The sequence below is a fragment of the Bos taurus genome, chromosome 27 (assembly GCF_002263795.3).
Source record: "Bos taurus isolate L1 Dominette 01449 registration number 42190680 breed Hereford chromosome 27, ARS-UCD2.0, whole genome shotgun sequence".
Lineage (NCBI taxonomy): Eukaryota > Metazoa > Chordata > Mammalia > Artiodactyla > Bovidae > Bos > Bos taurus.
Genome location: NC_037354.1, coordinates 37,872,814 through 38,449,529, shown reverse-complemented (window position 1 = coordinate 38,449,529; position 576,716 = coordinate 37,872,814). Strand labels below are relative to the sequence as shown.

At 47.3% G+C, this 576,716-nt stretch overlaps 3 protein-coding genes, 2 long non-coding RNA genes, 1 other non-coding gene and 1 pseudogene across 11 annotated transcripts in view; 4 read left to right on the top strand and 3 right to left on the bottom strand.

The window, feature by feature from the left end:
• Window positions 1–87,386, bottom strand: part of PSD3 (pleckstrin and Sec7 domain containing 3) — a 596,024-nt gene extending 508,638 nt beyond the window's left edge. For all 3 annotated transcript variants that reach the window (XM_024986357.2, XM_024986358.2, XM_059882381.1), the window contains exons 1-2: window positions 87,152–87,386; window positions 40,816–40,861 (exon numbers count right to left, since the gene is read on the bottom strand). The gene's annotated coding sequence lies outside the window, so the exon portion shown is untranslated. The remainder of the gene's footprint in view (window positions 1–40,815; window positions 40,862–87,151) is intronic.
• A 43,803-nt stretch (window positions 87,387–131,189) lies between these two features.
• Window positions 131,190–131,306, top strand: LOC112444682 (uncharacterized; annotated as a pseudogene).
• A 10,308-nt stretch (window positions 131,307–141,614) lies between these two features.
• SH2D4A (SH2 domain containing 4A) lies at window positions 141,615–216,236 on the top strand. 3 transcript variants are annotated; one of them, XM_005226159.5, is made up of 11 exons: window positions 141,615–142,140; window positions 147,651–147,746; window positions 147,830–148,036; window positions 157,959–158,118; window positions 159,377–159,548; window positions 177,521–177,601; window positions 183,022–183,133; window positions 184,599–184,800; window positions 187,834–187,964; window positions 202,045–202,265; window positions 203,139–204,417. In XM_005226159.5, exons 3-11 carry the CDS (start codon window positions 147,856–147,858, stop codon window positions 203,229–203,231), a joined length of 1,353 nt encoding a protein of 450 aa, XP_005226216.1. In that variant the 5' UTR covers window positions 141,615–142,140; window positions 147,651–147,746; window positions 147,830–147,855; the 3' UTR covers window positions 203,232–204,417. The 3 variants fall into 3 exon arrangements, 2 of the variants coding, with proteins under 2 accessions (XP_005226216.1, XP_059738362.1); XR_009493177.1 differs by adding an exon at window positions 205,370–216,236 and having other exon boundaries at window positions 141,616–142,140; window positions 147,651–148,036; window positions 203,139–203,790; XM_059882379.1 differs by having other exon boundaries at window positions 141,616–142,140; window positions 147,651–148,036.
• On the bottom strand, window positions 215,643–390,764 carry CSGALNACT1 (chondroitin sulfate N-acetylgalactosaminyltransferase 1). Of its 2 annotated transcripts, NM_001102116.2 has the most exon segments (9): window positions 215,654–217,295; window positions 219,371–219,452; window positions 226,535–226,629; window positions 227,468–227,646; window positions 242,138–242,239; window positions 253,755–253,971; window positions 297,634–298,500; window positions 390,219–390,312; window positions 390,610–390,764. In NM_001102116.2, coding segments are annotated over 7 exon segments (1,575 nt in total). In that variant the 5' UTR covers window positions 298,244–298,500; window positions 390,219–390,312; window positions 390,610–390,764; the 3' UTR covers window positions 215,654–217,005.
• Window positions 280,075–280,239, bottom strand: LOC112444654 (U1 spliceosomal RNA). The gene has a single exon (XR_003033025.1). It is a non-coding gene; the product is annotated as a U1 spliceosomal RNA (small nuclear RNA).
• A 125-nt stretch (window positions 390,765–390,889) lies between the features above and the next one.
• On the top strand, window positions 390,890–393,679 carry LOC112444635 (uncharacterized). Its single transcript, XR_003032998.2, has 2 exons — window positions 390,890–390,974; window positions 391,976–393,679. It is a non-coding gene; the product is annotated as an uncharacterized lncRNA (long non-coding RNA).
• Window positions 393,680–474,813: 81,134 nt separating this feature from the next.
• LOC132344072 (uncharacterized) lies at window positions 474,814–487,480 on the top strand. The gene is made up of 2 exons (XR_009493178.1): window positions 474,814–475,281; window positions 487,171–487,480. It is a non-coding gene; the product is annotated as an uncharacterized lncRNA (long non-coding RNA).
• Window positions 487,481–576,716: the final 89,236 nt, after the last annotated feature.

The following is a 576,716-nucleotide window of genomic DNA, read 5'->3' as shown; positions in this document are numbered from 1 at the left end:
CGTGAATATCTGTTGGAAGAGATGGGCCATGTTTCTTTTACTAGAACTCCTCTGTTCCCTTTCTCTTCACTACAGTTCCTTCACAGAAGCCACTCCGGTCCTAGAACTATCAGGGATTCATATAAGGCTTTCTGTCCTAATTTATTCAGCTGCCTTTCTCAAGAGCCCCATCACTTTTGCTCTTTCTCCAGCACTTTCTCTGCTTTGCACCGTGCTGGGAATGCCGGGGAGGTGAAAAGAGAGAGGAGCGGCCCTTCTCACCCTCGAGGTGGGCTCCTGACGCCCCCCTTGGGCAGGCCACAAGCTCTGCTCTTGGCACCTCGTCCAACGGCACCTTGTTCTACGTGGCACCTCAGCCACGTAGAACCGCACCCTCCTGCTGCATTGGCTTCACTGAACATTTTTGGATTTAGAGACAACTCAGGAATAAAATAGCCATCAAAAGCCCTTGGCCAGAGGCGGCCTCTTGGCTTTGATTCAGCTCAGCGATACTTTTCCTCTCCACTGCTCATTTCTCTAATATTTAGAGTAATGCTGTTCCTGGCTCCTTTCTTTTTCCAGGTACTTTGGGTAGAATTAGTTTCTGTTCATTTGTTTTTAAATACATCTGTAAAATCTGTATGGCTGTTTTTGACGTTTTTAAAACTCATAGCTGCTTTAATCACTTTTTCCGGGCACTATTTCGATCCAGATACTTTGAAGGAACTGGGCTGTAGAGCTGGTACACACATGTCCTGAATAAGAGCCCTTTTTTTCCAAGTTTAAAGCGATCTGATTTGGAAGGAGTGAGAGGTTGTCTGTGTTTAAAAATAGCCAGCCAAATATGGGAGGCTTTTTCCAATTACTGTGGAAAGATACTTTCAGGCACCATTAGCCCCCAGACCACAAACTACATATGTTTTACAGCTTGTGGGCATAAATATATTCTGAGATAATTTGGGACAGTTGTTCAAAGACTAATCATTTGAACATGACAAATCCATGGCTGAACTATTTGATCAAGCCAAATATTGTTAATTATTAATGATGAATATAGTTTATTACTATATATGTTAGTTCAACCATATATTTGCATAGTCCATTTACATTTTAAAAGAATATGTGTGTAAATATGATTGTTCAGTCTCTAAGTCATGTCCGACTCTTTGCAACCCCACAGACTGCAGCACACTAGGCTTCCCTGTCCTTCCTTATCTCCCAGAGCTTGCTCAAACTCAAGTCCATTGAGTCAGTGATGCCATCCAACCATCTCATCCTCTGTCACCCTCTTCTCCTTCTGTCCTCAGTCTTTCCCAGCATCAGGGTCTTTTCCAATGAGTTGGCTGTTCACATCAGATGGCCAAAGTATTGGAGCTTTAACACCAGTCCTTCCAATGAATACTCGGGATTGATTTCCTTTAGGGTTGACTGGTTTGAGCTCCTTGCAGTTCAAGGGACTCTCAAGAGTCTTCTCCAGCACCAGAAAATTCTTCAGCACTCTCCTTCCTTGGGCTTCCCAGGTGATGCTAGTGGTAAAGAACCCACCTGCCAATGCAGGAGACACAAGAGACATAGGTTCTATCCCTGGGTCGGGAAGATACCTTGGAGGAGGAAATGGCAACCCACTCCAGTATTCTTCCCTGGGGAATTCCATGGACAGAGAAGCCTGGTGGTCACAAAGAGTCGGACACGACTAAAGCAACTTAGCACATACACACAGCCCTTTTTATGGTCCAGCTCTCACATCTGTACATGACTACTGGAAAACCACAGCTTTGACTATATGGATCTTTGTCGGCAAAGTGATGTCTCTGCTTTTTAATATACTGTCTAGGTTTGTTATAGCTTTTCTTCCAAGGAGCAAGTGTCTTTTAATTTCGTGGCTGCTGTCACCATCTGCAAAGATTTTGGAGCCCAAGAAAATAAAATCTGTCACTGTTACTTACCACTTTGTCCCCATCTGTTTGTCATGAAGTGATATGTGTGTGTGTATACATATATGTATACTTATGTATATATATATAAAGAATAAGCTTCCCAATGGCTTAGATGGGAAAGAATCTACCTGCAATCCAGGAGCCCCAGGTTAGATCCCTGGGTTAGGAAGATCCCCTGGAGAAGGGAATGGCTACCTACTCCAGTATTCTTACCTAGGAAATCCCACCGATAGAGGAGCTTGGCAGGCTACAACTCACAGGGTTGCAAAGAGTTGGACACAACTGAGCAGCTAACAGTTTCAGTCTCATTCAAATAGTATCAGTTCAGTTCAGTCGCTCAGTCGTGTCCGACTCTTTGCGACCCCATGAATCGCAGCACGCCAGGCCTCCCTGTCCATCACCAACTCCCAGAGTTCACTCAGACTCACGCCCATCGAGTCAGTGATGCCATCCAGCCATCTCATCCTCTGTCGTCCCCTTCTCCTCCTGCCCCCAATCCCTCCCAGCATCAGAGTCTTTTCCAATGAGTCAACTCTTCCCATGAGGTGGCCAAAGTACTAGAGTTTCAGCTTTAGCATCATTCCTTCCAAAGAAACCCCAGGGCTGATCTCCTTTAGAATGGACTGGTTGGATCTCCTTGCAGTCCAAAGGGACTTTCAAGAGTCCTCTCCAACACCACAGTTCAAAAGCATCAATTCTTCAGCGCTCAGCCTTCTTCACAGTCCAACTCTCACATCCATACATGACCACAGGAAAAACCATAGCCTTGACTAGATGGACCTTTGTTGGCAAAGTAATGTCCCTGCTTTTCAATATGCTATCTGGGTTGGTCATAACTTTTCTTCCAAGGAGTAAGCGTCTTTTAATAAATAGACAACATATAACATATGCATATGTATTTACATCTTTATCTGCTGGATTACTTGTCCTCCCAGCAGGTCCCCTGCAGCCCCTCTCTAATTTAACCCACCCCTTCTACTGCTGCTAGGGATCCTTGCCCATGGCCCAGGCATGAAGCTGTGACAGAGAGGGACTCATGGCATCTGTAAACGGTGATTAGAATGGTGGAGTATGAGGTGACTCTAAGCAGGAAGGGAGAGATTTATGAGGCTATTCATGGACAGGGAGGAAGTGGGGGTCAGTGACGTGTGAGACCTGAGGAGACGGGAAGCCCTCTGGGAGGGACACTTGAACAGCACAACTTTAAGGACGTGGATGGCCTGGGGGCTGAAGGCCAGCCCCTGGGCTTTCGAGGGGGTGCAGCGTCTGGGGTGCAGCTGTCAGAGGGTGGGGCAGCTGCAGGAGAAAAAAGAAAAGATCATTTGAGACATGACCGTGAAGACAATGAGGTGCGGGGAACCTCGACAGCCTCCCAGAAGTTATCAAAGCCATAGCGAGGATGGAGTTTGGAGAGGAAGGAAGCCCGAGAACCAGTGAAAGCAAGCCCAGGACTGAGAGATGATGAGAATGGGGGAGAGGCTGGGGACAGTGGGGAAGCGTGTCCACGTCACATGAATGGCGGGGGCAAAGGTCAGGCTGGAAAATGGGCACAGCTGTGCAGAGGTGGCAGACCTGGGCAAGGCTCACCCCTGCCCCTCAGCAGCCCTGATTAGGAGGGATTCGGAGGAAAAGGAGACTTTGGGTGCTGGGGCCGGGGTGTCTCAAAGAACCTCCCCATCTCAGGGGAGAGGGCGTGAGCAGACGGCAGACTCAGTCTTGCAGGGCCTCTCGAGACAGCTGTGGGTGACGCTTACGGGATGGGGGACGGGACACGGGCCCACACACACGGGCCCGCACACACAGGTACAGCCATAAGCTGCTGGCCGCTGCGAGGATGGGCTTCAGACCCGACAGCCCAAGGCCCCGGGGGCTCCAGCGCATGCTGGCTGCCCGGGGTCCTCCACCTCCGCCAGCCGCCCCCAGCGCCCCCACAAGAGAGGCCCTTCTTCAGTCCCATCTGTCTTCAACGCTTGACGCAAAAGCCGCCGTTTCTGCAGAATCCCGCAAGACGCTTTGGATCAGAAACAGCCGCTCCGGCTTCTGGATTTATGTCCGGGGAACAAGATGCAGAATTCGAAATGGAGTGTTTCAAAACAATTTCCCCTGCTCAGCAGAAAAGCATTTTTTTTCCTGTGCATTTCTGAGTAGACATCTTCAAGGGGACCCTGCGTTTCTAAGGGCCACCACACTTCCCTTCCAGGGAAGGAAATGTGTTTTGTGTTGCCCAGGATGGAGGTTCCAGGCTGTGGGAGCACTAGACCCCCTTGAGGCTTTGGTGAAGGAGAGCTGAGGATTTGTGAGGGGAACAGTGGGAGTGGGCCGTAGGGGGAACCTGGGGAAAGGATGGGGGTCCACTCAGAGAGCTCAGACCCCTGCGCCCACCCTGCGGCCTGGAGCTGCTGTCAGAGAACACAGGGATTAGGGCGGGCAGGGGCTGACTATGGCCCTCCTGAGGGGCATCGCCCGTCTGGACCGGAGCTGGTACCTGTCCAACAGGAATGCAGGCGTCCGAGGTCCCCAGGAGGGGCCTGGCACGTGTGTGGCAGGGGCTCCGTGTAGGTTTCCCGAGTGAGGGAAACATCCGGTGAGGCGTGGGGGGCGGGGGGTAGGTCTTATCCTTGGCCCTTTACTCCTGGAGATTCTGAGGCATAACAAGGTTAGGCTGATATCCACGTTTACTTAAACAGTAACTGACAAGGGACAGACTCCAGGCTCTGCCTCTGCAGGGACCAGCGTCACTGCATCTGTTTTCGCTCAGCTCCGCGGGCTTCCCTGAACAAAGAGGCTGAGGTTAGGTCAGAAAAGAAAGGCAGAATTTTATGATTAAAGGAAAATGATCTGTATTAAAATGATCCTTTCTGTAAAAAGACCATTTTCTGTTAAGCATCCGTTTTGTTTGCATAAACAAAAGGCCTCTTTAAAGACCTTCTCCGCGTGTGAACCCTACAGGAACCACAGGTAAGACGTGGTGGGTGTGAGTGTGGGCAGGGCCTGGAGGTAGTCTGCAGATGAAAGTGTTTGTAGAGGTAGGTTGGGATTATGAGTAACCAACCCTACCCCCACCCCTGACTTTTTTTCAGTCTTTATTATTTTTATGTTGCATTTTCAATAGATGCCTAAAAAAAAATCTCAACCGTACAGTGAGGCGACAACTAATAGCGTTTGTTGAGTTGCTGTTAAAAAGAGCCGCAGGTATCCAGTCCCCTGTCAATGGACGTCTAGGTTGCTGCTGTGTCCTGGCTATGTGAACAGTGGTGGAACGGCGTTCGGGGGCTCAAGAGGGAGAGGATATAAATTATGACTGAATTGTCCTGATGGGCGGCAGAGACCATTACAACATTGTAAAGCAACTATGCATGCGTGCGTGCTAAGTCGCTCAGTCGTGTCCAACTCTTTGCAACTCTGTGGACTGTAGCCCACCAGGCTCCTCTGTCCATGGGATTCTCCAGGCAAGAACACTGCAGTGGGTTGCCATGCCCTCCTCAAAGCAATTATCCTCCAATTTATAAAAAAAGAAAAAAAAAAAAAAAAAAAGAATCACAGGTAAACAGTCTTTTCTTGTCTCTATTCCCAGAAGACAGGGAGATAGTTCTTGAGGTAGGAGCAGCATCGGAGACCCCCTCCCCCCAACGCTGGAGGCATTCCCCTGGGCATGCAAAAACTCTGGGTGTCAGTTGGGGACTCTAGGGGTTCAATGGCACTGTGGCAGGTGCCTTTTGTGACTTCGCTCGTGGGTGTGCAATGGTGTGGGAGGCCGAGAGATGACTGAAGGGCAGGGCTGGAGGCGGGAGGCGACTGCGTTGCACACAACATTAGCTCTACATCCTCCTCATCAAACTAGAGCCATCACCAGCCCCTCCCTGCCCAGCTCTCATCAGCTGTCACCCCGAAACCTCCAGCTGGCAGTCCCGGAGAGACTCCTGATGAAGGCAGGTGACAGGACATCCACATCCATCAGAGCAGGGACTCAATTAGACTCGCTGCCACAGGCGGCAAGGCCTGGCGGGCCCCAAGTCAGAATGTGCCCCGAGTCCTCGAATGTGGGAAGGTGAGTGAAGGGAAGCCTGAACGAATTCACAGCGGCTCTTGGGAGGTGGGACAGTGGTTCCCTTTGGGCTGCCTCGGGGGCACCTGGGTGGGGGGGCAGAAGGACTTCTGGGGGCCACAGGCAGGCTCTCCTGCCTGGCCTGGGTGTTACCTGGGCATGTCCAGTTTGCGGGAATACCCTGAGCTGTAAAACCCTTCTGATGCATCCACTCTTGGGTGTAGATCGTCAGTCAATAAAGCAGAAGGAAAGAAGAGAGGAAGGGAGGAAAGAAGCGAGGGAGAAGGGAGAGCAGTTTAAGTCAAGCAGGCGCTTTGATCTGAGTCAGCAGGCAGTCACATGGACGCCAGCAGTTCTGCTGGGACAGGACAGTAGCATTTCGGTAGGAAGACTGATGGCGGAGGGCAGGTAAGCTGGGATGAGGCTGAAGCCAGAAATCGGGGGAAGGGTTGCAGGCTGGGGCTGTGGCTTAGGTTAGATGGGTGGGCACGGGAAGAGGGTGGGGGGCTCGTTTCAAGGTAAGCGTTACATTCGTGAGCCCGCATGCAGCACACTCTGTTGGCTGCTTTCCTAAGCCAGCATTGCATATCGCGTTGCACAACACTGAAACGCGCTTGCTTTAAATAGTCCTCAGGATGCTTGCCGTTATCAGCTGGGCAGGGCCCAGGACAGCCCACTCAGACGAGCCCGTTCATGGCTGAGCTCCAGAGCTCTGGCCTGGCCAGCTCTGTTCTCAGATGTATTCCTTTATCAGGAGGCCCCGAGGGACTCTAGCTGAGCCCAGCAATATGGTTGGCAGCCTGAACCTAGTTTTTTCTTGTTGTTGTTCTGCTTTGATCCGGTTTGGTTTTTATTATATCATGATAATGTTGTCAAATGATTACCCTGCCAGACAAAACTATCAAGACCATTCACAAGATTGATTTAATGGCGGCGTACTTGAGGTTGAAGAGAATATTGCTTTCCAGAGTATATAATGAAGGTTTTAAAGACTGAACAGATCAAGCTTGTTCTATGGAAAAATAATATGAAGGAAGTATTAGCCAGGGTCCCTAGTAGAATTTAGATTTATGCAAATCTTCAGTGTCCCATAATCCAAAATTAACAAACTCAGAATGACACAAATTTGTTAAAATGTAATGCAAACTAAACATCTTAATGCATCTTTCTAGAATTCAACAGAATGTTGACATCTAAATTCACATTATGCACCACATTTAATTTCCGCATGATGAACCAACGGGCAGAAATAGATGAGTTGCTGACACATTGACTTTTTTCCAACTCCCAAGAAGAAAACAAAGGTTTTCAGTCAGAGATAAGGGAGGAGTTCAGCTGGTCCATTAGTCTTTGTAAATCCATAATTACACACACAAGTAATTTGTATGTGTTGCACTAACTGTATTATCATTATTTAGCTTTGCTGCAATGCCAGTCATTGAAACATAACCTAATTTTATTAAGTTTCTCAAAGCCTGGGAGGATCTTAGTTACAAGCCAGTCCTCTGCTCATTAGCGTTGACCTCTATGTTTATTTATTTGGATATTTTTTGGCCTCCTGCCCCCAAGTTAACACCCCTTTGTTTCATAATCCATACTGTCATCCTGCCCTCTTGACCCAGAAGAGAGGCAGATGAATGGAAGCATTGATGCCAACTTGATAGCGTCTGCAAACAGGGAAGAGGCCAGAGTCAGTTCGCTCTGATTTCTTGGGACACAAAGAAGAGAGGAGGAGAAAGGATTCACACAAGTATTTAAGGCGCTTGTGGACTCACACCGAGCAAAGCTCACTAAAGTGACTAAACAGTGCTTGGCCACGAGAAGCCCGGCACAGATAACACTCGTTGTCTCTCGTGTTGGTGTTTTGACTGCCTCTGCTTCAGCCTCTACTCCGTCTTCAGACTTTGTCCAAAGGCCTGGTGCTGTTCAGTCGCTCAGTTGTGTCCAACTCTTTGTGACCCCACGGACTGCAGCACACCAGGCTTCCCTGTCTCACCATCACCCGGAGTTTGCTCAAACTCATGTCCATTGAGTCGGTGATGCCATCCAACCATCTCGTCCTCTGTCTCCCCTTTCTCCTCCTGCCCTCAATCTTTCCCAGCATCAGAGTCTTTTCCAGTGAGTCCAAAAGGCCTGGTATCCCCACTCTGACTTCCAACCAGCTGAGCAGCCCTTTCCCGCTTCAAAGAGAACAGGAAGAGTCAGATGGGATGATCAGCAGGACAGGTGGTGCTAACCGAGGACGTGAAAAAGAAGGCAAGGCTTCAGCCTGCGTGAGGGACCACAGGATCTGAGCGGCCTGGGTAAGAGGAACATGGGTTCCCCAGATCTAGACATGCTCACGAGACACGTGGATTCTGAAGTTGTTTTTTAAAATATTTATTTATTTGGCTACCTCGTGTCTTAGTTGTATCATGTAAAATCTTTCACTGTGACTCGTGGGCCCCCGAGCACACAGGCTTAGTTGCTTTGGGGTGTGTGAGAGCTTAGCCCCCCGACCAGGGATCGAACCCCCATCCACTGCATCAGAAGACGGATTCTTAACCTCTGTTCCACCAGGGGGTCTCAGTTCTGAAGTTCAACAATTAAGCAATAAATAAAACGAATTTTTACTTCACTGAGTTAGTTTATTACTTATAAAGTTAACTACTAGAAAGGCTGTGCAGGAAATGTAATTGAATTATAAAAAGGTCAAAATAGTTATGAAATTATATTATGCAAACTACACAAAACCTTGGGAAATTATGGTGTTGTAATTTTAGAAAGAAAAAAACAGAATTAAAATTAAATGCATATCACAAATACAGTAATATAAAAATATGGAGCTTTGGATGAAAGATAGAATCATAAAACTGGAAATAATTGTTAAGATTTTGGGTAGTGTTTTGTTTTCTTTACTCAAAAAGTTATTGAATATTGTATTGCTTTAAATTAATCCACTCCAGTGTTCTTGCCTGGAGAATCCCAGGGACGGGGGAGCCTGGTGGGCTGCCATATCTGGGGTCGCACAGAGTTGGACACAACTGAAGTGACTTAGCAGCAGCAGCAACAGAGTTTATCTGTTATATCCTTGTCTATTCTTATACTTCAATTTTTCAGTGTTCTTGTGTTGTAGGCATGTCTCATACATAACATGTACTTGGAATTTTTCCCCTTCCCCTGTCTTTGCTTTACTTTGGTTTTAACTTGTAGCATGATAGCATTTATATTCATTACGATTATTGATATATTTCAGTTCAGTTCAGTTCAATCTCTCAGTCATGTCCAACTCTTTGCGACCCCATGAACCGCAGCACGCCAGGCCTCCCTGTCCGTCACCAGCTCCCAGAGTTCACTCAAACTCATGTCCATGGAGTCGGTGATGCCACCCAGCCATCTCATCCTCTGTCATCCCTTTCTCCTCCTGCTCCCAATCCCTGCCAGCATCAGGGTCTTTTCCAATGAGTCACCTCTCCACATCAGGTGACGAAAGTATTGCAGTTTCAGCTGCAACATCAGTCCCTCCAGTGAACACCCAGGACTGATCTCCTTTAGGATGGACTGGTTGGATCTCCTTGCAGTCCAAGGGCCTCTCAAGAGTCTTCTCCAACACCACAGTTCAAAAGCAATTCAGACTTGTTAATACCATCTTGTGTTGTTATTTTCGTCTTACTTTTTCCATGCCTCTTTCCCCCATTCCTTGCCTTTTAAAAAAGACTAACAAGACTTTTATTTATTTGTCTTTGTTATCCTCTTTTTTCTTCTTCTGGTTTGGAAGCTAAATGTTCTATTACTATTTTTGTCAGTGATCTTTCTTGAGTAAACAAAACCTAACTGTTATCAATATCTTACAATAACTATCAATATCTTACTCTTACTCCACAAATATAAGAATTTTGGAATGCTTTATTCCATAATTAGGCATCATTTTTATTAAAAATTGCATGTTTTCTCATTTATTCTCCTGCCATTCTTTCTTGTGTCTCCGATTTTCCCTCTGGGATCACTTTCCTTGATCTTGGAGTAGATGCTTTGAAAGTTTCTTTTGTAAAGATCTGCTCCTGGGAACACTGGGCCTTTATTTCAAGGGTTGCTATTTCACTCTTAGTCTTAAAACAGTTCTTCTGTGTTTTTTTTCCAGCGATTGATGACATCGCTCCAAGTTCCGGCTTCCTTTTCGTGTGTTGAAGCTTCTGCTCTGGGTTTACTTGTCATTCCTCTCTGAGAGCCCGCCTTTCTCTTTAGCTGCTTATCGGGTCTCCTCTTTGTTTAGATACTTTATAGTTCACTCTGGCATGCCCAGATGATTTTGTTTTTATTTGTTCTGTTCGGTAAGTTTTCTTCACCTCCTTCTGTTTTCTCCCCCTGGGACTCCGCTTGTACTCTTTCTATCCTCCACAACCTCTGTCTCTTTCCCACGGTTTTCTTGTTTTCAATCATATATGCTCTTTCCAACTACTATTAACAAACTGTGTAATCTATCTATTGAGTTTTCAATTTCAACAATTATAGTTTTCACTTTTAAAAAGTTCTATTACAAACCAAAACTACATTGAGAACCACCTCACACTGGTCAGAATGGCCATCATCCAAAAAGCTCCAAACAATAAACGTTAGAGAGGATGTGGTGGAAAGGGAACCCTCCTACACTGTTGGTGGGAATGTAAACTGGGGCAGCCACAATGGAGAATATCCAGAAAAACATCTACTTCTGCTTCATTGACTATGCTAAGCCTTTGACTGTGTGGATCACAACAAACTGTGGAAAATTCTTAAAGAGATAGGATTACCAGACCACCTTTCCTGTCTTCTGAGAAAACTGTATGCAGGTCAGGAAGCAACAGTTAGAACTGGACATGAAACAACAGACTGGTTCCAAATCAGAAAAGGAGTAAGTCAAGGCTGTATATTGTCACCCTGCTTATTTAACTTATACGCAGAGTACATACATCATGCGAAATGCTGGGCTGGATGAATCACAAGCTGGAATCAAGACTGCCAGGAGAAATATCAATAACTTCAGATATGCAGATGATACCACCCTTATGGCAGAAAGTGAAGAGGAACTAAAGAGTTTTCTGATGATGAAAGAGAAGAATGAAAAAGCTGGCGTAAAACTCAACATTCAAAAAACTAAGATCATGGCACCTGGTCCCATCACTTCATGGCAAATAGATGGGGAAACAATTGAAACAGTGACAGACTTTATTTTCTTGGGCTCCAAAATCACTGCAGATGGTGACTGCAGCCATGAAATTAAAGGAACTTGCTCCTTGAAAGAAAAGCAATGACAAACCTAGACAGCATATTAAAAAGCAGAGACATTACTTTGCAGACAAAAGTCCATGCAGTCAAAGCTATGGTTTTGCCAGTAGTCTTGCATGAATGTGAAGGTTGGACCATAAAGAAGGCTGAGCACCAAGGAACTGATGCTTTCAAACTGTGGTGTTGAAGAAGACTCTTGAGATTCCCTTGGACTGCAAGGAGATCAAACCAGTCAATCCTAAAAGAAATCAGTCCTGAATATCCAATGGCAGGAATGATGCTGAAGCTTCAATACTTTGGCCACCTGATGTGAAGAGCCAACTCATTAGAAAAGACCCTGATGCTGGGAAAGATTAAGGGCAGGGGGAGAAGGGATGACAGAGGATGACATGGTTGGATGGCATCACAGACTCAGTGGACATGAGTTTGAGTAAACTCTGGGAGTAGGTGATGGACAAGGAAGCCTGGTGTGCTGTAGTCCATGGGGTCGCAAAGAGCTGGACACGACTAGCGACTGAACAACAACTATGGAGAACAGTATGGAGGCTTAAACTGATAAAAGAGCTACCATATGATCCAGCAATCCCACTCCTGAGCATATTACTTGGAAAAGACAAACAGTCTCATTCAGAAAGATACATGCACCCCAGTGTTCATAGCAGCACTATTAACAATAGCCAAGACATGGAAGCAACCTAAGTGTCCATCAATAGATGAATGGATAAAAAGAGGACATATATATGTGTGTGTGTGTGTGTGTGTGTGTGTGTGTGTATGTATATCATATTATCATCCATAAAAAGAATAAAATAAAGCCATCTGCAGCAACATGAATGGACCTAGAGATTATCATAGTAAGTGAAGTCAGATAAAGACAAATATCACACAATATCACTTGTATGTGGAATCTAAAAAAATGTTGATACAAATGAACTCATTTACAAAACAGAACCAGACTCAGAGACATAGAAAATTTATGGTTACCAAAGGGAAAAGGCAGAAGGAGGGATAAATTAGGAGCTTGTGAGTAGCAGATACATATTACTATATGTAAAACCGATAAACAAGGACCTATTGTATAGCACAGGAAATGGTATTTAATACCTTGTAATAACTTATAATGAAAAAGAATCTGAAAAGTATATATTTATATATAGGCGTGCATGCATGCTAAGTACCTTCAGTTGTTTCTGCCTCTTTACAAGCCTATGGACTGTAACCTGCCAAGCTCCTCTGTCGGTGGGATTTCCCAGGCAAGAATACTGGGACGGGTTGCCAAGCCCTCCTCCAGGGGATCTTCCAGACCCAGGGATTTAACCCACGTCTCTTACGTCTCTGGAACTGGCAGGCGGGTTCTTTACCACTAGCAACACCTGAGAAGCCCATATATAGATCTGAATCTCTTTGCTGTACACCTAAAGTTAACACAACATTGTAAATAACTAAAAAAAAAAAAAAAAAAGTTCCACTAGATGGTTTTGTAAATTTATCCATCATTTTGCTTCTTGGTCAAATTTATGATCCTGTCCTTTATTTCCATAAATATGTCATAGTTAAGAATTACGTATTCTTTATCTGATAATTTAAAAATATGAACTCCTTTGGGGTCTAAATCTGTTTGTCTCCTTCTATGTTGTTTGTTTATGTTTTTGGTGAGCTTTTTGAACTCGTATTTGCTTGAGAGGACATTTCTTCCGAGAGAACTCTCGCCTGCCTTTGCCACCACTGAAACTGGCCCCGTCTCTGTGAGTGTCCTCCGAAGACCCCAGCTGATGTCAGTCACCCCTGGAGCTCCCGACGGCAGGACAGCTCTTGGCCTTCGTTCCCGGGGGAACCCCGCACTTCTCATTCACTTACTGCTCCCAGCTTCTGACTGCTTTCAGCTTACTTTGTGTGTAGCAGCTGCAGTGCGGGCTCTAGCCCGTGGGCTGTGGAGTCCTGAAGAGTTCCTTTACTTCTTATAAGTCCAGCAATGAAGTCACAGCTACGCTCTGTCTCAAAAGAGATGTCTCCTTTAACTCAGACTTCCTCGGCATCCAGCATAGAGCTTGGCCCTGCATTTAAGGAGTGGATAGGACTTCCCTGGTGGTCCAGTGGCAAAGAGTCTGCCTGCTGAACGCAGGGGGCACGGGCTGATGCCAGGGTGGGGAGACCCCCATCCCACAGAGCAGCTAAGCCCTGCACCGCAACTTCTGAGCCTGTGCTCTGGAGCCCGGGAGCTGTAACTACTGAAGAGAAGACCCTGCAGTGAGAAACCCATGCAACAGAGAGTAACCAAAAAGACCTTTTAAATAAAATAAAAGGCATAGATAAGTAATACAAATGTTACAAATCAACAGCACAGCCACATTTACTGTGTCAGCCTCTATGTCACTTTTAGAAAATGGTAACCTATGTATCACTGACCTAGAGCCAGACATCCTGGAATGTGAAGTCAAGTGGGCCTTGGAAAGCATCACTACGAACAAAGCTAGTGGAGGTGATGGAATTCCAGTTGAGCTATTTCAAATCCTGAAAGATGATGTTGTGAAAGTGCTGCACTCAATATGCCAGCAAATTTGGAAAACTCAGCAGTGGCCACAGGACTGGAAAAGGTCAGTTTTCATTCCAATCCCAAAGAAAGGCAATGCCAAAGAATGCTCAAACTACCACACAATTGCACTCATCTCACACGCTAGTAAAGTAATGCTCAAAATTCTCCAAGCCAGGCTTCAGCAATATGTGAACCGTGAACTTCCTGATGTTCAAGCTGGTTTTAGAAAAGGCAGAGGAACCAGAGATTAAATTTCCAACATCCGCTGGATCATGGAAAAAGCAAGAGAGTTCCAGAAAGGCATCTATTTCTGCTTTATTGACTATGCCAAAGCCTTTGACTGTGTGCATCACAATAAACTGTGGAAAAGTCTGAAAGAGATGGGAATACCAGACCACCTGATCTGCCTCTTGAGAAATTTGTATGCAGGTCAGGAAGCAACAGTTAGAACTGGACATGGAACAACAGACTGGTTCCAAATAGGAAAAGGAGTTCGTCAAGGCTGTATATTGTCACCCTGTTTATTTAACTTATATGCAGAGTACATCATGAGAAACGCTGGACTGGAAGAAACACAAGGTGGAATCAAGATTGCTGGGAGAAATCTCAATAACCTCAGATACGCAGATGACACCACCCTTAGGGCAGAAAGTGAAGAGGAACTAAAAAGCCTCTTGATGAAAGTGAAAGTGGAGAGTGAAAAAGTTAGCTTAAAGCTCAACATTCAGAAAATAAAGATCATGGCATCCGGTCCCATCACTTCATGGGAAATAGATGGGGAAACAGTGGAAACAGTGTCAGACTTTTTATTTCTGGGCTCCAAAATCACTACAGATGGTGACTGCAGCCATGAAATTAAAAGACGCTTACTCCTTGGAAGGAAAGCTATGACCAACCTAGATAGCATATTCAAAAGCAGAGACATTACTTTGCCAACAAAGGTTCATCTAGTCAAGGCTATGGCTTTTCCTGTGGTCATGTATGGATGTGAGAGTTGGACTATAAAGAAAGTTGAGCGCTGAAGAATTGGTGCTGTTGAACTGTGGTGTTGGAGAAGACTCTTGAGAGTCGCTTGGACTGCAAGGAGATCCAACCAGTTCATCCTAAAGGATCAGTCCTGAGTGTTCATTGGAAGGACTGATGCTGAAGCTGAAACTCCAATTCTTTGGCCACCTGATGTGAGGAACTGACTCATTGGAAAAGACCCTGATGCTGGGAAAAATTTAAGGTCGGCAGAGAAGGAGATGACAGAGGATGAGATGGTTGGATGGCATCACCGACTCAATGGACATGAATAAGTTTGAGCAAGCTTGGGGAGTTGGTGATGGACAGGGAGGCCTGGTTGCTGCAGTCCATGGGGTTGCAAAGTCAGACATGACTGAGTGGCGGAACTGAACTGAACTGAACTGCACAGTAGGAGACAGTCATATGCCACTGCTGAACACTTGAAATGCAGCTGGGACAATTGAGGTGGTCATCAAGTAAAAAATACAAGACTTTGAAGATTTGGTGTGAAAAAAGAGTGTAAAAAGTTTCATTGTTAATTTTTATATTGATTACACCCCAGACAGTTACTGTCCTGGACTCTTTACTTGCTAAGCCGTGTCCGACTCTTTTGTGACCCCATGGGTATAGCCTGCCAGGCTCTTCTGTCCGTGGGGGATTCTCCAGGCAAGAATACTGGAGTGGGTTGCCATGCCCTCCTCCAAGGGATCTTCGTGACCCAGGGATCAACCTGTGTCTCCTGCCTTGCAGGTGGAATCTTTACCACCAGGGATTAGCTTAAATAAAATATATTATTAAAGCTCATTTCACTTTCTTCTTTTTTTTTTTTACATTTTTAATGCAGTTTCTAGAACCTTTTAAGTGGCAAGTGTAGCTCACATTATGTTTCCTTTATTGATTCCCTTCACTGAGTAGATCTGAAGACCAAGAAAATGGCATTTTCCCTTCCTAAACTGGTTCATGACAAAAAGATGACCTTAATTCATACTGACTACATCTGTTAAGCTTGAAAACAAACTGCTAGTTATCTCAATACCCCAAATAAGGTATTTCAGAATCTGCTCTACTTTTAATCTCATTTAACTCGGGTTGGGAGCAGAGGGCTCAGAGGGGAGACAAAGGCAGCAAACAGAAGAAGGACCGACAGGATCCTTAGCAAGCTAAGTTCACTAGGAAATTAAGATTTTTTTTTTTCCAGTTGCACCACATGGCCTGCAGGAAAGGCAAGATTCCTAACCACTGGAACACTGGGGAATTCCTGAAACTAAGATATTTTTTAATCATCAGACTATCTTGCATTGTATAGACAAATGATACACTTAATTTAGGTAAAGGTGAGCGATAAAGTGAAAGATTCCCCAAGATTATTTATAAACAGTATATTTATAAACAAATTATAAATAATATATACTCACATGCACCAGATCCAGCAAATACAACATCCTCCTCTTGGGGGGTAACTAACATGGATCTGTGCATTGACTAAAGGTAAAGTGCGAGTCTTACAAGACCCATGACAGTCCGCCCCGGGTCACAGAGGGGGCTCTGTGTCTCTTGCTAAAGCTCTACTGTGAAGCTCAAGAGGGACAGAACGCAGGAGCCACTGGAGAGGCCTTTCCACTAGAGCTCAGAGAGGATTTCCCTCTGTGCAGAGGAAGAGGACACAGGCTCCTACTTGAATTATAGGTTCACCATCTTTTGGGCTTCCCAGTCGGCACTAGCAGTAAACAACCTGCCTGCCAGGCAGGAGACGCAGGTTCAATCTCTGGGTCTGGAAGACCCCCTGGGGAAGGAAATGGCAACCCACTCCAGTATTTTTGCCTGGAGAATCCCATGGACAGAGGAGCCTGGTGGGCTTCAGTCCATGGGGTCACAAAGAGTCAAACACGACCGAAACGACTTAGCATGCACGCACGCACAGTACTTTACCCACAATCTCAAGTAAATTCCAGAAAACCAAAAGATTTTCAGAATTCATTTGAAGGTGAAAGCCGATATGAACTGACATGAGGCCATTCTCTGTCCTTTTTATCTCAGTTACTGTGATGAACATACAGAAATGACGCGTGTGCTGGTGTGTTGGGCTGTGAGCCGCTGCCCCAGCCTCCTCGGGATGTTACCCTGCAGCACATCTGAAATAGATTACCTTCATGAAGCCCCACATGTCTGGAATTTGGAAACACATCTGACCCCATGAATTTTAAAGAAGGGACTGTGAGCCTATCTGTGGGCACCACAGCCCAGAAGGAAGACAGCCCAGAGCGTTGCGTACCTGGGTGTTCTCCGGACCTGGGCACTTACCCCAGGGTTACTTTTCCTGTCTGTGCTTTAGTTAATCCTGCCAATGGAAAGGACACTTGGTGGATAACCACGATGGCCAGATATGCTTTGGACACCCCGGGGTAATGTGCGTGTTCTGTTTCTGATGGGAGCCAGTCTTTGCAAGTCTATATGAAATGACAGTAAATGAAATTTACCTTCTCTAAACTTACTAAAACAGAGAAAGGATTTGAAGGATCTTTTTTTAGTATAACTGCAAAGAGAAAAAGCATCCTGTGAGTTAGGAGAAGAGACTGGTGTGTGACATGTTGTGTTCTTGTTAAGATTATACATTCCTCTCAGAAACCATGCAGCATTCTAATCTACTGAGAGAGCTTGATTGTTCTCAAATTTCCTATGAAGAATTATGATTTTAATTCATTTTCATGAAAGATTTTAAGGATTGGAATGAACATTGGCAACAAAAATATAATCAAATCTGCTTTACCTTAACCAGGGATTCCCCCCGCCCCCCTTAATCCTACCCTGTTTCTTTAACAACACTTCTAATTATCTGGCTTTGGTGAAAGCATTTATGGTTTCTTTCTTGGAAACATTTCCTCAGGGACTATTCATATCCCACTGCAGATGGAAGTCACATATTTGTTAATGTTTACTGCCTTTGGACCTAAATTTCATTTTGCATGAAGTCAGAACATGAGAAAACTAATCAAAAAATTATACTTTTTTTTTTTTAAAGAAATCTTTCCGTTTCTTTCTCCCTGGAAGTGTAAATATGTAAATCTATATATAGCTTGCACTATGCAATGATTGCAGTCATATATCTGTCAAATTACTATTTGTTTGCTCTTGAGTATCACTGCTTTAGTATAAACTCAGAAGTCTGGGATCGTCAGCCTAGGTAACACACGAGACACGACGTGCCGTTCAAACCCTGTGTCCCTCGAGGAAGTCCTACACACCAGCCCACTGCGTTTCCTCCACCTTCCCACCTGCATGGATCATCTTAGTTGTGCCGTGAAAATCCAGACAAGGGTACCTACTGACAAGGCCACTCTGCAACCCCAGGAAGGCAACACCTGAGTGCAGCCCTACTGACAGCAGGCCTGTAGGGATGCTGAGACCCCCACTCACGCTCCTTTCCTGGAAGCCCCTTTGTCTTTGGACAGGTTGGTCTCTGTTGCCCCGTGGAGCTACCATGGGAGCAGGAGTCTTGCTCTGCTTCTCCCATCTCCCAGTTTTTATGCCAGCCGCAAATTTGAGCACAGCTTCAGGAAAAAGTTCACCTGCCCATGGCCTAGAGGTATAGTATCTCACACCAGCCCGCGTGTGCCTTTTCTGGCTCAGCACCGCACCCTTGATGTCTTGGAGTTGCTCAATAAATATTTGTTACATTGATCACTGAAGGAAAGTACTTTAAGCCACAAGCCTGAGTATTTAATCCTTCCTCTTTTTCCTTTGTGTTTATATCCAATCACCAAATTACAGCCCCCAAACCCACTGAACGTATCTCAAAACCATCCTGCCTCCTAAGGACTGCAGTGTCAGTCTCCTGGCTTAGTCCTCAGCTGGGGAGGAAACTCTCAGCGCCTCTAGCATCCTAGACTGAATGAAGCCATGCATCTCAGGCACACTTTTAGCAAGTGTCTTCTCTTAGACTGCGCTCCGCAGAGCAGGAGCGAACTCTGTCCGGGGGCTGCCGCGTGCTCTGTACCCGGCATCAAGATCAGCACGTGCTAAATACTCAGATGTGTTACCAGCTATTATCTTAGAGCAGCGACAGTGATCCTTGTCATTCCAGTGGAAGATGCCTGCTAATTAGAATTTGAATGAAATGCAATCTTACCAGTGACACTCATGTCATTACTCATGTAACAGTTGTAACTCTGGTTTGACAACGGATTTGGAATTTGGTAAAAACCAACAAGAAGTTTTCCGTATCATTTAGCTATATGGATTTGATAATAAAGAGCATTCTATATTTTATTATATTCAAATTGTGTGTTATTCTTTTTTATCTGTTGTAAACATATATTTACATTCACATACCTATAAACACCTAGACAGCATATTAAAAAGCAGAGACATTACTTTGCCAACAAAGGTCCATCTAGTCAAGGCTATGGTTTTTCCAGTAGTCATGTATGGTTGTGAGATTTGGACTATAAAGAAAGCTGAGTGCCGAAGAATTGATGCTTTTAAACTGTGGTGCTGGAGAAGACTCTTGAGAGTCCCTTGGACTGCAAGGAGATCCAACCAGTCCATCCTAAGGAGATCAGTCGTGGGTGTTCCTTGGAAGGACTGATATTAAAGTTGAAACTCCAATATTTTGGCCACCTGATGCGAAGAACTGACTCTTTTGAAAAAACCCTGATATTGGGAAAGATTTAAGGCAGGAGGAGAAGGGGATGACAGAGGATGAGATGGTTGGATGGCATCACCAACTCAATGGACATGAGTCTGGGTGGACTCCGGGAGTTGGTGATGGACAGAGAGGACTCGCATGCTGTGGTTCATGAGGTCGCAGAGTCGGACGTGACTGAGCGACTGAAATGAACTGATACTGACCTATAAACACATTTTTATTTTCAGGGTTGGTTGTTAAATATTTACCGATATACTACTGTTTGTGGTGGTTTTATCAGAAATGAATTTTGCCAATTAAAAAGCTTGCTGGACATGACCTTGATGGATAGAAAATGCTACATCCTTGTCCTTTTTAATCTGCACTTACATGATTCCTGTAAATGTAGTCATGTCATGATTACATGATTCCTGCACCTGTTGTAACAAAGGACCACAGAATGTGTGTCTGAAGACAACAGGCCTTCATCTCCCACAATTCTGGAGGCTAGAAGTCTGGGACCAAGGTGTCAGCAGGGCCCCGCTCCCTCTGAGGCTCAGGGACGAGTCCTTCCTTTGCTCTTTCCGGCTCCTGGGGGCACCTGTTGGTCCCCGGGGCCCCGAGGCTTGGAGACGCATCTCTGCCTCTGTCGTCACATGTGTGTCCCCTCCCCCCGAGTGCCCCACATCCTCTTCTTTTGAGGACACCATCCGTGCTGGACTAAGGACCCCTTCACCTCAGTGTGACCTCACCCTGACTATTTGTGTCTGCAATGACCCTATCTCCAGTAGGTCACACACTGGGGGTTAGAACGTCCACATCTTTTGAGGGGACACGACTCAACTCATGACAATTACTAACAAAGAAAAGAGTTAGGTAAGGTTCCTTATGAGATCTTACTTAGTCAACTCTGTTTGTTGTTGTTCAGTCGCTAAGTTGTGTCCGACTCTTGGCACTGCAGCACGCCAGTCTTCCCTGTCCTTCACTATCTCCTAGAGCTTGCTCAAACTCATGTCCGTTTAGTCAATGATGCCATCCAACCATCTCATCCTCTGTCGTCCCCTTGTCTTGCCTTCAGTCTTTCCCAGCATCAGGGTTTCTTCCAATGAGCTGACTCTGCATCAGGTGGCCACAGTATCGGAGCTTCAGCTTTAGCATCAGTCCTTCCGATGAATATTCAAGGTTGATTTCCTCTAGGACTGACGGATCTCTTTGCTGCTCACCTTTGATTTCAATTACAACGAGGCCCAGGAAACTCTGCCTACCCTCCCTTCCCCTCCTGCCCTTCCTGCTTTCCCAGGGAATGTGATTCTGAGTACTGAGGTGATCTCCGCATGATAACGGTTTGGAGTCACGGTTCTACCTGTTGGCGGAAGTGCTTCCAGGGTGGACACTCAAATCAAGCTCCTGTGCAGGCTTTCTGACCAGCAGACCTGAGCTCAAATTCTAGGTCTTATGAATTCTGTGACCTTGGGAATGTTACTTCAACCTCTTTGGACATCAGTTTCTCATCTGTAAATGGGAATACTACTTTCTATTTAATAGCACTGTTATGAGGATTTTATGGGATAAAAGACTATGCCTGACATGTAGTAAGGGCTCAATTAAAGCACCTTCCCAACCCAGGGATCGAACCCAGGTTGGCTGGGTTGGGAAGATCCCCTGGAGAAGGGAAAGCCTACCCACTCCAGGATTCTGGCCTGGAGAATTCCATGGACTGTACAGTCCATGGGGTTGCAAAGAGTTGGACACGACTGAGTGACTTTCACTTTCACTTATTATTACTATTGTTTGTTGCTGTTGCATTACTGGATAAATTCCAGACCAAGAGTCAACGTTGTTTTAAATAATTGTTTTTCACATGCTGAAGCGTCTGCTACAGGTCGGTTACCCCGGAAGCCAGCACTGAGGTGGAGATTCACATGCTGGACTTACTGGATTCGTGTACTGGAATTACTCTCAGAATCGCATGGGAAAATCAATGCGGCAGAGCCAGAGTGGGAACGTGAGGGCCCTGCGGCCTCAGCCAGTCCTCCAGACCGGGCAGGAGCAGTGTGGACTCTGAGGCTACAGCAGCCCCAGCTGGAGCGAGGGGACTGGACCCTTACACTCCCACAGCATCCGGTCACTAGATACGGGCTGCCCCGCGCAGGTAGCGGGACCTGGGCTAAGGCTGCCCCCGCAGAGGCTGGTGGTCCGGGGAGGGAGCACCTGGAACTGCCCGATGGTGCTCTCAGCTTGGGGCTGAGCTCGTCTGTCCCAGACGGGAGGGGCCGACGGACGGGGCTGGGGACCTGGGTCGGGCACCACACGCCCCTAGTGTCCAGTGGATGTGAGATATTTCTCCCTGGCCCCCACAAAGAAGCAGACTTCATAAATAGTAATTGCACGACCACTTCTGTGAATCTTCCTTCATAAACCCAAGGTGCTGAATTCTCAGGTCCTTTCTCCACACTTGCTTACCTTAGGTGAAACAGGCTCTAACGGAAGGAAGACTGTCCTTGTCACAGAGGCAGGTCACCCAAGTGCTAAACCCTCAGCAAGCTCTGCTCAGCTCAGAGTGCAAGCAAGCCCCCCACCCCACCCCCCGTACCCCCACCACGTAAAGGCTGTAACAGCCTGTGGGCTGGGGTGCCTGGGGGTGGGAAGCAAGAAGAACCCTATCACCTTAGCAATCCCGGTCCTCTCCCCACCTTAAGTCCACTGTTCCTTTATCCAGAAAGTCTGGGCTCCCAAGGTCGCCATGATGACTTTAGTTTATACCCTGCACTCTAAAAAATCAAAAGTAATATGAAGGACCAGAGACGAGACCACTCTTGTCCTGATTTGGCATCTGACTCAGCCTGGCTGCATCTAACTGTTGGCACCATGGGTCAGCTCCCCACCTGGCGTCCATCTGGCCTTTCTCTGTCTTGACTTGGGACACACGGCTCCTTCTTTGCATGACCCTCTTCTTTCTTGACCCCTGTCCAGCTCCTGGCTGGCAGCTCCACAGGACCGTCGGCCTTAGCTGAAGATCTTTGGTGTTCAGTGTTTGTCTTGTTTTGATTGCTGCTAACCCAGTGTTTTGGGGCTTCCCTGGTGGCTCAGTGGTAAAGAATCCACCTGCCAATGTAAGAAACGCAGGTTAAATCCCTGGATGGGGAAGATCCCCTGCAAAAAGGGAAGGGCAACCCAGTCCAGTGTCCTTGCTCAGGAAATCCCATGGACAGAGGAGCCTGGTGGCCTACAGTCCATGGGGTCACAAGAGTTGGGCATGACTTAGTGAATACATGACAACAACAACCCAGTGTTCTTAGCTGCTCCCTTATTCTTCTGGATCTTACTTACATCTCTTCTGAGATGCAGAGACCAGTGGAGAAGCCTTCTCCTATGGACCCGACCTCCCTGCTCCTCAGGTGTGAGGACAGTGCCCTGGGTCCAGGTTTGGTGGGAGACACAGCAGCTCTCCTAGCTAAGTAAGAGCCTGTTAGTTTTGAGCGAGGATGGCAGGATGGGGTGGTGGAGAGAGGGCTGGACCGGGAGCCAGTCCTGGTGGTAGGAACCTGCACTGCCAGTGCTCCAAGAAGCTTACTGATTGTATCATCATAAAGGGGATGAAAGCCCAGAGGAAAGCAGCTTACCTCAGTCACAGAGCTACCTAGTGGCAGAACTTGTATGGAACTCTGAGCCTGGAGGCTGGTCTCCTGGTCTCTGCTCATAAGCAGCGTAAACTCAGCAAACACGTGTATCCGAGCCTCACCTTCCTTATCTTCCAACAGAAGACACGGCTTCCCTAGTGGCTCAATGGTAAAGAATCTGACTGCAATGCAGGAGTCTTGGGTTTGATCCCTGGGTCGGGAAGATCCCCTGGAGGAGGGCATGGCAACTCACTCCAGTATTCTTGCCTGGACAATCCCCATGGACAGAGGAGTCTGTTGGGCTACAGTCCATGGGGTCACAGGGAGTCAGACACGACTGAGCAGCTAACACTAGTGGCTAGCAGTCACCTCAGATAGGATCAGTGAGACCAAACACGACCATGTAAGTAGAAAGGGTTTATAGAGTCTAAGTGCAATGTAATGTGAAGTCTCTCATTTGCCTTTTTGACAGGCTATGCTGCTGCTGCTGGTGCTAAGTCGCTTCAGTCGTGTCTGACTCTGTGCAACCCCATAGACGGAAGCCCACCAGATTCCCCCTTCCCTGGGATTCTTCAGGCAAGAACACTGGAGTGGGTTGCCATTTCCTTCTCCAATGTGTGAAAGTGAAAAGTGAAAGTGAAGTCACTCAGTCATGTCCAACTCTTTAAGACCCCAGGGACTGCAGCCTACCAGGCTGCTCCATCCATGGAATTTTCCAGGCAAGAGTACTGGAGTGGGGTGCCATTGCCTTCTCTGTTTGACAGGCTATAGATAGCTCTATACCTTAACTTTCTGGTGCTTATTTTTTGAGGCAGAAGTTTACATGTATAAGTTACAGGAAGAGACTAACACACATATCTCTCACCTAAGATTAGACTTAACTTACCTACTTGGGGCAAGCACTTAACCAATCAAGTTATCTAAGATTTTGAAGAATAGTAAACTTTGCTGCATTTTTCATGATTAATCTAATTTTTTTCTCACAATCTATAAAGTGAATTCAATGAAATTATACATACACAACTGATTTTTTTAAAGGCTATATTCCATTTATAGTTTTGCAATGTTGGCTCTACTCCCTGTGCTGTACAAGGCATCCTTGTAGCTTATTTATTTCACACGGAGCAGTTTGAACCTCTTAATGCTCCACCCCTGTGCCGCCCTCCTCCCCCCACCCCCACTATAACCGCTACTTTGTTCTCGATCTCTGTGAGTTTATTTCTATTTTATTGTATTCACTAGTTGGTTGTATTGTTTAGATTCTGCACATAAGTGATATCATACGGTATTTGTCTTTCTCAGTCCAACTTATTTCACTTAGGAAAATGCCCTCCACGTTCATTCATGCTGTTGCAAATGGCAAAATTCCATTGTTCTTTTTATGGCTGAGTAGCATTCCATTGTGTATATGTGCCACATCTTCTTTATTTGTTCACCTGTTGACGGATATAGAGGCTGCTTCCGTACCTTGACGGTGCTGTGCTTAGTCGCTCAGTCGTGTCCAACTCTTCGTGACCCAATGGACTGTGGCCCGGCAGCTCTGCTGTCCATGGGGATTCTCCAGGCAAGAACGCTGGAGTGGATTGCCATTTCCTCCTCCAGGGGACCTTCCCGACCCAGGGGTCGAACCCAGGTCTTCCATACCTTGGTTATTGTAAATAATGCTACTGTGAACACTGGCGTGCATGCACCTTTTCAAATGAATGCTGCTGCTTTTCTGAGACACACCCAGGAGTGGGTCTGCTGGATCGCTCTATCCTCAGCTTTTCTGAGAAACCTCCATATTGTTCCCCACAGTGTCTGTGTGCACATTCCCAACATACAGCTTATTTTGGGCTCCAATAATTTGTAGAACTAGGGAAGGAAAAGGAAGTAGCTAGAATGAAAAGCGTGTCTCACACTTCTTCAACATTTGAAACAGCAAAGTGGAGCAGAGGAAAGAGTGCTCGGTTTGGACAGGGGGCGTGGACGTGAGCAGGGTGGGTTTACGTAATGGGGGTCACTGCTCACCGATAGGCCACAGCTGCATCAGCAAAGTAAAATGATACCATTCCAGCCTCACCAGGTGGCTGTGAAGTCAAGCAAGAGAATGAAGGAGCTTTGTAAACTCTAAAGCAGACCCAAGCTTGTGCTCAAGCCAGTTCAGGTTCCGAGGACACCACTGGCCCATACGCGCTTTCCCATTGTTTACCTGCCTGCTAACCTTCCCCTGGACTGCAAGGAGATCCAACCAGTCCAGCCTAAAGGAGATCTATCCTGGGTGTTCATTGGAAGGACTGATGTTGAAGCCGAAACTCCGATACATTGGCCACCTGATACGAAAAGCTGACTCATTGGAAAAGACCCTGATGCTGGGAGGGATTGAGGGAAGGAGGAGAAGGGGATGACAGAAGATGAGATGGCTGGATGGCATTGTCGACTCAATGGACATGAATTTGGGTAAACCCCGGGAGTTGTTGATGGACAGGGAGGCCTGGCGCACTGCAGTTCATGGGGTCTCAAAGAGTCGGACATGACTGAGCGACTGAAATGACTGACTGAACCTTTTTAGAAAGGCGGTTTTGTATGGAACCTGCATTTCTGTCTCTTCTAGGCAGCCCTGGACTGACATTCCTGGGAGCAGGAGCATCAGGGCAGCCCACCTGCAATGGAGACTGGCTGATGGCTGCCGCTCCCCACCAGGCCGCCTCTTGCCTTTTATCCCATTGGAATGTTTCTTGTAATAGAGTGAAGAGATAGTGAAGCATTTCTTAGATTCAAGTCTTCATCAAAAGCTAGAAAAAGACAGACAGAGGGTTGCAAGGCTCGGAAAAATGAGAAGAAGCACCTTTCTTTGCTGAAGCTTATGTTTACATGTTTTCTATGAAACAAGTCTATCTGTATTCAAAGCACGTCCTAAGATGCCTTTATGAAACAAGCCCAGCCTGAATATCGTGACCTGACTCCACATGTCAGACAATGGTAGCGATACTATGTCAGCATCTCCTCATCTATTATTTCTCCTGCCCTTTCTACTTAGCAGGATAGGAACTGCTTTTACAATCATTGCATCCTTTTGTAACCCTGAAGCCCTTTATCACAACATTTTGCAGTGTTACATAATCAGTTTCAAGGTAGTTGCTCAGTCATGTCCGACTCTTTGTGACCCCATGATTGTAGCCCACCAGGTTCCTCTGTCCATGGGATTCTCCAGGCAAGAATACTGGAGTGGGTTGTCATTCCCATCTCCAGGGGATCTTCCCAACCCAGGGATAGAACCGGAGTCTTCCGCATTGGCAGACAGATTCTTTACTGTCTGAGCCACTTAGCATAGTGGTATATAATAAGTTCCAAGTTTCTCCAATTTAAGTATGACTGCCTTACTTTTTTTTTTCTTTTACCTTTTTTTTTTTTTTTTTTAAATTATTTTGGCCTCACCACACGGCATGTGGCATCTTAGCTCTCTAACCAGTGCCCCCTGAAGTAGAAGCTTGGAGTCCTAACCATGGCCCACCAGGGAAATCCCTGAATTGCTTATTTTTAATCTCCCACATTTCCAGCCTTAGGTTCCAGTTCATGTTAGGAAATATGAATTTAACGACCTGAAGGACAGACAGATGTCCGCCATCTGCTGTAGGAAGTCACTCGTGCAAGACGTAAAAACTGATCCAGAGTCTGAGATCAATTATAAAGTCCAGAGGCCAGTCTGCCCGCACTTCCTCCTGATTAGCCTTGAGTACTTTCCTTGCAGGTCATGTGTTCCACCTTTACTTAATGACATTTAAACACATTCCCAAACACCCAGGCTAGAAACATGGTTATCTAGGGTCCTCTTTCTGCTGTACCTTCCACATTAATTTAGCTGCTACCTGCCATGAGTTCTATTCTGAAATGTCTCTGGAGTCTGTCACATTTTCCATCCTCACTGTCAAATATCATTGCAATAATTTTTAAACTTTTCTTTTTCTTGTCTTTTCCCTGGTTCCAGGCATTTTTGTGGTAAGACTCCTCGCTATAAGCAGTTTTGCTGTACAACTAATTGGCCATAAGACAAATATGACGCAAAAGAGAAGGCCATAATAAAAAAGATTAAAAGGACATAGTGAAACATGAAAAATTAATAACAAAAATTTTAAAGACTTTATTATGAAAATATAAAATTATGAAAAGTATTTGAATACATTTAAAATATATAGATTTAAGGTTATAGCTGAATTGGGGGTATATCTTAGAGAAAGCAATGACTCTTTCTCAAATTTGATCATTAAGGATTCAGGATCTAGTGTTAGACATAATTTCTTTACCAAATAAAAAAATCTGCTGCAAGTCTCTCCAGATTTATTTTTCTGGGCTCCAAAATCCCTGTGGATGGTGATTGCAGCCATGAAATTAAAAGATGCTTGTTCCTTGGAAGGAAAGTTATTACCAGCCTAGGCAACATATTAAAAAGCAGAGACATTACTTTGCCAACAAAGGTCCGTCTAGTCAAGGCTATGGTTTTTCCAGTAGTCGTATATGGATGTGAGAGTTGGACTATAAAGAAAGCTGAGCGCCAAAGAACTGATGCTTTTCAACTGTGGTGTTGGAGAAGACTCTTGAGAGTCCCTTGGACTGCAAGGAGATCCAACCAGTCCATCCTAAAGGAAATCAGTCCTGGGTGTTCACTGGAGGGACTGATGTTGAAGCTGAAACTCCAGTACTTTGGCCACCTGATGCAGAGAGCTGACTCATTTGAAAAGACCCTGATGCTGGGGAAGATTGAGAGCAGGAGAAGGGGACGACAGAGGATGAGATGGTTGGATGGCATCACCGACACAATGGACATGGGTTTGAGTGAACTCTGGGAGATGGTGATGGACAGGGAGGCCTGGTGTGCTGCGGTTCATGGGGTCACAAAGAGTCAGACATGACTGAGCGACTGAACTGAACTGAACTGAAAACAAACGGGGACACTGCTGTTTCTCATCAGCACATGGAGCATATATAACTGCTGGAACATATCCGATCTACACTGGAATGCTGAGTCACCTACCCAGTCTATGTCATGGTTGTTTAGTCGCTGAGTCATGTCTGACTCTTTTGTGACCCCGTGGGATGGAGGCCCCTCCATCCATGGGATTCTCCAGGCAAGAATACTTGAGTGGGTTGCCATGCCCTCCTCCAGGGGAATCTTCCTGACCCAGGGTTTGAACCCACATCTCCTGCATTGGCACTTAGATTCTTTATCACTGAGCCACCTGGGAAGCCCCGTTTCCCTAAATCATGTAAGTCATATTCTGTGCCAAATACCAAAATTCCATCTACATCACATTCTACATTATCAAATAGCAAAAAAGTTCATATTTTCCAGAAATTTACACTCATCGGGAATCACATAACCCCCTTTCTTCTGAGTGAGGAGGAGGACCTTGGTTTTTCTTTTGCCTCCAACTTCTAATATTGTTACTGTTGATAAATTTTGTAAAAAGCAGAGGAGAGAACAGGCAGGTCTATCTAAATCGGCCACAGAATCAGTCAGTCTTGAAGACCGTTGTGAATTACCAGTCGAATCCTTTATATCATCTTTCATGGCACTGCAATCAAACTGTGAACCAGTTGCTTTATTTTTTAGAGCAAAATTGTCCTACAGCCAGTTCGCGCAACACTGCCTGCAGCAGAGATGCTTATGGTGAAAATATCAGATGTGCTTTCCCCCACCCCACTGCATTCTCTATGTCGAATACATATTTACATACAAACAAACGGTATAAACACCTCTCTAGTTCCTGTGATCTTCTATCATCTGATCAAGTTCAAAGTTCTTACCACAGCACCTTCAAGAGCTGGGCCCTTGTTTATTCCTTCAACCTCAATTTTTATATTGCCTGTGCCCGTGCTCTGTCATGTCCAACTCTTTGCAACACCGTGGACTGTAGACCGCCAGGCTCCTCTGTCCTTGGGATTCCCCAGCAAGAATAACTGGAGTGGGTTGCCATTTCCTTCTCCAGGGGATCTTCCCAGCTCAGGGACAGAACCCACGTCTCCTGCATTGGCAGGCGAATTTTGATACTATCATACTGTATTCAGACCCCACTCAATTCATTCATGATTTTCTCAAATTTTTATTGAACATCTATGATATGCTGAGTGTTCTCGTAGGTTCTGAAGACACAGCAGTGAACACAACAAACAAAAACACCCAGTCTTCTGGAGTGTCTATTCTGGGGATGGGTCGGAGCTGGCAGACAATAAACTAAACAAGTAGAATATAGAGTGTTTGAAAGTTATATGTGATATGAGAAAATAAAAAATAGGAGGATGGGGTGTAAGAGGAGAGATGGCAATTTCGTGTAAGAGGATTAGGGTCATTGACTACAAACTGGAGGGAGAGAAGGGTGCCTGGGGGGAAGCTGGAGGGGAGTGGACAGGGGGGAAGTCAAGGTGGGGAGGAGAGATGGGGGAGAGCGTCAGAGCACTCAGGGTCTTGGGCAGCCACACGAGGACTTCATCGTTTACCCAGTGAAATGAGAGTCACTGGGGTGGTCTGAGCTGTCTCAACATGACCTGTCTTAGCATATACACAGATCGATCATCCACTTCACTCGGCTGAGAACAGACTGAAGGCTCTGCCGCAGTCCATGTGTCACAAAGAGTCAGACACAACTTAACGACCAAACAACAACAAAACCTGCGGTAGATGATGGTGACTTGGATGAGTCTGGAAGCAACACAGCTGGTAAGATGTGATAGGGTTCTATCCCTGATCCTTTCAGTGGAGCCAAAAGGATTTGCTGAGAATCTGGAGATGGGGTACGGAGAGGATTCAGTAGAGACACCGAGATATGTCCACGGGGTCCCAAAGAGTCAGACACGACTGAGTGATGAACACAACAGGTGTGAGACGCTCCCTAGGGGCCTTGTTGCAGGGCCCCCCTCACAGGAGTAGGGCCGTTCTCACCTTCCGAAGCTGACCTCATTCTCCGTGTTCACATGGATTCTGCACTTGTTTAAACGCACTTCCTTTCTGGCCTCTACTGTACCTCTTATTGCGTTGCATTATAATTATCGTTATCTTTTCTCTTCCTTTCATCTCGCTATCCTGCTACTCATCCTCAGCATAATTCCTGATACAAAATAAACAATCAGAAAAAGTCCATCGGATAATTCAAGTCTCTCGGGGCCACAGTCTCCTATGTTCAGTTGTTAGATTTCTTGATACACACTGCTATTTTTTCTCTCCCACAAAAAGAGCTGTTTGGCACACATCGTTTTAATCGATGTGAATTAAATTCTACATTTCTTGGCATGCTTTTTTTCATATTCCCTTGGGCATGTGATGTATCAAGCATGAGTAATATCTGGCACACAGAATCTCTAATAGCTTCCTTGCAATGATCGAGTTCTTGAGAAAGGGACTATTTGGACAGGGAATGCCCCAGTTCCTTGAAAATGGTGCTGACGAGGAGACATGGCAGTATAAACAATGAGCAGTGGATTTGGTTTGGGGGCCCTCAAAGCCTTATGCATGGAAAATTGGAACCATTGCGTAGTATCTTTTTAGCAGCCAGTGAGTCAGTAATGATAGCTTGGCCTCTGAATATTGGATGCATTTATTATGTCTTCCTTTAGTGTTTGGCATATTTTGAAAGGAACATAAAGTAAAAAACTCATTTTAACAAATTCCACCCCACACCTCAAAGACTCAAGTTTTGGGAAAAGCAGTTGCTTATGGAGATAAATTTGGAGACGGAAATGGCAACCCACTCCAGTGTTCTTGCCTGGAAGATGCCCTGGAGAAGGGAAAAGGCTACCCATTCCAGTATTCTCGCCTGGTGGGCTGCCGTCTATGGGGTCGCACAGAGTCGGGCACGACTGACGTGACTTAGCAGCACCCCATACCTCTCCACCTTTACCAGCCCACCAGTCCTTCTCTGCATTTCCTGTTTTGTCAGAACTTAGCCTTAACATATGTTTATGTCTATTCTTCTTCTTTATTTATTTATTTTTTTACATGAATGGGCCCCTGCTGCATTATTTTTTCTATCACATGGGTCAGGAAGATCTGCTGGGAAAGGATAGGCTGCCCACTTCAGTATTCCTGGGCTTCCCTGGTGGCTCAGTTGGTAAAGAATCCGCCTGCAATGCGGGAGACCTGGGTTCGGTCCCTGGGTTGGGAAGATCCCCTGGAGAAGGGGAAAGGCTACCCATTCCAGTATTCTCACCTGGAGAATTCCATGGACTATACAGTCCATGGGGTCTCAAAGAGTCAGACACAACTGAGTGACTTCCACTTCACTGCATTATTTTTTCTGTCACATAGTTTTATTTAAGAAGCACAAGCTGGAATCAGGATTGCCGGGAGAAATATCTATAACCTCAGATATGCAGATGACACCACCCTTATGGCAGAAAGTGAAGAAGAACTAAAAAGTCTCTTGATGAAAGTTAAAGAGGAGAGTGAAAAAGTCAGCTTAAAACTCAACAGTCAGAAAACGAAGATCATGGTATCTGGTCCCATCACTTCATGGGAAATAGATGGGGAAACAGTGAAAACAGTGTCAGACTTTATTTTTGGGGGCTCCAAAATCACTGCAGATGGTGACTGCAGCCATGAAATTAAAAGACGCTTACTCCTTGGAAGGAAAGTTATGACCAACCTAGATAGCATATTCAAAAGCAAAGACATTATTTTGCCAACAAAGGGCCATCTAGTCAAGGCTATGGTTTTTCCTGTGGTCATGTATGGATGTGAGAGTTGGACTGTGAAGAAGCCTGAGCGCCGAAGAATTGATGCTTTTTTTTTTTTTTTCCCAATTTTATTTTATTTTTAAACTTTACAATATTGTATTGGTTTTGCCAAATATCGAAATGAATCCGCCACAGGTATACATGTGTTCCCCATCCTGAACCCTCCTTCTTCCTCCCTCCCCATACCATCCTTCAGAGGCTCGAGACTGAGCTAAATGCCTCACCGGCTCCCAGCACCATCCCATGCTTTTGAACTGTGGTGTTGGAGAAGACTCTTGAGAGTCCCTTGGACTGCAAGGAGACCCAACCAGTCCATTCTGAAGGAGATCAGCCCTGGGATTTCTTTGGAAGGAATGATGCTAAAGCTGAAACTCCAGTACTTTGGCCACCTCATGCGAAGAGTTGACTCATTGGAAAAGACTCTGATGCTGGGAGGGATTGGGGGCAGGAGGAGAAGGGGACGACAGAGGATGAGATGGCTGGATGGCATCACTGACTCGATGGACGTGAGTCTGGGTGAACTCCAGGAGTTGGTGATGGACAGGGAGGCCTGGCATGCTGAGATTCATGGGGTTGCAAAGAGTCGGACACGACTGAGCGACTGAACTGAACTGATATACATATACATCATTATTGTTAAGTACAGTATGTATTTGTATACATATATATTACTCTATGTATTTTTATGCATATGTATATATAGGTATATATGTGTATATATACACAAAGCTGTTCATATATAGGCTCCATGCTAATTATCTGTAGGATACTTTTTAAAGGGCATTTGCTGTTATGATTTTTGATGTATAATTGACAAGTCTGAGAAACCCAGCAGGATACACTGGTGTCCACAAACACAGGCTGTGCAAAATTTAATCAAGTCCCAGTTTCCATTATCAAAGCCTCATTAACCAAGCCATCCACGCTCATTTTGCAATTGTTGGCTGGCCAAAAAGCAAGTAGCAGATGTCGACCTTGCAGAGGTTCACTTAATAGAGCTGAGCTTGATTCAGACTCAATCGCTGCTCCCCGGTCGTCAGAGGGGCCAGCAGGACCGCAGAGGTGACATCACGTGTACACTGCCAACTCCACGCTCAGGCCTGACTCACACCTTTGCCCTGAAAGGCTCTGCTGTGGGTTTGCTCCAGGGTGGAGCGGGGATGTGACTCACCCGATGACTCAGCCCCCACTGCGCCCCCAGACCTGCTGATGGAACTTCCATGCGAGGAGTTAATTCTGTCCCACCCTGCTCACCAGCAAATTGGTAAAGAGCCACAGCCTAGGATGGCCTTTCACCGGGCAGAATGCAGCTCATCCCTGCGAGTCTCCATCCCCACCACCCACTAACCCCACTACCCAGCTCCCTAATGGCACTTTAAACGCAGAGGGGTCATTTAAGTATAATCCATCAAGCCTGGATGTGTAATATTGTGACTACAGATTTCAGCTTAGTCTGTGTGCTTAATTGTGTGTGCTGTGTGTGCTAAGTTGCTTCACTCGTGTCCAACTCTGAAACTCCATGGACTGTAGCCCGCCTGGCTCCTCCGTCCATGGGATTCTCCAGGCAAGAATACTGGTGAGGGTTGCCATGCCCTTCTCCAGGGGATCTTCCTGACCCAGGGATCAAACCTGAGTCTCTTACATCTCCTGCATTGGCAGGCGGGTTCTTTACCACTAGCACCACCTGGAAGCCCCATGTGCTTAATTAGAGGGATATGATTTATCTGTAGATAAATCCACCAGCGTGAGTGCAGTTTGAGCCTCTTTGCTTCTTAGCAGGAAGACAATAGCTTCGCACAGTCTGGCGTAGAGCAGACTTCAGGTTTGGGGTGGGTTCTTTGTCCTCTGCTAAAGCCCCACACTGCTCCCTGCCCCTCCAGAGTCACTTCGTGCGCTCTGGTTGACAGGGTTATGAACGGTACGAGATAAATTCTGTGCTGCCAATTGCTGGTCCTTGGGATTCTTTTGCTTTCTCCCTTCTTTCAGGAGATGCTGCTGTTTCTCCCCAAATTGTCCTTTTCTCCTCAAGTTCCTTGTGGAGTCGGCATCTGCATTAAATCAGTGTCTGGTCTGTGTTTGTTCAGACCTTTCTGTCTCGCCAGAGACTTTTCTGGGACTGGCTCTTTTTGTGGTGGGAGAGGCTACTTCTCTGACATTCAGGAAACTTCATTAGTAGGCTAGGAAAGACCAGCTTTTAGGTGCAATCATCAGAGAGCGTTTTCCCTACACGCCCACACCCACATTGAAATGGGCCCTCTCTATGTCAAATACCATTTCTGCAATTTAAAAGTCATGTGAGACTGGCAGGAGGGTCCTCTCAGCACCTTCCCTCCTGAATCTGGCGCTGCATCCTGGCCTGTGGTTTGGGGTATTAGCAGATGGGAGCTGACATGCTTGAGGAGAAGTGAAACAGGAGGAAGCATGCTTCTTTCCCCATCTGGGTAGCATGTTGTTGCAGGTGGGGCTGGAAGAATACGGCTCTGATCCTCTCCCTCGGGTGATGCTCATTCTGAGCCATGGCTTTAATTTTCCTTTCCTAAATTCTTCCCAGTTGGCCAGTGAAAAGCACAATACCATTTGCAGGAATCATTTTTTAAAATTTCATCCCCACTTCTTCAATCCACCCTTTGAAAGTGCAGCTTGTCAAAGAGAAGCAAGGGCACAGCCGTGCTGTATCCCAGCACACAGTAACACTTGCCGCCGCATGGAAGCTCAGTTTAGGGGAAGAAGGTCCGAGTAGGAGCCTGGATCGCAGGAGGAGACCCCACTGCGGCCTGGAGGAGGTGAGCTAGCCTCTCCTGCCCACCCCCCCGCCCCCAAGGCACATCTTGAAACGGAGCAGTACTCTGCAGTTCTTGCCCCCCATGTTTTCCACCTGCCTTTTGTCTGTGGAAACATGTTAGCCAAAGAATACGTTTAATCAGAGAAGTGAGAACAGGCAAAAACAAAGGAAAACAGTCAAAGGAGACCAAATAATAACTGTACTCATTAAGCAAAGTCAAGGACATTTAGTTCCTTCTCAAGGACCACAGATAACATTCTGAGCTGTATCCTGTGAGCTGTCATAGATGCTGAACACATGGAAGAAGCTAACTACATGATGACTGCACTGTAGCCGTGACATCAGCGGCCACAATTCCAAGAACTGGCCTCAAGGAAATGGGAACAAACTGGCCCTGGAACTGAAGATTAACTGTACGTAAGACCATTAAGATGACGCTGATCAAACCATTGGGGACCAATTTTAAGATGACTGGCAGAGCTCACCATGCTGTTTCGGCATGTAGCCCCCTCCCTCCGTCTATAAAAACCTCTTGTCCACCGATCGTCAGCGGGAGGAGTCGGCCTTTGAACAGGCATCCGTCCTACCCCCCTCCACACCGGTTGCTAGCATCCAAAATAAAACAAAAGTTCCTTCTCACCAGTCTGGCCTCTTTAATGGCTTTTGAGTGGCGAGCAGCTGGACCGCCCTTTCAGTTACTATCTGAAGGCAGAAAGCCAGCTCGGACCTCCCAGCCCCTTCTAGCCTACAATCCAAGCACTTAGTTAATTTGTGATTACACTCATCCTCCCAAGAAAAAGAAAGAAGCACACATAAGTGATTATCCAAGTCCCAAGAGGTGCAGAAGATTACACTAGTGGAAAATCTGCTCTAAGTCAATGATGTAACCAGACCAGATGACCGTCCAAGCCCAAGGATTCCTGGAGTACACGGCTCTCACTCAGAAACGACGGCTGGAGAGAGGGAGTGTGAGCTCGTGTCCAGCGTGCTCAGCACAGCGCAGGAAACAGAGGCACCGAGAGGTGAGAGCTGCTGACAGAAGTGACACTTGTGTTGTTCACTGTCTGTAGAAACTCCTGGTGATGTCATAGTCACGTATGTCGTCTGTCTGTGTGGTTTCCACGGAGCAAACAGGAGCATGCTGCTGCTGCTGCTAAGTTGCTTCAGTCGTGTCCGACTCTTCGTGACCCCATGGACTGCAGCCCACCAGGCTCCTCCATCCATGGGATTTTCCAGGCAAGAGTACTGGAGTGGGGTGCCATTGCCTTCTCTGAGACAGGAGCATACTTTGAATTTAATGTTATATTGTATCTTTCCATGAAAGATGCCTCATTTGAGCTCCTGGACCATGGTCTATCAGATCAGATCAGATCAGTCACTCAGTCGTGTCCGACTCTTTGCAACCCCATGAATCACAGCACACCAGGCCTCCCTGTCCATCACTGTCCATCGAGTCAGTGATGCCATCCAGCCATCTCATCCTCTGTCGTCCCCTTCTCCTCCTGCCCCCAATCCCTCCCAGCATCAGAGTCTTTTCCAGTGAGTTCAACTCTTCGCATGAGGTGGCCAAAGTACTGGAGTTTCAGCTTTAGCATCATTCCTTCCAAAGAAATCCCACGGCTGATCTCCTTCAGAATGGACTGGTTGGATCTCCTTGCAGTCCAAGGGGCTCTCAAGAGTCTTCTCCAACACCACCCACAGTTCAAAAGCATCAATTCTTCGGCGCTCAGCCTTCTTCACAGTCCAACTCTCACATCCATACATGACCACAGGAAAAACCATAGCCTTGACTAGATGAACCTTTGTTGGCAAAGTAATGCCTCTGCTTTTGAATATGCTATCTAGGTTGGTCATAACTTTCCTTCCAAGGAGTAAGCGTCTCCATCTGCAGTGATTTTGGAGCCCCCCAAAATAAAGTCTGACACTGTTTCCACTGTTTCCCCATCTATTTCCCATGAAGTGATGGGACTGGATGCCATGATCTTTGTTTTCTGAATGTTGAGCTTTAAGCCAACTTTTTCACTCTCCACTTTCACTTTCATCAAGAGGCTTTTTAGTTCCTAATTTTACTACAAATAAAAAGTTTAGCATCATGCTTACTCGGGAGAACTGAACAGTCTAGTAAGAAGAGTATGGACTTCATTCAGGTCTTTCTGGAGTTCTTCCTGGCTACAGGAAGTCAGGACCTCGTAATTAGACGGTGCCACCTTGGAAGCAGAGTTCCGGAATCCTGGGATGTTACCTGGCATGGAAAGCTCTGTTTGTGCTTCTGCCTGAGATGCCTGACCAAATCCACTGGTGACTCTTGACCAGGTAGCTGCTCTGCAACCTCAAAGGATATGAAAGGCTTGTCTTGGGTGGTGCCTCAGCCCAAAGGTGTAGAGCCCTGAATCTGATGCTAACTCTTCCGAAGCACAGTTCTTTCCATCTTGTTTGTGACTCCCCATCTGCCCAGCACTGCCTTGCTGCCGCCTCCCTGCCAAGGTGACCTGCCAACTTCAGGCTCAGCCCTGCGAGGATGCAAGCCCACCAGCATCACAGCTGGTGGTCTACTCAGAGCTCCACACTCAAGCGAGTGGGCTCTGGAGCTGGTGTGCTGCCCCGGGTCCACAGCGTGGGCTGCAAGGGGCAGAGCTGATGCTTCTAGAATGCTCGGGGAGTGAGGGTCCCCCACTTCAGTCCTCATCCAGGGTGAGCCCGTCTGTCCTGCTTTGTCCTGGGGGGTCCCTTCAGTCAGCTGAGCCCATCACCTCTCACCCAATACCTGCTCGTCTCTTCTCCCAGGTGGGACCCATCCCTGTGAGAGCTCTTACCTCCCAGGTGTCTGCCCTTTACCCCCAAGGCTGGTCCTTGAACCGACCTGGATAAACTCCCTGATTCTGAAAACCCTGGCTTCCTCGTGGCCCCAGGAGCTCCCCAAGGCAGACCCCATTCTGGGTTAAACTGCTGAACTTGTGAGTCAGGCCTGCCCAGCAGCTCTGCGTGGTCTGACCCCAGCATCTCCCAGCCCTCTGCCCTCACTCCAGGCCCCTCGGCCTTCCTCCTCATCCCACAGGGACCTGTTAACCTCAACCCCAACTCTGGTCCTTTGTAGGAGCTGAGCCTCTGCGCTTGTGCTCTCCCCTCTAATTTCACCTGAGTTGCTCCTTCTTAGGAGAAGGCGATGGCACCCACTCCAGCACTCTTGCCTGGAAAATCCCATGGGCAGAGGAGCCTGGTAGGCTGCAGTCCATGGGGTCGTTAAGAGTTGGACACGACTGAGCGACTTCACTTTCACTTTTCACTTTCACGCATTGGAGAAGGAAATGGCATCCCACTCCAGTGTTCTTGCCTGGAGAATCCCAGGGACAGGGGAGCCTGGTGGGCTGCCGTCTATGGGGTTGCACAGAGTCGGACACGACTGAAGCTACTTAGCAGCAGCAGCAGCTCCTTCTTATCAAGCACATCTCAGCTCACATGTCGCTTTTTCATAAAGACTTTCCCTGATGACCCGTCTCTGTCTCATCCTTCTTTTCAAGATCTCTCCAGAGTCTTTATCACTCACTGACGTGCTCATATTTATCTTCATTATCCTGTGTGTCTTTGTCTGTCTCTGGTCCTACAATTTAAGCTCCGTGAGAGCAGGACCTCACTTGCTCAGCCTCTGCTGCGTCTCAGCACCTGGGACATCTCTCGGTCTGTGGAGCCGCTCAGCTAATGCTTAGACAATGCATGAGTAATAACTTCTTCCACACATGGTTAAAATTCTCCCTTCTCACTTTTAAAACTTGATTTATTTTAAATTTGATTTTATAAAATACATTTATTTTATAAAATAAAATAAGTTTTATTTTAAAACTTTATTGTGAATAAAGCAAAATCACTTTCCAAGGCATTCTCCATTATCTCTCTGCCCTCTCCCCCATCTTTCCCTTGGCTGGGCCCGAGGCCCCGTGCACAGGCAGAGCTGGCACAGAGACCTGGGTGGGGGAGCTGGGCAGTCAGGCGGAGGCACTGCTGGACCAGTGGGTGGAGCGCCAGGCTGGGTGCCAGGCTGGGTGCAAAAGGCTGGGAGACTGAGTCCTACCCCCTGTGAGGGCAGTAATGGGTGACAAACTGGATTGGCTTGAACCGTGAGAGAAAGAAACTCCACGGCCCCCCTGGAATGAGAGGATTAGTTGAAAACTGTTTGCAAGAGGGCTAGAAAGCCAGGCTGCCCTTAGGAAGTAGTGGCTCTGAGAAGAGCCCCTCTCAGATCTCACGTGGATGCTCCAAACACACAGCCCACACACCCAGGACCATGGTGACCACCAGCCCACACACCCAGGACCATAGTGACCATCAGTTCACACGCCCAGGACCATAGTGACCATCAGCTGACACACCCAGGACCGTAGTGACCATCAGTTCACACACCCAGGACCATGGTGACCATCAGTTCACACACCCAGGACCATAGTGACCATCAGTTCACACAACCAGGACCATAGTGACCATCAGCTGACACGCCCAGGACCATAGTGACCATCAGCTGACACGCCCAGGACCATAGTGACCATCAGTTCACACGCCCAGGACCATAGTGACCATCAGTCCACACACCCAGGACCATGGTGACCATCAGTCCACACGCCCAGGACCAAACTGACCGTCAGCCCACATGCCCAGGACCGTAGTGACCATCAGCCCACATGCCCAGGACAGTAGTGACCCTGATCTGCAGTAGAGAGTAAAGTGTAGACAGTGCACAGAGTGTCAAGGAAACTAGATTCAGGAGCCTTCAGATGAAATCTAATGCATCTACTATTCAATATAATTCTGACTCCTAACAATGATATAAACTTTGCATCCTCTGGGACATTTTCTTTACGTTATCTTGCTTAATCCTATAGCAACCTCACATAGGAAGCAGAGCAAATAATACCATCCTCACTGTTGAGTAAATGGAAACTCTGAGTGGTTACGAAATTGACCAGTGTCATACATGTCATCAGGCTCTTACAGGCTCAGTAGGCTCAACTGAATCCGAGAAACTGCTCTCTCTAAGTGTTCACTTTGAGTAACTTATATTAACCCCAAGTCCTTTCCATAAAGTTGTAATTATTTATTTTATAAAAAAAATCTTAATTTATCAAAAGAATATGATACGACTTATTTAAACAGCAAAGTCCTCTCGAGGTACACTAAAATAGTTTAAAACATCTTTCCTGATGTATGAAACTGGTGCATTTAAATGATCAGATTTATTGTGTGAATTAAATAAGCAAACTGGACGATGTAAGGAATTCCCAGAAATCAACAAGAAAAGGCAAACAAAATAAAAACGGACCAAACATTTTACTAGCTGAGTCATGGAGAAGGAAGCCCGGAAGCCAAGCAAACATCTGCTTGAGAAGCAAAGCTAGCCCCCCTCTCCACATCCTCCTGGACTCGCGGCTGCCCACAGGGACCATGGTTCCCTGGCCATGCCGTCTAAGGATGCGGTGAGATTTTGCCAGTGGAAGGTTCGCAGAAGGAATCTGTGCAGTTTCTGCCTTGTTTGCCAATAAGAAAATTGCTTTCCCAGAAATTCTCTAATTTTTTCCCCAAAGTTAGTATGTGGCAACTGCCCAACTTCAGCCACTGGGACGAAGAGGATGACCTAAGCGATGGCAATGTGACAACAGGGAGGACCCCTGACTAAGCATGGGGCAGGGCCCCCAACACACCAGCCTGACCGCCCATGCAAGGTGGCGACGCAAGAGAGAAGAACTGGAGCAGCTCAACTTCACCCTGAATAACACAAAGTTCCACCCAACGAGTGGTCTGGGAAATTCAGATTGAAAGCAGATGCCATCTCATACCCTAAAGTTACCAACATTTTAAAAGTTCAATGATACTAAATATTGGCAAGACTCTGGGAAATAGGAAACCCACGTATAGTTCTGCCAGGAGCATAAATTGGTACAACCATTCAGAACACCATTTGTCAATATTACTGATGTGGAAAATGACCACCTCTACAGCCTTCACTTCCCTTCTAGGGACAGTAAACTTACATATGGAGACCATCGCTGCGGCAGTTCCAGCCTCACTTTCATTAGCAAAATTGAGAACAGTCTGAAAGTCTAGGGATAAGGGATGGATAAGTTGTGATACTTTCACACAGTTGAGCACAATCGACTTTAAACTTGATACACTGCATCCACGCGCACCAGCATGAATAAATTTCAAAACCATGGAACACCGAAGAGAAAAACAGTTGAAGAATATGTACAGTGTGATAGCACTTGGTGAAACAGAGTATGCAAAGCATAACAGAGTATTGCTTTGACTACATGTTTGTGGTAAGAATATAAAAGTGTGATGGAAGAATACTTACCAGATTCTTGATGTGGTTGTCTCTGGAGAAGGAAGGTAAGATGGATCTGTGGAGAGAAACAAGGAGGTTTCAACATTGTTCACAGTGTTTTATTTCTTGTGTGAAAAGATGTCATGCAAAAATAAATTTTGAACTTTTAAATAACATAAAAATTAAAATTCTACATCTAATTTTCAGGATTATGCTTTTTGCACAAAGCATCCTGCACGTGTGTCTTCCTGGTGATGAAAAAATAGAGTGTCTCTCAGGAACAGCCACCCAGAGGTCAGGTTTTATCTGGCTTTTGAGAACACCTGGTTCATTTGGGCTGGGAGAAAACTCTGGGCCTTCTGCTTAGTGCATCACTCAGCAGCTAGTGTCCTCAAATCATACATGACATTCCCTATGCAATAGGAGGGCTTCCCGGGTCGCTCAGCTGGTAGAGAATTTGCCTACAATGCAGAAGACCCTGGTTTGATTCCTGGGTCGGGAAGATCCCCTGGAGAAGGGATAGGCTACCCACTCCTGTATTCTTGGGCTTCCCTGGTGGTTATGCATGGATGTGAAACTTGGACCATAAAGAAAGCTGAGCACCAAAGAATTGATGCTTTTGAACTGTGGTGTTGGAGAAGACTCTTGAGAGTCCCTTGGACTGTAAGAAGATCAAACAGTCAATCCTAAAGGCAATCAACCCTGAATATTCATTGGAAGGACTGATGCTGAAGTTGAAACTCCAATACTTTGGCCACCTGATTCAAAGAGCTGACTCATTAGAAATGACCCTAATGCTGGGAAAGATTGAAGAGGGGAGGAGAAGGGGAAGACAGAGGATGAGATGGTTGGATGGTATCACTGACTTGATGGACATGAGTTTGAGCAAGCTCTGGGAGTTGGTGATGGACAGGGAAGCCTGGTGTGCTGCAGTCCATAGGGTCACAAAGAGTCAGACAGGACTGAGCAACTGAACTGAATTGATGCAATAAGAAGCTTTCGGCCTCTTTTCCAAAAAGATAACATCTTTCACAGCTGTCAGAACACCTACATTTACCTCCAGACTCTTGTGGTCAGCACAAGTTTGATTCCCACTTGTGTAATAATAAACCTGGTTAAAGGGTTTATAGTGCAGCCTTGAGGCTCCATGTGGTTTGAGCGCCCATAACCCCCAGGAACTGGAGATCACATCCTCTGGCCTACAATGGGACATGAGATGGGTGGTGGGGAGGGCGTTTGCCTTCCATTCTGCCATGAATATTCTGGGCTTTTGCTCTTCTAACTGTAGTACCAGGTGATAAAGGTGACTTAATTCTTGTTAGTCACACACAAATCAATCCTTGGAATGATTATTGTCAAACAATTTTCCTTTTTTGTTATAAAAGGTTAAACATTACTGCCAAAGATAAAATCAGCCATCATAATTTCATGACCATTAATAGTTCAGTGAATAACTTTTCAGATTATTTTATTTTGTCTAAAATAATATTAAGCTATATATACACCAGTTTAGCCCTTTTCACTTAAGATTCTATCATTAACTTATTTCCATGTCATTACATTTTCTTCACAGGTGCATTTTTATAGTCACATAGCATTATATAGGGAGAAGGCAATGGCCCCACTCCAGAACTCTTGCCTGGAAAATCCCATGGACGGAGGAGCACGGTGGGCTGCAGTCCATGGGATCGCACAGAGTTGGACACGACTGAAGTGACTTAGCAGCAGCAGCAGCATTACATAGGGCTTCCCAGTGGCCTGCAGTGCAGGAGACGTGGGTTTGATCCCTGGGTCTGTAAGATCCCCTGGAGGAGGGCATGGCAACCCTCTCCAGTATTCTTGCCTGGAGAATCCCACAGACAGAGGAGCCTGGCAGGCTACAGTCCATAGGGTTGCAAAGAGTCGAACATGACTGAAGCAACTTGGTATACACCCATGCACAGCATTATAACTTGTCCTGAATATCAGTTTATTTCAGGAATAAACAACTTCAGGCTGAACTCTGCCCAGGGTCTGTTTCCTGGGGAACCCATGAAGGTGGTATCAGCAGTGGGCTGACAGAGAGCGTGGACTTTTGGAACTGGTTCGCGTGCTATCTGGCTGGCAAAGACCACCCCTTGTTGGTGGTAAATTAAGCACCAACAGCCCTTGCCACAAAGTGGCTCTCGATAGTGGACTGACTAGTGTCTCCAAAGATTCTCGTGCACCTAGAACTTCAGAACAGGACCTTGTTTAAACATAGTGTCTTTGCAGATGGAATTAGCTAAGGACCTCAAAATAAGATTTAGGATTGGCCTTAAATCCGGTGATTGGAATCCTTGCCAAAGGGCAGAGGGGAGACACAACATCAGGGAGACGTAAGGAAGAAGGCATGAGAGACGGAGGCAGAGGCTGCAGTCGTGCAGCCAGAGGCCGGGATGCCAGGAGCCATGAGAAGCAGGGAGAGGCGAGGAAGGGTCTTCCCCGAGCCCTAGGCGGAAGCACGGTCTGCTGACACCTTGATTTCAGCCTTCTGGCCTCCAGCACCGTGAGATAATGCACATTTGTTGTGTAAGCCTCCCAGTTTGTCATCACTGCCCAGGGAAACTAATCTGGTTGTGGAAATTTTGCCAGCGACCATGGAGACGGTGGAAGGTGCCCGATGTGTGACAAGTTTGGGGGCAACAGCAACTCCAATAGTGGAATTCAATAGCTGAGCTCAGCTGACTCTCTAGAAAAGGTCAGGAAAATCTTTACATGCAATTTACAGTGACTGAGAGTCAGAGAAGCCAGAGGACATCTTTACAGCAACAATGAGGGCCCCACCTCCCAGGGGGAGAAGGCAGAGGAAGACGATCCCCAGGCTCAGGACCTAACCGCCAGGACAGCAGAGTCCAAGAAGGGGAAACATCCTGCCAAGGACAGCTGGGCTGATTTCAGCTCCCCCTTCAGCCTTGAAACTCCTAGAGCCCCTAACCCTCTGGGCCCACAGAAGCGAGACACCTCCCCACACGAAGGGCAGCATCCCACCTCACCCTGCTTGCAGGGAGTGCAGAGACCTCCACCCACAGGACACGAGCGCCGTCAGACCTGACTGCCACCTCCTGACCCCTCATCCTATAACTGTGACTAAGTTTCAGCATAGCTCAGCCCTGAGGATACAGCGTGAACCTGCATCGCTCATCATCCTGTGGTTTCATGGGACCACGGCTCCCGGGAGCTGCCCCTAAGGGCCTCCCTACAAACCTCCCTCCAGGGGCACAGTCTCCATCTGGGAAACCCTACCTGAGACAGTGCATACTGGTCCATGAAGTCTGGGTACTCACATACCTCTTCACGCTTTTAAGCAAGTTTCCATGTGTTAAAAAGGGAGACAGGGAGGCGAGCGTAGTGAAACTGACACCTGTGAATCCATCTGGCAGATGGACAGTTTTAAGGGCCCCATAGCCAACACCTGCACCCTCTGTGCTACAGGTCAGTTTATCAGTGACCTGAAGAACAGCTGACCGGTAAGAGCTCTGTGCGCGCTTACAATTTGCTGATTGAAAGCCTGCTCGCGTGCCTGCTAAGTCGTTCGGTCAGGTCTGACTCTTTGCAACCCTATGGACTGTAGCCCGCCAGGCTCCTCTGTCCTTGGGATTCTCCAGGCAAGAACACTGGAGTGGGTTGCCATGCCCTCCTCCAGGAGATCTTCCCAACTCAGGGACCGAACCTGCATCTCCTTCAGCTCCTGCATTGAAGGCAGATTCTTTACCACTGAGCCACAGGGGAAATCTGTTTGAAAGCCTGCTTGACACTAAAAGCAGGCTCTGCACACCAGGGCCCTCTTGCATGTCAGAAACAAAGGGCTCTCGGGAGAGTTCAGGTCTACAGAGGCACATTCATGCTTGTAGATTTGTGGGTTTAGCTTTTTCAATTAGGTCATCTCTCATCTCTAGGTTGTAGAGCACTGAGAACATGCAGGTGAGGTCATGGAACATTTATCAGGATTGATGACAATTTCTGGGGTCCCTGGGAACCACTCCAAGGGAGGCCGTGGATTTAAAGTCCATTCGATGTGCGTCTTCCCTGTGAGATGATCTGGGGCTGGAGGGAGAGTTAAATCATTCCTTAACACAACAGAAAACTAATTCTCACGGTGCTGTGACCCCGGGGAGAACTAGCAGTGAGACTTCTATTTCAAGCTGAAAGGCTCTGGCAACACTGAAGTCCAGTTAAGAAAGTTCAGCGGTGTTGGCATGAAAGAAGCTTAAGACCTAAGGCAAACTGATTTTGTTCTGTAAAACCACCAAGAAGGTGAAAAAACAACCCAGAGAATGGGAGAAAATAATTCCAAATCCCTTATCTGATGAGGGACTGGTGTTCAGAATACACAAAGAACTCTTGGAACTCAATAATAAAGAAATAAATAACCTAATTAAAATGAGTTTTTGAATAGACAGTTCTCCAAAGGAGATGTACAAACAGCCAATAAACTCATGGAAAGATGTGCAACATCCTTTGCCTCTAAGAAAATGCAGATCAAAACCATTAGGAGGCCAAATTCAGGAAAGATAATTATAAGTGTCCATGAGGATGGGAGGAATTAGGAACCCTGTACACCACCACCAAAAACGTAAGTTAGTGCAGTTGTTCAGGGAAACAGTTTGCAGTTCTTCAAAAGTTTAAACGTAGAGCTACCATACAACCCAGCAACCCCGCCTTGGTATGTAATCAAGAGAAATGACAGCATCTGTCCACACAAAAGCCTACACACAGTGTTCATAGTAGCCCCCAAGGTGAAACCAGCTTAAGCATCTATCAACCAGTGAATGGATAAACAGCATGTGGTCCATCCATACAGTGGAATATTATTCAGCCACAAAAAGTGTGAAGTACTGATATACGCTACAACATGCATGAGCCTTGATGAAAAAAGGCAGAAGCCAAACACAACATATCATAGGATTCCATTTCTAGGAAACATCCGGAATCTAACGAGACCGAAAGCAGATTTGTGGTTGCCGTGAGTTGAGAGATGATTGATGTGAGAGACGGCTAATGAGTAGGGGGTTCTTTCCGAAGTGACGAAACGGTCTGAATTTATATTGTGATGATGGTTGCACAATTCTTACAATATATTAAAGCCACTGAATTGAATTCTACACTTTAAGTGGGTGAATTTCATGGTATATGAATTATATCTCAATAAAAATGCTTAAAAACTTTAATGGGCTTCATTTCATCTATTTCTTCTCTTGGGTGGGAAGAGCTGCATGTGGATGGGAAGTTAATGGGAAAGGCCTTGTCAGGGCTGTCTGGGTGGTAGCTTTGCTACAGCAGGAACTTCTCCTGTGGATCTGCTTCTTTCCCGTTCCATGCTCCTGGTGTCTTTGTGGTAGGTTACATTATTTTTCAGCAGATATCCCCTCTCGCCTCCAAGTCTGACCTACCTCCCTCCTTCTCCACACCAGGAGAAATGCATTTCCTGGGGAACTGGGTTTGGCTGGCTGGTTCGCTTCAGCTAATGGAGTGGGGAAAGCAGTGGCTTCTGCTCATTCCAAGTGGATGTTTGAAGAATCATGGGGATTTCCCGCCGGCCCTGTCTCCCTCAGCCCAAGTCCATCAGATGGAGTTTGTGGGGCAGAACGGAAGCCAACAGCAGCGTGAGCAGAGCTACCTGACTGTCCGTGACTCCAAGGGAGAAATAAGTGCTGTAAGTTGCCGATGTTTTCCTTACACAGCGTTATCACAGTGAAACCTGACTGATACAATCATTACTTTATCCACTCAGAAAACGTATTTAGAGTGCTGCCATACATTGGATTTTGTGGTTTTTTTTTTTAATGAACAAGACCATCTTTTCTCTTTGCATCTAAAAGGTAAAACGGAAAAAGACCAGCAAAATACAAAATATGTGGTCAGCGAGACAAGAAACACAAAACACAAGGGCTGTGGTGCAGAAAGAGATCACTTCTGACTCAGGAATCACAGAACATCTAGAAGGAACGAACATTTCCATGATCAGTTATTTCAGGAGACGAAAGCCCAGTCGTACACAAATTGTGCTCCTCCCTGGATGCTACTGCAGACAAAGAGCAGCTGGAACTCTCAAGACTTCCCCAGATGTGCCCTTTGCCCCAGCTGTGAAGTGGACAAGCCTCTGGCGCTGACATCATTCTCGGAGCAGAAGGAAGTGGGCAGGGAGATCATGAACTGACTGGAGCAACCCTGCGGTGATAGCTTTAGTTGAAACTGACTCAATTTTCTAGATTTGGGAAGAATGGGGGGCCCAGATAGACTTGACTTTCAATTATAGGAAAATATAGGCAGTTAGGTTTCTGGGCCCTGCGTGTCACACTGCACAACGAAAGGGAACAGCTCCACCGAACGAGCGTAATCTTAGAGAGCCAGGGGCTTAGGTTCCCGACCAGATGGCTTGCCCCCTTAGATAACTATTCCATTTGCTTAAAAAAGGCCAGCAAGTTTTCCATATGCAGTGTGATGACCAAGTGCCAAGGAAAAACACCAAACCCCAGAGAAAAATCAACACCCCTGCTTTTTTCTATATTTAAGCCTTGCTTTGGAAATGAGGAATTTCCTCCCAAACATCTCTATGAAAACATCTCTACCCACACACTCCGCTTTTTGAAAGAATGTGCATTTGAAAAAGAAAACCTGAATGTACCTTTACCACAATATGCTGAGACAGACCACACACACCTGGTGAAATTACACAGACGCTTTTGACAGTCTGAATTTTAATTTTGACTTTAGAACATTTTCATGAAATCAAAATAATAAGAAAGCGTGCTCTCCAATTTCTTTCAGTCGATTTTAGGATAATCTCTAGGTCTCCAGGAGGTTTCAGTACAATCCTGCATTAATGGGTTTAGGAGATTGATTTTGGCGTCTGCAGCAGCTCCTGTGGGAGCCCCTGGTGACCCTGGGTCTGCTCTGGGCTGCCCCAGGAGTTCCCTGGGGCTCCGGGCCAGTCCCCTCCTGCCTCTCGAGCTCATTCCTCATCTTTAAAATGTGTGGGCTCTGGGTGACCTCTGAGCCCTTTCCAGCTGCCACATCCTTTGAGTCCACTTTTTTTTTCCATAAAATTTTTAGATTCATAGCTGGACAATTGAATTCTGAAGACTGAAAACTACTTTTCTCCCAATAATGTATGTTTTGATCAAAGTCCAGTGGAGCTAATTTTATTCATCTTCCCACAGGTTGATTCAGAACTTATCTTTATAGTTAAGCACATACAAATGGGGTGTTAACGCTGGAGGAACCATGCCATCCTCTGCAAACTTGCCTCTTGGATCAGTTAACTCCACCTCGTAGGTTACAGGTGACTGACTGTTGGTCAGTCAGTCAGTCCCTAGGTCAGTCCTTATCTCACAGGATAAGGAAAAGTCTTATCCTGTGAGAAGAGAGAATTAGCAGAATTTTCCATCAGGAAGAAAAAGTGAAAGTGAACGTTGCTCACTGGTGTCTGACTCTTTGTGACCCCATGGCCTATACAGTCCGTGGAATTCTCCAGGCCAGAATCCTGGAGTGGGTAGCCTTTCCCTTCTCCAGAGGATCTTCCTAATCCAGGGATCGAACCCAGGCCTCCCGCATTGCAGGCGGATTCTTTACCAGCTGAGCCACAAGGAAGTCCATGGGGTCAGCAAGAGAAGCAGTAACATTTCGGAAGAGACTGCCAAGTACAGACTACTGCCTAATCCTTTTATTCCCACGGAGCTTTACCGGCAGATTCAAAGGTAGGGTTGAGTTTGGGGCAGCTAACAGTATTGGTGGCTTTCCCTGGTGGCCCAGTGGTAAAGAACTCACTTGCCAATGCAGGAGACGCTGGTCCCGGAAGATCCCCTGGAGAAGGAAATGGCAACCCACTCTGGTATTCTTGCCTGGGAAATCCCATGGATAGAGGATCCTGGTGGGCTGCAGTCAATGGGGTTGCAAAGACTAGGATGTGACCTAGTGACTAAAAAACAACAGTATTGGTAGTCTACATGCGGGTACAGTTCTCTTGAACACTTACTTTGTGCCAGACGCTGTCCTGAAAACGTCCCGTGAATCAATTAATCCTCAAAATAACCTCACAAAGTAATATTCTTACAGATGAAAACACAGGATAGGTAAGTTGTCTCAGATTGCAGGGTAAATGGCAGGGCTGGGATTCGAATCTCCACAGAGCCCAGCCCAAAGAACAGGAAAGTCTGTCCCTGGAGCTCAAGGGTGAATTTGGAGACAAACTCAAACCACCAAACCACGGGGTGGGGCTGATGTTTGGAATTGTAGGGGGCAGGGTGGGGTGACTGTATTTAACCTTCTTCCTTCATCTGCCTCGAGGGAATTTAAATTGCTGCAACACAAATGTCAAAGGGAAAAGAAAAGACTAACATTTAGATGCTGACTTTCCAAGTAGGATATTTCAATTACAAGACAGGCTGATACGATATGAGGGGAAGGAAACTGGACTCATGCCTGGCTGGCGTCCAGCCCAGAGTCCACCTGGGGGCGGGGACCATCAGGAAGAAACAAGAACAGCCCCCGGACTTCTCCCGAGTGAGGTGGGGATGACACGGCCAACAGTGTTTTATATTAAAAAGTTTTAAAAATTCATGTGGTTAAATCTGTACATTTTCTGTTATGATTTCTGCATCTGTCTACATGTCTAAAAAAGTTCTTTCTGGATGTCTGCTTCCTGGCTCCCTTACAGCTTAAACGTGAAGAGCCAGGTTCTGAGTCCGGGGAAGGTATGATAGAATCCTGGTTCTGCCCATCACTGACTGTGAGGAGTTCCCTTGCTCTGCTTCCTCAAGTATAAGCCAGGCACTGCAATGAGAGGAGTATGCTCCCATTATGCAGATGGGAAAACTGATATTCAGAGGGGAAACTGCTTGTGCAGAGGTGCCCAGTAAATGGAGCTGGGATTGGACACCAGTTCTCCTGTGGTCTTACCAATTACACTTATGCTGATTTATAATACATGGAACACCATGGTTTTATTTTTGTTATATTTTTGAAGACGTTTTGCCAGCCTTCTATCTGAGACGCTGCAGCTATCCTCAAAAGTGACGCTCCGGCACAGTTTTCCTTGCGGACATATCTCCTAACCCTGGTGTTTGAACCACATCTAGGTTCTGGCAGCGTCTCCCGAGGCCTTAGTTATCCTGTTTGATCAGCCAGCTTCAAACAGTCTGGGTACACAGACCGTCTTGGGAGACCTACAAAGGACGGGGGGGCAGACAGAGATTAGAGCAGATCTTCCGTTTAGTTAAGGGCTCTAAGTATGTTCTTCTCTGTGTCAGGAATGAAATAAATGCATGTAAACAGGTGATAAGAAGATTCCACCCCGCCAGGGTTGCTTGAAGCAAGACCTGTTTGGAGACGATATGGGTTCATTCAGAGCCTGTTTCCAAGTTTTCATTTAATTTGATTAGAAACAGCTGGAAGATCAGAACAGCTGCGTAGTCTCTCCAGTGATGCAGAGGGAAAGAATATTCAAGTGACAGAACCGCAAGTCACCAGCCTGGCTTGACTCACACAGGAAAAAATTGAATTAACAGATTACGAACCCCAACTTTCTCATCCACTCTCAGCTTTCATGCTCAGTCGTGTTCGACTCTTTGCAACCCCGTGGACTGTAGCCCGCTGGGCTCCTCTGTCCATGAGATTCTCCAGGCAAGAATACTGGAGTGGGTTGTCATTTCCTCCTCCAGGGGGATCTTCCTGACCCAGGGATTGAACCCACATTTCCTGGGTCTCCTGCATTGGCAGGCGGATTCTTTACCACTGTCCCACCTGGGAAGCACTTCTCAGCTTCATGTCTGTTCAAATTAACATTGCTCCACGTGGCCACCTCCTGCAACGATGCTAATTATTACATGACTAATATCCTTTTTGTTTTTACATAGGGGTTTTAAAAGTATTCATTTCAATGTAAAGTTTCTAACAGTCAAAAACAAGGACTTCCATTATTCAGTCATGAGCAGAGGGGAGGGGCTTTTCTCCACATAATAGAGGGCTTGGTGTGGACCCAGTTCTGAGAAACCAGCTCGTGGTGACGGGGAGGGAGAGGCTAGTTCCGTCACCGGAGGTTCAGCCACATTGTCAGTGCAATCAGTGACCTGCAGATTCCATGCTGAAGCCGGGCTCCAGCCCCACCCTGGAGGCCCTCCTCCCAGGCAGTGGTGCAAACTGTCCTCAGATCCTTGCTCAGATCTACTACTTGACTCACAGAGAAGCTGAGAGAATTCTTTGCTAATCTTTTCTAATCTTCACTTGCATAGTGTAAACGATTAAATCAAAATGCTGAAAGTGTCAACCTCACAAGCCGCTGTCAGAATAAACAGGAAAACTTGCATATAGTGTTTTAAGACTGACATCCCCTGGACTGCAGCACGCCAGGTCCCGCTGTTCATGGGATTCTCCAGGCCAGAATACTGGAGTGGGTTGCCATTCCCTTCGCCAGGGGATCTTCCCAACCCAGGGATCGAACCCAGGTCTCCTGCATTTCAGGCAGACTCGTTACCATCTGAGCCACTAGGGAAGCTGTTGAAATAAATCAAGTTACCTTTAAATGATGAAAACACTTAAAACTGCCTAATATGTAAAAATATAGAAAAGGAAGGCAGTTACAGAGATATAAAAAGTGGCCCATAATCTCAGCACCTCCAGACAACCACTATCAACATGCTGTTTTCCCCCAATATAATTATTTCATTCTTTCTCCCGCTCTCTCCTCTCTGTCCTCTTCTTTCCCTCTCTCATCCAGAGGTCGTCCCGTTCACCTTCCCTCACGATGAGACGGGGGGTGAAAAGGGAGACAAGGATCCACACGCCTGGCCTTGGAGCTCCACACACCACGTGCTCCTGGCCCCAGGGACCTAGAATCTCCATCAGCTTCCTTGTTAATTTCCCACAACTATCTCAGTAGAAGTTAGAGGACATCCATCTGTGAGCAGGGATGGAAAAGACCCTGAGGCTAGGAAAGATTGAAGGTAGGAGGGGAAGGGGACGACAGAGGATGAGATGGTTGGCTGGCATCACGGACTCAATGGACATGAGTTTGAGCAAGCTCCGGGAGTTGGTGATGGACACGAAGGCCTGGCATGCTGCAGTCCATGGGATCACAAAGAGATGGACACGACTGAGTGACTGAACTGCACTGAACACGTAGATGCGAAGGGCTGACTTTTCCATGTCTGCCTGGCCCCAGCTGAGCTCTCCAAGTCCTCAGTGGTACCCCCAGCCCCCCGGCCACCGCTCCAGGGGCTCTTACGCTGCCCTATCCAGGCAGGTTTAAGTTTCCCTTTAAACTGTCTCCTGTGGGGCAGAGACAGGCAGGGTCACCAAGGATTATGTTTGCTCATCAGTAATCCCAGCTCTCCTGCAGTTAAGCAAGGCTGTGCGACTAGTTCCCTCTTTGCTTGCGGACAAGAAGGCCTTGTGTTCCACCCAGACGGTGCAGCTACAAGACAGAATCTGAGGGATTACGTGTCGCAGAACTTCTGCTGACTCATGTGAGGCATGTCACGTGACAGAGAGGACTGAACGTTTGTTTAAGCCTTTAAAATTTGGGGCTTATTGCTGCAGCACAATCTAGCATATTCTGACTAATACAGTTGGAGGGATTCTCTCAGCTGGCACTATACTTTGATCTTTTTTTATCTTTAAAAATAAAGACTTGATCATAGTTATTTCCTTGCTTAAAATGATCAGGAGCTAGCCTCACCTAAATGGTGAGGTCCAAATGCTTTCAGCCTAACTGGTTCAGTTTATCCTCATGGGCTCATCTCCTGGTGTTCTGACCCCCAACCTAGAGCCTAAATTGCAGGCACACTGACTCCTAAGTCTTTCCCGAGTTTCCATTTCCTGAAGGGGCTTCAGTCACTGAGTGTGTCTGACTCTTGCAACCCCATGGACTGTAGTCCGCCAGGCCCTGCTGTCCATGGGATTCTCCAGGCAGGAATACTGGAGTGGGTTGCCATTCCCTTCTCCAGGGGATCTTCCCAACCCAGGGATAGAACCAGCATCTCTCACATCTCCTGCACTGGCAGGGCTCTTAATCACCTGAGCTACCAGGGAAGCCATACCTTTCCAGCACATCTCGCCCTTTAAATGCTACCAGGCCTTTGCTCGTGCTTGGTTTTCCTTTGCTTGGTTGACACTGCGTTTCTCACTTAGCGTACTGTTAGGTATCCTGTAAGACTCAATTCAAATATGACATCTGCGATGTTGGAGCCAGCTCTAAAACGTTGTCAGCTCCCTTGCCAAGTTGCCACAGTGCTGGCTAAGTTCTTTTCTTTGGAAATCTCCTACTGCTTGATTTATTTGTCGGTCCATTTTGGGTTCTTAAAGGTGGTGTTATCCCTTATTCTTTCCTAGCACAAGGGTAGTTCATAGGTGTGCATATACATTCCCTATGGAACCTGGTGTTGTGGCCACAGCAGCGGTTCAGGAGCAGAATTTATGGTTTCTGTCAGTCTACACTGCCTAGTTTTTGGTGTGTAAAGCTGATGTTTCTCAAGCAGAATGTTACGTAAAGCAGCTTAAGGGAAGTCCTCTGGGAGGGGCCTGAGACAGTGCCATAGGGAGACTCCGAGTTCACCTCCTCCCTTGGACACGTGGAATCCACACTACAACAACACACAGACCTCAGGTCTAAAGACACACACACAGACGGAAAGTGAAGGGATGGAAGGGAAAAGATATTTCATGCAGAGAGGAAAGCAAAGAAAGCAATACTCCTATAAGACAAAATACACTTTCAAAAGTCGGTCCAGGGTGACGGCGCCTCACCGCGGGCTTTCCTAAGGCTTGGGAGCTGTCACACCCACGCTGGACGCAGGACCGGGGCCCCATCACTGGTCACCAGGAAGGTTAAGTCAGCTGGTCCCTGGAAGCCCAGCATCTCCTCCCAGCCTGGCCACTTGTCAGTGCCCTGGGCGCCCTCTGAGAGCCTGCAGCTCAGACTGCTGGGGTTGCCAGCTCTCCCTAGGCCCCCCATGGCTGCCCTTGCCCCTGACCGCTCCTCCGAGGACCCCACTGAGCTGCGCTTTTCCATTGGCTTCACTGGGGGTGGGGGCCGTCCAGACCCGAGAGTCAGTTGCCGGCTCTGTCTGCAGGGGATGCAGCTTGCTGCTACCTTGCACCCTTGTTGCAAGTGTATGTTGAGAAAACAATTTCATTGCATTTAAACCCTTTAAAGAAAAATCCAAGATGTCATTTGTGCTTGAAACACAACACCCCTTACACGGGTGTTATCCCCTGGGCAGCCGCTAACCTTACAGGCTGTAAACACTTGAAATGGGGCTGGTCAGAACTGAGAGTGCTGTGAAGTAAAATACATCTCAGATTTCAAAGACTTGGTATACACACACACACACACACACACACACACAAATTAGAATTTAAAACATTCGTGGGCTTCCCTGGTGGTCTAGCGGGGTTAAGAATTTGCCTTGCAATACAGAGGACATGGGTTCAATCCCCCATCCAGGAAGAACCCACAGGACTGGAGCAACTAAGCTCCAGCACCACAACTACTGAAGCCCAAGCACCTAGAGCCCCTTCAAGAGAAGCCTCTGCAGTGAGAAGCTTGCACAGAGCGACTAGAGAGTAACCTCTGCTCGCTGCAGCTAGAGAAAGCCTGCTTGCTGCAATGAAGGCCCAGCACAGCCAAAAATAGCTAAATAAAAGTATTTTTAAAAATTAGAAAAACAAAATGTTCAAATATATTTTTATTGGTTACATGTTAAGGTTCATAGGTTAAACAAAATGTATTATTGAAAAATTTGAACTGTTTTTTTTTCTTTTTTTCACTTGTTTTCATGGAAACGTTTTACTGTAGCTCATGTGACATTTTCAGTGGCTCACATCGCTCCGGACAGACCTGCGGAGCACATAGATTTACTATGATAAGAACACCGCCGTCATTAGGAATGCCTACTGTTGGAGCAGCCTTCTCTCTGAAGAGATTGGGGAGCCAGCTGCGTGTGTCACGGGCACTGAGTGTGCGTGCTCAGTCGCTTCAGTTGTGTCTGACTCATTACAATCCTGTAGAGTGGAGCCCGAGAGGCTCCTCTGTCCATGGGATTCTCCAGGCAAGAATACTGGAGGGGGTTGCCCTGCCCTCCTCCAGGGGATCTTTCCAACCCAGGGCCAAAAACCACGTCTCCTGCATCACAGCCAGATTCGTTACCGCTGAGCCGCTGGGGAAGCCTCACTATTTTGAAGTAGTACTTGAGGTCGTTGCATTCTCCTTCTACATGTTGTCTGACCATTTTTTTTTGTACTTTATTGAATAAAGTCACAGATAAGTGATTTTCAATTGGTAAAAAAAAAAGCTAAAACTCATGCATTGGGTTTTCTATTACAGGAGTAACACACCGGCTGATAAAGCTTCTGTCAACTCCTATGGAGAATTTACAGTAACAGAGTCCATTTGTTTTCTGGTTTATTTATTTGATTGTCTTAACTTTTTGTTTTAAATACATTTCAAGTTATTTTTGTTCATATTATATAAGCTATTTTGGATAAGCAAGTCACTTTTTAAAATTTTTGCTGTGAATTGCTCCTACAAAAGTCAATTAAATTCAGTAATTAGCTCAACAATTTCCCTGAAAGTTCCATTATTTGAGGAAAGCCACTTTTCATTGCAACATCAGAAAAAAAAACTTTTCATGAAAAAATAATAAACATAACTCTTTCAAGCAGCCAAAGTAATACTGTATTTCTTTGTTCTTTGAGACATAGAACATTTTTATTTGATTAATGTGTAATTCAAGTAAACACAGCCTTCTAGTGCTTTATAGAATCTTTATGACTTTTGAAGGTTCTTAACATAAAATCCCATGGGCGGAGGAGCCTGGTAGGCTGCAGTCCATGGGGTCACTAAGAGTCGGGCACGACTGAGCAACTTCACTTTCACTTTTCACTTTCATGCATTGGAGAAGGAAATGGCAACCCACTCCAGTGTTCTTGCCTGGAGAATCCCAGGGACGGCGGAGCCTGCTGGGCTGCCGTCTATGGGGTCGCACAGAGCCGGACACAACTGAAGTGACTTAGCAGCAACATAACCATCTAGTCTAAAACCTGATCTTACATAAGGAATATCTGCCTCTCTGAAAGGAACTTACAAATAAAATGACACAGGCAGTCTTGGAATAGCCAACCAGAATCTCATGCCAGTTTGGATTATTTAAAATTTTTTCCCAGGGACTTCCCTGGCAGTGCAGTAATTAAGAATCTGCCTTGCAAATGCAGGAGTCTCGGTTCAACCCCTGGTCGGATTTCTAAGATTCCACATGCTTCAGAGAAACTAAGACCTCGCACCACAGCTACGGTCTGCACGCAATGAAAACCCCGCATGCCGCAAAGACCAGAGGCAGCCAAATAAATAAATAAACAAATCAATAATAAATGAAGAAAATAATTGAAAAATATCCTCTAAAGTATAAAACCTTAAAAACATTCTTTCCCCAGAATATCTGTTTTCAAAACATCTTTGTGTGTGTGCTGTTTGGTTTTCTGTAAATATTATTGGGATAATAATTTGGGTTTTGGGGGAAACAACAGTGCTTTCATTAAATGGCATCCAAAATTATTGCTCGATGTAACAAGCTGAGATCATAGAATTTAGCACAGTCAAGGATTCATCGAAATGAAGCAGCTGTTGGCCTTGATGTGCTGTTTGTACAAATTGTTTCACTTTGTTCTTATTTTCATCTTCCTTCTGCTTTTTTTCTTTCCCACTTAAGTGTCCTGGCCTTTTTTATCTTTAAACATTCTTCTGTGTCATTTTCATTATCTTTATTTTCTTGTCTTTATTAATATATCCTTATCTTCAGAAGTTTTAACTATTAAAGTTTGGGGAGTTTTTTAGTTTCCAAAGACCTGTATTGGAGAGTTGTTGTTGTTTTTTTCTTCACAATGATCATCATTTATCCAAAAGGTGTGTCAGAAAACAATTTCACACAAGCCAAGAAAAATCACAGGTTTTGTAAATCCATAGGTCACCAATATTGTAATGATTAGAATGAACTTTAAAATCTGATTAATAGGCTTGAGAAAATCTATGGGAAAAAAATGGAGAATTTCATCAGAGAATCGAAATCTAAAGTAAAAAAATAATTTGGAAATTCCGGAACTGAAATATAAAATAGCTGAAATGAATGAGTGACATTTTAAACTCCATCCATCTGTCTTTCTTTCTTACAACGTGGGCTTCCACTGGCGTACTTCTTTCTTATTGTATTTGAATTTCAGTGTGAACAATAAATCTGAGGAAATACGCCTGATTTATCTGAAATCAAGGCATACACTAGAGCAATTCAAAGGCAGTTTTAAATGGTTATGATGCTGCTGTGTTATATTGAACTGTTAACTGTTTAATCAAATCACTCTTCTGCCAAAGACGTCGACTGACTGATGGTTGAGCTCAGGAGTTCTGTCCCTTGACCACTTGTGTCCTTGACTCCTTGGTACATGGTCTCCTCTGTCATCACCAGACTCTGCTAGGCCAGGACCTAAGAAGATGCTGCACACGGGCCGAGGTTTGTTGCGATGCATGAGCACTCCACACACAGACATTTCCCCGAGGGTGGGTTGTGTCCTCACACTCAGGAAGTCTGATCAGTGCATCCCACTGGTTTCTACCAGCAGAGAAAAATACCACCCAGGGATTTTCTCATTTTATACACCGAATTATTGTGTCTGTTCCTGAGAGAACATTCTCTTCAGACCAGGTGCGACTGCAAGTGGAACCCTCTACAATCCTACATATCTGATAATTGGGAGATTTTCCAAGGACCAGTTTCTGTCTCCACATGTTTAAATCCTAGTTTCTGCTCCACTACCTGGCTGTACCAGTGTGGGCCCAGCAGGACACGCCCTTGTCACAGCCTGACCCTAGCCCCGCACCCTCACATTGCAGCAGGCAAGTCAGGGTAGAAGCAGGGGGCCCTACATGAGACGGCTCCTGGTCACTTCAGTTCAGTTCAGTTCAGTCACTCAGTGTGTCTGACTCTTTGTGACCCCATGAATCGCAGCACGCCAGGCTTCCCTGTCCATCACCAACTCCCAGAGTTCACTCAAACTCACGTCCACCGAGTCGGTGATGCCATCCACCCATCTCATCCTCTGTCGTCCCCTTTTCCTCCTGCCCCCAATCCCTCCCAGCATCAGAGTCTTTTCCAATGAGTCAACTCTTCACATGAGGTGGCCAAAGTACTGGAGTTTCAGCTTTGGCATCAGTCCTTCCAAAGAAATTCCAGGACTGATCTTCTTTAGGATGGATTGGTTGGATCTCCTTGCAGTCCAAGGGACTCTCAAGAGTCTTCTCCAACACCACAGTTCAAAAGCATCAATTCTTCGATGCTCAGCTTTCTTCACAGTCCAACTCTCACATCCACACATGACCACTGGAAAAACCATAGCCTTGATTAGATGGACCTTTATTGGCAAGGTAATAGCTCTTCTTTTCAATATACTGTCTAGGTTGGTCATAACTTTCCTTCCAAGGAGTAAGCGTCTTTTAATTTCATGGCTGCAATCACCATCTGCAGTGATTTTGGAGCCCCAAAAAATAAAGTCTGACACTGTTTCCCCTGTTTCCCCATCTATTTCCCATGAAGTGATGGGACCGGATGCCATGATCTTCGTTTTCTGAATGTTGAGCTTTAAGCCAACTTTTTCACTCTCCTCTTTCACTTTCATCAAGAGGCTTTTTAGTTCCTCTTCACTTTCTGCCCTAAGGGTGGTGTCATCTGCATATCTGAGGTTATTGATATTTCTCCCGGCAATCTTGATTCCAGCTTGTGCTTCTTCCAGCCCAGCGTTTCTCATGATGTACTTTGCATATAAGTTAAATAAGCAGGGTGACAATATACAGCCTTGACATACTCCTTTTCCTATTTGGAACCAGTCTGTTGTTCCATGTCCAGTTCTAACTGTTGCTTCCTGACCTGTATATAGGTTTCTCAACAGTGACCCTGTACAAATGTGATCATGAGCCTCATAAACATATTCCATGACCCTCGCTGCACGCCTCCCCAGTTCAACTTCCCCTGTCATGGAGCCTCCAGACTCCACGCGTGCTCGTCACACCCTGGACACAAGAGAAAGCACAGAGGCACGCCCAGAGGGGGCTGAGACAGAGGGCTGGACCAACAGTGCTTAAGACAGCTGATTTCCCTTTTGGAGGCATACTTTACAGGAACATGTGACCATAAGCACGTTGCTGGGGCCCCTCCCAGGGTCTTGGAAGAGCCCCACACGGTGAGGGTCCCTGACACATAAGATTTACTAGCTTTGCAGGAAGTCAGCCCCCCACTCTGAGGGCAGCCCCAGCCAGTTTCAAGACAGGCCCAGACACCTCAATGTTCCCCTGACTCAAGGCGTCGCAGGCCAGTCACTGAGCTCTTTACCCAGACGTGGGCAACTTTCGTCTTCCTCACGTGCGGGAGCATTAACCAGAGAGGAGAAGACTATCACCAAGCCCCGGATGTTCTCAGCGCCGCCCTGGGTCTGCTGCATCTTCACGCAAGCGCGCCTCCTCCTGGCCTGTTCTCAAAACCTGCGCTCCCTTGGTCCTTGCTCTGAGTTATGGAAGAAACTATCATGAAGAGAAGAATATGAAAAGTTAAACAAGGTTTTCCAGGCAAAGTTCAAAGGACCTATGCAAACTTTTTATGTTGACGAAGAGACAAGAATATACCCAACTTTCTTTACATAACGTGAGGCATCCTAGTGTAGATACATTGCAAGCAATTCTGGCAAGAGCAGCAAACATCAGCGTAGGTGATGTAATGCAAACCTCGAAGAATCTGTCACCCAGCTGTGACATTTGAGATGGATATCATAGCTGCCTTCCAATAACTGCTGTCTACTCACAGGAAAGGGAGGGATAACTTAGCTTTGTGCCAAGCAATCTAAATTAAATCAAATGAATTAAACTAAATGAAGGATAATTATGGCCAAATGTTGTGAAGCTCCATTAGGTTATGGAAATCTCCCAAAGGAGATGCAAATAACACCATTACTCAGAACTGAAAAAACAATATTGCCACTGCGTGTGTTATGAGTAACTGCACCACGCTTCTGCCAGGGGACTAAAGGGACATCCGAACACATATGCACTCCTTCTTTCTCCACAATTCATGACGATTCCATGGGAACTGCATCTTTGTTTACCCAGTGCTAAATTATGAGAACAAATTTCTTCACTGATATAATACTTACATGCAAAGCCTGTTGCCTAAGGAGTTTAATTACTTAAAGCCCTAATTAAAGTGTGGTCGTCTCATACAAGAGCTGAATTTTCCTCAAGCCGGTTCATTTGATGCCATCCAATGAAAATGTTAGGCTGGGAAGAAAAAGATAATAGCAGGGACGGCAAGTCGGTTTCATCAAGCAAGCCTACGCCAATTTAGTAGTCAAGTCTGCTTGGAGCTCTAGGTTGCGAAGAGTTAGAGGAAGATAACACCACAGTCCATCAAGGACATCTACCAAGATTTAGAACAAGTCAGGGACAGTCTGTCTGCCATTTGCAAAGTTCCTGACCACAGCTGCTGGTCAGAATCCAACACTCCCCAAGCAGTGCAGATATCCCATTTCAGGGTTCTGGGCTGAGACTCTCAGCTCAGGTCCCCTGGAGGAGGGCATAGCAACCCACTCCACTATTCTTGCTGGAGAATCCCATGAACAGAGCCGCCTGGCGGGCTACCTTCCACAGGGTTGCAAAAACATTGGACAATTTTTCCATGGAACAGGAAAGGGGTGGTTTGGGATTTTTCATATAAGAAGCATGCAGCCTAGATCCCTCACTAGCACAGTTCCCAGAAGGGGTCATGCTCCTACGGGAATCTAATGTCACTGCTGATCTGACCGGAGGCGGAGCTCAGGCGCTGATGTGAGCTGTGGGGAGCCTCTGTAAACGAAGATGAAGCTTCAGTCACTTGCCCACCACTCACCTCCTGCTGCGTGACCCGATTCCTAACAGACCACTGACCAATACTGTCCATAGCTCAGGGCCTGGGGACCCCTGATCTATAGGATATTAACTGACAGAGTCCTGGTTCCAGCAACGTGGGCATTTGAACTAAAATAGGCCCATCCTACCTACAAATGGGCTTCCCTGGCGGCTCAGCTGGTAAAGAATCTGCCTGCAATGTGGGAGACCTGGGTTTGATCCTTGTGTTGGGAAGATCCTCTGGAGAAGGGAATGGCAACCCGCTCCAGTATTCTGGCCTGGAGAATTCCATGGACTGTATAGTGCATGGGGTCGCAAAGAGTCGGACATGACTGAGCAACTTTCACTTCACTTCACTTCGCCATCTACAAATACATAAAATATAACTAAGAATGTAAACACATAGCCAATACTGGGCGGGGGAAGGATTTTCGTGAGTTATCAACAAAAGCAGAAAAGTCTTGGCAAGGTGAGAGGATTACAAGGTGCCTCTAGTGGCCCCTGAGACACAGACCTGAATAATGGTCCAAAAGAGATTTTAATGCTCCAGGAAGGACATTGTGATGTGGTCTTAAGCTCTGCCAAGGAGGGAGCTGAAACTGGGAAATACCTTATACAGCTAAGTCCTTGGAAAGAAGTTCCAGAAAAACTCTATTAGTGGCTTGTTTCTTGAAAGGGATCTGATTTTCAAATAAAAATCTAATAAATGAACCCAAAAAAATTATGTGATAATGCAAACCCAATCCTGAAGCCCTTAATAAGTGTAGACTCCTCACTTATGGGCTCATAAACTGTATAATTAACACAAAAATGGTTCCCAGATCAGTGAAACCCACGGAGCACTTGGCAAAAGAAAATGCAAAAATGTAGGGACGTTTGCCTACAGGGTTCATGGGACACCCACAGAGAAAAACAACCTCAGTTGAAGATGAGCTCACAGTGAAAAGCTACAAACCACAGAAGAAAATGAATTGCCATAAGGAAACTATGTGTGTTCCCCACCAAACTGAAATATTAGACGGAGACTAATAATAACTGTGTTTAAATCATTAAAAAGTTAAAAAGAGGGAATATAAACCATATGAAAGATTGGGCACTAAACACAGGAGAATCTCAACTGACCTAAAAATGAAGTATGTAGTTAACGAAAATTAAAAACTCAAAATATCGGTTAAATAACAAATCAGATACAATCAAAGAGAAAAAAGACCTGAGGAAATATCCCAGAATTGAGAGGGACAAAGACGCTAAGAGGTAAATGAAATGATGCATGTGCCCCATTGGTCGAGGGGTTTGGTACCAACACACCTACAAACACTCTTGCATCTAGAAGCGCACAGCAACGCTCCCGGGGAAGGGCAGGTCTTCCGCGGTAAGCAGATGGAGCAGTGGAGACAGAGAGGTCAGGGAAATCCCCTCCATCCACGCAGTCACATTCCCTAGTGGCTCAGCTGGTAAAGAATCCGCCCGCAATGGGGGAGACCTGGGTTCAATCCCTGGGTTGGGAAGATCCCCTGGAGAACAGAAAGGCTGCCCACTCCAGTATTCTGGCCTGGAGAATTCCAAGGACTTGTATAGTCCATGGGGTCTCAGACTTGGACACCACTGGGCGACTTTCACTTCACTTCACACAGTCATTTAGCGACAAATTCAGGACTCACATGGCTTTTTGACTTGGCTCGTGACTCATGTAACTGTTAACATTATTCTAAAGCGGGGACTCTGTAAATCCCACAGTGACGCGTCTCCAGGAGTTCCCTCTTTCTTTCCTGCCTGTGCCGCCATCTTACCCGAACAGGCCAAGATCTCGGAGGTCTTGAGGTCAATCAAGAGGCAAGGAGGCCTTCCCTGGTGGCTCAGGGGTAGAGAATCCGCCTGCCGACACAGGAGAGATGGGTTCGATGCCTAATCCGGGAGGATCCCACACGCCACGGAGCAACTAAGCTTGTGCGCCGCAACTCCTGAGCCTCTGCTCCAAAGCCCGGGAATCACAACAGCTGAGATCATGCACCCTAGAACCTGAGCTCTGTACCAAGAGAAGGCACCGCAGGGAGAAGCCTGAGCACCCCAACTAGAGAGGAGCCCCAACTCCGCGGAACTAGAATAAGAGCTGGAGCAGCAACGAAGACCCAGCCCAGGTAAATGAATAAATAAAAAAAGATGCGAGGAAATACCACCCCCTTTGGATCCCCAGCAGCCCAAATGCCACCTTTTGGGTGAAGACCACCCACCCATCCCCACCCCGCATCCCTCCCTTTCCAGGGAAGACCCATCATCCCCCGCTCCAGGCCCTGACATCTTTCCCACAGGAATTTACTGGAAGTTTCCACTTCATGTAGAGTTAGCTGTTACAGGTCTGTCTCTTTGGCTAGAATGAGTTCCTTGATGGTGAATCTGTATGTTCTGTTAGGGCCCTGGCCCCTCAAAGTAATACTTTGGAGCAAGTTTAACAAAGGGACTATTTACAAAGACTGGAGCAGAATCTAAGAAAAGGAAAGAAATCGCATAGTACCCGCCCTCCAGCCCCACCCCCTGCATCCATGCCCCGAAGACCTGACCCCTTACTGGGGCCCTTCTGGAACAGAGGAAGCCGTATGGGCGCAGCTGCCCAGGGGAGCCGACCCTACCGGAAGCCAGGAGGCCAGGGTCGGTCTCCCAGGGAAGAGCGGGGCAGGCAGACGGAGCACGTGCCCACATCTGTGCATCCCCGGCGCGTGACCGGTGGACAGAAATACTTTTGATGGAATCGCTGTGTCTTAGATATTCCTCACTGATACCCCTTAGAACCCTGTAGAGAACATTTTTAGCATTGCTACAGCATATGATCACAGTTTAAACCAGAGAAATACCAGACATACTATCGAAGTTTAAAGTATCGTGTTAAAAAAATAAAAACTCAAGTATTATGTTGTCATAATAAACTTAGATTTCTAAATCAAAATCTAAAACTCATTGTCCTATTTAAGAATATTCTAGCCAACGTACACGGTGCTATATGAGCATGAAGTTTCAATCCTTCCCTACTGTGTGGATTCCAATAAGGACTCTGCATACTCCTTAATACTAGAAAAACACATTTTTTGTTCTACTTTTCTCGCCCAAATGCTAGCTCCTCAGGCTGTTGGATAATTAAAACACTGCGAGACTTAGACAGAATGGAAGATGCCGCCACGAATGACAAACACCCATAAGTGCCTCAGCTTCACCACGTCTGTGGACAGCAGAGAACTTCCAGAAGCAGTCCAGAACTTTCCAACCTGGCACTGTGGGTCCTCTGGTTTCCAAAGTTCTTTCCCCAGCAGTCAGAAGCTCTGCTTTTGTAACCCTATCCACGTGATTTTTGCAACAAGAAACCCTTATTTTAAAGGTCACTCAGTATGTATTTCTCTAATAGACTGCTTAACAAAAATGCCCTGAAGGGTTTATATCACACACTCAAACTCCTTGAACATCTGTAATTAATAAACCAAGTTGTGGGTCCGGCTGCAAACTTTCCAGTGGCTACTAATTGGCTGAAAATGAATATCTTAAGTCATTAATCATGCAGGGCAGTTGGTCCAGGACTTGTTGTCCAGTGAGGTCACTGGTCGTGGCCCCTCCTTTCCCAGAAGTGTTCTGACTGGTCCATAAGTTATATGGTGGCCCTATTTAAGACCATAAAGAAGGCTGCATGGCAAAGAATTGATGCTTTGAATTGTGGTGCTGGAGAAGACAGAGTCTACATCTTCTTTGCTTTTTAAGAGCCAGCATGGCTCTTGTGTGTGCCGCGTTCTCTGATAATGAGTGCACAGAATCTGCTCCTTCCACCCTCATTTCCCAGCATCACCGTCTCCATCTCCCTGAAATAAACACCGAATGTGAATGTTTTGGAGGGTTAGGCCCTCGGTACCTTCCCAGTCCTCACTGTCACCAGCCTGCCTCACGCTCTCGCCCTACCCTGGAGCCGAGAATAAAACAAAACTTTCTACCTTTCCCTTTTCGGCCATCAAACCAATGGACCTCAGATTTTTTAACTTGATTGACAAGGTACCTTTAAATCAATGGATGAGTCGTGTTGGTTGCTTGGCAACTCGGATTCGAATCCCCAACAGCACAGGTCTAATCCCCAACAACTCGGGACCTCACGCTCATCTCATGAGATGTTTCTTCCTATTGGAAACACGTACTGATACGTCACACCAAGGTATCTCATTCTGACAAGTCACACTCAGACTTATAAAGGTCACAAGCCACCACCCCGACAGGCTGGCAGGACCAGCAGTATCTTCCAAGTACAGCTGCCAGGATCTGAGCTAGCTTGGCCCCGAAGACCTCAGCCCCTAGTCCTTACCTGGAGCCCTTCTCCAAAACATCTCTTCTGGAAAAATCCCCGGCTGTCTGACACTGCCCTCCTTCACCTCGGGGAGTTCTTAAGGCTTAGGGATCTTTCCCCAGAGAGTCTTGGTCTGCATCTCTGAGCCTAACTCAGATCCCCTCTTCCATGAGAGTGCAAGGGTGGTCTTTCTCAAGCGGGGGTGGGGTGGGGGTACCACGCACAGCTAAGCAGCCCAGGGAGGCCCGCTGGCACCCAGGGAGCCTCAGGAGCAACCTTTCGCTGCTCAGGGTTTTCTCAGCTTCATTGTCAGGACAGACTAGAGCCTCATGCTGGGTCTCCTTCCTGAGCAATCACTCCTTCAGGGGTCACTGTTTGGGTGTGAAGTCAAGTCAGAACAAGGTTGTAAACTGTGTGGAGGTAAATGGAATTTGTTATGGGATATTTATGTGGTCACAAATATGAATGCTTAAGAAAGAAAGAGAACTTCCTGACTTGACTTTTTTTAACCTCAAGCTCAAGTACATGAGTCCAGTCATATTAGTTATTCATTAACAGAGTGTTAATAGATTGAATTCATGTTATTTCTGTTTTAATCTTGATTCACTTACTGGTCTTTAGTCTTAGCACTCTCAAATGACATGGCATTTAAATACCTAAAAACTATAGCTTCTGAAGCTTGTAAATAAAATATTTTATCCTTTTGTCGTGCTCAAGAAATTTTGTTATATATTTAAAGTGTTCATACAACTCAACATCAAACAAAAACAAAGAACCCAATTAAAATATGGGCAAAGGACCTGAAGAGACATTTCTCCAAAGAGGATATGCAGATGGCCAACGGGCATGTGAGAAGATGCTCAACATTGTTCATCATTAGAGAAAGGCAAATTAAAACCACGATGAGACATCACCTCACACCTGTCAGAATGGCCATGATCTAAAAGATGACTAATAGAGACTTCCCTGGTGGTCCAGTGTTAAAGAACCCACCTGCCAATGCAGGAGACATAAGAGACGCAGGTTCGATCCCTGGGTTGGGAAGATCCCCAGAGGAAGGTGTGGCAACCCACTCCAGTATTCTTGCCTGGAGAATCCCATGGACAGAGGAGCCATGCAGAAATCCATTGGGTCACAAAGAGTCAGACATGACTGAGCGACTTAGCACAGCGCCCCACAACTATTGAGTCCTTGCTCCTAGAGTCCTTTGTCCACAACAAGAGAAGTCACCGAAATGAGAAGCCCGAGAGCCGCAACTAGAGGAGCCCCCAGTCGCCCCACCTAGAGAAAGCCCGCACACAGCAGCAAAGGCCCAGAACAGCCATAAATAAACACATACAACATATTTATGTGTTTAAAAGAGCGCAATAAACATTGCTGAGGATGTGAGGATAGGAAACCCTCATACACTATAAGTGGGAATGTAAATTGGTGCAAAAACAGTATTTTTCAAAAAATTAAAAATATTAATAGAACTATGATCTGACCCAGCAATTCCACCACTGGGTATATATCTGAAAAAAATGAAAATACTAATTCAAAAAGATAAATGCAACCCAATGTTCATAGCAGTGTTATTTATGATAGCCAAGATATGAAAGCCACCTAAGTACTCAACAGATGAATGGATAAAGAAGATGTGAGATAGAGATAAATATATACACACACTCACAATGGAATAATATTCAGCTAGCCATAAAAAACAATAAAATTTTGCCATTTGCAACAACTTGGATAGACTTGGAAGGCTTTATGCTAAGTGAGATGAGTCAGACAGAGGAAGAAAAATACTGTATGGTATCACTTATATATGGAATCAAAAAAATAAAACTAGTAAATGTCATAAAAAAGAAACCAGCTCACAGATAGAGAACAGGCTAGTGATTACCAGTGGGGAGAGGGAAGGGGGGTAATAGAGGCAGAGGTGGAGGATTAAGAAGCATAAACTATTATATATAAAATAAATAAGTTACAAGGATACAGTACCCAACACAGGAAATATTTTATAATAGCTATAAATTGAGTGGGTTTACCTTATGGCTTAGACAGTCAAAGAATCCACCTTCAATGCAGGAGACCCAGGTTCAGTTCCTTGGTTGGGAAGATCCTACTGAGAAGGGAATGGCAACCCACTCCAGTATTCTTGCCTGGAGAATCCCATGGGCAGAGGAGCCTGACGGACCACTGTCCATGGTCACAGAGAGTCGAACATGACTGACTAACAATCTCTTAAAATTGTGAATCACTATGCTGTACCCTTGCAACTTATTTAAATTGTACATCAACTATACTTCAACTTTTAAAATCTGTTTTTAACTATTTAAAAAATAGTAAAAAAGATAAATGAGTCACCAATTAGCTGTTCTCAAATGTTAATTGCAGTACCAGCACTTGTTTACTGGAATCTTCATGTAATAATCCTAGGCTTTGGTGTAGACTACAGTATTAATGTGCTGTAATGTAAATATAAATTTCATTTGTATCAGAGAATTCCCTGCCCAGCTACTCTGAAATTAATGAATCTTTGCAATACATTTAAAATTTTTAAAAAAGAAATTTTGTTACCATAAAGTGAAAGTGTTAGTCACTCAGTCATGTCCAACTCTTTGTGACCCCGTGGACTGTAGCCCACCAGGCTCCTCTGTCCACTGAATTCTCCAGGCAAGAATATTGGAGTGAGTAGCCATTCCCTTCTCTAGGGGACCTTCCTGAACCAGGAATTCAACCTGGGTCTCCCGAATTGCAGGTGGATTCTTTATTGTCTGAGACATCAGGGAACGGCTTACTAAATAAAACTCTGGGTTGAGGACAACTATAAAAATACACTCATAATCTTCCAGTTTCTGTATCATTAAACTAGTAAGACAGAGAGACAATCAATAATTTAGTGCCTACTAAAAATGAGGCAATATCTACTATTATTGTAGAGATCAGTCAGTCATAAGCTGAAATCACAGATAATATTAAAAGTCATATATATACATATTGGCTTTTACATAAAATGCTTACTGGTCGTTTATTTATAAGTTATATTTTGGAGAGGCTAGTATTGAGTTACATTATTTGAGCAATAAAGTTGGGCAATAAAGAAAGTGACCTGAGAGTCTGCTGGGAACCAGAGGAGACTTTGTTTTGAGACTGAGAAAACATAGTAAAGAAAAAAAAAATGAAGACAAATAACCTATGAGAATGAATAACATGGACAACATAATTGAGAATAGGTCTATTCTAGTCGGAATCCCCAGGGGGCACTAGGGATAAAGAACCTGCCAATGCAGGAGACGTAAGAGACGTGGGTTCGATCCCTGGGTTGGGAAGATCCCCTGGAGGAGGGCAAGGCTACCCACTCCAGTATTCTTGCCTGAAGAATCCCATGGACATAGGAGCCTGGTGGGCTACAGTCCATGGGGTCACAGAGAGCGGACATAACTGAAGCGACTTAGCACGCACGCACACGATTCTAGTCACACGCAGCTGGGATAATCAGTGTAAAATCGGGGGCCATTTCATCTGTTGGAAGAGGAAGAATTAGGGGGAGAACAAGAAACCAAAGTGAAGAGCCTCCAGCCGGGCGACGTCCCTGCCCTCTCTGCTCTTTCTGGCGGCAGTCGCTGCCTGTCCACTCAGCTCCCCCGGGAGGGGAAGGGACTAGGTAGAGAAAGAACACATCTGAATATCAGAACCGAATGTAATGTTGCTGATTCGTTTCCCAGAGACGACTCTGCTAACACAGACCCAGGCCCACCAGGAGGGCAGCAGCCCCTCTTAGACTCAGGACACAGGACACCGCGCATTCAGAAAGGAAACGGCTCGGGCGCATCCGCGGCTGTTTATGCTGCGTGCGTAAACGCTCAGCCCCTCTCCATGCTCCTCCCAGCCCCTGCGGAGTCAGGGTCCCCTGGGAGCACGGTTCCCACACCCTGGCCCTCGTCCTCCCGCTCCGGGAGGGCGCCCACAGCCCCAGCGCTCAGCTGTGGGGTCTTGGTTCACTTCCTTTACAGTGTCTGAGCTGGGCTTGAACAGCTCTGCCATCTCATACCGCTTTTGACACTCGGCTTTAAAAAGTTAAACCACGTGGAGGTTATTAAAAGAGAAAACTGGTGCTGTGAGGAGTCTACAAAAGCCACATGTAACTAAAACTAAAAACAAATAAAATAAAATAAGCCCAAACCAAGAAAAGCCCATCCTGGGTTCTCTGGTACCATTTCCTTGAATGGTGATGCCTTGAATCTGAATTGGGTTTGAATTCCCAAGTGGAATTTCCAGAAAACGATGCATAGCACCCTCTCCTCTGGCTGCAAGAGGAGCAGTGATTTAATCTTGTGAGGAGGCGGAGGACAGTTAACTAAACACCCTCATGTCAGATAGGTCTACAGCGCTGCTGATTGGACAGATTTTCTATGTAAAGGGATCCAGCCTTAATGGGAACTATCTGACACCAAACCTTTCCATCTGTTTGCAAAGGCAAAACCATTGAGAGCTGACAAAGAAGCTAAATCACCTTTTTCTCAGTGGTCCATGGCAGCAAACCACTGAGAAAAAGGTGATTTGGCTTCTTTGCCCCAGGCATTCTGTATGTGCTGTGTTATACTTCTGAGATCACAGGAGATAGTGGGCTTTTAAAAATACAACTTTTCAAACTTCCTGGTGGTCCAGTGGTTAGGAATCCACCTGCCAGAGCAGGGGACACGGGTTTGATCCCTGGTCGGGGACAACCTCACGTGCCTTGCGACAACTGAACTCCGGATACAGCTACTGAGCCCACGCCTCAGAGCCTGTGCTCCCCAGGAAGAGAAGCCACCACAGTGAGAACCTCAAGCCCTAGAGGGTAGCCGCCATTCGCCACAACTAGAGAAAGCCCACGTGAAGCAAAGAAGGCCCAGCAGAGCCAAAAATAAGTAAATACATTACTTTAAAAAATAAAATGTAAAACTTTTCTTAATCGGTGTTCCTCCTCAAAAATTTAAGTCCACAGTAATGTTTCCGTTTTTCTTTCATGTGTGTGTTTGTGTGTGCGTGCGCTCAGTCGTGTCTCACTCTTTGTGACCCTGTGGACTGTAGCCTACCAGGCTCCTCTGTCCATGGTATTATTCTCCAGGCAAGAATATTGGAGTGGGTTGCCATTTCCTCCTCCAGGGGATCTTCCCGACCCCAGGATTGAACCCCCGTCTCCTGTGTCTCCCGATACTTTATCACCAGAGGGAAGCCCTTTTTCCTGCATATGCAGAATGAGATAAAGCAGATTTCAATGCCCCTGTGTAATTATCACGCTGCTGCTACTGCTGCTACTGCTAAGTCATTTCAGTCGTGTCCGACTCTGTGTGACCCCATAGACGGCAGCCCGCCAGGCTCCCCCGTCCCTGGGATTCTCCAGTCAAGAACACTGGGGTGGGTTGCCATTTCCTTCTCCAATGCATGAAAGTGAAGTCGCTCAGTCGTGTCCAGCTCTTAGCGACCCCATGGACGACAGCCTATCAGGCTCCTCCATCCATGGGATTTTCCAGGCAAGAGTATTGGAGTGGGGAATTATCACGCTGTAACACGGTAATTCAAGCAGTGGTTCTCAAAGCACAGTCTCCCTACAAGCAGCATCAGTACCACCCCAGGAACTGGAACAAGTGAGGAACACAGATTCTTGGGAGTCCCCAGAACCCCTGACTCAGAAGCCCTAGAGGTGCAGCCCACCATCTGCATGCAAGCCCTCCAGCGGATCCTGACAGGAGGCAGAGTTTAAGGCAAACCTTGTGATTGTTACAGACTACCATGACACCATTATAAACCAAGCAAAGGGAAACCACGGAATTGCACACTTTGGGGTGTGTTCTCATACCAGCTATTCAGCAAGAGAGATAATTTTGGGATTATCTGTGTCCACTTGTGTCTAAAACATAAATCCTGGACTCACTCCCCTGAACATGGAATGCTGAACCCATGCATTTCCTGCAGTTTGCCCTTCAGCTTCTGCAGAGACGTTAGATCCCCCCAAAACTTTTGCAGCCGAGTTGCTGATGTTGTGGATTATCCTAAAGGATGGGTGTCCTGAGGTTTTAGACGCTGGAAGGCACTTTGTTGTCCTGAGCGGTGACTAGTGAGGGCTCTGACTCCAAAAAGAAATGTGAAGCAAAACTCAACACAGGAACAAGCCCAGGGTTTTTGTTTTTGTTTTGGCGGGCTTCATGGCTGGTGGAATCTTAGTTCCCTGACCACGGATCAAACAGGCCCTTTACAGTGAAAGCTCCAAATTCTAACCACGGTGGTGGTGGTGGTGGTGGTGGTGGTTTAATCGCTCAGTTGCATCCGATTCTTTGCAATCCCACGGACTATAGCACGTGGATATAGGCTTCTCTGTCCTTCACTGTCTCCCAGAGCTTGCTCAAACTCATGTTCATTGAGTCAGTGATGCCATCCAACCATCTCACCCTCTAATGCCCCCTTCTCCTCTTGTCTTCAATCTTTCCCAACATCAGGGTCTTTTCTAATGTGTTGGCTCTTCACATCAGGTGGCCAAAGTACTGGAGCTTCAGCAGTAGTCCTTCCAATGAGTATTCAGGGTTGATTTCCTTTAGGATCGACTGGTTTGATCTCCTTGCTGTCCAAGGGACTCTCAAGAGTCTTTAATAGCACCACAATTTGAAACCGTCAATTCTTCAGTCCTAACCAGTGGACTGCTAGGGAATTCTGCAGTTTTTTGTTTGGATAAAAATGGCCGGGATATTCAGGAGACTGATGTAATATATCATCAGCCTCTTCCCCTCCAGGTCACCTCCATTTTTAAAGAAAGCCACTTTTTATTCCAGAGTAAACCTTTGAGATTGTCTAGAATATGCAAAAGTGGAAAATAATGTAAAGAAAAGGATGAGTCTTCTGATAAACACTTTCAGCCTCACAGCGTGACTGTGGACAAGTGCTCCTTGGAAAATTATCAGGTGTTCATATTCTTCTAAAAATTAATCAAAAAAAAAAAAAAAAGAAAGAAAGAAAACCAAAGGACTGTTTGAAAGTGAGAGTGTCAGTCACTCAGTCGTGTCCAACTCTTGGCAACCCCATGGACTGTAGCCCACTAGGCTCCTCTGTCCATGGGATTCTCCAGGCAAGAATACTGGAGTGGGTTGCCATTTCCTTCTCCAGGGGATCTTCCCAACTCAGGGATTGAAAGCAGGTCTGTTGCATTGCAGGCAGATTCTTTAGCATCTGCCATCACGGAAGGTAGTAGGAACATAAAGGACTGTTTGGAGATGGATAAAATCAGTATTTTTACTTCCTTCAAAAACCGGTACATCGGGGTTTTAATAAGTGCTGGAAATAAGCTTTACGGAGACGGGGGCCAGCGCCACCTGAGTGAGTTCTGAGGCTCTGAAGCTCTCGGCCACCTCCCTGGGGGCCCAGGTTGCTGTCTCCGGTTACCTGGAAACGTCAAGGGCAGGAAGGGCCTTGGGATCCCAGCGCCTCCCTCGTAGCTTCTCTGCTTCCTTCTGCCTCGGGGGAAGCACAAAGATCACATCTCACTTCAGGCTTCTTTGCTACTTTTATTTCAGCATTTGCACAACTGTGTCCTCTGCTCTTCAGAAGAGAGATGAAAAATGCAATTTTTGGGGGGGTTATTTGCATTTTACAATAAAATAGCCCATGAACAAGAAGGGAGTAAGGGCAGAAAGGGGGGAAAAATGTAGAAGAGGAAGGAAGGTTTTCCTGAAATGAGAAATGAGCAAGTAACGACAGCCCCCACCCAGGACCCGCAGCATGAGCGGCCCGACTCTGCAGCCCTGGCCTTTCGGAGACCATCCCCAGGCCCACGGAAGGGCTGGAGCAGAAGACCCTCTGGACGGTTCTCAAGGCCGTGCATGTGAAGGGGTGTCCTGTGCCTCGTAGTAAGGACCACTGTTCCCAGATAAAAATATGCACTCATGCCTCAAAACTGTTTTATGCAGAAAGGAGTGTGGATCTCAGCCCCACGGGAGCTGGGATGTACCCATGCAGATGGGCATGGCAGTACAGTGTGTTCATTTCCAGAAACCTAAGGGCCAGAAGCAAGAGCCGACCTGATTTTTAACATATCTCATAAAACAGCCTTTTGTTCTGACTCTCGTCAATAGCCAGTGCGGGCAGAGAACGACTCAGGCCGTTCTCACCAACAGCGACTTCCTTCCTTCATGAGGCACACGAAAGTGGCAGCTTCTGAATGTGAGTGTCAGATATTCAGAAGGCTTCTCGGGTCTACCATCCCCTAGGGAAGAAGAGAATAGAACCAAGGGGTGACGATGCCCGGGCTTGTCACTGCAGGGGACACAGCAGGAGCCTGTGACCAGCCCATCGCCCCAGCCCTGATGAGAACGGACCCCGCAAAGAACAATGATGATGCCTGGTTGGGAGCAGAGAGGTCAGGGAAGGGCAGCTCCACGAACCCCGAGATGGGGGGTGTGGGGGAGGTTTGAGAAAGAAGGGCTGTCAAGGGACATAGGAAGGTGACCGCTTAGGAGGACATTGGATTTGAGGTCACAGATGATCTCTGCTGTGACAGTTCAATTATGTGGTGAGGACAGAAACCAGGATTCCAGTGGTCAGGAAGCACAGCTGAGGAGAGGGGGCAGCGATGGGAGAGACCCCCTCAGTGAAACAAGGGGGGCATGCAGGAAGGAAGCAAGCAAAAGGCCTATGTGAGGAGGGCATGTGTACACGTTTTTAGGCGTGGGGGGTGGAGAGGAGTAAATGGAAGAGGCAAATAGAGCAGGGAGTGAATGTGACACGACCCCAGGGAAGGTGGGAGACGACAGACCATTAGCAAGAACAAGAACAGACGGCTTTGGAGGGACAGGAAGAATTCCTTCTCCTCTAAAGTAGGAGGGAGTGTGAGACCGACATGGGGTGTGGACAAGAGGAAACTGGAGGCACACAGAGGCCCCCCGGCTTCTGCAAAAAGAAATGTCCACGAGCTGAGAGATGGGGAATCACTCTGGCTTGTCCATGAGTTACCGCGACTGTGATGCTAAGATGGGCTGTGTGCAGCCTATCAGACATACACTGAACACCTGTTTTAATTATTAGAGAAAAGGGCACATGAGCAGAAGCGAAGAATGCCCTCGTTAAAAACGAAAATTAAATGTGGCTCTTTCCGGACACCAGTGCTGCTCCTCCTTCGGTAACAAGGCTCCCTTCCCAGGTGCCAAGGCCACGCTGACTCCCTGTGATGCACCGGTCTGTGTGGGGTTTGGGGTGTTTTTTTGCTTGTTTTTGTCTTGTTTTTACCTTGAAGGACTGTGTCCCTGGCTTGTTTAATGTTCTTTGTTCTGACAAGACATAAAACAGCAACTGCGGGAAGTGGGCTTCTGGGCTAGTCCTCAGTTTGGCGCAAGTAAAACTCTTTTCTGGTCCTATTCTTGGTTGTTTATCTATTATTTTCATTGATAACTTCTGAGTGGCCCAGGGAGCAGGTTTCTCCTGCTCATGGGGGAAGGAACAGGAGGAAACAGAGTTTACCCAACAAGCCCCAGAGACGCTATGGAGACTGCTTCTTATCTAATGCTTCTTCCTTCAGTCACTGCATTTCCTGGTAAAATGGGGCTTAACACGAGGAGAAGGGTGCTGCTCAGGCAGCGGCAGAGTGATATGCACAAGCTCCACTCTTTCTAGAAGAGAAACTGTGGCTGACTGTGGCCTTCGGCCTAAACACAGGACGTGTTTGTCTCAGCTGCTCTCACAGGGACACAAAGCCATCCCCCAGGCGAGGTGGTGATTGTCTTCATTCCTGGACTTTTTCAGCAAGAACTGCCGAGGAGGAGCCTCGTCACAGCCTCACCACGGGTGTCCTTGGTCTCCAGGCTTGGCTCGGAAGGTGCGGGGCCACAGTTCAGCCGTCAAGGAACTAATTCCTGGCTTCTGCCCAGGCAAGAGGAAAACACTGCCAATCTCAATCTGTGAGTCCGTGGAAATAGTGTCAGCAGAGCCCCAGGTAACAGGTAACAGCTTTCTGGTACTTTCCACCCCATGCAGAAAACAGCAAGCTCCCAGAAGCTAGGGCTTTATTAGAAATAGGAAATATTGAGGGACCTCCTGGGTGGTCCAGTGATTAAGAATCCACCTTCCAATGCAGGGGATGTGGGTTCGACCCCTGGTCCGGGAACTAAGATCCCACACGCCACAGGGCAACTAAGCCTCACAACTAGAGGGAAGCCGGGAAGCTGCAAGGAAAAAGCCGACGTGCTGCAACTGAGACCTACAGCCAAACAAGTCTTTTTTAAAAAAAGAAAGGAAATATTCAGTTGACCATACGGACACTGACACAACACATGTGACTATCCTTTATAAAATGTGAAGCCTAAAATGTACATTATCCCAGAAGAGTTGAGTACTTCAATACTAGCCTAGAACACTGATTATGTTTCCATCCGACAAAGAGCGGTGTTTAAGTTTGGGTCCACAAGTGAGCTGGCTTTACTTCTTAGCTAAGAAGTAATACACTGAGTTACAAGTCAGCCAATTCTTCTTTACCAAAAATATACTGAGAGAGGAAAAACTGTTTACTAACTCAGGCATAACCAACTTAAGCTGATATCTATATCAAGATTTAAAGAAACTTGAATATCTCGAATATTCAGGTATATTTTTGTAGTAAGTGAACTAGAATTCAAGTTCAGCACTTCTGATGTTAGGATAAGACTCAGCCTTTTCTTAAAGTCAGAAATTACCTAAGACACATTATACACACAGAACCTCACTTGACAAGAAAGCTCATTGTTTTAGTCATCATGCTTTTGATTACTTCCTTATTCTAATTGTGAGGACGGTATCTGTTTCCTAACTATCCCAGGAATCTAAATTCTAGGAGACAGTTATTCTTCTTCCTGAATGTTCTCTTCCTTACGGCTAGCCATGATTTTTTCTTTCTTTTTTTTTCCCTCTTCTGCTAGCCATAAGGAGGAGAGCACTTTCCTGTCTTTCTTTTGTTCTCTCATAAAAGAGTTGCCCTGGCAATTAAGTTACTAACTTCTTTTGAATGTCTTGCTTTCTTATTTCCAAATTGTATGTTGCATTGAATAATTCCCTATTCCCTTCCTTAACCTTCTGACTTTCAGTCCAAAGACCCTAAGAGACTTTTTAACTTCTGCAGTTTCATTGAGATGTAATTGACATACCATATACATTTAATAGGACTGCCCACGTGGCGCTACTGATAAAGAATCCGCCTGCCAATGCAGGAGACAGAGGAGACCTGAGTTTGCTCCCTGGGTCAGGAAGATCCCCTGGAGGAGGGCACGGCAATCCACTCCAGGATTTCCTGGAGCTTTAGAGGGCCTTCATGTTTGCCATCATCTCCTACACAGATCTCTCAGCATCTGTATTGCCAGCTTTGGCGGCTGTTTCAGGCCAAAGAACCAGGTGAGTTCACGTCACTCATGAGCGCACTCGGAGTACACGTGGCGCCAGCAAAACTGTGTGAGTCACAGTCTGTTCTTTTGTAACTGCTACAAAATATGAAGTTTGTAAAACAAACAAACAAACAAAATATATATATATATATATGAAACACTGCAGCATCTTCCCTTGCTGAACTAGATCACAGAATTCAGGGAGCAGGCAGGGAAGCCTGTCTTGAGTGGGCCTTTCGGAGTTTAGTGCAAAAGTCTATGTTCCAGTCAGACGATAGGCTTCCCAGGAGCATATGTAGGAAGAAACCAAACCACTTACAGAGGCCAGAAGGTATGGTCGGTCACCACACAGTGTGTGTTTGTTCCTATCGGAGAAGGCAATGGCAACCTACTCCAGTACTCCTGCCTGGAAAATCCCATGGACGGAGAAGCCTGGTAGGCTGCAGTCCATGGGGTCGCTAAGAGTCAGACACGACTGAGTGACTTCACTTTCACTTTTCACTTTCATGCATTGGAGAAGGAAATGGCAACCCACTCCAGTGTTCTTGCCTGGAGAATCCCAGGGACGGGGGAGCCTGGTGGGCCACCGTCTATAGGGTCGCACAGAGTCGGACACGACTGAAGCGACTTAGCAGCAGCATGAAGATCTACTGCCTATACTCAGGTGTTTTAAAAGAAGCCAACTAAAGACCTCACGTAACCAGCAAGGACCTTCTGTATCGCACAGGGAACTCTGCTCAGTGTCATGGGGCAGCCAGGGTGGGAGGGGAGTCTGGGAAAGAACAGATACAGGTGTGTGTGTGGCTGAGTCCTTTTGCGGTCCACCTGAAACTATCACAACACTGTGAATCAGCTATACTCCAATACAAAATAAAAAGGTTTCTTTTTTACCAAGACTGCATATGAATCTCAAAGCAATTCCGTTTTTAAGGGAAAAATACAAAATAACCTAATCACTTTGCAAATGATACAGGACCTTACCTAAAGCCAAAAAATATCTAAAATGCCTTTAGAAAGGCAGAAAGGATGAAGGAAAAGACAAAGGAGACAGAAAAGGGTGAACAAAAAAGAGAAAAGAAGAGGTACAGTGTCAGAAAAGGAAGCAAAAACTTGAGGAAAAGTTGTGACAGAGACAAAGTAATACAGGAGAATGATTAGAAGAGCTCCTTCTGCATTAAAGAAAAATAAGACAATGATTTTCTCTATCTATTTTCAAATTCACTGCCTGATCAAATTCTGTATTTTTTTTAATCTCACTGAGTCACAATTGTATGTAAAATCATAAAATGTGGGTCACAGATGATAGCATTTAGAGTGAATTTTTCAAATGCGTTTCATTTTTATTGGACTTTGCTTTGGCGAAAGTATAAATATGATTCTTATAATAATAATGAAAATCAGTGTGATCTGATTAAGGGAATCAAAGTAACATAAGAGGTTTCCTTTGAGTTGGACATAGATCTCCTGAATTGAAAAACATACATAAATGTATGTTAAGGAAATTCTCAAACATACCCAAAGGTGGAGAGAACAGTAAAATAACTTCACGGGACTCGTGGCCTGACTTCAACAGTGATCTCACTGCAGCCCTCCCCACTAACACACACACACTCATACTCACTCTCACACACTCATACACACACACACACACACACACACACACCTCCTCTCACAGGGACAGCCAGGATGAGCAGCTGATGTATTTGTGTGTGTAGATACAGAGTTCCTAGTGGGGAGACCTACACTCTAGCTGAACTGAAATGTTTTAGTGTTGCTACAAGAAAAATGAGCCTAAAGCCCAACAATACCAGCTCATTCAGCACTCTGGTGGAAATGCAATTTTCCATTCCAGACCCACTGGATCAGTCTTTGTGGTGAGGGTCAGTATTCCATTTTTTCCCACATTCTCCAGGTGACTCTGATGCACTCACACTCTGAGAAGCAACTGTGCTCAACGCTCAGGCATGTCTGACTCTGTGTGACCCCATGGACTGTAGCCCCCTAGGCTGCTCTGTCCATGGGATTCTCCAGGCAAGAATATTGGAGTGGGTTGCCATTTCCTTCTCCAGGGGATTTTCTGGACCCAGAGACTGAACCCGAATATTCTTCATTAGCAGGCGAATCTTTTACCACTGAGCCACCTGAGAAGCCCTTGAGAAGCTATGTTTGCAAGCAAATCCCACACATTATACCGTGACACCTGTAAACACTTTGATATGCATTTCTAAGTGATATCACTGCACCTAACACAAATAAGAATAATTCCCGAGAGCGTCCAACCATGACTAGGGTAGTCATGGGTCCTGATGGGCCCAGGTCAGTCCAGTTTACACCTGTTGTCTGGGAATAATTATTAAAATCACCCCTTTTCACCCTCAAAGTGCCCCATTTAGGATGACCCACGTAATACTCACTGTGCTCACCCTCAGTCTAAACTCCACAAACTTGCTATACGATTCTTGGGTTCATTTCCTTCCTTTTGTGTTGTTTGAAAGGTGCTTTTTAAATTTTAAAATTATGTAAAACATTGCATGTTTCCAAAGTGAAGATTAATTTTGGTTCCCTCCACCCTAACCCCTCCTCCCCAAAGGTAAGCATTTTTTATTAGTTTTGTTTATTCTTCACTTGTTTCTTTTTGAAACTCTAGGTGAATCCATACGCTGTTTTACTGGGTCTCTCTCTTCAACACTGTGCCATAGCTCAGGGTTCTGGGCACCGTTCCTCCAGGGGGATGTGTACAGACCATTCCCATCCCTTTTGCAGCTACAGGGCGACCCTTTGTGTGGAAGGAACAGCAACCAACTCCTCCTGACCAACATCTGGATTTTTTTTTACCATCTCTTGCTATTTCAAATAAGGCAGCAATAAGCAGCCATTTGCATGCTGTCATTTTGTAATGCTGCCAGCGTATCTTTGACATCCATTCCTAGAGATGGGGCTGCCAGATCAAAGGAAGAAGGCATACCTAATTTTTCCAGACATTGTGAAACACCCCGGGATATTGGCAGTTGGCAGCTCCACCAGCACCGGATAAGCAGGCCTGTTTCCCCGCTCCCTTCTCTATGGGACATGTTGTCTGTCTTCCGGATGTTTGCTTATCTGTAAGTGAGATGTGGTATTTCCATGCAGTTTGCTTGTTATCTTATTTACGTATAATGTATATACAGAAGGTGTACCTATCAGAAACGTGGAGATGGTGAATTTTCACGAAATGAGCACACCCTTGTGATTAGCACACTGATGAAGAAATAGAAAACGTGACCAATACCGTGGAAACCCCCTCCTGCTGACTTATTGAATCACAAACTGCATCTCTCTTACTTTGAGCAAGGGTAAGCTTTCCTTCATGTATTTGAAGGCCATCTGTAATTTTTTCTGTGAAATTTTCTGTTTATATATGTTACTATTTTCCTACCAAACAAACCTCTGTATGATTCATAGGAAACCCACAAACCTTTCAAGAAAAGTGTGGCAGCAGAAGATAACATCAACGGGGACAGAAAAGGGTAGAAATATTATAAAATAAAAATACCTTTCTTTGGACCTACAAGCAAGAAGCAGTATGGGAAAACCACTCAGCTGTAAACACGGAGTACACTTTAATCCCAGGGAGGAATTATGGGCTCAGAGGGCAGAATAAAGAGCTGTCAGGAATTGTTTGTGGAGACATGGGCCTGAGACCTAATCAAGGACCCAGCGGCACGTGCAGGGCTGGGCTTTGGAATGGCTGTGCATCTCCTGCGACCCCCTTTCGAGTGGGAGCATCTACAGAGGTCATCCCGTGCCGTCGCACGACTGCGAGCTGCACAGGCAGAGGGCAGGTAAGTCCTGTGTGGTTTGCAAGATTGAGAGGAACTGTGTGTGAAGAAATGCACTTGAGAAGTCTCAGCTGCGCCTCAGCTTGATGTATTTATTTTTAAGTAGTTATTTATTTGGCTCTGCTGGGTCCTAGTGGCAGCGTGCAGGGCCTTTGATCTTTGCTGCACCAAGCAGGATCTTTAGTTGCGGCATGCAACCGTTGAGTTTCAGCACGTGGGATCTAGTTCTCCGACTACAGTTCCCCTGTCTCGGGAGCTCAGAGTCTTAGCCACTGGACCTCCGGGGAAGTCCTAGGCTTGATTTGAATAACTTGATCCTGAACCTCAGGCCTGAGCCTGATATCTTACTGCACAAGATGTGGGGGTCTTCTGAGGGGCAGGGGCTGAATGCATTTTGCATACAGAGGGGATGTGGATGACAGCAACCAGAGGACAAATTGTGGCATATTGTATTTTCCAAAAGTGGCCACGACGACACTCCTGACCCTCACATGCCCTTGCAGAACTTTTCAGCTCTCAAGAGATGGAGTCTAGGCCTCCTTCCCTTGAACCAGAGTGGGACTTGATGACTGTCTTAATGAATGGCAGACGTGACACAGGATGACTTCCAAGGCAAGGTCATTTTAGGCAACACAATTTCCTCCTGTCTCTCCCTCTCAGGTCACTAGCTTTTGGAGCCCTGTGCCACCTGGTAGAAGTCTAAGACAGCCATGCTATGAGGAACTGCAAGCTTCCTTAGTCAAAAGCAGAGATGGCATGACAGGAGAAATGCCTGGCCAGCCCCCATTCCACACACCGCTAATCCCACCAGACACTGTCGCCAGAGCTACTCAGCTGAGCCACTCCAAGTTCCTGATTCACAAAACCCATGAGAAATGCTACTCAAGAGCTTTTGTTTTGAGATGCTAAGTTTCAGAGTTAATTATTACATAGCACTAGAAAGCTGGAGAAGAACTGACTCATTGGAAAAGACCCTGATGCTGGGAAAGATTGAAGGCGGGAGGAGAAGGGGACAACAGAGGTTGAGATGGTTGAATGGCATCACAAACTCGATGGACATGAGTTTGAGTAAACTCCGGGAGTTGGTGATGGACAGGGAAGCCTGGCGTGCTGCAGTCCATGGGGTCGCAAAGAGTCAGACACGACTGAGCGACTGAACTGACTGGCTGAGGGAGCTGGAAGAGATTTTGATCCCTGTTCAAAAAGTAAGAAAAAATCGAATCCTCTACTACATTTAAACTAAACTAAATCAAAATAAAACAGCCTCAGGAATGGTGGCTGAAAAACACTTCAAGTTTTAGAAATGTATTCTGGAACACAAGAGATTTTGGTTGACTTAATACACATCATCTGTAATTTAAAGTTACCTGACTGCCTCACACTCCAATTTACAACTATGAGACATAATACCTGAATTTTCTAGTCAGCATTTATTTAATGATATGAGATTTTAATCGTTCCCATAAAATTAAGCTACGCTTAAAAAAAAAAATCAAATGAGGATGACTAATAATGAGAACAACCTCTAACAACAAGGAGCCCTTGGAGAGTTTGGGTGGCGGAGCGCTGGGGCCTGCCTTGAGTTTCACAGCGGCCCCTCAGGCTGCCGTGTGGAAAATCTGTGGGGAGGGCGCTTGTGAGGGGGCAGAGAGCAACCCCCCGCCTGCAGAGGTCCGGGTGGGAAGCCCCTGCACTTGGACCAAGGGCTCAGATTCTGGCAGAGCTGACTAGCTGCTGCTGCTGCTGCTAAGTCGCTTCAGTCATGTCCGACTCTGTGTGACCCCACAGACGGCAGCCCACCAGACTCCCCCATCCCTGGGATTCTCCAGGCAAGAACACAGGAGTAGGGTGCCATTGCCTTCTCCGAGAGCTGACCAGACTTCCTGGAAAATGGTATGCGGGGTGGAAAAAGAAGAGTCAAAAAGACGCTGAGGCTTTTGGAAGCATGGAGGACTGTAGGTGGAGAAGATTCAAGGGGAGAGTCTGGAGCGTGTCATGTGAGAGTTGTTAGAGGTGACGAGGGCGCTGAGCTGCATCTCCCGAGCTATTAATGAGATGGAGCCCATTTCCCAGGATCCCTTCCCAGGCTCCCCGGTGGGTCACCGCGGTCTGTGCTGAGTCTGGCAGGTGCAGATGAGGCAGCACCTGGGGTCTGGACGGGCCCTGCCGCGCCGTGGCCGCCAGCCAGGCAGGAGGCAGCCCCTCCCCACCCCACCGCCCTCCCCTCCCCGCTCTGCCGACTAGGCTCAGGTGCCTGCAGCTCTTCAGCAGGCCCTCCCGAGGTCCAGGTCGGAGGCCCTGAGAGGCAGACGTGGCCGCAGTTTGTCCAGCTCCCTCCCACTCTGGGTTCTGCTCTTCTTCCCAAGTGCAGGTACAGCCAACCTACAGCATCCACGGGCTCCCCCGCCACCACCCCGGGGGCAAAGCCAGCAGCTCTTCACAGATGCTTCAACAGCTCCCTCGGCTGCAGAAATTCTAATCGCTGCATCACTCATAGTGGTTCTGCCCTTCTGATGAGACTCTCATACAGCATCCAAGTGAGATACCGAGTAGGTGCTGGCTGTGAGTCTCAAGTTCAAGGGAAATGGTCCCAGATGGGTGTTAAATTGGGGAATTGTTGCCACGTGACTGGTATTTAAAGCCATAAGCCTGGGTTAGGTCACCCAAAGAGAGCTTTCAAGCAGGAGAGGAGGTCCACCGCCCTGGGAGCTCCATGGTACAGAGATGGGGGCAGGAGGGAACAGCCAAGGAGACCGAGAGCCACCAGTGAGACAGAAGGAAACCCTGAGCACTCGTGGCTCAAGGCGAAGGAGGAACGTCAGGAGGAGCCTGAGCTTGACCATGTCTGCTGAGATGAGTTTGGAGAGCGGACTGCCGTGCCTGAAGGTATTATTATTGACATTGTCCAGAGGGGTTTGTGGAAGTGGTTGAGTGAAGTCTGATCACAGCAGGTTCAAGAGGAAATGGGGTGAGAGAAAGTGGAGAAAACTCTTGAGAAATTTCTTCGTGAAAGAGGGCAGAAAAATCATGAGGGAAAAAATTACATTGATAAGAAGTTTTTTTTTTTTAAGATGGGAGAAACAAAGCCTGCTTGCTTTCCGGTGGGAATGACCCAGTAGAGAAGGGGCTTGACAGCTGGAGGCAGGTCTTGAGAAGTGATGGTGATACTGACGGGGATCAGTTCCCGGGGAGGCCACTGGCCCAAGAAGCCTGGACACCTGGACACCTGGAGAAGGGGCAGGAACGCAGGGTCAGGGGCTTCCTGACCGGACGTGTGCGCGGGGTCTGGATGGTCCCTTCTGATGACCTGCTCAGTGAGCAGACCCAAAGCCATCAGCTGAGAGTGAACACGGGGGAAAGATGCCGGGGGTTTCCAGAGAGGAAAGGGCACGGCAGGTCTCTGTAGGCAGCAGGAGAGCACACGGACCCCAGCGACATACAGGAGGTTCTCGAGGCAGCCTCGAGGCCCACCCGGGGATGCTGGTCATGAACTCGGAGTGAGAGGGTGTGATGAGAGTGTGCAGGAGCCACGCTTAGCTGTGTAGTCGCGGAGCAGAGAAAACGAGGGCAGGGAGGGCAGGAGGGGGTGGACCTGTGGCTTTGCTGACTGAGAAGGATGAAGAAGAGATGCCCGGGTGAGGACCACGGTGTCCCCAAGACAGTGACTATACCAACTGGCAGCAGAAGTTTAACTGGGCAAAGAGGGAAGACAGGGCGTGCGGGTGGAGAACAGGTGACCAAGTCCATGGAGTGCAGGTCCCACTGGGATCAGAGGATTGTTGGGCTCAGGGTGCTGGGCGGGTCGATGGGGATGGAGGTGGGAAGTGGGAGGCAGGAGATGAAGGCCAGGGGACGCGGAGGTGAGCGGCTGGCCAAGTGTGGAAGACAGGATTAGCGGGAACAGGAATGAGAGAACCCAAGGGCCAGGGCACAGCAAGGATCACGGACGGGGGCCCTGACATCAACATCAGGTAACGTGCAAAAAGTGCTCAAGGGAGCGATAGTGATTGGGAGCGCAAAGGATCCAGAAAGGAAGGGTTGTGAGTGTCGTGAGCCCCTCCCCGCCCCGTGGAAGTTTCCAGGAGCTGGGGAGGACTGAGCGGCTGCAGAACTTCATGGTAAACAGAGTGCAGGGGAGGGCTGGGGTCCTCGGGGCTGGGGCTCCCGGGGGTGACAGATACAAACGAGGGGAAAGGAACACTGAGATGAGTCTCGACAGCCTCGAGGTACAGGCTGACCGTCTGTGGGCGGGAGGAAGAGGCAGGTTTTGGTGGGGCTCTGCCATGACTGCTTGTGGAATCTGGATTCATCTCTGGGCACCACTCATGTGAGTGAAAAGAGGGAGACGGGATAGATTATTTCCTAGGGTGAGCTTTAGTCCATAATATGAGGTTCTATGGGCCTCCAAGGTGGCGCTGGTGGTAAAGAACCCAGCTGCCAATGCACTAGATATGAGACACAGGTTTGACTCTTGGGCTGGGAAGATCCCCTGGAGGAGGGCATGGCAACCCACTCCAGTACTCTCGCCTGGAAAATCCCCATGGAAAGAGGAGTGTGGCGGGCTGCAGTCCATGGTGTTGCAAAGAGTCCGACACGACGGAAGCGATTTAGCACACAGGCAGGCATGAGGTTCTATCCTGTTTGCCCGAGTGCCACAGCACCTTCAGGTCACCATAGCGGTGCCCAGCTCACCCAGGCCCCAGACACACAATATGAGCAGACACCAGCGCGGAGTCATTCCTTATGACTCCTTCCTTCCCACCAGCCCCTTCTGTCAGAACTTCACTTCACCAGCTTTACTTCTCTGCTCACCTTGATCCTCAGAGCCACGCACCTCTCTTCTTTACCAGGGTCTTAACGCTCTAGAAGGGCTTCCCTGGTGACTCAGCTGGCAAAGAATCTGCCTGCAATGTGGGAGACCTGGGTTCAATCCCTGGGTGGGGAAGATCCCCTGGAGAAGGGCACGGCAACCCACTCCAGTATTCTTGCCTAGAGAATCCCCATGGACAGAGGTGCTTGGCGGGCTATAGTCCACGGGGTTGCAAAGAGTCAGACACGACTGAGCAACTAAGCACAGCCCAGTAACGCTCTAGATTCTGGTTCCCCGCGTGCGTCCCTGTCTCCATCTCCATCTCAGCCCTCCAGGATCAAGGTCAGGGCTACCTCCAAAAGCCTCGCATCTCCCATGGTCCGGACCCTCTCTACCACCACTTGGGCAAGACTGACTTAGTCACAGGCGTCTCACACGTCTCTGCTTGCACAGGGCAAGAAGCATTTAATGCCCTCTCTCTACACAGACACCACCCCGCCCCATCCCTCCCCACACACACAAAGTGCAAGGGTCTTGGACGGGGCTGGCTCTTCTAAGTATCCTGAGATACTGAGTGTGGTGCTGCGGCAGCACGAGCCCAGCTCTCAAGGCGGCGTCTCTCCTCCACCACGCGTGTCCTTTCCCTCAAACCTGCTCCTCGCGCCAAGCAGTGCTTCTTCAGCCAGCAATTCTACACCAAGTTGCAAGAGGGTCATGGGCCTCCTCAGGTCCAGCGAGGACGGACCTCTTAAGGGATTCCATGGGCCCTGTTAGGGTTTCCTAACTTGTCTAGGATCCTTTCCATGGGAATTTTATTTCTTCCTTTCCAAAGACAGAGAGCTTCCAGAAAACAGACGCAACATACCATCTGCCTTCATTTCAGGGAAGAGAAATCCCCAGGACAGAGAAGGGGAAAGTCTCATCTCATGAAAAGACCTCTTCCTGGGACGCTTGTCTTTTCAGTTCATATCCACATATCCCACAGCCTCCCCTCCTCCAAGATGTGTCCTCAGAATTCCACTGCTATGCTCCGCTCGTGTCCTGCCTGTGTATCTACCTGAGACTGTGGAATTAGGCCGCAAGTTGATGGGCTCAGTTTCTAACTCAACCACATGTAATCAGTGTTACTAACGGCACATTCTAATACTTATTCTTCTCAGGAACATATAGGTTAAGACAAGTGGCATGCTTTCTAATCTTTTTTTTTTTTTTTTCCTAATTATTTACAGGCTATGCATTTTGTGTAGTCATCGGCTGTCTTTAAAGGCAGCGCTGACATTTCCCGTGGCTGGTGACTGCTCTGCACAGCAGCTGGTTATCTGATCTGTCTGGTTAACAAGTTCCTCTTTGACATTTAATAAACTGCAGTGATTTCACATTTAGTTATTTCCCCCACACGCTTAATGAGGGCAAAGAACCATATAAAGGCCATCTTAGCTGACAATTACAGAGGCAATTTTTTATGGATAAGCAGAAAGTAAAAAGTTATCTTTTTTACTAGGCTTTTTTTTTTTTTTTTTTGAAATTTACATCTTCAACTTTTTTTTGGAAATACATGATCTTATTCTTACATTTTTGCTGTTTACAGTATGTGTCATCAACTGCTTTGGTTATGGTTTTATCTCTTTAATGATAAAGATGTTGTTAAACAAAGGGCAAAAAGCAAAGTTTTCTTGCTTTCTTTTTTATGGAACTAGAGCTCCTTAAATCAGAATAGACTTGAGTTTTCCAATAAACCCTTCCCTCAGTGAATGTTCATGGGAGCTCTACACATTCAATTGGTTGACATTTCAGAACATACTGAAAGAAAAGCATAATTCAAGGTCATCAGTTTGCCTAGACCCTCAAACACCAAGTCTCTGGCAATTTGATTTTATGCTAGAAGAGATTTAGATGGTAAAGCCAAGCATATCTTTCTGACTCCTCTTCCTCCAAAGGAAAACATATCCCAAAGCAGCCCAGCGAAACACCCCAAATAACAGGCCCCATCTCGTGAGGATTCTTATTTTTCCACAGTCACAGTTATGGAAAGGATAAAACTTTTCAAAGGCTCAAACGCGCCTTCCTGAAAGCATATTCTTACTGGTGTTTTGCTTCACAGGAAAGTTTCAATCCTAAGCACTGACTTACCAGGCTTGCATCTGGCCAGCGCCTTGGAGAGGCTCCACTTTGCTTCTGACGCTTAATGCATAAAATTCAGCCAGTTCCACTTCCTGGTATTATGACTTGGTTTACCCCTGTGACTCCACAACAGGCCAGAACCCCAATCCCTTCTTTCTGCAAAGTCTTCAAATGACCTTCTCCCTCATTCTCCTCTGCTTCACTGCAGGCCACGATGAAAACCACACAATTCCGGTTTACTTGTGCAGGAAAAGGTGTCAAACGTACACGTATCAAGCAAAGTAGGCGTCATGGATCGCAAAAGGAAGTAGAAGCTTCCTCGAGTAGTGTGGTAACCCCGCAGCGCTTTGCCTGTGGGTATTTGTCAAAGGAGTACGCTTTTTCAGAACGAGAATGACAGGCGAGTGTGGGCAGGAGCCCTCCTGCCAGCCGAGAGAAAACAGCCGGAGGTCACCAGACCCGGTGGCTCTGACAGTTAATCCAGTGACAGGAAGCGCGCTGGTTTGGCTAACGCTGGAGAAACAGTGGCCTCTGATGGAGCCCAGATGTCATACTGATTACACACGATGTGGAAACTGGTGGCTTATTCTGACAGTCACTCAAGGGAACATACGGAATCAGAGGGCCCCAACTGAAAAGCCGTCTCAGGCCTAATCATTTCACTTTTGTAAAGTCCAAAAGCTGCATTCTGTTCTTACCTCTTCTTATTCCCCACAGAGTTACCTTCGTCCTCACAGACACTTTAACATTGTAACCGTACTCTAATGAGGTTTAGTGTTTAAACAATCAGTATTGACACGTGAATTTTTGTTTTCCTAATGTTCTGGCACTCTCGACAGTGATATCTTAAGCAAAAGATATGACAGGGTTTATTCCGACAACCTCTATTTGAAAAATATCTTACAACTGGGGGAAAAAAAACCTTCCATCTCTCCCCAGAGCAGATTTGCCCACATAAAATACAGGCAGATGGTGAGTGGTAGTGAGAAGTTCAGGTTCTTCCAATCCTTACTATGTTCGTTTATTTTCCTTTATGCCATTTTTACAAATGTGAGCACAGCCAGGAAATCAGTAACAAGCTGATCCAAAAGGAAACCAGAGAGGCTCCTCCGACCCTTTCAGACCTGGCATTTCCTGGGCCTTGGGGAGCTCTGTGTTTAGAGAACTCTGACCCTCCACCAGGCAGACCCCAGCGTGTCACCTGTGATAAGGTCGAGAGAAATCCACAACAGACGCTGAGGGGACAAAGCCAGAGGAATAGTAGGCAGGAGAAGAAATATTTGAGGAGCGTTCTCTGAACTTTGCGTAGCATGCCTTTGGTGGAAAACAACACACAGGTAAATGTAAAATAAATTCAAAGATAAGAACAAACAAAGGCTCCGCTTGTCGGAAACTTACCTGTTAAAGATGATCCCTGCGGTTTTCTATTTAAGTGCTAGTACAAGGTCATGTGAGGTGGCACATTTAGCAGAAGACTTGGCATCAATGACCCTTTTACCCCTCACGTTGCCTCCAGTCAGTAGCCCTGCCGTGTTACATTATCTGTGTGTGTGTGTGTCTGTGTGTGTGCGTGTGTGTCTGTGTGTGTGTGTCTCTGTGTGTGTGTGTGTGTCTGTGTGTGTGCGTGCACGTGCTCAGTCGCTTCAGTCGTGTCTTACTCTTTGTTACCTGGTGGACTGTAACCTACCAGGCTCCTCTGTCCTTGGGATTCTCCAGGCAAGAATACTGGAGTGGGTTGCCGTGTCCTCCTCCAGGGAATCTTCCCAACCCACGGATCAAACCTGATTCTTGTCTCCTGCGTTGGCAGGCAGGTTCTTTACCACAAATGGCAAAGCCTCATTATCCGTTTACTAAGCACAAAGCCAGGAATCTTCATGGATCGATATCAAGATTCTAAGATAATTAGCCTATTGGTTTTCAATTATTATTTTCCTCAGGGCATGTTTATGGTCTAATTTCCTATAAGTATTTTAGTTACATGAAAATTCATAAAACATTCTCAACACATAAATGTTTCATGATGTCACTGGATGGTCAGTTCTTATTTATGCCTGAATGCAGGTTGTTCATTGAAACCATTTTGCAGGCCTGGTGGAAAACCAAGAGGAATTTTGGCAAATGTCTCCTGGAGGTTTGAAACCTAATGAAATACTGTACAATGAAGCATTGTTTGCAATTGTGACTTAACTACATTCTTATCTGCTTTTGTATTTATCTGAGCTGTAAACAGCTTCCAAAGTTCAGACTACCTCACAGAAAGGAACTCTGATTTCCTCTCTGTGAAGGCATGATTTCCCTGCTCTGTTTCTGCACTATTTTCTCTTCTTCAGCCTTCTATTCCCTTTCTCTTATGAAGGTCACCTCTCCCTCTCTGCCATGTCCCAGGATTTATTCCACTCACTGATATTTTCTAAGTCAGATAGAGAAGGTTGCCACTTCTTGCCCCTTCTTTACTTATTCTATGCTATTTTCTTTTGAAGCAGTTATAAAGGAGACAGCACCCCTAAAGATTTTAAACAGTAGTGAAGCAGGAGGGAAGGGGCAGGGCGCAACCTTTAAGAGAATGACATAGCCATAAGACATGGCCCAACGGGCTAGAACCATTGAGGTCCAAGATGGCGGAAGAGTTGCCTTTCCCTGGGCCTTGAGCCTCACACATTAGCATCATCGCAATACGTTAGCATAAGCTAAGTGACACCCAACGGTGCCATCAAAGTCCCGAAGCCATCAAAGATCAAAAGGTGGGCAGTGGCCCAATTCCTAGAAATCTGTCCCTTCCCCCAAATCGTTGGAATACTCCTTTGCTCATTAGCCTATGAAATTACTCTGTGCAGAAAAAATACTCACCCCATATTTCAGACCTCTCCCCTTTTGAGATGGTCCACACTCTGTCTATGGAGTGTGTTCCTCTCTAAACAAATCCACTTCTTATCTGTCACTTTGTGTCTCACTGAGGTCTTTCTGTGATGAGACATCAAAGACCTGAGCCTCATTAAGTCCTGAGACCAGTTGTGTGAGATCTCACTTAAAAGACCGTGGGTTCAAGTCCCAGTCTGAGTTTCATGGTTTCAGTAGTAGTTGAACTCATTTATTGTTCTTCTTTCCTAAATATTTTTTCTCTTTGTAAAAGTAATAAGGCTCACTGAGGACTTCCCTGGTAGTCCAGTGGCTAAGACTCTGCACTCCCAGTGCAGGGAGCCCAGGTTTGATCCCTGGTTGGGGAACTGGATCCCACATGCTACAATGAAGACCTGGTGCAGCCTAATCAATAAATTAATTAAAAGACTACCTTCTAAAGAAAAAAAAAAGTAATAAGGCTCATTGTACAAAACTTGGATATTGCAGAAAGTCCAAAGTACAAAACTTGATAATGCAAATCAACCACATGCCCATCAACCAGAGATGCTCACTCTCAGTGTTTTCTCCCAGTCCTTTTTCTCTACATGTATTTACTCTTCATAAGATTCGGAGAGTGCTGTGTCCTCCTTTCTCCACCTACCTTTATATTTTTAAGTATTTACATCCCCACATTCTTCAAATGTGGTTTTAATTTCAACACAGTTCTATAGTGTATTTACTTCTGCCCCATGGGAATCACTTACAAAATTCCCAGTTTTTCATTATTTTAAATGATCTTATTGAGAATGTCTTTCTAGACGTTTCAAAATTGTTCCCTCTTCATCTTCGTCAAAACAACCAATTGGGACTTCCCTGGGGGTCTAATGGCTAAGACGCTGCACACCCAAAGCAGGGGGCCCAGGTTCCATCCCTGGTCAGGGAACTAGATCCCAGGTGCTGCATCTAAAGATACCACGGGCCCCAACTTGCAAAATAAATAAACTGGCCAAATAAATAAATATTAAAAACAAGAGCAACAACAAAAAGCCATCAAGCCAGTCCTTCCCTGTTCATACATGCCTCAGTCTCCTGTGAGGTAAGAGCTGCCTTCACACTTCCGTCAGTTGAGGGGTCCAGACAGATTCTGTCACTTGCCTGAGGCCACATAACTAGTTGTCTGAAATGCAGAATCTGATTTTCTTCCGCTTTTTCCATATCTCAGGCTCTAACAGTAAATCTGTCCTTTTGAACTGTCTTTTTTTAAACCCATTTGTTTTCATTCTATACCAGCACTTTCCACCCGGTTCCAACCCCTTCCTTGTAGCCACACCCCAAAGTCCCTTAGATGGGCTTCCTGCCGCTGAACCCCATTGTTCTAACCCCCCCACACACACACCACTGCCAGATGGGTCTTGCTTTAAGCCGCTCACCCTCATGGACTCACAAGCCTCATGGACTCCTTAGTAAAGCCCTACGTGAAACAGCAACACTGCCCGGCTCTCAAAGCCCACTTGCCCGTCCAGTCTTCCTTATCTGCTCCCCACCCCACTCCTGGCTTCCTGCCACCTCCTTGTACTCTGTACCCCAAGCAGGATATTCTTGTTTCCCCTCTTCTCTTCAAACTCTACTCAGTCTTCTAAGGCCCAGCCCAGGTCTCATTTACTCCATGAAATAGAGTGAGCATCCCATTGGATTTGAAGTTGGCCAACCTGAGTTCAAAGCTTTGCTCTGCTAATTTTGCTGGGAGATTTGGGACAGGGGGAGTTAACTTTTCTGAGTCATTTCTGCATATGTAAAGTTAAATTGTTATACTAATACCTGCCTTTTGTCAACCTCCCAGAGTCCTAAGAAGGACAGAATGTGTGTCATAAAGGTTTAGTGAGCAGCTATGTGCTATGCAAATGGGAGATGGAAGCTTCAGTACTTTGGCCACCTGATACAAACAGATGACTCATTGGAAAATACCTGGATGCTGGGAAAGATTGAAGGCAGAAGAAGAGGGTGACAGAGGATGAGATGGTTAGATGGCATCACCGATGCAATGGACATGAACTTGGGCAAAGTCCAGGAGATGATGAAGGACAGGGAAGGAAGCCTGGCATGCTGCAGCCTGTGGGGTCACAAGAGTTGGACATAACTTAGCATCTGAACAACCACCACCATCCATACTCTGAACCAGTTCGGTATCCAGGTCTGCACCACGCAGAGTAGCACTGATTACATCCTGTCCCGTCAGACTCTCTCGCTGTTTCATGCATGGTGATCACTTTCCCTCAGCTTCACTGTAAAGTGTCTGAATTCCATGCAGTCTATTGCTTCACCTCCATAACCCCCAGAGTCCAACACAGCATATCCTTGTCAGACTGCTGGCCTAATCCTGGAGTTCCAGTTGGATTCGAGTCACATGGGACTTGGAGTCCCAGCCTTCTGTCAGTCTTTTGGAGTAGGAAAGCCTTACACTTTGGGGAGTCCTAGAAGACGTGGGTCAAGGGTGGTATCCACCTTTGTGAGTCTGTGGAAATGTACTCTCATTTTGGATCTTGCCTCTCAGAGACTTTCACTGCATTTTCACAGTAACCCTTATTTAGTAAAGTACTTAGTGAAATCAGAGAACAGAAGCAAGGAAGTCCTGTAGACATCCAAGAACCAAACCCAGACCGTAGATATGATTATCAGAAAGGTCAGGGAACCTAATCTCGAAAGATGGTTCACTGATGATCTGCTTGTAAATCTCATTTAGTCTGAGATTTATTCCTCAGCTTTGATTATCTAGAGACCTAAGCACAGTTTCCCCTAATAGGTCCACCCCTGAAAAGGCCAGGTCTAGCCTAAAGGTTATGGTTAATCACAAGAAATGGGGTTTAGGTTAGAGTTAAGGGTTAGCACTGCATTTGGGTTTAGGGTTCAGGTTACAACTGGGGTGTGGTTAGTGTCAGAGTAAAAGTTCTGCTTTGGGTAAGGACTCAGTTTAAATGCACAGATGCAGAATCATGGCAGAGTTAGCGTTAGTGTGACACGCAGGTTGGGGGTTGGAACTATGCTTTGGGTTAAGGCGACAGGTTAGGGTTGGAGTTAAGGTTAGGGTTAAGCTATATTCCTGGATATAAAGGACGATTTTAGTGAGAGTTGTGCTTTAAAATTCTACTTTGTATGGTTAAGGACACATTTTTACCAACTTCCCAGGAACTAGTACAGCACCTTTAGAAAAACCTTCACGCTACAGCATTCCAAGATCAAGTGCAATATACAGTTTCCCACAGTTCATCAGAGTGTTTTTTAAATCTCTAATCCTGAAAAAAAAAAAAAAAAAAACTCTGGTGAACTATGGAAAACTGTATATTGCACTTGATCTTGGAATGCTGTAGCGTGAAGATTAACTCTCTAATCCTAAAAGGGCTTCCCTGGTGGCTCAGATGGTAAAGAATCTGACTACAATGTGGGAGACCTGGGTTCGATCCCTGGGTGGGGAAGATCCCCTGGAGGAGGGAATGACAACCCGCTCCAGTCTTCTTGCCTGGAGAATTCATGAACAGAAAAGCCTGGCAGACTGCAGCCCATGGGGTTGCACAACTAGCAATCCTGAAAAGGCAAGTACCACTTTTAATGTCATTGTTAACACCCTGAAGTTCATTTTGTAGACTGTGTCCAGTTTGTACTGCCCTCTTCTCCTCCTGATATGCTGAATCCCTACCAGAAAAGCTGACACTATTAAAGAAAAAAAGCTGTGATCTGGAATCCACTTACATTTTACCCCAAAACTATATTTTAAAATAAACACCATATACTTTTGAAGTGCTGGTCATTTGTCAAGCACCATAAACAGAAAATACAAGCTGTTCTCACTAGAATCACACTCCAAATTGTTCAATGTGGCTCACATCTGCATTTTCAGCCCAAACTTCTTTCTCAAACTATAAAGTTGGATTTCTAGTCAAATCGCAACTGGTTGGAGAGTGAGCCCGTCTCTGCTGCCTTCACTCAGCACACCGGCTTCTCGTTCTCTTCCATTCTTCTCAATGGCAACACCATTGACTGAGGATCCAAAACAAAATTCTCCTCAAACTCTTCCTCACCTCCCACCATCCCTTCCTGCTGTAGAAATTCTCAGATCTCCACGGCATCTTCAATTAGGCCCTTATCATCTCTTGCTTAAATCATTGCAACAGCCTCTCAAATAGCTATTAACATTCCTACGTTCAAGCTCTTCCCCTCACATTGTCAGCAAACGTGACATCTTTGTCATGTGACCACCAGGCTTCCCTGCTGGCTCAGCGGTAAAGAATCGGCCTGCCATGCAGGAGACCCAGGGTTCAGTCCTTGTGTCGGGAAGGTCCCCTGGAGAAGGAAATGGCAACCCATGGCAGTATTCTTGCCTCGGAAATCCCATGGACAGAGGAGCCTGGTGGGCTACAGTCCATGGGGTCACGAGAGTTGGAAATGACTAAGCGACTACACAAACCACTATCACCCACAGCTGAAATGTTGCTAAATTCCCTCCCAGAGCCTCTGCCACGGGGACTCCCTCAGTTTGCTTCCTGGGAGTTTCCAGCCCTGCTCTGCACCCCGCACCCCTTGCACGTGTACCACACTTCACTGCACTCACGCTTGTGCTCGTCTTGCAGGAGTGGACGGCAAGCTTCTGAGGCTGAGACAGTCTCATTCACTGCTGCACCACGGTGTCCTGAAGCATGCCTGGCACCCAGGGAGTGTCCACAAAATTTTGCTCAGAGAAAATAGCTCATGGGGCTAAATAACTCCCGGAGATCCTCTTTATATATTAGCACATCCAGTCCCAAAATAAAACTTATGCTGTGCAAGGCTTCTTTAAAAAGCACACCCTGCATCTTAACAGGAAGTTACAGATGAATAAACAGCTGACAGAACAAACTAAACAGCATCCAGTGAATCAGCAGCTGACCATTCAGTTGCCGTTAACTAGACGCAGGGAGCGAGCTGCTGCTGCTGCTGCTAAGTCGCTTCAGTCGTGTTCGACTCTGGAGCAAGCAGATGGGGACAAACGCTCACTCTCACTGCCAGCGGGCGTTGCAAGATGCTCCAAAGCTCCATGCAGAGGGACATCCACACATCTCACCCCGGGGGAGAACTCGGGCACAGAAGCAGACCACAGCAAACATGACACGGGCAGGCTTGCTGAATGCAGAATCTGACTCATACCAAGCTGGTGGCCACAGAACGTCCACCACACCCTGTCCTGTCCGCTCGTGTAGCAGGGAGCCTGGGGTGTGGTTTTTAGTTGACGTTTGTGAGATGATGACGACTCTAGGGACAGGACACATTTCTGTAACCTCCGGGTGTCTGCACTGCAACAGAACTAAAGAGGCCGTGGGGTGCTGTGTTCACAACTTTAAAATCAGAGAGTTCAGCTGCCATGTGCACTACAGAGCTGAAGGCCCAGGAGACATAGCCCTGGGCATAAGCCTACAGCCTGAAGCTTTCTCTCATAGAAAAATGCTGACCTTTATTTAGTATGCATAAGTCACTTCAGTGTGTCCAACTCTTTGTGACCCTATGGATCACAGTCCTCCAGGCTCCTCTGCTCCTGAAATTCTCCAGGCAAGAACACTGGGTGGGTTGCCATGCCTTCCTCCAGGGGATCTTCTCAATCCATGAATGGAACCCCAGTCTCTGGTATCTCCTGTACTGGCCGGCGGGTTCTTTACCACCAGCGCCACCTGGGAAGTCCCTTATTTAGAACAGGGGGGCGTACTGAGAACTTCCACTGACAGCTTCCACTTGGGAAGCTGTGTGTGTCTGTCTGTGGTCAGAGGAAGCAGAAGCGGATGAGAGGGGGAGCCAGTACACAAAGGGATCCTGGCCAGACTATGTGAATATAGAACTCTGACCACAAAGGTCCATCTAGTCAAAGCTATGGTTTTTTCTGCGGTCATGTATGCATGTGAGAATTGGGCCATAAGGAAAGCTGAGTGCAGAATTGATGCTTTTGAACTGTAGTGTTGGAGAAGACTCTTGAGAGTCCCTTGGACTCCAAGGAGATCCAACCAGTCCATCCTAAAGGAAATCAGTCCTGAATATTCGTTGGAACCTGAAGCTGAAGCTGAAACGCCAATACTTTGGCCACCTGATGAGAAGAACTGACTCATTTGAAAAGACCCTGATGCTGGGAAAGATTGAAGGCGGGAGAAGAATGGGACGACAGAGGATGAGATGGTTGGATGGCATCACTGACTCAATGGACACGAGTTTCAGTAAACTCCGGGAGTTGCTGATGGACAGGGAGGCCTGGCGTGCTGCAGTCCATGGGGTCACAAAGAGTCAGACAGGACTGAGCGACTGAATTGAACTGAACTGACCCACAATCCCTCCAGCAACCAGGCCCGATCGATGGGGAGGATGTGGATCCGTGTATGCAAGCTTCCTTAAGGTCAGGGTGGGCGCCCCTCCCGCGCCGCCGCCAGCTCTGCGTGTTCTCACGTGGTGGTGGCGGTGGGGGGATCTCCGTGGATTTCACGCCGGGGTGACTCTGGAGCGTCCCCGTGCTTACTGCGATGGAAGCAGGACGCGGCGGGGCGGGGCGGGGCGGGGGCGGACCTAGAACTGGAAGGGGGCACTTCCATTTGGGTAGGAGTCATTGGGGTGCAGGTAAAAGCCTGGGGGGCGCGGGAGAAAAGGGGAAAGAGGTTAGGAACGCGCCCCGCGGGCAGTGGTGCGGCGCCGGGCGAAGGAGACGGCGGTGACGGTGACGGTGACGGCCGCGGCCGCAGCGCGGGGGGCGGTGGCCGGCGGAAGCTAACCCGCCGCAGGGGCGCCTCGCCGGGAGTCGTGCCCGGAGCCCCGCCCCAGCGCGCGCCGCCGGACCCGCCGCTCGTCCTCTCGGAGGTGGCCGCGTCCGGAGGGCAGGAGCGCGGAGAAGGACACCGGAGCTGACGGGAGAGGCGCGGGGGAGGGGAGGGGAGGGGAGGGGAAGGGAGGGAATGGGGTAGGAGCGGGGGAGGGGCGGAGGATGGGGGCGGGGGAGGGGGGGAGGCGAGTGGGGAGGGGATGGAGGGTGATGAGGGGGGAGGAGAAGGGAGGGATGGGATGGGGTGGAGTGGGGGTGGGGTGGGGGAAGGGGTGGGGAAGGGTGGGGGAGGGGATGGGGACAGGGGAGGAGAGGAGAGGGGATGGGGGCGGGGAGGGGAGGAGACGAGGTGCCTCCTGACCACCTGAGAACCACCGGGTGGGGAGGAGGCGCTGACCCCCACCTTCTCATTCTGCCTCGGGTTTTCCCTTCTTCCCCCAAGCCGCCGGGGCGCTCCATCACCAGCCCTCCAGAGTCGGACGTTAGCCGGTTAGTCACCCTTCGGCACGTCTCCGCACACCCCGTCCGTGTCCCCCCACCCCATCAACCCCCGACCCCACCACCTCGCCCACAGGAATCAGATCTCAGAGGCCTGGCAGTAACTCCAAGGAACCAGTTCCAAAGCAGAAGCATCTCAGATGAAGAGAAGGCCTCCCCGACTCCCGGCCCTACGGCCCTCGCCGTGGCTGAGTGACTTGACTTTAGCCTTCCTCCCCGAGCGGCCTTTCCTCTCCCTCGGCATTGCCCCAGGAGATGATTTAAGTCTGATTTCATCAGCTTGCAGTCCATTTGAGGGAGCACTCGTTCACAAGCCTGTCCACTGCCCTGGCCCCTGACTGACGCCTTCCAGTCTCCAGAGGCAGCTCTGTGATGTCACTGGGAAAAGAATTAGCATCACTTTAGTTCAGTAGAGCCAAGGCCTTCCGGATAAGTTCAGCGCAACACCAAAGTGAATCCCGGAAACACTACGGGGAACTCGTGGACAAGAAGGACTGTAGCTCTTTTTCCTGGGGATCAGTCCCACCCCGTGAGTAAGCAGATATGCACACCCGTTGTTAGATTAGTCTTCATTAGCAAACTGCGTTTTCCTACCAGGGTTTCAAAGACCGTCAGTGGATCTTGCTTCCTGAAACGTTAAATAGAAATGTTGATAGGGATAGAATAGAACAGTTATACAGGCATCTGGGCTTCCGTGGTGGCTCAGAGGTAAAGAATCTGCCTGCAATGCAGGAGACCTGGGTTCTATCCCTGGGTGGGAAAGATCCCCTGGAGAAGGGAAAGGCAACCCACTCCAGTACTCTTGCCTGGAGAAGTCCACAGACAGAGCAGCCTGGTGGGCTACAGTCCAGGGGGTTGCAAAGAGTCAGACACGACTGAACAACCAGCACATATACAGGCACCTGTAGAAGTCCCTGTAGGGGACTGTAGATAGAGAGGGAAACCCAAGAAACTTTGGGAGACCACTGCGAGTTAGTGATCGTTCAAGAAAGCTATCAGAATATCATGGAAGGAAACAGGCTTGCATAGCTATAAAACCATAAATAAAAGCATGAGATATGCCCCAGATCATTAGGTGGAAGAAAAATATTACCACCCTTCCACTGATCTGAGTAAGTGCTATCATAATCCTAGTTTAACTTCAGAGGGTCAGACACTCTCCTGCAAGGTATGAAGGAGGAACTAGGGATATAAGCCTTGTGTGTGTCTCCTCAAAGAAGGTGGTCTTTTCTTCTCCCCACTTTCCTTTGATTATAAAATTGTAGCCCACTTTAATCTCAGGGCTGAGCCTCCCACCTGCCCGCTTGCTTATCTCACAAGTATCCTATATTAATAAATCTATTTCTTATCTATTTCTGTGCCTTTCGCTGAATTCTTTCTGTGCTGAGGTACAAAGATCCTGAGCCTCAATAAGTCCAGACACAAAGTAAGTGAATCTAATTAAAAGATTAGGGGTTCGAGTCCCAATCTGAGGTTTGACCTGGAGAAGGGCAGGTTTGAGTCCTGGCCATATGGGTTCAAGTCCCATTCTGTGTTGCATGATTTCAATGTGACTTGGTTTTAAAGCCTTCCAAAATCTATTCCCATAGTGGCTCTGTAAATTCACCTCCTAATCCTCTACAATCCTGAATCAGAGTCTGATTTCAGTCTGATCATTTCTACAAATATTTATTGAATGCCCCAGGCACTACAGTATGTATTACAAATAAATAAGACAAAGCCCCTACCCTAAAGGAGTTTAGGACACATCAGGAGAGTCAAACACAGAAGTAACCATAACATAATCGAAGTAAAAATAATCAGTAACTTTACTGAGTGCTTCATATAGTCCAGACACCATTCTAAGCCTTTCATATCCATTCCTTTAATTCCTACAGTACACCTACCAGGTAGGTATCATCAGTGAAACAGGAGGGAAGGGAGCAGGGAGAAATCCTTTAAAAGAAAAATATAGTGCAAGGACATTACATAAATTGATAAGAACCGAATAATTCCAAGACAGTGGACACATGGAACGAGTTGGCTTCCACTAGACCTCGAGTCTCAACATACACTCATACATGCAGTGTGTTTGTGCTCGGTCGTGTTTGACTCTTTGTGACCCCATGGACTGTAGCGTGCCAGGCTCCTCTCTCCATGGAATTTTCCAGGCAAGAATACTGGAGTGGGATGTCATTTCCTCCTCCAGGAGATCTTCCTGACCCAGGGATCGAACCCAAGTCTCCTGGATCTCCTGCATTGGCCGGCAGATTATTTACCACTGTGCCCCCTGGGAAGCCTCATTATAGCACTTCAGCACACTAAATAACACACCCAGAGGTGCCATGACAGTTCCAAGGCCAACCATAAAGGTAAAAAAGCAGGCAGTGGCCCAATTCTTGGAAATTCCCACCCCTTCCCCAAAATTGTGAAATATTCCTCCCACTTATTAGCTTGTGAAATTACCCACTCCTATAAAAACTGACTACCCCATACCCTGGAGCCATTCTTACCTTCTCCAACAGCCCACACTCTGAGGAGTGTGTTTCTCTCTAAAGAAATCCACTTCTCACCTATCCCTTTGTCTCTCACTGAACTCTTTCTGACTCGATGAACGTGAGTCTGAGTGAACTCCAGGAGTTGGTGATGGACAGGGAGGCCTGGTGTGCTGTGATTCATGGGGTCGCAAAGAGCCGGACACGACTGAGTGACTGAACTGAACTGAACTGAACTGAGCTCTTTCTGAAATGAGACGTCAAGAACCTGAGCTTCACTAAGTCCTGAGACCAGGTGTGATCTCAGTTACAACACTGTCAGTTCAAGTCCCAGTCTGGGTTTTGGCCGGACTTGAGACCAGTCCACCTGGGTTCAAGACCCAATCTGAGTTGCACGGTGTCAACAATATCCTCATTCCACAGCTAAACCACAGAGGTGGTTTCCCAAGATCACATAGTTTGGTGGACCCAGTAATTGAAGCCTCACCACATCCTTAACTACAGTATTTGATAATGTGAAGAAAGCTGTGCTTGATGAGAACGAAGTCTTCTGGAAGCATAAAGGACACAGTCAATCAGCTTGGAGCCAGGGGACACGACCTCACTGAGACAGTGCCACTCTATTCTTCCTGTCTGTCCCACCCACTTCCAGAAAGAGGTTGGGCCAGCTGACACCAACAATGAATACGTTAATGCAGTGATAAAACAGAAATGGTAGATCAGGACCAAGGAAACTGTAAATATCATACAGAAATCAAAACCAGAGGAAAAATAAATTTAGTCCCCAAGGAACAGTTTAATCCCACCATACTTTGCAGACTTTGATATCTGACTGTGCTCTGAGCTCTTTGGTAGTCAAAGAGAAGACAGAGTCATGGGCAATTGCGTAATGTTTGTTATCCTAAAGGGAAAAGCAAACCAGTTCATGGAGGGGAAAATCAGCATTTCTTCAAGCTATGTTCTAAAATAAAGCTTTCAAGTAAGAATTTTATGAATGCCACTGAGAGCCATAATAGAAAAAATGGCCCCTGTAATGCTGGCATATGAAATGTAATAGGAGATTTTATATGGAAATTTCTCCTTCAGTTCATTGATAAAAGCCAAGAACATGGCATAAATACGCTTCAGCAAAGATGACTCCATTAATGCTACTGTTGTCTGAACTCAGAACCTTCTGGTGTCTAGATTTCTACCTGAGTCCAGAAAAACAGGGATTTTTCTAGGCTGAGAAGCAGGATAAAGGCATGGAGAGAGGAGAAACGACATGGTCTACCCTGTGCCATGATTTCTCATGTCTGTTTGAGGAGGCAGAGATGCAGGAAAGCCAGCAGTGAACACACCTTTGTCACCTGCTGGGAGTCTGCCCTGTCCAGGCTCCGGGTCACAGCAGCGGGCAGGACAAAATTCCTGTTCCCCAGGAGCATCTGCACCAGACGGTGGGTGTGGGGAGGAGCAGGGAAATAGATCAGAGAACTGGCCACGGGCTTTGGAGTGGTGGAGGTCCTTGGTGGTCCTCACTGCAGTGTTAGAGGTGACGTGGGAATGGAGACCCAGGTGGTGTGCATGGAGGTGGGAGCAGGAGTCGAAGAGTGGAAAGTGAGGGTCACAACTCTTTTAGGAGGTTTCTTGTGGAGGGGGTGCGGGGATATGGTGCTGGAGGGGGACAGGGATAGAGGAAAGCATCTTCAAAAATAGTGGTTGATATTAAGACGTATGTGTGTGCGTGTGTGTGTGTGTGTGTGTGTGAGAATAACACAGTAAATAGAAACTGTTGATGTAAGAAGGAAACAATCCATGTAGAAGCACAGTCCTGGGAAAGGGAGAGAGGAGGGAACACAGGATCCCTGAGGAGAGGCTGGCCTTGGAGAGGAGAAAGGGCATTCCTTGTAACAGAGGAGAAAGCAGAGTGAGCAGGCTAAGTCATAAGTTAGGTTATGGGTTTGATGATAGCAAAATGGGTGTTTCCTCCTCATCTTTCTTTGACATGTGAGGCAAGGTCGCTCCCTAAGAATGATGAGGAGGTGAGTGACTGGAGCCTGGCATTGTGGATTTCCATCAGAAGCCCCTGAGGTGTTGAGCAGGGCGCTCCGAGCCTCCCTCCTCACCGCAGTAACTAGCTTCCTGAACTAGGGTGCTACATCCTCCACAACGACCCCATCCATAAACTTTAAACTCCAGCATTAGGCTTTCTGACCTGGTAGCCAGCTTTCCGTTTTCCACCAACTTGTCCTTACAGAAGCACACCCCTACTGAGGACCCAGGGACTTCAACTATTTCTCTGGTCTACTGGGTCCCAATCAGGTTTCTTTTCCCAGCATCAGGGTCTTTTCCAATGAGTTGGCTGTTTGCATCAGGTGGCCAAAGTACTGGAGCTTCAGCTTCAGCATCAGTCCTTCCAATGAATATTCAGGACTGATTTCCCTTAGGATGGACTGGTTGGATCTCCTTACTGTCCAAGGGACTCGCAATAGTCTTCTCCAGCACCACAGTTCAAAAGCATCAGTTCTTCGGTGCTCAGCCTTGTGTTTTGTCCAGCTCTCACATCTGTACACGACTACTGGAAAAGCTATAGCTTTGATTATACGGACTTTTGTCGGCAAAGTAGTGACTCTGCTTTTTAATGTTCTGTCTAGGCTTTTCATAGCTTTTATTCCAAGGAGCAATCATTTTTGATTTCATGGCTGCAGTGATTTTGGAGCCCAAGAAAATAAAGTCTGTCACTGTTTCCATTTTTTCCCCATCTATTTGCCATGAAGTGATGGGACCACGCCATGATCTTAGTTTTTTTAAATGTTGGGTTTTAAGCCAGGTTTTTCACTCTCCTCTTTGACCTTCATTAAGAGGCTTTTTAGTTCCTCTTTGCTTTCTGCCAATAGGGTGATGTCATCTGCATATCTGAGGTTACTGATATCTTGGTTCCGGCAATCTTGACTCCAGCTTGTGAATCATCCAGCCTGGCATTTCACATGATGTACTCTGCATATAAGTTAAATAAGCAGGGTGCCAATGGACGCCTTTCCCGATTCTGAACCCGTCTGTTGTTCCATTCTGAAGGAACTCTTTTATGAGGTTCTGATTCTAGACTGTTGCTTGTCCTGCATACAGGTTTCTCAGGAGACAGGTAAGGTGCTCTGGTATTCCTATTTCTTCAAGAATTTTTCACAGTTTGTTGTGATCCATACAGTCAAAGACTTTGGTGCAGTCAATGGAGCAGATGTTTTTCAGGAATTCTCTTCTTTTTCTATGATCCAATAGTGGAAAGTGAAAGTCACTCGGTCGTGTCTGACCCTCTGTGACCCCATGGACTAAACAGTCCATGGAACTCTCCAGGTCAGAATACTGGACTGGGTAGCCTTTCTCTTTTCCAGAGGATCTTCCCAACCCAGGGGTCAAACCCAGGCGTCCCACATTGAAAGTGGATTCTTTACCAGCTGAGCCACAAGGGAAGCCCATGGATGTTGGCAATTTGATCTCTGGTTCTTCTGCCCTTTCTAAATCTGGCTTGTACAACTGGAAGTTCTCAATTCGTGTAATGTTGAAGCCTAGCTTGAAGAATTTTGAGCATTACCTTGGTACCATGTGAGATGAGTGTGACTGTTCGGTAGTTTGAGCATTCTTTGGCATTGCCTTTCTTTGGGATTGGTGACCTTTTCCAGTCTGGTGACCAATGCTGAGTTTTCCAAATTTGTTGGCATATTGAGTGCAGCACTTCAATAGCATCATCTTTCAGGATTTTAAATAGCTTAGCTGACATTGCATCAACTCCACTAGCTTTGTTGGTAGTAATGCTTCCTAAGGCCAGCTTGACTTCACACTCCAGGGTGTCTGGCTCTAGGTGAGTGATCACACCATCGTGGTTATCCAGATCATTAAGATCTTTTTTTGTATAGTTCTTCTGTGTATTCTTGCCACCTCATCTTAATATCTTCTGCTTCTGTTAGTTCCTTGCCATTTCTGTCCTTTACTGTGCTCAGCTTTGCATGAAATGTTCCCTTGGTATTTCCAATTTTCTTCGAGAGATCTCAGGTCTTTCCCATTCTATTCTTTTCCTCTCTCTGCATTGTTCACTTAAGAAGGCTTTCTTATCTCTCCTTGCTATTCTCTGGAACTCTGCATTCAGAAAGAACTGCATTCAGTTCTTTCTCGTTTGCCTTTTGCTTCTCTTCTTTTCTCAGCTATTTGCAAAGCCTCCTCAGACAACCTCTTTGCTTTCTCGAATTTCTTTTTCTTGGGGATGGTTTTGGTCACCTTCTGTACAATGTTATGAACCTACATCCATAGTCCTTCAGGCTTTCTGTCTACCAGATCTAATCCCTTGAATAATTTCATCATCTCTACTGTATAATTATAAGGGACTTGATTTAGGTCATACCTGGTCTTCCCTGCTTTGTTCAATTTAAGCCTGAGTTTTGCAATAAGGAGCTCAGGATGTGAGCCACAGTCATATCCAGGTCTTATTTTTTTGCTGACTGTATAGAGCTTCTCCATCTTTGGCTGCAAAGAATATAATCAATCTGATTTCGGTTTTGACCATCTGGTGATGTCGATGTGTAGAGTCATCTCTGTGTTATTGGAGGAGGGTGGGAGGGTGTTTGCTATGACCAGGGTGTTCTCTTGGCAAAACTCTGTTAGCCTTTGTCCTGCTTCATTTTGTACTCCAAGGCCAAACTTGCCTGTTACTCCAAGTATCTCTTGACTTCCTACTTTTGCATTCCAATCCCCTATGATGAAAAGGACATCTTTTTTTTTTTTTGATGTTAGTTCTAGAAGGTCTTGTAGGTCTTCATAGAGCCATTCAACTTCAGCTTCTCCAGCATTAGCGGTTGGAGCATAGACTTGGATTGCTGTGATGTTGAATGGTTTGCCTTGGAAATGAACCGAGATCACTCTGTCGTTTTTGAGACTGTTCTATGTTTCATGCACATACATCAATGTTTGTTTTCTTGATGCGTTGCTCCCTTTATCATCATACACTGTCTGTCACTTGTTGACTCTTTTTGGCTGAAGTCTATTTTGTCTGCTGTGACTGTAGGTGCTGCTGCAGCGCCTATGTTTTGGCTGCCCTGTGCTCGGCGTCATCTTCCATCCGTCCACTGTGAGCCTGTGTTTGTCCTGAGAGCTGAGATCAGTCTCCTGGAGGCAGTATATATCTAGCCAGCCACTGTGTGTCTTTTGATTGGTAAATTAAATCCAGCCTTCCCTTATGGCTCAGATGGTAAAGAATCTGCCTGCAATGCAGGAGACCCAGGTTCAGTCCCTGGGGGGGGAATCCCCTGGAGAAGGGAGTGGCACCCCACTCCAGTATTCTTGCCTGGAGAATCCCGTGGGCAGAGGAGCCTGGCAGGATACAGTCCATAGGGTCGCAAAGAGTCAGACGTGACTGAGCAACTAACTACATTTAGGGTGACTACTCATAAATGAGGATTTAGTACTCCCGTTTAATCTTTTGTTTTCCAGTTGGTTTGGTGGCTTTCTATATTATTTTTCTTGGTTTCCTCTTTTGTATAGTTTTTGTCTCTGCTCTAGTCTTATGTGGTTTTGTTTGGTTAACACGCGGTTTGTATAAAATATACCATGGATAAAATAGTCCTTTTTAAAGAAATATCCATTTATTTATTTTGCTGAATCAGGTCCTAGCTGCAGGCTCAGTAGCTGTGGTGCACGGGCTTAGTTGTCCCACTGCATGTAGGACCTTAGTTCCCCAGCCAGGAATTGAACCCACGCCCCCTGCATTGGAAGGCAGAGTCTTCAACATTGGCCCACCAAGGACGTCCCAAAATAGTCCTTTCTATGGCTAATGGTATCTTATCTTCATTTGCCTATACAGGTTCATCCTTTTTCTCTTCCCATTTTACACTTTTGTTTTCTCCTATTATTCCTTTTTATGTTGTGTTTGTTACCAAATTGAAATAACTATATTTTTTCTACTTTTTTGCCTTTAATTTTTATGCTATAAAAATTAGGTGTTTAAAAACCTATTCTAATGTAGAGTTGCAGTTTTCTGATTCTGTTTATCATCTTTTTCAAAGGTTTATGTGTTTTGATTGTTTTGCTTCTGATAGTAGAGCTTTCAACGTATCTTATAAGGAAGGTGAATGTTGATGAACTCCTTCAGCTTTTGTTTTTCTGGGAAAGTCTTTATGTCTGAATGACAGCTTCACTGGACATAGTGTTCGCGGGTGATAATTTTTATCTTTCAGTATTTTGAGAACGTCCTTCCACTCGCTTCTGGCCTGCAGGGTTTCTGCTGAGAAATCTGCTGATGACCTAATGGGCGTTCCTTTGTAAGTTACCATCCTTTTCCTCCTGTTGCCTTTAAATTTCTTTTTTTTTTTGTCCTTGACTTTTGACAATATTAATATAATGTGTCTTGGAACAGATTTTTTTGCATTGAGATAATTAAGTTATTCTCTTAAATTTATGGACCTATATATCAGTTCCTTCCCCTGGTTTGGGAAGTTCTCAGCTACAATTTCTTTATATAAATTATTTGTCCTCTTCTCTCTTCTCATTTGGGATACCCATTATTGTAATGTTGCACTTCCTGAAAGCTGTCATAGAATTTCCTAATTTTTTTTTTAGATCTTAATTCTCTTTCCTCTTCTGTCTGTATCACTTGTAATTTTCTGTTTTCAAACTCAGTAATTCTGTCTTCCATATGAGCTGCTCTATTTCTAAAGCTTTCTAATGCAATCTTCATCTTGCTTACTGAGTTCTTTTGGTCCAGTATTTCTGTTTGCTTCTTTTTTAGATTTCCATTCTCTTAGGTAAAGTTTTTCTTCTATTAATAAGTTTTATTCCTGAGCTTGTTGAACTGCCTTTCTGAGTTTCTTTATAGCTCACTGAGTTTCTTCATAACAGCTATTCTGAATTCCCTATCCATTACATTGCAATATCCCATGACTTTAAATTTAGTTTCTGGAAAACTGTCATTTTCTTTTTGTTACACAGTATTACTGCGATTTTTCATGGTGCTTGATGCATTGTTCCTCTGCTGCCGCATTTGACGTTGCAAATACCTTTTCTTCTTTAGGTAAAGCTTTTGTTTTTCCTTGCTTCTCAGATACAACAGGTTAGAAGCCAGAGGCCTCTCGTTTGTTTCCAGAAGGTGGCACTCTAGCACACCAGGGCTGATCTAGCTCCTGCTGCTGTGCATGCAAGTCTGGTGTACCTCTCTCATCTTCAGGCCCCACAGTACAGCTCCATCTCTCAAGGTGACCAATCAGCCATTTGATGGCAAATAGTTACACTGGGTGATTTTCCCTCTTTAATTTACTCAGTGTCAGCGATGTGTTTTTCATTTATAAGTTCTGTTTCCCGGAGTAAGGCGTACTCTCTAAGAAAAGAAGTTAAGCCTTAGAAGTAAGAGCAAAACTGGAACAGATCAGTGTCTTGGCCAGGCCACTGAGGTCTCAGAGAGTATCTGATTTAATATAATTTAGTGTAATAGGTTCCACTTGGCATTGCCTCAGACCAAGGGGCCTACTTTATGGCAAATGAGTTGTTGCAATGTATATGTGACTGTGGAATCCACTGGACTTCTCATTCATCACTGTACGCAGAAGATGCTGCCTTGAAAGAACGTGAGGATGTCTCTTAAACATGCAGCTAAGGCATCAGGCTGGGAGTGGGGAGCTGCTCTCCTAGATGAGACATGTGTTTTGAGCTGAAGGCCGTTGTAAGGTGCTGTTCCTTAGCAGTGAGCTAGAACGCGTAGGTCTGAGAGCCAAGAGGAGGAAGTGGGCACACCCGCTCCCACCATGCCTCCTGGTTTCCAGTTCGGGAAAACGAGGCATCCTGTCCGTAAAACTTTCCCCTGTGTTGGGCCAGAGATTCTTGTTGCCTGAAAGAAGAAAGGAAACTGGTTGCCAGACTGAGGCCAGGTCGGAGTACCAGGATCAGATCGTTGAAGGAGTTCAGGAGGATGGGAAGGAGCAGGAGTCGGGAAAGGGCGGCCAGGAAGAGAAGGCCGCGCATGCGCCTGGTCAACTAGGAGCCGGGAGGCTGATCTCTGCAGAGGGAGGCATCAGATCAGAAAGGCAAGTCAGGGCACCTTCACCGCAGAGGGCCACACCCCCAGGCGGTAAACTGGAAAACGCAATACTCAGTACTGGCCACAACTACAGCAAGGCTAGGAGTATTTGTCTGGGCTCTGAGGGGAAGGAGAAAACGAAGAGAAAACGTTCCTGCTCTCAGAATTCCAAACCACAGCAGCTCACGGTGGGTCTGGGGCCAGAAGCCGCTGTGCTCAGGGAGGAGAAAAGTCAAAATTTAGTCGAAAGACATCTCAGTGTGACAGGTGCCCATCAGAAACGAGCTCTGAAGGACAAAGCCTGGCCTTTTACAAGTTTCACAAATAAATTTCTAAGGCACTTGAGCTTAAAATCAAAAACCACAAAACGCACAAGGGGATAAACCATGTTGAACCGTGTCAGCAACAAAAAGCAAAATTAGAGCTTCAAAAACAATAGGCATAGGAGTAACATGCCTGCTGATATGACACGCTCCAAAATGTTTCACCAAGCCTTGGCATTTCCCTACACCTACTGCAACCTCGATAAACCATCATTTCGTCAATTTGTTCTCTGTGAGAGTTGGACTGTGAAGAAGGCTGAGCGCCAAAGAATTGATGCTTTTGAACTGTGGTGTTGGAGAAGACGCTTAAGAGTCCCTTGGACTGCAAGGAGATCCAACCAGTCCATTCTGAAGGAGATCAGCCCTGGGATTTCTTTGGAAGGAATGATGCTAAAGCTGAAACTCCAGTACTTTGGCCACCTCATGCGAAGAGTTGACTCATGGGAAAAGACTCTGATGCTGGGAGGGATTGGGGGCAGGAGGAGAAGGGGACGACAGAGGATGAGATGGCTGGATGGCATCACTGACTCGATGGACGTGAGTCTGAGTGAACCCCGGGAGTTGGTGATGGACAGGGAGGCCTGGCGTGCTGCGATTCATGGGGTCGAAAAGAGTCAGACACGACTGAGCGACTAATCTCATCTGACCAAACTTGACGGCATCATCTGTTTTCTGCTGGGACCCTGTTTGAATAAATTGATTAGTTCCTGGACCCTTTACCCATCTTTGTTAATATGTGGATGACACTTCATTTTTATCATATCTTTCCAGTTCTGTATCAGTGGTGTAAAGAATCTAGTTCTTATTGCTGGTGTCTACTGGTGTTTGCTTTTGCTGAACTCTCTTATCAGTTCTATTAATTCGTATGTTGATTCTGTGGGTTTTCACTGGGTAAATTGATGATCATACAATCTTTGAATAGTAAAAATTTATCTCTTTTTTCCTTTCATGTTTATACTTCCTCTTTTCTCCTTTCAGTATTGGCCAGAACTATACTGGGGATTGTGGACTTTATCTTGAATGGATTTTTTTTTCCCCCCAAAGTTTTTCCACTAAGTGTAATTATTGCTGTATGTTTTGGGTTCAACCTTGACTAAGGTAAAGAAATTCTATTTTATTCAAAACTTACTGTAAAAAAAAAACAACTAATAAATAGATACTGACCTTTATGAAATAATTTGAACTTACAAACATTTTTAAATTTAGCTCTCCATTAAGAAAATGAAAAAGGAAATCACAGACTGAAGGAGCATATATGTATACAAGGGCCTGAATACTCAAAAGTGAAGAATATAAAGAAAACAAGTCAAATTTAAAACATGGGAAAAGGACTTGACGTAACTTTACACAGAAGGGTCTATGGATGGCAAATACATACGTGAAAAGATGCTAAACATCATTATCACCAGGGAAGGCAGAGTATAACCACAAGCATGTGCCACTTCATACCCACGGTAGTGGGTAGAATTTAAAAACCTAACACCACCAAATGTTTTTTGAAGTTAAAGAACCACAAATCTCTGCTACTTTACTGGCTGAAGGAAAATGGTTTCCCGCCTTTAGAAAACTGATAGCTTTGGCAATTTCTTATGAAGTTAAATAGACACCTACCACATCCATCAGGTATTCAAGTCCTAGGAATTTATCCAGGAGGAATGAAAACACACATCTGCACACAGACTTGCACAAGAATGGTTATTGCAGCGAGGTACATCAGGATCAAAATATGGAAACAACGCCGATGTGTGTGAGAGGCAGTTGGATAAACACATTGTTTTGGAATGTAGTAATAAAAAGCAGTGAACTACTTATACATGGAACAGCATGGTATCTTTTCTTTTTTGGAGGCTTATTATTATTTCCTTCTCTATTTTTTGAAACAACTTTTACAAGACAGGAAACTAGTGCTTACTGAACGTTACTGGAATTTACCTGTAAAACCAGTCAGGTGTGTTTGCTGTGTGTGTGTATGTTATGTCTCCCCATGTGACAGACTGCCCCAGGACCTAGTGACTTCAGACCACGTGCACGCGTTACCTCACAGCTTTGCGGCTCAGTTGCCTCTCACCCAGGTCGTCCAGGTACTGCCGGACTGCCTCGGGGCTCCGGGCTCTGCCGGGGGAGGACCTGCTTTGCATCTCGCCCACGTGGGTCTTGGCAGGCCTGGGAAATCCACGTCCCAGCCCAGCCGCACGCTGTTTACGAGCCGCCGGTTCACACGGCCTGTTGGCAGGAGACTCAGTCCCCAGCTCCAGGCGTCTCCTTCAGGGAACCCCTGACAAGGCCCCTGGCTTCCCCAGAGCAGGACTGGGAAGGAAAGGAGGAGAGGGCAGGGTGGGGGTCGCCGTCTCCATGTGGGCAGTCGCCTAGCGACACCCAACTGCTCTGCCATATCTAATTCCTTAAAGAGAGCCGCCGGGTCTCGTCTACGCTCAAGGGCCCCAATCCCAGGAGACAGGCCACTGGGAACCGCTTCAGAGGCTGCCCTCCAGTGTGTGTGTGTGTGTGTGTGCGCACGCATGTGAACATGCGCTTTGAAAGGGACAGTTGGCTAATTCTGTTTGAAAACCTTGGGTACATAATGGTCTATTTAATTTTTAAATTTCTTGTGCCAATTTTTACATGTTTTACATTTCTAGGAATTTATCTGACTCAGGTGGTTTTTCAAATTCATTTGTATGTGTTCTTTCGTAATCACCTTTAAAAATTTTCAAGTGTCTGTGGTTTATCTCCCCTTTCGTTACATGTTTTACATACTTGTGTCTTCTCCCTTGTCCCCTTCAGACACCGTTCTTATTAATCTTTTTCACAAACCAGATACTGTTTCTGCTGGTATTTTTCCAAAGCGCATTAATTTCTGTCCTTATTTTTATTTTTTTTCATGATGTTTCTTTGTACTTATTCCATTGCTCCTTTTCCAAACTCTTAAGTCAGATAATTAGCTTGTAATTTTTAACCTTTTGAAATTTTCTACTAAACATATTGAAGGTTATAATTTCACCTAAAAGCACTTCTTTAGCTCGTCCACACATTTTAACATGTGTTTTCGCTATCCTTTGGTTATGAGCATCTATTCATTTTCTTTATTTTCTCTTAACCAAGATTTACTTAGTAATGGATTACTAGCTTTCCATACATAGAGGATTTTTTTAAAACATAACTTTGCTATTAATTTCTAATTTTACTGAATAAATTATAATTTCTACTTGAATAAATCATGGGCGGCAAGTTCTCAGGGAGATGTTCGTCTTTCTGAGTGGGTTCAGTCCTGCCAGGCTGGCCTGTGTTGGGGGCTCGCCCAGATCTCTGCTCACCGTGGGGCCAGAAGCATCACCCCCCCACCCACTCAGGCCAACGCCCCCAGGGCAGTGAGGCACAGGCAAAGCCGTTTGGTTTTCAGCACCCAAGCCTCCCCTTTCTTCTCTGCACATTCAGCTCTGTTGAAAGGACCATTTGCAACAGGCAGTACCGTCCAGTGAAGTATTTGAAGCGGAGGATTTTGGGTAACCTAACTTCTGCGATGCTTATAACTGGAACAGATTCAAACAAGACAGAAGGAAAGGGTGTATCGGAGATCTCGGCCTCCACAGCTGACTGCTGAGGGCCCTGGGGGTCTCCTTCCCTCGGGCCTCTGCTCTGAGCTCATACAGCCCTGCAGGGTTGGGGGCGTGGAGTCCCAGCGCCCGGTTCCCAGGCCCCTCTCTGTCACAAGTTACCTGTTCAACCTTGAGAACAATCATTCACTTCTGTCAACCTGGTTTTCTCCTTTGGGAGATGAAAGTGCCAAAGAGACACCAAGATACAGCATTAATAAGCTTTATTTTTTTTCTCTAACTTCTTATTTAAGCTATCCTTTTTTTGGTCTCTCGTTTTTTTAATTTTTTTTAAATTAGAAAAGTATGATAACACATTTATAGGAGTGTTAGAAAATACAAAACAAGGCTACATATAGTTCCACTATATATTACAATTATTTTTTAAGTAGATAAGTTAAAATTTTTTAGTTGGAGTTTCAATATCAAAATCTCAAAAATTAATAGAATGCATATACAGAGAAGAAGAAGAATATAGTAGACCAGAAAAGCACTATGAACCAATCCAACGTAATTAAAATGTATACAATTTTCATACAACAGTAGGGTACAGATTCTATTCACATTCCCGTAGACTGTAAACTAGGAGACACTGGAACATATCCAGGGACATGAAACAAGGTGCAAAAACTTCACAGTCTAGAGGTATTGAAATCAGAGAGAGTGCTCTCTTATCACTGTGGGATTATGCTGAAAATCAATGTCAAAAGATAGTTGAAACTAACCCATATATTTTCATACACCATGTGACATTTACCAAGAGAGATCTTCAGTGTAGCCATCAAAGCCTCAATAAAGTTAGGCTGAAAAAAAAATAGAGGGTGATCGCAGAGAAGAAAGCATTTAAATGAGAAATCAGTATCAGTGAGAAATTAATTAAAGTACTTTAAACAAAATCCTATGTATTTTGAAATTAAATGTCTAGTTTTAAAATGGAAGAGGCTCCCTTTCCTAATACTTTCCAGCCTGGAAGAAAGGCCCAAGCTCATCCTGCTGACATCGTTATATTACGATTGTTACTGGCGAAGGCATGGCTCTCAACAGCAATGACATGCCTCTCCACTAGGTCCCCGAACTTCTTTGGGGGAACGGAGGTAGGGGTTAGGGGAAGCAACACCAAGAGCTCTGGGCCCTCCTTGTAGCTCAAGTCTGGGCTCTGGGTTTGAGCAACTAGCCCTTTTCTGCCACTTGGTCCGTTTTACGGATGAGGAAACTGACTCGGAAGAGTGGAAGCTCCCTAGCTGTGATCTGTATTCCGCACTAACTGAGGGCCAGGGATGACACCATGGAGGGTACCTTTGCAGAGCTGCCAGGAGCCCTCATGGGATCGCCCTGGAAGCTGAGGACACAGACTCCGCAGCTCACCCCGCCGCCCCCCAGCGCGCAGGGGCGCGGTCCAGGGATGCTAATTGTGCTCCCAGGGTGACACAGAAGCGAACCTCTGATCAAGAACCACTGCATCTCCAGGGGCTCTGCTCGCACTGAAGCTGTTTGGATTACTCGGCTTCTCTATCATTTCCCTGATAGCGCAGTTTCTGCCCACGCAGCATCTCTGGCATCCCAGCGATTATTCTCAGGGCACCAGAGGAGGAAAGGGTTCACCTGCCCTTCCCGCCCCAGGACGGCAGCCCCAGGAGGGCTGCGGGCACCCGTCCCCGCGGGGCCCTTACTGAGTGCCTTGTCTGCAGAAGGATGACACGTCTGCGCTGCTGGGTCCCAGAATAAACCCCCTGGCAGCGACCCCGTCCTTAAACAAACCCGGAGATTGCTTCCACGATTGCAGGACGCACACCTGGTCCCAGAGTCCAACAGCGCGGCCTGCTGGAACAGCCGGTTACTCCCTGCTGCCGCTGGGTCCCCGCGCAGGGGCTGAAGGCTAATGCTGACCTCCGCATCCACATCGGTACTGCTCCAGTTAGCCTTTCAGTAGCATGGATTTCCTAAGGACAGCAACAATAACAAAATCTCCACGAAACGCAAGGCTGAGAACGCCGCTGAGAATAGTGGTTTGGGGAGGGAAAGTGTTAGAGTTCTTCCAAACAAAGGATCTTTGGCTCTCAAATGCACATTTGGGAAATCTAAGGTCCTTTCATTGTTACTCGAAGTTTCCACAGAGACTGAGATTCCTGTGAAATCCATGTGTTCCTGATACCTTCCCCTGCCTCCCAGACCACCACACCACTTCATTTCTTTAGAAGAATCAGGAGCCTCCCTCAGGTTCTATGTTACTACTTAATGAAATGTGTCCGAGATGAATGGATAAAAATGTAGTGTGTGTGTGTGTGTGTGTGTGTGTGTGTGTATATAGTGGCTTTCCTGGTGGCTCAGTGGTAAAGAATCCTACTAATGCAGGAGACACAGGTTCAATCTCTGGTCCAGGAAGATCCCCTGGAGAATAAAATAGCAACCCACTCCAGTATTCTTGCCTGGGAAATTCCATGGACAGAGGAGCCTGGCAGGCTCCTCCATGGGGTCATCAAAGAGTCAGACATGACTTAATGATTAAACAACTATATATAGATAATTAAATATATTAATATAATTTATTAATATATAAATATGAAATATAATTTAAATTATATTTTATATAAATAAAATAAATTATAATATATAAAATCTAACAATATATATTAAATATATAGGATACATACTATATATATAGTATGTGTATATACATATAGTATGTGTATATATATATATAGTATGTGTGTATATATATATAGAGACACTTAGTGGCTAAATAACAATAACTACACATATGCACAATGGAATAATACTCAACCGTAAAAAAAGAATGAAATCCTGCCATTTGTGGCAACATGGATGGACATAGATGGTCAAACTCAGTAAGTCAGACAAACACAAATATTACAGAAAACAAATCTATGGTTACCAAAGGAGAAGGAGGGGTGGATAAATTATAAGTTTGAGATTAACAGATAGACACTACTATATATAAAATCAACGACAAGGACCTACTGTATAGCACAGGGAACGATATATCTTGTGATACCCTATAATGGAAAAGAATCTGAAAAATAATAGATATATACGTAAACATATAACCGAGTCACTTTGCTGTATACCTGAAACCAACAGAACACTGTAAATTAACTATAATTCAATTTTTTTTTAATGGTAAAGAAAAAAACAGGACAAGTCCTATTTCTGGTGGCTGGGTAATTTCAGCCTTGACTGAAAAGGCAAGGGCAGATGACTGAAAATAACCTTAAAGGTTGGATTCGTGCATAACTGTACTCTTTTTCTTCCTCTGTCCCTCTCAGCCTGAATGGGTCTAAATGTCGGCCTGGGGTAATGTAAAGGACATGAGCTTTGAAGTCAGGGAGTTGTTGTTGTTCAGTCGCTCAGTCGTGTCTGACTCTTTGTGACCCCATGGACTGCAGCATGCCAGACTTCTCTGTCCTTTACCATCTCCTGGAGCTTGCTCAAACTCATGTCCATTGAGTCGGTGATGCCATCCAACCATCCTCTGTCATCCCCTTCTTCTCCAGCCTTCAATCTTTCCCAGCATCTGGGCCTTTTCTAATGAGTCAGCTCTTCGCATCAGGTGGCCAAAGAACTGGAGCTTCAGCTTCAGCATCAGTCCTTTCAATAAATATTCAAGATTGATTTCCTTTAGGATTGACTGCTTTGATCTCCTTGCTGTCCAAGGGACTCTCAAGAGTCTTCTCCAACACCACAGTTCAAAAGCTTCAATTCTTCGGCACTCAGCTTTCTTTATGGTCCAATTCTCACATCCATACATGACTACTGGAAAAACCATAGCTTTGACTAGACAACCTTTGTCAGCAAAGTAATGTCTGTTCTTTTTAATATGCTGTCTAGGTTGGTCATAACTTTTCTTCCAAGTAAAGTCAGGGAGATTTGGGTTCAAATCCCAGTTCTGACATTTAACAGCTAGATAACTCAGGCAAAACTAGTTAATCTTTCTGAACATGATCTTTCCTCACATGTAAAATGGGAAAAATATGATGCCTGCCTCAGGAGGTCTCCAAGCGGGGGGCATCAGTGAGAAAGCAAGTGACATGCAGAGCTTGGTACCAGGCTCATAGAAGTGGGGTGGGATCTGTCCTGAGGATACAGGGTTAGCCAAGGACAGCGGGTGGAAACTGGTAATACCCTTCTCCTGATTTTCTGCACAAATAGCCAAGGAAACAGGAGAGGTCAAGAGACACGCTGGGGCCCGAGGACCTACCCAGCCAGAGCGCCACCGGCCCTGGAAGGTACCCAGGCCCACACCGCCCCCTCCATTCAGCCCTGAGTCGCCTCCGGGTGCCTCCCTGGAGGCAGCAGCTTTCACCTTGCCCCGAAGTCTGGCCTCTACCCCCATGGGCTTACTGGGCCAGCAGCTGAAGAGGTGGAGGGAAAGACAGGTTCAGAAAGTGAAAGGTCCGAAGGGTCCCACATGAGGATAAAGGATGGGGTCTCGGCGGCCAGCACTGGACCCCCGGCTCCCTCTCGTCTTTTCAGGCACCTTACATGCCGCACGGGACGTGATAAATAGAATCTCTTGTCCAGGGCACAGGGCTGAGCAGTGGGAGCCAGACCCAGGGCAGCTGCCTCTGGCCGCTCAGGATGGGACCCAGAGGGACCCAGCCGCTGACCCCGGGCAGATCACTTACCCGTCTGAGGCCGGGGTGCTCGTCTGTAAAGTGAGAGTAATGATTTCACAGAGTGGTTGGCAGGATGAAGTTAGGTGATATATTTTCAACACAGCACATTATATGGTAAAAACTAAATGAGCACCAGCATTTTGGCTGTTATCTTCATCATCGTAAGATGATTTCTCTTATTTTTCTGGCTTCATGTTGCTTGTGTTGTTCTCCCAGTGGCTCCTCCAATCTCAGGGTGCCCCCAAGCTTAATAACCAGCGCTCTTGGGGGCAGAAACATTTTGCATCACTCCCTGCCCAAAGCTTCCGGGCGGGGCGGGGGGCCCTGCAGGAAGCGAGGGAAGAAGCCTGTGGTCGGAGAGCGCCCCCTTCAGGTCTAGGTAACGACTTCCTCTCCCCAACGCAGTGTTTGGTCCAGAGCAGCCAACAGAGCACAGTTTAGCGCATGGCTCGAGGAAGCACGTTCACCTTAATCCGTCCACAAGCACCCGTAGGCCATGTACACACGTCAGGGAGACCCAGATCCTCGTCAGGCGTCCTCTATGGGACGCCTCCCTGAGGACACGCCATAAGCTTGCAACAGCCAGCCGATGCTGCGAAACTGACACCCCCCTCCCATCTGATTCCAGGCGGGTGTGACCTAAAGGAGACGCGTGTGCGCCAGTCAATCATCCCCTAGCAATCTCACCTCTGCCGCTGGGTTTCGGTGTTTTATTTGTTGCCGGGGAGGGCGTACTTGGCGGAGACAGCAGGAGGAGAGTCAGGGAACACATAGAAGGCAAGGAGATTGGAGGGTCACGTGGTCCCAGGGACTCACTGATGCGAGCATCTGGTTATAGGTAAGCTGGGAAAGGAGACCCTGGCCCTGGGGCAGGGGTTCCCAGGGATGAACAAGAGCGCACTGTCCCCCTGGGAACTGCCCGAGTCTGGGCCAGGCCGGGAGAGGCCAGCTGGCAGGCAGGGGCTCCTGGACACTGCACTGCCAGGGTCCAGCCTGCTCCAAACAAAGATGCCCATTTGCCCAAAGGTATATCTCATAATATCGGGGAACCTGCAATGCCCGCAGGACTATGGATGGCATGGGAGTTCCTAGGGAGGCCAGAGCCCAGAATGGCCACTGGCAGGGCCAGCAGAGGTCACTGGGAGGACCTCTCCAGGCTGTGTATCAGAAGCCCAGTGCAGGGTTGCTGGCCCTGGAAGACACCCGCTGGGCAGGGCTGAGCCTGTCCACACAGGCCTGTGGTGCACAGTGCCCAGGGGCATGCTGTGACTCAGCACCCGAGCCTCCTGGAGTCGGTCTCCGCAGCTCGGACTTACGAGGACGGCCCAGGCCAGAGGTGGGGACCTCTGGGGTCTCTCGGCAATGCCACCATGCTCCAGGGTCCTCCACGCTCCAAAACAGGGGTACCGGAGCCACCAATGCCAGATCTCGGGGGACCTCTGGGGAGTGATTCGGGGAAGCTCTTCAGTGAGAGTTACCTGGGAGACCTGCCAGGTAACTGGGCTCCGGCCCGATCTACCTCCCCACTCCGCACTGAGTTCCAGGGTGTTGCCTGCTGTGCTGGCTTGGTTGCTGTGCGCACAGCCAAGAGGTACAGGATTCCCAAGGTGGGAGGCGCAGGGGACAGACCTGTACCTGCACCCCCCCATCCAGGATGGGCAGCCAGGCTCCTGGGGGGACACTCTGGACGCTCGTGCTCCAAATCAGAGTCTCGTTTACTACATCCAGTTGTACGTAGATAGACATATACCACTTATGCATATATATATATACACGCAAAGAAACAAAAACTGCACAGCAGCCAATATAGCAATACACAGACTACTTCATCACCAGTCTGAATTTAGTAATATTTTCCCCCATTGTTAATTTACAGATTTAATGCAATTCCAGAGTTGGCAGGTAGCTATGTGGTTGACTACCTCCTGTATTAATGGTGGCTTTGAAAAGCTGTCCAATCCTGTGGAAAGTTACTTGGCACTATCTATAAGGAATCATAAAAATATTAAAGCCCTTTGGCCCGTACTCTTATCTCTGGGAATCTATCTTAAGGAAATAATCCGAACTATAAGAAAAACCGGATGCTCACAGTTGCTGACTGCAGTATCTATAATGATGAAAAATTGGAAGCAACTTGAGTGCTAACTAATAAAGTGATCATAGTACATTATGGAAAGAATATCATGCAGATATTAGAATTACTGCATAATAACTTCAATGAACAAAGCACAATTCAAGTCTCTATTGTTACAACTGGCAAAAATCTCAGAAGCTAAAAGTTCAAAAAATTATACTTTACAAGTTGGGGTAGTAGGTGGCTATCTCCTTTCTGAATGTGCTCCACTTTTCCTGCTATAATAAGAGAAATTAAAACCAGGGCAAAGTTGAATTAGAAAAGTGTACTTTGATCTTTGTGACTGAAGTAACTACATCAAAAGGAAAGGCAAGAAGATTTGGCCTGCCAGCTATCACTGTTCACTTGTTAGATTTTTTTTTTTCCCCTTAATTGCAGACACAGTACTGAAGAAGAAAAAAAATTCTTGAACATTTTTGGAACATCTTGGAAACCGAACCGATTAAATGATAGTGAACATTCTATCTCAAAGCAGCCACTGCAGAGAGCGGCCGGGGCTGCATGTCCACAGGGCTTTGGCCAAGCATTAGGGGGCGTGGGGTGAGCTGCCTTCCCACCAAGGGTGGATTCAGGGAGGGCAGTGCTCAGGTGGACACTGGCCTCAGGGGATCGGAAGCTTTGCTGGATCGTGAGAGGACGCTCGTGGAAGAGTCCTACTTGGGATAAAGACCCGTGTTTCCAATCTGCCTCCACAATGTCCCCACCAAAAGCATCCTGCTGAACTCTGTGCGTTTCTATGTTGCTGCTTAGTTACTGAGTTGTGTCTGACTCTCTGCGACCCCAGGGACTGTAGCCCACCAGTCTCCTCTGTCCGTGGAATTTCCCAGGCAAGAAAACTGGAGTGGGTTGCTATTTCCTTCTCCAGGGGATCTTCCTAATCCAGAGATCGAGCCTGCATCTCCTGCATTGGCAGGCAGATTCTATAACCACTGAGCAACCGGGGAACCCTTTATATATTTCTATAAGTCATCTCAAATTCCCACTGAACAAGATGATTACCTATATAAGTAAGACATCTAGATTTAAACAACAACAAGAATTTACTGTATGTCCAGCCCTATCAAAGGTGTATGTAGACTCTTCAACAAGGTGCTGCCCTCACGTCAGTCTGGGAGACTGCAGATGAGGGGATAAATGTAAGCCAAGAAATGAATGAACGGAGACCAGAGTTCTACTAGACAAAGGAGGAGCAGAAGCTGAGAAGAGAGGGCACAGGGAGAGTCATCCACAGAAAAAAAGACATCCTGGGAAGACAGGGAGTCCATGGACCATAGAACCCCCAGAGACATAAGAGCATCACTGGAAACCAGATTGAGCTTTGGTTTGGCTTCGTGGTCCTGCTTTCTGTTTGGGCAAAGTAGGAAGCCCCGTTTTGATCCAAGGGCAAACACTTCTTGTTTCTTTTGGTTTATGGGAGAAATTTCAATCACGTTCTTAGGACAGCGCAACACTCAGGTTGTCATTTCTTTGAAAGATACAGGAGACAGGTGAGCAGCGGAGTCAGGGCCTTCTGCCCACCGCCCTGCCGGCTCCGAGCCCAGCAATCTCTAGCGGCTGGCATGCTCAGCTTCTACTGTCAGGCTGCTGAATATGGCTTCGGCCCCAGGTCAAAGATTACATGAAAGCTTAAACGGACGCTAAAATTATTCTGGTCTTCTTTTATTGCTTGGTTGATGAACTAAGATATCATTTCTGAAGGATATGGCCTGGATTTTTATTACTGTGCAGATAAGTGGCTCAAGCTGTCAAATTAAAAAGCTGTGCTATCTTTTCCAAGAGTTCATATGACACTGGGACAGGGACATCATTGAGTTTTCTTTAAAAAAAAAAAAAAAAGAATTGAAGACCACATGGAAATTTCTGTGTCCATCAGTCAGCATCCATAGGGTATCAACTTGATGTGATGCATTATGCTGACAAAGCAGGTTAATACACACATGTGCGCACACCTACAGATATTACACACACACACACACACACACACACACACGACAGGAGCCCAGCTCCCAGAGTGCTCTGAGCAAGTCTCTTAGATCAGAGGGAATACAAAGTAAAGACAGGGAGTCCAGTCCTGTGTGTGCAGGTGGGTGAATCAGAGCTGACACATGGCAAAGCCAGGAGCGTCAATCCACAGCAAGGCCAGGCGATCTTCCACCCACCTCCTCCCACGGTCTGACCTCGTCCGCCCAGCCCCTCACCTGCCCCCATCATTCTGACACCTTCCCCCACTCCCCAGCATGTCAGGAACCCCCTGCCAGGGCCCCGTACAAGCTCCCTCACTGTCGTAGATGTCTCTGTGACTGTTCCTTCACGTTCCTTTGGCTTTCCCCTGATGCCACAGTCCGAGGAAGGCCTTCGCTGGCCACGCCATCTCTCTATAAAAGCGCCCCCCCACCCGCCTCGGATCTCTGTTCCTTGCATTATTTTTGCCCTCAGGACCTGCTGCTGTCTATCAGAGCATATGGTGTATTTATCTACATTGCTACCATCCTTCTCCCTTGCGAAAGCCCCATGAGGAGGGCAAGACATGTTGTCTGTTTAGCTCCTGCCCCATCCCTGGAGCCTCGAACAAGCCCAGAACGTGGCAGGCGTCATAGAGGTCACCGGGTGTCATCAGGTGAACGTGCGCAAGGGCCTTTCTGTGTTCCTTGGGCTGCCAGGTGCTTCGCGTTCACGTGTTGGAACCCTCGTAGCAAGCAGTTCCGCGGGGAAGATGCTATTTTAGGAATTTAAATGTTTGTCCTTAAGCCCACGGGATGTTTTGGAGTCCTTCTCAGGGGAGTTTCCCAAAGCTTTCACAGGGCAGTGCCCGTCACTAGGTAAATTTTCCCTGGCCTGAGGACTGGGGCCCCGCTATTGCGTAGACACTCAGCCAGGTGTTTCAAATTGCAGACACATTCATTCACTGCGAGAGAAAGTTGCCCCACGGTGGGAGGGGATGTGGGCAAACCTACGGCTGATTCACGTTGATATCTGGTAGAAACTAGCACAACACTGTCAAGCAAGTATCCTTCAGTTAAAAATAAATGAATTTTTAAAAAGATTCAAGAAAAAAAGCTGCCCCATGAACAGGCATGAGAACCACAGGCCGTGGATGGTCTTTCCTCCGTAGCCAGACCCACAGGAAACCACACCATTGGTGGCATGGTACAGCCCTCCGGCATCCTTCTCGGGGTTAGGACCCCACCTGAAGCCTGGAACATGCGGGGCCAGGTCCGATCCCCTCAGCCCCAGGCAGCACTGGAGGGAGGGCTGACCCCGCTCCTGGCCCCCCGTTTCCCTGCTCTTGCTTCTCTGCCCCTCTCTGCCCCCGAGCCTGCTTGGACCCCCCAGGCTCTCATGCCTTCAGGCTTCCAGTCGGATGCCAGCCGGAGGCACTGGCAAGACAGATAAAGGGCAGAAAGAGCCCGGTGTTTCCCCAAACTGCCCACAGCAAGGCCATCATCAATCTGGCAGTGGCTATGGGGCCCAATGACGTCCTCTCCTCTCAGGCCTCCCCCTAGAAGCTCCCTGCTGTATGAAAGCTCTGTTGGTTCACTCTTAGGTCAGCGTAGCCCTATCTTTGTCAATAATCTGTTTACTGAAGTCTCTTCCATTAACCCCTCAAGGGCCATCTGACTTCTCCCAGGACCCAGAGAAACGCAACCTCGTGGCCAGCATTTAACTTGAGACTCCACTGCCTGCAGGTCCGCCAGCCGACCAGCTCTGGGACCGGTTCACGGAGGCCTTTCCAGATCAGCGCTGAACGTCAGAGCCTTCTCTGCTGATGGAACCGCCCTTGATCTGCCCTGTCTAAACTAATGGCCACAGGCCACGTGGTCTCTCAAGCACTTGAAACGGGACAAGTGAAAGGAAACTGATTTTTAAATTTTATTTTGTCTTTTAATTAATGTTGACTTAAACCGCCACATGTGGCCACCGTACTGGACAGCCCAGGGCTAACCATTTACTCAGTGAACTTACTGCCAGCCTGGTGGTTCCTTGTCTTTCAAATGACGTATCTGTGTCTCATCTCTCCCATCCTTGGAGATGGGAGGCCCGACCCTGCTTCGCTTCCGAGATCGGATGAGATCGGGCGGTTGCTATGGCCGTAGACTGTGTCTCATCTCTTAGAGTAGCAGTTTCCTAATTTCCAAGTTTTTGGTGGAAACTCGCCATCGCGCCCAGGACCTACAACAACATCATCCAGAAGGTTAGACAGCATGGTGAAGGGGGCTGTGCCAAGGCAGTTATGAGAGCACAGGACCCAGAGGACCACTGGCCCTCCTGCAGGCGCGACACATGGAGCCACGGGACACAGGGCCTGCTTCCCGGGTCCCCATCTCTGCCCTGCTTCTGTTGGGCAAGTGCCACAAAAAACTCCCCTTTTATCCAAATAGGAAGGAATTCAGTAAATAAATAATAATGTAGCAGTAGGGAGCAAGTTCGGGCTTCCCTGGTGGCTCAGACGGTAAAGAATCTGCGTGCAGCGTGGGAGAAGACCTGGGGTCAATCCCTGGGTCAGGAAGATGCCCACAGGAGGGCATGGCAACCCACTCTAGTACTCTTTCCTGGAGAATCCCCATGGACAGAGGAGCCTGGCGGGCTACAGGCCATGAGGTCAAAAAGAGTCGGAAACGACTGAACGACCAAGCACAGCACAGGGAGTGAGTTCAGAGGGGAGGAGTGATTGCTGACCAGGGAAGTGGGGGCATGGCGGGGGGGAGGCGCAGGGCACCCCTGGGCCTGGCTCTGCCCCCTGTCCGGAGCCCGCTGCCCACAGGAAGCACTTGCTCTGCCCTCTCCTCCGCCAGGGGACCTCACAGGACAGGCCGGCAGGTGTCATGCTTTTGAAAGGGAAACCAGTCTCTGAAAACCTGGAGCCCAGGGGCCACAACTGCTGACACCCGCGTGCCCTGGAGCCAGTGCTGCACAACGAGAGGCCGCTGCAATGGGAGGCTGCACACGGCAGCCAGAGCGGCCCCTGTGCCACGGCTGGAGAGAAGCCCACGCGGCGATGAAGACCCTTGTCACGACTAGAGAAAAGGCCACGCGGCGATGAAGACCCTTGTCACGACTAGAGAAAAGCCCACGCGACGATGAAGACCCTTGTCACGACTAGAGAAAAGCCCACATGACGATGAAGACCCTTGTCACGACTAGAGAAAAGCCCACGCGACGATGAAGACCCTTGTCACGACTAGAGAGAAGCCCACGCGGCGATAGGACCCTTGTCACGACTAGAGAAAAGCCCACGCGACGATGAAGACCCTTGTCACGACTAGAGACAAGGCCACGCGGCGATGAAGACCCTTGTCACGACTAGAGAGAAGCCCACGCGGCGATAGGACCCTTGTCACGACTAGAGAAAAGCCCACGCGACGATGAAGACCCTTGTCACGACTAGAGACAAGGCCACGCGACGATGAAGACCCTTGTCACGACTAGAGAGAAGCCCACGCGGCGATAGGACCCTTGTCACGACTAGAGAAAAGCCCACGCGACGATGAAGACCCTTGTCACGACTAGAGACAAGGCCACGCGACGATGAAGACCCTTGTCACGACTAGAGAGAAGCCCACGCGGCGATAGGACCCTTGTCACGACTAGAGAAAAGCCCACGCGACGATGAAGACCCTTGTCACGACTAGAGAGAAGCCCACGCGACGATGAAGACCCTTGTCACGACTAGAGAGAAGCCCACGCGGCGATAGGGCCCTTGTCACGACTGGAGAGAAGCCCACGCGGCGATGAAGACCCTTGTCACGACTAGAGAGAAGCCCACGCGGCGATAGGACCCTTGTCACGACTAGAGAGAAGCCCACGCGGCGATAGGACCCTTGTCACGACTAGAGAGAAGCCCACGCGGCGATAGGGCCCTTGTCACGACTAGAGAAAAGCCCACGCGGCGATGAAGACCCTTGTCACGACTAGAGAAAAGCCCACGCGACGATGAAGACCCTTGTCACGACTAGAGAAAAGCCCACGCGGCGATGAAGACCCGGCACAACTGAAAATAAATACAATTGTAAAAGAAAAAAGACCTCTTTTTACAATAGCTGCTCCTTATATTCACAATCTAGGTCATCTAGATGGGTCATCTAGAATTAGATGGGTCATCTAATTCTAACTGTAAAACAGAAAGAAAGAAGGAGATTTGTGGTCCCTCGAGCAGTGAAAGAGAATATTTGTTTTCGAAATTAATTCTGCAATTTTTATCATGGAAGCCTTGATTTTTAGTACTTAATGATTAGTTAGTGCCTATATGTTTTCTGTTCAGTTTTGCAATGATATTTGTTAGGCATTACACATACTATATCCCCAGCTGTCTTGATGTATCCTTAAAGAGTTTAAAATCTAGATGTAGCAACAAGATGGATGCACCTAAAATGATCAAATAAGAACCCAAGACGGATAGATTTGCATCCCAAGGAGGTCAAGAAGCAGGAGATTTTTATGTAAATCTGCTTATGACTTTCAGAGACTGGCTTCCCTTTAAAAAGCATGATGTTGTTGTTTAATCGCTAAGTCACATCCTACTCTTGGAAACCCCATGGATTTGTAGCCCTCCAGGCTCCTCTGTCCATGGGATTTCCCAGGCAAGAATATTGGAGTGGGGTGCCATTTCTTTCTCCATTAAAAGCATGATACTGAGGGACGATCCCACAATCCAAATCATGAAGTGCACTCTATGAAGGCAACACATCGTGCAATGATTCTAAAACTGACCTTTTTAGGTCAGTTTTTAGGCTTCATTCATGACGTCTTAAGGAACTTAAATCAAAGAATAATTTTCAAAACATGTTTCATAACCACTGAAATAACACTGTTATTCAAGGAAGCTAAAAAAAGTACAGACACCTTAAAAATCACTTGCTGGTGTGATGTCAGTGGATAAGCCGGTTGGACAACCTTGCTTTCAGACTCACCGGCCTGGAAGGCGCGTGCTACATCAGACGCTCACACCGTGACTGGCTCACGGTCACGCTTGTTGACTCGTGGCTGGGAGGCCACTGCTGCAGCTCGATTGGTTCCTGTGGACGCCAAGCATACTTCAGTTGCCCGGGTGGTTGACACAGATTCAAGAGGAATGTGACAGAGAGGACGCCCAATCCTTTTTCATCCCAGGATGGCAGAACCTGGAATGGTTAAGGACACAGCCTTAGGAGTCCATGGTGAATCAGTTTCCTGGCTCTTCCACTGTTTAGCCATGTGATCCTGGGTAAGCAACTGACTCAGCTTCGTCATCTGGAACATGGAGACCGCGGAGAGTTTAGCTATGAGACGTGTGGGGCCTGGCACGTGGTACACACGCCATCTGAAGGCTACCTGAATTGTTTCTTAAAGAACACACCAGTCAGGGACTTCCCTGGTGGTCCATTTAAGACTTCACCTTCCAATGCGGGGTGGGGGTGAGAGTCCGATCCCTGGTTGGAGAGCTAAGATCCCACATGTGCCTCGAAGCCAAAAAACCGAAACATAAAACAGAAGCTGTGTAGTAACAAATTCAATAAAGGCTTTAAAAAAGATCTGCATCAAAAAAAAAAAAATCTTTAAAAAAAAACACCCACAAAAGAATACACCAGTCCACACGGGGCAGTGGTCTCTGGACCCTCTTCCACAAGACACAGCCAGTTGAATGAATCAGCTGGAGAAAAGAAAAGGTGAGGGGTGACAGTCTGGTGAGCATCTCTTACATCCCCGGACACGCTACTTCCGTCCACACGCGTTTATGATCTGTTCTCTCCCTGCCCTGCGTGACCCAGAGCCACAGCACCCTCAAGGCAGACAGCCTCCAGGATGGAGGCAACAGACCACAGTCACTGGGTCGGGGTTCTCCATCTCTGAGTCTCCGTGCAACGAGGACAACGGCAGAGCCCGGGGGAGGGAGGAGGGGGCCGGGGGCCTGAGCGAGATGGAGAGAAACACAGCCTCCCCCAGGCGTTGCATTCCTGAATCAACCCTGGGACGTTTCTGTGGCCACTGGGCCTTTTAGGAGAGCAGCTGCTGAGCGGGACACTTCAAATCTGAGCAATGGGCTCCCCTGGTCGCTCAGCAGTCAAGAATCCGCCTGCCAGTGCAGGAGACACGGGTTCAATCCCTGGTCCGGGAAGATTCCGTGTGCTGCGGGAAAACTGAGCCCGTGAGCCACAACTACCGAGCCTGGGCTCTGGAGCCCAAGAGTCACAACTGTGGCCGCTGCTGAAGCCCACACAGCCTACAGCCTATGTTCCGCAGCAAGAGAACCCACCGCAATGAGAAGCCCCCACCCTGCAATAGAGAGCAGCCCCCACTCTCTACACCCAGAGAAAGCCTGCTCAACAGGGAAGACCCAGCCCAGCCATAAATCTATCAAATCAATAAATTAAAAAAAAAAACCTGTGTGATGAATGAACAAGTCTTCCTGTAGAGCACAGGGAACTCTGCTTAATGGTATGTGGCAGCCTGGATGGGAGGGGAGTCGGGGAGAATGGATCCATGCATATGTATGGCTGAGTTCCTCTGCTGTCCACCTAAAACTATCACAACATCGTTAATCAGCTATACTCTGATATAAAATTTTAAAAAAATTAAAAAACCCGAGTGATGTTTTTACCACAATAATCCTGGTTGTCTGCTACAGGAGCCTCGTGGAAATCTACTTGCAATCTTTGTGGTGTTCAGCTGGGGAACAATATCCTCCCCACTGCTCTGAAAACCTGAGGGCAGAAGCCTTGTCTTCTGGCTTTTATACCGATTCCCCATCTGGCACTGTGCTTAGGACAGGCTGGCACTTGGCACATAGGTTTTGACTGCTGGATCAGATCCTGGAAACCCATAACAGAACCATTCAAATAGTTCAGCGGCACACCGGTGCGGCGCATTTGCACCTCTCTCCTGGGAAGGGCTAGGGGATGTGCTGGGGACAGGTAGTGGCTGTGAGAAGGCTCTTCAAGTGTCAAAAACCCATCAGGTCAAAAACCCATGAAGCCTCACCATCACCAGCCTCTTGCTCATCACTGCTGTGCCATGGGGCCTGGATCCGGCATCACTGACTTTGGCAGACAACAGAGGAGCTCTGAAATTCATCCAGGTGCCTCCTCACAAGAAACTGCAGAAAGACCTTCGATCCGCCCAGACCCTTGTTCGTGTGTGCATGCCAAGTTGCTTCAGTAGTATCCAACTCTTTGTGACTCCATGGACTATAGCCCACCAGGCTCCTTTGTCCGTGGGATTCTCCAGGCAAGAATACTGGAGTGGGTTGCCATGCCCTCCTCCAGGGGATCTTCCAGACCCAGGAACTGAACCCATGTCTTCTGTGGCTCCTGCACTGCAGGCAGATTCTTTACTGCTGAGCCACTGGGAAAGTCCCACCCTTGTTCGTAGGTTCCAACAAACTGCCGTTACTGATAAGCGACTATTTGAAACATCACTGCTCAGTACAACTGGCCTGACTTTGGATTTCAGACTGATGTTTAAGAAGGAAAAAAATGTTAAGTGATTATAGGAACACAGCACTGGTCCGACTGACACAACCGGTATTTCCAGTCTTGAATCATTCCACACTTGAACCTCAAACCATTAGGTGTCTGATTTATGAAAAGAAAAAGAACTAGATTGACAACTGGATAAACCCTGTCATGGGCTGGAAAAACCAGGTAATCAGTATCTTCAGATTCTTCCCCATCTATTCTTTGTATATAAATCTTATAACTCTTTCTTGTATATCTGTAGAGATGTTTGTTGGAACTTGCAAATTCATTGCATATGCCCTTAACCACATTTAACTCAGATTTTCAGGCTAGTCAGTTGTCTGCTTCTCAAGTTGCATGGCTCTGTACAATCATGGACTCTTGGGCTCCTTCCCTGATAAGCCTTTCATTCCATAAGTAAGGGCGGGCTGGAGAGAGGAACACCGGGCCCTCGGGCCCGTTTGCTCTGTTACAGCCAAGATGAGCCTTCGTGGGGTCCCACCCTTCCCTCCATCTGTCAGTCTTTATTCCGCTCCCAACCGTCGCCCCTCTTTCAATTATGGGCCACTTCTCAAGAGAAGAGCGTTCAGCCTGCCAGGAGTCATTCTCAGAAACATAGGTATTTTAGTTAATGACTAGCTCATTACTTCCAGAAAGGGGGGACAGCGCCTTGCGTCCTCTGATGAAGTCAGTTCCCTGCCCAAGACACAGGCACACAAGATGCCAGCCGCAGGGGTGCCTCTGTCACCTAGGACCAACCTCGGGAGACGGGGACTCCGAGCCACGGGGAATACAGCTGCCATCACACCAGGCAGAGGGCAGTTCATGGTGGCGGTGCTGGAAGGTGGGAATGGTGGCACGGGGAATACAGCTGCCATCACACCAGGCAGAGGGCAGTTCACCGTGGCGGTGCTGGAAGGTGGGAATGGTGGCCTCCAGGAGCTGGTATGTCCCCAGGGAGGGGAAGGAAGTGGCTCCACTGGGGGTTCCAGTGAGTTTAACAAAACAGTAAGAGCCTGTGTCATTCCACAGGCTGAGATCAAAAGATCCTGATGGTCACAGCTCTTCTCAAGAGCAGCCAGTTAATCTCGTAAGCTCTCACCTGCTCTCATTTCAGCCCAACGTTGCAACACATCAGATACTTGCCTCTCACGTGGCGAGTCTTCTTTCTTACTTTGCCTTACAACCTCAGACATCCTCTGAACACCCGCTGTGCCCGAAGGTCAGCGTCAGGTCTGCTTTGTGATTTTAGACAAAGGGTGGGGTTCATTCTGCCGTGCTATGATGCTGACCCTGTACTCGTGCGGACTTAGCTTTCCAAAGTGCCTTCAGAGGTGTGTTTAGGTAGCACAGTAAATCTCAGCCGGAGATTGTCAAATGTACGGCCATTCTTCATATGCTATCAGGGTAGTGATGGGGACAATGACAATGTTAGCAACCTGGCACCAGAACTCGAGGGTGTGTAAAGGTGATCCATTAGATCACTGATTTCCCAGACGTTAATGAAGTTCCTACTAGCTGTCAAGTACTTTAACCGGGTTCTGCGGTTACAACAAAGAGTGAGACCAACATTTCCCTTAAGAAAGTTACAGTCTTATTCTAGCTTGAAGGTACAGAACATTAAGTGAGTGCTTTGAGAAGCATACATGGGCATTATGCGAGCAGGCAAAGAGGACCTAACTCTGCAGTGGAGGAGGAAAGAGGCCTGAAAGTCTTTGTGGAGGCGCAGATGCTGAGCTGAGCGTGAAAGGATGAGGAAGACTTCAGCGACGGTCTTTTCGGGGAGGGGTGAAGTGGCAGAGTGGAGAGGACAAAGGAAAGAACATTCCAGGCAGAAGAGATGGTATATACAAAGACGGAAAAGCCAAAATTGGGGTGAAAATGCAAAAGCTAAAAGTGTTATTCTCTCAGTCGTGTCCAACTCTTTGCGGACGACTGTAGCCCGCCAGGCTCCTCTGTCCATGGGATTTCCCAGGCAAGAATGCTGGAGGGGGTTGCCATGCCCTCCTCCAGGGGATCTTCCTGACTCGGGACGGAACCTGGGTCTCCTGCATTGCAGGTAGATTCTTTACCATTTGAGCCACCAGGGAGGCAAGAAACACAAGGTAAATCATCAGTGCTGTTGAGGCCAAAATGATGGGACACAGCTGGAGAGGTGGGAAGTGCCCGGGTCAGCGATGGGTTTGAGCTGTAACAGCACTATTCTGTGGCTACATAGAGGGTGGATTTAGAGATGAGATGGGAAGAAAGGAGACCAGTTAGAAGTTCAGAAAGAGATGATGAGACCCTTGACCAATGACAGCACAGCTGGACAGGCTGTGATGAACTTGAGAGCTACTTAGGCTTTAGAACTGGCATGCCCCAATTAGGATTAAAAGAGGGATCGGGGTGGGGGGCAGTAAAGGAGAAGGAAACGGCAAGAATAACTCAGGGGACTGGCTGGAATCACCAACTAAAAGAGGTTAGCATAAAAGAGAAATGTTAACCTCGTGTGTATGCTGAGAGCTCACATCGGGTGTATGTTCAAGTGACAGGCATCGGGCGTTTCACTGCCAGAGTCTAAATTTCAGGGAACGGGTATGGACTAGCGGTACAGACCAGGGGACATCCACACACACGTGGGCGCAAAACATGCACATGGTTGAGATTACCCAAGCAGAATCCATGAGAGCTGTTAGAATCAGGGGACTCAGGGACTTAGGAACCCCAACATTTAAATAGAAGGTGGAAGAAGAACAGCCCATGAAGAAGCAGAGAAGGACGGGTTAAAAAGGTAAGGAAGAACAGGAAGCAGGTCATTCAGAGGCGCTAACGGAGTAGGAGGTCTCAAGAAGGAGGAGGCGTCTCTGGGGTCAAAAGCAGCAGCTTGGCACAATGAATCAGGGATTAATCTGTGTTCATTTGGGCTTAAACTGGTGGACATTTGTTTACCATAATAAGCACAGTTTCAGTGAAGGCAGGGTTGGAGGCATCCAGGAGTGGATCAGAGCCTGATAGCAATAGGGTGAGGGGAATAGTTGATGGAAATGATTGATTCATTATCTCAAGAACTTAGCTTGATGAGTAGGGGAGAGCAAATTGAGAGAGTCTAGGGTGGGATGTGGGGACGGAAGAAGCTTGAATATATTCATTGATTTTGGGTGATTGTCATTGCGACAGATTCAGAACATAGAATGGAGAGGGTATGATAGATAGGGGACATGGAAAAAGGAGAAAGGGGTGCAGTTAGGTGTAGAAATAAAGAAGGTGACCTTCAAAACCAGAAGCACTGCCAGGGCTATACCACCCTGAAAGCACTTGATCACATCTGATCTTGGAAGCTAAGCAGGGTTGGGCCTGTTAGTACTTGGATGGGGGACCACCTGGGAATACTGGGCATTATAGGCTTAGTGATTGGAAGAAGGAAGATGTGAATGGATCTAGAGGTAGATAAATTTTCAGGTAGGTGGATAAGAAGGTGAAAGAGATCACAGGGGCCGTTTATCATATTCGAGGCTGCCAACTGTCTTTTCTGATCATTCCTCCTGTGTTTGGGGAACTCCCCACATGATGAACCTTGCCTCCACAAGGTAGAAACCAAAACTCATTCTCCTGAGACCCCTTGCTGCTAAGATACAGGCTTGTGAATCTGGCTCCCATCAGTCAGATGCTTCTGCACCAGATGTTGGCTTGGAAGGAAGCAGCATAAGGAGGTGGGTACATACGGATTCCACGTTCTGACACATGAAAGAGAGGAGTGTTTATCTCTTCAAACACAACAGGAACAGGACTTCTGACTCCGGGTTGTGAGCATCATTAGTACATGGGGTACGCTAAGGTTCGGATCCCAACATTGGTGTTTACTATCACAGCCCTCATAACCTGGTTGGAACCGAGATTCCAAGGGCCCTCAGGTCCTTCCAGAGATTCTCTGAATTGCAAAATAACTTCTAACAAACATGGCATTCAAACAGGAGATTGGATTCCGTTGTTTGTAACAAAGACTTCTGACTGATGCAGACATCAGGTCTAAAAGCATCAATTTTCTCAAGAGAGGAGACAGGTCATCTGCTGAGACTGAGAAGTGGGGGCTTGAGGAGTATGATAATGGTTTGGAGCAGCTGATGGGAACAACAGGAGAAGAAGCTGCCCCAAGACCAGCAGAAGAACTGATGGGAAGTGCGAGGGCCCAGCTGAGTTGCAGCCGTGCCTCTGGGTAGCCCTCATCTCTGTCACGTGTGATTTCTTTTCTCCAGCACAACATGGTAGGGAGCAAGGGAATGGAAGGGGTGATGAACAATCGGCAAAGGAGGATGGCTGGGGAGAAAAGGAAGGGGCAGACGGCGGCTGATAGCAAATAAAATGAAAGGAACCAGGGAATAAAAGTTTATTTGAGCTAAAAGAGCAAGATAACTTGAGCTCATGAGAATGTTGGGAGAACAGCAAGCAAGCTGGGCCAGAAGTTGCAATGTTCACATATTAGACCTAAGAGGTAGAGAAAATTTAGGCCATGGACAGAGTCAGAGGAGTGGAGGCTGAGCTACGCCGTGGGCTGGATCCTCCATCAAGGTGGACGGTGAGATGTTCCAGGTCGCTGGCAGGAATGGGAGTGGAGGGGAAGACCCTGGTATCAGGGCTCAAGGTCTGCAAGTAGGGGCAGTGTCTGGGAGCTGTGCAGGTGAAGGTGGTGAGAAGGACGCAATGGGACAGCTTCACGTGGTGATCTGACACCGTGGACTGAGCTTTAACACTGGCAACATAACAGACCAAGAACAGCAGTGGTGGGTGGACGTGTTTAGAAAGGATCCACAGCCAGAATGGACCTTTAGGAAAGCCTGTGTAGCAGCCACAAATAAGAAAATGGACCAGGACAGGATGAAGGTGGCCATCAGTTTCCACTGTCCTTCAACTGGTGACGATTACCAGCAGAGATGAGATGTCCTAAGCGGTATCTGACCTCAAATTTCAAATGCCCTAATCTGTCCAAGGACCTCCAGGATGTGAGGTTCCTTCAGACATTTGAGGATGTTCCCACATAACCCCAAGCTTTCCCTGGTTCAGGCTAATCACTCCCAGTTCCTTTAACTATACTTCACTCAACGTAGCCATTCTTCCCTGGAAAAACTTGATTGTGATTGACGTCACCTTAAACCGTGGGACTCAGATTCAAGTGGAATTTCCCAAAGGCAATCTGACTAAAGGAGGCTGCCGGTGAAACTGTCCACTTGCTGTTCCACCAGCCTGAAGCTGAGCCAAGAGAACGACCCTGACCTCACTTCCCGTGACTCCCCGTCTTCTCTCCACACCCTTCACTCGCCCTTGTGCCCCAACAGAAATATGCTGCCGATGACAAGCGAGGAGAACGACGTGAATAACAACTAGGGGGTGATGCCGAAGCTCACAGCGACCCAGCAGCAGCAGCACTCCCAGAAGCACGACGGGTTTGGTTTTGTCTGTTTGTTTAACCTGCACCCGTTACACGCAGAACACAGGACGTGTGACTCGCTCAGGGACCTGCTACCCTAATCCCAGTTTCTTGCCGCTTGGAGTCGGGAGCACAGGAAGCTGGGAGCATCACTATGCCTCCCGGTGATGCCCACCATCCCTGCACAGTGGCTGGCAGACTGGGCACTGTGACTCAGAGAAAAGGCATATGCCAGGAAGCACCCAGCATCCCATTCGGCACTCTGCCGTTTGTTACATTAAACCCTCTGGCTTCACAAGAAAGAAAACCCGTTTAAGAAATGTGCTCTGAATTCACTTACAAGTTACAAGCTGAGGTTTGTTTGATGTGGAATATCACCTCTTTTCTGAAAAACAAGCCAAGTTATCAAATATCAGACCATAATCTCATGGTCAGACTACCAGCTAAAGCAAAGTAAATTAAAGTTAATAATAAACAGGAGGAAACATAGTTTGGGGAATGTAAGGTTCAGGACTGCAGGATCTGGTTTGGGGTCATTCCTCTGCAGTGCCTCTACTAGTTAATGTTAAACATGGTAAAAATGAAATTAACGTGAGATTGTGAGATGATGTGGAGGACTGACAGCATGGAAAAGCAGACAAACTAGCAAATAAATTAACCCTAGGCAGTGAAAAGCACGTGAAATATTAGGCAAGACGTCTTCAAATGTTACAAAGCGAATAAAACTAGAGACAACATATCCCACAGGAGCTGGAGAGGGAGGGAGGTGGTTTATGCAAAGATCATTAAACTGGGACCTGAGTTCTAGTCTTTAACACTCCCTAAGTTAGTGTGGGCAAGGAAGGAAGAGAGAGACAGAGAGGGAGGGGAGGGGGAAGAGAGGAAGGAAGGAAGGAAAGAATGGAGGGACAGAGGGAAGGACAAGGAAAAGGTCCTTGGAGGAAGAGTCACCAGTGGTTTATGCCCGTCTAGGGCTTGTCCAGACACTCCACAGGCGACGTCGGCAGAAACGAGCCACCGCAGGACACGGGAACAAATTGCTGTGCAATGCTGTGCTTCCCTGGGCAAGCTGTCCATGTTCTGGAGAGTTCTGTGCCAGACTGTGAGACGCACTGTGACAGCAAAGGTCCTGGTGAGTCACCCTTCCCACCATCTGCGCAGGGCAGCCCCTCCTATATTGACTCTGGACGTGCCCCTGGGTTTGCCCCAGCCAGCACGACACCAGCACATGGGCTGTGACACATTGGAATGTGTCCTCCTGAAACACTGCTGCTGCTGGGGGAGCAGGTCACTGGACCCCATGAGACTCAGAGGCCACACGCCTGCCCCAGGGTCCAGCTGCCCCAATGTGCAAGCAAGCCCATGCCAGACCAGCAAGGGAACCCTCTGACCCACAGACCTGTGAGGAATGTCAAAGGTTATTGTCTGAAGTCACTACGTGCTTGGTGTTTGTTACGCAGCAAGAGACATCTGATACAATCTGGAAAGATCAGACCAGAGGACTAAAACGTTCTCATTAAGAAAACGTTCCTAAAATCCTAGAGCTGTGAAATCCTAGTATGTGCTCAGCCTCCCTGACAACCGGACTGCCACTGTGACCGCCCCACGAATTTCCCCCTCAACCGCCAATAAGTTATAGGCAGCAGGAGAGTTGGAAGATGAGTTCTCTGATAACCATCGGAGTCGACATTCCCGGGGTTGTAATCTATCTTCCCCTGAGTGCTCACAACTTTGTCCCTGTGACCTCTGTAGTATGTATACATTCAACCCCTTTCTTAAAACGATTTTAACTCCTTTTATTCGTGACAGCTCCCCCTCTTAGGTATCTGCTGATTGTCATCACGGACTGTTTCATTACCCCCCACCTCCAGTGACACAGTTTTACCAAATGTTTGACAAGCCAGCAGAGGCAACCATTTACTTCCCCTTCACTTTGGCAATGGAAACTCACACCTGTAGCTTCTAACATGTTATCTGAAAAGGAAGAGAGGAAGAAGCAGGAAGATTTTCTTCTTAATGCAAATATCCTAGAAGCTGTTCCCTCCGCTTTGCCTACATTTTTTGCCCTACCAACAGAAAGTTTCATTATAAAAATATGTAACTCTTAGGAAACACTATGAGTTTAATAAAACAGAATTCCATTCCAACTACAGTACTAAGTTGGATCAAGATGAAAACTAAAAAAAAAAAAAAAAAAATTCTCTCTAGAGAGCTGTCAGACTACAATAAGAGCTCCATCAAGGGAATCTACATTGTTTGCCTTGATTTGTGTACCCAGAAATCTGTCTTTGTGAGTCAATTCTTCATTGGGCGTGAGGGAAATAAAATACATAAAATGCACAAGTCTGTCTGAAGGAATTTATAATCTAGTTGGAGAACCAACATCAATGAAACAGTTGAATAATAATTCAAGATGGTGCATTCCTAAAATTGCAAGACTGATTATGTAAATAATAATCCTTCTGGGTCAGGAAATGCTATATATTTCAAAACAATAGTTACTCACATATGTGTCATTCACATTGCAGGGATAAAAGATTTACATCATTCATTGCATGTAATGAATAATAATTTGAAAAATAATACAATGTTAAGGGAAAATAAAATCAAGGCAAATGACTCTGTGGCAGGATAATAATATAATCACCCTGACCTTATCCCTTCCTTTTCATACGAATAGCATCTCAAGTCAGAACATTCAAACTACTGAGTCATTCCTGGGGTTAAGATAATCCCTCAAAACATACTGATAAGTTCTTAGGCTGCAAAGCTACTTAACCTTAATTTCCAAAAATAAGCTTACCAGACTGTTCAGGGAGGTACTGATTCTCTGTGGGCAAGCCTACAGATTCATTCAGCTCTTAAACAAACATGGATTAAATATCTATTCTACCTCACAGCCTGGGCTAGGCTCTAGGAATGCAAAAATAATGAGACAAAATGCCAGCCATGCCATGCACACAGGTGGAAGGACAGGCAAAGGCAGCAGGTGTGGGGAAGGGGACCTTGGTCAGGGGGTGGGAAGACCCGGGTCCCAGGCCTGGTCCACGACCACTCACTCTACTGCGTAAACCAGGCAGACCCTTTGCTGCTGCTCAGTCATGTCTGACTCTTTGCAACCCCGTGGGCTGTTAGCACCCAGGCTTCCCTGTCCTTCACTAACTCCCGGAAAAGAAAGTGAAAGTGAGGTTGCTCAGTTGTGTCTGACTCTTTGCGACCCTGTAGTCCACCAGGCTCCTCTGTCCATGGGATTTTTTCCAGGCAAGAGTACTGGAGTGGGTTGCCATTTCCTTCTCCAGGGGATCTTCCCGACCCAGGAATCGAACCCGGGTCTCCCGCATTGTAAGCAGACACTTTACCGTCTGAGCCAGCAGGGAAGCCACTAACTCCTGGAGTTTGTTCAAATTCATTTCCATTGAGTCTCTTATGTTATCTAACCATCTCATTTCTGCCACCCCCTTCTCCTCCTGCCCTCAATCTTTCCCTTCATCAGGGGCTTTTCCAATGAGTCGGCTCTTTGCATCAGGTGGCCAAAGTATTGGAGCTTCAGTTTCAGCATCAGTCCTTCCAATGAATATTCAGAGTTGATTTCCTTTAGGATTGACTGGTTTGATCTTCTTGCAGTCCAAGGGACTCTCAAGAGTCTTCTCCAGCACCATAATTTGAAAGCATCAATTCTTCAGCACTCAGCCTACTTTATGGTCCAACTCTCACATTCATACATGACTTTTGGAAAAACCATAGGACTTCTGTTGGCAAAGTGACATCTTTGCTTTGTAATACACTGTCTAGGTCTGTCATTGGAGAAGCCGATGGCACCCCACTCCAGTACTCTTGCCTGGAAAATCCCATGGACGGAGGAGCCTGGTAGGCTGCAGTCCATGGGGTTGCAAAGAGTCGGACACGACTGAGCGAATTCACTTTCCTTTTCACTTTCGTGCATTGGAGAAGGAAATGGCAACCCACTCCAGTGTTCTTGCCTGGAGAACCCCCTGGATGGAGGAGCCTGGTAGGCTGCCGTCTATGGAATCCCACAGAGTCGGACAGGACTGAAGCGACTTAGCAGCAGCAGCTAGGTCTGTCATAGCTTTCCATCTAAAGAGCAAGTGTCTTTGAGTTTCACGGCTGCAGTCATTGTGCGCAGTGATTTTGGAGCCAAAGAAAATAAAATCTGTCACTACTTCCACTTTTTCTCCTTCATGGATCACAGCCTTGTCATGGCGAAGGGGCTGGCATGGCTCCATGAAGCTGTGAACCACACTGTTCAGGACCACCCAAGACAGACAGGTTACAGTGAAGAGCGCTGATAAACGTGGTCTACTGGAGGAGGAAATGGCAAACCACCACAGTGTTCTTGCCTAGAGAATCCCATCAACAGCGTGAAAAGGCAAGCCATGGAATTGCCCTGAACCCAAGCGTCCCCATTTGTGAGTTAAGATACAAAGGCCTAGCTCACAAAACACGTTAGGAGGACTGAACAAAATAATAGCTTGAAAATGCTTTGAAATGTTGATCTGTACGGATATATGGGGTCACAATGACTTAGAGTACATTCAGTTCAGTTCAGTTCAATCACTCAGTCGTGTCTGACTCTTTTCAACCCCGTGAACTGCAGCACACCAGGCCTCCCTGTCCATCACCAACTCCCGGAGTACACCCAAACTCATGTCCATTGAGTCAGTGATGCCATCCAATCATCTCATCCTCACTCCTCCTGCCTTCAATCTTTCCCAACATCAGGGTCTTTGCAAATGAGTCAGCTCTTCGCATCAGGTGGCCAAAATATTGGAATTTCAGCTTCAACATCAGTCCTTCCAATGAACACCCAGCACTGGTTTCCTTTAGGATGGACTGGTTGGATCTGTTTGCAGTCCAAAGGACTCTCAAGAGTCTTTTCCAACACCACAGTTCAAAAGCATCAATTCTTCTGTGCTCAGGTTTCTTTATAGAGTGCATTCAGAGGGTTAGAAACCATTTCTATCTGACCAGTAAGTGTCATCTTTTTAGTGAATATATTATTTCCTTGGAGTCTCTCTAGGAAATAGTATTTAAAGAATAAAACAATAGGATTTGAGTCTTTTGTTCTGGGCATTTGATTAGACTTTTTTTTGGTTCTGCTGGGTCTCAGTTGCAGCATCTGGGATCTTTCATGGTGGTGCAGTGTTCGGGCTTCTCGGACTTAGTTGATCCACAGCATGCAAGATCTTAGTTCCCTGATAGTGATCCAACCTGTGTCCCTTGCGTTGCAAAGCACATTCTAAACCACTGGACCACCAGGGAAGTTCCTAATTAGACTTCTTATTTAGCTGGTTTGGGAGGGCTGCTTACCACGCAGCAAAACTAGCAAATCAAACTCATGCTTGCAAGCCCAGTATTGACCAGAAACCCCTCCTTTTCTATTAAAAATTCAAACTAGTTTCTGGTTGTCAGGTCCTTTCTTCCCCCTCTTGTCTGTGAACCCCTCCCCTACTTGGAAGGAGTGCAGACTTGAGGCTCCGCAGGCTCTTCCAAAAGGAAGAGAGCTCACGTAAGAACTCATAAACAATCACCTCTGTTCTCTTTATTCTTCTGATTTGACTCCTTTGCTCCATGTCCTTCTGCCTCCTCCCCTGTGCAGAATTTGACCCAAGGAAGAGCTGAGAGTTGACTGGCAGCTCCATCAGTACCTGCTTATTGCAGTGAAGAAGGTCATGGCCCAGGTTTGCTTTCTCCAGAGGGGCTGGGAAGCTTGTGGAACCTGCTGGGAGCACTGGGAGCGGCCAGCAGAGCCTGGATGGGGGCCTATGCCCACCACTGGCCGCAAGGCATGCAGTCCTGAGGGCGGCTTCTGTCTGCTCTTCATCAACAGACAGAGGTGCTTATGTTGGAAGAGAAATACACGTGACGGTTCCCTTCATTCTCACCCCTGAACTCAGTAAGGTAAACGATCTGGTTAACACAGTATAACAACTCTGTAAAGACCATAAGTCAGAAACTGCTTTAATTCTGTTTTCACCACTGAGGCCCTGTGGTGTGGAACCTCACTTTTCCCCCACTTTTTTCAGCTGCAAAATGATGTCCAGATAACATCCAAATTCTTTCCAGCCCTAAAATCTGTGATGCGCTGTGTTTTAATGAGGACAGAGGTGTAGCATTTACTCCCAGTGCGGGTTCCCAGGGTGGCTATATAAACTCTATGCATACAGAGTCCTTTCTCCAAAGGGAGCCTGTCCGTGTTCATATTTCCCTATTTATAAGGCATGATCTGTCATTTATTGGCCATGACCTTCCATTATACTGGATGCTGTACAAGTGTCCTTGTTAAAATACTGACATGCCAATAAAACTCTCTGTCTCAAACTTAAACAACAGCACTCATGCTGAGGCCATAAGCTGGCTCTTATTTAAATACACGTAGGTGAAGAGATGAAGTATCTTACTTCACCCCAGGGTAGAGTCAAGACTGTTTCCAGTTAAAGAAGAGTCTTCAGGCAAACAGTGTAATGAGGGAGATGGCTCTAGAGGGCAGAACTGAAGGGCTGCCTCCAGGAGAGGCAAGGAAGTGACGGGGAATGCCTGGAGCTTGGGTGTGTTTTGGGGGTGGAGGGGGCGGTGATTTCAAAGAGCAAAGCTCTGACTTCAACTAAAAGGCCAGAGGGGACATCTGGGTTTCACAAACAGGAGCAGTGAATGGAAGGAAAGGTGTTGATAAGCCAGAGCTCTGGTCTCATACCCTGCATCTATGACATGAGGGGCTGTCCATCCCCACACACGACTTTGGGATCAGAACCAAGAAGGTGAACATTGGCTTCATGTTCATTTCGGTCAAGTCGAGGGGCTATGCTTGGCTTCCCAGTAGCTCAGTGGTAAAGAATTTGCCTGCCGGTTCAGGAGACACAAGAGATGAGCGTTGGATCCCTGGGTGGGGAAGATCCCTGGAGGAGGAAACGGCAACCCACTCCAGTGTTCTTGCCTGGAGAATTCCATGGACAGAGGAACCTGGCGGGCTGCAGTCCTTGGGGTCACAGAGTCAGACGTGACTTAGCAACTGAGCTCGCACACCACACAGGGTCTGTAGAATAACTCTTCAAAATCTCCCCGGTCAACTTCCCACACATTTTAGTGGTTCCATCTTTGGCCACATTAGGACCTCCTAGCATGCTTTGGGGAAATGTGGTCTGTGCTCCATTTCAATCTCAACAAAATAACTCCTGGTGGGCGCGGGGAACAAAGGGGCAAATTTTAAACCTCCCTCAGGTTATTGTAAGCTGTGCTTAAGAACGACTTCTGGGATCACCAGCAGTAACCCTTTGTAAAACTAAAATGAAATTGTGTACTTTTTGAAAAGATGGCATGAAAGACAGAAGTTAGGAAATACTTGATTTTGAATCTAGTCCAAGCAAGAGATGAGACTTTGGTTTCCTTTGTCCTAGGAGACCTAGTCCAAGCTCCCTGGGAAGATCTGAGGATATCGGGATGCTCGTAAGGGCTTTTAACAGAACTTCAAGAGCAAGACAGCTGGTGATACAGCTCATAGGTGTCCCTGACTTGCCAGTGGCCAGCAGGGTGAGGCTCAGCACCCTGGCAAGGCGTGGTGGCCCAGACCTCACTCGACAGGCACGTGAAGGCGGGCAACCCTCCCACAACACATCCTGGATCACTGGGTGGGGAGATGTTTCCCACCCGGAGCGTGGCCCGAAGGCAGACAGAAGTGATGAGAGCCTCATAGTTAAGTCACAGAGTCACTGATGTGGGATCAGTCCTGGCAACAAGTTCATGATTTCAAAGAGGCAGAAACATACATGTGGCTACTGTACAAGGCAGTGCTGCCTCCAATGGGGCCAGCTGTCTGCTCCCTGCGTCTGGCTTCACCATGACCATCATGGTACCCAGCAAGTGCTCATTAAATGCCTCTGGGGACTGTGTTAAACTGACTTTGTAGTTCTTCAACTGCTTCACCACGGAGTGTTAGGGTTCCCTCTGAGCAGGCCCCAGCAGCCAGCCAGGTTAAATGACACTCCAGCCAGAAACACCCGACAGGCCATTCAGTTAATAAGCAGTGGGAACCAAACCCAACCAGAAATTCTGCCCTGATAGGATCCTTAGAATAGCTCTCAAATAGCTACTCAGGAGGCTTGACTTCCGCCCCCAGGTTCTACCTCTCCAGTATCTTCCGAGGTCCAGAGAGGCTAGAAATGGGAAAGTTTCATTTTTGAAAGGAGCAAGTCAGGTAGGCTGTGTAGACAGGTCTACACTCGCTGTTTACCCCATCTCTCCCTGACTCCTGTGACCAGGTTGGGGTAGGGTGTGGTCACGACAGCAGGCTCCTTGCTCCACACATTCTGAACGGTCCTCTGAATGCAAAATGTCATCGGACGAGTCCACTCTGCCTCCAATGAGCTGTCCTCCCAGATTTCCTTCTCTGGCCGCGGCTCCTCCCCTCGCGGGCGCCACCCTGACCTGTGCTGTCCCCGCGCGCAGTTCAGCGCCGCCTTCTCCCTCTTAACTCTCTTGCCTTCTCCCCTTCTCCGCACTTCTTTCATTTTCTCTCCCCCCAAACCCCCGGACTGACCGTCTCCAGTCTCCATCTTTCCAGCCTTTCTCCTCCGGGTCCTGGCCTCCTACAAAGCCGTACCCTTGCGGACCAGCGCCCGGGAGGAGTTTGATAATTGACTTAAGGTCAACAAAAGAAAAAAAGTGAGCTCGGAGACGCTGGAGCACAGGCTCCTCCGGCGGAGCTGAGAAGGGCTCCCGGCCTCGGGCCCCAACCTGCTGGGACGCCCGGCCGGACCCCGCCCGGCCCGCGGGGAGCACGGAGGGACGCGCCGGCGGCCGCAGGTGCGGGCGGGCTGGGGGGCTGGCAGCCGGCCGTGGGGAAGGCCCTCGGCCTGCGTCTCGGCCGCGCGTCTGTGCAGCCGGCCGCGCTCTCGGCGCCCGAAGCCAGGGCGGCCCGGCCCCGCGCGGGCGGGAGGCTGGAGGGGCGGCCAGCGCGGGGGTCTCCGCCAGGCGGGCTCAGCTGCGAGCGGCCGGGTGTCCGGTGTCGGGTGTCCGGTGTCGCCGCGCCGGCAGGAGAGCGGCGGCGCAGAGAGCGGGCCGGTGGGCGCGGTGAGGGGCGCGCGGGGCCGCGGGGCGCGCGGGCAGCTCCGGGACGCGTCCCTCGGGGGAGCGCCCCGGGCTGCCGGGGAGGGAGCGCCTGGGGGTCGCGGGCGAGGAAGGCGGCGCGCCAGGCGCGGTCCCCGATCCCGTGGGCGCGGGGTGCACTGGGGGGCCGCGCGGGGCCGCGGTGGGCGCGTCACCCCTCGGAAGGCGGGCGCAGACGGTGGCTGCAGGCGGCCGCGCGGTGACCTTCCCCTGCCCTAGGGTTCGCGAGGGCGCCCTTGGGGTGGCGCCCGGGGCACCGGGGAGTCACTGCGGGTTCGCTCAGAGTGTCTTTCTCTCCCCAAGAGTTATAGGAAAGAGGCGACAGAGCGTCCCTTTCTTTCTAAATAAACTTAAAGAGTCAGCTCAACCCTAAAACTTTGTTGGATGCCTGCTTAAGAGAAACAACGACTTGGATACAAGTTTTTTATTTAGTTTTTTTCAATGAAGAAGTAAGTGGAATCAATGCGGGCGTAGATCTGGCATGAGTGAAATTTCTAGATAAACCTCTGTGCAGTGATTTCAAATTTCTGAAGAGTGGTACATCATCTTTACAGAATTTACCAAATTGATGTTGCCCGCCCAATTCATTTTATCCTCAAAGAGAAACTTTGTGTAGGTAGATTAATAACGCAAAGTTGAATGAGATAACTGAAAGTCTGAAAACAGCTAGCTGTTTGAAAAGAATTATAATTCAAATGATATTCTTACCATTAAAGTTATAATGTCCATATCACAATATTTTTATGATTAATTAAGCTGGTTTTTTTTTTTTTTTTTGGTGCTCAGTCGTGTCAGACTCTTCGTGACCCCATGGAATGTAGCCCCTAGGCTCTATCCAGGGACTTTTCTGGACGAGGATATTGGAGTGCCTTGCCATTTCCTTCTCTAGGGGATCTTCCAGACCCAGGGATCGTACCTGGTTCTCTTGCATTTCCTGCATTGGTAGGCAGATTCTTTACCACTGCACCACCCTTTCGGGTGAGGTCTCAGGGTCATGAAAAATACAAAAAGTCCTCTAAAAAAAACCAATATCATTGTTTAGAGGACAGTGGCTCTAAACCCCAGTAAAGTACGATCAAGTATGAGAGCCAGGCCACCCCTATGGGAGTCCTGGAGACAACTGTGACCCAGTAGAAATTTGTTTTTGCAAAAAGTAGCAGATGCGGACGTGTTGCTTGTCATTTTTGTCTTTTAAGAAAAGTATTGCACAGGAAGAAACTGAGTTAGCCCAGCTTTCCTTTTTACTGGATCTTGAATGGGGGGAGCCCACTGCACTCGGTGTGCCAAACTCGGTTGCAGCACTGATTGTCAGGGGGTGAAATAGGGGAAATCCTGACCAGTTCATTTCCTCCTTTCTGCTTCCTCCACCCTGGCTCCACTTGCCTCTGTAAGTCCCCGCTGGATGGTGTGGCACAGACCTCAGGTTACAGAGTCACAGTTCAGGCTCCTTTCACGGTGAGGAAAGCCAATGCGGGTAGTGAAGTGACACCCAGCCCGGCAGAGGTAGGGCTGGCCTCCCGGGCCCGCCGGCGCTGTGTTTGAGGTTCCTTCTGGAGGGCCGCAGCCTCAGCCTGGCATGCAGTGTTTGTATTTCAGCAGCCTCGCCCCGCAAGATTCTTGTCAGCTGGATCCCCAAGTTTTCTTTGAGGGTAAGGGGAAGCCAGAGTCTTTCCCTGAAGGTCCACTAATTACCTTTAATGCAAAAAAAAAAAAAAATCATGTTTGGGGGAAACCGTACAAGATCGAAGCTGTGAGAGCTTGGACCTGTCTTCCCCGAGGCACAGAGCCACCCTTTCCCCTGGTCTGTCTCCGCTGCTGGTCTGTTCCCCAGGGGCTGTGGATGGAGCTGCGGGTGGATGCTGTGTAGACTGAGTGCTCTGTGTGAACGCCCTGAGCCCCACGTGTCGGTCATTTCCCACTGTCCTTCCTGGGGTGGGGGCTTTTCCGTACCTGCCCTCCCCTAAGGCCACCTGCACTTGCAGAGATGAGGCTTCTGCCCCCCGCGAGGGTCAGCCCTGCCTCATGCACTTTGGGTTCAGCATTTCTGCTGCTGCCAGAACTTGCTTCTGAAACATCACCTGTGGTTCCCCATCCCGGTGATGCTCTGACTCTGAAAGGTGAAAGTTGAAGTCGCTCAGTCGTGTCTGACTCTTTGCGACCCCACGGATTATACAGTCCATGAAATTCTCCAGACCAGAATACTGGAGTGGGTAGCCTTTCCGTTCTCCAGGGGATCTTCCCAATTCAGGGATCAAATCCAGGTCTCCTGCATTGCAGGTGGAGTCTTTACCAGCTGAGCCAAAAAAGAAGCCCAAGAATACTGGAGTGGGTAGCCTATCCCTTCTTCAGGGGATCTTCTGGACCCAGGAATCGAACCGGGGTCTAGTGCATTGCAGGAGGAGTCTTTACCAATTGAGCTACCAGGGAAGCCTGATTCTGGGCTCCCAGCAGACTCCGTGCCCCTGACTTGGAGCCAGATGGCCGGGCATACCCCCTCCATCGTCTTGTAGGAAATGGGGATGATGAGGGGCTGAACTCCAAGGTTGGGATGAAGATTCGTTAGTTACTGCCTTCACCACTCATGGTCGTGGCTGCGGCTGGGGTCAGCGTCCGAGACCAGGAGCGCGCCGGGTGGGGAGGGGAGAGGGGATTCAGCCCTTTCTGGGTTTAGGCGTTGCCTGGCCTGTCCCCATTGCTGGGAGTCGCCCAATTCCAGACTGGGGAATAGAGTGGAAGCCTTCAGCTTCCCTGGGCAGTTCCTCTCCCCTGTGTTTTATTTCTGCAAAAGTCAACCCCTGGTCAAGAAATGTCCCGGCGTAAGGACCTTTACCGGAATGTCATATATAGCTTTATTATGCTGAGGCACGTTCCTTCGGAATGTCAAGGACTCACTCACTGTGGCTTCTTAGCACTTGGTCTCCAGCACTCGAGTGCAGCAAGCTGAGGACTTACCTTCTTCCTGCCGTTCTGACACCTACAGACAAGAGCTCATCCTCTGGAAACCCCCCTCGAGTGTAGATTTAGTTGAGCCCCTCTCCTGGAGACTCCAGAGTCAGGAAAGCATCACAGGACATCAGTGGTGTGGCCGTTAGAGCCTTTGAGGGTCGCCTCAAAGCAAAATACAAAGCTAGCCAGGCAGCCTGGGGCGGGCGTGGCTGACTGAGTTAGAGTCGGACGGTGCCTTTAATTCTTTTAAAAATTTCTCTTAACACTGTGTTCCGTTTGAGCCCCGGGTAGTTGGATGCTACAGATGGCAGGATGCAGATGGCGGGGGTCGTGGTAGCCTCAGTAAAGGTCCCTGCTACATCAGGGCACGTTAGTGAATGGAACTACATGTTGTTGGTACTCAGAGCCCCCTGGGTACCCTGGCTGTTGGGCTGTTGCTCATGCTTCTCTGAAAAAGCTGGTGTAAATGGAGAAACAGCTGTGCAAGGAGGCAGAGCGGGAGTGAGGCTGCAGGAGCCTCCCGGACGTGAAAGGAGTGTGGCAGCCTGCCTGGGGGTGACCGGGAGGCGGGCCGGGGCTGACCGGCCATGGGCCTGGGAGGGCCGCCGTGTGGCTGAGTGACTGGTCTGAAGCTTAAGAGCCTTTGAACTTAGTTTGGAGAAAGAAGATATTTGAGAGGGCGTGGCCAGATGGTGGAATTGTTAGTCCGTTTCTTAGAACACAGGTGATCCTGAAGAGTTGAAAGAAATAAGCTTTTTGTGCATATCTTGTTATATTGGAACAAAAGAAGCATCCTTTTGTCCCCCCAGAATGAAAATGTGTACGTCATTTTCTTCTAATGACAAAAATATGAAGGTTTGCTATATTTTTTGAAAATAGACCAAATGGAAATGTGTGAAGTAGAACACATCTGCTGAGGAGTAGGTACCCCCGTGAAGTCACCTGTGTGCTCAGGCCCAAGGCTCCTCCGTCTGAGAAACTGTCTTCCAGAGCAAGGACCCTTTGTCACGCGCCTGGTCACCTCTTCAGTTCAGTTCAGTTGCTCAGTTGTGTTTGACTCTTTGCGACCCCATGGACTGCAGCACGCCAGGCCTCCCTGTCCATCACCAACTCCTGGAGCTTGCTCAAACTCAATTCCATTGTGTCGGCGATGCCATCCAACCATCTCATCCTCTGTCGGCCCCTTCTCCTCCTGCCTTCAATCTTTCCCAGCATCAGGGTCTTTTCCAAGGAGTCAGTTTGTCGCATCAGGTGGCCAAAGTATTGGAGTTTCAGCTTCAGCATCAGTCCTTCCAATGAATATTCAGGACTGATCTCCTTCAGAATGGATTGGTTGGATCTCCTTGCAGTCCAAGGGACTCTCAAGAGTCTTCTCCAACACCACAGTTCAAAAGCATCAATTCTTCTGCGCTCATCTTTCTTTAGAGTGCAACTCTCAGATCCTTACATGACCATTGGAAAAACCGTAGCCTTGACCAGATAGACCTTTGTTGGCAAAGTAATGTCTCTGCTCTTTAATATGCTGTCTAGCTTGGTCATAGCGTTTCTTCCAAGGAGAAAATGTCTTTTAATTTCACAGCTCCCCCAGTTTATCTGGTCTGTAAATTTAGACCCTGTGAAATTAGGGTATCTGGAAGAGGCACTAAACCCTGGTGCCCTTCCAAAATGCACGTGAGTGCCCTCTCCTGCTCTGCACGGCTTCCATGGTTCTAGTGAGTTGTCTGAACACTGAACTGTCCTTCTGTGAGGATGACAGCACATAATTGTGTGTATTAACTGCCACTTGTAAGGGAAAATTGCATTATGGTCTAATTTTTATTTCTTCTTTATTTCTTCCTTAAGCCCGGCTTGGGTTTGGGTGGGTAATTCTCTGAAATCTCAAAAACGGTGTTTTCTTTTGAAGTACGTTGTTTGGAGAGAGGCTTTTAATTTCATCCCTGCCTTTGTCTCTTTAACTGTTTTTAGCTGTGGACGTGGTCGTTTGTTGAGCTCGGAGGTAATCACATGTTTGCTTAGTTGGGAGAAGGCCAAGCCTCTGTTAATTTTTTGTTTCCCTGAGAGTGACCGGTGAAAAGTTAGGGTTTATTTTTTATTTTTTGTTAAAGTATCTTTGGAAATTACAGGATACAGGTTACACAAAGCTCTTAACAAAGCTTGCCTGAAATAAAAGCGGATCTGTGTTTCCGCCAAGCTTACTCCTAAGCCTGTCCTGGCCTTTGTACCTTTTAACATGGTTGCATCTTGGCTGTTTCTCTTTGCAGGTTCATGAGTGGCATTTTGGACAGGGGGCCTGGTGTGGGAACCCAGAGCCAGTTTGCTGAACTGCCGTCGTCCCAGGCCCACTAGCATCTGGGAAGGTCTGTGGGTGCCCCCCTCCCCCGCCCCGTGCCAGCCCAGGGGAGGCAGCCCTGGAAGCCGTTCTCAAGAACTTTTGCCCCAGGTGTAAAAGACTCCAGCCCTGCAAAGATGCTGAAACAGATCCTGTCGGAGATGTACATAGATCCTGATCTGCTGGCAGAGCTGAACGAGGAACAGAAACAGATCCTGTTCTTCAAGATGAGGGAGGAGCAGGTCCGCCGCTGGAAAGAAAGAGAAGCATCGATGGAAAAACAGGAGTCCTTGCCAGTGAAACCCAGACCAAAGAAAGGTAAGCGGAGCTCGCTTCTCCCGGGAGCCCACGCGGCGGGCTGCCTCCCTGCTCATTTTCATGTTTCATGCTGGTCAGCAGCTAGCTGCGTTTGAAGTCCGGTTTGGCAGGCGGACCCTGAGTGTTACCAAGCTTTTCATGGTGCAGTTGATCAGCCTGAAGCGCACACACGCACACACACGAGCGGCAATACTCTGGAGTGGTGAGGCTGAGAGCAGATATCTTTCTTGAAACCGGACTGACCTTAAGCTGCAGTAAAAAGTCACGTGGAGATGAACTCGAGGGACATGCAGGAAGGGTCCACCTCGTCTTATCCCAGATGCCTGGTATTCTGCTGTGCTGGGCTTAGTCGCTCAGTCGTATACAATTTGTGACCCCATGGACTGTAGCCCTCCAGGTTCCCCTGTCCATGGAATTCTCCAGGCAAGAATACTGGAGTGAGTAGCCTATCCCTTCTCTAGGGGATCTTCCTGACCCAGGAATCCAACCAGGGTCTCCTGCATTGCAGGCAGATTGTTTACCAACTGAGCCACCAGGGAAGCCCCTGGTACTCTGCTGCTGCTGCTGCTGCTGAGTCGATACAGTCCTGTCCGACTCTGTGCCACCCCTTAGACGGCAGCCCACCAGGCTCCGCTGCCCCTAGGATTCTCCAGGCAAGAACACTGGAGTGGGTTGCCATTTCCTTTTCCAGTGCATACCCAGCATACAAAGTCTTTATGGCTGCATCTCTCTAGAATGCAGTTTCCATTCTGTAGACTCTGAGAGATGTTTCTTTGAGTCTTCTGTTTTTAGGGACATTCACTTTCAAGATGCAACTACTACTAAAAGGAAAAAAGTCATAATGCTAATTTTTTTAGTGTGAGTTCACCTTTCAAATGTACTACCTCCTCCTGACCCAAGGAATCCCTGGTAGCTTGGCCACATCTTTGGGGCCATGAATGAGGAGGAATTCTTTGTATATCAGGGTTAAAGCATATACACACAGAGACATGGGAAAGCACGCATTAGCGCACACACACCCGTCCACACACTTTTTGTTATGGACAAATACCTATGTTGTTGGGAAAAAACAGTTTTCAAAGTCACTTACAGAGAGGCATTCAAAGATCAATTTCTCTTCATTTTCCATTAAGCCAGGAAAAATAAATTTGATAAAACCGTTCAGGGTTTCAAAGATTGAGAAAATTAATCTCCCTTGTTTGCACAGACTCAAAAGGGAAGTCAGTCTAGTGACCTTTTTCTTGCACTGTCTTTTATTAAAACCTTTTTCCAATTAAGGTTTTATAGTGATATGGAAGTAAATATGAGTAGTTCATTTATTATTATTATTATCACCAATAGCAGCTATTTATTAAACCCCTGTTTTGTCAGACACCATGCAAAGCACTTTTACATAGATTTCATGTCATCTTCACGATATTTCTCCAAAACAGGTATCAGTGGTCCCGTTTTACACATGGAGAAGTGCAGTAATACATGCAAGGTCACACCCCAGTTGGTACCTAGGTCCACTGGACTTCACAGGACTCTGCACTCTCCAAAGACATCCTTGGTTTTCCTTCTAGCGGTAACATGTCCAAACTGAAGCATGAGCCTGTATCTTTCCGATCTGGCTTCTCCATTTCCTTGCATCCTTTGGTCTGAGTTAACCAAGTATAACGGGGCCTCCTGGCACTGTATTAGTTGTGAACGTGACACGCAGACGTGGTGGGTGACTGTGTAGACTGGGGCCGCAGAAAGGCTCTGTTCCCTGGAATCAGTGGCCTGGAGCTCTTTGAGAGACTTCGGGTTTCTCACTTTTGCTGAGTTAGTCTCCTCCTGGTGATGTAAGGTGTTCTTTGCTCAAATTCTTCCTCTGCAGGTTGTAGATTTTTCCCTTTCGTCTCTTTAAATCTATCATGCTACTCCCTCCTGTCCTTCAGAAAAACCAGCTGCTAGCCTTATAGGACTTCCCTTGTATGTTATCTGTTGCTTCTCCTGTGCTGCATGCTCAGTCGCTTCGGTTGTGTCTGACTCTTTGTGACCCCGTGGACTGTAGCTCACCAGGCTCCTCTGTCCTTGGGATTCTCCAGGGAAGACTACTGGAGTGGGTTGCCATTTCCTTCTCCAGGGGACCTACCCAACCCAGGGATGAAACTCACATCTCTCTTGCATCTCCTGCATTGGCAAGTGGATTCTTTAACACTGTCACCCCCTGGGAAGCTTTCCCTTTGCTGCTTTTAATATTCTCTAATTTTTGTGATTTTAATTACAGTGAGTCTTGGTATGTTTCTCTTTGGGTTCATCCTATATGGCAGTGGTCCCCGACCTTTTTGGAAGCAGGGACTGGTTGTAGGGAAGACAGTTTTTCCGAGGATGGGGATGGTGGGGGGTGCTAATGTGAGTGATGGGGAGTCATTGCAGCTTGGAGGTTGGCGACTCCTGCTGTCTGGAAGTATGTGCATTTCCTGGGCTGGAGTGACTGCTTCCTTTCCCAGCCTAGGGGAGTTTTCAGTTATTATTCTTCACATATTTTCTCAGGCTCATTTTCTGTCTCTTTTCCTTCTGGGCCCCTGTAATGCTAATATTAGTGCCTTGATGTTGTCCCCAAGGTCTCTTGACCTGTCCTCATTTCTTTCCATCCTTTTTTCTGCTCAGCAGCAGTGATTTCCACTCCTCCATCTTCCAGCTCACTGATCCACTCTTCTGTATTGTTTAGTCTACTGTTGATTCCTTCTGGTGTATTTTTCATTTTAGTTACTGTATTCTCCTTCTCTGTGTGTTCTTTATATTTTCTAACTCTTTGTTTAAAAATTCCAAGTTCTTGCTCTGTGCATACCTCCTGTCCTCCCGAGTTCTTTCATCATCTTTACAAGCACTGCCCTGAGCTCCTTCTTGGGTAGAAAGCTTATCTCCACTTCTTTTAGTTCTTCTGGGGTTTTATCGTCTTTCTTCATCTGGAACATGTTCCTCTGCTACCTCGTTTGTCTTTTTTTTTTTTTTCTACATAGTTATTTGTATTTTTACAAATAGCTGGTCTGGAGACCCGTGCTGGCTTCCTGGAGGGAAGGGCCAATGTCTGCCCGCTGGTGTGTGGAGTTGGGTCTTGGCCCTCTGGTGGGCAAGGCGAAGTCCAGAGGCGTGTCTAGAGTCAGCTGTGGGCTCAGGAAGTCCTCAGGGCCTGCTCATGGCTGGGGCTTCGTTCCTACCCAGTTAGTTGTTTGGCCTGAGGCCTCTCAGCACGGGTTGCCTGCAAGCTGTTGGGTAGCCCAGGTCTTGGCACTAATGAGCTAAGATGGAAGCTGCCAGCAGCTGTGTCCTCATGACAGAAGGTCCCCAAATATGTGTGCCTCCAGGATTCATGGCCCCAGGGTGACACGTAGCCATCCCCGCCTCCCTGGGAGACCCTCCAAAACCGACAGATAGGTCTTGCCCAGACTCCTATCAAATGACTGCTTTTCACCCTGGGTCCTGGTGTGTGTGAGATTTTGTGTGCGCCCTTTAAGAGTGAAGTCTCTATTCCCCCCACTCCTGTGGGATTCCCAAAATTAAGCCCCGCTGGCTTTCAAAAGCCAATGTTCTGGGGGTTCATCTTCCCAGATAAGTAGGACCCCTGGGCTGGGGAGCCTGGCCTGGGGCTCAGAACTCTCACTCTGGTGAGAGAAGTGCCAGTCTGTGGGTCGTCCACCTTGGGGTGTCTGTCTCACTGTGGTGTCTGTCTCATCGTGGTTCCTTTTCTATGTTTTTGTTTGGAGGAGATCTTTTCTTGTAGGTTCTGGTCTTTTTCATGGATGGTTTTTCTGTAGATAGTTGCGATTTTGGTGTTCTCATGAGAGGAGGTGAGCTCAGAGCCTTTCTGCTCCATCATCTTGCCCAGGCTCCTGTTGATTTTTTAATAGGATGGCTAGAAAATGTATAATTACAGGTAGCGCTCCCATTGGACAGCACTGCTCTAGACTGTAAACGTGGCCCCAACCGATTGAGCTGCTGGAGTGTCAGACCCTGAACTCTGTGCTTAAGTCTATTATCTCATGAAATCATCACAGCCAGGCCTGGAGCTGAGTTACTTTCACATTTCACAGGTGAGGAAAGGGAGACGGAGGGACCTTAACTGACTTGCCCAGGGCAGCAGCTGGTCAGTGACCCTGAGTCTGACTCTCCCGTAGCTGGCACTGTTAACAAACGTTGCCCCTTGTTCAGCCAACCTGACGCATGGAGCTTACCTGGAGCTTGGCAACAGGTGCCGTCGTCTGCGGGTGCCCTGCACACATCTGAACGTGTGCTTGTGTGGGTGTCCTGTGGAGCCTTTAACCCGTGAGTTTTTTTTTTTTTTTTCTGGTCATGCACACAGAGGAGGCCTTTTCTTGGTAGAGGCTGCCCAGCAATAGACACCTCTCCAGCTGGTGGGAACTTCTCGCAAGAAGCCAGGCTCTGGTCACTATGAGCGGTGACTGAGATACTCCGTGTGCACCCTTGGAACAGGCTTGGGCTTGTGAGATTTCACTTGTGGAGTCTCAGACGAGCTCCTTTATGCAGAGCCTTCCCTTTTCAGTGAAATGATGGCAGAGCCCTGGTGTGAGCCATCTGCCGTGTCTGCTTCCCTCCCTTCCCTCCTGACCCAGCACAGTGACCTCCGTTGCTGGGTTCAGTTCTCAGCTCAGTTGATTTCTCAGCCGGGTCTCACCCTGTGAGTTGCCTCTTGGAGTCTTTTCGCGTCGTGGTCCCTTGCTGTCTCCACGACTGTTGTCTTTTACATCTCTGCCTGACCCTGAATACCTGTGTTCCCCAGGGGAGCCTCATTCTGCCCTGGTGGTTGGTAAGCTTCAGGTGGGATTGAGGGTCCCTTAGACTCCATGGAAAACTTACTGAAAGCTTGGACCAGGAAAATCCGTACAGACGACATTTGCTGCAGAGTTGCCCAATGCTGACAGATTCCCTGAGCCTCATTCACAGACTCCCCGACTAGATTAAGGTCAGGATCTCCATACTCCCTCCCTGGGGCATCTTTTCTTCTCTTTATGGAATCTCACACCTGTATTTCGAAACCAGACCTCTTATCTGAGCATTGGTCTCGTACCAGTTACCCAACAAGCATCTCTGCTCAGAAGACCCTTGGGCCCTTGATGCAAAACCATGTTCTTCAGCATCATCCCAGCTGTCTCCCCTCCACCCCCCAGGCCTGTTCCTGCCTCTCAGTCTCCACCATGATCTGCAGCCCGCTTTCCTTTGAGTCACCAAAGCCAGAAGCCTGGGAGTCCGCTGGTTACTCCCTGTCTCAGCACACTCCATTGCTCCCTCCCACGGAGGTTCTCCCTACCACCCTGTGGGTCTGTTAGCAAGGGCCAGGCCCTTGTGTTGATGTCACTTCATTTAATCTTTGTAAGAATCCAGGGAGGTGAACATCGCCCGCCGCCTGATTCTTACACATAAGGAAACAGACTTGGAGAAAGTGACGTGGGCGGGTCACCGTTGGAGTCCAAGTTGGAACGTCAGATCTGAGTCTGCTCTGAGCCGCTGGTCCCAGCCCGCTCCGGGCTCACTCTGGGCTGGATAGTGTGACGGCCTTGGGTCTCACGTGTGGAGCGCTGGACTCAGATGGCCACTAGGATGTTCCCTCTCACCCCTTGGAGCCGTGGACCAGCCCGCCTCCCCCCCGAGTGACCTACTCGCTTGTCTGTGCCACCACCTGCTGCCCGGGACAGTGGTGCCCTGGGGTTCTCCAGCTCCCTTTCTGTCCCTTTTGTCTCTAGAATAAATATTTTCAAAGGTTTAAAACACAGACTCGCAGAATTATTACCTGCACTACCTTCAGGGAAGTCCCCATAGGACTGGGCCTTATTGTGCTAAATTGCTTCAGTCGTGTCCAATTCTTTTGTGACGCTATGGACTGTAGCCCTCAGGCTCCTCTGTCCCTGGGGATTCTCCAGGCACAAATACTGGAGTTCGTTGCCATGCCCTCCTCCAGGGGATCTTCCCGACCAAGGGATCGAACGCGCATGTCCTCTGGCTCCTATATTGCAGGCAGATTCTTTACTGCTGAGCCACCAGGGAAGCCCAGGACTGGGCCTTGGTCTTCACTGAAACGTGGGGCTGGCGCTCTCCTGCTCTGCAGGGCCAAGACAGTGACCCCGTACCCCGCTCGCTCAGCAGAGCCCTGCAAACATTCATTTCCTGCCTTTCCTGTTGGTGGGTTTCCTTTTTTTTCTCTCAAAGGTATTTCAGTTTGGACAGTGCATCAGAGGTGACTCTAAACACAGGTTTTACTGCCTCACAGTCAGGTAAGGCATTCTGGTTGCATTGCACCAGCTCTACAATCCCAGACAAGGAACTTACCCTCCCTGACCCTCAAATTTCCTTGTGGCTGAGTAGGGTTACTAACAGCCTCGGTGATGCTCTACATATTTCACGGCAGACCTGGCGTGGCCACCCATCAGAAGGAACGTGGCCGTAGCACCCAAATCCCTGAGGCCCTGCCGGCCAGGCATTTGTCCTCTGGTTTCTGGGTCAGAGGTGAGTGACCACGAGGAGCGGCCAGAGTGGTGGACAGTTCCTTGGGCATTGCGAGTTCAGGCAGCACGTGGACACTGCAGCCCAGGGTCGGTGGAAGTCACCTATATGCACAGGAGTGGGGTTTCTGGGTCATATGGTAGCTTTAGTTTTTTAAGGAACCTCCATACTGTTTTCCAAAGTGGTTGTACCAACTTTGGTTCCCACCAGCAGTGTCGGTGGGTTTGCCTTCCTCCACACCCTCTCACCATTTATTATTTGTAGTCTTTTTGATGATGGCTGTCCTGACCAGTGTGAGCTGATACCTTATTGTAGTTTTGATTTGCATTTCTGTAATAACTGGTGATGTTGAGCATCTCTTCATGTGCCTGTTGGCCACATGTATGTTTTCTTCAGAAAAACATCTGTTTAGGTTCTCTGCTCACATTTTGATTGGGTGTTTTTTGTTTTGTGTAGTTTTTGGTATTGAGCTGTATGAGCTGTTTAATTTGGAAATTAAACCTCGTTGGTCACATTGTTTGCAAATATTTTCTCCCGATCCATAGGTTGTCTTTTCATTTTGTTGATGGTTTTCCTTTGCTGTGCAAAAGCTTCTAAGTTTGATTAGGTCCCATTTGTTTATTTTTGCTTTTCTTTCTTTTGCCTTGGGAGACCAAGCTAGGAAAATAGTTAGGATTTATGTCAGAGGGTGTTTTGCCTGTGCTCTCTGCTGGGAGTTTTGTGGTTTGTGTCTGACAGTTGTGGGCTCTTGGTTGGTCCCTCAGACCAAAAACATGGAATTAATCCTTTTGAGCACTTGTCTGTGAGTTCAGACTCATCGCCTCTGTTTTATCAAAGAGGAAACTCTGACTGGAGAAATAAAGTGCCGTGAACACTGGGATGTTCATACAGCTTTCTGGAGTTATGCCACACAGGCCCTCCACGTAAACCTCTTCACCAGGCATCTGGGGCCTGTGCCAGGCGGGCACCCGCTCCCCTTGTGACCTCAGCCCACGACCAGTTGGCTTCTCAAGCCTCGTCAGCTCTGGCAGAGACCCCGGTTCCGCGTGGCCCCTCACCAGTTCCCATCCCTGGGCTTCGGTCACGGTGTTCCTCCTGTCCAGCACCAAACCCACTCTGTTCTCTGTCTAAATTCCATACCCAGCCTCCCCAGCTGAACGCCAGGAACGTCTTATTTCTTCTCTGTCCTTTCGAAGCTCCCTGCCTTCTCTGAGTCCTCGTTGGACGTAATCTCGCCTGGTCACAGAGTATGTCCCCTGCCCACCCGACCCCATCGCCCTCGTTGGACGCAATCTCGCCTGGTCACAGAGTATGTGCCCTGCCCACCCGACCCCATCGTTAGCACTTTAACACCCCTCCCTCAGCCAGGTGGCTCAGACGGTAAAGCATCTGCCTGCAATGCAGGAGACCCAGATTTGATCCCTGGCTTGGGAAGATCCCCTGGAGAAGGCCATAGCAACCCACTCCAGTATTCTTGCCTGGAGAATCCCATGGACAGAGGAGCCTGGCAGGTCCAAGGGGTCCCAAGAGTCGGACACAGCTGAGTGACTAACATCGTCATTGTCTCAGTCGTGCTATTTTCGTAATTAACTAGTGGTCCAGCGCCTGCCTCCTTTAGCTGAAACCTGAGTCCCTGAGAGCTGGGACTGTCTGTCTTGTTTGCAAGTGTCTGCAGCACGTCCACCTCAGGGCCTGGCATGAAGTAGACAGGTGGTGAAGTTCATCAAGTCGGTGACCAGCTGCCCTGTCCTCCTCTCCCAGGCCCTGGTGACCTGCAGGAGAGTGTCTCACCCCATGCACCCCGCAGCACCCAGCTCTGCACCCCGCAGCCTTAGGGACACCATGGGAACGTCGTGGGAGACAGCCCTCCCTGTCTTGGCATGAAGCCAGGGGCGCCAGGCCGACACTCCCTTTACTAGAATGACCCCCTCGCTGGGTTCGGGGAACTCTATGGACCCCCGAGGACCCCAGTGTCTTTGCCCCGAAGGAGAGGGGCCGTCAGAGCAGAGACTCCTGTCAGGGCTGCTATCTGACACGTCCAATAACCCCCTTCCTTCTTGCCCCAGAGCCGCCGTCTCTTTACGCCTCCCCCACCATCTTAGAGATACGGGGGCACTGTCCCTCCCCTTTGTTCTCAGCCCCTCCTGTGTTCGTAGGGTTTCTGGATTCTTCTCCCCTGGAGCATGTCCTCCCCCAACAGGAGTTATGGCCCCCGCGTGCCCTGCGTTATGCTCTCAGACATGGTTTGGGGGCAGTGTGTGTTGCTGTCCCAAGAGGGGCTGCGGGGACCCCTGGGCCCCTCCTACCTCCCCTGGTTCTCGGCTGCACCATCTCCAGCCACCTTCCTCCTGCTGCCAGAACTGTTGACAGAGGGTTGTTAGGTGAAGACGGAGAGGTGGACACAGTGGGAACATTCTTAGCTGCTCCAGAGCAGGCAGTATGGGGACTTTGTGAGGGATGCCAGCGTCCCATGGTGAAGGAACCTGTGTGCATCTCCTCAATGAGCCACAGCTGACCTGGCCTCCCCAGCCAGGGCCCACCCAGGACTGACCTTCCCTCATACCTGCATCCACCTGTGAGCACAGACTGACTCCTCCTCCCTGCCCCCTCAATATCCTTCAGACTTAGGACTGCCCGCCCCCCAACTTCTCCAGGGGATGACCACCGTCCCGGGTGTCAGGAAGCCTGATGTGCCCGTTTGAGGAACAGGAATTAGAAGGTAAACACAGCCCCTGCGATCAGCAGGGAACAGCGTTATTCTAGGAGCTTCCCCATGTCTCACTCCGGGCGTGTCGTCTCTCACAGCTGGTGTGAGTCTCTCAGCTGCCACGGCCGTCAACAACACAGAGGAGTGGTTGTACCCGCCTCTGCTGAGCACGTCGTGTGTCAGACACCCCGGGGACCTGCCCCGCGGCTGCCTCCCACCACGGCTGTCCTCTGGAGCAGACGTTAGGGTTCCCATTGTGTGGACAAGAAACTGAGGCTTAGGGAGATTAAATGATTTGTCCAAGTCATACAGCTAAATAACAGGGCTAGGGTTTAAAGCAAAGCTGGTCTGACTCTAAAACACATGCCTTGGACCCAGCAGTGAGTCCTAGGAATATGGTGGACGTGCCATGCCCTAGAACAGCTGGGTTGCAGGGAGATTCTTAGGCTTCAGAGGTTCAGGGGTCTGATGTTGGCTCTGTTACCCTAGAGATAACGCAGACAGTGGTCTTCCCATCTCGGGTCTTGACTTATAAAAAAGGCACGTGCAGAACCCACACTCATCATGCTTTAAAACGACATTCCAGCCACCGCCCTGGAAGGGGCTGCTTGCTCAGAGCATGTTGGACGTGCTTCGCTTCATCTGATCTTTAAATACTTGAACGGTGGAAAACCTCCTAACCCACGGCTGAAGATACTTGTTCAAACCAGATCCTTGTTTTGCTTGCAGACAACGGCAGATCCGTTCACTGGAAGCTGGGAGCCGACAATGAGGTCTGGGTCTGGGTGATGGGTGAACATCACCTGGACAAACCCTACGACGTGATCTGTGATGAGATCCTCGCGGAGAGGGCGAGGCTGAAGGCTGAGCAGGAGACGCCGGAGCTCAGGTGTGGACCCGCGGGGCCGGGGGGTCCCAGCCAGGCCGAGGGGCCGCCGTGCTTCTTGGCTGATAGAGCCTGCGGGAGGGCCAGGTGGGCCTCGAGGGCATGCGGTGGCATCCAATTTCTGGAAAGTTCTCCCTTCCAATTCCGGGGAACCCCCTTCACTCACGAGGCCACCACATCGGCTGTTCTGCATCCCCCCGGAACGCCGTGGATGTGGTTCCCCAGTGACCCTGGGCTTCCCTAACGTTGAGCAAGAGCAGCACAGTCGTGGGAGTGAGTGCGGCTCCGTGACCCCCTCGGGCTGCAGGCTCCCGGGCGGCCGCTGAGGAGAGCAGTCCCCAGGGGGTCTGTCCATGTTGGGTGCTCAGGGACGGTCCGGGAGCCTGCAGTCCAGGAGGAGATACAGGCGGCCACTCGGGCTGTGTGTGCTGTGACTCAGGCCAGCCTGGGGGCTCCCATCCTGATCCCAGGGGGAGAACCTGGAAAGGTAAGTGGTTTTCCAGCTGCAGGAGGTCAGGTGGGAGAAGGCAGGCAGGAGGTCATCAGGACCCCTTGATAGAGTGTATGGTGAATCCGTCTGCGTGTTTGGGGTGCATGTGGCTGATGGGGGTGGTGCTCTCTCATGCCTTGAAGGCCAGATTTAGGACTCTGGATCTCATTCTGTGGACAGTGAGGAGGTGCTGAGTGAGGAAGTCACATAATCACTGCAGACACAGGGAGGTCACGGGTGGCAGACACGGGGCAGGGCATGGGTCGCCTCTGCCGGGTGCTAGGGTGGCTTCTGGGCCCCCCGCCCCCGAGTGTGGGCAGCCCTGCATGAGAGGAGAAACGGGAGCAGACAGGGGGCCTCTGTCCCATGCCTCAGGGCTGTGACTTCACAGCCGTAGGTGGGCACACAGGGAAAAAAAAAAGGGACTCTGTGCTGCTGAGGACGCGAAGGCTGTCTGCTCTATTCCCGAACAGAAGGAAGGCTGTTCAGCTTCTCATGCGGGAGCCGGGCAGGCCTGGATTCCAGTCCTGGCCACTGCCAGGCCTTGGATGCGGGATAACGGTTATCCTGAGCCTCTTACAGCAAAGCCAGGGTAACCGCACCCTGCCCCCAGGGCTGCTGTGAGGACTTGGTTAATGTCTTTAAATACTTCGCAAGGGCTCAGCCTGGCATCAACACCGTTCACGTCGTTTGAACGTAGACATCCACTTGGGGGAAAGCTGTCTTTACTGCAGGATGTGTTTTGATAATTCCACGTTTGTTTCTCCTCAGAAAAGCTCAGCCTGGAGAGCTCAGCAGCAGCTCGAAATCAAAGCTGCCATCCTCTGAGGGGCGGGCACCTGGTGCCGGGGAGACCGGGAATGTGGGCGACAAGGTGGCAGAGGCGGGGACGCCGGGCCGAGGCTGTGGGCCGGCTGCACCCCTCGCAGAGCAGAAAGCGCCCGTGAGTCATGTCTCTAAACCATGCGGAACTTCACGACAGGGAGACAGAGGTGTCGGGGCCCTGGGGCATCGGGATCCTAAAGGGGCTTTTCTGGAAAAGGTTCCTCCTGCCTTGAAGGCCCTGCGGTTATTCCTTAGGGGGATGGACTCACCTGCTTCCTCACAAACAACATAGAGCCCCCTTTTTCATGGGAGAAGTTGTGAGGAGAGAACTCTAAATAGAAAACTGTGCATTGTTAAGACATCCCCAGGGTTATTATTTTCCTGTTACATTTTTCTGTAATGGGTCGGCAGGGTCTTTCTCGAAGGGCTGGCTGGTGGACGGCAGAGCTCCTAGTCCCGTGGTCTCCGGGACTGGCGTGCGCACAACGCAGCCAGCTCCCCTCACCAGGGCGGGCAGGGCCAGGTCTGGCAGTTAAAGCTGCGGTTTGCTGGGCCTGGAACACCCGCTTCACCGGGATCTAGACTGTGTCCTCATGAGTCCCCCCCGCTTCACCCCAATGATGGAGTGAAGGGTGGATGGGGCCAGACAGGGAGGGTCTTGTGGGTGACCTGTTGTGCAAGAATGGTTGGCAGTTGTCAATGATTTTTGAGCAAGGGGCTGACCTGACCCCTTTTGAGGACGAAGCGTCAGGGCCCGTTGGTTTCATAGGGTCTGCCTGGTTTGTGGAACAGCCGTTGGCCTCCACACAACAAGAGCTCTGTCCTCGGAGCTAGAATGAATTCTCTGAGGTGTCAGGTCATTTACAAGAGCTCAAACGCAATTTGCTTCTGGGATTGTGGTTTGGAAGAATAATAAAACTAGATGATGAAGTTATTTCTTCTGCCAAGAACTTAATTACCCGGAGAGCTAGCAGGGGATTTGCAGCGGCCTGGCTTCTGTGAGGGCTCCGGCCCTCTGATTCTGGGTGTGCTCTTTACTTCTTGGAGGATGTTGAGCGGGGCTGGGGGGTACATGGAGGAGAAGACCCCAAGATGGATTGATTTACTCGTTCAATGAACAAGTACCGTTATGTACCAGGACTGAGATTACACCATAGGAGTAAAAATGGGATCATTGCCATTGTGGACTTCATAACTGAGGAAGCAAGAGAGACTTCACATAAAGTGTCATTTCAAGCGGAAGCAGTGGTCCAGGGACCGGGGTGTGTTTCTGTGCTCTTAGCCTGGGGACGTGAGCATCACCAGGGGTGGGGGTGGGGTGGGGAGGGCAGAATGGCTCTACAGGGGACTCGGAGCTGGAGGTGACCGCACAGGGTGCCTGGGGCTGGAGGTTCCAGCAGAGAGACCGCTGGGCAGGGCTGTGTGGCTGGGGTGGCTGGCGTGCAGAGGCAGGGATGGAGTGAAGGGCGGGTGGGGCCAGATGGGGAGGGTCTTGGGGGTGACCTGTTGTGCAAGAACAGTTGCCAGTTGTCAGTGATTTCTGAGCAAGGGGCTGACCTGAGCAGATTTGTTTTCAGAGGAACTGACCATTCTTGCATCAGAGTAGGTCTTGCATTCTTGCATCAGATAGAGGTCTCTAGCACAGGTTTCCAAGCTTGGACGCCTAGGGGCATGAGGGTGTCATAAGCATAAACAGGAACCAAATGCTGGAGGAGTTGCTGGTTTGTTTGTTTTTTTTTTTAATGAAGGATAATTGCTTTACCATCTTGTGCTGGTTTCTGCCATACTCAGAATGCATTAGCCGTAAAGACTAGTCTGAGTCTGGTTTAGAAACATCAAGGATTTCTCATGCTCCTTGAGATGGAGATATAAGTTGATTTTATATGTGTGCTTAGTTGCTAAGTCGTGTCTGACTCTTTGCAACCCGTGGACTGTAAGCCCATCAGGCTCCTCTGTCCATGGGATTCTCCAAGCAGGAATACTGGAGTGGGTTGCCATTTCTTTCTCCAGCATATCTTCCCCACCCAGGGATTGAACCCCGATCTCCTGCATTGCAGGCGGATTCCTTACCGTCTGAGCCGCCAGGATTTTTTATATAAAACTTTTTATATAAAAAGCCGTCTGATTTTTTATATAAAATCAGGAAGCTGATTTTATATAAAAGAATAAAATACACACATTTTGATTTAAAGTTTGCAAAGCTTTTTCTTGTGGAATTATTTCATTTTATGACATGAGTATGATTTCTGTGTGCACATCCACAGACTAATCTGTGAGACTAATCTGCCCCCGAATCTCTGAAAGTCCTCGTTTTCCTATATCTGACTTAACTCCCACTCCCATCATAATTCCAATGTACAGATTCGTTGTCTTCTCCAGATTTGCTCCTTGGGAAAGAACTCTGGTGAGAAGCTGAGACAATGCATGTTTCCAAAATGCAGTCCAGACTTTCGCTGTAAAGATTTCTGTGTTGCAGCCATAATTAACCATTGTTGTTCAGTCACTAAGTCATGTCCAACTCTTTGTGATCCCATGAACTGCATCACACCAGGCTTCCCTGTCCTTCACTGTCTCCCAGAGTTCTCTCAGATTCATGTCCATTGAGTGAGTGTTGCTATTTAACCATCTCATCCTCTGCCACCCTCTTCTCCTTTTGCCTTCAATCTTTCCCAGAATCAGGGTCTTTTCCAATGAGTTGGCTCTTTGCAGTGGCCAAATTACTGAAGCTTCAGCATCAGTCCTTCCAGTGAATATTCAGGGTTGATTTCCTTTAGGACTGACTTATTTAATCTTGCAATCTGAGGGCCTCTGAAGAGTCTTCTCCAGCACCACAATTTGAAAGCATCAGTTCTTTGGTGCTCAGCCTTTTTTGTGGTTCAGCTTTCACATCTGTACATGACTTCTGGAAAAATCATAGCTCTGACTATAGGAACCTTTGTTGACAAAGTGATGTCTCTGCTTTTTAATATACCATCTAGGTTTCTCATAGCTTTTCTTCTAAGGAGCAATCGTCTTTTAATTTCATGGCTGCAGTCTCTGTCTGCAGTGACTTTGGAGCCCAAGAAAATATATAAATTTAACCATAGTGTCTATCAATAAAAGGATATTGTCATGTCTTTAAAATTTCATTGTCTACACAAGGCCTAAAATTTATTATGAAAAGAAAAACTATCAAGCATTTTTATTGAAGTTTGTGATCATAATGCTTATCTGAATAACCATGGGAGGCTTTAAAGAACAGTCGATTTTCCAGAATCATAAAAAGCTCCAATCTTTGGCCACCTGGGTGAGAAGAGCTGACTCATTGGAAAAGACCTGATGCTGGGAAAGACTGAAGACAGCAGGAGAAGGGGATGACAGAGGATGAGATGGTTGGATGGCATCACCGACTCAATGGACAAGAATCTGAGCAAACTCCGGGAGACAGTGGAGGACAGGGAAGCCTGGTGTGCTGCAGTCCATGAAGTCACAAAGAGTCGGACACAACTTAGCGACTGAACAACAGGAGTGGACTGGGTCTCTGCATTTGTACCAGCTGGTGCCTTTTCAGCTCTGCTCTGATTGTCTTATGAAAGTATGGAGGTGGGAGACATTGTGGTAGACATATAGTCTGGGGCCCCTTTGGGCCCCTGTAGGACTCAGGGCAAATCCCACTGTTAATCCACTCTCTTTGAAAATGAAAGCGTTAGTTGCTCAGTTGTGTCCAGCTCTTTGAGACCCCATGGACTGTAGCCCGCCAAGCTCCTCTATCCATGGGATTCTTGTGGCAAGAATACTGGAGTGGATTGCTATTTCCTCCTCCAGAGGAATCTTCGAAATCCAGGGATCGAACCTGAGTCTCCTGCATTGCAGGTGGGTTCTTTACCTTCTAAGCCACCAGAGAAACCCCATCTGCTCTCTTTACCCACTAATATTTTGAATAAGATGAAATCACCTTAAGAGGATGCCAAGAGGCGAAAGCAGAACATCCTAAGGGTGTAGCCAGGAGCCCGGGATATTCTTCGGTGAAAAGACAGGTTTGCTTTTGTGCTGGTAGCTGGGGCAGTCGTGGCTGGGGCCAGGAATTTGACCCTTTACGTACAGGTGTCCCTGGACAGCTGCCGGAGGACTTGGTTTCAGGATCCCACTCCATCCTCAGAGCCGCCGTCTGGGATGTAAAACCAGGTGCGTTCTTGGAGTGGAGGGGGCTGGCCCGTGGCTGGGTGGGGCCTGTGTTAGAGGCGGGGCCTGGCCCTCTCTTCTGCTGGGGAGGAACCGGCTGCACCCTCACCATCACACCCTGGGGATTCAAGGTTTTGCTTTTTTCCCTCCTAAAGCAGGAATGCTTTAGATCCAGATGTTGCTGGCTTTCGAATTAAACAGTAGACTTTCTTCTGTAAGAAAACAGGGAGAAAGAGAGAGGGGAGGGAGTGAGCAGGGAGTGGAGAGGGGATCGAGGCAGCATCCCCACAGCTTACATCCCAGCCCTGCTGCTGCCTCAGCCAGACTGCTTGGTGTCTGCCCTGCGCCTGGCAGCGCTGAGTCTGTGTGACCCAGCTTCTCCCGAGGGCCGGCAGACAAATCTCAGAACCTCTTGGAGCCTCCATTTTCTCCTCTGTAAAAACTGGAGATTAAAAATTGTTGTTGTTCCGTCGCTAAGTTGTGACCAACTCTTTGGCGACTCCATGGACTGTAGCCCGCCGGGCTCCTCCATCCATGGGATTCTCCAGGCAAGAATACTGGGCTGGGTTGCCATTTCTTCCTCCAGGGGATCTTCCCAACCCAGGGATCGAACTCACGCCTCCTGCATTGGCAGGCAGATTCTTTACCACTGAGCCACCAGGGAAGCCCCAGGAATTAAAAACACCTGCCTTTTTTTGAGCCCCAGAAATTAAAAGCATACCTTTCCTTCCCTGGTGGCTCAGCTGGTAAAGAATCCACCTTCAGTGTGGGAGACCTGGGTTCGATCCCTGAATTGGAAAGATCCCCTGGAGGAGGGAAAGGCTACCCACTCCAGTATTCTGGCCTGGAGAATTCCATGGGCTGTATAGTCCGTGGGGTCGCAAAGAGGCGGACACAACTGAGCGTCTTTGACTTTCACTGCCCACCATACCCTGAAGGTGGAGGGCTCAGCAGTACTGGCCTGCCCTCCGTTATCCAAACCCCTGGGCCAGATGTGTTTTAGATTTCAGATTTTTTCAGACTTTATAAAAGAAATGCTGTGTCTATACAGTGTAATGTGTAGTATCCCCAGTAGGGCTTGCTGCTGCTGCTGCTAAGTCGCTTCAGTCGTGTCCGACTCTGTGCGACCCCAGAGATGGCAGCCCACCAGGCTCCCCCGTCCCTGGGATTCTCCAGGCAAGAACACTGGAGTGGGTTGCCATTTCCTTCTCCAATGCATGAAAGTGAAAAGTGAAAGTGAAGTCACTCAGTCATGTCCGACTCTTAGCGACCCCATGGACTGCAGCCCACCAGGCTCCTCCGTCAAGAGTACTGGAGTGGGGTGCCATCGCCTTCTCCGCCAGCAGGGCTTAGTTACACTCTGATCAGTGATGGTAAATACTGTAAACGGCCTCATGGTAGTCCAAGTCACGTTTTCTCCTGAGGATAAGTTGCATACATTCAGAACAATCCAAAGGGGTTGTGGACTTGGAGGAGACTTTTGTGCTGTGGAAGCATAATGAGATCAAACACGGTAAATGACCCAGAAGACCGGCGCTTTCATCCTCACTCTGTGTCTGCAGGATTCTGTTTTTCCTTATCTGTGAAGTGAGAGGCTTCTTCCCCCCAGTATTTGAAAAATATAACTTTTTAATGAAAACGTATCCAAATCACTGGTGGCTCAGATGGTAAAGTGTCTGCTTGCAATGCGGGAGATCCGGGTTCGATCCCTGGGTTGGGAGGATCCCCTGGAGAAGGAAATGGCAACCCAGTCCTGTGTTCTTGCCTGGTAAATTCCATGGACAGAGGAGCCTGGTAGGCTACAGTCCACGGGGTCACAAAGAGTCAGACATATAGTATTTATCTTTGTTAGCAATGATTTTGTTTTTAACTATAGGAGCATGTGTTAATCATCCAAAAGCTATCTATCCATTTATCCATCCATCTGACCTGCCTCCCTACCTATTCACCCATTTATAAATCTATATAAACTAATATACATTTGTATTGACCAGTTATTTAATAGCATCACATAGTACATTTTATAATGACTGACTAGTCTACTTCGGATATTTTGGGTGTAAATACAGATGTTTACGTTTGATTTTTATGAAATCAAGTTCACCCATAACAAATTTCCTTTTAGAAAATTACCTCATTGCTACAAATTTACAAATTTAAAGATTACAAGTAAATTTAAAAATTAAGACCCTGAAAATTTTTTTTAAATGCACAAGAATGGATTAGAACATGAGATGTTTTTGAAATGCTTACCCTCTGAGGGATCCTCTGGAGGAGGAGCTGGCACCCGACTCCAGTATTCTTGCCCAGAGAATCCTATGGACAGAGGAGCCTGGCGGGCTACAGTCCATGGGGTGGCAAAGAGTTGGACACAAGTGACTGTCTGGGCACACTCTGAGGGAAAAATATGCAGATCCAATTGAGAGGCGTTTAAATGGTCTGTCGCCACGGAACACAAGACTGCTCCTACGCCTGCACCTGCACAGACATCACTAATGGATCACAGCTCTCCTCCCCAGAGCCAGGGCCCCTTCCTCTTTTGTGCCCTGTCCACACAGACATCACTAATGGATCACAGCTCTCCTCCCCGCAGCCGGGGCCCCTTCATCCTTGTGCCCTGTCCGCAGATGCTCTGTTTGCAAAAAGGAATCCACAGAGTTTCCTTCTAGCTCTAAATACTCATGATCCTAAACAATTCTCGTGCCTCTGTGGCCTGAATGTGAATATCTTCTCAGGTCTCTGCAGCTGTTACAGAGGGTTTCTATGCAGTTTCACTGGGTAAGTCATGTCACCGGGACTGGATGTTCACATCTGAGTGGGAATTGGGCAGGGATGTGAGGTCCAGACCCAGCAGTAGAGGGTGAGGTTAACCCGGCCTCCTGTCTGGAAATAAAGTACAAATTACGTGCTCCCTAGTCAACTGGCTGTCGTATTCTGAGCTTTTCCCCACAGCCCTCCACCCCCAGACTCAAACCCGTATCTCTTGGCCTACCTGGGCCTAGTTAATCTCCTTACATATAAAAAATGTAGAGACCTGTACCCTTCCTTTCATGGAACCAGAGCAGTGAACAGCCCAATCTTTAGGTCTACAACTGGACTGTTCTGTACCAATGAAACAGTGCTTTATTTTATATCTTCATCCGCAAACGGCTTTATCCAAGGAGGTGTCTTCTAGAACAATGAAAGGTTTGCCTCAGTTCTGAGGGTGGAGACTGTCTGCTTCACCCTTATATTTGGTGGTGGTGGTTTAGTCGCTGAGTCGTGTCCGACTCTTGGGATCCCATGGACAGAGGAGCCTGGCAGGCTACAGTCCATGGGATTCTCCCGGCAAGAGTACTGGAGTGGGTTGCCATTTCCTTCTCCAGGGGATCTTCCCGACCCAGGAATCGAACCTGGGTCTCCTACATTGCAAGCAGATCCTTTACCAACTGAGCCACCAGGGAAGCAAGAAGCATATGTGGGGGATTTGAGAAGAGTTGTTTAATCTCTGCTTCAGGATTTAGAAAACTTGGAGTCCAGTATCTCTATCACTCAAGATAATCTTTTTAAAAACATTTTTTAAGAATATATTTATGTAAACTTAAATTTTTCATTTTAATAAATGGATGGCCAAAAGTAAGACTGGCTGATTAAGTACCAGATTTCTTGAAACTGTAGAGCTGACACAGTAGAAGATTGCTGGTCTGGGAATGGGCCCCCTTTGAAGCAGCTCTGTCCCTCTAGCGGAATCAGTTCCCGCCATAAAATAGGGATTAAATTAGCAATATTGTTTCTTTACAAAAGAAGCTGAAAAAAATGTATGCAGATGCTTTCCTAGTCTTATCTCATGGAAGCAGCAAGAATTGTCCCCTGAAGTCCTTCAGTTATAAGATGCTGCTCTCACCACGAGCACAGCTGTGGTCCTTGTCATTTTTCAGAGGAGAGGGTGGAGGCAGGCAGAGGCTGTGTGGCTTGCGCAGTTGAGGAGGAGGCAGAAAAGATGCCTAGATCAGGGCTGACTGCCTGGCATGTATTCGAAAGCTGTTGCCTTCGGCAGAATACCTGCCCTCCCCTTGTTCTTGGCAGTGGTGACAGCACTTGGGAGACGCAGACTGATGGTCTGCTTAACATTTAGTGAGAGTGTTGTGGTTCTTGGTGGAGGACAGCAAACGCTCCAGCATTGCTCAGAGTCTGTCGCTGAGCGGGAGGTGATGATAAATATCAGAACTTAGCTGTCACCCAGCCAGGTTCTGAGACAGGCAGGTTGGGAAGCGGAGGCCGTTCTCAGGCAGAGACAAGTCTGATGGGGACTTAATTGGAGCCCGAGAAAATGGCAGGAGAAGTACTGTGTGAACAGGTACCCTCCCCGGGGGAGTTTAGGTAGAACCAGGAGCACCCCTCTGCTGAGCAGAGAGACCCTTAGGGACCCCCTGTGTTGACAGCCTCCCATCCCCCCGAAGCAGTCAATGTGTAACCCCTTCCTGCGGGAGAATATGGGAGGGAGCAGGACAGGTCTGAATGTGGTCGGGAGAGGGGTGGCTGGGGCGCTAATTCAAAGATAAGCCCTTGTGTGTGTCTGCGTCGGGTGATTTGTAGGCTGGGGACTGACTCTCCATCAGTAGACTGACTGTCCTTGCCCCAGAGAGGACCTCGAATAAAGCTATCTGCTCACTTATAGATTTTATTTCCAGAGAATTACTTGTTTTTACAGAAATGGCCTTCAAAGTGGACTATATTGCAAAACAGGAGATTGTAAAAAAATTAAAACAAACATCTGGAATTCAAAGCATTCCAAAAAAACAGAAAAAGATCTTGAAGCTAGCATATTATAAAAATCCTTGAGCAGGACTCTTCCCTGTCATATGTTGTATCTTCTTTAACCACATGGAGCTGGAGATGAGACTGCTTGCCTTTCCACTCCTAGTATGCGCACGCACGCATGCACACGCACACACACACACACACACACACACCCCTCCCACACTGCCCAAGGTTCTGGTACCTGCTTTTGCACCTGTCATTTCAGTAAAGCAACCGATGAAAAAAACATGCCTCTAAAATGTGTGCTTTGATTGTAAAGTTGGCCTTGAAAGGTGTGGCATCCAGTTGTGTTTTGAGGTGTTTCTCTGGCTCGTAGGTGATGTTCCCTTCAGTAGGGCGCAGTGAAGCAGTACCTGTAAGATGATGTTCAGACGCGATGAAAGGCTTCCTCTCAGGTTTCCCTTCTTCCTTACCTCCCTCGTCCCTCCCAGAGCAAAGTTGTTAAGCTTGCTGTCTGCTCGGTCACCAGTAATTCTCTGAAGCTGGATTTCAGTTGCTTGTCTTCATAAAGGAGAGACTCAGAAACAAGGTGTTGCAATCATACCACTTGGACAGGATGGAAAAGAAAATGCTTGGTTTTCACTTTTGGACTCTCATCCATCTTGAGGCGCTGTTGTCTGGCACCCAAAGTTTGGGGTTCTCTGTGGCACAGGCTTTCTGTTGAGAGTGAAAAGTAGGACTTCCCTGGCCCAGTGGGAAAGAGTGCCCCTGCCAAGCAGGAGACATGGGTTCAATCCCTGACCTGGGAAGATACCACATATGGAGGAGCAACTAAGCCCACGCACCACACCTACTGAGCCGGTGCCCTAGTGCCCGGGGGCCACAGCTGCTGATTCCTGCATGCCCTAGAGCCTGGACTCTGAAATGAGAAGCCTCCATGGTGAGAAGCCCACATACTGCACCTGGAGAGTAGCCCCCACTCGCCGCAACTAGAGAAAAGCTTGTGCGGCCACGAAGACCCAGCACAGCCAGAAATAAATAAAATTATAAAAGAAGAATGAAAAGTAGTATTAGCGTAGGTCCCTTGGTGGCTTAACCTTGGCAGGTAGTATGCAGGTGGAGAGCCCGCCTCCACCGAGGGGTAGGTGCCCTGTGCCAGGGCTTGGTGGAGCCCTTGCGGGACAGCTGGCTCTTGTCTGCAGACAGATGTGTTCCCAGTCCCCCAGAGGGACTAGTAGTGAGGAAACCACTGCAAACAGGAGGGGACATGTATTCCTGAAGTGCACATGGAATTTTGAGGGTTGAGTTGGATGTGAACAAAACAGATAAAATTCCAAACCACTAACTATGTCCCTGATGTCTGTTCCCTCCTAGTCTACACGAAGGAAGCATTTCAGTATTATTTTTTTGTGAGAAAGTATTGAGTATTCCAAGTAAAAACAGTTGAGGAATTAACTGGGACCATTTTATTAACTCAAGAGTGGAGCCATAATCAGTTACACAGTTTCCCAAGCTGATTTCGTGTAAGTGTAATAGAATTTCGTGGTAGTTTGTAGAATAAAATTTTGTATAAGCTATACTCACAGAATCCTAAGCCCTTCAAAGTAGAAAGTGAAAATGTTAGTTGCCAAGTCATGTCCAACTCTTTGCAACCCCTGGACTGTAGCCAGCCAAGCTCTTTATCCTTGGGATTTTCCAGGCAAGAATACTGGAGTGGGTGGGGAATGGCAATTCCCTTCTCCAGGGGATCTTCCTGACCCAGGGATCAAACCCAGATCTCTTGCTTTGCAGGCAAATTTTTTACCATCTGAGCCATCAGAGAAGCCCCAAAAGCTCATTTAAGCTGTTGGAGTTTTAGAAGAAGTATGTTACATAAAGAACTTAATATAAAGTGAATTACAAACGAGAACAGTTCTGGTGTTGAGAGTTGTACATTATGAAACTGGTGACACAGCTTCACGCTGGGCTGTGCCGGTGATGCCGGCATCAATTCGTTTATCTGCCTCGGTGGGAGAGCGTGTGTTGGGGAGAAAGATGCAGACCCCAAGTCAGAGGACCTTTCTGGGGCTCAGTGTCCTGTTCTGAAAAGTGGAGGTGAAGTAGCTACAAATCACTGGGTTGGATGTGAGAATCAGATGAAATAACATAGAGAGGTGATTCGTAAAGTATGATATATGACAGAACTGCTACTGTCTATTATTATTATTTTTAAAAAATCATTTTACTTGTTTATTTTTGGCTGTGCTGAGTCCTGATCGCTGCTCGAGCTTTTCTCTGCTTGCTGTGCTCGGGCTCAGGAGTTGTGGCTCCCAGGCTCTAAGCACAAGCTCAATAATTATGGCTCATGGACTTAGTTGCTCCGGGGCACATGGGATCTTCCTGGATCAGGGATCAAACCCGTGTCTCCTGCGTTGGCAGGCAGATTCTTTACCACTAGCCACCAGGAAAGCCCCAAGTTTCTATTATTGTTTATTGGTGCGTTCCTATTTTATTTTATGTCAAGACTTCCCAAATGAACCATGTTTTGAAGGCTCTGACTACTTTCTTAACAATTCTTTGTTACTATCCTTATGTATGTTATGTTTATATTATATATACTAAATATATAAATATTCATGGTAATATATTTAAATGTAAACGGGGCCTCTGAGACGCTTTCATAGCTGAAGCTCGTTGCCCTACAACCCTGACTATCTCTGACAATTATGTTTCCAAGGATATTACTTTCCAGTCCTGCTGTCTGCACGTTGCTTGGAGGAGTTGTGGGTGAGATGTGATGCTGGTGGGCAGCCCTTCATGCGGCATGACTGTACCATGCTTAGCTCTGCTCAAAATAAACTCAGACACTAAAGACGGTGGGCTTCCCAAGTGGCGCTCGTGGTAGAGAATCCGCCTGTCAATGCAGGAGACACAAGAGACTCGGGTTCAGTCCCTGGGTCGGGAAGATCCTCTGGAGGAAGGCATGACAACCCACTCCAGTATTCTTGCCTGGAGAATCCCCACGGACCGAGGAGCCTGGCCAGCCACAGTCCGTAGGGTTACACAGAGTCGGACATGAGTGAAGCGACTTGGCCAGAAAAGACAATGCATTATTTAAAGAGGTGCCATAAAATTACACATCAAAACCACTGTATTTTCAAATCAGGCTCTCCAGGAGTCTCCATGTATAGATTTTGCTAGAAACAATGTTGGAGGAATGGGGAAAAGATTCTCTAGGGTCTCCGTTGTCCTAATTCATGTCTCAGTGAAATCTCTCCACTGGGACTACACTGTATTTTCAGCAGTAAAATTGACTGTCCCTTTTTCCTCTTCTTAGTCTAGTTGGCGTTATGAATGTACCTCCACTTTCTCTGTATTATTATCCTTTGTCAAAGCGCAGTTTTATTATTCTGCCTCTCTCACTGTTTTAGAAAGAAAAAAAAAAGTTAAACCCGCAGTACGCTCAAAAGCTTCCTGTTAGAGTCATCACTGGGAAATTCTCTTTTTACTTAAAATGGCTGGGCATAGAAATAGGAATCTGATTATTCCAGTGACCTGGTTAGCAAAGTGGGGAGACAAGCCATCGATTTTTTTTGGAGGATTTGAATTCAGTCTTTCTTATTAGTATTAAAACTAGACTGGGACTTCCCTGGTGGTCCAGTGGTTAAGAATCTGCCTGCCAATGCAGAGGACCAGGGGTTCGATCCCAGGTCTGGGAAGATTCCACGTGCCGTCTGTCCATGGGATTCTCCAGGCAAGAAAACTGGAGTGGGTTGCCATGTCCTTCTCCAGGGGATCTTCCTGACCCAGGGATTGAAGCCAGGTCTCCTGCACTGCAGGTAGATTCTTTACCAACTGAGCTATGAGGGAAGCCCAAGAGAAATCTCTGCAATGAGAAGCCTACACACCGAAACTCGAGAGGGGCCCCTGCTCACTGCAACTAGGAAAGCTGGACTTGGCAAGAGAGACCCAGCACAGCCTCAGCAAGTAAGACTAAGAAGAAACTACACAGAGTATCTCCTCATGATTTAGAAAGTGCTGGTGAGTTTATAGTGTGTCCACTCATTCACCAGGTATTTATTGAGGCCCTACTATGTGCCCAGTCACTGTTCCCTTTGCTGAGGCTCCAGACATCAGTGAGTTAATTAAGCCGACGTGGTCTTTGCCCTCACAGAGGTTATTATGCTAACCATCAGTCTATGAAGGAACACCGTGGATTTAAGAGGTGTACGGACAGGAGGAGCGAATACTTAACCCAGCGGTTTGTTTTCAAACGTAAACTCTTGATTTTAACTCCTGGATTCATCATTTCCTTCTTCACCATAAAAAAGCCAGTGCTGAAAATGTTCTGTCTTTTAGAGCTTTTTGGTTTATTGGGAATGAAAGTCTCTTGACATTTGTTTGATTGCATAATCCTACTTTCAAACAGAGTAAATATTTGGTTAGAAGCCGGAAGGAACCACTTTTCAAACCAGTTTAAAAAGGGAATATAATTAGAATAATCTTCGTGTGACATACAGTCTCTGGAGGAGATACAGTTTGTAACCATGTAATAGTGATGTTGCTGGCAGAGTCTTTTGTTACCACATTGCTTATGTAGATTTGAGTGGCCATACTTCCGATTTTAATGAATTTATATGTATTTATAAAGCCCGTTGGTCAGTGTGGAGGGGCTCTACTCCCAGGCCTTGGTCCGCACTGATTGGAGTGGACCATTCTGACTTGGTGTCTGCAGAAAGTCAGCTGTCTCCTGAGGTCATTGGCTCCCAAGCTTTCTCCTTATTTTCTGGAACTTTTGCATAAATATTGCGTGACAGTTTTTGGTTTTAAATAAAGCAAATAAGAAGCCGACACAATTGCTTTCATTCTGCTGGTAGAGTTTCAGCAGCTGCGGAAGTCTCTGCGATGCCGAGGATGGGAGGGGACAGTCCAGGCTTCTGTGTGTGAGAGCAGACGGGTGTTCTCTGGGATGCCCCATGGAAGAAGCAGGCTGAGAGGATGTGGGTGTCAGTCCCTGCTTTCCTATCTGTGATCAGGTGGCCTTACCTTTGTGGTAAAGGGATGACACTTGCTTTGACAGCCTTATGGTGTTAAGAAGGTCAAAGGATGTATTGATTTGAAAGTTCTTTGTAAGCAAAATCTATGTTGGGAGGTAGCTGGTTTCCCAGCCTTTCTTGTGTTACAAATTGGAATGTGTGTGTGCGTGCGTGTTAAGTCGCTTCAGTCGTGTCTGACTGTCTGTGAACCCAGGGACTGCAGCCTGCCAGGCTCCGCTGTCCATGGGATTCTTGGGGCCAGAACACTGGAGTGGGTTGCCATGTCCTCCAGCAGGGGATCTTCCCGACCCAGGGATCGAACCCGGGTCTCTTACATCTCCCCCATTGGTAGGCAGGTTCTTTATCACTAGCACCACCTGGGAAGCCCCACAAACTGGACTGACAACAGTCTGCTCCCTGGAACACAGCATCACGTGGAACCTTCGGAGAGGCTTCGTTCCTCTCCAGGACGCCGCTTCACCCTCAGGTTGGGGGTGCTCAGAGCGCCGTCCTTAGCTCGCCTCCCTCTGCTACCAGCGCCGTGAATCGTTGCTTTTGAGCTCTGAATCTGGCTGTTTTTCAGTAAAGGAGATCTCCTGCCTCACACTCCCTCCAGTCTATTCCATTCTACATGATGTGTTTTGTGAATCTGGAAGCACGGACGTGTATCTGAATGAACGTGCTCTACGCAAGACTGGAGTAACTTCTTTACATTATTTTAACACTTTGGAATAAGAGCAAATCTTGGCTCACCTTTACAATGAGGATTTTTATAAACGTGGTTCTTAGCATGTGTGAACAGTTTGAGTTGACAGTATGTTCTAGACACGTGGAAGGATTTAAACAGAAGTGCCGAAGGCGATGGCACCCCACTCCAGTACTCTTGCCTGGAAAATCCCGTGGATAGAGGAGCCTGGTAGGCTGCAGTCCATGGGGTCGCTAGGAGTCGGACACGACTGAGCGACTTCACTTTCACTTTTCACTTTCATGCACTGGAGAAGGAAATGGCAACCCACTCCAGTGCTCTTGCCTGGAGAATCCCAGGGACGGGGAGCCTGGTGGGCTGCCGTCTCTGGGGTTGCAGAGAGTCAGACACGACTGAAGCGACTTAGCAGCAGCAGCCGATCGCTGGAGTGGTTGCTAAATTCATCAATTATTTATGCTAAATCCTGTCTACTCAAGATCCAACTTGTGAGCTCTGAGGTACTAAAAAGAAAACCTAACCCTTCAGACTCTTGAGAGTCCCTTGGACAGCAAGGAGATCCAACCAGTCCATTCTGAAGGAGATCAGCCCTGGGATTTCTTTGGAAGGAATGATGCTAAAGCTGAAACTCCAATACTTTGGCCACCTCATGAGACGAGTTGACTCATTGGAAAAGACCCTGATGCTGGGAGGGATTGAGGGCAGGAGGAGAAGGGGACGACAGAGGATGAGATGGCTGGATGGCATCACTGACTCGATGGACGTGAGTCTCAGTGAACTCCGGGAGTTGGTGATGGACAGGGAGGCCGGGCGTGCTGCAATTCATGGGGTCACAAAGAGTCGGACACAACTGAGCGACTGAACTGAACTGAACTGAACTGAACCCTTCGGACAAGGAAAGAACTGTCAGTTGTGAGCGGCACCAGTAGGTGGCACTGACGGTCACCAGAGGTCCAGCACAGAGTCCTGGAAACTGGTTCCTGCCTCTATGCTTAGATTTGAGTTATTTTAAGAATCCTGATAACGCTGTAATATCTGACAAGTGCAGAAGCCATGAGCATGTTGCTAGTGATAAGGGGAACATGATGATGACAGACGAAATTCAGATGGTGGTTTTTTAAAAAGCAAGTGGTGAGAACACAGAGTTGTGTGTGTATGCGAGGCAGTTAGCGCCGTTGAAGGAGCACTTCTAAGGGACAAAGAATAACGCCTGCCGCGTGTTGAAGGTGCTGTGTCCAAGCAGACGACAGTCATTGGCAGGTGCTGGGGGGAAATCCTTGACAAGGTAGAGCACACCCTGTAACGCATGACTTGGAAGAGCAGCGTCAGACATGTGGAGTGAAGCGAAGTGAAAGTCGCTCAGTCGTGTCCGACTCTTTGTGACCCCTTGGACTGTAGCCCACCAGGCTCCTCTGTCCATGGGATTCTCCAGGCAAGAATACTGGAGTGGGTAGCCATGCCCTCCTCCAGGGGATCTTCCTGACCCAGGAATCGAACTGGGGTCTCCTGCACTGCAGGCAGATTCTTTACCAGCTCAGCCACCTGGGAATTAGCCTGATGCTTATTCAGGAAACAACTGCAGGCTTGTTGAGGAGCTGATCATGGTGGAGGTGCTGCCGATGAAACCCTGGTCCAAAGCTCTGTGTGTGACAAAGGCCCGAGTCTCTCCGAAAGCCACGAGTGGAGGGTCGGGGCTGCGGGACTGCCCACAGCAGCTGTGAAGGTATCAAGGGAGCGCGATTAGCTGCCGCCTCTTTTTCAGCGTAGAAGAAACTGATCCTTTTTTGCAAAATGATGCCCCACAGATCTCATATCACTGAGGGAAGGGAGAATGAACCTGTTTTTAAGGTTCACACTCCCTTTAGTGGAAATGCATTCAAAGACCGCAAGCCTGAGCCCTTCAAAGCCATCTCAGGCTTCTGAACAGACCAACTTCCCCAAAGCCTGCTGGGCACCTTCTCATCTGCTCATCAGGAGGGGGACTGGTTATTGTCCTGTTGTGCTCTAGGTGCAGGGAGCTGCATCCTTTTGTTAACATAATATCAAAATAAGAGGAAAAAAGAATGTGGCAGGTAGCGACTGTGAAACCTATAGGATTCATCCATTTGCCAAGTAATAGACATAAGGGGCTTCCCAGGTGGTAAAGAACCCACTGCCAATGCAGCAAATGTAAGAGACGCGGGTTTGATCCCTGGGTTGGGAAGATCCCCGGAGTAGGAAATGGCAACCACTCCACTATTGTTGCCTGGAAAATCCCATGGACAGAGGAGCCTGGCAGGCTACAGTCCATGGGGTCGCAAAGAGTTGCACACGACTGAAATAACTTAGCACACACACACACACATAGAGGTGGCCGATGCCAGTTATCACCTGCGTTATTTTGGGGATAATTATTCACATGGGTACCGAACGGGTCGGCCAGCTGGGAAGTACAGTGTCGCAGGTAGCCACGTGCCAGCTGTGGTGGGGAAGGGGCGGGGTTGAGATGGCCCTGCAGGTTTGTTTTATGACATAGAAGTGACCCCAAGTTCTCCCGTGCTCTGCGCTGAGTCTTAGCACCAATGCTGACCTCCGGCTGAAATGTTTGCAGGCAATTTCTGACTTATGCCAGGACCCAGGAAGGAGTCCTCAGGTATAAGGCTCAGAAGTGGCAGTCCCGTGGGTTGAGGGTGACTGTCTCAGCCACACAGGTTACGTGGCTGCAGGCTGGCCACTGCCCAGACTCTGTGCTTGGGCCAGGGAGTAGTCGACGTGGCCAGTGTGACTGACCTGGTCTTAGGAGGCGCCCGGGGTACTATGCCAACTCAGTCACAGAGCCTGGGGGGGTGGCATGGGACCCACAGGGGTGGCCCCGGGGATCCCCACAGTGGAACTGGGAACCTCATGGGCAGGAGCCAGCTCCTGGGAAAACTGCGTAGAGTGGCAGTAGCCCAGATTCTGAGCTGGGACGTGGTGGCATTGGGGAGCCTGGGCGGCGGTGGGCGCCGGGGAGAGGGGGAAGGGCTCCAGGCACCAAGTGCTCCAGGCGTGTCCCCAGCCCTAGATGGGGAGAGAGGCGAGCGCAGTGTGGTGGTCACGACTAAGGTGTTTCTCTGGTCTGACCTAAAACACACGGGGAGGCTGATCAGGGACTGAGAGAGAAAGAATTGAGATTAAGGAGTAGTGTTGATGTCTTATTACAGTAATCCCAGGGGTCCTGGGGCCAGCCGGGAGCAAGACACGAGCAAACCACCAGCCCTCAGCTTCTGAGCAGTAACTCACCGCTAACCCTACTGAGTGCAGACGCCGGGGTTTCCTATGGAGTTTCATGGAGTCAGGAGCTCACCTGTTGCTGGGAAATGCGTGGGTCCAGCGGTGGGGCGGGGGCACAGTGTTTGGGAACATTGACACAAGGGAAGCATTAGCAGATGATCTTCTGAAATTGCATTGCAGCTCTAAATGGCATAAAAATGTGTTTCGTTTGATTTTTAGCTGTCCTCCAGCTCCTCAAGAAATATTCACCAAATGTTGGCAGATTCTGTCAGTCGAATAAAGGAATTCGGATTTCACCAGGTAACAGACTCCCCTTCCATCTCAGGGGCGAAGGGCAGAGCCAGTTCTGCTGACGTTTCACAAATTGGTTTATTAGCCTCATGCAGAAGTGAAATTAAGTCTTGAGAAGCTCGTGAACACAGCTGTTCATCTTTGCCTGCTGATCCGGAGTGGGAGAGTCTTGAGTATCACGGAAAGAGCAGGTGCCAGGGCGTATCAGCTGGACCCCTCCCTGAAGACCTGACGCAGTGGGAGTGGGTGGTGGCCAGTGCTGGGGAGGCTGATTTCAGAGATAAAGGAAGCATGAAACTTGGCCGAATGGTGGATTCAGATCAGGTTCCCCAGCGTCCACCCCCTCTCAAGCCAGTCCGTTTGCGCCGAGTGACCTCTTGTGTCACTGTGTCCACAGTGCTCACGGGACCTCCAGGTGCTCCGCTGTCTGGGTCTGTGTGGACGGGGGTCTCCTGGCCCCCTTGTTCTGCTGTCTTGGTCCCAGAGATGCTCTCAGGATAACTGAGGCAGAGACTGGGAACCCACAGAAGATTGGAAAAAGTGGAGTAAGAGATGAGGCTGTGAAAAGAAGGATCTGGCCATGGTGGGGTGGCGGGAATGGAGGCTGTGGTGAGGGTGGCCCGGCCCGGTTCCCATGGACAGTGTGACCCAGGCCCGTTCTCCTCTGCGGGGCCGAGCGTGACCCACGAGCACGCACGTCGCAGACTGGAGTCACGGGCACCCTTGGAGCTGTGGGCCTGCTGTGCAGCTGCTGCTTAATAGATGCCTCTTTCCAAAAACAGCAGCCACAGTCGCTAAAGGAACTTTCCAGGGACGCTGCCCTGAGTATGATGTCATTTTACACGTGGGCAGGCGGGAAAGAAAGGTCAGAAGGTCTGCCCTGTTCATTCAGACCCCTGTGTTGAGGTCCTCCTGAGTGCTGGCCTCTGCTGAACAAAACAGCTCATGTCCTGCCCTCGGAAAGCAGCTGTTTCTGACAAGGAGACAGATGATAAAGCTGACATGTGAAGTCAGGTCCTAGGAGCTCTGGAGGAAAATAATGCAGGATAAGGGACCTGAGGACAGGCCAGAGAAGGCTGCTCTGCGAAGTGGGTATTGGAGCAGAGGCCTGGAGACCGAGGCTGGGGCCATGGGGCTGGCTGGGGAAGCCCCTTCCAGGCAGAGGGAACCGCACATAGGCAAGCACAGAGGCGAGAACTGTCGGACGACGCGGTGGAGGAAAGACAGAGAAATGGGTGGATGAGCTGGAGCGAGGTGCCGGGGAGGGAGCTTCTGGGGCTGTCTGCGTCAGCCTGCAATGAGCAGCTTTGTGTTGGGGACCTTTGACAGCCCCCCTGCCCGTCTCCAGCTCTGCGCCGTGGCCCCTGGACGTCTGGACCAGTGTCCAGCCTCAGCCCCGCTGCCCCTCCACTTCCCGGCCTTCATCCTGGACCTGTGGGCTTCGGCAGATAGAAGGTTCCTTGTCTTCAGTGGACAGACAGACGTTTCTGCTTCTAAAGAGGAAATGAGGGTTTTCTAAATAGAGAAAGTAAAGATCAACTTGTAAAGCCTTTTCTAAAAGTACATTTTTCTGGAGGAATCCTTAGGGAAACTCAGGACAAGCTCTTGAGTGTTGTAGCTGGGTTGAATGAACACAGTGGCCAAGGTCTCACCTGCTGTCGCTCTGTGAAACTCACTGATTCTGTCTCCTTCCTCCCTGTGCCCATACGCATTGATGCTGCGGATAAAAAAGGAATGCGATTTACTAAACACAGCGCTCTCAGACACTGGGGTAGCCCCCAGCAACTGAGCACTGCCCAAGTTACTATTTACTTAATATATTTCCTTAAGGAGACCCACTTTGCAAACTTCTTGCTTTTCCTAAGCAACAATATGCATCATACCGTAGTTTAGTATTGTAGTTATATTTTTTTCTAGTTATTTAAAATCAGTTTTTAAAAGGCAGGTGTCAGACAAACAAAGCTCGACTTGGAAGTTTTTCCTGTTTGAGCTGAGAAACTGGGACCTGCACTTGGGACTGATTTCAGGCTTGCCAACAGCTTCATTAAGGCGATGGCAAATTTTAATAGTCATTCCAAACACCAAAAGCTCTTCTTTGGTTTTTGTAATATTGACTAAAGAAAGGGGCTTAGCTCTAGGCAGGAAAAGAGTATAAGAAGAAAAAAGCGAAAACAAGCAAACCACAAAAGTTTCGCTACATCTGAGGTGAAGTGCAATTTCTGAATTATCACCATCTTCTGTGTTAACCGAGATTTAATGGTGATTGAAACCAATTTCATAGCGTGTATTTTACTTGTGGTGAAATCATTTAACCACAAGAGAGTCTATTTTTCTATAGGAAAACACAAAAGAGAAAAGCCATCATTTTTGTGGTGCAGAGCAGAGCACGGCCAGTCCTCTCTGATGCTCAGTTTCTCTCATGACTCAGCTGACAGGCTGTGTCTTGCTGTGTGCACCGAGTTGTAAGTTCAGTTTTCTCATGAGCACTCAGAAGGCTGTCCTCAAATAAACAAAGGGATTTTTAAGTGATTTGGTGTGTTAGATTTCTCTCTGGTTAAAAACAAATTCCCTTGAATGCACTTAATGCTTCAGAATGGTAAACATTAAAATGGTGATGGTAAACTTAATATTATGTACATTTTACCACAATTTTTAAAATGTCATGGTGGTCAGTCAGTCAGTTCAGTCGCTCAGTTGTGTCTGACTCTTTGCGACCCCATGAATCGCAGCACACCAGGCCTCCTTGTCCATCACCAACTCCCGGAGTTCACCCAAACTCATGTCCATCGAGTCGGTGATGCCATCCAGCCATCTCATCCTCTGTCGTCCCCTTCTTCTCCTGCCCTCAATCCCTCCCAGCATCAGAGTCTTTTCCAATGAGTCAACTCGTCTCATGAGGTGGCCAAGGTATTGGAGTTTCAGCTTTAGCATCATTCCTTCCAAAGAAATCCCAGGGCTGATCTCCTTCAGGATGGACTGGTTGGATCTCCTTGCAGTCCAAGGGACTCTCAAGAGTCTTCTCCAACACCACAGTTCAAAAGCATCAATTCTTCAGCACTCAGCTTTCTTCACAGTCCAACTCTCACATCCATACATGACCACTGGAAAAACCATAGCCTTGACTAGATGGACCTTTGTTGGCAAAGTAATGTCTCTGCTTTTCAATATGCTGTCCAGGTTGGTCATAACTTTCCTTCCAAGGAGTAAGCGTCTTTTAATTCCATGGCTGCAGTCACCATCTGCAGTGATTTTGGAGCCCCCCAAAAATAAAGTCTGACACTGTTTCCACTGTTTCCCCATCTATTTCCCATGAAGTGATGGGACCAGATGCCATGATCTTCGTTTTCTGAATGTTGAGCTTTAAGCCAACTTTTTCACTCTCCTCTTTCACTTTCCTCAAGAGGCTTTTTAGTTCCTCTTCACTTTCTGCCCTAAGGGTGGTGTCATCTGCATATCTGAGGTTATTGATATTTCTCCCTGCAGTCTTGATTCCAGCTTGTGCTTCTTCCAGCCCAGCGTTTCTCATGATGTACTCTGCATAGAAGTTAAATAAGCAGGGTGACAATATACAACCTTGACGCACTCCTTTTCCTATTTGGAACCAGTCTGTTGTTCCATGTCCAGTTCTAACTGTTGCTTCCTGACCTGCATACAGATTTCTCAAGAGGCAGGTCAGGTGGTCTGGTATTCCCATCTCTTTCAGAATTTTCCACAGTTTATTGTGATGCACACAGTCAAAGGCTTTGGCATAGTCAATAAAGCAGAAATAGATGTTTTTCTGGAACTCTCTTTTTTTTCGATGATCCAGTGGATGTTGTCAATTTGATCTCTGGTTCCTCTGCCTTTTATAAAACAAGCTTGAACATCTGGACATCATGGTTCACGTATTGCTAAAGCCTGGCTTGAAGAATTTGGAGCATTACTTTACTAGCGTGAGATGAGTGCAGTTGTGAGGTAGTTTGAGCATTCTTTGGCATTGCCTTTCTTTGGGATTGGAATGAAAACTGACCTTTTCCAGTCCTGTGGCCACTGCTGGGGACTTTAGGGTTCTCTGTATAGAGTTTCCTGTCATCTGCAAGTAGTGGCAGTTTCACCTCTTCCCTTCCAATTTTTTCTTTGTCTTTTACTTCTTTTTCTTGTCTGATTGTTATAGTTATGAATTCCAATACTATGTTGAATAGAAGTGGCAAGAGTGGGCATCTTTGCCTTGTTCCTGTGGGAAGTTTTCAGCTTTGCACCATTGACGATGATGTTTGGCTGCAGGTTTGTTGTAAATGGCCTTCATTATGTTGAGATATGTTCCCTCTAAATACATACTGATGAGAGTCTGTCTGTTTCACATTCTTTCTCTGCATCTATGGAGATAACCTTGTGGTTTTTGTCTTGTCTTTTGCTGATGTCGTGCACCTCATTGACTGATTTGGGCATGTAGAGTCATTCTTGTGACCGTGGAATGAATCCAACTTGATCACGGTATAGGATCCTTTTTATGTGTTTTTGGATTCAGTTTATAAATATTTTGTTGAGGAGTTTCGCATCTGTATTATTCAGAGATATTGGCCTGTAAATTTCTTTTTTTTTTTGTAGTGTCTTTGCCTGGTTTGGTGTCAGGGTGACGTTGGCTTCATAGAATGACTTTGGGAGTGTCTCCTTCTCTTCAGTCTTTCGGAAGAGTTTGAGAAGGATTGGTATGAATTCTTCTCTGTGTTTGTGGTAGGGTTCCCCAGTGAAGCCATTTGGTCCTGGACTTTTGTTTGCAAGCAGTTTCTTTTTTTTTTTATTAGAAATTCTATTTCACTAATAGTAACTGGTCTATTCAAATCCACTATTTCTTCCTGACTCAGCTTTAGTGGACTGTATTCTTCCAGAAATGTGTCCATTTGCTCTGGTTGTCCACCTGGTTGGCATGGAATTGTTCATAGTGTTGTCTTTTGATTCTTTATATTTCTGCAGTATCAGTTGTTATCTTCTCATTTTGTTTACTTGAGTTCTGTCTCTCTGTCTTCTTTTGAGCCTGGCTAGAGGTTCGTTAAATTTGTGTATCTTTAAAAAAAAAGTTGTTAGTTTTATTGATCTGTTCTATTGTTTTTGAACTCTATTTATCTTCTCTCTGATCTTTATTATTTCCTTCTTTTTGTTGACTTTGGATTTTGTTTGTCCTTTTTCTAATTCTTTAGGTGGTAAGTTGGGCTGTTTGAGATTTTTTTCTTGTTTCTTGAGGAAGGCCTGTATTTCTATGAACCTCCCTCTTAGAACTGCTTTTCCTGCATTCCATCGATCATGTAAGCGTGTGCCTTCATTTTGGGGCTTTCCATTCTCTTCCGTTCGTCCAGATGCTCGTTTTTGTGCCCACTCCGTACGTAGCACCTGCCTCATTGCCGGAAACTGCCGGAGTTCCTCACTAGTGTTTGGTTTTGTTTTTTAAACAGAAGAAAGTGTCAGTGAAGAAAACACAAGATGAAGAAATAAAACAAATAGATGAAGAGAGAACCAAGGAGATTTATAAAAACTGGAAAGAAGATTCGGAGTGGCAGGCTTCTTGTAAGTACCCAGAGGCCTCTGTAACAGTGACACGAAAGCAGCTTGTTCACTTAATAATATGACGACCTGGGAAACACTTAGAATGGTTGTCCAGAGATATTTTTAACACTAAATTATTACTCAAAGGCTACGGGCCACCTTTTGAATTGCAGCAAGGTTCTCAGCTCATCTTTGCACCAGCAACATTACGATGTATCTAAATGATGGAATGGTATTTAGCTATGAAAAATGTTTTGGAAGAGCGTTTAATGTCCTTGGAATATATTTATATCTGTTTAACTTGAAGAAGAAAAATGATTATAAAAATAGTATGAAAAGCACCCCTGTTTTGAAATGTCTAAGTGTATGAGGGAAAAGGCGTGGAAGGTTAACATATTAACATTAGTTTTCTTGGAGAGGCAGGATTCAAAGTTACTTGTTGGACTTCTTGTTTTTGTGTATTTTTCTCAGCTTTCAACAGTAAGCACATCTAAACTTTGTAATCAGAAGACACAGGGATGACAGGCAGGCTTGTCACATCCTTGCCACACCTGTGGCTGAACCCTGCTTCATTCTGAGTTAGCATTGCCCAGAGAGGGTCCTCCTAGGGAGAGGCCAGTGCCGATGAAGCAGAGCAGAGGGTGAGCAAGGCTGATGCTGGGAGGATTCGGGTGTGAAGCAGGGTTAGGGCTTCCATCTGACCTGGACTAGGAAGCCCTAACTGCCCGGTCATCCCTTGAGGCAGTGGGAGGAGCCAGGGACGGGCATGTCCGAAGAATGTTGGGAATTCCTTTACAACGAACACCATTAAAATGACAGTTTTTGTGAAATGAAAATGTTCACCAGATCCCATCACTTCTATGCAGTGAAATCTTAGTGTAATGGAAGATTTTGAGTTCATTTCTTTGAAGTCAGACATAACAGATTCTGACCAATAATGCCTGAAATGCAGATAAATACCCATAAGGCTTATTCTTACATCCTGCGTCAAGTCCATGATGCTCAGTTGCTGAAATAAAAACTGCCAAAGCCCTTCTGTGTTACAATGCAATCGTAAAAGGCTGTTTGGGGTCACTTTCATGCACCCACCGAGGCTGTGACTGGCCGTGTAAGAATCATTTCCTTCTTCGGTCTGGGAGGCCGAATCACTCGTGGTTCAGCCACGCAGACTCTGAGCGTGGCCTCTCTGCCCACCCAGCCCGTCCTCGGCCACAAGCCACTGAAGAGCCCCTGATGGTCTGGGGAAGGGCGGTCTCTGGGTTCAAGGATGAGACTGCGGCTTCACCTCGTATTATCCTGAGACCCTGCTGACGGGACCCTCGCTCGGGCTGAGATTCCTCTCCGCCTTGGCTGCTGTAGGAAGTTTTCAGGCACGGGGCTCCCCTTCCCTCCCCTGTCCCTGCCCCCCCCACTCTGCTCCCCGTCTGCCGCGCTGACTCTGCTCACCGTCTCCGTGGGCTGACTCGAACCCCGCTGTCTCTCCTAGTGCGAAAATCCAAAGCCGCTGATGAGAAGCGGCGCTCCCTGGCCAAGCAGGCCCGGGAGGACTACAAGCGGCTGTCGCAGCGGGGGAGGAGCGGCAAGGGGCAGCAGGGCCCCCCCGGCGGCCCCCAGAAACCCAAGAGGCCCCCGCTCCCCCCCAAGCCTCATTTCCTGAGCCCAGCAGGACAGCCACACACACCTCTCAGGTGAGAAGCCGGGCGGGCGGCTCTAAGTGTAAGTAATTGAGGGTAAGTTGCGTGGCCGCTTCGGGGACAGAGGCTGCCCGTGCCATTCAGTCCAGCCCCACCTCCCAGCCTACGATGCTAAGACACCTGGGCAGGCCTTCATCCCTCCTCACCTGTAAAATCCCCACTGTGGGTACCACTAACATGCCCAGTAACTTCGTGAAGATACCTAGACAGGTTAGTGACTTCGCATGCCCCCAGCCCAGCCCCTCTCTGGTGACAGCCAGTAAGGGGAGGGGGACGGTTGAGGAGTCGTCCCAGTGGGAACCCCGGGCTTGCTGGCCTTCACGTCACCAGCAGAACTCCATTTTCCACAGATCAGGATGAAAGATTTGATGACGGTTCTCATTCTGGGGCAGCCTTTCCTGGTGGCTCTGTGGGTAAAGAACCTACCTGCCAGTGCAGGAGATGCAAGAGACGCAGGTTCAATCCCTGGGTCAGGAAGATCCCCTGGAGTAGGAAATGGCAACCCACTCCAGTGTTCTTGTCTGGAACATTCCATGGACAGAGGAGCCTGGAGGGCTACAGTCCATTGGGTCCCAAAGAGTCGGACACGACTGAACACACACACTCATTCTGGGATATACAGCTAAGCTCATAGGTTGAGAATTTGGAAATGTTTCTTTTTTTAAATGCAGACTTTATTTGATGATGACGATTACCTTAGCTTTGGGGGTATTAGGCAGAACAATTTGTTTTGGAAGCTCCTTAACGAAAAGTTAAGAAAGTGAAGAGGAACTAAAAAGCCTCTTGATGAAGGTGAAAGTGGAGAGTGAAAAAGTTGGCTTAAAGCTCAACATTCAGAAAATGAAGATCATGGCATCGGTTCCATCTCTTCATGGGAAATAGATGGGGAAACAGTGGAAACAGTGTCAGAGTTTATTTTTCTGGGTTCCAAAATCACTGCAGATGGTGACTGCAGCCATGGAATTAAAAGACGCTTACTCCTTGGAAGGAAAGCTATGACCAACCTAGATAGCATATTCAAAAGCAGAGACATCAGTTTGCCAGCAAATGTCTGTCTAGTCAAGGCTAGAACAGTGGTACCACAGCAGAAACTCCCATACCTTATATTGTTTTGTTTTGTTTTAATTTATTTATTTTAACAGAGGCTAATTACTTTACAGTATTGTGGTGGTTTTTGCCATACATTCACATGACCTTATGTTAACTGATTATAAAATTATTTTCTCCCGGTTATTGCTATTATATGATTTGGTATGTAGACAGATGATATTTAAAATAACTGAGAGAAATCACATATCGATTTAATGAAATACAACTGTCTAAAGCCTTGTCCTCTCTGACATAAACACTAAAAACCCTTCTCTGTTAGGAGTATGGAAAAATAAAGAACAAAGCTCTCCCTTTGTATGAGGTCAGTGGTTATCTTCAGGGTTTTTTCCTAACAGGAATTATGACCTCAGAGGAAGCAGGGGTGGGCGTTTCCTCTTCTGTGATTATTTCTTTACTCAGAAGAAAGGTTCCATCTGGGGACTTGCGAGCCAGCACGAAATGACCACTCTACAGAGTGGCTGTTTGGGGAGCGAGTTTTTCCTTATGGATAACAAAACAAGGAAGACCCCACAGTGCTGTGACCAGGCGCAGAGCGTGAACTCCTGCCCAGCCCCTCCCGCGCCCGAGCCTGTCTCTGTGTTGGGCCGGGTCCCCGTGGGCTGGGTGCTCCTCCAGGCTCCCCCGAGGGTGGGAACGTGCCGCCATATGTCTGCACCCAGGGCGTTTTTAGAGCTCAGCCCGTGCGACTGACGGCAACAAAGGTGCCCTTTCACGAGGGTTTTAAGATGATGTTTTAAGCTCGGTTAGCTCATTTTTTCCAACTTAAGCCACTTGCATGAAGTGCTTTTTGTGAGGTGGCCAGACTGGATGGTGTCAGGGCTGAGATTTCAAACAGTGATGACCGAGGTCAGCTAGGAGCCGGCCCGGAGAAGGGCAGACACGGACTGTCCGTGGAGTTTCCGCTTGATCACCGAAGATTTCCTGAAGAAAAGGGCCTAATCTGAAGGCTGGGAGGAGAAATCAGCATGTAATCTCGTGTGTGCAGTGTCCGCTCCCCCAGAAGGTCAAGTATTACAGGCTGTTTTCTCCAAACTGCTATCTTCCTATGTACTTGCATGTACATCACGTGTGTATATGTACACGCTGACATGTATGTCACATGTAACTCCTTGTAGCATGTGTTACCATTAAGACATATAAAGAACATAAATTAATTTACATGATATCCAGTAGCTCATTTAGACTCATTGTTTTTACACTGAATTCTGCTCAGAATTAGTGGGCCTGGGACTTGGAAATACATTTATTATTAAAACACTGCAGTGTTGCTTTTTACAATGGAAATTGACTTAGGCCCCAGAACTTAAGTTCTGCTACTGATTTTTATTTCAAAACCATGCTGCTGCCTGTATCTTTCTCTTAACCAACCTTCAAACACTCTTCTTTCTTTTACCTTCCATTTCTGAGACTGCCTTTTAGCAGAACTTTTGAAAGTGTGTCAGAGAAGGAAGCAAGTCAGGGAGGTTAGTGGAAACAGGAAGAAGAGGAAATTGAATGATGAAAGTGTTGGGGAAGTTTATTCTATGGCCTTTGGGTTCTTCTGCTTGCAAGCACTTGCTCTCCAGGAAAATATGGGGTGGGGGGCAGAATATTTCACTTTTTAGTGCTGTTTTCTCAATTTTTAATTGGGAGTTAATGGAGCTTCTCACTCATATCAAAAATGAGTTAAACACTGTAGTGTTAACTCAAACCCATGAGTAGTCTACAGGACCGGCAGGGCAGATCCATTCCCCACCCTGTTCCCTGCCTTGGAGGAGCCCTGTGACAGCTGTGTGCAGGGCCCCACCTCAGAAGCTCAGCTGTGTGATCTTCAGATGTGTGTTGTATTTGTGTGTGTGTGTGCGTGCGCACATGAGTTTTGAAAGCATTATTTTCAAATCCAGTGACTCTAACTTGCAAACCTTTTATGAATGTCAGGAATCAGAGAGTGAGGAGGCCGGCGTCCAGCCCAGCCCAGGAGGACATCAGGCGCTGGTTCCAGGAGGAGCAGCTTCCTCTGCGGGCGGGCTACCTGGCGGACTCAGACAGCATCGCCCCCTGGTTCCACGGTGAGTGTGCGGCGCTGACCCTGGCGGCGGGTGAGCCAGCAGGAGGGCAGGACAAAGGCTCCCTTCCGCTTGAGCCACCCCAGAGAGGCTCTGATACTGTTCTCAGAAGGTGGATTTTCCCAGCTTTCTCAGGGAGCGGCTGGCACCTGCCAAGTGGGCCGCAGCCTTGGTGGCTGCCAGCAGAGGTTGGTTGATCACTCCAGATGGACACCGTGGGGCGACTGGCAAGGCATTGCCCCCTGGGCCCCTGCACAGGGCACTCGGTTGTGCCCCCCACGGATGGCAGCACCGTCAGTCCGCCCCCCACCCCCAAGCAGGGAGGGGCCACCAGATGTGGTCGGAAGGGCACAGGCCACGTGACCTTGAGCAGATCACGTTCTCTCTTGTTCTTGTTGTTTAGTTGCTAAGTTGTGTCCCACTCTTTGTGACCCCACGGACTGCAGCATGCCAGGCCTCCCTGTCCACGATCTCGCAGAGTTTGCTCGAACCCATGTCCGTCGAGTCGGTGATGCCATCCAACCATCTCATTCTCTGTTGTCCCCTTCCCCTCCTGCCTTCAATCTTTCCCAGCATCAGGGTCTTTTCCAATGAGTCAGTTCTCATCAGGTGGCCAAAGTACTGGAGCTTCAGCTTCAGCCTCAGTGCTTCCAATGAATATTTAGGGTTGATTTCCTTTAGGATTTGGTTCTCTGTAGTGAATCCGTTTATCCGAGCCTCATTTTCCTCATGCATTAAATGAAGGGGTTGAGCACTGTGACCTTCAATTAAAAGTTCTGTGGTTTTGATCCCTGCAGTTAAGGCTGCGAGATGGGCTTGTTGGAGGCTAAGCAGAGGTCAGCTCATAAAGCATGTCTTCATTTGATGCTTGAAACTGGACTCATTCAAACCGTCTATTTACCCTGCACCCACCTCACTGACCTCTCAGCTTCTTGGATTTCAAAAACAGGCAGTGACGTTCTGTCTGCTGCTTCTGCGAGTTCTGTGGTTGGGTTGGATTATCACTGGCTCTGTGGACAACAAAAGCTTTAAGACAGAAATCACGTCCTCTCACAGAGAACGCTTGTCCTAACGGGTGTCTTGGTTTGAGTTGTGTTTAAGACTACTCTCTTTTCAGTAGGATCATCTCACGTAGAAATAGAGCAACAAAAATCAGCTACCAAACCCATAGGATGGCAAACTCCTCTGAGAAAGAACCAAGTCGTCTGTGGCAGGCTCTCTGCGAAGGGACTGCTTTTACAGGTGCAGCAGAACCATCTCGTTTTCCCTGAAAATGCAGGTTCTCTGGGGACTGAGGTTTTGTAACTGTCCATGCCCAGAGGAGCCCCCTCTGTCTCCCAGGAGGAGGTCTTAAGCCTCCTTCCCCCTTCTGCTCTCCTCTGAAGATACTGGGGGAGGGACTGACAACGGTGAGCAGAAAGAACATGTCAGCACCTCCACCATCTCGCGTTGCCTGTCTTTCTCCACCATCTCGCCTTGCCTGTCTTCTTTTTTTAAGATTAGCAGTGAGGAAACCGGCCTCTCTGTAGTCTCTGTGTTGCTGGGCAGAAGATGCTGCTCTTCCTGGTCCCAAGGGTGCTAGCTTTTTAACTGCAGGGAGTGAGACATTCAAAGTGCTGATGTTGTTAAAAATCCTGATACTTTAATAGGCAGTTCTACTTGAAAGAGTTGCTATGAGCTAGGAAGACACAGTTGGACTAAAAATTTAGTTGAAGCTTTGGTTGAAATATAAGACTCTTGGATTTTACCTGTCATTTATTAATTGCTATTGTTGATGATTTATTTACATTTATACAAATATTTATCATAGCTGTATCAGTCGTGTCTGACTCTTTGTGATCCTGTGGACTGTAGCCCACCAGGCTCCTCTGTCCATGGGATTCTCCAGGCAAGAATACTGGAGTGGGTGGCCATGCCCTCCTCCAGGGGATCTTCTCGACCCAGGGATTGAACTGCGTCTCTTACATTTCCTTCATTGGCAGGTGGATTCTTCACCACTAGCTCTGCCTAGGAAGCCCGTTGTAAGCAAAGTAAATAATATGATATGATATAGTGATGTAATTGGAGAAGGAAATGGCAACCCACTCCAGTGTTCTTGCCTGGAGAATCCCAGGGACGGGGAGCCTGGTGGGCTGCCGTCTATGGGGTCACACAATGTCGGACACAACTGAAGTGACTTAGCAGTAGCAGTGATGTAATAGTAAATACACAGCCATGTAATGAGTGTAAATTATTATCTTTACTTTTAAGAAGAAAAAATTTTGCATTTCTATGATAAAGAGAAGAGGGACCACAGCTCATCTTTTTGAAACATAACTGTTTACTAGGAAACGTGTTTTGAAATAACAGGATGGCAGTTTGCTGTTGGTTTGCCGTCTTCCTTTCATTGACTCACACCCCTAAATCACCCTTCGTAAGTTACTGTTTTGGCCACCTAATTTTCCCCTGATGGAGTCTGTATTTCACCCCTTTTTCTAAATTAGCTTTGAGTAAGAATGGGGGTGAGAAAGCAGGGACCAGGGAAGTGAGGGCAGCTGGGCCTCTGGCTTGTGGGGAGGGCAGGGGCTGCACACCATTGGTGAGGCAGGACCCCAGAGGATGCGGCAGGACCCCAAAGGATGAGGCTGGACCCCAGAGGATGTGGCAGGACCCCAGAGGATGTTGGTGAGGCAGGACCCCAGAGGATGCGGCAGGACCCCAGAGGATGTGGCAGGACCCCAGAGGATGTTGGTGAGGCAGGACCCCAGAGGATGCGTCAGGACCCCAGAGGATGTTGATGAGGCATGACCCCAGAGGATGCGGCAGGACCCCAGAGGATGAGGCTGGACCCCAGAGGATGTTGGTGAAGCAGGACCCCAGAGGATGCGGCAGGACCCCGGAGCACCCCAGAGGATGCGAGAACTTAGGGGAGGGGGCAGGGCACTCGTTTGGGGTGTGATGACTTTGAAGGTTCTTTGGGGCCGTTGTGTGAAACGGTCCCTGGGGCAGCGAGACTAATGGGTCAGAGCTGGAGATAATAGATCATCAGCACATAATTGGAAGCATGGAGGGCGTGGGGTTTTCCAGGGGTGAGCTGGGAAGGTGTGAGAGAGGAGCTGAGGGAGCGCCAGGCAGCACCCAGCACGGTGGCAGGGAGGAGCAGGTGGACAGCAGGTCCAGCTTCCTTCTTGCTCAGGGAAGATCAGGCTCTGAAGGCCTTCGACTGTTGAGACGGGGCTGCCCATACCAGGGAGGGTTTTTCTCTCCTCCTTTGAACATGGTTTTTCTAATTATGAAACATTTTACACAAAAACAGTACAGGGGAAAATAAATCCAGTGCCAGTGATGTAACAAGTATTTTAGCTGCTCTCCAGATAGGGGGAGTGTTAAAAGCCATATTTACTTTATATCTATTTTTACTAGGAAATAAACCCTGAAAGACAGAATTAAGGCTCCTTTTTCACTCTGTTTTGATGCTGTTTCCTCTTCCCAAGGGATGAACCACTCTTCTGAAGCTGACTTTCCCATCCATATTTGCATTTTATTACATGTATACATGTGTGGGTACTTCAGTAAAATATATTTTAAAAATATAAAACACAGGTATGCATATGTTTCTACAAAACAGAACAATGTGTTTAACATTTAACATATAACATGGTATCATGTGTAGACATTCTTCTGAAACATACATTTTCTGTCAATATTATGTTAAGTGGGTTTTCCCTTGTTTATAAAGGTGGACTAATCATTAGTGGTATTTGTAGTGCAGTATTTTATGATATATGTTATTTATATATTTATAATACACATTCTATAAAACACATAATCTTTTGTGTTTGATGATATATATTTTATCACACACACATACACACGTGTGTCATTACTCATTCATCTCTTCTATATTTGGTACAATTTTTTTGCTGTTATGGAAAATGATGTGGTATTCACCCTGAACTTGCCTCCTTGAACACATTTGTGATCATTTCTTCAGGGTGTGTATTTAGAAGTGAAATTGCTGGGAGGTAGGATACGAACCTCTTTAAGTGTTGCCGGATGTCTTCCAAAGTCATTAAACAAAGTTAAACTCCCACCAGCTTAATCTTACCAGTGGAACCACCTTGTTTTAATTTGCATTGATTTGTCCTCAGTTTAGCTTTTCAGGGTTCCTAGATAGGTGGGTGTCTTCTTCTGTTATTCCTTGTAATCATTTGACCATTCTTTCTGGTCAATTCAATGCCCCAAGGCAGCACAGAGTTTTCTTAGCTCCTAGCTTGGAAAGGTGGCTTCCCTGGTGGCTCAGACGGTAAAGAATCTGCCTGCAATGCAGGAGACCAGGGTTTGATCCCTGAGTCAGGAAGATCCCCGGGAGAAGGGAATGGCAACCCACTCCAGTATTCTCGCCTGGAGAATCCCATGGACAGAGGAGCTTGGCGGGCTACCGTCTTTGGGGTCACAAAGAGTTGGACGTGACTGGAGAAGGCAATGGCACCCCACTCCAGTACTCTTGCCTGGAAAATCCCATGGACAGAGGAGCCTGGTGGGCTGCGGTCCATGGGGTTGCTAAGAGTTGGACACGACTGAGCGACTTCACTTTCATTTTTTACTTTCATGCATTGGAGAAGGAAATGGCAACCCACTCCAATGTTCTTGCCTGGAGAATCCCAGGGACGGGGGAGCCTGGTGGGCTGCCGTCTATGGGGTCTCACAGAGTCGGACACGACTGAAGCGACTTAGCAGCAGCAGAGCAACTAATACACACAGCTTGGAAATGTAGTGTGATGCAGGCTTAGTACCAGACTCCCGAGATGGATCACTGGGTTTGAGTTGTGTTTTCTCCTCTGTGAATGGAGGTAATAATAGAATCTACACCACAGCATTGTTTCTAAGTCAGCTGACATCTGAGAAGGCTTAGGCCCTGGTGCAGCGTCTCTGTTGTAACTGATCAGCCTAAGAGAAAGTTTACCCCTCTGGTTCCCTCTGCCCTTCTCCTCCTCATCAGCCTCACCCCGCCAAAAAGTGTTGTCTTCAGTAACAGCATCACGTACAAGGATGAGGCAGCACTTCAATAACATAGATCTTAATTATTTTCCTCAATTATTTACTTAGGGCCTGTCCTTGACAATAGCTTCCCTGGTGGCTCAGACGGTAAAGCATCTGCCTGCAATGTGGGAGACTCGGGTTCGATCCCTGGGTCAGGAAGATCCTCTGGAGAAGGAAATGGCAGCCCACTCCAGTACCCTTGCCTGGAAAATCCCATGGACGGAGGAGCCTGGTAAGCTACTGTCCATGGGGTCGCAAAGAGTTGGACACGACTGAGCGACTTCACTTGTCCTTGCTAAGTCTAGAGCCCAGGAGGTCACCCCAGAAGGCAGCAATAATCTGGAAGGACCAAAGGAGAGCCACCCTGCAAACAGGGAATGAAGTTGCTTGCAATCATCCCAGGCAGTTACGGTTGCGTGTGGGGTCAGCAGGGAGGGTGTGGAGAGACGGCAGTGTGTGCTGCGGTTGCTGAACAGTGCTGTCGCTTTCTTAGGTTTATAATCTGAGTATTGTAGTCCGTTTGGTTTTGTTTCCTCAAGAAGGATTGTCTTCTTCTCTCTCTGTCCTCACCACTTACCTCCTCTCACGCATGAGTGTTCAGGACTGTCTTGATCATCAAGTACGATCCGTGTTTTTATCCATCTCATTCTCCCGAGTAGCCACCCTGTTACAGCACCTTCTGGTCTGGGCTGTTGGTGCAGTTGGCGATAAGTGTTGAGAAGCCCTCTTGGCTAACTTGACACCCCGCTGAACATGGCCATTTCACTCATCCTGTCTCTTGCTATGGGTCCCCAAAGTAGGTAGGTATATAATTAACTGTACTCACTTTTTGAAGAAAAGGGCTGGGGAACAAGTAAAACTGAAGTTGGAAGGTCCATCCATCACCCCACAGACCCATTTCTTCACTCTGTCCATCAGCATTTTCCTACTTCTGTGAAACATTCAGCAGTGTCAGGAGCTTAGGAGCCAGCAGAGGCTGTGAGTGGGAAGACGGGAAAAAGATGGAAGGAAATGCACAAACAGATTTCTGATTTGGGAGATCTCTAATTGCTTCTGTTGTTGTTAGAGAATTCACATGCTTGCTTCATGCATCAATAGTTGATCATTATTCCTCTGAAAGGTAATTCACACTTCCTTATCCAAATATGGAAGTGATTAGACGGTTGATTAAATATTTCCACCTGATTTATTTCTTTTAAACGTCTTTGCTTTTGTGGCATATGATCAAACCTGCTCTCCAAATGCTTTACATTTTTAAAAACCTTTGTATTTTAAGCTACTTAAAAAGTAAATCCCTTTAACATCTACAGGATACCAACACAGTTCATACCACAGCTATTTTGATTGCTTCCATTTTTCCTGCATAGCTCAGTCATGTCCGACTCTTTGTGATCCTGTGGACTGTAGTCCGCCAGGCTCCTCTGTCCATGGGGATTCTCCAGGCAAGAATACTGGAGCAGATAGCCATGCCCTCCTCCAGGGGATCTTCCTCACCCAGAGATCGAACCCAGGTCTCCCACATTGCAGGCAGATTCTTTACCATCTGAGCCACCAAGGAAAGCCCAAGAATACTAGAGTGGGTAGCCTATCCCTTCTCCAGGGGAACCTCCTGACCGAGGAATTGAACCAAGGTCTCCTGCCTTGAAGGTGGATTCTTTACCAGCTGAGTTACCCGGGAAGCCCCTCCATTTTTGATACACCCTTCAAATCTTCATTCTCCAAGGGGGTTAAATCGTATCCATTTCTCTGGAGGCAGTTACTCTCTCAAACCTAGGTTCCCTGGAGAGAAGTGTCCAGGAAGAGTCCTGTGTCTTTGTCCTCCCAGTGTTACTGAGTCCAAGCTGGCTGCTCGCCACGTGATAGGCCGGCACATTATTAGATAAAGTGTTGGGACATGGAATAGTAACTTTATTTGGAAAGCCAGAAGATCAAGAAGATGGTGGACAAATGTTCCATAGAAGCATCTTCCCCAAGTAAAAATTCAGGCTTCTTTTATACTAAAAGGGGAGGGAGGTATGGTTGGCTGATGCAAACTTCTTGGTATTGGAATCCTTTGTTCTTGCAGCTGTCTCCGTAGGTCAGGTCATAATGTTCCTGTAAACCTCCAAAGAGACAAATGTTATTCTCTGTTTTGCAACTTTTTATCTCTGTGTGAATGTAAAAGAGTTATACCCTTAAAAGGTCAGAGGCTTGAGAATGGGCTTCCTGTATATTTCAGGCTATGGGTAACATTCTTTCTAGAAAAGGTGCAGAACCCAGCATGACTCAGCACAGGCCACAGGGCACAAAAGTTAGATAGAAAAAAGAAATGGATGCAACATGGAGTCAGTCTTGCTCTTCCCAGTTACTCTTCACTGCGCCACCCAGGCTCCGTCAGCACAGTCCTCCAGGGCAGACTGTGTATACCTGGAGGGGTTGCATTGAGAAAGTCTCACAGAAGCCTCCCAAGATTTCTTTCAGGCTAAAACCTTAATGAACCTGGACCCTGGCACCCTTAAGTGATGATCTGTCTTCCAGCCATTTTCCTGAGGCTTGGAGATTTCTTACTTGTGGGGCCATCAAAATTCTGCCCATCTCTCACAAAGGGATTTTCAAGCTTTGTCTTGACTTACACACAAAGACTGATGGGTGTGACTTTCCAAAATCACCCTAATGTATCCACCCTGCCTCACCTACACCTGTGATTCATCTCTCTCATGGAGTGGGAGAGGCTGTGGCTGGCAGCAGGAGGATCTGGGTGCCTGTGTGTGATAGGGAAGGGCACTGGAGGCCTTGACCTTGGGAGGCCCCAGCAGAGCCTGAGCCGCGAGCCCGAGGACTCCCCTCCGCTCAGCACTGAAGCTTCATCTGCACTGCGGCCTCAGAGCACTTTGTCCACGTTACTCTCCGCAGCGCTCCGCTGTGCCTGCCTAGCCTTAGCTAGTTCTGAACTAACCAAAGATGAAGATAAAGGCGTGAAAGCCAGAGTACTCCTACAGATTTGAGAAGCGCTGGCTTCTCTGCAGCGAATACTACACAATTGCCTGGGAGACCCTGACTTTTTTCAGACATTACCCCGTGCAGCAAACTTGCTGCAAAACTCTTAGCATCTTTTTCCACTATGTTGAGAGGAGTTCATGAACCTCAAAGCCCTCCCTTGGGTTTTTCAGATGCTGCTGTGGGGTCCTTGCCCTGATGCTGCCGGCCATCACTGCCTGCCTGTGCCGGGAGCCCTGCACTTCTCATTACTGATGCCCGGGGGCTCCAGGCTTGTGGTTCCCGCTGTGTTCTTGGAGGGGCCTGAGAGGCGAGACAGAGGGGAGCGGGTGGGTCCTGCTAAGGAGAGCGGCTCTGCTGGAGGGTTTTACTTGGGATATTTTACATGGATATTAAATCCACGCTTTTGCTGTCACACTTTCTTCGTTGTCACATGCCCGTGTCCTGGATTTCTGCTGTCACCGTCAGAGCAGGCTGGACACTGCTCCTTGACGCTGGTGGCGGGGAGAGTGGGGAGAGGCGCCAGCTTGCTGGTGACAAGTGCGTCCCCGGGGCCATGCTGCCTGCACCCAGCTCCCCGTCCCCCACCAGCCGGCTGCGTGGCCTCAGCAAGTCGCACGACTCCTGCACTTGCCTGTCATCTGTCCGGATAATCCATTACCTGCCTCCCAGGGCTGGTCGGAAAACTCGGTGAGGTGTAACGCAACGTACTCAGAACCGTGTGTGATGCACGCTCAGGCACCTTCAGTAAGTGTTGGCCATTAAGGTGATGAAGTGAGAACACATGATGTCATTTTAATCTTTGAATTCCTAGGGAAACATTATGAATAATATTTTAAGAGCTCTGACCACTTTTCCTCATCCCTAAGGTACCTGAGCCCTGGCAGCTCAGCTGGTATAAAGAATCTGCCTGAGTGCAGGAGATCCCAGTTCGATTCCTGGGCCAGGAATCCCCTGCAGGAGGGCACGGCAACCCACTCCAGTCTTCTTGCCTGGAGAATCCCACGGACAGAGGAGCCTGGCGGGCTACAGTCCATGGGGTCTCAGAGAGTCGGACACGACTAAGAGACTAACACTTGAACTTCCAAGGTGCCTGAGTGCTCAAGGGTACATGTCAGCATCGTGTGGGTCTCCTTCTAGGCAGAGGACCAGGGCAGGACCCAGAGCCTCTCTGAACCTGTGTCCCGTACGTGCTGAAGGATCAGAGGGTGAGGTAGGGAGAGCTCTCTCCCGACTGTGACTCGCCAGGGTTGACGTGTACGCTCTCAGTCTGCAGGGTTCTGCTTGGAAACACCTCCGGCTTTTCTCTCGTCCACCCGGCCCTGGGCAGGTGGCAGTGCGGGGCTCTGAGGTCACCCTGAAGCAGAGCTGTGTTCCATCCAGAACGTCGACCTGGTGCCATGCCCTCTGCACCACCATCTGGGGCAGAGAACATGGGAAAGATGACAAGAGGAGAGGTTGAGACAGCACCGGGATCTCCACCACCCCAGCAGACCCCATGAGATCAGGGAGCCCCGAAGGCGCCGGCTGGGGCTTCTTTATCCACGACCGCCGAACTCTGAGCTGAGGGGGTCATAGGGGTCACGGTGCATCGTCTCCACACATAGGGACTGCAGCCGGTAATCACTGAGAAACACATCTTCTTTAGGCTGCCCAAGTAGGAAACGACACCTCTTTGTGAAATCAATCTCATTTTAAATTCTCAGCCAACTCCAGGAAAGTTTCATGAGCCCGGTGGGTTGGGCTCAGCCAAGCCCTGAGCAGGAGCCTGAAACCACCACTAACTTGTCCTGTAGCTTCGGGTGCCTACCCTTCTTTCTCAGCTTTCCCATGTGTAAAACGGCCATCGCTTGCTCGCTCGCTTAGTCGCTCAGTCATGTCTGACTCTTTGCGACCCTATGCACTGTAGCCCGCCAGGCTCCTCTGTCCGTGGGATTCTCCAGGCAAGAATACTGCAGGGGGCAGCCATCTCCTTCTCCAGGGGATCTTCCCAACTCAGGGATCGAACCCAGGTCTCCTGTGTTGCAGGCAGATTCTTTACCATCTGAGCCACCAGGGAAGACCCCCAAATGGCCATGCTGCTGCTTATTCTAAACCTGTTTGGGGAAGAAACACAATGAGTAGGAGTCTCTGGAGCCCGACACGCCTGCCAGGGGCAGGTGTTCTGGAGGGTGGGTGCGAGCTTGGCTTCTCTGGTCTGGCATTTGGTTCCGGCCTGCGCTCCAGACCCACCTTGGGACCTCTGAGATGCGGGCCTTCCCCTCTGTGCTTGGTGGACCGTGACAGCACCTCTTCTCCAGGCCTCAGTGAGGATCAGATAAGGGAATGCCCATCTGGGGGAGGGCCAGGCAGACGTGAAGAGCTCTCAGTGCTGTTGTTACTGAGTTCTCATTCGTTTGGTTATTAAACACGGCTTGGCCAGGTGCTGGAAGCAGGGCACACAGGTGTGCGTGTGACTCAGGCCTGGGGGTACCTCGGAGAAACACGAGGGCACCCCTGGTCCCTGTTATCAGCTCTCAGCCTAGTGGCAGTGGGTGCTAGGGTTGTCCTGGAGAGGGACGTTTCTCACTTGACTGTGAGCGAGGTATGTGCTAGACCTTTCCCGGGCGTCTTCCGGGTAGCAGTTCCCGAGGGTGTGAAGATAAACTAGGAGCAGTTGTTGCTCACGAGGAGGCGGGGCGGGGAGAGACTGCAGGGCATGCCAGGGTCCTTTCCAGAGCTGTGGACCGTGCTGGCTGGGTGGAGGTGGGGCTGAGTGAGCCATTGGAGAGGCCGGAGGGAGGCAGCCTGGGGGGTCACGGCCTCAGCGGGGACTGGAGGAAGACCACTGTCTGTACTAGAACCAATTTCTTAGCGTCACGCCCTGGGCAGGGGTCCCCCGGTGATTAGCGTCTGATGCTGGACTTCAGTTTTGCGTGCAACAGCCCCCTTTGCAGGCAGACCAAGCTCGCTGCTTGGCCGTGACCTCAGCCAGACCTCCCTGGAGGCCCCCGCTGCCCTCGATGACATCGGAAGAAACTGCATGTCGACCTGTGTCATCAGATGCCCCGAGAGCTCGTGACCTTCAGGAACGCCAACCCTGCGGTGAAGCGAATGAGCAAAGCCTGGTCCCCGCGGCGCTCACCTTCTGCACCTGCCGTGGGCGCCACCGAGGGGAGAGGGGCCCCGCGCTGCTGGAGCCGAGGCCGAGCCGGAGTTTGTGCACACTGAGAACAGCTACAGGGGCTCGCGGACGGTCTGATTTGCAGCTACTCTATGACCTGACTTGAGGAGGAATTTGTCTCATTCTGGTTATAATAATCTTCCAGAATGGCTTTTGTTCTAGGAATCGGACTCCATCATGCTGAAATCCAGATATTATAAATGATGACATCTGTACCGTCTGTTGAAGTCACTTGGAATTTCAGAGTCAGCCTGTCAGGGAGGGGAGAGAAATCTTTCCAGGATGAAGTCACTGAGCAATCCCCCTGGTTTTAGACAGCGTAAGACCCAGAGTCTTCACACTGCAGCCCCTGCAGGCCCTGGGCAGGCTGGTCACCAGTGGCCTGGGTTCAGCCTCCAATGCCCACAGTGGGACTGGGTGTGTAGAAGGTGAAACAGGCAGGAAGGAGCAGTCGCCGTGGGGATGCTCACCTGGGCATTAGTTGGGCGCCTGACGCAGACACCCGGCAGCAACCCCAGGGGCTCCTCAGAGTCGCAATGCCTGCTGTGTCCAGCACCTTAGTCTCATCGGGAAAGGGCAGGAAGGCGACTGGACTGGACTCAGCGGCCTGCGGGGCAGGGTCCTGGCAGAGCCGGGACCCCAGAGGAGAGGCCGCCTGCTTCTTCCCTCATAGACGCGTTTCCTGTCCATGAGGGGATGGCTGCAGGCCCTGCCATCACCCCGCGTCACCCTAGCGCTGAGCCCCCACACCCAGACGTGCGGGTTTGGGCCCTGCAGGGTAGACGGGGCTGGACGGGGCCTGGGGACTGTGTGATCTCTAATTCTCCCTTCTCAAAGGTTTACTTACAGAAAAGAACAGAAGTGGTTTCATTTGACGTTTTACTTTGGATCCTTAGGTTTAATTCTCTATTAACTTTACTAACTTTAGTCTTATCGAACTAAGGAGCTGTGATAATCCATTGCCTTTTCACCAGGAGGCCTTTTGGATTTCTCCCTAATCGTAATACTGAGTGTCAGCATGGAAGAGGAGGGAGGTTCCATCTGCTGACGCGGGAAATGCTGCTCTCTGCCCAGAGCTCAGAGCAGCTCACCATCCTGCCAGCACGTGTCTGCACACTTCCTCTCTGTCTTATCATGTCGTGGGCTCACCTGAAGAATTACAGATGAGGAGGAGCAAGAAGGGAAACCGGGAGCACGGGTCAGACCTCAGGAGTGTGGACTAATTGGGGGGAAAGGCTGGTCTTGAATTACTGTGAATTCATGAGGCATCCTGGAGAAGACAATGGCACCCCACTCCAGTACTCTTGTCTGGAAAATCCCATGGACGTAGGAGCCTGGTGGGCTGCAGTCCATGGGGTTGCAAAGAGTCGGACACGACTGAGCGACTTCACTTTCACTTTTCACTTTCATGCTTTGGAGAATGAAATGGCAACCCACTCCAGTGTTCTTGCCTGGAGAATCCCATGGATGGGGGAACCTGGTGGGCTGCCATCTATGGGGTCGCACAGAGTCGGACATGACTGAAGCGACTTAGCAGCAGCAGCAGCAGCAGCATGAGACATCCAAACTATGCATATGGAGCATAACACGTGTGTGTGTGTGTGTGTGTGTGTGTGTATGAAGAGTGGCGTCCTTTTGAATATCCATGAAGACACAAATAGATAGTATGCATATATACACGTGGGGCTTCCCTGGTAGTTCAGCTGGTAAAGAATCCGCCTGCAATGCAGGAGGCCTCGGTTCAACTTCTGGGTTGGGAAGATCCGCTGGAGAAGGGACAGGCTACCCACTCCAGTATTCTTGGGCTTCCCTGGTGGCACAGACAGTAAAGAATCCACCCGCAATGCAGGAGATCTGGGTTCGATCGCTGGGTTGGGAAGATCCCCTGGAGGAGGGCGTGGCAACCCACTCCAGTATTCTTGCCTGGAGAATCCCATGGACAGAGGAGCCTGTGGGCTACAGTCCACAGGGTCACAAAGAGTCGGACACAACTGAGCAACTAAGCACAGCACAAAAACACACATACGTGTGTATGCCTGCCATCTCTTGCTTCATTCCTTTAAATGAAGCCTCATTTAGGAGTAGTCGCAGCAGAGGACACTGTCACTAACTCGCTGACACCTGGTCAGGGTGCCCGCCTTTGGCACTGCCAGCCTTTGGCACTGGATCACTGTCTGTAGTGAGGCTGTTCTGTGCGTGGGGGGAGGTTTGGCAGCATCCCCGCCTCCATGCACTGGAGGAGACTGGAGCCACCTCACCCCCCAGCCCCAGTGTCTGAGACGTTTCCAGACATTTCTCCGGCGAGAACTCCTGCTCCAGATCTCGTAGGATCATTCCCAGGCCCCAGGGTCCCCATCAGTCAACTTGGGAGATCTGACCCTCCCAGGATGACCATCTAGGAGGTCATACCACTCAGAAGCCACATGACGACCATGCTTGTCACTGGGTGTGCACGTGGAAACGTGTTCTGAGGAGCGAGCGCTCCATTCGTACTGCATACGTGCCAAGTCGCTTCAGCAGGGCCCAACTCTTTGCGACCCTATAGACTGTAGCCCACCAGGCTCCTCTGTCCATGGGGATTCTCCAGGCAAGAATACTGGAGTGGGTTGCCATGCCCTCCTCCAGGGAATCTTCCCCACCCAGGGATCAAACCCAGGTCTCTTATGCCTCCTGCATTGGCAGGCGGGTTCTTTACCTCCGCACTGCCCTGGGAAGCCCAAATTTGTACCACACATTTGCTTATGGAACCTACCCCATCCCAGGTACCAAATACCAGAAGACAAACCACACTACTGCTCCAAGAAAACCCAATGTGGATTTAGGGCAGCTCAGGTCGTTACTGGCTTTATCCACACGGCTGTGTTTAGCAGGGGGAAGCTTTGGAAATGATGTGGCTGAAACCCCTGCCCTTCTTTCCTGCAGGAATCCTCACCGTAAATAGAGCGAATGAGCTTCTGAGCACCTGCGTGCCGGGCAGCTTTCTGATCCGGGTCAACGAGAAGGTCAAGGGCTACACCTTGTCCTACCAGTCCGAGGACGGCTGCAAACACTTCCTCATAGATGCCTCCTCAGACTCATACAGCTTCCTGGGCGTGGACCAGCTGCAGCACGCCAGCCTGGCCGAGCTGGTGGAGTACCACAAGGTGAGGGCCTGCGCACGCTTCATTCGCTTGGCGACGGGTGTCCTGCAGCTGCCCTGACGGTGAAAGGCAGCTGCTCGGAAAAGAACGGAGACGAGCAGTGGGAGATCAGCCCCCCGCTTCGATAATTCCTCCCGATAATGGTGCTCATGCTCAATCGTGTCCTACTCTCTGTGACACTATGGACTGTAGCCCGCCAGGCTCCTCTGTCCGTGGGATTCTCCGGGCAAGAATACTGGAGTGGGTTGACATTTCTTCTTCCAGGGGATCTTCCCGACCCAGGGAATGAACCCACATCTCCTCCACCTCCTGCATTAGCAGGCGCATTCTTTTAACCGCTGAGCCATGTGGGTAACCTTCCCAATAACAAGGATTGTTAATTGCATTTCCTTTATCACTGAACCTGGTCCCTCCTCATATACTCAGGGAGAACCCAGTGGGGCAGAGAATGCACGAGATGATGCAAAATCTGTGCAGTCCGATTACATCTGAGAACACTTTTTCTTAAGTATAGCTGATTTACAGTGTTGTGCTAATTACTGCTGTACAGCAGAGTAATCCCATTATATATGTACACACAGACACATTCTTTTTTAAAAATACATTCTTTTCCATATGAGAACACCCTTAAGTGAGAGCACAAGCCTGGGAAGGAGGGAGACCACGGGGCAGCTTGTGGACAAAAAATCTCTCTTTCGGGGTTGCCTAAGCCAAGAAAGCTTAGTGTAAAGCGAGGGGAGACCAGAAGCTGTGTGCTCCGGCAAGGCATGAAGGGCTTCTTATGAAAGTGTCCTGTAAATAAGACGTGGGAGCCTGGGCTGATGCCCCTGCTGCTCTCGGGGGGCTGCAGCCTGACCTGTACTGTCTCCCTCACAGGAGGAGCCCATCACCTCCCTGGGGAAGGAGCTCCTTCTGTACCCCTGCGGTCAGCAGCGAGAGCCACCTGACTACCTGGAGCTGTTTGAGTGACAGCCCTGCAGCCAGCAGACCCCGCGGCACACACATGAGAAGCCTCGGCGAGCAGACCCCGACCAAGTGAAAGGACCCTTGAGGTCCCATGAAGATCTCTGCACGTGTGCTGGAGTTTCACGCCAAGAGGGAATCACCTCCTCCATGCCATACATGCTCCAGCAGTAAAGGGAGACGAACCCGCAATTCCACAGCTCCTAACACGAAGGCCACGACACTGACGACATGTAAAACAGACCAAGAAACCGGTACCTCGTAGGACTTAAGCGCGAGTGAAATCGCTTTGGTTGTGTCCGACTCTGTGCGACCCCATGGACTGTAGCCCATCAGGCTCCTCTGTCCATGGGGTTCTCCAGGTGAGGATACTGGAGTGGGTTGCCATGCTCTCCTCCAGGGGATCTTCCCGATCCGGGGATCAAACCCGCATCTCTTACATCTTCGGCATCAGCAAGTGTGTTCTTTACCACTAGCGCCACCTGGGAAGCTGGTCGGAATAAAGGGACACCTCAAAACCAGACTCTCCCACGGCCTCACGGGAAGGTCTCAGGCTCCTGTTCAGGTGAGGTTCAGGTGGCATTGGGGGCTGAGCCGACCACTCCCACCCACCTCACTGGGCGTGTGGCAGCCAGGGTGAGGGACACACAGGGAGCACGAGCTGGAGATGGGGTGAACTGAATGCAGCATTTGAAGGTGTCAGAAGAGGGGCTTCACGTGGACAGAAATACTCTGGGCGAGGGCAGGAGGCAACGGACCGTGTGTGAGGTTGTTTCCCAGCTCTTGGGGAGCAGGCAGGGCTCCACCCAGGACAGAGAAGGGGGAAGCCCCACGCGTGACTGGTGTTGGCAGACGGAGCAGGGCATTTGAGGAAGCGCCATGGCACCGCGTGTCCTGAGATGAGACCCCCCGCACCCTGCACCTGAACCTGACCTTATTTGAAAACAGGGTCTCTGGGGCTGAGGTCAGACCAGATGAGGGTGGGCCCAGGGCCGACGGCTGGTGTTCTGACAAGGAGGGGGGCTCTGGAAGCGGAGGCACACGAGGCGGAGTCGTGAGTGAGGAGCTGCAAACCCGGGGACACGGGGGCCTGCAGGGCGGCTGGAGCCCCCCTCCCCAGGGCCTGGGGAGCACCTCAGCTTCAGACTCCTAGCCTCCAGAACTATGATGCAATAAATGTCCCTTTTCATAAGCCACTGAGTTTATGGTAATTTATTACGGGAGAGCCCCAGGAAACGAATACAGACGTTTACGTCGTCACAGACGCTGACACGCACTGTGTACCCGTGGTCACTATTCAGCATGCCCGCCTCCTAACAAAGGGAGAGCGGGATAACCCAGGGGATAACCTCCCCTGGCAATTATGGCAGATGTACTGGGTCAGGCGCCTCCTGCCCCACTGAGCCCATCCCAGCCTCCAGCAGCTCCTGGATGAGCCCCAGAGAGATCGTCCCGGGAGAGGGGGCCCTGACTGATAACTCCGGGCCTGACTCTTGGGGCAGCTGTTCTCACTGTTCAGCCTGCCCATCTCCTAACGAAGGGAAAGCAGGAGATAACCTCCCCTGGCAATTCTGGCAGATGTACTGGGTCAGGCGTCTCCTGCCCCACTGAGCCTACCCGAGCCTCCAGCGGCTTCTGGATGAGCCCTAGCAAGATCGTCCTGGGAGAGGGGGCCCTGACTTGTACTCTGGGCCTGACTCCTGGGGCAGCTGTTCTAAAGGAAGCGTAGGGCTGCAGTAGTCTGTCTGTGAGGGTGTTGGTCATGCAAAACACACCTTGACTGTGTATAGTCAGAGAAGGGGGTGGGGTACATGTGTGTGTGTGAGTATGCACGGGTGTATGTGTGCTGTAATGAGACAGTTTTTAAACAGATTATTGTTAAGTGTTGCTTAAAATGTCCCATGTGGATTCTGTTGTCTGAGAGGTCGTGTCTCTCAGCTTTCATGTCTAATGGTAGTTTTGCAGTCATGACATCACAGAACTGCAGAGACACACAAAGGCCAGGGGTCAGAAACTCCCGTTCCCATCTCTTTCCACCATTAGCTATGTGACCTCAGACAGGTCCCTCTATCTATCTGAACCTCAGTTTTTCACTTCTAATAAAACAAGGTAGGATAACCAGGTCATTATTTATTTTTACCCAGCTCTGAAATCTCGGAGTTCTGAAATGAAGAGAAAAATATCCTATATTCTAATTATGAAGACAGATAAGATGTTGGCATCACCCTCTGCTGACAGTTATTTTGGAGGAAGGAAGTCGTATCCAGAAGCTACCACACTGAGTGGCATCCCACTACACACACATACATGTACCCCACCCTCTTCTCACCCCACATCCCGCTGGAGGAAGACTTGGAAAATAGAGGATGACTGACTGAGCGAACCTGCTATCAGCAGGGGGGCGGATTTGAGTTCATAATCTTACCCTGTTGGCTACTGATACTCAGAACAAGAAACTGTCCAGTGTTTGAGGATAATACGGTCAAGAGTAACGCTTGTTATTCTAAGGGGGAATGTTTTACATAATTCGGCCACTGTTTACAACTCGGTGGGGTTGGAGAAGCCTGAATTCTCATCTCAGCTCTGCAGTTAGACTCCGTCTCCCAGTGTCTGAGCCTGGTTGTGGCTGAAGGCCAGGATGTCCACGCCGGCCTCGTCTCGCCCTCCCGCGGCCTCGGTCCAGCCAGTGCCCACACCTGCCTGCCAAGGCTTCCTGGTCTGGGAGCCTCCCCAGGCCCTGCAACCACCCACCTCGGAGGGACCGTGCCAAATACCGCTCGCTGACGCGTCACTCAGCCCTCCCCCTGGGAGATCCTGGGTCTCCTGCCACCCCAGACCCTCCTCTGCCGCTCCCCCTGCCCCTCCCCCTGCCAGCCCCGGCACCCTCAGCGAACTTCCAGCAAGCCGAGGAGGCTGCACCAGAGTCTGTCTGCCCATCAGCATTGCCAGGAGGCCAAGCGACATGAAGAAGTAAGTTCAGTAGGCTCAAACCTCACATCAAGAAGAGGAAAACACAGGGACACAGAAGAATCCAGAGAAACCAGGGCCCGGCCTGGTCACTCAGGAGCATTTGTACCCCAAACTGCCCTTCTGAGCTAACGCTTTGGAATTGACCATCCTGTTAGTAGAGGGTCATGGCTGCTGTGGCACCAGGGCTGTTTTTAGATTGAAAACAATTTTTGTCTATTTTTTTGCAATTGCGGCCTCTGCAGAGGCAGCTTCCTTCACGCACACGCATCCTAACACAGCTTACAGCCTCACACACGCACCCAGGACTCCTGCCCCTGGCGCACAGGGAGGACAAGCAGTGACGTGCAGGGCGTGCTCAGAGGCGTCTTCAAGGGGCCTCTCGCTTTCATTCTGTCAAGAACTTGGTAAAGGTTTTCCTTCCAGACTGCACTGCACAAGGATTTTGTTTCAGAACCTAATTCAGTCCAGTTCAGTCACTCAGTCGTGTCGGACTCTTTGTGACCCCGTGGACCACAGCATGCCAGGAACCTAAGTTTTCTACAATTGTATCTTTAAACCCTTCTGTTTGAATTGCGTGTCCCCACCCTGAGGAGGAGCTGTGCATCTCGCTTTTGATGTCCATCCCTTGCTTCTACGGTTATAATCTCCTCCTCACTGTTCGCCCATCTCTAACCCCTTCCTTGTATTTCAGGAGAACTGCCCACTCTTTCCCTCTCACTCACAGACTACATGCTCTGCAGTGTGAATTCTGCTCGTGGGCAGCCTTTAGCATGGATGTTAGTACTTCCGTTCCCACTCCACTGGCTCTGCCTTTTCATCCCCCTGTTCAGGGAGCTTTAGACGCCCTGCTGCTGCCCCAGACTGAAAGCCACCAGAAGGCCTCAATGGTAAAGCTGCCCTCTTGTTTGTGGGTGGTGAAAACACATTATTTGGTAAGGAGGCAGCCTGATACAGCAGAAAGCCCAGCAGGTCTGGGTTTGGATCCTGGCTACTTCTTTAACCAACAGTGTGGAATCTTCAGCTTCGTGTCTGAAACAGGAGTTTCTAAAGTCACACTGCAGGGTTCTGAGGCTTAGAAAAGAAATGTGTAAAGTGCATGGACCACGTATAATGTGTGAAGCCCTCCACAATGGCAGTCATCCGGTGGGTCCTGCATCCAGAATCCACCTCCCCCTTTATCAGCTCAGCTCAGACAACCAGCAGGCTGTGTACCCTAATGGCCCATCCAATTTCTGGGATGAATTGAGGGGGAAAGGGGATCTTAAGGAGAGGGATCTGATGAGGAATCACAGAATGTACCAGCCAGTTGACTTGCAGAGAAATGGCTTGGTTAGTTTGGGTTTGAAAGGGAATTCTCTGCTGCCTCATTTTTTACATCCCCCAAGTGAGCAATCACCTAGCTTTTACCCCAAAGCTGGCCCTTGACAAGCGGATTCAGCTGTAATATAGTTTGATATCAGGGAGTGTATGCCTCTAGCTTTGTTCCTCGGTTTCAAGATTGCTTTGGTTATTTGGTGTTTTTTTGTTTGTTTGTTTGCCTTTTGAAAAATACCATTGGGATTTTGATAGGGATTACACTGACTCTGTAGATTGCCTTGGGTAATAGGGACATTTTAGCAACATTAATTCTTCAGTCCATGGACACAGACTGTATTTACATTTATTTATGTCCTCTTCAATGTCTTTCATTAATGTCTTATAGTTTCCAATATACAGGTGTTTCACGTCCTTGGTTAAATTTATTCCTAGGTGTTTTACTCTTTTTGATACAATTGTAAATAGGATTGTTTTCTTAATTTCTCTGATAGTTTTCTGGTAGTTTCTTAATCTCTCTTAAGATAGTTATTAGCGTATAAAACACAACTGACTTCTGCATGCTAACTTTGCACCCTGCAACTTTACTAAATCCGTTTATGAGTTCTAACAGTTATTTTGGTGGAATATCTAGGGTTTATATATAGTACTATGTCATCCGAAAATGGCAGTTTTGCTTTTTCCTTTCACATTTGGGTTCCTTTCCTTATTGTTTTAAGACTTCCAATACTATGCTGTGTAAAAGTGGCAAAAGTGGGCATCATTGTCTTTTTCCTGATCTCAGAGGAAATGCTTTCAGCTTTTCATCACTGAGTATGATATTAGCTATGGGCTTATCATATATGGCCTTTATTATATTGAGGTATAGTCCCTCTATATCCACTTTGCCAATAGTTTTTATCATAAATGGGAGGTTGAATTTTGTCAGATGCTTTTTTTATAGCTATTGAGTTGACTATATGATTTTTATCCTCCTTTTTGTTAATATGGTGTATCACTTTGAATGATTTGCAGATATTGAAGCATCTTTGCATCCCTGGAATAAGTTCCATTCGGTCACAGTGTATGATCTTTTTAATGTACTGTTGAATTTGATTTACTAATATTTTGTTGAGGATTTTTGCATCTAATGTTCATCGGACATATTGGCCTGTGTGTGTGTGTGTGTGTGTGTGTGTGTGTTCAGTTGCTTCAGTCGTGAACACCTCTTTGTGACCCTATGGACTGTAGCCCACCAGACTCCTCTGTCCATGAGATTCTCCAGGCAAGAATGCTGGAGTGGGTTGCCGTGCCCTCCTTCAGGGGGTCTTCCCGACCCAGGGGTTGAACACCTCTCCTGCTGTGCAGGTGGACTCTCTATCACTGGGGAAACCATACTGACCTGTAACTTTTTTTTGTGGCATTCTTGTCTCATGTTGGTATCAGGTAATGCTGACCTTGTAAAATGTGTTCGGAAGAGCTCCCCTTTCTTCTGTTTTTTCAAAGTTCAAAAAGGATTGGTATTAATTCTTCTTTGGATATTTGGTAGAATTCACTGGTGAATCCGTTTGGTCCTGGATTTTTGTTTGTTGGGAGGTTTTGATTACTGACTCAATCTCTGTTAATCACCCTGTTCAAATGTTCTGTTTCATCATGAATCCGTTTTGGTAGGTTATATGTTTCTAGGAATCTATTTATTTCTTCTATATTGCCCAGTTTGTTGGCACATAATTATTCACAGTAGTCTCTTGTGATCCTCTGTATTTTAACCTATCAGTTGTAATTTCTCCTCTTTCATTTCTGATTTTATCTGAGTCCTCTCTCTTCCTGGAGAGGCTAGCTATGGTTGGTCTATTTTGTTGATTTTTCCATAAGCCAGCTCTTAATGTGACTGACCTTTTCTATTGTCTTTTTTTTCTTTTGGTCTCTTTCATTTATTTCCATTCTGATCTTTGTTATTTCCTTCTTTTTACTAACCTTAAACTTCATCCTTCTTTTTCTAGTTCCTTGAGGTGTAAAGTGTGGCTGCTATTTTGAAGCTTTTCTTGTTTCTTGAGGTGAGCATTTATTGCTATGAACTTCTTTCTTTGAACCGCCTTTACCACACCCCATAAATTTTAGTATCTTACACCTCTGCTTTTGTCTCAAAATATTTTTTAAATCTCTCTTTCGATTTCTTCTTTGGCCCAGCAGTTACTCAGTAGTATGCTGCTTAATTGCCACATATTTGTGATTTTCCAGTTCTCTTCATTTAATTGATTTCTAGTTTCATACTTTTGTCATCAGAAAAGATCCTTTATATGATTTCAACCCTCATAAATGTATCAAGAAACAGGTTTAGTGGGGTTTGTCTTTAATTTCCATTCATTTTTCTCATTCTTTTCAAATGAGGTTAGCCATCCCAGCCGGAGAGGTGAGGTCAGCTGTCGTAGATCCGTAAACCCTGGAGCTGGAGGTGGTTTAGGCAGGGGGTCAGTCGTGAGGTTAGAGGCTGTGGGATTCACGACGGAGGCAGGGAGGTGCTGGCAGCGCTGTACTCCGCTGGTTTCAGGCCAATGTGTCTGACCCTCAGGTAGGTGCAGAGTAAGCCCAGTTCATCCAGCGTCCCTGCCCCCACTCAGGTTCTGTCTGCGTGCAGCACCTGCAGGACATCCGCACAGACAACCACCAGCTAAAAAGGCACCCGCTGCGTCTTAGGCAGAGGTCATGAAGGTGGCCCGGCCCTCTCTGAACGTCTGGGTGACGACAGAGGCTGAGACAGCCCGAGGCATCACAGCATCAAGTCATCCCCCCAGCCCCTCCCCTCGGAAGAGCAGCGAGGCAGACACAGCTGGGCACACGGCTGGCTACTTCAGAGGGCATGTGCAGAGGATCAGTAATGCCGAGATGTTCGAAGGCACCTCAGCTGACTGAGAGAAAATTTTCTGTGTTGAAAAAACCACTGTCCAAACCCCCCAACCAACTGGCACAGGCCTGAGCTTTTGGCAGCAACAGCAAAGCACCAAGTCCTGGCAGGAGAAACAGCTTTGAATTCAAGTATAAAGCTAATCAAAATAAGGACCACACATATGACGCATCCTGCCAGCTATTTGATGATGTTAGGAGTAAAACACACCCACTCTTTTAGGAACCGCCCAGGGGCTTCCCAGGTGGCACTAGTGGTAAAGAATCCGCCTGCCAATGCCGGAGACAGACCTGGGCTCGATCCCTGCATCAGGAAGATCCCCTGGCGGAGGAGATGGCCACCCACCCTGGTATTCTTGCCTGGAGAATGCCAGGGACACAGGAGCCTGGCGGGCCACAGTCCATGGGGTCACAAAGAGTCAGACACGACTGAAGCAACTTAGCACACAAGGGCACTCTCTCTGATCAGCCATCCTCAGAAACAATGTCAAATCTTTTCCAAAAAGCAAGAATTCCCACCCCGCCTCCCCTCCAACTCAAGGCCAGCTTTAACACCTTGCGGGCCTACTGGACGACCAGTTTCCGAGGCCTCCAACCCATCCAGTGATGGCCCAGAGCTGGAGGGGGCAGTGGCTGCCTGCTCAGTGTCCCTGGGCCACCAGTGACCAGTCTCCATCCACTTCCAGGGGAATCCTCAGGTGGGGCTGGAGGCCAGGAGCTGGTCCTGGGAGGAAACACGGGGCCACTCTCTGGTAGGGCCTCCGGGTCAGCTCCCAGCCAATTCTGGGCCTCGGTTTTCTGTACCTGGAAAACGGAAGTAATGAAACGAGCTGCTTTAGACAGTTGTCCTTTAGACAGGTGCCCAGCTATGCTTCAAAAACCTCTATGCCTCTGCCGAGCGGGTCACCAACTCCAAATTCCTGAGCACAGAATTTTAGGAAGAAACTATTCATTGTATTTTACACTCCTAGTAACCCATCTTCAGATGGACCGAAATGGTTTTCAGAACGACAAAAATAAAAGGCAACACTGCATGCATGATGGTCTCATGACGTCTCCTGTGAGACCCACTGTCTGCTTACACCCAAGAGGGCGGGGTGTGCTGGGAAGAACAGCAGACACAGTTGTGAATGTGGAACTGGTATAGGACACGAAAGCCTGCTACGTGTGTGACTGTGAAAGTTGCTCAGTCGTGTCCCACACTTTTCAACCTCAAGGACTGTAGCCTGTCCAGCTCCTCCGTCCATGGGATTCTCCAGGCAAGAATACTGGAGTGGAGTGCCATTTCATGACGTGTCCTAATTCCCCAGGCAGTCCTATGATACAAATGTGATTTCATCCATGACCCTGAACGAGGAAACTGGGGTGGAGAGTGTCAGCTTTAAGATCATACGGGCTGGAAGTGAAAGGCCTGAATTTGAATCCAGGTGCGTGGCTGGGAAAGCCTGGATACTGATCGCCATGCTGAACTGAAACAGCAAGTATGGCGCATCCTACCTAAGCAGCTTGCACAAAAGCAGCTCCCGTGGAGACCAGCAGAGGACCGTCCCTGGCTGCTGTGTCTTTCGCTTACGAGAAGAGGGAGGGGCTGTGTTGGTGATGGTTCTCACGAGGATGGTCCACACGTGGCTGATGCACGGGACCTCAGGTTCTACCAGGGACCCTGCTCCAGCAAGGGGACCAAGGCCTGTTCCTGAGAAATTTACATAGAGTCAGGACAGGGGGAGGGGGCAAGGAGGCAGCGTTGGAAGGGACTCCAGACGAGCCCAAGCCTCAGTGCTTCCCTGGCAGCCTTCTTCCTCCTTAGAAGACACTGGTCATCACTGCCAGCCTCTGCTGTCTGAGGCTGAGTGCTGAGTCCCTGAGCATCGTGCTCCAGTGGGGGCATCAACAACCCTGCTTTTATAAATAAGTGTCTTGGGCAGGGAGCTGGGGAGGGTCCTGCTACAGACTGAACGTGCCCACGAGATTCCCAGGTTGAAGCCCTGATGAGATGGTGTTTGGAGGTGGAGCCTTTGGGAGGTGCTAGGTCATAAGGGTGGAGCCCCCCAACGGGATTAGTGTCCTTTTAAGAACAGGAAGGGAAGCCAGCCCTCTGTCTGCCCTCGAACACATGAAGACACATGAAAAGTCCTCATTGGTCACGTGGTCTGCCGGTGCTTTGACCGTGGACTTTTCAGCCTCCAGAACCTTGGGACATCAACGTTGGGTGACGAAGCCACCCTGCCTGTGGTGTGTGTTACAGCCCCAGCTAAGACAGACCCGTTCTGCATGTGCTTAACGAGGCTTCTTGCCTCTTGATAACACCCTTTACCTAACTAAGCTTTAAAAAGAAAATGAGAGCCACTCAGTCGTGTCCGACTCTTTACGACCCCATGAACTACAGAGTCCATGGAATTTTCCAGGCCAGAATACTGGAGTGGGTAGCCTTTCCCTTCTCCAGGGGATCTGCCCAACCCAGGCATCGAACCCAGGTCTCCTGCATTGCAGGCGGATTCTTTACCAGCTGAGCCACAAGAGAAGCTTTAAAAAGAGGGATATATATATATATATATATATTTGACTTTGCTGTCTCTTCTCTTAGGGCTTGCCTGGTGGCTCAGATGGTAATGACTCTGCCAGCAATGTGAGAGACCCATGGAGAATCCTATGGACAGAGGAGCCTGGCAGGCTACAGTCCATGGGGTTGCAAAGAGTTCTACACAACTGAGCAACTAACACACTTCATCCACCCTCAGCATCTTTCAAAATCCAATTCTCAACATCTGCCTCAGGCACCTGTGCTGTGCCATTCAAATCTGCACAAATGGCTGGTCACCCATGGACTCTGGCCTGGAGGCCCCGCTGGGGGATACTCAGGTCACAGGCAGACACACACGCTCCCGCTGCCAGCCTGAAGAGCAGCCTCTGGACCTGGAGGAAGACAGGCTGGAAGGGGCAGGGTCGGCCCCACCAAGCCCGAGACCCACTGGGGAGACAGACCTGGGCCTGAGTCTCCTCCAGGAGCACTGTGTGTGTGGAAATAAGAGGGCCCTCAGAAACCACTCCTCAACTTCTAATCAAAAATGACGAGCAGGGCTTCCTGGTGGCTCAGCGGTAAAGAATCTGCCTGCCAATGCAAGAGACACGTCTCCTGATCTGGGCAGATCCCACGTGCCACAGGGCAGTTAAGCCCAAGCACCACAACAACTGAGCCTATGCTCCAGAGCCCGGGAGCTGCAACTACTGGAGCCCAAGCACCCGAGAGCCCGTGCTCTGCAACGAGACGCCAGCACAAGGAGAAACCATGCACCTAGAGAGGAGACCCCGCAGACCACAACTAGAGAAGCCCGAGCAGCAACCAAGACCCAGCATAGCCAAAACTAAACAGAGAAAAAAAATGTTTTAAAAGAACACGCAGATTGTATTAACTTCCAGGTTTTCCACCAAGGTTCTCCCCTCCTGCTAGATCAGTGCCCCCAAGGGGTCACCTGGAGGTGACATGAGAATGTTAAGGGGTCCCTGGAGTGAGAGGTGCTCCTGTGATGGTGGGAGGAGGGGTCAGGGATGCTGAGTACACAGGACATCCCCGGTCAGGGAATGACCTCCCCCGAAACGCCGCAGAGCCAAGGGGAGTTGGTCGACACTCAGGAAACCCATCTCCAGAAACTAGAGACCTGGTGTTCTGACTTCAAGAAGAAATTGTACCCACAAATCACATTTTATTAGCTGTCCAATGCTGCCTTCCATTCACGTCCTGGGTTTTAATTGGATTTTATGAACTACCAGTACAAATCAGTACAATGCATTTTGTTTTTTTTTACCCACCTGTTGGGGGCCAGAGTGAGGTACTCCGCCCGTGGCAAAGGTCATGAGGAAGGAGGCTCGACATACGCAAAGGCGGGATCGGGCCTCAGGAGTCCCCCTGGAAATCCTTGAGCATCTACCCCCATAACCAGAGCCTGCCTACTTTACTACTTTGTGCTCTCACCTACACCTCTGACTTTACGGGGGGCTGTCCCCCACCACCTCTTTTGGAAAAGGAGTTAACTTAGAGCTCCAGTTAATAATAATTCCTGGGCGTGATAAGAGTGTTTTAACCTACAAACTCCTCTGAAGGTTCTCTGGCCTGCCTGACAGGCTTTTCCGGCCACATGTGATTGCTCACAGCCTCCCAACCGTGAGAGGCACGAGATGCTTTAAACCTTCTAAACACAGGTTCCTTAGAAAAGTTAGAAAACTATTAGTATAAGTATAGTGGGCTGATTAGAAATGTATTGGTGAAGGGTTTTTCATTTGTTGAGCCAATGTTTGTTGCTAAGTCTCCATATCCCCTGCCCTTACACACATTAATGAATATATAGAAGAAATAAGTATTAACCTTTGATATTAATCACGTTAGACCTTAGACTAAGTAAATTCTTTCCTTAACTAAAACCCACTACACCCTCACCCTATAGGAATGTAACTTTATTTGGGTGGTGTCTGTTTTAAGAATAATCACCCCTGGAGAAATAAGTGTTCTGGTTGACTGACTGTTGTCACAAGGAGAGGGTCGTAAATTGTCAGCAGGCCCCCCCTGGCCAGAAGATGATGTAACACCCCTAAGACCTCTGTACACATTTGTATGAAGCACCTGACTTTAATAAAAGTCAGGACTGCTGTCCCCACGTGACTTTTGTATAACATCTCAGTGTATAAAAACAGACTCTGGAAAATAAAGAATGGGGATCAGTTTCTCGAAATACTGGTCTCCCCATGTCTCTCTCTCTCTCACTCTGGCTGAGTCTCCATCTGGAGCGCGGAACCCACCAAGCTTACTAATTTTGCCTGGGCTTCTAAGATCCAACCGGGGAGGCCTCAGTGTCTCCTCTCCTTCGGGAGAACGGAAGGACGCCTGCGGCCTACGTAAGTGGTGCAAGCTTCTTGTCTTGAAGTTTTATTGGTCTCCCGCGTAAACCAAGCTACTCAGCCTCTTTTCTCCACTGAATTTTCCTACTGAGCTATCCTTATTCTATTACTCTTTATATCTTTAATTAATATCTAATTGAAGCTATTGTATCCTGACCCTCGCCGACGCCATCCCCGCTTCGAATACCCTGGATCAGCCGGGGCTGGACCCCAGCACACCAACAGCTTGACTGTTCTTGGAGCTTTTAAACAATGAGTTGATTGTGGGCAAACAGAAGGCAAGGCACATGAGAGATAATTAGCTTCTGTATCTGGTGCTGGCTAATAAGTAAATAATTTTCACATAAACATAGAAACCACTAAATGTTAACTGCGTTTATTTTTTTTAATAGTTGTAAAATGTAATAAAATGAGATTTTCAGAAGCATCTTGGTGACTGAGTAGAACAGCGTAATTTAAAAAACAATTAAGTCACTGCCGCTCGGCTGTGTTGGAAGATCCCACCTCAAAATCGTCTGTCCCACCGGCTGCTGGCGGGTGGAGTGACCTTTCATTAAAGACATTTCCTTGTGTTTCTTCTCGTGGAAGCCAGAAGCCAGGAAGAGCACCCTGCTTAGAAAAGAGAGCGTTTGGTTCATACAGTCTGCTTTGGTTTATTTCAACAGGTAAGAAAGTGGTCCCCAGTTCCCCTGAGGAGAAAACGTGTTTTCTGACTTTTATCACCAGTCTGAATGAGTTTGTTTCCTTCTCTGTTAAGGTAAAAAGTACATTTTCTATTCCCACCAGTGTTCAGTTGCTCCACTTTGGAAATACTCTTCAGATAAAGTATCCGTGTGCCCATGTGGTCAGCAGCCCCAAGCCACGCCATCCCCTTGATGACCGTCTGCTGGCCACTCCCCACAGGATCAGCGTCTGCCATATCCCCGGCTGTGGGTCACAATCTGATGCTCTGAACTGAACCAAGGCAGCAAAAAGTATCTTCTTAGAAAATACCAAAATGTAGCTAACTTGTGCTCTCTTCATAAGGCTTGCAAATGGGTAATTAAATAAGCAGAATATAACTCATAAGCCAAAAAAAGTGCATTTTTAAATAAAATTAACAGAGATGGTTAAAACTACAACCAAAAAGATGAGTAGATTACTTCTGGTTAATATTGGGGGAGATGATACAATAGCTACGAGTTTCTTTGTTTTCTCATTTTTAGTCCATTTGGTTTTGTTTACTATATTCACAAAGATCACCATGAGTGTATCTTTGAATTTCACACGGTCTCCTTGCCGGCATCCTGATCTCTCAGCTCCCAGACCCCAGAGAAGGGCTGATCACCCCTCAGACCGGGAGGCATGTGCTGGCCTTCCATCCTAATGAACTTTTTACAAAGCTTCCCTTCCTTCATGAATATTTCAATAAGCGCAGAACAACAGCACTCACTTTGCTGTAAACACAATCACAACCTCCACGCCTTCAAGCTCACAATGAGACCGTCTCTGTTGGTCGCCATGGTTTGGTGTGTTTGGGCTGCTTCTGCAGCCAAGTAGGGGGGCATTTGATGCTTGTTGCATAAGCTATACAGGCAGAAAGAAACCCCCCTCGTCCGTTTTACTAACCAGTCGAATGCTTTCCTTGCCCTTTTGGGGCAATATTTTTCCTTGTTGCAACGGCAAAAAGGAAAGAAAAAAAAAATAAAGAGTCTCCGCACCCCTGCTTCCCTGCAGGGGCCGTTCATGACTTCTTGCTGCCCGTCTTGTGTCTCTGTCTGCGGAGGTGGGCCTCGATCTCGTGCCGGAACACCAGCATCCCCAGCTGCCCGTGGGACGCCTCGTTCATGGCCTTGGACTGCATGCACATCCGGTACTGCTCGGGCGCCAGCTCATCCTCGCAGCGTTTCTCGTGCCACAGGTGGAAGAGGCCCCGCGCCGGTGCGCGCACCACCACCAGATTGCTGTGCAGGTACTTGCGGTAGAGGTGCACGTCCTCGCCGCCCCAGCCTCTGATGTCCAGGTCGAAGCCGCCTGCGGGGCAGAAGACACGGCTGAACGCGCGCCGGAGGGCCCTGGCTGGGCCCCGGCCCCACCCAGCACCAGCGCGCTCAGTAGAAGCAGCTTGGGGAGGTCTCCCCGCCCTGACCCCCCGAGCCCAGGTGGTGCGTGTCTGCCGGGGTCAGAGAACTCAGGAACCCCCGTGGCGAGACCGCACCCCAGGCCTCGCCGAATCCCGGAAGCCTGGGCAGCCGCAGCTGGGCTGTCGTCATAGCAACGTGGGGGTCAGCTATGCCCGCAGCGCCCCCGACGTCCCAACCCAAACCTCTGAACGGAAATTCGTGGGGCTCTGTCGAACGTGGCCCCCTCCTGCCCCTGCAGAGAAAAGACCAGGGAGGGCCCGGAGGTGTGAAAAATTCATGTCCTACAAAATTGCCCTCGCTCCTGCGGACTGGAGTCCCCAAAGCTGTGAGGGGCCCCCGCAAGCCGGTGAGAGGAGTCACTTTAAGAGGACTGGCCTCACAGTTCTGAAGTTTTACTTCAGACATCTTACTTCACATCACAGTGGCTCCTTCACACCTTTGTGAATGGTGACATCCCCCTGTCTATTAACTTAAAGCCACCACGTCCCAGACAGAACCGGGAAGCAGTGGCCACTTGCTTGTCACTGTTCATTGCTTCCAGAGAGTTCCTGGCCTCGCATAAGAAACAGTGACTCAACACTCAGTGGCTGTGTCATTTAGCCGGATTCCCTGCAGCCCCCAGGCCACGCTGCTCTGATGGAGCCAGAGGTTGGGGGCGGGGCTCGACACACCCCTGCCTGTGAGCAGGGCCGCTGGGCAGTTGAGGAAACACGCAGGATTCTGGGTCGGGGCCCAAAGTCAAGCCTTGGTTGTCACACCAGCGGCCGCCGTGCCTCTCTTAAGTCCAAATTCGATAAACGTACATCATCGCAGAGTCACTTTTCCTTGCACACAGAACAAGGAAACAAGAGTTTCTCAAAATGGAAATTTCCTTCAGAAAAGTTTTAAAATAGGTCATTTTTGAAAATTAGATTTACACATAATAATTTAGGCCATTTAGAGAGAAATCGAAGCACACCCGTGGTGACCTGCTGGGAATCTGAGCACACTCGCCAGAGACCCTTGACTTGTGTGTTCTATTCTTTCTTACAGGGCTTAACTTCAAGACATTAGGTGGTTTTTTTTTTCTCTTTCTGTTTTCTGGCTGTGCCACACGGCATGCAGGATCTTAGTTCCCTGACCAGGGACAGAACCTGTGCCCCCTGCAGTGGAAGCTCAGCATCTTAAACACTAGACCTCCAGGAAGTCCTTTGGGCTTTTATTTAGTTAGGTGATTTCTTTGAGGGTCCTATAGTCCCTGCTGTCTACCAAACTTCCTGGAACTCCTCAGATCAACTCACTGACCTTACAAGGAGAAGCCCAAGGCCTTGGGCGAGAGGGGAGGCAGTGAAGAGAGAACAAGACTGGGGACCCCCAGGAGACGCAAAGGTGGGTGTCTCCACGTGAGGACAGGCCTCCAGGGGACCACCCAAGGTCCTGGGCCCAAGATCACGGCTCTGGCCTGTTCACTCATCCCCTGGTCGTGTACAATCCACGCCATTCCCTCTAGAGGCTGGAGAGTGGGTGCTGCCCTGGGGAGTGATGTGCTGTCTCCCAGGGGACAGGAGACCCTCAGGGCTCTCTAGCTGTGAGGTCCCTCTGCCTCTCTGAGACTTGGCCTCCAATCTACAACCTTTCCCCTCTGGGTTCTAGATGTGTGTGTGTGCGTGCATGCACATGCGTGTAGGCATCGGTGTATTGGTGTACATATGTGTGCCCGTGTGCCCGTGTGCATGTTGACAGTGCCTGCACACTGGGGACCTGAAGTGATGTCTAGGATTTTCACAGGTTCAGCACAGAGAAACTGGGACCCTCCCAGCCCTTCCGTCCAGGGGATCCCCTCCCTGTGGAGGATGCTCTGTGCAGAGGTGCAGGGCCAAGCCCTGAGTGACTTGGTCTGGAGCCACGTTTATGCAGCGACCTCCCAGGGAGTGGCCTTCTTAGGGACCCGCACAGTCTCCATCAGGGAATGGGCTCTGGGCTCACCTATGTTGATGAAGTCGGACTGGTACTGGCACGTCATCCCGAACCCGAAATCTCTCCAGAATCCAGTCTCCTTCTTTATGACCTGCAGGGAGAGTGCCATCACTGGACGGAGGGAGATGGAGTGGACATGGGGGCAGGGGGAGCCGCTGACACAGTCACCCCCTGGTTGGGGCGTGGACGATCAGGCACAGCAACATCCCCCTCTGTCCTCAACAGGCCCGGTGACTTATGGCACCTCTCGCTGGGGTGTTTCTAGATGTAGGCTTCCACACACACACACACATACACACAGAGACCAGTGGGGAAGGCCGGTTTGGGGCAGCACCATGGAAAAGCCATTTGTGTGTCCAGCCCAACACCGGGCTGGGGACGTTTGAAAGAAGGAGAGAGAAGGACCTGGAACTCAGCCATCCTGGCCCAGGGCGCGAACAGGACCCCTCAGGGGATGAAAAGAAAGCCCGAGTCAGCAGTGCTGGCCCAGGATGAGGACGTGGTGAGGCCAGGTCCTGGGGACACGCTCTGTCCACTCATCCATGGACTGCTTTAGTACCATCTGCTCTCCCAGTCTGAATAGTTGGGGGTGGTCCCCTCTGGGTGAGGATGCAGCTGTAAAAAGCCGGGCCAGGACCTGTGCATGTCTCACTTCAAAAGTCCATTTCCAACATACTTGTTGGAGCAGCAAGACTTCAAAGGTGTTTTTTGTTATTTATATATGTGCGGCTGCAGTAAACCTGCAAACAGATTTGTGACAGTATTGGTTATTTTCCCAGATTCATTCTGGAAACTCACGTAGGTGCTGGGAGGAAAGGAGGCCCCCCAGCAGGGTCCCCTCCTGTCTGCAGTCTCCACCTGGGACGCCAGGCCTGGGTCCCCGCTAACTGGAAACAACACGTCCTGACCCACAAGCCCGCCGGCCAGCACGTCTACCTCAGGCAGGTCCCCCGTCCCTCTGTTTCCTCTTCTTTAATCAGGAGGTTGAGCCAAGTCGCCCCGAGGGCTCGTCCAGCCCAGCACCTAAACACTCACTCCCTACTGCGCCCACATTCCTGAGGGCTCACTCTATTCGTGGGTGAGCATCCTTGCTTCAGTCGTGTGCCACTCTTTGTGACCCCATGGACTGTAGCCCACCAGGCTCCTCTGTCCATGGGATTCTCCAGAAGAATACTGGAGTGGGTTGTGATGCCCCTCCAGGGGACCTTCCAAACCCAGGATCAAACACACTTGTCCTGGGACTCCTGCATTGCAGACGGATTCCGTACTGTTGAGCCACCAGGGGAGCTTCACTCTATCCACTGCACAGGCTAGACTACACTCAACAAATGGCCTGCAGAAGCTGTGATGGACCTAACATTCCCTTTACTCTGTAACCAACGAGACCACCTTATTCCACTGCAACCTAAACACACAGAGGTCATCGGCACTCCACCTGGCATGAACCAGACCAAGGAGAAGGAGGGCCAGGAGGGGGCCTGTGTCCTCCCAGCTCGACTCCAGAACAAAGGCCCGCTGCAGAATAAGCCCCCAGCAACAATAATAATTTATTAGTATCAGCTGGAGAGAGTTCACAGGGCAGGAAAGCCTAGGAAAATCTCCACCGCGTCCCTTTTTAGAAATGGCTTCTGCTCCCCCCCGGCGGTGGCAGGGACACTGTTTCTCCCGAAGCTGATGGCTCCTGTCCTTTCTGGCGGTGGGGACAAGACCTGGGTAAAAACGCAGTGAGAGAGTCGCCCCAGCACCCCAACTTCAAACGTGTGGCGGAGGCCTCCCTGGAATTTGAGAGAAAGCCCCAAGTGGGGAAAACAAGGGCCAGTGCTGGGGAAGAAAGCGGGATTACGGAGGTGGCCAGCCAGGACCCACTGAGTGGATGCAGAGCCCGGCAAGGTGTGACCCTCACCTGGGGACAGTGGGACAGAGGAAGGTGACCTGTGGGCGGGGAATGAGGACACACACACTTCTCAACACGGGCTCTGAAGCCCACAGGCCACGGAAAGCTGGTATCGGAAGCGCATGTGGACATTCAGCCCTTCGTGGGGATGGACCTGGTGGTGCCCTCAGCAGGTACCGTCGGGGTACGCTGAGGGCGTACAGATGGGCCCGTACAGACGGGCACGCTGAGGGTGTACAGACATGCCCGTACAGACGGGCACGCTGGCCGAGTCCACACCCTTCAACTGGAGCCTGAGGGGCCTCGAGTGTGCGTCAGACCACAGCCCGGCCCCATCCAAGCCCTGTAGTGGGTTAGCTCCCGCCGCCCCGAGGCCATCAGAATAAAACCTGTGGGGAACTCCAGGGCCCACAGAGGCCCCGGGTGATCTGCTCCTGCCTGCCCTGCCCGTCTTGGGTCCCCGTGAATGTGCCAGGTTCACAGGCCTCCAAAGGCTGGACACCCGCTGGACACCATCCAGCCAGGGTCGCCCACCACGGGGACTCTGCTGAGAGCGGTCACGCTGACCCCCCGCCAGCGTCAGCTCCCACCTGGAGTCCCATGGGCCAGTTTACATTTTCCCTGAAACACCATGGCTCCCGGAAGCGCTCCTGCTGATGGGCTGTTTCGGTCTGCCGTCCACACCCACCCACCACCACTGGCAAACACAGGCTCCGGGTCTCCTTCACGGCTAGACCTGCAGCCCCCCGAACACAGTGCACAGGCGCCGGCCCTCAGTCACTCCTCCGCCAGAGAAGGAGAGCGCCCGGCCGCCGGAGACAGGCACAGCTCCGGTAGGGAATGCTTAGCCGCGAGGAGCTCAGCCCAAGGCCTAGGCATCCACCGAGGAGATCCCCAGAACTGTGAGATCTGGACCCACAGATAGAAAGGCTTCCGCCTTCCTAGGCTCAGAACAGATGGCTCGACTTCTTAGAACCTCTGCCCCCGGCTCCCGGATGGGGCAGAGCGCCACACACGGGCGATGTCCACCACGTCAGAGGAGGAGGAGACTGCAGACGACGGTGATGCCGTAAGGGGAGCATCGCCCGGCCGGGATGGCACCCGTTTCCGGTGCCCTGCTTGTCACAAGGCCGCCTGCCCCTCCGCCAGCCCCGTCTCCACGCCCCGAGCCCAGCAGGCACTGCCCGTGCCAGCCACACCCCGCAGGATGGTGGTCATGCGACGGGAGTGATGACTTCCGATCAGGACCGAATGCCAAGCACAAATCAGCCTCTCCCCACAGATGCAGGAAGGCGGCTCCCCACAGTCACGCAGGAAGCATGCTCGGTCAGAAGGTAAACAACTACAAATACTCAGGCAGAATATTTCCTCTACGTCAGAGACAGGCTTCCCAGACCCAAGGCTGCTGCATCTGGCCGGCCTCACGTCACCGGAAACCCCACAGGCCCGGGGTCTGCAGGCCTGCCTCTCTCCTGGCCAGTGCTCCGCTGACGTCCTGGGATGCTCCATAAACACCTTCCGGGAAGGGCCTGCCCCGGGCCAGGCATCACGCAGTGAGCAGCAGACACCCTGGTCTGCGGGTCCCGGGGCCAGGCTGCCCCTCATCCTGCAGTAGGAGGGAGTCCCCAACCTGTGCCCCAGCATGGAGACTTCTGAACAAGTGGCACCCAGCCCTGAGCTGCAAGGTTCTCCCTGTGATGTGAGCGGGACAGTCCTTTTCACAGGACCACGCAGGCAGAGAATGCCAGCTGCCCCAAGGCCACGGACACAGCATGCGTTAGTGGGACTCTCGGTTCTCAGGGAGAGTCTGCTAGTGGAACAAAGAAAAACAGACCAAAGGATGACCCGGGCCCAGTTATCAGTTCTTAGAAGTTTAAACTGAAAGTTGGGCCAGTGACAACGTCCTCTTTGGACGAAAGGAGAGAGAAGGGTCTAAGCAGAGACAGCTGAGGCCGGGCCTGCACACCAGGCATCGTGGCCTCAGTGCTGGAGAGATGGCCCTGGGGGGCGGGGGCAGGCAGCTCGGGAGACCCCGGACAGGGCTGCCCGCCTGGCAGAGCAGTGGGCCAGTGGCAAACTCCTCTTTGGACAAAAGGAGAGAGAAGGGTCTAAGCAGAGAGAGCTGAGGCCGGGCCTGCACACTAGGTGCATGCTGACCACTCGTCAGACAGTGGGGGGCAGGGCCACGTGGCAGAGGGAGCAGCCAGGCATCGTGGCCTCAGTGCTGGAGAGGAGATGGCCCTGGGCGGGGGGGCGGGGCGGGCAGCTTGGGAGACCCCGGGCAGGGCTGCCCGCCTGGCAGAGCAGCGGGTCACACCCGGGTGCCAGGGTCTGCAGACAACTCCTCTGTGATCAGTCTGAGGGTCAGACTGTGGAGGGCAGTTCACCCCCAAAGGAATCAGGGGTCAGGGCTGTGCTGGTGTGGCCAGGACCAGCAAGGAACTCTCTCCTCAGCTCTGTTTCGAGACGTCAGAGGGCGCCCAAACCAGGCCCCGTGGGAGGACTGACGTCTGGAAGACAGGCAGCTCCTTCTCCCTTCACAGATGGGGCTCTGAACACTTCATTTGGAGCATACCACATGGGCTGTGGGATTTTAGTTCCCTGACCAGGGATCGAACCCGTGTCCCCTGCATTGGAAGCGCAGAACCTTAACCACCGGACCATCAGCAAAGTCCTCAAAGATTTCTTTTTTTTAATAGAATTAATCTGTGTTTTGGAATCGCATCTCTGGCCTAAGGTGACAGAGAGACTGGAGTGTAAGGAGAGAGGATTTCTGACAGCTTCTTGCCTGGGGCCTCAGCAGGAACTGACAAGGCTCAAACCAGGAAAGGGGATGTCTGAAATTAGCAATTATTTAAATTAGAGTTATTCCTTTCTTGGAAGGCTGTTTCTACACTAGAGCATCAGCAAGGCTCATCTCTGGTTTAAAATTCAATAGGTCAAACAATAGTATGAAATCCCGTGATTTCACTTAATACTGATTACTAACTGTACTCAAACGTACAGAAAGAAGTAACCTGGACACAAAAGAAGTCCCCTTAAATTTGGTTTCTCGCCTTTGTCTGCAGGCAAATGTTATCAAATGTCATCCAATGTCAGAGGCAACAGCCAGAAGTGATAAGTGGTACCCAAGTCACATCAGCAGGGCTGCCGGCAAAGCCTGCCTCTTGTCTGGACGTGGCCGTCACCTGTCACAGCCGAGTTCTGCATCTGAGCTTTGCCTTCCCCTTGATACTGACGTGTTCCAGTGAAGGCTCTCGAGGATTTATTAATAAGTATGTGTCGGATGTTTCAAGACTGAGCCAAAATGAACCCCTGGCAGGAAGTCTTTCCTAATTCGCCCACCTCCAATCACCACCTTTTATTTTACCCGCTCTCTGCACCCACACGTCCTCTCTCCACCATATTAACTTCTGGGGTTGGATGTTCTCCTCTGACATTTCCCTTCTATTTCGGTTCTCACCTAGATCTCAAGCAAAACTGTTTCCATCACACTAGGTAAGTGAATCCCGGTATTGACCTGAGCTCTAGCTGGCTGTGTGACCCAGGCTGAGTCTAGGAGAAAGAGTGAAGGTCTCAGGTGGACTTGGATGTGAGTGGTCAAGGTTGCAGGAGAGCTCAGAGGCCTCGGAGCTGTGGACACAGCAATCTGAGTTCTGCTTCTGACCTGACCACTTATCCTGAGGATCCGAGAAACTGGTTTGACCAGATTCTCCGGCTTCCCTACAGGAACAGCAACAAAAGGATGAAACTTTTAAACTGTTCAATGAAATGAATTCCCTTCAAGCGAGTAAGGCCTTGATTTGAAGCTGAACCATGAAGCCCATTCAACATCAAATGCAAAGCAGTACTTTGTTTAAAATCAGAGGAACTAATACTGAACGGTTGAAAGAAAATAAACCTGGAATTCGATTCCCACTGGAGCCCTATGAGAAGCTAAGAACTCTATGGAAAGGAAGTGTGAAATTTCTCTGTCTCAACAGGGGCGGTTATCACCCCTAAGTAGGTAAACTTGGTTCTTGGGGAGTGAAGAGCTCTCACAGTGTTGATGTGCAAAGCACCTGCATATATACACAGCACGCAGAGTCGGACAAAGAAGCTGCGATATTCAAACTTCCCTGGGGGAAGAGAGGATGATGGTCAGGCTCCAACTGGGGCAGGGTGCAGAATCACCCTTGTCCAGCCTGCAGCAGCCCAAGCTGGAACTTTCTGGAAAAGGTCATTATATATCAGCTGCCAGAGAAGAACAGGAAGGGGACCCAGGATGCGGGGTTGGGGGGGTGGCAGGGATGGGAGAGAACAGGTTTTCCTACATCTGGAAGCTTCAACACAGAATTGGCCCTCCTAAAGAATTTCTTAGAACACGTGTTCAATGAAATCAGCTTCCATTCCCGCTGCAGGAAAGCACTGGGGAGTCCAGCACTTCTCAGGGTCACAGGGAAGCTTCTGTTCTCCAGCGTTGAGAGGCGACAGGACGCGGCTTTACCTCCACAAGAGACAGGGCTCTCAAGGCAGTGGCCCCCGCCCGCAGCCTGAGCCGGCATCGGCTTTAGACAAGCCCCCTGGTCTCTGCAGACGATGGCAGCCGGGTGACAACAACCCTGGGAGGCGTGCCTTCCAGCGACACGGGGACCCTCTGCTGCCTTCACCCATCTTTCTGAAACCTACACTGTTTCTCTGCTTAAAGGACCAACGAAGACATCTCAGCTTAAGGAGTGCCTGGGTGCTGTGTCTACCATCACCTGTGCACCAGGATCTCAGCACAGAGTCCCTCCCACACTCCTGTGAAAGCCACCTGGCTGGTGACACTTCCGATGCCAATGGAACGGTAAGTGGAAGCAGTGATCTGGCCCCGCGTCCCTAACTCACTGTGTGCCCGGGGGGTCAGCCACCTCTTTCTAACTTTCATCTTCTGCCTGTCCAATCGGAGCCTGAATCTCAGCTTTCTTACCTCGCAGCGCTTTGCAATAATAAAGGAAAATGTGCTTCATCCATAATACAATGATACTGGTTTCCAAAATGCCAGAAGAAAGCTATAAAGGTGTGAAACTACCTTTCTGTAAGGTATTGCTCCTGTTTACTTCCCACTTTTAAATACTGCAAGTACTTTTTAATGGATGAGGTGCTGGAGGAAAGGCCAGAAAATCTGCCAAACTTACAAATTACTTAAGGAAGCAACCCTCAGCTTTCCACTCACCTCCACTCGTGGCCAGGTGCCCCTGGGAACGACAGCCATGAAACAGAGCACCCCCCACCCAGGCCCCAAGGGGAGCACTCACCAGCTGCCGCTCCAAAGCAGGGATTGCATCGTGATGGCCGTATATTATGCCTGGATTGTACTGACTGAAAAGGACGGGATAAAACACCTTCTTCCCTGCACATCAGAAAACAAACATTCGCTTAAAGGGACAGATAGAGCTATTAGGCTTATTCACTTATATTCAACCCTCGGACACACCCCTGGCGTCTGCATGCACGTCCCTGTTTCTCTTCACTAGACCCTGACAGATCTTAGAACTGCAGCAGGTAGACCAGACGGACAGACTTGGATTCCTGACTTCCCAGAATGGGGGTGATGCTCCAAGGGCTGATGGCCAGTGGCTCTAGCATTGGACACCACCAGTGGGAATGGGTGTGAACAAGGGTCTCAATGCCCCCTGCCCAGCCAGATCTTAACCCTTTAACTACTGGCTCTCGGGGCAGTTGGCCAGGGTGACCTCAGGCAGCAGGAACAGACTCAGGGAGCCCAGGGTGGCTGCTCTTTATCCACTGACACAGAAGCATTTCAGGTTTTTTAACAACCAACACAGCCATTCCAGTGGCTAGCAGTTGAGTGTCAGCCTTGCCACTGACTCCCAGGCTTTGAGAACAGTTTTTGGGTCGTGGGTTCTTTCTGCTCGGGGCCCCTCCTGCCCTGGGGGCTGCGCACAGACACGCCCTCCCTGTGGTTTCAGCCCATGTCCTCCCCACCACACTTGCTCCTGGTTATCCCCTGAAGCTGACCTCCCAGGAGAGAACAGAAAAGGGGTTATGGACACGCCTTTGGGACTGAGAGCCTGGAGCTACGGTAGCCAACAGGCCCCCAGCGCGACACCAAAGGAGGAATCAATGAGACAGCTCCCCTGCCTCCGTCACTGGGAGGCTGAAGGCTGATGTGGAGCTGGTGATCAGAGCGAGCTGTGCCGAGAAGGGTGCCCGGGAGGGGAGCCCACCTGGCTGCGCGTTCAGCCTGCAGGTGTTGAGGAACTCGGAGGTGAAGTAGATGTCCACGTCGCAGAAGAAGAGCAGCACGTTGCTGCCCTTCCAGGAGCGGGCGCCCACGTCCAGCCCCTTCCCCCGAGAGAACTCTCCGCTCAGCTGGATGAAGGTGAAGTTCCTGAAGTTGGCGGCTCTGAAAGGGAGACCAGACACGGTCACTCAGGGGCCCAGGCTCTCAGGACAGAACTCCCTGGAAAATGCACAGCCAAGGCCCACGGCATCCTGCCACGTGTCCTCTGCGACCTGAGGGCGCTGGGATTAAGGACATGAAAATATCTAGTGAAGTCTGGACGTGTTTTGACGCTCAGTCATGTTCAACTCCTTGCGACCCCCTGGACTGTAGCCTGCCAGGCTCCTCTGTCCATGGAATTCTCCAGGCAAGAATACTGGAGTGGGTAGCTTGTCCCTTTTCCAGGGGATGTTTGCAACCCAGGGATGAAACGTAGGTCTCCTGAGTTGCAGGCAGATTCTTTACTGTCTGAGCCAGTATAAGTACCAATTTATTTCTTGTTTCTTCCCATATTGAAAACAACTGTCAAGGCTAATGTGAGGGAGAGAACACGAGCCAGAGAAGACCAGGCAACAGAACCTGGGACAACCCCATGGCCCTGGAGCCAATGAAACTGAAACCGCTGGCCAAAGAAACATAGCCACGCTGCCACGGCCCCACCAAGCAGCTCCTCGTCAGCGCTGAAGTCCAGGCGGCCAGCAGGACGGTCTGGGTCTATCCCCAGACACTTACACCTGGACCCCCTTTCCCACCCATAGGTGAAGCGGCCAAACATGCCAAGGACACACCACTGGGATTCAGAAGGTTGGGGCATCTGGGGCCTGGCTCTCCTGTGCATTAAGGCTGTGATCTAAGTAAGCCCATAAATCTCCTGGAGCCTCGGTTGCCTCACCTGCAAAACGGAAATAACGACACCTTCCTTAACTGCTCAGAGTTACCAGTGAGGCAAGCATTGCCAAGAGCATAAAGCACTGGGTAAGCATCAGCCAGTCTGTTACCAGCACAGGGCTGGGTAAGGGAGTCCAGGTGTTTCTTCACTTGGCTGTTCCTGCCCAGAACCTTCTGAAATGGGGCATGGCTTGAACAAAATTCCAGGAATTCATCCAGTACCGAGTGGGATGGGGCTGCTTCTCCCAGAGAGAACCAGACACCCACTCTGGTCCTACTGGAGCGCCCAAGTCCACCTGTACAGGCCTTGCATCCAGCCAGCACCCCCTCCTGCTGGCTGCATGTACCTCTCCTGCCTGATGGCTTCCTTGCTCCTGGCTCTGAACCCTCCCCCAACCCAGCCTATCCCACCCCCCAAGTTCTCTCTAATCTCGTTGCCTCAAAAGAGGTTCAAAAACCCATGTGGTGATGGTTGAGTCACTAAATCATGTCCAACTCTTGCGACCCCGTGGACTGTAGCCTGCCAGGCTCCTCTGTCCGTGGGATTCTCCAGGCAAGAATACTGGAGTGGGTTGCCATTCCCTTCTCCAGGGGGTCTTCCCGACCCAGGGATCGAACCTGCATCTCCTGCATTGCAGGTGGATTCTTTACCATCTGAGCCACCAGGGAAGGCTCCTCAATAACCCATACCCACTGTCTGAAGTCTGAAACTGTCTTGGGTGAAGGTCAACACAAATGCAGAGCCATGAGCTTCACACATGCAGCTTAATCAGCGGAGCTAGCTCTGCTACCTTTTCCTGATCTGTCACCTCCCTTTAGACCTGGGCATGAGCTTGCTCATTTTTTATCCTGGAAACCTGGGCCCAACCTTGTCCGAGTCTGAGGCCAGACATGGCAGGAGGTCCAGTGGCTGGTGGAGCACCGCAGGGCGAGTCTGGAGCCTTGGGCCAGGCTCTGGAGCCGCCCAGCCCCACTGGGTGCTCAGCAGGTGCTGGCGACTAAACGTGTCCACAGACGAACCACTCCAGTCCAGCCCCGCCCCGCGTTACCCGGGCAGTCATTTCACTTCTGGCTGCTAAGCCTCATGGATGCGTTCAGGCCCTTCACAAGCTAAGATTCCACTGCTGGCTGATTCGCTCTACGTGAGGGGGAATCTCCTCTTTCTGAACTCCATCTCGACTCTTCTCCCCGGGCAGGTGGCCCCGGATCCTATTTCCTGAGGCGCGCCTTGAGGTTGCGTCCCAAAGCTTCCCCCAAAAGGCATGGTTCGGCCTCCTTGTCCCCAGAGAAGACATCCAGCTGACATGCAGCCCTTCACCATCCTCCCACCCCACCGGAGGTTTCTGCAGCCCACCTCCCCCTGCCCTACCTGGTCACTTTCCAGGGCGGTTCTACCCTTGAGAGATGCGTGACTCTCCACCTGTTCATCTGAGCCAGCCTCTCAGGACGCATCCCCCGCCGGGGGGCCCGGCTTCCTCTCAGAGCTGCAGCAGATCTGTGCTCTCGACAGTCTCACAGTCCACACTCTGTGGGACCCGCCCAGCCCACGGGGACATCCATCAGCTGATTTCCAGGGCAGGCAGGGCTGCCCTGCTGAAGCATCAAATCCCGGTTCAGATGTATCTGACCCAGGACTCAGGTGCCTCCTCCCAGAGGCTTCCCAAGGTCTGTCATTAGAGCTTTCAAATAGAAAAAAGGCTTCCTATTTGAACAACAGCAAGTAACTTCTGCCAAGAGTGGAGGAGGGCAGGTCCCTGAATTGTGGTGTTAAAAGACACTCAGGATTTTCGTCCCAAATAGCCTACGGTTTATCGGTGCTGACATACCAAATATTTACACAAATAGCGTATTTGCTACTTACTGTGTAGAATGTCACACATTTACACAGTCGAGTCACGGTGAATAGTTAAAATAATACAGGCAGCGTTAGAAACTGAACTACCAGGGCTTCCCTGGTGGCGCAGGGGTAAAGAATCTGCCTGCCAACGCAGGAGACTCGAGTCAATCCCTCATCCAGGAGGGTCCCACATGCCACAGAGAAGCTAAGCCCGTGTGCCACAACTACCGAGCCTGTGCTCTGCAACGAGAGAAGGCATCGCAATGAGACAAGCCACCGCAATGAGACAAGCCAACACGAGAAGCCCGAGCAACGCAGCAAAGAGTAGCCCCACTCGCCACAGCGAGAGACAAGGCCTCACAGCACGAAGACCCAGCACAGCCAACAATAGATAAATTATATATGTATGGACTTCCCTGGTGACTCAGATGGTAAAGCGTCTGCCTACAATGAGGGAGACCCAGGTTCAATCCCTGGGTCGGGAAGATCTCCTGGAGAAGGCAATGGCAACCCACTGCTGTACTCTTGCCTGGAAAATCCCATGGACGAAGGAGCATGGTAGGTTACAGTCTGTGGGGTCACAAAGAGTTGGACACGGCTGAGCGACTAACACTTTCACTTTCTTACTGAAGTAACATCCGGGAAGACGAGCAGCCTGGGGGCTGAGCGAGTGGCAGGGAGATGACTGAGCAAGAGCTACAGGTCTGGGGGGATGGTGGCTGGGGGGGACACACGTGCCCCACACAGAGGTCAGTCTCATCTGTTCCACCCCCTGGTTCCCCAAACCCTGGTCTGAAGTGAAAGTGAAAGTCGCTCAGTCATTTCTGACTCTTGGCAACCCCATGGACTCTACAGTCCATGGAATTCTCCAGGCCAGAATACTGGAGTGGGTAGCCGTTCCCTTCTCCAGGGGATCTTCCCAACCCAGGGATCAAACCCAAGTCTCCCGCATTGCAGGCGGATTCTTTACTGCTGAGCCACCAGGGAAGCTCAAGAACACTGGAGTGGGCCCCAGCACCTGCCGGCGGCGCGGGGACCGTGTACTAAGAGGATGTGCAAAAGCAAGGTCACGTTTCAACACAGAACACTGACTTGCTGCAGTGGGTCATTGGTGTGGGGATGTGCACAGCACGACCACAGGCCCAGCCCGGATGCAGAGGCACACAGGCTGGGGGCCATGCTGAGCTCTGTCCATCTCCACCCCCTCTGCCAAAAGACGGGCACGGATGGTGTGGACACGCAGGGACCTCCTGCATCAGCTCTGCGGTCTCCTCCCCGGGGGATCCACTTCCTCCACAGATTCCAGGGAAGATCCCCCCCGATCCTCATGGTCCCTGTCGAGTGGCATCCCCTCCCGCCCTCCCGTGGGACGAGGTGTCCTCTCTGGGCCCCCAGGCGTCGGGGCCAGTCCCTCCTCCATCCTCCAGGACCCAGTGCCCTCTCTCACGCCCTGTGCACTTGACCCCCCTGGCCTGCAGGACAGGGGCTGCCCTTACCTCTATCGTCAGGGGCTATCAGCGCTTGCAGTAAACGGCGCCCATGGGACGCAGAGCTGCTCCGTAAACACCAGATGAGTCAGGAGATGAGTCCATGGACTCAGACCCGGGACCTGTGGGAGGCGCTGGCCCAGGACACCACCTCGTCCTCTGGGGTGGGCCTCCCTCCCCAATCCGGAAGACGCCCCAATCAACTCTTTCTCAGGCACAAACCCAAGCTTTACAGAAGATTACAAATACGTCAGTAAAAGGAAAAAAAGAGTGCTGAGGAAAATACGATGTAATTTGGCTTGAAATATTTCATTTACCCATACAAAGAAATGTAATATCTAGCGGCATGTCCAGAGTAACACGGGCTTCTCAGGTGAAGCTAGTGGGAAAGAATCTGCCTGCCAGTGCAGGAGACGCAAGAGATGCAAGTTTGATCCCTGGGTTGGGAAGATCCCCTGGAGGAGAGCATGGCAACCCACTCCAGTATTTTTGCCTGAAAAATTATATGGGCAAGAGGACGCCTGGTAGGCTACAGTCCTTGGGGTTGCGAAGAGTCGGTCACTACTAAGCAACGGAACACACAAACAAGAGAAGTGCCTTGTAAGAAACGGGGTTTTTCACAGCATCACATTTTTTCCTGTGTAATTTCTTGTTATGAATCAGAGTCTGCAGCTCCAAATGGCCCCAGAATTACTTAGAATTATTTCTTCTCTTTTCTTCTTGAACTGTAATTATCGACTGACAAAATTCTTGAGCTTCTCCTTCAATTCTTTTCTCTTAATATAAGTCCGATGCATGGGGTCTCCTCCAGGTTAGGTGTAGTCATGCTGACAGAGGTTAAAATGACCTGAGGAAGCTACTGTTTCAACGGAGACTTAATTTCTTTAATTGACTTGCATTTCCCAGAACTGCTGGCTTAAAAATGATAAAAGATCTTGCTGTCTAATGTGATCTACTCTAATATCAATATCTTCTGACTGCTACAAGGAAATTATCTTAATGTGACACTTCCCACAAAAGCCCTTCATTAAAAAAAAAAGCACATTTAAAAATTTACATAGAAATACATATTTAATGTATAACTTAAAAATTTAAATCTAACATCCCTGAACACTGACATTGCTTATGACTTCTACTTACTAAAGGGATATGAATACAGTAAATAATTTAAAGCTAAACATATTCCCAGCTAGTTTTTCATAGCAGGCATTTTAAACAATTTAGAGTTCTCTAGTTTCTGAGCTTATATACAAGCCTGCTTATACAGTTGTTTCAGCAAGTTTCTTTTGAAAAGATAAACAAAATTGACTAACCTTCAGCTTATTATCTTGAAAAATAACAGATGACTCAAATCAGCAAAATTATAAACAAAAAAGGAGACATTACAGCTGATACCACAGAAATACTAAATATCATGAGACAACTGTGAACAATTACATACCAACAAATTAGATAACAGAAATTGATTAGTTCCTAGAAACATACATCTTATCAAGACTGAATCATGAAGTAATAGAAAATCTGAACAGACAAATAATGAACAAGGAGATTGAATCAGTAGTCAAAAATCTCCCCAAATAAAAACCCAGGGCTGGCTGACTTTACAGATGAATTCTACCAAACATTTAAAGAATTAATGCCAATCCTTCTCAAACGCTTCCAAAATATTGAAGGGAGAAGAGCATTTCCAAAGTCATTTTATGAGGCCAACATTACCCTGGTACCAAAGTCAAACAAAAACACAAAAGGAAAGCTACAAGCCAACATCCCTGAACATAATGCAAAATTTTCAACAGAATACTAGCAAATTGAATTCATGAGTTCATTAAAAGGATCACACACCATGATCAAGAGAGATCCATCCCTAAGATGCAAGGATGGTTCAACATCTGCAAATTAATAAAATGTGATACACCACATTAACAGAATGAAAAATAAAAATTTTATTATCATTTCAATAGATGCAGAAAAAATTCAAACATCCTTTTATGATAGAAATGCTCAACAAATTAGGAATAGAAGGAATGTACCTAAACATAGCAAAGGCCATATTCTAGAATCCGCAGCTAACACCATCGTTCTCTCTCAAAGTCACTCAGCTGCATCCGACTCTTTGGACCCCACGGACTGTAGCTCCTCTGTCCACAGAGTTCTCCTGCCAAGAATACTGGAATGGGTAGCCATTCCTTTCTCCAGGGGATCTTCCCAAACCAGAGATAGAACTCAGGTCTCCCACATTGCAAGCAGATTCTTTACCGTCTGAGCCACCAGGACAGCCCACTAACATCATAATCAACAGTAAAAATGTAAAAGCCTTTCCTCAAAGGTCAGGAACAAGACAAGTGTCCATTCTTGCCACTTTTAAACAGCACAGTATTGGAAGTCCATGCACTGGAGAAGGAAATGGCAACCCACTCCAGTGTTCTTGCCTGGAGAAGTCCAGGGATGGGGGAGCCTGGTGGGCTGCCGTCTATGGGGTCGCACAGAGTCAGACACGACTGAAGCGACTTAGCAGCAGCAGCGGCACCAAAGTAATTAAGCAAGAAAATGAAATAAAACGCATCCATCTTGGAAAGAAAGAAATGAAACTGTCACTATTTGCAGATGACATGATACTATATATGGAAGACCCTAATGACTTCACCAAAAACCCATTAAGAACTAACAAATGAATTTAGTAATGTTTCAGGAAACAAATTAACATAAAAATCAGTTGTGCCTTTATCAGTACAGATGTATAATTACTGCTTTATGCAGTTATCTATTAAATGAGATAGGAAAAAAGCTATACACAAAAAAATATGTTTTTACTGTGTCTTCTGTTAATGTAGTTACTTTTCTGGCGCTCTGTGTTTCTTTGTGTGGATTTGAGTTTAGTATCCTCTCCCATCAGCCACAAATACTCCTTTCCTTATTTCTTATTTACCAGTGACAAACTCTCTCAGTTCCTGTTCAACTGAGGATGTCTTAATTTCTCCTTTATTTTTGATGGATGGTTTTGCTGAATATAGAATTCTTGGTTGACAGAACTTCACTTTCAGCACTTTGAATATGCCATCCCACTTTCTATCTTATAAAGGATTCCTTGGACCTGTTGAGTTGCTTCACTCCTGCTGCTTATGTAGAGAAGAACAAATCTGACTCCATACTGGATCTGCTTCTTTTACTTTAAACTTGGTATTCTACTGCTTTTGCTACAAGTTAAAAATGTTGCCTATAGCCTGAAATATACAAGAAGACTGTTCTCAAGGTCTTGACCTTTACAGGTATAACATTTTCCCATTCATATAGCGACAAAAAGTTGCAGGACAGGGAATAAGATTTGTCTTGTTGGACGTTAATGGAACATTGTGACCTGTGAACAGCTGCAAGACCAAAGGATTCCAACACCAAGAGGTTTTGCAACAACCAACCACATTCCCTCCCCTTTCAGTAAAAGAGGAACTTGAATTCTAACTGGAGGAAGACGGTTCTTTGGGACATTAGTCCCACTTTGAAAATAAAGCCACTACTCCTTGCCCCAACACTGCATCTCTCAGTTTATTGGCCTACAACGTGGTGGGCTATAAAAGTTTGGACACAGTAACACAGATTCTTTTACTCTTTGTCTTTCAACTATTTGTTGCATGTCTTTGAGTTTTCCTGTTTGGAGTTTTTGAGCCTCTTGGGTGTGTAGTTTAATGTTTTCATCAAATACAGGGAGTCTGGGACCATTATTTCTTCAGGTATCTCTTCCTGCCTCTATGTCTCTCCTATCTTTCTGGATAGGATATCTCCCAGTATGTCTACGTTGGCATCCTTGATGGTATCCTACAGGCCTCTGAGGTTTACTCAGTTACTTTATTCTTTTGCATTTTTGTTTCTCAAACTGTATCATATCAACTGACCTAAAGTTCACTGATTCTTTCTTCTGCCCGATCAAACCAGATCTTGAGGCCCCACAGTGAAATTTTTATTTTAAATATTGTACTTTTCAACTCCAGACTTTCTATTTGGTTCTTGTTTTAACTGATCTCTCTTTATTTGGTGAGACAAGGCTCTCATATTTTTCTTTACTTCTTTAAACACCGTTTCTTTTAATTCCTTGAACTTATTTAATACAGTTGACTTCGTGTCTTTGGCTATTAAGGATTACACCTGGGCCTCCTCAGGAACAATTTCTAACAACAGATTTCGTTCCCTGCACATGAGCCAGAGCTCCAGCCATATACTGGCGCCCAGTGGCTGCCAAGTTGTGACTCCTATGGGCTGCTGGCCTTCAAGGTTATTGACGAGATGAAGGCAGGGAGAGGCATGGAAAAGAGGCAAGTTAAAGTTCACAAAGCTCCCTGTTCACACTGAGATTCGGTTATTTAGAGCACTTTCTAGTCTATTGCAAGCTTTAATTTCCATAGTCTTATAAAAGTTGATTCTGACGATTTTTACTAATTTTCCCATTGCTTTTATGGAGAATTTTTGCAAGGTCTTTATTCCACCATTTCACTGATATAGCCTTTAAAAAAAACTGCTGCATTATATTACATTGTATGAACTAAATTTCACTTAATTTTTTTCATAGCATATCTTCTCTAAATTTTTACTTGGAAAAATTTAAACCATTAGAAACGTTGTAAGCATACTAAAGTACCTATATACCATTCACCCAGGTTCATCAAGTGTTAAAATTTGGCTGTATTTCCTTCCTTCCTCTGAACCATTTGAGGTTACAGGCATCAGGGCAACTTCACTTTCAAAAATAAGGACCAAGATACGTTCCTTTATAAATAACAGTGATGTACTTACACTCAAGAAAGTTAACACTATCACGATACTACAATCTATATGCCATGCTCAAATCCCCCAAAGAACCATCTGGAACACCTAAAAATACAGGCACATCTGCGCAAAGAAGTGGTCACCAAGCTGAGTGGCGCTTGGTCCCTTCTCTGGCAGATGCTGGGCGAGATGGCCACAGCCCTGAGAAGCTGCCTTCATTTGTGAGGCACTTCCCAGTGTCCAGGACTCTTTATCTTCTAGAAAGGAATTCACTTTGTAGCGTTTTTCATTTTAGCAGATGAGACTCTTATCTAAAAAAGTCCTTGTTGGGACTTCCCTGGTGGTCCAGTGATCAAGAATCTGCCTTCCAACACAGGGGACACGGGACTTGATCCCTGGCCAGAGAACTAAGACCCCACATGCCGTGGGGCAGCGAAGCCCCCACCTCAAAACTAGACAGAAGCCTGCACACCGCCATGAAGAGCCTATGTGCGGCAAGATCTGACGCAGCCGAATAAATACTAAAAAGTAAATAGATAAAATGAAGCCTCCTTGTTTATGAAGAATATTAAAGTAACAATTACGCTCAAATTTCAGACAACTTTCTCTCCAGGTTTCTTTATGGATATTCTAATAAATTGCTCCCGAAGATACACATCAAACAAGTCCCTTCAAAGAGGCATGAAATGCAGACAACACCATGGCAACAAAGCCTGGTTCCTGACAGCACACACGAAACCCTCGGGCACACGGCTGCAGGACAGGTCAGGGTCTCGGTTCCAGTGCTTCCATCTTGGAGACTATCCTTCTGAAAGATGCCTTCTTGTCCTCACGACTGGACAAAGATGCCACACGGTAAATTAAAACTCATGCAAATCCATCTACCAGTACGTTTTTTTTTTTTTTTTTTTAATTTTCTAACACAGCTCCAAGCAAATGTCCCCAGGCTGTGTGTGTGTTAGTTAGTCGCTCAGTCATGTCCAACTCTTTGCGACCGCACGGAATGTAGCCCTCCAGGCTCCTCCGTCCATGGGATTCTCCAGGCAAGAACAGTGGAGTGGGAGTGGGTTCCCTAGGCTCGAACTCCCCATACAGGCCATGGACCACTCACATCAGCACCGCAGGCTGAACTCAGTCTTGATTCGGAGGCTTCATCTCAGACCTAACAACTCAATTTCTGGGGCTGGAGCTCAGGAATCTGCATTTTTAAAAGCACGCCAGGTTATTCAAAGTACATTTATATTTGAGAACCACTAAGCTAGGCTGTAAAATTTAAGACTAGATGAAGCGTAGTGCTAAAAAGCAAAGACATCACTTTGCCAACAAAGGTCCGTATAGTCAAGGCTATGGTCTTTCCAGTAGTTACGTACAGATGTGAGAGCAGGAGAGTAAAGAGAGCAGAGCACCAAAGAATTGATGCTTTTGAACTGTCGTGTTGGAGAAGACTCTTAAGAGTCCCCTGGCTTCAAGGAGATCCAACCAGTCAATGTTAAAGGAAATCAACCCTGGATACTCTTTGGAAGAACTGAAGCTGAAGCTGTAGCTCCAATACTTTGGCCACCTGATATGAACGGCTGACTCATTTGAAAAGACCCTGATGCTAGGAAAGACAGAAGGCAGGAGAAGAGGGCAACAGAGGATGAGATGGTTGGATGGCATCACCAATTCAATGGACATGAACCTGAGAAAACTCTGGGAGATACTGAAGGACAGGAAAGCCTGGGATGCTGCAGTCCATGGGGTCACAAAGAGTCAGACACGACGTGGCAATGGAACAACAAGAAGTACGAAAATCTCTGTGGAATAAAAATCATCTACTGAGAACTAATTTGTTGTTGTTTTATTGTTGTCTTTTAGCCACTAAGTTGTGCCCGACTCTTTTGTGACCCCATAGACTGTAGCCCGCAGGCTCCTCTGTCCATGGAATTTCCCAGGCAAGAATACTGGAGTGGATTGAAATTTCCTTCTCCAGAGGATTTTCTCAACCCAGGAATTGAACCTACATCTCCTGTATTGGCAGGTGGATTTTTTACCACTGAGCCACCAGGGAAGCCCAAGGGCAGACTAGAAAATGTTATTGAGATCTTATGCCTGGATCCCCTCTCAAACTAATGGGATCTCTATCTATGTCAGTAGCTTCTAAATATTTTGACCACCACGCTTATCCTTACAAAAGGATATATTATACATCGTGACAAGCAACCCCTCTACACACACACTCTCTGAAATTAAAGTTTCATGAAACAATATTTCATCTTTACTACTCGTGATACATTTTGATAATCTTCTGTCCTGTTCTACCTTGGTTTTTTGAAAACACTGCACACAATCCACTCAAATCAAATCGATTTCACAGCACTAATGAATCACAAACTGTAGTTTGGGAAACACTGCTAGGTAGCTGTCCGCGGAAACAGAAAGCTCGACGGAGTAAGCATAAGCCAACAGATGACAAACAGTTCACGCTGGTCACTAAGCTAGACTTTTCCAAAACATTCTTAAAATATGTGTATATTAGCTAGGTTTAGAATAGTTTTATCACAATGCTGATAGCCAAGTGAAACACTGAAATTGGTTTCAAATCTTACTATTATCAACGAACAGCTATGGTTTTTTAGGGTGAGAATCTGCTGGGATGTTAAGACTGGGAATCTGGAAGTTACACATGAGGTTCAGGTCTGCCCGGACCCCGGATCAGGAGCGGCAGGCTGAGTACCAACCTCTCTGAACCTCCACCTCTTCATCTAAGAAATGGGGTCAGGGAGTTCCAGTGATTGAGTCCACGCTTCCACTGCAGCAGGCACGGGTTTGATCCCTGGTAGGGGAACTAAGATCCCACATGCCGTGCAGAAAAATAAAAAGAAAAAATGGGGTTATTAACAGCTTCTATCTTATAAGGTTGGTGCAAACATTAAGTGGTATCATTCATGTTAATAACAATGGTTTAATAATTATTAATAATAATGATCTAACATTATTTACTAATTTAATAATATTTTAGTATTATTCAAAAATGAGATGCATTTTAATTAAAGTTTTAGCATCTTAAGAGAAGGATAAAAATGGTAGTTAATAAAGCTTCTTCTGTGTGTTTTACATAGATTACTACGTACAAATTTACTACACACTGGGCATTGTCCTTCTCCTAAAGGACACTGAACATTTTAAAACTGGGTAAGGCCCTATGCTGAGGGCTGGCATCACAGAAGCACGAGACTCTAGCAGCAGATAGCCTAGTCAGGACAATAGAAATGCGCCAGGAAGCGTGTATGAGAGATGCTGAGGGAGAGGGTGGTCAGAGCCAAGAGGGCAGGACAGGGCAGGGGGAGCTCCAGAGTGGGGATCTGGGTGTGGACAGACAGAGCATCAGAGGAAGCAGGAAGGAGGGTGGAGGGAACCCAGATCCAAGGGAACACAGCGAGTGAGGATGAAGGGTGAGCTGCGCCCCCGTGCGGCTGCGGGGCACTGAGCCATCAAAACGATGGGAGAGGTAAGAGCCTGGGGACTGCCGAGTGGGTACAGCGGGTGATGAGGAACTCCATCTGCTCCACAGGGTTGCAGGCAGCAGCCGTGGGGAACCAGCTCAGGCTGGCGGCAGAGGGCAGGGCATTCCTAAAGCAACACCCAGGAGGGGGCAGAACACGCCCCACGGCCTCCGCGACATCAACACCATGGTGTCACCAGTGATCAGAGCGGGGAAGCAGCAAGTTTCTGCAGCGCTGCTTCAAAGACTGGCTCAGGCTCTAGCACGAAGTCCCCTTCAGGGCTAGCTTCGTCTCTGGGAGTTTTCCAAACCATCCCTACCCTGGGAATGATTGTACTGTCCTTGTTCAGATTCTATTCATTCTTGGCTGACCACACAACCCTCTGAGTGTGAATTCAGCCCGCCAGGTAATGTGATATGGAAGAAACTGCCTTGATAGAGTCCCGGGCACTCCAGCCACTGGACAGAGCATTTCCTGTAACACAGCCTCAGTGGCCTCCCATTTGTCCATCAGACTCGTCTAAAGTCGGCCTGATGTATCTATCAGCAAATGTCTAACCGCCTTCTGATGTCCTTGGAAGATGCCAGACCCAGCCTGACTGTGCTTTAGAGTCCCCTGGACCTCTACTTAAAATATTCTTAAAGGAGGTAGCTCAGGCAGCCCCCTGGAGGGACCTCCACTTTCCTAGACAATCATTCTCAATCTGGGCTGCCTGTCAGAATCATCTGGAAGGCGTGAGAAAGATCCACACCTCCCGTGGCTACCTGCAGAGATGTTAAAACCTATCCACCGGCAGAGGACATCAATTCTAATAACTCCCGCTCCTCACTCCCAAGTAGAGATGAAAAGGATACTGCAACGCGTTGGAGTCAAGAGATTTCTATTTCATTTACATTTAGGATATTCAATTATTTTATTCTCTTTGATCTCCCTTCGGCAGGCGCCACAGCTTTAAACTGGTACTAGTTTTAAACTCTTTTAACTCCTTATTGCTTTAGAACAGAGGTTGGCAAACTTTTTCTATAAAGGACCAGATAGTAAAAAGTTTAGCTCTGTGAGTTACGCTGTCTCTGTCATAACTACTCAGCTCTGCAGTTGAGTATGAAAGCAGCCATAAATGATACAGAAAGAGATGAGCAGGCCTTCAAGCCAATAAAGCTTCATTTACAAAAGTCAGGGTGGATAGAATCTGACCAGTGCACTGCTTCAGATGTCTGAATAATTACTACCATTCTGATCTTGTGCTCGGTAATACAAAATTAGTAACAAAGCCTGAACACAAAAAGTGTGCTTAGTCTCAGCATCTTATGCTTTGACCAGAGACTGAAAACAGAGGGACTTGTTTATACTCAAACCAGATGAACCTACTCAGATGACTTCCGCCCCCAGTACCTCTGACCACCCTCCAAGACGTACGTACAGAGAAACCACCCACCTGGTCATTCACCTGCAGCTGCAAACCAGGAGGAGTGAGCAGACAGTACCACCAGCCTCCTCACAAGCAGAAAATGCCACAGATGTGTACCCATTAAATACATGTTTGTTCGTTTATTTGGGTAGGGGGAAAAACCCTCTCTGTTGTTTTTTTAATACATTTATTCCCCACGTAACTGATGAATGAGGTAGAAACCCACAAGCCTCCGTCCAAAGGTGCTGGTTCAATAGCTTCTGTGAATCTAGCCCCCCACCCACCCCGTCATCACCACCCACCCCTCTCTGATCTCAAAGTGCAAATGAGAGAGTCAGAGGGTGAGCCCATCTGCGAAGTGGATGAGAAGGAGCCCTGAAGAGCAGGGCTGAGAAGCAGCTCCCCACATGGCCATGCTCCCCAACTCCATCCCTGCTGAGTGTAGTCCCCACACGTGCCGGGGCCCCACACGGTGGGCCAGAGAAGCCCTGTCCCCCACCCGGGCCACTCTGGGCTGTTGTCCGCCACCCATCCGAGTCGCTGCCCCACACTACAAGGATGTGTGCGAGGCAGGCGGTCCCCAGGATGGAGGGCGCGGAAGCAACCCCTCAATCCTCCCAACACACAGGCCAGCCCGTCACTCTCCCGGGTCAGGCCAGGAGCGGTAAGCACATAAAACAGCCTGGACCAGCTCAGGTACCTCCTCCCAGGCTCAGGTGCCGGACTCCCGACCACGGCTTCACCTCAGACTCACCGGGAAGTGTTCTCAAGTATTCCTTTGACCTCATCCATTTCTTCTTTTCCAAAGTAAACGACAGTGAGATGAACCCTCCCATCTTGTTGGATGCACATCTCCCTGGAAAACAAAACACGGAAGTCTGGTCCTGGGTCCACAATGACAGGCGAAGCCCAAACAGATACCTGTTCTGTAAAGTGCAAAAGGGTCCCCCGGGAATGAGCCGCCAGGAAAGCAGAGCACGGGACAGGACACTCTGGCTGGCTCGTCTCAGCGTCCGTATTCCTATTTCTCTTACCAAGAAAACCATGGAATTTAAACATGTAGATCTGGCCAATGAAAATGCAAGATGCAAGAGGGTGCAGGCTCAACCTGCCTCAGGTCCAGCCTATTGGGGCTGGGATCCAATGTCCAGAACAGCGCTGGGGCCGTCCCTTTCTCTGCCACAAGAAGTCTATGAAGGACGGAAGACAGAGCCCATTGTACAGATGAGAACACCGAAGTCCAGCAAGGGTGAGACCAGACTCCTCGTCCTTGCCTTTTCTTGTGTGTGCAACACAGAATAGTCTTAGAGACTGAACAAGCAAAGGTTAAAAGACATTTATTCTTCTGGGGCCTCCAGAAACCCTGGGGACAGCCAGCGTCATGGCAGTGAGGGGGCGACAGGCCAGAAGCACCGCTGCTGGACAGCACCCTCCCCGGCGGGTGGACTCCCGTCCTGCTCCCCACTGCCCGCTCTGTGGCTGACGGTATGCGTATGTGTCTGTGCATCATTTCAGCAGATTTCTGAAAGCAACTTAAAGATACGTTTCTACTTTGCTGCTGTTTAAGCTGCTAAGTCGTGTCTGACTCTTTTGCTACCCCATGAACTTCAGCAACGCCAGCAACTTCCCTGTCCATCACTATCTTGAGGCGTTTGCTAAAACTCACGTCCATCAAGTCAGTGATGCCATCCAACCATCTCATCCTCTGTAGTCCCCTTCTCCTCCCGCCTTCAATCCTTCCCAGCATCAAGGTCTTTTCCAATGAGTCAGTGCTTCCCACCAGGTGGCCGAAGTATTGGAGTGTCAGCTTCAGCATCAGTCCTTCCAATGAATATTCAGGACTGATTTCCTTTAGGACTGACTGGTTGGATCTCCGTGCTATCCAAGGGACTCTCAAGAGTCTTCTCCAACACCACAGTTCAAAAGCATCAATTCTTCAGCCCTCAGTCTTCTTTATACAATTCTACTGGCAGGATGATATTTTGGGAAATGCTGTACCTTGCTTGTCCTTCCATTTCATTCCTTTATTTTTGTGTTGCAACTTCCCTGAACCGCTAGACAACCACCCCATCAGAGTTTCAGAGTCTCCGAGCTCTAACTGCAGAGGCCAGTTTATCCAGTGATTTTTATCATGACATCAAGGAGGAGGGGCTGTCTACCTGGGGTTGCTGGGAAGATCAGAGAAGACATGGTTCCTGCCCTCAAAAACTTTCTTAAGAAATAAATGAGCTCAAATGAAATCATCAGGAAGCTCGTGGCACTGATGAAAAAGTACACGGAATTCCGAAAGGATGACCGTCCTGCGGGCTGGAATGACTGGCACCTTGAGGGATGTGCAGGACTGCGGTGCAGAGAGGAGGAGGAGGAGAGAATTCCAGAGGGAAGAAGTACCGGGGAAGAGTCTACTGACTCGGGCAAGAGGCACAGGCTTCACCTGCTCAGAGCCTTGGTTCTGCGAATTCTCTCTCATCTCCAGAGGAAGGAAGAGATCTGACTCTGAGACCAGACTGAATTTGGGGCTCTGAGAAGCGGACAAGGGACCAGGAATAGGGCTGGGGTGCTGTTCCTGTTTCAAAACTGAGAGCTTCCAGGCCCCGCCCCTGCAGACGGAGCTACCACCCACGGGGGACAAACTTCTCTGTACACAAAAGACTCCTTCTGCAAACCTGCCGGAGAATCCTGGGGCTCCCTTGGCTAGGGCCGAATAAAAGCACACACAGCATCAGGCGCCTGAAAAACTGCTTTAAAGTATGTGCACTCGGGAAAAAAAATCCATCCCAGGATGGATCAGGAGAGGGTCACCCACTGAGCCTGAATAAAAAGCATCCTTGTTTTTTCTAGCAACATCTTTGTTGGCATTTTAAAATCCATCAAAGGACTTCCTGTTTTCAAGGAATAAAACAGAGACACACTGGATCTTTACTTCTCATTCACCAGCTCCGGCGTCCTGAAAAGGCAAAGCTGAGTTTATTCGGAGGGCCACCTCCAGGCCCCACTCCATTCATGCATCTACTCCTTCCTGCCTTCATTCAACAAATAAGAAGTCTTAAAAATCGAGTAAGACATTTCTGCCCTTGAGAAGGTCTCCCTCTGATTGGAGATTGCATGATTAAAACTATCTACACAGCGGCCAACACACGCTGCCTCCCAGGGAGGAACATCATCACCATCTGTCTGATAATTTTACAAACTTTCGTGCTTTTCAAAGCAGGTCTCCCTGGACTGCATCCCCTGAAAGACGAGAGGACAAACACTGAGTCCCATTGCTGTGCGATGCATAATTCTCAGTGGAGTAAGACTGTAAAAGAATAACCACGTGTGGCTCTGTAGAGGGACCATCCAGGTTTCCTGGGATTCTCCAGAGTTTAGCTCTGAAAGCCCACCACCCAGTAAATGCTCAGAGCAAAGTGGGACACTGGTCACACTGCCCACGTCAGGGACTTGACAGCAAGGAAGGGGCAGCTGAGAGCGGGAAGCACGGCAGGTCGGAAAACGGCAGTAACAGGTCTAATGAGGCAAAGGAGGGTGGCGGGGATATGGCTGATTTCTGATGGGAGATGGGGACAGGTACCAAGGTCAAGGCGGCATCCAGGCTGAGCCTAGACAGGTGAGTGGACGCCCCGCAGGTGGAGAGGACTGGGGCAAGGGCTCTCCCAGCTGAGAAGGTGCGAATGCAAGGAAATCACATCACAGTTCTTGTCTCAGTCAGTCTGCTCTTCAGGAACATGGGGGATGAGAAGAAAACCTACCGAGGCTTTAATCATGTCCCGTGCAAATGAAAAAGCCAGAGAGGACAGCAGGGAGATACAGGGAACAGAGAGGGATGGGGGCCCGTCAGAATCGGGCTTCAGAAAGCAACCTTCTTCAGCTTGGTGGGTCCTCTCCCCTCCCGCACCCCACACCGAAGGACTCACAACTCCTGGATGCCACAATTTGAGGTGCTGAGGCGTGAGAGTCAATAGTGACCCTCGACCATGCCACGGGGACCTACACTCCCCATTTCAGGACAGCAAGTGAGACCACTGATGGTTTTCTTCTCTTGAACAGATGGTTCTACATAATCTGGCTCAAATGAAGTTAAAAACAGCCTCTATTAGGTCCTGGAGAGACCTTAATGGAAATAAGGTGAATGATGTAGATTACCATTTCTCAAACATGTGTACCGGAAACTTTCGGGGAGCGGCATCGGAATCTGATCAGAGAATCTCCCGCCCAGGGAGAGGTAGGGGGTGAGGCTGGGTCGGGGACAGGGCTGGGTGAGCTACGCAAGGGAACACAAAGACGACAAAGGGCCTCCAGGATCGAGGCCCCCGTGGGTGGCCTGGTGCATCGCGTGCACAGCAGGGCTGGGCTGGTCCCCTGCCCACCCAGTAGAGCCCACGCTGCAGCCCCACCTCCATCTCAGAGTCCATAGTCACTGGTTTCTAAAGACCCAGAAATGTCCAGAAACATCTTAACAGCGCTAAGCAGGAAGAGGATTTTAAAAAAGTTCTGCAGAAAATTCAAGTAAAAGGTGTCTCTGATACTATGTTTAAAAGTCATAAGTGCCTTGGGAGGGACGAGAGAAGAGTTGGAGGAAGGGAAACAGGGGAACATTAAACAAAAATAACCAGCAAAGTCTGAGAAGGCTCAGAGCAACATGGGGAAGGGTTCTCAGTCCAGCTGGAAGGTGTCAAAATAAAAGTCGAGCAAATTTGCAACTGCAGACAAACTACACAACGAAACGACGGATGTGCTTAAAGACGGATACGCCGGACGCCAAGGGAAACGGAGAAGCTGAAGAGCAAATGCAAGAAGAGTCTCCAAAAAGGCAGAATGAGGTGATTTAAAAAAAGGAGGGGGAGGTCGGTTTAAGCCAACACACCACTAGGCAAAGGGAACTGAATCTGAAGCGAGCTCTCCTGGGTGCACCTCCTCTGCTCTGGGCCAGGCTGAAGACGTCCTGGGAGTGGAGGCACCCAGGGCTTTCATGGGAGAGGAAACAGCTCGTGGACCCTGTGAGGTCCACCGGACAGGCACCAGGGCTACCGGACAGCAAGCGAGGAGGCGGCGCCTGCTGGAGTGAAGAGCCACCTCATCTCCATAGCAACAGTGGAGTTCTGAAGCACACAGGCCCTCGAGCAGCCCCAGCACACCTGACCACAGCAGTCCATACATCTCCTCCGCGTACACACCAGTGTCATTCCCACTGAGGGCGGGGACAGCCCGGAGCTTCAGCCGCATCACTTCTTGTCAGTCCAGGAACATCCCCCATCTCCTGTTCATGGCCTCATCAATAAAGGCCCTGAGGGTCTCATGCTAGGAAAATTTTGTCTCACCCAACAAACGGCAGCTACCTTTTCATTAGCCATTGAGACTGAGGGAAACGAGGCTTTCCATCTGAAAATCAAATTCCTCACATAAAGGAAAGGCTTGTGTAAAAGCAGATTAAAGACGAAAGCGTTAAAAATTAGAGGGCAGCAAATACACTGAGAAAAACTACGAAATCTATAAGTAGGTCCAAGAAGCAGAGAAATCAGCAACAGAGCAGCAATTAGAACACCAAAAAAGTTCCCCGAAATGAAAGAATCCACTAAAACAAATCAGAGAGTCAATTCCTAGGCAGGTTGATAAGAAGTCCAGGGTCCCCAGGGAGGAGAAAGGGGTCTGGGGCTCTCCAAGTGGAGATAGGGGTCTGGAAGTCTCAAGGAGGAAGAAAGGACAAATGTCTTTTTTTTCTCCCTACATTCCTTAGTCTTAGTCACATAAAACATTTTTAAGCCTGGAACTGATGATTACACAACTAGCAACTGGATTTGGACTCTGTGCTAAGAATTATATAGCAGCGATGTATCCTGCTTGAGGACAGTTTCTCCTTCCTGAGGGCCTTCTGGCTAATCCTGTTATCTTGAAATGTGGATTGTGGGAGTGGGTCTAGTAAGATCTTTGCAAACCTCCAGACATTCTTCTGATTCATTGTAATTCTGCCCCCTTCTGATGTCTGTGTCAGAAGCTTTCGCTATCTCTTTTATGCTTTAATAGAACTTTATTACCCAAAAGCTCTGAGTGATCAAGCCCTGTCTCTGGCCCCGGATTGAATTCTTCTCCTCCAGAGGCCAAGAATCCCGGCATCTTTTGGAGTTCAGCAACAATCTTCCACAGATAAGGCAACTGAATTACAGGAGACAGAAAAACAAGACACTGAGCTGAGGCGCATCTGGGTTAAGCGGCCATGAGTCACGACGAAGGCAGGCATTCTTCCGCCAATTTCAGCAAAGACAGAACAGAGCAGGCCTCACACTCCTCCACGGCGTTGTCATATGCAGAACCTCCACAACCTCCCGTGGAAAGGAAACGTGCCCAAGAGCTTTAAGCCCAGCCAAGGCACCCTAAACTGTGCAGATGACAAGCACAGAACACAAGTTCTGTTCTCAGGCACTCAGGACCCTTCTTGAAGAGACACTGACCATGAAATCCAGGCACCCTAAACCTCGGGAATGAAGGCGTCACTGTTGGGAGCACTGCTGATGAAGGCCCTAAATCCACTGACACACAGAAGCTGTGGTTACGACACAGGGCTGCAGACCCCACTGAGGTGAAAAGAACAGGCAGCTGAGACACGGGAGATGGGCCCCAGAGAGGGAGGAAACATAACCGTGCTCCTCTCTTCTTCTTACCGGAATTTTTCAGTTGATCTAGTCTAACATTAATATATGTGGTGGAGATACATGACGATTTCAGTCTGCTCAGTTTCGTAAAATATGTTTTACCTTCAGAGCCATCTCTAATCAGACCTCTAATTAGACAGAACTAGTATCTCTCTCTCTCTCTCTTAGATTTTTGGACGTGCTGGGTCTTCACTGCTGCCTGTAGGCTCTCTCCAGTTGCGGTGAGCGGGGCTACTCTCCAGTTCTGGGGCATGGGCTTCTCATCGTGGAGGCCTCTCTTGTTGGGGAACATGGGCTCTGGGGTGCACAGGCCCAGTAGGTGTGGTACACGGGCTTAGCTGCTCCATAGCGGATTTTCCCAGACCAAGGATTGAACCCATGTCCCTTGCATTGGCAGGCAGATTCTTAATCCACTGGACGACCAGGGAAGTCCCAGGAACTAATATCTCTTATAGCACAGAAACATTTTCTCAAAGAGCACTTATTTCTTCTGTCATAATGCAGATCCTTTTCTATAAGTTTCAGTTCAGTCGCTCAGTCGTGTCTGACTCTTTACGACCCCATGAATTGCAGCACGCCAGGCCTCCCTGTCCATCACCAACTCCCGGAGTTCACCCAAACTCATGTACATCGAGTCGGTGATGCCATCCAGCCATCTCATCCTCTGTCGTCTCCTTCTCCTCCTGCCCCCAATCCCTCCCAGCATCAGAGTCTTTTCCAGTGAGTCAACTCTTTGCACGAGGTGGCCCAAGTACTGGAGTTTCAGCTTTAGCATCATTCCCTCCAAAGAAATCCCAGGGCTGATCTCCTTCAGAATGGACTGGTTGGATCTCCTTGCAGTCCAAGGGACTCTCAAGAGTCTTCTCCAACACCACAGTTCAAAAGCATCAATTCTTCGGCACTCAGCCTTCTTCACAGTCCAACTCTCACATCCATACATGACCACTGGAAAATACATAGCCTTGACTAGATGGACCTTTGTTGGCAAAGTAATGTCTCTGTTTTTGAATATGCTATCAAGGTTGGTCATAACTTTGCTTCCAAGGAGTAAGGGTCTTTTAATTTCATGGCTATAGGTTTAAGTGAGGAAAAATTTAATTCTCTCATTAAAAATAGAACATAAAGCACGTCTCATACTGAATGGCATTTCAAATGTGGTATTTTTATATCTGTAGACGTGCAAAGAAAGGTGCCAAGAACGTTCAATTAATGTTTAAAATGGTTAATTTAGGGAAGCAGGGCCAAACCTGAGTTTTTAAATAACTTATTCCTGGTTGTGTTCTGCCATGTAAACATCTCATTATAGCCATGTATCACTTTCACAAGTGTAAAAGTCAGCTTTGAACTATAAAAGCAAAAAAAATAAAACTTCCATTGAATTTTTAAACAAAGCATAAAAAGTAGGGCAACGGTATAAACATTTCCAGAACAATATAAAAATGTCTAAGACAGAGAGAATCCAAAAGAAGAAAAAAGATCACTCACGGTTCCACTTTCTGTGACAACCAGAATAGTTCAGACTCAGTAGTAACAGTTTCCACTGCTGGATGGAAGTGGCTTCACAGAGACAACACCGAACACTGAATAAACACCAGCTTGTATTTTGTCCCAATACTCTTATGGTCATTTTAATGGCATTTAAATATTTAATTGACCAGAGTTTACTTTGGGTTTTGGTGCGAAGTCAGAATGAAATTTTTTCTACTGCTTGATTAGCTGTCCTAAAGCCATGTACTGAAGGATCGATCCATTTCCTGCTGGCCAGCTTGAAATGTCACCTTCACCAAGTTCTGACTCGAAATTACATAGCCCCAGGTATTGGGGCTAAAGGAAATCAACTCTGAATTCATCAGAAGGGCTGATGCTGAAGCAGAAGCTCCAATACTTTGGCCACCTGATGTGAAGACCCAACTCATTAGAAAAGACCCTGATGCTCAAAGGCAGGAGGAGAAGGAGATGACAGAGGATGAGACAGTTGGATGGCATCATCAACTCAATGGACGTGAGTCCGAGCAAACTCCTTGAGATAGTGAAGGACAGGGAAGCCTGGCATGCTGCAGTCCATGGGGTCACAGGACACGACTAAGCGACTGAACAACAAGAACAAGATGATTTTGGGCTTCCCAAGTGGTGCTGGTGGTAAAGAATCTGGCTGCCAATGGAGGAAACATAAGAGACGTGGGTTTGATCCCTGGGTCTGGAAGATCCCCTGGAGGAGGAAATGGCAACCCACTCCAGTATTCTTGCCTGGAGAGTCCTATGGACAGAGGAGCCTGGCGGGCTATAGTCCATAGGGTCACAAAGAGTTCGACACGACTGAGTGTCTGAGCACAGGTTTAAGTATCCCGTCTCGCCCAACTGTTCAGAGACCTCAGAGCTCTCAGAAGCTGCTGGACCATGGAGCAGACTCTGCTGTCAGCTCTGCTCCAGCGCCCTCCGTTGAGGAAGGCTTTCTCCTCCTGCTTTCCCGGCCTCTACTTCTAACTATGTGACTACACTCCTCTCTGCATGAAGCCAGGCTCTTCTCATCCCCCGCAGTCTGGTCGAGGGTCTGGCGCACACACGGGCCCCCCCCAGTCCCCAAGGACCCCACTGCCCACGTGCGACAACAGGCAAGGGAACAGTGCCAGGCAAGAGAAAGGGGCTTTGAATTTTTGTTTTTAAAACTTTAACTAGAATTACTTTTCATTTCGTCACCTCCACTTTGGAGACTCATTAAGGTACTAGTTTTACCTTTTTCAATAATATTTCCCTTCCAGTGTTACTCCTACTGCTATTTATCGGCCATCCTCATGACACCAAGGCAGTGACTGAACTGGGCAAGCCCAGGAGAATTCTGCTCTCCCAGGCTCAGGGCCCTGCGGGGAGGGCTCGGCCAGCTCCCGAGCAGACAGCCCTCCAGGGTGAGCACCGCCTCTCGAGTCCAGTTCACCAGGGAGAGGCCTGGGTGCTGAAGCCAGCCTCAGGGCCCTGCAAGCTCCAGACAGCTTCCTGACCCACGGATCTCACTGTAAACTCGTCCTGGGAGTGGGCACACCGGCCTCAGGAGCAATGGCTGGCCTTCCCTTCCAGCCTGGTGCCCACTGGCGGGTCAGCCCGCTCAGTATGTATGCTTCCACCAGTGCACTGAGCTGGTCTGAAGAGAAGGCAGAGAGGGACATGGCTGCACCCGGGGAGGCTGAAAGGAGCCGAGCGCCAGCCACTTCAGGGCTGGAGCCAGAGGGGCACTGCTGACAGGCAAGGGGTGTGCCCTGGCGTGTTCTTCAGAGGAGGAAAGGGCAGGTCAGCCCAGCCAGCCCCTTGGGACAGCACGGCTGAAGGCAGCTCCCAAACCGGAGAAGACAGAGCGAGCCCAGAACCAGAGCCCTGGGCAGAAATCACGGGGAGGTGACTTCAGGTCCAAACAACCGCCAGCTTCCTCTCCGGAGTGGCAGCCTGCCTGGGGCACAGGCAGTGGCCTGGTCCACACCGGGCACACGCGGAGCACGCGGCCGGCCCACACCGGGTTCGGGCAGTTACCTGACACACACTGCACACAGAACCGGGAGTCAGGAGCGCCACTGAGGGATTCTGAATGAAGGGACGGTCAGGCCAGAGGAGCCCCAGAGACTCCTGGATTGTGACCTTAACATTGAGCTAGAAAAGGGTTACTCTTTCAAGTTGGAGAAAATTTATTAAGGACCCATTTACAAAGCTTAGCCTATTCCCTGGTGACTCAGGTAGTAAAGATCTGCTTGCAATTCAAGAGACCAGGGTTCGATCCCTGGGTCGGGAAGATCCCCTGGAGAAGGACATGACATCCCACTCCTATACTCTCGCCTGGAGAATCCCATGGACAGAGGAGTTGGGCGGGCTACAGTCCATGGGGTCGCAAGAGTCGGACAGGACTGAGCAACTGATACTTTGACTTTACAAAGCTTAATGACAGGATGTAGGCAGGACACAGGGATGAGAGCAGCACCCCTCCTGGTGCCCGCAGAGGCGTTCGCATCTCTAGGCCTGGACATGCCAGTAGGGAAGGTTCTGGAAGCTGGAATGAGACCATCTCGAGGGGAGGGCCATCTCGACAGAAGCTGTCACCTCTGCTTGAGGGACACATTCAGAGTGAGGTTACAAAAGACAGAAAGGGATCTTGGCACACAAGTGCTGGGCTTCCTGGGATCCAGCACAGTGAGGGGCTTTCTTTACTCCCATCTCTGAAACCCAGCCAGGGAGTCGAGGAGGCTTACTCTTCAAATATGGTCACGACCCGGAATGTAAAGTATCAACCACACCCTTATACTGAGCATTACTGTCTTTTAATCCCTGATAGCTCAGCTGGTATAGAATCTGCTTGCAATTCAGGAGACCCCGGTTTGACTCCTGGGTCAGGAAGATCCGCTGGAGAAGGGATAGGTTACCCACTCCAGTATTCATGGGCTTCCCTTGTGGCTCAACTGGCAAAGAATCCGCCTGCAATGTAGGAGACCTGGGTTCAATCCCTGGGTTGGGAAGATCCCCTGGAGAAGGGAAAGGCTACCCACTCCAGTATTCTGTATAGTCCACAGGGTCACAAAGAGTCAGACATGACCAAGTGACTTTAATGTGCATTTAATAATAAAAGATGAAAAATAAGCTTGATATTCCAAGATGTATCATTAGACACATACGACTTTCTATCTTTAAGATAAGCTGGCCAAGCTAGCTGCTGACTGACCTCAAGCAGTGTGAGTGTGGCCCACAAGCGTGCAAGATTCGACACAGCACTTACAAGTCAGGAGCTTGAAGACACATGTAAAAACTACCACTGCCTCCGAACAAAAGCCCGTTGAAGTCTTCTCAAGTATCTACAAACATGAAGGCTGGGAAACTTCTCGGCATAATTCTACATGTAACCTCGGAGGAGACATGGGTTAAAATAAAAAAGACTCTGAGAGCATTCCAGCCACTGCTGGAGCGGGGCAGGAAGGGAAGCCGGGCTGCAGCCAGACGCACAGGTCCATGGCCACGAGGGCGGAGGTCTTTGGGGGCCGGGAGAGGGCCCAGTCCACGTTGGGGACAGCACAGCCACATGGCCCCCACCCTGAGCCACCGCAGTCAGAACAGAACCCCCAGGTGTCCGGCCATCTCTGCAGATCCTGACGAAAACCCAGACCTCCTGACCTGCACTTCTGAAGGGAAATCTAGTCACTTTCCAATTGCTCTGAGTGCTCAGTGTCTGACTCTTTGTCACCCCATGGATAGTAGCCCACCAGGCTCCTCTATCCAGGCAATTTTCCAAGCAAGAATTACTGTAGTGGGTTGCCATTTCCTGCCCCCAGGGATCTTCCTGACCCAGGAACGGAACCCAGCTCTTTTTCATCTCCTGTATTGGCAGGCAGATTCTTTTCCACTGTGCCACCAGAAAGAAAGAAGAAAGTGAAGTCACTCAGTCATGTCTGACTCTTTGCGACACCATGGACTGTAGCCTACCAGTCTCCTCTGTCCATGGAATTTTCCAGGCAAGAATATTGGAGTGGGTTGCCATTTCCTTTTCCAGGGGATCTTCCCCACCCAGGGATCAAACCCAGGTCTCCTGCATTGCAGGCAGACGTTTTACCATCTGAGCCACCAGGGAAGTCGCATCTAATTGCTCCAGGGAAAGGCAAATACAACGATCAACTCTACAGGAAGAAAACAGAGCCAAGCAGGGAGAGAAAGGGGCCTGCGTGCCAGAGGGAGGAGCCACCCGCGAGTCACACACACCTGAAGTTCTGCATGAACTGCCGGAACTTGTCCACCCTCCTGGCCAGCGGCACGATGACGTTGACCAGCGTGCTGGCCATGTTCAGCTGCTCCTTCTTCACCTTCATGATGGGGCCGAACGGCCGGAATAAGACCAGGCGTCTGAACTGGTGCTTGTGGTCCCCTCGGAACGTGAGCTCGTACAACGTGCCTTTATCCCTCTCTGTGCGGTAGATCCCTGTAAACAGACACGAGGGGAGAGCTCTGAGAACTAACTCAGCTGCCAAGCGCTGCGTATCGCCGGGAGCTAGCACGAGACGTTTGTTTACAATTCAGGTTAAATCTCCACGTCTAACAATCATTAGAAAACTCAAAATGCTTCCACTCAAATCCCCAAAGAAATGAAAGTACCGCCAATTTAAAAATCACAGTTAATGAAGACCCTAGAAAAACCACGACCAAAAAAATGTGCGATGTTGGACAGAAAACTGCATTTATACTTATTCAGGGGTCTTAAAAAAAGGACGGTGGGGAACTATGCCAAATAAGATCATCTGCGATGTTAGTCGGGGTTATGGTTTTTCTTTTCTGCTATTTATCTACATTTTCTGCCATATGATTAAACACTTTAATATTATACTTACTGCTGCTACTGCTGCTGCTAAGTCATGTCAGTCATATCCGACTCTGTGTGACCCCATAGACGGCAGCCCACCAGGCTCCCCCGTCCCTGCGATTCTCCAGGCAAGAACACTGGAGTGGGGTGCCATTGCCTTCTCCTAAGAAGTGTTAAAATTATCTCTTAGAAAAGACAGCCGTTTCAGAAGAAGTGACCATAATGATCTATGGGGGGCACTGGGGCCATCTCGTGGGTCACGGGGCCCCACGGAAGCTTCTGGAAGCACTGAAGTAGATGAAGCCTGTGGGACCAGCTCAGGGGTAGGCACCCATCTTACGTAACTTCACCTGCCACAGCAGCACAGCCAGCGGGGCAGGGCCAGCCTACTGGGGCCACAGTGGGCCCTCCGAGAACCACTGTCACTCAGACCACCGAATCCTTCACTGGGGTGACCACAGGCCCCAACATCTCCGCTTAACCATGGCGTGAGGCTCCTGGGCCTGACCACACAAAACATCCCCACGTTGTGAGTGAACCCTTCATCCCCTGGTGCCTCAATTCCACACCTCCTCAGGGTCACTGGGCTCATGGGTATTTTCCTAACATCAGGAAAAAAAAAAAAATCAAATCCGATGAAACACCAGGTGGGCTTCCTCCTCTTCTCTGCGATTTGCTGGGTTTTCTCCTCCTGGTCCTTCCTTCCCCTGTTTGCTGTGCTGTGCTTAGCTGCTCAATCGTGTCTGACTCTTTATGACCCCACAGACTGTAGCCCGCCAGGCTCCTCTGTCCATGGGACGCTCCAGGCCTGAATGCTGGAGTGGGTTGCTATACCCTCCTCCAGGGGGTCTTCCTGACCCAGGGATTGAACCCAGGTCCCCTGCATTGCAGGTGGATTCTTTACCAGCTGAGCCACCAGGGAAGCCCTTCCCCTCCCATTCCTCCCTCTGAGTCCCTCTCTGGCCGGGACTCAGCCCCAGGCCGAGCATCTACAAGGCTTGGAACGCAGGCATCCTCCAGGGGTCACCTGTCTCCAGGCCTCTCGCGACCCCTCCTCCTTCTGTCCTCACTGCCCTCTTTTGTGGGGACTGCAAGTCTGCTGCACAGCGTCTCTGCTCTTTGCCTTCCACCGACACTGAGGCGGCCTCTCTCATCTCCCTCTGGAGCCACAGAGAGGAGCCCCGGGCTGCGACTCATCCAGGTGCTTTACCCCTAGGGGCAAGGGGACTCAGGAGCTGAGTGCAGGCTGTGAGGATGGACGGGGCAGGGCCCCCTCCTGAAGCCCATGGGGCTCCTGGTGCAGGCTGGGGAGACCAAGAGGTCTGCAGAGCTCCCACTGGGGCAGAATCCAGCCTCCCTGAAGGGACCACTCATGGGAGAAGGGAGGCACTGCTCAGGAGGCTCGAAGGAGGTCTCTGAAAACACGAAGCAGTTCCCTGCAAAGCCTGTTCACGCTCTCGGGCGACTGGTCCTCGCAGAGCACACAGGCACCTCCCTCCTCCGCTGCAGCCTGGAGCCGTGGGAAGCCAAGCTCCCAGGGCCTGGAGGAGGTGGGACTGAGTCAGGAAGGGATCAGCAGACTAACTGCATCTCCACTGGGCGCAGACAGACCTGTGACCCAGCAAGCCACCCCCAGGCAAGGCTGCTACAGAGCTGAACCTGCAGATAACAAGGTTTCTCAAAACACAGTCATCCTCTTTCTCCGAACCGGGGTCAGAATCATTAACTTTTAAAAATCTAAACCAGGGTCACAATCATTAACTTTTAAAAATCTAAACCCACAGAAGGTACTGCTACAGGCTTCTTCCAAGAGGTAGGCATCTATTTATAAAGAACCAGAGAATGCAGCATTTCTTATCATTAATGATTCCTACAACCATGCCTTTGGGCAGCACCTAACAAGCACACCTCCCACCTTCACCCACCCCGTGCCTCCTGGAAAAGCCCTCAGCGGTGGAAACTCCAAAGATCCTCGCTCAGACGGAAAGGAGCTGAAGCTCTCTGGGGCAGGACCGGGTTTTCAGCCAATGAGCTGCATGCACAGGGGCAAACGCAAAGCCACTCGGCCGCACGAGGCCCTCCCTCGTCATATTTCACAGGATGGTGTCGTTCTTACACACTCTGCACAATTACAGAAAAAAAGAAGGACCGGAGCTGCCTGAGAGCTTAGTGTAGCACCTTTTCTGTCTCTCCACCCACAGGAGCCGAGCTGACTTTGAGTTTGGTGTTTCCGCTCCCAGTGTAGGCAGACTCGTGTTCATCCTCTCGTCCTTCCAGGGTGGGCAGGCCCCAGGACCACTGACAAGGTGGGGGCACCTCCAGGAGTCCAGGGTGCGGCTCCCAGGTCTGCGGCACACACGTCTGCTCCTTCAGTAGGCGAGGAGCTCACCAGATGGGTGTGTGACCCCGACCTGTCTTCCACTTGGGGCCTCAGAAGTCACAACGCCAGAGGTCCCTGCCCACCACACGCCCGCCCCCTCCTCCCCACCCTCACTCAGTCTGAGTGGGCACGGCGGCCAGCAGCGCACTGCTGAGCCCAGAAACGTCTCCACTTTCGCCCCTGCCCTTCCGACCTTGCTGCGTGGAGCCCAGCCCCCCAAGCTGGATCCCTCTGGGCCTCTGACACCCCTGGCCCATGTCCAGGTCCATCCTGCACCGACCCTGGGCCCTCAGCTTTCCACAGCACCACCCTGCTTCTGCTCTGCCCTAGCCAAGAAGGCCCCCGGCTTCCCATGGCCCAAAGTCCCAGGACTACATACAGCCAGGCCTCCAAACCCTCCCTCTCAGTGAAAGTCACTCAGTCGTGTCTGACTCTTTGTGAGCCCACAGACTATACAGTCCATGGAATTCTCCAGGCCAGACTAGTGGAGTGGGCAGCCTTTCCCTACTCCAGGGGATCTTTCCAACCTAGGGATCGAACCCAGGTCTCCCCCATTGCAGGCGGATTCTTTACCAGCTAAGCCACCAGGGAACCCCAAGAATATACTGGAGTGGGTAGCCTATCCCTTCTCTAGAGAATCTTCCTGACCCAGGAATCGAACTGGGGTCTCCTGCATCGCAGGCAGATTTTTTACCAACTGAGCTACCAGGGAAGCCCCAAACCCTCCCTCACCCACCCCAGACTCCTAATGACTTGAGGGTAGGTCCTGCCCCACTTCATGTGAAATCGGATTTATATCGAGCACAGACAACTTCTCTTCCTCCTGGAGAAACTGGTGGGAATGTGAAGCAGTGCAGCTGTGGAGAAGAGCCTGGCAGTTGCCCTCAGAGATTAAACACAGAATTATATAATATGATCCAGCAATCCCACTTCTGGGTGTGTACCCAAAAGAGCTGAAAACAGAGGCCTGAGCAGGGGCTGGAACCCACATTTTCACAGCAGCCAAAACGGAGGCAACTCAAACCTCCACCAGCAGATGAACGGATGGACAAAGTGCGGTCCATACACACAGTGGAATACTACTCAGCCTTAAAAAGGAATAACACTCGGAGACATGCTGCAACATGGAGGGGCCTGAGAACATGCTAAGTGAAGTCAGTCAGACAGAAAAGGACAACTGCTGTGTGATCCCACTCCCACGCTATCTCTAGAGGAGTCAGAGTCAGAGACAAGAAGCAGGCTGGTGGGCACCAGGGGCCGGGGCAGGGGGTGGGGGTCAGTGGTCACTGGGGGCAGGGTTTCAGTCTGATGTGATGAGAAAGTTCTAGCAATGGGAGGGGATGGCGGTTACACACAATGTGAGTGTACTCAACGCCAATGAACAGTACACCTAAAAATGGTTAAAATAAGGACCTCCACTGGCAGTCCAGTGGTTAGGATTCTATACTCACTGCCGAGGACATGGGTTCGATCCCTAGTCAGGGAACTAAGATCCCATAAGCCATGCAATGCAGCCAAAAAAAAAAAAAAAGGTTATAATTGAGGGCAGGAGGAGAAAGGGACGACAGAGGACGAGATGGTTGGATTGCATCACTGACTCAATGGACATGAGTTCGAGCAAACTCGGGGAGATGGTGAAGGACAGAGGAGCCTGGCATACTGCAGTCCATGGGGTCGCAAAGAGTCGGACACATATGAGCAGCTGAACAACCACAAAACCGCTGTCCCGTGAAAAGGCCAGGTACTTCCTCAAGACACAGGTCCCCAGCGGCTCCCCTCAACCCTCACCCATCACCCTTCTAAACTGGACCCTCCCCGCCAGGAAGATGCTGAGACTCTCTCAATCCGAAGTCCTCTCTCTCTCGCTCTTCCACACACGAGGGCCTGAGAGTTTGAGCCCCTCCGTGTGGAGCTGTTCTCCTGACACCTGATGCACGCACCTGGGGGATGGTCCAGCCCACCAGTCCATGGTGGACTCCTCTTACAGACGAGCAGAGTGAGACCCAGGGCAACTGTCTCTTCCCTCGAGCCCCCTTCCACTCCCAGTGCTGCGCCCTCAGAGCAGGGGAAGAAGCAGGAGCAGGAACACCAGCGATCAGAGGAACAACATCATTTCTGCGCTGAAAACCACGGCCGGCAGCTCCGATACCCTCGATAAACCTTACCTCCTCTCCACCTGCCCCAGAGCTTTAACCCTTTCTTTTACCCACAACTCTAACAGCTGTTAATTAACAATTAACTGAATTCAGAGCCTACCACACATTACAAGTAATAAATTTTGAAGGAGAAGATTTTCATGAAAAGGAAAAAAAAAAAAAAAACAACTTTCAGGACCTCCCTGGTGGCCCAGTAGTTAAGAATCTGCCTGCCAATGCAGGAGACACAGGTTCAGTCCCTCGTCTGGGAAGATCCCACGTGCCGCGGAGCAACGAAACCCAGGAGCCACAATTACTGAAGACTGCCCGCCCATCCTCGACAACAGGAGAAGGCACTGCACTGAGAAGCCCTCACATCGCCATTCGAGAATGACCCCCGCTTGCTGCCATTAGAGAATGCCAGCGCTCAGCAGCAAAGACCCAGCACAGACATAAATTAATAATCAGGCTTCCCTGGTGGCTCAGTGGTAAAAAATCCACCTGCCAACGCAGGAGACATGGGTTTGATCCCTGGGTCAGGAAGATCCCCTGGAGACGGAAATGGGCAACCCACTCCAGTATTCTTGCCTGGGAAATCCCATGGACAGAGGCGTCTGGTGGGCTACAGTTCACAGGGTCACAAAAGAGTGGGATACAACTTAGCAACTCAACAACAACAAAATAAATAGATAAAAATTTAAAAATACATATTTCTGGAAAAAAGTATATGTGGAAAGAAAATATGTAACAGGCAGCAATGCTGACAGTGGTAAATACGGACAGGCGGGCTCCTGACAGCAGGTGGGGAGGGACGGTCGTATGTTATTGTTATTTTTTAATTTATCGGAAATGTCTGGGATAATACAAAGGAAAAAAAAAAAAAGCCTCTACCCTGTAACTGCCTGTGAACACACCCCTATAGAAGCACATCCTCCTTGGCCTGTTCAGAAGGAGAGGCTGACACTCCTGCGTAGGATTTTACTCCACAACGGAACTGCTGATGCTTGTGGTGCTGCCATCATCCCGAGAAGTCCGCTGAGGTGGGATGTCTCACTCCCGGGCACACAAGACAACAAGACATCACCACGGTGCCCTCTGTCATCAGCTCTATTTTTTAAGGGGAAGCAGCAGATGTTTAATATTCGTGAAAGACCGCAGCCGAGTCCCCAAATGCTCAGAAACCTACAATGTAAAGAATTCTCCCCATAAAAACAGTAAAAAGGCTTCCCACTTGCCCCCTACGTCAGGGTGCAGGGGCCCCTGCAGACACCTCCTTTCTCCTGCATCTCAGCACATCAGCTCACAGCCGCTTCCGGATACATCCTGACTCAGGTTCATCACCATTAACTTTCTCTAAACGTTTCTCATTTGATGATACGTGGCTGCACTGAGATCCTTGCTGAAATAATTCACAGGTCATCTTTTTACTCCTATTCACTGCATTTGCTCATGCCGTACATCCGTGCCGACAAACTCAACACTTGGTTCTTAATCTATCAAGGATTTCTGAAAACCTCACTTACTGAGGGCTCCTTCCAACTTCATCACTAGTACTAACAGCCGATTTTCTTCTCAGAGCCATATTTTCCCCACAAAACTATGTATCAGCTCCATGAAGGCGACTGGGTATCTGATATTAAAGCGGGAAGCAAAGGCGTGTTCGGGCTTTCCAGGCAGTGCTAGCGGTGAAGAACCTGCCTGCAATACAGGAGACACTGGAGACACGGGTTCGATCCCTGGGTAGGAAAGATCCCCTGGAGGAGGGCATGGCAACCCGCTCCAGTGTTCTTGCCTGGAGCATTCCATGGACAGAAGAGCGTGGAGGGCTGCAGTCCACGGGGTCACAGAGTCAGACATGACTCAGTGACTTACATGCACGCATGCACACACACAAAGGGGCGTCATGATCTCAGTGCAGCAGGGCGCTGGGTTCACCAGGTGCCCAGTCAGCCACACGCCACTTACAGTCAACTGACATGGTTATTTTTATCCGTATTGATTTTCCCTACAGCTATCACTCACCATGGATTGTGTTCTCCATCAGAGATACGAAGAGGCACGTGATAAAAAATGACTGCGCTCTCAGAATTCACATTCTAGAGAGGAAGGCAGGCAGACACACACAGCACGCTAAGCACCTAAGCATTCCCCGCGGTGCAGGGAGCAGAAAGGAGGGAGCGTCCACCCGCTGAGGGTGTGGACAGGTTGACAGACGACATTCCAGCGGGACTGGAGACCGAGTGGGCATGTGCCAAGACTGCAAAATCAGAACATTCCATGGAAAGACGGCAGCAAAAGCAAAGATAACAAAACCAGCTTGTCCTGTGTGGCAAAGCCGAGGTGGTTCAGCCAGGCTGGGGCACAAGGTGGGGGTGGGAGGCGAAGCTGGGCAGGCCTGTGGGGCAGAGCCCTTGGGCCATTGGGTCATCACCAGGGCAAACTCGCCCAGAGCTCCAGGGAGAGGCGAGATCCGATCAGTGCCCTGGCATGACAGCAGGGGGTTTCAGGACAAGGGGAGAGGGCAGGAAGCTGGAAAGAACCCGTGACTCAGCAGGAAACTGAGACAGCACCAGCGGAAGAGAGGTGGAAAGGGGTGGAGAGACCCCCATTAGAGGTGGGAGGGCGGGCGCGGGCGGTGGTGGGAGTCAGGGAGGCTGCAGGCCAGGAGGAGGGCTGTGAGTTAAGCTCGGAAATGCTGACTTGAAGAGCCACGTGGGCAGGTCTGAAGCTCAGCAGAGGGGCCTTTTTCCAGAGGGCCCCCCTGCCACTTTGAGTGGAGCTGCAGCACATGCAAGGAATGCGAAGAGGAGCCCTGGATGCGGGCTTGGCACGTTCCCACCAGCAGGCAGCAGGCGCTGGCGGCCAGCAGGGAGGTGGCGAGGTCGGGGCAGGTGCAGAGGCAGGGGAGCGCGGCTCAGCCAGGCGGCCGGGTCAAGGTCAAGCAAGACGAGGACAGGGTGGCCCCCGGGGCGGCCAGCAGCCCCCGTGACCGCTGCCAGGAGGCTCCAGGAGCAGCAGGCGCTGCGGGTGAGAGGGGCAGGGGTGAGCTGGCCGAGGAAGCATCTTTCTTATGTTTCCCTCACGTGGTCAAGTTCATTCCTGCGCAAGGACCTCTGCCCTTCCCTTCCCGTCTGCCTGGGATCCTGCCCCAGGCCGGCTCCGCTGGGTCTTGCTTGCCTTTCAGATCTCCACCCAAGTGGCCCTCCGCCAGGAGGCACCTCCCGCCCCCGGGTCCCCCTGAACACGCTCCGCACCCTAGGGCTGTCCCTGCCTGTGACCGGCCCCCCACCTTCTCAGTCCTGTGCACCGCGCCCCGCACCACCCCCTCCCACAGCAGTCAAGCCCCGAGGGACCCAGAGATCTGTTTCTGGGGTGCAGGGGGCAGACGGAGGGGAGGGGGCGGTGCTGGGTAAGGAGGGCGGCCACAGCAGAGCAGCAGTCAGAGGAGGTTAAGGGAGTTGACAGCGCCTTCTTTTCTTGAAAACAGAAGAGAGCCCACGGCGTGGCGTGCTGAGAGGAAGATGCAAACAGAAACGGAAGGGGAGAAAACAGGGATGGAATGAGGCTTGCGGGGCGGAGTCCACCCCCAGGGAACGACCACACCTCTGACCACACCCAGCACAGTGCAGGAGGGGGCCAGCGGTGGACTGCGAGGGGCAAGGAGGAGGGGCGCCCAGGGGAGGGGTGGGCGAAGGGAAGCAGGAGGAAGGGGAGGCCCAGTGGACAGGGCTGGGGCGTGCAGAGGCTGGGGCAGGCGGGGCCGGTGGGTGCCGGGGTGACGTGCAGCAGGGTGAGCGGGCTTCCGCACCCTGGGCAGAGGGCGTCTATGAGCCGGGCAAGGGCACGCGCACACAGGACCGTCCCCAGCAGGAGAGGAGGGGGCTCTGCTCATCATGTGCGGGGTCAGGGGCTGAGGGCACTCGCCGGGGTCTGGCCTGGGCAGGGGTGGGGTAGGGTAGAAGGAAAGGCAGGGTCGGGGGGCAAGAAATGGGCCCAAGAGAGGAACCACAGCTCAGGGGCCAAGGTCAGACATGACCACAGAGTCCCAAGAACTGGCTCCTGAGGACATGGAGGCTTCATGGAGGAGCAGGCTCTCGGGGAGACCAGGCCCAGGTACGGCTGCCCTGGAGTCGGGCCTCCCCCACCTCGCCACAACTCCCGCCCTCACACGGCAGGACCGACTCCAAGCCCATGGCCTCCTCTCCGGGGATGGGTCTCCGCGGGTCCTCCTCTCTCCTCTAAGGAACCAACACGGAAGCCGCACAGGCGATGCCGCCTGGACTGAGCAGAGGGGTCCCGGGTTCTGGAGCAAACCCTGGGGGTGGGAAGTCTTCTCCCCTTATCACACTTCCCACCAGCTGCTGGCTACCTCTCTGAGCATGTGAACAGTAAGTCCAGGCTGTGGGAACAGAAGCAACTCAAGACACAGCAGAGACAACGCACAGGGGTTAAGGGTCAGAGAGCAGGGGCTGTGTGACTCCACCCTCGTCTCTGGCGACCGTGAGTCATGTGTCCACAGCTACGCGTCCAGCCCACCCCCACGGAGAGGCCGTGAGGCCCAAACAGCTGCACCAAGTTTACAGATATCATCTCAGTTCCAAGTAGGACCTGCTGTTCACCACATCCTCTTACAGAGGACAGAACAGAGGCCTACACAGGAACTGATTAACTTGTCCCAGGTCATGAACGATGCATTCAGGGGGCAACGGCAGGATGGCTGTGAATCTAAGAGCTGGTCATGGCCAAGGTCTTAAAGGTCAGTTAACCTTGACATCAAAAGTGAAACTCGCTCAGTCGTGTCCGACTCTTTGCGATCCCATGCACTATACAGTCCATGGGATTCTCCAGGCCAGAATACTGCACTGGGGGGCCCTTCCCTCCTCCAGGGGATCTTCCCAACCCAGGGACCGAACCCAGGCCTCCCGCATTGCAGGCGGATTCTTTACCAGCTGAGCCACCAGGGAAGCCCAAGAATACTGGAGTGGGTAGCCTATCCCTTCTCCAGGGGATCTTCCTGATCCAGGAATCAAACCAGGGTCTCCTGCATTGCAGGTGAATTCTTTACCAACTGAGCTATAAGGGAAGCTAACACCAAAAGGATGATTATAACTCTTCTTTCTTTTCTGTCCTTCCTTTCTCTTTGAGATTGACTTTTGAGAGGAAAAAAAGCATCAACAAAGATTCTTCAGAAAGCTAATCGCCTGTACACAATACATTAGAGAAGTGAGTCTTAAAACTCACTTCTGGGATTTAGGTTTAAGATGGTGCAGTAGAAGGATGTGAGCTCATCTCCTCCGGCAAGAGCACCAAAATTACAGCTAGCTGTGGAACAACCATTGACAGGAGGACGCTGGAACCCATCAAAAAAAGACACCCCACGTCCAAAGACAGGAGAAGCTGCAACAAGATGGTGGGGGGTGGGGCGCAGTCACGATATAATCAAATCCCACACCTGCCGCTGGCTGACCCACACACTGGAGAACGACAGTACCAAAGAAGCTCTCCCACTGCTGTGCTGCTGAGCCTCACGTCAGGCTTCCCAGCCTGGGGATCAGGCAAAGGGACCAGGAATCCCCACGGAACCTGACTTTGAAGGCCAAGGTGACTGGACTGCAGAACTTCTACAAGACTGGCGGAAACAGAGAATTCACTCTTGGAAGGCACAAGCAAAATCTTGCATGCACCAGGACCCAGGGTAAAGGAGCAGTGACCCCACAGGAGACTGAATCAGACTTACCTGCTCGTGCTGGAGGGCCTCCTATAGAGGCCTGGGTGGGCAGTGGCTTGCCAGGGGGACAGGGCGCTGGCAGCAGCGGTCCTGGGAGGTGCCCGTTGGTGTGAGCCCTCTGGGAGCTCACCATTTACCTTACGACAGAGCCTGCAGACTCCACCACTGGGTCCCCTCAGGCAACTAACAGGGAGAGGGCACAACCTTATCCATCGGCAACTGGGATCAAGTTTTACTCAGCGTGGCCCTGCCCACCCGAGCAAGACCCAGTTTCCCCGCCACCACTGCTCCCATCAGGAAGCTTATACAAGCCTCTTGGGCTCCTCCACCAGAGGGCAGACAGAAGACACAAGAACTACAAGCCCACGGCTGCCAGAACGAAAACCACATCCCAGCAAGTTAATCATAATGAAAAGGCAGAGGGTTATGTCCCAGATAAAGGGGCAAGACAAAACCCCAGAAAAACAACTAAATGAAGTGGAGATAGGCAAACTTCCAGGACAAGAATTCAGAATAATAATAATGAAGATGATCCAGGATCTCAGAAAAAAAAAAATAGAGAAGATGCAAGAAATGTTTGCCAAAGACCTAGAAGAACTAAAGAACAAACAAACAAAGATGAATCAATAGCAGAATAACTGAGGCAGAAGAATGGATAAATGACCTGGAGGATAGAATGGTGGAAATCACTGCTGCAAAACAGAATCCAGAAAAAAGAATGGAAAAAAAAAAAAATGAAGACAGCCTAAGAGCCCTCTGAGACAATATTAAATGCACAAGCATTCACATTATAGGGGTCCCAAAAGGAGAAAAGAGAGAGGACCTGAGAAGATATCTGAAGAGATAATAGCTGAAAACCTCCCTAACATGGGAATGGAAATATTCAACCACGTCTAGGAAACACAAAGAGTCCCAGGAAGGATAAACCCAAGGAGTAACACACCAAGACACACAGTAATCAAAATGATGAAAATTAAATGATAAAATATTAAAAGCAACAAGGGAAAATGACAAATAACATACGAGGGAACTTCCATCGGGCTGTCAGCTGACTTCTCAACAGAATCTCTACAAGCCAGAAGGGAACGGCATGACATATTTAAAGTGATGAAAGGGAGGAAAGTACAACCAAGAATACTCTACCCAGCAAGACTCTGGTTCAGATTTGATGGAGAAATCAAAAGCTTTCCAGACCAGCAAAAGTTAAGAGAATTCAGCACCACCAAACCAGCTTTACAACAAAAGGCTAAAGGAACTTCTTTAGGCAGGAAACACAAGAGAAGGAAAACACCTACAAAAAAATAAACCCAAAACAATTAAGAAAATGCTAATAGAATCATACATATTGATAATTACCTTAAATGTAAATGGATGAAATGTACCAACCAAATACATACACGAAGCTAGGGGGATGGAGGGTAAAGCGTCTGCCTGCAATGTAGCAGACCTGGGTTCGATCCCTGGGTCGGGAAGATCCTCTGGAGAAGGAAACAGCAACCCACTCCAGTACTCTTGCCTGGAAAATCCCATGGACAGAGGAGCCTGGTAGGCTACAGTCCACAGGGCCGCAAAGAGTCAGACACGACTGAGTGACTTCACTTCAGGGGGATGAAACACGCACAGGTATGCACTTCCACTAAGAGTATCACTCTACTTAACCCCCCAAATTGTATGCAATTATTTTATATTGTTAGATTAATCATGTTTCCATTGTGGCTTGCTATTTTGTCACACAGTTTTTGTCTCGCTATTGATTGTTAAAACTGATAAACATCTTTTACTATTTTGATTATGTAACAATTATTCATTTTAATACCATTGCATTGGTCGACAGAAAATAAGAGACTTCTGTATACTAAACTACTATTTTTAATAGAAAAAACTGGAATCACTTTTCAAAACCCACATGCACATTAGAATTATCTTGGAATTTTTTGAAAAATACAAATGCCTAGGTATTGCTTTCTTCTTCAAAGCTCTAGGTGTGATTCTAGAGGGCAACCATGTTTAAAAGCAACAGGACCTTATGATGCCCTTTAACTTTTATCTAGTTTCACTTTTTCTATTTCATAATCAGTGTTTCCACTTTATTATTCATGTTTTCTAATTGCTCCATCTCTTTTTTATTCTTTCTCGTCTGTATCAAGTATAGCAGAAAAGCTTTTGTGTATATATATATACCTACATTTTTATATATATATATATATAAGAAAACTTGAATTTTTGCTTAGCTAAAAGTCCATGACATTTTGGTTCCAACTCTTTGACTAGGTATGAATAGAATGCTAGATTTCTAATTTATATTTACTCAAAACTTTGATATAGTTCCATTTATTCTGGCATTTAGTATTACTGCTAAAAGTCTGGAAAGCTTATTATTTTACTGATTTTTAGAAAAGAAATTTGAATGAGATTTGGAACTTCTAATCTAATTCTGAGAATATAAAGAAATATACTACGCTGCAAAAAAAAAGAAATTTAACACGTGATACAGTATTATTAACTAAAGCACAGATTCTGTTCAATTTTCTTATGTGCGTGTCCATTATTTGTTTTCGTATTTTATTCAAGACTCTACATTGTATTTAGTTTTACTGAGCAGCTTCAGCTACACACAATAAATTCTTATAAATTCTCTTTCATTTTTATTCTGTTACAAATATTTCCTAATTTTCCTTGTTACGGATTCTTTGATACACCCATCATTTAAAAGTAGACATTTAATTTCCAAATACATGGGATTTATAAAGTGTGTTTGATATTAATTCCTCATTGAAATTCTCTGCAATCACCCTCTGTGTTTCTTCAGTCTTCTAACTTTATTGAGGCTTTCAAAGGCTAAGTCAAAGATCTCTCTTGGTAAATGTCATATTACATTTGAAAATATGTGGGTTATTTTCAAATATCTTTTTATATTGATTTCTAATATAATTCCACAGTGGCAGGAGAATAGATTCTGTATGATTTCAGTACCTTTAGACCATGACATTTTTGTACCTTGTTTTATATCCCCTGGATATATTCCCATGTCTCTTGGTTTATAGTCTATGGCAATTTGAATAGAATTTGTATCCTGCTGTTGTGTGAAAGTTGTATACATCTTAATTATGTTGAATTGGTTCATAGTGATTTTCAGATCTACTATTATCTTTCTACTTCCCTGTCTATTCATTCTATTAATTTTTGAGAGTTTGATATTGCAACCCCAACTAAAAATCTACTTTAAAAATCGTTATATGTAGTGTAACTATATGTAAATTTGTTCTGCATTTTCCAAATGTTCTGTAAATTTTGTCATACTTTTTAAAAAAAGAAAAAAACCTCATGTTTGAAGACTGAGGTGACATATTATAGACGGATTCCTTGATAGCAATTTCCTCACCTTTAAGAAACGTGTGCAAACTTGGTTGCTCAGTTGTGCCTGACACCTTAAGACCCTGTGGACTGTAGCTCACCTTCTCCTCTGTCTATGGGATTTTTCAGGCAAGAATACTGGCAGGGGCTGCCATTTCCCTCCTCCAGGGATCTTCCTGACCCAGGAAGTGAACCCACGTCTCCCATGTCTCCTGTGCTGAGGGTGGATTCTTTACCTGCTGAGCCATCAGGGAGGTCTTTTAAGAAATAGGATCAACAATAGTACCTATTTCTTTGTAGGGCTGCTGTGAAAACTAAATAAATTAATACATGCAAATATGCCTGGTACCCAGGAAGCACTTGGTGATGCCAGCAACAGTAATTATGATAACAGTATAATCACTCTTATTCCTATGACATCATTACTCATTACTACGGCATCATCCCACTTTACTCCATTAGTCTTTGCATCACTGCTCTTGGTCACAGGGGTCAGGGCCCTGGGCAAGCCCTCCTCTTGCTGTGCCATATACACTGACCTCAGATATGCTTGTAAACTGGATCCACTCACTCATTTTTTAAAGTCACTATGGACCCAGAGAGCAGGATTCTTTTTTAATTTTTTTAAACTGAAGTATAGTTGATTTACAATGTTGTGTTAATTTCAGATGTACAGCAAAGTGATTCCATTTTATATATGCATATATTATATATATATATTTCCGATTCTTTTCCCTTACAGCTTATTACAAAACACTGGGTATGGTCCCTTGTGCTGCACAGTAGGTCCTTATGCTGCACAGGAGGTCCTTGTGCTACACAGTAGGTTCTTGTGCTACACAGGAGGTCCTTGTGCTGCACAGTAGGTCCTTATGCTGCACAGTAGGTTCTTGTGCTGCACAGTAGGTCCTTATGCTGCACAGTAGGTCCTTGTGCTACACAGTAGGTCCTTATGCTGCACAGTAGGTCCTTGTGCTACACAGTAGGTCCTTATGCTACACAGTAGGTCCTTGTTGGTTATCTGTTTTATGCATAGTAGTGTGTACGTGTTAATTTCCAACTCCTAATTTATCCCTTCCCCTCCTTTCCCCTTTGGTAACCATAAGTTCATTTTCTACGTCTGTGGGTTCATCTCCCTTTTCTATGTAAGTTCTTTTGTACCATTTTTTTAAGATTCCGTGCATAAGTGATATCCTATGATATCCGTCTGCCTTTGTCTAGCTCACTTCATTTACTATGATCATCTCTAGGTGTAGCCATGTTGCTGCCAATGGCATTATTTCACTCTTTTTTATGGCTGAGTAATATCCCATTATACATGCACCACGTCCTCTTTATGCAGTCCTCTGCTGATGGACATTGAGGTTGCTTCCATGTCCTGGCTACTGCAAACAGCGCTGCTATGAACATAGGGGTGCATGTATCTTTTCGAATTATGGTTTCCTCCAGATACATGCCTAGGAGTGGGATTGCTGGATCATACGGTAGCCCTATTTTTAGCTTTTAAGGAAATTACATATTGCTCTCCATAGTGGCTGCACCAATTTACATTCCCAACAACAGTATAGGAGGGTCCCCTTTTCTCCACACCCTCTCCAGCATTTATTATTTGTAGACGTTGTGATCATGGCCATTCTGACCAGTGTGAGGTGATACCTCGTTGTAATTTTGATTTGCATTTCTCTAATAATTATCAGTGCTGAGCATCTGTTCATGTGCCTTTTGGTCATCTTATATGATAACCTTGATATTCTGCTAAAAAGTCTGGTGATATATAAATTAACATATATAATTATTTGAACCAAGATAATTTTTAGCAATATTTCAATAGGGTATTTTTTAGCTATTGCTTGAAAAAACACCCATTTCTAATATCAACTGGAATTTTCAAATAACTAACCTGTATGTACTGGATACTACGACCGTTTATCTGACTACATCCCCCATGCTGTTTGGCACAACCCTGTGTCATGGTACAACTACACCACCAGTCATCAGTAACACAATTGTAACAGCCTCCTACCTGCTACAGACAGGCCCAGGCCCCGCGCTGTCCTGACAGACACTGTGCTTGGCAGCACCTAAGCCAGGTACCCCCTTCCTAACCCTGGCTTCCCCGCTCACTTTGTAGCACCTTAAGCTATTTCACGACACTGAGTTGTTACTTCCTGGTCTTAAAAATTGAATCACAATGTACAAAGCATCCGCATCAACTGCTTTGTGCTTCAAGGCAAGTCTGAAGCTGACCTCCTATATGCATTTATCTTATTTGGCTAACTCCTCTGATTAGCCCATGGTAAGAATTGATTTTAACTTCACAGAGAGACTATATCATTGAACCACTGGACACCCGGGGGAAATATGTATATTTACATGGGGCTTCTTCATGACAGACAAACCACAGCAAGCTGAAGAGTAAAAGAATCAAGAGGCCCGGCACACAAGTCACCGCTCTCTACCAACACAGAGACTGATTGGCCTGTGTTTGTTTTTGCTGGTAGAAACTGGTAAGCAGGTTGCTGGGCACCCCCATCAGACCTATTAAATTGTGGAATGACTGGTTTACCTGAAACGGGTACAAACGTTAGACAGTAAAATCAGAACTACCTTGGAGTCGATGGAGCTCTGCTGGGAGGGGGCCGTGTTCAGAGACCCCAGGGCAGTGCTGGGCCTGTGACCCCTGTTACTTCCAGGGTCACAGAAACAGACAGGAACTGGGACCACAGCAGCTTGGAAAACCCACATGGAAAGCACTCTCTAGACCCCAATGCTCTTGTTTTTCTCTTTGAACCTCTTCTTCATTATGCGATAAAGCCTGGAGCTATGGCCCAAACTTGGGCAGCATTTTAAATGGAATCTGAATAATGAATCATCTCTGGCAAACACTCCAGGGCCACAGGCGCAGAACGCTAGCGAGTGATGGGTTTTGCGTCTGAGAGCCATCAATCCCGTGGCTCCTTCTCCCCATGGTCCCCTAATATGCACCTTCCATCACGGTAACAGACTGGAGCCGTGAAGATGAATGACACCCGGGGCTGCCTGGAGCACACGTGGTCAGAGGTGTGGCGAGAACCCCCTGGCGATGCCAGGAGATGGGGGGACACTGCCCGAGAGGCAAGTGCCTGGGGGATGTGGAGGAAGGAGGACGTGTCCATGCAGAAAACTGGATGGTCCTAGGGCCGGGCGGGGGCTAGGCGGGTCATGGGTCTCCCATGCCTGGGACTCTCACCAAAGTGGGGCTAGTTGCCACCACACAGCGGGTCGGTTTTATTTGGATCCTGGTTTGTAGATTTTCTTTTATTTTTTGGATAATCTCAAGAGCTTAAAATATAACAGTTTTAAACTTTAAAAAAAAAAAAAGTATGTTCTCATCACTATAATGTTTTGAAGGAAAACCCGTTGAGATCAGCTTTTTGGGGAGGAATACATCCTAAGATACAATTTGCCCCCCATCCTTGAAACAGACATGGACATGCGTCGGCTGGATCGCAGTAAGGAGGTGAAGGCGCTTTTCCTCTGGGCTGAGGAGCACACGAAGAGACAACTTAGCACTGACTGTCGGGGGCTCTGAGGCCTGTCACAGCAGGAACATCCCACTCAGGATGCCGAGCTATGGGTCGGTCACTCCACGAGGTGGCACATTCTACAGGACACCTGAGATCAGCGGTCCCCAACCCTTTTGGCACCAGGGACCGATCTCCTGAAGGCAGTTCTTACACAGATGGGGGAGATGCTTTCGAGATGATTCAGGCACATCACATATATTGTGCACTTTATTCCTATTATTATTACATCAGTTCCATCCACCTCAGATCATCAGGCATTAGATCCCAGAGGTCGTCTTAGATGACAGAGCCGGGGAACACGCTCACAGAGACACCAGCCCAAGACACAGAGACACTGCATTTAATTCCATTCAAGCGCTGACTTGCTCTGTGACGTTGCACAAAGTCAGTTCTCAAGGCTTCGGTTTCTCCAACAGTTAGATGATTCCTACAGCAACCTCACTCAGTCTGAGACTGACCTACTTCAACCATAAAAGCAATTCCACCAGATATCAACACAAAGAAGTCTCTTAGGACATGCGGTTTTTACATGATGGCTGTTGTGAGTGTGAGTCGTGTCTGACTCTGCGACCCTCTGGACTGTAGCCCACCAGGCTCCTCTGTCCGTGAGATTTACCAGGCAAGAATATTGGAGTGGGTTGTCATTTCCTTCTCCAAGGAATCATCCCAACTCAGGGATTGAACCCACATCTCTCATGTCTCCTGAATTGGCAGGCAAATTCTTTACCACTGAGCCACCTGGAAGACTTTTCAGATGATAGTTCAATATAAAATTTTTTCAACTTAGAGAATTTAAAAGAAAAGCAATACTACTTAATCTATTTAGGGCTTCCCTGGTGGCTCAGATGGTAAAGAATCTGCTAGCAATGAGGAGACCAGAGTTTGATCCCTGGGTGGGGAAGAGCCCCTGGAGAAGGGAATAGCAACCCACGCCAGTATTCATGCCTGAAGAATTCCATGGACAGAGAAGCCTGGAGGGCTACAACCTATAGGGTCACAAAGAGTCAGACATGACTGAGCAACTAACACACACACACCCTAAATATTTTTTCTCACGTATGTCATGACCCCCAAATTACTGGACAAGGTTCCTGTCAAGTGTGGGCCTGTCCCCTGGAATCTGAGTGGGCCTGTGGCTACTTCACCCAAGAGAGGACAGCAGAGTGATGCAGCAGCCACTTGGCTTGCTGGAACATTAGCTCGTGGAGCCCAGACCTCACGTAAGAGGCTGACTGCCCCGAGGCGGCCAGGCCCCAGGGCCGTGCTGATGCTCACACCACCACAGCATGCTGCCAGATCTGCCAGGGAAGGTGCATTTGGGTGCCCGTCTCCCCAAGGTGCATCCCCTCAGCCCTCCTGCCTTCCCAGACATGACCGCAGGCAAGCTAAGACAGGGACAACTGTTTCCACGGGGTCCTTTCTGAACTGTGGACCCACAGAGTCTGTTAGCATGTGAAGGTGGGGATCAAAAGCCACTAGATTCTAGGACCGTTTGCAACACAGCAGTAATAATGGAGCGAGAGCAAGGAGTACGGGCCTGTAAACACAAAACACGCCACGCCGGTGCCGTGAGCAGATGCAAGCACTGCCAGCGCTGTGTCCTGGTGTTACTGACATCGCCAATGACACTCAGGGCATAAAAATCACACAAATAAAGATACCTTGGGCAAGAACCCAGTGACAGCTGTTCTTAATTTCATCTCTTGGTGAACTCTCTGAAAGAAAACGTGCCTTGGTTATGTATGTTATGTAAACTGCTACACTGTTAACTTGGGAGACAGACTCTAACATATCTTAATTACCTTAAATCTAAATGGCCTAAATATATCAATTTTAAAAAGGAGATTGGTAGAGTGGATTAAAACACACACACACACACACACAAGTACAGCTGTCTACAAGAAACTCACTTCAGATTTGACCAAATGACAAACAGAAAGGAAAAGGATGAGGAAAGACATAGCGTGCAACCGTTAGTGAAACAGGAGGGGCCGGGTAAGACAAAGTAGGGGGACTTTTCTTGGTGAGAAGCTCCAGTGGTTGGACTTTTTCCAGTGGCTGAGAATCTGCCTTGCAATGCAGGGGATGCGGGTTCAATCCCCAGTCAGGGAGCTAAGACCCCACAGGCCGTGGAGCAACTAAGCCTGTGTGTTCCAATTACCGAATCCCACGCTGTAACGAGAGAGTCCATGTGCCGCAGTGAAAGATCCCACACGACACAGGGAAGATCCTACGTGTCGCAACTAAGACCCAACACAGCCTAATTAATTAATTCCTAGAGACAAAGAGGAACATTATCAAATAATACAGGCATCATTCCAACAGGAAGATATAATGACCCTAAACGCATATGCACCGAACAACAGAGCCACAAAACGCGGAGGGCAAAAACCAAGAAAGCTGAAAACAGAAATCGACAATTCCACAATCATGGTTGGAGACTTTGGTCCCCTCGTCAGCAACTTACTGAACCACTAGACACAAATCAGAAAGGATGCGGAAGAAGTGAACAACAGAGTCAACCAACAGGATCTGACCAATATGTGCAGAATACTCCACCCAACAAAAGCATGACACCTGTATTTTTGAAGCCCATGGAACTTTCAGCAAAATAGACTATATCTTGGGCCATAAACAAACCAACAGTCTGAAAAGAAATGAAATTATATAGGATGTGTTCTCTGATCATAATGAAATCAAAGGAGAAATGAGTAACAGAAAGACAAGGAAATCTCTATAAACACTCAGAAATCAAACAACATGCTCCTAAGTAATCCATGGGCTAAAAAGGGTGTCTCAGAGAGAGTAAAACAAAATACAGTCAATTAAATAGTTGAGTGTTATAGGATATCTACCAAGAATAATTATTTTGAAATTGATTTTCAGTCATGTGTTTCTGAGAGCATTACGTGGGCCTGTTACCTGTTAAGCTGCCCCTAATTCAAAATGAAAGTATGAGTAAGGGCCTGGCATGCTGCAGGGGCCTGTAGATACCTGTGGAGTGAATCAGTGCTTGGCTTTCTCTCTGTGGACAGAGAGGCAGGGCGCCGGAGCCAGGGCACCTGGGTTCAAGCACCAGCCGTGTAATTCTGGGCAGATGACTGCAGCTTTCTTTGCCCCTGTGTCCTTGCTTGCAAAAATGCATGATTGCAATAAAGACCGTCTCCCAGGGTCCTCGTGAGGACTGAAGTACATATACAGCAGTTAATACACAAAGCCCTTGAAGTGCGTGAATGTGAGCCAGAATATTATTTGGGGAGAAGGAAAGGAAGAAGAACGACTTCAGTTCCCCCCAGATGAAGGTCATGTGCTAGTTACAGAGTGAAGGTCAAGCAGGTTTCATAATATTCCACCTGGAGAATCACAATTTCCAGAGATCCGCTCCCGGACAGGCACGGCCTTGAGAACTGCCTGTGAGGCTGTCTCAGCTCTAGGGCTGGCGTCTCCATCAGGGCGGCAGCTCATGTCTGCACCTGCTCGCCGGCATCCTCCAGGGGCTGCCCTGGTCCCGGCCCCCGAGATCCTGATCCAATGAGTGTGGCCGGGACACCCCAAGAGACTTCACGGTGCAGCGGAGGCCAGGAAGCATGCCTTAGAGACTGCAGTCCCATCGCCTCCACACTCGGGGGTTCCCACACCCTGCGAGGCCATTGCCGGAGCCCAGCACCCTGCTGCAGAACGGTTCTAGCAGGTGAGGGAAGACCTTTTCCACCCTGAAGCACTCTGATGCCTCACTCTGAACGGCACCAGGAAAGGAGCATTCCGGCTGCAGAGGCCTGGTATGACAGAGGTTCCATCCTTCAGAGGCCTGCCATGAGCGTGAACGCCTATGAACAAGCCTGAGACCAAAGAAGCCTCCCACCCTCGACACCTACTGTCCTTAAAAGGGCCGTGCAGGGTGCTGTGTACCAGTAAGGGTCTCGAGATGCCCCGTTTTCCCCATTTGATAAAATCCACTTTAGGGGACACTTCCCTGGCAGTCCAGTGCCTAAGACTTCACCTTCCTAACGCAGGGGTTGTGGGTTCGATCCCTGGTCAGGCAGCTAAGATCCCACATGCCCCGTGGCCAAAAAAAAAATCCAAAACATAAACAACAGAAACAATGCTGCAACAAATTCGATAAAGATTTTCAAAATAGTCCACATTAAAATTAGGCTTTGAAACAGAGAAGAGTGAGAGAGTTCTCCTCATCCAGCTGGGCAGCCACGTCCACGGGTGACCCGTGAAGGAGGCTGGAAAGGAACAGCCAGGGAAATTGGCAGAAAAGCAGAACGTGGTACCTGGAAAGCCAAGGAATGGAGGCGTTTTCAATGGACAGAGTTGGCATTCACAAGCCTCAACAACTACAGTTGAGAGGTGAGTGAGGGTGAAGACAGAATTAGTGAGAAAACCAAAGTATCCCGATCTTGCAATACAGGAAGAATGGAAGAAAGAGAAGAAATCCAGCTGCATCAGATTAGTAACAGTGACAAATCCAGAGGCCAGCCTGCCGGCGCCCGGACAGCTGGCCCACACGCCACCTTGACCACTGGGCTCTCAGCGCAACAGTCTGCACCCCACAGTGGTGCCTTCTCTGTTTCAAAGCCTAATTCATCACAAGCACTTAATAGAGTCCTGAGAGAGTGAAATGAATATACACAGCAAGAGCATTTACTTCAGTGTTTTGCTCTTTAATGTGAGGAATATTATTGACAATCTCATTTCAGGAGTCATTTCCAGGTGGGGCTTCCCTTGTAGCTCAGTCGGTAAAGTATGTGCCTGTAGTCCAGGAGACCCGGGTTCGATCCCTGAGTTGGGAAGATCCCCTGGGGAAGGAAATGGCAACCCACTCCAGTATCCTTGCCTGGAAAATCTCATGGACAGAGGAGTCTGGTGGGGGTCACAAAGAGTCAGGCACGACTGAGCAACTAACACTTAACTTCCGGGTGGGGAAGTGGTAAAGAATCTGCCTGCCAATGCAGGAGACACAGGAGACGCAGATTTAATCCCTGAGTCAGGAAGATTCCCTGAGGAGGAAATGGCAACCCACTCCAGTATTCCTGCCTGGAGAATCCCACAGACAGAGGAGCCTGGTGGGCTACAGTCCACAGGGTCACAGAGTCAGACACGACCAAGGGACTGAGCACAAACAAGTGCACACACGCAAAACGCTCTACTGACACCCCTTCAGGTTCCCAGATACCAAAGAAGACCGACAGCAGCAGCTGAATTTTGTCCTCCAAAAATTCACAGGCTAACCACCCCGAGCACCTCAGAAGGTGCTGTGTTTAGAGACACGAGCTCTCAAGAGGTGAGCATGTCCCTGTGAGGCTGTTAGGGGGTCCTAATCCAATCTGACTGGTTCCCTTATATGATGAAGAGGTCAGGACACAGAGAGGCATGAGGGATACACGTTTGCAGGGAAGAGCACAGGAGGACACAGTAGGGGCAGCCGTCTGCAGGCCAGTGATAAAGTGCTCGGACGGAACTAAACCTGCCCACACCTTGATCCTGGACTTCCAGCCTCCACTGATGGTACCTGCCCTGCAGTCCCGGGACCAGTGATGGCCACCATCAGTCACACGGGACCCACTTCCCCGAGGATATCGTGCGTGTGCACAAGGGTGTGTACTTGTTCAGGAAATCTAATCGGAGAACTTACAATTTTCTAAAAAAATGAGCTTCATACAGTTTAGACATGAGAAAGACACAATATAGATCCTTCTACCCCCACCCCAAACACACACACGTGCGTGCACACGCACACACAGGCATGCACACGGGCCGCCCAGAATCTGCCCACCTCTGTTGACAGCAACGCGTCCCCTGGATGCTCAGACTCAAGTCTCCAGCATCAACTCCGACTCCCTGATCTTGCTCATCCATCCACTGGCAAACATGCTTGCTCCATTCTCAAAACATGCCCAGCATCCGACCACTGCCAAGCATCTCCCCTGTCCCCATACTGGTCCAGCCACACAACCTGTGCACGCTCTCTGTAACAGCCCCGGAGAGGTGGCCCAGCTTCTACCAGCTCCATGGTCTGCCCCCAACACAGCACCCAAAATCACCCTTCCAAAATTTAAGTCAGATCATGTTACCCACCTCAGCTGAAAACCAGCCTGGATCTCCCATTTCACTGAGGCATGTAAAGTAAGTCCCCACAATGGTCCATGAGATATGCAGCCCCCTGGCCACCCACCGCTGGCTCCATCTCCCCTCTCTTCCCCAACAGCTCTGTCCAGCCCACACTGTCCCCATGTCGGGCATGGGGCAGGCTCCGGGCCGAGCCAGTGCCCCACCTCTCCTCTCTGGATCCTCCCCCCGCCCCCCGAGGTGTATGAAGGCCCAGCTCCTTCACCTTCTCCACATTTCTGTCCACCTGTCACGCCCCAGCACGACCTCATCTGATCACTGTATTTCAGACTGAAGTGTTCTCCCCAGAAGCCCTCCACTTGTGTATGCACGTTAGTTGCTCAGTTTTGTCCAATGTTTTGTGACCCGCCAGGCTCCTCTGTGCGTGGGATTCTCCAGGTAAGAATATTGGAACGGATTTTCCTGACCCAGGGACTGAACCCAGGTTCTGCCTCATTGCAGGCAGACTCTTGACCATCTGAGCCACAGTGCCTTTATTTCCCTGATAAAGGAACCCATCTTTCCTCTTGCTGTGTGATCTGCTCCTTCAGATTTATATTTACTCTCTTCCCCAATTGGAATGCAAACTCCATGAGCTGTGCTCTGTCTGCGTTTGCACTTTGGGCTCCCAGTGCCCGGGATGGTGCCCAGAGGAGCAGGAGCTGAGAGGCTGCTGCTGCTAATGCCCATGTGACTGCCTCGGGATTCACCACACGTCCTTTCAGGACGCCGAGGGTGAAGAGGCATCCTTTCACAGTTACTCCTGGGGAAGAAAGTTAACCTACATTCAGACGCCAACTCACACTTCCACATGACGCTTCCTTTCTGAAGGATTATCTCATTTCTTTTTCCTCCTCAAGTTGACAACTCTGAAGAGCTTAAATTTTATTCCTGAAAGCTTGTGCTTTAAGATTTACTCACGATCTGCCCCCAGAAACTTATATATCGGGTTAATATTTGAAAAGCACTACGAAATCAACTATATCCTAAAATACAGTATTGCTTTAGAAAGACAAACAATTTCACTCCAACCAACACCCCCAAAGAGGTGACCATTCCACCTCCCAGCGGTAGCTGTGGGTCCAGAAAGAAAAGGATGCATTTCCTTTATTTCTGCTCCTGCTCGGTCCCACTGGTCCGGGGTCCCAAGAGCACTGGACATTCAGTTTCTGTCATGGGAGTGAGGACACGGTCCCCCCACCCCACCAAGGCAGGAGGGACCACCACATGCCAAGGTCACGACAGAGTCTGCACCAAGTTCAAAGGCGGGACAAGGGAGTCTGGGGCCAGAGAAACAAGCATCTAAATCGCAGTTAACATGATGAGTGGAGTCAGTAAGAATGATGGGTGAAATCTCAGACAAGAAAAATAGGCGGGCATTGAAGGACTCCACTACTCGTAAACGTCAGCAGGCTCGAAGTCACAGCGCTAACAAAGGAGCCTGCAGCTTCCACCCCGGGGCGTGGTCCTCGTCTGCCGCTCGGAGTTCTCAGCACAGAAATGCTTTTTCACACGCCAACCGCGAGACCCTTCCCCTGCCTCCATCTCCCGAGAGGATTCTCATCAGGAAGACACTGCAGGGATCGCAAAATCATTGCACTCCAGCCACAGGAGGCTTGGGGCTTGAGAATGGAACACGGAGGTCCCAAGGCAGGAACAAGAAAGAAGGAAAACTCACATCCTAAGATGTGCTGAAATAAATGCGAATACGGATAGTCACCCTAGGTTCAAAATTCTCTACATTATACACTTCCCAAGAGACACTCTCTTACATCAACAGACACATGCACAAAACTACGATTAGTCTGCTTAATACAGACACTGAAAAATGACCGCCGACAACCACAATATTAACACTGGGTTAGAACCGAACTCTAATTTCATGAGAAGAACTTTTCAAAACTTTTAACTTTGCATATATTAAATGGCATTTTGGACATGAGTCAAGAAAGGGAAATGAACTTACCACAACTGTGGTGTCTTAGGGAAGGTTAATTATAATTCAGGAGAGTGTAAGAAGCCAGGGAAGGAGTCTAAAAAATGTCTGGGGCTATAAAAATGCCTCCCCCAGGCCCATCAACAAATAACAAAAATAGTAGTAATAATTAACACTTACTGTGCCGGGGATGCTATAAAAGCTTTATCTGTATGAACCCATATATCCTTGTGACAATCCCACGAGGTATTAGTAATGTCCACTTGGTGGCTCAGAGGTAAACAATCTTGCCTGTAGTGCAGGAGACCTGGGTTTGATCCCTGGGTCAGGAAGATCCCCCAGAGAAGGGAATGGCTACTCACTCCAGTATTCTTGCCTGGAGAATCCCATGGATGAGGAGCCTGGTGAGCTACATACAGTCTATGGGGTCGCAAAGAGTCGGACACGACTGAGCGACTTCCACTCACTCACTGTGCAGACAGACTGAGTGGAAGTCACTCTTTCTCTATTTACAGGGCGAAGAGCACACGCAGTCCCCTCTACCACAAAGCGTGCAGCCGAGTCTCCCACAACTGGGGGACTCACTGGGGTCAGCACAACCAAACTGTCATGGATAAACCTCAGGCCCTGGGAAAGCCAGCTTCGTGCTCACGGCATCTCCCGTGCCAGTTAGCTAAACGGCTCAGCTGAGATCTAAATCCGGGCAGCCTGGCTCCCAAGCCAAACTCATGAAAGAAGCCCGCAGAAGGATGGGATAGTCTTATACATGTCCCCATCTGGGACACTGTGGAAAATGTATGCTGGCCTCCGCCCTGGTTCCTGGACCCTTGGGATGTCCTGGGTGACAGGAGTGTCTTTTGTTCTGTTGAGGTGACTCTGGGTGGGCTGCGGCTTGGGGGCTGGTCACTGGAAAGACAGAGTCATGACTAGAAGCTTGGAGTTTTCAGCCCCACCCCACGTTCTCTGGAGAAGGGCTGGGAGTGGAGTTAACGATCCTTCAGGCCTGAGTGATGACACCTCCATAAAGATCCCAAAGGCATGGGGCTTCAGAGAGCAGCCAGGTCGGTGAACAGGTGGAGACGCTGGGGGGGTGGGACCCGGAGAGACCAGGGAGCTCCCGTCTCCCCACATGCCTGCTCTACAGATGGCTCCGACCTGGATGCTCATCAGCAACCTCCATTGCACCCTTTCATAATAAACCAGCAATTGAGTAAAATGTCTCTCTGAATTCTGTGAGCTGCTCTAGGAAATTAACTGAACCCAGAAGGGGCCGTTGGAACTTCCAGCCTATGGCTGGTTGGTCACAAGCACATGTGATAACCTGAGGTTTGAAGTCAGGGAAGAGGGCAGTCTTGTGGGACTGAGCCCTTTACACCCGTGGAATCCGATGTACCTCCAGGTAGAAGGTATCAGAACTGAGCTGAACTGCAGGACACCCAGCTGGTGTCGGAGAAGTGCCTGCTGGATGAGTGGGGAAGACACACACACACACACACACAAACTGTAACTGGTGCAGAGCTCTTTTACCTGCCCATGAATCACAGCAGAATGGGAGGGTTTGCACTTTACATAGACCAAGATTGTAAAAACTAATTATATGCAGTTGTGATTGCAAATATGTCCAAGAAAAGACACTGGCTCCCCTTTCAAGGGCAGAAAATGCATCTCCTACAGGTGAAGCACAGAGACGAGTGACGGGGGCCAGGTCACCGGAGACGGGTTAACAGCAGAGAGAACACCGTGAAGCGGAGGGTAAGGGGTCCCCGGAAGAGGAGGAAGACAGACCATGGGCGTGGACTAGGATGGTTACTGCAAGAGAAATGCCAAACGCACATTAAATTAGCTTTCTACTTTAAAGACTCAAACACACAGAGATACAGACGAATAAAAGCGTCACATGAAATCACCACTGTCATTTACTGAATAGTAAGTACAGTGCTTCTTTGTATGTTCCGACCTTAAATTCCTAGTCACTCTCTCAGACAAAAAAAATCAAATGAGCAAAACTTGACTCATCAGACTGCAGAGCCACCCTCTTCTCCGTTTCAAAGGAAGCTTTCTCCTTGCTCCCGTGCAGGCCAATCCCTCTTCCTGTGCCGGATGTGTTCATGTATTCATTCAACGAACATGTACCAGACACTCCACTTAAGTGTCAGGGCTACCAAGGGATACGAGAAGCGGTCCCTCAGCTCAGGCTAGCGAGGGACGCAGAAAGCTTAGCCATCACGGGACACAAGTGCCGTGAAGGAGGAGGAGATGGGGTTGGCGCCAAATACCCCATCTTGGGTTTTCACCAGCTCCCTCGACAAATTCATCTTTCTCTAGCCCTGTGAAGGAGTCGAGGATGTCCTTGGGAGTCCAGTGGTTAAGAATGTACCTTCCAATTCAGGGGACATGAGTGTGATCCTTTGTCCGGGAAGATTCCACAGGCCGAGGGGCAACTAACCTGAGCACCACACCTGCTGAAGTACAAGAACCCCAGAGCCCATGCTCTGTAACGAAAAGCCTGGGCACAGAAATGAGAGCACAGCCTACCAGCCCCAACTAGAGAAAAGACTGCAGCAGCAAAGACCCAGCCCAGCCAAAAATAAATAAACAAAACTTAAAAAGGAATAACCCATTCATTGAAAAAGGAGTTGAGTACCTCTGCTTTTAAACTTAAACCAAACAGAACCTCTCCCCTTCTATCTTCTTGCTAGGAACCTTTCACTGGGGAAGCAAAGCCGAGCTGTCGTCTCTCAGCTGTGGTGACTCACTGACAGTTTCCAGCCCTACCAGTTCTACCCGAAGCCTCACTCTGCAACTTGAATGGCAACAACAGGTGCGAAATTCTGCTCCAAGCTCAGAAAATGACCCATCACCTCCCTGGACTAATTACTGCCTGGGCCAGCTGCCTTCATGGGCCATCTGCTCTCTTGATGTCCCCAAATATCTCTCACTTCTGGATCCGCGGGTGAGAGCCGAGAGCATCCAGCAGCCAGTCCTGACCAACAAACAGCCCTGCTCGCCCATGTGACTTCCCAGCCCCTCTTGAATCAGCACACGGAACAGTCCCGATTTAGGCAGCTAAATATATGGCACATTGTGCAGACCGAGCTGCAGATGGGAAGCCACATATGCGAGGCTGCTGCAGCTCACACTGACTTTCACAAGACCTATTTTTGGAGAAGAAGGGAAAGGGGAGAGACAGGCTTTTAAAAAAGGCACCATCAACGGTAGGGTCTTTTTACAAGAGGAGGAAAAAGAGGTGCCTTGTTCTCCTCTTTCTTGACATTTGAAGCCCCCATTCCTCTTAGAGAAGTCCCGGGAGGGCTTTAAGGAAAGTTAGAAAGCAGAGTTAGATGCCGCAGGGACCAGGAGTCAGGCAGACAGCATCAGAGCTGCAGGACATCAGTGGGACGCAAGCTCCGCCAAACTGCTGTTTAGGGGCCAAGGATCCAGGGCCAGAGTCCTGCAGAGCTGATGAGGGTGACCGCACGGCTGGTCCCCAGCCAGACACCTGCCACCCATCATGATGAGGGAGGACACAAAGAAGCTGTGCTCAGGCCTCTTCCAAGAGGCTGGTCATCGCCTTCCTAAGAATGACCCTCACCTCTGCAGGCTGGCAGCCTCCTCCAGCCCTGTTACTGAGGCTCAAGACTGCTCAAGACCGAGAACATGACCTACAATGTTATTTTTCTCGTCTGAGTCTCCAGAAGCAGGACAGAAATGCATGGACACCACCACCCTGGATTCAGCATCTGTCCCAAACATCAGATTCGGTCACTTTGTGGAGATCAGACGCTACTTTCCTTTTTAATCATGTCAACATCATTCAGGCGCTGCTATATCCTTTTGCAAAGTATAAGAGCAACAGATTATCGTGTCTGGAAACACAGCATCACCTATAATTCCACCACTTGCAAACAAAACTATAAATACTTTGATACAGTATTTTCATCCTCTTAATTTTTATAGTTAGATGAAAACTTTATCAGTACTTTCACAGCTAAAATTACAGTTTTTCCCATGACACAGTTGTCCCATTCTATTAGTAGTTAATAAATGATTTTTGGTTTCTTTACAATAGAATACACTATGCAAAATGCCAGGCTGGGTGAATCACAAGCTGTAATCAAGACTGCTGGGTGAAATATCAACAACCTGAGAAATGCAGATGATACCACTCTAATGGCAGAAAGCAAAGAGGAACTAAAGACCCTCTTGATGAAGGTGAAAGAGGAGAGTGAAACAGCTTAAAATTCAACATTCAAAAAATGAAGATCTTGGCATCCAGTCCCACCACTTCATGGCAAATAGATGGGGAAACAATGGAAACAGTGACAGACTTTATTTTCTTGGGCTCCAAAATCACTGCAGATGGTGACTGCAGCCATGAAATTAAGAGACACTTGCTCCTTGGAAGCAGAGCTATGACAAACGTAGACAGCATACTAAAAAGCAGAGACATCACTTTGCTGACAAAGGTTCAGATAGTCAAAGCTATGGTTTTTCCAGTGGTCATGTACAGATGTGACAGTTGGACCATAAAGAAAGCTGAGCACCGAAGAACTGATGCTTTTGAACTGTGGTGTTGGAGAAGACTCTTGAAAGTCCCTTGGACTGCAAGGAGATCCAACCAGTCAATCCTAAAGGAAATCAACCCTGAATATTCATTGGAGGACTGACGCTGAAGCTGAAGCTCCAATACTTTGGCCACCTGAGGTGAAGAGCTGATTCACTGGAAAAGACTCTGATGCTGGGAAAGACTGAGGGCAAGAGGAGAAGGGGCGACAGAGGATGAGATGCTTGGACGGCATCACAAGATCTGGGAGATAGTGAAGGACAGGGAAGCCTGGTGTGCTGCAGTCCATGGGGCTGCAAATAGTCAGACATGACTTAGTGATGTAACAACAACGTGATTTTACCAGTCTCCTACTCTCAGGCATTTGGGTTGTTTCTATTTTTTTTCACTATTACAAGCATTTCTGCGGTGAACCTTCTCGATGTAAACATTGACGGGCATTTTGAGAACAAGTCTTCAGAAATGAAAATACTGGGAAAAGGTATGAACATTTTAGCGGCTCTTGTCAGAAACTGCCTTACAGAATGGCTGCATCCATTTATATTCACATTACTAGGTATAAATGTTCATTTCACCCTACCAATGTCATGGACTGCCATTTTTATTATGGCAATTTAATATTCAATTTTTAATTTTTATCTACTTCTCACTTTTGCATGTGATTTTCAGGCATCCATGTCTCTTCTTTATGATCTGTTCGTATCTTTTGCCCATTTATCTTTCATAGTATTTGTCTGGACTTAAAAGTTTAAGCAAGAACTGCTATCAGGCTCATTGTACCTTGAGCCATATAAAGTAGGGTCTGTTTAGATCTCACTCTGAGCATTTGATGTATGCCTCTCTGTTATTCACTCATCTGCAAAGGACATGACTGATTCTGAATAAATTTGGCACATAATTGAAGGGTACGAGACATACTTTTATATTCACACACTTTATGTGAGGCCACACACAGTCTGCTATTTTTCATGAATTCCAGGGCCGTTGAGTTTGTGGGTAGAGATTCCTGAGATGAATGATTTCATTAAATATGGAGAGAAGGTCAAGCATACGCCATACTATTAATAAACTCTACATATTCAAAAGTTGAGGAGGTTCAACCATGAACTTGAAAATGAATAAAAAGTTCAAACTATTGCCTTTTGGGAACATTGGCAACTAGTGAGACTCTCTTAGGAAATGGCCGGAAATTCATAGGATTTCAGTAACAAAATATTACCTACATGAGAACTGTGGGGGCTCCTTTCAGAGACGCCCACAGCCCTCATCCTAAGGTCTGCCAGCACAGCCCCTGGGGCCATGCCCAATGCACAGTAGACATTCAATAAATGTCTGTTGAATAAACACCTATCCCCGGGTGCCGAAAAAGGTCCATCTATTTAAAGCTATAGTTTTTCCAGGAGTCATGAACGAATGTGAGAGTTGGACCATAAAGAAGGCTGAATGCCAAAGAACTGATGCTTTTGAGCTATGGGACTCTTGAGAGTCCCTTGGACTGTAAGGAGATCAAACCAGTCCATCCTAAAGGAAATTAGTCCTGAATGTTCATTGGAAGGACTGATGCTGAAGCTGAAACTCCGGCTGGCCACCTGATGTGAGGAACCAATGCATTAGAAAAGATCCTGATGCTGGGAAAGACTGAAGGCAGGAAGAGAAGGGGATGACAGAGGATGAGACGGTTGGATGGCATCACCGACTCGATGGACATAAGTTTGAGCAAACTCTGGGAGGTGGTGAAGGACAGGGAAGCCTGGCGTGCTACAGTCATGGGGTCGCAAAGAGTCAGACACGACTGAGTGACTGAAGAACAAAGGGTGCCAACCCCTCCTGCCTGATTCGGATCACATCTCCCGCCTCTCCCCTGTGTCCAGCTGACTCCTGCACCTCATCCCTGTTGAGCCCCTGAACTCTGCACCACCTGCTCTGCATGGCCACCCTGCCATATGCTGCCAAGCCTCTGCAGGTCCTGACACCCGTTGGACTGGGTTTTGCCCTCAAAGCTTTTGTCCCTTCAACAGCAGCAGGAGGCCCAGCTGTGTTGTGTCCTCACATCTGGCCCACCCTGCAGCCAAGCTCCTAGCCCTCTGCCAATGGTCACCGACCAGCGATGGCACGCAGGCTTTTGGTTCTTATGCTTGAATGCTTGGCCTCGGGCTAATGACAGTGTGTTTGGAAGACGATTTCCAAACTGGAAACTCATCATTCAGGCAGTCAGTTGACTACGGTCAGAAACATGTAAACAAGAATTCTTTGTATTTCTGTCTGTTGAATTAATCTTATAGTAAAAGTAAGATATAGGTCTTCATTCTTCCAGCCTCTGCCCACTTCCCCATCCAGTCTCTGCCAGTATTGGTGTCTCATATAAGAAAGACATGATTTAGCACTTACATAAAGGGGAAAGAGGTCTGACATCAATAAATACCACTGCTGCCTAAAATCCCTTTTGAAAAAGTGTGATGTTAAGTATGTTCCTGGAAGCGTGTTCACTACACACCCTGGAGAAATGCCTACGGAAAAGCCCAGGGGACTTCCTGATGGTCCACTGCACGCCATCCTCCGTACTTCCACTCAGGGGCAAGGGTTCGATCCCTGCTTGGGGACCGAAGAAACTGCTGCCTCGCAGCATGGCCAGAAAAAAAAAACAAGCCCAGGATTCTATTGCTGTTGTTGTTCAGTCGCTAAGCTTTTGGTTGGACCCCAAAGCTACCACCTGCCAATGTACTGAGCCCTACCCTGCCCTCCTGTTCCATGGCTGCAGCCTTGATGCAGGAGTCTTCGCCACCTCAACTATTTTTAAAGCTTTTTCATTAATCTCCCAGCCTTTGCACTTTTTTGAGGACAGAGATTATATCATATTTATTTTTAAGTAGCTTTACTGAGATGTAATTCACATACCAAACAATTCACTGTTTCAACTGTACAAGTCACCCTTTTTTTTTTTTACTGTATTTACAGAGTTTTGCAACCACTCAGTTCAGTTCAGTTCAGTTGCTCAGTCATGTCCGACTCTTTGTGACCCCATGAATCGCAGCATGCCAGGCCTCCCTGTCCATCACCAACTCCCGGAGTTTACTCAGACTCACGTCCATCTAGTCAGTGATGCCATCCAGCCATCTCATCCTCTGTCGTCCCCTTCTCCTCCTGCCCCCAATCCCTCCCAGCATCAGAGTCTTTTCCAATGAGTCAACTCTTCGCATGAGGTGGCCAAAGTACTGGAGTTTTCAGCTTTAGCATCATTCCTTCCAAAGAAATCCCAAGGCTGATCTCCTTCAGAATGGACTGGTTGGATCTCCTTGCAGTCCAAGGGACTCTCAAGAGTCTTCTCCAACACCACAGTTCAAAAGCATCAATTCTTCAGTGCTCAGCCTTCTTCACAGTCCAACTCTCACATCCACACCTGACTACTGGAAAAACCATAGCCTTGACTAGACGGACCTTTGTTGGCAAAGTAATGTCTCTGCTTTTCAATATGCTATCTAGGTTGGTCATAACTTTCCTTCCAAGGAGTAATGGTCTTTTAATTTCATGGCTGCAGTCACCATCTGCAGTTCAAAATAAAGTCTGACACTGTTTCCACTGTTTCCCCATCTATTTCCCATGAAGTGATGGGACCAGATGCCATGATCTTCGTTTTCTGAATGTTGAGCTTTAAGCCAACTTTTTCACTCTCCACTTTCACCTTCATCAAGAGGCTTTTGAGTTCCTCTTCACTTTCCGCCATAAGGGTGGTGTCATCTGCATATCTGAGGTTATTGATATTTCTCCCGGCAATCTTGATTCCAGCTTGTGTTTCTTCCAGCCCAGCGTTCCTCATGATATACTCTGCGTATAAGTTAAATAAGCAGGGTGACAATATACAGCCTTGACGTACTCCTTTTCCTATTTGGAACCAGTCTGTTGTTCCATGTCCAGTTCTAACGATTGCTTCCTGACCTGCATACAGATTTCTCAAGAGGCAGGTCAGGTGGTCTGGTATTCCCATCTCTTTCAGAATTTTCCAGTTTATTGTGATCCACACAGTCAAAGGCTTTGGCATAGTCAATAAAGCAGAAATAGATGTTTTTCTGGAACTCTCTTGCTTTTTCCATGATCCAGCAGATGTTGGCAATTTGATGTCTGGTTCCTCTGCCTTTTCTTTTTTTTTTTTTTGCCTTTTTTTTTTTTTAATTTATTTTTTATTTTAATTTTTTTTAATTTTATTTTTAAACTTTACAATATTGTGTTAGTTTTGCCAAATATCGAAATGAATCCGCCACAGGTATACATGTGTTCCCCACCCTGAACCCTCCTCCCTCCTCCCTCCCCATACCCTCCCTCTGGGTCGTCCCAGTGCACCAGCCCCAAGCATCCAGTATCGCGCATCGAACCTGGACTGGCGACTCGTTTCATACATGATATTATACATGTTTCAATGCCATTCTCCCAAATCATCCCACCCTCTCCCTCTCCCACAGAGTCCATAAGACTGATCTATACATCAGTGTCTCTTTTGCTGTCTCGTACACAGGGTTATTGTTACCATCTTTCTAAATTCCATATATATGCGTTAGTATACTGTATTGGTGTTTTTCTTTCTGGCTTACTTCACTCTGTATAATAGGCTCCAGTCTCATCCACCTCATTAGAAGTGATTCATATGTATTCTTTTTAATGGCTGAGTAATACTCCATTGTGTATATGTACCACTGCTTTCTTATCCATTCATCTGCTGATGGACATCTAGGTTGCTTCCATGTCCTGGCTATTATAAACAGTGCTGCGATGAACACTGGGGTACACGTGTCTCTTTCCCTTCTGGTTTCCTCAGTGTGTATGCCCAGCAGTGGGATTGCTGGATCATAAGGCAGTTCTATTTCCGGTTTTTTAAGGAATCTCCACACTGTTCTCCATAGTGGCTGTACTAGTTTGCATTCCCACCAACAGTGTAAGAGGGTTCCCTTTTCTCCACACCCTCTCCAGCATTTATTGCTCGTAGACTTTTGGATCGCAGCCATTCTGACTGGTGTGAAATGGTACCTCATAGTGGTTTTGATTTGCATTTCTCTGATAATGAGTGATGTTGAGCATCTTTTCATGTGTTTGTTAGCCATCTGTATGTCTTCTTTGGAGAAATGTCTATTTAGTTCTTTGGCCCATTTTTTGGTTGGGTCATTTATTTTTCTGGAGTTGAGCTATAGGAGTTGCTTGTATATTTTTGAGATTAGTTGTTTGTCAGTTGCTTCATTTGCTATTATTTTCTCCCATTCTGAAGGCTGCCTTTTCACCTTGCTAATAGTTTCCTTTGTTGCGCAGAAGCTTTTAAGTTTAATTAGGTCCCATTTGTTTATTTTTGCTTTTATTTCCAATATTCTGGGAGGTGGGTCATAAAGGATCCTGCTGTGATGTATGTCGGAGAGTGTTTTGCCTATGTTCTCCTCTAGGAGTTTTATAGTTTCTGGTCTTATGTTGAGATCTTTAATCCATTTTGAGTTTATTTTTGTGTATGGTGTTAGAAAGTGTGTATTCTTCACAGAGCTAGAACAAATAATTTCACAATTTGTATGGAAATACAAAAAACCTTGAATAGCCAAAGCTATCTTGAGAAAGAAGAATGGAACTGGAGGAATCAACCTACCTGACTTCAGGCTCTATTACAAAGCCACAGTTATCAAGACAGTATGGTACTGACACAAAGACAGAAATATTGATCAATGGAACAAAACAGAAAGCCCAGAGATAAATCCACGCACATATGGACACCTTATCTTTGACAAAGGAGGCAAGAATATACAATGGATTAAAGACAATCTCTTTAACTAGTGGTGCTGGGAAAACTGGTCAACCACTTGTAAAAGAATGAAATTAGAACACTTCCTCTGCCTTTTATAAAACCAGCTTGAACATCAGGAAGTTCACGTATTGCTGAAGCCTGGCTTGGAGAATTTTGAGCATTACTTTACTAGCATGTGAGATGAGTGCAATTGTGCGGTAGTTTGAGCATTCTTTGGCATTGCCTTTCTTTGGGATTGGAATGAAAATGGACCTTTTCCAGTCCTGTGGCCACTGCTGAGTTTCCCAAATTTGCAACCACTGCTGCTGCCGCTAAGTCGCTTCAGTCGTGTCTGACTCTGTGCGACTCCGGAGACGGCAGCCCACCAGGCTCCCCCGTCCCTGGGATTCTCCAGACAAGAACACTGGAGTGGGTTGCCATTTCCTTCTCCAATGCATGAAAGTGAAAAGTGAAAGTGAAGTCGCTCAGTCGTGCCTGACTCCCAGTGACCACATAGACTGCAGCCCACCAGGCTTCTCCATCCATGGGATTTTCCAAGCAAGAGTACTTAAGTGGGGTGCCATTGCCTTCTCTGTTGCAACCACTACCACCATCTAATTTTGGAGCGTTTCATTGCACTAAAAGGAAACCTTGTAGCTATATTAGCAGTCACTCCTCACCCCTCTCCCCACCCACCCACCGGAGGTCCTAGGCAACCAGCAATCTACTTCCTGCCGCTACAGACTTGCCTCTTCTGGACATCTCAGGTAAGTGGATCACACAATATGTGGTCTTCTGTATGTGGAGTCTCTTCACTCAGCATCATGTTTTCAAGGGACGTACGCTTTGCAGTGTAGATCAGTCGTTTGTTTCTTTCTGTGGCAAGTAATTTTGCACGGAAGTCATTTGGTGTGCATCAGTCCGTCTAAAGGTGGACATCTGGGTTGTTCCCACCATCCGGCTGTCATGAATATCTGTATCCAAGTTTCTGTGTGAACATACATTCTACTTTCTCTCGAGTCATACCTTTAAGCAGAACCACTGGGTCATGCAGAAACTGTTTCCCACGTTGAGGAACTGCCAAACTATTTCCCAAACTCTCAGCCCTCTCGAATATCCCCTCTACCCTGCTATCATAGTGACCAGGCTAGCCACAATTAAAAATGGTCAATAATGGCACACGCCCTGTAGGGTAAACTAGAAACCCTGAAATGCACATAAACCCGTGATGATCTTGGTACTAATTTTCAGGGTCACCATCTTGCCACACCTCCTCCCACCCAGAGCTACATCCTCTTACTGAATACTCCAGCATCCCGCCTGCAGGTCCCCGAACATCCTAGGGTTCACACGCCTCCAGGTTCTGCCTTCGTCTCTCCCGCTGTGCAGAGCAGTCCCCCGGCCTGAGCCTTCTCTGTGAAGACCTTGCTGACCCTGCGGTGGGCTGGGCCAGTCTCTCCCCTGGACCACTTTAAGGTGTGACTCTGCTGTCATCACCTGCAAGGGGCAGGGGTAGTGTGTGTGACTCTGGCTGCCCCCAGCATGGATGACGCTGGCACATGGGCCCCCCAGTGAATGAACAGACTGAACATCCAAGCCTTCAGAAACCTCAGAGCTTAACTCTCCTATTATCCATCTAGCCCTCTACTTAAGAAGCTATGACACTTTGTGGGACTTCCCTGGTGGTCCAGGGATTAAGAATCTGCCTTCTAATGCAGAGGACTCAGGCTTGATCCCTGGTCAGGGAACTAAGATCCCACACACCATGGAGCAACTCAGCCCACGCACCACAACTGAAGAGGCCGTGTGCTGCAACGGAAGACCGCGCACGACGCGATGGAGAGCCGGTGCGTCACAAACAAAGCTCAACGCAGCCACACAGACGCAAGAAACAGACATTCGAAAGGAGGCTCTGACACTCCCGGCCACACCTAACCCACCACCTCCTCCTGGAATCTCATTTCCCCTCCACTCTGTCCTCTACCATCAGCGTCCTCCCCACAAACACCCACATCTCCAGATTGTGTTTTCCAGACCAACTGATAAGCCAGTGGAACCTCCAAGGATGGAAAGTCTGTTCCTTCCCTTCATCTACATTCACAGCAAAGATGGGGTTGAGGGCAGAAGGAGAGCCAGGCAGGACGCAGGCCAGCGTTTCCACGATGGAGCCACTCCCCTTGGGGTCCAGCCCTCCTGCACCTCAGTTCCTTCAGCTCCTTTAAGGAGGATGAAGCCACCAGGGCCAAGGTTCAGCACCTGGCAGCCCACCTCCCCATGCACCCCCGCCCACCTCTGATCAGCAGCCCCAGTGGAAGCAGGCAGATACGGATGAGAAATGCTTTACAGACCCCAGGGACTGCTGATACTCTAAGCAAAGCATAAAAGGTAATCTCACCACTGCCCCCCAAAAGCTCCCATCCTTGAGAGAATCAGATAGAGCCTGACTAGTGATGCAGGAAACTCTGGCTGCTGCTGACAGAGACATTTACAATGTAAAGGAACTGGGGTGTGGGGGGGTTTGGGGGGGCGGTGCTCTCTACAAAAGGGCTGTGTTCAAGGGTGTATGTGCATGTACTTCCCTGGTGGTACAGTGGATAAGACTCCACCTACCAATGCAGGGGACACAGGTTCAATCCCTAGTCCAGGAAGATCCCACCATGGGATCCCATGGCAACTAAGCCCATGCACCACAACGACTGAGCCAGCCCTCTAGAGCCCACACTCCACAGGAGGAGAAGCCCCTGGAATGAGAAGCCCGCAAACTGCAAGCTCTCCATCCTGTCCTGCCTGCAGCCACCTCCGTGAACCATCTGCTCATCCCCCCACACCCCACCCACCGCACAGAATCCCTCCTCTTCCTAATTTCTGCATCAAGACCCCCAGAGGCCCCCCAAGCACCCAGAAATGCACCTGAACACCTGTCTTACCTTTCCTCCCCAAGGCACGCCAAGCACCATGGCCTCAAGCACCCAGCCCTCCAGACACCCGGCCCTGGGACCTGGCTTGACTTGTCTAGCAAAGCTTAGCATCGTGGTCCTCAGGGCATCCCTGGAGGTTAAGCTGAGGCATCAACAAAGGATGCAGAACACTCAGGATCCTCACTCTGCCTCAGCCTCCTGGGAACCAGCCCCTCCCCAGTCTTGGCTGCAGAGCACAGGAGATCACTGCGCAGCAGCCACTAAAGTTTTGGAGCCACTTCCACATCCGCTTGTTTTAAAACGGGTCTCAGGGCACCATCAAAAGCTTCACTTTCTCGTGACTTTTGGCTCAGCTCCATCTCATCCTAAAACCAAATCTTGCGGCATCTGACCCACTCTTGCTTCCACTAACCCTAGAAAAGCTGGAGCAAGTGAGCTGCCCAGGCTGGTTCAGAACCACCCCACAGAGAAGGCAGACACTGCACCTCACACAGGACTCACATTATCCAGTGTTTAGATGGTTACAATAATAATTCAGGAGGCTACATTGTTTTCCTAAAAGAAATGAGTCCTGAATACTTATTGGAAGGACTGATGCTGAAGCTCCAATACTCTGGCCACTCAATGAGAAGATCTGACTCACTAGAAGAGACCCTGATGCTGGGAAAGATTGAAGGCAGGAGGAGAAGGGGACGACAGAGGATGAGATGGTTGGATGGCATCACCGACTCGATGGACATGAGTTTGAACAAGCTCCAGGAGATGGTGAAGGATAGGGAAGCCTGGTGTGCTGCAGTCCCTGGGGTCGCAACAAGTCAGACACAACTGACCGACCAGACAACAACAAATTGTTTTATGGCTGCAGGTGCCAGAGCTCTATTTAAAATATGCCATCAAAGCCAAAAGTTGTGCCACTCAGACCTGAACAGGAGGTGCTGAGCCACAAAGGGCAGTGTTCTATTCACTTGAGATAAACAGTTGGGTTTCCGAATGCACAGGATCTGATGTTTTTCTCCTTTATCTTCTTTTCCCAGATGGTTGTACCAAAGATTCATGCTATTATGTGAGAATCCAATGCAAAAATCAGTGCCAGAAGAAACATCTGGAAATAGGGGTCAACATCACTTCCTCTATCTTTTAGAGATAGATAATAATTCAGTCAGCGTGGATAACAAATTAGACGGTCATCAGCAGGCGTTCCCCTCTGCAGGTTTCACGGAACTGCAGGAGGTGGCCACGGTCAGAGAAGACTGTCCGAGTCCCTCCTTTCCAGAGAGCAGGATCCGGAGGGCTGGGGCACCCCTCATGAACGGTCCCTCAGCAAAGCCGAGAGGAACAAAGCTGAAGCTGTGCTTCGTATTTGCAGGAGGCGGGGCCGGGTGGGCCTTGGGGGACATGAAACTCGGCCTCTGACTGAAGGACAAGGAGACCCAGCTGCTGGGAGGTGCGGGGTCTGGACCAGGGTCGCCCAGCCCCCACCCTGGCATCATGCCTCCTGCCCCAGGGCTGGCTTTTCAGTCTACACAACCATTATCATCCGGAAGCATTCTCAGACTTTCATTATTCCTCGTCTGAACACAAAGAACCCCCAGCCTTATCACAGGAATTCAGGGTTCAGCCAACCCATGACCCCCGTGTGGAGCCCTACAAGCGTGTGGAGCCCAGGTCTGCCCGGAGACTCCCACTCAACTGCCTGCTGACACCCACACACAAAAGGGTCCAAAGTTAGGCTTACAAACCCAAACATGTTATCTTAGAGACAGACTTCATCCTTACAAGGTTCTGTCGCTTGTTCTGATTACCATGGAAAGTGAAAGTGTGAAAGTGTTAGTCATTCAGCCTGATGCTTTGTGACCCCATAAACTGTAGCCTGTCAAGCTCCTCTGTCCACGGGATTCTCCAGGCAAGAACACTAGAGTGGGGTACCATTCCCTTCTCCAGGGGATCGTCCCGACCCAAGGATTGAACCCGGGTGTCCCCCACTGTGGGCAGGTTCTGTACCATCTGAGCCACCAGGGGAGCTGCAAACTTCCAGTTTACAAACCTAAACATGTTATCGCAAAGACAGACTTAATCCTTACAAGGTTCTGTCACTTGTTTTAATTACTATAGAAAAAAGATTTCAAATCAGACCCTTTCTCTTCCCTTCTTTCTCCCTGACTAGGTGTAGATCAAAGAATCATGAACCAGGATTGCAAAGACCTTCATATGTAACTCAGTCCAGCCACCTCTCTGATGACAGAGTCATCAGTTACAACCTCCCAGCTATCCAGCTGATGACAAAATCCTTGTAGAGAAGGAAACCCCACTTTGTTCAGAAACGTCTCTGTCTGACAGTTATTCCTTGCACTGGATTTCACTCTGCCTTCCTGCAGTTCCTGGCCAGTGGAATCTTTTGTTGACACCCATTTACTGAGAAAGTAAAAACTGCCTCCATAGTCTTTTGTGATAAGAATGAAAAAGTGGTATCAACTATGTGTACGACAATCGTACAAAACAGCTGAGTAGACTTTCCCCAAGTTTGGAAGGCGTGTGTGGACCGACCTGCCTTCGCACACAGGGTGTTGCCCACACGGGGCAGCGTGACAAGCAGTCTCTGAGAGGAAGTCAGTCACACCACATCAGCTCAGGGACAAGAGGTCCAGGTCTCTCCTGACGGAGAAACACAGGCCTTACACTTCAGATACTGTGCACAGAAAAGCAGAGATGTCAAACACGAATGCAGATTAAAACCACAAGGGTGAACATGCCCCAGTGCAGGTGCGGACCTGTAATCAAGTTCTTTTGAAACGGTTTTGTGTGAGGGGCAACCAGGAGTTCCTTTTAAAGGATGTTTAATGATTTTCCCTGGAAGTCGGCTAGGCAAATAACAGTTGTGGAAATGTTTTATAAGCTCTCAAGCTCCCTAAAAATGAGAGGCTACAGCCTCACGATATTTTAAACACTTACCGAATGCTCACCCTGTGATTACTAGCTTCCCGGTGTGCTGAGCCTTTTAATACCTCAGAATAAATAAGTCAAAAAAATCCTGACACCTATGGATGAAAAATGGACACTTGTCATCTGCCTCTACAAGGATGACATCTGCTCCTCGTGACCAGCAGCAACCTTCTTCCAAAATGTGTTGCTTCACAGACCCCCTTCACCCAAATCACATACATCCTGACCTCCACCCCACTTCTTGGGGCTTATCCTCAGAGGTGTCTGAGATGCTGTCCCTGGCTAAAGTCCTCATTTTGCACCCAAATAAAATTTAATTCACAATTCTCAGGTTATGCTTTTTTTTTTTTCAGTAAACACATCAAAAGCTTGGTCTTGTGTAAGATTTCTTTACCGAGCTCCAGGTATATGAAAAGAGATAATATATCAAAACTGCATTAGCTTACAGTTCACCTGTAAAGGGAAAAACGGTAAGACTGGAAGGCGTCCAAAGAGAACAGGCATGAGGAGCAGAGGGGGGGTTTCTGATACGACTAAAGGCAGTTTGTCCTGCCTGCAGGTGGACGAGATGGTCATTACAGAACCCAGTAGGGAGCATGATGAGTGGACAAGCCACGTGTTTGGGAAGTAGGTCCTATTCAGAAACAGGAGGAAAAGCTGGGCAACCTCAAAGGCAGCTCCTCTCCCAAATTATCAGCTGATTTTTGAATCGGTAACAATGGAAAAGTCAGTGAGAAGAGCCTGCAAGAAACTTCCAAGATGAGACAGCTTTCTTCTAAAACTGGCACAAACGCAAGTTAATACAAGGTTGCTCTACATCCATGAAGAAAAGAGCCATTCACTCTCAGCTTCCAGGTGCTCTGACGACCTACAGTGTGACCCAGTGGTTAAGGACCTGGATGCTGGAATCAGAATTCTGGGTTCACACCCCACTGTCACTTGGTAAGGGAGCAATTTTAGGTGATTTACTTAATCTGAGCCTCCATCCCCTCACCCCCTCCAAGGGGTCACTGTAAGTGTAAACTTGCTAAAACAGAGCTGCTGCTGCTGCTGCTACTGCTAAGTCGCTTCAGTCATGTCTGACTCTGTGCAACCCCACAGACCGCAGCCCACCAGGCTCCCCCGTCCCTGGGATTCTCCAGGCAAGAGTGCGGTGGGGTGCCATTTCCTTCTCCAAAACAGAGCTAGACCAGCCTGGCACACATTAGTTATTATTGTTCTGTGACCTGATGAAAGGACCCTGTCTCCAGAAGTGCCTGTAAGAAGTCATAAAACGAAAACTGCCTGTCACACTCAAAACCGCTCTTGGCTAAGCTGCCATAAAACCAGTCTAAGATGGTACAAACTGGTCTAAACCAATCTAAACTGGTCTAAGCTGGTCTCAGCCAGTTCAAATGGGTCTAAGCCATTTCCACCTGGTCTCAGCTGGTTCGAACTGGCCTCAACCAGGTCAAACCGGTCTGAGGCTTTTTAAACTGGTCTAAACTAGTCTCAGCCAGCTCAAACAGGTCTAAACCAGTGTCAGAGGCTTTTTAAGTTGGTCTAAACAAGTTCCAGCCAGTTCAAACCAGTCTGAACTGGTCTAAATCAGTCCAGGCCTGGGCTCATGGTGGATTTGTGCTTGCTTCAGTCAACAGTACTGTCAGTCTGTTCCTGGCGGTGCTGCCTGGTCAGCTTCCCCTCAGCTTCCTTTGTTCCCTCCTTGACTCTGCACCTTCCCTGGCCACGCTGAGTCGTCTTGCAGGTCACAGCCACTGTGGTCCCTCGTCCTTAATGCGGCTCTCACAAAGCCGTCTGTCTCATCCCCAAAGCCACCGCGGACCTCCGCAGCCCGGCCCTGCCTGGACCGGGACCCCGGGCCCCTCCCACCACTTCCCACCCCCGTGGCGAGCCGGCCAACCTTCAATGAAGTCCGAGGCCGTGTAGGGCCGCTGGTCGGGGCTGCTCTCAGCAGGGCTGTTCAGGGCCTCCACAGCCGACTGGATGGCCTCCACCAGCTCGTCCCGCTTGTCCTTGCGCACGGGCTTCTCCTCGGGGTGGCGGGTCAGGCCGGTCTCCAGCTGGTACACCTTGTGCAGCGTGAAGCTGTCGAAGGGCACGGCGGCGTACTCGGTGGCCTGCTTGACGCCGGCGTGCACCTCCGCCCTGTCCACCTGCGAGCGCAGGAAGGCCAGCAGGTCGGCCTGGGCCCTGCCCGGGGCGCCCGCGGGCTCCCCCGCCAGCTGCTGCGCGGCCCTCAGCTGCTCGCTCCGCTCTTGCAGCTCCTCCTGCAGCTGCGCGATCTGCCTCTTGAGGCTCCCGACGTGGTCGCGGTGACGCTCCTCCCAGCTGAGCACCGCCGCCTGGGAGCTGGCCCTGCCCGTGGGGCCGTTGGCCCTGGGCAGCCCCTGGCGCTCATCATCGCCCCTCGGCGTGCAGGCCAGCATGTAGAGGACAGACGCCGCGCAGCAGAGAAGCACGAGCAAGACCACCACCCGGGAGGCCCAGGCGAGCAGCCCCCGGCGCAGCATCCTGGCTCAGGAGTCGGCCATGCGGCCCCGGCCCGCAGGGGCGTCCCCAGACTACACCTCCGGAAGCACGCGTGCGAGGGCCCCCGAGCCGCTCTCATCCATTCCTGTCTACACCGCCACGCCTCGTCGCTGGGAAGCCACCACCACGCGCAGCACTTTCCTGACTTCCGAAGGACGGACGTGGGGGCAGAGGCAGCAAGTCGGGGAAACCATCCAAGTCGTCAGGCTCATTCCCATCGTAACCTTCCAGAGGGGATCTGGGGAGAGACAGAGGGCAATAACACTCACTCAAGACGATAACCTCCTTGTGTTCACCATGAGGGCCAATAATCAATATGCAGTGGGGTTTATGGAAAATACTAGGAACTCCCGGGCAGTTCAGTATTAGGACTGCTACACTCTCACTGCCCTAGAGCCGGGTTCAGTCCCTGGGCAGGAAACTAAGATCTGCAAGTCATGCAATCAGCCGAAAAGAGAAAAGAAGATGCTTACAACAGGTGATTAAATATTGTTTGGTGTTTCTGAATCAGAATGCAGGTACCCATTTGCAGAGGCGTGCACACAAAAAACAAAGCATGCAGAAAAAAAAAACAGGAAGAAAAGATGGCAAAGTGTGAGCTCTGTCTTACTAGAGTAGGATTAATGGTGAGCTTTCTTTATCATGTCAATTGTCCACAATGGCACATATTATTTTCGTGGTTAAAAGGGAAAAGCAAAACTTAAATGACAATGGGATTGCAGACATGCCCTGCTCAAGCCCAGATGCAGACAGTGAGCATCCCTGATCTCGAGGGCACCCGCCCAGGGGAAGAGCTTCAGGCCGGCTCAGGGTGGTCCTCACACGTTCTGCTGAGCAGCATGGAAGCACCTGGAGGCTCAAATATGCCAACGCTAAGTTTGGATGGTAACATGCAGAATGAGCAGATAGTTCTTCCAGGGCAGTGGGTGATGAGTTTACAGAGAAAGGGATAAGGCTGGGAGGAGACCTGAAACACTGCTTGGTGAGAACTCAAACCCAGGATGCCTCTGCCCACCCTCCAAGAGGGATTCCCTGTCCTGGCGGCTCACCAGGAATACCCAGCCAGACCCACACGGCCTGTCACACACACACACACACTCTCTGTACCTCAACTTCACCATCCCCCCAAACAAATGCAGGGCCACCTGGCTCTGACCCACTGTCCCCCTTTCCCAGGCACCCCTTCCTCCTCCACCCATCAATGACCCTCTCTTCCTCACCCCCTCAACCCCCTCCCTTCCTCAATCCCCTTTTCTCGACTCCCCTGCCCATCTGAGCCACAAAAAAGAAAGAACAATAAATGAATCAAATAAGATTTCTTGTTTTGGGAGATTTTAATAAATTTTCCTAGATGCACTCATCTTCTTACTCAACATATCACTTCCCTGAAACGAGCTTCCTGAGGGTACTGTGTCTGGGTCATTTCAATACTTAAAAAAAATCCCTGCGATAACAAAGTTACTTTTCACATAGTCTTCACTAGACCTAGATATCCAGATTCTCGCCTCATTTACCGGTGGGCTGTCTCACTGATGGAACGGAAGAACTCTAGGCAATTAGTAGCTTCTGGGCCCCAGGGAAAAGGAGGAGGTGATCCTTCTGCACCCTCCGTGTGCTGAAAATGCAGCGAACAGCCGGGTCACTGAGTCTGAGTAGTCGTCCCTTTGTCCTGCAGCCACAGCCGGGGGTTTTTCTCTCCTGCTCCTCAGGGGATGTGCCTCGTATGATATTACTGTTACCAAAATAGCTGATTTCCCAATTTTCCGTTAAGATGCAACACCTAACATTCTGTCCAATGTCTCCCTTGGCCTGAGGATTCTCCAGCCTATACTTTAGCACAGTACCTGGGTATCGGTGTCGAGTTTAAAGTGCATGTTTAGTGCATGTTTCCGTCTGATGAAAATCCCAGGATTTATGTAATTACTGTAATTCTGTGATTAAAAACATCTCAGCTTGGGAATTCAGGCACCGTGCTGTTTTTAATGACATCCCTTGGATTAACTCATTATATGCGAGTACTAACTCATTATATGCGAGTACTAAATTACCAGTGAAGACACGTTACCATGTTATTCGGCCACTTTAAAAGACTTTTACTTTAAATGGATTGTCACTAAAGACCAAATAAGCAAGTCAAAAAAAAACCAAACAAACAAATGGAACATTCAACACCATTAATTGTGCTGGGGAAACAAAGTATGCAATCTTTCTAATGTTTCGAATGGAATAATTGTTGTATTTGCATAATAAATTGAAATCATGTTGGTTAACTGAAGCAGTGCATTAAAGCAATGGTTAAAAATTTTTAAAACTGTACAATAATTATTTTGTTCTGTTCCATAAATCTCTTGAAAGTCTAGTCCAGCTTTTGAAGTTGACTAGTATAAATTTCAAAGTTATTTGGTATTTCACTCTTTGAGATATAAAAGGAGAAAAAAAACAGGCTTAGTAAGAAATGACTTTTTAAAAGAATCAAAAGCCATAAAAATTACTGCCAAGGGAGCAGTGATGGATTGCTCCTCTTAAAGGTCAGGAGCGGATAAGGTACATCAGCCACAAAACTCCGCACCTCTCAGCACGCAGTGGTTTTCGATGTTTTTAGCAATCTATCCTGTAATCAAAATAGTAAACTGGTTGCACGTTTGCCTGCTGGATTCAGGAGGCTTATCCTCCCCACTCCTGCTTCTACGGCGACATCGTATTTTTCATCTGCAGCAAAGGTGTTACCTTCCCAGCTCTACCACATACACGTGCGGGACACCTCAATGAGATACAGCCATACAACCCGGACCAAACTACAAGCAAACCACAAAGGCCCAGCCTCTCCCGCTCTCTGCAGAGGTGTTGGGAGAATGAAAGAGTTAACATTTACACTGTGTTTACAGCTGCAGATGGAGCCCACCATGTAATTACCAGGCACTATCATCAGAGACAGTGAAAATACAGCTGTTACCATCCCAGCAGCATTGTGCTACTATTTAAAAAACAGAAAAGGCACCCAGATTTCAGAGGAGTTCCATCTTTGGGGTAGTTAAGGGCAAGACCTGATGGGAAGAGCCAACTCACTGGAAAAGCCCCTGATGCTGGGAATGATCGAAGGCAAGAGAAGAGGGCAAGAGAGGATGAGATGGTTGGACAGCACCAATGGATATGAACTTGGGCAAACTGAAAGATGGTGAGGTACAGGGAAGCCTGGTGTGCTGCAGTCCATGGGGTCACAGAGTCAGACGTGACCTGGCAACTGAACAACAACAAAGTCCTCTCAGTAACCAACCTTAGGACGAGTAAAAGGGAGGTGCATGTTCCTACTTTTTAACTACAAAAAAATCCTCGGGCTCGTTGCATCTGCTAGCTATATTTTACTGTTTTTAAATCTTTTTTTACCTTATTGTCATTGCAATTAGCATTAGATTTTTCTGGTACTCTAGTTAGTAGAGCAAAGTTAAGGATGATTTTTTGTTGTTGTTCATTGTTTAGAGAGAAAAAAACAAGAGCATAAACGTATCAGACATTTCAAAATGCTGTTTTACAAAATAACCAAATATTAGGTTTTTTTAAAAATCCTGATTAAAAGTAGACATAAAGTAATGATAGATCACTGTGAAGTCAAGCAAGGGCATACACTTTATGTCTGTTTTTCAGAAAAGTTCAAGAAAATAAACCATGGATATAGCTTTAAAGCAAAAGTTTGACTCAAATCCAGTACTTTAGAGAAAAGTCCACCTGAGAAGTAATACTTTTTTTCTTTTCTCTTCACCCAGTCGTGTCTGACTCTTTGCGACCCCGTGCACTGTAGCCCACCAGGCACCTCTGTCCATGGGATTTCCCAGGAAAGAATACTGGAGTAGGTTGCCATTCCTTTCTCCAGGGGATCTTCCTGACCCAGGTCTCCTGCACTGCAGGCAGATTCTTTACCATCTGAGCCACCGAGGAAGCCCTTTTACTCCCCTGCCACCTTCACTTCAAAGGTCCATCCTTCCCAAGAGCTCCCCCCAGGCTTCCCTGCCCCAGCCAAATCCCCAGGGATGTTCTGTGACGCACACCATCCAAAAAGCACAGCACTTATCGACTAGACTGAAGGGACAGCCAAGCACAGTGGCTTTGCTGCTGTTTTTACAACCTCTGAGCAACAGAAGGGCAGGCGGAGGTTCCGCCAAGGTCCGCTGCGAGGGCAGACGATGCTGCAGAGCAGTGCTCGCCAGATCACCCAGGGCAGAGCAGGTTCCTCCAAGGTCCGCTGTGAGGGCAGACAATGCTGCAGAGCACTGCTCGCCACACCACCCAGGGCAGAGACCACTCAGTGCAAGGTCCCTCCCCAAACTCTCGGGCCAGACAGGGGCTCTCGGGACAGGCAGACTGACCCTAATAGCTCTGCCCTGGGGTATGCAGGCAGGGGGCTGCTTAAGGAATTTCTTTCTGAACAGTCAAGGCAGGGAGTCTGAAAGACACAAGGGCCTAAGCCAAGGGGCCCAGTCATGCGGTGGGTTTCTCAGACTCCAGCTGCAAGCCATCTGACAGCCTGCGCTGACCAGCAAGCGTCTGGAGCAGCCCCAGGCCTCCAGAGAGCACAGCAAGGGCCCAAGACGGGGAAGAATCCAGGAGGCTGTCGCTGTTCATCCTCGCTGTTACTGAGCATCTGCTAGTACCCTGCCGACAAGAAGTTACAGGAGATGAAAAGGGGACCGAGCCCAAGTTCCAGGAGCAAGTTCATGAGCTTGCAGGGGAATGAAGCCCTTTGCCAATAACTGTAACACGAACCCTTAACAGCCAAACTACACTGAAACAGATATCATCACTAATGCCATGTTCCCTCCTACCAAATGTACGGGGGATAGGGTTGAGAAGTATAAAAAAATAAATTTCAAAATGACAAGAGCTTAAAATAAATGTTAGGTACCTACAACATTCCTTAACATAGGCAAGCAGCTACAGGGACTGTGTATCCTTTCATCTTAGAGTGGAAACAGAGTGAAATGAAGACACGTCTTAAGTTTGGTCCAGGGTCTAACAGTCACCGAAAATGAGGAGAGTAGACATTACAATTTCTACAGCCAGGACAGAAGCGCTGTTAGATGCGTGTCCCGGTTTCACGCTACAGATGCCAGGGGACATTTCGGTCAGCAGGGCTGTGGCCTGCGACAGAGAGAGCCTTCCAAGAGGCCTCTACGAGTGTCCCTGAGAAGTTCACACACGCTGAGGACCGCAGGACAAGCCCCGCTGTGAGACGCGGCCGTGACGGCAGCAGGCAGAAGGGTCGGGGCTCATTGGTGAGGCCAGGCCAGGCAGCCCTACTCGGCACAGTGACAGGCCTGAGTGACAAAGGAGCCCGTTCAGGGCATGGCCATAAAGGCCCCGGGACAGCTCCACCCTGGGCACACGCCCAGCCAGAAGGGCGGGAGCGAAGAAAAGCAACCGCGTGTCCTGAGCCAGGAAGAGGGGGACCAGGGCCCCAGGCCACCCTGTGCAGCGGCTCCTTGAGGGACACAGACAATTGGCTCTTTGAAAGCAGGGGCACAGCAGACCCTCGGTGGCAGGATTAGCTGTACTAATGGAAAATCTATGGATGGAGGAGCCTGGTGGGCTGCAGTCCACGGGGTCGCTAAGAGTTGGACACGACTGAGCAACTTCACTTTCACTTTTTACTTTCATGCATTGGAGAAGGAAATCGTAACCCACTCCAGTGTTCTTGCCTGGAGAATCCCAGGGATGGGGGAGCCTGATGGGCTGCCGTCTATGGGGTCGCACAGAGTCGGACACGACTGAAGCGAGTTAGCAGCAGCAGCAGCAACGGAGCATAAATCGAGGTCCCATCTCCTGGGTAAGCACACTATCCTGAATGTGTGTGCAGAAGGCATCATGCAAGGACACTTATTCAGACAGACTTCAGATGCTCTCAGAAACATATATAAAGTGACTCTGTAAGCCTCGCCCTGGAAAAGCCCCTGATGCTGGGAAAGACTGAGGGCAAGAGGAGGAGGGGGTGACAGAGGATGAGATGGTTGGATGGCATCACCAACTCAATGGACATGAGTTTGAGCAAGCTCCAGGAGTTGGTGATGGACAGGGAGGCCTGGCGTGCTGCAGTCCATGGGGTCGCAAAGAGTCGGACACGACTGAGTGACTGAACAACAACAAACCCTTGGCCTGCCTCAGCGCTGCAGGAATTCTCTCTGCTTCCACTTAGCTCCCGTATGCACCAGGCAGCTCCCAGCATGGCCTGGCATCCCTGCCTCCCTGTCGGCCTGGGGCACGTGTGAGGGGCCAAGGCCACCCGCAGGAGTGCGGGATATTCTGCAGAATCCAGCAAAAGGCAGACCAAAGCCACTCCGGGAGCTGAAGACACCCAGCTCCCAGCCCCACCTCCCTGCCTCCTGTGAACACACTTCTTTCTAACTCTTTCCCACCCGGTCTCTTAGAGATGCAACTCCTGCCGCAGCGTCGTGTGGTCCAGAGCAAGCTGCCTCTCGTTCACATCTGCCACTTTAGGGCTGAGATGTTGCAGGGACGTTAAAACTGCCGGAAAATGAGCATATTCTTCCCAAATCACACCCCCGGGAGCTGAGGAGCTGCACTTCTCCGGCATCGCACATCTTTCTGCAACACAAGCGTCTCTTCTCCAGGCGGCTTGAGTCAGCACTCATCCTGTGCCAAGCACTGTCAGCCTCGGGGTGCTTCTGACGGCAGCTGAGGAGCGCAGGGAAGATCAGTGTTGCTGTCCACACAGGACCAGGTGAGGGCCAGCGGGGCACAGCCTTCACCTGGCATCACAGTGTCAGTGTGGTCGGGGAGCATCCTCACAGCCTCCCCAGCCTGATGCCAGGCTGCCCGGCCCAAGGCTCTGTCCACGACAGGCTTTGAGGGCCATGCTCCTCCTCCACCCCCGGATCAGTGGTCTCCAAGCTGATGGATGTAAACAGCTCGGCATGCCCGGCAGGAAGTGACCAGTGGGTGAGGACCAAATGTCTAATGAATTCACTGACAAGCTACACACCAATCTTACAATACTGCTGAGTTACATGTTCACAAAACAATACCCCGACAACAATGAATCATGAAAAATGCTGTGAATGTCTTCTCACTCCAATGGACCATCCTGGGCTCCCCCGGGACCTGCTTCTGGCTCCCACATAACTGCCCTCCTCACCGCCTTTCATTCTGGTATCCCCAGGACACAAAACTGCAGCCCCACCCACCCAGGGCCCAGTGCAGGCTCCCAATCCGCGGGGTGACCTGCCTGCCTCTGGACCCCGGCGTCATCCCAGGGTCTCCAACACCAACCGCCAGACACTGCCTGGCCCCAACCACGAGCATGCTTCCCTCCCTTCCAACCTGGAGGACCTGGACCTCATGGCCTTCAAGATGCCCTGAGGGTCCTCCCTGTAACCAGATCCAGAGGGGGTTCCCCACGGCCCAGAGGGATGGAAAGCCCCTTGCTGGGAGGCACCCCTCCAGCACCCGCATCTCCATACTGCTTGGAAGGAATCCTTCTGCTTCCGTTTTCCCTACTTTGAAGCAGAGACAGGGAAATGCAGAAAAAAGACACTAGGGTCTGCTAACCAGAAAATGAATGCAGAGATGAGTCACAACTCTGAAAGCTGAAAAGCCAGGAAACAGGCCAGCCCTCCGTGCTGATCGCTTTGGATTTTGGCTTCTAATTTGCCAGTGAATGTTTGAAAGAGAGGGTCTTCCTGAAATACACGTAGATCTTCCTTCCCATCCCCCTTGCCACCTCTGCCCTTGTTTCAGGAGCATCTAAGGGGGTCAGTCGGCACAGGTGGGGGCCGTGGAACCTGGAGGCGGAGGTGACAAGAGAGAAAGGTTCCACACGAGAACACAGGGCTCACGCTGCGTGGTCTCGGCCCACGAAGAAGCTCTTCCTGGCAGGAAGATGCCCCAAGCATAAGAGCAGGGCTGAGTCAGCTGCCAAAGAGACCTGTCCTGTCTCTGTCTGCCCCTCTGTCCCGCCCGATCTCTGGGGCTGGTGGGGCCGCCTGAGAAACCTGGCTCCCAGCCCCTCCCAGTGCTTACAATCAATCACACCCACTTAGCATCTGCTCTGGGCCAGACCCCAGATTAAGCAGTTTATAAACACTATCTCATTTAATCCTCAAAACAATCTCATTAACGATAAGGACACTGAGGCTGACAGCAGTGAGGTCACTAGCCCCCGGTGCAGAACCGGCCAGCAGCCAAGCCCCGCATCAAATCCGGCTCAGTCTTGATGCCAAACCGGGCTGGTACCCGCCAGGCTGTGCCGTTCACTACCCTCAGGAATCCCGAACTGCTTGCTGCGACCCGCCCCTCCTCCTGCACCCAACCTGTCCAATTTTTCTTGCTTCTAAGCACCCAGTGGATCTTGCCTGGCCTCTCAGACGTGGTACAGAGCAGTCATTTTTCTCCATCATGTTTTGTCTCCCCATTTAGCTGTGGTTTGTATGTCCGCATCCCCTTAGCAGCTCTGCAAACTCACAGTGTCCCTGGAAATACCGGGGATCCCGGGCGTGCCTGGGGCCCCCCAGTGGGGCCGGGGACAGAACAAGCCTGCAACAGCCAGAGGCCTCTGAGCAGATGCCAGGAGCCCTACCCCACGCATCAGGTTTAAGACAGCGCAACTAAAATGCACTCCGGCAAGGGGAATTTCTTCTTCGAAAGGAGAAAAACAGGACATCTCTTGGTCAGTTAACCGAGATGCTGGCTGGACTCACTACGAGCTCTCTTCTGCCAAACACCAAATTCTCCCTTCCTTCCTCCAGAGGCTGGTGAAGGGGCTGCCCGTGCAATGGCCATCACCACACGTCACCTATGCTCCCGTGCAGGCAGAAGCCACCCTGGAAAGTGACATCACTGGAGACTCAGGGAAGTGCACCCCTGGGGAGACCACGTCCCGAGGTCACACAGTCCAGCTTCCGGGGAAAGGTGTGCTGGTAATCAACACGGAGAGGACTAATTAAAAGTGAGCAGGGCTCTGTGCCAAGCCCTCCTAGCCAAGAGCGGCAGGCAAGCAGGGCCCCCACGCAGATGCGGGGCGGAGTCGCTGGGTGGTAAACACCAGCTCCCGGGGAGGTGGGAGGCGTGAGTCACCCTCCCTGAGCTGTGAAGGCCGAGGATGGGGGCGGGCGCTCAGGCTCACTTACAGGGAGGGCAGAAGAGAGGGGGAAAGCTGAGTTCTCGTGCACCGATTAGCAGATCGGAAGAGGGAGGAGAAGAAGAGGATGAGAAACGAGCGTCACCAAATGCCTCCCCCGCACCCCAGCCCCGTCTTGAAAACACTTTCAGACACAGAGCGGCTGCACACCCACCGAGCAGGTGACAAGTCCCAGGCAGGGACCTGATGGCCTTTCAGGCAGCCCAGCAGCTCCCTCAAGGACATTCCAAGAATCACTGCCCCTCAAGCATCATCTGCCGTCTCCCGTGAACCTCACGCGAGTTGGTGATCCCGATCTCGAGAGTAGGAAACCGGACTTCGGGGAGATCTGAGACTTTCCCACACGGCCGGGAGCCTCCACACCCCCAAGGGCGTCGACGCCCATCAGCACGACACCCCAGAGCACAGACAGAGTGAGCACACTTACAGAATCAGACCATGGTGGCAAAGGGGAGGCGATGCCCACGAGCAGGGCCACAGGGAAGTGTAGGCAGGCAGCGAACATGTGCGCCAGGGAAAGCTCTCCAAAGAGCACCAACAGCCGCCAAGGCGAAGCGGAACCAGACACCAGCTGCTGAGAGCGCGAGACAGCAGAGCTTGGGTCTGGAGGGGGAGAAGCGGGGAGGGGTGCCCAGGGCCTCTCCCCTCCCCACCCTGGGCTCCCCTGGGGGAGACCCCACATTAGGGCAAACAGTGGCGACCCACGGCTCTCTCCTGGCCCCGTGGACACCCTGTTGACACCCCGTGGCTACGCAAGCCGCCCCCCGCCAGGGTTGACACTCATTTTCCGGCACCAGCCGTGTGATGTGTGAGTGTGGCTGCCCCAGGTCTCCGGAAAGAAGCGGGTGAGCACAGCCGCTCCCCAACCCTGCCACGGCCCCAGAGGAGCAACCGACCCCCAGACACATCCTGAATCAAAAGTGCTGGGACCCACCCTGTGGAGGCCAGCAACACATTTTGCTGGCTTGTGTGAAGCCTAGGAGTCAACCACTGTCCTGAGTCAAGACAAAATGACCACCTGACTCAGCTCGGTCCTCCGACCTGGTCCTTTCCCACCAAGAAGTAGGCACCAGCACACACACGGGGCCGTGCTTCCACAAAGCGGTCCTTACCGAACAGGACTGAGACAGCAAGGCCTGCACAGGAGTTAGAAATCCCATGGAGCCAGGTCAGCAGAGTATGAGTGCAGAAAAGAACCAGCAATGCTGAAAAATATACTATTAGTCCAATATCGTATAAATGAAAGATGTAGCATTATTTTCACAAAAATAAAACCTCGGGTTGATCACAGACCATATTTAAAGTCCAGCTGCGGCCCACCATACCATAAGCCCCTCCGCTGGTATGCCCCGGCATCCCTTGGCTTGAACCCGGACACCAAGCCTCTCCTGCCTCCACTATTTCTGCTGAGGTGGCCAACTGATCACTAGGGGACTAGCTAAAAGCATTTCCAGATATCACTCCTAGAAAGAAAGTTACTGGCAATGAAAACTGTCCTATTTATACACGAGATAAATGACACAGGGTGCTTATTTAATCCAAGTTTGTTATTCAGTTTAATACTTCTTAATATTCCCCTAACATCCCTCTGCTTCATTCTTAAAATATCCCCTGGCCCTCCTGGAAACTTTCCTGTCTAGGACCCCACTCTACTTGCCTCTTCCTCCTGCTTCTCTGATGTCTCCGATGAGGTAGGTTCTATTAACATCATACCCATTTTGCAGGTAAGGTCACTGAGGCAGAGGTTAGTCACTGGCTCAGGTCACCCAGCAACGAAAGGGTAGAAGTGGGTTTCCAGCCCAGGCAGCATGGCCCTACTGTCTGTCTCTCCATCACTGGGCCCTGTGGCTTCTCTGCCACTTGCTGTTGTTGTCACTAAGTCATGTCCAACTCTTCTGTGACCCCATGGACTGCAGCCCGCCAGGTTTCTGGGTCCATGGGATTTTCCAGGCAAGAATACTGGAGTGAGTTGCTGTTTCCTTCCCAGGACAATCTTCCTGACCCAGGGATCCAACCCACGTCTTCTGCACTGGCAAGCGGATTCTTTACCACTGAGCCACCAGGGGAGCCCTTCTCTACCCTGTACTATGTGCTTTTAAGAGGCCTGGGCCCTGTAGAGGGAAAGCATAGAACCTGGCCAGGGAGCAAGGCTGGTGCATCAGGGGACCGGAATACAAGGAAATGGCCGGGCTGGCACCCTGACCTCAGACTTCCAGCCTCCAGAGCTGTGAGAATTAAACACGTGCTGTTTGAGCCACATTGTCTATGGTGTCGTAAGAGGGGTCTGTGTGGAGACAAGCCTTCTGTCGCCATAGGGCATCTGCACTATAGCCTACAGGCAGTGGTCAGCCAGCCGGCTACCTTTCTTAAACAGGAGTCATTGTGAGCTGAACTGAATTTCAGCAAACGGACAGTGCTGAGAGGCCCTGGAGAAAGGCGATCGGCACTGGGCAGATGGGCCTGAGGTCAGTGCGCCTCTGAGGGGTGGAGTAAGGCAAGTGGAGCCAGCAGCACTCAGTGTGGGGGATGGAGGTTCTAGAAAGGTCCGTTGGGTTCCATCTCCAGGACCTGGACTGGAGACCGGCCTGACACGGGAGAGGGAGCATCCACGGAGGAGGAGGGTGCCGGGTGGAGCTCTGGGAAAGGACAGGCTCATGGGGAGATCAGCAGAAAGAGGGGTCTCGTTCTGGACACGCCCGGTTGCTGACGTGGGGGCCGTGGGGTTGGAGGGGGATCAGTCTGGCACAGCCATCGTTTCACCAACCAGAAAGGTGAGCCTGGAAGAAACAGCTGCTGTTGAGACAAAGTGATGGGGTCAGCATAAAGCACAGTCAGAAGCAGACGCCTGGACTTGGGATGCCCGGTCCCTGCCTCTATCCTGCACCCTGAAGTGTGTCAAGGTGTCAGTCACTCGGTCGTGTCTGACTCTTTGTGACCCCATGGACTGTAGCCCGCCAGGCTCCTCTGTCCGTGGGATTCTCCAGGCCAGAATACTGCAGTGGGTTGCCATTTCCTCCTCCAGGAGATCTTTCTGACCCAGGGATGGAACCTGCATCTCCAGCATTGCAGGCAGATTCTTTACCATCTGAGCCACCAGGAAAGCCCACACTGCATATCAAAGTAGCTCCTTCACATCCTCGTCATCCCCCAAAGTCTGGTTTATTTTTTAAAAGAGAAGAAAATTGTAGTGTATCTGAAAAGTTTTCCCCGAACTGCATTTAAACAGAGAGGTGGGGACCCCAGGCAGGTTCCCAGGGGGCTTTGAAAGGTCACTGCATGTAAAGACTCAGCATGGCACCCTGGCATCAGGACAGCACAGGGCAGGAGGTCTTCACACATCCTGGACATCACTCGGGTATTGGGGAGTATACCTCCCAGCCAAGCAGGAAGCAGACTGCCTGACCAGCAGACTGCCCACTTGGACCACAGGCACAACTCAACCAAAGTGGGACCCACCAGGTCAAACGCCAGCTGGTACCGTTTTTTTGAGAGAAATCTCTGATCCTCCTAGGGTATTTCTAAAGGCAATTTTCCAGTAGCTTGAAAAGACACGATTTGATACAGCAGCATTCTAGTTCTAGCTGCTGGTACTACAGCTACGCCTGGGGTTTAAAAAAAATTTTTTTTAAACAACAATAAAACCTTCTGGTTATGCACATGGAGCTCTGAGACCACCCACCTGGTCCCACCAGAAGGTGGCAGGTGGGACCCTCATGACAACCATTTCCTCCATAGTAACAAGGGAGCAGAAAATAGCTCCTGACATTCAGCAGCGATGTCACGATTAACATGAACTTTATCCACCCAGTCACTGAGTACGTATCGAGTGAGACCGTTCGGACGATCACAGGGTCAGAGGAGGGGCGCACTGAGGGCCCCACCGGCTGCCAGGGGATGTGGTCAACGTTCCGCTCCCACTCCAGCTCCACTAGTAAGGACGCCCATTGTTTTAATTTTTAAAAGGGGAAAAGATAAAGAATTCTAAAGATACTCCATTGACAGTGTCTAGTTTTTTCTAGATTTTTTTTTTTCAGATACTTTTCTATTACAGGTTATCACAAGATATTGAATAGAGTTCCTGTGCGATACAGTAGGTTCCTGACGATTACTTCCTATGTACAGCGGTGTGCGTGTTCATCCCAAACTCCCGATTTACCCCTCCCCTTCCTGGACTGTGTGGTCTGAGTGTGCCTCTGGGTGTTCAAACCTCTTTCTTTCACGTGCTCCAGACAAGGTGAAAACTCCATGACCTTGTCACAGTCCTTACTTATTTTTAAACTTTTTATTTTATACTGGAGTCTAGACAATTAACAATGGCGTGAGAGTTTCAGGTGAACAGCAAAGGGCCTCAGCCACCCATAATATACGTGTCCCTACTGTCCCCCAGACTCCCCTCCATCCAGGCTGCCACTGAGCAGAGTTCCCCGTGCTATACAGCAGGTCCTTGTTGGTTATCCATTTTAAATGCGACAGTGTGTATTTTTTCTTTAACTCCTTCCACGTATAAAAAAAAAAAAGAGTTGAATTTTTTTTTTCTTAAACCAAGCTAATGGGTCTCAAGATTGATTCAAAGGCAATTATCCTGTGGAGAAGTGAGTCTGAGATTAGCTCCACGTTTAATGAGTGTTGCTTCATCTCTATTAAAAGCCTATAATGAGGTGACATGTTTAAGGAGCTTCCTTGGCTGCAGAGCTGACCCCATGGCTTACCTACCTTTGGCTGATATTTATTTCCAAGTTTCTGGCTCCTGGATAGGACTGACATAAGCAGAAACATAACAAAATGAAGGGCACCTCTGTCAAATATTCCCCAACCTCAGCTTCGGCGTCAGACGAGAGATGCTGAAAAGAATGAAGCGGGGCCATCCCACCCCCACCCGGCCCTGAGCAGCCACCAGGGAATCCAGAGACAGGGCAAAGCACAAACCAGACCACACCTTCAGGCCTTAGCAGCACATATAATCTACTGGTCTTTCTCTCTAGTAATTCAGAAAAGGGAGCGCCCCCCGCCCCGTCCCCTCGCCTACTTCAGCACAGAAGCTTCCTATTCTTCATCTCATTCATTTGCGAGGTCAAGGTCTCCCTCAAGGGCACACAATCCCAGCTGCAGAGCTCATGAAAAAATAATGTCAGTTTTCTTTAAACAAATGTGGAGATGCTTTGCAGGGTACAAAACCGAAACACTCGCAATGGGTGGGATCATCGCTGCTTTTATCTTCACTGTGACTGACACAAAGAACTTGCAGAAATGTCAAAGGAACAATGCCGAGAACAGTGCGTTAGGAGGTGATAATTGAGGAAAACACATTCTGGTTTCCACAGCAAGCTCAAGGCCAAGTCTGTTCTCAGATGGCTGGCACCCGCTTCTGGCCCCCAGCTCCTCTCTAATCCTGCTCCCCACCACTCCCACAACACTGCCCATTCCTCACCTGGCACCAGGTGTGCTCAGAGAGGCCTCCCCTCCCCCAGAGACAGACAGACAGACAGCTGGAGGGACGGCTCGGTGTGTGGACTTGATCAACAGGGGTGAGTGAGCCCAGACTACTGGAGACCTTGCTCAGGAGGTCGTCGTCGGTGACTGGGGACAAGCTGCCAACCCGGAGCGGCCGGCCCACAGCCTGAGTGCCCGGTCAGACCCCCGTGATGGGGGAGGCTGTGGCAGCTCTGCTCTGCTGCCTGCGGAGGGACTGCTGTCCAGGCCCATAGAGCTGCCCCCTGTCCAATCCCACCCGCAACCCGTCTCTGAAATCCAACCAGGTTGACAGAAGAGAACACGGACTTAGGGGCTGGACCCAGGTTCTACCCAGAAGCATGCGCTCCCTTAACTCGGAGGGTAGAAGAGTCGTTGTTTAAGGACCCTTAACTCTGAACTTATAGATTCATTTAAGACGTACAGATAAAAAGAAAAATGCTTCTTTGACTGATAAAGAGATTACTTACACTCTTAGGAGGCATCACCCAACAGCAGTCAATTACAAATGAAAATACAGCATTCTCAAAAATATCATGCGATTTAATGGGGGGGGAAACTGTGTACTTGACAAACGTCAATCTAGATCCTACTTTTCTAAATTATATCCTGAGTAAAGTACCCCCAAATAAAAAATACTTGGCTCATTCTTCTCATACTAAAATTAGCAAAGCTCTGGTCATTCCAGGACTGGACAAGATGCTAACGGAATCTTTAGACAACAAGCTGTTTAACAAGCATGTACTGCACCTAATGAATAACGAATTACGTATGGCAAGCCAAGTTCAAGACATCAGCTACCTGTATCACACAGACCTGTATCTACATGTCTGCACTTAGAAATAAGTGGAAGTGCATATACATTAAGTACAAAGAGGAGAGTGAAAAAGTTGGCTTAAAACTCAACATTCAGAAAACGAAGAACATGGCATCTGGTCCCATCACTTCATGGGAAATAGATGGGGAAACAGTGGAAACAGTGTCAGACTTTATTTTTCTGGGCTCCAAAATCACTGCAGATGGTGATTGCAGCCATGAAATTAAAAGATACTTACTCCTTGGAAGGGAAGTTATGACCAACCTAGATAGCATATTCAAAAGCAGAGACATTACTTTGTCAACAAAGGTCCGTCTAGTCAAGGCTATGGTTTTTCCTGTGGTCATGTATGGATGTGAGAGTTGGACTGTGAAGAAAGCTGAGTGCTGAAGAATTGATGCTTTTGAACTGTGGTGTTGGAGAAGACTCTTGAGAGTCCCTTGGATTGCAAGGAGATCCAACCAGTCCATTCTAAAGGAGATCAGCCCTGGATGTTCTTTGGAAAGAATGATGCTAAAGCTGGAACTCCAGTACTTTAGCCACCTCATTGGAAGAGTTGACTCATTGGAAAAGACTGTGATGCTGAGAGGGATTGGGGGCAGGAGGAAAAGGGGACGACAGAGGATGATATGGCTGGATGGCATCACAGACTCTATGGACGTGAGTCTGAGTGAACTCCGGGAGTTGGTGATGGACAGGGAGGCCTGGCGTGCTGCGATTCATGGGGTCACAAAGAGTCGGACACGACTGATCAACTGAACTGAACTGAACTGATAGATGTACAGATACATCTCAAGACATAAAGATGAATAAGCTAGAGTTCCCACAGGAGGCAGACACATGAACAGATAAACCATGAGCTTTTTTCTGGGCTAGAGAAGCAAGGCAAGAAGGGGCTGACACAGACAGGGACAGCCAGCCCGGCCTGGAAGGCTCAGAAAAGGCTTTCTGCCTGAAGTGAAGCCTGAGCCAGGGCTCTAAGGGGGTGCTTAGCAAGGCAGAGAAAGGATGAAAGAGTGTTTCGCAGGAAACAGCCCCACGGCAGGGCTGGGGGCGGGAAGTATCACGGTGCACATGGGCTGTGCAGGCTGTCGGGGTGTCTGGAGCAGGCCCCTGAGCAGAACCTGGGAAGGTGGAGTTTAGAGAGGGGAGTATGAATGTGGCCTTGGACATGTTAGGTTGAACTTCCAGGGGGAGACGGGGAATAAGAGGAAGTCTAGCCTGGAGACAGCACAGCGTCGAGGCCATCAGTGTACAGACGTCATCACACCCTGAGGATGAAGAGGATAATATGGGGAGAGAACAGAGCAGCAAGAAAACCTGGTCCCCGAACCAGTGTGGGAACCAGTGCAGAACGGCCAGGAGACAGACCGAGGCCTGTGGGGGAGCCGGGAAGGGACTCCCAGGGGTTCCGAGTCCACGGCTCTGTTACCATTGGAGACTGGGGCCCTGGCCCCTCGAATCTCCCCTGCCGTCCACGAGTCAGTGGGGGTCTGCCTGTCTGAGGTTCAGTATCAGAGCAGCCATTTCTGCCACATAATGGCATGTCCTGCAAACTAACCTTGTAACCACAGTTGATCTCGCAGTCTCCATCTGCCTGAATGCAGTTTCTCCGCTTGTTCAGAACCGAGAAAAAGAAAAAAGAAAGCAACTCCTGACATTCAGAAGCTGCCCCCTGCCCCAGGCCCCCAGCAAGGCCATGTACGCTCGTACTGGACATAAATCATCTCAAGAATACCAGTCGCCACAAGATGGCTCTGAGATCAGGATAAGGAAAAAATAAGGCCACTTCCTAATTCTGTCTGATCACAGAAAAAATCAAAGAGTCACCCATGAAATACCAAACACCTCCTTTCTTGGCCAAAATGACGGATGGCTACTTCTTTCCCATTTCCTCACTTGAGCCACCGCCCCAACAGGTAAGACTTACTGAGGTGCCTCATCAGAGGAACAACCTCCACTTTCGGACAGCATCGGATCTGGACCAACCTGCCCCGCCCCCCTCAGACCCGCCTGCAGGTCATCCAACCAAAACCCAAATCCACATACAAGGTTCTGACAGCCTCTTACTGACACAGCCTGGCTTCTCCCCAGCATGTCTTCATCGCAACAAACAGAAGGCACAGATGACCTGAAGCAGGGCACTCAAAGCTGGTGCACTGGGACAGCCCAGACGGATGGGATGGGAGGGGGTGGGAGGGGGGTTCGGGATGGGGGGACACATGTACACCCATGGCTGATTCATGTCAATGCATGGCAAAAACCACTACAATATTGTAAAGCAATTAGCCTCCAGTTAAAATAGATAAATTAATTTTTTTTAAAAAAGACACAGAATGACCAAGGATGCCTTCCTGTCTGTGTCTGGAGAAACTGATGGAACTTAGGTGAGGAAGACAAATAAACTGAGCCCTAGGGCCCCACAGACACCAGTCAGGACAGCAGTTACCCCTCAGGGTAGAGAGCCTGGGAACCCTATAAGGAATCAAGGGTTATTGTCAAGATTCAGTTTCTTAGAGTTGGAGCTTCCCAGATGGCGCTAGCGGTAAAGAACCCGCCTGTCAATGCAGGAGACGCTGGTGACACGGGTTCCATCCCTGGGTCGGGACGATCCCCTGGAGGAGGAAATGGCAGCCCACTCCAGTATTCTTGCCTGGAGAATCCCATGGACAGAGGAGCCTGGTGGGCTACAGTCCACGGGTTCACACAGAGTCAGACGTGACTGAAGCGACTTAGCACGCATGCACGCACGCAAGGTGGGTGGTGAGTATATGGGGCTGTCATATTCTTAATAAAATATTTAAGTCTGAAATTTTTAACAATATACTTTTAAGAAGAAGGAGGCAAAATAATGTCAGCTGCTGCTGAGCTGTCAAGCTAAAAGAACTAAAAAAAGGAGGTCACGGTTATTCAGCAAAGGTTCGCCTAGTAGGTTGATGGGTGTGAAAGGTGGGTTAGAGCAGATTACAGAGCAGGAAGGAGATGGAGACAATAAGGAGAGAAAATGTATTCTAATTTAGCTGCAAAGGAGAAGGGAGCGGGAAAGGTGCGTGATGCAGGGCAGCCCGTGATGTCATATGGCGGATGAGACCTGCAGACCTTCACTCAAGACTGGGAAGTGGGAGCCAAATAAAAAAGACCCCCTGCCTCCTGCTGCTTCCTCTGACCCTAGCATCTGGCTTCTGAGTAACATTCAACTGATCATCACCGCACACACCCCTTCCCCACTGAAAGAAAGCGAAAGTGAAGTCGCTCAGTTGTGTTTGACTCTTTGAGACCCCATGGACAGTAGCCTAGCAGGCTCCGCGATCCATGGGCTTTTCCAGGCAAGAATACTGGAGTGGGCTGCCATTTCCTTTTCCAGGGGATGCTTCTTAACCCAGGGATCGAACCCCGGTCTCCTGCATTGCAGACAGACGCCTTACTGTCTAAGCCCCTAGGGAAGCCCTTCCCCACTGCTGCTGTTGCTGCTGCTAAGTTGCTTCAGTCGTGTCCGATTGCTTCAGTCGTGTCCGACTCTGTGCGACCCCATAGACAGCAGCCCACCAGACTCCCCCGTCCCTGGGATTCTCCAGGCAAGAACACTGGAGTGGGTTGCCATTTCCTTCTCCAATGTATGAAAGTGAAAAGTGAAAATGAAGTCGCTAAGTCGTGTCTGACTCATAGTGACCCCATGGACTTCAGCCTATCAGGCTCCTCCGTCCATGGGATTTTCCAGGCAAGAGTACTGGAGTGGGGTGCCATTGCCTTCTCCACTACTGACTAGTAAGTATCGAAAATAGGAGCGCCCAGAAAGACTGTACTGCAACTCTTTCCTTCATTAACATAGGTAAGTAACAGACTTTGTATTTATAGTTCAGTTTCTATACTTGAAAATTATAACCACAATATATAAATGTTACTGATGCTGAAGCTCCAATACCTTGGCCACCTGAATCGAAGAGCCGACTCATTGGAAAAGACCCTGATGCTGAGAAAGATTGAAGGCAGGAGAAGGGGACAACAGAGGATGAGATGGTTAGATGGCATCACCGACTCGATGGACATGAGTTTGAGCAAGCTCCAGGAGATGGTGAAAGACAGGGAAGTGTGGCGTGCTGCAGTCCATGGGGTCACAAAGAGTTGGACATGACTGAGCGACTGAACAAAAATAGAAGTTATCATAATCCAGAGGCTAAACTCTTGCTTCCAAAAAGACTGGGTAGTGTTTCCCTTCTCCAGGGGATCGTCCCAATCCAGGGATCAAACCCAGGTCTCCCGCACTGCAGGCAGATTCTGTACCAGCTGAGCCACCGGGGAAGCCTAAAAACCAAGCAGAGAAAAGCAACTGTCCACAAAGTTCCAGGACTTCAGACCTCTCCACACAGACACTCTAATGAGAACGAGGTTGGTGACAAGAAGAGCCTCCCAGAACAAGCCACGGAGTTCTGTTCAGCACAGTGCTTCCCTTGGGGGAATCTCCACGGAGCACCCCACATCCCCGCCAGGATGACCAAGGCTGCAGCCACACCTCTGCCTCTCCCCACAGCAGCTCCTTCACTACAGAGGTCAGCGGGGCTCAAGGTCAAACCCAGAACTTGGGCTGCACTCTGGGCTCTAAGAACTACAGCCAGTGGCCACTTGGTGAAGCTGCCATTCCCATTCAACAGAAACACGACAATGATCAATTTGATCACTGTCATCACAGACTAGATTACTTCCCTAATCCCTATGACATGCTACTAACAGATCCCATATCTACTATCTTTATTTGAGAGAGGGAAAAATTTAAAGACCCAAATCACAAGCTTTCTAGATGAATGTAAAATAATGACTCAGCCTGCCGGAATATTCATTCACATCTACACAAAACAAAGAAAAAATATATTTAGAATGCTCCTTGAAATGGGAGTACAGAAGAATTTTTTAAAGATCCTTTTCTTCAAGGAATATGCAATCTAACTGAGGGAAAAAAAATTAAGATATATGTAAAACAAAGCTTACATATAACTTCTAAAAAACATCAAGATAGGATGTTCAAAAGCAGGAGGGGTAAAAACAGACCCCTTAGTATCAACCAAAATATGGCCTCCCCAGGTTTTCTGGCTGTAGGCCTGAATATCTCACATCCTGAGAATGTAGCCAAGTCAAAGTCGGTAAGTCATGTCTGACCCTTTGCAACCTCCTGGACTGTACAGTCCATGGAATTCTCCAGGCCAGAATACTGGAGTAGGCAGCCTTTCCCTTCTCCAGGGGATCTTCCCAACCCAGGGATCGAAACCAGGTCTCCTGCATTGCAGGCAGAGTCTTTACCAGCTGAGCTACCAGGGAAGCCCAAGAATACTGGAGTGGGTAGCCTATCCCTTCTCCAAGGGATCTTCCCAACCCAGGAAAAAAACCGGGGTCTCCTGTATTGCAGGCGGATTCTTTACCAACTGAGCTAGCAGGGAAGCCCGAGTGTAGCCAAGGTGAAACTGTATGTCAACAGTGACTTCTTTGGAAGAAAAAGAACTCTGTCTTTTGCAACCAAATTCAGTCTGCTCTCAGGGCCTCGTCTTCAGGGAGCAGACCTCGGATTCCCTCTGTTCTGTGCACTGGCTGTAGCTGACTCAGCTCAAGCACCCCTGCATCCCTGAACATGCTGCGTGCACCCCTCCAGCAAGCGGTGCCCCGAGGTTTCCAGCAGCCCCTGCCCTTCTCTTGGAGGGAGTGGAAGAGCCAGCCCCTCGGAACCTCTCTGCTTCCTGCCGATGCCTGAGTTCTCGTTTTTGTTCCCAGGAAAACAGTTCGATGGCAAGTCCCAGATCAATACTCTGGTTTACTGTAAATTCTACACTGAAACTGTCAGCTTGGGATTATAAGAAAGCATGAATCTTTTTTTGTTACTGGGTTGTTTCCTTCTTTTTTCTCCCTCTCAACAAAGCCTGCTGCTGCTGCTAAGTCAATTCAGTCATGTCCGACTCTTTGCCACCCCATGGACCGTAGCCCACCGTGCTCCTCTGTCCATGAGATTCTCCAGGCAAGAATACTGGAGTGGCTTGCCATTTCCTTCTCCAGGGGATCTTCCCGACCCAGGGATCAAACCCGGATCTCCTGTGTCTCCTGCATTGCTGGTATATTCTTTACCACTGAGCCACTGAAAGGCCCCCTTCTTTTCCAAAGGTCTAAATTAACGTAAGTTTAATATGGGAATAAATCCTATTCAGTGAGGTGTGAAAATTAGAATAAAGTCTGAAAAAAACCATACTTGATAATACCAACTCAGAGTTGGGTGCGATGTTCAGCTATAGGACAGCAGTTACATAACAAAGAAAAGAACTGCAGGGGAATCAAATGCCAGCCAACTGAGTTGCTGCAGATGGTGGCCTGTGAGCAGGAGGAAAACATGGATCACGACCCTGCAGAGGCTGCTACTCCAGGGGCCAGGAAGATTAAATGAAATCCAAAAAGAATTATTTCTTGGCAGAACTCACAGCAGAAGGAATAGAAAACTGAATCAGAAATGGAAAAGCCCCAAGTGACCAAACTTTCTCATAGGGAATGACAGTTTAATTTTTAGAGGCATAAAAAATGACTAAAGAAATCAAACAGTAATAATAGGCTGTTGATTAGGACAAATGCTGCATGCAGCAATATTTTTTCCTCCTTGGGTCAAGTGGAGAGTTGGCAATCCAAACAGTTTTGGTGACTATGACAATACATTTTGTGTCTATCCACTGCACTTCACAATATTTCTTCCTAGAAGAAGTTTCTGATCACAGAAAGCTGCCGAAATATGTCTGGGGCGACTCGGCTATAAGATGCTGGTTAAAACAGGTGAGGGCCGCAAGCTTGCAGAGGAGCTGTCAGCTACAAATTGGCCCTCGCCATGTTCCTCTACAAGGATTAGATCACATGCTGCAGCAGCTGACCTCGACATGTCCTGAAGGAGTTCAGGGTGAAGACCAGGAATGAGGCACTCTGTGCTTTGGGAAAACTGGCAGAATAGGTCTTCAGCTAGATCTTCTCAGGAGCTGATTTTATGAGCCCGATTCTTGTATCTCCTCCTATCTAGAAAAGCACTGAAACACTTCTGGTGATGACTGTTTCTCATGACTGGCAGAAATCTGCAAAAAATATGTGCTTGATTGTATGTATTCCCTCTTCACCAAAACCACATATATACTGATTCCACCCCTACCTCTTTGGAGCAGTTTCTCAGAGCTATCTGAGGAGCTATCTCCCAGGCTATAGTCCTCACTTTGCCCCCAATAAAATATAACTCGAAACTCTCATGTTACAGAGAGTTTAGAAAGGAGAATAGCAAAGGCTCAAAGCCATCTGTGGTGAGGGAAAGAATGTGAAAAGAAACAGGTGTCTAGTACATTAAAAAATGTCAAGCCTATTTCCAAATTATAAGTCCCATGCCTGTTATCCATGAGTAAACTAGATCATACAATAAGTAAGAAAACAAGCATTCTCTCCCATGTTTAATTTTATGGAAAAATTACTGAAGTCTTCCAGCTAAAGGCCTGCAAAAATATTTCAGGATGCTTTCCCAGCACCTCAAAGAAGGATTTGACATCTAAGCTGCTCCTTAAATGTTTCCAAACTCAAGGATCTGAGATAACTCAGTAATTTACAACTTCTGTTCCCATGACAGCAGTAAAAACTGGGATAGAAACTGATTATTAACCGAAAACAGACCTTCTTGAAATGGGTGATTAAGCAACTGAACTCTCCTGATTAGAAGGCTTAGAAAAATATACATTCAACCTCAAAATCACTGGTTCAACTGAATGTCCATTAATAATATTAACATTTTAAACATTTGCAATCATTTAAACAAGGATTAATATCCCCAGATTAACAACTGAAAAGTGAGAATTTGTTTCTTATAACTGAGGGAAACACAATACTCCAGCTCAATGTCTGGAAATTCAGAAACTAAACATGATTCCAACCTAAAAATAGCAGACTGAACCCATTTATTTAAGCTGATGCAATACATCATATTAACAGGCTACGAACAGATATTACACCACCTCATGAAAAAAACATTTGACAAAATTCAATACCCATTCATGATTTAAAAAAAAACAAACTCTCATAAAACTAAGAATAGAGAGAACTTCATCAAGTTGATAAAGAATATCTACAGAAACTAATATTGTATTAATGGTGAACTACTAAACTGGAACAAAGCATGGATGTCCACCTTCATAATTCTACTGAGTCTAGTACTGGAAACTCTAGCTAGTACAACAGTCAAGAAAAGGCAGACCAGACTAGAAGTGAAGAAATAAAATTGTCCGTATTTGCAGATGACATGATTGTCATCTCTAGAAAATGCAAAAATCAATTGTATTCACAAACAAGTGGACACACACTTAAAATACAATAGCATTTACAATGATTCAAAGAACTGATATACTTAGGTATAAATCTAATAAAATATATATACAACCTATTTGCTGAAAACTACAAAACGCTAATAAGAGAATTCAAAGAGCTAAGTAAATGCACGCAAGGACTGGAAAACATATACACAGATTCGAAGACTCAACATACGAGAGATACAGTCTCCCCAAACTGATACACAGATTTATTGCAACTCCCATAAAAAATCTCAGCAGAATTGTTTTATACATACACCTAAGATTATTCTAACCATATAAGGCCACAGAGGAACAAGAATAGCTAAAACAATGTGAAAAAGAATAAATTGAGAGGACTCAGTCTACCCATTTCAGGAATTATTACACGACTACGGTAATCAAGACCGTGACACCGGCACGGGGACAGACACACAAACCAGTGAAATGAGACAGAGAAGTTGAAACAGACTCAGTGGACGTGGCCGAGGGGGTTTCTCGAAGGCGCAGAAGTAATTCAGTGCAGGACACACAGTCCTCTCAACAAAGGTGCTGCAGCAATTGACCATCTACAGCCCCACCTTCCCCAAAACACGTTGACCAAAAATTAGCTCAAAAGGGATCACACAGCTTCCCTGGTGGCTCAGCTGGTAAAGAATCTGCCTGCAAAGCAGGACACCTGGGCTCAATCGCTGGGTTTGGAAGATCCCCTGGAGAAGTGGAAGGCTGCCCACTCCAGTATTCTCGCCGGGAGAATTCCACAGACTGCATGGGGTCACAAAAAGTCGGACACGACTGAGAGACTTTCACTTCAATCCACTAAACTATAGCATTTTGAGAGAAAGAAACACAGGCGAAATCTTTGGGATCAAGGACTAGACAGAGAGTTCTTTCACTGGCAATGAAAAGCATAATGCATAAAAGGAAAAATGAATAAAGTGGATGGCATCAAACTTTAAAACTTTGGCTCTGCACAAGACTTTGTCAAGAGGATGAACAGGTAGGTTACAGAGTGGGGAAATACATGCAAAACATATCCAACAAAGGACTGCTGCTGCTGCTGCTGCTACTAAGTCGCTTCAGTCGTGTCCGACTCCGTGAGACCCCATGGACGGCAGCCCACCAGGCTCCCCATCCCTGGGATTCTCCAGGCAAGAACACTGGAGTGGGTTGCCATTTCCTTCTCCAATGCATGAAAGTGAAAAGTGAAAGTGAAGTCACTCAGTCGTGCCTGACTCCCAGCGACCACATGGACTGCAGCCCACCAGGCTCCTCCGTCCATGGGATTTTCCAGGCAAGAGCACTGGAGTGGGGTGCCATTGCCTTCCCAACAAAGGACTAGTATCTAGAACGTATAAAGAACTCTCAGACTCAAGAGTGAGAAACACAAATAGTCCAAGTAGGAAGTGGGCAAAAAGACAGGAACATTTTGCAAGGTGGGAAATCAACCAAGAGGTCAAGGCAGTGATCCAATCATGAGATAGTGGTGTGGATGAGGATGAGGAACCACCAGGGCAGAGGGGAGGAACCTGAGCTCTCCACTGGACACAGGACTGGAAGACTGGACGGCTGGATGGGAACATGGGAGGAAGTCTTACGGATTGTGGGAGCCACCGGATAGTTTTGATAGGAACAAAGAAAAGGGACAAAGTAGGTGATTTTATATAGTTAATCCCAGTGCGTGCTTGCTAAGTCACTTCAGTCGTGCCCGACTCTTTGTGACTCTATGGACTGTAGCCTGCCAGGCTCCTCTGTCCATGGGATTCTCCATGCAAGAATACTGGAGTGGGTGGCCACCGCCTCCTCCAGGGAGTTAGTCGTAGTTGGGGAATGTAAATAGAAAAAAGTATGGGAGACCCCTGTAAGTTAATGATCACTCAAGCAAGCAGGTTTGCTTAAGCACAAAACCAAGCATGCTTGCTGAACAACAAAACCATGGATCAGAAGAACAAAACATGCCCCCAAATGATAAAACCATGGTGGCATGAGACCCACATCCTGTTCAGTGAGCTCAGTCGGTTAATGAGCCCCCAGGGCATACTCTCCGTACACATAGAAAACAGTAATTTATGGAAAGGTGACATTTCAGAGTGAAACACCCTCACTGTACTGAGATATGAAATAATTTCTCCATAGTGTCATGACAGTCCTGGCTTGACCATGCAGGGACAAAATTCCCCTACCCAACAGGGAGAAGGAGCTGATGACAGATGCGTCTACTCAAGAATGGGGAAGAAGGTGGTCCTCTCCCCATCCCCACTTTTCCTCTGATTATAAAACTGTAGCCCACTACGTTCTATGGGAGGCACCCTCTTGTAAGCCTTACAAGTGTCCTATTCTAATAAATCATTCCTTATTTATGACTTTGCCTCTCATTGAATTCTTTCTGCTCTGAGCCATAAAGGACTGGAGGACCTCAAAGCCACCCCGCCCCGAGATGCCACCTAGCGGTTTCAGTTTAATTTCTTAGGCTGATGGAGATGGGAAGCAGGACAGGCTTGGAGAAAAACCCAAGCTGTCCTTCCAGCTGGGCAGGCTGGAGGTGGCCGTGAGGTCGGTGGAAAAGGCAGGGTTTACAGCGCTCGCTGTATACTGGGATCAGGGCTCTAGAGCAGGTCTTCCCACCTGTGCCCTTGGCTCCCCGAGGCCCCATACTGACCGGCTGTGTCATGTCCAGCGTCTCAAGCTCGCTCCTGCCCCAGCCTTGTACGCAACTCTGCTTGAACCATTCCACTAGAGACTTCCGCTCTCAGCCCTCACTTTTGGATGTGATGCTGCAGCCACACGGGCTTACATCATGATTCCTCACGCTTTCTCCTCGCCTGGAGAGCTCCATCCATCCTGCTCCCTCTGCCTGTGAAGGCCTTCCTCTCTCTCCAGCCCCTCTGTGTGACTCACTCCCGTGCATCCGTCAGCATCGGCTTAGGCCTCCAGGCACCTTTGTGCGACCCCCCGTTAAACACCCCCCATAGGGTCGCTTGACCCGGTCCCCCTCACCTTGGCCTGGCGGCCCGTCCACCCCACCCCTTCCCCATACTGCAGGTCCTTGAAAGAAACAGCTCTGTCCTATTCATTGCGGCCTCCGCCCTCAGTCAGGCCTGCATCAGCATACATGGGACAATCATGTGTTTCCTCTGGATGTATGTGGGCATGCTCAGTCCCTCTGTTTGCAACCCCATGGACTGTAGCCCTCCAGGCTCCGCCATCCATGCCATTCTCCCAGTAAGGCTACTAGAGTGAGCTGCCATTTCCTCCTCCAGGGGATCCTCCCAACCCAGGGATCAGACCCACGTCTCCTGTGTCTCCTGCATTGGCAGCTGAATTCTTTACCACTGAGCCACCTGGAGGGTAATAAAGAATTTTCTCTGTTTTCAGTTTAGCTCTTACAGGTTTTCCATATCATCTTCATAAAAATGTATTTTTGTAGTAGAAAGTAAAAAATAATTCCTGAATGTTTCCATATCCCCAGTCCCTACAGTGAGTGTCTGGATAGATGAGGTCCTTTTGTGTTCCTGTCAAATACCACTCTGGGCAGTTTGCACAGGAATCCCACACTTGACAGTAAAGGTCTTCAGGTATCAACAAACGCTGGAGCGGAAACAAGACAAGAAGAACTCTGGCATGGGTAGAGTTATTATGGGAAACAGTTCCTATCCAAGGAGATTGTCTAGTTTTGGGTGGAAGGAAGGAAAGTGAGTATTTAAAGGCCAAAGAACCGAGTGCGCTGTTCTGTGAATCACTTGATTTCAACAAGGATTTTAAGTGTGCAAGAAAGAAGAAACTAGGCACAAGGACCCACACACTCTGTGGACACACAGACACACACACGGACACACACATGCAGAGATATACCCAGACACACACACAGAGTAATCATTCACCAAAGCCTCTCAAAGTGAAAGTGAAAGTTGCTCAGTCGTGTCGGACTTTTTACGACCCCGTAGACTATATAGTCCATGGAATTTTCCAGACCAGAATACTGGAGCGGGTAGCTGTTACCTTCTCCAGGGGATCTTCCCAACCCAGGGATCGAACCCAGGTCTCCCGAATTGCAGGTGGATTCTTTACCAGCTGAGCCACAAGTGAAGCCCAGTTAATCCAAAGGAAGGCCATTTAAATTCCCTACAAAGAAAACACTGTCAGTCCAACCAGGGCTGGGTCACTTTAGCCACAGCAAGAAGCAAAGACCGTCCATTTTACAGAAGATGGAAACGGCGTTCACAGAAAAGGGATTGTTGACTCTTAGGCCCCAGGCTTCCCTGGCGGCTCAGCTGGTAAAGAATCCGCCTGCAATGCAGGAGACCTCAGTTCGATTCCTGAGTTGGGAAGATCCCCTGGAGAAGTCTACCCACTCTAGTATTCTTGCCTGGAGAATCCCATGAACAGAGGAGCCTGGAGGGCTACAGCCCATGGGGTCGCGAAGAGTCGGACACGACTGAGTGGCTTTCACTCGCTCACTCAGGTCCCGGGCTGGCGGGTGACTCCAGAGGATGCCCCCAGGAAGAAGGATGCTCCGTCCCTCTCCCACAAGTGCTGGCTGCAGTGCCTCTTCTCCAGGCCTCGGTCTGAGTGACACCAGGTGAGACTACGCTGAGTAACAGAGCAGAGGTGATGGTTCCCTGTTCGGGGAGGGTTTGGGAATCTGTGCAGAGGAGCAAGGCACACCTCCACGTCTTTCCACAGGAAGGCAACGGGCAGTGTCCTGCCCCCATTTCTTCATCACGCCATCATTGTTATTTCTTTACCTACCTAAAACTGTGTCCTTCACTTGAGTTTTTAGAATTAAAAAAGAAGAAAACACAATTTCTAAGTTGTCTTAATTGCCTAACTGGCTCTTAAGCTACACTGAAAGCACTCTGTGAAGCTCTTCCTTACGTTCCAACTCTGTGTCCCGGGAAATTTAGTCCGCAAGCTTCAGTAACGAAGTATCAGAGAGGCAAGAGCTATTCCCAGAACATTCACCCACAGGTGCGATCCTTCAGGAATACGGATAAAACTACCGGCAATAAAACCGATTTAAACTGTACCGACGCCCAACCCCGAGCACTTCAGAAGCCTGCATCTGCAAAACGGAACCCTGATGAAGAGCGAACTGCAGTTTTAAAATATTAGGCTCACGAGACTTCTAAAAATAGAAGTCTGTTACGCGGAGAACCCTCGCAGCTTCTCGTCTTTGGCTCCAGGTACCTCTGTCAAAGGCCAACTCCAATCCCGATGACAGTTCAGAGGAACGATCACGTGGCTTTGCCCATCATTGTATCGCAGAGCTCGGCGTATTGCTGCAGACCGTTTACAAGAACGAAATGCAAGCCGGTGCGGGGAAGCGCTCACACAGCAGGCCCACAGCTGCTGTCCTCGGGAGGAGGCCTGCCTGCACGGTTGGCCCTTGGCTGGTGTCCGGGAACCCAGGACTGTACGAGGCTCCCTATACCAGTGGGCAGCGTCTCCTAACTGATAAGGTGGTTTGGTGTCCAGGCTGTTTGCACAAACAATGTGATTTATGGTGAACATCTGCTTGCTTTCTGGGAGGCTGGAATTTCAGTGGGGTTGCTAGGCAGAGAAGGTCTTCCTGACCATCCCCACGATAAAACCCCAAATTCCGACTCCAGTGGGCTTCTGTGGGCAGAAGGCTCTGCATGCAGCTGCAGTGTTTGTTGTTCGGCGGGGGGAGCCTGGCTATCTTTCCTGGACAGCACAGAAGACCACACAGCCCTCACGGAGTCACTGTAGCCCGCCCCCGGGGGAAGTGCGGTCATGCGTTCATGCTGCAAGCCCTTCTGGCAAATCACCAAACTTGTGGATGTTTTGGGGGACACCCTCGCAAAGGCTTAAAACAAAATACGAGCTCTTACTAAGAAAAGATTTTGTTTGATCATTTCTCTAAAGAGGAAAATACACCACCATCGTCAAGTCCAGCCAACATAATGACCCCATGCTGCTAATTAATGGGGTTTTCATGATGAAGACACAACTCTAACTTTTTACAGGTCGTTTGCTTTCCTTTAGTTTATGGAAAAAGAAAAGCTGAGTGACCACAAGGACATGAATGTCAAACTACAGATTTTAGACAGAACCCAAATAATAACTCTGCTCCTTGCCAGAGGCAACAAAATAAGGCAGAGCAGACAGATGGACTATGGGCCTCCACCAAGAAGACTAGGATTTTATTTCTCTAATTCAGTCTTAAGAAAAATATAATTTAATAGGACTCAACTCCACTACTTTTAAAATTTACACTTTAAAAGACAATGGGAACAAATTATCACTAATTTTTATTACTGACATACACAATAAACATGAAAATTCAGATGCTCAAAATCAGAATATAAGATTTTAATTTTCTTCTCCAATAATGAAAAGAAAAGAAAAAACTATAGAGCTTTATAAAAGAGATGAGCAACACAGATATATTGTACAGCGCAGGGAAATACAGCCATTATTTTGTACTAATATTAAAAGGAGCATAAGTTATTAAATATTGAATCACTATGCAGGTCAGGAAGCAACAGTTAGAACTGGACATGGAACAACAGACTGGTTCCAAATAGGAAAAGGAGTACGTCAAGGCTGTATATTGTCACCCTGCTTATTTAACTTATATGCAGAGTACATCATGAGAAACGCTGGGCTGGAAGAAGCACAAGCTGGAATCAAGATTGCTGGGAGAAATATCAATAACCTCAGATATGCAGATGACACCACCCTTATGGCAGAAAGTGAAGAGGAACTAAAAAGCCTCTTGATGAAAGTGAAAGAGGAGAGTGAAAAAGTTGGCTTAAAGCTCAACATTCAGAAAACGAAAATCATGGCATCTGGTCCCATCACTTCATGGGAAATAGATGGGGAAACAGTGGAAATAGTGTCAGACTTTATTTTGGGGGGCTCCAAAATCACTGCAGATGGTGACTGCAGCCATGAAATTAAAAGACGCTTATTCCTTGCAAGGAAAGTTATGACCAACCTAGATAGCATATTGAAAAGCAGAGACATTACTTTGTCAACAAAGGTCCATCTAGTCAAGGCTATGGTTTTTCCTGTGGTCATGTATGGATGTGAGAGTTGGACTGTGAAGAAAGTTGGGCACCGAAGAATTGATGCTTTTGAACTGTGGTGTTGGAGAAGACTCTTGAGAGTCCCTTGGACTGCAAGGAGATCCAACCAGTCCATCCTAAAGGAGATCAGTCCTGGGTGTTCACTAGAAGGACTGATGCTAAAGCTGAAACTCCAATACTTTGGCCACCTCATGTGAAGAGTTGACTCATTGGAAAAGACTCTGATGCTGGGAGGGATTGGGGGCAGGAGGAGAAGGGGACGACAGAGGATGAGATGGCTGGATGGCATCACTGACTCGATGGACGTGAGCCTGAGTGAACTCTGGGAGTTGGTGATGGACAGGGAGGCCTGGCATGCTGCGATTCATGGGGTCGCAAGGAGTTGGACATGACTAAGCAAACTGAACTGAACTGATGCTGTATAACTGAAAAGTAATATGATACTGTAAATCAACTATAGTTTTTTAAAAAATCCTAGAGCTTCCTGATAACTCTTAACGAAGAATTCTCTGTTTTTATTACGTTAGGAAGACCCAGAACTAAACCAAATAAACAGGCACCTGGTTGGAAGACCTTCCTTTTTTAACCACTCTGATGTAACAAACTCTTGGAGAAGATCTACAACCGTTTTGTCCAGAATCTCTTTTTCTTTCTAGAGAAATATGGAACATGGCCCCACAGCCTCGCTTGGAGCTTACACAGAAACGTATGTCGATTATAAAGTGGGTCTGATCTGCATTCATCCCGCTAGGTGACTACAGACACCCAACCTCATCCTCCAAAGGACGCTGTGAGTCTGAGAGAAAAGCCTCCTGAGAAGACAACAAAGAAAGAGACTATGGTTTACAGAAGAGTCTCTGGGCCTCTCTCCTGTCAAATAGAGAAGCTTTTAAAGACAAGAGTGGGAACCACGGGAGAAACCCGTCCATCCTTTCAGACATTTTGCACTTTCAACAGCTGAGCTCCCAGGACGAGGGTGACCCCACAAGTGCACAGGTATTTCTGGGGGTGGGACTGGAACTCCGAAGGGTCACTCCCAGGTCAGCTGTGAGGTCACAAATGCACTTTTCTCCAGTGAGACTGTTCAAGTCCTACTTCTGGACTTGACTGACACAAAGCCACAACTGGCCTGTCAGGGAGGGCTGTTCATAGCAGTTAAGTGACCACCAGGTGTGATACCTTCTCTACTATAGAAGGATGCAGGCATCCTCTGGGTTGAGCAGAGTCCAAGTGAATTAAAACTCAAGAAAAAATGTTTCTAAAGAACAATTCACATTTAATTGAAGATGTAAATTCACAGACAAGCCTCTCATGAAACATGAGACTGTGAGAATGTTCTCATGGATGCATTCTGGAAAAGCAGCCCTTGGCTTATGACATTATCCCCCTCTGATAATAACGGATGCTTTGAGAGCATCAAATGCCACCGCTGACATTCCCAGGCAAGTGACTAGACGGCCAGCTCGCTGACTGCAAGGATTTGCCTTCTGTTATTCCTTCCCTCCCCATGCCTAGCCCAGGCTTCAGACTTAACGGGAGCTCAATAAATGTTTCCCAATAAAAGACATGAGTATGTTAAAAAGAAGTGGTTGAACAACGGAGAAGAAAAAGCTGTGAAGACATAAATACATCAAATTATCAAACTACAATGCACGTTTCCTCCCAAAGTCCCCAGACAGCCACGGATGGGAGAGGCTGAGGAACCAATACGACAACCCCAGTTTTCAAGGAAACAAAGCAAAACACAGAAAAGCACGTAAGTGGGGCACGAGTCTGAAATTCAGGACATGTGGTCTCCATGGTGTTGGATAAAATCACCAGAGGCGTTTTTCTCTTCATTTAACACAAGGAAGAAAGTCTTACAAGGAAACTAGAGTAGGCTCGATATGTTTGACATGTTCTAGTCAATTACAAACAGGTGTACACAGATAAATTTAGTAAAATCGAAACTTTCCTTTTAATATTTTTACCCAGTTTCTATATATCAAATACTCCAACATAAGAAAGTATTTCTTTAAGTGTATTTTGAGAAGTGGGTTATGTGTGGTTTCTGTACTTTTATTTATTTCATTTCTTTCTTTAGCTACACTAGGTCTTAGTTGTGGCATGCAAGATCTGTTTTTTTTTTAATTGCAGCATGGGGTATCTAGTTCCCTGACCAGGAATCGAACCCAGGCCCCCTGCATTGGGAGCAGGGGAGTCTTAGCCACCAGACCACTGGGAAAATAGGGTTCTAATGTATGCCTAAGGGGTTGTGTTTAAATATCTGGGTTTTCATTGTTCCCTTCCCCAAAACAAGATGTCTATATGTCCATCTTATCCCTGCTACAACAATCGATTTTTGTGCAGGTTACTGACCACACACGAATTACTAGACATTATCCTTTCTAACAAGAGCCCCGCCTCTACCTCTGTTGAAGAAATTTGTGAACCTCAAAAGAGCTGTTAGAGCAACTACCCCTCATCACTTTCCACTGAAACAGGGGAACATCATTAAGATTTAAGAGGAGGTCATAGAGACAACCAGAATTTCCTTAACCAAATGTGCCATCAAATCATTTAGAAAATAAGCACGTGGAATATCCTCTGACAATGCACAGCAAAAGAAATTCTCTCAGAACATAAGTCAAATTTTTTTTTAATCTACTGAGTTGTAGGGATCTACAAATCAGAAATTGGCCCTTCAGGACGTCAATAGATACTTGTACACCAATGTTAACAGAAAGATTATTCACATTAGCCAAAAAAGAGAACTCCAATGTCCATTGACAAATGAACGGATAAACAAAACATGGTCCATACATAAAACAGACTACTATTCAGTGTTATACAGGAAGGGAATTCTGACACCTGCTACAATATGGACGAACCTGAAGACACTCAGCGACATGAGCCAGACGCACAAAAAAAACCAGATACTGTATGCTTATGCTTATGTAGGGGCACTTAGGAGTATTCAAATTCATAGAGACAGAAAGCAAAACAGTGGTCTCCGGGGACGGGGTGCGGGGGAGGCAAGACTGGGCCTGAAGATTCAGCTTTGTAAGATGAAAAGAGTTCTGCCGATGGATGGTTGCGATGGTTCCACAACAACGTGGATGGACTTTATGACCCTGAACTTCAGTGAACTGTGTGCTTAATGATGATTAAGATGACAAATTTCATGTTGTGCTGTGCTTAGGCTCTCATTCACATCCAACTCTTTAAGACCCCATGGACTGTAGCCCACCAGGATCCTCTGTCTGTGGGGGACTCTCCAGGCAAGAATACTGGAGTGGGTTGCCATGCCCACCTCCAGAGGATCTTCCCAGCCCACGAATCGAACCCAGGTCTCCAGCATTGCAGGTGGATTCTTTACCATCTGACCCACCAGGGAAGCCCAAATTTTATGTTATGCGTATTAAAAATATTTTAATTTTTAAAACTTTAAGTAGTTTAAATGACAACTTGTTATAAACATTTTTACCACATTTTTGCAAAAGCTAATTAATACTGCAATATAAAAAGTCATTGAATTATGAACTTTAAATAGTTTTGTACAGTATTAAATTTGCATTTCAAGAAAGCTGTTTAAAAAAAAAGAACTTGGCCTTTCCAATATGACTATGTGTTAATCACTCAGTTGTGTCTGACTTTATGCTGTGCTTAGTCGCTCAGTCATATCCAACTCTTTGCAACCCCATGGACTGTAGCCCGCAAGGCTCCTCTGTCCGTGGAATTCTCCAGGCAAGAATACGAGAGTGGGTTGCCATTTCCTTCTCCATCCATTACGACTAATTCCCAATTTAATTCAATCAACCACAACTGAGGGTCCCCCACGGAGACTGTGCTGTGCTTAATGAATTGGTCCCAACACCAGATGGTGCAGGTAATTATACATGACCAGAATCAGACTGCTTAAAGGGACGGCCAAAGCCTCATGCTTCTCTCTGCTTGACTTGCCGCCCCCTCCTTCTTCACCAGGCAGCTATTTATACAGTCCTGCTAAATTGCTAGTAAAATAATATCTAAAGCAGTCTTGATCTCCACCCAAACTCAGATGAAAACTAGAAACAAAACCAACTGTTCTTTGCAAAGAACGGCAACCAAGCGGAGGTCTTGCCACTGTGACTGAGGCCCCTCAATCAGTGTCACATTAAGGGCCAGAGTGCAAGGGCTCCTGGGGCTTCACCAAGTCAGCGAACTGCCAAGATGCTCTTGCCCGAGAAGGCTGACGGCAGCTGAATCGTCAGCAGCCTCTCCCCCACAGATACCTGACAGTGATTTTCCAAAAACACCTTCCGAGAACTCGCCAGTATCTCATAGTAGAGTCTGGATTTCTACACCCGACAACATAACAGATACAGAAGGACACCCGGAGTCTCACTGGCTAAAAAATACATACATATTAGCCAAAAGATAAAAGGTTCCATGATGCAAGAATAAAACCACTGTTTCACCAAAAATCTGTTCATCACTTGCTGGGTTTTTTTGAGGCTTTATATAACTCGTTTTGATTATATAACATGTTGAGGGAAAGAGGAAAAACCTTTTATTTATGGTCCAGGCCTGGTCATCTGGATCAGAATGCACTTAGGTATTTAGAAGACACAGCCCAGCGTATCCCAGGGACTTTCAACTTACATTAAGAATAATAATTTCCAGGAATGCCCGACGGTCCAGTGGTTAAGAATCTACCTTGCAATACAGGGGGTACAGGTCGGGGAACTGAGACCCCATATGCCCCGGGTTATAGCCAAAAATTGAAATGAATAAAAACTTGAAAAAATAATAACTTGAGATTCCTGTGGAAAAGAGAGAGATCACTGATATGGAAAATAAATTTTGACCAATAAATAATACTCACAAGTGAAGGAAAGAGCAAAACTTACATAAAAGGCAAACAGGATAAGAAGGCTGCTGCCTGGTCGTGGGGGCACAGGGTGTGTTCTGGGGACAAGGTGGAGGGGTGGGCTCCATGGTGAGGGAGCGGGGAGGGTAGAGACCAGCTGTCTCTTGGCTCCTCTTCCAAGCACCTTATTATGAAATCCTATCCGTGATGTAACACATCATTCACCTGACTCTGGGAGGCTGAACTCTGGAAGTTTCCAGAGTTGGATGGAGAGGACTATAGGCTTGACTATTAAGTGTTTAAAAGAAATAGTGCATATGGAGTATATTTCAGCCAAACCATAATCAACACTAATCCTTAAACTCGGAAAAAGGCAACTTGCCCATTTCATTATAATTGGAATTTTCCTCAAGGAAGGCAGATTTGAATGCCAGTGAATCTGGCACCTTTTCCTACTGCTTAATAAATATTAAAGAATAAACTGAAGACTACATGTGTGAGTAATAAAGCGAAGTTCTCACAGATTCCAACATCCAATACCAGAGCAGCCACGACTCTGAACCCAGGGTTCACAGACTAAAAAACGTTACCTTTTCGATATATTCCAAAAAACTCACTGCTGTTAGTTTTTCTTAAATAAAAAAGTTTGTGAAATACATAGAAAAGAAAAACGCACATGTGCAAGGACATTTTCACATCTACGGATTATTTTACTTTTATCAAAATAACGTGTTCAGTGCTCCGTTGCTCAGTCGTGTTCGACTCTGTGCGACCCCATGGCCTGTAGGCTCCTCTGTCCGTGGAAGTGCACACATGTAATTCCCAAATCGAATGGCACTACCGGCTCACAGGTAAACAAGGCGGACCCCTGCCACCTCCCACTCCTGAGTCACGGGGGCCAAAGGCAGTCACTTCCCAGCCTTTTAGCTGTTTTTCTTTAGTATTTACATGCATGTTTTAACATACCCCCTTCAACTGGTGCTTCTGAACCATTTTTACTGTCTCCGGGCTTTCTACTATCGAAGGTCGACGATTTGGGCCTCCTGCCTTCATTCTGCACACGTGTCCCTTCACCCCCACCTAACCTCAACTGTATCAGTGTTGAGATGCAATAATGCTCAGCGTCGGCACTACACCATTAAATTCGGTTAAGTACTGTTCCAAGTCGGGCCCCGTGGTGTACTATAATGACACTGCTTTTCTCATGCAACCGTTTGTTTTACCCAGAGTTAATCATGAGCTCCGTTTTCCATTTCACGCCTTCCCCAAACTTCAGCATAGAACTAGAACACGCATCTCCTCACAGGTCAACACCTGGGACTCTCTCTGCCTGCCCCGTTTCCCTCTCCTGATCCCTCCACCCTCCTGTCTGATCTGGAAAGGTTGTTCTCTGGACCTCATACAGGTGATATCTAGGTGTCACCTGATACTTCTCTTCACCTCCCATGGGGGGAATTTCTTCACTTTCCCCGAATTCCAGCATGTCTGGCTTATTATCTCATCATGGCAGAGCACTTCCTTCAGCAGCTACCCAAGAAAGCGTCATGGGAGGCCAATTTTTGGGACCTTTCATGTCTGTGTGAAAATAGACTTATTCTACTCTTGCATTTGGCTGACAATCTAGCCAGGTACAGGACTTCAGATTGGAGGCTATTTTCCCTCAAATTTGGGGGTAAAAGCTCTATGTCTTGTATGTTCCACTATTGTAGCTGAGAAGTAAGATTCTTGATCCTTTGTAAAGGACCTACTTTTCTCTCACTTAAAACTTTTAAGAAAAATGTCTTTTATTCACAGGCTTTATCAGAATATCAATATGTTTTGGAATGGGTCCTTTTTCTTATTCATGGCACTTAATGCACCTTCTTGATGGAAATTTATGTCCTTTAATTTTGAAAGCGTATTCTATATCATTCTCCTTTAATTTTCTCTCCCATATGTTTTTTTCTTTCTAAGACTCCTATTAATCAGATTTTGGACTTCCTAAGAGGAGCCTCTGTTTCCTCCTCTTTTCTCTCATGTTTTCTGTTATCGACATTCCAACTCTTTCACTGAAGGGTTCCGGCCATCAATTTCCAAGCCCTATCTCACAGATGCAATATATTCTCTAATCTTTCAAAGAATACCACTTATAATTTGCTGACCTTTTTTCCTCTCCACATTTCCCTCTGTTTTCCCTGATTATGTATCTGCTTTGGTCCCTTTCCTGCTGGAGACAACCCTCAATGCATCGTGACCCTCGGCCGTGCATGTAGAATCCAAAACGGTGAACTTACGTCTTATCTCCTCAACTGAACAATTTCCCAGGGAAGAAGCTTCTAGGCCCCTAATCCAGGGATGGAGCATGCAAGCCTGGCTGTCTCCTCCCCCCGTTAATTCAATTCCTACTCCCCCACTCCCTTTCCCACGTCCGCCAAGGCTCCTCTCCTAACTTCCCTGTCCATGTGGATTTATGCCTGTTTTATTTGCTGTCTAGCATTTGGGGTAACTTCGGGAAGCAGAAACAAACAAGTGTGCTCAAGCTGCCATGTATTAGCCTTAACGTCCAAAAATCTTATCATCATGAAAAAGAATTCAGGTTAGAAGTCTTGGCTAGAGAACACTCTAAACAGAGTAACATCCTCATTTGTTAATGAGAATTTGGTCATACGTTGGCAAAAGTATTGCATTCAATTTCTGAGCCTCTAAATAATAATTTACAGATGACATGGAGAGACTTTAGGCAGGAAAAAAACAGTAATTACAGAATTTGAGAATTGGCTTAAAAGAAAGAGCTAAACAAATGGATTTAAAACGAAGAGAGGGCTGATGTGGGACTTAGCAATGGCCATCAGAATGAAAGGTTATTATAGACACAAGATGTTGGCCCAATTCTTCTCTTTCCATTTGAAACAGAGTAAGAAAATGAACTTAAGACGTAACATAAGGAAAACTCAACGAGAGTGAAGCGTAGCAAATATTACCAGAAGAGGGTATGGAATTTTCTTTTTCTGGAATTGTATCAAAAGTGAGAACAGTTCACTTCTTAGAGGTAAAATCCTGCACTAGATTACATCTTAAATTTCTTCCAGGTGCATGCTTTTCTTTCCAATAGATTTGCATGCAGAAAATAATCACTGCTATTTCAAGCTTCTTTATTTTTGCTAACAGACACATTCTCCTGGGAAAAAGAAAGATTTCTAAAGCAAGTTCAGTTCCATTTCCAGATTCACACTTGCAAGTTGAAATAATTTTTAGTGAAATTAAAGACAGACTTTCTACATGATAAAACCATGACTACATTCAAAATGTGGGTATCACAAAAATCAGCATTGCTAAAGAAACATAGGCTTGTAGTCTATTTGCTTTTAGTACAGATATTTGAGCCTGACTTCATACCACACACCAGAGTCAATTCCAGGCAGAAGAGTTCAATGTGAAAGAAAAAGCAAGGTTTAAAAAAGAAGTACAAGATAACAACTTCTTGACCTCTGATTAGGAAAAAAATTATTACATAAGACAGAAAAAGCACTGACCACAAATACTAATTAGACCACAATAAAAAAAAAATCTGTTTATTAAAAGATACCCCAAAGGAAATAGAAAGGCAAGTCACAGAGTGGCAAAAGATGTTTGTATCACATAAAACTGACAGATAATTTGAATCCAAAACACATTTTTAAAAACACCCTATGAATCAAAAAGAAAAAAGATAACTGAACAGTGAAGAAGAAAACGAAGTATCTATGTGATAAGTAAAAAAAGTTCAACTCAGCCATCAGGAAAACATAAAGAAATACTACAATAAGGTGCTGCTCTATACCCACCAGAATGGCAATTTTTAAAAATCTGGCACTGTTTTCTCAGATGTTGCATAAATTGGTATAAGCCCTTTAGAACTGTTGGCAGTATCTAGCAAGGCTAAAGACATACACGCTGTATGACCAGCATTCCACTCCCCATTGTCTATTACACTTGGCAGAACCAAGAGTGCCCATTTCTCAAGATATCTGTTCAAGAAAGTTTCTAGCAGCATTATTTACAATAATGTAAAACTGGGCACAAGACAAAATGTCCATAAATGACAGACTGGCTAAATAAACCACCCTATACTCACACGATGGAGAAGGCAATGGCACCCCACTCCAGGACTCTTGCCTGGAAAATCCCATGGACAGAGGAGCCTGGTAGGCTGCAGTCCATGGGGTTGCAAAGAGTCGGACATGACTGAGCGACTTCACTTTCACTTTTCACTTTCATGCATTGGAGGAGGAAATGGCAACCCACTCCAGTGTTCTTGCCTGGAGAATCCCAGGGACGGGGGAGCCTGGTGGGCTGCCGTCTATGGGGTCGCACAGAGTCAGACACGACTGAAGTGACTTAGCAGCAGCAGCAGCATACTCACATGATGGAATATTTTGCAGCAATGAAAATGAATGAACTATAGCCATAGGTAACCATGAGAAGAAACTGGAAGGACTGGAAGAAGCACAAGCTGGAATCAAGATTGCCAGGAGAAATCTCAATAACCTCAGATATGCAGATGACACCACCCTTAGGGCAGAAAGTGAAGAGGAACTAAAAAGCCTCTTTATGAAAGTGAAAGTGGAGAGTGAAAAAGTTGACTTAAAGCTCAACATTCAGAAAACGAAGATCATGGCATCTGGTCCCATTACTTCATGGGAAATAGATGGGGAAACAGTGGAAACAGTGTCAGACTTTATTTTTTGGGGTTCCAAAATCACTGCAGATGGTGACTGCAGCCATGAAATTAAAAGACGCTTACTCCTTGGAAGGCAAGTTATGACCAACCTAGATAGCATATTGAAAAGCAGAGACATTACTTTGTCAACAAAGGTCCATCTAGTCAAGGCTATGGTTTTTCCTGTGGTCATGTATGGATGTGAGAGTTGGACTGTGAAGAAGGCTGAGTGCCAAAGAATTGATGCTTTTGAACTGTGGTGTTGGAGAAGACTCTTGAGAGTCCCTTGGACTGCAAGGAGATACAACCAGTCCATTCTGAAGGAGATCAGCCCTGGGATTTCTTTGGAAGGAATGATGCTAAAGCTGAAACTCCAGTACTCTGGCCACCTCATGTGAAGAATTGATTCACTGAAAAAGACTCTGATGCTGGGAGGGATTAGGGGCAGGAGAAGGGGACGACAGAGGATGAGATGGCTGGATAGCATCACTGACTCGATGGACGTGAGTCTGGGTGAACTCCGGAAGTTGGTGATGGACAGGGAGGCCTGGTGTGCTGCGATTCGTGGGGTCACAAAGAATTGGACATGACTGAGCGACTGAACTGAACTGAACTGAACCATGAGAATGAACTCCACACAAACGTATGCAAGCCACAGATGCCCCCAAACAACTCCACTTAAGCATGATTCTAAATCAGGATTCATCTTGAATCAATATCCAAAAAGTCACATATTCACCTTCTCCTCCAGCCTTCAATCTTTCCCAGCTTCAGGGTCTTTTCAAAAGAGTCAGTTCTTCGAATCAGGTGGCCAAAGTATTGGAGTTTCAGCTTCAGCATCAGTCCTTCCAATGAATATTCAGGACTGATTTCCTTTAGGACGGACTGACTGGATCTCCTTGCAGTCCAAAGGACTCTCAAGAGTCTTCTCCAACACCACAGTTCAAAAGCATCAATTCTTCAGTACTCAGCTTTCTTTAGAGTCCAACTCTCACATCCATAAATGACTACTGGAAAAACCATAGCTTTGACTAGACGGACCTTTGTCGGCAAAGTAATGTCTCTGCTTTTTAATATGCTGTCTAGGTTGGTCATAACTTTTCTTCCAAGGAGTAAGCGTCTTTTAATTTCATGGCTGCAGTCATCATCTGCAGTGGTTTTACAGCCCGAGAGAATAAAGTCTGTCACTGTTTGCATTGTTTTCCATCTATCTGCCATGAAGTGATGGGACCACATGCCATGATCTTAGATTTTTGAATGTTGAGTTTTAAGCCAGCTTGTTCACTCTCCTCTTTCACTTCGTTAGTTCCTCTTCACTTTCTGCCATAAGGGTGGTGTCATCTGCATATCTGAGGTTATTGATATTTCTCCCGGCAATGGCTCAGATCATGAACTCCTTATTGCCAAATTCACACTTCAGTTGAAGAAAGTAGGGAAAACCACCAGACCATTCAGGTATGACCTAAGTCAAATTCCTTATGATTATGCAGTGGAAGTGAGAAACATATTCAAGGGATTAGATTTGATAGACAGAGTGCCTGAAGAACTATGGACGGAGGTTCGTGACATTGTACGGGAGGCAGGGATCAAGACCATCCCCAAGAAAAAGAAATGCAACAAGGCAAAATGGTTGTCTGAGGAGGCCTTACAAATAGCTGAGAAAAGAAGAGAAGCAAAATGCAAAGGAGAAAAGGAAAGATATACCCATTTGAATGCAGAGTTCCAAAGAATAGCATGGAGAGATAAGAAAGTCTTCCTCAGCGATCAATGCAAAGCAACAGAGGAAAACAACAGAATGGAAAAGACTAGAGATCTCTTCAAGAAAATGAGAGATACCAAGGGAACATTTCATGCAAAGATGGGCTTGATATAGGACAGAAATGGTATGGACCTAACAGAAGCAGAAGAGATTAAGAAGAGGTGGCAAGAATACACAGAAGAACTATGTGTGGCAAGAATACACAGAAGAACTACAAAAAAGATCTTCCTGACCCAGATAACCACGATGGTGTGTTCACTCACCTAGAGCCAGACAATCTGGAATGCTAAGTCAAGTGGGCCTTAGGAAGCGTCACTAAATTCCAGTTGAGCTACTTCAAATCCTAAAAGATGATGCTGTGAAAGTGCTGCACTCAAATGCCAGCAAATTTGGAAAACTCAGTAGTGGCCACAGGACTGGAAAAGGTCGGTTTTCGTTCCAGTCCCAAAGAAGGGCAATGCCAAAGTCACTACTTAGATAAACCTACAAGGAAAGCCAAGGCAGTGATAACCTTACAAATCTGGACAGTGGTTACTGAGGGGTGAAGGAAGGATACAGCAGAACTTCTGTGGGGCTGAGTGGTCCTATGTCTTGATCTGGACAGTGGTTACATGGGTGTTCACTTTAAATAATTCTCTGAGGTATATTTAGGATTTTATGTACTTCTTTTTACTGGGGCTTCCCTGGTGACTCAGATAGTAGCAAATCTGCCTGAAGTTCAGGAGACCTGGGTTCAATCCCTGGGTCAGGAAGATCCCCTGGAGAAGGGAATCGCTACCCACTCCAGTATTCTTGCCTGGAGAATCCCACAGACAGAGGAGCCTGGCAGGCATCTAAATAGTTAGGGAAAACAAACACAGCATTCAGTTCAGTTCAGTTGCTCAGTCGTGTCGAGTCTTTGCGACCCCATGAATTGCAGCATGCCAGGCCTCCCTGTCCATCACCAACTCCCGGAGTTCACCCAGATTTGTCCATCAAGTCAGTGATGCCATCCAGCCATCTCATCCTCTGTCATCCCCTTCTCCTCCTGCCCCCAATCCCTCCCAGAATCAGAGTCTTTTCCAATGAGTCAACTCTTCACATGAGGTGGCCAAAGTACTGGAGTTTCAGCTTTAGCATCATTCCTTCCAAAGAAATCCCAGGGCTGATCGCCTTCAGAATGGACTGGTTAGAATACAGCATTGCTGCTGCTGCTGCTGCTGCTGCTGCTGCTGCTGCTGCTGATGCTAAGTCGCTTCAGTCGTGCCCGACTCTGTGTGACCCCATAGATGGCAGCCCACCAGGCTCCCCCATCCCTGGGGATTCTCCAGGCAAGAACACTGGAGTGGGTTGCCATTTCCTTCTCCAATGCATGAAAGTGAAAACTGAAAGTGAAGTCGCTCAGTTGTGTCCGACTGTAGCAACCCCATGGACTGCAACCCACCAGGCTCCTCCGTCCATGGGATTTTCCAGGCAAGAGTACTGGAGTGGGGTGCCATTGCCTTCTCCGATGGAACACAGCATTACATAAGGTAAATACACACAGTACTCTGGGTCCTCACCCCACACTGACAAAGTAACTACTGTTAGCAATTTGGTGTTAACAGATGTGCCTCCGTGCTTTTTTGTTGGCTGTAAACTGATACAGCCACTACAGCGAACAGTATGGAGATTCCTTAAACAATTAGGAATAAAATTACCATGTGACCCAGCAATCCCACTACTGGGCATCAGATCAGATCAGTCGATCAATCGTGTCTGACTCTTTGCGACCCCATGAATCACAGCACGCCAGGCCTCCCTGTCCATCACCAACTTCCGGAGTTCACTCAGACTCATGTCCATTGAGTCAGTGATGCCATCCAGCCATCTCATCCTCTGTCATCCCCTTCTCCTCCTGCCCCCAATCCCTCCCAGCATCAGAGTCTTTTCCAATGAGTCAACTCTTCGCATGAGGTGGCCAGAGTACTGGAGTTTCAGCTTTAGCATCATTCCTTCCAAAGAAATCCCAGGGCTGATCTCCTTTAGAATGGACTGGTTGTATCTCCTTGCAGTCCAAGGGACTCTCAAGAGTCTTCTCCAACACCACAGTTCAAAAGCATCAATTCTTCGGCGCTCAGCCTTCTTCACAGTCCAACTCTCCCATCCATACATGACCACAGGAAAAACCATAGCCTTGACTAGACAAATCTTTGTTGGCAAAGCAATGTCTCTGCTTTTGAATATGCTATCTAGGTTGGTCATAACTTTCCTTCCAAGGAGTAAGCATCTTTTAATTTCCTGAGAAATCCGTAATTGAAAAAGCCCCAGTGTTCACTGCAGCACTATTTACAACAGCCAGGACATGGAAGCAACCTAGATGTCCACTGACTGATCAATGGATAAAGAAGTTGTGGTGTGTCTGTGTGTGTGTGTGTATATATATACATATACACACAGATAGATATAGATATACAATGGAATATCACTCAGCAATAAAAAAGAATGCATTTGAGTCAGTTCTAGCGAGGTGGATGAGCATACAGCCTGTAATACCCAGTGGAGTAAGTCATAAAGAGAAAAACAAGTATCATATACTAACATGTATACTTTGAAGGACTGATGCTGAAGGTGAAACTCCAGTACTTTGCAAAGAGTTGACTCATTGGAGATGACCCTGATGCTGGGAGGGATTTGGGGCAGGAGAAGGGGACGACAGAGGATGAGATGGCTGGATGGCATCACCGATTCGATGGAAGTGAGTTTGAGTGAACTCCGGGAGTTGGTGATGGACAGGGAGGCCTGGCATGCTGCGATTCGGGGGTCGCAAAGAGTCGGACACGACTGAGCGACTGAACTGAACTGAACTGGACACGTATATATGGAATCTAGAAAAATAGTGCTGATAAACCTATTTACAGGGCAGCAATAGAGACAGAGACATAGAGAACAGATTTATGGACACAGTGGGGGAAGGGGAGGGTAGGACAAATTGAGAGAGCAGCACTGAAACATATACATATATATATTTGTTTCTGTTTAGTTGCCGAGTCATATCGGATTCTTTTGTGACCCGTGCAAAACTGAAGGAGAAAAACAAAATTGGAGGACTCATACTACCCATCTTCAAGACTTACTATCCATGGGGTTGGAAGAGTCAGACAGGACTTGGTGACTAAACCACAGTAATCAAGACAGTAAGGTTTTGATCAAAGAATAGAGCTATAAATCAATGAAACAGAAGAGAGAGCCCAGAAAGAGGCCCACCCACCTAAACATAGTCAACTGACCTTTGACAAAGGAGCAAAAGGCAGTAATACAATGGTGCAAGGACAGTCTTTCTTTTAATACTTGTTTATTTATTTAGGCCGTGCTGGGTCTTCACTGCTGTGTGGCCCTCCCTCCAGTTGCGGGGAGCAGAGCTGCTCTCTGGTTCCGGTGCACGGGCTTCTCATAGTGGGGGCCCCTCTCGTTGCGGAGCAGAAGCTCCAGGATGCTCAGGCTTCAGCAGCTGCAAACAGGGGCTCCAGAGCACAGGCTCAGTAGTCGTGGCTCACGGGCTCGGTTGCTCTGTGGCACGTGGGACCTTCCCGGACCAGGGATCAAATCTGCTTCTCCTGCACCGGCAGGTGGATTCATTACCGCTGAGCCACCAGGGAAGCCCGCAGAGAGAGTCTTTTGACAATGATGCTTGAACAACTGGACCATCCACATGCAAAAAAGCAAATCTAGACACATCTTTCACAATAATTCAATTAAAAAGGATCACAGACCTAAGTGTAAAATGCAGAACTATAAAACCCACAGAATGACGTAAGAGAATACACAATGAGTATTTAGCTACAACACCAAAGACACAATCCATACAAGAAAAAGTTGGTAGGCTGGGTTCATTAAAATTAAAAAACTTCTGCTCTGCTAAAGACAATGTCAAGAAGACAAGCCACAGACTGGGGAAAAATGTGCAAATACACATCTGATAAAAGACTGTTATTCAAAATATATGGAGAACTCTTAAAACTCAAGAAGAAAACAAAAAGCTTGTTAAAAAAACAGGCGAATGTCTTAACAGGCACCTCACTGAACAGATCCCTTACCACCACGCAGATGGCAAATAAGCACATGAAAAGATATTCAACATCAGACGTCATCAAGGAAGTGCAAATTAAAGCAACAATAACACTACACACCCATTAGAATGGCTAGAATTCCAAACACTGACAACACCAAATGCTGGCAAGGTGTGGAGCAATAGGAATTGTCATTCTCTGCTGGTGGGAATGCAAAATAGAAGAGCCCCACTTTAGAAGACAGTCTGGCTGTTTCTTACAAAACTACTTATACTCTTAACATAGAATCCAGCAGTCATACTCCTTGATATCTACCAAAAGGAGCCGAAGACGCATGTCTACACAAAACCTGCACGCGGATTTTTATAGATGCTTTATTCATAGCTGTCAGAGCTTGGAAACAAGCAAGGTGTCCTTCATGTGCGAATAATCGAACTGTGGGTACATCCAGACAATGGAATATTATTCAGTGTAAAAATAAACGAGTTCTGAGGCCATGAAAGACATGGAGGAAACTTGAGTGCATGCAACCAAGGGAAAGAAGCTAAGCTGAAAAGGCTACACGCTGTGCTGAGTCCAACTACGAGAAAATGCTGCCAGAAAGGAAAAAAACTGTGGAGACAGTTAAATATCAGTGGATCCAAGAGATGGAGTGGTGGGACAGGTGCTGAGGTGGAGTATGAGGATTTTTAGGGCAGTGAAAATACTCAGTATGATAATGTAAAGATGAAAGCAAGTCAGTGTACATTTATTCAAACCCATGGGTGGCTCAGTGCTAAAAAAAACAACAAAAAACAAAAAAAAATCTGCCTGCCAATGCAGGAGACATGGGTTCAATCCCTGGGTCGGGAAGATCCCCTGGAGGAGGAAATGGCTACCCACTCCAGGATTCTTGCCTGGGAAATTCCATGGGCAGAGCAGTTTGGTGGGCTACAGTCCATGGGGGCACAAAAGAGTCAGACATGACAGGGTGACTAAACCACCCAGGATATACAACACCAAGAGTATCTTAACATAAACTACAGACTTTGGGTGATTGTGCCAATCGAGGTTCATCAGCTGTTCCATGGGTACCACTCTGCTGAGGAGTGGTACAACAGGCGAGGCTATGCATGCATGGGAACAGAGGGTACATGAGAAGCTTCTGTTCCTTTAAAAGAAGTTTTTAAAATGCAATCATTACTCTCAAAGAGCTCAAAAAACACTGCATCCATAAATAAGTTCAGGATGTTATGAAAAAATCAATCGCAGAACAAAAAAGAAGTACACAGCCACAAAAAAAAAAAAAAAAAAACCTTGTAAGAAACAGAAATTTACTCGAAGTGGTCCACATTCTAGACAAAGTTGAAGCCTGGGTTCTTTAGATAAAGTTGAGGCCTGGACTCTTTAAACTTAGGGTTGGGGAGGGAGATTCGAAAGAGACAGGAATCCACCCATTCCCTGTGCCCTGGCTCTAAACTGGCCTAAAGACACAGAGGAGACAGAATTCACGCACCTGGAGGGTCCCAAGCAAACAAGATGTTGGGTGAAGGGATAAACTAGCAAGAAAGTCCTCCTTGAAAACTGCGGATATAAGTTGGAAAGGGAGAAAAAAGGATACCCCATAAGGAAATAATGAGACAGGTGACCTCCAGGAAGATTGTACACCCCACAGTACTCAGCCAATGAGGAACCGGGGTTGGGGGGCACCTGTGTGTTAGGGAATAAATTGCTCGTTTCAACTGCCCTGGGAGTGCCTGCCCACCAGACACCCCATCCTGCAAGACCATCATTAAAAGTCTCGCTTTCACTGTGCTTCATGTCTCCAAGTCCATCCCTTGGTTTTGGGTTGGTGAGCATATTTCTCACCAACTCTTTAATCAATTAAAGATTGGTAGATAAAACAGAGAAAGCCATCCAGAATACAAAAAAAGAAAATATAGGCATCTAAAAGATAAGTTCCAATTTGTCCAATTCTCCATCATCTAACAGAAGTTCTAGGAAAAAAGTGAACAGAGAAAATAGGAGAAAATTAGTAGGGAAAATTGGAGAATTGAGGAAATAAAACACACACACAAGCACACACTCCTGAACACAACAGAGAAATTTCAGAACCCCAAAGTAAAGAGGCTATTCTAAAGGTTCCCAAAGAGAAAGCACAGATCACCTGCAAAGGAAACACAATTCGGCTGAAATCAGGCTTATCCGCAACAGTGGACCCCAGCGTGGAGCAGCGTCTCAAAGCTCTGAGGGGAAATCACTGGATCAGCGTATCACATGCAAGGTATCTACCCGGGCAGCTGGCAAGTCAGCTGGAAGGGACCGAAGGGCACAGGGAGAGACAGTGAGGTCCCAGCAAGTCAGGGACCAGGTGACTCCGCCTGGAGGGATGAGGCAAGACACACAATCTAACTATGTTACTTACGTTTCTGAACTAGGAGGCCTGAACACTGACACGGCGACACTAGGTCAAGGAGCTGGAGACAAGAAAGCGTGGCTGGAAGCCAGCAGATGCCGTCCACGCCGACACGTGAGGAAACATCGGCTTAAGTACAGTTCAGACACACAGCAGGGGCTGCCAGAAGAGGGGCGCAAGAAGGGTTCCCTTCTCTGGGAACAGGGAGGGAGCAGGGAGGTGAGGTCAGGAAGACAAGAGTTCTTTAATTCTACGCCATTCTGCACAAGTCAGCTTTCTAACCATGGGCATGAGTTACTCTGTAAAAAGAACTTAAAAGAAGCTTCATTAGAAAACGTCTTTATATTCTAACCAGTAACTGATGCGCTATTGCAGGGAAGGTTGGGAGTGCCCTGGGGACTGAATGGTGGACCACCAACCAACTGAGACAGCCTGCAGAGAGCAGAGCAGGACGAGGGAGGCAAGAAGAAGGCGGTGGGGAAGCTGCCGAGGACGAGGTGACACCAGGAGGACGGGACTAAGGAGACCAGAGACACAGGTCAGACCTGCAGGGAGGGGCTGACGGCCCACGGTCGTCAGTCCACTGGCTGCTAAGGGCGGGAGCAGGCGAGGATAAACCCTGCAGAAGGGCCAGATGACACGGAGGGAGGAGCCTGCACACAGGCAGGAGGTCTGGCTGCACACAGGGCCCTTTCCTGAGCTCCCCGGCCTCCTCAGCTGGTCATCCTCTCCCCCTCTGCTCTCAGCCTCTTTCTCATTAGCCTCTCATTCCCTTCCCGCCTGAAAGAACCCTGCCTGGACAGAATGCCTCTGCAAGAGACCTGGCAAGGACTGATGCCCAGGAAGTGCGAGGGGTGGAGCCTGAGGAGGAAACTGACAAAACGGATGAGATGCAATCAAGCGGTCGCTTTAAAAGGCCAAGACTCCCATGCTTTACGAGATTCCCTAGGTCACTCGCAGGTACTCTCTGATCTAAGGATCTCAAGTCTATGCACAGACTGGTGCGTAATTCGCACAATGCTGATCAGGGGCTAACACGGGACCTTGACCCTGACTCTCCAGGGAACATCTCTGAGCACTGAAGCCACTCCCGCGGTCCAGATGCTGCTCCAACCCTGGGCTCCACGGCAACTAAACAGATCCACTTCCACCCATATTTGCTCTCAGAATGAAACGCACTGTGACCCTTGTAGACTGCCTACAAAGATGGGGCATTTGCTTCGTGAGAAACTTTCAACCTGGCATGTTTTGGAACCTTTCAACCTGGCCAGTTTTGGAAACACACCAACTCCATGCATTCCTCCCTTTGGTACCTCAGCGGTGGGGGAGAGTCCGAAATGGGAGATGTAAAAATGTTCATTTCACCCCGCCTCTGGAGTCCCGCTCAGAAACCAGTCATTGGGGTGTCTATTGCATATTTTTCCTTCAAAGAACACCAGCGCCACTGAAAGTTGCGATAAGAAGCGTGAACAAAATCCTGCAGTAACAGCCTACATGAAAAGGAGTATTTCATTAGTGGAGAAATCCTGCTTGAACACGTGTTCCCTGCATTTGAGAAGGAGGAGGAAAAAAAAAAAAACAACAGCCGGCAATCAGTATTCACGAAACTGAACGGATCTGCCTTTGGCATCAATTCAGAGTCGAGACTCGGTGTCACTGCACGGAGTCGGGGTACGCTGCCTCCCTGAGCGCGGTCCTCCGTCCATTTAATGAGCTGGCACCATCGAAACGCTGCATTATCGGGCCTGCTCTGTATGCAGACACCTCTCTGCAGCGAGCGAGCACAAACCAATAGATTCCCTCCTCCTTCCAGGATTTCTTTTAGCTGCCAACACGCTGAGCTGCCACTGCCATGATAATGCCCTGTCTTATCTCGAAGCCAAACCTCACCTCAAAAAGACCTAGTGGATTTTTAGGTCAACGCAGAGATGAGAGGAAAACATCATGACGTCTCCAGAGGCGCACCAAAACTACACCAGGTGCGGGCATTTCAAGCCAATCGGATGCGGAGTTAGTGACCCCTGTGGGCAGGCGTGCTGTAAACAACAGGTCCATCACCACAGACAAGAAGGCTGTCTGCCCAGCGAAAGGCCCGGAGCCGTGACTGAAACATGCCTGGGGAACGTGCATCCTGGCAAAGCCTTCCAAGGAGGGCAGCGGGGCAGAAGGGGATGGCGGAACGGTGAGGAGCCTGGGTTTCCCCGGCGTCCTGCGCCCAGCGCTGCAGCCAGTCCCGCTGCTGAACCTAAATTAGAACACATCAGAAGTCGTCCTGCTGTCTCTCTGGCTCACCTCCCCTGTTTTCTTGCCGTCAAACCGCGCTGGCCTCTCTTCAGATGATTCAACAGCAGCCAGCCAGTACCCTGCACTCCTGCCGTCAGCCAGGGTCCTTTCCCCGGGCTAAACTTTCCAACGTCCTCCCACACTGACCAGTAATTCGCAAAGGTTCTCCCCAGGCCTCCAGCCCTGGCGACCTGGCTCGGGCCCCACTGTGGCCACCTCGGTGCCCACCTCCCGGGCCAACCCGCCTCAGCCCACCCACTCTGATCTGGTGGCACTGACCACCTGGGCTTCCTGTTCCCTCTCCCTAAAACATTCTTCCCTTTTCTAAGACCACAGGCTCACGCCCTCATTCCAAAGGTCACTCCTCAGGGACCACCCCACCCAAAGCACCCCATCACCTTCTCCCCACTCACTCCCTTTCCCTTCTGGCCACTTCTCCACACCGGTCACTTTGCTCACCGCCAGCCTCCTCCTGTGGAATACAGGTCCTGGGAGGGAAGGACCTTGTTCACCACCATATCCCCAGTAGGTGCAACAACTTCCCGCACACACTAGGTTCTCAGTAAATGTGTAATGAACTCATGAATGAAGAAACAAACAAATCTAGTCTCAACTCTAATAATTACCTTTCGGATCTCAGGCACGCCACTAGTCTGTCTCATCCCTGGGATGAGGACACTGTACTGCATGGTGGCTAATGTCTTCTCTTATTCTAAAATGTTAATATTTCCTTTACCAGCTCATCGCCACCACGAAACCTGGGGATGTTACCATCTGATCAGTAACATATCAAGTTTGCAGTAAAGGATATGAATAGCCGGGAGTTCACGAAAGCCACCGCCTAGCACCCTTTGCTCTTTTATGGATTCAGGCTCCTTAACATCCAATTTGCTTCAACTGTCAGTGGTATCCATTGATGACACACACATATATATTTCCTCACCTGCACCCGGCTCTCTGTCCTTTCTCCAAACTACCTCAGAAATGCCAGGGGAGGAGGTTATCACTAGGGATGCGAGGGCCCCAGGAGCTGAGCAAGTTACAGCATCGCAGTTGCCAGGTGGTTTCTGCACACTCTTGCAAAGAATATGTTGATACAGAGAAAGATATATATGCCCTGGAAAGTTAATTAACGTCAACCTAAATTATAACATGCATTTTAGGAGTTCCCTGGGAGTCCAGGGGTTAAGAATTCACCTTCCAATGCGGGGGGCATGGGTTCAATCCCTAGTGGGGTAGGAACCCACATGCAACCAAGTCCAAGTACCGCAACTACCGAAGCTGGCTCTGGAGCCCGTGTCCCACAGCAAGCGAAGCCTGCACACCTCAGCCAGAGAGAAGCCACCGCGAGCCACAGCTAAGACCCAGCGCAGCCAGATTAATCAAATTTTTAAAATATTTTACATCATGTGGCTTTAATTTTACTTTTTAAACTTAACAACACTTGCCTTTTGCTTCCAAAAACTCTTCTTTTTATTTAGAAAGTATACCACTCAATTACTGACTCAGTCCCCAAACTGTTAGTATCACAGGTCATCCAGGAAAGGATAAGCTCTTTCCACACTGACATTCCATTCAGAGACTGAAATGGTATCATGGGCAAGTTTTAAATCTAATTATCTTTTTAAAAAATGGTTCATCAAAGGATGAGCCCATGACATACAAGTCAACAACATTCTTGCAATGACTTTGAAAAGAACTCTTTTCATCTGTGAAACAATTTATTACATAGGAATTTTCTCCTTAACCAAACTGAAGCATTCTGAACATAATTTGAAATCTTCCAAGGGAAATCAATTCCAAATATTTGATATTCCCTGCACTACATGCATAGGTAAACAGTTCTACTTCAATGCAACAGTGGCTCTCACATCAAAAAGCTTAATTTTTACTCCTCAGGGAATCTCAGAATGAAATCAAAGTTTTCAAGGTCTTATTTTAACAACAAAGTTGGTACGAAAAGGGAAAAAAAACCACAAACTAAGCCTTCACGAACACAAGACACAAAAACTCCCACTCAAAGCATCACCAAACTGAAGTCACAAACACATAAAATATTAAGCTGATTTTATCCCAGATACTAAGCTGGTTTAACATGCCAAAATCAGGAATCTAACTTCTCACATTAACAGTCTAAAAACAGAAAAATAGTATAATCTTCTTAACAAATACAGAAAATATTTTTAGTAAAATTCAATATTCATGATTCAAAATCCTTAGAAAAGGAGGAATAGAAATCACGTATTTTATCTTTATTAAATTATCTACTCCCTCCTCCAAAATGCTACAGCAAACTTCATATTTCATGGTTAAGGGCAGAAAATTTCCCTTTGAAATTAGAACAACAAATATGTTCACCTTTCTGGACAAGTAAACAGACCCAGCCAGTTCAATGGCAGGAAGTAAATAAACAGTATAAGGCTTGGACAGAAAGTCATATATTTGAATTCTTCATAAATGATATGATTGTTTGTAGAATACCCAAAGGTATTCACACATAAGCTGTTAGGAGAGTTAAACAATGCAGAATAATCAATTATCAATGCAGAAAAACCAACTAAATTTCTATACAAACAGCAAACAGAAAATTAAGCCTTAAAAATAATATTTGCAAAAGTATAAAAAAATGTGAAATGCCAAAAGATATGGAATGTGTCTAAGAAAAAAAACTACAGAATTTTTTTAAAAGATGTTTTAAAAGACTTTAGAGAAAGATTTGATATTATAAACTATTGGTTTTCTTCAAATTAATTCATAGATTCAATGCAATCCCACTTCAGATCCCCAAATTTTATTTGGGGAGTGTGGAACTTGACTAAGTTGATTCTAAAATTTTAAATGGCCAAGACACGTTAAGACCCTCTTGAAGAATGTCCTCTCCGAAATCAAGATTTTTTTTAAAATAAGAGCATGGTATGGGCATAGAATAGACCAACAGAATAGACTCACACTCATCCTGATATGTGATACACCACAGAAGTAGAAAGGACAGTCTTTTCAATCGATCTGAGGCTAATACATATTCATAGAACAGAAATCAATTTGGATTTCCAACCTCACATAACACATCAAAATTAACTGCAGATGAACTTCAGACTGAAATGTGAAAGGCTAAATATGGAAAATAATTTAATATACAAATTAATTTTGATGTGTTCTGTGAGGTTAGAAATCCAAATTACTTGAGTTTCTCATAGAAAATGCATTAAATATAGAACTTAAGAACACTTCCTGACAGCGGGGTAGGAATGGATGTCTTAAACAAGGTCCAAAAAGCCACAACCCATAAAGCAAATAATTTATAAATTTCGACTACATCAAAGTTAAAATTTTCTGCTTACTAAGAATCATCACAGGAAAGTCACCAGGGATGGGAAAAGAGATGAGGCATATGCACACCCAATGGACAACTAAGGATCCAGAAGGTATAAGAAATGAGATGAAAATTACTTTAAATAAATACGTAAACTCTAGAATTTGATTTCGACCTACTAAAGTTTCATTCTCATGAGCAAGCTCAGAAAGACAGACGAATGTTAAGAAACAGGCTACAGCTAAGAACAGGGGTTGTTCCCTCTTCTCAGCTCCAGGGGCTTCTCCCCTGCATTCCTTCCACTAAACCACACATACAAAAAATTCACTCCAAGTGCTGCATCCATCTCTGCGAGAGGTGACCCAGGGCTACTGTGCTGTGGTCCCGGGGTCAGGTCACACATGCGCTACCTCCACGGGGGTGAGGACAGAAGCAGGCGAAGGCACAGGGGCACGAAAGAGAAGCCAAGATGACCACAATGGCCTTGACACTAGAAGCGATCACAAGGCCTGGGGCAGAGAGCACACACCACGAAGCTCAGTCTCCTGGCAGGGAACCCACGGGATGAGGCCTGCGGTGGGGCTGTGGGCCGAGGAGGGGGGGCACTGAGCCACCTGGTGGCTGGACGGGCAGGGAGGGGCCGCTCCTCCAGTTCCAGGCCCGCTCCCTGCTCCTCACTCCCGATTCCGGAGCATCTTCACGTCCCCCACACGGGAGCCTCCCCACAGCCCGGTCAGGAGCTACACCAAGGGACTTCAAGACACTTCACTCAGTCCTCAACTCTGAAAAGACCACCCCGGGTCATTTAAACTGTGTCCTCCAATTAGGCCTTCCCTAGTAGCTCCGACAGCAATGCCGGAGACCTGGATTCAACACCTGGGTGGCGAAGATCCCCTGGAGAAGGGAATGACAACCCACTCCAGTCTTCTTGCCTGGAGAATCCCCGTAGACAGGGGAGCCTGGCGGGTCACAGTCCATGGGGTCACAAAGAGTCAGACACAACTGAGCGACAAAACACACACACACCCGTCCAATTAGGCTGACTTCCTCACTTTATTACACTCACGCACACAAAAAATTATTTTGAGGTCCCCTTGCACACCAGAGTAGGAACAAAAGGGAAAAGCCATTTTCAGCTACAGAAGCAGCTGGTGGGTCCCAGACGGCCCGCATCACCCCTGCCAGCTCCCACCGGGTGACCATCCTCCCACTGCTCTCTGCCCGCAGGTCCCTGCAGCAGCCCGGAGCCCCCCTGGCCTCATTGTTGCTTCAGGGTCACTCCCCTCTGCAGACCTCCCAACCGGCTTGCACTGCCTTTCTAGCCTCTGCTCCTCCCAGAAACCCCTCCCTCTGCTCGTTTCTGGGTTCCTCCAAGACATCGAGTTCGTTCCTGCATCAAGGCCTTTGCAAGAGCTGCTCCTACTTTGTACTTCTGCACCGTCACCAGCACACCCACAGGCTTGCCCCTTCCTGCCCCCTGAAGCTCATCCCAGACATCACCTCCCGGGAGAGGCCTTCTCCAGGCCCCCAGTCAAGAGGCCACTGGTCACTCTGGAGCCTTTCTTACTTCAACACTCTGCAGGGTCCGTGTTAGTCTCTAAATTTCTCTCAATTGTTTATCGTCTAGTCTCCACCAAAGTCAAGTCCTTGCTGTGCTGCTCATCGCAGCTTCCCAAGCTCCCAGGGCAACGCCTGAAACACGGCAGCGGTTCAGCACACATCTGTTGACCGAACGAGTGATAAACAAGTAAACAAAATAATAATCCAGGTCGCCTCTACCTCCCACGCCTCACTGAAAATCACCATTATATTACAAGCGTGCTGTTTAATGGCTCAGTCGTGTCCAACTCTTTTTGACCCTTTGGCCTATAGCCCGCCAGGCTCCCCTGTCCATGGAATTTTTCAGGCAAGAATACTGGAGTGGGTTGCCATTTCCTCCTCCAGGGGATCTTCCCAGCCCAGGGATTGAACCTGCTTCTCCTGTCTCTCCTGCATTGCAGGAAGATTCTTTATAGGCTGAGCCATCAGAGAAGCCCATATTACAACTGTAACCAAACTTTAAATGTTATAATCACCCTAAAGGAAAAATATATCCTTTCGCTCTCTTATATTTATAGAATGAAATATTAAAGACTAAAATCCATCCTTCAGAAAAGTTCTAAAATTGAAAAACATACAAAAAATTACCAGTCTGTTCTGTCTGATTCCCAGAGTGAGTACATTTAAAATAAAGCATTCCTTCCACTTCCTCTGGCATCAGCTGTTCCCTCTTTAGGCAGTGTAGCATGACTGCTTACATACATTCTTCAACATCATGTCAGTTTTTAAATTAAATCTTTTACCCTGTATTTATGACACTCATTCACATAATTGGGTTAGTAGAGATATCTCAAACTCAGGGTACTTTAATAATCTCTCTTAGTGGAAATAAACAGGAAGTCCAAAGGAGAAATGGGAGATATATTCAAAAATGTTATTTTCTCTAGCTCCATTTTTGGGGTACCACAAGTAGAGGGACCTCTATTCATAGCTTAAAGAAATTCAAGGCTGATCTGGTCTTTAAGTGCTCATTTCCAGTTACACTGAGAAAATCGCCATTCAGTGCTGAGTGGTAGTCTCCAAAAAGACACATTTACATTTTAGAACCTGTGAGTATTATCACACATGGCACAAGTGTGACAATTACCCTACATGGTAAAAGACATGATTAAGTTACTGATGTTAAGAGGAGGTGCTTATGCTGAGTCATCTGGTTGGGCTCTAAATGCAATCTTATGCATCCTTAGAAGAGAGAAGTAGAGGGGTTCTGACACAGAAGGGGAGGAGGCGATATGAACACAGAAGCAGAGACCGGAGTGATGTGCCAAAAACTAACACAAAGGACCAGACTCAAAGACCAGATTCTCCCCAGAGCCTGGAGGGGGCAAAGCCCTGCCCACACCTGTATTTTAGACTTCAGCCTCCAGCCTATGAGATGACACATTTCTATTATCGTAAGGCTCCCACTCTGTGGTCATTTTATATTTGTTAAAATTGATCATTAATATGAGCTGGACACTATGAAAAGCATGGCACAAGAAGTCTGATAGCTATTAAAAAAAGGTTTTGTTTCACGGTAAATAAATTTGACATTTATATTTGCTGTTGTTGTTCAGCCACTCAGTCACGTCCAACTCTTTGCGACCCCATGGACTGCAGCGTGCCAGGCTTCCCTGTCCTTCGGCGTTTACATTGGGGTGGTGACGGTTAGTCACTAAGTCATGTCCAACTCTTGGGACCCCAGGCTACAGTCCATGGGATTTAAGTAAGTATAATTTGAATATATTCAATTTCCGTTTGCAGGGCAGATCTAGAATATGGTACTCTGTTCTCCTCTGTTCTCCTGATTTGAAGCGAATCACTTGATCTCTGTAGGGTAGCTTTCCACCTGAAAACACAGGGTTAAAATTCTTGACCCCCTAAGGGTAATAAGGATAGTGAGAAAAAAGATGATGGCAGGCAACCCCTCACAGATTCACGGAGTCACAGAGCTACAATAGCTCAAGAAGACTTCAGTCCCATCTTCAACCCAGGGAGGGGAACACAAGAGCCCACGGGTGGAGGCCCTCGCCCTGCAACAGCAAGAGGACCCAGGTACCTCGACTCTGCCAGGAGCCTTTGCACAGCAGCATGCCGCCCGTAGAAGGATGAGGCTGACATTCCCAATCCCCCGTGTTCTGCTTTTCCTCCAGATTCCTCTGATTCAACGCAAACACTCGGCCACCTTAGGGTTCATGGCAAAATACGGGCTGGAACATAGACTGCTTCTATTGAAAAGACTCTAGTGCAGGCCTGATGGGGGAAAAGTTAACAAAACGAAAACGAAAAATGTATTCTGAGGATAACGAACCAGGCCCCATGCAGAACCAGAACAAAACGGAGAAGGTGATGGCACCCCACTCCAGTACTCTTGCCTGGAAAATCCCATGGGAGGAGCTTGGTGGGCTGCAGTCCGTGGGGTCGCTAAGAATCGGACACGACTGAGCGACTTCACTGTCAGTTTTCACTTTCATGCATTGGAGAAGGAAATGGCAACCCACTCCAGTGTTCTTGCCTGGAGAATCTCAGGGACGGGTGAGCCTGGTGGGCTACCGTCTATGGGGTCACACAGAGTCGGACACGACTGAAGCGACTTAGCAGCAAGGCAACTGCAAACATCAACTCTTCCAGCATCAATTAGCCAAGAAAGAGACTGAAAGGATCTGCCTGGAACCCATCCCAGGTAATAAACAATCCCAAAGATCACATCTTTTTTTTTTTTTGGTGTGATGGGCCTTTGTTGCTGCATATGGGCTTTCTCTAGTCGCGCAGAGCGGAGGCTCCTGTCTATTACCGTGGGCTCCCGTCTATTACCGGGGGCTCCCGTCTATTACCGTGGGCTCCCGTCTGTTACCGGGGGCTCCCGTCTATTACCGTGGGCTGCTGTCTATTACCAGGGGCTCCCGTCTATTACCGTGGGCGGGCTTCTCATTGCACTGGCTTCTCCTGTTGTGGAGTATGGGCTCTGGGGCGCAGGGCTTCAGAGGCTGCAGCACGTGGGCTCAGCAGTTGGGGCCCCTGGACAACCAGTTCAGTTGCTCTGTGGCACGTGGGATCTTCTGGGACCAGGAATTGAACCTGTGTTTCCTGGATTCTTTACCACTGAGCCATCAGCGAAGCCCCAAAGACCACACCTTAATAAGTGAGTCATCAGCACTGCCATTTTCCCATTAAAGAGACAAGGTAGAGACAAGGTGTGTGATAAAACTCATCATTCCAAAGGGATAAAAATTCTTAAGAACTGAGAATAGGAAGTAGCCTCTTTAATTTGAAGAACATTTACAAAACCCCTCCAACAAGCATCAGACTTATCAGTGAAATGATAAAAGATTTCCCCTGAGGATCAGAAATAAGGTAAAGATGCCCACCACCACTTCTCTTCAGCACTGTATTCAAGATCCCAGCCTATGTAGTAAAGCAAGAAAAAGAAATAAAAATTATAAGGGATGGAAAAGAAGAAATAAAACTGTCATTATTTACTGATATGTGATTATATATGTAGAAATACAACAGAAAACACAGATAAAATATTAGAATTAATAAGTTTAACAAAGTTGCAGATACAAAATTTAGCATGTAAAAATAAACTGTACACATACCAGCACAAAGAGTTAGAAAATGAAATATTTAAAAGATATCATTGACCATGGACTATATAATCAGAAATATAAAGTATCTAAAAATGGGTTTAACAAAAATGTGAAAAACCTATACTAGGAAAAGCATCAATTTTACTGAGTTTTCCAAAAGTAACTCAGGTATGTGCATAGATTTTAGTTATAACAAATGAAAGAAAAATAAATTAGATATAATTATCACCATACCTTCTCATTCAAAACTGGTTTTGAAATCTAAAGGTATCTTGATGCTTTATTTAAGAATTCTGCTCAGACAGGTACAAGGTAGGTTCTGATGGTAAACCAGAATTCTTATCATTAGCCCATGTTTTGAGTAAACATAAAGAAACATTTAATTTCCACACTAAGTACTATATTAACTACGAAAAACAAAAAGACTTTAAGCCCTTTAATTTTATAATTACAGAAAAGTCTATTGAAAAATAAGATCTAAAGTGGCATTTTACAGATATGTATTATGTTTCACCACATCTGAGATTCTATGCCATCTACTCTATTCCAATCCATTTAGATTAAGTGTTCCAAACCAATGTATATATAATGAGGCCAATTCATCATTAAATGGGAATTAATTGAAACTTTCTGCCTTGTGTTTTTAGTTACTCCCCTGTTAGAGCTACCTTTATATGTAGGTGGAATGGATAGCTTCCCTTAATGTGATATTTATAAAGCAGACTTCTCAAAATTCCCCATTAGCCTGAAAACATCAGAAATCCAAGTATCAATAGTAATTCCTTTGAGCGAAGACACTATGTCTCCTGGGATCTATTTTTAAAAGAAAAATACTTCTTGGAGGAGGTAGCATATCTGAGTCATTATCCAATTTTAATACAAAACTGAACTTACCTGACTCATACGCAAGATTTTAGGGAATCAAGTCTGACAATGTAGAGGAGAAAGACAGAGTACTCTTAGGCAGCACACAGTGCTACCACGAGCCAGACGGGTTGGCACCGTGAGTCTGCTGGAAAGAACAAAGTGGGCAACACAACGGTGGGAAAGGAAAGTGAAAAGACCCCAGAGACGCGCGCACGCACTCGACAACGCAGGGGACCCAGTGCTGCCGTCAAGGTGTGCTTGAGCGCCTGGAACACGGCGCGTTGTGACAGCCGGACTGCAGTGCTGACGGCCCGTTCTCCCCACTGCCGACGGAACACGGGAAACCCGTGAGTCCAGGATTCATGTTCTATTCTCTCACAGACCCTCAGGGACAACAAAGCCCTCAGGAATACCATTTAGGGAGTTAATAAAAATGCATCCCCTGAGCTCTGGGATATAAAGACCATACGTTTAAATGAGAGACTGCATTTTCTTGGCTGTTGGCTCAACCAAGTATTGACAAAGATGGTGAGCAACTGGACTCACATCCAATGCTGGTGGGGTTTACACAGACACCAACAATGTGGAAAACTGTCTACGAGTGTGTTGTTCTCAAGGGTAAGTCGAGATCCCGGGACCCAGTGATTCAAGAACAGATGTATCCACCAGAGCTTTATTTATAACAGTCACTGTGCGACAGACACAAACTGTCCATCAACAGTAAAACGGCGAATTGTAGTACATTCCTACCATCAGACACGGCACAGCAGCAAACAAGGGCAAACCACGCATCAGTCTCACAGACACAGCGGAAGGAGCCGGACACAAAGGAACACAGACCTCATGATGCCACTCACGTGAAGCTCAAAAACAGGCAAAACTATTCCAAGGTGCTAGATTAGATCTGAGGACAGAATAGCAGTTATTTATGAGGGTGGGGGTGTTAAGTGGGAGAGAGGTGTGGACAGGGAGCCTCTTTGGTGGTGATCTGTGAAGGTATACTTGTATGTAAAACTTCACTGAGCTGTATGTACACTTAAGATTCGGGTACTTTATATAAATTATACATCATTAAAATGGTAAATAAAAAAAAACACTGGCTGTTTATCAACGCTGAATATTTGTCTTAATCACTTTAATTATGAGAAGCCAATGTTCTTTAAACGTATTTTTGCTGTTAGCTATAATATGAAATTAAAAGACGCTTACTCCTTGGAAGGAAAGTTATGACCAACCTAGATAGCATATTCAAAAGCAAAGACATTACTTTGCCAACAAAGGTTCGTCTAGTCAAGGCTATGGTTTTTCCTGTGGTCATGTATGGATATGAGAGTTGGACTGTGAAGAAGGCTGAGCGCCGAAGAATTGATGCTTTTGAACTGTGGTGTTGGAGAAGACTCTTGAGAGTCCCTTGGACTGCAAGGAGATCCAACCAGTCCATTCTAAAGGAGATCAGCCCTGGGATTTCTTTGGAAGAAATGATGCTAAAGCTGAAACTCCAGTACTTTGGCCACCTCATGCGAAGAGTTGACTCATTGGAAAAGCCTCTGATGCTGGGAGGGATTGAGGGCAGGAGGAGAAGGGGTCGACAGAGGATGAGATGGCTGGATGGCATCACTGAATCGATGGACGTGAGTCTCAGTGAACTCCGGGAGTTGGTGATGGACAGGGAGGCCTGGCGTGCTGTGATTCACGGAGTCGCAAAGAGTCGGACATGACTGAGAGACTGATCTGATCTGATCTGATAATATGAACATCTAAACACTGGAAAGGAACTTCTAGCCAATCAAAAAACAGGACTCTCTCCCATCGCAGACATTTAAGTAGTTCTAATTGTCTCAGTAGTATTTTGATCCTCATTAACATCTCAAAGGAGCCCTAATCGAAATCCAGACATCCATGGAGAGCAAGAGGTAGTCAGGACAGGCACCAAAGTGAGGCACGTCTCCAACTTGACAACCAAGGGTCCCAGGGGCTCAGGGCATGGCTCAGGCTACCCCGAGGACTTCTCCTAAAGCAATAAGTGAAGTGAAGTGAAGTCGCTCAGTCGTGTCTGACTCTTTGTGACCCCATGGATGTAGCCTACCACGCTCCTCGGTCCATGGGATTTCCCAGACAAGAGTACTGGAGTGGGTTGCCATTTCCTTCTCCAGAGGATCTTCCCGACCCAGGGATTGAACATGGGTCTCCTGCACTGTAGGCAAACACTTTACCATCTGAGCCACCAGGAAAGCAATAAGGTGTGCACAAAGATGCCTGTGATTCCTGAAGCTCCACCTCTGAGATGCACAGATACTCACACACTAGACACTCTTCCTTACATGAGCCGGTCCCCAACTAGAGGCCCATTAGTCAGGGAGTCACAGAAACCAGTGCGGGAGAACGACTGCTGACAGCCTGCTGTGTCTACGGAGGCAGTGGAGAGCAGTCAGAAATCAGGACCAGGGCAAGGGTCGCTGTCAGCCACAACCTCTTCTCATTAATTCACACGGCTAAAGTGTCATTTCCACAAAAAAGGTGCTAAACATGTTTTAAGCTAATGATTAAACATAAAGGAGTCTAACTAAGTAACTAAATAAGTCATTATCGTTTAAGTAACTCCTGACAAAAATAACCAATGTTTGAAAAAAAAAATTGAAAAGTCAGAGAGAAAGGCGTGAACTTCAGCTTCCACAGCCAAAGCACAGGGGAGATGACCTCGGCTATTTCAACCACTGACTTTCCATTTTCAAGCAAACCTACAGTCCGTCAGCAAGATGGAAAGGGGACCTTTGCCCTTTCTGCTACAAGAACTGGCTACCTGAAAAGCTAATGTACGATACCTCTGAATTCTAAGAAGATGGTCTACGTTTTCAGTGGATAAGCTGAATTCATTTATTCATTTCAAAATATTTAGATTAAAACTGCCAGCCTCATTTTCATCACTGAAAACATCATTACATAATTTTTTCCCTGTAGTTGACTCTCCACCGCTTATCATAGGTCATCTCATAATTGCATATTTTAAATGGCTACAGAATTTCATTCACCATCAAGCACCTTTTTCATACTGAAAACAGTAAAATCTGCCAGTCAACTGGAAAAACATCAGCAACAGCAACAAAAATGTAAATATTTTTCCTTAAAATGTTGTAATAGAGTCACTTCCTCCAAAAGACCTAAGTGTTTATCTATCTATAAAATGTCATCTCCTCTGATGAAAGGGATAAAAAAATTTAAATCCACATCATTAATTTTCTCCTGTTCTTGTCATTCTTCAAGGATATGATGCAGTGAAAGAAGAGTGGTATTTTAGGCTTAACACTGAGTCTAAGGGAAAAAAATCACGGTAATATTCACAACAGGTTAACACAGGAAGTCAAGAAAGCAAAAAGCAGTAAGATTCAAGAGTCCCTTCTGGGATACTACTATTAAGAGTGGTTAAGGTCCAAATATCAAATGGACAAAAGCTTCTATGACCAGCAAAAAAAAAAAAAAAAAATCACTTCATGTGTGCATACTACTCACAAAGGAAAAGTTTACATTCAGCCAAAAGTAATAATAATAATAATAAATTATTTCAAACTAATTCTATTTCCCCAACTACTCCCCAATAAATAAAGCTACCCTTTGAGTGGATGATTTGCAAGACACATTTCTTATGCAAAGGGGAGTAGATTGGTTAGCAAATGCTAAAATTTTATAGGGACTATTAAATATTTACATAACTTAATGTTTTACTAATCGGGGAGACTCGTGACAATTCAGACTGAAGTTTTTCATGAATGTTCATTCATAAAAGACAGAAGACAGTATTTTTCATCTGTTAAGATAAATAACCTGGAATGAGATATAACTGTGCACTTTCTCTAGAAAAATGCTATGGCCCTGAAAATCATATTTAGAAAACAATCCCAGGGAATCTGTGTCAAAACTGTACGTGCTACGACCTGTGGAAATGACATTAAAAGAGAAATACAGAGAGGACAGAAGATGAAATGAACAAGGTTTGTGCTCCCACCAGCAGATAGTTTAAAAGGGTGCACTCCCACGGCTGCTGTTCTGAGGTTTTACTTTGATTCAAGACGTGAAAAAGATGAAGTCAATCTGCTTCATCCTCTCCTTACCCAGCCCAACCCAGCAAATCTCATGGACAGAGGAGCCCAGCAAGCTACAGTCGATGGGGTCACAAGAGTCGGACACAACTTAGCAACTAAACCACCACCAGTTCATCCAAACACGAGTCTGAGCACAACCACAGAACATGATCAAAACAAAACAGACACAGAATAGACGGTGGTTTTCGAGGGATCCTGTGGGTTGGGAGAGGGATGGAGTGGAAGGTGGTATTAGCAAAGGCAAACTAGTACATAGAGAATGGATAAACGACAAGGTCCTACTGTAAACACAGGGAACTATAATCCATATCCTATGGTAAACCATAATAGAAAGGAGCATTTTTAAAAGAATATATATATATATATATATATATATATATATATGCAGAACTGAATCATTTTGTTGTACAGCAATAATTAATACAACTCTGTAAATCAACTACACTTCAATAAAGAAATTAAAATATAATAAAAGAATAAAGAAATAGATGCGACTAGCCACGTGCAGTATGGTATAGCCGTAGACAAGAACAAAGAAACAGAAAACACAACTTCCTCCCCCATAAGTCGCTTGCACTACAGCCTATGACACCAAACCTAGAATTAACGCCCAGCCCACCTGCAGTTCCCACCTTCCCCAGGTGATGTCAATCGGTCCAGCTGGGGTTTCTGGGTCTGCACCAAAGAGATAGTCTACATGATAAGACTCCTGCCATTTCCTTTCCCCAAAAGTAGTAGTCCTGGCCTGAAATAATCCTTACTTTTGCTAATAACTTCCTTGCCCCACCCTTCTTCTGCCTAGGAAAACCATTTTATACAACTCCTTGGAGAATCTCTCTACTTGCCAGACAGGAAGCTGCCTGATTCATGAGTAGCTTAGTAAAGTCAATTAGATCTTCAAATTAACTGGCTGAATTTTTGCTCTTTAATAGGCTGATCTGATTAATAACCAGTGGTTTTAATTTTCCAGGAACAGCAGACTCCACACTGTGCCCCCTCCCGCCAGAAAGTGACTTTTATTCTCAGTCTATCTTCAAATGTTCCAGGGTCCTTTGGCTATTAAAATATTAATAATATTAAGAATGAATGATATTTAATGTTAATAATATTAAAATAACCACTATGAAGTACCTTGTCTAAAAATCACTGAACCTGAATCTAGCCAGGTTTCTAAATCTACCTGCCAGGTTCCAAATAATAATATCAGAGGTAGGGAAACAAGTTAAATGTCACCATGAGGAAGAAATCAGTCAAGGGAGTGACACTTTCTACAGGACAGACGGACCTACTTCACCATCGAGCAGCGTTAGGAAGGAGAAACAGAAACTGCAGTAAGGGGAACAATTACATAATAAGAGAGATTTAAAAACACAGTCACCAAATGCAAAATATGGGCCTTGTTTATACACAAATTTGAAAAGCAACTGTGAAATGATCCTTTTGAAACAACCAGGGAAATCTGAATACGGTTAGTGTTACAGAACATTAAGTAAGGAATTAATATTAATTTTGTTGTAAACAATAATGGCATAATGGTTTTGCAGAAAAAAAAAAGCCCTTGTGTGTTAGAAATATAAACAAGAGTTATTTACACATAAAATGACATGACTAGGGTTTGCTTTCCCTGGTGGCTCCGTGCTAAGAATTCGCTTGTCAGTGCAGGAGACACAAGTTCGATCCCTTGTCTGGGAAGATCCCATGCCTTGGGGCAACTAGGCCCATGTGCTAAAACTATTGAGCCTGTGCTCTAGAGCCTGGGAACCACAACTCCTGAGCCACATGCCGCCAACTACTGAGCCCAGGTGCCCTAGGGTCCGTGCTCCCAACGAGAAGCCACTGCGAAGAGAAGCCGCGCACCGCTACTAGAGAGAAGCCCGTGCAGCAATGAAGGGCCAGCGCCGCCAAATATAATCAATTAAAAAAAAAAGTCCCCTCCCCAATTTTTTAAAATAAAAGTTGGGGAAGGAGAGAAGAAACAGACCAGCAAAAGGTTGACAGTTGTTGGACTGGGCGACAGATTTATGAAAGTTCACTCTATTCTACTTGTGTGTACATTGAGAGATTTCTCCAATGAAAAGGATTTAAGACGCGGAACTCATTCATCTCGCATTCGACCCTAAGATACTCCTCCCTCCCTGCAAAGCAGGCCAAGCAGGTGGTTACAGGTGGGCGGGCAGAAGCAGAAGAAGGGGAGGTCCGCTCCCCACGCCCTCCTTTCCCTGCGTCCGCTCCTCCGGCCACAGAGCAGAGAGGCTGGCCTGAGCTCTTCCCTCCGTGGTCAGTAGTCTTCTGGGTCGACGTCCGACTCTCCTGCACGACAGCAGGACGGAGGAGGGCGCCCGAGCCTCGCCGGCGGGGTCTCCAGCCTGAGCGGCCGCTCTGAGCCTCGCCGGCCTCCTGGGAGGAGACCCGGCCTCGTCTTCCAGCCGAGCCCCCAGGGCTCAGCGTCTTGCTGCCGTTTGCTGATGAGACAAAGCCTTCTTCCTCCGCCCAACGCAGCCCAAGCTAGTCTTCCCTCTGTGGGGCCAAGACGCCAGCCTGTCCATGGCAGGAGTCTGCGTGAATGTTTCTCAGGGACCCTAATCTCGGGGAGGCTGTCTGTGGCCTCTGCGAGGGACCCCCCGACACCCTCCAGCACACGCTCGGTCTGCGCTGCGCCAGCCTGGGGCAGGCAGCAGACGCGCCGGCAGAGTGCGGGTGGCCCTCCCTTCTTGTGGACGCCAGCAATGCGATGAGCAACCCCCTTGTCCCTCCTCCACCTCAGCTCAGAAGCAGGGGGCCCTCCTGATGCCCAGCCTCTCCGCTCTCCTTTGGGAAGGACAGAGAAGAACCAACTTGGATTCTCCACGGTTGTACCCCGAAGCCCCGCTTCTTATCGGCCGCTGGTAGAGGTTTGACAAAGGAGTGTCCCTTCCTGCACCTGGACATCAACTGGGGCTGTACTGGGCCTTGGAGAACCTAGAACCTAACCTGTTCTCTACAGGCAACTAGCTCTACTGTTGGGGTGGCCGACGGGGTGGCACAAAAGATCTCAGCCAGCAGCCCCTACCACCCTGCCGCACCCTTGGGTGTCAGGCTTCCAGGTCAGGCAAGGGCGATCTGAAGGCAAGTGAGACCCACCCCCACTGGCTCGGTCATCACAGGGAGTAAAGGTGGGCACCGGACTCGCCAGCTCCTGGGGCTCTGCTTTGAGCAAGACCCTGGAGCCAACACCGTGAAGGCTTTGCATCCGTCACTAGGAAAGGAGAGGTGGTCGAGGTGACTCCTGAACCCGGGGCCCTGCCGAGAACAAGCAAAGCCGCCATGTCGAGCGATGCCAGCCCCCAGTTAATTCAAACGTGAAGAGCTGGCTGGCGGACGACACACACAGGCCTCGTCAGGGTGGCTCCCTGAATGGAGTGATGGCAGACACTGTGCCACAGACCCGGTGGGCGTGCAGTCAGCCGACGGACCAGCGCAGGGTCCTCAGCAGACGCGCCCCTGGCCCAGGCGCAGGCGGTGTGCACGGTCCATACCCGAGGCACAGCAGCAGGCAGGCTGCAGACGCCGTCCAGAGCGTCTGCTCTCCTGGCCATTCACTCTGCCACTGGCGTTTAGGGTAACAGCTCATCATGATTTCTAATATTCTCTCTCCCCAGAGCCCTGCCCAATTAATCGAGCTAAGCAGCACCCAGCCACTGAGAGGACTTGGGATAAGCCAATGGAGGGGACACTTGTCACGCCTCTGGCTCTGTGCACACCCCTCCTACACTTCAGAATCAACCCTATAATCCTATAGACTCAGAACACAGTTATTTTCCCAGACTCTCTTGCATTTAGAGTGAATCATCACCTCTGGATTTTACGTGAAAAAAAAAAACAAAACTATTGTTTAAGTCACTGCTTAGGGGGGTTGCTTATCCCAGACTCTAATACACATACAAAATGAAGAGACTCTGGGCCACAGGACTGCAGACCTTACCACCCCTGTACTGTCGACGAGCTTATGTTCAAGGGTGTGTGTGAATACCGATGCAAAGCCAAGTTCCTCAGAACAGTGTCAGCCCTGGGGTCCCACCCTGGGTCCCTTGCTCTGGCTCCCATATCCAGACCTCTTGGAATCAGGGCAATGCTCTTGAGGTCACCCTGAGCTCCCTTCCAAAGCCTTGACTGACCAACGCCTTAGGAGTCAGGTCAAGAGAAACACACCTGCCTGAACTCCGCCTCAGTCACAGTGACTGCTGACTATATCTAGATGAACAGATTTATTCTACTGCCCACCAGAAAATCATGTATTCTCTGGCAGAAGATAACAGCATCCAGAGACCTTGCAATTTTCAAATACAATGTCAGGTCCTTTATAAATCACTAAGCACAACAAGAGATAAGAACAAATGACAAAAACCTGAGAGAAAGGATGGATAATACATACATTTTAAGTGTACTATCTAGGTGATATACTACAATTATCAAAAAGGAATTTTAATACAATTATAATTGCTGTGTGTAAGAAAACACATTAAAGATGACTGATTTTATCAAATACCTGGAATCTACGCAAAAGAACTGAATAGAAATATAATCATTGAAATTAAAAATGCAACAGACAGGTTTAACAGTAAATTCAGTTCAGTTCAGTTCAGTCGATCAGTCGTGTCCGACTCTTCCCGGCCCCATGAATTGCAGTGTGCCAGGCCTCCCTGTCCATCACCAACTCCCGGAGTTCACCCAGACTCATGTCCATCGAGTCAGTGATGCCATCCAGCCATCTCATCCTCTGTCGTCCCCTTATCCTCCTGCCCCCGATCCCTCCCAGCATCAGAGTCTTTTCCAATGAGTCAACTCTTCGCATGAGGTGGCCAAAGTACTGGAGTTTTCAGCTTTAGCATCATTCCTTCCAAAGAAATCCCAGGGCTGATCTCCTTTAGAATGGACTGGTTGGATCTCCTTGCAGTCCAAGGGACTCTCAAGAGTCTTCTCCAACACCGCAGTTCAAAAGCATCAATTCTTCGGCGCTCAGCTTTCTTCACAGTCCAACTCTCACATCCATACATGACTACTGGAAAAACCATAGCCTTGACTAGACAGATCTTTGTTGGCAAAGTAATGTCTCTGCTTTTCAATATGCTATCTAGGTTGGTCATCACTTTCCTTCCAAGGAGTAACGGTCTTTTAATTTCACGGCTGCAATCACCATCTGCGGTGATTTTGCAGCTCAAAAAAATAAAGTCTGACACTGTTTCCACTGTTTCCCCATCTATTTCCCAGGAAGTGATGAGACCAGATGCCATGATCTTCGTTTTCTGAATGTTGAGCCTTAAGCCACCTTTTTCACTCTCCTCTTTCACTTTCATCAAGAAGCTTTTTAGTTCCTCTTCACTTTCTGCCATAAGGGTGGTGTCATCTGCATATCTGAGGTTATTGATATTGCTCCCGGCAATCTTGATTCCACTAAATTTAGACACCGCAAAAGGAGGATTTTCTAAAGTAAAAGGGGCATAAGGGGAAAATGTCTGTATAAAAGCACAGTGAGAACAGAAGAATAAAAGTACAGAAAAGAGTTGAAGTGGCACCTGAGACATGGATAAAAGCGCCAGTACATCTACACCTGGAGTCCCCAGGAGAAAAGAGGAGAAGGAAGCAATAGCTGCAGAAATAATCACTGGCAGTTTCCCAAAACAAATTAAAGATACGGAGCCACAAATCCAATAAGCTCCCTGAACCACAATTATGGGGAGATATACTGGGTGGGGGGGTGAGGGGTGGGGGGGAGGGTAATAACAGAGATATAAATCACATATTTAAGCTGGACTCATAATTTCAGCTCAATTATGGAATTTTCATAGCTTCTCTCACCCACTTCGCTATTAAGGATAAAAGTCTCAAGGTTAAAATCTTTTAATTTGGGGCAGAATTCTGTAAGATATCAATTATGACATATTACATTCTTTTTTTCTGTTTCTTTTTTAGTTTTAAAATCTGTCACTTACTCTATAAAGATTTTTCATTGAAGTCTGAGATGTCTTTAACTCCTAAAATGAACATAAAATCACATCAGCTACTGGGTATCAACAGTAGTCATAATTTCACCTTCTGGAAACCCAAGGCCCATAATGTAGAGAATAAAATTGAGTTATTACTCTTTTGTGGTGAGACTGATTTCTTAACATGAAGACAGGAAGCTGCTATTGCAGATAAATTGGAGTGGTGAGTATACCTGTAACTTACATAATATTGTACATCAACGGTACTTCAATAAATTTTTTCAGAAATAAAGAGTTCAAAAGGGATTTACACTTTAAAAAAATAAGAGCGCTGAGCTCATCATAATTTCAAAGGCTTCAGAAATTTAGTCTGAATTTTCTAACAACCTAGGAAGTTACTCATCTTAGTTCACAGGAAGAGAAAGCAGATGCAAAAGCTTAAAGATAATTGTGTGTGGGAAGGAGTTTGGGAGGCAGGAGAAACAGGCAAAGAGGGTCACCTGTATGGTGACGGACGGTAACCAGACTTGTGACGGGGATCACCCACGTCGTACACAGATATCAAATATTTATGCTGTACACCTGAAACTTACACAACGAGAAAAAAAAAAACTTTTAAAGATAATTTTGCAATAACATTTTACCCACCCAAGCTGTTTGAGTATCTATCTTACCCAAATGAGTCCTGGAAAAGCTGAGACAGAAAAATGAGGCTTGAAAAGACAAGACTCCTGTCCCTCAGCCCTCTCTCCAGAAGGCCATGGCTGCTAAATGGGCAATACTGCTGACTCTAAGTCCCCCTCCACTGGGATTTCAGATACTGTTCTGTTGAATGGTACCATGACAGAAGAACATGATTCAAGGTTTCACAGATGACCCAAGACAAGAACCTTACGCGGGAAAGAAGGAACACTGACCCCTGAGACCACAAGGGACACTGTAGCTTCCAGATCGAGGAGGAAGACCCCGATACTCGTTTGCCCTCAAAATCCCAGCATTTAGCTGGAAGAACCTGAGGGCATCTACTAAGCCATCATTTGCTCCAGCCTGTGTGAAGGAAATCACCAGGCTTCAAGAGTTGATACCCACAACCAAGACCCAGTCAATGAATAAGTCAGCCCCTAAACACGAGGACTGGGTCAGAGACAGACACACGTGCCCCACCAAGGTCAGCGAGTATGTCCTGGGGTGTGCTCAGATGACCAAGAGACAAGCACCACCCTCTTCAGCTGGAACAGAATCTACAGATGTCTCACCTTTCCCATGATCTGAACAAAGCTGACAAGAGAGGAGACCCGAGAGAGTTGAGTCCCTGGACCAAGGGATCCCAGAAGCCAGCTGCCTGTATATTTATAGAAGCCAATATGTTTTCTTTTTTGCTTGAGCCAGTATGAGCTGGGATTTTTATCTCTTGACGTAGAATGAGGCTCCATATGCTCACTCCTCAGAAAGGCAGCCATTCCAACACGTACCGCCGTGCGATGCCTCAAAGGACTTCTCAGCTGGAAGCTCTGGGGGACTGGATTAGACCAGAGAGGGCAGACATTGACACGGACACAGTCAGTTCAGCCGCTCAGTTGTGTCTGACTCCTTGCGACCCCATGGACTGAAGCACGCCAGGCCTCCCTGTCCATCACCAACTCCCGGAGCTTGCTCAGACTCATGTCCATTGAGTCGATGATACCATCCAACCATCCTCTGCCGTCCCCTTCTCCTCCCGCCTTCAATCTTTCCCAGTACTGGAGTCTTTTCCAACGAGTCAGTTCTTCACGTCAGGTGGAGAAAGTATTGGAGTTTCAGCTTCAGCATCAGGCCTTCTAATGAATATTCAGGACTGGAAAAAAATTCTAAGCTGCACTGAACCCACTGTGAAGCCCTGGAGTTTTAAGCCTCTAAGTTTAAAATAAAAGTAAGGTCATTTGATTGTATGCTAAGTGACCTTTTCCCAGAACAAATCAGGCTACTAAACCCCTTAGTCCTTTCTGATGATGATAAGCAAGTATAATTCAGCATGACGGAACAGAAAGACCTATATCTTAATTTTCACTAAAATTACCAACCACTATAAATCCAATTTCTTTGACCACAGGCCTTGTTCGGAAGGATGTTCACTGCAGGCATCATTTCAGCTTATTTAAACTCCGCTGTCACCTGCCTGCTGCCTGAACCAGGTTTCCAGAGTCTGTGAGCCATCCATTCCTCCTCTGGGCCTGGGAGGCCTGACAGGCACGGACAAACGTCACTGCACGCGGCCGGCAGTGCTGGGCGAGGTCTGCACTACTGGTTACCATTAAATAGCAGAGGAAGCACACACTGAGACTTCCCCGGTGGTACAGTGGATAAGAAACCCCTGCCAACGCAGGGGACACGGGTTCGATCCCTGGTCCGGGATGATCGATCCCACATGCCGAGGAACAACTGAAGCCCGTGAGGCACAACTACAGAGCCCGTAGGCTGCAACTACTAAAGCCCGTGTGCCCAGATCCTGTGCTCACCAACGAGGGAAGCCACTGCGGTGAGAAGCCCGTGCACCCCAGCAAAGAGTGGCCCCCCACTCACCCCAACTACAGAAAGCCTAGAGGCAGCAAACGAAGACCCAGTGGAAACCTCCCCTGCCCCCACAAAAAACAAAACAAAACAAAACACACACACACACACACACACACACACACTGGGCCAAGCCGGACAGCTGGCTACTGTAATAGCTGGCCAACTTTATTTTTCTTAAATACGGCAACTACAGACAACATTATCTATGATGACAAAATCAGAAGCGGTGTCTGCCAGCCCCCAGCTGTGAGGCTTTTGGAAGATCGTTTGCCTCTGTAGCTTTTCCATCCACTTAGGTCCTTATGACTTATGTTTAGTCAAACTAACCGATCACCCTCCAGAGCTGACATCTGAGAAACCTGTGTTCCAGGAACTCGGAAGCACATAGCCACCTGCCTTCTGGGCAGTGGTACCCGGCTTCTGGAATGAAGTTACGGACACGGTATTACTCACACTGCGCTTCTGCAAGGCCACAGTGATTTTCACATCAGAATTTCAAACTGAGCTGAAATAGAAGTTTTTTTCCCTCTCTCTCTTTTTTTAAAAAAAAACCAACACAGAAAGGCTCAGTCTGGATACTGAATTAAGAGAAATCTTAGGCTAAAAACATTTAACCTCGGATTAATATTTATTCTACTAATGTTAGCTTTATACAACATGGTGATACTCTTATTTCCTCCATGAAATTCTTTTACGCCATTATACAATTCTAGCTAATGCCACAAATCCTAGATGTAAGGCACACTGCCAGTGAGTACTGCTAACGGCTTATCCAACCACCAATCACCCGTTTATAAAATCAAAAGAAGCATAATCTAAACATACTCAATGGAGAAAACAGCTGAATCCTTGGTCACCATCTTCTTTTCTTTCAGAATCTGTCCCAGAACAAGGGGTGACAGAAAGCAGCTGATAGGTAACAAAGCACTACAAGGCATCTTGTTATGTTCCTAAGAGCCTGTTACCCAGCCCAACCGCAGAGAAGATATTCAGAAGCAAGAGCGATGGCAACCTTGACCATGGGGACCAGCAACAGTCCGCAGGACGGGGCCGGGGGCACCCAAGCACACCTTGGAACGGAGCAGATTTAAGTTCGCACTCCAGCCCCGCACTCTCAAGCCACCACTGGACAAGACCATTTTCTCTCTGAGCTTCCACGTCTCTCATCTTTGCTTGGAGAGTTAGTCAAGAAGCTCACTTCCCAGGACTGCGGCAGGGAAGAAAGGGGGCATTCCAGGTGTGAAGCGGAGGACACAGCGCGTGAACGCCATGCAGAGAGTGGTCCCCTTCCTTCTAGCAGGCCACTGCCCAGCACCCAGAGAGGCCAGTGAGGGCTCTTCCCTCCACCCTACATTCACAGGACGGGGTCACTTTCCACCGGAGTTTATGCTCTCTGGTGAGCCCAGTGTCGTCTCTATGGTGGGGCCAGTGACCACACATCAACGGGGTAAAGACAAGCTTGACACGCCTGCCTCACATCAAAGACTGAGTCGCTGGGGCCTGTCTCACACCCCCTGAAGTGGCAGGGGAGGCAGCCTGGTGGTCCTTCTCACCTAGGCCCTTCCCTGGAAAAGCCCCCGGGGGGCACCTGTGGCAGCAGGACCCACCTCACTATCCTGGTGTGGATTCCCCAGTAACTACAGTAAAAGCCCGCCTACCTCACTGGGCTGCTTCCCGCCCGGCTTCTCGGGGTAAATGGGGAGGAACAAAGAGTGGACAGGGAGGCAGGCAGGCCCCGAGATGAAAGGAGGCAACCCCAACTGAACATTTCTCCGAGAGAACCCGAGACCCTCCTCCGTGCCTCCACGTCGCCAGCTGATGGATGGGCGGAGTTCCAGGTCTGCGCAGCACCTGGGGGGTCAGGAGCATGACCCTCAACGCTCCCCACCCCTCACCACTTCCTCCCACCCACCCCCTGATCCGGCAGCCTCGGGACCGCGCCTGCAAAGGACCTGGCCACCCCTGCCCCTGAACGCACCAGCGGAGGCCCAGCGGCTGAGGACTTCCAAGCCACACGTCACATCAGATCTATTTCAACCCAAAACCAATTCCCTTGAGGAAACACACCCAACATCCAGAAGGGTTTGAACTGGAGGCAACTACTGCAGCCTGAGAGAAACAGAAACCTCTTCCAAGAAGAGTAACTCAGCCTCTCGGACCCCGGAGACCCCCTGCAGAGCATCTTACAAACGCAGGCAACGCGCACCAGCCCAGACACTCAGGATCAGAAACTCTGGGATGAGCTTGGGCATCTGTATTTTTTCAAAGCTCCAAGATGAAGGCTGAGAAACACTGCCTGAGTCTATGGCTGCTAGCGAGGGCCAAATCAAACTCAAAATCAGATGTGGCCATCATGGCAACACTTCTTTCTTAAAGGCTGGTGGGTGGAACACTGTACTTACAAAGGTTAAGAGCTGTCACGCTGAGAAAGGGTTCTGTGGAAAAGAAGGCTAGGACCCACAAGGTTAATCCAAATTTAAGTCTTCCTTTTAAAGCTCCCAGAACTTTAACAGGTCCAGGTGCATCGTACTCACAAGAGAGTAAAGCAGTATCCAGTATTTTCCCAACTTATCTGACCAGCAAACTCTTCCTCTGAAAAGCATCTGATAACACCAGTGATCTCCAGGCAACACTTTGGGAAGCATCGGTCTGGCATACTATCCTCTGTTAATTGTCCGACTCTGTGCAGCCCCATGGACTTCAGCACGCCAGGCCTCCCTGTCCATCGCCAACTCCTGGAGGTTACCCAAACTCACGTCCATTAAGTCGATGATGCCATCCAGCCATCTCATCCCGTGTTGTCCCCTTCTCTAGAAGTTTCCAAAAGGACAGTGTGGTGAAAGGCCGGAACACACGGAGGGGCAATGAGGACTCCATTTGGAGATCAGTCAGAAATCGGGTGACGAGGACCCTGGTCCCCACCCCTCCCCACCTGCGATGCTGCTCTACACAGCTCCACACCCTCCTAATTTGGTCCCAAAATAAACACACGTAAGTAATAAATAACAACTCCTACGTCATGAATGAAAGTGAGCCTGTGCACACAATCCTGAATTTCTTGTAATAAAGGGGCCACATGTATCCACATTATCAGTGACTCGACAAAACTATACAGATCTCCCTCTGAAAAGATGATGCTATAGAAGCCTTACAAGCTGTTGTTCTAACAGCTGGTGCCAGGGGCATAAACTCCCTGTGTCACACGAGGGATCCTTAAAAGGCAGGTATGTTTCCAGTGTTGGGCTAGATACAGGCCTGGCTTTCTTCTGAGCCCCTTCCTGGGGATCAGAATTCTAAACTCAACAGAAGCAAGAGGCGCCAGCTATGATCAGATCACACCTCTGCCTGCCATGTGGCCAGCACTGCAAATACACAACAAAGTCACAGGCAGGATATTCAGTTGGTGATGACAAAAATACTAACGTCATCATAGTACCCTCCACATCACACTCCAGCCAGTGAGAACTCAGCACAGACATTATCATTTCTGTAGATTATTTGAACATGAATATGTAACATGAAATAAAGTTTATCTAAGCAAACTTAAAAGAATCCAGTAACTCATATCCTACCCGAATACTTTAGGTATAGCATTACCCACAAACATTACCCATAAGATAGAGCATGCCCCTGCACCCAACCCACAACATTTCCAGAGTGTCTCTTACTTGCCAGGCAGCATTCTAGGAGGTGGAAATGCAGCAGTGAATAAGAGATAGAAATCCCTGCCCTCCTATAGTTTTTATTCTAGGTCTAGGAATCCAAATATTTAGCAAGTAAACTGGATTTCTGTCATTTCCATTTTCTTCTAAGGTTTATTCACTGTTGGCTCAGATGGTAAAGCGTCTTGCTTACAATGGGGGAGACCTGGGTTTGATCCCTGGGTCGGGAAGATACTCTGGAGAAGGAAATGGCACCCCACTCCAGTACTCTTGCCTGGAAAATCCCATGGACGGAGGAGCCTGGCAGGCTACAGTCCATGGGGTTGCAAAGAGTCGGATACGACTGAGCAACTTCACTTTCAAACTCCTATCTCACACGCACCCCGGTGTTCAAGTGTGTGCCCAGTCTCGTCTGACTCTGTGACCCCGTGGACAGTAATTCTCCAGGCGCCTCCAGCCATGGGATTTTCCAGGCAAGGATACTGGAGTGGGTTGCCATTTCCTCCTGCAAGGGATCTTTTCTACCCAGGGATTGAACTCACATCTCCTGTGTCTCTTACTTTGGCAGGTGGATTCTTTACCACTGAGCCACCTAGGAAGCCCAAAACATTCTTAGAGTGCTCCTATTTCACTTTTATGTTACTTCTCTAACTCCAGTTAGCTATGGCTCATGGATAAATACTTTCCTGCATGTTCACATCTTTGCAGTTCTGCTGTGATTTTGCTGATGTTCAATGAGTATGACCTGAGTGGATGACTTCTGCACATGAAAAGTGTTCATGGGAGTTTTCTTCTGTGTTCATAGCAGCACTAAGACCTGGAAGTAAATTAAGTGTCCATGGGCAGATTAATGGAATATTAATCAGCCACAAAAATTACAAAATAATGCCATTTGCACCAACACAGATGGACCTAGAGATTGTGATACTGAGTGAAGTTAAGAGAAGAATATCATATGATACTACTATTTTGTGGAATCTAGAAAAGAAAATGATACAAATGAACTTATTTATAAAGCGGAAACAGACTCACAGACATGGAAAACAAACCTGTGGTTACCAAAGGGGAAAGGGAGGGGGGATAAATTAGGAGCAGGGGATTCACAGACACACACTAGTATACATAAGGCAGGCAAGCAACAAGGACCTGCTGGATAGCACAGGGAACCACACTCGGTGCCTGGTAATAGCCTATAAGGAAATATAAGCTGCAAAAAAGTCACTTTGCCGTATGCTTGAAAGTAACACTCATTGCAAACTGACCATACTTGAATAAAAGGAAAAAAAAAACAAAACCTCCCATCTCCCTTTGATCCTAAGAATCTTGGATGATCAGAGCTGGAGGGAATGACCTGGGCAGCTCTGTGCCTACCAGGCAGGCGGGCAGGGGACTGAGGTCCTGGCTATAGTTGTATCTGTGACCTCGGGCGACCCCTTCCCTGCCCTGAGCCTCAGCTTCCTCATTTGCTAGACGAGGGCTGGGTTCACCTTTGACCCAAGCATGGTAGTTAAGGGTGTCTGGAAATCTCGGGAGGGTGGTACCTGGCTGACACAGTATCGAGTAGGCCCAGGAATGCTGAACACCCTGCAGGTCCCAGGACAAGCCTCACCCGGGCCACGGAGTTTGTGTAGCCACATCCGATACACGCAGCTTGGGGCCCATCTGGACACCAAGCCGTTCCACTCTTACAAGGATCATCTATGGTTACATGCTCCCAAGTTCCCATTCCTTTGAGACCACCCCTTAGATGGGGAAGCCATCTGTCATGATCTTCCAAAGCCTCACACAGGTAGAGTGGGTGTCCCTCGTTACTCTGATGTTCAAAACATCCCCCTTCCTAACAGGAAAATCTCTTCACAGCTGAAGCTCAGACACATACAACTGAAATTATTATGTCAACCAGATCTAATTTCTACTAGGATCTAGTTAATCCACACAGCTGTTATACCTTCTTATGAAAGATATAAACCTTAATGACAAGCCTGGGTTTGAGATTTACAGCCTTCTTCCAAAGCCTGAAGGGGACATTGCTAAAATATTTGTCAAGGAAACCATTAATCCATAGAAAATAATCAGCTTGTGGGAAGAATAACATGTGCACCAAACCAAAAAGGTTAAGTAAGAAAATCTTATCAAATTTCTTTTATTCACTGGTAAGCAGGGTATTATGTAATACTATCCAAGGGGCAGGGAGCAGGCCTCCGACTTGAGCCATATCATAAATAAAAGAATTTTCAGCTTTTGCTAATTAAGTTGACATGACATCTCTGCCCTCCTGTCAGTGTGCTGAGAAATTATAATCTTGCTCCTTACAGTTACTTAACCCCTAACTTACCTTGGAGGCACATATCTGGGTGTCTAAAGGCTACAGAAGGATTACAAAACACCCCCAGAAAACTTTTTAATACCTAACTCATTGATTCCCAAACTGTGTGCCAAGGCACCACCCTAGGGTACCAAGGGAGTACATAATTGTGCTTCAGAATATTTTAAATTTTCAAGCAAAGCACTAGATACTAGACTGTGCTGGACACTGTGCAAACAAAGAGCTCCAGGTAATCCACATTTTCAACATCATTCTGAGCTACATTCCTTTTGAAGATCACATCCTGGTGAAACTACATTTTGAGCAGTTACTGTGATAAAGAGCAACGGCTACATGAGATGAAGCGGCCCATCTGACTCCAAGGTCTGCGGCTGTGCAGCTCCCAGGGAGGCACACAACCCATTATCGGTAACTGTGGTTAAGAAGCAGATAAAACTTACTACTCTTTCAAACTACTGTGTTATTTTTTTCAAACAGCTACTAGGTTGCTACGACATGAATATAAGCTAATGGCGGTAACTGCTGCTGCTACTGCTGCTGCTAAGTCGCTTCAGTCGTGTCCGACTCTGTGCGACCCCACAGACGGCAGTCCACCAGGCTCCCCCGTCCCTGGGATTCTCCAGGCAAGAACACTGGAGTGGGTTGCCATTTCCTTCTCCAATGCATGAAAGTGAAAAGTGAAAGTGAAGTCGCTCAGTCATGTCCGACTCTTAGCGACCCCATGGACTGCAGCCTACCAGGCTCTAACTACTTAGTGGGGATTAAAAAAAAACAAACCTCTGAGTCATTTTCTTAGTCAAGGGGTGTTGAGACAATGAATGGGACACTAACGACACCGTGAACCTCCGACCTAAATCTCTTGGTCAACCTCCGAAACAGGGCAGAGAACAGCAAAGTTTCTCTTTCAAAGGGCAGATCTCGGAAAGATGAGTTCCACTCCACGGTCGCCTCCTCAAGCATCACAGTGACCACACCGCCTTGGCGGCCCCGTGGGAGGGCTGGCCAGGCCAGCTCGCCAGCTCCGCACACTGTCCGGCCACTGTCACTTCCGTTTCTGGGCCTCAAACCCCAAAGGTCAGAACGACTGAGCATGCGCAGTGAGCACAGCCTACAAGCTAAAGACAGATCTCCACACCGCCACCAGACTGCAATGTTTTATCATGAATTGAGGAGTGTGAGCTCTTCAGAATAAATCACCACATGAGCATCTGTAAAAAAAAACCAGTGACAGTTACTTCAGTTCCTTTCCAGGTCTCCAATCCATCCATCTCCAATCCATCCAACTGCTCGCCATAAAATTAAGATCGGATGGGAGCCTCCACATAAGCCAAGCCTCTGAACTTGTACAAAGCAGGTTTTAAAATGCTCATTTTATTACAGGTGAGAAACGAGTTGATGAATAGGTATCAAAACAAAAGGTGATAAAAGTAAGCCATTTCTTAGTAGTTACAAAGAGAAAGATAGTAAGCACACAGTGGAGAAATGGACCGTCACCTGGCCAGGGTCACAGAAATCAGCATCGCCGACACGGGGCAGGTGGGGAGCCGGAAAGAACACATCCCTGTGCAGAATCCCAGCTAGGAACGCACAGCCTGAATCCAACCACGAGATCAGTCATCTAAACCCAAATGAACATCCTCTACAAGATAAAGGACAGTATTCTTCACAAACATCATTCAAAAAAAGAAAAACTATGAGAAGGTTTCAGAGGGCAGGAACAAAGAGACATAATAACTAAACGCAATGCCTGATCGCAGTACCAGAGTGGAACACCATGAAGGATGTTATAAGTCAACGTTACAGAGTCAGCGTGTAGACAGTCTGTTATCTAAGAAGATAAACTGAAACAGATGTCAAGCTGACTGACTGATGCCTGCACTGTTGTTATATTGGAAAATATGCTTATTCTTAGGAAATACACACCAAACTATTTGAGGGCAAGGGCTATGTATGGGGCTTCTCTGGTGGCTCAGTTGGTAAAGAATCCGCCTGCAATGAGGGAGACCTGGGTTTGCTCCCTGGGTTGGGAAGATCCCCTGGAGAAGGAAAAGGCTACCCACTCCAGTATTCTGGCCTGGAGAATTCCATGGACTGTGTAGTCCATGCGGTTGCAAAGAGTCAGACATGACTGAGCAACTTTCACTTCACTTCATTTATGATCTGTGAAAGAGTCAAAGTGTTAGTTGCTTAGTCACGTCTGACTCTTTGCAACCCCATGGACTGTAGCCCGCCAGGCTCCTCTGTCCATGGAATTCTCCAGGGAAGAATACTGGTGTGGGTAGCCATTCCCTTCTCCAGGGGATCCTCCTGACACAGGGATCAAACCCAGGACTTCTGCACTGCAGGCAGATTCTTTACCGGCTGAGCCACCAGGGAAGCCCATATGGTGTATAAACTTTATTAGTTCATCATGATGTATGAACAAATGGTTCAGGAAAATACGATGTCTAATAATTTTGTTTACATACACTAGAGAGAGGGAGAGAAGAGCACACAAATGAAAAACAAACGGTGCAAAATATTAACAATAGGAGGATCTGGGTAAAGGCTTTGTGTGCTTTTGGTTCCGGTCTTGTGTTTGAAACTTTTCTGTAAGCTGAAATTATTGCCAAATAAAGTATTTTCAACCAGTGAAGTGCTGAACCATGTTTGGGCACAAGAAGACAAGTGGGTAAGTAACGACACAGGATGCCGGCACCCCAGCTGAAGAAGGTGTGCGTCAGAAGCGTGTGCGTGGTGAGATGTTCACCGTAAGTGAAGTGGGACGAGACCAGCACTCGTGAGACAGGCTCTCCAGCCACCAGCCTGGTGGAGGCTCCAGGGTAAGTCAGGAACAGCAGAGAGTGAGACAGCGAGCCCGGAGCAGAGATCACGGCTCCTTCTGCGTCTGAGGTTCACCAGAAGAAGGTGAAGTTAGGGTCCCTCTGAGGCTCCTGTGGGCAGAGCTGAAAACAACTGAGCTCCCCAAAGATTCTGATTTCGAGTGAAGCCGGGGGATCTGGCTGGGTCCCCAGCATCCCGGAAGACTCAGTGCAGGGGCTCAGGGACCACGCTACAGGCTCCTATAGAGCCAGGACTGTGCATCCCCCCGAACCTCCAGTGTCTCACAGTGGAGGACTCCTGGCTGACACCCAAACCAATGTGTGCTTAATTAACTAACTAATTAGCCCATAAACAAGCAAATTCTTTCCATTATGGAAGCTGGGAAAGGAAAAGGGAGGAGCAGGGACCACAGTTTTATTTTCAATTTTGGAAAAATGTAAACATTTACATCCTGTTAGTTAATATTGGTAATTTCTTGCATCCCTACTATGTGCCAAGTTGTTATTGTTATTCAGTGGCTCAAGTCATGTCTGACTCTTTGTGACCCCATGGGCTGCAGCACACCAGGCTTCCTGTCCATCACCATCTCCTGAAGTTTCCCCAAACTCACGTCCATTGAGTCGGTGACGCCATCCAACCATTTCATCCTCTGTTATCCCCTTCTCCTCCCGCCTTCAAACTTTCCCAGCATCAGGGTCTTTCCCAATGAGTCAGTTCTTTGCATCAGGTGGCCAAAGTGTTGGAGTTTCAGCTTCAGCACCAGTCCTCCCAATGAACATTCGTTGGATTGATTGATTTCCTTTAGGAAATTTCCTAAAGGGTTGATTTCCTTTAGGACTGACTGCCTTCAGGATGTGCCAGGTGCTTCACAAACATTCATCTCAATCCTCACAACAACTCTAAAAGGTTTGTCTCATTTTCCAGATGAAGGGTAGAGGGGTGCAGAAACCTGTCCATCTCACAGCACCGGTAAGCGATGGAGCTGAACTTCCAACCTCAATTCCAGGGCCAGTGTGAAGCCCACTGCCTCGCCTCTAGAAAGAGGGAGGCATCCACTCCAACACCCATCAACTGAACAACAAGTGCCAGGGTGAGGACCATGTGTGCCGAGTTAAAGAAGAAGTTCGGGAGAAAGGAAATGCCAACATACACCTTCGGTCTGCTCCTAATGGGAGAAACGCTAGCATGCAGCCTGTAATCTACCAGACTGGTGGCCGTGTACACATGTTTCCCAAACCAAAGTAACACAACTGGAAACACGAGATGAGAAGTGCAGCAGGTAGAATAAAACAGAAGCTGCTTCTCTGGTACCCTTCTGACTCATTATTTTCTTTCATTCATAAACTTCTTCATTCTCAGCTTCTCCCACGATTTGACTCAGGAAAAAACAAGAGCCCTTCTTAGAGGAGAAGGCATGGACCAGGAGAAGAGGTGGGAAGAAAGATGCTGGTTTGAATCCCTTGACAGCGTGAGTCCGCTGCAGCCCCCTCCTCGGCAGGAGAGCAGGCGGGCCCACTCAAACTCCTGCCAACCATTCACCCTGCGGGGCACCCGCTCAGCACCAATCCCCGGGGGTATTGAGTGGTCCCAGGGGTGCTCGGGACGCTCCAGACACCATGCCCGGGTAACAGGAACAAAAGGCAAGAAAACCAAATGCAGTAATACCACACAGAAGGTGCCATAAAAGGAGAGGGGAACCCACACGTCAGTCTAGGGGAAGGGGAGAGGCCTGGAAAGAGAGACCACCAGAGTCAAGTCGTGGAGAACCAGAAGGAACTGGCCTGGCCGAGGAGCCTGGAATGGTGTCCTGGCAGGAGGACGCAGCAGCAAAGACCCAGCACAATCAAAAAATAAAAAATAAAATAATTAATTAATTTTTTTAAAAAAAGGAAGAGGATGGGCAGGGTGCAGGGACTTGGCAATGGACCACGTAAGCCCCCTGAGTGACGGTAACAACATCAGGGTATCTTGAGGGGTTCTGGCTGGGGGCTGGGGGAGCCCAGGGGAGCATAATGAGTGCAGGGGGCTGGGGGCACCAGATGGCAGAGTGAGCTGGGGAAACAAACGTGAGGTCAGCACAAGGTCAGCACCTAGAGCCGAGGAGACTGCGCGGATGACACAGAACGAGAGGGCGGAGGGGATGGGACGCTGAGGAACACGGACTGGGCTGGGGAGGGGGCCACCCAGTATCAGCCACAGAAAGAGGGAGAAAACCAGAGGAGGTCACCAGACAAGCCAAGGGGAGCAAGAGTTTCCAGAACAGCGGTCAGAGTGTCAGAGGCTGCACACACCTCCACAATCTGGCTTCCTAAATAAGCACTAAACTAAGAGTTAGTTAACATGCCGCATCAAATTACAGTGAGATGAGCAATAATAACACTGAAACTCACAGCAAGAACTTCAGAGGAAGAAAAGTTAGGTGATTGCCTAACACAAAACAACACACGCAAGTAGCTAATCCACACCCAGGGACAGCTCCCCTGCCAATGGCAGGGCTCAAATGAGGGCAAGGCTACAGGCAATGCTACATTTCACCTTGCTGCAGAAAATCATCAAAAATGCCAATGGTATATGTCATGTGATGGTACTTAATTTCAATTCAATCTACTATTTTCCAGCCATCAAGACCTCTATCCCTTGGTATATACCCCACTGGCTTGGGACAAAGCTGTCACATGTTTTATAAACTCAGAAAACACATTTAATGACACCAGTAGCCCTGGCTGGAAGTTTTATCAGATATGAGCTCACGGTAAAGAACCTGCCTGCCAATGAAGGAGCCATAAGAGATGCTGGATCAATCCCTGGGTCGGGAAGATCCCCTGAAGGAGGGCATGGCAACCTACTTCAGTATTCTTGCCTGGAGAATCCCATGGACAGAGGAGCCTGGGGGGCTACCGTCCATGGGGTTGCAAAGAGTCCGACACAACTGAAGCGACTTAGCACACACACACATGACCTTGTGCAAATTCCAACAGATTTCTTTCCTGAGGTAGTCTAGTTCATTTCTGGTTCTTGTAACCACAAATCCTGAATGATATCCAACATTTTAATTTGCCAAGAAATAGAAATTTTAAATATTAACTATCATTATATTCTAAAAGAATAAATATTTTATATTTTAATATATAAGAAAAAAGACCAGAAGCTCAAAGTAAACATTATTCCTTTAAAGTGAGTACTAGCTCTTTGAAAAATCACTTTATTTTTCTCATTTCTCTGCAGGTTACTGATACCTTCACCAGCGACTGGATCCAATCCAAGAATTGGCACTTGGTAACCAAAGGGGTTCAAGACCAGCATATGTTTGTTTGGCCAGAAAGTTACTTCAGTTTTTAAGTAAAAATAAAAGGCTCATTTTTCATTTTCACCAAGAACATTATTGAACGTGTTTATCATTTTGTTCCACTACTTTCTGCCATTTTCCAGGCAACTTCATAATTTCATCTTCCCAAATTTTTTTATCTTTTTGAGCAAAGAACTATTACAGGTGCCTTGTACAGTCTTCCAGGAAATGGCAATTTTTTTTCATCAGGAGAATTTTGCAAAGACCAAAAAAAAAATCCAAAGACATCCAAAGGCACAATGTCTGGTGAATCTAGCAGAGGAAATCAGAACTTGCAAGCCAAGCGGTAAGTTTTCGCCTGGTCATCAAAGAAACACGAGGTCTTGCGGTCCTCTGGCAGAGGACTGTGCACGCTCTGTTGACCAATTCCACGCAATTTTCATCAAGTGCTGCCTTCAGCCGGTCTAACTGGGAGCAGTACCTGTCGAAATTCATCTCTTGGTTTTATAGAAGGAGCTCATAATAGAGGACTCCCTTTCAGGCCTACCGTATCCACAACGCTACCTTCTTTGGATAAAGACTGGCCTTTGGTGTGGTTGGTGGTGGTTCAATGCACTTGCCCTATGAACTCTTCTATTCTACATTATTATACAGAATCCAGTTTTCATCGTCCCTCACAGTTTGTTTTAAAAAACAGGTAATGTTTTTGTTATGTTTAAGTAGAGACTCTAATGCAAAAATACGCTCAAGACAGTGTTTCCACTTAACTTATGTGGCGCCCGAACATCAAAGCAGTGAAGATGACCAAGCTGGTGCACGTGATGCTCCAGACTGATTTCGGTATTTTGAGCATGCTGCCTCCCATACAGCATAATGTTGACTGTTCTCAATTAATGTCTTGTTTTGATTGCTATCAACTTCAACTGATCTACCCGACCAAGGAGCATCGTCCAGCAAGAAACCTCCAGCACGAAATTCTGCAAATCACTTCTGACGTGTTCCTTCAGTCACAGCACCTTCTTCATACACTGCATAAATCTTTTTTTTTTTTGCTTCATTTTCGTTTTTACCTTTCTTGAAATAATAAAGCATAATATGTTGCGTTTTTTTCTTCCATCTTCAATACTAAAATGGCTACACAACAATTCACCAATCTTGGTTAAGTTTTTGAAAACGCATGCTGATACAATAGCTGTCACCATACAATCTAACAAAATTGTTTTGAGTGAAGTTAAAGACAACTAAACGCTACCAGAGCCATCTTACAGGAAAAAAACGAATCTTTTGGCCAACTCAATAATAAGTCTCACATTTTTGTTGAATTGAAAATATGCATGTCTTTATCACAACATTCAAGTATAAACACTATTACTCCTAATTACTACGTTTTTTAAAAAAAAAAAACTTTACAAAAAAAATTTACAATATCAATTTGAATGAGTTTCCCAATAGTAGAGATGAATTTCATTTTTTCTAGAGGCCTTGACCATAGGATCACATTTGGAACGTTAAAAACCTCAGTAGCAATTGAGCTGGAAGTTTCCATTAGGTCCTAATTCCTTCTTTTGCCCACCCTCCGCCTCTGACTTTCATTCCCACTTACCCCCCAAACCTTCACACATGGCCTCACCCGATCTCTACCTTCCCTTCTCAGCCAGTGTGCCCCTAGGCTGAAGCAATTCAAGTTTCATTTTAAATTCTTCAGGAAACATACTACCTAACGGGTCAGAACCTTTCAGACAACTGCTTCCTAAGTGTCAGCTGAACCTTGTGAAACTGTGCCCTTTCAAGCACCACAGTTTTATTTACAGTTGTAGGGTCATGATTTTCAACTTGAAAGGGCCATTAGTGTAATGGAAAAAATAAAATAAAAAGGCAAGACTTAAAGTAGCGAGTGTCTCCTTGAAAGTATTAGAGTTAGTTGCTCAGTCCTGTCCGACTCTTTGCGACCCCATCGACTGCAGCCTGCCAGGCTCCTCTGTCCCTGGGATTCTCCAGGCAAGAATACTGGAGTAGGTTGCCATGGCCTCCTCCAGGGGATCTTCCTGACCCAGGGACCGAACCAGGGTCTCTCTCATTGCAGGCAGATTCTTTACCGTCTGAACCACAAGGAAAGCCCAGCTGTCTCCTTATGAGCAGTCAAATTAAACCCTAGAGTCTGTCATGCCCTCTTCTTGGGACAGAAAAAAACATTCCTGCTCCTCATATTGATTTTCAATGTCATACAAGTATTTCCAGAAGAGCAGTAAGATCCTGTTACCTTTGCTGAAGAAAAACAGGTGAGGAAGTGGGTAATTTTGAACCAGATTTTAACTGAAAATATAGGCAACACTAAGAAAAGGAATAATAAGGTGTAAAAGTAAATTTCAAAGGTCTTGTCAATGGAAAGATAATTTGTTTTTCTTACACAATACTATTTTTTAATGAAAAGTGATTTAAAAACCTAAGTAGGCAAGTCCCATGGACGGAGGAGCCTGGTAGGCTGCAGTCCGTGGGGTCTCGAAGAATTGGACATGACTGAGCAACTTCACTTTCACTTTTCCCTTTCATGCATTGGAGAAGGAAATGGCAACCCACTCCAGTGTTCTTGCCTGGAGAATCCCAGGGACGGGGGAGCCTGGTGGGCTGCCGTCTATGGGGTCGCACAGAGTCGGACACGACTGAAGCGACTTAGCAGCAGCAGCAGGATTTCCTCGGTGGTCCCGTGGTTAAGAATCCACCTGTCAATGCGGATTCCATCTCAACGGGTTCCATTTCTGGTTGGGGGAAGATAAAACATGCTACAGAACAACTAAGCCCGTGGGCCACAGCTACTGAGCTCCAGCCCCTGGAGACTGTGCTCAATGAGAGAAGCCCCTGCAATGAGAAGCCTGAGCGCCACAACAAAGACCCAACACAGCCAAAAGTACATAAGTCAATACTTTTTTTTTACCCTCTACACAAGTGAGAAATTAAGCTCAAGGGAGGAAAAGTCCCTAAATCAAAGAAATCCCTTTCATTAAAAAAATTAAGTGGCAAAAAGAAAAAAAAGAAATCCCTTTAAACTTTTTTTTTTTTACTTTTAAAGGATTATTATTCTTTTTTAAAGTCAGGTCTTTGACTTACTTTGTTACTTTTAATTATGGTAAAATACACGTAACATAAAGTTTATTTTCTTCACAATTTTCAAGTATATTCACACTGTCGTACAATCACTCTCTAGAACTTCTTCGTCTTGAAAACTTAAACAGTGTTAAACAACTCCATCCTCTGCCCCCTCAACCCCTGGCAACCATCATTCTACTCTGCATCGTCATGAGTAGGACTGTTCCAGCTCCCTCCTGAAAGTGCAATCATACAGCGTTTGCCCTTTCGTGACTGGCTGATTTCACCTTTGTATAACATCCTCAAGTTCAACATCCGTGTGGTAGCATGCGTTTGAATCGCCTTCCTTTTTAAGGCCGAGTACTATTCCATTGGGCACACAGACCACATTTCGTTTAACCATTCACCACCAGTGGACACCTGGGTTACGGCCAACCTTCCATGCCTTACTTAAAAAAGAATTTATTTAACCTAAGCAGGCGCTGGTGCTGGAGTTAGAGCACCAGTTCACATCCCTCCTATCCATGGTAGCACAGAAAACAAATGTGAAAGAGAAAGAAGACAGAGGGGGGAAAAGAAGACAGAAAAGACAGGGATACTGCCGCTGCGTGAGTGTTCAGTCACCCAGACTGCACACGGTCACGCCCTCAGCAAATCAAAACACTGACAATGCTTGGTTCTGATGAGGGTTTTCAGATACCAGAAATTCATCCAAACATTTGTTTGTGAACATGCATATGGACAAACACATGCTGGGCGTTGCAAACGCAGACACAGAGCCCCTTAGAGGATGAGGACGGCCACAGGACAAACAGCCAGCAGGTGAACAACTGCAGACAGTGGAGAATGTTGGGGGCGACAGGGCCCAGCCCCAGGCCAGGCAAAGGCCGGGATGGGTTTCCAGGGCTGAGTCCAGAGCAGGAACGCAGTGAGGAGGGGCACAGAGGAAGGAGGAGGTGGGGGTTGGGGGGTGAGGGGCCGGCAGGGCAAGACACGGCCATGAGAGGCTGAAGCAAGAAACCCACTTGGTGGAAGGAGAATCTCAATGAGCAGAGCCCCGGAACAGAGCAGAAAAGACAAAAGCCAGGCCTGAGGAGGCGACAATCAGCAGACAAGAGACAGCGGTCCCGTGGCAGGCCGCAACAGGCCAGCATTCCTCTCCTGGCCTGGCCTGGAGAAGCCCCATCTGTGGAAAAGGAACTGCGGTTCAGGAGGATAAATGAAAATTGCAGCAGCAGACACTGGCACTCATGACAAGCTTACATTCTTGTCTCATTCCATTAAGTGGAAAGACTGTGGAAGGTCAAAACAGATCCCAAAGAAGGCTACTTCGTAAACCATCAATACAAACTTCTCTACTTGATTCTCTAGTTTTGCAAATACGTGCAACCTGCCAAGTTACTCCATTATAGTTTTATATTCGTATTTACTTTTAACACCCCTTCGTTCCAAAAGGAAATGGCATAGGCTACAACTTCACGTTATCTGATAGACACGTGTCATGCATGGGCTTGCAGAGCTGCAAAGAACTACAGGGTGATCTGGCCACAAAGAGAGCTTGGACCCCGCAGACAGCAGCTGAGGAACTAACTGGATCCCAGAGTAAGACCCGCTGGGTCAGCGTCCTGCTCAGGGGCCCAGGCGGCCATCGTGGGACCGTGACAAGGAGACAGTGCCAGGTGCCCGCTCTGGGCAGGAAGGGAAGCAGAGGGATGCGGTTCCCACAGGACCAGACGCCCTATATTCCCTTCCTATGTTTTCATCAACCATGCAATGCCTCTTTCAGCATATCCAGGTGCCAGGACCTGTGTCTGAGTGCTAGAAGCCCCACAGGGGGGTTGCCACTGAAGGACCAGTAAATGTTCCCTGGAGGGTGGCAGGGAAGGGAGAGTTCCCAGTGGGAGAGAGTGTGGGGACACTGGGCTTGGGGTGGGGCACGCACTCAGCAGGCAGCAATTCATGGACAAGGCCAGGCGGCATCGAAGGCACCAGGGGGACACGGAGGAGACCAGGAGATCCCCAGGGGAGCCTTCCAGCACCTCGAGCTGGTGATCCAACCACGAACAATGATCCAACCGCCTCTCCTGGCTGGGACTCCAGGACCACCGCAGGGCAGGTACACCTGCCAACCAGCCACTCCTCCCAGTTTACACGGCTGCCCCCTGCAGGTCTGGGGAAGGTCCACTATTGAGGGACTTCCAAAGCCCTGCATCTATAAGGAACTCAGATTATAAGGAGTATGCATGCATGCTAAGTCGCTTCAGTCGTGTCCGACTCTCTGTGACCCTATGGAGTGAATATAGGCCACCAGGTTCCTCTGTCCATGGGATAATGTCCAAGATACTGTCCTCTATCCAAGAATACTGGGGTGGGTTGCCACGCCCTCCTCCAGGGGATCTTTCTAACCCATGTCTCTTTTGTCTCCTGCATGGCAGGCCGGTTGTTTCACCACTAGCGCCACCTGGGAAGCCCCCAGTCCCTGGAAAACCAAAGGCTTTCCCAAGCTCCCACTGTCCCAGAGCAGCCTGACTCCCCATCAACACCCTGTGTCTGCAGCAGCACACAGAGAGACCAGACCCTCATCAAAACCCAGCTGGGCCTCCCTCATCACCTCATCCTGGGGTATGAACATCTTAATTGGATTATTTCTCATTACTTCTCTATTTTGTACAGTTTATTCTGACTCTTTTCTACAATCATTTCAAGGTTTTAATATCATGATGTTCTTTCTAATGACACTGTTCTCTTCTACATCATCCAAGTCATTCTCAAAAACGTTAAACATTGAAATACCTCAGATTGAAGACTTCCGTTGTGACCCTCAAAGTAGCCTTGGATCACTTAGGCCTCTTAGCCACTCAAGTCTCTACTCAAAAAAGACTTGTGAAGAATTATTGTTTGGTTATTCTTATATTATTATTATTGTTTTATTGTGGTTATCATTAATTTGGTCAAGGTTGTTTTTATTTTTCATTACTGGTAACTCAGATACAATCCCTTTAACTCCCCACTCTCCATTGTCTGAGTATAAAGCAGTTCATTAAAGCAAAATCACATCCAGCGTTTTGGTTTTCAGCCTTTTATCTCAAACAGTACAACAAAAGTAAACATTAAAAATCAAAACAAAACCTCTATAGCAATTTGTTGAATGAAGACCAGTGAAGGGGTTTTCCTGAAGGTATGCAGATGGTGAGCACAGCTTATCTATTTTCATTTTCACATCTATAGATTCATCTCCATAGAAAACTAAACTGAAGGTTTGCTCTGCTGAAGGTAAGAACCACATACATGACTTCCCATTTCATACTCTTCCCTTTCAACTAATGATGTCCCTGAAGTTCTTAGTTTTTTTCAAAGTTCAGTCTCGCCAGATGTAATAAAATATCTTATTCTAGAGAAATTCAAAATCACTGCTTACAGAGCAGAACTAAAATAACGTCCCTGAGATTTACATGTGTCCCCAAATCTGAAACCAACCATACAATCTGTCAGGGTACTATTCTCCAAGAGTTCTAGAAAGTATTCCCCTGAGATGCTATAAGTCGGAAAGTAAGATCATAGTTCAATTTCCTATTTTATTTAAATAATTATTTTGTAGCTTGGTGAAAATTACGATGCCCTTTTGATTATGGGTTAAATATTTGAGAAAGCTTAACATTTCGTCACAACTTCCAAAAGAAGAACAAATTATCCTATTCAGGTGAATTTTTAAAAAAAGAATTATGTAGTTCTTCTAACTACATTATTGGCATTTGCCATTCTGAGAAGAGATAAATTCTGAAGAAGCTGGCAGAGTTAAATGTAAATTACAGGCTTTACAAGTGAATAAAAGAATTTTCCAAGGCAGCCAAGTAATTATACTACCTTGAAAAAGTACTCATATCTTAAAATAATAATCTGTTATTAATGGAACTATTGGAAGTAAAATGAAATTCAGCACATTTCAAACATAGCCAGAATACTGAATAAACTCAGACCATACAAAGATTCATTTCTTAAGTAATTCATGATTAACAGACACACTTACCTGGAAGCATAAGAAAAGAAGGTTAGGATGAAACTACATCATTCTTCCACTGAGTAAAAATATCTTGACTTTCCTCCTTGAAATGGAAAGGAATCTAAAAAATAAAAATAGGAGTCACTTCTGGGAATTTCCACGTCTTAAATATAGATGATATTACAAAATTTTAAATCACTTAGGATCTAAAATACAATTTATCCAACCAAAGTCCTGCCCCAAAAAGCAGGATGGTATTTTCCCTTTTCTATTTTAATGGGTAAAATGCAAAGCATTTGTTTAAAAAAAAAAAAAAAAAAAAGATCAAGGTTTAAAATAAATGCCGAGAGCCATGTAGATACGTGTGTAAAAGCAAAGCAGAGTCACACTCTTGGAAAAGAACCCAGAAAAAGCAAACCTCGCAAGGAGGAAGGGTGCCCGCTGGCTCCCGAAGGCGCCGGGGCCTGGGCTGTGCGTCCGCAGCGAAGCCGCGGTTCAGGTGGGGTCGGGGGACCGCTCGCCGCGCCGCCACTTTTTTCTAATGGTCGGTCGTAGGGAAGGAAGAAATGTTACAAAACAGCAAACCCCCGGGAAGTTGGAGAGCCCAGCTCCCCGGCCGCGCGCCCCCACCGCCCCCGCAGACGCCCCCAGCACCGCCTGCGGGACCCGCCTCCTCCCCTGACGGCCCCCTCCGCCCGCTGCGTCCAGCCCTGTGCCCCCCGGCCTTTCAGGAATCCACCGAGCGCCCCTCGGTCCACGGAGATCAACGAGGACGCAAAAGAGGTACGAGCACAGCAGCGGGGAAACACTCCGGAGAGAATTCGCCCCCGCGATTAAATAGAGGCGAATAATTCTATCTTCAACTCCTTTACGCAGAGTCGTGTTTTCCCGAGTTTGTGATTTCATCTCATCTGTCTTTATAATTCAAGTCATAGCGCGCGCGCACACACACACACACACACACACACACGAAAATCCTCTATGGTTCCCGTTTCACATGCAGGAATAATAATAATAATTTTTTTAAAAAAAGGTCTAGGGTGGTTGCAGGGGGACAAAGACAAGATTGATAAGCGGCTCAGGTCCGCGGGGTCGGCCTCCCGGTGCCAGTGCTGGGGACTGTCACGTGCAGTTTCTCCCTGCGCCCAAGTTTGAAAGTTTTCTCTGCAGCACGGACACTGAGTCAGTAAGTACGGAGTGAGGTGTGTCACCATAGAAGGGGCCATCTGGATCCGCTTTCCTGTGGGTTAACTGTTGAAAGGGTGGGCTAGCCGGGGCCAGCCCCCCCACGCCGGCCCCGCCGGTCCCCCCGCTGCGCAGCCTCTCCCGGCTTCTCTCTCCAAGCCCACTTCCGTCCCTGCCTGGCTAATTAATCTGTGTCTAAATGGAACTGCAGTTGGCAGCCCCGCAGCAATGCCAAAGTCGAATAATCACTTGGACCTGAATCCGAGTTGTTTTCCATCCTTGACAACAAATAAGGCCATTCTGGGGCCTGCGGGCCAGGAGTTGAAATGAGTTTATAATTTGGCTTCCAGTCTCCCATTCTAAATATCCTTTTCTGCCTTTTCTGCATGCAGGGGTGGGGCGGGGGAGGGCAGCTTTGGAGGCTGATCACCAGCATGGTCTTTATTGATATCCGTAATGAATATTCTGTGCCATCTAAGTAAGAGGGAAAGTCCACATCATTCAAAACCACACTTGTTTTAACAATGAAACTAAATAGGCTGTCGGCTCATGCTACCACATGATCAAATTAATAATCTAATTTGTTCTTCTCACTGCAGCAACTGGAAGAGAAACGCTGGGTTTTTTCATCCACACACAGAGGCCCCATTCATCCGTCCAGCCCCTGAGTGCCTGTCCTGGCAACGCCAGACTACAGGTTAGGAGTTACAGGACAGCCCTGCTTCTCCTCGCCTCCTAGTAAAGCACACACGTACACTCGGCTCCTCGGCTCCGGGAAGCACATTGTCTCCTTGCAGTTCCAAACATCAGGTGCCCTAAGAAGGTGGTCATCTCTCGCTGGTAATAGAAAAGGAGAGACACAGGAAGGCAGAACCACTGGCAAGACTCCCTAGAGGTCAAGATGAGAGGGGAGGTGCCACCATGGAAAATCACTGGAGGTGAGGCACAGATACACAGAGGACAGGGGTCTGTGCAGCTGGGCTTCTCCTGTTAGGAAGATGGGAAGGGTTGTCACCCACTTGTCTGCCACGTGCCTGCCTCACACTGCAAGAGCTGCTCCCAGGGTGAGCTCCTGCCATCCCCACAGCAATGCCATGGGAGTCTGCAAAAACCTCCCCATTCTACAGATGGGGAAAATGAGGCTCAAAGGTGCTAAGAAGCCTCTCGGACAGATATATGGTAAAGCCAGGATTTTTCTGACTTCAAAACCGAAGCTCTAAAAAGAAAAAGAAACGCAAGCCTCGACTTCCTCGAGGATCTAACACGGTGGTCCTCATGAGTGGTTCTCCAACAGGTGGGTGGCTGCCAGCGGTAACCTGCAGACACGCGGCCGGCATCCGAAGATCCTCCCCAGACTCCTGAAGCCCTCATTATTCACAAGAAATCACAGTGACAAACTGCTCTTGGACAAGCCTTTCAGAGTATCGAAGACAGAGACAATAAGAATGCGCTAAAAATAAAAGCTAAATCCAGAAAGCAACTGCAGGTACAAAGCAGAGACAAGCACCTTGCTTTGTCGAATTCAGAAACTAGTTCTCAAGGACACCCCTCCGGCTGAGTTCCAGGTCTGAGGGCTCCTCTCCAGTTATCTGATGCCCTGGTGCTCTCTTCAGTTTGGCATAGAGAGAGAGGATTATGGTGGGGCTTCTGTGGCCTCTCAAGTTCTGGTTTTGGTAAAAAGTGAGCAGAAGGCACAATGTGCATGAGAGTGGCTGGGAGAGGCTCCATGGGAAAACCACATACTCAGTTTTGGAAATTTCCCAGTTGGGATTTGAAAGGTTGGGAAGCCTGCCCCCGCCCACCCCCCACAGTAACAGAGTTTGACATCCATCAATTAGCAGCACTCCATAAATAAGTCAGCTTTTAATCATGCCAAAGGAGATCGCCAAAAATTAACTATGGAAAAGAGCAGCTGAAAACAAGGACACTGAGGTCAGTACTATTTTAACAATCTGGGAAGCTGTGCTGTTCAACATACAATGAGTAAGTGAAAGTTCCCAGGACTTCCAAAGAACTTCAAAGACACGGCTGGTCCAATGGGCTGCCTATAATCATCCACGTACCTTAAGTTCCAAGGCTCCCTCACATTCATACATGTAAATCTAAATCTTTAATCCATCTAAACCACATCAGTATCAGACACACTGATTCCTGAAATATGAAAAATAAGACAAGACAAAAAAGCCTGCCTAACATAACAAACCAAAGCAGCGATAGACCAGAAACATACCAGCCAACTCAAGCTGCCCAGTGGGATTTTTTTTGTGCACATGTGGATAATAATATACATGTTTTAAAATCTTGATGGTAGTGTTTTCATTTGTATTAATCAACGGAGTCCTCTGGGTAACTGCTCTGGGAGATAGGGCAGACTTAGGGTCGGGAAGTATGCAGCCAACTTCTAAAATTACCCTTCTCAAGAATGTTTCAGAAAAGAAAGTGCCCTTGGATGCTACACGTTACAAATGGCATGTTACTATATTCTTGACAAGATTCCTTCCACATTAAATAATTTTACTGAAAACAGTACATTTTAGGAAACACTTTAAAAATCACGAGTTCTTCCTTCAAAACGCTGTCTTCTGTTATTCTGTCAAACAAACAACAGAGTCTCTGCGTCATGGTCTTGTGTGTAAAGACCGAATGAGATGAGGATGTGTTGTTGTTCAGTTGCTCAGTCATATCTGACTCTTTGTGACCCCTTGGACTGTAGCCCACGAGGTCCCTCTGTTCATGGGATTCTCCAGGCAAGAATACTGGAGTGGGTTGCCATTTTCTCCTCCAGGGGATCTTCCCAAGCCAGGAATCGAGCTCAGGTTTCCTGCACTGGCAGGCGGATTCTTTACTGCTGAGCCACCAGGGAATGAGATGATGCCCCTTTCTCATTCCTAATCCTGCCTGTGGAGCAGCCATCCTCACTTTCTTCACTTCAATTTATCCCTCTGATGAACAGTGATAAGCACAGATCAGTTCAGTTGAGTTGCTCAGTCGTGCCCGACTCTTTTCAACCCCGTGGACTGCAGCACACCAGGCTTCCCTGTCCATCACCAACTCCTGGAGCATGCTCAAACTCATGTCCGTTGAGTTGGTGACGCCATCCAACCATCTCATCCTCTGTTATCCCCTTCTCTTCCCGCCTTCAATCTTTCCCAGCAGCAGGGTCTTTTCTAATGAGTCAGTTCTTCACATCAGGTGGCCAAAGTATTCAGCTTCAGCATCAGTCCTTCCAATGAATTTTCAGGACTGATTTCCTTTAGAACTGACTGGTTGGATCTCCTTGCAGTCCAAGGGACTCTCAAGAGTCTTCTCCAACACCACCGTTCAAAAGCATCAATTCTTTGGCACTCAGCTTTCTTTATAGTCCAACTCTCACATCCATACATGACCGCTGGAAAAACCATAGCCTTGACTAGACGGACCTTTGTTGGCAAAGTAATGTCTCTGCTTTTTAATATGCTGTCTAGGTTGGTCACAATTTTTCTTCCAAGGAGCAAGCGTCTTTTAATTTCATGGCTGCAGTCACCATCTGCAGTGATTTTGGAGCCCCCCAAAATAAGGTCTCACTGTTTCCACTGTTTCCCCATCTATTTCCCATGAAGTGATGGGACCAGATGCCATGATCTTCGTTTTCTGAATGTTGAGTTTTAAGCCAACTTTTTCACTGTCCTCTTTCACTTTAATCAAGAGTTCTTCTTTGCTTTCTGCCATAAGGGTGGTGTCATCTGCATATCTGAGGTTACTGATATTTCTCCCAGCAATCTTGATTCCAGCTTGTGCTGGAATTTCTCATGCCCAGCATTTCTCATGATGTACTCTGCATATAAGTTAAATACTCAGGGTGACAATATACAGCCTTGACGTACTCCTTTTCCTATCTGGAACCAGTCTGTTGTTCCATGCCCAGTTCTAACGATTGCTTCCTGACCTGCATACAGATTTCTCAAGAGGCAGGTCAGGTGGTCAGGTATTCCCGTCTCTTTAAGAATTTTCCAGTTTGTTGTGGCCCACACAGTCACAGGCTTTAAAGCAGAAGCAGTCAACACAGCAGTAGATGCTTTCCTGGAACTCTCTTGCTTTTTTGATGATCCAACAAATGTTGGCAATTTGATCTCTGATTCCTCTGCCTTTTCTAAATCCAGCTTGAACATCTGGAAGGTCACAGTTCACAAACTGTTGAAGCCTGGCTTGGAGAATTTTGAGCATTACTTACTATGCTATGAACAGAAGTGCCAAGGTGATGAGCAAGATTATATTGCTAAATTATTTGAAGTCTCTTTTAAAATGTATGGGTCTAATGTTGCCTTAAAGGGTATCAAGTATAAGTGTATTTCCTTAAATTTCAAGCATTTACAAAGTGCCTCCCACCCTAGTCTGTGGGGTCCCCATGAGGGCCCTGTGTGCACCGTCTCCTTTACTGTCAACGTGAAAACTGCTAATGCAAGGGAGAATGAAATGATTCATATGCTAAATAGAGTCAAAAATAATATGCTATTAGAGCATCGGAAAAGACAGGCTAGAAGTGGAGGGAATCAGAGTTACCGCCAATCTCTAGAAAAGAGACTAAAGTGCTCTGTTTGCCATCGATGGTGAGACCAATCACACATCTTTCTCCTACGTCAGTTGGGATACAGACAGACAGCTGATGTGCGAGCTAAGTTACTTCAGTCACGTCTGATCCTTTGTGACCCCGTGAACTGTAGCCCGCCAGGCTCCTCTGTCCATGGGATTCTCCAGGCAAGAGTACTGGAGTGGGTTGCCATGCCCTCCTCCAGGGGATCTTCCTGACCCAGGGACTGAACCCGAGACAGCTGATGCTCCTTTATAAAAGAGAGCTCCTTCTCTGCAGAGTCTGCAGTTACACTCACACGCCCTCTCTGAAACCCCTCTGGGGCAGCCCTGCCCTTCTGAGACGCTGCAGCTGCCAGGCATGTGCTGACATCACAGATGCTAGTGAGGGAGACCTGTAGCACTCAACCCTGGGCACAGTGTGGGATTCGGGTTTTCATCTGTTCTGGACTGTGTTGAGGTTCTAATCCCAATACGTTAGTATTTGGAGATGGGGTCTTTGGGAGGTAGTTAGGTCATGAGGGTGCTACTCTCTTGAGTGGGATTAGTGCCCTTGTGAGATATAACAAGAAAGCTAGCTTGCTTTTTTTTTTTCCGCTTTGTGAGGACACAGTGAGAAGTCAGCTGTCCACAGCCCAGAAAAAGGCCCTTATCAGAAGCAGACCATGCTCACCCTGTGACCTTGGACTTCCAGCCTCCAGAACTGTGAAGAACAAATGACTGCTGCTGATGAGCCTCCCAGTGTGTGTTTGGGTGTTTTGTTATAGCAGCCGCGACTAAGGCATCACCTTAAATGTGTTACTATGAGACCTTAGGCAAGTCCGTAATGTCTTCGTCTGTATTTCCAGGTCTGGTTGGATCGGGCCAGTGGTTCTCGGTGAAGGAGGGTGGTCTTTATCAGCTGCCCCCCTTCCCCACTAGGATTCCATCAGTGGGGAGATACATACATCACAGAAACAAAGAGCACAGATGAAGGGAGATGAGCAGGACAGCACCTGGACTTGGACGTGAAGATGAGGGGAGGAGCTTTAAAAAGCAGAAGCTCTTTCAAGACTTAAAGGTACAGCCTCCTGAGTATAATGATTTTACCAGACTAGATGATAATGAGTAATCTGACCATCAAAAGCATGGGTTTATCCATTAACCAAACATCACACCTCACAGAACTGACAGAGCCAGAAGCACAGCTCTCCATTCAGCAGAATAAACTCACCCCCAAAGAAGACAAGATGCTCAGGAAGAAGAGCACTCAGATGCAGTGCCCCAGGAACATGGACCCCTCCACAGGGCAGCTCAGAGAGAGCAAATCCCACCTTCCAGCACCGAACACTCCAACACACCAGCCCCAATGTAACAGGGGCAGGAACACTGAGAGGGCCCACGTAGAAAATGCATGCATGGCTCAGAAATCCCTGGTCTAGCCCAGTTCTGCCATTAAGTTACTATGTGACCTTGGGCTGGTCACCAACAAAATGAAAGTTTGGATCAGATCATCTCTAAGGTACCTTCCAGCACAGACTGTAACTGAATTACTTTTTATTGTGTTCCATAAAAGTCTGTCTTGCTCCTAGAATCCTTGCAGCATCGTTAAGGTCAGTATATACATCTCCATTTATGGGCTCAGTTTTTTAAATTACTGCATTCCCAGGGTTCCCAGGACAACCACCCAGAACACAAGGCTGAGGTGCAGAATGGGTGAAGTTTGTTTTTTCTGGCTTCTTGACAATTCCCTCTGGCTAAATTCTACCCACAATGCTGCCAAGTCTCTAGCACTTCTGGCACTGAGGGTTGATCTATAGTATTCACAGGGCTCGTGACACAGTGACAGATGAAGAAATTAAATCTTTTACCAAACTTGAACAGGTATTCTGAATGGTAATTTTTATCTTGCCCCTTCCCAGATGCAGAAATGTCAACAGATGAGAGATACTATGGTGTTGGTAAAGAACTTTAGAAAAATGGACTTGCCTCCCAAATGATCTCTTATTATCTTGCAAATATATTATTTTTGCTGTAGCCATTTTTTTTTTAGTTTACTTCATGTTATGCTCCAGCTGCAAGGAAATTGAGAACATACTGTCCATATTTTAAAAAAAAAAGACTTAAAACACCAACATAAGAAATATTTCACCGTGAAAATGAAAACTATGTGTAAATATTTATAGAACTGAATTTATTCAATCAATTTATTGGGTCAGGCCAAGGGAAGGATGCTTTTTTTTTGTACCTGAGAGTCAGCAAGACAGGAGAAAATTGTAATCTCGATGTTCAAATAAATAGCAATACTATTTATAGATATCAATTTTTAAAATATGCATACAGAATACAATGGGTGTTACTCTCAAGAAATCTACAATTTCTGTATACTATTTACTACATATACCAGATAACAACAAAATGAAAAGAATGAGAAACAGAGATATTTAACCCAATAAATATTTTTAAAATCATTAAAATATGTTTTCATTCCATGCCATGTCCAGTGAAGCAAGACAGGGGTAAAGAGTAAACAAAAAATATTGGGAGTAATCAGCAGTAAAAAGGAATGAACTATTGGTCCATGTAGGAGTAAGAATGATAATCATGCAGAGGGAAAGAAGCCAGACAAATAGAAAATATACTGTATGATTCCATAATATAAAATTCTAGCAGGTCAGAGTTTGCCTGGAGGTGGGCATAGAGGGTCGGGCGGGCCAGGAGAGGCAGGATGGTGGGATTACCAAGGGGCAGATGGAAACTCTCCTGTGATGTATATATGATCACTATCTTGATTTGGGGGATGGTTTCATGTGTGCATTAAAACTAACAGCACTGACACATGTTATTACCATATGTGAAGTGGATCCCCAGTCCAGCTTTGATGCATGAGACAGGGTGCTCAGGGCTGGTGCACTGGAACGACCCTGAGGGATGGGATGGGGAGGGAGGTGGGAGCGGGGTTCAGGATGGGGAACACATGTACACCCATGGCTGATTCGTGTCAATGTATGGCAAAACCACTACAATATTGTAATTAGCCTCCAATTAAATAAATAAATTTTTGTAAAAACGAATCAAGTTGTATACTTAATTTTTTTTATATTACCTCTGAAGTTGGAATGCCTCTTTTTCAAAATATTTATTTACTTGGCTGCACCAGGTCTTCGTTGCTGCAGACGGGACCTTGGCGCTTCGATCTCTGTCGCAGCATGTGAGGTCTCCTAGTCGTCAGTGAGAACCCTTAGTTGCAGCATGTGAGATCTGGTTCTCCGACCAGGGACGGAACCTGGGTCCCCAGCGCTGGGGCTGCGGAACCACCAGGGAAGCCCGTGTATACTTGAAATGTGTGAGTTTATTGCAGAGCAATTACTGAATAGACAAAAATAGGGAAAATGTTTTTAAAGACTGAGTAGTTATATTTTGAGGCAATTAAGATAGTTGTTGGATGAAAAGCTATAGAAAACAACACGCTAGACTAGAACCCATAAAAGCCTCCAGAAGCAAGATTTCTGATTGTTGCTTATACATACACACATATAAACATAGTTTTTTCGTTCCTTGGTATTTTTGGCAGAAATAGTTCTAACTACCGTTAGAGTCACAGTAACAATCACTAACATCTACTGAGCACTTATAGACCAGGCTTCCCAGGTGGCACAAAAGGTGAAGACCCGCCTGCCAATGCAGGAGACACAGGTGTGATCCCTGGGTCAGGAAGATGCCCTGGAGTAGGAAGTGGCAACGCACTCCGGTATTTCTTGCCGGGAAAATTCCATGGACAGATAAGTCTGACGGGCTACAGTCCATGGGGTTGCAAAGAGCTGGGCACAACTGAGCGTATGTACACTCTAGACCAGGCCCCAGTCTTACAGACTGAGCCATTTGCTCCTCACCTAAGGAACCTAAGGCACAGGCACTGCCTATCATGATGAGGATATCAAAGTTCAGAGAAGTTAAGTATCTTGCTTCACATCCTTCACCAGCCCAGAGGTAGAGCTAGGTATAAATCCAGGTTGAGCTTCTGAAACTAAATCTCTCCCTCTGCTAGACACACAGAATCCTAGACCAAGGCTGTGGGTCACGATTTGCTGACTCACAGCTCTGATGGCTTAAAGAAACTCTGAACGTGAAACAGCTACATTTCTAAGTCTGAAGGCTATTCAAAAAAGTCAGTAATGAAGCAGTGGTGGGAGGGAGGGGAACTGCAGTGGGGAGCAGGGGAAATCACGCCCAGAGATCAACAGATTTGGGTTTGGCTGTGTCCTAGGTGATGACTATACACTTGGGCAAGCCATTTCTCTTCCTGAAGTCTTTCCTCTTCAGTAAGATCAAGGGTTTGGACTAATTGATTCCTAAGACTCCTTCCAGCTTGGTGATTCTGCCAGTTCTCTTTGGGATAATACCCCTTGCATTTTGTAACTTGAGTAAAAAATTTTCCATGACACAAACATATTTCCAATACAAAGCTTCCTCCATTCTTTAAGATAACCTGGATCTCTCCCACACCTCGCAAATTCCTTCATTATTCCCAAAGGTATTCTGTTCCCAAGGGACCACCCTAAGGGAAAGCCCAAGGAAAAGGAGAAGGGTCCCCCAATCAGAGCTCACTATGTTCTCCTATGCACACTAACAATCTTTTTCACTTTGAAAACTCTACAACGTTGATTTGGGAGATGTGACCGAGATGCTAGGGTAGGAAAATCCTGAGCTCATCTATTCCCACGGACACATCAAAATTACAGCTATTTACAGAGCAACTATCTATAAGCATGAACTAAAGCGCAACAAGAAAGATTTTCCACAACTAAATATACATCAAAAGAACCTCGAGGAGATGGGTCGGAGGTCGGAGACATGGTACAGTCAAGACCTGTACGCCTGGTGGATAACCACAATTGCAGAGGCTCTCCCCCACAATCGAGGGGTCCAAGCCTCACACTGCATTCCTCATGCCAGCTGCAATGGAAAGACAAGCCCCCCAGAATGCCTGGCTCTGAAGGCCAGTGGGGCATATGTGGCAGAACCTGTCAGCAAACCAAGGACAGCCCTGCCCACCAGCCACCCCCCGAGAAGTCAGCCTCATCCCAGCAGAAGAGCCCCCAGAGCAAACACAGGGGCACTCCAGAGCATGCTGCCCTGGTAAGGGGCGTGCACTGCTCTCCCCAGGACATTTCCTGAATAAAAGAATAGATGTATGTGTATTTATAACCGAATCACTGTACTATACACCTCTAACTAATACAACATTGTAAATCAACTGTACTTCAATGAAAAAAAAATTTTTAATCTACATAAATAAATGTGAGGACAGTTTAGAAGACCTCTGAGACAACTCAAGCATATTAACGCTAACATTTTAGGGGTCCCAGAAGAAGAAGAGAGAGAAAGGGACAGATAATTTATTGGAAGAAATAATAGCTGAAACATTCACTAACCTGGGAAAAGAAATTAGACATCTAAGTCCAGAAAGGAAGCACTGAGAGTCCCAAACAAGATGAACCCAAAGAGGTCCCCGAAAAGACATACTGTAATTAATAAGAATTAAAGATGAAGAGGGGATCCCAAAAACAATAAGAGAAAAGCAACTTGTTATATAGAAGGGAACTCCCCTAAGACTATCATCTGACTTTCCAGCAGAAATTTTTCAGGTCAGAGGGACTGACACAATATATCCAAAATATAAGAAGAAAAAAGAATACTATACCTGGCAAGGTGGTGCTAGTGGTAAAGAACCCACCTGCCAATGCAGGAGACATGGGTTCGATCCCTGGGTGGGGAAGATCCCCTGGAGGAGGGCATGGCAACCCACTCCAGTATTCCTGCCTGGAGAATCCATGGACAAAAGAGACTGGTGGGCTACAGTCCACAGGGTCACACAGAATTGGACATGACTGAAGTGATGTAGCATGCATACCTGGCAAGCCTATCATTCAAGTTTGAGAAAGAAATAAAGTTTTATGGACAAACAAAAGGTAAAGGGTTCAACACCACTAAGCTGGCTTTGCAGGAAATGCTAAACTTCTCTAAGCAGAAAAGACCAAAATTAGACAAAAGAAAATAAAAACACAATGATCCAAAATCAGAGAATATGTCAAAAGCAGTTCTGAAAGGTAAGTTTATAGTGATAAAACCTACCTTAGGGAACAAGAAAAAAAAAAATCTCAATAAACAACCTAAACATACACCTAGAGAAACTAAAAAAAGAAGAAAAAACAAAACCTAAAGTTAGTTGAAGGAGAGAGAGAGAGAAAAAAAAAAAAAAAAAGATCAGAGCAGAAATAAATGAAATAGAGACTTTTGCAAAAACAATAGAAAAGATCAGTGAAAGTAAGAACTGATTCTCTGAAAATATAAACAAACTGATAAGCCTTTAGCCAGATTCATCAAGAAAAAAAAAGGGGGGAGAGGGCCCAAATGAATAAAAACAGAAATGAAAAAGAAGTTACAGCCAACACCACAGATATACAAAGAATCATAAGAGACTACTACGAACAGCTATACACCAATAAAATGGACAGCCTGGAAGAAATGGACAAATTCTTAGAAATGCAAAATCTCCCAAGACTGAACCAGGAAGAAATAGAAAATATGAACAGATCAACTGCTAGCAAGAAAATTAAATTGGTAATTTTAAAAACTCCCAATAAGCAAAAGTGCAGGACCAGACAGCTTCACAGATGAATTCTACCAAACACCTATCCTTCTCAAACTATTCCAAACACCTGAACAGAAAGGAATGCTTTCAAACTCATTCTACCAGGCCCACATCACCCTGATAACAAAACCAGACAAAGATACCACAACAAAAAAGTACAGACCAATATCACTGATGAACATAGATGCAAAAATGCTCAACAGAATATTAGTAAATAAAATTCAACAATACATTAAAAGGACCATACACCATGATGAAGTGGAATTTACCTGAGGATATAAGATGGCTCAATATCTGCAAAGCAATTAATGTGATACATTACATTAGCAAATTGAAGAATAAAAATTATATGATCATCTCAATAGATGAAGAAACAACTTTTGACAAAATTCAACATCCATTTACAATAAAAACTCTCAACAAAGTGGCATAGAGGGAGCATAACTCAACGTAACAAAGATCATATACAGTAAGCCCACAGCTAGCATCATGTGCACTGGTGGAAAACTGAAAGCATTTTCTCTAAGATCAGGAACAAGATAAGGATGCTGACCCTCAGCACCGTCACTCAACATAGGGTTGGAAATCCCAGCCACAGCGATCAGAAAAGAAAAAGAAAGCCACCCACACTGGAAAAGAAGCAAAACTCAGTGTTTGCAGACGACTACATGTGGACTATAGACAGAAAATCTAGAGCTGTCAGAATAAACGAGTTCAGCACAGTTGCAGGCTATACAATTGATATACAGAAACCCATTGTTATTTCTATAGCGAACTATCAACAGACTGTCAGAAGAGAAACAAAGAAAATAATCCAACTGACAGCTGCATCAGAAAGGAGAAGATGCCTAGGAATAAGTCTAATCAAGGAGGCGAAACACCTGCACTCAGAAAACTGTAAGACCCTGACAAAAGAAACTGAAGATGACCCAGACAGACGGAAAGACATGTATCCTCGTGGACTGAAAGAATATTGTTAACAAGACCATACTGCTCAATCTACAGATTCAACCCAATTTCTATAAAAAAAAAAAATCCAATGGCATTTTTCAAAGAAGTAGAATATTTTTCACAGAACTGACTTCAGACTACACTACAAAGTTAGAGTAATAAAAATGGTGTGGAGCTGACACAAAAACAGACACACAGTTCAAAAGAACAGAAAAGAGCTCAGACATATATCCATATCCGTATGGTCAATTAGCCTACGACAAAGGGGTCAGGAATGTACAATGAAGAAAAGACAGCCTCTTCATTGAATAGTAGTCGGAAACAGGACAGTGACAGGCAAGAGAATCAAACTGAACTAGTTTCTCGCAAAATGTACAAAAATAAATTCAAAATGATTAAAGACTTAAATGCAGGACACGAAACCATCAACCTCCTAGGAGAAAACATAAGCAATATGATCTTTGACATCAGTCTTAGCAATATATTTTTGATATGTCTTCTCAGGCCAAAAAAGAGTAAAAATAAACAAATGGAAATACAGCAAACTAAAAAATGCCTCCACAGTTAAGGAAGCAATCAATAAAATGAAAAGGCAGCCTACATAATGGGAGAAGATATTTGTAAAGGATAAATCTGATCAGAGTTCTCATACAAGTCAACATCGAAACAAACAAACCTGACTGAAATATGAGCAGAAGACATGAAAGCCATTTTTCCAAGAAGATACGCAGATGGCCAGAAGACACATGAAAGGATGCTCAGCATCACCACTCATCAGGAACTGCAAACCAAAACCACAGTGAGATAACGCCTCATGCCTGTCAGGATGGCCATCATCAAAAACACCAGGAACAACAAGATGTGGAGAAAAGGGAACCCTTGTACACTGCTGGAGGGAAAGTGGTTGATACAGCCAATGTGGAAATCAGCATGGAGATTCCTGAAAAAATAAAAACAGAACTGCCATATAATCCAGCAATTTCACCTGTAGGTTTTTACTCAAAGAAAATAAAAACAGCCATTCCAAAGGATATATGCACCTTATGTTCACTGCAGTATTGTTTACAATAGCCAAGACATGGAAGCAACGTACATGTCCATTAGTAGATGAATGGATAAAGCAGATGTGAAAGTCAAAGTCACTGTCGTGTCTGACTCTTTGTGACCCCATGGAACAGTGCATGGAATTCTCCAGGCCAGAACACTGGAGTGGGTAGCCTTTCTCTTCTCCAAGGGATCTTCCCAACCCAGGAATCGAACCCAGGTCTCTCACACTGCAGGCGGATTCTTTACCAGCTGAGCCACCAGGGAAGCCCAAGAATACCGGAGTGGGTAGCATATCCCTTCTCCAGCAGATGTTCCCAACCCAGGAATCGAACCGGGGTCTCCTGCATTGCAGGCAGATTCTTTACCAGCTGAGCTACCAGGGAAGCCCAAGAAGGTGTGGTGTATATCCAATACAAAATACTGCCCAACCACACACACAAAAATGAAATCTTGGCATGTGCACCAACATGGATGGATCTAGGGAGTATTATGCTGAATAAACTGAGTCAGAAAAAGACAAATACTACATGATTTCACTTATATATGGAATCTAAAAAACAAAATAAAACAAAGCAAAATGAAAGCAGACTCCTAGATACACAGAACAAACGGGTGGTTGCCAGAGGGAGGGGAGCGGGGGGTTGGGCAACATAGGTGAAGGGGATTGAGTGGTACAAACACCCACTTATACTAGTTACATAATGAAAAAGCCACAGCAGTGTAACACACCACATATGGAAGATGGTCCATAGCACTGTAATGACTGTATATGGGGACAGATGGTCCCTGCACTCGGTATGGTGACCATTTCATAACGGAAGCAAATGTCGAACCTTATGTGATTGTGAAACTAACATCATATTGTACACTGACTACATTTCAATTAAAAAATAAAAAATACCATTTTTTTTAAGTTGGTTTGGGCTTTCAGGTGGTGAAAAGGAGGCATCTCATGGCCCAGAGCTCATTCCATTCTCCCTGTAAAGCTTCCAACATCCGAGATGATCCAGAGTACTGGGCACGTTGTGGCCATGGGGCCAGAATGCATTTATCTCCATTCCCCTCGGTTCTCTAAAGTGGCTATGCTCTCTTTGCACTAAAAACACATCATTTTCTCTTTTTAAATGAAGGATTTTTGTGACCCTCTGGGGAGATATAAAAAATAAGAGCAACTAAATAAGGCAACTGTAAACCATTTCGGCATCTATAAAACCGTCTCCTTTGTCACAAAAGAAAAGAAGGAAAAGCAGCTGGAAAAAGATGCAACTGACAAGAAACCAGATATCCCTAAAAACAACTTCTCCCTGAGTTTTCTTCTCTGTACTGAGGGGTTCAGCTGCCTTGAACATTATTTCTGGGAAAAGTACTTCTCAAGTGTGATAACTATGGTCATGATGCATTGGTGAGGCAAACAAAAATTAGAGGAAGCATAATGACCATTTTTCTCTAACTCCACCTGTCTTTCTGCCCTACGTTTTTACTCTGTGGCTCATACACTCTTCATAGACGTCCTGTTCTATCTCAGAACATGTAGTTTATATTTTTATGGACCCATTTAGCAATCACCGCAATGGCACCCGCTCCAGTACTCTTGCCTGGAAAATCCCATGGACGGAGGAGCCTGGTAGGCTGCAGTCCATGGGGTCTCGAAGAGTTGGGCATGACTGAGCAACTTCACTCTCACTTTTCACTTTCATGCACTGGAGAAGGAAATGGCAACCCACTCCCGTGTTCTTGCCTGGAGAATCCCAGGGACGGGGGAGTCTGTTGGGCTGCCGTCTATGGGGTCGCACAGAGTCGGGCACGACTGAAGCGACTTAGCAGCAGCAGCAGCAGCAGCATACTACAATAACAGAAATTAAAATCTAGATCACCTCTGGACTTCCCTGGTGGTCCAATGGTTAAGAATCCAGCTGCCAGTGCAGGGGACATGGGTTTGATCCCTGGTCTGAGAAGATTCTACATACGGCAGGGTAAGTAAGCCCGGGAGTTGGTGATGGACAGGGAGGCCTGGCGTGCTGCAGTCCATGGGGTTGCAAAGTCGGACACGACTGAGCGACTGAACTGAACTAAGCCCACGCGCTACAACGGCTGGAGCCCATGCGCCCTAGGGCCTGAGCTCTGCAACAGGAGAAGCCCCCTCAGTGAGAAGCCCGTTCACTGCAACTGGAGAGCAGCTCCCACTCACCGCAACTAGAGAAGGCCCCCGGCAGCAACAAAGACCCAGCGCAGCCAAAAATGTTAATTAACGAAAAAATATAGATACCCTCGTTCTCACACAAAACTCGAGATGCACAAAGCTCACTTCCGACCTTTGTCATTGCAGGCAAGGGTTTACATGGCTGTGTTCGGATATGCACACCATTTTCTAACTTTTTGCCTGAATTCTCCATGTATCTACTAGGTCCTGGTATCTGCCGTTTTAAAAGGACAAATGTTCCACTGTATCACTGAAATGGTTTCGTTAAGCCATCTTTGAGCTAGTTGTTTCCACTGTTATAATTCAGTCAAGCATTTTTAAATAAATAAATTTTGTTTATCCTTTGGAGCTATTTTCTCAGGCTGTAATTTGAAAAGTGGGATTACCAGCTTAAAGACCATAATCAGCTGCATGACTTTCATTATAAGTTGCCAGGGGCTCCCTTCAAGAGGTATTACCAATTTGCAGCGTCACCAGAAAAATATGAGTTTAGCTTTTCCTTCATAGTCTCGTTAACACTAGGCTTTCTGGGTTTTATTTATTTTGGGCTGATTTCAAAAGATGGATGTAAAGCCTCTTAGCTCTTTGAATCTGTCACACGTCTGTTTAAAACTCTTATTGCCTCTTCCTGAAGATAGGTATTGATCACCTACTACATGCCAGGAGCCTTCTGTGCCCTATAACTGACTTAGTACCCCTGACTGCCGCATAATGTAGACACTAGAAAGTTCATTTGCACTAAAGAAACTGACTCTCAAAAATGTAAATAATGTGCACAAGATTCAAAGGCTGGTAATTGATGATAGGATTCAACTTCATTATCTACTTGCTGTGAATTCTCCATACACCATCCTGTCTCATAAGCACAACCTTTAAACATCTTGCTTGTTTTTCTTCTGTCTCTCTTTTTGGTTTATTTATTCTGTTTATCAAGGCATAAGACACGCAAGTAAAGTGAGGAAGTTGTCTTCCTCTTAAAGGTACAGCCAGTGCAAATCGAAGATTCAAACATGATGTAACCCCCACACAGATCAAAACACAGAATCTTTTACCAACCTGAGATCTCTTCTCTGCTTTTTAAACACAGATCTGTTCTACATAGGCCCTGGTACTGAAGCTATGCAAACAGCTGTTTAATAAACTCTGTGGAATCATAGAAGGTTGAAACGTAGAAGTGACCTGAGAGATTATGTGTCTCAACTTCTTAAACTTGCAGACGTGGAAACTGAAGCCAGAAGCAAAGAGGCTTCTCCAGCATCTGATAACACAGGCTGTTTCTGCCACACTGCCAACGCAAGCCTGGCCGGCAGCTTGCCACACCTTCCGCAGGAGGCACAGTGAGACGAGGGAGCAGGTGCACAGCAGAGGAAGGGCCTAGACAGAAGTTTTTGCTTTTTTTTTTCTTTATTTTAAATGAGGCTTCAAGTAACCAAAGGGTCAAATCACAGCACGCTGACCTTACTGTAAAACACTATTTTTTTTCTTACATAAAAGTATCAACAGTTCAAGTCAAATGAGACTGCATGTCATAGCAGTCTCTTGGAGGGGTAGACGCTCATTTCAGTCATGCTCCATTGCTCATGACGTCATTCCAACACCCTCTTTCACAAGAACTTTCAGAGCTAATTTGAGTCCATTTTATTTTTTGAAGCTATAAAATTGGCAACAGCAGAATAAAAACCGGAAGTGTGCCTTTCAAATCACTAGAAAGAAAACAAAAATACAATCCATATCACAAAAGCACAGGGAACAAGAGGCATAAAATGTTAAAAAAATTATTTAACAAAGGATCAAATCTATGAAATATGACAATAAATGTGAATGGGTTAAACAGACCCCAAAAAAGGAAAAGATTTTTATCATCCAATTATATGCTATTTATAAGATGGGCCTAATACCAAATGACTCAAAATCAAACATAAAAAGCAGAGCACAGCGTGTCTAGAAAATACAAACAGAAAGAAGGGTGAGATGGCAATATTTATACCAAATAAAGCAGAAACTGGAGCAAAAGAACAGTTAATAAAAAAAGACTATGTGAAAATTTTCAACCTCACTAACAGTAAAAATTCTACTTAGTTTAGTTTATCAAACTGGTAAATATTTCTATCATTGAGTGTACAGATAAATAAACACATCGAGAAACTGCTATTAAGAAGACAACAGGAAAATGGTGAATACACCATGGATATATATGATGGGATAAAATGTAACCCCAAAAATCAGATTTTAAAAATTTAATGAATGGCAATACACTCATTATACAGTACTAAGTAAAAGAGGCAGTGGGATCTCAATTTGTCTTAAATAAAACATACATGTGAGATATTTTTAAAATTAGAAAAAATATACCAAAATAACACTCATGCTAAATTAGGGTAGATCAATTTATTAGCTACTTTTTTTTTTAATGTGTCCAGAACTCAAGTACTATATATAAGTCATCTATTTTAATCCTTACAACAACCCTAAGAGATGGCAACTATTATCTTTTTTTCCCCCTGGCCACACTGTGCGTGACGCAGGATCCTAGTTCCCCGACCAGGGACGGAACCCACGTCCCCACCCCACACTGAAGTCCCCCTGGACCACCAGGGAATTACTTTTTACACTCAAGAATCTCCGTTGGCTATGGGGTCCAGAAGCTTAAACATCACTTTTTCATGGCAATCTCATCTCCGGTGATAATGTTGATAAGAAAAGGCTTTGGAGTTAAGACATATGCATGTTCAAACATCAGTATCACTACATATTAGCTACACGACTTTAGGAAAATCTTTAACTTTTCTGAGCTTCAGTTTTAAAATAGGCATACCAACAGTACTGACCTCATTGGATTGTTTTCAGCATTAAAAGGTATAGTGTGTTCTTCAAAACTGTTAGTTCCTTCTTCACAGTATTTTCTACTTCGAATTTTAATAAGGCTTTTGGTAAACCAAGTCTTTGTGAGAAAAGTGGATAAGATTTTTTATCATCCTGTCTAGCTATTTGTGAAAGATATACGGGGACAAAATTGGGACATTTGCAAAGATAAAACACCTAAACATTTTGAGTGCCTAATACGTTGCTGACAAAGGTCGTCTAGTCAAAGCTATCTTTTTTCCAGTAGTCATGTATGGATGTGAGAGTTGGACTATAAAGAAAACTGAGCACTGAAGAATTGATGCTTTTGAACTGTGGCGTTGGAGAAGACTCTTGAGAGTCCCTTGGACTGCAAGGAGATCCAACCAGTCCATCCTAAAGGAAGTCAGTCCTGAATATTCATTAGAAGGACTGATGCTGAAGCTGAAACTCCAATACTTTGGCCACCTGATGCTAAGAACCGACTCATTGGAAAAGACCCTGATGCTGGGAAAGATTGAAAGCGGGAGAAGAAGGGGACGACAGAGGATGAGATGGTTGGATGGCATCACCGACTCAATGGACATGAGTTTGAGTAAACTCTGGGAGTTGGCAATGGACAGGGAGGCCTGGCGTGTGGCAGTCCATGGGGTCACAAAGAGTCGGACACAACTGAGAGACTGAATTGAACTGAACTAAAACTGAAGATTCACTTATCATTGACTTAGCAATCCCACTCCTAAATATTTGCTCAACAGAATGTTGCTCAACTGAACTGAATATTAGCAACTGGTCTCTCAGGTATTATTTCAGCTCACATATCTTGGGCTTTCTTGTCTATTCAAGCACATCAACATGCACACACACACCACACCACAACCCCCCCCGCCCCCAGCAGAATCACCCTCTCACATGACTCTATCTCCTTTTTTAACACCACCTGGGTCTAATGGCATCTAAATATAGTTATTACTGAGTAAAGGAATGAATGGTCCCTATAATCCTACAATAGCTTGGACAGAGAGGCTGACCTTGCTTTTACAAGCAAAGCACCTAGGTTTACATAGGTAAACCCACCTGTGTGTGTTAGCACAGTTCATGAGACCTAATCAAACAAGCTCTTTCTAAGTTCTTCCTCTTTCTATTGCATCTTGCGTGCTCTACAGATTTTGAGGGCTTCCAAGGTGGTGCAGTGGTAAAGAATCCGCCTGCCAATGCAGGAGAAGCAGGAGAAGTGGGTTCAATCCCTGAGTTGGGAATGTCCCCTGGAGGAGGAAGTGGCAACCCACTCCAGTATTCTTGCCTGGAGAATCCCATGGACAGAGGAGCCTGGAAAGCCATAGTCCAAAAGGCTGCAAAGAGCCAGACGAGACTAAGCACGTCCCTATTAAAAAAAAAAAAAAAAGAGGGCCTAAAATCCAACATAAAGGAAAAGATGGCATGAGAGGACTTTGCTTCCTTAATTGAATTCAAGCATCCTGACTTCCTGATACAGAAAAACCCCATCCCAGGGCGCTAGCAAGGGAGTCAGAAAAAAAGACTTCTTATGCTGGATGAGAACTCTGCGGCTCTGAGCGCCTTCTGGCTCTACAACAATGATGTTTAGAGTTTTCTTCCAAGGACTGACTAGTTTTTAACTAGAATATAGACTGGGTTGATTTTCTTCTTTCTTGTAGGTTCTCCAAATGAACATAAAATAAGCAAACTGATAAACAATAAACAAGGCAGTAACCCAGTTCAACCACCCACTTGGTTCACAAATCTGTCCTGCAAAGACAGATCTGCCAGCATTAGAGACGAGGATGTTCAAGTTCTCACGGGTAATTCTGAACAGCAGTTCCAAACGTATTTTAAGCGAAGGCAGTCTCCTGGGAACAGCCTCCTAGATATCGTCACTGAATTACTTTGCATTCATTTTGATGTACATATTTTACATGTGAGGGTGTCTTAAAATAAAATTGTACTGATTTATGTTACCATGTCATTTATTCAACAATATGAAGGAAGAATAGACGAGCTTTTACAAGAGGGACTCAGTAGAAGTCAGCACGTTCCTATGCGCTTACAATGAGACTTGTCCTCCCATCATGATTAGGAAATAATCAGAATTCCGAATCTTTCGAGAAGTTCTCTATCTCTGCACAATGCATACCCCAACCTTACAATCCATCGGCCATCAATGGATGGCCACAGCCCTGGAAGAACCCCAGCAGTCGTGGTGCCCAATGTCCTCCACTCCTGGGAATCAGGGTCCAGGGAGGGGAATGACCTGCCCAGTTCTTGACTGGCATGCTGTCCAAGCACAGCTGCATCTGTCACACCATCTGGTTTTTTCCTTCCCGCTGGATCTACATAATGTAATTATTACCACCACTCATTTTCTTCCACGTTGAACTCTTCACCTCAAAAGAAGTGAAATGTTTAATGGGGTGCGGAGCCAGTGGTTGAAACAGGCAAATCTCCATTTCCCACTCATCCCACAGAAACGTGCCGACTGACCCCAAGGGCTCAGTTCTATGATGGGGCTACTGCCCCTGCTCTCAGGGAGCTCACCCTCCTCAGCTCCCCACCACCCCAAGTTCAGAAGGCTGTGGAGTCTGGGGGCATCGCAGGGGTTGCAGGAGCATCTAACCACACCTGAGCCGCAACAAGCAGGTGGGAAGGAAGATGAGAGAAGAAATGGGAGAGAGGAATATAAGTGTGAATGGTGGCCGGGAGTGTGGACTCCCAGAGACCCCAAAAGCGGGTGGGGAGGGCGGTGAGAAGGCTGGGAGTTTCCCTGAGGGAAGGAACCATGTCCAAAAGGCCATGGAGCCACTAACACAACTTAGTCAAAAGATGGAAATGGTCCTATCTGTGTTTAAAACGCTCACTGCAGGGCCATGATGCAGCTAGGCTGGGGAGGAGGAGAGCCCAGGTGTGGAACCTTCCAGAAAGCTCCAGGAGTGGGGGCTGGGGGGACATCCAGGCAGGCAGTCAGGACAAGTGGTGGTTCTCATGCAGGTGAGGGCAATGAGGCGGCTCCTCAAACTTGTAGCTTTCTTCTTTTTCAAAACCCACGTTGTGTATCATTGACATGTTCACGCATGACCAAAACAAAATGGCCCTGTCCTCAGCCTCTAAACTTCAAGGAACACTAAGTTCTGATAACAGAAAGGGAAGCAGAGGCCAGCGAGGCTACTTGAAAGATGAAGGAGAAGCAGCACAGACCACTGACCAGTCACCGGGCAGCAAGCGGTTACAGTCAGGTGAACTGGGGTTCGAATCCCAGGTTGGCCCCTTGAAACCTCAGTCAAGTGTTCCTAACTGGATCTCAGTTTTCTCACTTCTAAAAAGAGGGTAAGGATGGAACCTACCTAAGGAGCTGCACCAGGAGGTTGAAAGAAGGAGAAAGTGCCCAAGGCAGCACCTGACCCCCAAAGAGCGCTCATCACACAATCTCTACCATTACACAGTACAGAGGATTTCCCAGGCCTGGAAAAGAATAAAATTCTTCATTTTAACATTAGCATTTACTGTTAAGACATCCTGAGCTCTGTGCATTGGGCAAGAAAGAGAACACAGACACCCCAGCAGGTAGCTACGGTCAGATGCTCCTTCTCGATTGCAAGGGAAGGCGCTCAGGTGGGGACCGTGAGGTGCTGCCACACAAAACCTGCCAGCAGGAAGTGGGGAGTGCACGCTTAGAAGGCATGGTCACAGCAAAGGAGAGGAATTACCTGCTTCACATCTGAACAGACAAGCAGAGAAACCCAATGCTATAAAAATTAAAAAAAGTTTTAAAACTAGCAGAAAAACCTTGAGTGAGACCTGGGTAGTAAACTTCAAGGAACACTAGACAAAGGTGATAAGATTTCTAGTCCACCTTATGATAAAGAACATTGTATATTTTATCGTTATCTATAAATTGTGTATTAATACTCTACACCAGTAACATTTACAAGTAATTTATGTACATAGGTATAGATATATATGCAATTTCTTTTTTCCCCAGATAGCTGGTTGTTAACAGGTCCCAGCACATCACTAGTTTCTCCAAAACTAGTTAAAAGCATCCTAATTGTATCTGCTGACTCAGCGATCTTCTGATGAAAGGGGACAGACGTTACTGACTTAAACACAGCAATTGCTTCCTTGTGTATTTCTTTACTAGAGTTTTCCCAGAACTTGGACTAGAGGTATTATAGCTTTGGCTCTTATATTTAGGTCTATGATCCATCTAGGGGCTTCCCAAATGGCGCTAGTGGTAAAGAACCTGCCTGTCAATGCAGGAGACACAAGAGATGCAGGTTCAAGCCTGGGTCACGAAGATCCCTGGGAGGAGAGCATGGTAATCCACTCCAGTATGCCTCCCTGGAGAATCTCATGGACAGAGGATCCTGGCAGACTATAGTCCATGGGATTGCAAAGAGTCAGACGTCACTTAGCTACTAAACAGCAGCTAGGTCCTTGTATTGGCCAGGAAACAGGAAAAGTACTCATCTGTATCAGCCTTTAATAAGCGAGCCCTTGTCTAAGGCAACCACTAGAAGAACATAAAAGAATGTGTAATTCACAAGCCAAAGAAGAGAGGAAAAAACGGAAAAATAAAAAACACTTGGTTAAAAACAAGGCAAGAAAGAGGAGAAAGACGAACAAGAACAGGTGGGACAAACGGAAATCAGACAGTCGGATGGCAGCTGGAAACCCAAACAGATCTTCAATTTTGTTAAAGGCAAAAAGACTAGTCCAGTTATAAGACAGATTGATAAATCAGATGCACAATTAAACTTAACTATACTGCTTGTAAGAGAGGTACTTTAAACATAAGGATGCAAATGGTTGATGGTAATAGGCTTTTTAAAAAGATAAGAGCGTGCCAACACTAACCAAAAGAAAGCTGGAAGGGCTATGTTAATCAAAGTAGACTTTAAGGGAAAAATCACTGTCATCAGGCTAATATAGCAGTTTAATATTTTGTATAAATGTAATATTGCTTGAATCATACAAAGCAAAAAGTGAAGGAAATGAGGGACGGGTAAGCATAAGCACTTATCCATAATCACGGTGAAATATTCCAACACACTTCTCTCAGAAGCTAGCAGTATGAACTGAAAAAATTCAAATTTTCTATCCTTTTGCTTTTAACATCTCTATGTCCTTAATGTAAAAAGTGTCTCTTATAAGCAGCATAAAGCTGGTCTGACACACTTTTTAATTGAACAACACTACAAACACTCTTCCACACTCAACAACTGTAGAACATGCCTCCTTTTCAGCAGTAAACAGAATGTTTACAACAACTGACCCCCTGCTGGGCCAAAACGCAAGTCTCAGCAAATCTCTAAAGATGGAAATTACAGTGACTGCATTCACTGCTCACAGTGCAATCAAGCCAGAAATCAATTAACAGAAATGAAAAAAAAAACCCTCCAGTGTCTAGAATTAACAAATAAATAATTGGTTAATTATTTTAAATAATTCAGTCATCAAAAATTATTTAGAACTGAATGATAATGAAAATATAAATCCTTCCAGAAGGAAAAACTTTTAAGTCAAGAAGGCATCTTTTGAGACACAGATATAAAGAACAGACTTTCGGACTCTGTGGGAGAAGGCGAGGGTGGGTGATTTGAGAGAATAGCATTGAAACATGTATATTACCATATGTGAAAGAGATCGCAAGTCCAGGTTCGATGCATGAGACAGGGCGCTCAGGGCCGGTGCACTGGGACGACCCTGAGGGATGGGGTGGGGAGGGAGGTGGGAGTGGGGTTCAGGACGGGGAACACATGCACATCCATGGCTGATTCATGTCAATGTATGGCAAAAACAACTACAATACTGTAAAGTAATTAGCCTCCAATTAAAATAAATAAATTAATTAAAAAAAAGAAGGCATCTGAGAGTGGTGAACAGGCCTGCTTCCCTCCTGACATGCTGTCCTGAGATCTGTGACTTTTATTAATGGAGCACACACTGAGCCTCCACCGGAGAAGGGGCCCACCTCCCTCCTACGTTGAGGTCACTGGAGACAAACAGTTAAACGCCTCGGACACAGACCCTGGGCAGCCACTCCATGGAATACAAGAACCTTCTGTTTTACAGTGAGAAATGGTACCTTTCTTTCCTCCCACTGCCAAGCACTTCTCTCCCAGGAAAAGAACGCCCACCAGCACTAGACTGTCCAACCACCTCCTCGGCAGAGGAGACCCTCCAAGACTGTTGCTTCTGCCATTCTAATTCCCGATGGCCCTTATCCTTAAGAGACGATTATCTTGACTTTCACCTGGACACCTGAGCTGCCTTCTGGTGCTTGAGAATTACATAAGGCCACCTATACATATCAGAGAAGGCAATGGCACCCCATTCCAGCACTCTTGCCTGGAAAATCCCATGGGTGGAGGAGCCTGGTAGGCTGCAATCCATGGGGTCGCTAAGAGTTGGACATGACTGAGCGACTTCACTTTCACTTTTTACTTTCCTGCATTGGAGAAGGAAATGGCAACCCACTCCAGTGTTCTTGCCTGGAGAATCCCAGGGACGCGGGAGCCTGGTGGGCGGCCGTCTATGGGGTTGCACAGAGTCGGACACGACTGAAGCGACTTAGCAGCAGCAGCAGCAGCAGCAACCAATACACACACTTGGACTTCCCTGGTGGCTCAGACAGTAAAGCATCTGCCTACAATGCGGGAGATCTGGGTTCAATCCCTGGGTTGGAAAGATCTCCTGGAAAAGGAAATGGCAACCCACTCCAGTGTTTTTGCCTGGAAAATCCCATGGATGGAAGAGACTGGTAGGCTACAGTCCATGGGGTCACAAAGAGTCGGACACAACTGAGCGACTTCACTTTCTCTCTTTACCAATACATAAAGCTCTCACACATATTCCAGTTTGAAAAGAAAGTCTATAATCACAAATGAATATCTTGTGTTACAGCCTCTGACAAAATTGCCTGCATGCTTCATAATGTATTTCCTGTAGCTCAATAAAAATGAAGCATTCACAGTAGTATAATAAATATAATATTCAAAAGATAATTTTGTTTTACACTTCTAAATATCCATCAGTATATTAATTGGAGTAATTACCACTCACCCATCCCTTTAAATCTCAGTGGTTTAAAACAACAAAGGTTTAGTTCTCTTCCAAATCACCACCTGCTTGCTGCAGTGTCATCTGGGTGTCAAGCAGCCAGAAGCAACACAGACGCACACAAGGAGGTCAGACCAGACCAGGTCAGACTTGGCCTCTCAGTCCGGAAGTGACACACCCTGGCCCTGCTCACATTCCATTGGCCAGAACCCGTCACATGACCCTACCCAGATCCCAAGGGACAGGCAAGGGTGGTCTCCCAGTGATCAAGAGGAAAGTGAAGTGGTTTGTTGAACAGGTGACATTGTTCTTGCCTCAAATGCACATCAAACTTCCCAGTTCCTTAAGGAGGAAGGAGGAAGGAAGTGGTCTTCACTGATGTGGGTACCAACTTCACATACATCATGTTTAAACAGAAAGGAGACTTGGGAACCAGATGTGTTATTCCCATTTTATAGATAAAGAAACCAAAGCACAGAGCTAATAAACAGGAGAGTGAGAAGCTGACCCCACATCTATGACTCCAAGGTCATGTGACTTCTCAATCGACCTCAGTCTCAGGTGGATCCAAGTGTGGCCCACAGCCTCCCTGCGTCAGAGTCATTGAGGTGCCTCTTCAAATTGTGGGATCCTGAACAATAAACAAAATGAAAAGACAACCCATAGAAATCAGGAGAAAATATTTACCAATGATGTGACCAATAAGGGTTTAGTCTCCAAAATTTACAAACAGCTCATGACACTCAGTAGCATCAAAACAAACAGCCCACTCAAAAACTGGGCAGAAGACTTAAAATACACATTTCTCCAAAGAAGACACACAGATGGCCAATAGGTACACGAAAAGATGTTCAACATCACTAATTATTAGAGAAGTGCAAATCAAAACTACAATGAGATATCTCCTCACACCAGCCAGAAAGGCTATCACCAAAAAAAAAAAAGAAAGAAAATCCACAAACAGTAAATGCTGGAGAGGGTGTGGAGAGAAGGAAACCCTCCAGAACTGTTGGTGGGAACGTAAATTGGTGCAGCCACTGTGGAGAACAGTATGGAGGTTCCTCAAAAAACGAAAACAAGAGCTACCAAACGACCCTGCAGTCCCACTCCAAGCATATATCTGGAGAAAAACATGATCAAAAGGATACATGCATCCCCATGTTCATGGCAGCACTGTTTACAACAGCCAAGATGTGGAAGCACCTGGATGTCCATCAGCAGAGGAAAGGATAAGGAAGATGTGGTACATACATACAAGGCAATCTTACTCACCCACTAAAAAGAAGGACATAATGCCATTTGCAGCAACATGGATGAACCTAGAGACAGTCATACAGTGAAGTAAGTCAGACAGAGAAGGAGAAATATCACATGACATCCCTTATGTGTGGAATCTAAAAAGAAAGGATACAAGTGAACTTAGAAAACAGAAAGACTCATTGATTTGGAGAACAAATTTATGGTTGCCAGGGGAAGGGACAGTTAGGAAATTTGGGATAGACACGCACACACTGCTATACTCAAAATGGATAACCAGCAAGGACCTACTGTATAGCACGGGGAACTCTGCTCACGTTATATGGCGACCCGGGTGGGAGGGGAGTCTGGGAGAGCATGGATCCATGTATATGTATGGCTGAGTCCCTTCAGTGTTCATCTGAAATTATTACAACATTGTTAATCAGCTACACCCCAATACAAAACAGAAAGTTCATAAATAACACCGAAACAAACAACAACAACAAAAATTGTGGGTTCCTGAGCTGCACACCACACTTATTGAATAAAAACCCGGGTTACAGGAACTTGCACTTTTAACAAGTTTCCAAGGGGACTCCATACCATTGATCACGCTATCTTTAGCACTCAACAGCAAATTCTAAAATAATGTCTTTCAAGAAAGTAGAACAATATAAGGGAAAAAGAAGAGATTTGGTAGGTTTAGGAGGGGAGAGGCCTTGTGACAAACTGAAAATCCTTCAGATGAAAGCACTTATCCAGAGACTAAATTCTTCAGATGAAAGACTCAGAAGCTGTGAACCCCGGCCCTCAACCAGTTAACCCTGAGTGATCTTACGCGAACTCACCAGTGCTGAATCTATTCTGAAGGAAGATGACATTGTCTCCACAGGAATCAGTGGACTCACGCTGAATGATCTCTAAAGCCCACTGTGGTTCTAGGAAATTGTGAGAACTATAAAGTGAGACAATAAAACAAGTACAGAATGAGAAAAGTAATAACAGTATTTAAAATAACAGCTGATCTCAGCAAAGGGCTTTTTGTTGAACAAAGACGAGCTTCTTCTAAAATGTATAGGGAAAGGCAGAAAAACTAAAATAACTAAAAGCAATCTGGGAAAAGAAGAATAAGGAGCGAGGAGTCACAGTACCCCGTTTTGAGGCTCACTCTGTAATCAAGACAGCGGGGTATTTATTAGCGGAGGCATAGACACACAGATCAATACAACAGATTTAAGAACCCAGAAATAGCTCATCAGTATGGCCAATGAATCTTTTTTACACAGACACAAAAGCAACTGACTGGAGGAAGTACAGTGTCTTCAATAAATGGTGTCAGAATGATTGTTTATCCATACTCAAAAAAAAGGAAAGAATTTCAATCTAAACCTCATACCTTAAACAAAAATTAAATCAAAATAGATCCTAGTTGTCAATGTAAAACATAAAAATATAAAGCTTTTAGGAACAAACAGAGGAGAAAAGTCTTTATAATTCAGGGTTAGGCAAAGAAATTGCAGACATAACAAAAGCATGATCGATAAAGGAAAAAATTCAATAAATTAAAAACTTTCACTCTAAAATACATCCTGCAAGGGGATGCCCCATAAAGGGAGAAAACATTTGCAAACCACATATCTAACAAAGGACTTGTACGCTGAACATATGAACTTTCTAAATTCAATAGTAAGAACACAAAGAATCCAATTTTTAAAAGGAGCAAAAGACTGGAAACCAGTCCATCACTAAAGAGAATATAGAGATGACAAATAAGTTCATGAAGAGATGTCCAGCACCACTAGCCATTAGGGAAATGCAAATTAAAGTAACAGTGAGATACTGCCTCAGCTCTTAGGATGGCAAAAATAAAACACAGCAGTGCAGAGAAACTGGAGGTCGCCCACATTGCTGGTGGAAATGTAAAATGGGACGGCACCAGAGAAAACAGCTTGACGGATTGTTTTTTTTTAAGTTAAACATACACTTCACACATGACTCAGCAATCACAATTTTAGGGAATGAAAAATGCTCACACAAAGTGGACATAAGTTTTCACAGCAGCGTTGTCTGCAATAGCCAAAGAACTGATGTCAACCCAAATGTCTTTCAAACAGTCAATGGACGAACGAACTCGGGGCCACGGCTCAGCAGTGAAAAAGCAAGGACTGCTGTCCCACGACCAACCTGGATGGGTCTCAAGGTCATTACACTGGGGGGAAGAGCGATCTCCAGACGTGTGATTCCCCTTGCACGACGTTCTCCAAAAGTGATGGAGAACAGATCCACGGTGTCCGGGAAGGGGTGACCATGACGGGACAGCCTTTGTGCAAACAGGACAATCCTGCATCCTACTGGGGGACGGTCACGTGAAGGTGTGTCCTGAAATGTCACAGAAGTGTACACACACATGGACACACAAAAGACAGCATGAAAAAGAGTGAAATCCAAACGAGGCCTGTGCTTAATAGTGTTGTACCAAGGGCAGTTTCCTGGGTTTCATGAAGCATTGTCACTACAGAAGATACCATCATTACATGGAGCTGCAATGGTTTCAGGAGAATTTCCTACACTCTTTCTTCAGCTTCTTGTGAGTCTAAATGATTTCAAAGTAAAAAGTTTAAAGCCAGCTGATATCATCAGGACTTCCCTGGTGGTTCAGTGGCTAAGACTCCACGCTCCCAGTGCAGGGACCTGGGTTCAATCTCTGGTCAGATCAGATCACAGCAAATACTTAGCACGCAGCAAGTAAAGATCCCACAGGCTGCAATGAAGACCCTAGATCCCACGTGCTGCAACTAAGACCCAACACAGGCAAATAACCAAACATACTTTAGAAATCAAAACAGCTGATCATTTGTTGAGTAATCTCTAGGTAGCTGTACTGTTCTGAGAACTTTGTGTTTATCCACATATTGAATACTTAAATCTTTACGGTAGACACTGTGTTCATCGCATTTTACAGAGGAGGAAACTGGGTTTCAGAAAAGGGAAGCAATCTGGGCACGGATGCAGTTGGTAAACCCAGGATGCCAGCCCCAGAGTCTTAGCCAATAAGTAGTATTAAAAAAAAAAAAAATAGCAAATCAAAGAAAATGTCAGAACAGGAGTTAATAATATGGAAGAAAAGAAAAAGGACCCAAAAGAGAGAACCATGACCATCACAGAAAAGACTGGGAAGTGGTCATTCCTGGCCACTCTGTACGTGTCCCTAGGAGGACACGTGGTCCCTTTTGATCCATGTGTTTCTAAAGCCCAAGGAGGACCCAGAGAGAGGGAAAGAGCTTTGTCAAAGGAGTACCAGTCAGAGGAATCGAAAGAAAGAATGAAACTGGCAGTTCATTCGACTCAAAATTAAACCTGTGTGGCAAGCCCCCCTCCCCGCCCTCCAGAGCAGCACAGGCCCCGGGGAGGGCGTGCAGTGCATTATCTGACTGCATCAGCTGGCCCATTTTACAGACAAAGAAACTGAGCTGCAGACAGGCTGAGCTCCGGCTAAGTCCCTCGGCTGCCAGGGTGGACAGGGGAAGTTCCAGCCCATGCTCTTCTGCCTTCAAGGCCAGACTTCCCACTACACAACACATTCTGCTAAGTTCAAAGATGTAAGGGCTTGACCAGTCCTCTGCCTGCTGGTATTTTTTTTTTTTTTTAAATCAATGATGTTCCTTTCCAGTTGCAAAAACCTGCACCCATCGCAGTGCGGCTAACCTGGTTTGACATCAGCTCCACCTCCCCTGATCTCTACCTTGCTGTTTTCGTGGGACCTCATTCATCCCGTAAGTTAACCCACGTTTCTGATTATCACTCTCTCGACAACCTCCCTGTGGATGTGACGAGTTGAATTAGAAGAAACTTAAGAGAAAGGGGAAGAACAATGACCCTCGTTCGACAGATGAAAACCTGGGCTGCCCGCTCGGGGAGGTGGCTGGGAAGCGACTTCAGGACAGGTGGGGAGGGAACGCCCTGAAGATTTCAAAACAGAACCAGTGCTCAGCACAGAGCAAATGCCCCTGGAGGACTCCTCCCATCTGGCCATGTGGACGGTGATGGAGCCGCAATTACCATGTCAGAAGAGGCACCCACGAAACTGCCCTGGGTGTGTAAGTATGTGTGTGTGCCCCAACAGAATTTCATTTATGGAGACTGAAATTTGAATTTCCTTTCACCTTTGGCCAATTTTTTTAATTAGTAGGCGAACTTTTGGAGACGTTTTAAGTGTACAGAGAAACTGAGATGAAAGAACAGTCTCCATGAACTCCCAACCGCCCCATGGGAGTTTCCCCTATTACTGACATCTTTGATTCCTACAGAACATTCGTTACAACTGATGAACTAATACAGATACTTAATTATACATTATTGACTACAGACTTGATATATCTTTTGTCACCCGAATGTTATTGACCAGAGATATTTCAATTTTGGCTTACATAACAAATCACCAGCTACAGATGTCAGTTACTGCAGAAAAACCCCCAGTCAGTAAGGCGTTAATACGCTTTTCATTAAGGTTTGCTCTTGGTGACACAGCCTATCGTTTCTGCCAAATGCAGACAAGTCCCCACCATCACGAGATCACACAGAATAGCGTCACTGCCCTAAAAGTCCCGTGTGCTCTGCCTATTCATCCCTTCCCCTCCCCAACTCCCGGCAACCACGGATCTTTTTTATTTTTGTTTATTTTTGCCTGCGCTGGGTCTTCATTACTCTGCTCGGTCTTTCTCAAGTTGTGGTGCTCGGGCTTCTCCTTGCAGTGGCTTCTCTGGTTGTGAGCACAGGCTCCAGGGCACGAAGGCTTCAGTGGCTGCAGCTCCAGGCCCTAGGGCTCGGGCTCAGTAGCCGTGGTACATGGGTTTAGATGCTCCGCAGCATGTGGGATCTTCCCGGACCAGGGGTCAAATTCGATTAAATCTGATCAAATGTGTCCCCTGCACTGGTAGGTAGAGTGCAATTCACTGCACCACCAGGGACATCCCAAATCACTCTTTCCACTGCCTCTAAAATTTTACTTTTTGCTGAATGTCATAAAGTTGGAATCACACAGTATGCAGCTTTTTCAGACTGGCTTCTTCCATTTAGCCACGTGCATTTAAGTTTTCTCCATGTCTTCTCATGACTTGAGAGATTTTTTAATAGACTTTTTTAAGACCAGGGCTTCCCTGGTAGCTCAGATGGTAAAGAACTTGTCTGCAGTGTAAGAGACCCAGGTTCAATACCTGGATGGGGAAGATCCCCTGGAGGAAGGATGGCTATCCACTCTGGTATTCTTGCCTGGAGAATTTTATGGACAGAGGAGGCTGGTGGGCTACAGTTCACAGGGTTGCAAAGAGTCAGACACAACTGGCTCTTTCTTTCACTTTCTTAGGAACAGTTTTAGGTTTGCAGAATAGATCGGAAAATACAGATCATTCCCCCAAACTCCCCCAAAGTCCCACACACTCACGTTTACAACTTGTACTAGTGTGATGCACTTGTTATAACTGATGAACTACTGTTGGCCCACTATTACGAACTGAAGTTCACACTGTGACATGAAGCACCAGGCTATGGCACATGGATAAGAATGAGTGTATCCACCGGTTTCATCACTGAGTAATATTCCATGATATGTGTGTATCATGCTGCTGCTGCCAAATCACTTCAGTCGTGTCTGCCTCTGTGCGACCCTATGGACAGCAGCCCACCAGGCTTCTCTGTCCACAGGATTCTCTAGGCAAGAATACTGGAGTGGGTTGCCATTTCCTTCTCCCGGATGTACCATTGTTTATCCATTTACTGCTGAAGGAATTTTGGGTTTGTTCCCATTTGAGGCCACTATGAATAAAAGTGCTATACTGCAAATGTTTGTGTTCAGGGTTCCATATGGACCTAGTTTTCAATTGATTAGAAGAATACTTAGGAGCACGATTGTTGTATCGTGCGGTGAAAATATGCTCAGCTTTGTAGAAACTGCAAACTGTCTTCCAAAGCAGCTGTGCCATTTTGCACCCCCACCAGCAATGAACAAGAGAGCCCGTTGCTCCACCGTCCTCGCCGGCACTCGGTGCTGCCAGTGTTTTAGATTCAGCCGTTCCAGTCGTCTGGAGTGACATCTTGCTGCTGCTGCTGCTGCTAAGTCGCTTCAGTTGTGTCCCACTCTGTGCAACCCCATAGACAGCAGCCCACCAGGCGCCCCGTCCCTGGGATTCTCCAGGCAAGAACACGGGAGTGGGTTGCCATTTCCTTCTCCAATGCATGAAAGTGAAAAGTGAAAGTGAAGTCGCTCAGTTGTGTCCAACTCTTTGCAACCCCATGGACTGCAGCCTACCAGGCTCCTCCGTCCATGGGATTTGCCAGGGAAGAGTACTGGAGTGGGGTGCCATTGCCTTCTCTGGAGTGATATCTTCTCACTTTAACCCAAGTATATATATATTTTAAAGTACATTGTTCAACTCCCTAAAGTAAAAAGCAACTTCTGATAAACTGCATAATAAACTGCAAGGAATCAGCTCTGAACGGTCATTCTCAGAAATTCCAATCACAAAAGAAGGCTCTGTTGAGAGAGAAAAATTAATCTTTAAAACAATTCATTTCTATTGCTGAAGGCAAGGCTGATATATGATTTGGAACCCGAAACACACTGAGCTTGAAGAAAACAAATCGAAATTTGTCCCATCATCACTAATATGTTAAAATACAAATTTTCAAAGGCAGTTGGACACCTGAAGTTGAGAGATTAAAAAAAAAACTGTCTTCTAGTAACTACTGGCCACATACAGGCATTTTCTCTGACATTCCTGGATTTGCTTTGACAACGTTCTCAGATTTAAACACTGTGCACTCCTAAATTGCTTCATACCATTTCTAAGGCACTAAAACTTGAACAGCAGGGAGGGGAGGGGGGGGCTGTGCTTTCTCCTTCTTCTATAGCTTGTCCAGATGTTCTCTAGCACTTTTTATAGAAACTAGAGCACCAGAATAATGAGAAGAAAGGTTTCACTGTCTATTATTACACCTGTTATGGCTTGAATTTTCATAAAGACATTCTCTTGCTATATTTATGTCAAAGCAGCATTTCACACCTACATGTTGATACAATGGTTTTGATGTTCATTAACTCAACAAAGATTCAGGCAATAAAGTGCAAATAATTCTTGAAAGAAGTCACTCGTTTTCATTTTCTTTTTTGCATCGATGTGAACTTGCTATATGAAACTTAACATAATCAAAAGTCATATAACACATCTGCCTTGAAAAATTATTGGCAAGACATCTTAAATTTTTTAACAGCCCATTTAATATTCCCATTCTTAGCAGGCATGATATAACCCATATGAAACAAGTGCTTTATCCTCAGCTCTAGATGTGCTGTTTATGGCAGCTCCTCTAAAGCCTTGGAAACAGTCCATAATGAGGTGGCAAAGATGCCTGAACACTTTTCCAAACCAAATGGCAAAACATTTAAGAGAAGCATCAAAAAAGAATTTGCCAGGAAAAAACCTAACATTTGGAATACCTTTTCTTTGCATTCTTGAGGATACATTTTGGAGGATACATTCAAATACTTCTGTGTTTGACCTCTGGCTACCTATGAAAATTGAGGCAAAGCATCCCCATATTTTATAAAGCAACATCCTCTAGTGTAAGATCCTTCAGGGCAAAAAGCTGAAACACCCACACTTTGGTAATGCTAAGAAAATTCTCCCCATTACTTTGCTGTCAACCTAACCAGAGTGTCTACGTAGTCTGCTGAAAGCCTTTTTAAGGGGAGTCTTGGGGCTTGTTGTTGTCAAATCACTAAGTCGTGTCCGACTCTTTATGACCCCATGGGCTGCAGCACGTCGGGCTTTCCTGTCCCTCACCAACTCCCAGAGCTTGCTCAAACTCATGTCCATTGAGTCGGTGATGCCATCCAACCATCTCATCTTCTGTCACCCCCTTCTCCTCTAACTTATTTTAAAATTTCCAGAGAAGGACTTTTGGCTCAGAGGATATTGAGGATCAGGCTGAACTGAAGGTGTCTTTGCCAAGTTAACCACACACCCTGACTAATCACGTTGGGAAGCCTCCAGGACAAGAGGTACAGATGTTTAATGCAGTACAAATAACTGGAGGATTTTGGTAATTCAGTGCTTTCCTTTTTCACCCACAGCTTGATAAACATAGTACTCTCATCTACACCAAAGACGGAAAATTTTCTAGCATACAGTTACAGGTTGAATTGTGTCCCTTTCAACAACAAAGTAAGCACACTGTTGTTGATATGCCCAGAACGTCAAAGTGTGACTTGTTTGGAACCAGGGTCTTTTCAGATGCAATGAAGCCATCTCATTGGAATCAACTGGTCAATGGGATAGGGTAGTCCCTAATCCAATACGGCTGGAGTCCTTATAAGATGATGTGAAGACACAGGGAGAGAACACGGTGATGAGACAGATATTACAGAGAGCGAGAGTTGCAGCTGCAGGCCAAGAAAGGCCAAGAATTAACACCCACGGCCAGGGCCAGGAAAAGGAAGGAAGAACTGTCCCCTACAGGCTTCAAAGGGAGTATGGTCCTGCCCATGCTCTCAGAGGCACAGATTTCAGATGTCTGACCTCCAGATTTTTGAGACAATACATTTCTGTTGTTTTAAGCCACCCAGCTTGTGGTCATTTTTTTGTGGCCTTCTTCCAAAACTAATACACAACATGATCAAGTGGGATTTATTTACTGGGATGCAAGGATGGTTCAGCATACACAAGACAACCAATGTGATACACCACATTAACAGAATGAAAGAAAAAAATAATAGACTCATCTCAATAGACGGAGAAAAGCATCTGACAAAAATACAACATGCTTTCATGGTAAAACTCCTAACAAACTGAATACAGAAAGAACATACATAAAGGCCATCTATGATAAACCCCCAGCCAGCATTATACTCAATGGTGAAAGCTTTCCCTGTGACAACAGAGACAAGAAAAGGGTGTCCATTGACGCCACTCCTATTCAACCCAGTACTGGAAGTCCTAGCCAGAGCAATCACGTAAGAAAAAGAAACGAAAGTAAGAAGGAGAAGTGTCTTTGTTTGCAGATAACATGATTTTATATTTTAAAAATCCTAACGACTCCGTGAAGAAACTGCTAGAAGTAATCAGCTAAATCAGTAAAATTGCAGGTTACAAAATCAAAATATGGGAAACAGTCGTGATTTTATATACTAACAATAAAACACCAGAAAAAGAAATAAAGAAAACAAGCCCATTGACAATAGTATCAAAAACAATCAAATACTTAGTAATAAACTTATCCAAAGAGGTGAATGATCTGTACATTGAAAACTATAAGACTTTGATGAAAGAACTGAAAAGATACAAACAAGTAGAAAGATAGCCCATGTTCATGGATTGGAAGAATGAATATTGTTAAAATATTCCTATTACCCAAAACCAGCCATAGAGTCAAAGCAATTCCTATTAAAATTCCAATAATATTTTTCATGGAAATATAAAAACTACCCTAAAATCTGTACGGAGGCACAAAAGACGTCCAAATGGCCAAAGCAATTATGGCAAAGTAGAGCAAAGTTGGAGGCACCATGCTTTCTGATTTCAAACTGTACTACAAAGCTGTAGTAATGAACACAGTGTGGTACTGGCATAAGAATAGACACAGAGACCAATGGAACACAATTGAGAGCCCAGAAATAAATCTATGTATATATGTCTCTTCAGTAAACGGTATTGGGAAACCTGAATACCAACAAGTAGAAGAATGTGCACCACTCCCAAAAATGAACTTGGAATGGATTAGAGACTTAAATTTAAGATACAAAACCACAAGATATGAGATATAAATCTTATACCACAAGACACAAAACTGCTAGAAGAAAACACAGAAGGAAAAGCCCCTTGGCATTGGTCTTGGCAGCAATTTCCTGGACATGTCGCCAAAAGTGCAAGCAATAAAAGCAAAACAAATAAGTGGAAATAGGGACTTGCCCAGCAGTCCAGTGGTTAGCACTTCGATCTTCCAATGCATGGGTTCAATCCCTGGTTGGGGAATTGAGATCCCACATGCCCTGAAGCCAAATTTTAAAAAAAAGCAGGACTACATCAAACGAAAAAGCTTCTGCATATCAACAAAATGATAAAGCAACCTACTGCATGGGAGAAAATATTTGCAAATCATATATCTGATAAGAGGCTACCCTGGCGGCTCAGACAGTAAAGCATCTGCCTGCAATGCAGGAGACTGGGGTTTGATCCTTGGGTTGGGAAGATCCTCTGGAAAAGGAAATGGAACCCACTCCAGTACTCTTGCCTGGAGTCTACAGTCCATGGGGTCGCAGAGAATTGGACACGACTGAGCGACTTCACTTTCACTTTTCTTTTATCTGATAAGGGCTCAATATCCAAAATATATAAAGAACTCATACAACTCCACAGCAAAAAACAAACAATCCAAGTTAAAAGTCAGTGGAAGAATTTATTTTCCAAAGAAGACATCCAAATGGCCAACAATTACATGAAAAGGTGCTGGAAGTCACTAATCGTCAGGGTAATGCAAACTGAAACCACAGTGAGGTATTACCTCACACCAGGGAGAATGGCTATCATCACAAAGAACACAAATAACAAATGTTGCAAAGATGTGGAGAGAAGGGAGCCCAAAGAAGTACGTCAGGGCTGTATATTGTCACCCTGCTTATTTAACTTATACACAGAGTACATCATGAGAAACGTTGGGCTGGAAGAAGCACAAGCTGGAATCAAGATTGCTGGGAGAAATATCAGTAACCTCAGATATGCAGATGACACCACCCTTATGGCAGAAAGTGAAGAAGAACTAAAGAGCCTCTTGATGAAAGTGAAAGAGGAGAGTGAAAAAGTTGGCTTAAAGCTCAACATTCAGAAAACTAAGATTATGGCATCTGGTCCCATCACTTTATGGCAAATAGATGGGGAGACAGTGGAAACAGTGTCAGACTTTATTTTTTTGGGCTCCAAAATCACTGCAGATGGTGATTGCAGCCAAGAAATTAAAAGATGCTTACTCCTCGGAAGGAAAGTTATGACCAACCTAGATAGAATATTGAAAAGAAGAGCTATTACCTTGCTAATAAAGGTCCGTCTAGTCAAGGCTATGATTTTTCCAGTGGTCATGTATGGATGTGAGAGTTGGACTGTGAAGAAGGCTGAGCGCCAAAGAATTGATGCTTTTGAATTGTGGTGTTGGAGAAGACTCTTGAGAGTCCCTTGGACTGCAAGGAGATCCAACCAGTCCATTCTAGAGGAGATCAGTCCTGGGTGTTCTTTGGAAGGACTGATGCTGAAGCTGAAACTCCAGTACTTTGGCCACCTCATGCGAAGAGCTGACTCATTGGAAAAGACTCTGATGCTGGGAGGGATTGAGGGCAGGAGGAGAAGGGGATGACAGAGGATGAGATGGCTGGATGGCATCACCAACTCGATGCACATGAGTTTGGGTGAACTCCAGGAGTTGGTGATGGACAGGGAGGCCTGGCATGCTGTGATTCATGGGGTCGCAAAGAGTTGGACACGACTGAGCAACTGAACTGAACTGAACTGAACTGAATGCACCATTGGTGGGAATGCAAGCTGGTATAGCCATTATGAAAGCCACTCTGGCAATTCCTCAAAAAAGTAAAATCAGAATTACCATATGATCCAGCAATCCCACTTCTAGATATTTATCCAAAGGAGTTAAAAATCAAGACCTTATAGAGCTATCTGCAATCCCATATTCCTTGCAATATTACTCATACTACCTAAGATATGAAAACAATCTAAGTATCCTTTAACAGATTAATGGATAAATAAGATGTGATCTACCTAAGCTTATAAGATTAACAACTTCTAGGCATCTAAGGCACAGCATGATGATTACAGGAATACTGTGTCATATGTTTGAATGCTGCAAAGAGAATAGATATTTAATAGTCTCACCACAAAAAAGAAATAGCAATTATGTAACAAGATGGAGTTGATGCTAATACATAGTTGCTAATACTATGGTAGCAATCATTTTGCCATATATAAATGCATCAAATCAAATGTTATACACCTTAAACATTCACAATGTTGTATGTCAATTACATCTCAATAAAGCTGAGGGGAAATTAAAAAAATTAGCCATCAACAGAAAAAAGACAGCTGGGGACTCCCGGGTGACCCAGTGGCTGAGACTCTGTGCTCCCAATGCACAGGGGCCCAGGTTTGATCACTGATCAGGGAACTAGATACCACAGGCCATAACTAAGACCCAGTGAAGCTAAATAAATTTTTAAAATAATAAACATTTTAAAAACTGTTTTAAAAAAGGAAGCTAGCACATATACCTTGTTAAAAATGGGTTAGGGAGTCAGATAATGGTTCAAACTCTGCTGTCTGGATTAACTTTCACAGCATTCAAAGCTCCTCTGGGTAAGTCTTGCTACAATGAGCGGTCCCCAGGGGTCAGATCCTGTCCAGGCCCACCGCCAGGGCCCTGCTTCTGGTCCCACACTTTGGCAAGAAAGCAGCCTCCAGTGTCACCACGCAGATGAAGGTCTGTGATCAGAATCCACTTGGGCGGAGGGCCCTCCGGGGATGTGTGAGTCTGTTTTTTGTTTCTTTGATATTTAATAAGCCCAAAATAAACCGGGAAACTCATTTTACCTTAAAATTAAAATACACGGAGGCTATCTCATGTCATATTCATTATTCTTAAAAATATATTACTTTTATACCTATAAAGTAGCTTTGACTAAAAAGTTTGTGTTCACCCAAAATTCATATGCTGACCCCCTAACCCCAGTGTAATGGTATTTGGAGATGGGGCCTTTAGAAGGGCCTCCTTAGGGTTAGGAGGTCATGAGGGTAGAGTCTGAATGACGGGATTTTTGCCTTTATAGGAAGAGACGCCAGAAAGCCTGGAGTGTGAGTGTGTGTCTGTGTGTGTGTGTCTGTCTGTCCTGTCTCTCCCTCAACCACATATGTGAAGACATAGCAGGAAGGCAGAAGTAAAAGCCAGGAAGAGCGTCCTTGCTGGAAACCCACGTGCTGGCACGTGGACCCCCAGCCACCAGAACTGCGAGAACGAAACATTTGCTGTTGAAGCCTCCCAGGCCATGGTGTTTTGTATGGGAGACTGAGTTGACTAAAACTGTTGTTATACACAAGTGAGAACCTAAGTTAATGAAATGGTGAAAACACCTCAAATTCTATAGTAGTAGTCAGACATCAGCTGGGTCAGAACTCCCTCCCTGGAAGTCCTCAGCTGCTTTGGTGGTGGGGTAGTTTAGTCGCTAAGTCGTGTCCAACCCTTGTGACCCCGTGGACTGTAGCTCACTAGGCTCCTCTGTCCATGGGATTTCCCAGACAAGAACACTGGAGTGGGTTGCCATTTCCTTCTCCAGGGGATCTTCCCGACTCAGGGATCGAACCCCTGTCTGCTGCATTGCAGGCAGATTCTTTACCAACTAAGCCATCAGGGAAGTCCTCAGCTGCCCTAAGTACAGTTCAGTTCAGTTCAGTTCAGTCGCTCAGTCATGTCCGACTCTGCGACCCCATGAACCGCAGAACACCAGGCCTCCCTGTCCATCACCAACTCCCAGAGTTTACCCAAACTCATGTCCATTGAGTCGGTGATGCCATCCAACCATCTCATCCTCTGTCATCCCCTTCTCCTCCTGCCTTCAATCTTTCTCAGCATCAGGGTCTTTTCAAATGAGTCAGTTCTTCACATCAGGTGGCCAAAGTACTGGAGTTTCAGCTTCAACATCAGTCCTTCCTATGAACACCCAGGACTGACCTCCTTTAGGATGGACTGGTTGGATCTATTGTGTGTCAACTAAGTTGCTGTGCCCCTCTGCTTTCAGTAGCAAATAAGACCTGTTTACTCTGTATTGCATGGCACAGCCCTGTTCCCGGGGGTGGGCTCTCAGGGCAAAGCAGAACAGGACGAGGGGAGGGAGAAGGGGGCCCCCCGTCCTCTCCCCGGGACACCTGGGCCTGAGCCCTTGTCTGAGCCTCCTCCCCGTTAGTGATGCCCACACAAAGGCGTGGCACGTTAGGAGTCAAGGGCCTGCACGGAGCCAGGCTGCCCCTCTGCCCGCCTCCCTGGTGCTGAACCCTTGTCCAGAGTGCCAGGCGAACACCTGTTTCCCCACTGCCCCATCACCTCTCGGATCAACCCCATGTCCTTGGCTTATTGGAGTCACTTCATTAAAGGATGGGCACAAAGGGGACTTCCTGGTGGTCCAGTGGCTAAGACTCCACGCTCCCAGCGCAGGGGGCCCAGGTTCGATGCCTGGTTAGGGAAGAAGATCCTGCACATCCCAACTAAAGAACCCACATCACAACAAGGCCCAGTGCAGTCAAATAAATAAAAACAAATAAGTAAGGGATGGGCAGAAGGGAGCAGCTCTGAGGTATCCAGCGTCCACTTTCCTCCTTGTCTTTTCACTCCCCTGTTCTTTCAACCAGTTGAGAAGCCCTCTCACACAATTTCCCAAATTTCATGATATTATTCCCAGGAAGGATGTATAAGACATGCCAGAACCCCAGAGAAAATACCTCTGAAATAAGCCCCACTTTTGCATAGTATTGGGGCCACTTTATAGAGAACAGCTGACTTTTTTTATGTTCTCTGCTTTTTTGAATCTGGAAAGTATTGACAGGTCCATAAAGACACACTGGTTTGCTATTTTTAATACATCTGCACAAAACTACCTGTCTGGCAAAAATCAGTGTTCACGATAATTGAGGGTCACTGGTACCGGATATCCATAGCCAACAGTGCTTCCCTCAACTTGAGACAGATCTCTAACATCCTTCTAGGATTCTCTATTCAACAAGAATAGGACAAAAGTACTTCCTCTCGGAGGTTTTATGAAGTTTTTTACCTTGATTACTTAATGCATCATTTTATACCACTTGGATATGCTTACTTTCATAGGCAAATCGGAGTCCTTGAGACAATGGTTTCAGATGTATCATTCATTAAAGAAAGCAATGACTTACATTTCATCATCTGTTTTCATTAAAATATCTTAAGGAAATGGTTCTGCCTTAAAGGCTCTCTTCCTGAGTTCGTATGCAACCAAATCATCTTATTCTTTTCCATGAAAAACCTTAATTCTTGCAAGTTAGAGTTGGTGACTTTAATATTTAGTAATAGCTGCAATCATTCTTTTTTATTTACCATATGCAGTTGGCAAGATTTTTATTTTACTATTTTTCTTTTCCATTTTATGATAATGCTCTCTTTTTTGTATGATAATGTCATAAGCCTAATTTTCTCTTCAGCTAGGTCTTGGATATTCCCCTCAAAGGCTGATATTTTAAATGAAAACATTTAAAACTTAATGTTAGCAGAATGGTTATGTGGTCACATGCATACATGGGGAAATAAGCCTACAGACTCCGTTAATAATATTCCATGCAAATTAACGCGGCACATATAGTAAGCAGCTTCCCTTCAGGGCTGAGCTATATTGTAAAACTGAGGCTAAAGTTTTAAAAAGATAATAAAATGGAGAGCAAATAACTAGGAATCAGCTTGTCAACTTCTGTTGCAGGGCTGACGTCTGAATATCATTTGCATCTGATAGAGAAAATCACAATCTAAGGAACACGCTCATTGGATGAGCATCTAGCCTACATTAACACTGGTACTGAGTAGGGCCCTGTGGGGTCCTAGGCACAAAGCTTTTCTGTGTCCTTCTTTCATTTGATTACAGGAAATAACCTTCATTCAGCCTCCATGACCTTCCCTGAGCTCCAACTGGTCAGGTTCAAGCACAAAACCAGAAGAAACACACAGTCAAGACAAACAATAGTGCAGCCTTGGGGCAGGGTCTTGGTTCCCCGTCAATACACACAGAGCATCTTTGAGCTGTTTTGCAGATATGGAAAGCCCCTCCGGGTGAGAGTAGGGTGCTGCCCACCAGCACACAGACTCCAGACCAGTTAGAAGCAGAAGGTTGACGATGCTGACTCCCACTTACCTGTCCACCAACCCATCAGAAGAACACCCAGGAACTGACCATGCCCTCTTTGAACCACTGCTTTGAAACTCTTCATTAGCCCCTCCACACTGGGACACACAGCTTTGAGGACATTAGCCCACTGTGTCCCCCCTTTGCCTGGCATAGCAATAAAGCTATTCTATTCTTCAGTTCAGTTCAGTTCAGTCACTCAGTCCTGTCCGACTCTTTGTGACTGCACGGACTGCAGCACACCAGGCCTCCCTGTCCATCACCAACTGCTTACTCAAACTCATCCATTGAGTCGGTGATGCCCTCCAACCATCTCATCCTCCCCTTCTCCTCCCACCTTCAATCTTTCCCAGCATCAGTGTCTTTTCTACTTCACCCAAAACTCTCTGTCTTAAATTTAATTTAGTGTAGGGGTACAGAGGCCAGATTCAGCTTCAACCTGACCTTTTTTTGTGTGTGTGGTTATTTGTTAACAAACATACCAGATTGGTGTCTCTTGAAGACATTAGCTGAGGCTGGCCCAAGGCATCAGTTCAACAGGTCCTTCAGGGTAATCTGAAGCCCAAGTGCAAGTTGAAGACACACCTAGTTTAACAGCAGCCGGAGGTTGGGGGTTACAGGAAGGATCAGTTTCAGAAAGGCAGGAAGTGGCAGTGAATCAAGCTTACCAGCATGACAACCAAGGTACTGACAGTACCTTGAGAGCAGGCGCTGAGTAAGAGTTCTCTCTAGTTTCTTATGTCTAATGTGCTGAACCTTTCTGTGTGCCTGAAATTCCCTCCCCACCTCTCAGCATCACTGGGCCCACCCCAGCCCCCAGGCCTCAGCTGCAAAGTCAGTTCCCAAGGGTGGCCCACCTGGGCCAGGCTCTGCCCCAGTGCTGTCTACCGAGACTGCAGAACAGAAACGAAAAACAGACAAGGAGGACCTGCAGGGGACAAATGAGGTGACTTGTCCAGCATGGCAGCCATGCCCCAAGGATGCCCACTTGTCTCTGAGCTCAACCTGACCCCAGACCTACCCTTCTTCTCTCCGCCCTGTAAGATCTGTGCTCTCCCAGGGCTCACTGCTCTGATTACTGATGACCCTCAAAAGTATCAATAACGCTATTCCTAGGGACTTTCCTGCCAGTCCAGTGGTTAAGACTCTGTGCTTCCAATGCAACGGGCATGGGTTTGATACCTGATCCCTGTTTAGGGAACTAAGATCCCATATACCACATGGCAAAAAAAAAAAAAGTTATCCCAAAGGGAGGTACAGGAAACTGGAGGAACTGAAAGGCAATAATAGAGGGGAAAAAAAGAAAGAATAATAAAAGGGAAAGGGGTACTTGAAATGTATTATGATTGAATGAAATCTAAATGCACAAAGACTGATTCACCTGGAATTTGAACAGTCTAAGGAGATCTCTGCAAGAAGTGATTATGTAAGTGGACAGACATGAACAGGGATGGGGGGTGGGCACAGTGATCTCTCTCCCCTGGCCGAGAGATGCAGGGAAGGAGCTGAGCTGGGCGGCCATGAAGGGGTATTGTAAAGCCGATGCATCAGCATCACTTTTATAGACCATGTTGGGGTATAAAAGCACATACAGAGTGTTACATAACTTCCAAGGTCAGCTAAAACCACCACATACATAATTTGACAAAGGCTTGTTTCATACTATAAATGCCTACTTTTGTGCTCTTTTCCTGAACTTTCATGACTCACCAATAAAGAGATGCAACATTTCATGATGTATTCTCTAATGAATCTGCCTTGTCTATTCAGGATTCTGCAAAGGGAAAACCAGGAGCAAATGTAAATGTTTTCCTAGCCCTTATAAAAGTACAAAATTAAAAAGGCCCATTGCCTTGTAATGGAAATATTCTACTAAACTGAAATCTTATTTTCAAATGATCCAACCAGAACAATCAACAATCACAGGCTTTATGTCCAAACGGGAGAGGAGGGGGCACAGATAACTTGCCCTTGGGTTAGCAGGGTTATATTTAAACAATGAAGGCCAAACATGTCTATATGAAGGGCTCTGAGAAAAATATGCCGGGTATTTTTTTTTTAATTAATGGGAATTCTGCTCCCAAATTTCTACAGAAAGCTTTTTATTTTCTAATCTGATTATTCACTGCAATTTTAGCCACTGCCAGGAAGAAGTCAGACGACTGTAAAAATCTATGATGTCCCATCTGAAGGGAGGTGACCAACAATTGGGGTCCCTGGGGGCTCCACGTTCCAGTATGAGCTGGGATCGGGTATGTGGGGTCAAGGGGAGAGATGTGCATGAAACAATGAGCTCAGGAGTTCCCCAAGATGCAAGCAAGTGCTGAAAACCACAATCACACCAAGTGTGGGCAACAGGAAGCCAGGTCGGTGATTTAACACTTGACAAAAAAAAAAGTTTCCCTCTCCTCTACACCCACAAAGGAATAGGGCTGCTTTTCCTAATTAGGCCACAGACAACACACAACCGCTCTGACCCCCTCCATTCACCATCGACAGATGGCAAAGTACTACAGCTTCCTGGATTTATAGGGACATATCCATTTGTATTATCTACAAGTGTTTTCTGGAACATTCACTTTTAAAAGAATAGTTCTTGAAACAATAAGGTCCTACTGTACAGCAGAGGGAACTATATTCAGTATCCTGGGATAAACCATAATGGAAAAGAATATGAAAAAGAATATATATATGTGTGTGTGTGATATATACACATACATGTATATTCCACTCACAGAAGAGTCAGTAAAGAATCTGCCTGCAATGCAGGAGACCTGGGTTCTATTTCTGGGTCGGGAAGATCCCCTGGAGAAGGAAACAGCAACCCACTTCACGTACTCTTGCTGGAGAATTCCACGGACAGAGGAACCTGGCGGGCTACAGTCCACGGGGTTGCAAGAGTCAGACATGACTCAGCGAATAAACCCCCAGACATACACGTATAACTGAGAAGGAGACGACAGAGGACGAGATGGTTGGATGGCATCACCGACTCAATGCACATGAGTTTGAGCAAACTCTGCAAGATGGTGAAGGACGGGGAAGCCTGGCGTGCTGCAGCCCATGGGGTCTCAAAGAGTCAGACACGGCTGAGTGACTGAACAATAACTGAGTCACTTTGCTGTACAGCAGAAATTCACACAACACTGTAAAACAATTACACTTCAATGAAACAATTCTTTAAAAAGAACAGTTTTTCAAAAGTTGATACAATTAAAAAAATGGGAGGAAGGGGGAATAAAAGCTACGAGTTTATAACTTTAGTTGCAACTTGGCATCATTTCAGTCTAACGAAATCCCTGAAACATTTAAATTTACTTTGTAAGATATAAGATATTTTCATACAGTGGAAACAACTAAATGTACCAAGATTGTTTAAAAAGTTTCTTTGTTTCCTTGTAGGAATCATGACACTGTTACATGTGCAAAGTCCACACAAGAGCAGTGCGCAGGGCAGTGTCAGAAACAGCATCACATCCTTACACCTCTCCAGACGCACCACAGGCAGCACTTTGTCATTGTCATAGCAACTGTTATTCCCATGGGAGGAAGTCGCCCGCACAAGTGGCAAAGAGGGTCGGTGAGAGAATCAGTCCCAGAAACCAGGCACCCAGCCCCCAATCCAGTACTTTTATTATTCAGCCCCTCATTAAGGTCAAGTTTTCTGAAGAAGAAACTCCATCTCCCTAAGAAAGGCGGCATTGCATTGGCGGTTAAGAGTATGGGCTTTGGAGACAAACAATTCTAAGTCCCAGGCCTTGTTCTGCCACATTCCAGGGATGTAACCATGGACCAGTAACCCCTCCTCCCTGCACTCCGTTTTACCATCTGTACAATGGACCTATGGGAGCCACTGTCATGATACACCAGTCTCCAGCTTTCCCCTCCTCCCAGCGCACAGAAGGCACACTCCTCCACCACCTGCAGCTGGACGGCGCCACGTGACCAGCTCTGACACATGCACTGTGAGCAGAGGAAGGTTTGCGGCATCCAGGTGTGCACAGTGAGGAGTCCATGCACACACGATGCTGTGCACCCTCTCTGGTACCCAGCCCTGTGCTGAGACCAGAGTCACCCAACACCGCACCACCTAACAGATCGCAGCTCAAGCCTTCCTCAGGCCCCTTCTTGTGACGATCAAATGAAATGGCAGAGGAAGTTCTTAACACAATGCCTTGCACGGTCACCAGTGAACGAACGACGGCCCCCATCTATAGACCTGCATGGGTGAAAAGGGAGACCCAAGATTCAGTCTCAAGACTCCTATTCCATAGTCCACTTATTCTCTCTACAAATGTTTGCAGAGTACCATGTGCCAGGCACTCTGCTGGGAGTTGAATATACCCCCAGGAAATACACACATCTTTAAAGACTGTCTTGGAGAAGGAAATGGCAACCCACTCCAGTGTTCTTTCCTGGAGAATCCCATGGGCAGAGGAGCCTGGTGGGCTACAGTCCATGGGGTCGCAAAGAGTCGGACACGACTGGGCGACTTCCCTTTCCCTTCCCTTTCCCTTTAAAGACTGTCTAGAAACCCCTTTCTGAGGGAGTTAGGGTGCAACTCTTCATGATTATGTACAACTCTTAGATTATATTATGCGTAACTCTTCATGTATACATCCTAGTGACCTGCAGAGGAGTGAATTCCTGCCCTGGCAGGGATCTGAGGGGTCAGAGAGACCACCGAGGACACTTCCAAGGTCTTGACTCGTCCCCTCCCATACATGAGACTCACCGAGCTCTCCTGCCTGCTGATGAGGGCAGTAAACATCAACGCACCTGGTCTACGAGGTCTACAGGGACAGAGCTCTGACTTCCATCAAGGGTGCCGTAGTGAACAATTTATCACATCGCCGTCTCCCGTCACAGCCAACAGCACCCGCCACATATGCAGGTCATTTCATGAAATATGTGAGCTGAATGGGTAGATCCTGATAAATCTCCCAGTATTTTAATCTTTTTTTTTTTTCTCCTCCATTCTTAAAACTATACTTTTCTTGAGAGGGAACTTCTCCAAAGACTCCTTGGACTTTTGGGTGTGTTCTTCCAACTTCAAATTTATTTTAATGATGTGTACAGACGTTAACAAATTACAATTAAAACAAAATCAGTTATGTTCATTACACATAACTTAAAGTCATGCAGCACTGCATGTTAAAAACAACAGCTTCATTCATATACAAAAGAGCATTATTTTGAGACTTGTGATAGTATAATGAAATTTTTATCATAAGCTTCTGGTAAAGAGTATTTCCTAAAGATTTAAAGACCTGGTGAATCAGTTAATGCATTACTAGAAAAGATAGGAAACATTTTAGTAAAGTGAGACTACAAGCAATTAACTTGAAAATTACACCAGGGACGGGGTTGAGCATTCCTGACTGAACACCCAATTGCTGGTGGACATGTTCTCAAAGTAAGGGCTCTGAACTCCAGATACAGCCATGTTTTCATTAACTTGGGAAAAATGATTACATCTGGAAAATGCATATACTTAGGATCAAAACTCAAAATCGGTCCCCCACAGCATCAGCAAACAACACTGTTAACCCCAGGCAGATCCCAGTAGAATTTCTAAATTCTAATTTAGTGAGGCATGACTGCATTTTCCAGGAGTGATCAGCCACACTCAAATCTAATTTAAACTCCCAACAACCTTGCTTTAGAAATTTTTCCATGAAATCTGGTCTATGCCTGACTTGCCTGCTGTAAATTCTATTAACCAAATTCAGCAGGGCTTTATACTCCTCCTGAACAACGCTACATTTGGAGGGGGAAGAAAACGATTATGAAACATCTAGCAAACACCTTCTATATTTCAAAAAGTATGCTTGGGAGCTTAAGACTTAAATTTTGGTTGTTTTTCCTTTCGGATTATCCAAAAGGCTGGACTCAACGCCTGAATGATCATATTTTCCAAGACACAGGAGACAACCCCTACACTTGGTCCCAGCTGTGAGGCTCAGGCTGCTCAGACACGAAACCTGGTCTCACTCGTCCTCTCCAGCCTTTCTTCAGCAACGATGGAAACTTCTGGAACACCAGGCAGAATTGGTATTATTTTTCTGTCTTGCCTTTCTTTCCTTGGGGTTTCCAGGTCTCTTGGGACATGGAATCTACCCGTGTTCCCACTGAGAGGGACCTGCAGACCCCGTCTGTCTCCTGCCAAACATCTCTCATCCTCAAGACCCTGTAAAGTCTTCAGGCTCCTTCAGGACTCCCACAGCCTCTGCAGGGCTACACACCCACCTGAACCAGTCCATGCCCAGGGCAGTCTGAGCTGTCTCCAGTGATGTCATCCTTCAGTATCTGCAGGGGATCAGTTCTGGGATCCAGGTTTGCTCAAGTCCCTTATGTAAACTGCTGCAGTATTTGCTTATAACCTATGCACATTCTCCTTTGCTTTAAAATATGTCCAGATATTCCAATTCTACTTCTCGTATCTAATACAATGTAAATGCTATGTAAATAGCTGTAAGTTTGATGTAAATGCTATGTAAATAGTTGCTGGCACACAGCAAATTCAAGTTTCACTTTCCGAAAATTCCTTGGATGTTCCTGTCCCAAATATTTACAATCTGCAGTGACTGAACCCTCAGATGCCGAGCCCAGGGAGATGGAGGGTCAGTTGTAGACGGAAGTTAATTGGATAAATAAACCAGATCACATCAGGTTAATGAAAGGCCCTACTCTAGCTAAGAAGAGGTCTAGGAAACAGCACTGCTGCTGGGGTTTGGAGCACGGGGCAGACTTGGGAGTCTGCCTGGAGCCCCGCAGACACTCCCGTGTGGGCAGCGGCTGACCTCAACAGCCCTGCTTCAGGACACAGGGTATAAAAATCGGATGTTGTTATGAGCAGATGTGAGCCTTCCAAAAGAAGTACTTTAAAAAAGAATTCTCAACATTCAAGGTACTTTTAAAAAAAAAGTTTTCTTTTTATTTTTTGGCCACACCACATGGCATGCGGGATCTTAGTTCCCCAACCAAGGACTGAACCCATGTCCTCAGCACTGGAGTCCTAACCACTGGACCACCAGGGAAGTCCCAAGGCACTTTTTAAAGTGTAAAGTGTATGAAAACACTTTGTGCTTGTTGCAGCACCGTTTACCGTAGCCAAAACAACAAATGGAAGCAACCTAAACGGCCAGCGACAGAACAATGGACAAAGAGGATGTGGGACATAGATACAATGGAACAGCACTCAGTCATCGAAAAGAATGAAATGATGCCATTTGCAGCAACACGGATGGATCTGGAGACTCATACTGAGTGAAGTAAGTCAGACAGAGAAGGAGAAATATCGTATGACATCCCTTACATGTTGTTGTTTTTGTTGTTTAGTCGCTAAGTCCTGCCCGATTCTTTGCGACCCCGCGGACTGCAGCCCATCAGGCTCCTCTATCCATAGGATTTCCCAGGCAAGAATACTGGAGTGGGTTGCAAGTTCCTTCTCCAGGGTACCTTCCCGACCCAGGGATCGAACTCGTGCCTCCTGCATTGGCAGGCGGATTCTTTGCCATGGGGCCATCAGGGAAGCCTGGATTCCCCTATATGCCGAATCTAAAAAGAGGCACTACAAATGAACTTATTTACAAAACAGAAACAGGCTCACAAACTTAGAGAACGAACTTACAGCTGCCAGAAGGGAAGGACTGGGGGAAGGGATAGTTGGGGAGTTGGGGACTGACGAGTACACACTGCCGTATTTAAAATGGATAACCAACAAGGTCCTGCCGTATACCACAGCTGGTTCTACTGTACAGAACTGCGTATGCATATGTGGCAGACTGGATGGGAAGGGACTTGGTGGGAGAACAGACGCACGGATATGTATGGCTGAGTCTCCCAGCTGTCTCCCTGGTACTACCACAACACTGTTAATCCATTACACTCCAATATAACATTAAAAGTTTAAGAATAAAAAATAAAGCATAGGAAAACATTTTGAAATGGAGGGAGAAAACAAAGGAAGAACAAAACCAAACCTGTAGTCGTTCACCCCTCTCCTTACATAAGATCACCTTAAAGGCCTGAAACAAGCAAACGAGAGCCTCCCACAGGGCTGTCTGCGCGCCAGTGCTTTGCTGCAGACGCCTTCATCAAACTTCATCTGTAAAGCGCTAAACAGTAAATATGCCGGGCTTTGCAGGCCACAAAGGGTCTCTGTCATATATACCCTTCTTTGCTTGAATTTTACAAGCTTATGAACGTGTAAAAACCATGCCAGCTTGAGAGCCGTGGGTGGGCAGCCTTTGGCCACTGTTGGCCATTATCAGGCTGTAGTCACAGCCTCAGACCATCTTTGGTGCTTAAACAGAGATGCAGGATAACTACCTCTGACAGGACAAAATTGTAGATTAAGCAAAACACAGAAAACTAAGAAGCTTTTGTTCAAAAGGAAAGCGCCTTTCCAGATAGGCACTAAATGAGCTCAGTTCTACCTAAAAGCATTTTCTTGGTTCTACACAATTGCAATTACAAATCCCAGAGCTGTCTGTGTCTCCTTTTGGTTTTCATTTTGTCTGTTTTTGCTTGAGGGTGGGAGTAGAGAGGTCAAAGGAGATAGAGGATAAAGATTTTGGCAGAGTGATTCTTTGACTTATATTTTTAAAGTTTAAAGGTTAAAATAAGTAAGTTCTGAAAAATAACTGTAAGAAGGAGAAATACAACCTCTCAAATAATAAAACATACTATAGATCTACAATAATTAAAAGTATAATTTTAGACCAAAAATAGAGTTGCCATACGATCGTGCAATCCCACTCCTGGGTATATATCTCGACAAAACTATAATTCAAAAAGGTACATGCACCTCTACGTTCATAGCTGCATTAATCACAGTGCCCAGGACATGGAAGCAACCTAAATGTCCATCAACAGATGAGCAGGTAAAGATGTGGTATGTACACATATACAGTGGACTATTAGTCATAAAAAGTGAATGGAATAATGCCATTTGCAGCAACATGGATGGAACTAGAGATGATCACACCAAGTCAAGTCAGTCGGACAAAAACAAATACCGTAAGATATCACTTCCGTGAAGAATCTAAAGTATAGCACAAATGGACTTATCTACAGACCAGAGACAGACGGACAGACAGAGAGAACAGACCTGTGCTTGCGCAGCGGGAGGGCAAGTGAGGGAGGGATGGAGCGGGGGGCGGGGGGGGCAAGTGAGGGAGGGACGGAGGAGGGGGGCGAGTAAGGGAGGGACGGAGCAGGGGCTGGGGCGCAGACGCAAACTGTTAGACGAGAATGGAGAGACAAGGTCCTACTGTACGGCACAGGGGCCTACACTCAATATCCTGGGATAACTCATAATGGAAAAGAACAGGGGAAAATGTGCACATATGAACAACTGACTCACCTTGCTGTACAGCAGAAATTAACACAATACTGCAAATCAACTATATTTCAAAAAAATAATGTTTAAATACAATTTTAGGCTAAATCAGATTGCCTGCCTGCCTGCCAAGTCGCTTCAGTTGTGTCCGACTCTGTGCGACCCCATAGACGGCAGCCTACCAGGCTTCTCCGTCCCTGGGATTCTCCAGGCAAGAACACTGGAGTGGGTTGCCATTTCAATATCATAGGAACAGACTCTAAGATATACAAAACAGGAATACATGATGAAGTGATGACAAAACTGTGGTGGATTCAATGGCTGATTCAACAAAATAATTGCTGGGTCAACTGATTATCTATAGGAGGAAAACAAGTTAGAAAGATATACTCCAAAATTAATCCCAAGTAACTCACAAAGTTTAAAAATTCCATTAGAGGAGTCATAAAAAAAATAGTTAGGCATATTATTTCCTTTCTGTAGGGAAAGACTTTTTAAAACTGTGACAGAAGTCACATATCCATAAGATAAAATTGACTTCTTAAAAATTAAAATTAGTAAATTTATTTTTACATAGTAATGATATAGTCTTAAGATTATACACTTAGAGTGAATTAACATTATAAATAAAAATTAGCAAATTAAACACACCTAAACATCAAAAGGTCTTCCCAAGTGGCGCTAGTGGTAAAGAACCCGCCTGCCAATGCACGAGACGTAAGAGACACAGGTTTGATCCCTGGGCTGGGAAGATCCCCTGGAGGAGGGCAAGGCAACTCACTTCAGTATTCTTGCCTGGCGAATCCCCAAGGACAGAGAAGCCTGGTGGGCTACAGTGCATAGGGTCGAAACAAGTCGGACACGACTGAAGCAACCTAACATCAAAAAATAGGATGGGGGAGCCTGGTGGGCTGCCGTCCACGGGGTCACACAGAGTCGGACACGACTGAAGCGACCTAACATTAAAAAATAGGATGGGGGAGCCTGGTGGGCTGCCATCCACGGGGTCACACAGAGTTGGACACGACCGAAGTGACTTAGCACACATGCACACAAACATCAAAAAATATTAATAAAAGACAGCAACTAATTAGGAAAATACTTTCAAAACTATTATAGAGAAAGAATCGATAGCCTTCATATATAAAGATGCCTTATAAACTGTCAGGACTTCCCTTGTAGCTCAGTTGGTGAAGAATCTGCCTACAGTGCAGGAGACCCGGGTTCCATCCCTGGGTTGGGAAGATCCCCTGGAGAAGGAAATGGCAACTCACTCCAATATCCTTCCCTGGAAAATCTCATGGACAGAAGAGCCTGGTGGGCTGCAGTCCATGGGGTCTCAAAGAGTCGGGCATGACTGAGCGACTAACACTTACTTACACTATAAACTGTTAAGGAATATATTATACTTCAACAGCTTAAAAAGTAAAGCACTTTTTACCACGTATTAAATAATATGACTCATTTGAAAAGACCCTGATGTTGGGAAAGATTGAAGGCAGGAGGAGAAGGGGACGACAGAGGATGAGATGGTTGGATGGCATCACCGACTCAATGGACATGGGTTTGGGTGGACTCTGGGAGTTGCTGATGGACAGGGAGGCCTGGCGTGCTGCAGTCCACGGGGTCGCAAAGAGTCAGACACAACTGAGCAACTGAACTGAACTGAAAGTTAATACACAGGTAAAAACGTTTAACTTCACTGGCAATCAAGGAAAGGCAAATAAACACCATGATTTTTTGCTTCTCACATCAGCCACGTCAGCACATGATGCCTGAAGCCGGTGTGAGTCCTGGCCCCTCCTCGCACTGCTGACTGCATAGAAATTCACTGGAGAACTTTATTTATTTTAGTGTTTGATTTTTTTTTTATTAAAGTGTAGTTGATTTGCAATGTAGTGTTAATTTCTGCTGTACAGCAGAGTGATTCAGTTATACACATATATGCTGCTGCTGCTACTGCTGCTAAGTCGCTTCAGTCGTGTCCGACTCTGTGCGACCCCATAGACGGCAGCCCACCAGGCTCCGGTCCCTGGGATTCTCCAGGCAAGAACACTGGAGTGGGTTGCCATTTCCTCCTCCAATGCATGAAAGTGAAAAGTGAAAGTGAAGTCACTCAGTCGTGTCCAACTCTTAGCGACCCCATGGACTGCAGCCTACCAGGCTCCTCTGTCCATGGGATTTTCCAGGCAAGAGCACTGGAGTGAGTGCCATTGCATTCTCCAATACACATACATACATGCATTCATTTTTATATTCTTTTCCATCACGCTTTATACAGGGTACTGAATATAGTACCCTGGGCTATACAGTAGGATCTTATTGTTTATCCATTCCATATATAATAGCTTACACATGCTAACTGGGAAATAATTTGGCCAGCATTATGTATCTTTCAACTTATGTATCACATACCTTTAAAGTGATCAAACACACATGGAACTGTTAAAGTATCTTTGATACTAATTTCTCAGTTTGATATTGATTTCTCATTTAAATGAGAAATCTTTCTTCTCTGCAATCACCCTCTGGTTTTTCAGTCTTCTAACTTTATTGAGGCCTTCAATGGCTAAGTCAAAGATCTCTCTTGGTAAGTGTCACATTGCACTTGAAAATCTGCAGGCTATTTTCAAATACCTTTTGATATTGATTTCTAACATAATTCCACAATGGTAAGAGAACAGACTCTATATGATTTCAATACCTTTAGACCATGAAATCTTTGCACCTGGTCTTATGTTCCTGGATACATTCTAGTGGCTCCCAGTTTATAGTCTATGGAACTTGAATACAACTTATATCCTACTGGTGTGTGAAAATTGTATAAACCTTAATTATGTTGAATTGGTTCACAGTGCTTTGTGGGCCTACTGTATCCTTCTACTTCTCTGTCTATTCACTCTATTAATTTTTGAGAGAGTGATACTGAAACTCCAACTAAGAATCTTAATTTATTTCTACTTAAAAAGTAATTGTAATGTTTGGCAGAATTACATATAACTTTGTTCTGCATTTTCCAAGTCTCCTATAAATGTATTATCATATATTCATAATTTCAAAAATTAAAAAGAGGAAAAAATAAAGTGATCATACTCTTTGACCTGTTAAATTCACTTCAAAAAAAATCAATCTAAATGAAAGTATCATAAATCCAGACGAGGACAAAGCAGGTGCATTATTTGGAGCATTATTCATAAAACTGGAAACAATTTCAATGCCTGCCACTTGGGGATGGCTAGTAAGTGATGACATAAACGTCTGTGAAAAATTAAGTTTCCATTAAAATTGTGCTCATGGAGAGTTTTAATGATAGAGAATCTATGTTAAAGGAGAAAGGTGAATACAAAACTGCATGTGATGTGATCTTAGATCTGATAAAATACACACACACAGTCACACCACCTCCACACACACCACAAAGACACTCCCCCCTCAACAGACACACATACACACGCACGCATGCGAAGACTAGGGTGGGGGGTGCGAAATCCCAAAACGGTCAAAAGAAAGTGAGATTGCAGGTGGCTAATATTTTATTCTTTATATATCTCTGCATTTCCTACATTTTCCATAATTAATATATATTGACTTCCTACCCAGGAAAAATATACTTTAATGATATCCCTAGACACCTTAACTAAAGACAATGAGTAAGAAAATACTGATCTTTACCAAATCAAAACTTATCAGAAACCAGAATTACAGAACTAAAAAGTACCTCATCTCAAATTTTCACTGCAGATTAAAATTCACTGTAAGAATTTTATGAAACTGAGGCACACCCTAAACTTTTCAAGGTCTTATCCCAGTCTGCAGTCGGCCCGATATTACCTATAATAAAATTCCTGTGTAAACACCTACAGAACGCTGTTAAGCAAGACACAGGTCTAAAAGTAAAAAAACAGGGCCGCTAAAAGGAAAAGAATCCATGTAAAAATCCTTTGGGCATCAAAGTTTAACTCATTAAAAGGAAAATAATCAATGACCTTGACCTGACATCAGATGGTCAAGGCCCCATGTGATACCACTTTAAGGCCTGCTCTCCCTGTGCCTGGGAAACGGGGCTCACTGGGTACTAACACAGTGAACAAGGGGAATGATGTGCAGAGATTATTAATGAGTCAAATGTTGTTATTTCATCGCTAAGTTGTGTCCGACTCTCTTGCGACCCCATGGAGTAGCCCACCAGGCTCCTTTGTCCACAGGATTTCCCAGACAAGAATCCTGGAGCGGGTTGCCGTTTCCACCTCCAGGGGGGTCTTCCTGACCCAGCGACTGAACTTGCACCTCCTCCACTGGCAGGCGGATGCTTTACCCCTGAGCCACCAGCAAAGCCCAATGAGTCAAACAGGGAAAAATAAAAAACTCCAGGGAGCATGATGCAGTAGTATTAAGATACCCACTGAGACGCCCTCTAATTAGGACATGAAGGCACCAAGTCAGTGAAGACGACAGAAAATGCAGAAAGCACGCAGGTATCAAGCACCTTTGCATAGAAAAGATGTGCTGCGGTGGAAGTGATGCGGACTGCGGAGGCCCAGACAGGGCTGGAACCCCAGAGCGCCCACAGGCAGGTGTGTGCTCCCAGGCGAAATCTCAACCTCTCGGAGCATCAGCTTGCTTGATTGGCGAAAACATAGAGTAACGACCCTTACAGCCTTAGTGTGAGGTTCGAGGTAGTGGGTGCCAGACACCTGGATCAAAGCCCAGGGTGCCCAGCCATGCGTGGGACCCACGACCCACCCAGGAAAGACCAGAGACCGCAGAGACCACCCCCTCCTTCCCGATGCTGGAAGCACTGTTTTCTCTTCCCTAGCTGGCCTGTGGCCCCGGGGAAAAGCCTTGCTGGGCACTGGCAGGGGTCTGGGGCAGCTAAGAAGAGAATGATGGGCAGAGCTGAGTGATGCTCTGAATCTAGAAGCCCAGACGGTCCCTGCAGCCTCCCCCAGTGCTGGCCTGGCCCTGCTCCAGCACAACCCAACCCAGACCCTGAACAGCCTGGAACAGAACTGGGGCAAAGGGACGGGAAAACAGCATCAATAATGCCCAGGGAAGGCACAGAATACAGTAAGCCTTACAACTAAAAGGATAACAAGAAATAAACGAAGGATGAGAAATTGACAAATCTCCATTAGCCTGTAGAACACTTCAAAAGAGATGGTGTGCACAAAGGAAGGAGAAAATGGGCAGCGAGGGGAGGAATTGATGAAGACAGAAATATCAGTTTCACTCCGTGGGAAGACAGGAAAATCCTGGACATACAGATACGTGTACAATAAGAACGCTGCCTGGTTGCCTGCGGATCCTTAGAGACGTGGATGATGACCTTGCTGGGCCGCCAGGACGGGGAGAGACAGAAAGAGAGCCCTCTATTCATCACCAGAAGCTGAGGGGAGACCCTGGGTGGTACTCTGATCGCTGAGAACTTAAGGGCAAACCTGACGACCTGTCAACGCATGAAGGCCTCAGTCTTCTTCTGAGCAGTAATAAAGATAATTAGAGGAGATATTGAAAATCATTAGCAATATTAAAATTGACTGTAATTACCTTACGGGTAACTGAAGCAGGAGTCATAATGAGCCCTTATTTAGAAAAAACTATTGTGTCAGACAAATGTGACAGCTCCTGGCCTCGGTGTTGGCACTTCTATTTTTAGCTGGCAGGATGGCAAAGTGGACAAGGAAGGACGATCTTCACTATGAAAAAGACCCGGACACGAATCTCACTTCTGTCCCCTTCCCAGTTTACATGTCAGCTGATCTCTCTGAGCGTCAGTATTTCACCTGTCTCACAGAGTGTTGGTGACAGCTAACAATTGACAAAAAGACTAGCACATGGTAAGAGCCACACGAACAGCACCGACTGCCGAGTTTAGCAGCACTTCTTGCGTCGGGCTAAATTCCCAAGGGGTGGGGGAGACATGCTCCTCCAGTGGGGATCTTGTCAAGTTGCTGAGAAGGGACGACCGCCACGCTGATGAAGAACCTGTGGTCCAGCGGTCCAGGGAACACCTGCATGGCCTCCTCGACTCCCAGCAGCAGGCAAGCATACAGAGCAGTGATGAAGCCCACCGCAGAGCACCAGGGAGCCCCAGCTGTCCATGGGCCCCTAATCAGCAGAAACCTTCTGTGGGCCCGTGCGTTCCCCACAGTGGACCTGGGAAACCACAGCAAGCACGTGTGGCTCTATCTCACTTTTTAAGGAACACCATACTGTTTTCCGCTTCCCTGGTGGCTCAGCTGGTAAAGAATCCGCTTGCAGTGCAGAAGACCTGGGTTCGACCCCTGGGAAGATCCCCTGGGGGAGGGCATGGCAGCCCACTCCAGTGTTCTTGCCTGGGGATCCCCATGGACGGAGGAGCCTGGTGGGCTGCAGTCCACGGGGTCGCACAGAGTCGGACACGACTGAGCACATTTACTGTTTTCCATAGTGGCTGCACCAATTCACATGCCCACCGCCGGTGTAGGAAGGTTCCCTTTTCCCCACACCCTCTACAGCAGTTCCTGTTTGTGGACGTTTTGATGATGGCCATCCTGACTGGTGTGAAGGGAACCTCACTGCAGGTTTGATTTGCATTTCTCTAATACAGAATCGTGTTTTTAAAAATTAAATGCTGATTGTCAAAACAAGTATATGAGAATATTTTGCTGGTAGGGGTACATCGTTCTACAGAGGACAGTCTGTCAGTATCCAGCAAAACAAAAACCTGTACTTCAACCATTTCTAGATTCCACTTCTAGAAATTTATCCTACAGACACACTAGTACATGTACATATGCCATTTCACTAAGGCTCTTTATAATACCAATATAATATAAAGGCTCTTTATAATATAACAATCTAAATGTCCACCCATAGGGGACTAAATACATAAAATTATATCCGCAGAAGAGAATACTGTGGACCCACTAGAAAGAATGCGGCAGATCTATATGTGATAAAATGAACCAATATCCATATTGTTAGGTTAAAAAAAAACCAAGGTGTGGAAGTGCACACCATATGCTACTGTTTATGTACAGGGTAAGGACAAAAAGAAATGTTCACATTTAATATTAATCATTAATACTTGTTGGATGTATTCTGTATGCCAAGAATTGTTCTTAGCACTGTACATGAATTATCTCATTAGTTGTTCTCAGTAATTCTGAGACCACATTCATATACCCATTTTTCAGATGAGAAAAACTGAGGTACAGTGAGGTTGCCCAAAGTCACAAAGTGAGTGACTGAGTTTCAGACTCTGTCTGGCATCAGAGCTCACCCTCTGGGCCAAACCACACTGAACCTCCTAATACTTCTGCTACCTCTTAGAGTGTCCCCAAGAAACTTATACAAAGAGTTGCCCAGCTAGAAGATGAGGATGGGAATGAGATGGTCTGAATTCTGTATGTGTGCGTGACTTGTCCAAAAATCAATAGATGCTATAATCTTTTACTCTGCCTGCTTGGATTAATCAGTGAGAAGGACAATATCAATTAGTGTTATGAATGAATTATGTACTTTTTTAAAGAAATGTAGTTTTATTCATCTATTGACTTGTTCCTGTATTTAATTAGTTCCTCATTTTTTTCAAGGACTCAAAAAATGACAAAACTTCACCTAATACAGAATTCACAGTTATGCATACAAGCAATTTCCAAGATCAAGGGGGAATGATAAAATATGCACACGTGCACACACACACACACACACACACACACACACAGCATTAAGGGACTTCTCTGGCAGTCCAGTGGTTGGGACTTCACCTTCCAGAGCAGGGGGTGTGGGTTCGATCCCTGCTCGGGGAGCTAAGAAAGATCCCACATGCATGCTGCCAAAGAATCAAGATGTGGAACATGGAAATAAAAACAAAAATAAACAAATGGGACCTAATTGAACTTAAAAGCTTTTGCACAATGAAGGAAACCATAAGCAAGGTAAAAAGGCAGCCTTCAGAATGGGAGAAAATAATAGCAATGAAGCAACTGACAAAGAATTAATCTCCAAAATATACAAGCACCTCATGCAGCTGAATACCAGAAAAACAAACAACCCAACCAAAAAGTGGGCCAAAGAACTAAACAGACATTTCTCCAAAGACATATAGATGGCTAATAAGCACATGAAAAGATGCTCAACATCACTCATTATCAGAGAAATGCAAATCAAAACCACAATGAGGCACCATCTCACGCCAGTCAGAACAGCCACCATCAAAAGGTCTACAAACAATAAATGCTGGAGAGGGTGTGGAGAAAAGGGAACCCTCTTACACTGTTGGTGGGAATGCAAACTAGTACAGCCACTATGGAGAACAGTGTGGAGATTCCTTAAAAAACTGGAAATAGAAATGCCTTATGACCCAGCAATCCCACTGCTGGGCATACACACCAAGGAAACCAGAATTGAAAGAGACACGTGTACCCCAATGTTCATCGCAGCACTGTTTACAGAAGCTGGGACATGGAAGCAAGCTAGATGTCCACTGCCAGACAAACGGATAAGGAAGTTGTGGTATGTATACACAATGGAATATTACTCAGCTATAAAAAAAAGAACACATTGAGTCAGTTCTAATGAGGTGATGAAACTGGAGCTTATTATACAGACTGAAGTGAGTCAGAAAGAGAGATACCAACACATTATATTAATGCATATATATGGAATTTAGAAAGACAGTAACAATGACCCCATATGCAAGGCAGCAAAAGAGACACAGATGTAAAGAAGACTTTTTGACTATGTAGGAGAAGGCAAGAGTGGGATAATATGAGAGAATAGCATTGAAATATGTATATTACCATATGACTAGATGACCAGTGCAAGGTCCATGCATGAAGCAGGGCACTCAAAGCCGGTGCTCTGGGACAACCCAGAGGGATGGGATGGGGAGGCAGGTTAGAGGGGGGTTCAGGACAGGGACACATGTACACCCGTGGGTGACTCATGTCGGTGAATGGCAAGAACCACTACAACATTGTGAAGTAATTATCCTCCAATTTAAATAAATTAATTAAAATTTTTTTTAAAAAAGGCATGGAACAGATGCAATTGTAACTAATTCAATAAAGATTTGAAAATAAAACAAAACAGCATTAAGCCTACGGTTGAGGGTGAGGCTGTTCACTTACTGCAAAGTATCCTCAAAGGCAGGAAAAGGGATTTTAGACTTTATTTCTACATAAGGACAGAAATTAAATGCAGAAAGAGTAAAAGCATAGTCAGAAGCATACTCGGTCTCTTAATTATGATCTATCTCCAACAATAACTGAGAAAAATGGCAACATTTTTCTGATAGGGGAAACATTCATCATAAAATATAAAACCACATCCTTGCAAAGATATAAAAGGTATAAAACATTGATGAGGTAGGGCTCTGTGTTTTGTGTGTTCATCTGAAACACAAGGTCAACAGGCCAGAGCAGTGCCTCTAAAACTTTAATGCGCGTACACATCCCAGGGGACCTCGTTAAAATGCAGATTCGGATTCGGTAAGTCTGTGGGCAACCCAAGACTCCACCTCTTTAAGGCAGTCCCAAGGGCCACCTATACTGAGGTGGGCAGCCACACTTCGTGGAACAAGATTCTAGACAATAGGGCTAAGGAGATACAACTACACCCTGATAAATTTTCAGTTGGAGAACTAAACTGCAGCTATTAAAATCTCCGTCCCTTTGTTTTCTGCCAGGGTTCTTGGCCCTGCCCAATCAACAGAAATTGATAAAAGGCCAGACAAGAGATTCAGACAAGGCTTTACTGGGGCCCCTGCTGCAGCAGTGGGGAGGGAAAAGCAGGTAACAGGTTCCCTTGCTGGCTCATTCCCCAAGCGGGGACAAGCTGGTTGCTCCTGTGGGGTGAGGGTAGGAGCAGGCCCGGAGGTCAGCTAGAGGTATGGCTTAGGCGGTCAGCCACCCCCTTGGGTGGTGTTGAGGGCAGGGGGCGTGTACAGGACTTTGCTTTTGCCCCCAAACCCCTGCTTTTGTTCCCAGCTCTTCAGAAGTGGCATCTGGGCTTTTGGTCTTTTTGTATCTTGTGTCTATAATTTGCTCCATCTGCACGCGCACACAGTGACTTTCAGTCCCTTATAGTTTCTCTGTATTTTTGTCCAGGTGCAAGCACTGCAGCCAAGGGTCCCAGGCCCCAGCCTGTCTCACCTTCAGAAGCACTTCAAAATCCAACAGAGACCCAGATTTGAATGAAGGTGTCTTTTCTCTTGAAAACTGAGCAGGGTGGCACACAGAGGGAAAACGTGCCTGCAAACAGGTTGCTTTCCGTGTATTCAGAAATTCAAAGTGAATGTGAGAGTCAGCAGAGGATCGGGCTTCAGGAGTGGCTGAGAAGTGTCAGCAGTTAGCACCACTTTGTGCATTAGAGCACGACTCTGCGGCACTCAGGTGTTTTCAGCTTCATCGAAATGCATGCGCCGGGCGTCCGTACCCGCTGAGCAACTGTGGCACACAGGGTTGGAGTGGTCCACGTCCCCCAGGCTGGAGCAGAGCACGCCGCAGCCCCGCCACAGTGAAGCCTCTCCCGGGGCACAGATGAGGCTGGAAATGCACAAGAGGGGTGGAAACAACACACACGACTGCTGGGAAGACTCAAGGCAGAGAAACAAAACCACCGGCGTAAGGAAGACACGGGGGCTCCTGGTGATGATTCTGGAGAGGAAGTGGGTCTTGGCTTCTTAGAAAAAGTGAAGAAGAGCAATCCAAGGGAAGCAGAATAAAGTAGCACATCCCAGTCCCGGAGAGAGCAGGGCAGGCAGGCATTACCCGGGCTCCTTCCGGAGCACCCAGACAGGTATCACTGCAGCTGTGGCCAGGTTTCGTGCACATGTGATCTAATCTCCGATCCTAATAGTTAAAGTTCCTGAGAGAGGAGTCAGCGGGTAATTCTCAGGGCAGGCGGCGTCTGGAGAATGACAGGGAGCACACAGGGAAGTGCTCCCAGCGCTGCGGGGAGAGGGGCCCTCTGAAGCCAGCATCCTCACGGCACCTCGGTTCCCCACCCGTACAGAGGTCTACACACTCCTCCAAAAAGGGCCAGACAGAGACTATTTTAGGCTCTGCTGTTGGGCAAAAGCAGCCTGAGATGATGCGTAATTGCATGAACGTGGCTGCATGTCAGTAACACTTTATTTTACGGAACAGGCAGCAGGCAGGCTGGATTTGGCAACACTCCTGAATTACAAGGTAGGCTGTGGTAACAACTTCCCTAATGTTAGGAAGCTTGGGGTAAAGACCAAGGAGGGGGGAGCTGATGCAACTTACAAGCGACCCTGGGACTCAACAGCCATCGACAACAGCCATCAGGGTCCATCTGGAAACATCTAGGTCCCTCTCATTACCTCCGTCCCTCCTGATCACCAGGCAGGGTGTCTCTTCCCACCCACCTGCTTCCTCCTCCGGGCCCTCACTCCTTAAATCTTCTCCCCTCCAGAGCATTACCACTCGCTCTACTTCCTCCTTCCGTTAGCTTACAGACAGCACAAGTTTATCCTGCCCCCCTGGTACCACCCTTTAAACCACATTCCTCTCTATGTCCAATCTGGCAGCTTCAGGAACCTGCAGCAGTTCTGCCCACTTTCCAGCGCTTCCACCCAGCAATCCCTTGCCAACTGGACTTTGACCCCACTACGTTTCTATAATAGTCTTTGCCAAAATCAATGGACACTCCTGAGCCATTAACTCTCCTGACCTGACTCGAGCACTGGGAACTGCTGACGGCCAGCCCCTCTTCAAACCCCCTCCCCATCTGGCTGGCGAGCCGGCCGGCCCCGGGGCCTCTCCTGCCCATGGCCCTTCACTGGCTTCTCTTCTTCCCTCTGATGTTTCCATTCACCAGCTTTCTGCTTTGAACCACCTCTGGGCATTTGTAACAGTGTATGTCACACAAGTGGGAGAGCCACAGAGGTAAAGGATGAACTGATGCAAGTGAACCCACACCCTTCTCTTCAGAGCTGCCCCCACAAGGTCCGCTGTCCCCCTGGGCAGAACCTGCACCCGCCTCACTCCCCCAACCACAATGCTGTCTTCCCCACGGCTCCTCCAGCCCTGTTGTCAACAGATGGCCATCTCCTGTTGGTGTTCATTCTCTCACAGTCCTCACACCTTGCCACAGGAATCCAGTGAGCCCCGCTCAGTGTCATCGTGACCTGATCTCCCTCGGCACTGCCGGGACACCCTTGGGCGGTGACCACCCCTTCCAGCGTTAGAGGGCCTGCACCCCCACCCCAAGGGCGCCTGCTCCCGCTACCACCTAGAGGCACCTGCTTCTTCGCCCACCATGAGCGTCAAGGTCCCGCCCTTGGTCCTGATCCTACCCCACGGCTTTAATCCCCTCCATGAGCCTTAAGGACCAAGTCAGAATTTTCACCTGTACATTTCTCCAGGGCATCAGACCGCTCCATCCAACTATCCACCCACCTTTCCAGTTATTATCATCAAGAGCACGAGAGCAGCTGCAGTTCCGGACTGCCTGCATGCCTCAAGTCTCCCACGCCAGCCCGTGATGGAACTCCTCCTCCTACCGAGGAAGCCATCCCGGGTGGTCCACACTGGAGCCTGTATCCCCACTGCTCCCGCCGATCAGAGCACTGCAGCCCCCTGGCTGTGCCCACTGCACCTACAGTGCCCTGTCCAACTATCACCGAGAACACACCCCAGACAACGTTTGACTGTCTCCGGACCCGACACTAAGACACAAGCAGTAGTCACTGTTAGTAGCAGTCACTGGACAGATAATATTTTCCTGCTGTTTCCCCAAATATTAATACAAAGTAAACAAGAACTAGAAACGCCCAGTCACTTTCCAGTGAGGCCACATCCTGAGACTATCACAACTTAGCTTTGAATTTCAAATGGGAAGACAAGGCATTTAAACATGTTTAATGGCTAACATTTAAAATCAGACCAAATCCTAGTATAAAGCTGAAGCTGTGAGTATATGGAAATGGCAACCACTCCAGTGTTCTTGCCTTGAGAATCCCAGGGACAGGGGAGCCTACTAGGCTGCCGTCTATGGGGTCGCACAGAGTCGGACACGACTGAGGCAACTTAGCAGCATCAGTGAGTGTACGGAGTCCAGGAAAGAAAGCAGAGCTCTGGGCTCAGGTGAAGCAAATCATAACAGTCCCATCCTTAACTGGTGAGTGAGCAGGACAAGTTATTTCGCTTCAGCTTCCCCATCTTTAAAACGAGGGTCCTGTATGGTCTTCAAAGTTTAGATCAGGCAGTTTGTCAAAAGTTCTCAGTACAAAGTAAATTTTCCTGAAGAACCAGATAAAGCAAACTCAAGACTTGAAAAAACATTTCTCCAGTTTTACTGAAAAAAAAAAATCTAAAATCACCTGATATTAGAAAAGAATTGGAAAGGAAGAAAAATTGCAATATGCATTCATTCACTTTAAAAATCAAGTCAAATATATTGAGTAATAATCAAATAAACTTTAGGAAAGTACTTTTTATAGAACATTCAGGCCTAATCTCTCTTTGAAAAAAATAATGATGGACAGAAATCATTTTCTTAGAATGATACAAAGATTTTCCGCTATAACAGACATCTGTGACTCTACCATGGACAGAGTCCTGCCAAACCACTCCAAGCTCCAGACAATGAGACTGTGCAAAAAAACCTAGACTCTCTGGGATGGGGTATGCCATGGCCCAGAGAAGGCCCCCACCCACTTTAACAACCTTTCTGAACTACACGTGGGAGATTTAAAGAATCTTTAAGCACCATTCAAATTGCAAGCCTTTTGTAATCCTGTGTTTAGTAGGTGCTCATCCTGTTACTCAATTAAATCCTTTCCTTTAATTATTGAACAAAATATTCCAACTATTGCTTAAGGCCTTCCACTGCGTGCTATGGAACAGAAAAATGTGAATAAAACATGGAGCTCTCAGTTTGGTGTGGAGATAAGAGTGAATCTGTGATAAATGCATACCGTACTAAGATAATTCCAAAGAGGAGATGCCTTTGGAGAGAGCGTGGGAAACCAGGGACGTCTTCACAGAGGATGGAGCCTTTAAGCCAGGACTGGCTGTGTAATAGGCAAGAACAAATCTGACTCCATAGAAGGTCTGTTCCTTTTACTTAAACCTTTGTATTCTATGTCTTTGCTTCAAGGTAATAACGTTACCTATACTCTGAAATATACAGGAAGCCCATTCTCAAGGCTCTAACCTTTAAAGGTATAACAGTTTTCCATTCATACAGAGGTAAAATGTTGCAGAACAGAGAACAACATTTGTGTTGTTGGAGTTTTACAGGAAATTGTAACCTGAGCTACCTGGACAGCTGTAAGAACAAAGGATTCCAACACCAAAAAGTCTGCAACAGCCAACCATGCCCCTCTCTCCCCTTGCCTTTAAAAATGTTTTGTCAAGGGCTTTGAGGGGAGCATGAGCCACCCGTCTCATTACATGGCCTCGCAAAAAAACATTCTTTGCTCCAAACTCCAATGTTTCGATGTGGCCTCACTATGAGTTGGGCCCATGAACTTTCGTTTGGTAACAGATGGGCAGGATGGGGTCAGGGACATGTTTTAATCAGAGGTGAGGACACGTGTGCATCACACACCTCCAGGGGTCTGAGCGCCTCACCCCACAGTCATCTCTGATTTTAACATCATGATGAAAATTTTCTGTATGATAGCGATAGAGTATCTTGGAAAAGGAGCTCCCCTCCGCCACTAATTTGCACAGTGTCACCACGTAACAAGCAGTATGGCTGCCTCCAAGGAACTGCAGGCAAATCTGACTTCTCAAGCCTTGTGACTTTATGGGGAAAACAATCTCCCCTAAACATCTGTCATCTAGCCCTCACACAGGACCTGCAGTCGAAGCTCACGGAGCCTGGTGACCTGGTGAATCTCGAGACAAAAATGTGCTTTAAGGAGTTCCCAGGTTGGTGAGACCCCCAAAAAACCAGGCAGCAGCAAACAAATTCTCTGGAAGAATCCACTTTCAGTTTAGGCCTGAAAGAACCTCCACAGATAAATTTTCAAAAAATTGTGACACCCTTAAAAGTCACAAATATACAGGAAGAAGCATCAGCAGAAACCACACACACACATGTGCACACACACACGCACAGAAGATCAGCAAAGAGTCTCAAATATCAGAATCATCAAACACAAAATACAGTGCAACCATGTTTAAAGAAATAAAATTAGCAACTGATAAATATGAAACAGAAAACTCATAAAAATAAGCAGGTGTTTTAAATAAATAGAACTTTTAGAAATCCAAGCATGTAAGATAAGTGACATTTAAAATGCAACAGATATGTTTATTAGGAGACTAGACACCAATGAAGATACATCTCGAAGACAAAACTGAAGAAATTATTGAGAATGAAGCAGAGAAAGACACAGATGGAAAACTGAAGGAAGTATTAAGAGATGTGATAATGATGAACACATCTAATTAGATTCCCATCAGAAAAGAAAGAGACCGAATCAGAGGCAGCAAATGAAGAGAACAGCTGGACATGTCGTAGATTGATTTAAGACACCAATCCAAAGATTCAGAAAACCTAACAAATTCCATACAGAGTCATCAAAAGACCTCCTGACACATCACAGCGACACAAGAGAACACCAGAGACAAAGAAACCTTAAAAACAGCCAGAATGAAAAGACAGATTACAGCCATCCCTTAAAATCTGAGAGGGATTGGTTCCAGGAGCACCCTACAAATACCCAAATCCACAGATGTTCAAGTTCCTTCTGTAGAATGGCACTGTATTTGCACCTACTGTAAACAAGCATTGTATTGCTTGTAGTCCCTTCATAAGTAGTCCCATTGTATTGTATTATGTTCAAGTCCCTTCTATAAAATGGCATTGTATTGCACACTATCCCATACATTTTACATCATTCCTAGATAACTAACAATGCTAAATACAACGCAAATGTTATGTAAATAATTGTAAATACACTGTAAATGCTCTATTAAGTAGTTGCTGGCATGAGGTAAATTCAAGTTTTGCTTTTTGGAACTTGCTGGAATTTTTTTTTTTTTAATATTTTCAAACCAAAGTTGGTTGAACCCTCAGATGTGCAATCCAACAGTACTGGAACCGCAATTAACTGACTAAGGAACTAAGAAACAATCATTAACAGATTTCTCAAGAGCTACAACGCAAGTCAGAAACCAGCAGAACAACACTCTGAGTGTAAGGAAAGAAAATAAAGATCCATCTAGCACCAGATAGGTTGAGTGAGCACCCTAAGAGCTAGGGCAAAAGAAATGTATCAAGAAAGAGTATTCTAGACAGAGCGGACAGAAAGCAGAAGGTACAAAGTTGATTACACACTCGGGATGTTTTGGGGGAAAGCTAATATAACGTGCAGAGTAACCAAAGGGGGCGCCGGGAGATGAAGACAAAAGGGATCCTAGGGGCAGACAGTAGGGTCTGTGAGGCTAACTTGAAAGTCCATGGCAAAATCAGCAGAAGGTCCAATTGGCCTCCCTGTCTGAGTCTTCTGTGCAGTGCTGAGTATCCAACCAGATTCTGATACACAGAAGACCTAGACACCAGCTTTGTTGGTGGTTCTTGGCTGATTTTTTTTGTTCCACTCGACCCTGAAATCTTATTCAGGCAGAACAATGATAGAGAAAATATAGCTAATTATTATTCAACCAAGCACACTTTTTTTTGGGGGGGGGGTGGCGCTATGCTGGGTCTTTGCAATTGCTCAGGCTTTTCTCCAGCTGCCGCAGGTGGGGCTGCTCTCTACACGAGGCGCGGGGGCTTCTCCTAGCGGTGCCCTGTCTTGTTGTGAGCTGGGGTTCTAGGGCCCTCGGGCTTCAGAGCACAGGCTCAGTAGTTGCGGCTTTGCTGATCCCACACGTGGGATCTTCTCAGATCAGGGATGGAACCTGTGTCTCCTACACTGGCAGGCAGATCTGTTACCACTGACCCACCAAGGAAGCCCCAACCATAGTTTATTAAGATCAGAACTACCAGGAAAAGCCAAGAGGAATTCCAAAATCCAAGCAAATTCTCTGTGCCACCAGATTTTCAGCAGTCGAGGCATTTATTACGGCAAGCTTCAGCTCCTTCGGGGGGATTTTGAGGCTAAAACATCACACACTACATTCACCTTCCACTCTGTACAGCTTGTGTTGAACAGGTCCGTGGACTGTGAGTCAAAATCAGTACCTATTAACATTTGTTGAAGCTGTGAATAACCACCTTCATACATGGTTTTTCTACTCATCTAAGTGGTGGGGACACTGGTTCAGCTCTCACTGGAAAGGCAAAGGTTTTCCAGCTTGCGTGACCTTGTCGTTTATGTTTTCTGCAGGATGATTCTGGCATTTTAATGTCCAGTGTACCCTTTAAGGGACGTATATATTCCAGGCAGGTCTATCAAGGCATCTCCCAGAAGAAGAGGGTGCAATGGTTATTTCTTAAATTCCTACTGAAAAGCAGAACTCTGTAACCCAGACCCACTGTGCCCGTGTTTTCCACTATTTCCCATCTGTAACACTCTAAGCATCTCCTTCTTCATCCCAACTAGGTCATCATCCTAAAGGATGATGTCCTCCACACGTGGACCCAAAACATGAACTCTCATCCCCAACTCCAGCACTCCCACAAAGCCGCCCGCCAGTCAGTGTGTTTCCAACAAAACTGAAGTCTCCTCAAGAGCAGGTAGTCATGCATCTCTGTGCTGCTTCCATAAGTATTTAAACTGAATCTGCCCAGAACCTAGAAATTAGCTTGAAAGTGTTTTCCATCACCTCAGCTGTCATCTTAAATTCTCCTTTACTTTTTTGCACAGTAAGAGTATAGGACATATACCCTGTTATACTGCTTCAGTTCAGTTCAGTCGCTCAGTCATGTCCGACTCCTTGCGACCCCATGAATCTCAGCATGCCAGGCCTCCCTGTCCATCAACAGCTCCCGGAGTTCACTCAGACTCACGTCCATTGAGTCAGTGATGCCATCCAGCCATCTCATCCTCTGTCGTCCCCTTCTCCTCCTGCCCCCAATCCCTCCCAGCCAGGCTTCAGCAATACGTGAAGCGTGAACTTCCAGATATTCAAGCTGGTTTTAGAAAAGGCAGAGGAACCAGAGATCAAATTACCAACATCCACTGGATCATCGAAAAAGCAAGAGAGTTATACTGCTTAGACTATTACTTTAAGACTGGCTGATCACCCAGTTTTGCTTTAGTTGTTGTGAACATTCAGCAACATTGTTACTGAGAACATTGTCTGCCCAGACCCCTGGGCATGGAGGCACCTGCGTGGGGTAAGGCTGAGTGTCCCACCAGCCACAAGGTATCCCCCTCTTCTCCAGCCTGAAGAGACAGCAGCAAAATCATGACAAAACAGTAACGGCTCACCAGCAGTGAATGTCCGCCACATCCTAGACGCTGTCCCAAGTGCTTTCTAGGGGATAATTCATTTATTATGTTAACAACGTAGAGGACGTACTACTGTCTTGGGCTCACAGATGGAGAAACTGAGGCACAGAGACGTTCAGTGGCTTGGCCAGGCTCACAGCTAGGACATGGCCAGGCCTTGATGCAAACCTGGTACGGCTGTTGGGCTCTGCGGTCTACATCTGTAACCACAATTTCATACCCACACAGATAAAGGGCGCTCTGCACCATCCCCTACACTCAGCCACAGATCACTGGAAAAGAAGAAGGGAGGGAGAGAGCAAGGGACGGAGGCCAGAAAGGAAAAGAAGAGAGGGGAGGAAGACAGAAAGAATCAAAAGGAGAGTGAGAAAGAGTCAGACGGGGAGGGAGAGAGAAGCCGAGGGTTCAGCAGATTTCAGAGTGCAGTCGGAGTCCAGACAGGCCTCAGTGAGTCCCAACTCTTTTAACTACATGACCTCAGGCCAATTACTTAATCCCACTAAGCCTCAATTTCCTCATCTGTAAACTGGGGATAATTACACCTTCTACCACTGCTGATGAGTGGCAGAAGCAGTATTCAGCCCATAATCGTTCCATAATGCTATATTGCCGTGTCCTCCTGAAGATTCTAATTTTTCAAAACTAGGGGGAACAGCGAGGCTTCCTGCTGCCTGCCAGTTTGGAGGCAACTGTACCGCCAACCAGAGTTTCCCGGTCCCATGACGTCTGCAGAGTCTAGGTTCTGAGTGAAACAGAGGGCTCCACACAGACACTCTTAAACAAAACACTTAACTTAAACGAAAGTTCTTAAACAGAGCATGCACCCCCCAAAAGCTCCTAAACAGACCTCCTACTATGCGGAAGGGGCCTTTCAACCCTCCCACCCTGGATGTGTGTGAGCTGGTCCTTCGAGGGCCCTGGAAGCGGGCAAGGCTCTGCTCAGACGTCATGAAGGTGAGTCACCACGGGGCGTACCTCGGGCTACCACCACCCAGCACAGGTCCTCAGCGGGATGCTGAAAAGACCTTCTACAGACTCACCATGCACCAGCCAGCAAAGCTGTGTGCAAAACGGAGGTTAAACATCAAAAATCACAACGCAAAACTATCTAGAATCTGAAGTGTGCACCAAACAATGTCTGTATGAGGGTTCTGGTTTCATGGCTCATACTTTTTTTTTTTTTTTTTTTTTTGAGACTTTTCCAATCTTTTGTAATACGGCACTATTATTGCTATATAAAGTCTTTTAAGTAACACAAATAACATGTAGCCTGAATTGGAAGAGAGAAGATATTCATCCCTCATCTATTTCATGACCATCTGTGTCATGCTCCCTGTAAAATAATGGGATAGACACCTAGAATATTCTGTTATTGTGGGAGGCTCCAGCCTTTCCTTTCCATGAACCCTAGAGGTCAGGTATATCTCAGCTCCTAAGAGAAGCTGCTGGCACACACAGTTAAGTTTATCCTGCCTTTCTGCCACCCCAGTAAATTTCACGTGTGAACTGTATCTTCTCTTTGCTTGTTTTTGGTTGTGCGGGACCTTCCCTGCTGCATAGGTTTTTCTCCAGTTGCCCCTAAGCAGGGGCTACTGTGCAGCTGCAGTTCCCAGGCTCTAGAGCATAGGCTCATTGGTGGTGGCGCATGGGCTTCAGTGCTCCAGGGCAAGTGGGATCTTCCCCAACCAGGGACAGACCCCATGTCTCCTGACACTGAAAGGATTCTTTACCATGGAGCCACCAGGGAAGCCCAGCATCTTCTGAGCCTGACCTTGACCTCAGAGCACCCTTTCATCCTAAGACGTCAAGATCTGGGGAACAAACTCACAGTCCGTCTCAGCCATTCCCCCTCTTAACGTTCACTCTTCTGGGAGTCAGAGGTTCTTTATCTGTAGATTTTCCCCCAGCCAGCACTAACTCCTTTTCTACTCATCGGTTAAAGCCATCCCTCTGCATATTCACCAGCTGCTGCCCTTCATTGAAATTCGATAACTAAAACAACGGCAACATAAAAATATGTTCCCAATACTCTTACTAATCTAAAAAAAGTCAAAGTTAAAACACTAAGGTGACGCTTTGTTTAAAAAGGTTTGCATCGTGCAATAACTGGATGCCATTGAAACAGTTAACAACCATCTTATCAGTAAACAGATATCCTCCTCACAAGAAAGCCTCCCGCTATTCCACTTCCTCTTTCCTGATAGGAAGCATTTAAGCCCAAAAGCGGAACCCAGCACTGGCCCCCTGCACACAGAAAGACCGTCTGCTAGGAGGATGCTGAGGCTCAGGCAATCTATCTCAGAGCAGGAGAGCCGCTGGCTTCACTCCTCAGGGGACAGGGGCCTTACCTGGCTGCGTCCCCGCCATCCACTTGGAGCCACGTGGAGACACAGTCCATCTGCTTTGGCCTCCGCAGAGCTGTCCTGGTCGGCCAAGACGGGGGGCCACACCATGCGTCCAGCCACCCTGAGCCTCCGCCCCCAGAGAGGAAAACCCTCAGCCTTGGACTCCCCTCACAGACCCCCAACCCCCAAGGCAGAAACCCCAGCATTACCTGCCCACGCAGGCAAACATCTGTAAACCACAAAAGGGAAATAAAAAAAAACCTGACGGGGCTACACACACCTGGAAGAGGATGCAAAATGCGGTGTCTGGGGTCCTGTCTGTGTATCCATTAGGCTTCTCATCAATCAGGGCCTCTGAGATGCCACGAATCCCCCCCCCCACCCCCGTACTGTTGAGAAAACACTGGAACAGCATCAACCTACTTAAAGATAACCACGGTCCTGACAACGGATTTTTCCACCTTCCATCGTGCAGGGTCAGGTCTGCACTTATGTATATTTTTCAGCTCCGACCATGGTTCAAGGCCAGCAGACTGAAAACCCTGTTTTCTCTGGGTGGTTATTTTCCTTTTAAACCTCTCCCCCAGGCCCAGAAAAATCTGAACACCAGACATATTGAAAAATCATTCATTATGATTAAAGATTTCCAGAGCAAATCTGACACTGAAAACAACTAATGACCCACCACCCCATCCGCCTTGCCTTCCCAGGAAGAGGGGTCCCTCCAGCGGGCTCCCTTCCAGGTGGCGTGCATTCAGGCTTTCATGAGCTGGGAATAGACCGTCCAGGAGGCTGCAAAGGAGGCCTGATTCACATGCCGGGCATGCATGGCCCTGATGGCAGCAGCTGCCTCAAGCTTGCAGACCCAAACCTTGGAGGAAGGTATGAAGAATGCGTACTGACCAGGGCCGGGGGAGGCGAGCAGGGCGGGAGACTTAAAGAGACAGATGACTTACCTGAAACAACCCGGGGGAAATGTTCCGCTACATTTTCATGGTGCAAAAAGTGCCAGCTCATCGTGAGAGAATCTTAGGTATGAGCACTGCCAAGAGCCAGGGAGCCAAACCAGCCCCACCCCCACCCCCGACTGCCTACAAGTCTCTGTTCCTAATGCTTGATTCGACCCTGAACCCACCTTCAGGTTCACAGCAGACACTGGCGATGTTAAGACAACAGGGAGATGTCCCTCTCTGTGCAAGACTAAAGAGGACTCTGTCCTGGTTGGTGGTGTTCAGTCGCTCAGTCGTGTCCGACTCTCTGTGACCCCATGGACGGTAGCACGTCAGGCTTCCCTGTCCATCACCATCTCCCAGAGTTTGCTCAAACTCGTGTCCATAGAGTGGGTGATGTTATCCAACCATCTCATCCTCTACTGTCCCCTTCTCTTCCTGCCTTCAATCTTTCCCAGCATCAGGGTCTTTTCTAATGAGTCAGTTTTTCGCATCAGGTGGCCAAAGGATTGGAGCTTCAGTTTCAGAATCAGTCCTTCCAGTGAATATTCAGGGTTGATTTTCTTTAGCACTGACTGCTTTCAGAGACTTTTCCAATTATTGGCAGAGGGACCTCCGCTGGAGAGAGCAGTCCTTGACCAGGTGACGCCCTTGGAAACCTAGTGATTCTGCCCTCATCACGTCCTCTCTCCCAAATGCTCCCCAGACTCCCATTTTCTGCTGAAAACATTTTCTAAAGCTGTAAATCAAGGAGCAGGATGAAGACATGACTGGTTTTACAGGGTTGCTGAATAAGGAAATGGCATTTCTACTCAGCTTCAAACTATCCTGATAGATAAATTTGGGACTTATAAAAAATAAAGGAAACTTGTTTGTAAAAGTATTCATGACTGAATTATGTTAAATACTGTGGGGTTCTTTCAGGCTCTTCACACAGTGTTTAAAATAGTTACAAATGCCTATTAATAACCAGCTTACCTCCTAAGATAACACACAGGAGCCAGAACTCAGGAGGAGGGTCAAGAAAGGGAGACTGTCTCACAGGTCCTGAGGCCCTGGGTGGACTTTGGTGGAATAAATGCTTGTATTCACAGCCTGGGCTGAAGTGTCCCGGCAGGGATGAGTCACCCCACGTCCTCCTCCTCCCAGCATGCAGCCGGGGATGCGTGGACCCCGCAGGGACTTCGGTTCTACCATTGGGACCGAGGTGGATGGTCACCTGGGAAGACGTGATCCTCCCCCAGTAACCTCCCAAAGGACCTGAATTTTTCCCCCAGACTTAACACATCGTGGAAGGGTGTGCGTTGGTTCCCTGGGATAACGGATAACTAAAAACGTGTTTTCCCGTCAAACAGCACAGCTTCTGTTCATTTAAACTTCACACGTCAGCGTCCAAGAGGCGACCCCCCAGTCTCACCGCCGTGAACGAGGTCATCTAACCCCATCCTTGACGATGTGCCCAACTTCTTACTTTACTTCTTACTTTTACTTGGATCTTTCTGGTCCAAGTTTCCTCTCTCTTTACATTCCCCTCAGGACAGGTTTCACAGGATGGTCTACATTGAGGTTATTTCAATTCCACTTGGAGTCACTTCCCGTCGTCTGTCTAGTTTAAGAGCAAGCAACCTTAGAGAGAGACCATTCCCTCCACTGGTGTGAAATAGCAGGCAGAAGCAGGGTGTTCCACGTCTTCCTTAGGCTCACGGGACGAGGCGGACATACTGGAGGCAGACCACCATCGGTGCCTCCTGGAGCCCCGAAGCACCTGTCACTAGCCCTGCACAATCAGCCCACCAAGTGCGAGTGCTACAGGGAATCAGAGCGTGCAGGCCGTTAGCCCCGCTCACAACTAAGGCATGGAGCCCAGACAAATTCGCTTCCTTGCTCCAGGTCCCAGGAAGAAAACTGCATCTCTTTTACTTCCTTCTGTTCAAGCTATTTCACCCAAGGCACTTGCTAACTTACTAACCCCAAAGTGAAAGAGTTAGTCGCTCAGTCGTGTCCGACTCTTTGAGAACCTAGGACTATAGCCCACCAGGCTCCTCTGTCTATGGGATTCTCCAGGAAAGAACACTGGAGTGGGTAGCCATTCCCTTCTCCAGGGGATCGTCTCAACCCAGGGATCGAACCCAGGTCTCCTGAATTGCAGGCAGATTCTTTACTATCTGAGCCACCAGATAGTAACCCCAAAGACAATTTCTTTTCAACCTCAAAACGTGAAGTGCTCTCTTATACATGGACTCTAAAAAAACAATACAAATGAACTTATTTATAAAACAGAAACAGACCCATAGACATAGAAGCAAACTTACGGTTACCAAAGGGGATACACAGAGGAGAGAGACACTAGGAGTTTGGGAGGAACATACACACAGTACTACAAATAAAGCAGATAAGCAGCAATACTGGGCAGCACAGGGACCTCTGCTCAGTATCGTGTAATAACCTACGATGGAAAAGAATCAGGAAAAAATATATAGATAGGTTTAACTGAATCACTCTGCCCTACACCTGAAACTAACACAATATTGTAAATTAACTATACTTCCACTTTAAAAAATGTGATCTAAGGATTCCTTCACACAACAATTGAGACGGATGGGTCAGGAGTCCCTCTGAACAAGCAGGACTGGAGTTTGGACAGGAAAGTGAAAGTCACTCAGTCGTGTCCGACTCTTTACAACCCCATGGACTATACAGTCCATGGAATTCTCCAGGCCAGAATGCTGGAATGGGTAGCCTATTCCCTCTCCAGCAGATCTTCCCGACCCAGGAATCGAACCCAGGTCTCGTGCATTGCAGGCGGATTCTTTACCAACTGAGCTATCAGGGAAGCCTGGAGTTTGGACAGGTCAAGACCCTAAAGCCAACACAATCATAGAATGACTGTCAGGAAACACCATCTGCAACTCAAAACCTAACGTCTCTCGCTGGAATGAGGAAGACTTCCAGAAAGCAGAGAAGATCACCCACTGTTCCAAGAGAGACAGAATGTGAAATCATAAGCTGTAAATCAACCAAAGTTACACCACAGAGAAGGGAATGTAAGATTATATCAGGCACATGTTTCCATTATAAGAGTACTAAATGTTGGTAAGAAATTCAGAAATTTGAAAGAGCGTATGAGAAAAGTATTAAACTATATGATGATCATGAAACTGCCTTCAACTAAATATTTTCAAAGGAAATATAATTAAAGTGTAGATTACAACTCTTCTGAAAATGCGGATAGGGTAGTTGAACAGAAGGAACTGTAAAAATTCAAATATGAAGAGGATGCTGGAAATGGATTGAAAAAGTAAAATCCTGACCCCATACGTTGCATCCTGTAACTGTTCCAACAGGAGGCAGAAAACCTGGCTCCAAACTGTGAACACAGTCAGCTCCCCGGGGAAACACAGCTTTGACGAGTTTTTCTATTTTTTATTCAAAACGCAAAGGTAAAAACCATACACAGTCTCATCATTTCTTAAAACTTGTATAAAGAAGTGATTGTCCCCTCCCCACTTTTCCAACCACACCTTCGCCCCTGGAGCCACTTCAGGGATTCAGTGTAGGGCCACACTCTCGTCAGCTTCTTTCTGTACACAGAGGCCTCTCTCAGCACACACACACACACAGCCCCAGCTCAGACACACACACACACACACGCACACACACACACACAGGGCCCTCGCTCAGACACACACACACACGTGCACACACACACAGCCCCAGCTCAGACACACACACACACACACACACACACAGGGCCCTCACTCAGACACACACACACACACGTGCACACACACACAGGGCCCTCGCTCACACACACACACACACACACAGAGCCCCAGCTCAGACACACACACACACACAGAGCCATCGCTCAGCACACACACACACACACACATGCACAGCCCTACTCAGACACACACACACACACACACAGAGTCCCAGCTCAGACACACACATACAGCCCCAGCTCAGGCACACACACTCAAAACTTTACAAAAATAGGCAAATGTTTCACACAAGTCTTCAAATTGCTTTCTTTCCGAATATATTTTAGAATGTAAAAACTTATTTAAAAAGAAACAAGTTGAATCTTTTTAAAGTAATACCAAAAAAGGTAAGGAACAGATCACCAACTTCATGAGTAAATTCAAATCTAAAGATTCCTAGCTGTGTACTTCCAAACTGTACATCTATTTTTAAACAAGAAAGATGATACAAATCGTGTAGGATAAGGAATGTAGATTTGTTAAACTCTTTGAAATATTATGAGAAAATAGTTTATGAATTTCCAGTGATCGTGGCTTGAATTCCCACCTAAAATGCTTTTAAAGCCTGTCACAGATGATCATTTACTGACTCCAAAAGAAATGCTGCATAAAGCAATGGACAGAAAGAGCAGAGACCTCAGGACACTCACGGCACGTGGTGGTGTCAATCAAACTGATAACCTTCATACAGTCTCTGATTAAGCAGGCTTCTGAGAGTCCAGGCATACAGATGGGATTCAAAAGCACTGTAATAACCTGCTACCCAGCTTTGAGAAAACAGTTTAGCCATGTACAATCTGCCTCCATTTTCCCAATAGCTGGTGAAAATCTGCAGATTCTAGCCCTAGTCCAATCCAGTGGCTGTGCAACCACAGAGGGGAGAAAAATAAGTCTCTGGGACTTATTGCTCTGGGAGTAAACAACTTCCTCTTTGATTTTATGTCTTTTCACTTAATAAATTTCATTTCAGGATGAAAGGCAGTACCGTAAATATGACAAATATCAAAAGCACACGGTTCCACTTCTATTTATCAAACCAACTGAAAACTGAAAACCTTTTCTTTCAAACCCCATTTCTAATACGGGAGAAGATCCAAAGGTCCCTTGCGAAGCTGAAAACAAGAAGTTCCCACTCCAGCAGGAAGGCTCTCCCCGTGGCACCCAAATCCCCCTGCCGGCTTCCTCCGCCAGCTCTCGCCTGCACATGCCCTGCCCAGGGGCCCGCTATTCACGCAAAACCTTCTCCCATCCCTTGTCAGCTGTGTTCCCTCCAACTGGAACCCTTTATTTCCCCCAAGTCTAGGATCTCCACCTAACAAAAGTCATAATTCCGGGCCCATAAATAATGTCCCCTACTCCATCCACCCTCACCTGTTCCCAGATCTCGTGTAATGTCTCCCTCCTTTAAACCCCCAACAACATGTGTTTTCTCTTAGGCATTGTTTACGCCCTTAGAATCTCACTTCATAGACTATTTTCAGCTGACTTACACGATCTCCTTCAGTGCTTACTGAATTACCTTATAAAGAGTAGAATCTCAATAAACATTTACTGAATTGAATTATCTGTTATGTAGTAAACTGCTTCCTAAAAATTGATCGGTGTTTCCTGCATAAAAACCATACAATTTTAATAACAGAAGGTTATAGCAATCAAGTTAGACTCTGGACTTTTCACTTAAGTCTATCAGCTTTTTTAACTACTAATAACAAATTGTCATGAAACACACACGTGTGCACACACGTGATGCCTCCTGAGGCACGTGCCCCGTACTATCCTCACGCACTCCTAGAAGGTCAGAAACGACATTTATTATGTTTACATACAAGCAGCCAAGGACATGATATCAGCTTGGAAACCAGAACTGTCTATGCAGTAGTGAAGGCAAGACAAACAGAAAGTAGAAACCTTTTTCTCCAATAACTTGTCACTTGCCTGTGGAGAAAAGATAGCCCATAGACAAGGATCCCATGTGTGTTTAGAGTGTTTCTACAGTTATTTCTTAAAGAGATTCCACGTGACTCCCAACTGTGGTAGCTCTGGCCTCTTTGGTCAATGTCAGTTGCAAACAAGAGATTCCCAAAAATGAGTATGAGAGCCATGAATTAAGAATGGCATTGAAATGGAGACCAGGAAAGACACAGCCTGGGAAGGAGGAGATCTAGAAGCAGCCCCGAGCCAGGGGTGTGATGGGGAAATGGGGAAACGGAACAAAAGAAGCTCAAAACCCCGCCACCGTCATGCCCTATAGCCAGGCTGGACGCCGGGGTCCTGAGCGCTCTCCAGCTGATGCTTACTGCTCACAGCTGGAAGGCTCTGAGTCTCCAATCGTCCGTTCAGCCATCCCCAGGTAAACTAGTTACGTCAAAACGAAGAATTAATAAGTAATAATATCTTCTTAAAGCTTCTTCTCTCTAATTATAGAGGTCATCCACGTTTGTCGTGGAAAATATGAAAAGTTCTGAAAAGTAAAAGGGGATAGTCAATAACAATCGTCTTATTATAATCTAAACCCATTTCCTTCAACATTTATTCAACAATCACAATATTTATTAGGATCTGGCATGTGCCAGACACATCAGACAGCAAGCCAGAAAAAACTCCCTGCCCTCCGGCAACTTAAACACTATCAGGAGAGAAAGACAATGAGCAGTAACATGAACAAGTAGGTTGTACAGGATGCTGCGTGCTTGCTCAGTTGCTCAGTTGTGTCCAACGCTTCGAGACCCTTTGGACTGCAGCCCACCAGGCTCCCCTGTCCATGGGATTTCCCAAGCAAGAATACTGGAGGTGGTTGCCATTTCCTCCTCCAGGGGATCTTCTCAACCCAGGATCAAACCCGATCCAGGGATGAAACCTGCATCTCCTGAGTCTTCCGCACTGCAGGGAGATCCTTCACCCGCGGAGCCATTAGGGAAGCCCTAGGAGGTCGTACGCACAGAAGGGTCAAGAGCAGGGCAGGGCGGCCCAGACTGAGAACATCGAGTTACCACGCTGAGATCATCTGGCTTTATAGGCTTCCTTCCCCACTTATTACATGGTGAGAGCTTCCCTCCACCATTACACAATCTTTAGCAAAATAATTTTTAATGACTGCAGAGCACTCCATCTCATGAATGTACCGTAATTAATTTCATCATTCTGCTCTATGCAGCGATGAGATTTTCTTTTTTTAACTATCACAAGTAATGCTTCTATTTCCTCAAGAGAAGCGTCAAGAAGAGAAATCACCCGGGATGGAGCCGGGCACTGCCGAGGCCCATGGTGACCTGTCACTGCACAGGTGTGCGGCACCTGCAGGCCACGCGTGGACTCTCCCTTCCCTTCCAGCTGCCTGCCGCCCCCACCTGACGACCTTCCCATCAGTTCCCAGAAGAGCGCTGGCCGCTGCATCCCTCCACCATCGCTGCTCCGTATGAGATGAACTCTACCCCGGGTAGGCGCTAGCACTATGATCGGTAGGAAGCAGAACATGTAATAAACACCCACTGGATTAAGAAATGGATAGAGAACTGAAGGAGTACTCAGAAATCACTCTGGCGTTCAGACAGCCGGGAAGCCGCTGAGAAATGCTCCCTCCCACTAAGGAGTGAGTCATATCTCAGACACATTCAGCACCTTCCTAATAGGGCTGCACGGTATTTCCCGTAATGCCTTTCAGATGTTGGAAACTGCCATACGACCTGGACAGCCAGAGAATGTCATTAACCATCGAAATGAAACACTAAATAGCACAGAGAGAGACTACGCAGAAAACACTGCCAGTACTTTCCCTCTTTCTAGTTACTTAAAGATGACAATTATATAATACCTTCCTCTTGAAACATAAATGAGAAGTGCATCTGTTAATAGTTCATCAGCCACTCTTCATCCCAAATGCCAACCACAGCATTATAAACTGCTACTGCTACTCTCATTAAAAATTAACACACAAAAAAAAAATGTATAAAGAAAGAGGAAACGCCTTTAAATGATGTGTATGAAAACTTGGCAAACAATTTGAAACAGACTCACAGACAGACACAGAGAACAGACTTGTGGTTGCTAAGGGGGTGGGGAGAGATGGATTAGGAGTTTGGGATTAGTAGATGCAAACTATTATATTTAGAATGGATAAGAACAAGGTCCTACTGTGAAGTACAGGGAACTATATTCAATATCCCGTGATAAACCATAATGGAAAAGAATACGAAAAAGAATGTATACGTATGTATAATTGAATCTCTGCTATACAGCAGAAACTAACACAATATTGTAAATCAACTATTCCTGAGTAAATTAAAAAAAAAAAAAACTTGGCAAACCAGAAAACATAGCAACTCAAAAAAAGCAAACCAAGAACAAGAGGAGACATCAGTTCTTTCTTCCCTGAGCTGGTTCCTTAGGGGGCCATGTATCAGCAGTAACAGTTTCATTGTTGAGGGAACGGAGACTCTGAGTTGTAAGCACCATACTCACTATTAGAAAAACAACCTTGAAATTTTCCTTCCTTGAGTCCACTTTCAGAAGATAGAAGTGAATCTAGGAAGCCATCTCAGAAGAGCTCCCAATTTATGATGCAGGCTTAGGGAAAACAAGAGGCCAACGTGCCCACCGGCAGTGAGAACACACACCCTGGGGTGACAACTGCCTTTTCTGTAAATAACCCACGTGGCCCTCCAACCACTGCACTGCAAACGGATTTGGATGCAAAGGACACAGGCAATGCAGATTTCTGAGACTTCACTGGTTTCTGGGTGTATGTGTTTGAGCTCTGTAACTACAGCGTCTTTATGACCCACCTGGCTAAGTCTCAGAAGAGCAGATGTCAATACGGGAGGAGAGGATTGGGGCCACAGCAGCCAGTGACTGTTTAAAGTTGCTCAGCTTTGGGGCTGTCTACCACTCACGAGCTCTCAGTCTGTCATCATTATCATGGGCCTGGACACAGCAGAACAACACGAGGGAGAACGAGGCCGAAATGGCTGAGTGCAGTGTGCCCGGGGCTGGCTTCCACACTGCTGTGTCCACTTCCGTCTGCAGATCCACTTGGAACACAGGAGGGAAAGCTGAGCATCCCCATTCCAAGTGTGTGAGAGTCAGAGTTCATTCATCTGCTTCCACCAGGGCACTGATGCTCTGCACCCCAAGGGTGGGCTAGGAGATGTCGGCATCACCTTAACAACGTCTGCATCCTTCTCTCAATACAGTGGTTTTGGGAAAGACTGGAAAGCAACCGTATCAAATTCTTTTATGTAAAGAAATGTTCTGACTACATTGCTTGTCCTTTGGTTTGCTCGTTAAACACATATTTCTTGACAATCAGTTGAACAAGATGAAAAGAGCCGTGGAGACAGACAGCGGGGATGATTGCACAACATTACGAACGGATTCAATACCCCTGAACTGTAAACTTCAAGACAGAGATGACAAATTTTATGTTATGTGTATTTCACCACAATAAAAAATTTGGGGGAAAAAACAGGCAGATTGAGAGAAGGAGTCAAACTTGGAAAAGTAACATGCAAAGGCTTAAGCCCTCCCATGTCTCTCCCGGCCGCGTCTTCCTTTGTCCCCAAGTTTGGGCCACAGTCACAGAGGTTCACGGCCAGATCAATCACATGGAGAAAGCCCGTCTGCCTGTCTCTAGTGTCAGTGAGGCCAAAGAGCGGAGAGAGCTAGACAAGGGCGTCCCCGAATTCCACCCGAGTCTCAGGCTCACCCCAAGCTGCATACATGCAGGACAGACCCAAAACAGACAGCAGAGACTTTGGAAAACTAAACTATGCTGGAACCACCACTAAGAGGGGGTGAGACAGAATCTGTGTCCTAACCTAACCACGTGGAGTAACTGTTAAAACAAAGAAACAGGCAAAAAAAACACAGCGCTCTCCTAGATTACAACAGCATTCAGTGTTTACACACACAACACTCACAATGTTTAGGACAAAGGAAAATTACTCCGCGTACAAAGAACCAAGGAAATGTGAGAAGTTCCCAAGGGAAAAGATAATCAGCAGATGGTGACTCAATTTGACCCAGATGTTAGCATTACCAAACAAAGACTTTAAAGCAACTATTGGAGCTGTGTTTCCTGAGATAAACGTTCTTGCAATCAACAGAAAGTTGGGTGTTCCCAGCACACAAAGAAAATAATACGAAAGAATCAAATGGAAATTACAGAATTGAAAACTAGAAGATCTATAATCAAAAATTCACAGGGTCATCGCAATAGCAGAAGGGAGATGACAGAAGAAAAGTCAGTAAATTTGAAGATCAACAGAAATGACCCAATCTGAAGAACAGAGAGAACAAATATCAAACAAAAGTGATAAACACACAGCCTCAGGAACCTGCAGGGCAACATGAGAAGATCTGACACGTGTTGTTGCATAAGAACAAGCAGATAATGAAAGAACAAAAACAAGTATCTGATGCAACAAAGCCACGGAATTGGATGAGAACGTCTGTAAAGTCCCTGGGATCCTAGTGGGCTGCCGTCTCTGGGGTCACACAGAGTCGGACACGACTGAAGCAACTTAGCAGCAGCAGCAGCAGTCTGTAAAGTACGAGAAGTGGGGACCCAAAAACCAAGCCCAGAGCTTAGACTCAAGAAGAAGAGGGAGCATCAGCACAAGGTAAAGGGGTAAAAGACAGGATGGAACTGGGAGGCTGGGCTCTGGACCACAGGGAAGAAAACCAGGAAGGGTGGAGTCAAAGGCTGCTGGTGGATCAAGTGTGACCAGGATGGAGAACCAGCCGCTGGACTGAACAATGTAAGAGTTATTAGGGACCTTGGTAAGACCTGTTCAGTAAAGTGATGAGGACAAAAGCCCAAATAATGAGGATGTAAGGAAGGAAGAGAATGCAGATAATTCTTCTGAAAAGTCTTGCAGGAAAGGGGAGGAGAAAGTAGAGGGTTGTACAGACAGACTGGGTTCACGTGTGTGTGTGTGTGTGTGTGTGTGTGTGTGTGTGTGTGTGTGTGTGTGTTTGGAAGACACTTTATTCTTTTGAATTAAAAAAAATAATCAGATCAGATCAGATCAGTCACTCAGTCGTGTCTGACTCTTTGCAACCACATGAATCGCAGCACGCCAGGCCTCCCTGTCCATCACCAACTCCCAGAGTTCACTCAGACTCACGTCCATCGAGTCAGTGATGCCATCCAGCCATCTCATCCTCTGTCGTCCCCTTCTCCTCCTGCCCCCAATCCCTCCCAGCATCAGAGTCTTTTCCAATGAGTCAACTCTTCGCGAGAGGTGGCCAAAGTACTGGAGTTTCAGCTTTAGCATCATTCCTTCCAAAGAAATCCCAGGGCTGATCTCCTTCAGAATGGACTGGTTGGATCTCCTTGCAGTCCAAGGGACTTTGAAGAGTCTTCTCCAACACCATAGTTCAAAAGCATCAATTCTTCAGCGCTCAGCCTTCTTCACAGTCCAACTCTCACATCCATACATGACCACAGGAAAAACCATAGCCTTAACTAGACGAACCTTTGTACTCTGCATATAAGTTAAATAAACAGGGTGACAATATACAGCCTTGATGTACTCCTTTTCCTATTTGGAACCAGTCTGTTGTTCCATGTCCAGTTCTAACTGTTGCTTCATGACCTGCATACAAATTTCTTAAGAGGCAGATCAGGTGGTCTGGTATTCCCATCTCTTTCAGAATTTTCCACAGTTTATTGTGATCCACACAGTCAAAGGCTTTGGCATAGTCAATAAAGCAGAAATAGATGCTTTTCTGGAACTCTCTTGCTTTTTCTATGATCCAGCGGATGTTGGCAATTTGATCTCTGGTTCCTCTGCCTTTTCTAAAACCACCTTGAACATCAGGAAGTTCACGGTTCATATATTGCTGAAGCCTGGCTTGGAGAATTTTGAGCATAACTTTACTAGTGTGTGAGATGAGTGCAATTGTGTGGTAGTTTGAGCATTCTTTGGCATTGCCTTTCTTTGGGATTGGAATGAAAACTGACCTTTTCCAGTCCTGTGGCCACTGCTGAGTTTTCCAACTTTGCTGGCATATTGAGTGCAGTACTTTCACAGCATCATCTTTCAGGATTTGGAATAGCTCAACTGGAATTCTATCACCTCCACTAGCTTTGTTCGTAGTGATGCTTTCTAAGGCCCACTTGACTTCACATTCCAGGATGTCTGGCTCTAGGTCAGTGATCACACTATCGTGATTATCTGGGTCGTGAAGATCTTTTTTGTATAGTTCTTCTGTGTATTCTTGCCATCTCTTCTTAATATCTTCTGCTTCTGTTAGGTCCATACCATTTCTGTCCTTTATCGAGCCCATCTTTGCATGAAATGTTCCTTTGGTATCTCTGATTTTCTTGAAGAGATCTCTAGTCTTTCCCATTCTGTTGTTTTCCTCTATTTCTTTGCATTGATCACTGAAGAAGGCTTTCTTATCTCTTCTTGCTATTCTTTGGAACTCTGCATTCAGATGTTTATATCTTTCCTTTTCTCCTTTGCTTTTCGCTTCTCTTCTTTTCACAGCTATTTGTAAGGCCTCCCCAGACAGCCATTTTGCTTTTTTGCATTTCTTTTCCATGGGGATGGTCTTGATCCCTGTCTCCTGTACAATGTCACGAACCTCAGTCCATAGTTCATCAGGCACTCTATCTATCAGATCTAGGCCCTTAAATCTATTTCTCACTTCCACTGTATAATCATAAGGGATTTGATTTAGGTCATACCTGAATGGTCTAGTGGTTTTCCCTACTTTCTTCAATTTCAGTCTGAATTTGGCAATAGGGAGTTCATGGTCTGAGCCACAGTCAGCTCCTGGTCTTGTTTCTGTTGACTGTATAGAGGTTCTCCATCTTTGGCTGCAAAGAATATAATCAATCTGATTTCGGTGTTGACCATCTGGTGATGTCCATGTGTAGAGTCTTCTCTTGTGTTGTTGAAAGAGGGTGTTTGTTATGACCAGTGCATTTTCTTGGCAAAACTCTATTAGTCTTTGCCCTGCTTCATTCCGTATTCCAAGGCCAAATTTGTCTGTTACTCCAGGTGTTTCTTGACTTCCTACTTTTGCATTCCAGTCCCCTATAATGAAAAGGACATCTTCTTTGGGTGTTAGTTCTAAAAGGTCTTGTGAGGATAGTACAGAACTGTCAAGAGAAAGAAATAGGTAACTCAGATCCTAGAGAATCCTTTGGTCTGGTGGCAGTTTCACAATAAAGTATTATGCTTTTTTAATTGTATCGGATTTTATTTATATATATCTATTTCAGTTATTATTTGTCTTAAATCATCTGATTTTGGTTCTAATTCAAGAGTACATCTTTTTCAGATGGAAGGTATTTCCGAATGTTGAGGGGGTTGATCCAGAAAAGAGGGAAAATTAATGATGCAGGAGAGAAGGACCAACTTTAGAGAGACGACCCTGAGTGACAGAGAGGGGTGGAAACCCAATACTGGGAGGACAGGCCTGGGACAGGTGCATGGGTAAGAGTGTGTGTGTTTCAATGGGGAGGAAATCGGAGTCTAGCAGTACAGGTGTGGTGGGTTGGCAGTTTTAGCTGAAAGGACAGATTCACTGTCTTCCAAATGGATCCACTTCAAAGGAAATAAGAAGCCAGATGACCACTGATATTAAGGAAGGGTGGGAGATATTGGAGGTTTGAGAAGAAAAAAAAAATGGTGTGTTAAAAAGTCATGTTGAAGAGTGAATGCACATCTGAACCAGGGAAAATTACTAGGCAGAACTCAGCGGGTTTGTAAGGAGGCTTCCTTTGTAGGCAAGCTGGGAAGTCAGAGATGACGGGAATTTTCAAACTGTCTGAAAAACAACCCCATTAAAGGCTACCAAAGCCCCGTTATACACACACTTCCTCAGTCATTTCCTCAGGGACTAATTCCAACTGTGAGGCAATCCCACCAACCTTAACACCCAGCCCTCCGGGGCTCAGGCACTGGCCAGGGGTAGAAAGAGGTGTCTGCATTTGCTCTGTGGCCTCAAGGCGACAGGTCGGTGGGGATGAACGTGAAATACTGACACCTCCCAACCTGACAAAAGTCCGGAGAGGGAGCGGGAAACTCCAGGCCGGGAACTCTTCAAAGAACGAGCAACAAAGTGAAAACCACCCCAGGAGAAGCTGCACGAAGCAAAGCGAAGCTTATAAAGTTCAGCCCCTTTTGTCCTCACAGCTGAGCAGAAACTAACGCTGTCTGACACACTGCAGAGCAGGCACCCAACATGGCAGGAAAACGCGCTCGCGGGATATCCCTCCGGCCCCAGCTTATTAAGAAAAGAAGGTCCTATGGTCATATATGGATGTGAGAGTTGGACTGTGAAGAAGGCTGAGCGCCAAAGAATTGATGCTTTTGAACTGTGGTGTTGGAGAAGACTCTTGAGAGTCCCTAGGACTGCAAGGAGATCGAACCAATCCATTCTGAAGGAGATCAGCCCTGGGATTTCTTTGGAAGGAATGATGCTAAAGCTGAAACTCCAGTACTTTGGCCACATCATGCGAAGAGTTGACTCATTGGAAAAGACTCTGATGCTGGGAGGGATTGGGGGCAAGAGGAGAAGGGGACGACAGAGGATGAGATGGCTGGATGGCATCACTGACTCGATGGACGTGAGTCTGAGTGAACTCTGGGAGTTGGTGATGGACAGGGAGGCCTGGCGCGCTGCGATTCATGGGGTCGCGAAGAGTCAGACACGACTGAGCGACTGAACTGAACTGAACCGAACTGAAGAACACACGTAGTCTAATGTTGCTACTGGTCTCTTTTAGATACACTAATGGTTTAATTGTACTATAAACTGACTTTTAATGCCCAGAGTTTCCCTAAGTGAATTTCTTTTCATCTAAAAAAATAAATACAAGTCTGCACTAGAGCAGTGAAGGAGTTTCCCCTTTACACCACTGACGTGTCAGAGGACTGTGGAGGTGGCTTCATCATTTAATGTTTGTAAAATGTTTTTAGAACTTTAACTACAGGATTCAGACTGAAAGACACCAAACAGGGACACATTTTTGTAAACACATTGTCTCCTTTGGAATATATGGCACAAATACATAATTTAATAGGCCTTTATGCATAAAAATATTGAAAATAATTTAAATGGGCATTTAGTAAACTAAAAAAAGGTCCAAGAAAGCCATACAGGAAAAGGTCAAGAAAAAAACGACGAAAGGACTCTCAGACAGCAGAGAGGAATCCAAACTGGTTTCTGGAAGGCAACAAATCAAAAACCCTAAAAATCATAAAAAAGAAGAAATCCTGTACCTCTTGACCCATGAAGGAGAGCTCTCAGAATATGAAACAGAGCTCTCTGGAGTGACAGAGAAGAGCCATAGATTAAGGGGGGAGGCCCCAGAAAGCACCGAAAGTCCGACAAGGAACAGACAGGACGAGACTCTTGCACCGACAGCATGCCCAGCTGCAGGGACCAGGCGACAACACAGGGAAGCACTCAGTCGGGGTCCCGTTCCTGCAAGCGGGAAGGCGGCCAGGCCATTGCAAGCTGTCACGATCCCTGTTTTATAGCCGAGGAACAGACCGCGCTACAAGAGAAGACAAAGTTCATCAAGTTCTGAAAAACAGTAGCTATTCTTCTACCTACTAGAACTCTTAAAGGTAAGGAATTCCAGATTGCCGCAAAGCCAGGGAGAAATTCACAGGCAGATCAATGACATTTTTTAATTTTTTATTTTATTTTTAATTAGAGGATAACGGCTCTACAATATTGTGATGGTTTCTGCCATCCATCAACATGAATCAGCCACAGGCATATGTATGTCCCCTCCCTCCTGGACCTCCCTCCCACCTCCCCCGCATCCCACCCCTTGAGGCTGTCAGAGCACGGGCTTTGGGTTCCCTGTGTCACACAGCAAGTTCCCACTGGCTATCTATTTTGCGTATGGTGATGTATATGTTTCAATGCTACTCTCTTAAATCATCCCACCCTCTCCTTCCCCTACTGAGCCCAAAAGTCTGTCCTTTAAATTTGAGTCTGCTTTGCTGCCCTATGAATAGGATCATCAGTATCATCTTTCTAGATTCCATGTGTATGTGTTAATATACAATATTTGTCTTTCTCTCTCTGACTTACTCTGTATAACAGGCTCTAGGTTCATCCACCTCATGAGAGCTAACTCAAATGCGTTCCTTGTTATAGCCGAGTAATACTCCATTGTGTGTGTACCACATCTTCTTTATCCATTCATCCAGGACATCTAGGTTGCGTCCACGTCTTCGCTATTGTAAACAGTGTTGCAGTGAACACTGGGGTACACGTGTCTTTTTCAGTTATGGTTTTCTCAGGGTGTATGCCCAGTACTGGGATTGCTGGGTCATATGGCAGTTTTATTCCTAGTTTTTTAAGGAATCTCCACACAGTTCTCCGTAGTGGCTGTATGAATTTGCAGTCCCACCAACAGTGCAAGAGGGTTCCCTTTTCTCCGCACCCTCTCCAGCATTTTCTGTCTGTAGACTTTTAGGTACCAGGGCACTGAGAATGTGGATCCAGTATGCCCGGCTGCTACCTTTCGATTCTAAAAAGCTATGCCTTGCTGCCACTCTTCAAATGTCTTCTCATCATAAGGAAGTCACAAGTAGGAAATCTGATGGGCAATGGTGGAACTGAGGGTCCTGGGAACACAGGGGCTCCCCTGCACCCCACCCAGCTCTCTCCCCCAAACAGGTACTGGTACCCAAGTCCCCCGGGAATCAAAACAGTGCTCCTCCATCCAGGCAGGGGTGAGAGACGGTGGCAAGGTGGGTTCCCAGGCCTGACTCCAGACAAGGAACTGTTCAGCTTCATATTCTCTGATCAAGATTTCCTCACCCTTAAAAACCAAACAGATGGACTCAAATCACAGCCCTCCAGAGCTCTCACATCAGTTGAGATTTGATTGGGTTTACTTACTGATGTTCAAAGAGCATCTTTTAGATCCAAAATTCTAAAACTAAGAGCCACAATGACCCACACATTTTGTTCTGAAAGTTCATTTCTAAATTAGTTAGTTGAAACTGGGAATGTAGTTCTCTACAGAAATAATTTTAGAATAGTTAGGTTTCCATGTCAACCTACCCAAGCCTATTAACTTGCAGAATACCTGAATATACTACGACCATAACAACGTCTCCGCTCATTGGAGCACAAGGGAGGCTCACCACCTCCCACCACCCTGCCAACCATGGCCACTGCCACCAAGCGTCAGGGAGAAGGAAATTCTCAGGCAAAAAAAGGCACAGAAAATGAGAGTGGAAGCGAAGTAGAAAGATGGGTAGCAGGTGGGTGTGGGGCCCCTTCCACCCCAGTGCAGCCTGAGCACGGCTGTGGACCTGGCTGCCCACCTTCATGTCCTATGGCATGGGCACGCGGTAACACCTGCTGCAGGGCCCCCAGCCCAATGGCAGGGGGACCCCAGGGCCACACACCTTGGGCGAGTCCAGCAGGTGCCATCCTGCACCACCAAGAGGGAGCAGAATCGGGGGACACCGACGTGGGTCATCAGACGGAACAGACGGGGCAAGCGGGAAGCGGCCAAGCAGCATCGGGGCCACGAGCCCCCGAGTCCCATGTCAGCTCAGGATACAAGACCTGATCTGTGCTGGCGCAGGATAGACACTTTGCTGAGTCACACTCCGCCAAGGCTCTCGGTGATTTCACATTCCCCTAGTTCTGTGCTTCCCAACCTTGGTCCTGCTGATGCTCCCTAACAGCGTTTATGATCAGGAATCCTGCCCCATGAGGTCACCAGGCCCTGACCTCCTCCCACAGGGGCCAGTCATGATAGCGTTTCTGACGAATCAAAAGTCATCAGGAACCACTCCAAAAATGCGTTGGATGAGGAGTCAGATTCTTTTTTAAAAAGCCTTCCTACAGACCAACAGCAGCCAGCGAGAAGAGATGATGGGAGAGAGACAGAAGATCCCTTTCAAAATGAAAGCAACAAAGACTGCCCAGAACTGAACGTTAAAACTCTACCAGAAAGACCAAAAAAAAAACCCACACCAATCACAAAAAAAGAAAACGGAATAAAGAGAAACTCCACATTTCTGAAAAACATGACAATATTAGATAGATTTCAACTCTTTAGAAAATAATCTAAAATTAATCCGGATCCAATCAAATCCCAACAGAATTCTTTTTCTGGAGTTTGGCAAAAATGAAGCTAAACATCACCTGGAATAATGAAATATGTGAGAAAAGTCAAGAAACTTAAAAAAAAAAAAGTTATTGAGGGGACAGGGTAAGACTGCACCTTCCAAATATAAAAATATACACTGAAGTTCAAGGACTGAGGAAGTAAGAGCCCGGAAATAAACAGATCTGTCAATGCAACAGAACAGAAAGCCCAGAAAAAGATCCAAGTATAAATAATTATTTAATCACAGTCCAAGTAGCACTTCAGATCAGTGGGGCAAGGTAGACTAATGAACAAATGGATTGAAGCGTCTGGTGAAAACCTGGAAAATAATAAATTAGATCCCTACCACAAAGCATCACTAGATCAAAGCAGAGACATCACCTTGCCGACAAAGGTCCATCTAGTCAAAGATATGGATCTTCCAGTAGTCATGTATGGATGTGAGAGCTGGACCATAAAGAAGGCTGAGAATTGATGCTTTCAAATTGTCATGCTGGAAAAGACTCTTGAGAGTCCCTTGGACTGCAAGGAGATCAAACCAGTTAATCCTAAAGGAAATCAACCCTGAATATTCATTGGTAGGACTGATGCCGAAGCTGAAACTCCAATACTTTGGCCACCTGATGTGAAAGAGCCGAATCATTGGAAAAGACCCTGATGCTGGGAAAGATTGAAGGCAGGACAAGAAGGGGACGACAGAGGATGAGATGGTTGGATGGTATCACCAAATCAATGACGTGAGTTTGAGCAAACTCCAGGAGATGGTGAAGGACAGAGGAGCCTGACGTGCTGCAGTCCATGGGGTACAAAGGGTCAGATACGACTTGGCGACTGAGCAACAACCACCACCACGAAACATTCACCAGATCAAACTAGATGTGACAAAGACAAAACATGGAACCATAGAATTCTGAAAAGGCCAGCAAACATCTGCATTATCTCAGGATGGGAGAGGACTTGTTCCGTTCCCACTGGGTGACTCCCAGGGTCCCCAGGGTCTCAGCTCAGAAGAGGAGCCTCGTCCCCTGGCCCCAGCCCTGGGACCCAGAGCATCCTCTGCCGTGTCTCCCTCCCGTGGGCATGTATGAAGGGTGAGCAGCTGGACCCTCCCTCACCCTGGCCCCAGGGAGGAAGAGCCACTGTTCCAATCTGATCAGGAAGCCTTTTCAAGTTTAAGTTTTTCTGGCCAACTGCCCCCAGAGAGCCCAGAAGGGGAAAAAGGAGCTGTATTTCCAAAGCTCTAGTGATGTGTTATGATTCCTTTTCTTGTTTTAAGCAAATGTTCACTTTTGTATCTAATTCTGCATTCACATTTTTATATTCTTTTTCTTAAAGAGAAACCAACATTGCAGGGAAGGGACAGGGAAGCCTGGCATGCTGCAGTCCATGGGGTCACAAAGAGTTGGACGTGACTGAGCGACTGAACTGAACATTGCATAAGCTTCCAGGCTCTGCAAAACCTGGACCCAGGCAGCCCAACACTTTCCTGCAACATCTTGCCCACAACTCTGCACAAGGACATCACTGCAGCAGGAACACGGCTGGGAGGAGACCCTTGATGAGAACTGATGAATAAGTGCACCTTTATAACACGGAGTGTAGAGTTACGGTTAGAACCCAGCCTTCGGAATCAGGCAGACCCAGAGCTTCAGTTCCTTTTTATGTAAAATGCAGATTATAATACCCTGCAAATCGGGAGGACTGGATGAGATCGGGTATGTAGAAACGTGAAGAACAGCACCTACTCCGTGGCAGACCTCAGTGGTCTGGCTTCTAAAGACATGAGGTTCCAGAGCTGAAAAGCCACAGCCCTATTACCTACTCGAGTCCATGATTTTTACCCCTTAGAAAGAAAAAGCCTACCTAGAGAGAGCACTCTTATTACGGCGTCCACTGCAACTGTAGATCACGAAGCAGAAAGTCATTGCAATTTTTCAATTGCTGACATTTGCCGACATATTTCTTATATAAGTCAAAAATAGGAAAATGCCCAAAAGAGATAAGTATACGACCCTCAGAGAAAAATATCAGGTCTCTCATAAAATGTAAACACCCAGACTGGCCTATGGGACTATGAATAATTGCTTCCTTACATCTGTATAGTACGCTGCAGTATGCAATTTTTACAGTTCAGAGGGCACTTTTACAAGAGTGATCAATCTCACAACAACCCTTTAGTAGGTGTTCATACCCCGTTTTATAGATGACCAGCTGACGCTCTGAAAAGATGACTCTCCAACCAGTACAGTGTTTGGTCTTGGGGCCAACTGCGGGGGGCTTCTAGAAGCCCTGCAAGCCCCAGATCCTCTTATGGGCTGCTCTGCTTCAGGGGGTGATCTGGGAACAGGGGATCTTGGTGAGCTCTCTGAGGTCACAGGGAGGAGAAAACGTCACTCTGAATTCCAGTGGAGGTCACCGGCAGGCAACAGCTTCCACTAACGTGGAAGATTGATTTTTTTTTTTTTTTCTTTTAAATCTCCATGTTCTGAGCTTCCCTGGGGGTCCAATGGTAAAGAATCCATCTTGCAATTCAGAAACACAGGTTCGATCCCTGGTCCGGGAAGATCCCACGTGCCGTGGAGCAACTAAGCCCATGCACCCCAACTACTGAGCCCACGTGCTGCAACTACTGAAGCCCATCTGCCCTCGGGCCCGTGCTCCACAACACGAGAAGCCACCCCAGTAAGAAGCCCCGGCTCCACAGCTGGAGAGCAGCCCCTGCTCCCACAAGCAGAGAAAGCCCATGTACAGCGATGAAGACTCAACACAGGTGTAAATAATATAAACAAATAAATGAGTAAAATTGCTTAAAAATTTAAATGCTAAAAAAAAACATCTCCTCTACTGGGAACAAAACAGCAGGCAAAGGGCCACGCCCTGAAGGGCAGGAAAGAGGCCACCACGGCGGGTGAGCCATCCTATAAACAACGCTTTTCTCCAGGTGGGATCCCTCTGTCCTACAGCAAAGGTCGAGCTTTGAGGGTCTCGAGGCGGTGGGAGGCACAGGGCCAGGTGCCCCATGCTCAGAAAACAGACAAGGAAGTCAGACACGTAGGTGCACGGGGACACACCTTGCACTTGGCGTTGGCTCCTTCCCTTCGCCGTACAAACTCTCCAAGCCGTGAAAAAGTAGAAAAAAGAAAAGAAAAAAAAAAGCCATGCTGGCCCACCACCAGCATCTTCAAACCTGGGCTGAGCACCGTGGGTTCACAGCCACTGTCTTGTCACCCAGCAGCACCTGTGACCCCCGGGGGCCGCAGCCCGACTTCTGTCCTGACCGCCCCAACAGGATGGCCTTGCCCAGCTCACCTGGGCCCACAGAGGAGCACCCACTGATGAACACCGCTCAGCAGTGCCTGCTGGACCCAGACGGAGTCCAGTCAAGCCTGTGATCATGGGAAGCAGGGTAGCCTTTCCCAACCGACAAGCGCTCAGAAGTCTTCTACTTTGTATTCACAACAGCCAAGACATGGAAGCAACCTAAGTGTCCATCAACAGAGGAATGGGTAAAGAGGATGTGGTACATATAGACAATGGAACACTACTCAGCCATAAAAAAGAATTAAATAATACCATTTGCATCAACATGGATGGAGACCTAGAGATGATCATACCAAGTAATAGTGAAAGTCACTCAGTTGTAACCGATTCTTTGTGACCCCATGGACTGTACATCCATGGAATTCTCCAGGCTAGAATATTGGAGTGGGTAGCCTATCCCTTCTCCAGGGAATCTTCCCAACCCAGGGATCGAACCCAAGTCTCCCACATTGCAAGCGGATTCTTTACTAGCTGAGCCACAGGGGAAGCCCAAGAACACTGGAGTGGGTAGCATATCCCTCCTCCAGGGGATTTTCCCGACCCAGGGATTGAACCGGGTCTCCTGCATTGCAGGCAGATTCTTTACCAACTGAGCTATCAGGGGAGCCCCATACTAAGTGAAGTAAGTCAGAAAGAGAAAGACAAATACCATACGATATCACTTATATGTGGACTCGAAAATATGACACAAGTGAATTTATCTACAAAATAGAAACAGATCAGACTTGGGGTTATTGTTGTCAAGGGGGAGGAGGGGATTGAGGGGAGGAGACCGTCGGGGGTTTGGGATTAGCAGATGCAAACTATTATACTGAGGGTGGATAAACAAGGTCCTACCATACAGCACAGAGAACTATACTCAATATCCCGTGATGAACCACAATGGAAGAGAATATGAAAAGAATATACATGGGTGTAACCGAATCACTTTGCTCTATAGCAGAAATGAAGCTAACACTGTAAATCAACTATACTGCAATTTTAAAAAAAAAATGTGTTTTAAGTCTTCCATGTAGAAGCCACAGCTAAATGTTCACCAGAGGCTCCTATAGGGGGGTGGCCTGTCTCCTGCCAACAGGTAGAGTCTGCAGTGCCCACACCTCCATGCTCTGAGACCCCCAAGGCCAGCAGGAAGGCATCACAGCCCAGGCCACAGCTGGACCCCATTGCCAGCCCTGCACATGGAGTCTCCGAAGAGGATCCTCCATGCCCCTCCCCGCCCCCGCCTCCCCCCTCACCCCATCCCCGCCTCCCTCCTCCACGCCCTCCCCTCCCACTCCTTGAACACATGACTTGCATGCCTCTCGAGGTGTGTGAGCCTCCCACACTGAGCTCTGCCCAAACTGCCTGTTTGTGTGTAAATAATAAATGACTGTTGTTTGAGCCGCTATGTTTGGGGAAGGTTTGCCATCTGAGAATAAGTAAGCTACACAGGACTGCAGAAAACTCGACTTCTACTTACAAATTCTAAATGAAAGATGGTGGGAACCTCCTATGTATTAAATCCATTACATAAAGTTCAATTCTGTATTCTAGCGATAACTGGAAAACCGAAGGTACAAATTTGCCGGAGTCTGAAGAAAACTGTGTTTTGAAGAAAAGGTCACAAGCAGTTATTTTCTAATAGACCACCTCATATTGATCAGCAATTAATACACAAATACTTTTAGAAGTGCTTTCTAAAGTAACAGAAAATATACTTTTCCATCTTTTCTTTCCAGAAGGCTGCATGCGTTAACTGCATTAACAGCCAAATAAAGCTGGAGAAGGCAATGGCACCCCAGTCCAGTACTCTTGCCTGGAAAATCCCATGGACGGAGGAGCCTGTAGGCAGCAGTCCATGGGGTCGCTAAGAGTCGGACACGACTGAGCGACTTCACTTTCACTTCACTTAAAGCTGTTTTTAAGTCTCTATCATCCAAATGAATTATCCACATTGTTATAAATTCATCCATCTTTCTAATCTAACCCAGGTGCCAAGATGTTGATTTCTCTACCTTGGGTCCTAACTCACTATTTCTGCACAGGAAACACGATGGAAGCTTCTACAAATGTGATATATAGGACTATTAAACAGCCAACAGCTCACATTTCTCCTAACTCACAATTTGGCTACAGTTCCCGAAAATGAAAAAATAGAATCCATTTCTAAAACAGCTTTCTCTTTTATAAGCAAAGCCCATTTGTAATAAACTACATGAGATATTCAAATCTGCTTGATCGTAACAGAGCTGTTTAAAAATACATGTCTGGAATTCACATTTGCAGTTTGCAGATGGAACAATAAAGATACTTGGAATTAATAATTCATACGTGATTTAGATCCAGCAGGAAGGAGGTAGCATGCGGGCACATGCTCTCAACCTCTTTCTTCTTCACACCCTGGGTCTTCCTGCGAGCGTGTCAGCTCAGGGACTGACTTGGGAAGTCAGGCCAAGCTTGTGGGTTGTTGTATCCTAGATGGGAGATGAGAATTCAGGACTCTGCGAGGGTCACTGGGAAGCGTCATAGCATCCTCCACCAGGGAGACTGATTTTATTACAAAAATATCCTCTGTTATTTTGAAACAAAATGCCAGGCAACAGTCCACACCCTGAGGCAGAAGAGAAGAGGTCTGAGCTCTGTGGCCAATGTCCACACTGCAGGCCCTGGGCCCCTAGGGGTTTCCCAGCCCAGAGGTCAGCCGATCATGTACAGGCCCCCCCACCCCAGGGATGTGGAGTGGACCCCACAGCCCCAGACAACCAGCCACCCTCACCCAACAGGGACACCTGTACCAAAAGCCCACTAACCAATCCAAACAGGACCCAGTGTTTGCAGAAAGGTAACCCACCAACCAACAAGGACCTACCGTATAGCACAGGGAACTCTACTCAACATTTTGTAATAACCTGGAAGGGGAGAGACTCTGAAGAAGAATAGATAAGTATGATATATGTATAATGGAATCACTGCGCTGTACACCTGAAATTAACACGATATTGTAAATCGGCTGTACTTCAATTTTTCAAAAAATGTAACCCATCAATCCACTTTCACCTCAGAATAAAATTTAAGACAGAAACTCACTAGGGCTGTGTGTGTACTCAGTCGTGTTCGACTCTTTGCAACCCTATGGATTGTAGCCCGCCAGGCTCCTCTGTCCAAGGGATTCTCCAGGCAAGAGTACTGGAGTGAGTTGCCAAACCCTCCTCCAGGGGATCTTCCCGACCCAGGGATCGAACTCTAGTCTCTTGCATCTCCTGCATTGCAGGCGGATTCATTACCCCCTGAGCCACCTGGGAAATCCCACTAGGGCTATACAACCGAACTGCAAACTCCACTGGCGGCCGTTCAGAGTGGCACCATCCGGCCCTGCAGCTCCAACACCCTAACAATGGTCCAGGCCTGATCGTGGTCAAGGCCGGGGCATCAGCAGCTGACCCGCACAAGGATTCCCGACACCGCTTCTCAGGCTCGTGGCCTTGAAATAGGGGCGTGACCTCTCCCAGCCTCAGCTCCTCCTCTGTAGGGCGGACAAGACGACACCCGCCCGTGACTCTCTGAGGAGCACTGATGCGGTAGCTCTCAAAGTGCATCCCAGACCAGTGGGAAACCTCGGTGGTTTCCCACATCTCGGTCTCATCTGGAAACCGGTGAGAAACACACATTCTCAGGCCCCACCCAGCCCCGCTGAGTCAGAAACAGACTGGGAGCCCATCAGGCAGGGAAGCTGCCTGAGTTTTAACGAGCCCTATGGGTGATTCTGATTCATAGTAAGGTCTGAGAACCATGGCCAGGCTGTTCTTTTTACTTATTAACTGCTTTAAAAAAAAAAATCAAGTATAATTTACAATGTTGTGTTTGTTTCAAGTGTCTGCTTCAAGTTTGTTTCAAGCAAAGGGATTCCGTTGATACCTATTTGTATATATGCTTTTTTAGATTCTTTTCCCATGTAGGTTATTACGAGATGCTGAGTAGAAGTTCCCTGTGCTATACACTAGGTCATTGCTGTTTATCTATTTTATATCCAGCAGTATATATCTGTTCAGGCTTCCCAGGTGGCTCAGTGGTAGAGATCCCACCTGCCAATGCAGGAGACGTGGGTTCCATCCCTGGGTGGGGAAGATTCCCTGGAGTAGGAAAATGACAACCCAAACTCCAGTATTCTTGCCTGGAGAATCCCAGGGACAGAGGAGCCTGACGGACTGCAGTCCATGGAGTTGCAAAAGAATCAGACACGATTTAGCGACTAAATAACAACAACAACAAAGGATCTGTTCATCCTGAACTAATTTATGGCCCAGCTGTTCTTAAAGCACTCTGCACAGTACCTCGTGTGTTAACAGTTCAACAAGTGACAATTACCACGGTTACAGCCTAACTCAGCTCACTTCGTCCCTTCCCTGAAATGCAGGTGACACACGGTTCTACTAACAGTTGTTAAATTTCCGTGACGATGCCAATGGGGATGGTGATGATAATGACAGGGAGGCTTAAAGTGGCAGCTTTTCCACCCAGAGTGGCTGGAAGGCGGACAGAGCCCAGAGGACACCCTAGTTCATGGCTGAGAATTCATACGACTAACTCAGAGACGTGTCCCCTCTGCAGCCATCCAGAGGACAGAAAGGCATAAAGGAGCCCCTTATACAGAACTTTATGTTAGTTCTGGCTGCCATGGAATTCTCCACCGTCGACCTGGGGGCTTTGGGGAGCCCTGGTGGAGGGTTGGCCACTATGCCTTCACGTGGTGGTCGGAATCCAAGATCATCCACAGCCTGAAAAGGCACCACCGCCCCCGACACACACACCTGGCTGAGCTCCCAATGGGCTGGAGGAGAGGCGCCATCTCCAGCCACGAGGGGCACAAGCCTGGAAGGTCTGAGGAACCCGATGCCTGGGCCTTGCCACCCTTCAGGGAAGGCATGCCCGGCTGCTCCAGCAGGTGCACTGGAGCGAGCAGGAATCCCACCGGGAGGGCATCTCCCTCCAGCCCAGCCCCTCCTCAGGCCTACCGCTGGTCCCTTCCCTGCCCTTCCGCTAAAAATCACCTTTTCCAGAGCCATCTGCCAACGGGCTCCAGCCAGGCTGAGGTGGAAGGCAGGGGATTTCTGCCCTGTCCTCTCTCTGCTGTGGACAGCACCTCCAGCAGGGGCACCGGACAGGCCTTCCCTGGATCCACAGCCGCAGCTGCCCCGGGAGCCTCCATGAAGCTGCAGCTCGTGGCCTCTGGTGACAACCACCACTCCCCCCACCCCCAACCCCTTCGTTCAGTGGCTTCCTGCTATTGTTCACCTCTGGGTGACTGCATCACCCTCCATTTGGCTTTCAGATCTTCCAAAGACCTTCTTAACTAAGTCCTTGCATCAGAGGGCTCCTAGCTGGCTGCACGGGCCACGACTAAAGCAACCTCCTCTTTCATCATCAGCCTTGATCGTGCCTTACCTGAGGCCTGCCCAAATGACCAGCTTCCTTATCAAGATGCTCCTTGGGGCTATCTTCTTCAGTGGGGAGCTCCTGTTCAAACCTAGGTCTGGGATCAATTAGATTTGATACCAGTCTTTGCAACTGCGCCCTGACACCAACCCCAGCCCTGATCACTCAGACTTGCTGCCCATCTAACTCCAGCTCCCTTGGAGACTGCCATCTGCCACCTGGCTTCCCCAGTGGCTCAGGTGGTAAAGAATTTGCCTGCAATACAGGAGACCTGGGTTCGATCCCTGAGTCTGGAAGACCCTCTGGGGAAGGGAATGGCAGCCCACTCCAGTATTCTTGCCTGGAGAACTCCATGGACAGAGGAGCCTGGTGGGAAACAGTCCATGCGGTTACATAGAGTCAGACACAACTGAGTGACTAACACTTTCTCCTTGTATTTGGTAACTAAGCTAACAGGCACACTGAATTTCTCAACAAATATTTTACGCTTGAAACTCTTTCCAGGGGCAACTATACACCCACCGTGAACTGAATAGGTTAAACAGGCAAAAGTCAACTTGTAACTTGAGATAACTATGTAACCGGCCCCAAACTCACCTGATGTTTTCACAACGTTCTGCTTTCTTTTGGCTGGAAAGATACAGCAGCTGTAGGAAACAGTCAACACAGTGTTCCAGAAAATGAGGATGCTTCTGGCAAGAGCCCACATAAACGCAGTAAGTACAGTATTAATGACCAGCCTTGCCTGATGCCTCGTGTTTGGTAAGAGTTCTACCCCATTTCAAGTTCTGCTTCCAAAAGCAATCACTGAATGATCCTTAATGGCCAACCTTTTAGAGCTCCACTCTCTTAATTGATTTCTCAAAAAAGCTCAAGAGTGAAAAAGCCAAACCAGACAACTGCATGTAAGAAGACTATGATGGTGTTGATCTGGGATTGAAGCCAGGACTGGCAAAGGCTGTGACTTTCCAGGGCAGACAAGCACTATATTTATTAGAGTTGCACACTGCACTACAGCTTTGGAAACATTCAGCTCTTGTCCATGAGAGCTTCTAGAATAGGAAAAGGGTACGGGGTTTCCTTAAATGTTAAGTCAACTGTGAGAAGTCACTGACTACCTTAATACGTGCTTCTGAGCCCTTCCGGCATGACTCGACTATTCCCATTCTGCCCCGAAGCTTGTGTAAGCAGCTGTCTTAAGGAAAAGCACATTAATACAAAGAAGGAAGAAAAGAACAGGCTCAGACGTACAGGTTATGTTCTAAAAGGAGCCCCTGCACAAATGGACAAGGTCCCCAGGCGTTTACGCCACGCTGCCCACACAAAGACACAGGAAACCTTACTGTGTCTGCAAAAGAGCCCCTCCAAGTCAAACAAGCCCAGGAGACCCGACCGAGCGCTTTCAGGACAGCACAGAGCTCCCATCTCGCTGTATTTGCCCAGAGTCTAGTATTAACATCACCTAACACTGTGCATGACGATGTAAAATCCCAAGAAAATATGCCCATAGAAACATCAATGTGAAATTCGGAGCTTTTCCAAAGTGCGCGCTACTATTTTCTAAAACCACTGACTTACTTTCAAGTTTCTACAGCTTTGGAAATCATTTAAATCATAACAGCTTAAGTTAAAAAATAAGAACTTGGACTTTTATTATTTTTTCCCACCCCGGTTTCTGGATGACTTCATCTCTGAAAACTTACAAAAGGGGAATTTTTCAACTAGGAAATGTGAGCCTGTGGGTCTTGTCCTGCGTCTTGCCTTCATTCCACCCCTGTCTAGTCATATGACCGTGAGTATATTTCATAATCTCTCTCATCTTTCATTCTTGTAAACAAGGTGGTTGGCCCCTTCTAGGCCTAAAAATGTTCTGATTACAATGTACAATCAGCTCCGGAGTAATAACCCAAGAAATGCAGTTTTCATTCAAGGTAAATCTGAAGCACGATGAAACAAAAACACTGGCTCTTAGATCTCTAAAACCATTTTGGAAACTACACTGCAGCCTAGGGCTGAGATTAATAATATAAGAGAAACAACAAGAAAAAGGCCAAGGAACGTGTGTGATTTAGAATGGTTTCCAAAAGTTACTGTGTTTCACATGATGTAATGCACACTTTTTTTATATAACTTTGCAGTCAAAAGCTTTTTCCTCTGCTACAGAAGACTTTGCAATATTTCTAAATGACAGCATGTGAGGAAGAGAAAAATCAAATATTACACTACGCGAGCTTTCATCCTGTCACAAAGCCATTAGAGCTAAGGAAAAACAGTGGCGTTGTTTAGTTTTATTTAGAGTTTCTTCTAATCAAAATGAAAAATGAACAGAAAAACACTCTGAATATAAATTTTTAAAGACTTTAAAGATTCAAGACCAATAGCAAATATATATGTATATATAGATAGATAGATCGATGTTGAAATAGGCCTTCTTCTATGTGTATATAGGATTGTATGTGGCTCCTACCAAGTTTTCCTTTTCGCCCTGGCATCATGAGTAATTTAGATATCCTGCATTCCCAGGTCACTGTCATCAGGAATTTAGGGCCTGCCAATGTGAAACAGATTCTGTCTCCCACTCAAACTATATACAATCTGTCCTGAACACTACTGACTGACTCCCGAAGAGCTGAGTGAGGCATGACACCGTGCCGCATATTGTTTAAGGCACTTGTCCTCAAACCAGCCAACCAGGTACTACCTTACATTAGGTCTGGGAGCAGAAGAAAGAACAATCACATGTGTTTAGCACTTCCGGTCCAGAACTTCACAAACTGCACCCCATCCAATCAGACAAACCTGCCCTAAACATCTCAGTTTTTAATCCCCTCTCCTATCATAATACATGATGAGATAACCATAACACTGCTATTTAAACAGAACTTTGACCAGGGGTCAGCAATCAAAGGCTGGAGTGTATAATTTTAGCTTCTGCAGGCCAAGAAGCAAAATTGAGGCTATTATGTAGGTAACTTACATAACAAGGGAACACACACAAATATTCTCAAATTTGTTACCGATCAAATTCTAAAGATAGTAACAACTGACCATAACAGATCTCCAAACAAGGAAGAACAGAAATCTTGGGAGATTTATGTGTTATCTAATTGGCTTTCATCTCCAAAAGCCAAGGTTCCCTATCACCACCCTTACTGCAAATATTCATCTGTAAATTCATAGCTGGTAGGCAATGCAGAGACAGGCAGCAGGCCAGATCTGCCTGTGGCTGGCTGACCCCTGCTTTACAACTTACCCACAACTTACCCAGAATGTTTTCACTAATCATTCACTCAGCTAATTTTCATTATATGCCTCCAGGGATTCTTTTAAAAAAGATTTGATGAGTATGTACCATGTGCCTTACTGGACCACAGGGATACAGACGTTTCCATCTTTTCTGGATACGTGCCCAGGAGTGGGATTATTGCATCATATGGTACTTCTATTTTTCAGTTTTTTAAGGAACCTCCATACTGTTCTTGGCAACGGCTGCACCAATTTACATTCCCACCAACAGTGGAGGGGGGGCTCCCTTTTCTCCACACCCTCTCCAGAATTTATGATTTGTGGACTTTTTGATGTTGGCCATCCTGATCTGGGGAAGGAAAGGCAACCCACTCCAGGATTCTTGCCTGCAGAATCCCAGTGGACAGAGAAGCCTGGAGGGCTACAGTCCAGGGGGTTGCAAGAGTCGGTCACAACTGAAGTGACAGCTTTGGGCAGCATTCTGACCCGTGGGAGGTGCTGTCTCATGGTAGTTCTCGTTTTTATTTCTCTAATAATTAGTGATGTCAAGCATCTTTTCATGTGCCTGTTGGCCATCTGTATGTCTTCTCTGGAGAAATGTCTATTTAGATCTTCTGCCCATTTTTTATTGGGTTGTTTGTTTTCTTGATATTGAGCTGTATAAGCTGTTTGTGTATTCTGGAGGTTAAACCCTTCCAGTTGCATCATTTGCAAATATTTCTCCCATTCCATAGATTGTCTTTTTGATTTGTTTATGGTTTTCTTTGCTGTGCAAAAGCTTTTAAATTTAATTAGGTCCCATTTGTTTATCTCTGCTTTTGTTTCCATTACTCTAGGAGACAGATCCAAAAATACAGCTGTGATTTATGTCAAAGAGTGTTCTGCCTTTGCTTTCCTCAAGGAGTTTCATAGTATCCAGTCTTAACATTTAGGTCTTTAATCCATTTTGAGTTTATTTTTCTCATGATGTTAGAGAGTGTTTTAACTTCTTCTACATGGAGCTGTCCAGTTTTCCCAGCACAGTTATTAAAGACATTGACTTTTCTCCATTGCATATTCCTTTCTCCTTTGCTGTAAATTAATTACCCATAAACGAATGGGTTTATACCTGGGCTTTCTATCTTGTTCCACGGATCCATGTGTCTGTTTTTGTGGCAACAGCCATACTGTTTTGATGACTGAAGCTCTATAGTATAGTCTGAAGTCAGGGAGTATGATTCCTCCAGTTCTGTTCTTTCTCAGGATTGTTTTGACTACTCAGGGTTTTTTGAGTTTCCATACAAATTTTCATTTTTTTGTTCCAGTTCTGTGAAAAACGTCATTGGCAATTTGATTGGAAATGCATTGAATCTGCAGATTGCCTTGGGGAGTACAGTCATTTTGACGATATTGATTCTTCCAACCCCAGAACAGGACATGTCCCTCGATCTGTTTGTGTCATCTCTGGTTTCTTTCAGAGTGTCTTACGGTTTGGGGAGTATAGGTCTTTTGCCTCCTTAGGTAGGTTTATTCATGGGTATTTTATTCTTTTTGATGGTCTGGTCAATAGAATTGTTTCCTTAATTTCTGTCTGATATTTCATAATAGTGTATGGAAACAACAGATTTCTATTAATTTTGCATCCTGCAACTTTATCAAACTCACTGATGAGCTCTAGCAGTTTTTTGGTGGTGTGTTAGGATTTTCTACATATAGTATCATGTCTTCCGCAAACAGTGACAGCTTTACTTCTTCCTTTCCAATTTGGATTCCTTTTGTTTCTTTTTCTTGTCTGATTGCTGTGCGCCAAAGACATAAACGGGACTAAGGGCTCCCTGAGTACTTGGGAGAGAGCGTACAAATGCCATCATAGAGATGTGTGAGTCAGGTGGGGGTGGGGAAGCCCAAGAGGAAGCGGCCAGCTCTGAGCAGCCAGCGCCACCCCAGTGGTTCAGAGCCTGAAGTCTGGAGCAAGACTGCCTGTCCTCAGATCGCTACTAGCCTTGAGCCAGCAGTGTGACCCTGAGCATGACACTTAACCTCTGTGCCTGCTCCCCAGCTGTGAAATGAGGGTGATAATGTTGGCGCTTACCCTGCAGGCTGTTTTGAGGACTCAGCAAATTAATTCCTGCAGAGGATGCATGGCAATGATGGAGCTCGCAGGACGAGCACGCGAGTGCTGACTGCTCTCCTTACTACAGAGGCCACCAGGATGGAGCTGAGTCATAAAGGGTGAGTGGGAATTTCCCAGTAAGACAAAGTGGGGAGAGAACTCCCAGCAGAGAAAAACGAATCCAAACACACACCAGGGTGAAAAGCAACCCTGAGTGCTTTGCTGAAGCTCAGAAGGGAAGGGGCTGGTGGGCAGGGGGTGAGGACGGTGGGAAGTGATGGCAGAGGCTTGTGGGTGCCATTCACAGGAACTGGTCTTGATCTCTGAGCCAGGGGGCACAGGTTCTAAGCCGCTGAGAGCAGCAGCACTGGGTCGGGGCGGGGGGAGTCTGGTGGCAGAGCGGAGGATGCCTGGGAGAGGGCGAGTAAAGTGAAGTGTTCGTTGCTCAGTCGTGTCCGACGCTGCGACCCCGTGGACTGTAGCCCACCAGGCTCCTCCATCCATGGGACTTCCCAGGCAAGAATACTGCAGTGGGTTGCCATTTCCTCCTCCATGGATCTTCCCAACCCAGAGATCAAACCCAGGGCTCTTGCATTGACAGGCATTCTTTACCGCTGAGCCACCAGGGAAGCCAGGACGGGGACAAAGCAATGGAACGGGGCTAAGATAACAGTGAAAAGGAGAGGTGACCACAGCCTAAAAAAGGAAGCGGTGGTGAGGATGCAGAGGTGAGGACACGGGAGCCACGCAGAAGCTCAGGGACCCTCAGTGGGTCACCAAGGAGAGGGAGAGCAGGGAGTCCCCAGTGACAACCATATCCCTGGCCTCGGAAAAAGGTGGCTGAGGGAACTGACTGATGGCCTGATGGGCACTCCGGGGGAGGAGAAGGAACACAGGGAGGGGTCCAGACACAGCAGTGACCCAGGTGAGGCCCTGGGGCCACGGGGCAGGGGGAGTGGCCACACCCCTGCAAGGCAATTCTCCAGGTTCTCACCCGGGCCAGGCCACCGGAGTGGGGGGATAAGGAGCTCACCTGGGGACACGCTGACTGGGAGGACCACAGGAGGGAGCTGGAAAGAGGGGCCTGGAGTTCAGAAGGCAAGGTCCAGACATACAGACCCAAGGGTCATCTGAAAATGTATGACAGGGGTGCCCCCCGCCCAGCCCCCTGGAGAGAGTGAGGAGGACTAGCGGAAGGGGAGAGAGAGGGTGCTCAAAGAGGACTCTCTGAAGGACACGCAAAACCAGAGGGAAGTGGTGTCCCAGGAAGCCAGGGCGAAGACCACAGAGTGGAAAACACACCAGATGCTGAGGACACTCAGAGAGGACGAGGCCCCGAGCTGTCCAGACTCGGCGAGCAGCGTCCCCACGAGAGCTGAGGGCAGCCTGAACTTCCCAAGGGGAGCACAGGAGGTCAGGGGTGGCAGTGGAAGGGGGCAGTGGGAATCCCACTTCCCGGCCTTCATTTGAAGGAGATGAAGCTGGTGTCTTGAAGAGACAGCTGCCTCCCAGGCTCAGTGCAGGATTACTCACCATGGTCAAGACGGGGATACGGCCTAAGCGTCCATCCGGGAGGAGTGGACACGAGCCTCAAGGGCCACGTGTGCAGATACAGACAAGCAGATCTTAGGCAGCATGAGAAAGAAGGAAGGGCTGCCATTTGCCACAGCATGGACGGCCCTTGAGGGTGTTATGCGAAGGGAAACAGGCCAAAGACATTAAGTGCCTTATGTTTTCACTTATATGCAGACTTTTACACGTCAAACTCAGAAAAACAGAGCGTAGAAGGGTGATTGCCAGGGACCGGTGGGGATGGGGGCAGGGGGCATGATGGGGAGATGGTGCTCAAAGGTACGAACTCCCAAACTCCAAACGTAAGATGCATGTATTCCAGGGACCTTACGTACATCAAGGGACCTGACGTACATCACGGTGACTATAACTGACTGTTTGCTTTATTCCAAAATTGTCAACAGAGTGGACCTTAAACGTTGTAACAGAAAAACAGCAATCTGAGGGGATGGAGGTGTTAGCCTATCTTATCCTGGCAAGCATGTTGCAGTACGCAGCTGTAGCAGTCACCACACTGTAGCCTTAAACAGGTCAATACCATCTCAGTAAAGCTGGGAAGAAACTTCAGGCTGTTGTGGGGAGTTAGGGAGAGCTGAGTGTAAATGTCTAGTCCATTGAGGTGCCCACAGTTACGTAAGAGCCAGATATTTGCCCCAAGTCCCTCAACTAGAACGTGGGAAAATTGGAATTCTCTTCCATGGGTTCCAGCTCCAAGACCGATGCCCTTTCCACTGTGATGCTTTGGAAACATTGTGTTTGGGGTTAGGATGTAGGAGGCAGTCTACAGCTAGGAACAATGTACTATTAACAAGACGCACTTTGTTAACACTTTTAGCTTTTCTAGGGCCATAAAGTGAGTATCCAAATGGGCTTTATCTCATCAACATCCATGCAACCCCTCCACTCCGGCAATTATGTTGAGTGGAAAATGAAATTGAAGCTCTCAGAGTAACTTGCCGGAGGATTAAGCAGAGAAGCAGTGATTCAAAAGGAAGTTAACTGGAAGCACTGCTCACACCTCACTCCTGTTAGGATGGCTACCATCAAAAATACAGAAAACAAGTGTTGCTGAGGATGTGGAGAAACTGTTACCTTTGTGGGTCGTGGTAGGAATGCAGAATAGTGGAGCCATCATGGAAAACAGTATGGCTGTGCTTCAAAAATTAAAAACAGATCCAGCAATTCTGCTTCAGGATATATACCCAAGAGAATCGACAGCAGAGCCTCAAAGAAATATCTGTACGTTCGTGTTCCCGGCATCACTATTTGTAACAGCCAAAAGGTGGACGCAACCCCAGTGTCCATCGACAAATGAACCCATAAACAAAATGTGGTGTGGGCAATGGAATATTACTCAGCCTCTGTAAGGGAAGGAGATTTTGATGTGTGCTGTTACCATGAATGAACCCTGAAGACATTATTCCTGGTGCAGGAAGCCACTCACAAGTGGGCACAGGGTGTATGATCCCAGTTATCTGAGGTAACTGAAAGCGTCAAGATCACAGAGACAAAGGAGAAGGTGGGTTGCCTCGGGCTGGGGAGGGGGAGGGAAGGCGCAGGTACTGTTTAACAGACACAGGGTTTCTGTCGGAGAAGATGACAAAGTTCTGCAGAGGGATGGTGGTGATGGTGACACCATGTGAATGCACTCAGCGCCACTGAACCGCACACCTGGAAATGGTGAAGCAGTGAATTTTATGTTGCGTGTACTTCACCACCGCACAAAAGCCTAAGCTATTTTAAATATTTTTATTTATTTGTATTTGGGGGGCTGTGCTGGGTCTTCGTGGCTGTGTGTGCATTGCAGCAAGCAGGGGGGCTACGCTCCAGTGGCTGTGTTCAGGCTTACTCTTGCAGCTCTAGGGCTTGAGCGCCCAGCACTTGCACACAGGCTTCACGACCTCACGGCACGTGGGATCCTCCTGGACCAGGGATCGAACCCGTGTCCTCTGCATTGGCAGGCGGATTCTGAACCACTGGACCACCAGGGAAGTCCCTAGGTTATTTTCAGTTATATAAATCGGTTACTGCAGCTCTGAGCCTAGAGCTGAAACCTCCTATTTCCGGACACAGATCTTACTAAACAGGGCTCATGGACCTGCTTCCGAGGCTGACTCAGACTTGAGGTTAGGCAGGTCCTTACAACTCGCTGCTGTGGTCCTTCTTTATGTGTAACTCTTGCCCGATGGTCTTTCTTATCTACAGAATCAGACGAATTAGCTTCCTTCTTTGTATCTCCTATGATATGTGGAGAGTTTCTGTGTCACCGTCAGCCTGCCTACAGTATAGAAATATGACAGGCAGGAGTCGGACCAAATGACAAGGCTTCCTCAGCATCAGTCAGAGGGTACCATTCATTATGCGACCCACAGAGTGGATCTTAGGTAAAAACTACGACTCCCGCCTACACCTATACTGACAATTAATTGAGCTTAAAAACAGCCTATGTTCCCATCTCTTTCTGTAATTGTCTTTTCTATTTTGAACAAACTTCTTACAAGCCAAAACTTATAAATGCTAAAAACTTAACTGCTTAGACGACCGGAAGCTGTCGATTTGGGAGACGGCAATCAATTGCTAACACAGAAACAGACAAAATTATTTTAAGCCCTTGAGGTAGCTTTCTTGCAGTGAGGTCCCACTATGACAGAGACCACCAGTTGCCCATACAATATCCACCCTTCTTTTTTTTCTTAGCAACAGAACATCCGTATTTTGAGGAGAGCAAAGTGCCTGGAGAAAATTACCTTTCCCAACAGCCCCTGAAGACAGAGATGGGCAATAATATATTACTGGAAGTCATTAGATAGGGTTTCTAGCTTATTGAACCCGCAGGTACCCTTCTGACCTTCCCCCTTCATTCTCCGTCCTTCACTGAGACAGGCATGATGGCTGGAGTGGCAGCAGCCATCTTGAGCCCAAGAGAATCTCAGGTGTCCTAACATCCTGAGGACATCAAAGCAGTGTCAGCAACTGTCCACCAGTAGTCTTCTTGTTAAGAAAATAAACACTTAAGTATTTAAGATCACGGTGGGATGGACTTAACTCTCAGCCAAAGGCAGTTCTTAAAGGGGAATACATAGGCTACCAAAAAGATCCTGTATCTCGGTGATAAGACATTTGTTATAAATGTTACAGATGATGGTGATGTTAGTCTTTGTGAGGCAGCAGGCACTGAAGCACAGGAAGGCTAAAGCAGTTCACCCAAGGTCTCGCAGCTAATAAGCTGGAGGCTGGGCTCTGAATCCAGTCTATGCTTTTGACTACAAGACCATAATATCACACATGACATACTAACATACACTGCACAAAGAAACCTCCACAGATACATTAATCTTCAAGAAGCTTTGCTGATTCCTGAAGGGAAATTCTTATCTCACGTCACCCCCTGAACTACTCCTCTGAGACACTGCTTCCTGCAAGAACTGAGATCCTCGTAAGTCTCACAAGGCACTCGACCGGCTTCACAGCCGCCTTACATGTTGCCTTAAATCCCGCTTAGACCATGACCACGGTCTCCTCCAGAAGTCCCTCCTCACCCCCTTCCGCCACGGCAAGACTCACCTCCCGAAAATGCACTCTGATCTCATCCCAGCCCTTCACACAAGCCTTCAGTGGTCCACGTGGCCTGCCGGTGCTCCCAGACGCTCCCCACCTTCCCGCCTCCCGCCTCCACACTCCACGCCTTCCAGCGTGCCCTGTGTTCACCTGGGCTTCTCCATCTTGGACCCTGGCACGTGCACACGGACCCACGTCCTCTTCCAGCCCTCCCCCAGCTCCACCTTTAGCACCAGATCTCACCCCAAAGACCAAGTCAAATAGCTCGGGTTCCATGCTGTGGCTCCCTTCCAGACAAGGGCTGAGCCGCCACGGATCTGTCTGGGGAGGGAAAACCCTGGGTTTCAGAGTCTCCCCTAGAGAGAATGAGGGGAGCCCAGCCTGGCAGCAGCCCCCACGCAAACCAGGGCCAGGACTGGATCTCGTCCAGCATCACTCACCCGCCTCGGGCCCCTGCCCACTGAGCATCCTTTCCACTGTCTTCCTGTCGTTGGATCAAAATCAACACCTTGGACAGTCTTCAAGCTAAAAATACTCCACAAAAGGGAAACACATAATCCTAGGATGTCTGAGAAAGGGGGCTGAGTGAGGCCCCATGGAAGCTCTCCCAGCACCGAGGGGTCCAGCCAACAGGAGGCCACTGCCTTGCTGACCCAATGACCAAACTCATCCGAGTCAAGGAAATGCAGAAGGCAGCTGGCCCAAGGCCAGGACACTCTAAGAGGGGACTTACTTCCCCTGAGACCAACGGGGGCGTTGATTACCACTGACAGCAGAGCATCTTGCACAGGAAGCCCAAGTTCAGCCAAATACAGAGCATCCTCCTGGAGCTGCAGGTCTCACTGATGGATAAAACCATCAGATTCAATGCCCGACATGCACGAGAGCCAAGCCTGGAGCTTCTGGGTGTGACTGACTGAAGTTCTCCCCAGGGCGATGGCTGCCAGCAGGGTCCTCTGCTCACGGGACCCCGGGCGCTCCTCCCGACCCTGAGATTCCTCATGTCACACACACGGTGTGTGGGCATCTGGACAGCAGTCCTCCCAGTAGCTGGGGGCTCCTGGAGGGCGGGGACTTCTCTGGTGGCTCAGATGGTAAAGAATCTGCCTGAAGTGCAGAAGACCCAGGTTCTATCCCTGGGTAGAGAAGATCCCCTGGAAGAAAGCATGGCAACCCACGCCAGGGTTCTTGCCTGGAGAATCCTATGGACAGAGGAGCCTGGTGGGCTACAATCCATAGGGTAGCAAAGCATCGAACACAACTGAGCGACTAACACACACACACACACACACACACACCCCCCTGGAGGGCGGCACCCACTCTGCTGTGCTTTTCTGCCCTCTCAGACTAATATCCGCACTGCACTTGGGAGAGCTTTTCAAGGTTTTGACTGAAGAATGAGAATGCTCTGAATTGGCTGCATTTTATGGTTAATTAGGCAACTCAGTGGGTCACGTTCACACCCTTCTCTCCCCTCCCCACCCCGTGCCCCATCGCCTGGACAACGTCACCCAGCGAACGTGCTGTTGGAGAGAGAAGAACAGCAGACCTGAGCCCTGTGCGCTTCTGGAGCCCCCGTCGTGCTGGCTTTAAATGGACTGTTCCAAAGCATCAGGGATGCTGGGTTTTTATTTTGAAACACATCTCATCCCTCTCCTCCCTGAATCACACCTGGCCTTACCCAGTAAACCACAGTAGTGGGGGAGGTGTTTACACCCCTCTTTCTTTGTCTGCCAGCAAATCCCCAGAACCCCTCCGTTTAAATTAGGAAGAATTCTGTTTCCGGTTCTAACAGATTTCACAAAATAGCCAAGAGTGTGAGTCAAAGCCCAGCTCAGCCATATCTGTGTTCCCGTAGGGACCAGCATTTTCCTCAACATCCGCAAAGGAAACTTGACTTCCTAAAAGGAAAGCTGTAGGGGGCAGGGAGGCTGATGGTGCTCCACGCCCCTGCCTCCACTCAGGCTGCCAGGAATGTGAGCCCAGGTACCAGTCGGGGCAGGGAGGATTACGGAGCTTCAGGGTGCCTGCTCTTCGTCTGAAGCCCACCAGGCCCCCGGGAGAGTTCTTTCTTACGTCTCCAGCCTCCAGGGAAGGAGGGGGATCACTGTCATGGGGATAGGCATCTGGAGGCCGGATCCCCCCAGGATGTGGTCACCCCAGGATGTGGTCCCCCCAGGATGCCGTCCCCCAGCAGGGGGCGGGGGCGACGCCAAGCAAAGGCCTGGTGTGGTGGCTCCCACTTCCCTCCACATCCTATCTGAGCAAAAATCAACACCACAGACAGTCCTCAGGCTAAAATACACCACAGGAGGGAAACTCGTGACCCTCAGGATGTCTGAGAAAGGGGCCTGGAGGGAGGCCCTGGGGAAGCTGTCCCAGCGCCAAGGGGTCCAGCCAACAGGAGGAGGCGGCCTCTCTGATCCACTGACCAAAGCCATCCGAGGCCAGGAAATCCAGAAGGCAGCTCAAGGGAAAAGCAGCGTGAGGTTCAACAGGATCTGAGAACACCAGCACTGCCGGTGGAAATTCTGCAGCTGAAGCCAGGAAATCCTTGCTGGGTTGAGAGCTCAGGCAGTTCTGTGTCCAAAACGCACAATTACACAGAGCCAGCGCCAACTTCTGAATTCCAGTTAAGGGCTTCCCTGGTGGCTCAGAGGGTACATAATCCACCTGCAATGCAGGAGGACTCAGGTTCGATCTCTGGGTAGGAAAGATCCCCTGGAGAAGGAAATGGCAACCCCCTCCAGTATCCTTGTCTGGAGAATCCCATGGACAGAGCAGTCCACGGATTGAGTCCATGATTGAGCAAGAAAGCATACAAGGGGCCCGGTTAATACCGCAGATGCCAACACACTTACCAATTATTTCCTATAAAGCTGCCTGATTTAGAGGACATGTGGTGTTGGAGAAGACTCTTGAGAGTCCTTGGACTACAAGGAGATCAAATGAGTTAGTCTTCAAGGAAATCAATCCTGAATGTTCAATGGAAGGACTGACCTGAAGCTGAAGCTCCGATACCTTGGCCACCTGATGCAAAGAGCCGACTCATCAGAAAAGACCATGATGCTGGGAAAGATTGGAGGCAGGAGGAGAAGGGGGTGACAGAGGATGAGATGGTTGGATGGCATCACCGACTCAACGGACTTGTGTTGGAGCAAGCTCTGGGAGATGGTGAAGGACAGGGAAGCCTGGCGTGCTGCAGTTCATGAGGTCGCAAAGAGGCAGACACGACTGAGCAACTGAACAGCAGCAAACACCTGTGGGTAGGTCAGCGGCAGGAAGAATGACAGCCGGAGCAGCACCGCTGTGAGTGATGCAGCGTCAGAGGTGGGGACCATTTACTTAAAGTCACTGATCAAACACGGGAAGTTGGGAGATGATCGTTCTGGAGAAGGCAGCCTCCGTAACTTATTGTCCAAGGGGGCACACATCAGAGAGTGAGGGCAGCAACGCTGACGACTGTGCAGACAGCAGACAGCCCCCCGGGCGTCCCGGGCGGCCAGCACGTGGTCACCATCCTCAGAGGCCACACTCAAATCGATGGCGGGGATCAAAGGTTTAGCTAATATCACTTAAAATCCACCCCCAAACGCCCTTAAAACTCTATTAAATGGAAACAGCAAAACCACTCGGCAGCTCCATCGTGAGCGAAGACAAGGAGCCGGCAGAGACAGGCAGAAAGCTGGGGGACGAGGCGGGAGGTGGAACCAGAGAAATGCGAGTTAGTCTTGATCCGAGATCAAGGTAACTGATCACATGACTGCTTCATTTCTCACGTTTTAACGGCTGAACGATGCAATGTTTCTACGTGCAGAGGGACACGGGCAGTGCACACACTAAGCTATGAAGCCAACTCGTCAATTCAGCACCCGTGACCCACCCTCCACCCACTGCCTCCGAGCCAGGGCAGCACCCACCCCCACACACCGCACAGAGGCCCATCCAGGAGACGGATTTTCATCTCTGTTAGTCAGGCGCTTAGACGCTGATGCGCTGATTGGTCATGACTCCAGGCTTTCGGATCTCTTCCCGAAACTCATGGTCTGCCGTGATAAGGGTTCACAGCAGGTCGCCAAGGAGGGAGGGTTCCCTGTGGAGCACAGCCAAGCCTCCCAGTCCTCTCCTGCACCCAGAGAGGAGCCGTGGGAAACCGGGAGCACAGAGTGAGGGGCAGCGAACGCCCGGTGCCCTAACCCCGCCACGGTGCCTGAGAGGGCACCCAGCCCAGTCCTCTGTACCACCATGTGGACAAGATCACACTATTTACTTATTTATCTATTACTTTTGATCTCAATTTTTATTTTCTATTGGAGTATAGTTAATTTACAACGTTGTGTTAGTTCCAGGTATACAGCAAAGTGGTTCAGTTACACACACACACACACACACACATATATATGTATTTTCTATTTCAGACTCTTTTCCCATTTAGGTTATACAGAACATTAAGTAGAGTTCCCTATACAGTATACAGTCTATACAGCTATACCATAGGTCCTTAAGGATTATTTTTTCTATGTGTGTGTGTGTGTGTGTGTGTGTGTGTGTGAGTCACTCAGTCATGTCTGACGCTTTGCGACCCCATGGGCTGTAGCCTGCCAGACTCCTCTGCCCATGGGATTCTCCAGGAAAGAGTACTGGAGTGGATTGCCATTCCCTTCTTCAGGATTTTACATGTAGTGTGACAGAAAGTGAAGGGGAACTAAAAAGCCTCTTGATGAAAGTGAAAGAGGAAAGTGAAAAAGTTGGCTTAAAGCTCAGCATTCAGAAAACGAAGATCATGGCATCTGGTCCCATCACTTCACGGGAAATAGATGGGGAAACAGTGGAAACAGTGTCAGACTTTATTTTTGGGGCTCCAAAATCACTGCAGATGGTGACTGCAGCCATGAAATTAAAAAACACTTACTCCTTGGAAAGAAAGTTATGACCAACCTAGATAGCATATTGAAAAGCAGAGACATTACTTTTCCAACAAAGGTCTGTCTAGTCAAGGCTATGGTTTTTCCAGTGGTCATGTATGGATGTGAGATTTGGACTGTGAAGAAAGCTGAGCGCCGAAGAATTGATGCTTTTAAACTGTGGTGTTGAAGAAGACTCTTGAGAGTCCCTTGGACTGCAAGGAGATCCAACCAGTTCATTCTAGAGGAGATCAGTCCTGGTTGTTCTTTGGAAGGACTGATGCTAAAGCTGAAACTCCAGTACTTTGGCCACCTCATGTGAAGAGTTGACTCATTGGAAAAGACTCTGATGCTGGGAGGGATTGGGGTCGGGAGGAAAAGGGGATGACAGAGAATGAGATGGCTGGATGGCATCACCAACTCAATGGACATGAGTTTGGGTGATGGTGATGGACAGGGAGGCCTGGCGTGCTGCAGTTCATGGGTCACAAAGAGTCGGCCACGACTGAGCGACTGAACTGACCTGAGTGTGTATATAAAAGCTTCCCAGGTGGCGCTAGTGGTAAAGAACCTGCCTGCCAGTGCAAGAGACGTAGAAGATTCGGGTTTGATCCCTCGGTCAGGAAGGTCCCCTGGAGAAGGGAATAGCAACCAACTCCAGTATTCTTGCCTGGAGAATCCCATGGATAGAGGAGCCTGGAGGTTTACAGTCAAAAGGGTCAAAGAGTCGGACACGACTAAAGCGACTTAGCAGCAGCAGGTGTACATTAATCCCAACATCCTAATTTATCAACCACATTATTTACCTGCTTTGAGCCTCTTTCATCACCTGTGAGTGATCTCCCCACCCCTGAGGAAAGGATCTGGTCAGACAAATCTTCCCTGGTAGCTCAGATGCTAAAGAATCTGCCTGCAATGCGGGAGACCTGGGTTTGATCCCTGGGTCAGGAAGACTGCCTGGAGAAAGGCATGGAAACCCACTCTAATAGTCTTGCCTGCAGAATCCCATGGACAGAGGAGCCTGGTGGGCTACAGTCCATGGGGTCACAAAGAGTCAGACATGACTGAGCACTAACATTTTGAGCCTATTACTATTGTATACATGCTTGAGGCTGTGTTTTTATTATATAATAATTATTATTATTAATTAGGAAATAATGAGGGAAGGCCAGGATACAGGCCCAGGACTGGGTTCCAGGACACACTGCCCAACATTCTGATTAAACACTCCCAAAGAGACTGGTGCATCTTTTCAGCAAAGAAGTCAGCATTCTTTAGGTCTCAGAAAAAGGACAAACTTATACCCAGTGGTCCTTTGATGCCTTTTGATATCAGAATTCACGTTCTCACTTGACAGCCATTTCCCGTGTATGTGTTATGCCAGGCGCCGTGCCAGGCAGAGAAACACGCTGTAAACAAGAAGCAGGGCCCATTTCCTAGTGGGGAGAGGGGAGACAATAAGCCAGGGAGCAGATTCACAGACGACTTCTGACGGCTGTAGCGCCAGGAAGGAAGCACACTAGGTGGTGCGCTTCGGTCCAGCTGCTGGTGTCGGGGGGATTGTTCCAGAAAGGCTGGTCTAGGAAAGCCCATCAGAAGAGGGACTGTCAGCTGAACTCCTGGAGCGAGGGGGCAGTTGGTGAGTCCAAAACCCCAGGGATGTGGCCACCTGGGTGTGTCGTGGAGTCCTCCAGCCCCCCGAGTGTTTCAGAAGTACAGCCTGAATTAAGAGCTACCCAGATTAAGTCTGTAAGTGAGCTTGGGACAGAGCCATGGGCCACGAGGGGGTTAAGGCCTTCCACTTCAGACCCTCTGCTCCAACAGCGAGTAAAGCAAACCTCGAGAGAAGGCCAGGTGAGGGGCCGTGTCCAGGAGTAATGACTTCTTTTCACGTCACAGTTTAGAGGGGGGACACTGTGTGTACGAAGTGTTTACTCCCTGGAGGCTTGACCCTTCCTCCCTAAGGAACACTTCTAGGAAAAACATGACAACTAAACCAGCTTACCGCATGTCTCTGGAAAACATGACAACTAAATCAGCTTACTCCATATCCCTGGAAACTATCTGCCACTTCTCATTTCAAGTGTTAAAAAAAAAAAAAAAACACTGAAAAAAAAGACAAAAATTTATCACGGTTGTCTCTGTCATTCCATAAAATCATAATCAAAAATGAACACAGCATGACTCTGCGTGGGGGAGTGAACAGGGTTTATAATCCATATGTCAAGAAACAATGATCAGCTGAGCATCCTGGCACCCTGCTGACTTTAAAAGCCCATGGTGAAGCAGGATTTGGGCTTCCCTGGGGGCTCAGATGGTAAAGAATCCACCTGCAATGCGAGAGACCCGGGTTCAATCCCTGGGTCGGGAAGATCCCCTGGAGGAGGGCATGGCAACCCACTCCAGGATTCTTGCCGGGAGAATCCCATGGACAGAGGAGCCTGGCGGGCTACAGTCCATGGGGTCACAAAGAGTGAGACACAACTGAGTGAGACACAACTGAGTGACTCACACAAGAGGCAGGAAAGTCATCTGCACAAAGGTTGGTTCCTGTAGGACAAGCCAACCATCACCTCAACCATCAAACACCGTGCACCCCACGACAGGAAGCTCACCAAACCCACCACAGCATCCTCTGGGAAGGGAGAGGAGGCGGCGGACGAAGAGTTCATCTACCAGAAACATCCTACTCCTTTCATTAAAAAAAAAATCTGAAGCAAACAGCACAATATTTATGAATTTCAGGGAGTGGACCTTGAGTGCTTGGGGCACGCACTCTACTTTCTGTATGAAGGAGGAAGAGAGAAGGAACATTTGAAGGGTTAAAAACAAAAAATTCTTCATTTAACACTTCTTGCATAATAATGTGTTAAACTGTCTGAAACCCTGTAATTACTTCCTAGCATGACTGTTTGCCAGTTGCTGAGGCAATGTTCCTCAATTTATCATTAGCATTTGTGCTCCTGTTATCTTTATACAACACGAGGGCTAAGGAGAATCTGCTCAATGCTGTGTAGATTGTCTATTTCACCATCTCCTCTTTAATCAAACAGACTAAGCGCGTCTCTTAGCCATTCTTCCTGAAAGTACTGCAGACAGTCCCTATAGTCTCCCAGGAAGACTGACCCTGGCTCACCTTTTCCAGAGCCTTGCTGCTGACTTAGGAGATTTGGGTCACTCTTTCCATAGTCTTTTTTTCCCTTAATTTATACTTTCAATAAAAACCTATTTCAGAGCGCACTGCAACTTCAGCTTCCTACATGTCTTTAAAGGATAACTCATGGTCCTTGTGTTAAGTCAGGTCCAGTAAAGAAGTACATAATCATCAAAATGATAGTTGAGTAGTGCTGGGGCAGGGGTGGGGGCAGGAAATACAGAACCGAAAGTTTTAGAACTGATATTTGCAGCCTGAAATGTTCGATCAATCAGTTTTACAGGAGCTGAAAACACTGCCCTCCTGCAGGAAGGTGGGGTGGTGAGGAAGTAGACAGACAAAGGAAGAGATTCTAACAAGTTCAGCAATAAATGTTAAGAGGATTCAATTCACACTGGTGAGAAAATACGGTTGAGCAAATCCTGTGTGTTGAGTGGCAAGAAGTAATATATCCCAACAGTGTTGTCCGTTTAAACGGACATCACAAATAAAACTTCAGCTTATAAGGAAGCTTTTACAGTATCAAGTCCGAAATCAACACTATCATTACATTTACAAATTAATATTTCTCACAAACTTATGGTTAGCAAAGGGGATAGTGGGGGGAGCAGGGAGAGAGGTGGAGATAAATTAGGAGTTTGGGATTAACAGATACACAGTACTATACATAAAAGGGATAAACGACAAGGACAGGGAACCTTATTCAATGTCTTCAAATTACCTATAAAGGAAAAGAATCTGAAAAAGAAAAATATACACATGTGTATATGTGTGTGTGTGTATATGTGTGTATGTGTGTATATATATATATGTATGTATAACTGAATCACTTTGCTGTATACCTGAAACTAACACCACATTGGAAACTAACTACACTTCAATTTTTTAAATGGCTCTTAAAAAAATCAATATTTTTCAGACGTTCAATCTCCAAACGTATCTTCGGCTCTAAAACAAAGGGCAGAGAGTGGAAAAGCCCTAAGAGCCCACAGGCTTCCACGGCTGAATTTTTAGCCTGGACTCGGCATCTCACGACTGCCCGGAGGGTCACGCAGACAGTGTACTTCTCTGCTCCAGGCTGGCCCTGGCAAGCCCACAGCTGCCACTTCCCTCCTGTCTGTTGTGGTCTCCATGCTCCTCAGACCTACAAGGGGATAAACCAACAGCATGTGGCATCTCCCCCATGCCCGGCAGTACTGGGCCAGACACTCCTCAAATATCTTAGCTTCACTGACTCTTTCCCAGAGCCTCGAAGGCGGCGTCCCCTCTGTGTTGCGGGTGAGGAAGCTGCATGCCCGCGATGGCAGGAGTGACGAAGCCCTGAGACCAGGCTTAATGCTCAGAGCTACCCAAGACCAAACCTCCTTCCTTTAGCGTCCACCCAATGACACAGGAAGTGGAAGAGGACACACTGGGGCCAAGCAAAGGTAGCAATTGCAGCCGTGTCCATCCACAGCACCCCCTCTAGGCATGGGCACTCTGCTTCCGGAAACTCACTCTGCCTGTTCTCCCAGGGCCCACGTGGTCTTAGAATTTCTCCTACTAAACTGCCAATCAGCCCACCACAAAGACCTTCCCACCAAGCTACTCCTCATCGCCACCAAGCCTCTCCATTCGAACCACCACCAACCTCTGCATTTTTAAAAACCACCTTCTTGACCAAAATAACAGTCCCCCAAAGTTGCATGGATGTAGTTTCTTGTTATGTTACTAAAGGCAGAGGACCATCTCACTGAGGTACCTAAATGCACAGACCTAACCAGGATGGGGTTGTCCAAAGCTGTGCAGAGGGCGGAGACTGGCAGCAAGCACCCCAAGGTGTAACCATGACAACTAGCCCAGCCACCTCAACTGGCTGCTGGATGCGCTTCTGGGTGAGCCCCATGCAGAGCATCCAGAAACAGCCTCATTGGGAAGCCCAGCCCTGGTCCTACCCCAGACAAACAGCGGTATTTTCAGAAGCAGTTTCCAGCGTTCTCTTCTCCTCCCATCCCGTCACCGGCATCTTCACCCTACCCAGCATCTTCCAGGAACGCTCGCCCACCAAGTCACCATCCACTCCAATGGCTCCTTGATCCTGAATCTGGGCTGGGCTGTGGGCTCCTAAGGTGTTTCCCGGGAGGTTCCTTTCAAGTCTCTGAAGGGTCCAGAGAGCAGTGGGTGACTTCTGCTCGCAGGAGCGGGGAGGCAAGCTGAGTAGACAGGGATAATGGGCCACATGGCAAGGGACACGGGAGAGGGGTCGCGGGGAGAGACGTCCACAGAAGGTGTAGGCGGGAGGCAGCAGCTCAGGGACTCCAGATGCTGCGCGCCACTTCCCTAGAAGGTCTGGTAAAGAGGGATGAAGACTTGGCAGAAGACAACAGTCGCAGTGGAACTGTGTCCCCACCCTCGCCCCCAGGACCTCAGAGTGTGGCCTTAATTGGAAACGGGATGATGGCAGGTGTGGTGAGTTAGGCTGAGGTCACATGGAGCTGAGTGGGTCCCAGTTCAGGTGACCGCGGGAGGACAGACACGCAGACAGGACAGCACGTGGGGACAGAGGCAGGGACGGAAGAGGTGCTGCTGCGAGCCCAGGGCCCCCAGGATGCTGGCTGGGGGCTGGAGCAGGAGGCAGGCAGGCCGCTACCCTGGGGGCCTCAGGGGAGCCTGGCCCTGACCACACCTCGAGGCTGGACCTCGAGCCTCCAGCATTGAGATGGTACATTTGTTTTTGAAGCCACCCAGTGCGTGACACTTTCCTTCGGCAGCACTAAGAAACGCAGGCAGTGGAGGGTGGAAGAAAGAGAAGGCGGCAGAGGTGGTACAAAGGAAACCACAGGACAGGTCTGAGACTCCCTCCTCTGGCCTCAGGAGACCAGTCCTGACTCACTTCACTCTGAATGAGGCGTCTCAGCAGCTCCGCTCACACCCAAAGGGCTGCAGCTTCCCCACCCCCATTTCAGCCTGTCCTTTGAAAACGAGCTGCTGTTGTTCCTCCAAAGGGGCTTCGCAGGTGGCGCTAGTTGTAAAGAACACGCCCGCCAATGCAGGAGACCTAAGAGACCCAGGTTTGATCCCTGGTTCGGGAAGATCCCCTGGGGGACGTCATGGCAACCCACTCTAGCATTCTTGCCTGGAAAGTCCCAGGGACGGAGGAGCCTGGCGGGCTGCAGTCCATGGGGTCGCACAGAGTTGGATACGACTGAAACGACTTAGCATGAACGCACTCTGCTCCAAAGGCAGCGCTGCGCCTGGAAACCTTCCCTGATGACCTCCACTCCTGTCAACGTCCTGCTCCAATTGTTCTGTTGCCTGTTGTGCAAACCGCAGATACTTCCCAAAACTCTGCTCCCCCCGCCCCACCTGCACCCTCTCATCTCCTTCTAACAGCAGCCTGGGTTACTTCTTCCTCTTCCGAACCACTCACTCCGGACTCAGACCTTTTCTAGGGTGGCCTCGCCTGGCCCCTCCACTGAAACAAGTCTGCAAGGGGTATGAGTTCTAAAGATGTGATCCCTGGGTCAGGAAGATCCCCCTGAAGCAGGAAATGGCAACCCACTCCAGTACTCTTGCCTGGAGAATCAACATGGACAGAGGAGCCTGGCGGGCTGCAGTCCATGGGGTCGCGAGAGTCAGGCACGACTGAGCGACTGAGCACAGCACAGCTATACTGTATCAATAGAAATGCATGGTGGCAAGAAGTGCCTTTGTGTTCTCAAAATGATCTAACTGAACAGATTATCTTTTTTTTTCCTTGCCATCAGTGTACTGTTTTTATTTTATATGAACTGGTAATTACTGCCTGCAATATTTTCCCACCATGAGCACTTAGTAATTTTCAGAAACACTGCTGTGATGCTGTCGCCTCCCTGGCCCTAAACATTTCCCAGTGTGCCATCATTTATCTGATAAAATCCAAACCATTCAGCCATCTCTAAATTTGCCCACACTGCCTCCCACGACTGAGCTCTGCTCTGGAGAAAGGACTTATTTTCACCTTCATACACATGCACACACCAGAGAAACTGATTCATCCATCCAAAAGAAGGAAGGATACAGTTAACCCGTGAACAACCACGGGTGTGAACTGCGATGGTCCACTTGCACTCAGATTGTTTTCAACAGGAAATGCTTCAGTACTACAGGATCCAAGGCTGGCTGAGTTCTGTGGATACAGAACTGTATCCTGAGTACCCATGTGTATGAGGAATGGAGGGCTGGCTCTGAACTATAAGCGGGTCTCAACAAGTGACAAATAGATTCAAGGGATTAGATCTGATAGACACAGTGCCTGAAGAACTATGGATGGAGGTTCGTGACACTGTACAGGAGGCAGTGATCAAGACCATCCCCAAGAAAAATAAATGCAAAAATGCAAAATGGTTGTCTGAGGAGGCCTTACAAATAGCTGTGAAAAGAAGAGAAGCTAAAGGCAAAGGTGAAAAGGAAAGACATATCTATTTGAATGCAGAGTTCCAAAGAATAGCAAGGAGAGATAAGAAAGCCTTCCTCAGCAATCAGTGCAAAGAAATAGAGGAAAACATCAGAATGGGAAAGACTAGAGATCTCTTCAAGAAAATTAGAGATACCAAGGGAATGTTTCATGCAAAGACGGTCTCAATAAAGGACAGAAATGGTATGGACCTAACAGAAGCAGAAGATATTAAGAAAAGGTGGCAAGAATACACGGAAGAACTGTACAAAAAAGATCTTCACGACCCAGATAACCACTATGGTGTTACCACTCACCTAGAGCCAGACATCCTGGAATGCAAAGTCAAGTGGCCCCAAGGAAGCATCACTAAGACAAAGCTAGTAGAAGTGATGGAATTCCAGTTGAGCTATTTCAAATCCTAAAAGATGATGCTGTGAAAGTGCTGAACTCAAAACGTCAGCAAATCTGGAAAACTCAACAGTGGCCACACGACTGGAAAAAGTCAGTTTTCATTCCAATCCTAAAGAAAGGCAATGCCAAAGAATGCTCAAACTATCGCACAATTGCACTCATCTCACACACTAGCAAAGTAATGCTCAAAATTCTCCAAGCCAGGCTTCAATAGTACATGAACCATGAACTTCCAGATGTTCAAGCTGGATTTAGAAAAGACAGAGGAACCAGAAATCAAATTGCCAACATCCGTTAGATCATTGAAAAAGCAAGAGTGTTCCAGAAAAACATCTACTTCTGCTTTACTGACTAAGCCAAAGCCTTTTGACTGTGTGGATCACAACAAACTGGAAAATTCTTAAAGAGATGGGTATACCAGACCAGACCACCTTACCTGCATCCTGAGAAATCTGTATGCAGGTCAAGAAGCAACACTTAGAACTGGACATGAACAACAGGCTGGTTCTAAATCGGGAAAGGAGTACGTCAAGGTAGCCTCCCACAAATGATCACGAGTTTCAGGGTCTAGACCTTCATCTTGCCTCTTGCCACACAGCTTCCTGTCCACTGTTAAAACCACTCATTCGATAAGTGTTCATCTGAGTCATTTTTACGTAGGAGTTAGCTGCCTACTTCTCCCTTGTTCTTTAGACTCCCAATTAGAACCATTACAACTCCAATCTTGCTCTAGGCAGTAATGTACTCTCCATAACAAAGGAACTTTGTTTCCCCAATTCCCTTGTGGCTAAGGATGGCCTACTTCTGGCCAGGGAGGTGTGGGCAGAAAAAAGCTGCCCTCTTCCTAAGTATGAGAGAAGCACCCTCAGCTAGCCCACGCCCTCAACCTCACCATTCACCCTTCTTACTACTTGGAAAGCAACGTAAGGGCAGAGATGCCAGCTGTTTCTAGACCTGAGAAGGAGAGAAAAACAGGGCAGAAAGCTAAAGATGGAGATGCCGCCCTGCCTGGACCACTACCTACCTCCTCTGCGTGTCTTGCCACAGGAGAAAAACAAACCCCTACATTTCAACCCAGAGGTTTGGGTTTTCTGTTACGCGCCTGCCAAGTCGCTACAGTCGTGTCCAACTCTGCAACCCCAAACACTGTAGCCCACCAGGCTCCTCCATCCGTGGAGACTGTCCAGGCAAGAATACTGGAGTGGGTTGCCACGCCCTCCTCCAGGGGATCTTCCCAACCCGGGGATCGAACCCGCCATCTCCTTGCAGCCCCTGCATTGCTGGTGAAATCTTTGCCACTGAGCCACCAGGGAAGACCCTTGGGTTTTCTATGACATGCAGCCAAACTTAATCCAGAAGGGCTAGGGAAGAGGTGACCTTGATAATAAAAGAGATGAGTTAGGCCTGGTCCCAGCAGTCAACAGTGATAATCTATCAGGAGAGAGAGAAACTCAGAGGAATAATCCTAACACCAGACGGGACGTGACCAGCACGTGGGCCACAGCTGGGGTGCTCACGGAGGTTCAGAGTGGGAAGAGAGGGCTTCTGGCTACAAGCATTTAAACTGAGCCACTTCATACTAAAATACCACATTTATCCCACCTGGAGAGATACTGTTCAATCCAAGAGAGTACATCCCTACCGGCGGACTGCACGGGTTTGAGCCTCTTCGGGGAGTTACAGAAGCGACTCCCCTTCCACAGACGGGTGGAGCTGAGGGGCCAGACTGCACCTGGTGGGCTTCTAGGACTCCCACCCGCTCCCCTCCTTTCTATCCGCCCACTGAAAGAGCCCCAAATACATGTTCTCAGAGCCCCGAGGGGACCAAACTTCCCCTGTCCTCTCCAGATGACTGGGGGCACCCTGGCAGAGTGGCTCCCTGGAGGAGGAGGAGGTTTCCATCCCATGTTCCAAACCATCACAGCAAAAGCGCCGATGAGACCCCGAGTCGCAGCCTGCAGGGAAGGCGGCCCTGCTGTGGCTGGGAGACCCCGAGGCTGTCTCAGCTCAGCCGCCCAGCCAGGGTGCCTGGAAAACACAGCCAGGGGTTCGCAGCCCTGTCCTCCCAGATGGCCCAAGGACTGGGCCAAACACGGGGCACCGCCAGAAACAGGAGCCCACCAGTGCGGCCGCCCGCTCCCTTGCTGGAACTCGGCCACCCAGCACTGTCCTCACCAGGCCCTCCACATGAGGCCAGGGCCCACGACCCCCCAAGGGTCTCTGGCGTCTTCCTCCTCCTAGACTCCCGGGGGTCCCCTCTCTGCCACCGCCTTCTGGAAAACACAGCCAGGGGTTCACAGCCCTGTCCTCCCAGACGGCCCGAGGCCTGGGCCAAACACGGGGCACCGCCAGAAACAGAAGCCCACCAGTGCGGCCGCCTGCTCCCCTGCTGGAACTCGGCCACCCAGCACTGTCCTCACCAGGCCCTCCACACGAGGCCAGGGCCCACGACCCCCCAAGGGTCTCTGGCGTCTTCCTCCTCCTAGACTCCCAGGGGTCCCCTCTCTGCCACCGCCTTCTCCACAACCCGCTGCTGCTACTGGGGCAGGTCTGGTCCATCCTGCACCCCCCGCCCTGGCTCGCCCAGTCCCAAACGGGGCGCCTGCTCCACCCCCGACTGCACCCCCCGCCCTGGCTCACCCAGTCCCAAACGGGGCGCCTGCTCCACCCCCGACTGCACCCCCCGCCCTGGCTCACCCAGTCCCAAACGGGGCGCCTGCTCCACCCCCGACTGCACTCCACACTCCCTGGGCTGGCAGCACTCCGCAGCCACAGATGCTCTCAGCGTTTACACCCTTGTGACCTGAGGGGTGGCTCTTTTCTATTTTTTTAAATTGAAGTAAGAGTTTGATTTGAGCTTCTGGTGGCTCAGACGGTAAAGGATCTGCCAGTAACGCAGGAGACCCAGGCTTATATTAGTTCCCGGTATACAGCAAATCATATGTGAAAGTGAAAAGAAAGTCAAAGTGTTAGTCGCTCAATCTGGTCTGACTCTTCGTGACCGCATGGACTGTAGCCCACCAGGCTCTTCTGTCCACGGAATTCTCCAGGCAAGAATACTGGAGTGGGTTGTCATTCCCTTCTCCAGAGGATCTTCCTGGAATAGAGATCGAACCTGGGTCTCCCACATGGCAGGCAGATTCTTTACCTTCTGAGCCATTAGGGAAGCCTATATATACATACATATATACTTTTTCAGATTATTTTCCAGGATAGGTTATTCCGTTCAGTTGCTCAGTTGTGTCCAACTCTTTGTGACCCCATGGACTGCAGCATGCCAGGCTTCCGTGTCCGTCACCAACTCTGGGAGCCCGAGACAGTAAATACAGTTCCCTGTGTTAATACAGTGAGTCTTTGTTGTTTATCTATTTTATATTTAAGTAGCTTGTATCTGCTAATCCCATACTCCGAATTTATCCCCCTCCTACTCGCTTTTCCCTTTGGTAACCGTAAATTGGTTTCCTATGTCTGTGAGTCTGGTTCTGCCTTGTAAATAAGTTCATTTGTATCATTTTTTAGATCCTACATATAAGGGATATCATGATACTTGTCTTTCTCTGACTTTCTCCACTTAGTATGACAATCTCTAGGCCCACTGATGTTGCTGCAAATGGCCATATTTCATTCCTTTTTATGGCTCAGTAATATTCAGCTGTATACATGTACCACACCTTCTTCACACGTTCGTCGCTCATCACTGATGGACGCTTAGGTTGCTTCCAGGTCTTGGCTATTGTGAATGGTGCCGTGACGAACATACGGGTGCACGCAAATTTTCGATTTAGAGTTTTGTCCCCATATATGCAGGAATGGGACTGCTGGGTCACATGGTACTTCTGGTTTCAGTTTTTTTAAGGAACCTCCATACAGGTCTCCATAGTGGCTGCCCCAATTTACACTCCCACCAATGGTGCAGGAGGTCACACCTTCTGTTTGGGAAGAGACACTGCCTGCTGGCGATCAGTCCAAGGTCACCAGGCCAGGCCCCAGAGAGGGCAGCGCATGGGCATAAATCCCACCTCACCATCCAAAAAGAGAAAGAAAGAGAAAGTGAAGTCAGTTGTGTCTGAGTCTTTGCGACCCCGTAGACTGTAGCCTACCATAGACCGCGGCCTCCAGGCTTCTCTGTCCATGGGATTTTCCAGGCAAGAGTACCAAAGTGGGTTGCCATTCCCTTCTCCAGGGGATCTTCCTGACCCAGGGGTTGAACCCAGTTCTCCCGCAATGCAGGCAGATGCTTTACCCTCTGAGCCACCAGGGAAGCCTATCCAAAAAGCCCATCCAAAAAGTAGTAAGTGTCACCATCCAAAGCTAACACTTACTACCGACCCTGAGGGCCACCTTGCCCAGGCTACACCCTTTCTCCGGAGGCCCCCACGCAGTTCAGTTCAGTTCAGTCACTCAGTCGTGTCCAACTCTTTGTGACCCCATGGACTGCAGCATGACAGGCTGCCCTGTCCATCAACTCCCAGAGCTTCCTCAAACTCATGTCCATGGAGTAGGTGATGCCATCCAACCATCTCAGTCCTATGTCGTCCCCTTCTCCTCCTGCCTTCAATCTTTCCCAGCATCAGGGTCTTTTCCAAGGAATCAGTTCTTCGCATAAGGTGGCCAAAGTATTGGCGTTTCAGCTTCAGCATCAGTCTTTCCAATGAACTTTCAGGACTGATCTCCTTTTGGATGGACTGGTTGGATCTCCTTGCAGTCCAAGGGACTCTCAAGAGTCTTCTCCAACACCACAGTTCAAAAGCATCAATTCTTTGGCGCTCAGCTTTTTTTAAGCTGAGCCCTCTTGGAGGACAAAGGGCTTCTTGCCCCGGGTCCTCCTGGCAACCACCACCCAGGAGAAAAGGGAACCAGCCCTCCAGGGAGGCACAACAGACACACCCTAGGGCCCCAGGCAAGCCCTCCAGCTCCACCCATCCCACCCCACACCCAGAGAAGGATCCTGATCAAAGAAGCATGAAGAGCACTGCTCTCACTGTGAAGTCAGTAACTACAAAAAATATTTTACCTAAAACACATAGGCTGTAACAGTCAACAGAACTCCATTTGCCATCTCAAAGGTTAAATTTGAAAAGACAGCCATTTCTTCTCAGCACATCACATAGTCAAAAACTACACCTTCAGCACCCCACTGAAAGCACACTTCCGTCTAATAAGTCTGCCTGCGTATGCAGATTCACACGTTGCTAATTGGCTTTGGCTGTTTCTTTTACGTAAAGTCAACATTTTTATGGATCATTAAATGTCTCGCTCAGCATATTAATTTCAAAAGAAACAGTAATGGCTATAAAAACAAATTCACTGGTGCAATCAATGTAAAGACTGAAGATAACTAACTATATTTGCTATATCGCTATAGCCGAGTGTCTTAACATGCTGGTACCGACACTGAGACGGTCTTCAACTCAAGCAAAAAAAATAAATTTTGTACCAAAGTCTTTCTTCCTGTGATTTAAAGCTGACTGCCCAATGCTGGTTTAAGTTCAAGATAAGCTACTTTGGGGACTTCCCCCATGCTCCAGTAGATAAGAACCCACCTTCCAATGCAGAGGACACAGGGTTTGAACCCTGGTTGGGAAACTAAGATCTCAGACGCCTCAGGATAACCAAGCCCATACGCTGCAGCTGGATTTCCCCAGCTACCACTACCAGCCACCCACCACAGCTCTGGGAACAAAATGTAGAGAGGTAATTCCAAAGTCTGTTTCAAGACTGACCTTCTCCATTTTGACTCCACTTGTTTGACTTCATATGACTAGAATGCTAAATTTCTAATTTAAAAAAATAAATATGCAACAAAGGTTTACTGTATAGCCCAAGGAACTGTAGTCAAAATCTTGTAATAATCTATAATGGAAAATAATCTGAAAAATAATATATGTGTGTAACTGAATCACCTTGCTGTGTACCTGAAACATTGTAAGTCAACTATACTTCAATAAAATATATATACTAAGAAAAAAAATATTTTTAAAAAGACTGTCCTTTTCGATGTCTCCACCTGAGAGCCAGCCTCCTCCAGGTACACAGGCTACTTCACTTAGTCAGGTACCCTTGAGCTGACATCCTGGGAACACTTGACCTCTTGAAATAGAGGAGGCATTCTGGGCTCTGACCCTAAGACCCAATGGATTGATATCAAAATTTAAGGTCAAACCTGATTTCCCTTATATTCAAGTCCTTATATTTGGGAGGACTTTTGGTATAAGCCTAAAGAACTGAACACAGCATCATAAGTGTGTTTAACATTTTGAACATGCTGATAAAAGACAAGCATGCCAGTAAAAGAGGAACCTGGCCCTCAGCTCTATACATTAACATTAGCATTAAACACTATAATTAGCACTGTGCTCTGCTGGGCTCAGCTGCGTCAGTCTAACTCTGCAACCCTGTGGACTGCAGCCCACCAGGCTCCTCTGTCCATGGGATTCTCCAGGCAAGAATACTGGAGTGGGTTGCCACGCCCTCCTCCAGGGGATCTTCCCGACCCGGGGATCGAACTCGAGTCTCCTGCTTCACAGGTGGATTCTTGACCGCTGAGCCACCAGGGAAGTCCACATTAGTATTAAACAGTATGTATTCACTTCAACATTAGTGCTGGGTGTTCACATCCGCGCATGATGTGGAAACGTCACATCACATGCATCCTCTCCAGACACCAGGGACTATTTGGAAAAAGAAGAAATGTTTCTCTCAGACCTCAGGGGTGGCTAACTGCATCAGTTCTCAGGTTAGCAAGAGTAAAAAAAGGAAATGGAAGGTATGAAACTAACCATTAAGGAGACAATGCTACCAGAATAAAAAGAGGCCGTGAAGGCTGGAGAGGAAGGTGAGTGGACAGGTTTTTTTCTAGTTCAGGGCACAGAGGTCATGGTCAGCTCCTCCCACACCACACGACCTGCACTTTGGAAAAAGTGCCTCCTTCTCGAAGGTCAAAATGAAGCATAATGATACACCTTCACCAGTTAATGGTACTGTACATGAGAACAGTCTATAAACGCCCTGGCTATGTTATAATCTGTAAACTGCCCTGGTCCCAAATCTAAGTGAAAACAAAAATAGTGGGATTGAAATAGAGCTCTGATCTATAGTTCCATTCTTAACCAAAGTGTCTGTCTTTCAAGGGTAAGAGACTTCTTTCTAGCAATTGAAGTCATCTACTCTATTTTTATCACCAATTTTATCACCATTTTTTAAGGATAGGGGCTTCAAATAGCCCATTTCTTAAACCCTAGGACTTTCTGGCTGGTGAGTACATTTGTGCCTGACCACGGGGTTTCTGCATGAAACCTCTGCCCTAGCTTCTCAGTGTCCAAGGCCCTGAGCCAGGAGGACCCTGGGGAAACCAACCTCACACCCACTTCCTGCAGCTGCTGTGACAAATTACACCAACTTGGTGGCTTAAAGCATCACAAATCTATTGTGTGACAGGTCTGGAGGTCACGGGTCCAAAATGGGTCTCCTGGGCTGGCCCTAGCATCCCAGGGCTTGATCTTTCTGGAGCACAAGAAGATTCTTGGGGGAGAACCATTTCTCCACCTTCCCAGTTTCCAGGGGCCCCTTTCTGGTTGGTGGGCTCCCAGCTCCACCTCTGAGGCCAGCAATGGCCGGTTGTTTTTGGTGTCGTGTCAATGGGTTCTCTGTTCTCGCCATCACATCTTTTTTTCCAACGCTTTTAACACTGTGATTACACTGACCCTCCCCAAGATAATCTACATAATCTCCCCATCTCCAGGGCCCTAATCCCAATTACCCCTGCAAAGCCTTCTCTACCATGTAAGATACCACGGACTCCAGGGATAAGAAGGTGGGCGTCTTTGCAGGTCATTATTCTGCTGCCACAGCACTTGTGGCTCATGAACGAGAAGGGTAACGAAGCCACAGGGAGTTCAAAGCAAGGCACCAGTAAGTCCACTCTGCCCAAAGTGTCTCCGGTTCCATAGTGTCCCTGAGTATCGCAACTTTTCAGGAGGTTAGAGGACGGTAGGCGGTCAGGGGCGATGCCTCACCTCCTCTGGGTGCCCCCACATGCCCGCCTGCATCGTGGCACTTTGCATCAGCCTTGGCCTGTACCATCACCTACCCATGACCCCTGCAATTTACCTGACCCTGACTCCATCCTTACCCAGCGACCCACGTCAGACCAGGAACACACACACGTCTTTTTTCAGACAGCATGGACGAAAGCTCATTCTCAGATGGGTGGAGAATTTGAAGGCTCTTGTCTTCGGCCAGCATCTCCAGGGCAGCTGACCTTCTAGAATACTCAGAGCCAGGTTGTTCAGGACACAAAGTTCTCAGAATCATTTCCCGCCGGCTGCCCAAGACCCTAGGGAGTGCCCAGGGTGGCTCTGAAAGCCAACTAGATAAATCAGAGCCCATGACAAGGCACCAATAAATCTGAATTTCTGCAAAAACCAGAAATTGGTAAGCATGGCCAGTAATCACGGCCATTTACCCTGGAAAAGTCACGGGCCTCAGACTTGCTAAGATATTGGCAATCCTGCCTGAATCCCCTGTATGTTAGAAAGCATACACTTGAATCTGCATGTCTGAATTTTAAAAAGGTATTGTAAATAGTTACAAACTTTAAGGAAAGTGAAAATTGAATTTTAACGCAAGTATCTTCAGGACCGTGAATAAATGAAACAGCCCTGTGTTCCTAAAATGATGAATAAGAAACAAAAAGACATTTATTTAAGACAAAAATGTTAATTACCTCAGTACATATGAAACAGTCACACAATACAGTATCAGACAGCTACTTTTGTGAAATGGTAAAAACGCTCATTTTCAGGATAGGCATAAAGCTGTATGAACAATATAAATACTGAGTATGTAAAAACACACTCGGAGACAACGGAAGGAAAATACATAGAACAGTGGCAGAAATTTCCTCTAAAAAGCAAGTGTATCTGTTAAAGATCTTTAACTGCAAACCACAGTTCTGACTAACTCGACCCAAAGAAATTCTACTACGATCCTGGGAGCTGGGGAGCCAAGTTGGCAACCAAGTGAGAAGTAAGCGCTTCAGGCAAGTCCTCACCCAGGAGCGGTCACTCAGGTGCCCCTACCAGGGACAAATGCGCTCCGAGCTCGGGTATTTTTAAACTTTGTCACTTTGCTCAAGTCCTTGGGAAGGAACACTGTTTACGTAGGTCACAGGCCTACCCCAGGGGCAAAGCCCCTTCTTAACAACGCCCCCACTCCAGACTCGACCACGTGGGGAGAGGTGTAATCCCCCAGAGGAGATCTGAGAGCTTTATGGAAGGAGGGCTGATAGTTTAAAAGGTGTGACTTCCCTGGTGGTCCAGTGTCTAAGACTCAAGCGCTCCCAACGCAAGGAACCCAGGCTCCATCCCTGGTCAGGGAAATAGATGTGCTGCCCTAAGACCTGGCACCGTCAGATATGTAAATAAAATGTTTCAATGTGATGGGGCCCACGTGGGGTCTCAGCAATAAGAAGGCTCGTTATGTGGACCTCGCAAACAAAGAATAAAATCACAGTGATCTGTGAGACGGACCAAACTGCCCAAATGGCATCCTGTTATCTCGTGGGTGCCTGTCTTCTCAAAGCTGCAAGACCACCGGATTCCAGACCTCCGGCTGCGTGACCATCCCTTCAGGGAATTTTCACTGGTGGGGTATCAGGAGGACTCCGTCAGAAAGGGAGGACGCTGGTTCTCCTTAAGGGCCAGTCACCCTCTCTTTTCCCACTAATAAATTTCCCTTCTCTTGCCTGACTTACCAGCTCTCTCTCTTTTTCTCTGCAATCGCCTTACACAATGAAATAAAGTAAAAAAAAAAAAAAAAAATAGTCTGCTTCAGTGGAATCAGGAGTGAAGTTTGTCTTTTTTTAAATACTTTCTTTACTTGTTAAGATTCCTTATAAAGATGAAATATTATTTTTACCAAGATCATTACGTTCTTTTCTACACACAGCGTGGACCCTGCTGACCGCCCATGAAAATCCGTCTCCCCTTCTCCTGAAACCATGGCGGGCTGACGTCTTTCCCCACAGACGGCCGCGGCGCGGTCACCACGGCCAGGGTGACCAAGTCCTCCTCACCGCAGGACGCCCGAGTGGAGGTGGCCTCGGACAGAGAGCAGGCGGCCGCAACTTCCTCCCCCGTCCCAGGGGCAGCGTGTGAGCACGGCCACCACCCCGCTCCCCACACACAGGGGACAGCAGTGCCCTGAGAGCGACGGAGCCCCGACTCGGGAGGAAGTGGAATCTCAGCCAAACGGCCCTGTTCACGGGAGCCCCGCAGACCACGCGAGAGGGACCCAGAACTTTCTCCTTCAGCCACCAAAAGAACTGCTGAGACCCCTGCTGCAACCTCTCAGCCTCACCCTGACCCAACCGTGCAGACATCACTACAGGGTGGGCAGGAGTTCCGGGAGCCACACCCCGGACAAACCACGGGGCCTGCAGTCCGGCTCCCCCAGCAGAGCTGAGGCCTGGACAAGCTGGGGAGACTCTAGCACTTAAACCCTGCTGGTCTGTAAAATGGAGTTAGTGGGGGTGTCCGCCTCATCAGGCTGTCATGAGGACTGAGGGAGTCTGTCTGTGTAAAATACCACAGTGACCGCACAAAGGGATGTTACATTTCTACATTATTTCAAAAGGACTCCTTTTTTTACAGTTATATTTCAGGTATTTGATTTGGAAAAATATTAACACATCTATTAGCGTTAAAAATAAGCCATGAGCAGGGTGAAAGCTAGAACTGTAAATAGGTAAGAACACACATTAGACCTGTTCCTTTTACTTGAACCTTTGTGCCCTGTGGCCTCTGCTGAGCCACGCTGGCTCTGCACCTTTTGTAAAAGCATGTTGTCTGTGGCCTGAAACATACAGGAAGCCCATTCTCAAGGCTCTAACCTTTAAGGGTGTAACACTTTTCCAATTACACAGAGATAAAAAGTTGCAGAATGCAGAGTAACATTTGTCTCCTTGGAGATTCACCGGAATATCCTCATCTGACCCATGTGGACAGCTGCGAGAACAAAGGATTCCCACACCAAGAAGTTTGTGACAGTCAACCTCACCCCTCACCTTGCCTTTAAAAGTGCTTTGCTGAAACCCTTCAATGAGTTTAGGGGTCTGAGGGGCACAAGCCACCCGTCTCCCTACATGCCCCTGAAATAAACCTTTCTCTGCTCCAAATTCCGGCATTTAGGTTTGTTTGGCCTCACTACGGGCTGGGCACACAAACTTGTGTTCCGTAACAGAATAAGAACCATTCTCCATGTGTGTAGCAGGAATCATTAGAACTGTGGTAAGGATGAAGTTTAAGAAAGGCTTAAACTCAGCAGTGTGAGCTGAAGATACAGATTTATTCTGAATCCTTCTCTTTGAGGGGCCTATGAGTTTAGGTCAGACTTCTTTGCATGAGTCTGTTCCAATGTGAGCACACGTGCACACACTCACACGTTCACACACAGGCACCCGCCTCGATACAGAGCGGGCCCCACATTTCTGCCCACGGTTTCTGCAGCTGAGGATAAAGTGCTATTCATTCAGTGAAGAGGCACGTTGCTGCCGCATAAAAAGGTGGCTTGTTAATTCATTTCTCAAGTTTTAATACTTTCTTACAATTTCTCCCCTAAACTCTGGAATGGTTTTAGGTGTGTATTACCGCACTGCGGAAAAAGAAATTAACCGTTTCCTGGACCCTGGGAGACCTAACCTTATCCCAGCCAGGGGCCTTTCAAGAAGGTGAAATAAAAAAGGAGGAAAATAAAATAGTCCATCAGGCAAGGAGCTGCGAGTTTACAGATGTCATGTTACTGGTGAGTTTACTAAGGAAAATTTTAACTGTTCCCTTTCTTTTTTTAAGCTGAATATATTTACCCAAGGCAATTAACACAAATCGCCTCTGTGTCCGCTGACAAAATAGCCCACGGATATTTCCATAACAGCATAAAGCGGTTAAATTATGCCTACCAGATGCAGCCTAGTGTGGCTGAAATGTGCCAATGCTGCCAGGTAAGAAAGTGTCTTTTGAAAGCTAACGCAGGCACTGAGATGCTCTGGGCACATTAACCCGAGGGAGTTAATAACACATGGAGTCAAAAAGTAGGCTCACCTCCCTCTGATACTGAGGGATCTACACGCATGCTTGCTCATTACATGACAGGTGCATGTGTCCAGACAGGGTTCACATGCAAACCGATCCCATTCTTATCCGATTGCTCTTCACGTCTCTAAGGGGCAGAATTTAAGACCAATGGGTAGAAGCTGTAGAAAATATATGAAAAACTTTCCAACTGGGCCACTCAGATTCAGAATGGACCCTACTGTAAAGCGGTCAGCTTGCCACCCCCAGAAGTATTCAAACAGACTGGACAGCCCAGGATCTTGAGAGAAGCTTCAGTATGAGAATGCTAGCAAACTCCAGAGAGATCTAGACCCGATCAAGGTTTAGATCAACACGTGCCCAGGACCTCACCAAGGCATTTGACTTCAACCTAACGGTGTTTTTCTTGAGAACTGCCCAGCCCCAGAAAAGTAAGCTCCAGGAGTGGGAAGGCACACTTACAATGTGAGAGGACTTCCCTTCCTGGTCCTTGACCTCCCAGGTCAAGGTCATCCCCACCACCCAGTGCCTGGTGGCTCTGGGTTCCCCCGGGGATGCTAAGCAGCAGTGAGGAGGAAGGGTGGACATGCGTCCCACAGAGATGACCCCAGGCTCCTCGCTGGGGGAGGGACACCTCCCTGGAGGGAATGCCAAAGAGCTCATCCAGGAGAAACACAGGTAACCAGGACCAGGCCACCTCCTAGGGCAGAGCGGGGACCACAAGGAAGAGCGCCAGGGCAGCCCACCAGGCTAGACACCTCCTAGGTAAAACCTTCCAATCTTTCTGATGGTGCCCATGAAATAGTTAAAAGACCCCAAGTCTGAAACCCCAACTCTCAGCTGCTTCCATGACAGAAAAGCAGACAGATCACGAAGGCAAAATCACATGACAAGTCACCATCCTTCCTCCTTGAGACTCTCAGGATCACCATCCCCAAATCTGAACCAACCGAAGGATTAAGAAGGCAGAGGCAGGACTGCTGGGAAGCAGGCCAGGCTCCCCGCACAGCCCCTGGCTCTGGAGAGGGCTGAAATGCAGCAGAGAGAATTTGCATAGTGGAGGCCCTCCAATCAAGTCGTTAATAGAGAATCTGCTCACGCTAGATGCCTAAAAATGTTCTGCATTGTTAAATGTGTATTATGTATGTGCTGAGAATGACAATGTTTAAGTAACGGCTATTCTGAATGGACTGTACCCAAAAAAACCCGGTAAGGGGATAAGCACAGAAGTTAAATGAGGGACCCCCCCGGAGGCCCAGGGGTTAAGACTTCACCTTCCAATGCAGGGGGTGCAGGTCTGACCCCTGGTCGGGGAGCGAAGATCCCACATGCTTCCTGGCCAAAAAAATCCAAAACGTAAAACAGAAGCAGCATTGTAACAAATTCAATAAAGACTTAAAAAAAAAACGAAACAGCAAAATGATAAGATGCACCCACAGGAGGAAATAAGCAGGTCTCTGCTCTGAGCAGACTGCCATCTTCCTTGTGTGCAGAGCCACAGACTGGCCACTGGCAGCTGGACCTCCAGCCCCGGCCAGTGGCTGCTGAGTGGGAGCAGCCCATCCTCTGCATTCCTACAGCGCCTCCTTTAAGTTGTTGGTGCTTGTCAGTCACAATGAAGTAACTGGGGTGTTTTCCATTTTCTGATCATCTTGCAAATCAGACTCCAACTGCCACTGGGCAGAACCTCCTTACGAACCTGGAAAGGCTGCTCACAGGCAGCTCTCTTGCACCATGCTTGCATGACCACAAGTCTAAGGCTTGCAGGGACTTGGGGCAAATATCCCTGGGAGAAAGAGTTAGGGGGAGGAGCGGAAGCATCAGCGGTTTGTAATAGGGAAGAAGTCTGATTCCCTATTACTTTAATTTTGTATCTTGTGGCTCTTGTTACCAGTTTAAAATGTTGTCTATGGCCTGAAATATACAGGAAGCCCATTCTCAAGGCTCTGACTTTTAAAGGGATTAATAACCCTTTTGTACTCACACAGAGATAAGAAGTTGCAGAACAGAGAGTAACTTTTGTCTTGTTAGAGGTTTATAGGAGCATCCTTACCTGACCTGATGTTGTAGACAGCTGCAAGAACAAAGGATTCCTGTACCAAGAAGTCTGCAACAACCAACCACACCCTCTCCCCTTTCAGTATAAAAGAAGCCTGAATTCCAACTTGGGTAAGGTGGTTCTTTGGGACAACAGTCCACCATCTCCTCTGACTGCTGGCTTTCCAAATAAAGTTATTATTCCCTGCCCCGACACTTGTCACTCGATTTACTGGTGTGTCGTGTGGTGGGCAGTATGAGCTTGGACTCAGTAGCAGAACTAAATTTAACTGGCATTCCTACTGGGATTACGGAGTGTGGGGAAATGGAAAAGTGAAAGTTGCTCAATCGTGTCTGACTCTTTGTGGCCCTAAGGACTGTTGCCCACCAGGCTCCTCTGTCTATGGGATTTTCCAGGCAAAAATACTGGAGTGGGTTGCCATTTCCGTCTCCAGGGGGTCTTCCTGACTCAGTGATCAAACCAGCATCTCTTGTGTCTTTCGCATTGGCAGGAAGATTCTTTCCCACTAGTGCCACCTGGGAAATGGAAGGGCTCCCCTAAAGAAAAGGGAAGACCTGAGAACTTGTGGTGCTACTTGTAACTGAAACTATGAAATAATGAAATTATATCAGGCTAGCTAGAACATAGAAGAAGGCAATGGCAACCCACTCCAATACTCTTGCCTGGGAAATCCCATGGACGGAGGAGCCTGGTGGGCTACAGTCCATGGGGTCGCGAAGAGTCAGACTCGACTGAGCGACTTCACTTTCACTTTTCACTTTCATGCACTGGAGAAGAAGATGGCAACCCACTCCAGTATTGTTGCCTGGAGAATCCCAGGGACGGGAGCCTGGTGGGCTGCCATCTATGGGGTCACACAGAGTCGGACACGACTGATGTTACTTAGCAGCAGCAGCAGCAGCTAGAACTTGGTGCCTCAAAATAATAGTAATACTAATAACCATCAGCTCCTGAAAGAGTTCTGGGATGAACGGTGGGGCTGGTAGAACGACAGTGTGAATGTACTTAAATGTTCCTTAACTGTACACTTTTAAGTAACTATTTTTTAATGGTTAAGATGGTTAATTTTTATGTGTATTTTACCACAATAAAGAAAAGCTCTTGCTTAAGCTTTAACTTTTGAAAAACAAAGAGCAGATATTTACTTGTCAGCATCCTCTATAATTCCACATTAAGAATTTCTTTTAAACTGTGGCCACGATTGTGCTGTGCTTAGTCGCTCAGTCATGTCCGACTCTTATGACCCCATGGACTGTAGCCTGCCAGGCTCCTCTGTCCATGAGATTCTCCAGGCAAGAACACTGGAGTGGGCTGCCATTTCCTTAAAATAAATTAAAATGTTGAATCAAATAATAAACCAGTAGCCAGGCCGTGCTGCGCCTCTGTCTGCCATCTCCATTCTGTACAGCAGAAGAGTTTTGTCTCCATAGTGAAAACAAGGACACTTTCAGCAAATTGTCCTTCTCCCAATCCTTTTTTACAATCAATTCTAAATCTTTCAGGTTAGGAGAACTAAGTAATGTAAGCCAGATGCTGCCATCTGGATCAATCTAGATTTAATCAGATCTTCCTTTTTCTTAGAAATTAGTGTCCTAAAAATGGCATGTTTTCAAACAAATTAACAAGGGTTAACTGTATTCCTCCTGTTGTAGTTGACGGATATTAACAAATCTCAATTAATGTCTTCTTGATTTGATTGCTATCAACTTAATTGATATTAACAAGGATATGCACTCACCTATTTTTAATTTCCTGAAACACAAAAGTTAGAGTTTTTAACAGTATTTTCACAACAAAATACACGAATTTAAGATTCGTAAGTGTCCACTGTGGTTAACTCTATTTATTAGCTGCCACAGAACACGTACCACATTAGTTGCTGTGCTCAAGGCCCAGCTCTTGAAAATCAGAACACAAACACAAATTCTGACTTTCCAGTAGTTGACCTTTCACCTAGATATTGGATCTCCCCAACCCTGAAATAAGAATACAAAGCAGCTGCATCTTCATGTGACTCTTCCCTGGCACCAGCTCAAAGCAGAGCACGTAGTAGGGGCTCAATGAGCATGTGCTAATGAATCAATAATAACATCAAGGTTCGTTTATAATATACACCAAAAAGAAAAAAGTATTCACAGACACTTCAGGCAACAAGTCAAGCTGCAAAACAGTTACATATGTGAATCTTTCAAAATTACATCATTTCCGAATGCACTACCTCAATTTATGAATTTCCATCTGTGTTATCTTGTATTACTGCATCTTATGAAGGGAAGCTTGGTGGTTTTCTTTCTTCAGGATGTAAACAACTTCTAATTTAACTGTTGGGTTGACCAAAAAGCGTGTTGGATTTTCCCGTAAGATGGCTCAAGTAGCGCTTAGTTCTTTAAAACTTTATTCAAAACAATTTTGTTAGGTTGTACTGACTGATATTGTATTGACTAATATTAACTGTTTGGTTGTATGACTGATATGGGAGCTGCCATATCAGTCATACCAGTGTGTATTTTTTTTAAATTATCAAAACTGGTGAATTTTTGTGTAGCTATTTTAATATTGAAGATAGAAGGAAAAGGCAGTATGTTTTGAATTTTATGCTTTATTATTTCAAGAAAGGTAAAAATGCAACTGAAATCCAAAAAAAAGATTTGTGCCATGTATGGACAAGGTGCCGTGACTGATTGACCTTGTCAAAAGTGGCTTGCGACGTTTCTTGCTGGAGATACATCATTAGGTGATGCTCCATGGTCAGGTAGACTAATTGAAGTTGACAGCAATCAAATCAAGACATTAGTTGAGAACAGCCAACATACTCAGCCGAATCAAGTGTCAAAAATCACTTGCACCAGTGTGGTCCTGTTCACCACTTCGATGTCCCAGTACCACGTAAGTGATAAAAAACCTTCTTGACCGTACTTCTGCATGTGATTCTCTACATAAACATAACAAAACATTACGTTTTTAAAACAGACTACAAAAGGCTATGAAAACTGGATACTGTACAGTAATGTGGAATGGAAGAGATCATGAGACAGCGAAATGAACCAACACACCAAAGACCAGACTTCACCCAAAGAAGGTAATGCTGTGCATATGGTGCAATTCGAAGGGAGTCCTCCATTATGAGCTCCTTCCAGAAAACCAAATGATTAATTCCAACAAGTATGCCTTCCAATTAGACCAAATGAAAGTGACACTTGGCAAAAAGCATCCAGAATTAGTCAACAAAAATGCATAATCTTCCATCAGGATGACATAAGACCATGTTTCTTTGATGACCAGGCAAAAACTATCATAGCTTAGCTGGGAAGTTCTGATTCATCCGAGGTATTCAGCAGACACTGCACCTTCGGATTTTCACTTATTTCAGTCTTACAAAGTTTTCTTAATGGAAAAAATTTCAATTCCCTGGAAAGCTATAATAGGCACTTAGAACAGTTCTCTGCTCAAAAACGTAAACGATTTCGAAAAGATGGGTTATGAGGCTGCCTAAAAAATGGCAGAAGGTAGTGGAACAAATTGGTGAATATGTTGTTCAATAAAGTTCTTGGTAAAAATTAAAAATGTGTCTTATTTTTACTTGAAAGCCAAAGGAACTTTTTGGTCAACCCAATGTTTTGTAAATTCGATGATACTGAGTTTATTGTTGTTTTTAATTTGTTCTTTTTAAAGGTAGAACATGTAGATATTTTATATTCATTTGTAAGTATGAGGATAAAATATGGCAAACAGATGGGGAAACAATGGAAACTGTGAGAGACTTTATTTTTTGGGGCTCCAAAATCACTGCAGATGGTGACTGCAGCCATGAAATTCCAAGATGCTTGCTCCTTGGAAGAAAAATTATGACCAACCTAGACAGCATATTAAAAAGCAGAGACATTACTTTGCCAACAAAGGTCCATCGAGTCAAAGCTGTGGTTTTTCCAGTAGTCAATATATGGATGTGACAGTTGGACCATAAAGAAAGCTGAGCGCCAAAAAAACTGATGCTTTTGAACTGTGGTGTTGGAGAAGATTCTTGTGAGTCCCTTGGACTGCAAAAAGATCTAACCAGTCGATCCTCAAGGAAATCAGTCCTGAATATTCACTGGAAGGATTGATGCTGAAGCTGAAACTCCAATACTTTGGCCACCTGATGGGAAGAGCTGACTCATTTGAAAAGACCCTGATGCTGGGAAAGATTGAAGGCAGGAGAAGGGACGACAGAGGATGAGATGGTTGGATGGCATCACCGACTCAATGGACATGAGTTTGAGCAAGCTCTGGGAGTTGGTGATGGACAGGGAAGCCTGGCGTGCTGCAGTCCACGAGGTTGCAAAGAGTTGGATATGACTGAGCAACTGAACTGAACTAAAGTGAACCTAAAAACTGGAGAACCTTTACTTTCAAAGGATTATACTCCTAAACCAATCCTTTAGATTGCCATGTTTGGGAATGGTATAGCACTGAAAGAGGATTTCTGAGAATTAATAAGTTGAAAAAGTTAAATATTTGGCAAGGATAGGGGAGAACAGGCAATAATGACCTAGGAATAGACACTGTTTTTCATTTCTTTTGTCTGACACAGTAGTGCTTCATGTGAAGTAAAGTAGTAAAGTAGTGCTTTATGTGTGTAGTAAATTTCAGGTAAATAAAAATACAATCGTATCCATAGATTTTAAATACACAGTCTTATAAAGCACCGTTGCCAGTTTGGAACGCACCCCCTGTGGTTATGTTACCATTACAAACCACATTCAAGGCCACACTTGGCCAGTGGTTAATGTGAAATTCTATTGAAGCGTAAAATAGATTCCGTTATTTCCCACTTTGAAGACCTATACTTTCCATTAGTAAGAATAAAGCAATTCGGTGTCCAGGATAAGCCCTAAGTCAAACTCCACTGCCTCCAAGTTTCTAACTGCAGAGCCAGCGACGCCAGTGCGGATTATCACTTGTTGTGCTTTAGTTGTCCGGTCATGTCTGACTCTCCTGCGACCTCACAGACTGTAGCCTCCCACCCCATGGACTGTAGCCTGTCAGGCTCCTCTGTCCTTGGGATTTTCCCAGGCTAGAATTCTGGAGTGAGTTGCCATTTCCTTCTCCAGAGGATCTTCCTGACCCAGGACTCGAACTTGAGTCTCCTGCATTGGCAAGTGGGTTTGTTTTTACCACTGAGCCACCAGGGAAACCCGGATTATCGCTAGCCTCCTCCAAAGTCCTTAAAACGGGGTCTCGGAAGCAGTGCACCAGGGCCTCTCGTGCTGAGAGAGTTCTAGATCTTTCTACTGATAAGGGAACACTGTGGGCTGATCTATGCCAGCTTCCCACCATCTGAAATATGCCTCACACACATTCACCTTTTGAAAATGAGACACACACAAAAAAAGAGATACTTCTTGAGACAATCAAGGAAAAGTTTTTTTTCACTTATCGATATATTTTAATACTTGCACATCATTAATCATCTACATCATTCTTTCTGAAGGCTAATAAGAATTCCTCTGTATGGAGACACCAGAGTATCTTAACCATTTCCCATTGATTTATATTTAGGATTTTCTTCTCTATAAATAATGCTTCAGTGAACATGCTTTACATACCTTTGGATACTAGTCTGATGATCTCTGTAGGATGAATCCTTCTAAGTAGATTTACGAGGTTAGAGTATGAATTTTTTTTAAGAATTTTTTGATGTGGACCATTTTGAAAGTCTTTATTAAATTTGTTACAGCAATGCTTCTGTTCTACGTTTTAGCTTTTTGGCCTCAAGGTATGTGTGATCTTAGCTCCCTGGCCAGAGGTTGAACCCATACCTCCTCCACTTAAGAAAGTAAAATCTTAACCACTGGGCCACCAGGGAAGCCCCAAAATATGCATTTTTTAACTGAGGTATCATTAACATAATATAATTAGTTTCAGATGTATAACACAATGATCCAACATGTGTACAAATTGCAAAACAGTTGCCACAGTAAATCCAGTTAATGTCCATCACCACAGTTAGTTGCAAAACGAGAAATTTTAAGCACAGTCTGGCTATTAGGCAACTTTTAAAGGATAATTATTAATTTTTTAGCTATGAAGATAGCATGGAGGTCTTGCATAATAAAGACATTTTTCAGTTGAAATAAATATAATATTCAAGCAGTATGTATTCCCCCTGCTATCCAAGGGAAACTTCAGTAGATCCCATAATTCTCTGGCTACTTGTAGGTAACAGAAACTCCTAAAGTTACTTTCAGTCAAAAATACAATGATGATTCAGAAAATAAAATGTCAAGTCAGTACATTATCCATCCTTGAAGTAAGGCCAAAAAAGTAAGAAGCATCAGCTTCTGCCTTCCCCCTCTCTCCCCACCTCTTCCTGGCTGTGGTTACCTCCCCTCCAGGGTTGGAACTGCCACCTGGCTGCTAATACCATGAAAATGAAGTGGCACAGACTTCCGGGTGTCTCCCAATATCCACTAGTCCCTTCCTCTTGACGAAAAGAATCCCAGTTTTAAGCTGGGCCCATAGTGACCCAGCAACAAGCTTATATTTCTAAAGATCTCTTAGAGCTGGGCATGACCCCATGACTCAGCTCTGACTAGTGACACAGAAGCAGAAAATGTTGGGTGTGCATCTTGAAAGTATCCTTAAAAGGGAGGGAGCAGACCCTGTCTCTGTCTGCCTGAACTATAATGTGATGGCTGGAGCTGCAGCAGCCCCTCTGACCCTGAGCACGAGGACCACAGTCATGAGCCTGGGCCGTGGGGCGGTGAACTAGGAGGTGTGACCGTAGCAGCTCTGTGGAGCCCCTAAACTGCCCACTTTCCTACCGACTGTACATAAGAGAGAAGCTAACTTCTACTGAGTGTCACCAGCGTTCTTTCACTTACATGGCGGCAAACTCACTCCTCACTGGGACAGAAGGCTTCGCACCCTCTGGACCAGCAGATGCCTAGACCTGACTCTCTGACTCGCGTGGGCACTTCTGTAGGGACGCCAGGGGCTCCCCTCAAATCCTGTGCCATGGGTGATGGACCCAGCCCCTGAGACTCACTCCACAAGCTCTCCTCCGACTGTGCCCCTGAGTGGGGGTCAAGGTCCAGGCTGGTCCCCCTCCCCTGAGACTCACTCCACAAGCTCTCCTCGGACTGTGCCCCTGAGTGGGGGTCAAGGTCCAGGCTGGTCCCCCTGCCTGCAGGGGCCACACCAGGTCCAGGCAAAGCACTCACAATCACCCCAACACATGTGGCAGTTGGGGGGCCCTGTCCCAGCTGCTCTCACTCGCCATGCCCCCAAAACATCTCACCAGATTCAGAGCCGGCCCCCCAGGCGCCCAGCTGAGGGGACACAGGGCAGCACCCACAACCCCACTTCCTCCCAGAGGAGGGGCTGGTGCAGACTCACAGCAGAGGATTCTCCACAAATAGAGTGATGCTTTTTATACCCTCAGAGTAAGGAGGATTTTCAAGAGCTGTGAACCTCGTGTTCAGACACTGCCTCTGAAATGCCCATTTTAGTCTTTCTCACAACTTATTTTTGTCACTGCTATTTGATACATCTGGGGGCTTTAGTCAAGTTTTCCAACTCAACAGCCTGTTGCAGAAACAATGAATCTTATGTGGACACAGCAGGGGAAGGAAAGGTGGGACAGATGGAGAGAGTAGCGATGAAATACATACATCGTCCCATGTACATAGATAACCAAGGGGAAACTGCCGTATAGCACAGGGAGCTCAGCCTGGTGCGGTGTGACCACCTGATGGGGTGGGATGGGGTGGGAGGTGGGAGGGAGGTCCAAGAGGGCAGGACACATGTATACCTTTGGCTGATTCATGTTGATGGATGGCAGAAACCAACACAACATGGTAAAGCAATTATCCTCCAATTAAAAATAAATCTAAAGAAAACAATAACCCATGTGGGGATGCACGTTGGTGGTAAACTCTAATAAAGCAAAGAGACGATTAACACAATATTTGGAAGCGCAGTTAGCCCTGGGTGGGGGTGGGTCGGGAGGAAGGCAGGGAATCTGACCCAGAAGCACATGTGGGGGCTTCAGAGGGAAAGTGCTAGATGCTCCCTGGACAGCCATTCGCTTTGTTATTACAAGCTAAAAGGGACACGAATGTTTAAATGTGCATGTATTTATCGACTAATGAATGAAGACTAGTCAAGGCTATGGTTTTTCCAGTGGTCATGTATGGATGTGAGAATTGGACTGTGAAGAAAACTGAGCACCGAAGAATTGATGCTTTTGAACTGTGTTGTTGGAGAAGACTCTTGAGAGTCCCCTGGACTGCAAGGAGATCCAACCAGTCCATTCTAAAGGAGATCAGTCCTGGGTGTTCTTTGGAAGGAATGATGCTAAAGCTGAAACTCCAGTACTTTGGCCACCTCATGCGAAGAGTTGACTCATTGGAAAAGACTCTGATGCTGGGAGGGATTGGGGGCAGGAGGAGAAGGGGACGACAGAGGATGAGATGGCTGGATGGCATCACTGACTCGATGGACGTGAGTCTAAGTGAACTCCGGGAGATGGTGATGGACAGGGAAGCCTGGCGTGCTGCGATTCATGGGGTCGCAAAGAGTCGGACACAACTGAGTGACTGAACTGAACTGAACTGAATGAATTTAAAAGGAAGTGGCAGGCACAGCGTAACATGTAAACTCCACAGCAAACGATCTGGACGTGAGCCTGCAATTGGTAACAAGGCTATGAACATGATACAAAGTGGAGCAAGCCGGTCAAAGTATGACCCTTCCATTGGTGGCCTCGGAGGCGTGCGTGTCACTGCTGACCTCAGTGGCGGAGGTCAGTGCTGCGGCAGAGACAGATGAGAGCAAACAAGTCACAGCTGCTGTCTGCGACCCCGGAGCCACCCGAGGGGAGAAAGTCTCCAGGCCCCGCAAGCTGGAAAGGAGTCTGGGCCATCTGCTCAGCCCCCCGGCTCTGGCTGTCCCCAACACCGTCCACACTGAGGAACATTCGGTCAAGGCTCCTGAGCTCTCTCTGCATGACTTTTGTATTTGCCAAAGCAAATACAGATCTGATTATGATCTGGTTTCTGGGAGCTCCTTGAAGGGCAAAGAAGGTACTGATCACGGAGATTTTCCTGTTGCTATTGCTAAGGTGACGCCAGCTCTCTAACCATCAGCGAGGGCAGCTAATCTCACCTGATCCTCACAGTCAAGTTAATCTGACTGAGAGGCAGCAGAGGAGGGAGCTCAGAGCAACCGGCTCCAAGATCCAAATCCTACTCGCTTCACCCCTTAAAAGCTGGCATCGTGAGCGATTCACAGAACCTCAGTACCCACCTCCTGGGGTTGCTGTGGAGACCCCATTAGTTAATGGTCCTGAGCCACTGAGACGGCAGACGTCACAGAGTGAGAACAATAGAAATGTTTGCTACGACTCCCAGCTTACAGACCAAACACTGGAGGCTCAGGGGCTAAGGTAACTTGCTTAAACCCCATACCTGGAAGCTAGTTGAACTCAAGTACGTTAGGCTTCAGACCCCACGTGCTTAACCACCAGGCCTCTTACCAACCACCAAGACAGTCATTCGTCAAGGTTATCGAACCTCCGTGCCTTGGCGTGTTGGTGAAATGACTTACTCAGGCCTGATGACTCCACCGCAGGCTGACGAAGACCAAACCCTGGGCTTCCGGAACAGAGAACCCGACTCCCCAGATGAGCCCCGGGTCAGCCGAGCAGCAAGCCACCTTCTCCTGGACCATCATCCCGGCAGAGCAGACAGCTGTGTCCCTACCCACCCCCGACTGAACTCAGAACCACTCAGAGGGAGACATTGGCCTCCAGTTCTCCATTTCTAGGAAGATGGCAATTAGCAGATACAAAATATAAGTTCTTCTGTGACCCCAGATGGGTTCTGCCTTGAGCTGGTTAAAAGGCAGTAAGCTTTCCTTCAAGACCTTTCTAACCCAAAGCTCAGATATAACCACTCCTGTGAAGGGCAAGGAGATGGACTCTGGCCGGAGGGTCACCTTGGGAGACTTGTCATCAGGCCTGGAGAAAAATGCAGGGATGCAGGACCCCTGCTAACACCCGTGACCTTGAGGAGGGCCGACCTCTCTGCACCGGCATCCCCACGCAGGAAGCAGAAAAGTTACACCAGACAACCTGTGAGTTCCCTTCCATTCTTTGATCTTTATATCCATATTTTAACTTGGAGCTAAATTTCATTTTGAGTTGACCGCATTCAAAAACAACTCAAAATAACTCTCACTTCAAGGCGATACAGGCTGCTTTCTTTCCAGAATGCATAAAGGGCAGGCAGGGCGAGTGCTATTTGCAGTTGCGAAGGGGAAAAGGTGCTTTCAAAGCTCCTACACGAGCTGCTGGGACCAAGAGAGGGAAAAACCTATTAGCCTGGTAAGCACACATCATGTGAATAGCCTGGTAAGCACACATCACGTGAAACGGGCCTTAAAAGCTTTTCTCCCTGAGAAGAGTAAGCAGTAAACCAGGCCTATTGCTGGTTCATACCCATCAACCCCAGAGTACACTTTGCACGTGTGTGTGCCTGTGTGTGCACATGCTCACAACAGACTGTGGGTTTTTTTAGAAAGGTAAATACTGAAGAAGTACTGTAACCCTTCCAAAAAAGACAACGTTCATTACAGGGATCGTCTCATAATGATGTGGATAACTTAGAGACAATAGCCTGATCCATAATCTTACCTTTGGCCTCATACGGACAAAGTGTTTGGCTATGAAATCCACAACGCAAATTAACTTCTGAAAAAAGACTGCACAGAAGAAATAAGCTGAAAAAGTAAGTAATGGGGACTTCCAGTGGCTAAAGACTCCACAATTTCAATGGAGGGGGGCCTGGGTTCCACCCCTGGTCAGGGAACTAGATTCCACATGCCACAAATAAAGAGTTCACAAGCTGCAACCAAGACCCAGTACAGCCAAATAAATAAATACGCTTTTAAAAGTAAGTAGTGAACCACCCCATTGGACTATCAGGAGACACTGATTGACACCTAAAATTATTCTTTTTGTCTGCAGCATGTATAAAGTGCAACTATAATACTGACGGGTTTTCTCTTCCAAACAACACTGTCGCTTTTATTTTTAGCCTTTAAAGCTATTTTACAATTCATCAATTCAGTAAAAATTAGTTTCATCAGAAATATCTGTCCAGAAGCCCAATTCATGAAACAATGCCGACTATAGACAATACATCACTCCACTCATTTTTAAAAGATCTCATAATCTTTGTAGCAGGACCTTTCTTAATGGCCTGATGGTGCTGAACCCTCCATCAGACTTTGCTGCATTATATGTGGTACACGGGCACTCTGATAGGAGGGACAAAGAAAAGACAAACGATCCAGGAAGCTGAGGTATGTCACATGTAATGACCAGGCTATTACTCTGAATGATAATGCCAGGCTTGTGCTGAGCACTTTGCCTAATTAGACTTCACACAAGGGGGAAAACACTTTAATATTTAACGAGTGTAATGGTGTAATCAATGTACACAAATCAGGCTTGATAAGGAATACTGCTTATTAAAGAGCAAGACAGATGGCTGCAGGAGAGGTACCATCATTCAAGGCAAAACTTCACAGTCTCTCACGGGGGGCACCAGGCACACACTTTCCAATCACCACTGCACCCCAGCCACACCATGCATTTTTCAGCCTGCCCGCTTGCTCAGTGGACTACAGATACACCCACATCATAGATGTGAGGAAATCACTTGGTTGAAACAAGTCAGCTCTGCCATTTCTCAAAGCGTCTTAACCACTCTGACTGCTGTCAAAATCCCCATGAGTCAAGATCTCCAACGTCTCTCTTATAATCACTTCAGCGAGATAATTAGTCCTCCTTTTTATTACCTTCAAGAACACTTAATGTGCTGGAAGCCTTCCTGACTCTATTAAATCCAGCCAGCCTGCCGCAAGATTATGAATGCATAATTGGTTTACAGGTAGCTTGCAAGAAAACACCAAGATAGCAAACAGTATGTGGGAACAGAGTTAGAAACAGCACGCTTAAAAACAGCATGTGATACTAAAAAGGATTTTGAAGGGCGGGTCATCTGTTTGGTTTCTCCAAGGTCAGCTTTACACGCACATGCAAGGATCCTGGAAGGTAACTTGTCCTGTTTGTGAACACAGTTTCTTCCCAGCCCTGTGGATTTCAAGTTGATGTCTCTGTTCATTTCATGTGTGTTTGCAGAGAACCTTCCTTCCGTTGTCTACACACTGAGCCACGCTGCTCGCAGGGCATCAAACAACAACTGCATGAACTGCAGTCCCCATGCTCCAAGGGCCTGCAGTCTTATCCAAAAAGGACACAAGGCCGCTGCTGCATCAGGCCTGGTGCCGCGGGGGTGCCTCGCCTGGATGCAGGAGCTACAGTGCCAAACAGGCTTTCATGAAAATGCTGGGTCTCCCTGCCACGTCACCTGTCCTGCCACGGCATCTGGTCTACCTGAATCTTGGTTCTTCCTGTATTTTCATAGAAGTTTCAAAAATTTCCACAAATAAAGTGCTTCGGATACTACAGAGTACCTAAGTAGATTTCCTCCTAAGCTTCTGCTGCTTCTGCACTCACGGTGGGGAAAAAATGGGCCTCAATTTAATTTAAAAACTATTATTCAACCTGATGTAGCTTCAGTGACACCCATATTTGCATTTTATTCCTCTTTGGCATAAACAATCCGATTTTTGATTTGTGTCCATAAACAAGCTCATCCAGAACTATTCTTACCAAGTGTTTCCAGAAAGACCATGCGTTTCAAGTGCAGAGGACAGAGGGTTTCAAATTTTAAACCTCTCGCTGGATGTGTACAGAATGGCTCCGGATGAAGCTGGAATCGTTCAGTCAATTCGATTCATGAAGTGTATGGCCATCATTCCCACTTCTGATGCTGTAAAATCAACAGGAAATAAAAACGAGTCCTGTTGATCTTGAAGCAGGCACTGAGAGCTCACCATCCCAGGGATGATGTTCCACGTGTCACTCAGCCGCGGCTTGACAGTATATCCCATCTTCGTATTTCACGCGACTGTGGGCTCCTTGAGGTCAGAAACCCTTGTCTTCTTACCTACGTATATCTCTAGCACCGAAAACAGTGCCAGGCACTCAAAAGGAGCTCCCTAACCAAATTCAGGAAAACCTGAGAGTTGTACAGGTGTCATCACTGTCAGGGCACCTAAAACTACCTGCCAGCCGGCCTGGTGCCCAAGGAGACTGCACGGCCGGCCCATAGCGACCAGCAAGATGGAGACACGCAACCTGGGCTCCATTCTCGACGGTGTCATTCCACTTAGCACCTGGGTCATCTTAGACAAGCCCTCGCTGGGCTTCTTTCTGTTCTGAAAACCAGGAGATAGTCCAAATGATCTCAAATGTGCTCTTATTTCTGCAAAATACTGTTGGTCTAACTGATCTGAGAGATAACATTTCTCTTGATGTATGCTTGCTAAGCGGTGGTCCCCCCCAAAAAAACTTCCAACTCCAAAAAGTCACTGATAAGACCGTTAAATGAAGTCGACAAATCCTCCAGAATCCAAGTGCTCCCTTCAGATGCACGGTTTTGCCATTTGAAAGATTTTTAGTTCATGTAGACAGACTGGTGCCAGGCATTATTCTCATAGTGGATGGCTAGACTTTAGTCAAAGCCTCTCCATTCATTCTCTGACTCTCATTCCTAAGTGATTTAAGAGTTGCAATTATGCCTGTCCACCTCACATTGGCATTACATTTGCCCCCCTCGCAAATAACAAAACGGTCACGAAATCACTTACAGAGACCAGGGAAGAGAGTTTCTAAAAGCTGGTGCCTCCCACACACCTCCACCCCAGGCAGCACCCTCCACACAGACCCAACCATCACTTCCCGGTGCTTTCAGGAGAGCAGACGCGTCTAGATCCTGCATCTCCTCCCGCCTCCCCAGCATTTCTATCAGAACATGCGACTTGTGCTCGGCATAAAGGCCCTGAGGAGGCTAATGACAGCCCAGGCAATGGTCCAGACTCACTGTTGGAGGAAGAGAAAAAGGTGATTCCAGGGAAGCTGGATAAATTCTCCTGTATACCCAAGGATAGTCATAGAAAAACACACTCAGGATTTTTTTTTTACATCAGCGAATAATACCCTCTATACAAAGAAAACTCGTTTTTGAGACAACCCAAGGCCCAAGATGTGGGATCGGCTCACATGATCCAAGGGAGGAGCTAGTTGTAAGCCTGGGTTCTGGCTTCAGCCTCGAATCTGACTGATGGAGCCGTTCACAGTCCACCCACTTCACTGCTTTGATTCAAATGGCCCCTGAGTCTCCATGATCAAATTCCTACTTCAGGGATTAAGAACCTGCTCATGGTCACAGAGTCAGTCACCTGGGGAATCCTCTCTCTGTCAATCTAGAGTCCTTCTGAAGCAAGCTGTGTACACAGGGCTTCCCCGGTGGCGCTCGTGGTAAAAAACACGCCTCCCAATGCAGGAGACCTAAAAGACCTGGGCTAGAACCCTGGATCTGGAAGATCTCCTGGAGGAGGGGATGGCAACCCACTCCAGTATTCTCACCTGCAGAATCCCACAGACAGAGGAGCCTGGCAGGCTACAGTCCATGGGGTTGCAGTGAGTCGGAAACGATTGAAGTGACTTCGCATGCCATGAGGAGGAGAGAAACAAAACAAAGAAAAACTCTGTAAATTGAGCTCTCTCTCATCATTCTGGCCCAGAAACCTATGGGCCACAAGTTCAGTGAAAAGACATAAAATTCAGTTCAGTTCAGTTGCTCAGTCGTGTCCGACTCTTTGTGACCCCATGGACTGCAGCACGCCAGGCTTCCCTGTCCATCACCAACTCCAGAAGTTTGCCCAAATTCATGTCCATTGAGTCAGTGATGCCATCCAACCATCTGTCATCCCCTTCTCCTCCCACCTTCAGTCTTTCCCAGCATCAAGGAAGGACTCTCCCAACCAAAGAACACGCTTCAGATGCAAGAGTTTGCATGTCACAGGTACATCCAAAGAAATACCCCCCCAAACACTTCTCCTCTGCTGGCTTCTCATCACATAGGCACACACGTGTGCTCAGTTGCTCAGTTGTGTGCAACTCTTTGTGACCCCATGGACTGTTGCCCACCAGGCTCCTCTGTCCATGAGATTTCCCAGGCAAAAATACTGCAGTGGGCTGCCATTTCTTCCTCCAGGGGATCTTCCCGAGCTAGGGATTGAACCCATGTCTCCTGAGTCTCTTGTATTGGCAGGTGGATTCTTTACCACTGAGCCACCTGGGAAGCCCCTTATGTAGCCACACACATCTGTAAATAAATCTCACTTTTACACACAGAAGACAGCCAAAGATACCCTGGGTATTTTGAGTGATTTATGTCTATGATGTCTGAAAAGTATTTATTTTCTACCCATCCGTATGTAGAGTAGATAGGAAACAAGATAGGGCCTGCTACTATCCTTTGGGCAGCTCGTTGAAATAGCCAAGAGACACTAGCCATTCTTTCCATTTTTTAAATATTTACTTACTTGGCTGCATTGGGTCTTAGTTGCTTCACGTGGGATTTTTCACTGCAGGGCATGGACTCCAGGTGTGTTGCAAGGGCTCGGGTAATTGTGGTGCATGGGCTTAGCTGTCCCTTGGCACATGGGATCTTAGTTACCCAACCTCGATCAAACCGGCGTCCCCTGCATTGCAAGGCGGATTCTTAACCACTGGACCCCTAGGGAAGTCCCTAGGCGTTCCTTCTTTAACAACAAGACCCAGTCATGGTCTTGCCCCTCTTGGCCTAAGACCGTGACCTACATGGAGACATCAAGGGCAGTTTCACGGGGTCAGAGTCTACCCCCAGACACCTTACCATCGGGACATGTACACAGTGGAGAATCAGGACACCCTCGGGTAGAATCCCCTAGAACTTTAGACAAGAGTGCAACAGGCCCCGGGTGGACGCAGGAGCTCCTGGCCCCCGTCTTCCCTCCCGCCTTCCTCCCCGAGCAGCTCTGTACTCACAGCAGCTGACACCACCACATCTCCACCACGTGCCAAGTAGTCTACCAACATTGTCTAAATCCATCTGCCAGCTGGCCAATATTATCTTCATTTTACAGATGAGAAAACTGAGACCTAGAGAAATGCAGTGACTTGCCCAGGAGCACAGTTAAGAAAGGGTGGAGTAGGAACCTGGATGAATGGGCTCCAAGGCCCAGGTCCACCCCCAAGGTGCTGCCTCATCGCTCAGCCTACTTTCTCCCAGACATTGTCGCTTACCAGTGTGTGTGTGTGTGTGTGTGTGTGTGTGTGTGTGCGTGCACACTCACTCAGTCACGTCTGACTCCCTGTGACCCCATGGACTGTAGCCCGCCAACCTCCTCTGTCCATGGGACTCTCCAGGCAGGGATACTGGAGTGGGTTGCCATTTCCCTCTCCAGGGGATCTTCCCGACCCAGGGACTGAACCCACATCTCTTGGGTCTCACTTACTAGAGCGATCAGGAAACATCCATTCCACTCAGCTCTCCAAGAACCTCGGGAACCAATCTGGATTTCATGAGCAGGATTCCTCTGCTCCCCACAAAGCTAACCTTCTGTAGCTTTTTTAAAGTCTGCTTGTTTGTTTCAATACACGCTATTAATTCTATTAAACGGGCTTTTGAAAACTACAGTAGCTTGCTTTAAACAAACGGTTCCCTGATTCAGTACCTTTTTAAACCTTCTTTGAATTTTTTTTTAAACCCTGAATCAAGCTTCTCTTGCACCTGGGCAGGTTCTGTTTGCTTATCCACAGAAGCGCTGGTTTATGACCATGTGCCAATGCAGGACAAATGAGTCAGGGCTCCTGCTCCCTGGCTGAGGTGCCGTTCCCAGACTGTAATGATTTTGTGAAGCCTGCATTCCATCCTTACCACACATGGCATCTACCCCGGGACACCAAACAAGGCGGCCCATTATCATAAAACCACTGGGAACATCTCCCCGAAAACACCCCCAACCTGACAACACAGCCCACGCTACAGAAACACCAGGAGGACCCTGACCGGCGCCCCTTGAGCCTGGCACCCTGCCTCACCAGGAACAGATCTGGGTGTGTTTAACCGAATCCCCAACTGGAATAAGCAAAGGCTTATTCTCTTGTTATACCAGTGAGCCCTTGAAGGCCTGGAGTGGAAACTGGCAACAACTAATCATTCTGACTTGGCTGTTTGCTGGGAGAGGCTGTGGTGCTCCTGGAAAAACCCTGCAGAGGGAGGCCAGGGAGCTGGGAGTCTGTAGCCGGCCCTGCAGCACAGGGGGGGCAGTCTGGGGGGGCTGCACGCCACTCCTCGCGCCTCTGCACAGCTGCCGGCCCGCACATCTGAGCCGCCTGACCACCCTCGTGACCCTGAAAACAAGCTGCTCACGTTTCTGCCTCCCCTTCACCCAGATCCCAGACCCCTTCCACTGAGCCACTCTCAAATTCAGATGTGGCTTGTTCCAATTTTCCTGAGACCCCAGTTCTTGGCTGCTCCTCCAAAAGACCCTCATCCTCATCCCTGGACCCCTAGTCGCCTATCCTGGGCTCCAAGCCGCCCTGGATCCCTGGAATTCATCCTCCTCAGGGCTCCTGGGTAGCAACCCCACATGGCCGAAGCCCTACACGGGACCAGCTCACAGGTCACTAGGTGCCCGGTCTGTCCCAGCCCCACAAGGAGAGCCAGAAGGAAGACTCTGAGTCATTCGACCTGGGATGCTAAGCATCTTTATCTCTACCACCCCCCATAATGGGGGAATGGGAGGAGAAGAGACAGGTGGGAAAGGCAAAGAGGCAGGCACCACTGTGGGTCAGGACTACCCACTTCTAGGGGTCTCATGCCTTCCCCATGCATCTCATTTAATTTCTGCAACAGCCAACAGAGTACTATCATTCCCCATTATGATATATACACACATACACACATAGGTTCCTCATCACGTACACACATACACACATACATTCCCCATCATGTACATACACACATACATACATTCCCCATCACGTACATACATACATATACACATTCCCCATTATGTACATGCATACATACATTCCCCATCACGTACATACGTACATATGTACATTCCGTTATGTACATACATACATACATTCTCCATTGTGTACATACATACATTCCCCATTGTGTACATGCATGCATACATACATTGTCCATTGTATACATCCATCCATCCATCCATCCATTCTTCATTATGTACATACATGCATGCATATATACCTTCCCCATTATGTACATACATACATACATATATTTCCCATTATGTACATACATACATTCCCCATTGTGTACATACATGCATACAGACATACATTCCCCATTATGTACATACACACCTACATACATTCCCCGTTATGTACATACATTCATACATACATACATACATTCTCCATTATGTACATACACACATACAAGAAACTAAGCTTCAGACATGTCCACCGATGGGACCCAGACCCCTGGTCAGTGAGCAACACAGCTGAGATCCAACCCCAGCAGCGCCCCCCCACCGAAAGGCCTGGCGCTTTCCTCTGCCCTGCAGCCTTCCACACCTTTGCCGTCTCTTCGGTGTCTGGCAGAGCACCTTCAGAAAAGAGGTGAGAAGTTTCTGTTAAGTGAATGCATGAGTGGTTGACTGCAGCCTTCACACCTGAATACTCTGCCACCCACACGCTGGATTTTATCCCTACATCCCGCTCACACCACACCTACGAAGCGCCTTGTTAAGACGCTGAATGTTGTGCAGAACCAAGTTGTGCCGCGCTGCGTTGTGTTTCAAGCTACTAGGAAAAGCCACATAAAAGGATCCACAAATAAAAAGCGCTGAAGCAGACCTGCTGATAACAGTTTATTTATCATCGTGCTCCATCGGGTCTAGAAAAGGATACAAACACAAGAATCTAAGGAAAATCAATGTTTTCACATTTTGCTAACCCTCAGGACACGAAGACGTTTTCTGAGCTACCAATTCAAGGAGTACTGATGCTGGAAAAGAGCACAGAGTGGGAGACATGGACCCACGGCCCAGGCCGCCACCTGAGCTGCCCTTGTGCAGGTAACTCGCCTCTCTACATCCTGGTTCTCTCATCTGCAAAATGCACATAATAAGAGTGTGTCTTTCGAAGGTTGCTGTGCTGGCAAAATGAGTAACTCCTGGCCCGCATTTAGGAGAGAGGCTGCCACGTGGTTAAGGGCTCTGTGTGAGACATTTTTGTCATATGAAGAGAAGAACTATAATGGAAATGCAGCAAGAAATCGGAAATGAATGAATCACTTGCTTCTGCACACATTATTAAAAGCACTAAGCTCACCTGAATCCTCTGTTCCAGATGCTGTGCCTACCCGCGTGCTCTACCCTGAAAGCAATGCTATCAGGAATAAATAATAGCAACCACCAGCATTAGTGATGGTACATCTCTCACCAACCAGGTGCCGGCACTGTTCTAACTGCTTGAACAGGTGTAAGCCTCTCACTCAGTTGTGCAGCCTGTGCCCCCAAAAGAGTGCCCCGCAGGAGGGGAGCAGGCTGAGGTCACACTCTGTTTCCCACACTGTGCAACCTGGCACGGATGCTCCAGCTCACAGGGCATCTTCTGGAATGGCAGCAGCCTGTTCACAGATGTCAGTGGACACACAACTGAAGCAAGTTTCTAAAGGGCGGGAGACAGAAGCAGAAGGTCACCTTTGCGAGTACCCAGCACCTAGGTCAAAGGCCGTCACCTTAGTAAGTTCATTAACAGAGTAGATGCGGATTTCCCCCAAGCACCAGGGTGTTGTGCTCTGCTCAGTCCCTCAGGTATGTCCGACTCTTTGCAGCCCACCAGATTCCTCTGTCCATGGGATTTCCCAGGCAAGAATACTGGAGTGAGTTGCCATTTCGTCCTCCAGGGGATCTTCCCGACCCAGGGATTGAACCTGCATCTCTTGCATCTCCTGCACTGGCGGGCGGGTTCTTTTGAATGGCCGCTAATATCAAGTTGAACGGCGTGTGCCCAGGTGCCTCGGTGTCCAGTGTAAACAGACAGCTCTCATCCCCCTCCTCCCTGTTTCCCGCTTCCCTCTTCCTCCATCAACTCAAATATCCCTGGGTGTGGAAAGGAAACAAAGGATCAGACACGACCCCGGGATAACCAGACGTTATGTTTCCCACTATCTGAAAACAGCGACTAAAATGATCTGTGCAGCAAAGCAAAGTGCCACTACGTCACAAGATCCAAACAAACTTTTCTTTGCCAACTCTAGCGGTGCTGTTTCCGTACACCCAGCACCACCCAGGCGCAACTTCCTAAAAAAAGACTCCCAGGTGTAAACAGGCGGCTCCTCCCACCCCGGGGAGGAGTGGGAGGAGCTGACCCATCTTGGTCAACTCCGGGGCTCCAGACCAAACACAAACGCTCTGCACACGGCTCTACACACACATCGCTGTGGCTGAGCCTCAGAGGCCTTCTTGGGGGAAAGGGGGGGGGGCGTGAATATGGGGAACCCTCACTGCTGGATGTCTGAGGGCCACCGCAGCACTTGCCCAGCTCCAGAGAAGAGCTGTTGTGCAAACAGGATCTGGGTGACTCTGTGACGTGCTCAGAATCCTAAACACAACCCCCAGACGTTAGCTTACTCGTGGAGAAGGGATAATAAGAATGATCTACGACCTTCACAAAGCAGTTATTCCTCTTCCCCAGTTCTTAGTAATGATCTAGACTTTGACAGAAAGGCAGCAAAGACGAGACTGCCTGGTTTTAAAGGGTCGCCACGTGACATGTATCCAGACACACTGCAATTCAAAAAGATACATGCACCCTTCTGTTCATAGCAACACTATTCCCGATAGCCAAGACACAGAAGCGACCTAAGTGTCCATCGACAGATGAATGGATAAAGAAGATGTGGTACATATATATACACATCGGAATACTACTCCGCCATAAAAAAGAAGGAAATAATGCCATATGCAGCAACAGAGATGGAACAAGAGATTAGCACACCAAGTGAAATAAGTCAGAAAGACAAATACCATATAATATCACTTATAAGTGGAATCTAAAATAGGACACAAATGAACGTATGTCTAAGAAACAGAAGCAGACTCACGGACGTAGAGAACAGCCTTGGTGGTTGCCAAGGGGCTGGGGGCTGGGGGAGGGTGGAGTGGGAGGCTGGGGTCAGCAGATCTAGGCTTTTATGCAGACAATAAGGTCCTACTGGATATCAGGGGAACTATAGTCAGTAGCCTATGATAAACCATAATGGAAAACAATGTAAAAAGAATATATATCCCACTCGCCCTGCTACAGAGCAGAAATTAACACGTCCAGTAAAAAAACTGAAAAATAAAAAAGGTCCATCATGTGAAAATCAGAATCAGAAGTCTGCTGACTTTTCTGAACTGAGAAGAAACCCCTCGATAAGATTTGGGGCCTGCAGTGCACTGAACTCTTCTGTAACTGTTGTTAGTTTTACTTCACCCATTACTGGTATTTAGTTTGTCACTGTAATTGTAATTTTACTAAAAAGTTGAAAGCACAATATTTGCTTTTTCTCTCACAAACAATATGTCAATATTTTCGGTCATCATGTTTGCTTACATACCTTGTCAGTGTTTTTTTCTACCAAATAGCAAATTCCATCTGACAAATAAAAACACCAACACACCTTCAAATCGTCCAATAGTGTCAAGCCTGAGTAGCTTCATTCAGGAAATAAGAGGGCTTGTCAAAAATTCCCAGAAGAAAAATGCTTTTCAATGGTACATTCCTAGAATATAATAAAACATATTTTCATGTGTGAAATTTCATGTGGCCACCTTTTAAAAAAAGACACTTACAGCTTCTGCTGGCCAAATAAATTCCTTGAGAAGCAAGTTATTAGTGCTCCAAGTACCAACTGAGGAAACAAAGCAGTATTAAGCACATTAAAATATAAAAATAAGCTCAACCAAAAACATACTCTCCCTAAACTCTGAAAATACTAGGCCAAATGCATAGATTTGAATTTTTAGACAGTTTTTAAAATCATATATTGGAATATAAGGATATACAAAGCAAAAATCCCAATTCTTAAATCTCCTTTAAACCTTTAACTTAAAACTTATTCTAAAAGGGTACCGAATCTGACATTTAAGACCACCTGCACAGACTTTTTAGGCCTTCAGTAATGCTTCTCACACAAGGTTGTCCTTTTCCATGTGGAGAACCCAAGAAGTTCAGTTCCTTTGCTATTGATACATTACAGCAGGGGTCCCCAACTCCAGGATCCAGTGCCTGAAGATCTGAGGCGGAGCGGATGTAATCAGAATAGAAATAAAGAGCACAATAAACGTAATCCGCTTGAATCATTCCAAAACCATCCCCTGCCCACCCCTCAGTCCGTGGAAAAATTGTTTCCCACTGAATCAGTCCCTGGTGTCAAAAAGGTTGGGGACCGCTGCATTAAAGGACAGAATAATGGCAAAGAACAGCCTGGCTGATACACTATGCAGAGGGGGCCCCTAGTGGTGGAGCCGCTGCTCCGACTCGGCTTTGCAGTTTTTCCAAGACTGCTTCACCACCAGGGCAAATCGATAGGTAATAAAGTCTACCTCAGCTGCCTTCCATAATAACCTCTATTAGCCCGAATATACAGTCGAGCCATCATTTAGAATCCCGAGGTGCTTTCACTAGGAAAAAAAAAAAATGTGACTTGAAGAATAACTTCATTACATCCTGTCCTTCAAATCCACAAATATTTATGAAGCCCCACCTTGCCAGGCCCAAGCTGGCCTGGAGACACACGCTAAGAGCGAGAGCCAGCACCGGGCACTTTCCCGTGCTTTCTTTCCAACGTGACACCATCACACCAGGGACAGAGCTGGAGCGCCATGAAGACTAGGAAGGACAACTCATCCACCTGTGACCTCAGGATGAAATCTCCTAACAGGAAAAACCTGTGACCTCATGATGAAATCTCCTAACAGGAAAAACCTGTGACCTCAGGATGAAATCTCCTAACAGGAAAAACCTGCAGTATCGCCCACCCCCACTGTTTCCAAACACCCAGACAGGGCGGCATCTGAGGTTCTTCAATCAAGGGCACTTGAATGAATGGATGGGAAGGAAGGTGGCAAGGCAGAAGGAAGTTTAAATGAAAAACAACTACACCAAAACATGCCAGACCTAGGGGTTCCTAGAAGTCAAGGAAGACAAGAGACAACCTTTCCAGAGCATTTACTGTGCTCCTGACGCCAGGGGTAAGTCCCTAAGTGTTATTTCCTTTTCCCTAACAGCTTCATAAAGTGAGGGATACTACTGGCTTTTAACAAAGTGGAAACCAAGGCTGTGAGCTTACCCAAGGTCATACAGTTAACAAAGGGCAGGCTGCTTGGAGACCAGAAGTCTGAGATGGCAAAGCCAAAGTTCCCATCACTTCAGTTTCATCTGGCGAATCCAAAAGCTGGAGATTTTGCTTTGAAGTTCATTAATACAGTTTGCAGTTTGGAACACAAAGATGAACAGAATTAAAGCATTTCAATACCATACACTTTAGAGCACATACAGGATGGAAAGAACCATCACATATTTCAAACGTTATGGCCCATCTCTGGTTTTCCAGGAACCGACCTTCTCTGGAAGCACAACAGGCCACCTCACATCCTATTATGCACCGATTCAATGGACGTGAACTTGGGCGAACTCCGGGAGACACTGAAGGACAAGGAGGCTGGCCTGCTGCTGTCCACGGGATCTCAAGAAAGTCGGACACGACTTAGACCCTGAACAATACCACACGTGTTCAAATCCGCTTCTAAAACTAAAGCTTCACGTTCTCGCTTTATGCTTCTATATCCAAGTTTGAAAGACTTTTCTTCTTCCAATTAGCAACATGACGGCGCTGCGCACGGCTTGTTCATAACGTTCATTGTGGCCAGTAACGCGACGGTAATTATGACTTTCTGGAATGAAAATGTGAACAAAATACAAGAAATCCGGCACAACTGAATTTCAATTTCTAGTTAAAAAAAAAGACGTGAAAGAACAGCTAATTATCTTTATTATCTAGACTTCTCCAATGACATTAAGTAAAAACCACTCCGAGGCTTTGAAATCAGAATAAAAGTGGAGTTTGCGAAATACCCCTCTATCATGAATTGGTGCTTCCCAGGGCTCGCCGTCTCGGCTTGCACGCCGCTGTTCTGCCGCCTCCTCTCCCGTCCCTTCGCTCATCGATGAAAAGATAACTTCAAAGTCCCCGACGCCCGTGCAGGTGCAGGAAGCGCCGCGAAAACAACAACTTTGGGAGTCTTTGTAGCGCCTTCCTCACCCACCCCCGCCCTCCGCCCCACCCCAGACCAGTGCCCTCGAGTGACCTCCGCCCCACCCCAGACCAGTGCCCTCCACGGGCCGCACACGGCAATTCCTCCCAGCACCCCGGATCGCGGCGACCCTCGCGCACGATCGCCCCCAGCCCAGGTCCCAGGCCAGAGGGCCGGCTGTCACCAGCCGCCAAGGCGCGCCCCCCCGCGCCCTCTCCATCCCAGCGAAGACGACTCGGCGCGGAGCAGCAAAGCGGTCACGCGGACACGTGCAGAGGCTACTTTTAAAGTGGGTGTTCGAGAAAGTCATTAAACAGCTAAATGCCGCCGCCGGAGGCTGGTGAAGCCAAAGGGACCCGGCGCGGCCGCGCCCCGACCCCTCCCGGGAAGCCTCGCCGGCGACCCCGCGCGCCCACCTGCGGGCGCGGCGCCTCGCGATCGCAGCCGCCCTCGCCCCTCTCCCCTCCCTCCCCTCCCTGCGGCGCGACCCCCCTGCGCGCAGCCCTGCCCTCCGCGAGCCCCCCGGGGATGGCGAGCCGGAGGGCGCCGGGACGCCCCCGCGGCGCCCGCGCCGGGCCCGGGACTCACTGCGGGGCGCTGCCAGCGGCTCCCAGCGCCGGTCGCTCCTCCTGCGCGGCGCCGCGGGCTCGGCTCCACCTCCCGCTCCGGCGGCCGCCGAGCCTCCGGGGACCCGCGGGCGGGGAGCGCAGGGCCGCCGCCAAGCCCGGAGCCGGGGCTGGGGCTGGGGCTGGGGGGCGGCGAGCCACGGGCGGGGCGGGGGGCGCGCCGGCCCGAGCGGGTCCCCGCGCGCCGGGCGAGCCTGAGACCACCCCGCAGGTGGCGGATCCGCGCGCGCCCGAGGCCCGAGAAGTTGCGGGAGGGGCGAGGACGAGGCGGCAGCCGGGCTCCGGCCGAGAGAGAGAGGGTCGGTATCTCCTCGGCGAGGATGGTCCTTCCTCTTTCCGGACCCCCTCCCTCCCAACGGTCTGGCCCCTCGCGGCTCTGGGCGGCCCTCCCAGCCCTGGGCCGACTCACTCACCAAAACTTTGCAGACGGCGCTGGGGAGAATTAATCCCGGAGTCGCCGTCTACGCGGCCCTGGGGGGTTAGGACGCCCGCCGGGGAGAGACCGTGTACTCGCCGCGCGCGAAGGTCGGAAAGCGGTGAGCCCCGAGCCCCGCCGCTGCGGGGAGTGAGGTCTGCAGGGACCCCTGACGGCCGCTGGGGGGCCGCGGAGGGAAGTGGCGGGGCGGAGTGGAAAGCAGGCAGTAGAGTGTTGAGAACGCCCCCGACGCACACACATGCCTTCGGGGCCACGGGTGCCCTGGACTTGTAGGTTTTCTGCGTGAGGCGGAGTTTGGGGGTATCTTGAACCCCGGTATAATGATGGAGACTCGGGAAGGCCAGTGTCCTGCTGGAGAAGGCCGCCTCTCCACCTGCCATCCCGTCTGCAGAGGCCTCGCGGCTGCGCCAAGGCAGGACCAGAGCTAAAACGCAGCCCTCTGGCTCCAGGTGCCCCTTCCACCGCCTGGCCAAGCGGAGCGCTGGAAGTCCCCAGGCCGAGGACTTGCGGGCACAGGGCAGCGGTCCCGGAGGCAGGCACCTGTTTGCCTGCAGGAAGCAGGCTGGCTGCCAGACTGCTGGCTCCTGGGGATGCTTCTTGGGGGTGCTTCGATGGCCCCCAGCCCAGGCGAGGTCATCCCTCTTCCAAGGATGCCCTGAGACGTCGGTGGCTCGGCCCCCAGCCCCCACACCCTTGAGTGAGTTACCTCGTGATGAGGTCCCCACAGGAACTCAATTGTGATTTGGGAAACAGGGGGGGAAGCAAGCGTTTCCCAAAGGAATGAAAAAGTGTCAGTGTGCTGCCCCCAAAACGTGGCAAAGCGATGGAGGTGGTCAATACATAGCTAACCGGGCACCCACGCATATGTGGGTACAAGTCATTGGTCAAGCCTCCTCCATCCATGTCAAATGACAGTCCCCCTGGGAAGATGGAGGCCCCCATGGAGGCTGGGTTAGTGATGAGGCGTGTAAAGATTAGAGCCAGCACCACCAAGCCCTCTGGGGAATAAGGAACCTCTTCAGAGCCTTCCAGCTGTCACCAACATCCCCCCCTCTCCAGGCAGTGACAGGTGGATTGTTAAAGCATTGATTTTCTTTCCTCTGCTGAGGTGTCTGCCATCGCTCTGTTCAATGATTTACTAGGGTTTAAGTGCAGAATCTGGTTTGGAGGATGGACCAAAAACTTGAGCAGGGGCTGCTGTGCTGGACTCCAGGAGACTCAACTTCTAGGTCATGGGGACTGGCCGTGGGGAAGATAGGGGGCACCCCCTGTGGCTGCAAGTGTTTCTTTCCCTGTCCTATACAAGGAAAACGGAGATCAAGTCAGGATTAATCACCTTTTCTCCAGGGATTGTAACACACCTGTCAAGGTATCTGAAGAAGTTTTCCAATCTTTCTCAGTTAGATACTAATAGATCAGCACAGTGATCTAGGTATCAATATGTTTCACATCGACACACGTCTCGAGTCATGAAGGGCTGGCTAAGGTGTATTTTCACAGTAGTTAGTACAATAATGAAAAAATAAGATAGCTGAACAATGATAAAACTACAAAACTAAGTCATAGCATAATGTGAGAAAATATAATACTTTTTGTGAGTGTGCTACCCGAAAAGAAAGTAGATATTATTTTGGTAATTATGTAGTAGATACTATTTCGATTATATAGATTATTTGGGGGGTACTGTTTCAGAGGGGGCACTGGTATGAGGTGGCGTGGATTATCCTTAGTCTCTCCCAGGGACAGAAACAGAACTAGGGAGAGAGCATCCTGCTCACGCCTGTGGCTCCGCCCTCTACGATGGATGTCGCCCAGCAGAACCGGGACAGTGACAGCAGTGGAAGGATGGGTTCCCTTAGACTTTCTTGGTTTTCTACGTGGGTTTCAGCTTTTAGCCAACGTGTTCTTATGTAAACGTTTTTCACAAACAGAGTGATTTAGGATTCAAAATATGTGAATTTCCATAACCTATTTATAAAAGTGCTACCACCTTTACAGGTCCTGGTAATGTTGTTTAAAGTACAGAAATACACAGAAAGTTCTGGAAATAAGGAAGATCGTGATGCCAGAGTGATTTTATCCTCATGTGTGTGTGTGGGGGGGGGGAAACTTGTCATATAAAAACATACTGTACTAAGATACTATAGATCCCACACATATGCCACTCGGCCAAAAAAATTTTTCTTAAACTAAATAAAAGGAATATACAGCATATCAACTGAAAATTTTATATGGGAAAAGTAACAAATTTTTTAAGTGAATAAAAATGCATATACTGCAAAACAATACATACGATGTCAAACTTTTATACTTAGAAAATACAAAATATGTATAGTATAATATGTAATTTGTTTAATAACCGTTTCAGATATATACTGCATAGGTACTAAGCTTTAAGTACAAAAATATTTCACCCAGTTCAAGGTCAGACTGCTCGGCCTTGCCAGGATCCTTGAGAAGCCGGACCCAGAGCCATCCAGGAGCAGAGGAAACAGTTGTGAAGCCCATTCATTAAAACTCAATTACTGTTTTACTAAGAGACGCAGTCAGGCGGTCACTCAAGTGTGTTGACTCTTCCTTTAAATAGCTCTAATAATCAGGGTTATCTGATTCTTAGATCACAGCAACTGTACTGTGGAGTCAGAGGGACTCATTTGATGGGCGAGGTCTGTTGTGCTCAAGTAGGGATCTGGGCGGTGCAAGGGAGGAAGGGGCAGGGGTGGGGGGATGCAAGGTTCAGATTGGCTCTAATTATAGTCCATAGCATCTCGCACATATGCAGTGTATTTCCAAGTAGATTTTCACTTAAACTGAGGAAAATAACGTGACCTAAAAAAGCAAGCTTTGTTTTTCTAGACCAAAAATCACACACATTGAAGACCTCATTCCATAAGCCCCGCAACTCAGAGTGGAGGGGCAATTAACATGTGTTGACTGGGGCTTCCCTGGTGGTCCAGTGGCTAAGACCCACCCTCCCCATACAGGGGCCAGGGTTCAATCCCTGGTCAGGGAACTAGATTCCACGTGCCACGACTAAGATCTGGCGCAGCCAAAGAAGTATATTTTTAAAATAATAAAATGTGTTGACTGAGTAAGGGATGCTTTAAAAAAAAAAAATTGAGGGAGGCCTTGGTGAGAATTTTGAATTTCATTCCAAGTGCGATGGGGAGTCTTTGGAGGGTTTTAACTTGGGAACGATGTGATCTGGTTTACATTTTCCAAAGATGACTCTGTTATGTACAAGAGTGACTCAGCAAGGCAGGTGAGGAAGCAGGCAGGCTGATGAGGAAACTGCTATAAGTAGTCCAGCGGGTAAGAGTGGCCAGGATCAGGGTGGTAACAGAGAAGATGGAGAGAGGAGGCAGGCTCAGGATACAAATTGGAATGTAACCACAGAGCATTTTCTGATGGAGTGGATGGTAATCGTGCTGTACGGCAGAGGGAGGAACGAAAAGGGAGTAACTCAGGGTAACTCCAAGGCTGTGACTTGGGCAAATATTTATGTGAGTTGGTGGGGACTAGGGGCGGCCGAGAGGAGCTACCCCACGTCGGAGGTCAGGGGCAGAAGCCGGGAGGACCCCATGCCCGACGGGCGGTGGCCAAGAGGAATTACCCCACGTCCGAGGTCAGGGGCAGCGGCCGAGAGTGCCAGGCTGCAACGGCGCAAGAACGGCCGAGAAGAGCTACCCAAGTCCGAGGTCAGGGGCGGCGGCTGGGAGGAGCTACCCCGCGTCGGAGGCCAGGGGCGGCGGCCGGGAGGAGCTACCCCAAGTCCGAGGCCAGGGGTGGCGGCCGGGAGAACCAACCCCACATCCACGGAGCGGTGGCTGCACGGGTGCAGGAGGGCCTAGAGGAGCTATCTCACGTTGAAGGTTAGGAAGGGTGGCGGTGAGGAGATACCCCTCGTCCAAGGTAAAGAGCAGCGGCTGCGCTTTGCTGGAATAGCAGGGAAGAGGTATCCCACGCCCAAGGTAAGAGAAACCCAAGTAAGAAGGTAGGTGCTGCAAGAGGGCATCAGAGGGCAGACACACTGAATCTATACTCACAGAAAACTAGTCAATCTAATCACACTAGGACCACAACCCAAGACGGGCGGGTCATGGTTGAGAGATCTGACAGAATGTGGTCCACTGGAGAAGGGAATGGCAAACCACTTCAGTATTCTTGCCTTGAGAACCCCATGCTGCTGCTAAGTCACTTCAGTCGTGTCCGACTCTGTGCGACCCCATAGACGGCAGCCCACAAGGCTCCCCCGTCCCTGGGATTCTCCAGGCAAGAACACTGGAGTGGGTTGCCATTTCCTTCTCTAATGCATGAAAGTGAAAAGTGAAAGTCAAGTCACTCAGTCGTATGTGACTCTTAGCGACCCCATGGACTGCAGCCTACCAGGCTTCTCCGTCCATAGGATTTTCCAGGCAAAAGTACTGGAGTGGGGTGCCATTGCCTTCTCTGTGAGAACCCCATGAACAGTATGAAAAGGCAAAATGATAGTATACTGAAAGAGAAACTCCCCAGATCAGTAGGTGCCCAATATGCTACTGGAGATCAGTGGAGAAATAACTCCAGAAAGAATGAAGGGATGGAGCCAAAGCAAAAAGAATACCCAGCTGTGGATCTGACTGGTGATAGAAGCAAGGTCTGATGCTGTAAAGAGCAATATGCACAGGAACCTGAAATGTCAGGTCCATGAATCAAGGCAAATTGGAAGTGGTCAAACAAGAGATGGCAAGAGTGAATGTCGACATTCTAGGAATCAGCGAACTGAAATGGACTGGAATGGGTGAATTTAACTCAGATGACCATTATATCTACTACTGCAGGCAGGAATCCCTCAGAAGAAATGGAGTAGCCATCATGGTCAACAAAAGAGTCCGAAATGCAGTACTTGGATGCAATCTCAAAAACGACAGAATGATCTCTGTTCGTTTCAAAGGCAAACCATTCAATATCACAGTAATCCAAGTCTATGCCCCAACCAGTAACACTGAAGAAGCTGAAGTTGAACGGTTCTATGAAGACCTACAAGACCTTTTAGAACTAACACCTAAAAAAGATGTCCTTTTCATTATAGGGGACTGGAATGCAAAAGTAGGAAGTCAAGAAACACCTGGAGTAACAGGCAAATTTGGCCTTGGAGTATGGAATGGAAAGCAGGGCAAAGACTAATAGAGTTTTGCCAAGAAAATGCACTGGTCATAGCAAACACCATCTTCCAACAGCACAAGAGAAGACTCTACACATGGACATCACCAGATGGTCAACACCGAAATCAGATTGATTATATTCTTTGCAGCCAAAGATGGAGAAGCTCTATACAGTCAACAAAAACAAGACCAGGAGCTGACTGTGGCTCAGATCATGAACTCCTTATTACTAAATTCAGACTGAAATTGAAGAAAGTAGGGAAAACCACTAGACCATTCAGGTATGACCTAAATCAAATCCCTTATGATTATACAGTGGAAGTGAGAAATAGATTTAAGGGCCTAGATCTGATAGATAGAGTGCCTGATGAACTATGGACTGAGGTTCATGACACTGTACAGGAGACAGGGATCAAGACCATCCCCATGGAAAAGAAATGCAAAAAAGCAAAATGGCTGTCTGAGGAGGCCTTACAAATAGCTGTGAAAAGAAGAGAAGCGAAAAGCAAAGGAGAAAAGGAAATATATAAGCATCTGAATGCAGAGTTCCAAAGAATAGCAAGAAGAGATAAGAAAGCCTTCCTCAGCAATCAATGCAAAGAAATAGAGGAAAACAACAGAATGGGAAAGACTAGAGATCTCTTCAAGAAAATTAGAGATACCAAGGGAACATTTCACACAAAGATGGGCTCGATAAAGGGCAGAAATGGTATGGACCTAACAGAAGCAGAAGATATTAAGAAGAGATGGCAAGAATACACAGAAGAACTGTACAAAAAAGATCTTCACGACCCAGATAATCACAATGGTGTGATCACTGACCTAGAACCAGACATCCTGGAATGTGAAGTCAAGTGGGCCTTAGAAAGCCTCACTATGAACAAAGCTAGTGGAGGTGATGGAATTCCAGTTGAGCTATTTCATATCCTGAAAGATGATGCTGTTAAAGTGCTGCACTCAATATGCCAGCAAAGTTGGAAAACTCAGCAGTGGCCACAGGACTGGAAAAGGTCAGTTTTCATTCCAATTCCAAAGAAAGGCAATGCCAAAGAATGCTCAAACTACCGCACAATTGCACTCATCTCACATGCTAGTAAAGTAATGCTCAAAATTCTCCAAGCCAGGCTTCAGCAATACGTGAACCGTGAACTTCCTGATGTTCAAGCTGGTTTTAGAAATGGCAGAGGAACCAGAGATCAAATTGCCGACATCTGCTGGATCATGGAAAAAGCACGAGAGTTCCAAAAAAACATCTATTTCTGCTTTATTGACTATGCCAAAGCCTTTGACTGTGTGGATCACAACAAACTGTGGAAAATTCTGAAAGAGATGGGAATACCAGACCACTTTACCTGCCTCTTGAGAAATCTGTGTACAGATCAGGAAGCAACAGTTAGAACTGGACATGGAACAACAGACTGGTTCCAAATAGGAAAAGGAGTTCATCAAGGTTGTATATTGTCACCCTGCTTATTTAACTTCTATGCAGAGTACATCATGAGAAACGCTGGACGGGAAGAAACACAAGCTGGAATCAAGATTGCCGGGAGAAATATCAATAACCTCAGATATGTAGATGACACTACCCTTATGGCAGAAAGTGAAGAGGAACTAAAAAGCCTCTTGATGAAAGTGAAAGAGGAGAGTGAAAAAGTTGGCTTAAAGCTCAACATTCAGAAAACGAAGATCATGGCATCCGGTCCCATCACTTCATGGGAAATAGATGGGGAAACAGTGGAAACAGTGTCAGACTTTATTTTTTTGGGCTCCAAAATCACTGCAGATGGTGACTGCAGCCATGAAATTAAAAGACGCTTACTCCTTGGAAGGAAAGTTATGACCAACCTAGATAGCATATTCAAAAGCAGAGACATTACTTTTCCAACAAATGTCATCTAGTCAAGGCTATGGTTTTTCCTGTGGTCATGTATGGATGTGAGAGTTGGACTGTGAAGAAAGTTGGGCACCGAAGAATTGATGCTTTTGAACTGTGGTGTTGGAGAAGACTCTTGAGAGTCCCTTGGACTGCAAGGAGATCCAACCAGTCCATTCTGAAGGGGATCAGCCCTGGGATTTCTTTGGAAGGAATGATTTAGCTTTAGTTTCAGCTAAAGCTGAAACTCCAGTACTTTAGCCACTTCACGCGAAGAGTTGACTCATTGGAAAAGACTCTGATACTGGGAGGGATTGGGGGCAGGAGGAGAAGGGGATGACAGAGAATGAGATGGCTGGATGGCATCACTGACCCGATGGACGTGAGTTTGAGTGAACTCCGCGAGTTGGTGATGGACAGGGAGGCCTGGCGTGCTGTGATTCATGGGGTCGCAAAGATCTGGACACGACTGAGCGACTGAACTGAATTGAACTGGGGACTAGGGGAGGTCCCAGTTTTAGGTAGGAAGGAAAGCGAAAGTCCCTCAGTCGTGTCCAACTCTCTGGGACCCCATAGACTATTCAGTCCATGGAATTCTCCAGGCCAGAATACTGGAGTGGGTAGCCTATCCCTTCTCCAGGGGCTCTTCCCAACCCAGGGATCAAACCCAGGTCTCCCGCATTGCGGGCAGATTCTTTACCAGCTGAGCCACCAGGGAAGGAAAGGAATGCTTTTAATTTCTGGTAGTTGTTCTGTAATAACATCTTTACAGAAGGCATCAGACTCGATGAGTTGCTTGGTATTATCTGCAGTCCTGCACCCTACGTTCTTCTCTGTGCTCTTTCTCCAGGTCGGTCCAGGAGCAGGACAAAAAGGACAAGACATCCTCCCATCCTGGCGCCCCCACTGAGCACTCTTCCCCGAGTGCCAGACAGCTGGCGCAGTTCCACGGGCTCATGCTGTCAACAGGATCAGCGAGACCTCACGGAGAAGCCTCTAGCACAGCAAGCGGCTCGGCCGAGACGCTGCCGCCTGCTTCTGTGCACCCAGCATCCCCCACCCATCCCAGGAGACAAGAAACGCCTTACGGGGGAATCACAGAATAAAACTAGAGCGGGGCAGCACCAGAGACGAACGCACATCTGGTCTGTATCCGCCTGACATAAAATTCTGAGATCTAAACACAGATGAGCTCGAGACGGGCCCTTTTATTTCTACAGCAGTCGCGGTAATCCACCCTTGTAGAGATCTAGCTCAGCTGGGTCTGTCTGCTCTGACAGCAGGAATACTGGCTTGTAGATATATCCCTTGGACACCCCAGGTCTCTAAAGTATACAGACAACTCTGTACACACAGCCCTTTTAACTCTGTGCAGACAACCTTTTTAACTCTGATGGATAGATTATTTTAAATATTATTACTTCTTTCCAAGCATTATTAGCATCTTTTTAAAAAATAGATCATTTATCACTTAAGTCAGTATCTTCAAAGTCCTGTCCGACTTCCAGGCCTTACTCTGGGCCCTGTCACTGCTATAAATACATGATATAATAAAATCTCCATTAAAAAGAGAATGTGTTTCAATAACACACGTTACTGTAAGAATCTTTATTACTGACAATAGACATAGGCTGTATCAGTTATACTCAAGGATGTTAGTGGCTCAGTGGTAAAGAATCTGCCTGCCCATCCAGGAGACATGGGTTTGATCCCTGGGTCGGGAAGATGCCCTGGAGAAGGAAACGGCAACCCACTCCAGTATTCTTCCCTGGAGAATCCCATGGACAGAGGAGCCTGGCGGCTACAGTCCACAGAGTCGCAAAGAGTTGGACACGACTTAGCAACTAAAGAACAAGGATGTCAGAACAGGAAAGCTACTATGTAAAGTATTAACACTTGGTGATGAGAGGGGCAAGGATAGTCAAAATCAATAGGTCAGGGATAACTCCTCCTAAAGGAGAAGCAATAAGCTCAATTGCTGTTTTTGTTTAGTAATTAAGTCATGTCTGACTCTGCGACCCCATGGATTGTAGCTCACTAGGCTCCTCTGTCCATGGGATTTTCCAGGCAAGAATACTAGAATGGGTTGCCATTTCCTCCTTCAGGGAATCTTCCTGAACTAGAAATCAAACCTGAGTCTCTTGCATCTCCTGCATTGGAGTTCCTTTATGACTGATAAAGGGAAGCCCAAGAAGTGCGATGACCACTGATAAAAAAGACACAGGAAAGCAGAGGTGATGCAGGAAACAAGCACTGCCGATTTTAAAAGCAAGGGTATTTCCTTTCCTTTCTTCACACATATCTAAACCCAGGCACACAAGGGATTCGTTGTGTATACTCATGCACACGTGCATCTGAGAGGGAGCTATTCAAACTCCAAAATGCCAGCACTGCCCCCATGCTCTATGAGACACGTTTAGCTTTTATGTAAACACAGCCAAAATGTTTTAGGCAAATCACTTTTCATAGCGTACCAGTAAGTTAGGCAGTTTGGGTGTGCCAGGCATGTGGAACGACTAAGCACAACCTTTAACCTTTTAATCTAGTAAGATTGGATTGGTGGTTTAGTCACTAAAGATGGCGGTTTAGTCGCTAAGTCGTGTCCGACTCTTGTGACCCCACGGACTGTAGCCCGCCAGCCTCCTCTGTCCATGGGATTCTCCAGGCAAGAATACTGGAGTGGGTTGCCGTTTCCTTCTCCAGGAATCTTCCTGACCCAGGAATTGAACCCGGGTCTCCTGCACCATAGACAGATTCTTTAGACTGAGTGAGCTATGAGGGAAGCCACAGGAAAGATGGAACAAGTACGATAGGAACTCAAAGAAGAAAAAGAGAGGCCTTCAAGATGCCTGTGGACGGCTTCATGTTAGAAGTAGCTTTCCAGATGGATCTTGAGAGATGAGTAGGCTTTTGATGGTCAGAGAAGATCAGAGGGTGGTACCGAGAAGCAGTGAGCAGTGAGGCCAGGAAAGAAAGGGCTGCATTCGTCCTGAGATGGTGCAGAAATCAGGACTTGTTTGGAGAGAGGTGTAAGAGTCCGGAAGTGGCCAGAGTCCAGGCCACGGGGGACTCTGAATGGCAGATAAGGAATTCATGATGTGATTTTCATGAGCAGGAGATTGTGTCTGTGGGCCAGCAGTGATATCTGCCTAATCACAGCCTTCCTGGCTGGAAGAGCTCCTAGCTGTTCAGAGCACATCCCCCCCCAAGGCCTCTGTGAGGCCCTAAGAGGAAGTCCACACACTCCCCGCTCTGCAGGGGCTGGAGGGAGGGCATGAATTGTAGTCGGCTTAAGCCAACAGGAAATTCAGTGTGAAAATGGCTGAACTTAGAGTATCTGGGGACCCATCGGACAGGTCTGGTTTTCCGTCAGAACCAGAGATCTGGAACTCAGGGTAGTCTGGGGCGGAATGGGGAGACCTCCACGTACAACATGTGATCATTTAAATGAGAGTGAAAGTGTATACAGTGAAGGGAGCTGACTGAGAGCTCAATCCAGGGGACATTAGAATTAACTGGACAAGAAAAGAGGTTCTGTGAAGGAACCCGGACGGTGCGGTGAGAAAGACAGGAACCAGGATCTTAGGAGCCAGAGGGCTTCAAGAGGTGGGGTAGGGGTGTGAGCGTGAAGTTCTGTAACATTTACTGGGTTTGTCAAGAAGCTATTCAGCTGTAGGAAAGACAGTATCATCACTTCAAAAACCCAGCAGAAAAGATATGTTTCTCGCCAGTGGGACAGCATCAGCCAACTAGGCACAAAAAGTCTCCCTGTTGTTTTTTTTTCCTACTAGAATGATCTGAAATCGGTGCAATTACACTGACATCTCACAATGGATCCATTCACAGTAAATCCATCAGATTTCCTGCTGATGACATTTACAGGACTTTGGGGGATGTGGATGGTAACCCTGTCACTGTGCCCAGAGGGTCAAGTGAGCCGTCCACCTCAGCCTAAAAACGTAACTGCCTGTATGTTGGCTCCTCCGGATGGTTTTCTAGCATCACGACCATATCTATCATTCAAGCCACTGGGTAAATTTCTTCTATCCCTTTGATAAGGGTGAATCTTTGGTTAAAATCTGGAATGGATCAGAGATGAAATAGAAAAATAATGTGACTACAAATGGGAAAGGTCATTTTTGTTGGAGGCTCTCAAGACCTTGAATCTAAAGACCCAGCCCTGTTTGAACCCTAAATGAGTCCTAAACTGTTTGGGTCCGCAGGCTTCCTAGGTGGCAATAGTGGTAAAGAATCTGCCTGCCAAGGCAGGAGACATAAGGGACACGGGTTCAATCCCTGGGTTGGGAAGATCCCCTAGAGAAGGAAATGGCAACCCAGTATTCTTGCCTGGAGAATCTCATGGACAGAGGAGCCTGATGGGCTACAGTCCATTGGTCTCAAAGAGTCGGACACGACTGAGCGACTTAGTAGGCGTGCAGACATTCAGGTCCACAGCCCCACTGTGGAGCAGCGAGCGGTGTCTCTGGTCTGGCTGGTTCAGTCTGTATCCACCGTGAGCATCCACTCCCCACCAGCTGCACCCTGTCCCCTTCCTGCAGGTCTGAGTCCTCTGAGAACAACCACTGCTTTGAAGCCTGGTTATCTGACCAGGAGGACCCTCATCCCTTCCTGGTTGTTTTTTGTTTGTTCTTTCCAGTTTCACTTCCTCCACCCTAACCAAATCTTGCTCTAACCTTGACAACCCAAGCAGAATCAGCTCAGACCCCTGCCCTTGAAAAACAAGACCCTCCTCTGCCCAGGAACTCCTGCCCGGCATGCCACACCCCGTTAAAGGTACAGCAACATCACTCGGACCAAAGTCTGCCGTGTCCCTCTGGACACTGTGGGTGGGTCTGCTGGCCAGCTCTCAGGAGAACTGGCCCTTCTATCTGGCTAATTCAAATAATAATAATAATGTCATCATTATCATTATTAAGATTTTGGCTTTTACCATGCTGCAGGGGCTGCTCTCAGCTGTTATATATGTTTACATGCTTACCACACCCTATGAGGAAACAGGCTTAGAGAGTGTATATAGCTCTTCTGAGATCCTATAGCTGGTAAGCCACAGGGCCAGGATTCATGCCCAGACCAGCTTCTTTTCCAATGGGCATACCTCTGGGGTCCCGTGTCTTAGCCCGCTGTATTAATAACTATTTACATAACTAAGAAAATCTTTCAAAACCTCATGTCTGCAGGGCAAAAAATTATAAAGTAGGTTCTTTGTAGTGGAAAAGCTGGGGACCAGCCATCCCTCCAGGGCCCCCTCTGAGGACAAGGTGAATCCAGATGTGGGATCTAGCCCACCTGACTCACATTCCAACATGCGAGTCCTTCTGATGGTCTGAAGCAGCGGTCCCCTACCTTTTTGGCACTGAAGACTGGTTTCCCAGAGGACAATTTCACCACGGACCAGGACTGAGCGGGGATGGATTGGGCATGATTCAAGAGTACTACATTTATTGTGTACTTTATTTCTATGATTACATCAACTCCACCTCAGGTCATCAAGGCATTATATCCCAGAAGTTGGGGATCCTAGTCTAAATATCAGAAAAGGCAATGGCAACCCACTCCAGTACTCTTGCCTGGAAAATCCCATGGACGGAGGAGCCTGGTAGGCTGCAGTCCATGGGGTCGCGAAGAGTCAGACACGACTGAGCGACTTCACTTTCACTTTCATGCTTTGGAGAAGGAAATGGCAACCTACTCCCGAGTTCTTGCCTGGAGAATCCCAGGGACCGTGGAGCCTGGTGGGCTGCCGTCTGTGGGGTCGCACAGAGTCGGGCATGACTAAAGTGACTTAGTAGTCTAAATATACCTGGTCAATATCCAGCAACATGGATGGACCTAGAGATTGAGTGAAGTTTCAGACAGAGATGGAGAAATATTGTATATCCCTTATACGTGGACTCTAAAAAGAAATGATACAAATTTACTTATAAAACAGAAAGAGACTCACAGACTTAGAGAACAAACTTCAGGTTGCCAGGGGGAAGGATGGGGTTAGAAGAGATAGTTAGGGAGTTGTGTCCGTTGGATGGACATGTACACACTGCCATGTTTAAAACGGATAACTATTAAGGACCTAGTGTATAGTCCACGGAACTCTACTCAGTGCTATGTGGCAGCCTGGATGGAAGGGGAGTTTTGGGGAGAACGGATACAGGTATATGTATGGCTGAGTCCCTACACTGTTCACCTGAAACTTTCACATTATTAAGCAGCTACATCCCAATGCAAAATAAAAAGTTAAAAAAAATTAAAAAGTAAATGAAAAAATAATAAATATACCTGGTCAGAGCTTTCAGGAAGTGTGGCCAAGTATTACAATGCAAAGTTAAACAAGACTTTAATGAATGGATCTGCTTTTTCCGTCATTTGCTTTATTCTTCAGTCACGTGATGCCGTGTTTTCTACTCCAATTGATGTGACAGTCAACATCCTGTATTTTCAAGCTATTAAGCCAACAACTAGAGTCACACTAACAGTGTTTACCTATCAAAATAGAGAGGGCTTTTTCTTTTCCTTCTCATAGAACAGATACTTCTCCTTCCTAATGTTTTTTTTTAACCAACATCTTGGAAGAGGAACAGTCCCAGGATCTATAAACAGTGCTCCCCTCCAGACAGAGCTTTTATCTTGATGGGCAGAGAATATAGACGGCTCTCTCACTGAAAAGGGGCTTTCTGAAGACTTTGCATAACTTCTGCTATGTATTAATATTTGAGAATAATGCCCAGGAGAGAGTGGTGAAATGTTACTTATTGCTGTGCATATGATTTGGTGATTCGTCTTTTTTTTCCCCCAGAGTCATATGGTGCTACAAATAAAATGGGAAAAGAAATAACAATACCACACTGCAGCTGAATTTCATCAAAAGGGAACCGGGCACTCGTCCATTGATTTTGGGAGTTTGCACGTGTGGCCTCTTTCCTGGGGCAGGAAGGGCTGTGGGGCCAAGTCTTCCTGGGGGATCTCCGTGAGGCTCAGGCAGGCTCATTGCTCTTCCCAGCCTGCCTCTGAGCAGTCGCTCGAAAAAAACTGGGAAATAACACTGCAATTGAAGTGGTGAAGAAGCCGTCACATTTACACAAGAAAGCGTCCCCTAGTCAGGGTTCCCTGTGGCCACCTCCTCTCAGAAACTCTCACACAGCCCTGAATTTCTAGACACAGCTAACCGGAGGTGGGCCGTTACTAGATGGGGGTTTGCAAAATTTATTTATGTAATAATCACATACCTAGTCTTAGCTTTCAGGTTGTCTTTCTTCACAGGGACCCCCTCAGAGCCAGGGGCCAGCCAGGCAGCTTCTTGGAGTGACAATCTATGAAACTTACATGTCACTGAAAGGAATCAGAGCTACAGCCCCAGTCAGCCTGAGTGAAACATCCCTGGTCTCACTACTCTGGAAATATTAATAGATGACATTCTCAAGTGGAAAACAAACACCACACACACACACACACACACACCTTTATCTGTGTTGAGTATGTTGTCAGCGTATATGTGCTAAATATTAATTAGTTGCCTTCAGCTAAAATTCTGAAATCAAATAATGTCTAGCATAATGCTTACTGGAGTGAGTGAGTTGTTTATTACCCCCAAATTTTAAACCTTTTAAAATACCTCCTAAGATGTTCTCTCTGGTTCAGAATATCACAAAAGGAAATGGAAAGGCAAACAAGAATGGCAGAGACATGGAAAACAGATTTGAACAAATGTATCATCAGCCAATGAAGTGGATTAAATAAGCATCTCGAGCTCCATACAGTGTTCATTGCTATAAACTGATTTCTTCCCACTCCTACGGATTCAAGCCTATATAATTATTTAAAGCACATGAATTACTGTGTAATTGCATTACTGGCTTGCTCAGGGTGTTCACATGAAAGTCTAAAGCCAATGCCAGAACCGCTCATGCTATTTTCACCACACAAAAAAAGAAAAAAACGACCTCTGACACTTTGAAAAACGGTGTGTCAGTTTCTTAAAAAGTTACAAACACATCAACCAGATGATTCGGCCATTTCACTCCTAGCTATTTACGCATAAGAAATTCAAATGTGTGTCCAAAGATTTACACACAAATGCTCACACCAATGTTACTTGTAATCAGCAAAAATGGAAGCAACCCAGATGTTCATCAGCGTTGAATGAATACAGAAGTTGTGTTGAATCCATACTATGGACTACTACTCAGAATAAAAAGAAGCGAACTATTCAGACAGCAACATAGATGAAACTCAAAACAGTTATGCTAAGTGAACAAAGCCAGACCAAAAAGTGCACATTCTGTAAGAAAACGCAAACGGACCTTTAGTGACATAAAGCAGATCAGATGCTTGGGTGTGAGGTGGCCAGGAGAGGTGGGAGGCTGCTAAGTTGCTGCTAAGTCGCTTCAGTTGTGTCCGACTCTGTGCGACCCCGTAGACGGCAGCCCATCAGGCTCCCCCGTCCCTGGGATTCTCCAGGCAAGAACACTGGAGTGGGTTGCCATTTCCTTCTCCAATGCATGAAAGTGAAAAGTGAAAGTGAAGTTGCTCAGTCGTGTCTGACACTTAGCGACCCCGTGGACTGCAGCCTACCAGGCTCCTCCATCCATGGGGTTTGCCAGGCAAGAGTACTGGAGTGGGTTGCCATTGTGGGAGGGGAGGATCATAAAAGGGCAGGAGAGATGTCTTCGGGAATGGATTCATTCACAGTCTTGAGTATTGCTCCTGATCTTTATGTTCAATGGCTGAAACAGAGGTTCTCCAAGTTCAGGAGGCCTGAGAATACCAAACACGCTCGTTTAAAACGCAGATTCCTGAATTTCACCCAGAAACTAGAAAATATTTATCAATTAGCTCTCCAAAAAGGCAAACAATATAGGTGCTCCACAATACAGAGTAGGCAATACACAAAAGTATGTTCTTTATCTTGCTGATAAAGAGATGCCTAACACACAGTTTACAATTAATGATACAACAATGCTTTTATTATAAATTTCCTACAGCTAATTGATTCCTACAGAATGCTTTTTTTTGTTGCAAAACTATCCTATCTATAGCCAACTTGTAGTGGCAATTGATGAACAAGTGTAGTTCCAACATGAATGTGGGTTGATATTTTTGTTGAGATTAATAAGTAAAGGAAAAGTGAAATGTCAACTATTAATGATGTGAGAGACTGCTGAATTGTAATTGTTTTTTGACTATTCAAAGAATATTTTATCATACTTTGTACTATTCAAAATGTGATGGCCATAGACATGACACATTTTAATTTCAATCTGCATTATTAATATTTTTCTCCATTACCCTCCTAAGTCTAAATAATCCGCAAAACCGTAAACCAAGCCTGGTTTGTTTTTGTCAATTTCTATGTGTAAATGCTCTCACCTGGCTGATTTCAAGCCGCCACTGAGTATGCCAAGGGGAACAGACGCCCAGCAGCACGTATATTTTCACCAGCCAGACACAACGTGTGTAGCTTCGAGAGCACAGATCATAGTGGAGTGAAGTCCAAGAAGTGATGAGCTTTAAATATTTGTTACCTTTGTTTCTAATTTACCGTATTTAACTGTTAGCACATATAATTTAATTTTTAATGATTTTTAGTCATTGGCTCATTAAATTCCTTAAAATTTATCTCGGCTCTTAAGAACCAGGGTAAGTTGGCTACAACAAACCTCTGGCTCCACCTCAGCCCTAAGGAATTAGATTCTCTGGGGTCAGGGCTCAGAAATTTACCTTTTTAATATCTCCCAAGAAGGCTGCAACATAAGATACTCAGGGAGAATCTAACTGCAGAGTTCTTTTATTTTTTTTCTTTTTAGCGGAAAGCAGGTAATCTTTAGAGGCAACATTTTTATGGGGAAAGAATATAGGATTAAATATTAAAAAAAATAAATAAATAAAATAAATAAATTAATTAATTAAAAATAAATAAATAAATAAATATTAAGAACACTAAAATTCTCACCCTGATTCTGCCACTAATTACATGGCTTTGGACAAATCACTAACCCTGTTAATTTCCTAATCTAATAAGGAGAGAGTGAGACTCACAAAGAATTAATAGATGTAATTTTTAAAGGATTTACTTACATACCGAAGTATTTATAGGTTTAATGATCTGGTATCTATGGTTTGCTTTAAAAGGCTTCGAGAAACATAGAAAAAAAGTTGGGCTGGGAGGTAGATAAAACAAGATTGGCACACTGGTTTGGTGATGAGAATATGGGAATATGACTACATTTGACTGTATTTGAAACTTTACAAAATAAAAAAATTTTTGATAGTCACCAGGAAACTACCAGGATCATTTCCATCTTTAAAAATAATATTTCACATCATCCTTGTGTTTCTAAACTCTTTAATGGGACAGGGGGTGGGAATTAGCATGTCTCAGGCAACTGATGCTTTAAAAGTGAATGTCGCTCAGTCGTGTCCAACTCTTTTGCGACCCCACAGAAGGGTAGCCTGCCAGGCTCCTCGGTCCAGAGGATTTCCCAGGCAAGAATACTGGAGTGGGTTTCCTTTTCCTTCTCCGGGAGAACTTCCTGACCCAGGGATCGAACCATCTCCTGCTTGGTAGGTGGATTCTTTACCACTGAGCCACCAGGGAAGCCCGATACACAAATACACACTGTCATCTGATGCTTTAGGAAATGAATCCTCTCCACAGTCTCAGAGCACGTCAGTGACTGGTCCAGCTTCAAGCTTCAAAGGCCCTGTGGCTGTTCCAGTTACGCTAAGAGCCAGGGTGCTCCCTCCCATCTCCACCTCTACGGGAACACAGGAAAGAGCAGGATGGGTTTGCTGACTCAGATCTCTCAGGTCACACTTCAATATGTGATTCAAAATATGTGTGTGGTCACACGTGCTCAGATGCTCAGTCGTGCCCAGCTCTGCGACTCTATGGACTGTAGCCTGCCACGCTCCTCTGTCCGTGGGATTCTCCAGGCAAGAACACTGGAGTGGGTTGCCATTTCCTTCTCCAGGGGATCTTCCCGACCCAGCGATCGAACGAGCATCTCCTGAGTCTGTTGCATTGCAGGCAGGTCTTTACCAAATAGCCCCTGTGAAGCCGTATTCAAAATACATCCTTCTTCTAATTACATGCAAAACTGGGGGCAAATATTACCGTGGGCAATTAAAAAGCCAGTCACATAGAATCCTCTAAGCAGGTTCTGAGTTGTTAAGAAACTGCTTGTACTACTTCCGTTCACTCACACAAAAGAACAGAATATTTTCTGTTTCAGTGAGGCTGGCACCTGATACAGAGTTTAGCAAACTGTAGATATTCAATAAATGTGTTTGGTGGAATCTAGATAATCTTAAACATTTTTAGGTATTGGTGCTAAATGGTCATAGGCAACATTTACCACTTTTATATTTTAAATTAAATTAGTAATTTTTGATTCATCCAACTATTAATAAATTGTTATATAAATAATGCTACTGTCCTTCAATTAAAAAAATTTTTTTAAAAAGCAATGCTACTGAAATTTTCCAGTTTGGGCATCTTTAGGCCCTTCTTAGATTTCCCTTGTGGCTCAGCTGGTAAAGAATCCACCTGCAATGCGGGAGGCCTGGGTTTGATCCCTGGGTGGGGAAAATCCCCTAGAGAAGGGAAAGGCTACCCACTCCAGTATTCTGGCCTGGAGAATTCCAAAGACTGTATAGTCCATGGGCTCACAAAGAGTCAGACCTGACTTTCATTTTCACTATATAGATTTCATACAATACTATTAATTATAAAAACATCAGGAGGGACTTTTCTGGTGGTTCAGTTGTTAAGACTCCATACAGCAGCCCACTCCAGTATTTTTGCGTGGAGAATCCCATGGACTGAGGAGCCTGGTGGGCTACAGTCCACAGGATCTCAAAGAGTCAGACACGACTGAAGTGACACAGTATTCCACTGCAGGGAATATGGGTTTGATCTCTGGTTGGGGAACTAAGATCCCACATGCCACATAGCACGCCCCCAAAATAAAATAAAAATAAAGTATCAGTAAAAGACAAATCCTTATATTAAAATAATAAAAAAGCAAGACTCAATTATATGCTGTCTATGAGAACCAACTTTAAATATAAAGACATAAGTTAAAATTAAGAGGATGAGGAAAGATATGCCATGTAAACTCTAACCAGAAGAAAGCTGGAGCAGCTATGTAAATATTAGACAAGATAGGCTTCAGAACAAGGACCATGACCCTGAATGTAGAGGACATTACGCGGCAACAAAGGGGTCGATTGACCAAGAAGACAGAACAATCCGAAATGTGTGTGCATTTAGCAACAGAAGTTCAAAGTACAGGAAGCGAAAACGTGTAGAAGCTGAAATAGAGAAATCCACAATTCCTGAGCTCACCGCAGGCTCTGAGAGCTAAACCTCAGAGTCTCACATTTCATTGGTCTTCTGAGGGCACCCCTGGCATGCATCAGAGGGTAAAACAAATTCTTCCTAAAGAAAGCATCCTGGATTTAGGCTCTCAGAATTCCAATGGATTAAAAGCAACCAAATCTGATCTTACAGTACAAGCTCACTGAACACATAAGGAAGTAAGCCTCCATGACCAAAAGTCCAGAAACAGGGAACCATAAACTCAGACCTCCAAGGACCTGAGTACTGAAGTCACCAGATACAGAATACCAAACAAATTTATATGAAGAGGAAAAATGTGGAAAAGAGTGATAAGGAAGTAACAAAACATAGAATGAGCCAATAACTTTTTTCAAAGAACCAAATAGATCTTTAAAATATAATCATTGACAATCACTGTCCGGGTAGAATGGCAGATGAGGTGTGCCTGAGAGGGAATCGGCAAACTTGGGGACAGGTTAGAAGAACAGCACAGATTCCTGCAGAGACAGGAGGGTACACAACATGCCGTGTACGCGGGGAGGGGCAGGACTGACAATAAGCCTGATTCTAGACACGGTTTATGAAACGAAGACCATGCAAGAGAAAAAGAAGTTCTTGGGCACAATGGTTGCCATGTTGTTGGACAGTGTTGTTTCTTGTCCAAACAGGGACACTTTTTTTGGAGTCAAAGAAGGCATTCTTCATCACTGATCTAAGGCATCAGTCTTAATTAAACTGGGCTTTCTGGGCAAATGCAAGGTCACCCTGTTAAAGCAGCCAGTGAGACGAGATCACCTCCTCAGAATGACAATGAAGAGCGCTGACAGCTAAAAACGCTAAACGCCAACTACTATGGATCTCGAATCATGAATCAGAAAGGCTGCGCTCCAAGAATCAAGCTGAAATAAAGACGTTTACAGACAGAAAGTAATTTTTCAGTCTTTGTTTCCAATGCATCTCCACTAGAGACATTTATAAAAGAACTTCAGAGGGGAAAAGACAAGAACGAAAACAAAACCTGCTTCAGGAACAAAGTGTGAGATGGAAGGAGGAATGAATGACCAAAACAATAAAGGGAATGGTATGTGTGTATCTGTGTGTGTGTGTCTAAAGCAAATATTATCTGTATAAAATGGTAACGTCTCAAAGGAATTTTCAAAAAGATGAAATGCTTGGGAAAGAGTGATCCCAAGCATGTGTTCAAAAGAGAGAGAAAATTCCTGATTAACATTAGATGAGATGTGCATGATATAATACTGGGGGTAACCACTAAAATAAAGGAAATAAAGCATGTCACTGCCAAACCAGTGGAAGAGGTAACATGGGACAAGAAGGAAATTCAATTAAAAAAAGAAAAAGAACAATAACAGTTCTGACAATAGCAAGTGTTGACAAGACTGTGGAATTATGAGAATTTTTTACATGCTTTGGAAATATATTTGGCATCATCTTAAAGTGAGATGTGTTTCCTGTAGAACTCAGTCATTTTGCTCCAATGTACACGGTAAAAAACTCACACACACGTGCACAGGAACAAGGATGTTTTCAGCAACATACATTACATATATAACACATATACATGCCTTTCCTCATGGCTCAGTGGTAAAGAATCTGCCTGCCAGTACAGGAGGCATAGGTTTGATCCCTGGGTCGGGAAGATCCCCTAGAGAAGGAAACGGCAACCCACTCCAGTATTCTTGCCTGGAGAATCCGAAGAATAGAGGAGCCTGGTGGACTACAGTCCACGGGGTCGCAAAAGAGTCAGACATGACTTAGTGACTATTGCTGCTGCTGCTGTTAAGTCGCTTCCGTCGTGTCCGACTCTGTGTGACCCCAGAGACAGCAGCCAACCAGGCTCCCCCGTCCCTGGGATTCTCCAGGCAAGAGCACTGGAGTGGGTTGCCATTTCCTTCTCCAATGCATGAAAGTGAGAAGTGAAAGTGAAGTCACTCAGTCATGTCCGGCTCTTAGCGACCCCATGGACTGCAGCCTACCAGGTTCCTCCATCCATGGGATTTTCCAGGCAAGAGCACTGGAGTCGGGTGCCATTGCCTTCTCCCGACTTAGTGACTAAACAACAACAAATATATATATATATATACACACACTTGCTAGGGCTGTCATAACAAGATATCACGGGGTGGCTTAAACAACCAATTTTATTTTCTTGCCGCTTTGGAGGCTGCAAGTTCCTCTTGGCTTGCGCATGGCTGCCTTCTTGCAGCGCCTTTACATGGTCTTTCCTCACTTTGGGTCTACCTCCAGTGTCTTTTTGTGTGTCCAATCTCCTTTTTTTTTCTTTTCTTTTACTCTTAACAACTAATTTATTGAAAAATAGACAAACTATTGTTAACTGTAGAAAATAATAACATAGCAATTCCAAATGTACAATTTCAACCAATACAAAAAGCAATAAAGCACTATCTGAAGACTTATGTAAGAAATACATTAGTATTTACATATACATAAGAAATACATATGTAAGAAATACATACAGGCTCTCTGAAGTTCCTTAACTTCTGACACGAATTCTAACATGAACTTTTTAGCAAAAGACCCAGCAATGTGGTAAACCCTTGACTTCAAAGCTAACTGATTTGTATGAAATGAAAGAGGAAATGAGATCAGGATTTGTAGTGCCAGTGTTATAAAGATAACTGTCAAAAGATAAGTTTGCAAATTAATTGAGTACGAAGTAAAAATTTTTTTTCTAACAAATAAGATCATATTTCTTTTTTCTCTTCTTTTTGTCAGGATACCAGTCACATTGGATTAGGCTTCATCCCAAGGGCCTTGTTTTAACTTAACACCATTTTACTTTAAAGTAAACCACTACTTTACTTAAAAATCTCCAAATCCAGTCTCATTCTGAAGTACTGGGAGTCAGGCTGTCAACTTAGGAGTTTGGGGAAACACAGGTCAGCCCATAAAAATCCCAAGTGTATGTCAATAGGAGAAGAGATACATTTTGGAATAATTTAATATTATACA

What these genes read in the sequence shown, in the direction of transcription:
- SH2D4A (XM_005226159.5), top strand. Translation starts at nt 147,856, where the DNA reads ATGCTGAAACAGATCCTGTCGGAGATGTACATAGATCCTGATCTGCTG. An exon ending in TCGCAGAGCAGAAAGCGCCC is followed by an intron (nt 159,549 to 177,520) that starts GTGAGTCATGTC and finishes TTTGATTTTTAG; the next exon opens with CTGTCCTCCAGCTCCTCAAG. An exon ending in AGCTGGTGGAGTACCACAAG is followed by an intron (nt 202,266 to 203,138) that starts GTGAGGGCCTGC and finishes TCTCCCTCACAG; the next exon opens with GAGGAGCCCATCACCTCCCT.
- CSGALNACT1 (XM_024986276.2), bottom strand. Translation starts at nt 298,243, where the DNA reads ATGCTGCGCCGGGGGCTGCTCGCCTGGGCCTCCCGGGTGGTGGTCTTG. An exon ending in ATACTTGAGAACACTTCCCG is followed by an intron (nt 227,647 to 242,137) that starts GTGAGTCTGAGG and finishes TCTCCCTTTCAG; the next exon opens with AGCCGCCAACTTCAGGAACT. An exon ending in CTGCTTTGGAGCGGCAGCTG is followed by an intron (nt 219,453 to 226,534) that starts GTGAGTGCTCCC and finishes CTCTCCCTGCAG; the next exon opens with GTCATAAAGAAGGAGACTGG.